Below are 576,716 nucleotides of genomic sequence, written 5' to 3'. Positions count from 1 at the left end.
CAGTATGCCTGGGGCTCAGTGCTCTTGGCCAGTGCTGATTGGTAATGCACTGCCACACCCTACTGATGTGATTATGGCTGCCAAAGTCGCAAGCTGGCCTGAGATACTGTCATAGAACAAAGCTAGAAATTACATGGATCAAATGAGATCACTCATCCGCAGATCATAATGGCTGGATAGTGAACTTAAAGGGCCAGATATTATCCTGTGCTGAGATACGATCAGTGTGGGGTGAGATGTCAGGGAGCCTATTACAGCTGTGTCATCCTCAATCTCCCCAAGCCCTGATGATGTACACTAGAGCATCCTGGGTGTTGCTTTAATTTACAACCGCTTATTATGATCCCCAAAGGGCCATATGCCAGCTGAGAATTACCACAGAGGAGGTTTGTCCCTACCAATCCCTCTCTTCTACACAACCTCTGTAGTGTCAAAGCAAGGGGAAATTTGATGTAGGAGCCTCTTTTGCCAGCTTTGTACTCCCTAGAGGGAGGGAAATTCTTAGCTGGCCAGCTGTGGCCAGATTACATCGCTTCTGCACTGCTCAGGTGCCTTAAAGGAGACAGAATGGGGCTGAGATTCTTGCCCAAGAAATTCAAATGAAAACAAATGTGGAAAAGGACTAATCATTTTGGAAATGATGTTCAGTGCTATTTTCACTAACGAAAATGGTAAAGGATCAAACCTTAAATATCAATAAGGGAAGAATAATAATAACAGAAGGTGGGTTAAGTTTTGAGTACAGTGTAAGCAGCCATTGCTCACATGGAGGGAATTAAAATATGATTTCTAAGTGTACTCTACCTAACCCACCATGACATTTAACTAGCTTAGACTTAGAGGATGTAGCCCACAATGTGAGTTTATTTATTTAAGTTTTATTCATAACATTTCAAAGACTCTAATAATACACTGCAGGCTTCAGGATACCAAAGGAATATGTTTATTTTAGTGTTTTGTACAGCACATTTGAGGTTTGGCCTTGTTAGCCATGTGTTAAAGAGGAATGGATCAGCAAATGGGTCTAAAACAAATGCTGCCAAACCTGGAATTACTTATTCACTTGGACAGTCCTACTGATACAGGTTGAGTGAGGGAGTCAGGATATTACTTATAGCGAATGGTTGAGAAACTCTATAACAGCTGGGCAAGTGAGTCTCAAGCTAAATTGTCAAAGGAAAATAAGGAAAAGTTTGTTCTACCTTAAACACCACATTTTCTTTTCTTTTTCCTTTGTAACATTAAAGTTGAATTTAGAGAGCATCCCTTGCAACTTGTTAATCAAACACAGTTTTATCCATGGGGCGGAAGGGAGAAAAATGGATTGCATTTGTTTTGTACCATTTCATTCATGAGGCAGTCAGAGAAAGTGTTACTGTCAAATCAGATCACATCTCATGCTGATAATGACAGAAGCATGTGACATGGAATGGGATTATACATACACTGCTTCTTGTAGCTTTGGCTGAAGTAACATCAGGAAGAAGCTAAGCTGCCAATATTTGGCTGGATAAACAGATTGCACAGTATTGTTTGTGTTTTCAGAACCCACAAGATAACGCTTGATATTAGGATTTGGGTGTAAGAAGTGTTCCCCTTTATGAAGACAAAATGTGCTTTCTGTCTATGTTGTCCCAACATTTGCTTAAAACAGCGTTGTCTGTGACCATTCCTGCTGGTAGATTCTAAACTTTTCATAGAAATTGAACTGAAAAGGAGACTCAACATAGTCAAAACACTTTCATTTTTTATTTATATGGATGTTTGCAGAATACATTTGAAGTATGAGATCATTTCTCTTAATAACAAACACCAAGTTGATTTGTAACTTACACAAAGAGAAATCCAGTATGCGCTCTTATCAGTTATTCTTACCCTGCTGCTGAGGGAATACCTCTTCTGCACAGCTTCTTTTCTCACCAGGGCGGAAGCACTAGCATGAGGGACTGAAGCCAATTCCCACTGATAGCAATTGGAGTCGGTCCATTGACTTCACTGGGAGCTGGGTTGGAGCCCTAAATCAAGATCAATTTGTAAGATACAGTTTTTTGTGTGTGAATATGTAATTTGGTTGGTTAACTTCTACTATTTATCATGGAAGTAATGAATCTTTAGGAGGAATTTGAATGTGGAAAGAGTGATGGCTTGGAGGGAGTATTACTTTGTGAATATAAAAATGACCTCACTTCTTAAATAATGTCTTTAGCTTTCAAGTTTGTGCTTTCAAATCACTATCTCAGTGCTCTCTATTCCCTTAGACAATACTGCATAACTCTGTATTGGGCATTCTGTGTCTCCAATACACAAACACATAACAAAACATATGTAATAATATTGTTTTGTGATGGATTGACATAACCAGGGACATATAAGCTTCCAGGGGACCATCAATTGTCAGGGTAAAATCACTAGTTATTTTGCATGCAGGATATACATGGCCTGGCAATGGGGTGACTATAATGATCCAAAGGTTTTGCTTTCTCATCTCTAACAGTGGTGATCTGTAGTAGACATCTAGGCTACGTCTAGACTGGCATGACTTTCCGCAAATGCTTTTAACGGAAAAGTTTTCCGTTAAAAACATTTTCGGAACAAAGCGTCTAGATTGGCACGGACGCTTTTCCACAAACAGACGCCATTTTTGCGATCGGAGCTTTTTTGCGGAAAACAAATCTCAGCTGGCTACACTGGCCCTTTTGTGCAAAAGTTTTGCGCAAAAGGGACTTTTGCCTGAACGGGAGCAGCATAGTATTTCCACAAAAAGCACTGATTTCTTACAATAGGAAGTCAGTGCTTTGGCGGAAATTCAAGCGGCCAGTGTAGACAGCTGGCAAGTTTTTCCGGAAAAGCGGCTGATTTTCCGGAAAAACTGGCCAGTCTAGACACAGCCCCACAGAATAGAAAAAGAAACTTGTCCTTGATTTCTTCTATTGTGGGTATGTATTGCCATTCATTTTGCACATATTAGCTTATATTGTGATCATTGTGTCCCTTTATGGCTGATATGATACATGGTAAAGGTGCATAGGTTACATTTTTGCAGTCCCTTTAGAGGTGAATGTGGAAAACTCCTTTTGAAATTAATCAGATTGCTGAACAAGACTTTGAAAATGTACTTGAATGTTCACTTTCACAGCACTTTATCATTTTTGTGGAAAAGAGGCTGTAGTGGTCAATTGCGGAAGAACTTTGTACATGCTAGTTTAGGGATGGTGAGGCCTGCATTCCTTCCCCCCCTTTCCCTTTCCCCTATGTCTGATGAGCCAGAAGCAAGTCTTTGGGAGCATACACCACTTAAGATAAGCATTGTTGCCAGTATAGCAAGAACAAGTATGAGATAACGGTAAAGGGCAAGAACGCATAAACAGTTCTGTTTATCCTAATGTACTGATCACGTAAACAGGGCCAAAGTACAAGAAGATCCAGATCAGAACCAGATCGATAACTAACAGCTAAGCTCTATATTAGCACTAATGAGTAAGCCCTGGAAATTTCCAAACTACCAAACAGGACAGGAAAGCTGTATTTAAGGCTGCCTCAGAGCCTAGCAAATCAGACCTCACCGATGGGCTTTGGGCACCAGTGCCTTGGAAGCTGAGACAACCTCCCACTTCGTCTGCAGCCTACCTGGGGTCCCAGGATTGCAGGAAGGGACATAAAATATGCAGCTTCTCTGTTATGTTGTTCTTCCAGTTACGGGGCACAGCTTTTAGCTGTCAGAAAATAAACTACTTGTGTTTGACAGATACCTGTGTGGCGTATTTTGTACTTTGGGAACCCAGTGTCGGACCTTAGACTTACTCTGGCCGACTACAGAGGCACTATACAGTAGTCCGTACTTTCCAATAGATACTGCAAAGTTTCCTGTTATTTATATATGTGGAAATGATGGTGTCTTGGATACTATGCTATGTCATCTGTTGGCTTGCTTAGTAACAGTGGCCAGTACACATTCCAGAGGTCATATTTAATTAAATTGCATTTTGGGATGATAATTTTAGTGTACAAACATAAGAAAAAGTAATTGTTATGGAAAACCCCAGAACAGTAGTGGTAGGGGTGTATGTTTTCCTCTCCAAATAGGCAGTGACTGTAAAATATGTCACAGATTTGCATAGTTCAGGTTTAAAACACATGGCAGCAAACAAATCTGCTTTTATAAAATCCCACACACAGACAAATTTTTGCTCTGTCATATGCTCCTGTTTCTTCGAAGGAGCCCAACTTTTTATTTAAAATTTGAAACACCAAATGTCCACAGTCTTGACTGGTCCCTAACATACTAAGCTTTAAAGCACAAAATGAATTTTTAATGTTCAAAGCAAGATTTAGAACATACCAGAACAATGTGGTGGGAAACCATTGCTGCTTAGCATTTGTATGTGTTTGTATAAAATGAAATATACCTGTACTATCTTAAGGCTTTGGTATTGCCTTATATGTGTACCTCACAGCTGTATAAAATCACCAAGATCTTTTGAGTAATATCGTACAAAGGATGTTGCCAACATTCAGAATTGAATTCCTCTAAGAAATGTTAGTTTGCATTTTTTTGTTTCAAGGTAATGCATATATCTTTAAATTCAAGGCAAAGACAAGGGCTAAAAACAGATTATGTGGCTTTAACCACACAAGAATTTCCCTTGTGAATTTTTTTGCTGTTTGAGTTTAGTTTGTATAAAATAATCAAAACACTCTGTAGGAATTATAAGTTTTAAAGTGTTTTATCCCAGCAATGTGGTTTGGATAATTTGTGGCAGCCCAGAACTCAGAATGTGGTCAAAATAATTTATTGTAAGCATTTGAAATCAAAATTAGCATTAGAAATCAATCCCTTGAGACATTTTTCTATGATTTCAGCTCGTAGAAATAATTGTGTAGCTTCCGGAGTGCTTTATCACAAAGGTATGAGTGTTTTGTGGCACTCAGGTTTTACAATTTAATTCAGATTTATAGTTAACTTTACAAACATACATTTTGCACATATATGTATGTGCCTATATAAATGTTAAAATATTATACATCTTTAAAATATTAGATAATTATAATCTGTTATGGTAGAGGACAATTCAATATTCCTATCTTTGTATTGTTACTCCTTTCAAGGAAAAAAAGCAATCAGTCTAGGGCTCACAGATGTTAACTCTTTGATCTAAAATTACTGTGGAAGAGATTTGCTGGTTTTTCCAAGGTAAGTATGAGTTTGTCCTCAACTGGTGAATAGTGAAGTTTCACAAACAGGATGGAACAACGGTTATTCCAGTGTTGTTGAATAACATGCAAACATTTGAGTTGCTTGCTTTGCCGATGAGACAGTAAGAATAGATATGCATTGGACAAGTCCAGACCAGATTTTACTGTCTTTGGTTTTTTTTTTATAGTAATTTACATTAGTAATTTGTTACTATCATTAATACTAATATCACTGAATATGGAGGCATGAGTCAGCTCAGTGACTCGTACAAAAGAAAACAACAATTCATTATATGTAATAAAGGCAGTATTCTTCAGGAAACCTGGGCCCTGTAACTGCCATCCTGAGGCAATCAGCTACATTAACGATAAAAGCCCCATATGGGACAGAGGGATTCCAAGTATTTGCTAGGAGATATGTGCATAGAGGGAGGGGCATCTGGTAGTTTTAGATATGTGGGTGGGATTTCAAAGGAGCTTCTCCTGATGCTATCGAGGTTAATGATTTTACCAATGGCTTTGCCAATTGTTTTACCGTGCATTTGAACGGGAGGGAAGTTAGCTCAACATTGAGCACTTTGGAAAACTGTAATTTGATGGCAGATGATCATCTTGGAATGATCATATGTCTTGCCATACCAAAAACAGGCCCATAATGAATTGAATTCAGTCTGTATAGATATAATGAGTTAATCCCTCTCTATTAGGCTGGCACAAGGCCTATACACCATTTCAGTCTCACTTTAAAGGTGCATGGGCCTCGAGACAGCTGTCTCCACAATAGTGAATTTCATCCAGATGGGACAATGGCAGCAGTGCATAATCTGTCTTCTCTCTAGAAGTCCCACTAGCAAAATTCAAGAGCTACTTCCTCCTACTTTCTGTATCTGTTATTATAATTCCTGCTTTGGGCTGTGATTCAGGAAAGCATTTAAGTATGTGCATAACTTTACACATTTCACTTCAATAGGAGTTCAGCATGTGTTTAAGGTTAGGCATGTGCATAATTGCTTTATTGAACTGGGGCCTTTGAAAGCAGAAAGAACCCAATCTATCCCTAGAATGGGCATCCCAAAGAGCTGTCGTCATGACAACGGCTGGCAGGGGAACAGACAGACTTGCCAGGCCCCTGGGCAAAGTGCGGGGAGAGTTCAGCTTTGTGCTTCTGGAAGGGGCGGGGCTGAGGCAGCCAGCCCTCAGCGCCACTTGGAGCGTGCTGTTCCTACCCCCAGGTAGCCCTCAGAGATGCCTGGAGTTTGCCATGTGGTTTAAAGGGTCTGGGGCTCCATCCACCACCACTCCTGTGGTAACAGCTGTGGGGAGCCTCTGGCCTTTTCAATTGTCAGGCCCCAGGGCAACTCCCCTCTTTTCTTCCCCCACTCCCTGGTGGACCTAGGAGCTGGGTTCTGTACAATGCCAAAGACAGGAAGCAAGGGAGACTGAGGAACCATTTTTCACATTGTGGTGAGCTGGCTGCACTGCTTCTTTGATGGTAAGCTTTTTGGAGGCAGAGACTGTAATTTGTTCAGTTTTTGTCCTGTGTCTAGCACATGGGGCCCCAGCAACCATAATACAAATAATAACAATGCTAGGGTAGATGCCCAGCAGAAATCTAGATCAATCAATACAAACACCTGATCTGAAGAAGACCTCGGTGTAGTTTTAAAGCTTGTCTCTCCCACCAAGAGAAGTTGGTCCAACAAGATATCCTCACTCATCTTGTCTAGTATCTTAGACAAACATGGCTACAACATTATAAACACCTGTCCTGGTGTTCATTTCTTGCTTGGAAATGTGGCATCTTAACACCTTATTAATGCAAAATGAAAAGACCACAAAGGATACTGATCTTTCCCTTACCTCCTCAAGTGCACACATTTTAATTGTAAAATGGCTCAAATCCAATCCTGGATCAACCACTTGGATTTCACTGCACCTGTGCCCACTTACAGCCAGTCTGAATTTGACCCTTTGTTTGAATCACTTGCTCTGTCTCTCTCCACAGAATATCTACCACAGTTCCAACAGATTTAGACTCTTCTTCTGCCTAACCCAAAGGCTATGTCTACACTACATTTTTTTTTTGCAGAAGACGCAATGCAAACGAAGCACTCATTAGCATTTTCTCGCACTTCATCTCTTCTAATGCTTTTTCCTCAAGAGGTTTTGCGCAAAAACTAGCCATGTGGATGGATCCATTTTGTGCAAAATCCCCCTTTTGCACAAGATCTTTGCCTCAAAAAAGGAGGTATATAGATCTTGTGTAAAAGGGTTTACACTGATCCATCTACACTGCTAGTTTTTGTACAAAAATCTCGTGTGGAAAAAGCATTGGAAGAGATTATGAAAATGAAGTGAGAGAAAATGCTAATGAGCGCTTCATTTACATTGCCTCTTCTGCAAAAAAAATAGTGTAGACATAGCCAAAGATTTACGTATCAGATTAAAATGCCGTCATGTCCAGTTTCACTCAATAGTCATTTTTAGCAATAACATTTGCACTCTAAATGTAGATTTGATGGAAGATCATCTAGAAAATCAGTTCTAGCAGAACTTGGAATAGCTTTATCTAAGTTTTAAGTTTCTTTAACTTTGCCCCCTCTTTAATATCCTTTACATGCATAAAAGGAATCTTTTGTCAGTTTCACTTAAGAAGAAATTTTTGAGAGAGGAGAGCCAAGTTTGCTTTAGAGGGTGTGTCTTCAAGATAGAATTCTTGACCTGCATATGTTCATCTCGGTGAGACTAGCAGATGTTTTCTGGATCTTCTTATAAGGGAGGTCATGCAGTCATGAGGCTGTTTGGAGCCAGGAGAAGGAGGGAAATCCTGTGAGGGTGCTATGTTATTCCTGCATGGGAGTTGATTTCTCACAAGAGAAATATACAAACCCTGTGTGAATAGCCTGTTGTAGTAGGATTGTTTAAGGGTATTCTCATGTAATTTGAACTTTCATGATATGCATTTATCAATTCTGTGGAATATCTTGTTCTGATAAGATCCGCGGACAGTATCAATGTCAGTGTAAATGTTGGCTATATGGAACAGAAATGAGTAGAGGGGCTGAGCTGAGTAAGGGTAGATAATTTCTGGCTGGGGTCAGGTTAGGTTGGCTCCTGTTAATAAGTTAGGATTTATAATACCTCTTGTGTATACATATTTTGTGGGTGTGTAACTGTAGAGCTCATGAGTTATTTTCTTTGCTAACAACAGGATCCATTGTCAGCTCTGACCCAAAGCAATGAGAACCCCCCTTGATTTCATAAGAAACAATGATAAACAGAGAAAACCCTCATGGCACTGGTAACACACATGGCATTAATATCATCATCATCTCTGGATGATGTTGCAAGTAACGCATGTTGTAACGGGACATATAAATCATATTTGCTGCATTAGAGGCCGTAGAAAAGATCCACTCCTAAATAATGCCAACTGTTACAAGTGTGCTCTCTGGTTAATCGGATAGTTAGTTGGTTATGTTCCAGTAGGTGGTGCTCAAGAATATGTAGCATAGTTCTTGTAGAATAGTGATAGAAATGTAGCCGCGTTAGTCTGGTGGTTTTTGTTTTAGCATAGTTCTCGTTTGATCAATGCAGCTTTTGCAGTTCACTGAAATGGCTTCCTTTATGATCTGTAACGTTTGCTCTTAAACACCAAGCGTGGAAACGCAAATGTAAAGCTGGAATCTAAAATGCTGATTGGATTGAATTTCTGCAGGGGATGCCATGACTAACAAGAACGATGGTGACTTTGCTATGTATTGGACAGAGTAGGCAGGACTACAGTGTTATAAAAAAATCTTTTCCATATGACTGTTGGTGTGAGATTTTCTTTCAGAACATTTCACTGTCTTCCTCAGTTGGTTGTGGTTTTTCACTGCTGTAGAGCTGTGAGCAGGAAACTGATCTGTTTTCAATTGGTGTCTATAATGGTCACATATTTAGATTATACATTTTTTGAAACTGATTTATTTTATGGGTATGGAGTCATTGGTATGAAGTTTCAGTGCATAATTATCTTGGGTAAAGAGAAAACTCAGATACCTCAAGTACCTCTGTACTTGGTGATGCTCATGGGCTACAGTTTGGACGAGGGAAGTTGAGGCCCTCTATCCTTATTTTATGGGGAAGACAGTCTAGTGCACCCCATTGTCTACCTGCTAAGGTGGTGTCAACTTCCCAATAAAAACAGTACTTCAGATGAGTGTGTAATCATTTAATATACATTAGATATATTAATACATATTTATACATTAATATATATTTATGATTTTTCTATCAATTTTTAAATATAATGAGAAATCCTATTTGCTTTTCTAGCCTTTGGTATATGTGGAGGCAGCAGAATTAAGTGGCAGTCAGAATGGTTGGGGAGTCAAAAGATATGAACTCTAATCCCAGCTAGATCCTTGACTTGATGTGCAATTTCAGTTCTATCTGTGCCTCTATTTTCCCTCTGTCCATGTTCCAGAGGGGTAGCCGTGTTACTCTGAATCTGCATAAGTGATGAGGAGGTGCCACAGGACTCCTCATCGCTCTGTCCATGTTGTCTCTCTAGATTGTAAACACTTTAGGGGCAAGTATCAGAGGGGTAGCTGTGTTAGTCTGAATCTGCAAAAGTGACGAGGAGTCCCATGGTAATTTATAGACTAAAAGAAGTGTTGGAGCATAAGCTTTCATGGTCAAAGACCCACTTCGTCAGATGCATGTAGTGGAAATTTCCAGAGGCAGATATAAATATGCAGGCCAGAATCAGGCTGGAGATGACGAGGTGGATCCAATCAGGGAGGATGGGGCCCACTTCTAGTAGCTAATCTGGAGGTGTGAGTTCCAAGAGAGGAGAAGCTGCTTTTGTAGTTAGCAAGCCATTCACAGTCTTTGTTTAATCCTGAGTTGATTGTGTCAAACTTGAAGATGAACTGTAGCTCAGCAGTTTCTCTTTGAAGTCTGGTCCTGAAGTTTTTTTGCTGCAGGATGGCTACCTTTAGATCTGCAATTGTGTGTCCAGGGAGATTGAAGTGTTCCCCTACAGGTTTTTGTACGTTGCCATTCCTAATATCTGATTTGTGTCTATTGAATCTTTTACGTAGGGACTGTCCAGTATGACTCTCCAACGCATCATTAGTGATCTACAACCCATTCTGGACAATGATCCCTCACTTTCACAGGCCTTGGGAGGCAGGCCAGTCCTTGCCCACAGACAAGCCACCAACCTGAAGCATATTCTCACCAGCAACTACACACCGCACCATAATAACTCTAACTCAGGAACCAATCCATGCAACAAACCTCGGTGCCACCTCTGTCCACATATATACACCAGCAACACCATCACAGGACCTAACCAGATCAGCCATACTGTCACTGGTTCATTCTCCTGCACATCTACTAACGTAATATATGCCATCATGTGCCAACAATGCCCCACTGCTATATACATTGGCCAAACTGGACAGTCCCTATGTAAAAGAATCAATGGACACAAATCAGATATTAGGAATGGCAGTGGCCTAATGGAGAAGGTGTCAGCCTCCAGAGCCTGCAGTGATGGGTTTGAGTCTTGTGCCCCAGCTAGCACATGGGCAATGGGGATGATGAAGTGGAGGTGTGGTTCTGCCTGCTTTCAGCATCTAGCTTCCCTCCCACTCAGCCAGGATAGCTTCCCCCCACCAGGACAACTTCTGTCTCTCCTTCCCGCTCCCTCCTCTCCCCAAACAAGACTGCTCCCAGCACCCCCACCCTCCTCTTCCCTAAGTGCAGGGTAGCTCCCAGGCCCACAGCCCCACCTTCCCCTGCAGCTGGGGATAATGCTGGTTCAGATTTGCCCAAGCCCCTGGTCTGGACATGAGAGTAGCCCAGTCCCCATCCTCCCCTAGCTGATCCCACTGGGGCAGAGATCTGCCTGCAGAGCAGGGACATCTGAACCCCAGCTCCAGTGTCTGTAACAGGGTTTATTTATTGTAATAGTCACTTCCACATGGCAGCCAGATGCTGCTCCAAACAGGGAATAAGTTAGCAGCCAAGTGTGGAATGGAGGCCACACCTTGCTAGGAGTGCAGGGAGTCCGGCCGGTGACACCTGGATGACGGACTCCAGCAGCCCCACGGCGCTCTCTGGCCGGTGTAAGTGAACATTGCGTGCAGTTGGTATGACATGGGGGGGGGGGGGAGCAGCGGGGACATGGCTATGGCAGCAGCAGGTCCTTCATGGGCAAGATAGCAGCCAGGTCTGCTTTATTTACCCCGTGCCAGGCCAACCTGAGTGTACGTCTTCTGTCACAACAGGATGAGTAATGCTACTAAAAATAACAATAACTGAAAGAGAAGGATACCCCCATGGTGAAGGGGCTAGTCTGGGACACTGGAGATCTGATGCAGTCTTCTTGTGTGACCATGGGCAACTCACTTAGTCCCAGATCCTCCAAGCTACATAGGCTCCTAACTCCTGTTGGGCACCTAAAACACTTTTGAGAATCTGGGCTTTAATATCTCTATTCCTCAGTTTCTCATGTGTAAAATGGGGATAAAAATAATTCCCTGTCTGAGAGGGGTGTTGTGAAGATTTATGGGGGGTTTATATTCTATGGTAATGGAAATTAAATAAATACCTCCAAAACTAGGCAGCCATCTTCTCTGAGTCTTTAACAGTTGCTCCTAGATCTTTTCCCAACAATAATTATGGCAAGCAACTAAGAGTCTTAAAAAAACAAACAAACCCCCCCCCCAAAACAAAAAGGCCTTAATAGTTTTCATATACCTGTGTTAAAATTCAACTGCCATCATTTGCCAGTCTAATAAGGTCATCCAGCACTTTCTCAGACTACCTTTCAATTAAGAAGAAAACATGTGGATGAATTTTTTTAGCTGTACAGTTCTATGCTGCAGTAGGACATAGTGTATGTATTTACTGACTTATACCTTGAATGTCTGTTTATATGGGATATTGATTAATTATTTTAGTTTTATTGCCTGCAGCTTGCTTGCTTATTTTGAAAGCAGTTCAGAGGTGGTGTCTGCTGGGGATTGTTCTCATTGTGGCTATTGGATTCTGGAGGTTGATGACAGTTTCTTTCACTATGGGCTTATTCCTCTGATTTATTTTGAAAGTGCATAGCTTTTTGGTTTATTTAACAGAGCCCTAGTCATGGATCTCATCCCAGATTTTCTCTCAAGAAATTTAAATTGAAAAGGAGAACACTGACATGGCAGCATTTTGGCTTCTACCTTTGCCAGGTAATGAGTAAAAGATGTTGTGGAAAATGAAAGCTCGTGTTATTTACATGTATATTAAAGAAAATCAATAAGGATGGTAAGAAGAAATAGGAATGCTGCTTTTGAACATCAGGAGCCTGGTCCTTTGAGATAAGCACCTTGTACAAGTTACTGAGGACCAAATAGTTAAATATATGTGGGTGCCTAAAGACACAGATACACATAGATGCTAGAAATAGTGGTATTTGGGGTGCTGCTGTACCCCCTTGCTCAAGGTGGTTTCCACTATAAATGGGGTTTATAGCTTGGTTCAATGGCTCTCAGCACCCCCATTAGACAAATTGTTGCAGCACCTCTGCAGATAGGGGTCTAGTGGGAATCTCAAAAGCACTTTGAAATCAGTGGGAGTTATGCACCTAACTTAGGTACAAAGTCTCAGAGGGGCTTTGAGTGGGTGTTTGTAACTTTAAAAACAATGAGTCCACCTGTGGCACCTTAGAGACTAACAAATATATATAGTATTGTGAGCTTTCGTGGGCAAAACCCACTTTGTCAGATGAGCACGAGCTTACCTAGGTACTTCGGTAAATCTTAGGCTCAACAGTCTAATGTGGTAACGCATAATTCGCCGTGGACTTGATGATATTACTTCCTTTTAGTATTTTTAATGTCTGCCTTTCAATAGCATCTCAGATACCTTATTTTTGCATTGTGGAGAGAGCAAATAAGGCACCTCCTATGGCTAATGGAAGGAATAATCTTTTCAATTTAGATTTTCACCACCACTAAAGAAATAACAGGAAAAAAGACAGGATTATGAATAAGACTTCAAAAAAAATTCCTCCAGTTGGCTTAGGGGAAGGAAGGACGAAACTAGACTCACAAGTGGGCCTTTTTTATAGAAGTGGTATTCATTTTATTGATAATTGCACAGATATGATGAATATGGCAGCAGTACTCAGATGAAAAAAGCATAGAGGTGTGTTGTTTTCTACACTCTGAAGCAACAGTGTAAACAAAGTAGTTTAAGTGATAAAGAAGAGTGGTGCCTAGAAAATAATCTTCAGATGAAGGCAGTATTAAAAGGGAAGGCATGTGTCCACCATCCTACAAAGAAATGGTTCCAGGAAACTCGAGGGACAAACTGAATCAGAAAAGTAATTTTCATGCCCAACCCTCTTTTTAAGTTATTCTTGGTTGTCCAATGTCTTTTAAAATGTGAAACAAATGTTAAACAGGAATATTAAAAAGGTGACTTGCCAGTGAACAGTTTGGTCCAAAGTCTCTAGTTCAAGGTTCATTAGAATCAATAGAAAGTTCTAAGTGCTTATGGAATTTCATTGTGAAGGGCAGCACTTGTTTTAGATTAAAGTGTCACAAACGGTCTGCAAGTTCCAAAATTAAAGCACTTTTTTTCTCTGATAAAAAATGATGAATTTATTTTGATAATTTTAAACCAGTTTCAAACAATCAAGTTTATAAATACCTGAAAATGGGCTTTGTAATAGTGGTGACAATCACTCCTTTTTATGGAGTTGAAAAGAACATCGGGGTATATAGATTATCTCTGTGCCTTTATTATAAAAAATGAAATGGCACTGAGTCATAAAGATGGTATGATTTTTATTATATATACTTCTAGTTCTCATACATTGCATTTTATAGTCCCTCCTATAGAAAGATCTAAAAGTGTGTCACAATAACTCCTTGAATTCAGGGCACTGTATGGGGTTAACAAACATTTTGCCAGTTTTACAGATATGGAAAGTAAAGCACAAGAAAGTTGGGTGATTTAGCCAAGATCATACAGAGAATCTATGGGAAAGAAAGGGATAGAACTTTAATCTCCAAAATCCCAGGCCTCAGCTATAATCACAAAATCATCTGTACTCCCATTTACAAGTATTGTCATCAGGAGCTGATTTATGATGTTGCCAAAGGTCATAATGTTCCCTATAGTAAGAATGAGACAATGCAACAGGCTATTGTCTGCTCCATTTGCCATAATCTGATGATATAATTGTTTGTGTTAGCATTTATGTTTATTTATACACCTAGGAAACTCTTTTACAGTTTACTTATGTTTGCTCCAGTTATACATTCTCACTCAAAGAACTAAACCATGATATCCCACTGGAAACCACTATCTATCCTCAAATTAGTTAAACAATGATCTCTGTGTGCAAAATGATGCAGTTACAATTCCCAGATTCCCATGTCTGTGTAAAAATATCTTCTTCAGATTCCAGGTAGTGTTTCAGGTAGGCCCTGATGTTGTTTTCCAGTTGCATGCATAAATGTGGAATTATAAAATTGCATAGTGGTTGTTTGTGCAATACAGATTTATGCTGCTTAAGTACCAGAAGAACTCAGTACCACATTCCCATGTTAACTGCAGAATGAAGATCAGTATTGTTTATTCTGTAGATGTAAGCAGTCATAAGTTATACATTCCCCTCTTGGCTTTGCCTTTATTCTGATTTGGTAAGGATGAAAGCACATTTGTATATTTAAAAAGGTCTTATGCTGAAGCTAAGAATCCTGCACTGGCAGAGGGGTTGTATTTTCAGTCTCTGATTCCTTTGATCATACCTTTGTAGAAAAAAGTATATATTTTCTTTACTAGTGAATGAAGAAGCACCAATTAAACAGTTAAGATTTTCCACTAGCATGTGTATTAAGAATGATTTATTTTTAAAACTCCTGGCAAGAACAGCCATTATTGCTTTGACTGTGATACATATATGAAGAAGCATAGAGAGGATGTTTTCTGATCTGGGCAATGTTGTAGCAGTGAAACACAAGGTAAGTGATACTGTTAGAACAGATAGTTCTCAATCATGAACTTTGTAACTTTACAGTCTTCCATGTGTAAGGGGTGTCAGCTGCAATGTGCCAAGAGCAGACAGGCTGTGCCTCAGAATTTCTGTCCTTCTTTCTCCTTGCTCAGAGGAGGGAGGGAGTTGCTTCCTCTTTTCATGAGGCAGTTTACTTCCCACTTTGTACCCAATCAGTTCTCTGGACAGGAAGTAAGGAAGGTGGGACTAGGTCTCCTTCCATTCCCCGGTTGTTCTCTGACCTCTCTCCTACCAAGTTTGCAGGTGAAACCAAGTTGAGAGGGGTTGCAAGTGCTTTGGAGGATAGGGGCATAAAACAAAATGATCTGGACAGACTGGAGAAATGGTGTGAGGTAAATAGGATGAAGATTAATAAGGACAAATGCAAAGTACTCAACTTAGGAAGGAAAAATCAGTTTCATGCTTACAAAATGGGAAGCGACTGTCTAGGAAGGACTACTGCAGAAAGGGATCTAGGGGTCATCATGGCCCACAAGCTAAATATGAGTCAACAGTGTGACACTATTGGGGGAAAAAAGCATGATATATAACATGATTCTGGGATGTATTAACAGGAATGTTGTGAGCAACACATGAGAAGTGATTTATCCACTCTATTTTGCACTGAGTAGGCCTCATTTAGAGTATTGTGTCCAGGTCTGGCTACCACATTTCAAGGAAGATGTGGAGAAATTGGAAAAGGTCCAGAGAAGAGCAACGAAAATGATTACAGATCTAGAAAACATGAGCTCTGAGGGAAGACTGAAAATTTGATTTGTTTAGTTTGGAAAAGAGAAGACTGAGAGGGGACATAATAGCAGTTTACAAGTACTGTAAAAGGTGTTACAAGGAGGAGGGAAAACATTGTTTTCCTTGGCCTCCGATGATAGGACAAGAAGCAATGGGCGTAAATTGAAGCAAAGGAGGTTCAGGTTGGACATTAACCACCCTGACAGGAAGTTTTTCCTTAACACTGGAATGAATTGCCTACGGAGGTTGTGGAATCTCCATCACTGGAGAATATTAAGAGCAGGTTGGATAGACATCTATCAGAGATGATCTAGATGATGTTTGGTCCTGCTGTGAGGGCAGCAGACTGGATATAATGACCTCTCAAGGTCCCTTCCAGTTCTAGTATTCTGTGATCCTATACTTACTCGGGGGGGGGGGGGGGGAAATATCAGGCCAGGAGCCCTTTCTATCTGCACTCCAGATGAATCAAGAGCCAGCGGAGTTAGAAGAACTTTTCTTCCTATTACTCCCCTGGTGAAGCTGAGTAAAAGCTGTGCTGATCTAGCCCAGTGTCAGTAGGAATGGTTACCACTATAAAGTAAAAGACACTGAGAAGTGAGTAAAGACTGTGCTAGGGCACACTTTGAATTTGTTCTGCTGCAGTTTTCATTTTCATTGACACAGTTTTTAAAGAAAAAGTGAGATCCATGGGCTGCAGGTAATGTGGGCAAGTGAAGGTATTGACTTCCCAAAACTGCCTAAGCTCCAGCTGGCCAGGAAGGCTGAGACCCCAGCACAGCTGCTTGGCCTTCTGGCCAGCCAGGAAGGATTGGGCTATGATGCAGCTACCCAGTTCTCCAGCCAGTCAGGAAGGACTAGGCTATGATGTGGCTACCTAGCTCTCTGGCTGGCTGAGAATGCAGCCCACCTGCCTGGCTCTTTGGCCAGCTGGAAGATGGGGCTGCACCACCCATTGGGAGAGGGGAGGCTAAGAGGCTTGGGGGTGTTGAGCAGTAACCTGGGCTGTGGGCAGCCGCTGTGGTGGGAGGACTGGGGGCATGGCTCCACGGGGAGGGGTGGGCCTTGGGTGGAAGGGGCAAGGCTTGGGCTTGCCTTCCCTTCCCCACATTGGTGTTCACCCACCACCTATGGTGAGATCTGTTGCTCAGATCTGCTCTTGAGCTTTGTCCAACTGAAGGCAAACAAGCACAGATGTAAATACTACACAAGGTGCAAAGAGGTGGGGAATCAGCCCCCATACCTCATTGGCCAACTAAATTTTCAACAGGAGCCTTTTTAGCCTAGGATTACCGACCTTCTAATCTCACAAGACTGAACATCCTTGTCCTGCCCCTACTCTGCCCCTATGCTCCATTCCCCATGCACCTCTCCCTCTGTCACTTGTTCTCTCCCAGTCACTTGCTCATTTTCACCAGACTGGGGCAGAGGGTTGGAGTGCTGGAATGGGTAAGGACTCTGGTAGGCGGTGCTGGGGCTGGGGATACAGGAGGGAGCTGTGGGCTAGGGTCAAAAGGTTCGGATTATGGCAGAGGGCTCGGGACTGAGGCAGGAGGTTGGGTTTTGGGAAAGATACAGGCTCTGGACAGGGTTGCAGACTGTGTGATGGGAGCAAGAATTAGAGGTTCGGGGGCAGGAGGGGGCTCCAGGCAGAGGCCAAGAGGTTTGGAGTCTAGGATTGGGTTCCGAGATGGCGGAAGGGTTGGGGCATGGCAAAGGGTTCAAGGTGTGGGCTCCAGGAGGGTGTTTGGGTGCAGGAGGGAGCTTAGGTCTGGGGCAGAGAGTAGGTATGGGAGGGGATGTGGGCTCCAGGTGTCACTTACTTTACTTAGGAGGGGCCTGAAAACAGTGATAAATCCTTCAGGTCCTAGGTCAGAGGTAGGCAGCAATTTTTGATGGGGGGGCCACTCCAAGAGTTTGGTAAGTGGTAAAGGGCCACGCTTTTTAGAGGGGTGGGTGCAGGGTCTGAGATGGAGGTTGGGTACAGAAGGGAACTCGGGATAGGGGACTGAAGTGCAGGAGAGGGTGTGGATCTGAGAGGGAGTTTGGATGAAGGAGGGGTTGTGACCTGGGGCAGAGGATTGGGATGCAGGGACTGGGAGGGAGTCTGAGTGCAGGAGAGGATTCTTGCTCTGGGGGTGATTTAAAGGGCACTGGGCTCCTGCTGCCACCATAGTAGTGGTGGTGGCCTTGGGCCCCGTTGAATTGCTGGGCCCTGAGCCAATTCCCCCTTTTATTCTCCCCACTCCTGTTAGGCAGGCCTGAATAGAAGCATATGCCATCTTGTTCCACTTCCCCAGTAATGGCTGAGAAGTATATAACTCAGCTTAGCAGGATTAGATATTTATTGATAAATGTTGATAAATGTCAATTTTACATCCCACCACAAATGCAGAAAATTGTTTCCATTGTTTAATAATTGAAAATTTCAAATAGGCAAAGCTAGAAATATGCTGCTTGAGAGTGAATTTGTGTTTAAGTATATTTTGGGATGTGCTGTTGACCATTTGTATTTTTGTATGTTATGGTTACAACACTTGAACTGTTTGAATCTAAATGTCCAGTGTCATGAAATAATTATCTGACCTCCCTAGAACTTTTGTACAACACTGAAAAATTAATTCAATAACATGGAAAAAATGCTGAAAAAATAAACACTGATATTATCCATCACAATTATAAAAAAACAAAAATCAAATTTATATATAGCTAAGCTGTAGTGAAATACATCAAATGAAAGCAGCCAGGAAAGCTCCTACAGTGCAGCATGTATTGGACCTGTTGTGTTCAAGTTGCTGACTTCATTTGTTCACTGTGGCTTCTTATAGTAGTAAATTACTGATGCTTGTGAGTGCAGAGGAACTGCACTGCTGGAATTACAATTCTAGCTGCTTTCCCTGGCTGGCTATTTTACCTGGGGCTCTTATAGCAGAAATAACATGGTTGACTTAAAGAGTGCTGTCAAGCAGCACAGGTTGCAAACCTGTGAAAGTACCACTGCTACTCTCCTGATCTGCTCTTCAATCTGGCCTCTTGCAGCAGTGGTTCTGAACCAGGGGTATGTGAACCCCTGGGGCACGCAGATGTCTTGCAGGGGGTACATCAACTCATCTAATTACTTGTGTTGTCTTACAACTGGCTACATAAAAAGCACCAGTGAAGTCAATATAAACAAAGGTGTCATTCAGACAGAATGAGAAAATAAGCAATTTTTCAGTAATACTGAATATTGTGACCCTTCTGTATTATGCCTGTTCGTTTGTAAGTAAGTGGGGTTTAAGTGAGGCAAAATATGGGGCACACAAGATAGATCCAGCTCCTGAAAAGGGTACTGTGGTCTGGAAAGCTTGAGAATCACTGACTTCTAGAGACAGCTGCCCACGGAATGCAACTCTGCATCACTCAGAAGGCTGCACACTCCTTCCCATTGCCCCCTTTACCCCCACCATGGTAGACGGAATTGTGACATTTCTGCTCTAATTTGGACCTTCTCCATCTCCTGAGGGGCCAAAAGATTCAACACTAAATGACTGATGGACCACAGAGAGATCTGGAGCTTTTCCTAAGAGAGACTTCAGTGCATCAATTCCAGTAAAGCAAATAATAAGTCTGTAAAGTTAACAGAATAAGTTACCTGACATTCCAGAGTCTTAAGAAACATCCTTATCATTTTGTAGTGCTGGGTCAGCTGCAAGAACTACATTAATTTGGACGTCTTCAAAGCCATTTTGAGATGGGAACCCTGGAACAAACCTAACTGATCTAGCTCTGTCCAGTGTCTGACACACACACACACACACACACATCATAGTGAAAAAATTAAACATCTTTTCTACAAAGAGGTAAAGTTATTCTGCATCTCTTATCACAGAGTTGTGCAACTTCAGATCTTGATCAGACTATTTTCCTGTTGAACTTGTGGGGATTGGTTCTACTATAATGCACATTCATAACTAATTCAGAGCAATACTAAGGTTTATCATCAAACGTAGGAAGAATCTAAAAGGTATAGCTAATACAAATATTGGTAATAGTACTTCCTGAATCGATATAATGCAAACATCCATAAATAAAATCTGTTGATTTTGGGTTCTGTTCATTGTGGGAGGTTTGGGATTGACATTGGGATGTTTCATCCAACTTGCTTTCCCCTACTTTTTTTTCTAGGGTCTATCATACACCACGGGGGGAGAATGGTTTTGGGGCTGCAAACTCATGCCTTCATAGACTGTAGATTTCCCCCCTTCTAAACTCTCATCTAGCTTCCAGAATAGTGATAGAAATGTAGCCGTGTTAGTCTGGGGTAGTTGAAGCAAAATGCAGGACAATGTAGCACTTTAAAGACTAACAAGATGGTTTATTAGATAATGAGCTTTCGTGGGCCAGACCCACTTCCTCAGATCAAATAGTGGAAGAAAGTAGTCACAACCATATATACCAAAGGATGCAATTAAAAAAATGAACAAATATGAAAAGGACAAATCACATTGCAGAACAGAAGGGGGATGCGGGGGGGGGGGGGGGGGGGGGAGGGGGAGGAAGGAAGGTAAGTGTCTGTGAATTGATGATATTAAAGGTAGGGAGAGTGGGATGTTTGTGAGTTAATGGTATTACAGGTGATAATTGGGGAAACTGTCTTGGTAATGGGTGAGATAGTTCAAATTCTTGTTAAGTCCTTGTTGGCAAGTGTCGAATTTTAACATGAATGACAGTTCAGAGGATTCCCTTTCAAGTGCAGATGTAAAAGGTCTTTGTAGCAGAATGCAGGTGGCTAAGTCATTTAGAGAGTGTCCTTTCTGGTTAAAGTGGCAAGAAACTGTTTTCTCTTTGTGATCTTGTCTGATATCTGTTTTGTGGGCATTAATCCTTTGGCGAAGTGTCTGAGATGTTTGTCCAATGTACATAGCAGACGGACACTTTCGGCATATCATGGTATATATGGTTGTGACTACTTTCTTCCACTATTTGATCTGAGGAAGTGGGTCTGGCCCACGAAAGCTCATCATCTAATAAACCATCTTGTTAGTCTTTAAAGTGCTACATTGTCCTGCATTTTGCTTGATCTAGCTTCCAGAGATTCCTTTTTGCCTGACAAGGAGCAGTATCTGCAAGAGCAGCCTGGCCCTTCCTTATGTGATTCTTGTGTTATAGTGACTTTCTCTAGTTGAGAAGAAGTTATAATACTCTCTTGGGAAAACTGCTTTCCACTTGATAATCTCACTTAATTTGTACAATGCAGCATGTCATGTACTAAATCAGGGACTTCGGCTGCTTCTTCCTTTCATTTTGACTCTTTCACTGGGACACCTGAGCCTGAGTTTTGTCAGCACAGTTCCCAAGTGTTTTTTACAGTCTGACCAAGAAGACTAAATATTGTTGTGTTTGTCAATATAAGCCCATGCAAAGCCTTGCAACCTAACACTGAGGGCTGCTAACTCTGACTGAAGCTATTCCGGGAGATTTTTTCCCATCAATATGACATAAGGTCATTTTCTTAAGAGATCATCTTAAAATCTCTTGATTTCAACAGTCAACGGGAGATTGATACTGATTCTAGAAGACTCTAGGACAATCAAGGAGGGTTGGAAATTGTGCTAACACTTGATAAACAAACTTTTGAAAGGTGACTCTTGTATTAACCCAAAAGGCGATATTATGAACTCAAATCCCAAATTGGTAAGGAAGATGGATTTTTTTTCAGTGCAACAGTCTAACAGAATTTCCCATTACCCCTTTATTATGTTCAGGGTAATAGGTATTTTACCTTGCCTAGAATGTCCAGCATATCACCAATTCTGGGCATAGGGTAGGCATCAGGAACTATGATGGTGTTAAGCTTTCTGCTATCAACACAAAACCTTATGTTTCTATCTTGGGGACCATCATAACTGGAGTTATCTAGGAAATGTTTGACTTGTCAATTATCTTCATTTGCAATATGCTTTTTCTTTCCTTATGATTTTTTCCTTTATTTTTCTGGTGGTCTAATATGCTCTGCTGAAGACGGGTGGAGGCCCCTCAGTGTTAATCTTATAGACCATTTTATGAGTCAAACCTGGCCTGCTGGAAAACATCAGCTGGTGATTCTGCAACACACTCCTAACCTCTGCCTTTTCAGCTGTGGTTAACTGTTCACCTGCCCCAGTGCGCTCTAGTGAGGTCTCCCTTTGGCATTCAGCCGTCAGGATCAATGTGAGCTGCAGGCTGAGACTCCTCTGCACTACATATCACATTGCGAGTTCTACAATTAACAATAGCTGCTCAGTTGTGATGTGCTCAGTTTATATCTGTTACAGGTGGAGTTCAATGAACCACCTGGCTACAGGACCTTTGTACTGCATAGGTAACAGGGTTTACTCTTTCCCCCCACTTCAGCTGGTCCCTCTCATTAGTTCTGCATTGTGTGCCCTTCCAGTCAGAGTAATCCCATTACCAAATCCCCTGTGGCTGTCCCACACGTTTGTGTCACTTTTGGTGAGTCCTTTCCATCATAGGGTATGTCTAGACTACAGAGCTTTTCCAGGATACCAGAGGTATCCCGGAAAAGCTCTGCCATGTCCAAGGAACGCGTCTGTTTTTCCAGAAAAAACATAGGAAAAGCAGACTTGGTTCTTCAGCATCCCTGTAAACCTCATTCTACAAAAAAGGGATGTTCTGAAAGGGTTTTTTTCTGACATTTGGCCCCATGTAGACGGAAAGATATGCAAATTGAGGTTCACAGTTCGCGTATCTTTTTCTGACTTTTCTTTGTAGTGTAGACACAGTCATAGTCATTACATTTTTCCTAAAGATTTGTACCTATGCAGCCATTGGTTGCCACCTTTCCAGGAGTCCCTGCAGAGATCCAGGGATAAAAGGATCTTCCTCATATGCCATCAATGTACATTCATTCCCAGCACAGATTATAGAGACACACTGAACCTTTCACTTACACAGTTTTGTCTCTTGGGGATCTGGAGCTGATCACAACTCTTTTACCTCCCACGCCCTCCATAACTGACTAAATAATTGGGATATGACATCTGACCCATGAGCTGGTAAGATCTCCTTTGGAAAACCTACTCCGTGGAAGCTAGTGAACTTTGCCATTGTTTCAGACAGAGCAACTGTTTCTGGGTATCTGGTGGCAATGTCTGTTAGTATCATAAGCCTAGGTGCTGACTTCCCCTCTAGCCAGGAGATGCTTGACCCCCCCGTCCCTCCCCCATTCCCACTCTACACCTGCCCTGTCTCTTCCTACCTCTGCTCTGCCCCTACCCCGCCTTGTTCCATTCCTTTCCCCCAAGCTCCATCCTGCCTCTTCCCAGCTTCCTCCCTTGAGGGTGCCACATCGCCTCTCCCCCTTCCCTCCCTCCCACAGCACCCCAAACACCACAAAACTGGTGTTTCATGGCAGGTGGGGTCACTGGTGGGTGAGAGGCACTGGCAGTTTGGGGGCCTGAGGAGGAGCTTGGTGGCAGATGGGTGCTGAGCACCAGCTAATTTTCCCCCATGGGCGCTCCAGCCCTGGAGTACCCATAGAGCTGGTGCCTATGACCAATATTCATTTCTGTCCCTTTCAGGATGGCCAGGACATTGGCCCAGTGAAACCCACAGACATCCTGAAACATACTCCTATGATCACTGCTGGTAAGGGGCATAAGGGAGACTTTGGGATCCTACAGGCTTTTTTTGCTTCTAACATACATCACAAGTCTGGCAGGAATCCTTTGCCTTATGCTGAATGTTTGGCCAACACAATTTTTTCTTCAAACTTTCGTATGCCTTCTTCTGTTCCCAAGTTCCTTGCAATAGGGCAGTCGTGTGCTCATAACATTAACTCCACATGATGTTTAGTGATACAATCACCTGTTTGTAAGTCTCCCTGGGACTTTGATTTTTTCCCCACTGAGCCTTCTCTGTACATCCTTCTCTATTCTGTAAAGAACCTCTCTCTGTCTCTTTATCTCAGCCATAACTGAGGGTAGCTGCTTTTATCCTTTCTAAAGAGGAGTCTGCTTCCTGCTCTGTAGCAAAATCTGTTTGGCTTTTGCTTGCAAGAGAATGGTCAGAGGTAAGCAGATACCTTCCCCCTGCCCTTGAGATGCACTGCCTTTCTCTGCTGACATGCCTGACTTGTACCTATTTTGGCAGCTGCTCCTGCTGAAATTGGCATTTTCTCCCATACAGAGGTTCCTACATCCTCAGTGCAGACCTCAAAGAATAGCTTCTGAATGATCAGATTTACCAATTTGTAATGGGGGGTTGCCTCTTTGCTTATTCCATTTTTTCAGATAATGCACCATCTTATGCATATATTCTCTGTGACTTAACAGCCTTCTTTGAAATTCCTAAATTGGAGGTGATATGCCTTTGGACTGATTTTGAAACCTTTACTGAGATACTTTAAAAACATCTTATTTCATAGCCTCATTTGCATCTATGTCATTAAACACCTGCAAGGCTTTACCTGTTAATTTGAAGAACACAACAGTCGTTCTCCAATCCTCGGGGATGTTTTGTACCCTGAGATGCTTAAGTATTCTTCAATGCAATCAGTCTCTCTGTAACAAGGATGTAGTTTGTCCTAGGATTCCCAGGCTTGCTGTCTCCAAAGAAACGGTACACAGCTTGTAAGATTTAGCTAAGGACCAGCACTTTGCTTAACCCTACGGCACATAGATATATTTATAGTGAAAAAAAGAATGTTTATTAGAAAAACAAACAAATACAGATTTAAGTGATAGTGAGTTCTTATGTTCTTATGAGTAAGAATACTGGAAACAATGGCTACATGTAAGACAAAATAAGAACATGCTTTCGAGAGACTAAACTCAATTAACGAGTTAACCTTCTAGTTAACCTTTCACCCAAAGTTTTCTCCAGTGTTTTCATCCTAGCCTGGCTGAAACTCCATTTTCATAAATCAAACCCACTGTCTACTTCCTCACTGAAGCATGACAGAGTGTCATCTTTGCCCCTCAGAATGTAGAACAGGGGTGAGCAATAAGTTTTGATGGGGGTGGAGGGAGGGAAGGATTCTAAGAATTTGGAAAGTGGTCGAGGGCTGTGCTCTTCCATGATAGTAATGGAAGAAGTGCAGAGTCTGGGATGAAGGTTGGGTGCAGAAGCGAGGTTGGGGTAAGGGAGGGAATTTGGGCGAAAGAGGCATTTATGACCTGGGGCACTGGACTGGAGTGCAGGGGGTTGGATTGTAACCTAGGGCAGGGAATTGGGGTATAAGAAGGGGTGCTGGAGTTTGGGTTGTAAGGATTTGGGTATGTGGAGTAGGGGGCAGGAATGGGGGGGCAGAGGGTTGCGGAAGGGAAGGGCTGGGGTGCCAGAGTCAGGGTCTGGCCAGAAGACTTACCAGCCAGCAGCCTGTTCCTGAATCAGCCTCCCTGCCTTGCCCCCGCACAGGCTGCAGCCATGTGCCCTGTAAATAATTACGAGCCCCTTGTGCTTCGTGGCTGCCTGTTATTGAAACAGGAAGCTTCCATTGGTCAGTTTCTGGCCAGAAGCTGGTCAATGGGATTGTGCCGGGGCAGGAACAACTCCTAAAGCTTTCCCCGTTCCCCTCCGGGCTCAGTTTCTAAAGTGAAACCAACCCACAGCATTTCTGAGCAACATGTGAGTGGGGTGAGGCAAGCAGGGACCCTGCCTGGGGCTCCCCACAGTGTCTGCAGGCTGGAGCTGGGGGCTTGGAGCTGTATTTTGCTGAGGCCTGATGTAGAGCAAACCTTTGATGTGCACCTCCAGGTAGGGTTCTCTCCCAGCTGTTTTTTCCTTTCCCTATTTAGTTTCTTCCTGAAGTTCTGACAATCCTTCATTAGCATTACTTCAGACTGGTGGAACAAGACCCTTCAGGGTGTGAATTGCCTGCCACTCACCCTGAGTGAGATTCAAAGTAGGAGAAAGCATTCAGAGGAAAAGGTGGAGGCCCCAGCTGCTCCAGGACTGAGATGCACACCTGATTTTCATCTAAGACTGGGTCCCATTGAATTCACAAGAAGTTTCAGTGATCTGTATTTCTCCATCAGTCATCTATTCCTCTGTTACTGCTAGGCTTGATGATAGAAACATGGTCTACTTCCAAATAGCACCTTGCCCTCTTGGGTTTTAGTAGCAATTCAAGTTACTGGTCATGATCTATAAAGATCTGAATGGCCTGGGAGCCTGGTTATCTGAGAGATTGACTCTCATCCTACAATTCCTGCTAGCAATTAAGGCTGACTGAGAAGTGCCTTTTTTTTTTTTGCATTGCATTGTACCTGGGTATGCCCAATGAACGCATTGGCCCTTTAAAGGAGACTGTGGGAGAAGCATAGTTCAGTCCTGGTTAAGCATGGAACGAAGGAATTCTGGGGATGTAGTTCAGAGGAATTGAAGAATGGTGTGTTCCAGAATTGTGTGACTAAGGAGGTCAAGTGATAGCAGGATTAGCTAATGCAAGCTGTATGTTCAGTCTGAGCAAGATTAAGGTGGGAGCAAGACCTAGGATTTTTGGTTTATTTCTGTAATGGCCCCTGAAAAGAAATTGAGGATAAGACCCTAAGACAGGGAATGAGAGCAGGAGGGCTTAGCAGAGGCTACCTAGGAAGGGGCTGGGAAAAATACTGAAGAGCTATTTGTTTACTCTAGGTATTGTTGGTTGTCCTGGAAGAGGAACATTTATTGTGTAGCTTGAGGGGAAACAGAGTCATGGTCACACCTGATACTGTAAGAATCTGTTATTCAAGTACCTAAGTTTGGTGTCTGATGATGGGTCTTTCTCTTTCTGCAATTTCTTTCTCTTGTCAGGTCATTGGTGTTGGTGTATGTTGACCTCTACAAGTGTTAAGTTGTTTTGCCTAAAATTGAACTATGTTTGGTTTGGGTTAGTATTTTAATCACTGAACTTCCTTGTTGGCATGATGATAGTTAAGTTCAGTTGTGCTTTGTACAGTTTTCAAAGGGAACAGCTAAGTTAACAGCATGGAACATGAGAGTTGTAGACGCAAGGGAAAATTGGATGACTCCAGTCTCTGTGTTTATTTTTTCACTGTGAGATGCCCATACTTCTCACTACCACCATATTGCACTGCTGCCAGGTCCACTGACTTCCTTATCATCATTCTCATTCAAGATGAAGAACATCATGCTGATGTGTTTAAAACTATCTGCAGCATTCTTAAAGTGCACTGGGACTTGGATCTCTGAGTTACAATGTCAACATCTCCATTGTTTTAGTTTTGTTTAGCAAGCAGAGTTTTCAGAATCCAGATGAGTCAGGTCTGCTTCTGCCTTTGTTATGTATTCTCCAGTGAAGCCTTTCTTGCCCGTGTCTTCATGTTCTTTTTGTTCTTCCCGTGTTTATTTTGAGTCTGTTTCTGAAGCTACCATAGATATGGTTCTGAGGCTTCTTCTGCAGCTGCTCAGACAGTGGCTTTGATGTCATCATTATGATTCTATACTGTCGGTGGTTCAGTGATAATACTTGGTTGATTTATGGATGGATTATAAAGATCAGCTCAAATGGCAGCTGGTGCCTGTCTCTACCCTTTGCACTGATTAATCCGGTTCTTTTTATTTCAGACCATGGTATTTTGTTCTGTCACACTTACGAACCTGAAGTTTGGAGCAGATACCTCATTATTTTTCAGTGATGAGTACTTTTTCTGACACTCTTGGCACATTGCTATGGTGTCTGCTTTCTTACTTTGATTTGTACGTAACATTCATCCTTCCTTGTGTGCCCTTTGAATGATCTTAATTGTTCTTTGTTTTATTTTCAGATTTTTATAAATGTGACCATTAGGCTATTGCCAAGGAAAGATTTTATTTTGCAGAGTTTGTATTTTTGGCCCCTGCCATTTACAGTTATGTCTCCCACCAAACACTATCCTAATTTTACCTGTGGCTTACACAAAAGTATTAACTACTTTCTTTCACTCTGTATGTATAACTTGGACAGGAGCATCAAATGTGAAGGTAGTTCTTAGTCAATTTGTGGGTTTTATTTGTGCAGTCGTGATTGTGCTGTGTCACACCTAAATAACTGTAGTAATCTCCCTTTTATTAATGGGAAAACACCTTTTCCTTTGAAAAGAAGTCAGAGAGATAAGAATAAGTTTTTTTAAATTAAATCATTCATTACTTATGATTAAGCTGCTCAGGATAGGCAGCTAGGCACTTGTGCAAAACCCAGTTGGCCCACAAATATCTTTAAAAATCTGGTCCTTAAACACTCTTGAAAATGTGACTCTTAAAGTTTTATTGATGCAGGATTCCTTATGTATAGAGATAGCTCATGAAGAAGGATGATCTCCAGTGTTAGATGTTTTGATATTCATTGTTTAAAGGTGTCCCCAAAAGTTACCATGGCTTCACATTTCCAGTTCATGTAAATAAACATCAGTGCACATTTGACATCAAATCCAAGTTATTCTGCTACAGTCTCACTGGCTTAACTGGATTGGTCCATTGTACTACAGAAAAATATGTCCCTAGTGATTAAATTGATTTTGTGCAGGGTTTTGGTCAACCATGTAGTTGCCAGTGAGTCAAAGCTTCAGTTAATGAAAGCCAGTTAATGAAAATGGTGTGTGTCAAAATCCGCAGTGATTTCTAATTTAGAGTTATGCCTGAATGAGGACTGCAGGATTTGGTCTTTCAGTTACAGATGAGGCTCATACACCAAGGAAATCATCCAGAGCAGATTGTCAGAGTGGTAGAGCAATATGAACGACATTCATTATTTAATGAATTAACTGGACAGCATTAGCAAATCTAGTTTTCAGTCAGATTTTAGTCCATACATTTGTTTTAAGCTTGCAAAGTAAGATATTGGTAACAAGGATTTGTATTACTGTATTTGAATTACATGCACCATTGCAAATGTTGACTGATTGTAACCCACCACTAAGTGTTTTTGCAACTTAATTTGAAATACAGTAGGATTATAGTGGAAAATTAGGTAATCAACCTTCTGGGAAGCCTTTGCATGTCAACATGTTTAAGGGACCATATTACCTTATCATAAAGTGGTAAAACTTCAGCAATTGATTTCTATGCTGCCGCACTGATATCTCTTCATACCTGCAAGAGGTCTATGAACACACTCCAGAGGGGATACTTCCTGTAACTTGTTCAATCTTCACCCCCTCACCACCACATAACTCCTATTGATTTCAGTGAGAAGGTATGCAACTAAGGCTTCTAATTTCAGCCCTTGTATTATTTCTCAGGTCAATATATGCAATTTTACAAACATGTCCAGGCAGGATGTGTGTTATAACCATTCCAGCTGATGCTGCAAAGATAGAATCTTCCAAATCTTTTGCTAGATTACCAAAACTGTTTCAAACAATACTAAGTCCTACAATAATTTACCCTACTCTTTATATGGCCTCCAGAAGAACAGAAGCTAGTGCAGGTCTGCTGATTGAGCTAGCGGAAGGCAACAACAGGTTAGAGAGAACAAGCACCTCGAAGCAAACCTCAAAGCTTAATTATTAGGCAATTTGTTTTTGCTGCCTGGTTGTTACACTTGGCATACCTTTCATATATCTGATATTTTGAACCTTCTCATTGAATTGCTCTTGCCCTTTAACTTAGACTTGGAAGTACTTGGGTTATTTTTCAAGCCAGCATTGTCCCCATCTGGCATCACTAAACCCTACTACATATTACCCCAGAAGTTTGCATGGTGCTGTACAGATATATAGGATAGCAGGTCCATCCTCCATGAACATATTGAAGCCCTCTGTTATTCAGGGTCACATTTTGTTAGATATTTTGCAGACCTCCATATCAGCAGTGGTTGTGGATCTTATTTGTCAAGGACAGAAGATGCCAAAAAAGAGACCTTTTGTACTGACATTTCACCAGTTTGTTACACTGTCAAAATACCGCCCCCTCACACTGGTATAACTTTAAAATATTGCAGAAAAGAAATATACCTTAATAACCAATAATATCTTACGGAATATGAAAAGACCTAAGTTGTAACTACTCACTACAATGACCTAAAACATGGGCCTATTATATCTAGTTATTAAAACAATTTTTCTCTTTAAAATTAGTACTGCATATTGTAATCTGCTGCAGTTGTATATGTTCTGTTTGAGGTCACTCCAAACCTAAGTCTTTGGGGCTCTGACTCATCATTCAAATGTGTACTACAAGCCCCTCATGGTAAATGGAGAATATAATTTACCTTATGACTTGTTTAAAATATCACATCACTTGACGGATGCTATTGCAGCTAAATTCTCTGCTGAATATATTGCAATAATCACATCCCCTAAAATGTGTGTCCATACTTACTTGTGCCACGGAAATGGATGAGAGTTGGATTGTTGAGCAGGATTGGACCTCTTTTCACAGTTTCAGTTGCTACCGCCTGAGTGCTCCAGCTGGTGTCGGAATACCACTTCTGCTGCAGTCTTTTAAACTGAGTGCTCAAAAGCCCCCTACCGTTTTTCTTTTCCTGTCATAGTCAGAGATCCCCACCCCTGCCTGTCTGTGTAAGGAGTCTGTGCTCAACATCAGGGACTTACACATGCAACTGCACCTGGGGAAGGGGCCAGGTAACATCCCATTTACACTCCAGTGGGACAATGCTCAACTCCTGGACTGAAGATAAAGATGACTCTAGATCTCCTTTGTGCCTAGTGATTCTGGGCTAGATGAGGGACAAAACTAGGCCCTGGCTCAGGTTAGAGCAGCCACAGAGCTGCTCTAACCTGTGGTGACTAGAATGGCCCCCTAAGGACAAGTATCAGAGGGGTAGCCGTGTTAGTCTGAATCTGCAAAAGCGGCGAGGAGTCCTGTGGCACCTTATAGACTAACAGATGTGTTGGAGCATAAGCTTTTGTGGGCAAAGACCCACTTCCTCAGATGCATGTAGTGGAAATTTCCAGAGGTAGGTATAAATATGCAGGCCAGAATCAGGCTGGAGATGACAAGGTGATCCAATCAGGGAGGATGGGGCCCACTTCTAGTAGCTGATCTGGAGGTGTGAATTCCAAGAGAGGAGAAGCTGCTTTTGTAGTTAGCTAGCCATTCAGTCTTTGTTTAATCCTGAGTTGATTGTGTCAAACTTGAAGATGAACTGTAGCTCAGCAGTTTCTCTTTGAAGGCTGGTCCTGAAGTTTTTTTGCTGTGGGATGGCTACCTTGAGATCTGCAATTGTGTGTCCAGGGAGATTGAAGTGTTCCCCTTCAGGTTTTTGTATGTTGCTGTTCCTAATATCAGATTTGTGTCCATTGATTCTTTTATGTAGGGACTGTCCAGTTTGGCCGATGAATATAGCAGTGGGGCATTGTTGGCACATGATGGCATATATTACGTTAGTAGATGTGCAGACGAATGAACTAGTGACAGTATGGCTGATCTGGTTAGGTCCTGTGATGGTGTTGCTGGTATATATATGTGGGCAAAGCTGGCACCGAGGTTTGTTGCATGGATTGGTTCCTGAGTTAGAGTTATTATGGTGTGGTATGTAGTTGCTGGTGAGAATATGCTTCAGGTTGGTGGGTCGTCTGTGGGCAAGGACTGTGGGCAAGGACCCAAGGCCTGTGAAAGTGAGGGATCATTGTCCAGGATGGGTTGTAGATCACTAATGATGCGTTGGAGACATTTTAGCTGAGGACTGACTTCACTTCTCTACAGAGGAAAAAGGACTGTAAGCTGTCTAAAATCCTACCTACCACATGGGGCCACAACAGTGGTACCCCTGACTCACCCAGCAATATCGTCAGTGTTTCCACCTACACACTCAGCCCGGCAGAAGAGTCTGTTTTATCTCGGGGACTCTCTTTTTGCCCTGCCACCCCCACTAACATGATACAGTTCTGCGGTGATCTGGAAGCCTACTTTCACCGTCTCCGTCTCAAGGAATACTTCCAACACAACACTGAACAGTGCACTGACACACAGATACCTTCCCACCAACAGCACAAGAAGAAGAACTCCACATGGACTCCTCCTGAGGGCTGAAATGACAGTCTGGACCTCTACGTAGAATGCTTCCGCCGACGTGCACAGGCAGAAATTGTGGAAAAACAGCATCGCTTGCCTGATAACCTCAGTCGTGCAGAACGCAATGCCATCCATAGCCTCCGGAACAACTCTGACATTATAATCAAAGAGGCTGACAAAGGAGGTGCTGTTGTCATCATGGACAGGCCTGACTACCTAAAGGAGGCAGCCAGACAACTCTCCAATACCAAATTCTACAGGCCTCTTTCCTCAGATCCCACTAAGGAATACACTAAGAAACTGCACCATCTACTCAGGACACTCCCTACACAAGCACAGGAACAAATCGACACATCCTTAGAGCCCCGACCAGGGTTGTTCTATCTATTACCCAAGATCCACAAACCTGGAAATCCCGGACGCCTCATCATCTCGGATATTGGCACTCTCACTGAAGGACTGTCTGGCTATGTGGACTCTCCACTCAGACCCTACACCACCAGCACTCCCAGTTACCTTCGTGACACTACGGATTTCCTAAGAAAACTACAATGCATTGGTGATCTTCCAGAAAACACCATCCTAGCCTCCATGGATGTAGAGGGTCTCTACACAAATATCCCACATGCAGATGGAGTACAAGCTGTCAGGAACAGTATTTCTGATGATGCCACAGCACAACTGGTGGCTGAACTCTGTGAATTCATCCCCACACACAACTATTTCAGATTTGGTGACAATATATACCTCCAGACCAGTGTCACTGCTATGGGCACCCGCATGGCCCCACAATACGCCAACATTTTTATGGCTGACCTGGAACAATGCTTCCTCAGCTCTCGTCCACTTACGCCCCTTCTCTACTTACGCGACATTGATGACATCTTCATCATCTGGACGCATGGGAAGGAGACTCTGGAAGAATTTCACCATGATTTCAACAGCTTCCACCCCACCATCAACCTCAGCATGGACCAGTCTACACGGGAGGTCCATTTCTTGGACACCATGGTGCAAATAAGTGATGCTCACAACAATACCACCCTATACCGAAAGCCTACTGATCGCTATGCTTACCTGCATGTCTCCAGCTTTCATCCTGGACACACCACACGATCCATTGTTTACAGCCAAGCACTGAGGTACAACTGCATATGCTCCAACCCCTCAGACAGAGACCTACACCTACAAGATCTTCAACAAGCATTCTGTAAACTCCGATACCCACACGAGGAAGTGAGGAGACAGATTGACAGAGCCAGACATGTACCCAGAATCCTACTGCTACGGGACAAGCCCAAGAAAGAAACCAACAGAATACCATTGGCCATCACCTACAGTCTTCAGCTAAAACCTCTCCAACGCATCATTAGTGATCTACAACCCATCCTGGACAATGATCCCTCACTTTCACAGGCCTCGGGAGGCAGGCCAGTCCTTGCCCACAGACAACCCATCGACCTGAAGCATATTCTCACCAGCAACTACACACCGCACCATAATAACTCTAACTCAGGAACCAATCCATGCAACAAACCTCGGTGCCAACTCTGCCCACATATATACACCAGCAACACCATCACAGGACCTAACCAGATCAGCCATACTGTCACTGGTTCATTCTCCTGCACATCTACTAACGTAATATATGCCATCATGTGCCAACAATGCCCCACTGCTATATTCATCGGCCAAACTGGACAGTCCCTACATAAAAGAATCAATGGACACAAATCTGATATTAGGAACAGCAACATACAAAAACCTGTAGGGGATCACTTCAATCTCCCTGGACACACAATTGCAGATATCAAGGTAGCCATCCCGCAACAAAAAAACTTCAGGACCAGACTTCAAAGAGAAACTGCTGAGCTACAGTTCATCTTCAAGTTTGACACAATCAACTCAGGATTAAACAAAGACTGTGAATGGCTCGCTAACTACAAAAGCAGCTTCTCCTCTCTTGGAATTCACACCTCCAGATCAGCTACTAGAAGTGGGCCCCATCCTCCCTGATTGGATCCACCTTGTCATCTCCAGCCTGATTCTGGCCTGCATATTTATACCTGCCTCTGAAAATTTCCACTACATGCATCTGACGAAGTGGGTCTTTGCTCACGAAAGCTTATGCTCCTACACTTCAGTTAGTCTATAAGGTGCCACAGGACTCCTTGCCGCCCCTAAGGACAGTCACCCACTGAAGACCAAATGAGTATACTCCAGTCAAGCCTGCCCCTGCCATGCTCCCTCCCTGTGCTGAAACACCTCCACTCTGCTTCTAGAGGTTGCTAGCATGCCTCCTGAACTAAGGGTAGAGAGATGCTAGGGATACCCATTTGAGTTACCTACTCCAGAGAAATCTTTATCGGCCTCAGTTGGTTTAATGGCCCTTGACACTAGCATAGGGTGATGAGACTCACTAAAGTGAAGTCTGACATCACTGGGAAAATTTCTGATATTAGGTTTTAAGCACACATTCTACAGTCCTATTGGAAGACTTCCCAAGTATAGAGTACTGGAAACAAATGTTCTGTGACCTCAGTAAATGGGAATGAGCCAATCTGGCCATCTCATAGAATATATACATACCTTCATCTCTTGCAGTTCTCTTACATACTGGATGAGCAAACAGACATCTCTGTTGTACAATTTCTTTTCAGTATTATGAATCTCTGGTGTCTGGTTTGTATTTTATTACTGTGTATCATTTCCAGATCCAGATTTCCAAGTTTTTTGGTAACTCTCCTCTTCCATAAAGTTGTAATTATCAAGTATGTATGGACTACATTAGATATTTTTTCCATGTGGGTTTTAAACTCTGGAAAGCTCTGCCATTGTTTAATATTCTCATTGTTCTATGGCACATTAATTACATTGTTACAAATTATTTATGGGTAAACATTTTTCAATGTTAACAGTCTCCAGCACAACAGAACCCTCCGAGTTCACACTAACAATTGGGAGACCTACTGTAAATATTTGTGGTACATGCCTTTTCCACCAGCCCTCAAAGATAATTAAGATAAATATTCGAGACTAATTAGCAATGAACACAATGAACAAACCAGGGCTAATGGGTTGCAATAGTTTTCTGATCACATACTTAGCAAGTGTGGTTGGTTTTGTTTATTGTTTGATATTCATGCTTGTGACCAGGTGCCATTAGCAGCACCCTGATCACTGACATTGCTGCAGCTTGGAGAAGGCTGCAAGCCCAGCTGAGGGCAATTTATACACTTTCTATTTCTGTTAGAGGATTAAGAGCTTCGCTGTTCTAGCAGGGTAGTCAGGGGACAATATAAGAGGAGAAAAGAGGACACGAGGAACTTGGAAGGAATTTGGGAGGAATGGGGGAGGAGAGAGGAGTGAGGGCTGCTGGGAAGTCTATCCTTGCTGAAGTCTGCATTGCAGGGTATTACTGTATAATCGAGGAATAAATGCATACCGTGGCAAAAGATGCACTGTCCGGTGTGCGTTTGTGACTGTGAAGCTATCTGAACTAGCCAGGCAGAGAGGTACGCTGGATAGTGATGGAGGCTCCCTGTGACAGTGCAGTATGGTGGTTTTTTTGGTATCTTGTGTAGAATAGGAAAGTCTTAGGGTCCCCTGTAGCACATTCAGCTATTAAATCTGTGCTGAGAAATGGAGAGAAAAATGCAAACTCATGAAACTCCCCTATGTCTGCTTCTAAAAAGCCTGGGAGCAACTCCAAGACTATGGCAGATTGGGAGGATTTTACAGAGGTTGTTTGAGTGACTCTTTGGACCCCTAAAGTTTAAGGAAATGGGGGAATCCCAAAGGTGAAGACCTCATTTATTTATAGATCAAATAGATAATCCGCCTCTTCCTGACACCAACACCTCTTCCCAGTGGTGTCGGGGTCGGAGGTGTCTTCTCATTTCAGTACTGATCCTGTAGCTGCTTAATGGGATTTTCACATGTGTGCATGCTGCTGAATCTGGTCTAGATTTTTCCTCTCTTACTAGGCAGTGGCAATGCTTTGTATTAAAGCTGGGCGGGGACCAGAACGCCAGTTCTGTGGGAAATTCTAACCATTTGGATTTTGGTTTTGTTCCAAATCACAAAGTTTTGACACAGAAGGAGATGAGTTCCTGCGAAACACTTGTAGTTTAGAAAAACCTGCATTTTTCTATGGAAAAACGATTCCATCTAAACTTTTGTTAGGTAGCTCTACTGAACTTGTGAGGGGAGGAAGCGGGAGAGAGAGGATGATGGTGGATTGTCTGTTAAATGTACTTAATTAAAAGGACAAACAGTAGTTTAATAAGAACTCTTTTTAACTAGATGAGACAAAGAAAAGGGTTGTCCTAAATAAGACCTCAGACAAGAGCTGACCACAGTCAATGCATTGATATTCTTCACTAACTCCTGTTACCTAAAGTCTGGTCACATAAAGGTATGACTATACTGTGAGCCTCACAGCCTGGGGAGACCAACTCATGCTACTGGGGCACAAGGATGTTGAAGCTTGGACTGCAGCTCAGGCTCTCAGTCCCACCTGTCCCCAAGCTGTTCTGTAGGCATACCCTAATGACCTAGATTATAAAATGTAAATTTGCCACTTCTGATTGGGGAAAGGGTTTGAAATACCTAGAGTTTGATTCTGCTCTGCTACAGTGAGGTGAATTTAGAGTAATTGTGTTGACTAATTGGAGTCCTACTGAGAAAGAATGATTGTAAACGTCAACGGGACAAGGCCGCACCATACTTGGAGTGTCTCTGCAATACCTCATTCACTACAGGAGGGTGGGTGTTATGTGCCAGATTGTACAAATATCTACATGATGTGAGTCATTCCACTAGAAATAGATTCAAACTACCAAATGGTCATTGTACTGTGTTAGGAATAAAAATTGGACAGGAAACTGTATCTTTGGCTTTAAGCATCTGAAACGAACCCCTTGTGAGAAGAATTTGCAAATTCAAGTGGGATGTGTGTGGAGGGAGGGCTATAACAAATGAAGCCAGAAAACAGACTCACTCTTTTTGGCACAAAGAGTAAAGAAGCCTTCTCAATTGATGATAGGGGATGTAAAAACAATGTGGTGGTCAAACATTCAATAAATGGAGTTGCCTGTCTGTTCCGGCCAACAGGGTTTTCAAACAGATCTTGGACAGCCTGCAGTATGTTGCAAAATCCTTCTGCCTGGCTCCAGCAAAACAAAAAGCAGAGTCTGACTTTCTGTCAACCACCATATAGTCATATTTCACTGGTGAAAACAAACAGAACAGCGAGGCTGCTTTTTGAACGTGGTTGTAGGTGTATACAATGAGATCATGTGGGTCCAGGTGCAGTCATTAGGGAAACATTCGATATTGCTCAAAGTTCCTTGAACTTTGAATTTTGGTACCATTGAAAATGTTATAGTTAATGAAAATATAAATATCAGGAATGGGAGCAAGCTGCTTTTATATCTTCTGGAGTTTCGTGTATTCGCAATAATGGGCTGGAACACATACTACTTTTTCACTCCTGCAGAGCAGGGCCCCTCTCAGTGACAAATGGATCTTACTAAGTAGTGAAGTAGCCTTCACTACTCCTAGGCTGAAGGGGAATCTCTGAGAGTAACGTGATTACATCCCATGCGAAGGCAGTGGTATGCATGCATGTTAATCTGTTTATTGCCATTTTATACACTTGTCATACAAATGATTAATTTTAATCAGCCCAAAAGTGCAGAACTTGTTAGATTACTCTAGAATCTGCTGCTAAATAAGATCATGCTGCTACCGGTCTCCTGTGACATCACCAACACTGGCACCTTCATTTCTTTTCTTCTCCCATTTACTACTTTAAATACTGCACTCTGATAAAAGTAAAGCTATCCATACCAGTTCTTCCTTCAGCAGAAAAAAGGACCAGTCCTCCTCCCTTCTTCAATCTCTATACCCTGATATCTGAGCTTTCTTTTCAGAACCGATTTAGAAAAATGTTAAATACATTGCATTTAACCTGCCAACCTTTTTGTCAGTTTTGGCTGACAGGTTTTCAGCACTGTTCTGTTTTGCAGCGGTCACAGATGCTATGGGTGGTCTCTGAAACACTTACTGCTGAAGCTGACAACTAAATTCAGTGCTAGGAAGTGGGGAAGCAAGAGGAGGTTATATACACTGAGCAAGTGCCTCTCTCCAATAAACAGAGCCATATCAAGGATTAATTTGATCCATTTTATTTCTCATGTTTCTAAATCCTGGGCATAGAGGAGGGGTACAACATACAGTGGGAAAAGGGACTCACTCTATTGACTATGACAATAGGATTTAAATAAGGAACAGGCTTGAGATGTTGAGAAAGAGAGAGAAGTTTATTAATAAAATAACATTATTTTTTCTTGTCATAAGGAAAAAAGGCAGCCGCCTTGATACTTACTTATTTTTCCTCAAGAGTATTCTATTTACTTTCTGAACTGATGACTCTTAGCCCTGGTCTGCACTAGGGACTTATTTCGAAATAACAAGCCGAGCATCCACACTCTTAAGCCTGTTATTTCTAAATAACAAGCTAGTTATTTCGAAATAATAACTCCTGATTTCCACAAGGAATAATGCTTATTTCAAAATGGCAGTAGTGTGGACACTCCACTGCTGCTATTTCATAGAATCATACAATGACCTTGAGAGGTCATCGAGTCCAGTCCTCTGCCCTCATGGCAGGACCCAGTACTGTCTAGACCATCCCTGATAGGCATTTATCTAACCTACTCTTAAATATCTCCAGAGATGGAGATTCTACAACGTCCCTAGGCAATTTACACTCCAGAGTCATTCAAAGTAATTACTCCCTAGCAATTCCTAGGGCTCTAAGTCAAAATAGTGTGTCCACATTAAGGTAACCTGCCTTGGACTAATTTCAAGGCTTCCCCGTAGTGTGGACATGCTATTTTGAAATAGTTATTTTGGAAGTTATTATTTCGCAATAAGTTATTTTGAAATAGTTTCCGAGTGTAGACATGCACTTATGGAGTAGCCTTTTTGCTCCATTGTAAATTAAAGGATGGATAATATTAACTATATTCTGTGCTCAGTACTAGTCACTGATAGGGAAGTAATCTTGGTTAGATCTCAACAAATAAAAAATAACTGAAATGTTAATAAGCCGACTGCAAACATCCATTGATTTCAAAGCGGTAACTCAGGAATTGGTTTTTCTCTTTGGCTACATCTAGACTACATCCCTTTTTCAGAAAAAGGATGTAAATTAGAAGTATCACAATTGCTAATGAAGCGGGGATTTAAATCTCCCGCGCATCATTAGCATAAAAATGGCTGCTGCTTTTTTTCGGCACAGAGCTTTGTTCAGCTGATTATTGTATTCTTAAGGACAAATATTTATTAACAGAATCTTAACTTGAATTAAGCCATCCACAGATATTTACTGTGAAACTATGAGCACAAGATACCTTCAAGTCTGAATATTCCAGTATTCCCCTTCAAAACAATATTTTTCAGTTTTATCAAGTCCTAATATCAAAGACAATCACTCCTAAGTAGGTTTTCTCCTATTTTTATAGATAGGTTTAGATCCCAACATTCATCAGTTGCTTTATAAAGAGCCAGAAATAAATTATCTTAGGTCAAGTTTTGTTTATACAGTGAACTGCTCTTCCAGAATTACCTTCTTGACTTAATAGCTTCCTTTTGGGTGACATTTCTCCCAGAGAGAAGACAAATTGTCTAAGGTCAACCTGCAGAGCAGTTCAGAGTGTAGGAGGAAATTGTATGGGATCAGTTAAATTGCACCAGGTCTACCAACCAGTATTAGGCAGCACGCCACTAGTCAGAGACATACTGAAGGAATACAGTCTCTTTTCCAGAATGCTCTAACGTTCAGCTAAGCACATGAAAGACTCTTGAATTACACTTTGAAAGAGAATAGTGCTTTAGTTTTTCCAGTTCAGGCTATCCTGGAGTCTGATGAACTAACTTATCACAGGCAAGATAAATTAGATCACCAAAGTATCACACCTGCTAATCGTGATGTATGCATTTTTTTCTAGATTTTGCATATAAAACATAGCAATACTTGCATATACGTGAAGGAATTAGATTTCTCTAAAGCTGTTTACATAGTACAGTCTTCTCTGTATCTTCTCTCCCATCACTTCTACTGCTTTTGCAGGAACTGTTGTTTTGTGGATCAGATGGGAAGTAGAGATCTTGGGGCTGATTCAGATCTCAAGTTAGTGGAACTGCAATGATTTCAGTGGAGTTTCTCCTAACTTATCTCCAGAATAGAAGGAAAACCAAGGGTATGAGCTGAAGTCCACTGTCCTTTATCTGTGTGTGGACCTGGCAGTGCTCCTGTTGAAGTCAGTGATGATACATGTATGGGCTTGATTCTCTAGTCATTTAGATTGACCAACCAAGAGTAATTCAGTTGAAGTTAGTGGAATTATAGAGATTTAAAACTTGGGTTAAGAGAAAACAGTCAGGACTGTTGAATACAGTATGAGCAGTAAAAAACCATGTGTATTTTATAAGTTTTCCAGTGGTTTCTATGTTTCTAGTACTAAATAAAGTTGTGTTAGCAGAACTAAGCTAAAACAAAATGCCTATTTGGAAATATTTTAAACCAGTTAAATAAACAGTGACTTATCCACTCTTTGTGTGGAAGGTGTAGAAATAAACAATGCATTATGCTCTCTATGGCACCCCAATATTCCCTATATGAAATAACACAAAGGAACAACTGCTCCATAATTATAAAATCATGAAGGGATTATAAGTATTTGCAAAGAGAAAAGGTATTTTTCCTGCTTTCCAACAAACCAAAACCAAAACCAAAACCCCACAAAAAGTCTGTCTCTTTTTAATTAGGCTTTTTGCCCTTTGAAGTTATTTCTGATTTTTTTCACATTGATGATGTAATTTATGTAAATAATCATCTATCTATGAAAGGAGTGTGTCTGTCAAAAGCTAAAATAAAAAACATCCGTCATTTTGAAGTGATTAACATTCTCCAGATGTTTAAATCATCAGATTTCAGGAGTTTCTCTTTGTTGTGATAATGATATAGTATCCAGAACAAGAATGTTTACTTTTTTGTATGGGTCAAACACAGATTTTTCACAATCCTATTAAAGCATGCAGTTCACTGTAATTGTATGTACAGATGAAAGCGTATGCAGTTATTATTATTCCCCTTAATTGTAAACTGCTGCTGGTAATTTTACTGTAAAGCTGAAACAAAAGGAGCATACTTGAAAGGACCACCGCTGCCCACTTATGTAATCAATTTATAGATGTCAAGTTTGTACAAAGATTGTTATCCCTTTCTGTTACCAGACATGTGACATGCTACCTCCCTGCAGCTCTGGGAAACATACACTTGGTCCATCGCTTTCTTTATTTTAGGTTGCTTGAAAATACAGTAGATGTATCTGATAATGTTAAATGACAGCTCAGAACTGCTATACCCAAGTGAGTTTGACCTTAGACTCAAAGGATTCAGAAAAACACATATTCCTCCATAAAGCGGTAGATTTAACTTTTCAGGACTGGGGGGAGTGGGATGGGAGGCAGACTGAGAGAGCTTGTCTCATTCTCTTATTGGCAACTGCTGTGGTAATGAATTCCACAAAAACCTTAGTGAAAATTAGATTTTTCCATTTGTGGAAAATAGCTAAGCACATAAAACATAGCTCTACTCTCATTCCTTTCTATAGTCCTGTTGTGTATTTTAATGAGTAGCCAAAGCTGTCCTAGCTACTTAAAAGGTGAATACAATTTTATTATGCATTAATATACATTGATTAATCATAAGCAAAATACTTCTAACTCAAACTTATTTGTACTATACATAAATAATAGCTGGTTGAAATTATTTGAATTTAATTTTTTGATTTAGCTTCTTCAGAATTTTGACCAAAACACAAAGCAAAAAGGTCAATTTATTTTTATTTTTATTTTTTTAGTTTTATGCCCAGTTATAGAACTGATAGAAAGGTTTTATATATATATATATATATATATATATATATATATATATATATATATATATATATATATATATATATTTTTTAAATTGAAAAATTTCCCCTTTGCCTCCTACCATCTCTAAAATATAAATAAATTATACACCCTCCCCTCCTGCCTCCTGGAGGTCTGATAGCTCTCCCAGGATGTAATCTAACATTGTGACTCCTCATCCCATTTAACAGCTTCAAAGACACAAAAATCTTCAAGGGGAATATTTCATCCACTTTCCTGCCAAAACATGGCATTTTTTAAAATGGCACCTGCATGAAATCCTTGAGTGGAAAGGTGCAGCTCTGTGGTGATGACATATTTTCTATATTCCTACTATAAAAATGTCATGGCTTTAAAGTCTGTTATCCCATGTCCTTCCTCATCTTATATTGAAGAAAGATGTTTCTTGTTTCTCTGTAGGATCCTTGTAGCCATGGATGGGCCTGAAATAACAGATAACTATGTACCACAAAGTCACTATAGATAATCTTTAGAAGTTTCTAAAAAAATTTTTGAATCTGCCTTTTCAATTATTCTTATGTTAACTGAGACAGGCTATAGCTACTTTCAGTACAACTTCCAAAAACTCTAAAACATGCCTAAAATAGGTTTATCTGTAACAGGTGACCTATAGAGCACATGACTATGTGGTTCAATGTAAAGATGTCAACATGTTTGTTTGGAATGGCTGGCAGAGTTTACTCACAGCGTGCGTCTAGACTACATAGGGTTTTTTGGAAAAATGGCCGTTTTTCTGGGAAAACTTCACTTATGTCCACATTGCTATTGAGTTCTTTCAAAAGAAAATCGAAAGAACCCGGCGGTTTTCTGACATTGGTAAACCTCATTCCATGAGGAAGAATGCCTTTTCTGAAAAAGCTCTTTTGGAAAAAGGCGTGTGTGGACGTGGAAGAGGGAGGTTTTTTTGAAAGAAGAGGGAAGAAGAAAAAGCACAGGTGCCCTGGTGGCCATTCTGTCCATAGCAATCACTGCTTACATGCAAGATAGCATCCAGGCAGTCTGGACTCTATTTTTCGAAAAAGCGCATCGCTTTTGTGACATGCTTTTGCAGTGTGGACGCTCTCTTTTGAAAGAAGTTTTTTTGGAAGATCTCTTCTGAAAAAGCTTCTTTTGAAAGAAGACTTCAGTCTAGACATAACCACAGTCTAAAAGTTTGTGAATAATACACTCAACCTCATTCTGATAAAAAGTATAACAGGGGTATGGATGTAATATCTGTTGGGATAGTGTGGTATAAACATATATACCATGTATTTATTGAGAGGGCTGGTAGTGTTGCCTATTTTTAAGGTTGCCTGGCACTTCCCATTAATGCAGTCTAGTTTTAGTTGCTTATAACTTTGCTGAATCTAACTATTCAGGCTGAAAATTTCCATGCTTAGAGTCTGCCTCAGGCTCAGGGTGAGCTGTTTCTGAGAACAGGCCTTGGAAGAAAACATTGATTTTGCCCCATTTAAAAAAAATTCTGACCTTTTCTTGGATCAGCTCTAGTACCCTTACACTTTTTAGCAGGAACTTGAAATTTGACAGATAGGTGTCTTTTGACTCAGATGTGTCCTTTGCTATTCTGGGCAAATCCACTCAAATATGGCTGAACCACAAACTTTTGACAAATCACCTTTCTCCACTTCTGAGAGAGATTCCATAGGCAATCTTAAATGTTAGGGAATGTCAGTTCTGAGAACTCCGATTTGAATCTTCCACTAACATGTAATTTATTGAGTTTAATACACATGTACGATCTTATTATTATTTTAAAACACACACCAGTAGTTTTTTAATAGACCACTTGAGAGACTCCTGATCTGAAAAGTGCTTCTTTTTTAATTTATTTTTTATTTTTTGTTGGTGAATTCTCTGCCAAAGGTGTTTTGATAGATCAGCTGTCTCAGTTGTTCCCAAGACACGGTGGGTGAGGTAATATCTTTTATTGGACCAACTTCTGCTGGGAGAGAGACAAGCTTTCGAGCTTACACAGAGCACTTCCTCAGGTCTGGGAAACTTAGAGTGTCATAGCTAAGAATAAAGTGGAACAGATTGTTTAGCCTAAGGAGTTAACAACATTTCAAAGGACTGTTCAAGGTGAAGTTGTTCCTGACAGCTGCGGCATAAGGCTGGCACGTTTGTAGTCCATCAGATGGCCTTGCTCACCTCTTGTAAATGAGGCAATAACGGGATTGCACTTTTAAAATTATTCTTGTTGCATCCCAGATGTATTTGGCAGTATATGACATATAAAATGTGCCAAAGGAATAGCAGAAAAGCTGCCCTGAAGACCTTCCAGCCTAAAGGGACATGCTGATACAATACAGAACAATGCAAAGCAGTAAAACACAGGAAATGGCTCAGCTCCTTCCACTTGAGTGCTTCTCAGAACGGCTGGATTTTCAGGAGTATTTTGGAAGAGAAGGAAGGATAGTTGGTGAACACAACTTGGAAGACTGTTCCAAACATAAGCAGCAGCATGAAACAAGGCCTGGAGTTGAGAATGAGCAAAAGAGAAAAAGGGAGAGGGCAAGAGCAGAGTGTGTAGAGCAAATGGGAGGGTAAGAGATTTAGGGCCTTGTCTATATTTAACCAGAGATTGACGCTTCAGAGATCGATCTTCTGGGGGTTGATTTAGCTGGTCTGGTAAGGAATAGGGGTGTTAAATTTAGACTAATTAACTAATCGAATAGTTGATGGGATTTCCATCGACTATTCAATTGGTCTAAAGCCCTGCTGGCTCTTGCTACAGTGCAAAAGTGGAAGCCCTGCAGGGAGTGAAGGGCCAGTGGAGGAGTCCCGCGCTCCCTGTGGTGCCTCAGCCTTTGAAATATACAAGAGCCCCAGTGGGATTCCCCACTGGCCCCATGCTCCCTGTGGGGCTTCTGCTCACCTCTTCTGCTCACCTGCTGGGGCTCTTGTACATTTCAAAAGCAGAACCACAGCAGAAGCTGCAAGAGTGGAGACTGCTTCGGTCCCTGCTTGTACAATTTCCTGCTATGCCTCTACAACTCCAGCCCCCCATGAAGATGGCGCTGGGGGGAACCGGCTCCTGCTCCCTACCCCCTTGCTGCCTCTTTCTGATCACTAGTTGAATAGTCACTTGCATCCCTAGTAAGGACCCACTAAATTGACTACTGGTGGTGTCCCCGTTAACCTTGGTACTCTACAGGGTCACAAGAAGTAAGGGAAGTTAATAGCAGAGTTTCTCTCATTGACTTCCCACAGTGGGAATGCCATGGTAAGTCGAGCTATGGTATGTCAACTCCAGCTATGCTATTCATATAGCTGAAGTTGTGTATCTTAGTTCAACTTTCTCCCTCAGTGTAGACCTGGCCTAGGAGAGATTTGGGTGAGACTAGAGCTGGACAGAGCCTTGAAAGTGATTGTGAATAACTTGAAAACCTCTCTCTTTTATCCCTACTGTGACAAACTATGTCTAGCCTAGTACTGAGCAGCTAGCCCTTGTTAGATAGATGGCGGTACTACCTCCCCCTTACTCTTCTTGGATGTTGCCAGTCACTTTCCTTTGCCTTAGTGTTGAACAGGGGATATTTTTCCTTCTTCCTTATTCAAAAAACACAGCTAGGAGTATTTGCTCCATAGGCCAAGTCCTACTTGTCTTAATCATGTGAGCATAACTTCCAGCAGGACTACTCATGTGAGTAAAGTGAACTGGATTTGACTCCACATACTGTATATTTGTAAGCATATCAGCAGAACAATACTTCCTGACCACCTCCTTCTATTACTATCCTGGGAGTGCTGTCAGAAGAGCATGTAGATTGGTGTGCTGAGAGATAATGTCTTTGTGTGATGTTGCTGCTAAGAAAGCTTGTTTATTGCCACATTTTGGCTTTGCTGTGCCTGTCCTGTGTGTCTGTAGAGCAACAATTTTTTCAAGATTGTCCCTGGGTAATGTCGAAATGAATTTCCATGGCCCAGTCATAACACCTAAAGCTAATGGTTTAGCATTTAAATGCTACCAAAACTTTAACAATGGTGTAACAGGTGCCATTCCAAGTTGTGCTGTGTAGTCTAATGCAATATTAGAAGAGTAATATTAAATACTGTAAGCAAAATATTAACTAAAATAGGAATAAGAATGTTTTAGTTTTCAAACTTGTATTTTATTTTCCCTTTGATTTGCATCCTTGAGAACTCGACCCTACAAACACTTATGTTCATGGGTAACTTCATACACATGAGAAGTCCTATTTAACTAAACTGGACTACTCACATGTGTAAAGTGTTTGCAGGTCCAGGCCCTTTGTCCCTACTCTTAGTGGTTCAGGTAATTTACCCACATCAGTGTGTATGTAGAACTGGAATGTCAGCATTGCATTGTATGAAGTCTATAACACAACCTTATTTAAACTTTACACTTGGAATTAAAGTCCACATTAAATATTTTCATGGTTTTTTTTTTAAAAGCAAACCCAAAAAGCAGTTCTTAAAAATATATTCCTCTTGATGGAGGCTAAAAGGTGGCAGCTGTGCAAAAGTAGTGGACCCTAAATCGCAGAGCAAAAATGAGTGGGGAAAGCTCTGATTGCTCCTAGTACAGTAGTGAATATGCGCTCTCAACCACAAATCAAGAAAGCTTAAAAAAAAAAGACTCAATCAAGGCAATAATGGCCTCCACTTCACAATCAGACAAGTGCTTCTACTTCAGAAATCCTACCATTTATGGCTGATTGCTAACCCTGGCCTCATTTCTAATCTAAAGGGCGACTAATAATTTGGAAAAGGAATTATAACAACTTCCCAACAATTTGGCAAATTGTTATTATTTTAAGGAGGTGTTGTAAAGCAGTTGCCGTTTGTCAGATATTTTTTCTCTGGTGCTCTACCCTTTCCACTAGATTGATTACCATTGATGTCATACTAGAAGGAAAAGTAATGTATGATGAAAATATATAAAAATACAATGAGCTTTAGCATGTTAAAAGTTCTAGGAAAGCCCAGAAAGAGATCTTTTGCAAGAACTGAGCATTCATACTATTACTGCTTATTAATTATTAGTATTTATTTATATTTTAGTAAACCCCAAATCAAGATTAGGGCCTAACTTTGCAAAGATATAGGAAAACAGAGTTTCAATAACAGATTTTGTTTCTGGTAACATCTATAATGTACTAGGAACTTTCCAAACACAAAAGCACGGTTGCTGCTCCAAAAAGCTTGTGAAAGGACAGGTTTTTCTTTTTTTGTGTAAATATCCTCGAGTATTGAATTGAGAGAGAAATTCTACTCCTTTGAGTGAAAGTTTTTATACATCTATATTCTGAAAATTGATACATTTTGTTCTGGCTGTGCGTGGGGTTTCTATAGTCAGATATCTGCTTAGCCTTCTATGGTATGATTGTGTGTTCTTTGAGCACCTAAGGAAGTGAGTTGTAACTCACAAAAGTTTATGCTCTTATATCCCAATAAATTCATTAGTCTTTAAAGTATCACTGGACTCCTGGTGTGATGTTTTTTTTTTTTTTTTTTTTTTTGCTGAAACAGGCTAACATGGCTACCTCTCTGAAACCTTTGAATCGGTATTTTATGCTGTCTGGTAATTTATTTACCTGAAATGGTATTGACCATTTTATTGATAATGCATTCCTATAAGAAATACATTATTTATTTGTCTGTGTTTCTAATATCATAATGATAACTGTTTCGTCCACAAATACTCAAGCGATACAACGTAGTCAGTATATATTCAAAAGTTCTCTGCAAATCATTTCCATTGTTATTTGTGCAGACACTTTCTGGATTTTTTTGTTGAGAAATCAGTCTCAAGATTATAGAAAAAGAATTGCAACCAATCATTGATCTAAGTGCTTCAGGGAGTGTTAAAGGATATCAGTGTAAGATTTAGAATTCTGATTCCCAACTGAAAATATTTTAAAACTCATGTACTGGACAAAGATCAGTTGTGACTTGTGGCAGATCCACCTGGGCAAGATAGTGAAGTAAAAAACATGATACTAGCAGGAATTTCTACTCAGAACACTATTTTAGTTATCTGAGGACAAAACGAGAATTCATAATTTGCCTTGGATTAATGGGAGTTCTGAGATAGAGTAATGATGGAATATGTTTCACAGAAATAAGGAGTAGTACATACATACTGAAGGATGGCAAAATTCCAGTATCTCATGAGATAAACTTGGCAGCTTTAACATGACCTTAAAATAACTTACCTTTACAACACAAACCAGAGATGCAGGATGTAAACCTGATGCTTCAATTTAACTATTCATCTGTAAAATTAAAAACAATTTGGAAAGAGAACTTCCTCTTATATTTCATTGGGTGATTGAACAAATAAATTAGTTTATGCAAGACAGAAAAATAACACTCAAATCAAAATAACTACTTGGAATCTGTGTTATTAAATGAAAAGGTCATCTAATATTACAATAGGGTACTATGGGTTTTGAAAGCATGTTCCTGAATTAAAACGTTCATATCCAGATAAGAAATAATGAAATGAAAATAAACATTCATAAATATTAATGTATTAGGCTGGGCCATACTGTGATTCTGTATGCCACTAACCATAATTTGTATGAACATACATTGAGGAAGTGGTAACATGCCCTCAAATTCTGGTTTATTATTCCTGTCACTGTTATGGCTAATATGGTTACAGGAAACATATGCAAAAACAATCACCGTACAAGAAATTCTGTATTGTCACATTATTTGTCTCACCAGTGCTAGCATATAACATTCTTCTATGAAGTTAGAATCTCTACTGTAGTGAAAAGGAAAATACATTTCAGTCTCTGTGAAACAGAAGAAAATGTGGTGCAAAATATGCAACCAAGAGACTTTGTGCTACAGAGAATAATAATTAGATATACAAAACTCTGACATCACTTCATTTGTAAGTGTACCTTGATTTTTGTCAATGCAGTTATGCAAGATATATTTAAATCAGCAGATTGAAATACAAATAATACCCTTTTATAACACTCAGATATCTAATTGATTGCAGACATAAAAACTTTGTATAAAGCAATGGGATCCATTTACAGCTCTATTAGTGGAAAATTGGTGGTCAGGTCAGTTTTTCCAGTACAGCTGTTTTCTAGGAAATGTTGAATTCTCTTCATGTTTAGTATTTCCCAGCATGACTACAAGTGTAAATGACCCCTAGTGTCAGAAAACAGCATGCTTAAGAGAAATCAAAAGAACAGTTTTTTTCCCCTCTTTTGAACATAGTATTGTGAGTAAAATTAATCGGAACCACATTAATATTCAGGAATAAGAGTAACCTGCTAACTGCTTCACCATTTTTGTAAGGGAACAATGAAAAAGAAGGAAAACACTCTCTCATTATGAAAGAAGAGTCATCCATTTGTCTGTCTTGAGAATTCCTCTGGGTAAAAGGTGCCTTTTCTCTAAATTATCTTAAATAAAAATTGCTTCACAAAACCATGTGGTACACACAAATTCTGTAGCAAGATGAGGTAGGGATATCATACTGTGAGAAGGTTGGCCACTCTGTAAGGGACAGTAGAAAATAGATAATTTTCAGTCTCGTGATAAACATGCTTAGAGAATTAAATTCTAGTGGAGTGTACCAAATGAGAGAAAATGCTTGTTGGTGAGCTGCAAATTCTAAAAGGGTCAATTTAAAGTTCCAGTATAGTTTGTGGAACAAAATAATTATGTAAGAGATTTGGGGTTTTATATTTTTTTTCCATTAAAATTAAATGGAAAATAAATATATTTTTAATTTTCTTAATTGGATATGTATTTGTATGTTTTACTTAAGGGACTCTGATATGAAGAAACAGTTCATGGTGAAATAAAATTAATATCCTATCCTAGATTGTAATATGGAAATTGCAGGCTAGGACACATTCTTTGGAAGACTATCCCCAGGGATAAAGCCACTTCAAAACTCAGAGCTCACACTTTGTGGAGTTTCTGAGGAATTGTGCTAGTGAGACAGTAGTGAAGGATGCCATGGTCTTCCTCTAAAGAAATTATGGAATATTTAGCAAGATTGTAGAATGTTCCCAAGGAAACCAATTCTCATGGGAAACTCATGAAATGTAATAGCAAACAGTAACCTTTCTATGTGTATTTGACTGGGAAAATGAGGTTGTTTTTTTTAAAAAGATATCAGTTGTGGAAAGACTAAAATAAATACTACAATTGAGCCCCTCCCAGTAATGGTTAGAGCAGTCCTCTGGGTTCCTTGATATGTGCCCAGCAACCCATGGTCCTGGGGGACTTACAGTAGTTTGTGAAGCCCTAGGAGAGACGGGACCACCGTAGCCACACACCCTCCAACTCCAGAATGTCTGAGAACATTATGGCTGTGTCTAGACTTGCCAGCTGTCTACACTGTCCGCTTGAATTTCCGCAAGAACACTGACTATTTCATGTAAGAAATCAGTGCTTCTTGCGGAAATACTATGCTGCTCCCGTTCGGGCAAAAGTCCTTTTGCACAAAAGCTTTTGCGCAAAAGGGCCAGTGTAGACAGCTCAGATTTGTTTTGCGCAAAAAAGCCCTGATCGTGAAAATGGTGATCGGGGCTTTTTTGCGCAAAAGCGCATCTAGATTGGCACGGACGCTTTTCCGCAAAAAGTGCTTTTGCGGAAAAGCATCCATGCCAATCTAGACACTCTTTTCTGCAAATGCTTTTAACGGAAAACTTTTCAGTTAAAAACATTTGCGGAAAATCATGCCAGTCTAGACGTAGCCCTCATGTCTTGTGTGTATTTTGTGGTCACTTTGTACTGCTGTTAGAGCTGCCATGAATTGAGCCCTTGGAAAGGATACAAGACTTTTCAGAGAAATTTCTATATAAAACTATGAGATTGAAATTCTATAGGACTTTCTTATGAGGGAAAAGGGGAGGAGGAGAAGGGAATGACTGTGAGTTGACAGTACACTAGTGTGGAACAGTTATGTGACCTTCAGAAGTATGGATCACAGAGAAGGAGGCTGCTTCTATTACTGAAGTATGGAGGATACATGGAGTCAATATTAGATCACATACAGAGTTGTAGCATATTTTCTGTTTCCTCTTTGGATAGGATGCATAGAATGGCTGTTGCATAGAATGGCTGTCTCTCAATGTCAGTCCCTAGCCTGGCAGCGTCCCAAAGTCTTTGGAGACCTGACCAATTAGAATTTCTGGGAACCTGCTACTGTGGGTTCAAATGGGAAAGACAAAACCTTTTAGTCTTTTCTTCCATCCTTATGTGCTTAGAGGACCATTTTAGTTTGTCTCTGTTCACCTTTCATCCCCTAACACTCAAAGCCATAAGATGACTGTTGTATTGCAGGTGCAAAGGGTACTATTTTTGTGGGTCATAACTCAGTCAGTTAAAACCTATTTTCGTTCAAAGGCACTTTTCAGTGAAGGACACATCTTCAACTCTATCCAAAGCCATTTCACTACTGAAAGGTCATAATTTTATAAAATGGAGAAAGTGTGTTTTTTGTCATTCTCCTCCTACTTTAAAAAGAGTGGAACCATTTTTGGTCAAACTTTCCAAAAATTTGCTTTTGAAGAGAGACAAAAAACCCATCTGCACTTCCTTAATTTTATATTGATGACTAATCCTGAATTTTAGTTTGAAAGGTGAAATTTTGAAAAGTCACGAGTGACTAAAATAAATGATAAAAACAGTAATCCAACCTTTTTTATACCGGTCACTGCAACTCCTATATTTACTATATATTTGAGAGAGTTTGTGTCCGTCTATCTCTCTCTTTTTCAAGAATGCCTCCTAAATGATGAGCTAGGGCCACCAAATTTGGTATACAGCTTCCTCTTATCATAACCTAAAGCAAGGTGAGGGTTTGGTTTTGCCAGGAAAATGGCAGGTGAAAGGGACTGGCTGAGGGTCATCCCTCCACCACGTGGGACTGCTCCAGCCCTGGACCTCCCACCCCCTAGGCATTGTTTAGGGAAGATTGGGGGGGGGGGGGGAAGAAGGCACTGAAGCTCCCCTCCCCATTCCTATGTGTACATTGCTGGCTGTTCCCTTTTGCCAGGAAGCAAGGGGAAGTGCAGAGTTTGCTGCATTCCTCAGTCTGGCTGAGCAACACGGAAGGCAGACAAACCTGGAGCTGCCTCAGTTGGGGGTCATGCATCCCTACTTAGCTATGCCCACTTGGAGCTGTAATGGCCACAGAGAGGCACTTTTCACCTGACACCAAGCTGCTGCAGTGTATGTAAAGAATAAAAGAGCTTATTCTCATTATATGCTTATAGGGAGGGAGCTTCACTGGTGTAAATTATCACAGCTCCATGTGGCAATTGGAGTAGTGACCTCTGCCCTTCCATGCCCCCTATGTGATGACTTAGGATCTGTGAAGGCAGAGCTCCCAACGTCCCCTCCTGTACCTTGCTTCCAGACAAACCTTCTGTGTTATGGGCAGGGGTTGCACCAAGAGGTGCCACATGCATAACTTTATCTGGACTGTATATAGTTTTTTACAGTCTCTGTAATATAGGGTAAATGTCATCTCAGGAGAATTTGTAAAGGCAAATGAACTTTGTAAAAGCAGTACAAGTTTTGGACCGCTAACCCAAATCCACATGTGCTGAAGTACTTTTAATATATAATATAAAATATGAAAACACTTTAAAATGCATTTTAGTAATACAAGCACACCAAGGCTGTGTCTACACTGGGCCACTTATTCCGGAAAAGCAGCCGCTTTTCCGGAATAAGCTGCGAGCTGTCTACACTGGCCCCTTGAATTTCCGGAAAAGCAGTGACGATTTACTGTAAGAAATCAGCTGCTTTTCCGGAAAAACTATGCTGCTCCCACTCGGGCAAAAGTCCTTTTTCCAGAAAACTGTTCCGGAAAAGGGCCAGTGTAGACAGCACAGTAGTCTTTTCCGGAAAAAAGCCCTGATCGCGAAAATGACGATCGGGGCTTTTTTCCGGAAAAGCGCGTCTACGTTGGCCACGGACGCTTTTCCGGAAAAAGGGCTTTTCCAGAAAAGCATCCTGCCAAAGTAAACGCTCTTTTTCCAGAAATACTGATAACGGAAAACTGTTCCGTTTTAAGCATTTCCGGAAAAGGGTGCCAGTGTAGACACAGCCCAAGTGACTGCAGTTATGAGCAAACACTGGCAACTCATAAGATGCACTGTATTTTGCAAATAGCCTCCCAAGGATTCTCAGGTGTATATAAGTCTTTGGACTAGCATCTAGTCTGATATGGGTTAATTTTAACCCAATCTTTTGCAGGTCTATATTTTGTCTTTCAAATAGGACTGTAAAAAGGTGCTAGATGTACAAAATGTCTGTTTTAGGGCATGTGGAAATGCTATATGTTCATGGCATAGAAACTGATGTAGCTGAAATTTAAGATTTTTTTCAATTTAGAAACTGCATTTAATTTAGAACATGGTCATGGTTTTCACAACATTGTGAGTGCAAGACCATTTTCTAAAGACCTTAAAAAGGGGGGGGGGGGTGTATAGACCTTGTTTAGGCACAAGCTAGTAGCTACATAAGCAAATAAAACTTCATCTAAGTTCTGAAGCTGAAACACTGTTCAGTGTTGACTATATGTAGCACCCTACCACCTAGTGGCCTGTTGTATAACTCTAACATATAATAGTACAGAGCCTAATCTGTCTTCTGTAGATTTCTATCCAGTCACCAGATATGTGAATTTATAAACATATCCTGTTTTGCTGAAGCACCTGTTTCTGATAGTTGTTAGAACATGCTGGACAGCACATAACTGACTTCAAAGAAGAATGTAGCTGTGCTCCAGTACGGAAACAAAGATTGTATTAATATTGGCATGTTGAATGCTTAAGGCAGAAGACAATTGATATGTAACTATTGTATTGATGGAAGTGGCTTATCTAACAAAACAGTAAAACTCTGGACCTGCACAGAGGAGGCGATAGGGGTGCTGTCCTTTCTTTCTGGAGCTATTTCCATCTCCTTCCTGCATCTTCAGTAATTTCTTGGGCTTTTGTCCCCATTTCCACTAGCACAATATCCACTGAGGGGCTGCTGCTGCTGCTTTTTTTCCCCGCACAATGGAATTTGCAGAGTTGTTAGTTTTCTCCCTTCCTGGTGCAGAGGGAATACCACTGGCCCTAGCAAACTAGCAGTTTGGTGTGGCTGCTCTCCCTCCCCAGTTCCTCTAGCTTGTCAGGGCATATCCTGCCAACCCTCACTCCCACAATTGGCTCATGAAGCTGTTCGTACACTAGGGATGTGAAGGACTAGTCAACTATCCGATAAGCAAATGCTTATACGATAGTCGACAAGGTAGTCGACTAGTCACTTCTCCCCCACACGCTGCCTCTATCAGAAAGAGGTGGAAACGGGGATGCGGGGGGGGGCGGGAAGAGACGGGGTGCTTCGAAGTGGCAGCGCTGCTTGAAGCCCAGGGCCAGACTTCGGGCTCCATGCAGTGTTGCTGCTTTGAAATGCTGCATGTCGCCTGGGGCCAGCTGGGATGTCCCCAGGCTGCACGTGGCATTTCAAAGAGGCAGTACCACCTGGAACCTGGGATCAGCTGGAGGTTCTGTATAGCACCTGGCATCAGGCTCCTCATGGTGTTTCAAAGTTACAGTGCCACGTGGAGCCCGGGATCAGTTGGGGACTCCCCTACTGACCCTGGGCTCTGTGCAGCACTGCCGCTTTGAAACACCTGGGCTCCTCATGGCATTTCAAAGCGGCAGTGCCATGTGTAGCCCAGGATCAGCTGGAGTCCCAAGCTGATCCCAGGCTCCATATGGCGCTTTTGCCTTTGAAGTGTAGCAACAGCACTAAGGCTGTTGCTACACTTCAAAGGCAGAATTGCCCTATCAACTAATCGAATAGTCGATGCAAAATGCATCAACTATTTGATTAGTCAATTAGTCGATATTTAACATCTTTAGTATACACTCTCATTCCTCTAAATCAAGTGTAAGGTGAATAGGAGCTACCAGCTGAAGTCTGTACTGCTACTGATGAATGAATATTGGTCTTGCTATACTTCTGTGATTCAGTCTCTGGTGCCATGGTTCTAGGACCTTACACTAGAATGCAATGTCCTAAAGCAGTGGTTTTCAAACTGGGATATGAAAACTCATGTCAGGAGGTACATGAGAAAAATCCTGTAATGCTAGACAACATATTTTATTTAATAAGACTTGGTAATCTATTCAGGTAATTATATATTAGTTCAGATGGGAGTATGCAGTGGAAAGAGAAATACAGCCTAAAAAGTTTGAAAACCACTGCCTTAAAAGAAATAATAAAAACAATGCTCTGGACCTTGTCAAATTTGATAGCTATAAAATCCTACCTTCCTAATTTCCCCCTCCAGAGGGCATGAAAACTAAAAAGCTAAAGACCTTGCCAAAAAGAAGGTGCTATTTCTGCATGCAGTCAACCTCTAAGGATAGCATTAGGCCAACTTCCATCTCATCTGGGAGCCCCCAAAGTATGATCAATGGCAATCCTCTGGCAAGAAGGCTGGTAACTGGCTGGCTCCTCTTTTCCCCATTCCAGAAGCAGGTGGTGGGCCAGTATTATTTTTTGTGACTGGGCATTGGGTTTCTATTACACACAGCTGTGGAGATGAGCAAAGTTGTTAGAGGAGCCCAAACATACACATACAGGCTCATATCTATTTTTCTTGGCAATCCTGATACTGAAAACACACCCTAATAGACTTATTTTTAAATCTATTAAAAGACCAGTCTCATTTTACCCCTGGACTGGGACCTAGTATGACAAATTTTAGCTAGAAGCACACTTCTCCAGTCGAATTAAAATCCCCTGAAGACACAGGTTTATGTAACGGAAACAATGACCGCTCCTTAACTACAATGACCTCAGAGCACTACCATCCCCAAAATAAACCATTTCCTCAGCACAGCTCTCCTGACAGGGTAATTGATAAGTTTCATAACTGAAGTAATAACTCAGAATTGTTTAATCAATTATCAACTAAAGAACTATAGCTTAATGAAAAACAAGCACCACTTTCCCCGCTCCATGTTCAAATGTATGATCATATAAATTGTAATAGCCTAAGAATCTCTATTTTTATTTAAACATTAAGTATATATTATTAGCCAACATATAACTTAGAAAGTTCATTAATGTCTATTTGTTATGTCAATTTTAAAACCATTTCTGAAAGAGAGCTCCTTCCAGCACCCCGCAAGACAGACAACGGATCTGCATTCTGTAATGGGGGCTCCTTTTGAAACTCAGTGCATTAACTCTGAAGTGCTGTATGTACCACTGGGAGGTTACATACTTTGCTTCAAAATAAGTAAGTTTATTTTTGTTGACTATAACTTCCAAAAGGCATTATTAAATACTAGTAATTTTCTTAAATAATTATTCAGCTGTCTGACAAATCTTTAACAGACTACAGATAGTTGGGGCAAATTACAGAAACTCCTTGGTTGCTTTAACTTAGGCCAAGTCATAGGCCGATTAGTTCAACAGACTCCCTAACAGCATGCTACTTTGCTGCACTACGCACTGAATCTGTCACAGTGGATTAAATTAATCTCTGGCTCGACTGTATTTATTTCAGTAACACACAAAAGCTTTTGCTTCAAGAAGCAGCATTCGGGAGAGAAGTGAAGATGGAAGAACAAAAAATGGACACTTCTCTAAGATAGGGTTTTCATATTCTCAGACTTGGTCTCTTGTGTTTAGTATTTTAGACTAGGAAAATACATATAGAAAATCAATCTTTTATTAGAGATTATCAAACATGGTTTGAGGTACACCTCTGTACACATTAAAGCTGTCAGCTGTTCTGTTCACCGTTAACATATATTTCATAATTTCAATATGCTTCTATATTTCTGTTCTCCATGCTTAGGTGATGTTTTTCTGCAAATCAAAGGACATTTTATAATTCTACTTTCCTGAATTGCTTAAGTGAACACAATCTTCAGGGTAAATTTTCAGGACAGTATAATTTCCTAGAACACAACAGTATAAATAGCTCTTATAAAGAGCAGGACAAGATAAGTACTATTAAAGCTAGCAATCTGTGTTCACAGAACTACACCTATATGAGAAAATAGGTCTCATCCTGTATCAATAGACTTCAGCAAAAAAAATTGAGATTGGTTTCTGGGTCATCTTCGGTTTCTGACTCTTCCTTATTCTCTGGAGAAGTGTATGTCCCAGGATCTTTATCTGGTTTTCTTTTTCTTCTGTGAGTGTACACAGAATGAGACTTTTGTATCATTTCAAGAGGTGAATTACTCATACTGAGTTCATTTTTCAAAGCTAACTGTAGGCAGTTGTAAAACCTAGAAAGGAACAAGTATATATGTATTATGTTTGCTTAAGTTCTGCAGACAGAACATTAACACTTTGACAACACAAAATGTTGCTTATAATGTTTCATGCAATCTTAAACTAAAATCCAAATGCAGCCCCGATCAGTATTGTGAGGGAGATCAGGAATGCCAGCACATGCTCTGTCCATTCTCTAATCTCCGACCTTGTAAGAAACTAATTGGCAGTCGTGCCATAAGGCTAATCAAAGTCCCATTCATATTGCTGAAAACTACACAACAAATGATCTAAAACACTTTTATGGTTTGCATCACATCTTAGTAGCATGTAATGGTCAATCCTATTCATGATCAGATGCACCACCATCACTCTCATTTGCAATTACTTTGATATCCACACAGAAACAAGAGTAACTGATTCAGAAAAAATTGAGAAAATATCTATAAATTTTTAACTGTCACTGGTGCAATGATTTTGTCCTGTAGCCTTTTGCTTTTTATTTCTTGTGACTGCCCTCTCTATTCTGTTTCTCACAACTGAAAATGAGTAGAAAAGCCAGTACTGTGTAACTACAGATTGATCCTTTGTAAACTGGGACTCTGGTCCAGCAACATCTGTGGTCTGGCATGACCAAGGATGTTCCAGGACCAGAGAGTCCTGGTGGAATGCTGGTGCCTCGGAGCTCTGTGGACTGGCAGGGTTGCTGGCTGCTGGGAGCAAGCTACCCATGAGTCCAGGAGCCTAGATCCCCACAGCTGAGAAGCTGGGCATGCCCCAGCAGAGCTGCCTAGTGGAGCTGGGAACCCAGGATACTGCAGCCGGGCTGCTCAGCATGCCCTAGCTGAGTTGCTTGGAGGGATAGGAGTCCAGCATGCTGTGAGCTGGGTTGCCTAGCATGGCAGGTGAGTGGCACAGACCCGTCAGGACAATTGGGCCTGTGGCCAGTTTAGCGCTGGGGCGAGCCGGGAACAGGGGGGCCAATAAGACATCCCTCATCCAGGTCCAACCTGTAGTCACCTATCCATAGACAACCAGCAAGAGTTCCACAGACCACAGTTTGGGAACCTCAGATTAAATTTTGCACAACAATGTTATAGAGTACATTTTAATCATATGAAACTATGTGTAAATCCCTGTAGAATAAAATGAGATATTCCTGACAATCAAAATACGAATCCTGTCCTTAGACACTGTAAAATCTAATCAAACACAAACCCCACATGAAAGTGCAGCTGTGGAAGTTAATACTCTAAAACTAGAACTCAGTGTGCTATTCATGATATATATCTGGAGCAACAGTTGTTAAGTTATATGAGCTTTAACAAAAATTTACTCTTCACTACCTGATAATGTTGCGTATATTTGGTTAAACGATCCTTTGGGGTCATCCATAATTTAAAACAAAACCAATTACTGTTATTTTTTGTGGCTAGTCTTCCTGGACCACTGTTTAGTGAATACATTTTACACTTCTCTGGATTTAGATGTCGTGTCACAAGATATACATAATCTAACAAACCTATCAATCCTCTTCATGTTCTCTTCCATTTTCCGATTAGCTATCTGTACCAGAAAGTCAATATATTCTTCGGTGACCATCAGTTTCCCCATGTGATTTAATGGAACTTCTAAGCAATGAGTACTCCGGACAGCCTAGAGGTACACACAGATGTATTAATTTGAATTACATTAGGAAGCAGACAATAGGTCTAAATAGTAAGTGCATTTGTTATAGGAAAGCCACCTGAAAAGACCTGATTATATTTCTTTGTGAGGAACGTGATGTGTCACGTCAAAGTGTCATTTAAAAATTATCCAAATATTTAAAAAGTGCTCATGTTAATGAATAATTGCTAAATTATATAGCAAAGTAGAAAAATAGTGCATACCATCATAATTTTACCTCTCTTGCCAACTGTAATACCAGAGTTCCTGAATCCAGAATCTATAGCCACGGAATGCTGTGAAACAAAAACATTTTAAGTGGCAGTTAACACACATTTTGTCAGACTGAAAGCTTACTGTGAATAATATTGCAAATTAAGGCCCCAATTTTTCAAAAACCTAAAGGGCATAGCCCCAACTGACTGCATTAAGAGCTACAATCACTAGTAAGTGTTTACAGGATCAAATGCTAATATCGTAACAAAATATTTTTAAATTAAATTTCAGTGACAAAAACAGATGGTGGTTTGTGTCTGGACCCATTCAATCAACACAAAGAAGAAGTTCATTCCTTTTTTGGCACTATAATGTTCCAGTTTAAATAGCTGCTAGCCAAAGAATACAAGTATGGGATGAATATATTTTTGTTAGTTTCTAAGCCCTGGTCTACATGGGGAGTTATTTTGAAATAAAAAGTAGAGCGTCCATACTATCAAGCCCAATATTTTGAAATAACTCCTACTTTCCATGAGTAATAACGCTTATTTCAAAATAGTGATAGTGTGGATGCTCCACTGCTACAGTTTCAAAGTAATTACTCCCCAGTGCTTCCTAGGGCTCCAGTGGGCTTCCATGTAGCACATCCACATTAAGGGAGCCTGCCTCAGACTCATTTTGAGGCTTCCCTGTAGTGTGAATGAGCTATTTTTAAATAATTATTTCGGAAGGTATTATTTCCTAGTGTAGACATGCCCTAAGGTGCCACAAGATTACTTGATGTTTTGTAGAAAGAATCTAAATAACCATTTCCTCTTCCATATGAACCAAGGTAGAGTGAAGATAGGGAACAAAATCATGTGTAGGCCTACAGAGCCCCTTCTGAAAGGCAGAAGGCACAGCATTATCCACTTACCTAAAATCTGGGAGCAAATGGTCACAGTCAGAAGTGAATTAATTTCTAAAGAACACTGCCATAGGCCAGGGAAAGCAGCACAGATAATTCAGACTCTCTCTAGTCAACTTGCCTCTACTAAGAAGACTGAAGTGCATTTAAGTGATTTCATTTTCTAGAAAGCAAAGCAAAATTTGCAGAAAGAATCTAAATCCCTATTTTCTCATCAAGATACTATTACTACTCCAGTTATTAAACATACAGTGCTCTTGAGCCGATCTCGAACTGTTAAGATAGTCAGGTGCCAATACTTTACTTATATAGCAACAACAACAAAAACATCTAGATCTAATTTTACCAGAAGCTGTGCATCCTGCAACTCTTGACACTGCACATGAAGAATGAATGGTTCAAATTTGAATACAGTGTCACCAGTGGCTTTCTGTAATGCTGTCATCTGGAAAATACAATGAATGTCAATATATTAATACTACAAAGGTGAACTGCTTATTACAATATTAACATTTTGAAATAAAACAGCTAATTTATGAAATGGTTTAAAGGTACCAGAAATGACTGGGCTCAAAAAATCATGCTTTATTATTTAATTGCTTTTAACTTCCCATTGATCATAATGCTCAAAATCTCCAGTGATTTTTAACCTAAGTATTAAACAGATTTTCTTCCCTGTTTCATTATTTTGGACATAAAAACACCCAATGATGTTGGCACTGCATAGAGAATGGTGTTTAACTGCAGTCAGCAGAGAAAACTTGAGCGCACAAAATATTAATACTACTGTTTTTTATTTCTTATGTTATTGGATACGAACAGGGACATACTGATACTGAAGTACATTCCTCTTAAAAAGGTACATAAGGCTAAACTTGTGTCCTGAACTACTTGACCTTATTTTAATCTAGGTTTCATAGAATACTAGGACTGGAAGGGACCTTGAGAGGTCATCGAGTCCAGTCCCCTGCCCTCATAGCAGGACCAAGTACTGACTACACCATCCCTGATAGACAGGGATCATCTATCAGGTTTCATAACTGATTCATTATGTACAGCTGATAATGTTAAAATAAGAAAAAATAAAAAGATGTATAAACTAAAGTTAAACTCATGAGGGACACAAAGGGGGAAAAACAGGTATCAGTTACATTGCTTTAATAATTTCTAAAGGATGAATTTCATCCTATGGTCCCAGTTTTGCCTTAGGGCTCTAAGTGGAAAATTTTCCTGCAGCATTTTTCATGTTAGGCAAGTATGAACATAGAACAATTAAACAAAATGCTGCATAGTATTCAATTATGATTTATTATTGTACGTTATGTTTAGGTAAAATAAACTTAAGGATTGATATTATTGGGTTTAGTTTATAACAGCTAAGTTGAAAAAGCTACATTTTTCATTGCCTACATTCTACTATTAGAATACTATCTCTTCTATTATCATCTAGTGTCCTTGTATCTAATCAAATTGCCTCCCCAAATCCAAGAAAATACTACTAGCTACCAATTTGCTATACTTATATTTAGGAAAAAAATTGAACTGTTGCACTGTGCGGTTTATGTGGGGAAGGGAAGGCTAACATCCTTCCCTAATACTTCCTCTAAACTCAAATTGTTTCTTTAATCCTTTTTATAATTTGAAACTGAAAAATGCAACTGTTAGTTTAAGATACCAGTAATAGTGGTGAAAAATAAAACTGTTGAGGAGCCTATTTTTCCCCTTAGAATATTGTACAAGATTGAAATGTTCTTGTGTTGCATTCTCTTTTGGTAACTAGTCTTGTTATTAAGGTATAAATCTTACAAGTACGGGTGCCTAAAGTTAGGCACCTAAATACATCACTTCATTTTTAGATGTCCTAAGCACCCATTAATACTATTGGAGCCAATGGGAAGTGGGGATACGCAATACTTAACAACTAGATGCCCCAAACCTGCATTTTATAGCACACAGGTTAACTGCTGTGCCTGCATGAGCTCCACTGGCTTCCATGGGGCTTCAAGTGGGCTTACATATGGATTTTTCCATGACTGAAAATTCAGTTCTACCCCACCCCCCCAGTTATATAAACAATATGCTGCATTGGCACAATTGACTAGTGTTCAATGTATTAGGAAGCCAAGGTAGACAGACTTGTCTCAGAGACAAGTGTTATAACAGAATCTAATTTTAACTGTGATCAGAGTATGTAATGTTGGTGGGTGTATTACTCTAGGGCAGGAGTGTCCAAACTTTTTTCAAAGAGGGCCAGATTTGATGAAGTGAACATGTGTGAGGGCCGACCATTTTGCCTGACATTCTTTGAACCATTAAAATTAAATGCAAATTAACTATTTTATGCAAAGTTTATTGCAAACGGCATACTTTTCATTTCGTCACATGGATGACAAATCTAAACAGGTGTTAAATCACTCTGCCTTTCATATCTGAAGGCCAGATGAAAAAAAAAATCCAGGAAGCTGAAATATGTGTCAGGAACATGGTAAAGTACATTACATATTATTGGTAATAAAGGTTGTCTGTCAACTTTTAAGTTAAAAAAATATGAACAGGAACATAACACCAAGTATACATGTTGTGTCCAAATATATTTATAACTGATTTAGACCAACTGACATTAACTGAGATTTTACAATGTATTCATCTCAATACATATGGATTCGTTGGGGGCCATAAAAGATAGATATTGCCAAATTACCTGTGGGGCCGTATTAAACCGGAACACGGGCCGCAATTGGCCCGCGGGCCGGACTTTGGACATGCCTGCTCTAGGGACATTGTTTTCAGTGATAGTTAAGAGGCAAAAAAGTCATACTGACTGAAATGGTCTGTGTATGCTAGCATGCCCCAAGGCTGCAGTGAGTTACTTGCATTCCCTGTTGCACCAAAATGCTTACTAAATGAAATAATTGTGACCAAAGGATTTTACCTTATTACTTTTAGACCACCAATTTCTTGCGAAAGGTTCAGAATGTAATAAGGAAATACTGAAAGTAATTTTCTATTAAGCCTACAAAGTCTGAGACTCAGCCCTGCTCCAAATGGAGTCAATGGCAAAACTCCCAGTGGAAGTTGGATCAGACCCATAGCCAGTAAACCGTGAAAGTACAACTGCTGTGTCTAATAAATGATTATCACTGATAAGAGATGAGAGTGATACAGAAAAAACTTCCCTTACATCTTATATGGTAAAGTTCCATAAAGATTTGCAAAGAAAAATTTTGTCATGTTTTACTGAGCATGAAGAGTGTAGCTCACTGCCTCAGAGACCATGATGCAGTCTCTGCTCCAAGAAACTTGCATTCTAAGGGTACGTCTAGACTACATGCCTCTGTCGCCAGAGGCATGTAGATTAGGCTACCGGACATAGGAAAATGAAGCGGCGATTTAAATAATCGCCGCTTCATTTAAATTTACATGGCTGCCGCGCTGAGCCGACAAACAGCTGAGCAGCTGTTTGTCGGCTCAGCGCGATAGTCTGGACAAGCGGGTGTCGACATCAAAGGCATTTGTCGACCACCCAGATATGCCTCCTGGGATGAGGTTTACCTGGGTGGTCGACAAATGCCTTTGATGTCGACACCCGCGTGTCCAGACTATCGCGCTGAGCCGACAAACAGCTGCTCAGCTGTTTGTCGGCTCAGCGTGGCAGCCATGTAAATTTAAATGAAGCGGCGATTATTTAAATAGCCGCTTCATTTTCCTATGTCCGGTAGCCTAATCTACATGCCTCTGGCGACAGAGGCATGTAGTCTAGACGTACCCTTAGAATGCAAGTTTCTTGGAGCAGAGACTGCATCATGGTCTCTGAGGCAGTGAGCTACACTCTTCATGCTCAGTAAAACATGACAAAATTTTTCTTTGCAAATCTTTATGGAACTTTACCATATAAGATGTAAGGGAAGTTTTTTCTGTATCACTCATCTCTGATCAGTGATAATCATTTATTAGACACAGCAGTTGTACTTTCACGGTTTACTGGCTATGGGTCAGCTGATCAGCTGTTTGTCGGCTCAGCGCAGCAGCCATGTAAATTTAAATGAAGCGGCGATTATTTAAATCGCCGCTTCATTTTCCTATGTCCGGTAGCCTAATCTACATGCCTCTGGCGACAGAGGCATGTAGTCTAGACGTACCCTCTGTCTCAAACTACAGATGCTAGCGGGAGGACCTTTTGTATGCACAGATATCTAGTGCCCTTGTACAGATACAAAATGTATATGCATATTCATATCCACAAAATGAGCTGTGGATATGGATACCTAAGGATAGAAACCTGCAGATTTGTGGGTATCCACTTTATAGACACAATCTGTATTCATATCTGCATCCATACCTGCGAAAATGAGCTGCGGATAACCGCATCCACAGATAAAAAGCGGATTATCTGTGGATTTGAAGGGCTCTACATATATCTGTGGATTCTAACAGGAATCTGTGAGTGTGCAAGAGCCTTCCCATGCACATCTTACAGTACTCCCATAGGCGTCCTATAAATAAGAATATAACTGCTAACCTTTTTCTGTATATTCTTCAAAGAACAGAGATGACAAATCAATGCAAGTTTACTTTCACAGTCGATTAGGGAAAAATTGTACACTACTTGAACATTTTTATATAATACTTCATGCAATTTTAAAAGATTATTATATTTTAATTGTTTTCTTTTGTTGAATAAGGCCCAGAAATCTTTTGTGAAGGAATGCTTTATAAAGTAATAAAACACGTTTCTTCAAAGGATGTTAAAAAGAGCTATAAACTCATCAAATCTCCTATACCCATTTTAACAGTGACAGATACATACTGAGGCATAGTAGCATTAAGTAGCTTGTCTACTGAAAATACAACAGGAAATCTAGGAGTTCTGACTTCCAGTCTTATTTTGCACACTTTGTACGTTTGAAAATATAATTTAAAAAGTCATCGGGTAAAGATTTCTCACACATTTAATGGATGCACGAATGAACATTTTTACCATATCTACCAGAAGTCAATACAAAAATTGAGAGGGTTGCTAATGGCCGCTGCCTAGTACCTGAGACTCACTCAACTCCTGGCAGATGGCAATTAAGAGGCTGCTGAGATTTCTATGAAGGTGATATCAAGTAAAGTAAGAAAAAATAAGGTAGAGGGATTTTTTTTCATTCAAATCTACTTTATATTTTAGAGAGTTTGTCTGCTGGATCAAGAACTCCTTCTAAATGGTATACCAGTTCCTCTTACCATAGCTTAAAACAAGGTAAGAGAAATATTAACAATCCCTTTTATTAAGAAATAAAAAATAACTTCATAAAATAACATTGCATTTAAAATATATATATATATATATATATATATATATAAAACATTACATTTTCCTTTTATTAAAAACTGAGTAAAGAACCTAGCAACACTGGGTAAATCTGTTAGCATATGTATAATATTGTTATGTATTTTTTACAGTTAACTTTTTTACAGAATAACTAGTTTCATTTTGGGGGGTAAAATGTAAAGAGGAGAATGTAGAGAGCAAAGAGCAATTCTGGAAGCATGAAGTAGTTTGTGCATCTTTACATTGTTCAATAGTTTCTTAAGCTAATTTGATTTTAGGTTTCACAACTCATTTTAGGATATAATTGAATTTAAACTGCATAAGAAAACCATTGTCTTTTTGCATTAGTTCACAGGTGTAGTTGTAAGTTATGGTATTTCATTCTTAAAATGAAAGTTAAAATAACTCACAATAGAGTTTCTGCTGCATACAAAATAACAAACATGCTTTTTCAAGACACATGCCTGCCTCTTAATGAAAATGACAGAAGTCCACTTGTGTTTTGCTTCCTTATCTGCCCCATGGTTAGAGCATGGATAGAAATTAGTATCCACTGATCTGCAGGGGTCTACTCCCAAGAACCACAGTGGCTAAATGCGAATGTGGTGCCACTACTCCCAGGAGCCAGTTCCCCGTGCCGGCAGCTCCTCCCAGCCATAAGGCTGTACATCTCCCCCACTCCCTGCCCACTTCCAGTGGGGTTATACAACCCCAGTCAGGAGATGCCACAAAGCTGGGAGGAATTGCCAGCCTGGGGTGCTGGCTCCTGGGAGTAGTGGCATCATATCTGGCCACTGTGGTTCTTGGGAGTAGAGCCCTGCAGAACAGAGGATACTCATTTCTAGCCGCAGGCATGGGTGGCCCGTGCATACAGGTAGATTCGGCAGTCGCCTAGGGCGCCGTGTTAAACGGGGTGCCCAATGATGACGCATCGCCACTGAGGGCTTTGTAGGCGGGGACGCTGATTGCGCATTCCGCCTAGGGCTCCGGTTGCCGGCAGCTCGTCTCGGAGGCACTGAACATGCATTCCACCTGGGGCGCCAGTTGCTGACAGCTAGTCTCGGAGGCGGGAGTGCTGATCGCGCATTCCACCTGGGGTGCCAGTTGCTGGCAGCTTGTGTCGGGCTGCCCCTGGCGGCAGGTAGAAATATGTATCCACACAGGGCTCTATGGATAGCCAATCATTCATGACAGAATATCCACAGTTCAGGATATGTAACTCTTGCAAGGATTATTACATGGATAACATAAATATCCAGTTATTGTAATTAATAACAAAATTGTAAGGGACATTAAGCTTCGTGCTTCAGGGCTTTACACAATCTCTGATTATTAGGTTTTATGATGAAACCTAATGAAGGAGCCAGATTAGCTCACATATGCATACTTTGGGGCTCTTGCACCTTCCTCTGTAGCATCTGATGCTGGCAAGATACAAACTAGATATACTCTAGGTATGATTCAACTGGCAACTCCTCTGTTCCTTTGAGAGGGATGTTTTATATTTCATTACTCTACCATTCGATTTAAACTGCTAATGACAAAGTCGTTAACATTTGAAGACTGTCCAGTCTATGGAAAGTGAGTTTATGGAGTCAGTCTAATTCCTATTGGAGGTGTCTGCACCAGTCACTCTACAGCTGACATGTATATTTCTTGCCATAGTGGAGACAGCCAGGATTAAATGAATGGTCATAGATGCAAAAATACATTTTTTTTTCTACCACAGTGATAGTTCAATACAGAACTGAGGCACACTTACCAGAAACTTGATTTTATTCTGTGGATAAGAAAAGGACTTCACAAGCACTAAATAAGCTTTTTTTCTTCTTAAAATATTAATGTAGACTCAGCACAAAATGCTGGTCCTGGGGCAAGCCATGCAAAATGTCTAACCAATAGCCACTGAAAATGGTGAATTCTGTAATCTGCTGATATTGTACTCTAGTTCAAAATTTTAAGAGAGCCCAAAGTTTGATACTAGCCTGTTTACAGTGAGCCATTTTACCAGCTTAAAGCATGGTCTTGCTAAAAAGTTGCCAAGTTTCGCTAACATAGGTAGAATTTTGTCCTAACAAAAATGAACATATTTACCCCAGTAATATGAAGGAAAAATGTAAATAGTTTTCTAGTTCCTATTTGAAATTGAGTTTTTCGAGGGTTGGGATGAGGGGAGGACAAGTACTTATGCATAAACATTGTAAATTATTGACATCTTACCACATCCTCTTTTGCACAGAGTTGATGTGTTACCAAGAGCCAAGAACAGTTTTGCTTCTGTACTTCATAGCCATGGAAACCCTAATGAAAATCAAATTAAAATAGCACTATAATTATATAAACAAATCTCCTTTGCATTCTCTGCTTGCTACACAAGGATGCACAAAAATATTCTCTAATCAATAATCAAACTATATCAATAATTTGAAAGGATCTTTGAAATAACTTTTGTGGTGTTGCACTGATTAATATGAAAAAATCCAGTTAGATGTATCTAAAAATGAATCTTATGTTTGGAAGCAACAAAATACAATCATATATGCTTTAGGGATGTGAACTAGTTAATTAATCAACTATCTGATAAGCAAATACTTATCAGTTAGTTGACACACTAGTCAACTAGTTGCTTCCCTCCTTGCTGCCACTATTAGAAAGAGACAGCGGGGGGCGGAGAGCAAGTACTTCCAAGCGGCAGTGACACATGGAGTCCGGGGTCTGCTACTTTGAAAAGACGCGTGCAGCCTGGCACCAGCTGACCCTGAGTTCCTGAATTCCATGCGGTGCTGCTGCTTTGAAATGCCATGCCTGCAGCACTTTCGCCTTTGAACTGTTGCAATAGGCCTAGGACTGTTGCTACACTTCAAAGGCGGAGGCGCCTTTATCGACTAAGCAAATAGTTGATGCAAAATGCATCAACTATTCGGTTAGCAAATTAATTGAAATTCAACATTCCTAATATGTTTTCCTCATACCACCTGTCACTGCGAATGTTTTCTATTAATATGTATTTATGATTTTGGAGTTTGAGTTATGCACACATCTAATCTAAGGACCTGTTTACAGTGGGGACATTTCTACTGATGTCACTACACTACCACCAAACTGTAAGGCTATGTCTATACTTGCAGCTTCTTGCGCGAGTAATATGCAAATGAGGCTAAGCGTGGAATACCGCTGAGCCTCATTTGCATACCTAATGAGCCACCATTTTTTTTCAGAAGAGGCTCTTGTGCAAGGAGCATCTACACTGCCCCTTCTTGCGCAAGAAAAACCCTCTTGCGCAATGCCGTTCTTCCTGAAAAGTAATAGGTTTAACGGCATTGCGTAAGAGGGTTTTTCTTGCGCAAGAAGGGGCAGTGTAGATGCTCCATCTTGCGCAAGAGCCTCTTGTGAAAAAAAATGGTGGCTCACTAGGTATGCAAATGAGGCTCGGCGATATTCCACGCTTAGCCTCATTTGCATATTACTCACGCAAGAAGCCGCGAGTGTAGACATAGCCTAAATGTGCTGCACTGGTTTATTATGTGATCTTAAATTCCACACCTCTAACATGTAAAATAGCATGTTGTCCAGTGTAATCTAATCTGTACTTTGCATACAAAACTTGGGCTATGTCTACATTGGCACGATCTTAAACTTGCTGCCTGTCTACTTGTGCAAGAACTCGCAGCCAGTGTACCCTGATGTTCTAATGTATGAAATCAGGGCTTCTTGCGCCAGAACTCTGACGCTCCTGCTCAGGAATAAGCCCTCTTGCACAAGAGCTTTTCCAGAAGAGGCCAGTATAGACAGGCAAACATGAATTTCTTGTGCAAGAAAGCCCTATGGTTAAAATGGCCATCAGAACTTTCTTGCGCAAGAGAGCATCAACACTGGAATGGATGCTCTTGTGCAAAAGCACATGCCAGTGTAGATGCTCTCTTGTGGAAGAGTTTTTGCGCAAGAACTCTTCTGCAAAAGAGTTCTTGCGCAAGAAGCTACCAGTGTAGACGTAGCCTTATTGTTTTGATAAGTTTGTCAAGACTGCATGATGGAAAATTAAGTTCATGAAAAGTCATGTAGTATGTTTTGTTAAAGGAGATTGGTTGTAATCATCATTATTACAAATAAGCGTGTCAAGACTTATTCTTTTGCCACTGTCAAGCCATGGATTGGCAGCTCTGACAAGTTCCTGATGATAATTTAAAACTCTATCCCCTAGAGAAACTCAGTGATGGACAACCAAAGCTAGTGAGTGGGCCGCATGAGAGGCCCTCCATTCCACTGGGCTGCAAGACTGTCATAGTCAAGACAGTATCCCTGGATAGGGTAGTTTTGTTAACTGCATTTGTATCTCTAGAATTTGCAAGGTGTGCGGATTGAATTGTGCAAGTGTTTTGTTTGGATGCAGAGGGAGCACATGGCAGTGTACGTGCAATCAACACGTTTCATTTCACATTCCCTCTATGCTTCTCACTTTAGTAAAACCAGTAGGAAAAAATTATGCAGACAAACTCTGCATGTGGACAGTGGTAAACAAAATGTCTTGTAGGCCACACAAGGAACCCCAGTGGGCCACATAAACCTCTCGAACTGCACGTTGCTCACCACTGCTGACTGTACCATATTTTTATGCAGATCTCAAAATAGTGGGTTACCAGACTAAAAACCCTAGATGGATCAAATATCATATGTTGATTGTGTCAATTCTACCTTTTAAAATATTTTAGTGTTTTCTGAGCTCTTAGCTTACATTAAATAGACACCCACCAATGAGAAAGATCATATAAATTAAAGGGAGCAGGGACTGATGCTAAGTCTCCATACAGCACAACTGAAAGAACAAATAGCCTTCAGTAAAATTCTCTTATACCTTAGTGCTGCTATAGAGCCCTGCAAATTTACATATCCACACATGGATGCTAACATGCATAGTTCCTTTTTGCAGATACAAGCTGAGTAACTAGTACCCTGCATAGCTGCGGATATCCACAGCTCATTTTGGTGGCTATGGATAAAAATTTTGTATCCATGCGCGGCTCTAGCTACAAACACCAAGTTAAATTTGCTAGAACCATCAATAACTTGAACTGCACTATTGAAAAAATTAAATAAGGGACAAAGGTAGAGCGGGACATGCTTTAATGTACAGGCAGAACAGAAAAAACCCACAAGAGCATGGTTTTGTAACTAGGTGTAACCTGGGCTGGGATGGCCTCATGCCATTGTGGGCTGTTGAGCTTGGTGTGTGTTTGAGAGCCGATTACTGCGTTTCTGGTAGGGATACAATAGTGCAGACAACTAAATGATTAACCAATAAGCGGGTACTTACTGGTTAACATTATTGACTACAAGCAGTCCCTGACTTACGCGGATCCGACTTATGTCGGATCCGCACTTACGAACGGGGCTTTTCTCGCTCTGGAGCTCACAGGCGGCGGGTCGCCACCCGTGTCCTCCAGGGCGAGAAAAGCTTCTCCCGGTTTCCCTGGGCTGCTGGGGGGGGGGGGGGGAATCCAACAAAGCCGCTGGACCCCCCCAGCAGACCAGGGACACCCGAGCAAAGCCGCCACCTGGGCGGCTTTGCTCCTGGGCAAACGAGCAAAGCCGCCCAGGCAGTGGCTTTGCTCTGGTGTCCCTGGTCTGCTGGGGGGGGGTGGGGGGGGTGCAGCTAGTGCCCCCCCTCCCCCAGCAGACCAGGTTTTTCTTGCCTACCCCTGGGGTAGAGCAGCTGGGGGCTGCCGGGTTGGTCCCGCAGCGCCGCTCCAGACCAACCCAGTAGCACCCCAGCTGCTCTGCCCCAGGCATCCTGGAATCAGCCGCTAATCAGTTTCAGCAGCAGCTGACTGGGGGACGCCTGGGTTTCTTAAGCTGAATCTGTATGTAAGTCAGAACTGGCATCCAGATTCAGCCGCGGTTGAAACTGACCAGTTTCAGCAGCGGCTGACGCCAGTTCTGACTTACATACAGATTCAACTTAAGAACAAACCTACAGTCCCTATCTTGTACGTAACCCGGGGCCTGCCTGTGCATGCTGCACTCCTCCCTCCCCCGCAAGAGCCCTCTTGAATGGATTAGCTGAAAGGCTGGCTCAGCCCCAGCTCGTGCCAGTACCCGGCGTGTGGTACAGCCGAGCCGCAGCGGGGGCAGCTGACGGCGCGGGCTGGAGCGGGTAGCTACCCCGTGTCCATTAATCGCGTACTCGACAATGACTAATAAATCACACACTCAACACCCCTAGTTTCTGGGCCTGTGGCCTCTCGGGACCTGCAGCGGGACCCCGGGGGGCGCCAGAGGGGATCCCAGCGTCGCTCGGGAGGCGGGGATGCCAGGAGAGCAGCGGGGCGCTGCGAACCCGGCCCGCGCGCCAGGGCTGTTATCTCCCCCCTCCCGGGCCAGCCCGTTCCTCAGGCCGCGTCAGCACAGCCCGGGAGCCCCAGTGGGGGCGGGGTCCGTGCCGCGGCCCCAGGCAGCAGCACTCACGGGGGCGGGAGCCTGCGCGAGCAGCAGGCGGCCGGCGCACGAGCTGGTGGTGCAGAACCGCTCCTGCCCGTTGATGAACTGCACGAGCTCCGCGATAGCCGCGTCCACGCTGCCCTTCCGGCTCCCGTCCCCACGCGCCAGGCGCTGCTCCTTCCAACGCCGGAAGGCGGCCATGGGCCCGCGGCAACAGCAAGCCGGCAAGTCACGCCCTAGACGGCAGCCTGGTTGGGCCAAACCTAGCGGCGAGATTACAGAGCGCGCTAGGCACTTCCGGGCCGAGGGAGGAGCTTTGCGCGGCACCTGAACGTACGCGCCGGAAGAGGCGGGGCGAGGGAGTGTGCGGGGCTAAGGTGCACCTGTGGGCGGGGCTATTGCTGCTACCTGAGGCGGTCGCTGCCTGGCAGGTGAGGTGGCCTCAGGCTGCGGGAGCTGGGAAGCGGGGCGGCCGCAGGGCCCTAGGGAGACCCGCGTTCCTGCGTCTCGCTCCCCGCGTCCGGCCGAGTCAGGCCCCGCAGCCGCTTGGCGGGGAACGGGCGAGCCTGCCCCTGAGTAGCTGGCTCCTGCGCCCGGATAGGTCCTGGCATCGCCTCTGAGCGCGGTCAGCTCCGCAGCCCTGTCCAGCCCGAGGCCAGCGGGGTGAGCAGTGGGGCCGCGATACAGGCTCCGGGCGTCCCTCCCCGGCACGACTCGCCCGCCGCTGCGGTCCGACCCAGAGCTCAGAGCCAGGGTAACCCGGACAGTCGTTCATGTGGGTTGAGTTGACCAGTCATGGGATCCGGCGCTTTGGGCTCTGCTGGCCGTGCGCAAATCAGAGAGAGAATTTGCGTGTCTAAAATTAGGCATCAAAATGTGGGTTTAGACACGAAAAGGAAACTAGGAAAAGGCTTTGGGCTCCACTGGGAGAGAAGCATTGTACAAAGGGAGAAACTAACATACAGGGACACCATTTAGTTATTTTGAGTGTCGTGTTTCTGGTTTTCAGAGTAGGGCTGACAATCAGAATAACTCTGACCCTTGCACTTTGGAAGGCACTTTCGTTTGAAAGTATAAGAAATATGCTTCCAACAGGGTACAAATAAAATCTGTGTATAATCATGGAGTCATAGATTTTCGTCTACCTTACATGGAGTGAGTAAAATTGGAGTTATGGTTAACAATATACGTGCAAAATTTTATCTCAGGAAATATAAACTTTGCAGTGTTCTCACACTGCAGAAGAGACACAGTGAGCGCAAAGGTAATACTTTAAATTCTCTGAAGTCTGCTAGGGAACTCAATGTGCTGTTTTAATTTCTCTGGAAGAAGTGTAAATAGGCACTATAGAAAATTCTTTAGGCTACATATGAAAATTATTCTACATTAGGTGGGGTGTGAATTTAAAGCACAATAGCTAATCCTGAATTAGGGCTGAACAGAGAAAGAGATGACCGATTACCCATTTGTTTCCTCAATAACACTATGTACTGACATTTGTATGTGTGTGTGTCTTTCTTTCTTTTAGTTCCAAAGGGAATTAATCTAGTTTGGAAAAAGACACTTTTATTCTTAAATAGCTGCATGTATAGATAAACCTCTCAGTACACAGAAAGTACAATGAGAACTAGAAATTCTCAAACTTCCAAACTGATAAATGCATTTTGCAGTAACTATAGAAGCAAAAGAGGGTCTCCAATATCCTAGACTATGCTTTCAAATAAAAAATTAAATTATTTGACAATTTTTTTTAGTCTTGTTCATTCTTTTAGGTTTAGAGGATTACAAAGCATGGAGAGAAGCCTGTTTAAAAAAATAATGTAGGATCTTAGAGTTATGAACACCAGCGTAATGAACTGACCAGTCAACTACATATCTCACTTGGAACTGGAAGTACTTAGGCAGAAGAGACAAAACAAATTAAGGATGTAAAAATGTATAAAAAATATTAACCATGTAACTGATCAAAACTTGATCGGTTACACAGTTAAATGTGTTACCTGAGGGTGTAGGAGTAGGGAGGAAAGGGTGCTAGAGGACTCCCTAGCCTCACAGGGATTTTCTGGCTGCCAGCCTGGTAGGCCTGGTTGCCAGTCACATGGGCTCCTGGCCCCATGTTGCCTAACAGAGTTGTAGTGTTTAACTGTTAACAGGAATGTATAAGCATCGGCTTTATTGGTTAACTGATTAACCAGTTAAACTCTTACATCCCCAAAACAAACAAAAACTCACCAAAACAAATACTGTACAAAACTGTTAAAGTACTTAAAAAGGGAAAGGGTTTTTTTTGTTTTTTTTAAAGTTTGACAGGGTATGGAAACTTTCTGGTCTTGTTTAATTTAAATTAAGATAGTTAAAAGCAGCATTTTTCTTCTGCACTGTAAAGTTTCAAAGCTGCATTGATTCAATGTTCAGTTTTAAATTGCTTTGAAAGAACTGTAATATTTTGTTCAGAGTTACAAAAAACCTCCATTCCTGAGGTGTTTGTAATTCTGAGGTTCTACTACATCTGTCATTTAACTTCTGTTTTATCACCAGAGTTTGTGTGTGTTGTAGAAAGTTTTTGCTACATGGACAGCAAGGAAAGTTTAGAACTTAGAGGTAGTATGGAGAAAGAAGTAGCAGTGTCCTACGAGAGCAGTTCACTCGGCAAGATAGTGAACTCATAACCTCAGGCATCGTTGAGCCTAATGGTCAGCATGTGCAGAAACAGGCCCAATAGTGCTGCATTGATAGTGTAAGTGAACAACTATTTAAGAAAATGTGGTCACTTTTTTAGATTACTTTTTTTATACATTTGCTTTTCCCTTATTCATAACTCCCAAATTACCCTGTGCTTTGAAATATCATGGTACAGAATATATTAAAGCAGTTGCATCTTTATTTTGCTGGCAGTTTTAATGTACAGGCAGTCCCCGGGTTACGTACAAGATAGGGACTGTAGGTTTGTTCTTAAGTTGAATCTGTATGTAAGTCGGAATTGGCATCCAGATTCAGCCACTGCTGAAACTGACCAGCGGCTGACTACAGGAAGCCCGAGGAAGAGTTGCTCTGCCCCGGGCTTCCTGGAATCAGCCGCTGATCAGTTTCAACAGGCTGAATCTGGACGCCAGTTCTTACATACAGATTCAACTTAAGAACCCCAAGTGTCCCCAAGTCAGCTGCTGCTGAAACTGATCAGCGGCTGATTCCAGGAAGCCCGGGGCAGAGCAACTCTGCCTCGGGCTTCCTGTAGTCAGCGCTGGTCAGTTTCAGCAGCGGCTGACTTGGGGACGCCTGGGGCAGAGCAGCTTGGGTGCTGCCGGGTTGGTCCAGTAGCGCCCAGAGTGGCGCTACGGGACCAACCGGCAGCGCCCCAGCTGCTGTACCACAGGTGTCTGGAGCAAAGCCGCGGAGCACGGGGGCAGCGGGACAGCTCAGACGCGCCGCAGCTGTCCCGCTGCCCTCGTGCTCCGCGGCTTTGCTCCCCGTCTCCCTGGTCTGCTGGAGACCAACAGACCAGGAAGACGGGGAGCAAAGCGGAGCAAAGCCGCGGAGCACTCCGGCAGCGGGACAGCCGCGGGGCGTCTGGGCTGCCCGCGTGCTCCGCGTCTTTGCTCTGCTTTGCTCTCCGTCTCCCTGGTCTGTTGGTCTCCAGCAGACCAGGGAGACAGGGAGGAAAGCCGCGGAACACGCCGGCAGCGGGACAGCTGCGACGCGTCTGGGCTGTCTGCTGCCCGCGTGCTCCGCGGCTTTGCTCCACGTCTCCCCAGACCAGGGGGACCGGGAGCAAAGCCGGGAAGCACACGGGCAGCGGGCAGCCCAGACGCGCCGCGGCTGTCCCGCTGCCAGCGTCCTCAGAGGCTTTGCTTCCCGTCTCCCTGGTCTGCTGGTCTCCAGCAGACCAGGAAGATGGGCAGCAAACCCCGTTCATAACTGCGGATCCGACGTAAGTCGGATGCACGTAACTCGGGGACTGCCTGTAAACCAGTATGATGAGACATAGTATGAAAAAGATGACTGCTTCAAAGAGAAATTTTAATTTAATGTTTTTTCTATTGTGTGAGAGATGTTTGGGAACCTTTTGAGATGAAAAATCTGAACAGTAATGGAACTGAGACAGTTCTGATAAAATAGCATATATTTGGCAAATAAAAGGTTATTTCTTACATACACATACAACTATAAGATTAATTAAATAATATCTATGCCATAACTTGAGCTGGCCAGAATTTTTTCAGCAGAATTGTTTTGAGTCAGTAGTACTGACTAATCGCCTAAATTAAAACATTTAGTGGGAGTATGTCGATTTTGGCATCTTTTGATGTGGAAAATGTCTGTTTCACTTCTGTAATGTTGAAATGTTTTGATTCATTTAGTTTTGATTTATATTAAAATGTTAATAATTGACATTAGGTAATATTTATATATATTTAATATAAGCCAAAAGTAAAATGTTTGTAATTTGAACCATTTAGTTTCCTTTTAGGAATTTCTTTTCTGTGGGAAATTCCAATCTGCAACCACCTCTAAACCATGTCTATTTCCTGAGCTGTGCTCAATAGAGGTAATACTTCTGGCTTAGGCACTGATTCTGCAATCAGATTTGGGTAGATGGATAATGGAATACTATGCAGCTGCAAGAGTTTGCTGTCATACCTCCAGTTACAAAACTGGGGCCTTGGTTCACATTTTGCGGCTGAACTTATCCTTTCTGATTAGGGTAGAAACAGGATGTTTAGACATGACTATATTTTATGCATTTGCGTAGTAAACAGAAAATATGGGAGTGTAAATTACCCTTCGGTAAATTGATGTAACTTATATGTGGAGGAGGCGGTGTGGGGGAAAGTGTAAGATTGAATCGTCCTCTAACACTTGGCCCTTTGTCATCATCCAAAGGAAGAACTGTTTTAGCTCCATGTCTTTGTGACTAATGTATATTTGCCCTATTTTTCCCACATTCCTGTCAGTGTATGCCTTTCTTGATGGCCTTAAAATAATTCACAAACATGCATAGTCAATCTAGCTTTTACATGTATTAACTGCACTCCTCCCAGGGTACATATATATTCCATTTTTCTGGTTTCCTCCAATATATTTTAATATCTCCATTTTATTTTATTTTTTGATGGCTGATGAGCAAGGAGATTTTTGTTATCTTAAATGACAAGCAAGAAGAGAAGCTGGAAATCTACTTTTTAGACCCTTGCTGAACATGCTGCACACAATAGGGATATTAAATATCAGTTAATTGAAGAGTTGGTTAACTTCATGGATTCTTATTGATTACTCTATTCTATAGTCCCCGGGAGTTGGGCCGGAAGCAGGGCGGGGTGCCAGGGTGGGAGTTGGTCTGCAAGCAGAGCCAATTTAGAAACCAGCTCCCCTCATGAACTGGCTGCCTGTTGCCCCAAACTGCTGCTGCCTCTGTATCAGAGGCAGGAGTGTGAGGTGGCAGCAGCAGTCCGTGGGTTGGGGCGGGGGGCCTAAGCTCCCAGACCTGGCATGAGCTGGAACTGAGCTGGGCTACCTGCCCGCCTGGCTCCAAATACACTTTAAATGCTGAGCTGCAATTGTGAACCCAGCATGAGCCAGGCTGCTGGCCAGCCTGCTACAACATTTATTGGTGCGGAGGGTGACATGCGTGTAGTCTATAGCATTAACCTATAAGCTTTTGCTTATCGGTTAATTGACTACACTATTACATCCCTAGTATATGACCCGTTTTTTTTATCAGTGAAATTCAAAATTCATTTTGTAAGATGCAACCATGGGTCCCAAAGTACAGTTCATTTCCTTTAAACTGTAATGGTGTAATATGAGAACTACTACACTCATACTTTTGTAATGTAGTTATTTACATGTTTGATTCACTTTAAAGTCCGCACATCTCCACACAGGAGATGGTGGTAATTCTCTTTGCCAAATTTGTAAGACGAAAGACCATTTTTTTCTATGAAAAGAAATCAGTAGTTAGCTCTGGATTTAAACTGGTATCTAAAAGTAGGGTGTTTGAGCCCTTGCCTGTGAGGTGAAAACTGGATTCTGTAGATAATGCAACATTTACTCATCTTCTTATATTCAGATCACTATGGCAACTGGAAGAAATGTGATGAGAGCTGTCAGAGTTTCTGAATTTGGTGGACCTGAAGTGCTTAAGCTCCTGTCAGATGTCTTATTGCCAAGTCCCAAAGAAAATCAGGTGGAAATGATAACTGTAAACTAAGAGATAATTGCACTGAATGGTAATGATTTGAATATAAACTGACTGAGAGTCCAAAGCAGAGCCATCTTAATTCTGAATATGAATAGGATGAGTAGCATATACATAAATAAAGTCACAGGCATCCGATTTAACTAATTAGTTTTGTTATTTAAATGAAGTTTACATATTGAATACAAAAGACTTTCCCAAATTGTTTCACATTAATACTAAGGACTCTTCAATAGGCAAGTAAAGGGTTTTAATAGTACTAAGCTGTTGATACAAAATTATGGTGATGCAATGACATGTAACAAATAACATTTTCTTTTCAGGTCTTAATCAAAGTCCATGCGTGTGGCATAAACCCAGTGGAGACATATATTCGCTCTGGTACTCATGCTAGAAAACCAGCTTTACCTTACACTCCTGGCACAGATGTTGCTGGAGTAATTGAAGCTGTTGGGGAGCATGTAACTGTATTCAAGGTATTATATTATTTTTCTTTTTAAAGTGAATGTTTATTCTTTCCCTACATTATTGTTGCAGTACTTATAGCTACCTCTAAAATTGATGATCTGTCAGAATTTCCTTTGTTTTGGGGGATCTCTAATTGGCCATTAAAAGCATAAAATGAGTCAAATTATTGACCCTAATCCTGCAAGCTGTTCTGCCAAGCAATCCCTTACATCTGTACAGAGCCCCATATAGTTCTGTAGAGTTCAGCACAAGTGCAGGAGCTTAACTCTATGGATTGGGGTCTTGTTTACACATTGTTGTTCCAGAAATATTTTAAAGAATTGTAGGTATATTTAAGGATGTCATCATGTAGACCACTGCACGATTAACTGATAAGGCTAGTCTTATCAGTTAATCTTGTCAGCTGCATGCATCGCCCCCTTGCTGCCTCTGTGTCAGAGGCAGCAACCTAGGGGGAGAGGGAGCCGGTTCTTGTGAGGAGCTGACTTAAAAGCTGGCTCCCCACAAGCACCAGATCCGCCTGCATCCTCAGCCCTGCACTGCTGCCTCTGATAGGCAACAGCGTGGAGAGTGTGGGGGATAGGCTGAAGCCAGTATGTGAAGGGAGCTGGTTTTCAAGCAGGCTCCCCTCACGTAAAGGTATGCAGATCTGCTTGCCTCCCACTTTGCTGCCTCCTACAGAGGTGAGGGGAGGGACAGGCAGGAGCCAGTGCTGGGGGAGCCAGCTTAAAAGCTCTGCAGTGCTGCCTGCTTCCCCTATCAAAGACAGCAGCACAGGGGCAGGAGAGGCTGCTACAAAGCAGCCTCAGTCTGCAGGGGACCCAAGCTCAGACCTCCTCCCCCAACAGAGGCTGCTGCCATCCCCCACTGCTGCCTCTCTATCAGCAGCAGGTGAGGAGGCAGGCGGGGAGCCAGCTTTTAAGTCAGCTTCTCACAAGCACCGACTCCCTCTCAGCCTAGGTTTGCTGCCTCTGATACAGAGGCAGAAGGGGGTGATGTGTGTCGCTGACAAGATTAACTGATAAGACTAGGATTATCAGTTAATCGTGTAATTGTCTACATGATGACATCCTTAAATATAGCGAGATAAATTGATAGAGCGGCGGCAGGGGAATCCCTGGGAATGGGGCCAAGAGTGCGCTGGCTGCTGGCTCCACCCCTGGGGACTATTGAATAATCATGTGACTGCTAAGATTTAATGTGTTTACACAACTGTCAGTGGTGTGGCCAGGGGTGGGGAGGGCAGTTGTCCCTGGGAGCCATGCTAGAGAGGCACCAATTTAGCAGCAGAGGTGAGGATGGAGCTAGGACCCTGTGAGCGCTGGCCACTTTCGATTTCCTGCAGGTGCGAAAGTGAGCGCAAACAGCCTAGCGGGAGCTGAGCACAGGACGGGGTTCAGGCTGAGCATGTGCAGAATGCAGCTGGTGCACAGGCCCTGTCTGCAACTACAATCCTTTTCACTGCCAGTCAGTCCAAGGTACTGCCCATTGGCCCACAGCATCCGGGTCCTCACCTATAACTCACCCCTCTGAGAAACCGCAGCCACTGATTGGCCAAAGGGCACATCAGTCTGGCTGGAAGTCGAACAGCCCTGTGCGCCGAAGAGAGCCTGATGTGGGGAGTCCAGCTGGGGGCTGGGCAGTGCAAATTTTGCCTTTGTCCCTGGGTGCATAACTCCCTCGCTATGCCATGATGGCTTTTCAATTACACAATATCTAACATCCCTAGCATATTATAGATGTCAAGAGTGCTGTATTGACCCATTGTTATTGTGATTATTTCCATTATTATTATCATTATTATCACCCTCATCCTGAGGACCCTGAGGTTATTTTGTTATTTTTAATCACACTTAAAATTAAAGGAAAAATGCAAGGTGTATCTTTATGATGTATGTTATGATGATCATAACAATGTTTAAATACTCAGCTGCTGTCTCATAATGGTTATATTTTACCTGCTGCTCTTTGTTTAAATTATTTCTTCTTGGGGAGGGGAAAAGTTGATCTATTAAAGATAAATGTTTGAAAAGATTTCAGTGGCTTTTCCCTTCTCTTTTATTTCTTTATAGGACTGTAAGATTCTTGGTCAAAGACTATCTACACAATATGAATTGTGAGAAAACTGTATTGTGGTAGAGAGCTGGGACTCTCCTATTCTGAACTCAGAATGGCAGTTATTGGGGAGACAAGAGCCTTGTTGGCCTGGAGATGGAAAATAAGGCTGAGGTGTTAACTTAAAAAAACAACTTGCTTCAGCTGTTGTTTGACAGCTCTATTTTCTTTGCTTTTAGTTTTTCATGTAAATTTTGGCATTTTCTGCTTAAACTGAAGGTAAAGAAAATCAGAGTAGTAGTGGTGGCAGACAAACAGCATGAAAGGGCTGAATAGAGGAGGCAATCAAGAGAGATTTGCATATTGATGTTATGTAAGAAATAGCCACACAGCAATTATGAAGATCTTGGCACTCTGACTAATAATAGGTGCCAGCAAATCAGAGCTCAGGGATTTACATACTATGCAGGTATTGAGATCATACAGTGATTCTCATAGTTAGACACTCACAGTTCATCAGAACATAAAATTACAGTGTTCTAACAACTGGAATGTGCTATATTAAGGTCACAACCTGAACTAAAGCAGTTGGTGCTCCATAGCTGCCAGGCTGGAAATAAGTATTAAACACACACCATGTGTTGGAATGTATATTGTTCCCTGTTTCTCACACAGTCCACTTGGTGATTATGTGAAGGTTGTGAATTTTATCCAGTTGAAGGATTCGAACAATAATCCTTACCAATTACTATTCCTGTTAAGAATGTATAGTTTTCAGAAATATTACATAATAAGCTTTGATTGAAGTACTTGAAACTTGTGTCTAAAGCCTTTTTATTTTTTCCTGCCAGAAAGGTGACAGGGTTTTTACTAATGGTACCATCTCTGGTGGTTATGCAGAGTATACAGTTGCTGCAGCTGATACAGTCTTCCCTTTGTCAGATAAATTAGACTTCAAGCAAGGTGCTGCCATTGGAATCCCGTATTTCACTGCTTATCGTGCACTCTTCCAAAAGTAAGATGCTAAGCACTCTATCATCTGCTTTTGAAGATTTAAAATACAAACTATACAGTAGACACCCATCCATAATAGTCAGCTCCATGGCTTAACTTTTCAGGGGACACTGCAAGTTATCTTACCTTTTTCATAAAGAGATGGGAGACTTCTTTGTCAGGGTACTGATGGGAGGAGAATTTTGGTGGGGATTCTGTTGGAGGATTAAATTTAATTTGTTGCCTATATTAGTATTAGGGAGGTGTGATCTGGAGGTAATTGACAGTCTTTTCGTTTTGAAGAATGTATTTTTAAAAGTTTATTTAAGGCACCCAGAAGTGGGATGGTCACTATAATAAAAAAGTATATAGACTGAAATAAATGAATAATTGTTTTCCTCCTCCTACCCCTCTTTATCTCACTACTATTCTCACCATATTGATTGAACTGAGTGGTTGTAGTTGCAAGATCTACGTCTTTCTATCATTTCTATCATCAGAGGGTGTTGGCAGAACTCAAACTGTAGCTCTTCTAATTTTTTATTCCTGCCAATCGCTATGGTATTGATTAGTGACTCTGTACTATAGTGATAGACAAAAGTGCCTTGTCAGCTGGGGAGGAGAAATCAGGACTGGTAATCCAGCCTAAATTAATGAGCAGAACAAAACATCGGGGCATCTCATTTATCCTTTGAAACAGTATGGGTAGATTATTTTATAGCATTGAAGACTAAAATTGAAGACAATGTTGTTCATATGCCTATACCCACCATGAAACCGGTTCTCCTATTGTAGCTTACACCCATGTTTAACAGAGCTTTTAATGGACAGGAATTATTAAAGATGTAGACTAGATTCTCCTCTCTACTCCAAGAGTAAATCCGGATGAACTCAATGCAAAACTTGAGGGAAGAAAATTAGAATATTGAATGCGATCTAAAAGATTGATTAATATAATCCAACTACATACTATGCTGGACAATGCAGTAGAATTTGCTAAAGGTATAATGTGTTCAGTAGTTCAATATCTGTTGTTTTGTTTTCTAGAGGTTGTGCCAAACCAGGGGAAACTGTGCTAGTTCATGGGGCAAGTGGAGGAGTAAGTATTTTGAAAAGACTTAAGCTAGGAAGTATTTTGTGTATTTTTGTGATTGATTCTAAGGCAAAGTGATTCTCTGTCTTGAAGGCTCTTTTCACATACAGTTAAACCCTGTCATCCAGAATGTAACAGCCTGAAACTGCCCAAGTGACCAGATACAGCCCCAAATGCTGATGTCATATGAACTTTATTAGATAATATGTATGGAGCCCCCTGGTGTAATCACAAAGTAGAGAAAGGTCGGAAGCTGGTTCAAGAGCTGTATGACAAGTCTGCACCAAGAAAAGGTTAAGGAAAAGTTGTATTTTTAAAAGTTAAAGTAAACTGTCCCTAGTTGTGCGGGAAATGCTCACTGGCTGGATTGGGATTTTCTGTGCTATTTCTCACCCTCACTAGCAAGTGGGAGATTTTGGAAGAGATAATCTCATACCTGAATGGACTTTGTTTTCCCACTAGCTTGTGCATTTACCTTTTGCTCTGCTGAATAAACAAGGAGGCTGAATGGTGTAAGAGAACAGTTAAACTTTAAGTGGCCCCTGCCCTCCCCCTTTCCAGAGGCTGGAAAAAACTATGATGAGCTGGCCAAATTTTGCCGAGTTACTCAGTTGGCTGCAAAAGGCTGATTATAAAAGTGTCTCATAAGAGAAAACTCAGATCCTTTGTCATGTACAAGGACATTCATCAATATGTTCTTTATTTCATAAATTGAAGTTTGATATTTTATTCCCACTTCTTTCATACGCTTCTGGGAACTCTCAGGTTTTTGCTTTATAGTGGCACAGTCTACACATACAATTATCCTCTATGTATTTGCAGACGTTACGAAAACATTTGCAAGTATAGTGAGAAGAGAGAGTAGTAGGCAAAGGGACACATGCTGTAGTGATGATGGATGTTTGTGGTACGTCTTTCATGACATACACTTCCACTTTGATTCTTAAATCTTGCTTCCTTTTCAGGTTGTTCAGCGAACAACTTTTGGATGTTGAAATAAGCTAGTTATGCTATATGTTGATTTGAAACGTAAATGTCAGAGGTGACTTTGGTTTTTCAATTGGTCAGTTGATAAACATCTGGGAGGAGTGATTATCATGAGGATTTTTCAGTGAGGAAGGCAGTTTGTTTATATAAGGTGCAGGTCTCATTGGCAGAGCCATAAATAGCAGCAGATGGAGTTCTGTTGATTAAAGGAATGGAATAAGGTAATTTTGTAACTAAAAGAAGAGAATAACGGCACTTAATTAGCCAAAGAAGTGTCTGCAGGACTAGTCCCAATAGGTTGTACCAGGTTGGGAGTAACCCCAAAAGTGAGTCAGAGTTTTGTGCATGCTTGTTCCTCTTTCACGTTTCCCACACCATTTTTGTAGTTAGTGTGATCCAGCTGAACGTGAGATGTGCCTTAGTGACTTGAATGACTTGTGTCCTCAGGCACTAACAAGACTTTACTTCTGCTTGGCATTAATATAACACTTCTCATACCACCTTACATATAAAATGTATTGGTGGTATAAAAAGTATATGGTAGTAGGGAATGCAGATGTTTGGTTGGCAGGATCAGCATCTCACTAGGGTTCAAGAGGCTTTACTTGCTGCCTAAGGCCAGGTCTATACTAGGGGGCAATGTCGAACTAAGGTACGCAACTCTAGCTACTGGGTAATATAGCCGGAGTTGATGTACTTTTTTTTTAGTTTAGTTGAATACCACAGCATCCCCATTGCAGGAGGTTGATGGGAGAAACTCTTTCATCAACTCCCCTTACTCTTCTTGACCCAGTAGAGTATCCGAGTCGATGGGAGCACAATCAGTGATTGATATAAATCAACCCTCAAGGGTCGCAGTGCTCATCTCCCAGTAAGCATAGACAAAGCCTAAGAATGGAGGCCCCCTCCAAAAGCTGCTGCTTCTTAGGCTTCCCTGCTTGAGTGTTTTCACTGTGTCCTTGGTTTGTGTTGTATATGTATACTCTTCAAATGATGTTATGGATAAAAACATATATTAAATTAATTTGACACAGAAAATATTGAGACTGATACATGGTATTTATATTAAAAGTAGGAAAATAAATGGTAAAGGGAAATGTAACTCCTTTTTCCAGGTCGGAATAGCAGCATGCCAGATTGCCAGAGCTTATGGTTTAAAAGTTTTAGGTACAGCTGGAACTAAAGAAGGAATGAACATAGTTTTGAGAAATGGTGCCCACAAAATGTTTAATCACAGAGAAGCTGATTATGCTGATAAGATACAGGTAATTTATTGCCAGATTGAAGATTTCATAGATCTTCAAGCTTTTCTCTTCTTCCATTATAATATGCAAAATCCCTGTTGGTTTCTATTAATTATCTTCCTTTTAATTGGCTAGAAAATGTACTTTATATGGCAATTCTGTGCTGGCAGCCAGTTGAACTAGATATTGTCTTTTCATAATTTTTATGAAATGAAACATTCTTTAAGCAGCTCTTTATATTTTTCTTTTGAATCAAGATTAGGGTTCTATAGGAGCTCAAATACTACACAATCTTTTAATTTCTGCTCAAAGAAGAATTGTTCATTTTAAATATATGGATATCAAGAGTATTAAATCATAAACTTTAATAAACAAACTTTTTCACTGTTCACTATTTGTAGCCAAGTAATGGTGACTCTGTGAATGTGACACTTCTCATTCTCCTGTTTAGTCTCATTAGCAATCATACTGGAACATGGATGATGATAGTCTTTGCAATAGCAAGATAACTTTCCTGATGCTGGGTCTCCTATTTGCTTTACTTTCTCATGAAGGAAAGGAACATTTAGAAACTCAGATCCTAATAAGTCACAATATAATGAAGATAGACTTTCAGAATTGCCTTAGATACATCAGGTGTAATGTGGAAATCTCAAGTTACCTACAGCCTGTGAAATATACACAGACGCTCAAATGTAAGCTTTTCTCATTTAGCTCTTTTTATATTCTGCACAGGAATTCGCTGGTGTGCAGGGAGTCGATGTGATAATAGAAATGCTAGCTAATGTTAATCTTGCCACTGACTTAAAATTACTGTCCTCTGGAGGAAGGGTGATGGTAAGTGTTTTTTCTATCATTGCCTTCAAACTAAATTTATAAATGTGGAAAGATGTTTGGATTAAGTATCTCTTTTTATTTTAAACCTTTGTATATCAGATTGTGGGGAGTAGAGGTCCTATTGAAATAAACCCCAGAGACACAATGATGAAAGAATCCAGCATAATAGGGGTTAGTCTGTTTTGTGCAACTAAGGTAAGGCATTTTTATTTCAAAGGATTTGCTTAGATGAGCTATTCTAATAACTTGTAAACTTGTAGTTATTTATTTAAATGACATTTTTTATTCTAAATGGACACACAGAAGAATTAAGATACACCTGAGAAATGTAATAAAATGAATTTGAATTGTGAAACTTTGATTAAAACTTTGTATAAATGATCTAATATACTTTTTAAAGTGCACATGATTTACAGTATATACTGTCTTCAATATACAGAAGTTGATGCATGAATGTGAAGCAGTGCTTCTTGCTGGTATCGAAGCGGACTGGCTTAAACCTGTGGTTGGCCCTGAATATCCATTGGAAAAAGTTGCTAAGGCTCATGAAAACCTCATTAACAGCAGTGGTGCTTTGGGAAAGATGGTGCTCCTTATATAATAAGTCATGTAATAAAAGTTTTTTTCACTTAAATTATGGTTGTTCTAATTACATCCAGTCTTATATGGCCCATTTAGCATGTTTTACATAAGGCTGATCACATATTTTATAGTAATAGCAAGCACTAATTTAGACAGGGAAGATATCTTAAATGAAAATACTTTTTTATGTAATGAAAAACAAAGAGTTAATCTGTATAAGTACTTTTCCAGGTCAGCTAAATGAAAATAAAATGTATCTTTTCTTTCTGTGGTAGCCTTGTCACTGATATTGGTTCTGTCCTATCCAGATTGTACTAAACTGTACTTACTGCTTCCCTTGAATACTACAGGAAAGTTTTTGCTAGTGTAGAATATGGCTTTCAGCCTGCCTTTTTTTAAGTAGATCAACAAGTACGGCCCCATGTGTTCTGTAGCCACAAAATATGATGCTATTCACCATCTGCCACAGAAATCCAGACTTTGGTTTTAAAACCATTAACTTTCTGGCCTTTATGATAGCTGAGAGCCTTCCAGATGTGAATATGCCCCCGGCAATATTCTGAGAGGTGTAATTGCCCAAGTTATCCCCAATGCGATGGTGACTCTGAAGTCCAGTGTCATCAATTCATTATTTTACTACTGACTCTTTTACCAAAAATAGCAAGTTAATGTACTGATTCCATGTTGCTCAATCCCATTCCTCTTTCTTTTGAGTTGAATGTCAGTTCCATCCCTTTCCTTAATGGGAGGAAGAGGAGTGGCTCCCTTTCACCCTTGCATGCCAAGAACTCAAATGGTTTTTCCCCAATCATCAGTCCCCTTCATAAAAGTATGCAGCATATAGAAAATGCAGTCCCTCTGTAAAACAAATGTATGTACAATAAATTGTGGTCTCTGTACTGACTGTATTACTCTTAATATCTAATACTGTAGAAATGTTAGAATTTGTTAATCTGCAGCAGAAATTTTCATGTCACACCAGAATGTATGGAAACCAGGGATCTTGCAGAAGAATCCATGTCTGCCTTGCTTTCATTTTGTAGTCCTATTTGACTGTCATTTCATGAATTAATTTAATCTCTTAACTTTGTGACTAGTAATCAAATATAGCTATTTTGGTTTAACTGCTAATCAGTGTTCTTGGTTGGCAATATCAATAAACAATAAATACATTGTAATAAGAGTGTGGATTTGTTTTTGCTTGCTTACATTTTTGTTGAGTTATTTTCCTTTACACATTCTGTATTTTATTGAACTAGAAAACAGAGTGAAGAATCATCCTCCCCATTTCTCTAGGACAAGACAATGATAAGCGCATGTGTTTTGGTTCAAAACACTATCTTGGTAGTGAAGTTGGTAGTAACATGGTGTCCATACTCTCTCATGTGCAGATATGAAATATTTTGGTCGCTGATTCTAAATACCAACAGATCTTGACATGGATTCCGATAGTATTATCTAATTCTTGTTATTCCAGAAGAGAACCTTACTTTAAAATCTGTGCTATTTTCTAACATTTGGTGTGTAATCTGTTTTGAATTTCATAGAGGTGAAAGTAGCAACATTTGTTTTATGTATATAATATACAATTATTCAAGTGACTGTAAAAACATTTGTTACAGTGTATTAAAATGGAACTTTGCCAGTTGAAAACTATCACTGCAATGATATCATGGCTCACCAAAAACCCTTTCTTAGTTGAGGCACCTATATAAAGTACAGTTAGCTGACATTAATCATTTATCCATGTTATTTGGTTCAGTGCTCTTCCATTTTTAAATGAATTCCCTGCCAGTGTATATATGTAGGCTTTCCAGATAGCCTACTGTGAAACAAATAACTTTCATATCCAAAAGCTGCTTCCTACATTTGTAACTTTGAATCAAGAAAAGAGCTTGTGATCATTAAAACACTGGGTAAAACGTGCTGTTACATGAACATTTTATTGAAGACACAAGCCAATAACAAACTAGTCCATATCACTTCATTTGTTCTCACATCCTTTTAACTATTTATAGGCTGGTGAAGTCATTCAGCAAAATCCTACTGGGTTAATAATTTGTTAACCTGTGTATCTCTGGGCATGTTTTGGGCTATATACATCTATGTAAAACAACGTTTCCCAGCTTATGTAACTCAGAAATGTGACCCTGAGGTCATTGTACTGCTTTCTGGGCAGATTTTCCTACCTGATCCTGTTTGTAGACCTGATTTAGGGAATTTACCTGATCCTGTTTGTAGGGATTTACTAGGGGAAAAAGAAGAGCATCTGTACCCTTTCAGTACTTCATATGACTTTCTGGCTTTCTTATTAATTTCAGCTAAACAAGAAGTAGAAGACACTCCTTATATAATTAAGGTTATTTAATCCAATTTATATAAAACATAGCATTTGTGATTTGTGGACATTCACAGCTTAGACTAAAGCACTGTTTGATATTACAGGAGCTTCGCTTAAGGAAATGATTTTCCAGTGTACATCAGATTGTGCTCACCTATGGTGTGTCTACACTGCACCAATAGCTCGAAATAAGTTACACAATTTAAACTGTGCAAATTGTGTGTAGCTTATTTTGAGTTAATTTCAAAATAGCTTATTTTGAAATTTGGTGCTGCCTACACAGCACTTATTTAGAAATAAATTGCAATTCCGAAACATCTTTTTACTCCTCGTGGAATGAGGTTTACAGAGATGTTAGAATAGCAAGACCATTATATTTCAAAATAACGTGCACTCAAAAGGCACGGAGCTATTTCTGGATACTTCTGGTATCCTGAAATAGCGCTGCAGTGCAGATGTAGCCCTATATCAGAACATTTCTACCAAGGTTGAGAGAGTTCTCACAATTACTAGTTTGCTAGTCTGTACAGCTGTGAATATCGAAAGGCCTCCAATAGAAGGTAATTTGTAGCAATTCCATTGTACAAATATTCACCTATTATATTGGCTATATAGTCTGTATTTGTCTGGTTCAGCCCATTTTGATTTATACATCCTTCAAATCATGCACGTTTTTTTCTGAAAAGCTTAGTGTAGTACGTCCCTTTACATTTTTTTGTACTTTCTTTGAATAACCACTCATTCCTACTGAAATGTAACTTTAATGTAGAAAACACAGTGAAACTGAATCTTCTAAAATTTCCCCTGCTTTTGGAAGTACTGATAGAAATGTTTTATTGGCTTGTCCTCACAGTTCACTAAAATACCATATGTTTTATAAAACTATATTACTTTCCAACATCTTGATTTATAGTTAACAGGTGCTAAAATTAGTGATCTATAGTTATCTTATGGTGCACAATTGGGAAAAGGAAGCCTCTGACATTTAAGTTTCTAAGGGCACATCTACACAGCAGGGCTAACGCCGAAATAAACTACGCAATTTGAGCTACTTCAATTGCATAGCTTAAGTCAAAACAGCTTATTTCAGCTTTTGATGCTGTCTATGCAAGAGGAAGTCCAAGAAAGAGCACTCTTCCAACTTCTCTTACTTCTTGTAAAATGAGGGTTACGGGAGTCAGAGTAAGAAGTCCTCCAGCTTGACGTTATTTCAACATTGTCGAAATAACTGCTTGTAATGTAAACGTGGACTATGTTATTTTGGAATAACATCGGTTATTCCGAAATAATACTGCTGTTCAGACATACCCTGAGGCATGGAAACATTTAGCTGTCTTATCTCTGCCTTGTGAAGGAACAGTTGCTCTTATCTCAGGAAGTCAGGCATTATTAGTATTGAGCTGTTAAAAATTCAAATATATCTCATTGAACTGCTGAGAACACCTGTTTTTTGTTTTGTTTTTTAAAATCTCACCAAATGTTTTTTCAGTCTTGCTCTAAGTAAATGGAATCAAGATTTATTTGCGAAGCTTGCAGTGGTATCAATGGTTCAGAAGAATACTGGATATGTAAGTACACAAGTCATTTGAGTGCTTGGCCCTTCTGTGCTTAGGAATGTTACGAATTATAATAGCTGTCAATCCTAGGACGACTCTGCACCATCCTCTATTCCAGGGGTCTCCAAACTTTTCAGCCCGAGGGCTGCATTAACTATCAAACAGCAGTTCGGGGGCCAACTACACACTTGAGGTCCAAATAAAAAACAATCAAAACATGGATGTTGTTTTTAATTATTTATTTAATATTATTTTATTCAGTTATTATTTAATAACACATTGATACACTACACATGAACACCTCTATTAGTGTGAATGGTGAAATTGTTTCCCGGATGCCAAAATAGCAGACATTTCTGGCTTTAGATTTGTTGTCCCTAACGTCAACAGTGACCTGAGATTATCATCGGACAAGTTTGTTCTCAAATTGTTCTTCACGTATTTCATTGTTGAAAATGTTTGTTCACACAGGTATGTTGTTCCAAAGATTGAAAGGTAACTTGATGCAAAAGTTTTGACATTAGGAAAGTCTTCCTTGGGCAAAAACTGGTAAAAACCCACCAGTCCTATTTTGAACTTGTCCCTAAGGAGGTCATTTGCTTGCAACTCAATGACTTCCAGCTGCAGTTCATCTGGGCAACTGGCCACATCTGCTTCAAATGGGTTTTGAAACAATCTCACTTCTTCTGCCTTTGAATCCAAGTCAGAAAACCGCTGCTGAAACTGCAGCTGGAGGTCTTTGATGATCTCGCATGCAAATGACGTGGGGAACTCAGCTGTTGCTTCAGCCATGAAGACCTTGCACTGCTGAAAGTGCGTCAAGTTGTTGGCCTGTACTTGTTCCAAAAACAAGACAAGTTTGGATCTGAAGGCCTTTAGGTGGGTGTATAGATCAGAAACTAGATTTTGCTCTCCTTGTAGTTTTAGGTTCAGAAAATTTAAATGACTAGTTATGTCTGCAGCAAAAGCCAATTTCCATACCCACTCTTCATCAGACAGTAATGGCTGTGGCTTGCCTTTACTTTCCAGGAAGTCACCTATTTCCTTTCTTAACTTAAATACTCTGCTCAGAACTTTCTCACAACTTAGCCATCTTACTGCTGTGTAATATGGTAAATCTTGCGATTCTGTGTCTGTATCTTTCAACATGTCTCTGAACTGTCTATGGTTGAGCCCATGTGACCTTATTAAATTCACCATCTTCACCACAGGATTCAGTACACTACTAATGTCCACATATTTAGCACACAAAGCTTGCTGGTGAATAATACAGTGCAGGAACATTGGTTGTATAATGTTTTTCTCATTACACATCTGCTTCACTTGTCCAACCAAGCCTTTCTTTATGCCACTCATGTTCTTTCCTCCATCAACAGTCAGGCAACTGAGGTTAGTCCAGTCCAAGTTATAATCAGCAAATGTTTTTTTCAACTCATTGAATATATCCTCTCCGGTAACAGTGCTATACATGCTATGTAGGGAAGCCAGCTCTTGTGTTATGTTCATGTCTTCATCCACACCTCTAATGAACACAAGCAGTTGAGAGGTGGAGCAGCTGTCCAGCGATTCATCCATTGCAATTGAAAAATGGCGAAACTTGCTTGCATTTTTTGCTATTTGAGTCACAATGTTTTCACCCATGTCTGCAACACGGCGGGCAATGGTATTCGCACCCAAAGCTACATTTTCAAATTGTTTTGACTTTTCTGGGCAAAGTTCCTCAGCCACTTCCAACAAACATTCCTTCACTACTTCACCATCTGTAAAGGGTTTGCCACTTTTAGCCAGGACGTAGGCAACTTTATAACTGGCCTTAGTTAAGGATTCATTTTCATTTGAGGATTTACTGAACAATGTCCTCTGAGATGTGAGTTGATTTTGTAATTTAGAAAATTTTTCGGCACGGACTTTACCCTCCAACTGTACATATTTCTCCTGATGTTTGTTTTGATGATGACGGCGCAGGTTGTATTCTTTCATCACAGCCACGGTTTCATTGCAAATCACACACAATGCTTTCTCGCCGGATTTGATGAAGAAGTATTTCAAACTCCATTCTTCTTGAAATTGCCGACACTCATCGTCTATTTTTCTTTTCCTCTTCTCGGCCATCGCTGTGCACTAAAATAAAGTGAATTCAACATGAATAAATAATGAAACTGAAAGTATCTTGCACACAATATCGCTCAAAAAACCTGATTATGCGAACTAATTTCGTCGCAATAATAGCTGCAAATGACCCGAAACAATTTTTAAAAATTCTTATGATTTCTTAAGTTAAACTTACCTGAATATAGTGTGCAAATATATCCACTTATGGTAGAGAGATTGTTGCTTTTAATGTTTCCTCTTCAGAATATTCGAAAAATTCTTACTAAACTAACGACATTCCCAATACTTTAAACACACTGATAAGTAATTACGCGAAGGAAATTATCACTAAATAAAATAGAGTGCAACATGTTTCGAAATCAGACGCTAATTGACACCAACACCTCCTCATCGCAACAGTCAACCGCAATTGGCAAACTGTGATCAAAATAATCAAGTCTTGAACCAGCAGCAAACCATTTAAAAACTCCGCCACTAGATGGCGTTATATCATCTCATTAACTGTGAACGGAAGTAGAAAAAGTAAGCAGCGAATAAGGTTTTGCAATGTAATGATCGGTTGGAAAACATAACGCACTACTGCGTGCCTCTATTTTAATTCGGTAAAAACATAACGTCCACGTAAGCGGCGGCTGATCTTGGCAGGATACACGTAAATTTCCGTAATTTTTTTTCCGTAGACAAAAAGGTCTCCACGGGCCGGATGAGAGGGCCTCGCGGGCCGCATCCGGCCCGCGGGCCGCAGTTTGGAGACCCCTGCTCTATTCAAATGAGATTTGAAACAACTTGGTCATTAGATTTTGTGAGTAGGTGCCTGGGATGAATTACACTGAGTATGTCATCTCAGGGCAGACAATCCCCACAACCTTGTTTATTCTATAATGAGTCACCAAACCAGTAGGAAAAGAGCTTTTCTAGCATCATACTGGTTTATAAGATGCCTAACACAGTCCCTTTTACACATTCCAGCCTAGGCTGTCATCCAGACAATTCTAATATAGTGAGAGCTTAGTAAAAGCCTAATTTACCGCAATTCTACTCATCTCAAAGTATCAGAGGACCCTTACCCCGAGTCAGTATGCATCTCAGATCTTACCCAAATATCATGCTGTCAGACAACCCTTAGTAAACTAACTGAAGATTTATTAACAAAAATAGTTATAAATGGTTCATAGATAATATGCATACAAATGATTGCAAAGTCCTTATACAGGTTGTACCTCCCTTAACTGGGACTCTGGTCCAGCAACATCTGTGGCACATGTTCCTGGACATCAGAGCACAGGTATAGGGAGACTGGCCTGTGGGGCAGGAATGGCAGGTGGGGAGGAGGTTGCCACTCAGCTGGGAGACGGTTGTGTAGACAGGCTCAGAGGAGCAGCAGCAGCTGTGGAGCTCAGGGGGGCTGGCAGTGGCAGCTGCAATGCTCTGGCCCTGGGTGCAGAGTCTGGGAGTTGGCAGCAGCAGCTGCGGAGCTCCGGCCCCGGCTGTGAAGTTCAGGGGTGGCAGCAGTAGCTGTGGAGCTCTGGCCCTGGTGGCAGCCACTGAGCTCCAGCCTGAGGGGCCATGGCCATTCAGGCAGCAGCAGGGCTGGGTTGGAGCCCTAGTAAGGGACCTCCCCTTGTCTGGCAAATCCCCTTGTTCGGGGCAAGTCTGGTCCCGAAGGTGCTGGACGATGGAGGGCCAACCTATATCAGGTTTGTAGTAGTGATGGAATAGACTGCTGACTTGCAAAAGTCTCTGGTAACTTCAAAAAGATTTGGAAGGTCTCAATTCATTGTTCAAAATACTTATTTTAGGTGTAAATTAACAGTCTAGAGAACTGGTGTAGGCATGAGGCAAAATTGAGTTTTCTCAGGTGTCTTTTATAGCCTCAGCCATGTACATGGAAATCCACTGTCCGAGTGCCCTTTCATGTGAAAAGTTACTGACAAAGATTGAGTCTGAGTTCACATGTCCACATCACATAATCTTACATCTTTTGCTGAATATCGGAGGTGGCTCTTGGCTCCTTGCTGCCTGAGGCAGCTGCAGGAAGCCTCATTGAAAAGCTGATCTCTCTGAATGGTCCATCCACAATTGAATGGTTCATCAATATGGGGCTGGCTGCATGGGATGTAAGAAAACTACCTTGTGGGTGGGTCACCCAGGAACAAAGCACATTTGCGTACAAAACTACAGCAACTATTCATTACTTCACATACAAAGATGAACATGGATATAAGCAGGATTAATATATTTAGTAGCTTACAGCTTTTCCATTGATATCTTACATGACATACTTTATATAAGATTTGCTGCAACTGTGTAACCCTAGTAACAACAATAATATAAATGATTATCTTCAATCATACTACACCACAGGGTTGGGGGGCCGAATTACAGGTTGAACCTCTGTGGTCCGAGACTCTCTAGTCCAGCAATATCAGGATCACAGATGTTGGAGGACTAGAGAGCCCTAGCAGCAGAGGTTGCTGGCAGCTTGGAATGGAGAGCCCTAGCAGCAGCAGGGCTGGCAGGACAGTGGATCTTGAGGGGCACCAGAATATGCAGCTGATGGGGCAGGGAAGCCAGTGGCAGGGGAAGGGAGAGTACATAGCTCCGGGACAGTGGAGCCCGCAGCTGGCAGGATCTCCATGAGCTCCGGTGGGGTGGTGGGGTCACTGAGAGCTCCGGCAGGGTGGCAAGGCTGCTGCGGGGCTGACGGGGCAGTGGGACCACAGAGATCTCCGGCGGGGATGCTGCAGCTTGAGGGACTGGGAGGCTGGGGAGAGGAGCCCAGCGAGGAGGTTGACACCATCTCCCTTTCCCCTGGTCTGGAAAACTCTCTTGTGCAGGACTGTTCAGGACCCTAGGGTGCCGGACCAGGGAGGTCCAACTGTATTTTAAACATCACATTAAAAATGGTTTATTTGATTTTTTTTCTAATATTTATTTAAATTTTCTTTCTTTTATATAGGAATTAGAGTCAGAGTGCCTGTCAGATAATTGCTAATTTATCTGCCAAAAAAAGTCATAGAATTCCAGTACTTTATTAGCCCTAGAAAGGGGTGATATGTGTGTGTGGGGTGGGCAAATGGAATTGGTTAACCCCTCTACCCCGAATTTGCAATTTGGCTTGTACTGAGCATGCTCAATAACACTGTTGAAAACACTGCTGAAGCCGCTATCCGACTCCAATGATTTAATTGTTGCTCCCCTTTACATTGGACTGAATTTGACTCAGTGCTTGTAACAGACTGAACTAATTAGACAGTGCTAGCTAGTTTAGTCAGAACATAAGTTAAAGTACAGTAACCCCTATGAATCAGTAACACTGTAATAGTAGGTTCCTTGTAACAGATGGAATTACATCTGTCAAGATTTTATATTTGTTACAGGATAGAAATTATTGGCAAAATACAATTATTAGAACATCTGGATTATGTATCATTTAATTCTGAGTCTTGCCAGGATGTGATAAATTACTTCAGGTACTGTCCAAAATCAACTCAATGGAAAGTAAATTCTCATTCAGAGGACATCAGTCAAGAAAGACTATTTATGATTATTTAGATTGACTTTTCTGAATTTGGGGTAGAGATCTTTTCATATGGTTGAGTCTGTGTTTGTCTAAACTTCTTTTATTTCCCAACAAACACCATTTATTTGAGATCATTGTGCTCCTGATTTCTTCATGATAGATTGACACACAGCCATCCTGGAGAGGGACTCAAACCTTTAGCTTCTGAGGAGGTTTAATGCAGAAGACTTACATCTGAGGGCTAAAGAGATTTAGTGAGAGAGAGTGTGTGTGTTTGTGTTTGTGTTTGCCATTTTGTGGAGCACTGATCTGAAAAGATGGAGATCATGTGAGTTCATTGGAAAGGCGGCTGGTGCTGTTTGGCTGGGGCACCCAGCTCCAGGACTTAGGCAGCACTATTATAAGGGGTTGCAAAACTGGCTTCATTGTCCCTTGCTTTCCTTGCCCCAGAACTGAGCCCTGTGTTTAGGAGCAAGGTGAGACAGAGGCAATGCTGGGGCATAAATACTGCCCCAGTTCTAGTTACCTGGGAATTTTGCTGCTCTCAGGTGGATGGTTACAGTAAATACAGTGAAATAACATCAATAGAAATAATGAATTAATTCAGCAGTAGGGTAACAACTTGAAAGACCTGATTCAACTATAAAGGAAGTCAAATACATAAGTTCAGTATTTAAAGTGTTTGATTAATTTAAATCTATGTGCACGTTTTGCTGTGCCAATGTAATTTTATAGACATATATCAATGGGCTACATACCCAGGTGTCCTAGTGTACTTGGAAATGTTAATTTATGGGTTATGCTGGTGACATGATCTTATTGAAATGTACTGTGATTATTTTGTAACATGGCAGTGAATTTTTCTGCCTGCCTTATTTTTGGAATAATGTTTACTATAGTTGTAGTGCTTTACAGGTTCAAAGCATGATACATACATTAACTGAGTACTCCTCACAACACTCCTGGGTACAAATAATTATCATCCCCATTTTACAGAGAGGGAAACTGATATAGAAAGGTGAACTGACTTCTCCAGGTCTATATAGTGAGTCAGCAGCAAGCCTGGGAGTAGAATTTGAGGGCTTATCATTCCCAGCCCTGCTGTTTTCTCTGCATTACACTGGTTTGTGAGTATTTTTGATTTGTAGGAAAAATGAAAAATAGCTTACTGATACTAGCACAGAACTTCTCTTATGGGTAAAATTCCATGTGAAACTTGACTTGTTTCAGAATATATGATAAATGGGAAATGTAGCTCTTAGGCAATCGTGTTTTGTCTGGCAATATCTCCTAAATTAGATTTTAATCAGCTATTTTTATCTTTGTATCTATCCTTTTTATGCCACTCATGTTGTGCGATTATAAGATTTTTCACACTGAAGTGACTTTCTGTTTTGATTACAGCTCATATTTTTATGTACAAGCATTAGGTTCACCTTATCATATATAACTTATCTAAGTCAATTTGCATAATAATTTCATATAATTATTAACTTGTGAAAAGTAATGTTCTAGGTTAATAAGTTAAGATTTTATTTGGATTAAGTTTGTGTGTTATTTCGTGTCCTGCTCTTAAAAAAACATAAGGATAAATGGCTTAAATCTGTTATGGCTATGGTAGAGTTCATGCACTTTAAGCAGTTTCTTTTACAATGTGGTCGGTGCAATATGTTGGACACTATTGGTTTGTTAAGCCATCAGCTGAGTTCACTGCATCTACTGTGCAATAGTTCTAATATCTGGATAAAGGATAAAGGGTCTTCTTAGAGTTAATGATTTCAGACTAAGGCCAGGTCTACACTAAAGGGGAAGGTCGAATTAAAATACACAACTTCATCTACATTAATTATGTAGCTGGAGTCAACGTACCTTAATTCAACTTTCCCTGTTGTTCCCACAGTGGGAGGCTGACGAGAACAAACACTCCCATCAGCTTTCTTTACTCCTTGCAGGAGCAGGAGCACAGGCTGCTGACAGGGATGTCTTTAGAGTTTGATTTAGCAGGTCTTTACTAGACCTGCTAAATTGAACTCTGGAAGATCGATCTTCATTGATCTTCCCTGTAATGAAGACATGGACTAATATTTCAATGTTCAATCTTTTAGGAAATGCTTCAGAGGAGGATAGCTGGAGGTTCCAGTTCATATTCCGCAAAGATATAGTATGTCACTTTCCCCATTTTACGTTCTTTGTGTTGTTTAAGAATGCTGTGCAGATGCCCACAGGAATAAAAGGCAACTCATTCTATTTTGCTTGCCACAGCAATGGGAAGCTTCTGCTCTACTCAGTCTGAATTGGAAGGCATAAGAAAAATGATCAATTACATGTTTTTAGCCAGTCAGTGATGTAGATGAGTAATTGGCTGGTGCTAAAAGTTGCTGATTAGTGTTTTGATTCATTTAAGTCAGAATGTTCTTTTGTAGTTGGAGTCCATAATTCCACATCTTGGAAACTTCAGGGTAAGGAAATACTTCTGATCCTATTAACATATTGACAATCAAATAAGAGCAGCAGTTGAAGGCCATTACTGAAGTTGATGCTATGGTCAGACCCAGTTTTGAGACTTTGGCCTTACAGCAAGAAATTCAATTTCCTTATATACTTTTGGGGCCTTTGAACATTTAAAACTACTTTTTTTTTACAGTCTCTGTTTTTGTGTACATTTTTCAGGATCACAAATGACAGCGGGAGCCAAAGACAGTATTTCAAGTATTTCAATATCTATCTGATTAGAACCACAGATCAGAGGATATTAATAGTTCTCTTGTTTTCACTTGCAAATACCTGTGGGTGCAAAATAGAGGTTGAGTTGAGGGCTATTAAAAAATTAGCATTTGGGGCCAAATTTTGACCCAAGCCTTTTAATCCATGCAGGTCAGATTCAATCAGTTTGGCTTTACAAATGAAGAATTGTTTGCATGTGCAAAGCCTGGATTCATGCATGCAAACAGAATAACTAAATGGGTTGTTTATGCAAGCCATTCTGAATGCAAATTTACAAGTGTCTATTCAAGATATGGCACTCTAAGGAATATGATATGATAGCTACACATGGGCCTTATAAAATCCATATATCAACACTCCAGCTTGCTTTTCCAACAAAGAATTACCATTTAACTAAGCCGCTTTGAAGTACAATAAGAAAAGAGAAAACAATCAATCCTATGTCTAATGATTCTTTCCCAAACAAATTTAGGAGAGTTATAATGTGTTAGTCACTTGAAGAATGCTGACAAATTTATTTGTAAATAAGCACACTCGAATATGTCAGCAAGTGTCTCAAGACTAAATAGTGAAATATGGTATAAAAAGGTGTTAACAGTCTCACTATCATTGTGAAGTAGGGAAATAGGATTATCTTAATTTTACAGAAGAGTAAACAGACATATGCCATTTGAGCTAGGATTAGAAATGGGATTTTCTGGCAGTTAGGAAGAATGAGACAATTATAAACATTTTAAAATATGAATAGATGTAGGTTTGAGGATACTTGCTGACATTGTGAGTGAGAGTGTCTGTGTGCTTGCATATTCATGGAGTCCGAAACATGACTAAATTCATTTGTGAAACAAGTATTACATACTATTAAACATTATCTTCTCATTGCAGTTGACCGCTGCTAAGCACAATGGTTATTCTTCGGTGAAAATCTACACTGGTCAAATGACTCTCAAACTTATTAATGAGATTTCAAATTAAACTGGGTTTCTCTTACTGCTTAGGATCAGATTTATGTTCAGAATGTATCTGACTTCCCACCTACTACCTCTACTGCTTTAAAAGAGTTCTAATTGCATATTGGTTCTCTGATGTTCTTGATGACATTAGTTTGTTACATTCAATCATATTGGATTTGTATTACACCGCAGTGCAACTTTGAACGTATTCAATTCACATTTTACTCTTGAAAGAGGCATTATCTATTATCATTGGCAGGAGGGAGCATGTAATAAGTGAAACATCAAGTATAAGTGAGAAAAATTGTAGCAGTGGTATAAAGAGATAGCAAGAGTACAAATGTGTCTTTCAACCTACTGGTCCCCCATATATCAGTAACACTTATTTTTGACATCTTCTGTTAATTTGCAAACTTGCCTTTGGCAAGAGGACAAGGAAACAATAGCATAGTGAGATGACTAACAATACCCAGCTGTAATAAATGAGGTGCATAATGATTATAGGCTGTGAGAACAAAGGGATTTAGTATGGAAGATCTCCATGTTGGGAGCCTAATTATTAGAGCTCTTCCTGTAGCTTTGGCAGGGGAGATTTCTTTTAGATTGGACAGAGCACTGAATATGGCATTTAGGAAATGGTGCTCTTGTGTGAATACACTTCAGTTGGTATCATTTAGCCCTTGTTTGGGTGAGGGATTCCAGTAAGAGATTAGAGCACAGGAGTTCCTGGTTCCCATTAGGAAGAGGTTTGTCTGTTATAGCCAGACACTTCTAAATATTATAAGACTTTTTAATTTTGCCTTGTTTCTGAAAGCATATTAGTTTTGATCTCTTCTGATCCCTTACTGTAGTTCTGTTATTTTTAAATATTTCTGATGCTAGTTCTCCCCCCACCTTCACCATTTCATCCTAATCAGAGAAGATGGATTACATGGATGAAAGGTGCATTAATTGTTCTTTCTGTCTCCTTTGCTCCGTGATACGACTCTACTGAGCTCACATTGAGTCTTATAAGATCAGTGGTAACACTTCTGTCAATCAGTTGTGGCTGCTGTTAATAGTTTGTTTCAGAGTTTCTCACCAGCAGGTGTCATACTAGTTCTACCACTTTTGATATTGTTCATGCTTCACTTAGGCCATTGTTTGAAAGGAAATAATAACAATAAATTAGCCAGGGTTCTAAGAAACATAACCTTTAATTCTTTTTGCCCATTGCTTAATGAACCACACACATAAGGGGGACACTTTTAATATTAAAAACAAATTATGATGAACAAAACCAAACTTGACATAGAACTGAAAATAAAGGAGACAGGAAGGGAGGAAGCCAGCCTGTAACAGAAAGGAAGAATGTTCTTAGAAGAGGAGACTGGATAGGGGAGGGCTGACCTGTTTAACAGTCCTGGTCCAAATGCAAATCCTAACAGCACAATGCTCATTGCTATTCCCTTCCCCCTCCCTCACTTTTAAGTACCTGGCAATGTTTCATGATGATCCCTTAGTTACTGGATCCCTTAGTTACTGGATCCTTAGTTCCAGTAACTAAGGATCCCTTAGTTACTGGAATGGCCAGTTTTTTGTTATTCTTAATCATCCTGGCTTCCTCTTTTTATAACAAACTCCCTGCCCCGAAGACAAAACTACAAGCAGCTCAAACTCTATTGCAGTTAAGAGCTGCCTTAGGAACCAGGGCATGAAGCTTTAAGCAGACCTCAAGCATGAAATCCAAGGGATCCACTCAGTAGAGGGGCTGCTGCCTCCCTAACCCCCATAAATGGCACCCATGGGACTGGGATGGGACAGGAGATCTGGGTTCTACTCGTAGCTCAAAGACACCTGCTTGACCTTGGGCAAGCTGCTTCATTTTTTCAGCTATAAATTTAGGAGAATAAATTTACTTCCTTGTGTCATCATTTTATTGTGAAGATTAATCCATTAATGTCTATGTGGGTATTGGATTTCACAGTCTGCATAATAGCCTACACATTAACAAAAGTTGTGTATTATACCATTATAATGCTTATAAGTAGTACATGGGATGTTTTTTCAGAGGGGAAAAGGCAATATGCCACATTTATTACAAATAAAGCATATGCATTCGCACACAAGTTCTGCAGCTGGTGTTATAGTTACCAGTCTTATCAGTGCTCATGCCAGCCTAGTGGCCAATTAGGCTGGGCACAACAAGGAAGGAACTGGGTTCTGTCAGCTACTGTCTGATGCACCAAAGTTTTCTTCACAGGACTAATCCAAAGCTTCATGACTACACACCCCACTTTTATGGTAGTAAGTCTCAAGTTTAGTGTATGGGGTTTGCAGTGTCATGGTGGAGTCATCTAGTTGTTGATTGGTGTTTTCCTCAAGGCTGTTTTCCTCATGCTCCATCAGATACTGGGAGTGACTGCATCTGGTTTATCTCATTCATAGGTGTATGCCTTTTGCTTAAGAGTTGTCCATTCTGACTCTCTTCCATCTGAATTTGACCAATGACTGAGATCACACCTGCTTCTAAACTATTCTGACCATCTGGTGCTGGACCCTCTTGTCTTCCCACATTCCCACATTTTTCACTCACACAAAGGACAGTTCATTTCAGAGAAAGCAATTTCTCTTACAGAAGAACAGGTAGGATTTCTTACAGTCTTACAAAGTTAAAAGGAATTTCAACAATTTTTACTAACTTATAATACCTAATCTATCTATATATTTTAAAAATGGCTGTCTCTGTGTCTTTGAGTCTGTTTGTTCAAGAACTCCTCCTAAACTGTACGTGCTAAGACCACCACATTTGGTATGCAGCTTCTTCTTATCCTAATTGAAAGCAAAGTCAGGGTTTGGTTGTGACAAGAAAACAGGAAATGCCAAGAATGGGACTATTTTCCAGAACATGTAAAAGGAGGGGCAGAGAGAGCAAGGATGCAATACTGAGAGTGGCCACTGGGGGCAGCAAGCCCCATAGGGGAGAGCTATACTGAAGAGGGATCACTGAGGTGGCAACTCGACCACCAAGAGAGTGGCTAGCTGGGCTGGGGAAATCTGGTGGTCCTGAAAGATTTCTAATATAGGCCACAGTTTGGGCATCCTGGTTTCAGGCATTGGTCCATAAGTTGGGTAGCAGATGAACAATGGTCAAGAGAAGGCATGTGTTAGAAAATGCTCAATTCATCTGGGCCAGCAGTAATAATGTCTCCTGACATAAGGCTCCACAATATAACAGCTAGTTGGTGCGAACGTCATATGAACATGTCTCTGCCTGACTGAGCCCATTGCCGAGGTAGTCAGTCAGCAATACTAAGCACATATACACTCCAGAGAGGACTTTCTTAAGTCATTAAACTCATGCACTATTCTTGACACGAACCTGATAGTAGTTTTCAAGTACATACAAAGGTGTTACATAGAGGAGAAAGGGGGGAAATGTTCCTTTAATCTCTGAGGATTGGACAACAAGAAGTGGGCCTAAATTGCAGCAAGAGCAATATAGGTTGGACATTAGGAAAAACAACCTTTCCTAATTGACAGGGTAGTTAATTACTGGAATAATTTGCCTAGGGAGATTGTGAAATCTCTATCACTGCAGATTTTTTAAATTATGAGCTAGACAAAAACCTCTCAGGGATGGTGTAATACTTAGTCCTACCCATGAATTCAGGGGATTGAACTAGATTAATTTTTAGGTCCGTTCCAGACCTATGATGTTGCCAGGTTCTGTGGATTTGGCATGACATTCTGGATTGGGTTGAAGGGCTAGCAACCAGTGTTTTCTCTTTTGCTCCCGTGTGTTCTAGTACTCCTGGGGGGAATTCTGCACCATCGTGTGTGTGCATAATTAATAAACAATGCATATATATTCTATTTGCAGAGAAAAAAACTGCTGGTGGAAAGTTGTTGCACTGCTACCTTTTCCCACCAGAGGGTGCTAAGGTGCAGGAACAGAGCAGCAGCTGGCTGCCAGCTAGGGAAGAGAAAGAGCTTGCCTTCTTTGCAGTGGGTGTCTGGCCACTTCAGGAGACAGGAGTTATGGGGAGATAGACAGCATTGGACTGCTGGGGAATCAGACAGGAGTTCCTAAAGGCTGGTGGTGGAGGGCAGACTGGGACTGGGACTGAATGTGCCACCATGGCTTAACAACCAAGTAAAAGAAGCAGTGACATATAAAAAGACATCTTTTTAAAAGTGGAAGTCAAATCCTAGTGAGGATTTGTCAAATTAAGTGTAAACTTTGTCAAATTAAGTGTCAAAATATAATAAGAAAAGCAAAAAGGGAGTCTGAAGACCAGCTAGCCAAAAAGGAATAGCAAAATGTTTTTTAAGTGCATCAGAAGCAGGAAGCCAGCTAAACAACCACTGGGGCTGTTGGACAATCGAGATGCTAAAGGAGCACTCAAAGATGATAAAGTCATTGCAGAGAAGCTAAATGAATTCCTTGCTTCAGCCTTCACAGCTGAGGATATTGGGGAGATCCCCAAACCTGAGCCATTATTTTTAGGTGACAAATCTGAGGAATTGTCACAGATTGAAGTGTCATTAGAGGAGAGTTTGGAACAAATTAATAAACTTAACAGTAAAAAGTCACTAGAACCAGATGGCATTCACCCAAGAGTTCTGAAAGAACTCAAATGGGAAATTGTGGAACTATTAACTGTGGTTTGTAACCTATCCTTTAAAAAAGCTTCCATACCCAATGACTGGAAGATAGCTAACATGATGCCAATATTTAAAAAGGGCTCTAGAGGTGATCCTGGCAATTACAGACCGGTAAGTCTAGCATCAGTATCAGGCAAATTAGTTGAAACTATAGTAAAAAATAAAATTGTCAAACACATAGATGAACATAATTTGTTAGGGGAAGAGCCAACATGGTTTCTGTAAAGGGGAATCATGCCTTATTAATCTGCTAGAGTTCTTTGAGACAGTCAACAAACATGTAGACAAGGGGGATTCAGTGGATATAGTATGCTTAGGTTTCCAGAAAGCCTTTGACAAGGTCTCTCACCAAAGATTCTTAAGTAAAGTAAGTTATCATGGGATAAGAGGGAAGGTCCTTGCATGGATTGATAACTGGTTAAAAGACAGGAAACAAAGGGCAGCAATAAATGGTAAGTTTTCTGAATGGAGGGAGGTAACTGGTGGAGTCCCCAAAGGTCTGTTCTGGGACTAATCCTATTCAACATATTTATAAATGATCTAGAGAAAGGGGAAAACAGTGAGGTGGCAAAATTTGCAAATGATACCAAATTGCTCAAGATAGTTAAGACCAAAGGAGACTGCAAAGCTTAAAAAAAATCTCATCGAACTAAGTGACTGGGCAACAAAATGGCAAATGAAATTTAATGTTAATAAATCTAAAGTAATGCACATTGGGAAAAAATAATCCCAATTATATGTACAATATGATGAGGTCTAATTTAGCTATAACTACTCAAGAGAGATCTTGGAGTCATTGTGGATAGTTCTCTGAAAACATCCACTCAGTGTGCAGTGGCAGTCAAAAAAGCAAATACGATGTTAGGAATCATTAAAAAAGGGATAGAGAATAAGACAGAAAATATCTAAATGCCTCTATATAAAACCATAGCATGCCCACATCTTGAATACTGTGTACAGATGTGGTTGCCTTATCTCAAAAAAGATATATTGGCATTGGAAAAGGTTCAGAAAAGGGCAACAAAAATGATTAGGGGTTTCGAAGAGAGATTAGGGGTTCCATTTGAAGAGAGGTTAAAAAGACTTAAACTTTTCATCTTAGAAAAGAGGACACTAAGGGAGAATATGATAGAAGTCTATAAAATCATGAGTAGTGTAGAAAAAGTGAATAAGGAAAAGTTATTTACTTATTCCCACAATATAAGAACTAGGGGTCACCAAATGAAATTAATAGGTAACAGGTTTAAAACAAACAAAAGGAAGTTTTTCTTCACGCAGTGCACTGGCAACCTGTGGAATTCCTTGCCAGACTTTAACAGGGTTCAGAAAAGAGCTAGATAGATTCATGGAGGTTAGGACCATCAATGGCTATTAGCCAGGATGGGTAGGAATGGTGTCCCTAGCCTCTGTTTCTCTGGAGGTGGGTGATAGGGGAGGGGTCATGTGAGGATTATCTGTTGTGTTCCCTTCCTCTGGGGCATTTGGTATTGGCCACTGTCAGCAGACAGGATACTGGGCTGGATGGACTGTTGGTCTGACCCAGTATGGCCGTTCTTATGTTCTTAATGGGAATGGAGGACAATAGCCATAGAGGGGAGAGAAGTGCAGGGCTACATGGGAATGGAAGAAGTGAGTGAGGGTGGATGGACACGTGAACAGGGGTGCAAGAGCACATGGGGTGCAAGGACACATGGTCAGAAGGGCAGCTATGCCTAATTGAATGGAAGAAGATGATGAGAGGACTGGGTCAGCCACTGTCTACCTGGTTGAAGCTCCCTAACGATCCTTTCTTGAGGCCGCTCCCCTCCAAAAAACCCCAACACTATTCCCACTCATACCCAACAATCCTCAAAGTTCACATGCCGGCTCCTTCCCAACAATTACTTCCCACTGCCTTAGCTCCTCCATTACCCCTTACTCCTCCAAGACTTTGCACTGCTTCTGACAGGTGCAGAAAATTTGGGTCTGTGTTGTAGTTTAAATGAATTATTTATCAGAGTTTTGTATTAATATGAGCAGTATAGAATATATTTATTAAAAAACCTACCATTCCTGAATCTTTTTTATTGTTAGTATTGTAACATCCCTGTTGATAGGTTTTTTTAAATAAATGACCAACAATAATTGAAACTGATGTAATTATAATGTGTTATTTTGGCAAAATATGCAGAATTTTGCAGAATTTTAAAACATTGCGTGCAGAATCTTGTTTTGGTTGCAGAATTTTTTATTTTATTTTGGTGCAGAAGTCCCCCTGGAGTAGAAATGCTGTTGCTACTTCCTGAGAATCAGAGATTTCTAGGCTACACATAGGAGGTTATTGGCAGAGATGGCACAAAGATCTAGTGTTACCCAATTTTTATATTGATTAATTCTCTGGTCTAGCAAAGTTCTTATGCATAATTTTAAGCAAGTGACTAGTTTGATGTGCTTAAAGTTAAGCAAATGCAGAAGAGTATTACAGAATCAGCACCTTAAATTCTCTGATATCTGCCCAGAAGCCAGAATTTCCACTGATTTTATCACTGCAGGTAGGCAACATATTACAATGGAGATTTCATTATAGTATCTGTCAGATGATATCTAGGCTCTTCTCTGCCTATGTGAGAGCTTCTGGTATCAATTCAGTGTGTGGGCATGTGCATATGTGTGTGTGTGTGTGGGGGGGGGGGTGGATAGGAGGAAGAGGGCACTGCATGCATATAGACCAGAATATGCTGCCTGTCATAGGAAATCATTAAAGGTGTAGCCCACAAAGAATGGGTCTCAGTACCTACTGTCAGGTAGCTCTGTTTAGTCTGGGATGCCTCATTATTTTGATTACAAGAAAAATCCTAATTTACTAAAAGTGTACAAAATCAGACAACTCCAATGGCTTTCCTTAAAACCCAAGAGCTGCCTTCCCAGCCTCATTTACTGTTGCTTGTCTCCCCTGACTGAGGGTCTGACCAGTATAGAACATTATAAGGTGTGTGATCTGTAGAATATAGTTCTGATCCCGCAGAGAGGGAACTCCCAGTGATGCCAATGATGTCTGAACATCTGAGGCCCAGGACCAGGGGTGACTGGTGTCTGCAGAGATACGGAGTAATGGGAAAGCCACGCCTAGCAATGCTCCCTTTAATTTTTTTTACATCCATAGGCACATCTAGACTATGTTTTACTTTGGAAAGAAGATATGCAAATTTGGTGGGAATTTGCATATCTTCTTCTGATTGCTTTTTCGAAAGAGTTTTTTTTCGAAAAGGCAAGCAGTCTAGATGCTGTTCTTCTGAAAAAAAGCCCCACCCTTTTTTGAAAGAATCTTCTTCCTCAAAAATTGAGGTTTACAGGTTCTTTAGAAAAAAAGGGTTTGTTTGTTTGTTTTTAAAAAGAACCGCATCTAGAAGGCTTGCTTTTTTGAAAAAAACTCCCACCGAATTTGCGTATCTTCTTTTGAAAGTAAAACGTAGTCTAGATGGGCCCATGTATGTGGAATAAATGTTGTTATATGCACCTGGCACATGCTGCTGGCTGTTTGCACTGTGGGCTCTTGCTAATCAGCTGGGCGGCATTTGAATCTCTCCTGGATGGCCACTCAAATGCTCAGCTTGCAGGGAACACTGACTAGGGATGTTAAATATCAGTCAGTTGAATAGTCGATTAACCTCATGAATTCTTCTCGGTTACTCGACTATTCTATAGTCCCCGGAGGTAGGGCCGCCAGCTAGTGTGCTCCGACCCCCCTCCCGAGGAACCCCTTGTACCAGAGACAGCAGCTCGGGGTACCAGAAGGGAGCCAGTTTAAAAACCAGCTCCCCTCCAGGGCAGGCTGCCTGATAGAGGCAGCAGTACAGGGTGCCGCAGCCTCTGTCCAGGGAGGGGTCTGAACTTCTGGACTTGGTGTGAGTCAGAACCGAGCAGAGCTGCCTGCGGGCCTGTCTCCTAATACACTTTAAATGCAGAGCGGCAGCAGGGGTAGGTCCCAGACCCAATGCAAGCCAAGACTGAGCCAGGCTGCTTAAGAATTTGCTGGCGAAGGAGGGGAGACGAAGCAATGCAGGTAGTCTACAGCATTAACCTCCTATCGCTCTGACTCACATCAGAGCGATAGGAGGGGCACGTGGGGGCACCTCATTTAGCAGTTACAATTTTGGCAGGGCATAGGGGGGCGGTGCACCTCCCGAGTGCTACCACGTGTCACCTAGAGCCACGACTGCATCATCTTATAGGACTGCAAAGCTTCGTGCCGAGGTACAAATGAGTATTAATAGCACAGCTGACAGCCCGCCTGGGTCGAGTGGCGGTGCAAAATGCTCAAGGAGCCACACTCGGGCTCGACTCCTGGCTCCGCTGCCAGGCACAGTATCTTCAACGCCTCCTCAGTGGTCGCTGGCGGCAGCGCCGGGTCGGTGTGCGCCTGTGTCAGGTTCCGGGAGCCTGGGGAACCTGCCTGCAACACAGCTTGAGTGGCAGCCCAGATCCTCCCCCCTCGGGGTCCTGGAAGCGAGCAGAGCCATTGGGCTAAGCTCGCCTTTCTGCCCGCCTCCGCCAAAGCATCACCACGTGGTCCTCCCCTAGCAACCGGAGGGGATGTCTTGGTACAGGGGGCAGCGACCAAGCTCGGCAGGCTGAGGCCAGAGGGGCATAGCCGGGGCTGGGCGGTCTGTAAGGCAGGTGTAAGGCTCAGTAGTCTGAACGCTGTGTCCAGCGTGAGCTGCGACAGCTGCCTCCTCCTAAGCACCCAGTCATTAGCACAACAATCCGCAGCTCACTTTGCATTTCCTGCACGATCCAAAAGGCAGCCTGCAAAAATGAGTCACCCTCACTCTGGGTAAGTGAGAACCGAGGTTTCCAGCTATGTGGCCAGGGGCTTGGGCCAGATATGGCTCCCGTGGCCGGGGCAGCAGAAGGTGGCAGATTAATTAATGAATAAGGGTCCTGATGGACCGATGCTAAATGGAGAACTATTGACAAGCCCACAAAAATACCTGTCAGATGATTTCTTTGCTGAAGATTCTGAAGCCCTTAATGTTTTAAGATGTCATTTGTTTTTAGATGACACGTTGGCGTGTAATGACACCTCACAAGCAGGCATTGAGCCTGTCACAGGAGCTGGTGGTTGCAAGATGTTTGCATGGAAAATTATAAATAGAATAGGGCTAGCTGGGGGAACTAGAGCTACCCTATTGCACATTCTGCTGTAATGAGGAGTGTGGGGCAATGTACTAAAAAGTTGTATCAGTATTAGAGTTTCTGTATCTTCCTTCTTCCTTCTCTATTGTTTCAATAGAGATTGTGACTCTCCTTGAATCTCTTGTTACTGAACAATTGCTGCCTCTTACTAAAAACAACCACTGTCCTTAAGAGAGGAGAGAGAGAGAGAGAGAGAGAGAGAGAGAGAGAGAAAAGACCAAACCAATAATAGGAATCCAGTATTCTCAAATTCCCTTTTGTATTACTCAGTGGAATGTAGCTTAGATTATTTTTTCCCCTGGTAACATCAGAAATAAAAACAGTGAGAAAGCAGCTTCATCATAACGTATTTTTTACAAATGGTTTAAATATGTTCTTTCCCTTTCATTGTATTTATTATACATTTTAAGAGTTGAACAGCCTACTTAAAGTCAGTTGATGTTCCTCATGATTGAAATGAGACTCTAATCTTTGTTTATAGTTATTTGTCTTTCTAATTAATTTTATGGGACTAATGGACTAAAATTCAGTGAAGCAAACAAACTAAAAGAATTTAGAGCCTGATCTTGCTTTCAGTTGTAGACAAAACTCCCAATAACTTTAATGGTTAATAACATTTACACATCACTCTATCCTGCAGTTATCTATGCAACTGAAAAACTTAACTCAGGAGTGTAGGCACCATTGAAGTAAATGGGACTGCTCATATGAATTAAATTGCTCAGCTCTATAAGCAAATGTAGAATTTAGCCCTCACCTGGCATTTCTATCTAGAGCACATCCATAGATGTCAAAGTTCTTTGCAAAGGAGGGTAAGTATTCCTATTATATAGGGAAACTGATACACAAAAAAGATAAGTCCAACATTGTCTAAAGCATCCTCCATTTTGGGTGTCCAATTTGAGGTGCCTATGGACTGATTTTGGAGGTACACACAGCTCCTATTGAAATCAAGGGGAGCTGCAGATACTCTGAACCTCTGTAAATCAGGCTTTCTGTGTTGAAATGACTTGCTCAAAGTCTGAGTGCAAGTTAATAACACAGCTGGGATTAGAACCCAGATCACTGAATTCCCATTCCTGTCCCATTCATATCAACTGGACATGCTGTAAAAGATGGAGGGCCAGCCCCAATAACAGAGTTTGGTGATAATTTATAAACCTTTGGAAACAGTTGTGGATAGGCTATAAGCAAATATGCCTGAAAATCTCTTGTTTTTGGAGGGTTTTGTTGCAAGAATTATTGCACAAGGCGTTCTTGTGTTACAACTGCTGTCTACTGTACTTAGGGCTACAGACAAATGAATGCCTCGGTCATGGCTGTCTTAATGTATTTCTCAAAATACTTGTGAAGTAGTCTGATTAGACTGGCTAATCATCTGTTTAGTGAAAACAGTGAGAATTACAGCACTGTGGATAATTAAGATCAGTGACTATAATTTAGGGAAAATATACTTAAAATAGATGAAGGCATTTTCAACAAGAACAATATGGATGGAAAAATCTTTAATGTATTCTGTCATTATCAAAACCACAGCTACTTAACGAAGCAGGGACGCGTTATGAAATTGTCAAAAGCTAGTATTCATATATTTGTATGTAAAGCCTTTTTAGTAAGTAAGGGTCTGATCCACAGCCAACTGAAGCCAGTGGAAAGGCTGTGGATAAGACTGAATATCAGTGAGCATTGGATCAGATCTAAAGGCCTTGCCTTGATCTTCCAAACACTTAAGTAGGGTCTGTAAAATGTATTCATGTGAGTAGTTGCATAGTCTTCCCATGGATTTATCACAAGACTAAAGTTTTGCATGTGTTTAAATGTTTGCAGCAGTGGGGCAAAGTGATTAACTATTGGCCCAGTTCACAGCCCATCAAACTGAATGGATATCTGCCTGTTGTGTTTTGGATCAACCAGTGTTTCAGCCAGTATTTCAAGTGGCCTTTGAAAAATCACCTAAGCCATCTTGTTAGTCTTTAAAGTGCTACATAGTTTTTCCTTTTGTTTTAGCAAGATCAGACTCACACAGCTATCTCTCTATTACTATTTGAAAAACGTGTGTGTGCATGACCGATGGGTATTGTAGGCAGGGGAAGGCAATGCAATGCCAAACTGCCCCACCTGGCTTTGCCTATGTTCTAATGGAGTCCCCCAAGTCACCTCCTGCAGCCCACTGTTGTAGTGTCAGAGGCAGGGACAGGCAGACTCGGGCTTCTGTGGAGGCCGCCCAGAGCTGGGGCTGGCTACATGGCTGTGTGTGTGTGTGGAGTTTGCTGGTCAGCCTTGTTGTGCCATGACTGCCTGCTCTCCAGAGCTTCAGGGCTGGGGCAAGCTGCTGCCATGCCTCCTGCTGGCTTTCTGGAGCACTGGAGCAGGTTGGAGCCACGTTGCTTGCCAGTTTTCTGGAGCTCCACGGCTGGGGCAGCTGGACTGCTTGCTAACTCTCCAGAGTTCCAGGGCAGGCTGGGGGTGCTACATTAGGGCAGAGATAGGGCAAGAGCCAGTGGCCACACTGAGGGGCCGGAAAGGGGCCAGTGTGGGGGAGGGGAGCTGGGCTCTGGTGGGTCTGCCTCCTCCCCAAATCATGGAGTCATCCACTGTCCGTGTGTGTGGGATGGAATTCTATCATTTCCTGCAGCCAGGCTCACTAATGTGTGTGTGTGTGTGTGTGTGTGTGTGTGCGCGTGCGGGGGGGGGGAGGGGAGGGGAGCAAATAGGGTAGTTGCCCCAGAGCCTGGTGATACAAAGGATCTCAGAGTTCCTGGCTGCCACCACTACTGTTGCAGGCCCTGGGCCCTTTAAATTACCACCAGAGCACCATATGCTCTGGGTGGCACTAAAGGCTGGGAATAGGGTAGCCAGGTGTCTGGTTTTTAACTGGGCAGTCCTGTATTTGAGCTTTCTGTCCAAGAAACAAATTGAGAAAAAAACAGACATATAAATGTCCGGTATTTTCTAATTAAGTTTTTATTATTATCATGAGTATCAGTACGTAGTTGCATACTACCTGGCTGGTAGACACGCTCACGCTGCATGTGTGTGTCTACCAGCCAGGCAGAATGCAACTACACAGTAGAGAGAAGGGGGGGCGGGGCTGAGGGCAGGATGGAATCCACAGGGCTAGACTCGCTCAGGCACCGTGACCATGCACGGGACGGGCAGCACCCCGGGATCTTCATGCACACGGGCCAGCCCTGCTCCCTGCCGGCCGGTTCCCCCCCTCGATCCCACCTTGGCTAGCCCGGCTCCCGGGCGGCCGGTTCCCCCCCCAGCCAGCCTCGCTTCCCCCAGGTCCCTCCCAGCCAACCCTGCTTCCTGCCAGCCGGTCTCCCCCCTCCTCCTGTATTCCCCAGCTAGCCCCGCTACCCCCGCTCCCCTCCCGGCCGGTCCCCCCACAATCTGAGATCAAGTGTGTCTGGTATTTTTGTAAAACCATCTGGTAACCCTTGCTGGGAAGGGGGTGTGGCACAGCCTGGGCAGCACACAGAACTGCCCCCCACCTTGCTCAGGGTCCCATGGTGGTTTTCGGCAGCTCTATCTGCAACAGTAAAAGCAACATCACATCTGCTTCTCTAGCTTCCATATCAATTCTACACCCTCTTCCCCCTCAGCTCACCTCTGCTCCCCCCACAGCTCCTAATGCTCTTTAGTTCCATCCCCTGATGTGAGGGGCCTGAGTCAGGGTCTTCTCTCCATGGTTGAAAGTAACTTAAAATTTCTTAGAGGTACTGTCCTATTGCAACCCATGTCCCTGCCAGTTCTTTAAATAGCTCCCTGTTGACTTTTGCTCAGGCAGCTCTTGCTGAAGCACTACACCCTCTTACTTTCAAACCTCTGCTCAGGCCTAGTGTTGCAGAGGGGGAGGAGTCAGCTCATCACAACAGGAAGGGAAATGCTGCTGAAATCTGTCTGCTGTGCTCTCTTCTGTATCTTTTCCCACCGTGAGAACAGCTTTGCTACTGACGGGAGCAGGTACTAATTGGCTGTTCTTCCCCAGGAGATAGGAAAATAGGAGAAGCAGCAAGTCACAAGAGTTTTACCCCCAAGGAAGAGCTGAAATGTGCACCCTTCAGCAATATTGTTCATGATTTTATAAATTTCTGCCCTATCCCCCTCCTCATATCATCTCTTTTTCTAAGTTGAACAGGCCCTGTTTTTTAATTTTTGCCTTGTATGGGAGTTATTCCATCTCCCCATTTTTGTTGCCCTTCTCTGCACCTTTTCCAATTCTAATATATTTTTTGAGATAGGCTGATCACAGGGATGCATGCAGTATTCAAGGTGTGGATGTACTATGGATTTATTTAGCAGCATTATGATTTTTTCCCTATCTTATTATTTATCCCTTTCATAATCATTCTTTACATTGGTAGCTTTTTCAATGCTGCTGCACATTGAGTGGATATTTTCAGAGAACTATCCATAATGACTCCAAGAACTTTTTCCTTGAATGGGACCAGTTAATTTGGACCCCTTCAATTTATATGTATAGTTGGGATTCTTTTTTTCCTGTGTTCATTGCTTCACATTTACCAGTGTTGCATTTAATCTGCCACTTTGTTGCCCTGTTTAGTGAGATCCCTTTGTAACACTTCACAGTTTTGGACTTAACTGTCTTGAGTAATTCTGTATTGTCTGCAAATGTGGCCATCTCACTGTTTTTCACCCTCTTTTCCAGCTGGTTTATGGCCTAGGCCCTGCAAAGAGATCTCACTGAGCAGACTGCTGCTGTTTTCAGACATACTGCCTTGAAGCATTTTGCTAGGAACAGGTGGAGAGAGAGACTCCCCCTTACAAATCAAAATAACAGTTCAGCTATGGGGTTTCAGAATTATATCACAACATTCTTTTTCAACAAATGACCCTCCTACCCCAAAAATGGAAACAAACCCATCTCAAGTCACTGGCCACATTTCCTTCATGTAGTTTAAGTTCATAAACAGCAAATGAAATAAACATCAGTAAATATACAGCAATATGATCAAGGCAGCTGTTCTGGCTCTGGAGGCCTGGCCTGGCTTGTAGACAGCAAAATCCATTTCTCTGCCTAGGCTGAGAGTAGCCCAGTTCTTTGATGGGTAATAAGGCTCAGCTGCACATGATTAGCTTGGTTGAGGCAGACACTCCCAGATGGGACCTTGAAAGCCTCTGCTGCTGGGGTTTATGATCTGCTTTTCCCTCTTTAAAAAAAAACTCCAGCTCCCAAAAGCATACCTCTGGTCTGGCAGGGCCTCCTCTACTGAGAAGCCCATTGGAAATGGGGGCATGGCGGCTGCAGAGGGGGCATGGCAAGACTCCATTTCAGGTCACCTAATTCTGCAAAACCTTCCTCATGTGAGAAGTCTCTATCTTCACAAGAAGTCTCATTGAAGATGCTCACAAATCACTTCAGTGGGACTTCTTGTATGAGTCAGGGTTGTAGGATTTGGCTCTTTTGTGTTGTAAAGTGTTGAGGAAGCTGTTGATGGTTGATAATTAATGCATAAAGATAACATACGTCTCTTAGATTTCTTCTGTTTGCAAGGTAAATAAGAATGGTGAGAGTCTGTGTATAGCACCAGCTGGAAATAGTGCAAGATTCGATAGCTTATTAAAAATTTTATTAAAGCTGAAAATGAAGCGCCATCCTGGCTAGAACTGTTTGTTCTCATTACAGTTTAAGTGGAAAAGTGGCAATAAACTGCAATTGAAGAATATAAAACAGGAATTGTAACTCCCAGTGACTCTACCAATCAATAAATAAGGCATTGATGCTCTCTTAGTCTGTTTCTTTAGTGGAATATTACTAACTTAATTACACCATGAACAATTAACCATGAAGATTTGATTTATAAAAATAACATTAGAGGCCTGCACAGACTTTGTTCAAATATCCTTCTGAGTCAATAAAAATGGTCATAAAATCATTACCTCAGAGACAACATTGTTTGTCTCTGAGCTATAGTACATAATACATTGTAAACTGGTAAACACCAGATATTGCTGAAAAATATCTGGCACCAATGTTGCAAATGAAAACCCTGTAGAGTAGAACATTCCAAATGAATAATCCCTTAATTCGCTAAATGTTTAGTGGTTTAACTAAGCGGTGCTGGGAGGTTCGGTGAAAATGACATGGTTCTGCTGGATACCCCGAGGCAGTAAAAGAAACATATCTGAAATCATATGCAATATGAATGAGCAGCACATACTCTGGGTTTTGAATAACTTAAGTCCCAGGTGCCATTGACAGAATTATTTCAGGGTGTTTTGGGGATCTTCAAAATTTGTTAGTCTGATAATTTTCAAAAAGGCAAAATTCTGTTTGTTGGTGTATAGATGGTATAATTGTAGCTGAGTTGATCCTAGGACATTAGAGAGACAAGGTAGCTGATAGTTTTTAGGCATTTATCCATCAGTCACTTTGAGTATTTGTACTTGTTTTTATTAATTTATTACTTTTCTTAATTCAAAAAGAGGAGAGATGGCTTCAGTAACAGCAATTTATTTTCTTGAACAGGTTGTTAAGATGTTATCCTAGTAGTGTAAATGATACCAAAGTGTGAGTGGTAAGCAAATGAACTGATGCATATCTTGGATGATATCAGGCCAAGCTATCCATTACAGGCATCTCCTTCCCCCCCATCCCTGCCCCCCACAACAGCTTTATTAAAAATGGAGCATTTTAGCAGATTTTCTGAGCTTACTGTAGGCCAGATTGTGTGTTGTGTAATGGAACTTGGAAATTGAGGAGATAGCATTTGGAATCATATATATAGTAGCCCAGTGTCTGAGAGTCTGTAATGCTGAAATGCTGGCTGTTCCCTCTGGGGGGTGCTGTTGCCTGAAATGCTGGCTGTTCCCTCTGGGGGGCGCTGTTGCCTGAAATGCTGGCTGTTCCCTCTGGGCGGCCCGTGCTGCATGGGGAGTGCGGAGCCCAAACGGCCGCTTGTGCCACTTGCTCCCCTGTGGCGGCTCAGCTGAGCGGTGCAGAAGTCAGCCGAGTGCCACGGCGGGAGGGGAAGAGGGGCGGGGTGGTAATGTACATGGCCAGGAGGTGGGGCCTGGCCGTGTACGTTACCGCCCCGCCTCCCTTTGCTTGCTCCCCGTGGAGGCCCAGTAGAGCAGCGTGGAAGTCAGCCGAGTGCCATGGTGGGAGGCAAAGGGGAGGGGGGCGGGGCGGTGACATGCGGTGTGACAGCAGCTCCAGGCCCCGCCCCGTGGCTGTGAATGTCACTTCCCCACCCCCCTTCATCTCCTGCCGTGCTTGGCTGACTTCTGCGCTGCTCAGCCAGGCCACCGCGTGGGAGCAAGTGGTGCAAGCGACCGTTTGGGCTCCACGGTCCCCCGAATGAGAGGCAGAAGGGGGAGGAGAAGAGAAGGAGAAAGAGAGAGAGGCAGGAGGCGGAGGAGAGCTGAGAGAGAGAGAGAGAGGGGCAGGCAGGAGGCGGAGGAGAGCTGAGGGGGGGGGGAGGCAGTAGGAGGTGGAGAGAGAGACGGAGCGAGAGACCGAAGGCTCAGGAGAGAAGACCGATGTGGAGGAGAGACCTGAAAATCCCGTCTTATGACAGGCTAATTGGCTAGTCTGTATAGGAAGTCCCACTCATTGGGGGTTCCCTGCAAAGCAGCCTACAAGTGGCTAGGAGCATGGCCAGAAGACCGTTCCTGCACAGATCCTCTGCTATTTACTTCCCTGGATGGGTTGGTTTCATAAGGACTGAATTGTGGCTACTCCTGGGCACAGGATATAAACCTAAAGAGATCTTTCTGGAATGCAATGCTAAGCCTTCTGTCGTAAATAACCTGAAAGTGAATGTGAAGCCATGGTGGCCTAATTTCCAAGCCTGGTTGCCTTAGTAGGATATTTATCTTCTGACTTTCCCTGTCCAAATAGGCACATATGTATGTCAATAGTGATAGAAATGTAGCCGTGTTAGTCTGGTGTAGCCAGACTCTGAACTGGCATTCATGCTAAAATTCAACACTCTCTGCAGGGGGCTGAACAAAGACCCCAACTACCTTACCCATTACAAAGATAGCTTCCCCAATTATCACCTCTAATACCATTAACTCACAGACATCTCCCCTTCCCCACCTCTAATATTAACTCACAGGCATTTACGTTCCCCCTCCCCTCCGCATCTCCCCTCTGTTCTGAAATGTGATTTGTCCTTTTCATATGTGTTCATTTTTTTTAATTGTATCCTTTGGTATATATGGTTGTGACTATTTTCTTCCACTATCTGATCTGAGGAAGTGGGTCTGGCCCACGAAAGCTCATCATCTAATAAGCCATCTTGTTAGTCTTTAAAGTGCTACATAGTCCTGTATTTTGTTTCATGTATGTCAATGCCTGTCTTAAACACCTAACTACTGGCCTGAATGTTCACATGTGGAATTTGGGTATTCTAATTTGGCCAATAAAGAGACTACAAATATAGAATGAAACAGCAAGAACAATGAGCTAGAGGAAAAAAAAAAAGACCAAACTGAACCTGTCTGCTGTGATGAGGTATTTTACTTAATCTTTCTTGATCATTTCCCTGCTTTTTTCTACCGCAAGTGAGACACATTTTACTGAATCTGATCATCAGATATAGTTAGTGAATTAGCTGGAGGTAAATAACACTCTGTGGCTTAGCTGGGAGAGGTAATGTGAGAAGTTTGCTGCTGGTGCCCTTGTCACAACAATGAACACATTATATCTGTGCCATAGGCAGCTTTCAGCACCTGAGAATATAAACCTCATCTGAAATTCAGGACTTTGAATAAACGGTGTGCCTTTCCATTTAGAGGATAACGTCTTACATGGGATACATTCCATATGAACAATATGCATGCACACAATCCTTTTGAAGTGCTAAGAGGGCCTGCTCCAAGGCCTGTTGATGTCCCATTTATTTCAGTGGGATTTGGAGCCAGCCCCTACAGCAGGGGTGGGCAGTAAGCCAAAGGCAGTTCACCTGGGATAGCCCTTGGCTATTGTCACTTTATTTACCAGTGCATCCACAAGTACAGCTGTTTGCAGCTCCCGTTGGCTGTGGATCACCATTCCTGGCCTATGGGAGCTGTGGGAAGTAGTGCGGATAGGGACACCATTTCAAGCAGCTCCCTTTGGCCGGGAACAGTGATCTGCGGCTAATGGGAGCTACAAGCAGCCATGCCTGTGGATGCACTGGTAAATAAAGAGCTGGTGGCCTACCAGGAGCTAATCCTGGCAAGCTGCACCTGGCCTGCAGATTGCTTATTGCCTACCTCTGCCCTACACAGTGTTACTACGTCCCACTTCTGCATAGTATTAAGCTATAACAACCATCCTTTAACATGTGACCAGTTCAATATTTACCAGATACTGGATGATTCTCGTGCACAAGGCTTTGTAGCACCAGGCACATACTCCATACATGTGACTCAAAACTGAATTCCAACTGATGTCTCGCTACACTGCATTGATCAGTTACATGCTAACCAGTCAGGGTAGATCAGTATGACCCTGGCTTAAAGTCTGTCAAATACAGTGGAACTTTCCCCCTTGATTTCAATGGGATTTCAGTCAAGCCCCAAAGAACATTTCTGCCCCTCTCAAGTATTCAACTGAACTTTGAATTTGAATTCAGTATTTTTGAGATGAGAATTCAAAGAAAACTCAAGAACAAGAAGTCTACTAAGAACTAGGAATGCTACATGCCCAGAGATCAATTGTATTATAACTTGTTTTATGACCCATGAAATACTAAATGGAAGGAAGTAAATAAAAGGAGATTGGGTTAAATTTCTCTTCTGTCTTTAATAATATGGTACAGCATTTCCAAGTGATTGTGTAAATCAATACTTGGTGTAATAGCTATAATCTGGCGGTTTCAAATGCAAATGCAAACGAGGGCTCAAGAAAGTAACATGAAACAGTTGCTATAGTACCAGTGTTTAATCTCCATGCATAACACACTAAACTAAATTGTTTGTTTAAAGTTTAATTTGGTTGGTGCAGGCTACCTATGAGATTATTATGAAATCAAAAATAATCTGCCTGTAAATCCGTCACCTTCCTCTTGTTTTTCTTAGGAGAATTTTCCCCCTCTGAACTTGAGAGCTCTTTTGCTTACAGTGGCGAGAAGTCCTGTGGCACCTTATAGACTAACTGAAGTGTAGGAGCATAAGCTTTCGTGGGCAAAGACCCACTTCGTCAGATGCATGTAGTGGAAATTTCCAGAGGCAGGCATAAATATGCAGGCCAGAATCAGGCTGGAGATGACGAGGTGGATCCAATCAAGGAGGATGAGGTCCACTTCTAGTAGCTGATCTGGAGGTGTGAATTCCAAGAGAGGAGAAGCTGCTTTTGTAGTTAACAAGCCATTCACAGTCTTTGTTTAATTCAGAGTTGATTGTGTCAAACTTGAAGATGAACTGTAGCTCAGCAGTTTCTCTTTGAAGTCTGGTCCTGAAGTTTTTTTGCTGCAGGATGGCTACCTTGAGATCTGCAATTGTGTGTCCAGGAAGATTGAAGTGTTCCCCTACAGGTTTTTGTATGTTGCCATTTCTAATATCTGATTTGTGTCCATTGATTCTTTTACGTAGGGACTGTCCAGTTTGGCCGATGTATATAGCAGTAGGACATTGTTGGCACATCATGGCATATATTACGTTAGTAGATGTGCAGGAGAATGAACCAGTGACAGTATGGCTGATGTGGTTAGTTCTTGTGATGGTGTTGTTGGTGTATATATGTGGGCAGAGTTGGCACCGAGGTTTGTTGCATGGATTGGTTCCTGAGTTAGAGTTATTATGGTGCAGTGTGTATAGAAATGAAGCCTGTTCAAAGATACTGGCCAAATGTACAGCCTAGTTTAGAGTAAAATAAAACCCAGCTTCTCACCAGATTGCTCAGACATCATATAATAAAATACCTTGCACATCTGCTGCATCTTCCATCAGCATGCAAAGGTACTATACAAATATCAGTGAACTAATTAGTCTCAACCTTTTCCCTCCCTTGAGGTAAATATTGTTGGTGTCATTTTACAGAAGGGAAAACTGAGAAACAAAGGTGCTAAATGTTCTTACTTACTAATGGATGCCTCAGTTTTTGGTGCCCAATTGGGACAGTTTGGATTAGATTTTCAGAACTTTTGAGCACCTATTAGTTCCTATTGAGTTCCAAGGGAGCTCTGAGTGCTCAGTACCTTTGACAGTCAGCCCATGGTTCTCTCAGACTGGATGCCCCAAAATGGAGGTGCCTACGTTTAGTGGAGACTTTTGACATTGTTGGCCTTGGTGACTTTCCAAAGGTCTCATAACTTGTTTGGGGATAGAGGCAGGCACGGCAGCCCAATTTCTTGGCTCCCTGGACCATCCTTCTTCACTTGTGGTTCTTTCTGTGTTTCTTTGAGTATTAAACAAGACACACATTTATTTGTTTATTCTGATGGTCAAGTTCATTTAGGGTTACCAGGCGTCCGGTATTGACCCGGACAGTCCAGGATTTTTGCCTCCTGTCTGGTAAAAAAATTCAGAAAATACCGGACACCTAAAATGTCCAGTATTTTCTGATTTTTTTTTTCCTGTCCAGGAAGCAAAAAACCCAGGTGCTTACCTGGTTCTGCAGGGGATCTGTCCAGCCCGGAGCAGGGAGACAAGATGGTGGATGGCCTCAAAAGCGTTTCTTAAAGGGGCCATGCTGTTTTTAAAATTTTAAAATTTTTTTTTGCTTAACAACTCTTGGGTCCTTTTTTTTTCTCAACAGATTTTTTTCCCTGGTGGTTCCTCCCCTCCTCTCCCCCAGTGTGTGGGTGTTTGGTATTTTTGGTTAAACCATCTGGCAACCCTAAGTTCATTTTTCAAGGCTGTTGAATATGTAAATAGAAATGAAAGAAAGCCACTGGGTTAAATTATCTTGAACCAGTTCTTGGACCTCTGTGTGCTGCTCTAGTGACATGAAGTGGACTTGGAGTTGCCCTAAATGGGGCTCTATGACACACTGCCCTTGAACCACCAATATAGGGGATAAGATGGGGCAAAAGTTGGGGGTAGCCCAAGCACTTTGCATTCCATCAATCATCAGCCATTACAAGAGCCTGTAAGGAGATGTTCGATGCAAGTGAAGTTTATAATAGTGATGAAGCTGCTCACATTGTGCTGGGGCTGAACCAGCTCCAGTCCATGAGAAAGAATAAAGCTCTCTTTGCATCTTCCCCCTCATATGTATCAAGTGTAGCTCAAGGCACCTGAGGCTTGAGCACTCCCCTAGAGGAGTCTTGTTCCCTGTGATAAAATACAGGACTATGTAGCACTTTAAAGACTAACAAGATGGTTTATTAGATGATTGTTAGTCTTTAAAGTGCTACATAGTCCTGTATTTTGTTTCAGCTACACCAGACTAACACGGCTACATTTCTATATCTGTTCCCTGTGATGTATTTTTAAGCTTTTTCTTGGGCTATTTTAGTTTCAAATGTCCTAAGCAATGGATTTTCTATCTTTTCCCACCTTGGCTTGGACTGTATTTACTGCTCCACAGTCTGGAAGGAAAATAACTTTCCTGAGCCTGCATATTCCTGCCATCATATTTTAATTCCATACAGAATCAATGAGTAAATGCAGGCTGGGAGTCAGGAGGTCCTGAATTATAATAATGGCTCTGCTACTGATTGTGTAGCTTTATACAAATCTCTTTGCTTCACTTTCCCCATCTATAAAACGATTCTCATATACATTCTTCCTAGGGTTGCTGTAATAATTAATGTTAGTTGAGTATATTAGAACTATCATAAATGCTGAGTTCTTGCTATTGTTATTGCCACTAAGCTTGGTTGCACACTAAGCAATTCTCCAATCCTTAGTGCTTACACACTAAAATATGTGTAGAGGTTAATCTTGTACACTCTTACTGTTCTCTTACCTGAACTATATGAGATTTTCAGTGGTATCTAGGCGAGATAGGAGCCCAATTCCCATTTAAATTAAATGGGTTCTGACTATCCAGCTTCCTTTAAATGTCCCAGTACTAGCTTCTGTAAACAGCTATTATAGATATTACTTGTTAAAACAAACAAAAGGAAATACTTCTTCAAAGAACAGAAAGTCAACCTGTGAAACTCATTGCCAGGTGATGTTGTAAAGGCTGAAATTAGAGCAGGATTCATAAATGAATTACGTACATATATTTATGGAGGATAGGTCCATCAGTGGCTATTAGCTAAGATGGGCAGGGATGCAGCCTAATGTTTTGGGTGTCACTAGCTTCTAATTGCCAGAAACTGGGAATGGGCAAGAGGGGATGGATCACTTGATGCTTTCCTGTTCTGCTCATTCCCTCTGAACATTGGCTTTGGCCACTGCAAGGCTGGGCAAGGTGCTGCCTGGGGGCTGGATCCTGTCCGCCTAAAACGTTGATCTGGCCCGCGGATTGCATTTGGCTGCTCTTTATATCCTGCCGCCTGTGCACATGGCTCCCAGTTGCAGTGTTACCCCAGCAGGGGCCAGAGCTGCGAACCTTTTAAATAGCTGCAGCAAACCCAGGCGGCTACCAGGCAACACGGTAGTGGCAGGGCCGGGAACCAGGAGCAGGGGCAGAGCGATGGGGAGAACAGGGAGGAGGCAGTTGCTCCCAGGCGCCGTGCTAGGGTGAGTGCAGTGACAAAGGTGCAGGCAGGTCTGGGACCGCTTGGCCCTGCCGCAGCAGCTGCGGCCATGTCAGACCCACCTGCGCCGTTCTCCCTGCGCTCATCTTAGCATGGTGGCCCGGGGGCAACTGCTCCCCTTCCTCCCTCTTTCCCCCTGACCACGAGCCAAGAATCCTTTGTTATGTTTTTACTTCAAAGCCTCCAGCCCTAGACAACTGTTGAGGGAAAGTGCTCCCCAGTGCCTTCCACTCCAGGCCCTGCCCCTTCTGGGAGGTGGAGCCAGCCTGTGACCATGCACCAAAATTCATTAAGTTCCCTACCCTGAGAAAATTATTGCCCACCCTGGGCCACTGTCTGAAGACAAGATACTGGGCTTGGACAACGTGTCTGACCCAATATGGCAGCTCCTGTGTTCTTATGTAGTCATTGTTTATATTGCAGCAGCACTAGACTAGGGCCCCATTGTTCAAGGTGCTCTACCAGATGCAAAAATAGTCTCTGCCTGAAGCACTTACAGTTTAAGTAACTGGTCTCCTTAAAAATCTGAACGCTACAGAGCAGCATAACAGATACAGGATATCTAACTGCTTTTTCCTGAGAAGGTTCATATTGCACATCAGGGTGAGTTATTCAGTACCTTAAGCTTTCTAGGCTAGTGGCATTTACATTCTTGAAAGGCTAGTGAAAACCTTTTGCCCTATCTTCTTCTGTATGAGTGTTGGCCTTCGATATGAGTTGATGTTGGTCCTGCTTTGGGCAGGGGGCTGGACTCGATGACCTCCTGAGGTCTCTTCCAGCCCTAGGATTCCAGGATTCTGTGAGCCCGTGCACTCTGTATATTCATACACCAAGGAGGATACAAAACTAATTTTCCAAATATGGCAATAAAACTTCATATTATGGGACAGTAGAAAGGCCTTGTATTCCCTTTCATAGTATCTAGTTCTGGGTTTACAATGTGTGTCTGCAGTTCTCACGATGTCCATATTGCATCAGCTCTGGATTCTGAGTCGTTCAGACAAAACACTCGTAAGAGATGCCTGTGTGTGTTGGCAGTTTTATACCAGTTCTTAAGTGGCTTGTGGAGTATATTGACTTTCTTATTTAGCTTTAGAGCCTCAACCTTGCAGAGTGGATCTGATGATTTTCTGTGACAGGCTGTAGCTATAGTGGGGAAAACCAGAAAGAGCAATCTCACAATTACCAGCTGCACTTTAAACAGGGCAAACAGCTGCTATGTGACAAGTGCAGACTAAAACATAGTACTGTCATGATCTTGTAATGTCATGAAATGTTGTGAATATGATGCAGTGCAAATTCTGTGCAGATGAATTCAGGCATATTTATATAGGACATGCGTCTTGTGTGTCTTGTTTAAATAATATATTCTAGTTGCATTGATATACCTTTGATTTTTTTTAAACAGCTCCTAAAATAGGTGAGACAGATGCTAATCCTATTGCTATGAGTTAGTCATCACATACAAAGCTTCAGTTCTGCTACTATAGGGCCCAGTGCAGGACACATTTCTTTAACTAAACCTTTCCTCATTAGCTCAGTAGCCTGCTGGCCTGGCAACATTTCCTCCTGGGAAACAGCCACTTAGCTGAATCCTTGCGGAGAGAGTGGCTTAAAATAGAGAAAAGCTGTCCTTTTGGACACACACAACTGTGACTTAGTTTTCTAAACTAAATGCCTCAAGGAATGGAGTTCATCTATAGACATTACAATAGTGAAGGGAAATAGATATACACTAGAAAGACAGATGGAATCATAACAGCAGAAGAAACATGCAAGAATAACGCTAAGGTAGAGACATAAGCTAATCAACCATTTTTAGAAAAGACATTTGCATGCTGGACTGCCAACTTACATTTTCATTTTCAAAACATCGCAAGGTTTATTAAAGAAACAGTATTTAAGGATGCCACCAACATGACTCTCATAGATAGTGATAAAGATGGACACCGTCTGCAAAGAGGAAAAGGAAGGTGACCTACAGAAACGTTATGCAGAACAATACAGAAAGATACTTAGAAGCCTGAACATACCAGCACAAACTGAAATACATAGTGGAAACTGGCAGATGCCTGATGCTCCTGATGCTGTGGGAGGAAAAAGAAAGACTCGTGTTCTTTATATTTAGGGGGGCTAGAAGTTGCTGCTTCAATTATATGTATTGAAAGAGGCAGATTCTCTGGTCTGCTAACTGTATTTTGGGTTATGTAACAAGCACAAAGAGGAGCTGGAGAAGGCCAGTGGAATTTTCACCCTGTGTAGGTGACCCCTGACTACATAAAACTGGCAGAGACAGCATAGCTGCATTATGCAGAATCCCCTTCCAGCCCAAGTGTAAAAGGATGAAGGGTGCATGTTGGAGGGCTGCTGGAGGCAGGGGAAAGGATGTAAGAAAGCAGATTTCTTGTATGCTTGAACTTCCTCTGGTGCAAATTAGAACTGTTCTTCTGTAACTCTAGCTTGCACCAGGACCTGACATGGTGGGATTAGAGCTACAACTGGTTACTTGGTATCCACCAACTTGTCCTCATGTATTCAAACTCCTAGCAGTCAAATCTGGCTCCAAATTAATTATGTCTGAATGTTCATTGGTGCTATGAGCATGATATTAAACTATCATGAATCCAACAGTTTCTTACTCTGGCAAACTTCTCACAGGAATATTGCCTGTGGAAAAACTTCAGGCCTGGGGACCATTGAGAAAACAGTCTTTACTAGTTGATATTTAATCTCATGTTGAGCAAACAAAGGGTCTTTGTATCACGGGGTGAGTAATTTCTGGAGAAGATGTAAATCTCTCATAAAACAGGGAGATGCAATCTTCATAGCACATTTAAAGATTATCTGAGAAAATGTCTGAATTGATTCTTCAAGACAGCACTTTGTGCATCTGAATTTCAGGTGGATTTTTTAAAACTTCATCAATTCTAATATCTAAATTCTGGGTTTTCATAATGTCTCCATGGTGACTTCAGTTATTGGTTTCAGGTCACTCGTAACCTACAACAGTCTTACAGACAAACACTTGGCTGGATACTTCAGCAATACAAGGATAAGACGGCATCTTCAGCGATCGGGGCTGGTAGGTTCAAAGGCTTCCTTTTTGTTACTCCTACCTCCAGCAGCTGAGTGCTTTTGCTTTTCAGTGGAGAAACAGGATGGTCAATTTTAAAAACTTGTCCCTCTAGTAAAAGATGTTACCTCACCCACTTTGTCTCTCTATGGTCTCTAATGGTGTGGGGGACATAGTAAAGGTGGAGATAAGGTGTATGCCTTCAAGTAGTTTTGCTCTCCTTTTGTTCATGGGTTCGTTTAGAAATGTTATTATATTTATTATATTTTATTTGCTTATGGCAGATCTCAAGAAGTGGAAGAATAATATCTGAGAAGGAGTATCGGCTAAATGCTGTGAGGAAGGATCACCAAAGATATGTACGGGAATGCCTAGCTCAGGCTATATTTCACAAGGTCCTTGACATGGAGGTATGACTGCATTATCTATGTATCAGCCCTTTAGAGTAGTTCCCTAGTCATGTCTAAAGGCTGTTTACTAGTGCTAGTATGTCATGGGGCTGACCCTGAGAAGAAGAGTTTTTGATGGAGAGGTAGGCATGACATCTTCACTCCTGATGGCTCCAACAAGAAGAATGTTTCTGAAACACCCCCTGTCTCAACACTCATCCCCTCCCTCTCATCTGCATGTGGTGGTGGAAGATGCTGTTTCCAGCCACGTGAAGAGGAGAGGAAGCCATCTCAGCACTCAGACTACCAAGGTCATGAGGGTCAGATAAATCACAACCCCTCTTGTGTGCCAAAAGATCTAGTTACTTCAATGTGTTGTTACTTACCTGCTTTTGCTTGAATGGAGAATTTGAATACTGATCTACATTCTTCTGTGTTTTTCTAAGCTATGGGTCTGTACAGCACAGCCCTTTGAAACTCTTCAGCCTTCACCATCTGTAGTTTTCCCTAAAAAGAAAAAAAATAGGATGACTAACATCTGTTTAAACACAATTATCTTCATAATCATATTGCATTTAGCTCAAGCTCACTATCCCCTTACAGACTTTGAGCTTTAAACTGATCTGCCCAGACTTCAGCTGCAAATTCTAAAGGGTTGCAGAGCCTGGTATTTAAATAGCTGCCCTCTTCACTCTTGTTTATGTTGGCCAGCTTGGCTTCCCAACCAAATAATCAGTGGATGGCTTTCTGATTATACAGTTCTTACATCTGAATATTCAAATAATGCTATTTGTTGTTCAAGCTCACCCCAAGCAGCTTGTAGTCTCAAGTGTTGCAGATCCTGCTTCAGTCCTGTCTCAGAGACCATGAATCTTCTTGGCTCAAGCACCACACCGGGGAAGAAAACTTGTCTGTGAAATTTCTATCCAGATGGAATCAAGAGACTCTAAAACTGCCATTAATACCTCCCTGCACAGTTTTTAGGGCATGAACTGTCATTATGTTCTCTTTGCATAGCACCTATCACAGTGGGGTTCTGGCCTAGGGATGTTAAATTTCGATTAGTTAACTAATTGAATAGTCAATGGGATTTCCATTGACTATTTGATTAGTCAATAAGGACTAGTGCAGCGTTCCACTTTTGAAATGTACAAAAGCCCCAGCAGGGGCTGTTGTGCATTTAAAAGATTGAAATGCCATGTGGAGCCCGGGGCCAGCAGGGAGTTCCTCGCAGACCGCGGGCTCCACGTGGCATTTCAGTCCTCGAAATGCACAAGAGCCCCTAGCCCTGGGCTCCACGCAGCGTTTCAATCTTTGAAATGAACAAGAGTTGGAACACTGCCGCTGAGCCCCTATTCCCTCCCACAGAGCTGGAGCTGGGGGGAACTGGCTTTTAAGCTGGTTCACTCCCTCCTCTTCCCTCCCCCCCCTTGCTGCCTCTTTCTAATAAAGGCAGCAAGTGTGCGGGGAGTGACGAGTCGACTAGTGTGTTGACTATCTGATAAGCTCTTGCTTAGCAGATAGTCAACTAGTCAATTAGTCGCTGTAGGGAATGATTCCGGACACGCTGGGTGCAGGTGAAAACAAGTAGAGGATTTATTGGTTCACACAGCTGGTGGAGTACTCATCAGGGGTTAACCTGGTGAGCACTAATTTAACCAAAACATACATTAGATTATATAGGTAGTAGAAGGAAGGAGGAGAATGATTTGATAGGTCTAGCAGCGGAAGCGAGATATGCACGTAAGCCAATGACTACAAAAGTTACACAGTATCTCCGCCCATTGCCAATTAAACATGTTATCACTAACACAGGTAGTTATTCCTAACAAGCTACATAAGCCAACATAAACAAAGGCATGTTGATGGTCATTTTGTCGGCCGGAAATATAATACGTCTCCTGCGGGGGTGGTATTGCCTTGGCGCGATCTTGGGGATCCAAGCTTATTTTCTAGGAACAAAGCAGACAATGAAAAACAATCCCGCGTGGATGCTTGGTTGTTTGGTACCGGCCTTATCAAAGTGAGGCCCTTTTGGAATGTGTTGCCAGGACAACCAGGGTCAAGTTAACTGCTGTCTGTGTGCTTCCCAGGCCTGGCCTAATGATTTGAGTTGTCAGTTCTCAGCAAGATACCATGGACTGCCTCAGTTTACCCTACAGTTGCTTACATCCCTATTCTGGTCCAGGGATAGGGCTCATAGATGCTACCACAACAGATTACACACATAGGTCCACTTCATTTTATAAAATACATTCTAGGCAGAAGTTCTAATCCTCCCCTCCCTAGGAGAGCATGGCTGTGAGAATCCAGACACAGTTCTCCCACTGCATGGACCCCTTATTCATATGGGTGGAAAAGGCAGTCTAGCAAAATGGAACAGAGTGTAGTTGTGCTTAGTAGGGCAGAGATCAACTGGCACAGATCCCTAGCAGATCTGCAGAGCAAACTATCTGCAGACTCTCCAGGTCTCTGCTGGCAGCTGGCTGGCAGCTAGTTCTGATGTCGAGTTGGTACTGGAGTACTGGGTGCAGTAGTCTGCTTTCACTTTTATATAGAGGAGAGGATGCCGCAGTTGAGGAACTGTTGCTACTCCATTGTCTTATAACTGGTGTGGCTGTTTACACCAGTGCAGTGTGGGGTAAAAATCTGTATGGGGTGAGGGTGTGAAGACTTCTGATTTGGCAGCAAAGGTGTAAATGCCTGCACAAAATGAAGGGCAGTGAGGAATCAGGCCCTAGCTGCTCACTGAGTGATTGCCTTGATTTTATAGCCTGAACTGGTGAGCTGTGGAGCGCCTCCTGAGGGACTCCACTCTCTCTTGGCCTTGAAGTGAGGGGGTTTAGCGCATTTCTAGGCACAATCTCGTGGTCACTATGGAGCCCCGTAGCACACAGTTGCTTACTTTTAAATAAATATCAATTAGGGGCAAGATTTTCTCTTGCCAACTGCTCCTACACTGTGGCTCCTTCCCCTCCTTCCTCTTCTCTTGGCCCTGGTCTATACTAAGGAGTTATTTCAAAATAATAAGTGGAGCATCCATACTACCAGTCCCATTAGTTTGAAATGGGCTGGTATTTCAAAATCTGTACTCCTGCTTTCCTTGGGGAATAAACTTATTTTGATATAGGTATTTCGGGAGTTATTATTTTAAATGTAGTTATTCTGAAATAATTTCCTTGTGTAGACATGCCCTTGGAGTACACTCACGCCCTCCCCTCCCATGCATGGGGGGAACAGGGGGGGATCATCATCAGCTTTCTCCACACAGCTGAGGATTTCTGCTTTCCTTGCACAGCAGTTGTTTAACTGGTTCCTAAGCGACATGATGGATGAAACCAGACTCTGTATTGTTACTCAGCAGCCCCCTGCATCTCTGCAGCCTGCTTCCTGCTAGGTAGGTGCAGGCTCTACAAGATGATGCTGTGCAACAAGAGAAGAATGGGCACTGCCAATGCTTTGCTCCCCACTACCCTCCCTCCCCCCCCCCAGGGTGGGAGGAAGGAAGGAATCTGTTACAACTATAGTACAGTGGCAATTACTTCCCCCTCGAGTAAGAGGAGCCATGGAGTGAACTGGGACTCTGTGTGTTCCTGTGACAGGGCAGCGAAGTGTTAGGTCCCCAGGCAGGGCAGACAACAGAGTCATTTCTGCAGACACATACCAACTCCTGCACGAGAGTAGTTCAGCTCAATGTAAATAATTAAACATATTTTTTGCAGCTGTGATGTCACTCAGCTGATCTCATGCCACTTTTCTAATCCAAAGCAGAAAAACTTCCCAGTGTTTCCTCTGCTCATACAAAGCTATTAGCACAATTCTGCTCTCAGTATTCTGTGCTGGTAGTGAGAATAACATCTGCAGAAGTAAAAGCCAACAGGGTCACTATAGCTTTAATGTTGAGCAGGTAACTATTTCCCATGCTGAAGTGCAAGGCAAGTCAATTATAGTTACGGGGCAGTGAGCCACAGGTGCAATAACCAGCCGAGCACATGAGAGGTACCCAAAGCTGGAGCACTGCACAGCCTTGTTGTATTCACTGGCTGCTCCTTATGGTAATTAATAGGATTGCTTTCTCTTTTGCACTGACAGCGTCATCATCAGCTGGAAATAAAAAGACAACTGGAAAATGTTGTGAGGAGGGAGCGCGTTCAGAGACTCAAGGTAAGGATGTGTTGCCTGAGCAAACAGGGCAGTTGTCCTGTATTACTTGCTTCTGCATGGTTTTTCTCTGAGTCAGCACCACACTAGGGTAGAGTTCTTTCGAGAGTCGCTATTCTGGAACCCCTGTATTTGGGCATTGATTGTATAGCCCTGGGACTTGTGGAAGTCCCATGGAAGTGAGTGGCTGCTTTAGCCATGAAGCAAGTAGAACGCATATGGCAGGAATAACTCTCCAGCTGAACTGAAATTCTTCAACTCCTGTGAGGAGTGCTTAAAAACTCATACTGAGGATCCCATTTTCTCAATTAGTCTCCTATCCTTAACGGTAGGGATGCACACACAGTGGAGAGTATGACTATCCCCACATGTTCAAAAATCACGAGATTGTGTAAAAAGAGATTATGAGATTATAGCTTTAGATCATGAGATTGTGTAAAAATAATAGATTTAGTGTTCTTTTTATTTGCCTTCTACTTTTTGAGCCTTTTGGGTGCACTGGGGTCACATTTTGAAGCTTTCTCCACAGCCATGCGGGCTAGAAAACTGACTTTTTAGTTAAGAATGAAGGCTGAAATCATCACATCCACTTGACTGCAGGAGCTGAGGCTTTAAGGAAGATAGCAATTATCATGAGATTCATAGCAACAAAATCTTGAGGGTTGACCACACTGGTTATGTTAAGAAGGTGTCTGGTCCTTTGATTACATGCAGAAACAATTGCAAACTATCAGGAGTTTGATGCACTTGTCTCTGCATCTCAGCTGCAACAGGGAGAAGGAAAAATAAATGAAAATGCCAGTGCTGTGATATTTAGTCTGAGCCCAGTCTAAAAGATGAGAAGTCTGCCCAAGGGGACCATTTATGGAAGAATGCCTGCTGCAGTGATGGGTCATTTTGGACTCTTGACCATAAACTAAAATGGCTTCTGTCAGTAGGAATCCTACGCTGGGTGCTGGTTGTCTTCTGTCTCTTGGGGTTAATCCCTTTTGAGACTCAAGAGGGAGGTAGATGCAGGGAATTATAATTTACATCTTTCTTCACCATCTTCTACTAATCTGGCCAGTAGATGATCTGGGATTACACAGTAAAAAGGGTAGGAGATAAAGGCACATCTGGTCCTTCACTGCCAGAGGGAGAATCACCACAATATAGAGATTTTTAGAGAGAAGAGATGGCAAAGGAAGTAAGTTGGGGATTGCAGAAGATCCTCTAACTTCAGAAAAGAAACAGGCCTTCAAACAAAACAAGGTATAAAGAGAATGCGATAGGGAGAGGGCGGATATTCAAAACATACACAGAAGCAAGGAGAGGAGGAGTGGAACTAACGGGATTATCACATGTTTGGATAAGACTAGAAGGGACGGGCAGAGACAGAAAGAGAGAAGAGAGGTAACAGAATCAGGAACCAAAGACTCAGAAATTCAAATTCTCTCTCTTCTCCCATTTTATCCATCTCCTCTTCCCTCCTGCTATGCTGTTAGACCTGGATCTCTTTTTCTATACCAAGAATAATGACCTAAGCACTGATTCAAGTACCTGCCAAAACTGTTAGTTATTTGCAGACACCTAGTGCAAGCAGTTTCAGAATGCAAGCAAAGTGTTCCTTGACAGAGTCTATCTATAGCCTCTCTCAGACAAAGAGCCCAATTGCATAACTTTCTCTTCCTCTAGGTGGAACGATCAAGAAGATCAGTGGAGGATATTAATCCTCTGCTCTCTCCACGTCCACCAGCTGGTCCAAGAAGTCGCTATGGACACCATGTTTTAGCGGATGGAGAGCAATCTGGTCCTTCACAAGCAGTGAGTCTTATCACATACCTTAATCTTGCACCATTATATTTACATCTATTACATCTCTACTTTGTAGTATTGATTGACTTCATTGTTCCAAAGGGAGTAGAATCAGGCCCTTAGAGAAAAAGCTACATGCTATGTGGCACGAGTAGCATGCCAATATAACAACTTTCAGGTGGAACCAAACCTGGGCTCTTTGAAGCTTAGCATATGAGCCTCTGCAGCTTGAGCTATAAAGCCAGCTGGTTCTCAGCTAAGGCTATAGAGCTCACTCATTAGCTCTCTCTTTCTCTCTGTAAGTGGTCTAAGTGCCACTACATGCGACAGTGAACCACACCCATTAAGTGTGTGGGTTAGACCCGTATTTAGAGAATGGTGGCTTTCATGATAACCCTATTTCACGACCTTAATTCTCTCTTTTATCTGTACCACCACCCAAGCTGAGATCTAATACACTACAATAAGTGTCAGGGTACGTCTACACTATAGCATCAATTCACGTTAACATAATTCGAAATAGTTAATTTGAATTAAGCTAATTTGAATTAATGCATCTACACACAAAATCTATTTTGAAATAGCACGTCCACACTGAGTGGACCCTGAACCGAAGTTAAGGATGGCCGGAACCAGTGCTAGCAGGGCATCAGGTTAGGACTTAGTGTGTGGGGCTGCTGCCTGAGTCTGAGTCCTGTGCTTAAAGGGACCCTACCCCCACCCTGGACAGACAGTTCTCAGGGTTTCCCGCTTGCTTGTCTACTTTGATGAGTGACAGCACAGCAGTCCTCTCTTGGAGTGCCCTAAGTGCCCACAATCGGGACACCACAGCATTAGGCCACATGGAACCAGAGCTGCCCCTGGGCATGCTGGTGCATCTGGTGGGGTCGTTGCCATCAACCCGGCTGCACTTGTTGCAGGCTGCCATCCGGGGGTCCATCGGGGGACTGTCAGGATCCAGGAGGCCCTGTGGGAGAGCATCCACCCCGAGGAGCCCTCAGAGCCACCTTGGTCCTCCCCACCGGGGCTCGTGCCCCATTCCTCCCTCACATCCTTCCACTTACCCCTCCCTAGCCCCCCTTCCTGATGTCAAATAAAAGACATGTATGTTCAAAAATAGTAACTGGATTTATTGAACAAAACTGGGGGAGATGAACCTCTGGGGAAACTGGGAAAAGGAGGTGGGAGAGGGGAAGAGAGAGAGTGGGAGAGGTGGGAAACCTGGGATGAGGGATCTGGAAGGGGGAATCCAGGGGAAGAAGGGGAAGGTCAGGACCCAGGATTGGGGGTCTTGCTGGACCAACTTGATTTTCATGCAAACCTGCTCCTGGATTCGCATGTGGCCTTTGGTGACTAGGCTGCCAGCTATCCTGCCATAGACGGCCGCATTCCTCCATCAATGGCAAAGATCATGGATGTTGGGGTCATCCCCCCCAAACCTGAATAAGGTCCATGATCTCCACCCTGGACCAGGAAGGCACCTGCCTTCTCCAGCCCCTGGCAGGCTCCTGCAAGCTGGTAGACTGCTCTTGGGGAGCTGCTAGATTGTGCTTTTCAGAAGTGAATAGAGAGGCAAGGTGGTTGAGGTAATATCTTCTATTGTGGTGGTGCCCAACCATATTACACAGGAGGGCCACATAAACTAAAACCCAAACTTGTGTGGGCCAAACAGATTCTACAAATTTGAATACAGGCTTTTCAACACCTCATACTATGTCACTGAAGGTGTGAATAAACCATCCTCATGGGCGACATATGTTACCCTGACTTAGGTGCCAGTGTGGACGGTGCTATATTGGTGGGAGAGCTTTACCCACCAACATAGCTACTGCCTCCCATGGAGATGGTTTCTTTGTCCCAATGGGAAAGCTCTCTCCCATCGGCATAGAGTGCTTACAGCTGCACAAGTGCATCAATGCAGCTGTGCCACTGTCATGCTGCTCATGTAGTCTAGCCCTAAGATTTATAGTTATCTGCAGTGATTTCTGTTTTAAGTTCAGCTTGTTTTGTACGTATTTCGATAGATTGTTTCTGTGTATAGTATTGTGTGTGTACACACTTGCCTAAACTAAAATGATGTAAACACGAGTGCAGGACTGGCACAGGGGCTCTACAAAAGTAAGATACATGCTAAAGCCAAAGCCCAGTCCCCACTATCTGGAGTTGACTGAAATCATCCTCCTAAAAGAGGTACAGTAGTCTGGAAAGGTTGAGAACTATTGCTTTATTGGATTACTCCTCGGTTCTGAAATGTGCATGAAGGCACCTTTTAAATGGCTCTTCTCTTATTTCAATTGTCCAGTCTTCCTCTCCTCGGCCAAACACTGCACCAGGAAATATGCAACGCCCAGTCCGACTACAGCCACTTCCTGGATATCCCACAGCAGGATCCACACCAAAGACTCCTTCAAGATCCAAACAAAAGTTCTTGGAACTTGAACATGATCATCAGTTTTCCAGTGAGGTTAGCTCCTTTTTCTTTATGAGACTTACATTGGGAATTACAAGGGACCCATCAGAAAGAATGACTTCGAGGTAGACTAACCCTGCACATCTGAGAACTGCAAACAACAGATTAAATGTTTAATGCACAATTATTTATTGTGACCTTTTTGTTCAGACTCTTCTTCTTTCCCTTCCTTTTGTTTTGCAAAGCACATTATCCTACTGACTTGATGTTCAGATCTGAACCACAGTATTGAGAACAACAGTGGATGCTTTGTTTATTGAGTAGTCTTTCTTTGCACGTAAAATTTTCAGAGTGGAGATTCTCTATGGGGATGTGCCTGCCTCTTAACAGGGACAGCCATGGTTATTTGTAGAGGATAGAGAGGGAGCTACTATAAAGTGGATGCATAATTGGTTGGAAAATCATGACCAGATAGTAGTTATCAATGGTTCACAGTCAAGCTGGAAGGGCATATCAAGTGGGGTCCAACAAGGATCAGTTCTGGTTCTGTTCAATATTTTCATCAGTGATTTAGAAAATGGCATAGAGAATACGCTTGTAAAGTTTGCAGGTGATACTAAATTGTGAGGGATTGCAAGTGCTTTGGAGGAAAGGATTAAAATTCAAAATGATCTGGACAACCTGGAAAAATGGTCTGAAGTAAATACAATGAAATTCAATATGGCCATTTACAAAGGCCCAATCAGTTGTGCACATACAAAATGAGAAATGACTGCCTAGGGCTGTGTCCAGACTCAGGGTTTTTTTCAAAAAAAGTAGCCTTCGAAATTAAATAGAACGCATCTTTTCTTTCGTCGGCAGTAAACCTCATTTCACGAGGAAGAACGCCTTTTTTCAAAAGTGCTCTTTCAAAAAAAGACATTCTTGAATGCCAACAGGGCTTTTTAGAAAGAGAGCATCCAGACTCACTCACTGCTTTCTTTCGAAAAAGCGGCTTGCTTTTTCGAAAGTACTGCTTGCAGTCTAGACGCTCTTTTTCGAAAGAGTCTTTTTCAAAAGATACTTTCGAAAAAGCCTTTTTTGAAAGAGGCTTGCAGTCTAGACATAGCCTAAGAAGTATTGCAAAAAGGGATCTGGGGGACATAGTGGATCACAAGCTAAAGATAAGTCAACAGTGTGGGAGGGGGTAACCCCAAACATCAGTCTAGAATGTATTAGTGGGAGCGTTGTAAACAAGACATGAGAAGTAATTCTTCCATTCTACTCAGAGATGATTAGGCCTCAATTGGGTGTATTGTATCCAGTTCTGGGCACCATATTTCAGGAAGAATGTGGACAAATTGGAGAAAGTACAGAGATGAGCAATACAAATGATTTATGGTCCAGAAAATATTAGACAGGATCACAAAAAAACAAAAAAAACAAAAACAAAAAAAAACCAGTTTCTTGCCATTTCAACCAGAAAGGGCATTGTCTCAATGACCTGATTACCTGCATCCTGCAACCAGACTTGAAAGAGAATCCTCTGAACTGTCATTCATGCTTAAATTTGACACTTTACACCTAGGTCTTAACAAGGACGCTAATTACCTTACCCATTACAAAGATAGCTTCCCCAATTATCACCTCTAATATCATTAGCTCTCAGACATTTACCTCCCCCCCCATCCCCCTTCTGTTCTGAAATTTGATTTGTCCTTTTCATATGTGTTCATTTTTTTGATTGTATCCTTTGGTATATATGGTCGTGCTAATTTTCTTCCACAATTTGATCTGAGGAAGTGGGTCTGGCTCACAAAAACTCATCACCTCATAAACCATCTTGTTAATCTTTAAAGTGCTACATAGTCCTGTTTTTTGTTTGACCTATAAGGGAAGATTGAAAAAATTAGATTTGTTAGAAAAATTAGAGAAGACTGAGGAAGGGGTGGGATGATAGCAGTTTTCAAATATGTAGAAGTTTATTACAAGGACTATAGAATCATAGACTCCTAGGGCTGGAAGACACCTCAGGAGATCATTGAGTCCAGCCTTCTGCTCTTCCCCAACCCTAACTAAACGGCTTTGTGAAGCCGAGACTTAAAAACTTCTAGGGATAGAGATTCCATCACCTCCCTAGGTAACCCAGTCCAGAACTTCACCACCCTCCTAGTGAAATAGGTTTTCATAATATCCAACCTAGACCCCTCCCCCCACACTATAACTTGAGACCATTGCTCCTTGTTCTGCCATGTGTCACCACTGGGAGTAGGGAGATAAATTATTCTCCTTTACCTTTGAGATCAGAATAAAAAGCAAAGGTTTTAAATTTCAGCAATGGCAGTTTAGGTTGGAAATTAGGAAAACCTTCTGAACTATCAGAGTAGTTCAGCACTGGAATAAATTGCCTAGGGAAGTTGTGGAATCTTTATCTTCTGGTCCTTCCGTGAGTGCAGGAGACTGGATGAGATGGCTTCTCGAGGTCATTTCCAGTCAGAGCCGGACTAAGGGGTGGGCTAGCCAGGCAGCTGCCCAGGGTGCCAACCTATGGGGGGCGCCTGATGGCAGCTGTAAGGGACGCGCAGCATCCCTTAGAGCTGCCATCAGGTGTCGTACACCCGGCTCCCGTAGCGCCAGCTCCCCCCATCCCCGCGGCGCCGGCCAGCAGCACCCTTCCTCCCATAATTGCCAGCCCTTGCAAGGGATGGTTTATGTGGAGCTCCTGCAGAGTCCAGTTCGAAGAGCTGCAAGGGTTTGAATTTCTTTTGCACACCTGCCTCCTGCCTCAGGGCCTTCGGTTCCTGTGCCCTTGCATGAATTTCATCCTGGAGGTTGAGCAAAGCTCTGCTATCAATGGGACAGTCTTTTGAAAGGCACTGAGCGGTAATTTTGTGCCAAATAATTTAATAATTTCTGGGTACCTCAGTTTCTGCCCCACAAATGAAAGGAAATTAGTCCTGCAAAAACAGTGATAATTCATTCACTATTCTGGCTGGCTGCAATCAAGAGTCTGCCAGGATCATAAGTAATACAAAATGTAAAATAATTATAATCAGTTTACTAGACTTTTGGGGCAGATATTCAAGAGGCCTGTACCCAGGTCCTCAAGTTGTGCTCCCAGTTTGGCATGTGCACATTCAGTAAGTTCAGGGCTTTGCGTGCGTGCGCACGCACGCACGCACGCACGCACACACACACACACACACATTTCACAAGCAAAGCTGTGGCCACTGATTTAGAGGGTCTTTTTGAAAACATGAATGTAAAATGGAAGGAATAATCAAGCCATGTCTATCTAGTACAGTGTTTCTTAAACTTTTTAAGGCTGAGGAACACCAACAAATAATTTTTTTATGAGGAACACCAAGGACTTTTTGTTGACCAAAAAAAAAAAAAAAAGGGCCGGGGGAAAGTTATTGGGCAGAAAAAAAAAAGCAGGGGGGAGTCGCCCACCCCTTTAAGGGTATCCATTTTGAACTCTTTTGTTCTCCACAGCACACCTCTGACAGTGTTTAAGAAACACTGATCTAGTATGTACTGTGCTGTGCAGGCTCACTGTTTGTGTGAATTTGGCTTTGACTTTTTAAATGTAATTGCAGGGAGATAAAAGCATGCTGAGGCTTATGAACTCAGTGGATTATTTGGCTGGACTATCCCCATACCAACTACCCATCATTAACAATTATGTGATACCAGTGCCGCCTCCACCCCAAAAAGGAGATAAGAACCTAAAGGGAGTTAGACACGGGACATCCAGAGGGAGACGCTTTCGCCCAACCACTGCTCCAGATGGCTTAGAGCAGCTGCTAACAAAGGTATGAGATCTCTTTTCCTCCTACCTCTTCCCTCCTGATATCTTTGTCTTGCTCCAGAGATATTTTTACCAGACATACTGTCTTAAGGATGTGAGGGGACAGTGAAGAGGTTCAAGGTAGGCTGAATCTGGCTAGCAGTGAAAGTAGTGCCAATCTCCCCAAGGGACCAGAGAGGAGCAAGATGAGCAGATCAAGATCAGTGCTAGGGGCCACATACAGCATACACCCCAGGCTAAGCACCCTCAGTGCTTCGTCAGGGGTCTATATTTTGAAGTATGCTTTAAAGGCACAATCTTGGCTTAAAATCTGTGCTGAGATATTGTATTGTCTACTGTTGAGTGCAGCAGCCTGGGATTACTTTCCATGGCCAGATTAATTTAGTCAAGTATTCTAATTAATAACCAGACCGTGTACTAATTCAACTGAGCAGGACTGAAATCATCACTTGGAAGTGAATCAACTCAAATACTAGAAGAAGCAGCTAGACCTTTCCTGTTTTTGCCTCTTCCCCATAGTTTAAGCTCTGTGGACTTCTAAAAACCCAACTTTTGATTATTTTGTTTTGTGAACTCTTTCCAATGATTCATCCATAAAGCATTTCCACTGAAGAGAGTGGTTTTACACATACACGCACAGACATGAACCTAAAATCATTTGTTAAAGCACTGTTTCTTAAACTTTTTAAGACCGAGGAACACCAAACAATAATTTTATTTATGGGGAACACCAAGGCTTTGTTTGTTGAGCAAAAACAAAAGAAAAAGAAAAGGAGGCTTGCCCCTTTAAGGGTGGCCCTTTCCAAGGGAAAAGTTATTGACCAAAAAAAAAAAAAAAAAAAACCCAGGGAAAAATTTGTTGAGGAAAAAAAAGACAGGGAAAAGTTGTTGAGTAAAACAAACAAAAAAGGATGGGAAAAAGAAGTTAAGCAAAAAAACAAAAAAACAAAAACCCCAAGCCCCCCAAAAGTTTACTCTTTAATCAGGAGAGCAGGCATTGCCCTTTTGAACTCTGTTCAGGCATTGCCTTTAAAAGGGTGGCCATTTTGAACTCTGTTCTCTGTGGCACACCTCCAACTGCCTTGCGGCACACCAGTGTGCCGCGGAACACACTTTAAGAAACACTGTATTAAAGATAATCAAGCATAACAAGCTGTTTGGGAGGCAGACGTATTCACAGAAAGAAGTTGGAGTGTTGGGAGAATAATCTGCTCTGGATATATCCATGTATCCCACATATCCATTCAAGTAAACAATGTATTTGACATCAGTGCCACAGCAAAATTGAAAATCTATCTTTTATGGTGCATGCCCCCAGCGTAAAGGACTCATTCCTTTCTCAGGCAGAATGACCATCAACCTCCATAAGAAGTTGCTAATATGTGGGCTGAATGTTGTTTTTACATGCTTGAAGTTAGCCTCTGACATACGGGAAGGATTTAAAAGAAGGATTCTGCAGCTGGGAGGAAAGCTGATTTGGGTTTTGGATCCCACAGGCAGGTTTGGGAATTTCCAATTTGGATAAGCATTTGCCAGCTCAAAGAAGAAAATATAATTTATCCATCTGGACAAGGTATGTCTGGTAAAGACACAGGGACTGATTCTTGGATCTGGTGGAGCTTTGCTCACTGCAGGATCCTAGGCGATGGGCAAACCTAGCTGCATGCCACCTTTGACATCCCTGATCCCAGAGTTGCCGTAGTATGAGTTAGATCCACCACAGTGCTTTTTTAACTAACTCCAGCTAGATTGACTTAACAGTCTGTTACAGCATCTGGGGACTGCTGGAGTCCAGCAGTGCTCTGGCTGTGTTCCCTTCTCTCAGGTACATTCCTGATATTCCCAATGTCTCATACCAGGCAATCCTCACCTGAATCATTAGGGCAGCTTTATGGCCCCTTTGCACCACTGGAGTGTTACATAGGCTCTGACTCAGGACCATGGATTTGTTGCAACATTTTGATCTATTTGCAGTTCAGGAAGGTTAAATTCAGTGAGCGACAGAGGTGAATGAATACTTAAAAAATGTCTCACCAGCATTGCCCCTTTGTTCGCCCCCAGGTAGGAGTCTGGTTGCTGAATGTATTTATTGTGCTTCTGTTGTAGGATTCAGGAAAATTCCATAAACCCTCATTACACAGCAATGCATCTGTTACAATGATCTACCTAGGAAAAAGTGTGCACTTGTCTCATGATGACACCGATTACAGAGATGAAATCAAAGTCTATCAGCAGCATTGTGGGGGAGAAAACCTTTGTGTCTACAAAGGCAAGCTACTGGAAGGAGGTAAGGATTAAAAAGTGGAGGAGTTCATTTTAATTCTCTCAACATCTTATTTTCTGGATAAACTGTTGATGTGATTTCAAAATGATTTCAGCTGAGCTCAGTCAAGATATGCACATCTAGGGACTTATAAACCAGCTGCCTCCATCCAAAATCGAGATTTACTGTTCCATGATTGAAAATGAGGCTGCAATTACTTTTGCAAATTATGGAAGAAGGAATTTAAAGGAGTAATTTAACAAAATACTGTGGGTTAGATTAATTTTTGGATAGAGATGTATGGTTAATAAAATATCTGCAGGAGTAAACTGTCCCTGAATACTAAATTATCTGTTTCCGAGTAGCAGCAATACGTGACTGTATGCTCTTTATTGTTCCAGAAGGAAAACTGTATTCCAGGGGCCCAGTTCTGATCCGTTTTACACCAGTGTGACTCCATTGCCTTTGCTAGCGTTACTCTGGTATATATGAAGAATGAGAGAAAAATCAGGCCTGGGAATCTACTAGTCCTGACAGCTGTATATCAGTTTAAGGCTGAGATCACAAGTCTTCGGATGCAATGGAATCACAGTTGTCCTGCTGCATGGAGGCTGGCGGGGGAGAGGGGGGATGGCTTATAATCACTATGCATCACATAATTGCACACTGCTCCCACTCTGCCTAGCTGACTATGGAGGAAGGAGGGGTAGCTGTGATTATGGACGGGAGAGTTACCACAGATCACAATTCCAACCCAGGAACTGAAGGAAGATTTCTTTCCAACACTGCCAATGTTATTGAGTTCCTCTGCCCAGGAGCAATACACCTCCCCCTCCCCTTGCATGGTGCCATGCTAATGAGTCCCTGTAACTTGATGTGATGACTACTATTGCTAAAGGGGTGATTTTCATCTTGCTATTGAGAGAAGCATTAGAACCTATATATACCATATGAGGGGGACTAATTTAGCTACAACTACTCAAGAGAGAGATCTTGGAGTCATTGTGGATAGTTCTCTGAAAACATCCACTCAGTGTGGAGTGACAGTCAAAAAAGCAAACAGAATGTTAGGAATCATTAAAAAAGGGATCGAGAATAAGACAAAAAATATCTTATTGCCTCTATATGGTACACCCACATCATCTTGAATACTGCATACAGATATGGTCGCCTTATCCGCCCAAAAAATATATTGGCATTGGAAAAGTTTCAAAGAAGGTCAACAGAAATGATTAGGGGTTTGGAACAGGTCTCACATGAAGAGAGATTAAAAAGACTTGGACTTTTCATCTTACAAAAGAGGAGACTAAGGGGGGATGTGATAGAGGTCCAAAAAATTATGACTGGTGTGGAAAAAGTTAATAAGGATAAGTTATTTACTTGTTCCTATAATATAAGAACTAGGGATTGCCAAATTAAATGAATAGGTAGCAGGTTTAAAACAAACAAAAGGAAGTTTTTCTTCATGCAGTGCATTGGAACTCCTTGACAGAGGATGTTGTGAAGACTAGGACTTTAACAGAGTTCAAAAAGAGCTAGATAAATTCAAGGAGGTTAGATTCCATCAATAGCTGTTAGCCAGGATGGGTAGGAATGGTGTCCTTAGCCTCTGTTTGTCTGGAAATGGATGACAAGAGAGAGATCATGTGATGATTAGCTGTTGTGTTCACTCCCTCTGAGGTATCTGACACTGGCCATTGTTGGGAGACAGGATACTGGGCGAGGTGGACCTTTGGTCTGACCCAGTATGACCGTTCTTATGTTCTAACCAGTAGTTCTGTTCCATTCAGTGGATATGTCTACACTGCAAAGTTAATTTGAAATAACAGCTGTTATTTCGAATTAACTTTAACAGCGTCTATACAGGCAAACCGCTATTTCGAAATTAATTTGAAATAGCCGAGCGCTTTATTTGAATTTGGTAAACCTCATTCTACAAGAAGTAATGCCAAATTCAAAATAGCTATTTCGAATTAAATACTGTGTAGACATTTAATTTGAAATAGGGGGCCTCCAGCCCTTCCCAGGGAGCCCTGGTGGCCACTCTGGGCACAACCAGGAAAACTTACTCTCTTCTCTTCCAGCCCCGGAGCCATTAAAGGGGTAGACCCTGGCCACAGTGCCTATGCCAGCTCCAAGCCTGGCAGCCCAGAGCCAGAAGTGGCCACCGGGGCCCCTGACCCAGTGGCCCAAAACATGAGCCAGCAAGCCACTGGCAGCCAGCCCTCCATCACGCCCCAGGAGCAGTCTGCCAGCTCCCAGGAGCCTGCCAGGGGCTGGAGAAGGTGGGTGCCTTCCTGGTCCAGGGTGGAGACCATGGACCTTATTCAGGTATGGGGGGATTCCCCCAAAGTCCATGATCTCCGCCCTAGATGGAGGAACGCAGCCGTCTATGGCAGGATAGCTGGCAGCCTGGCCACCAAAGGCCACATGCGAACCCAGGAGCAGGTTAGCATGAAAATCAAGTTGGTCCAGCGAAACCCCCCAACCCTGAGCCCTGAGCTTCCCCTCCCCCTTCTTTCCCTTGCTTCCCCCTTCCAGCTCCCTCCTCCCAGGTTTCCCACCTCCCCTCTCCCAATCTCTCTCTTCCCCTTTCCCACCTCGTTTTCCCAGTCTCACCAGATGTTCATCTCCTCCCTCCCAGTTTTGTTCAAAAAACCCAGTTTTTATTTTTGAACATACGTGTCTTTTATTTGACATCAGGAAGGGGGGCTAGGGAGGGGTAAGTGGAAGGATGTGAGGGAGGAATGGGGCACGAGCTGCACTGGGGAGGACTGAGGTGGCTCTGAGGGCTCCTCGGGGTGGATGCTCTCCCACAGGGCATCCCGGATCCTGACAGTCCCCCGATGATCCCCCCGGATGGCAGCCTGCAGCAAGTGCAGCCGGGCTGATGGCAACAACCCCACGAGACGCACTGGCATGCCCAGGGGCAGCTCTAGCTCAATGTGGCCGAGTGCTGTCTTGTCCTGTGTGCGGGCACTCAGGGCACTCCAAGACAGGACTGCCTTGCTGTCCCTCATCGAGGCAGACAAGCAAGTGGGGAACCCTGAAAACTGTCTGTGCGGGATGGGGGTAGAGTTCCTTTAAGCACGGAGCTCAGTTAGCCTCAGGCTGCAGCCCCACACAGTAAGTCCTAACCTGATGTCCTGCCGGCACTGGTTCCGGCAAGCCTTAACTTCGGTTCAGGGTCCACTCAGTGTGGATATGCTATTTCGAAATAGCAAAATGCTATTTCAAAATAGGTTTTGTGTGTGGATGTGTTAATTCAAATTAGCTTAATTCAAAATAACTATTTAGAATTAAGTTAACTTGAATTAACGCAGTAGTGTAGACATACCAGTGAGTTATAAGTAACTGATTGTGCTTGCTTCTTACTTTTCACTGAATACAATAAAGAGTTGTGTTTGTGTCTACTACCCTTTGCTAGAGAGACTCATCAGTGCTCAGCTGTGTGTCATAAGCCCTACACTTCTATATAACAGCTAATGGTGACCTTGCACAATTCAAGTGGTAAAGGACTAGAAGGCTCTGGGTTCTAGTCTTCCTGCAACTGTGAAGTTTAGAATAGCTGTAGTAACAATGTCCTAGCTGGCCATAGATGTGTGACAGCACCTCCAGGATGCTGCCGTGGGGATAAAGATGGTTTTTGTAGATATCAGAAGGTGGAATTTCACAACATAATAATCTTTCATGAAGATGAGAAGCAAAGAGCCTGATCTGACAGGGTCCATTACCTGGCACATAGGCAGACAAAGTGGAGATTGCTGGACACGTGCTTTCAGTAAAGCATTAACCCCCTTCTTTCTCCAATTACAGAGACCTTTCACTTTACCTCAAAGCGGCACCATGGTTTCCCCTTCAGTCTCACCTTTTTCCTCAATGGACTACAGGTGGACAGGCTGAGCTCCTGCTGCGAGTACAAGCATCGGAAAGGCATGCGATTGGGAGGCAAACATGGATACTTTGGCTTCGCAAATGTAGACAAAGCCTCTCCTTGCTATAGGTATGCTCACAAGTGTTTCACCTGCAAAACTATTCCCACCTTTCCCCACCATCAAACCTTTTGCCCATTGATCTCTCTGGAGTCCAGGTCACAATGAATGGGGTTCTGTTGCCTATCTTGAAACCAGTTATATCATCTGCATATTGGATCTACTTGTGCATAGGCTTTGGATAGGCAATCTCCCATTGAAAGCAGGTGATTTTTTACATTATTCTATTGTGATATTGCACAGGGTACCCAGGACCCAGTCCAAGGTTCCTTCTAAGCTGTGCAGCTGCTTACTGAGTCCTGCCCAGACAGGGGCTCTGGACTCATGCATGGAGCTGCCTGGCTGGGGGCAGGCACTTCTCTCTCAGCTACAGAAGCAGCTACCTGCTGAGGACAGAGCAGCGAGTCTTTCCCAGCCTCTAGGGAGGGGATGTTTCCCTGTGGCTGGGAGAGACTTGCTGCTTTGTCCTCAGCAGGGAGCTGCTGGCTGTAGCGGAGGGAGAAGTACCCCTCCCCTAGCCAGGCAACTCCATAGGTGGAAGCCCTGAGCCCTTAGTCAGTGCTCATAAAGCAGCTGTTGGGCTGTAATGCTGCTTAGAGTGAACCTTGACTGAGTCATCTTATTCCCCCCTCCTTCTCCTCTACTGGGCCCAAGTGTGAAGGAGACTTGCTGGTGCTTAACTGGAAATCTGTTCTTTGACAGCATAAGTGTGTAAGACACCTGAGCCTCCTCCTCTGGGCTACTCCAGCCCTCGCTTTGTCACGCATGTTAACAGTTGGTATACCTCAGTCCCTGAGCTCCTTTGCAGCATTTCCCTGTAGAATCCAGCCCCCTTGCCACTGATCACTCAAAGAAATACCAGGGTTGGTTGTGCCCAAGGAAACAATGTATGTACCAGCTTGTCAGATTAAGCTCAGGATCAGCTCCTTGCTACATTCCATAGCACTGATGGAGAAATCAACAAGAAGTTTATTGTTAAAGTTTCAAGAGATATTGAGTAAGGATTAATGGAAACAAGGGTTACTTATAAAGTAAAACTATCACACACTTCCTAGGGCTTTCACTTAACTAGTACATTAACCTCCTGTTTAATGAAGTTTATCTCACTCAAAGCCTTTTGCAGAAAGTTTAACTCAAGCTGGTTAGATTCCTGTTTTCAAGAAACACAATGTCTGTTTACTTCCAGGTACAGGATGACCGAGGATCTCTTTTGTTTCCCAAATCTAGTTCAGCAAACCTTTGAAGTGTATATCAGGATAAGGTTATTTTCCTCTACTGTATGTTCTCCCTGGATGATTTCACATCTCTCTGTTGAATTTGCATGTAAATACCTCCAATGTGTTAGCTTATTGTGCTTAATTTTCCTGCTGACAGAGAGACAGGTGAATAAACATCTTTTAAGTGCCAGGAAGCCTGTTTCTCCACTTCTCCTGTAATACAGAATCTAAAACATATTTTTAGCATTCCCACATAGTTCCTTACAAAGTAACTGTCCATACATTTCACAATGATATAAACAACATTTCATTTCAGATCTCTCATGGCATTCTTTTTGAACCAGAAAGGACATACCAGAATCAAGATATTCTTATAACTCCATTGAAAGTCGATACTGAGGAGTTTTTGGATCACAACCATATTTTCTGTTTTTAATAATGCCAGAGAATTTTAAACTGAAGATGTATAACTACATCAGAGCATTTGTCCAAAGGCTGAGGCAATATCTGTCAGTGTGAGAAGAGGGAAACGGGCCTTTTGTCAACCAAAGAGGCATAGAAAGCAGTTTTGCATTATTGGATAAGTGTGTCCTCTGGATGTGAATGCTAAATATCAACAGTGAAATTAATAACAATGGTGCCATTTAAACGATCTGTAAATTTCAGAGTTAACAGCACATTCATCTCTGAAGGCCATTCCCATCTCTCAGACCTATCATTGACTCAGGTAGACATCAATACATCATGTTACACTCAGTTTGTGTTCTTAAGGTTTTCTAGGCCATCATGCAAGCTGGATGCATGATTAAAACAATAAGAACAAAATCATAGATGCTGAAGAACAATTCTGCCTCAGCATCTAAAGTCCACAGTAATTTCTCTGGCTGCTGAGTAGGCCAATAAGGACATTGCCCAGGATACAGAAAACAAATACGAGCACAGCAAAGCATTCCTTATGGCCAAAGACAATGCCATGAACAACAGCTGGAGCATATGCCAAGAAGCTTCAGTTTTAATAAAAATAAAAAAAATCTGTCTACTGGATTTTCAAAGCAGTGTCACACAGTAGAACTTCTGCTGCCATATATAATTTTTAATCTTTTTATTCTTTTCATAAACATATTTTAAAAACAACAATGAACAGTTGGATGAAGAGGGGAGGAGAGATAGGGATCCTCCATAGAGCCAAACTAATTTTTTAGATAAGCACTAAATTCTGAGGAAAAATTCAAGCTAAAGTTTACATGATTTATGTAAATGGTATGTTAGAGTTGCTATGATAAGGATTCTCTGAGGAGTGAAAAGCAGCTGAGTTAGGATGGAGGTACTGACTCAGTAAATATCTAAACTAGCTCAAATTTCAGTCTTTCTGTGTGTGCCTGTGTGTGTGTGAAGAAAATGGATTACCTTTATCTGAAGTGACATGTGTCTGGGGAAATAGTTCAGATTATTTCAGATTATTGGAAAAAAACCAATGACTAATTAAACTTTTCTCTCTCAACTAGACCACCCAATTGTAGTTACTGACCTAAAGAGCCCCTTTTGCAAGGCTCTTGTCCCAGCTGAGAGAGCTGTATTTACATACCTCCAACAAGTCACATCCATAAAGTCATGCTTTGCCCCTGCATGTTTGAAGGTGAAAGTTATGGGCATAAATAATTTGGAACATGATTTTGCATCCACAGATTCAGGGCTTGCTCCCATGCTCAGAGAAGGTTCCCATTGATTTTCATGGGTATTGAGTCAAGCCCCGACTTAGCCCCTGATTACACAATCGGTTCTGCCTGGATGCTGGGGTTAAGTTATGCAGAGCTTATTGTAGGCTTGAAGACCTAACTAGTTGTGCACCTGCACTTAGGAACTCCAATATCTGAATGTCCTTTAGGAAATTATGGGCACTAATAACTGAGGGGACAAAACTCCTAACATAATTATTCACATTTGATGCTGACAAAATTAACAGTCCTAGAAGTGTCTAGGATACATCTCAGTAGTTTAGAAGCAGTTGTGCAAAGGGTTAGCATGTGGGGTTGCTGTATTAAAGCTTTATATAAGAAGAGCAGTTGAAAAGGGAGTAAAGGGCAGTCTCTTGGGTCATTGTTTTCTACGAAGGAATGAAAGATATGGGAAGGGGCTCATGGGATAGGGCGAACTGCTGAGAGTAAGGGAGAGGGAACAGACCTAAAACAGTTGTCTTGAGGAAAGAAAAAGGAATAAGCAGAGTGGGGTTTTCAGTATTCCGGAGCCTAGGCACTGAGGCTTTGGGTAATGTCTACACTATATATGGATGCTACAGTGGCATGGATACAGCACTGTGCCATTATGACACTGCAGTGGAGACACTTGCTACAGGGATTGAAGTTAATCTACCCACTGAGATATGGTAGCTAAGTTGCCTGAAGAATTGCAGGTAGTGTCTATACTGGGCTTAGGTCAGTTTAACTATGTCTCTAAGGAGTGTGAATTTTTCACACATTTGAGTGATGTAGCTAGTTTGATTTAAGTTTTATTATGTCTTGATCAGACCACAGAATGTCCCCATGATCCATGGTATGTTATACAGACTTTCCTGGACAGTACCAGAGTTCTGAAAGCAACCACCATCTGTTATGAACTGAGAAATCTTTCATGAGCAGGAAAGGCAGATGAGGAAGCAGAGGTGGTTAATGAAGATTAAAGCAGCATTAAGAATTTATTTTTTTAAAGAACTAGCAGGAGGGAGAAGAAGAGGAATTGGCTTGGTCTGCACTTAACAGGTGCATTGGCAAAGCTACAATGGTCAGAAGTGTTAAGGAGGGAAGCAAGTCAAGAGTGTTTATCTAGGGATGTAATAATGTAGTTGATTAACTGATAAGCAAAAGCTTATAGGTTAATGATATAGACTACACACATTTCCCTCCCCTCCAAGTAATTTTTTTAGCAGGCTGGCCAGCAATCTGGCTCAGTCCTGGCTTGCAACGGGTCCGAGACCTACCCCTGCTGCGGCTCTGCATTTAAAGGGCATTAGGAGCAAGGCTGGCAGGTAGCCCGGCTCAGTTCCGGCTTGCACTGGGTCCAGGAACACAGAGCCCCCCCTCCCAGACAGGGGCTGCTGCCACCCTGCGCTGCTGCCTCTGTATCTGTATTAGAGGCAGCAGCATGGCATGACAGGCAACCAGTCCATGAGGGGAGTTAGTTTTTAAACTGGCTCCCCTCACAGATCAGCTCCCACCTAGCACCCCACGCTGCTGCTTCTGATACAGAAGCAGCAGCAAGGAGTGTCAGGGTGCTCCTTGGAAGTGGGACTGGAGCATACTGGCTGCTGTCCCCGCCCCCAGATACTAGAGAGTAGTTGACTAACCAATAAGAATTCATGAGGTTACTCGATTATTCAGTTAACCGATGTTTAACATCCCTAGTTCTGAAAAAACAACAAATAGTCTGATAGCACTTTATAGACTAACAAAACATGTAGCTGGTATCATGAACTTTTGTGGGCACAGCCCACTTCTTCAGATGACCGGTCACCGCCGTGCCCACGAAAGCTCATGATACTAGCTACATGTTTTGTTAGCCTATAAAGTGTTACCAGACTATTTGTTGTTTTTTCAGTTTACCTGTACAGACTAACTTGGCTACTCCCTGAAGATCTCTAGTTCTGTCTCTCAGGCTATCTACACAATTTGCACATATTTTTCTGACATAACTCTGCAATCTTGACATAGCTTCAGAGACATGGTCCTGGATCTCAGCTCAGCCCATTGCTAGCAAGCCAAAGTGCAGTTACAAATATGCAATTCGGGGCTTGTTTGCCAGCAAATAGCTGCACAGCAAACCAGGGCATGAATCTATAGCACATTAGCACTCCTACTGCACTAAGTTACTCTTCAGGACTTTCACTGAACTGCAGCAGCATCCACACAGGATGTTGGCAAGCTGATACACTGTAGATTTACTGCACATATATTTGCATGAACTATTCTTTTTCACTAGCTGCACAGCTTCCAGTCACCCAGTATGTATGAGGATGATGTGTGAATTTAGATGGACTATATGGGCCAACAATGTTACCCTAACCCAGTTGTTGTACAACATTAAACAGTATGAATCAAGGTGCAGGGTTTGGATTCAGGGACCTTAGCCTGCTTAGTACACACCATTAAAATCCTTTAAAACATTTAATTAAGGATATAGAAAGGAAGAAAGCACTTACAGAATTTGAAATGTAAAGTACAATATAAGGCTTTAATTTTAACAACCTCCCTTGTCCCCTTTCCCTTTGGCAGGGGAAAAAGGGGGGAGGGAAAATTTTATTTTTAACTTACAAGTCATGTAGCAGGTTGTTTCATCCATTTCCATTGTTTGCTGAAGGAAAACTGTGTAGTTTTCAAGTCTTGCATGTTCTTTTTGTTAGGTGTATTATTGCAATGGGCCTAGACAAAAAGCCCTCTCCTCCAAAGAAAAAGATGAAAGCAGACTATGGAGAAAAGCAGGAGGATTCTGTGAAGGATGAAGAGCACAGTGAGCCAAGTGAGGGCAGTGTCGAGCAGGAGGCGACCAAACATTCAACAGCAGACATTTCATCTCTTGGAAAGGATCAGGAACCTGCAGAGGACAATGTGGAAATTGGAGAAGAGGAAAGAAAAGAAGAAACACAAGAAGGGCCAGAGTCTGAAGATGACCAGGAAAATGCTAGTAAAGATGGTACAGTATCAAAAAGCCCCATTAAGGAACACAAATGGGAAGACAGAGCTATCTAATGGAAATGGCACAGTATTGATAGTCAGGAGTCCTGGGCTCTGTTCTCAACTCAGCCATTGACCACAAGCATGGCCCTTTGCCTCTTTTCCATTTCCCAGCCTATATGTTGCCTATTTAGACTGGATGCTCTTTAGGATAAGGACTGTCTCTTGCTGTATATTTGTGCTTAGCACCACAGGATCCCCTGAATGTGATGGTGGGTTACAAGTAGGAATAAGAGATCCTCCGGAAAAGGGCTTATTTTCCGGAGAATCACGTCTAGACTGGCGCTTTTCTCCGGCTTATCCCCAAGCCGGAAAAAAGCGGGAGCCATGTAAATGCAAATGCCGCAGGGGATATTTAAATCCCCCGCGGATTTGCAATTGCGATGTGTCTCATTAGCATCCCTTTTCCGGAAAGGGATGCCAATGTAGACACAGCCTGTATGTATGTGAGAGACAGAGAGAGCACACTGTATCAGAGCTATCAGAGACAGCAGTTAAGGTTGCAGGAAGCAGCAGATGTACAGGAGCTTAGTGGATGGGGAGAGGTGTTGTCAGAGGAGTTGTCAGAGGTGAGGAAGTAGCAGAGGGACATAGAAGACAGTGGAGATGCAATAAAAGGAGGGGAACAGAAGCAGGTGATGGGACAGGAAGAGGGAGTGTGCTGGGTGGTATAAGGAACAGAAGTAGCAGCCAGGATGTGTGAGGTGTTGGAAGATAGGAGCAGAATGGGGGTGGTGGTCAGGAGCTGGGGCTTGAGGTGTATTCATAGAAAAGGGTGGCAGGAGTGGAGGCTTTAGAGTTCTTAGAAGATGGGAAGGAATGGATGGGCTATAGAAGGTTGGGGAGTGGGCAGGAGTGGAGGGGTTGGTGTGTGTGGAAAAGGAGAGGGAGGAAAGAGCCAGGCTGTGAGGGTATGCATAGGACTAGAGGAGGAGGCAGAAGCTAAGGTGGGGAATATGCTGAGTATAGGATGAGAGGATCAAGAATGTGGGTGAGGAAGACAAGCACAGAGGTTAATGTCAATGGGCAAGTCAATGGGAGTTGGGTGCCCAACTCATTAAAGTGATTTTTAATAATCCCATTGGGTGCATATTTACAATGTCAGGTGCCTAATTCATTTTTGCATCAAGCCTGAGCTGTCTCTCAATTAGTGGGCATGTTAACCCCTCTGTGCTGTAGTGCCTCCCCTGTATTGAGAGGATAGTATCACTCCTCCTTTTGCAAGGGTGCTGTCAAGTTCAAATCCTTAATGTCTGTGAAGTATTCAGATACAATGGTGAGAACATCACAGAAATGTCCAGGAGGAAATGGATAATTCAGAGTAGGATTTAACTAAAGGACGTATTATAATGGCGTAAGGAGGTGAATTAAGGTTGCCTGGGTAATGTTAATTCTGTTCCTTCTGAACTTTTGAGTGCTTGATTTTGCAAACTTAATCTTTTAATGTAGTTGTTTTTAAGTGTAATACTAATAATAATGAGCAAGGAATGCTCATAGAAGTAAGGCTTTGTAGACTAGTGTCTATATGCAATAGATTATGTTTTTTAGTTGTACAGTTCGTTCATTCTTTGCATTTGTGATCAGTATCTGACTTTCAGGGTCATTCTTGTATTGCTTAGATTTCCTTCACTACAATCAAATCTAACACAGAAGATTTCTTGAAGACAGTATATCCTCATTCACTCAATCCTTGCAGTATACTTGCACTATAGCACTAAAAGTGCCTATTTTTAAGATGGCAATTTTTTTGTACCATATGACCACCAATGCCTTTTCCATTTATTTATTTGGCACATGCATATGTATCTACCTGACTACGAAAATTGTTAGCATCTTCTGTTTCTTCATTTACTTATTTAAAAGATACCTTTTAAATAATATATCATATTATTTCTCTATAAATATTTTCTACTTTCCCACTTTCTACTGCTGTCCTCACTTACATGAGTTTTCTGTACCCTCAGAAAACTTTCTTATTTGGCACTACATATATGTTTTGGTGATTAGTTTTGCGTTTATCCCTGCTGCGGGTGGACACCTCTCTGACAATTACTGAGAAGGCTTGCCACCTCTGAGGCAACTGGAATCTCAATTGATTTGAATGTAGAAAATAAAACTACTTATTTTCTTAATTCTCATTGTAGAATAATTGTTTATTTGCCTAATTGGTTCCACATCAGATACTCTTCCCTTCTGTCTTTGGCATTTTGTCACTTCAACAAGAAAAAGAGGTGAACAATTAAATTTGAAAGGTGAGAAATTTTTGCCACGAGGGACAGCTGGAGCATGTCTGATGTGACAATTCTCTTTCATGATACAGTTTTGTTGCCTTTCTGCAGTCTGTGTAGCAAATTAATGGTTGCAATGTAAATATTGTATTGTGAAAGGGATTTCTGTATTTTCTGGTTTGTGGAAATAAAATTAGACTATTTTTGGGTGGCATGAAGAACATTTTCTAATACACACATGATTTCAATTTTGAATTACATACAAAGCCCTTATGTTATCAGATTCTCAGTAAGAGGCTTGGGTTGAAATCTTGTCCCCACTGAAGTCAAAATGGGAGTTTTGTCATTACTGTCTATGGAGCTAGGAATTCACCCTGTAACCAAATGAATATATTAGAAGATCCATGCAATAATCAGAGCATTGCTCTGCAGCGTCCTTTGACTGAGTCTGAATAATTAATTTATTTTGTAGGACATCTCTCTGTTAATTAGTCTTGTCAGTCCACCTTTATCCTACTTTCCACACAGAGCATATTATCCTTCTGGTGCTTTAACCATTTCTTAAATTAATATTCCTTTTAGCTTGTTTTTTCTGTGATGAGGATTTCTTCTCTTCATGTATTGGTCTATCTGACTTATCTTTGTTGATTTTATTTTTTACACCTGAATGACACCTGCTAGATCATTGTATAGTTTTGCTCCATTTCTGTTACTCTAGATATAAAGAAAATGATTTTTTTTTTAGGTAATGTACTTTTACAATCCCTCCTGCGGCCTCATATATTCACTCATTGTAAAAAGAAGTGAGGAAATGCAAAGGAAAAAGAGGGTTAATGGAGTTAACCTCTCTCTGGTTAATAAGAACTTTAAGTAGTTATGAATTCCATTTTCTGTCTCATGCTAGAGGTCTTCTTTTATTTCAGAGTATGATGAAGATTTTGAAGCAGATGAAGAGAAATCAGATGAGAAAGTTAATGAAGAAAGACAGGCTGATGATCAAATGAATGGAATGTCAAAGTCACCCTCAGATGATGAAAAAGATAATTTAGACCATGAAAAGGAGAGTAAAAGCTCATCACAGAAGACACCTCAGGCCTCTGACAGCGAGAAAGATGAAAGTGATGGATACTCAAACAGTGACTCGGAAGAAGATAAACAAGGTTAGTAGTTTTTTCTTATCATGGCATAGGGTACTTGACCTGATTTGTGTTTTATATTTTATGCTTGCCTTATCCCATGCATCTAACCTGAATTATTGTTGAGCTACACATTCCATTGTGTCATTAAAGTGACACATTAGGGCTTCATCCATCACAACATATCCATGCCTGCAGAGCTGTTACCTAACTCCCTAGAAAGCTATGGATCCTGTTTCCCTACACAGTGGGATTGCCAGGCTGTCCCACAGATAACCAAGCTCTGCAACAACTCGCTGTGGAGCCAACCACATGTGAAGAACATAGGCCACCTCGGCTATGTCTAGACTGCAGGCTTCTTTCGAAAGAGGTTCTTTCGAAAGCATCTTTCGAAAGAGCCTCTTTCGAAAGATCGCGTGTAGACTGCAGGCGGATCTTTCGAAAGAGCAATCCGCTTTTTCGAAAGAGAGCACCCAGCGAGTCTGGATGCTCTCTTTCGAGGAAGCCCTATTTACATTGAAGAACGCCTTCTTTTGAAAGAGGAACTTTCGAAAGAAGGCGTTCTTCCTCGTGAAACGAGGTTTACCGCCATCGAAAGAAAAGCCGCGTTCTTTTGAAATAATTTCGAAAGAACGCGGCTTGAGTCTGGACGCAGGGGAAGTTTTTTCGGGAAAAGGCTACTTTTCCCGAAAAAACCCCTGAGTCTGGACACAGCCCTCTTGTCCATCTAGCTGCACTATTCCCGATTCTCAAAACCCTTTGTCCCTGTCCACTGCATTCATTCAGTTAATCCAGCTCTGCTCTGCAGCAACATTACTGTACAGCCATGAACAAGGAGAAAGAAAGAAGGGCCTATTTTTAGCCATGTCATAGCACTTCCATATGAGAACATCATATATTAATTATACCTAGCAATATTCCCTCTGATGTATATAGCGGATAAGGGACATAGAAGAATCACTTCACACCCAGTGTGGAAATACAGCCAATTCTGGAGCGCAATGCAACAGCTATTTAACAGCTCATAGAAATGCTGCAGATTAGCTCGGCAACAGAAATGAAGATGTAGCTGCTTGGGGAATTTAGGGAGGAATGTAGCCAAACTAAATACATTGGGGGGCAAATCTTCAGCTTGTGTAAATTTTCACAGCTCCATTGATTTCAGCGGGGCCATGACAATTTACATCAACTCAATGTCTGTTCTTTTAGTCATAATTTGGCCAGCATAATTTGACCTCGGTTAACATTCCCTCTCTTATGAAATGTGTAACTTCAAACACATCAGACGTTTTCCATCTGATAGTCCTTATATGGGAGCTATTTGCTCGAGTTAAATGTAAATATTACTTTCACATTTGTATTTCTATGTGAAATAGGCAAAGGTAAAATGGCTCTTGGGGAAAAAAATGCACCATTCCATAGAAAATCTAGAAGTCTTCAGAAACTGAAACCAGGTTTGAAACATGTTTGCATATCAGATCACCACAATGATCAGAAAGAATCTTGATTTTTCATTTTCCAAATGATTATCAGGAATAATTTTATCTGCAGATTCCTGGGCAATCAGTAAACTTTTAAAAATTGTTTTCTGCTTATTAGTGTCTTGCATATAATCAGCTTTCTTGTGACCAAATTAGTTGCTGCTTAGTTCTCCTTGATCATTTTTATTAAGCTCAGAAGAGTGTGTGTGTGTGTATGTGTGAGAGTGTTTGTATGTGTGTCTCTGTGTGAAAATAGATAACATAACAATGAGGGTCCTTGGTTCTTCCTAAATTAATATACTTCTTATTTGACTACAGAAATACTGCAACACTGATAACATATGTAGGTAAGGTCTAGTGAGGTGCTTCCATTAATTCTCTTTTATTCAATCATTTGAAATACAGTAGAGCCTCAAAGATACAAACACCAGAGCAATCGGACACCATGTGAAACCAGAAACAGCATCAGAGGAAAAAAAATCCCAGCAAATACTATATAGTGCCTACATTGTATCTTAAAGATAGGCTCCTTTGGCTGCCTGTCCCAGCCTCACACCTACTGCCATCTCCATCACAGAGACAGCCACTTACAGCAATACACTGGGTTTGGCAGCCCAAAGAAGTGGGAGCTAGCAGAGTACTAGAATCTGCACTATGTCCCCCGCTCCTCTTATTGCATTCTTTTGTCCCCAGTATGCTGTTTTCATGCCCACCCCTGCCAGGAGGGAGATACTGAGTAGAGATCTCAGCCACTGCTGAAGCCTGGCCTGGAGTGTCAGCTACTACCTGTACTTTGTTCAGAGTTACAAACATACTGCAAAAAAACCAACAAATGATCTGGTAGCACTTTATAGACTAACAAAACATGTAGATGGTATCATGAGCTTTCGTGGTCACAGACCACTTCTTCAGATGACCGGAGTTATGAGTTGGGGATATAAAAACTCGAAATAAATAGGAGAGGGGAAGAAGAGGGGGGAGAGAAAGGAAAAAGGAGGGGTGAGAGACAGAGCATCATTAAGTATCTGGAGAATGGGTACTTAAACCTAAGCAGATAAAAATCAAAGTCAATAGATAGATTCCTAAGACAGGAAGGATATCACTCAGAGAGCTGATAGCAACTTCAGTGGTTATTAAGTAGGTAGAGTCCCCACCAGCCCATATCACTACTGAGTCCATTAGCATGTGAATAGAAAATGAGGAGTACAGGATCTTTGAAATAGGGCTTTTCTGTCAAAAATGCCCCTTCTAAACTGCCAGGTTTTTTTTTCAAAAAGCCCCATTTACATCCCTCTGCTGACAGAGAGGTGTAGTTTAGATGTAGCCTAAGAGTGTGTCTACACTGTAGGGCTTACCTCGAAATATGCTACACAAATTGAGCTACATCAATTACGTAGCTTATTTCGAAATAGCTTATTTCAAAATAGGGAGTGTCTACACAGCACCTATTTCAAAATAGAGCACTCTTGCTCCAACTTCCCTTACTCCTCATATAATGAGGGTTACAGGAGTCGGCGTAAGGAGTACTCCAGCTTGACATTTTTTTTTACACTATTTCAAAAAACTGCCTGCTGTGTATACGCGGGCTAAGTTATTTCAGAATAGTGCTAGTTATTTCAAAATAGTGTTGCAGTGTAGATGTACCCCAAGAGTCCTGCAGTTTTTTATTGAGCAGCAGTCAGTAGAGGGCCATTGCACTGTACAGGCAGTCACCGGGTTACGTGGATCCGACTTATGTCGGATCCCTACTTAAGAATGGGGTGAGGGAACCCCACACTAGCTGTACCCCCCCCCAGCAGACCGCCGAGACACGCCACGGCGGTCCCGCCGCCCGCGTCCTCTGCGGCGAGAAAAGCTGCTCCGCGTCTCCCTGGTCTGCGCCCTCCTCCAGCAGACCAGTAGCTGCACCCTCCCCCAGCAGACAAGGCTTTTCTCACCGACACCTGGGGTAGAGCAGCTGGGGGGCTGCCGGGTTGGTCCTACAGCGCCGAGGTGCGGCGCTACTGGACCAACCCAGCAGCACTCCAGCTGCTCTGCCCCAGGCGTGTCCGATTCAGCTGCTGCTAGTCAGTTTCAACAGCGGCTGAATCTGGACGCCTGGGACAGAGCAGCTGGGGCGCTTCCGGGTTGGTCCCCACAGCACCGCACCTCGGCGCTGCGGGGACCAACCTGGCAGCACCCCAGCTGCTCTACCCCAGGTGTCCCCAAGTCAGCTGCTGCTGAAACTGATCAGCGGCTGACAGGGGCAGATGACCGTTTTGCGGGGCCCCGGGCAGCATAATTTTGCGGGGCCCCCCTTTGCCACGGCGCATGCGAAGTGACGCCATGCGCATGCGGGGTGGCGCCATGGCACATGCGCGGGGCTTTTTGAAGCGTGGGGCCCGGGGCGGCCGCCCCGTTCGCCCTGCCCTATATCCGCCCCTGGAGGCTGATTCCAGGAAGCCCGGGGCAAAGCAGCTCTGTCTCGGGCTTCCTGTAGTCAGCTGCTGGTCAGTTTCAGCAGCGGCTGAATTTGGGACACCTGGGGTACCCGACTTATGTACAAATTCAACTTAAGAACAAACCTACAGTCCCTATCTTGTACGTAACCCGGGGACTGCCTGTAGTTGGTGATGAGCTAGAAATGGATCCAAATTGGAACAATGAATCCGCAAACTCTTGGATTTGCAGTGGGTCTGGTTTTAAATCCCTTGATCTAAAGCCAAAACCGTCTTCGGATTCAGGTTGCAATGCACCCAAAGTCTCTGGAGAATGACTGGTATCCTTACAGAGATTTCTACCATTCAAGATGAGAGAAATTTCCAGAAATGAGTTTGTCTTATGAGATTTTCCTCATTCTGGGACAGAATCTCATAAAAATAGCTTTCACCACTATTGAGCCCAAACTCAGTGTGCTTTCAAATATTTCTTATGACTTAGAACTAAAAGTCTGCCCCAGGAAGGGTTTATCTTCTCCTAACATCCATTTACTTTATTGGCATCATAATCCTTAGCCATTTTTATCTTCCCACAGTGTGCTGAGCTCATGGTTTTGTTCTTAGAGAGGCAGCTAGCAATAGTTCATTCAACTAAGGCACTTTTTCTATTGACGGGAAAGGCTGTGTTTATTGAAAGTGAATCCTGAAAAAGAGGCAGCTTTTCAATGGACAAGATTCTGCTTCAACAATATGAAATAGAGGATGACATTGTAGCAGTAGAATTCAAGCCACCAGCAAATCCTTTCCATGGCACATGATTAACTATCTAGCTTTCATTCTATGGCTAGGCTTAGTTTTGCCTAGATGACACATACTCCTCGAGGGCAAGAAGTTACAAAATATGTTACATTTGTGAAAAGTAGGGAAAATTTGAACCACTAGCTAACAATTGAAGCTGATACATTTGATAAATACACGTGTCATCCAGCATGGGTAAGATACAGCGCTGCGAGACTGGTAAGAAAAGGAGAATCTAGCTTAGGAATGATAGGTGAGATTTGTTTTTAATCACTGAAAAAGAACAACAACTTTTCTTATTGTGTTTTTGTTAACTATCCCAGGCATCGATTCACCTTTTGAGAGCATATTGTGAGTGTCAGCAATGAACGACGGGCAAGAAAGCTGACTGTCAACAGACAGTGCAGACAGGGAAAGAGCTTATGATCAGCGTTGAAGGCCACTGGTAAAGATGACTGGAGTGGGAGTTGAGAAACAAAAACAAAACAAAACAAAAAAATCCCCATTCATCTAAAAATGTTAAAAAAGAGACTTTATAAGCTAACAGAAGAAAATTCACTTTTTTGTAGTTAGATGTAAGACATACCGATTCTAGTTCAATTACATCCATACAATTCTACTCAAGGTCTTGAAAGATTTTTTTTATATTTGTCAACTTGGCAAACAGGGACTTGTATAAAGGAGAAAAGAAAAGGATCCAATTTCATATCCTATCCCTCTTCCATACTAATGCAGGATTTGTTTCCCACAGTGCTGTTGCAATGCCCTAGTATCTAAGGAGTGACTTCAGTAGCTTTTGATCTAAAAGCACCTACTTCTTTAGTTAAGGGGTGAAGTCAGTCAGTTTGGGAACAGTAGCAGACTCTTTAGCCCCTTTATGTAGTCCAGCCAATTAGAGGAGGACAGAGATCCAAAATGTGTCAATGTTGGGTACAATTAGAGGTGGGAAGGAAATGGTTTTCCCATCCGGTGAAAATGTTTGAGATTTCAAACATTTGCTTATTCTGCACTGGGACAAAACTCAGAGATGTTTTGAGAGATGATGAAAGAAAGAGAAGGAGGGGCGGGGGAGAGAGAGGGAGCAAAAGAGCCAATAGTGCGTGGGTTAGGGCAGCTTCTGAATCAAGCACAGCAGGCACTTTAATCTATCTCTCAAAGGCTTGTATTAACCAACGTGCACTAAGTGCACCTGCACTGAGCCTCCAGCTGACCAGATCTTGTCTGACTGCCCTTCAATTCTGATGGAGGGGCAGCTGGGCCAAACTGAGTGTCAGGAGGGTCAACCCACTGAGGTTTGATTTACCTACACAGAGTCAGTGGGCGGGAGCAGGGCAGTCCGAGCTGGTGTGGGGTATGTGCAAAGGCGGTTGCTCTCCTACCCTCATGCCTGGTACCCATCTCCTTGGGGTGGGACCCAACCCCCTGGGCATCCACACCCTGAAGGCAGCACCCAAAGCCCAGCCCAGTCTTCCCACCTCTTAGGGCCATGATACCTATGATCACATCCTGCCCCATGCAATGGTCTCTTCATACCCACAGCACTGAAAAGGGACTGGAAAGCTTCCCAAAATGGGCAACTGAAGGTTTCCTTGTTCTGGGGGATTCCTTAGTTGCTGTAGAGATGGTAGAGCTCACTCAATGTCTCCATCTCCTAGCGTTCAGTATAGGAAGCATGGACAGATCACTGTTGCATTCCAGCAATCATTCGCGGGCTTTCAGCTGCCTTCCTCCTCTTGTGCCTCCTCATATTCTGCTGAACTCTCGAGACCTGAGAACCAGGGCCCAGGACTAGAAGCACCGCTATTCTCTACTCTTACATTAGAAGATTTTCAGGGTAGGAGAGTATGTCTCTCTGTATGGGCTAAATTTTGTCATACTGGTGACACGGGTGGAAGCCAAGTTTTCTTGCAGAGAGCTTTTCCCTTTTGCTCTTTGTGCATTAATGCATGAGCTGTGTCGATTGATGTCACTTGTACTCCTGGAGCACTGACGATGGAAGTCTGGTATGATGTCATGAATCTCACAGGAGCCTTTAGGGTCTCCTCTGCACCCCTTGCAGGCTGTAGCAGTAGGTGGCCAAGAGAGAGAGGCAGGGCACACAAAGGGCACTTTCAAAACAGCACTAAATGCTGAGTTCATTCTGCTGAATGCCCCACCTTGAAACGCTCTGCACGTTTGCAGGTAAGGGCCTGCAATTAATTATTAATTGTATTATTAATAATCACTATAATCATAAACGAAACTTGGTAGTGCTAGCTAGTCTCCAAGTGTGTGTTTGTGTGAGAGAAAACGAAGTTATTGATTGATACCATGAGTTCTTCAGGTATACTATCTTTCAGCCACTTGTCTTTCTCTTGTATTTAAAAATCCTGTTAACTCCTGGACAGGCTTGGCATTGCAACTGAGGCCTTAGCATTTAAATTTTCACACTCTGGTTTGGCATATGGAGTAAGAGCTGTCATGGTAAAAACATTGACACTCTGATTCAAAGGGCTCTTGGAATCACATGGCAAGCATGCTGTTCACTAACCCTAGAAATGTGGCTGTTGGGTGGGGCGCACTGTTGGAGAACTCATAGTTCTGGTAAGTAGTAAATTTCTTCTTGGCTTCCCGATAAATGTGGAACATTAGGGATGTGGATTTTTTTTGGAAACACTGCCAATGTTCAGAGGGCCGACAGCCACCCCGGGTCCTGGGGCAAGGTGTGTGTATGGGACTTCCACACCTCAGCAGGGGTGGAGCCTCAGGAAGTCAGCTCTTAGCACTGCCCAGACCACAGCAAGCTTCCTACCCAAGCACTCAGAGCTTCTCATAGTGGCTGCATAGTGCTGCAGCGCTCTGGCAGCAATTCAAAGGGGCCTGGGTCTCTGGTTGCTGTGGCTTCCATAACAGTGTTTGGGAGCTCCAGGCCTCTTTGAATCTCTAGGCCCCGGTGAATTGCCTCCTCTTCCCCATTGGTGGATTTGCTAATGTTCTTGAAACAGTAGCCTACTGAATCTACAGCTTATTGTATTCTGATTAACTCATATTTAGGCACATAAATAATTGGCTATTTTTCAGAGGTGCTGAACACCTCCAGCTCCCATTAATTTCAGTGGGTGCTCAGAGACTATGAAATCAGGCCACTAATTTAGGTGTCCTAACTCTAGGCACACCACGTTGAAAGGTAACCCTCAAAGATCTTGAAGAAGTACATGTGCAAGGGAAAGAAGCTTCTCAAATGAAGTCTTGTAGGTTTTTTCTTTCATGCTATTGTTGTCACTAAGTAAATTTTTGATCTTTTGTTAATTTGAATGCGGACTTTGAATGACTAAGGCAGGAGTGGGGAACCTTTTTTGGGGCAGGAGCTGCTGACCCACAGAAAAATCAGTGGGGGCCACACACAAGTGAGAAGCCAAGAAGAAAAAAAAGACACTTCCCACATTCTTCTTCCACACCAGAGCCTAGGGGCCCAGTCTAGAAGATTTTTGTGTACTCCAGTCACGTGGTGGGCAGTGGAGGGGTCTGGAGTGCCATGAGCCTCCAAGGCCAGATCCAGGCAAACATCCTGAGGTTCCCTACCCCTGGACTAAGGTATGTTCAGATACCGTGTGCTTGTTACATGGAATGGATGTTGGCCTAAACTATCATTGTGATTCCCGGGTCATTTTCAGGAGAAGTTTCATTTTTGGTAAAGGCCTAATGGTAAAACTCTCATTACCATGACAAAACCACAGAAATCTGTAAATTACCCAAATAGCTAGTTTACATAACCAAATTATTTCTTTCCTTTCCTTTCCTTTTCTTTTCTTTTCTTTTCTTTTCTTTTCTTTTCTTTTCTTTTCTTTTCTTTTCTTTTCTTTTCTTTTCTTTTCTTTTCTTTCTCCCTTCATCTTAATTATTGTGTGCACAATTCATTTATGTCTTGAATATATCTAAGCCATGGTCCTTCGACTCATGGACTTTTCACCAAGGTTCCCCTAAGCTGCATGGCAATACAGCCCCGCAGCTACTTAATGAGCCCCGCCCAGCCATGGGCTCCGGACTCCATGCACCAAGCTGCCCAGCTAGGGGATGGGCACTTCTCCCTCAGTGATAGACGCAGCTCCCTGCTGAGGACAGAGCAGTGAATCTCTCCCAGCCGGTAGGAACATGTCCCCTCCCAACCTGCTGGGAGAGACTTGCTGCTCTGTCCTCAGCAAGGGAACTGCTGCTGTTGCTGAAGGAGAAGTGCCCCTCTCTGTGGGAGTTCTGAGTTCTTGGCTGGGCAGGGCTCATTAAGCAGCTGCTGGGCTGTGCTACTGCACAGCTTAGCGGGAACTTTGCTTCTCACTTGTTCAAAGTTAAGCACTTGTGTGATTGTATACAGAATCAAGACTGTAAATTGCAAGCTATTTGGAGCAGGGACTGTATCATGAATGTATTTTTGAACTCCACCCAACTCCTCTTTGGGCCCCTGGGTGCTACTGTGTTACAAGTAATGTATGCTGATAATAATGGGACACAGAATAATACAGAGGGGGATCAAATCTTATCTCATTTCACCTTACCTCTGCATTTATGCTGCACTCATCACCACAGTATCTGAATTCAACAAGATTGCATAGGTATAACTGAACACAGAATTTCACTCTGTGTGTAGAGATTTATAAACATATCCAGATAAACATATCCAAATAAGGCCAAGTCCTTATTTTCACGTAATATTATAGGTTAGGCATAAATAAAGAGCATTTAAAAAAGATTTTAGCATTCAAATCTTTATGGCCCATAAGCAGATGAATACATCATAAATAATCATTGGACAGTTTTCCTGGAAATAAATATACACTGCGTATGTGAGTTTATGAGATTTTTTTTTTCTCAGCTGACCTATTTATGTTATTTGTATCTTTAATAATTATAACATTCTTAGGGAACTCGGTGACCACGGGGATTCAGAACTTTTTACCTCTAATTTGCGGGTTTGCATCCAGTGCAGACAGGTAGCAACTGGCAGTCACTACCGTGGGATTGCTGTTCAGTAGACTGCGTGTGAAATGTCTCTCAGTTCAGGTACAAGCAGGTAGATTCCGCATCACCACAGATACTAATGATCATTTCTGCTGTCAATCTCCATGGAAATGACAGGAGTTGAATGGAAGGATGATCTGATCTAATTCAGTGAGGGACTGTCTAGAACAAAACTGGGTCACCCTAGTATAAAGTGTGTGGATTTTTGCACTGTTCTGCATCTTCTCTGTGATAAATGGAAGGCTTTAGCTCCCTAGGCTTTAGCCCCCTGGGCTGATAATCTGTCAGCTTTAACAAGCAGTATATTATTTAGGGCCATATTCCTCACTCAAACATTCCCTCACTAGTCCTGCACATGTGTATCTGAAAGACCTGTTTAGCTCCTGTAAAAATATAGCATTTAATTTTTAAAAACAAAACAAAATTGCAGCATATTCATAGCAATGCATTAGGAAATAATAATCGAAGATGTGAGGGGTGCTAGAAAACCAGGATGACATTGTAAACAGCAAGGATTAATGCTTCATGGTATTGATTCCTGTGTGGTCCACAGGAGATTTATAATAGATCCACTGAGATGTTATGAATGTGCTGAAGAACTCTGACTGTTGAAACGTCTTGTCAAATACAGCTGGAGGAGTTTGTGTTAACCCCTTTCCAACTGCATTCAGAGGTGTTCTGGGAAGTAGGTCTCGTATCATTGATGGAGATTTCCTGTGGTGTGATTACATCATCAGAAACAAAATATGTTAAAAGGCTTTGATTAAATGCTTGTAGTTAGTTTCAGGTAATGTAATTATCTATATAATTATTAGGTAAGCATTTTGTGGCAGATCCTCAGCTGGTCTAAAGCAGAACAATGGCACTTACCCCAGATGAGGATCTGGTTCTTTGTACCCAGCTAAATGAACCGGGATTCAGCAAGGACAGATGCTTTATGAAAAATAGTAAAATGAAGTTATGTTTACTGTTTGTAGATAGGAAGTCTGCATCCTCTCTCTCATCCAGCCGTACAGTGTATAGCGGTGAAGACGACTCTGAAACTGAAAAGATGAAAGACCATGTTAAGGGCAATGAAAAGGAAGTCACTGAAAGGTCAATGACACATGAGAAGCATGGAAATGAGACTTGGGAAAGCAAACCGCTCAAATCTGTGGAAAATCAGGAAACTGATGCAGTGGAGGAAGAAGTAATAGATGAAGCAGAAGAAACAAAAGCAGAGATGGTGATGCGGAAAGACATTGAGTTTCTTCCTGGAAGTATGATAGAAATACATTGTCCAGGCAATGATGAACTCAATGAGGAACCCAACCATGTAGGGTCAATAGCAAATAATATAAGGGAAGGAGGGGAGGAGGATGGAAGCAATGCTAGGGAAGATGGGGAGGAGGTTGTTCTAGAGCATTTGGAAGGCAGCACTGTAGAAGCACAGGCTACAAACAAGGATTCTCCTGAGGTTGATGAAGAAGGTGGTAAGTATAGTCTCTTGGTGGAGTAGTGATGTGTTCAGTGCATGTAAACGTTGTATCTTTTGCTCTTACCATTAGTAATTGAGATGCATTTTGAAACAGCCTGAGAAATTCTTGGTGCACAATGTAAAATTGTTAGAATGTCATTTTGTTATGTGCCAAATAATCACTAGAGATGTATTGTGTGTTCATTGATGTTTTCCAGTGTAAGGTTTGACTATTCTTTTTTCATCTCTATCACTCATTGGGGCAATATGTGATTATATTTTTGCCATGAACTGCAATACCCTTATGTAATTTTATAAAGTTCAGTCCTGTTCAAATGACAAGCATTAGAAGTCCTCTTCAAATGCCAGCTCAGATATACTGGTTTGTACTTCTTATACTTCCAGTTTCCATAAGGACTCTGTTAAATCTCTCATATATCATGGTGCAGTGCATAGACAAACAGATTAGGAGACATCGTTTCTGTCTCCAGCTCTGTCATGATCATGAGCTAATATCTTAACCTCCATGAGCCACAGTTTCTCTGTTTGTAACATGGGGATATTAATACTCCAACCTCACCACTATGGATGGATGTTTTAACAAACTGGGCAAGGAGTATAGTTATTATACTCATATGAGTGAGACTGTGCAATATTGCACATTTGGGTGGGAAGAATGTGAGTACATGGTGTGGAATTTCATCTGGATTGCAGGAAGTATATTTTGGCAATATTGGGAATGTCAATGTAAGGTAATAAAGTGGCCTTCTGTAGTGATGCAGATGTGAAGAAGGGGAGTCAGGCTAGACAGTATTTCTGACTGTATTTCTGTGGATATCAGTTTTGCAGTAGATTATGTAATGCTCTCACTTAGTTTTAAGAGTTGTTTGTGGCTTGTTTCTATTGCTTTCTGCTTGAGTGCAGCATGTATCAAATAGCAAAGCAAAACACTGTTGAATGCTATATCATATTATTTGCAAGTTTCTTGGTGTTGGATTGCTTTGGGTTGCACTATGCTTTTGTTTTGTTCTCTTATTTATCCAAAATTGAAAAAGAGGGAATAATTTAGTATTCCGGGATTATATTGAATTATTTTTAGTATGTTTCTTGAAACTTTCCCTTTACTTGAATAAAGCATCTATCTTAAGCAACTTCACTTTAGACTGTTAGATAAGTGTTCAGTATGGTTGAAGATTGAAGTCATTAGAAAGCATACAGGTAGAATAAAGTGCTGCAATAAAAAAAAGGGGGGAAGAAAGGGATAATCATATCTACTGAGCTAATGACCTGCTGTGGTTTTGGCACAAAATAAGACCATTGTTCTTATTTAATTTCAGTACCCAGGAATTCGATCAAACAGTAATTTTATACTGTAGTAATAGATTTGAATGAACATAGCATTTGGGATGACTTCTCTTTTTAAAGGGCCTCATTTCAGTTGTCAGGATGAGGAAGTGACAGATGGGATAAGTGTAGTGCAGATAAAAGAATGTATACTTCTCCATCAAATCTTATAGCATCTTTACTGCCAGGAGAATGTCTAAGACTCAGGAGCAGACTAGGGAAAATGAGTACAAAACAAGGGCTACATGGACAAAAATACTCATTTAATCATAGGAGCTAGAGAGACAAGAGACCTAGTAGATCTTATCCAATCCAGCTCCCTACCACTATAGGACTATCCAGGTGAATTTGGGAGAAAAGAATGTCAAGGAACAACGTGAGTAATAAACGAATAAGGGTAGGGCCTTTTTGAAAGGAAACTAACATTAAAAAGAGAGGCTTGATGGATAGCTCATGGTATCTTGGGAATCCTTAGGGCCTGATCCCACAGTTACCTGCTACTTACTAATTTAGGAAAATGCTGGGCCAGTCCTGAAAATAGCTGAGTGCCTGGGCTCCTTTGTTTCCTTGTTACACTTTCTATAGAAGGTAGTCAGCACTACCTTTCCACTAGTAACTGAGTTTTCTGCCCTGACTTATTGGTTGGGAGCAGACACAGTTATTGATTGTGCTTCTGCTAACTTTTTTAGTTCTAGATGTTGCAGAAATATTTATCAGAGATGAATTTACATGTAAGAGGAAAAGCTTGTCTGGGCTTATTCAGCTGCTTGCTGAGGCTGGGAAAGGCACCATGCATGTGGGAGTTAGGATTTGTAGGAGGTATGTAAATACCTGCTGTGTATTTTCTGATCTTGTTGTGAACTTTGCGACAAGGAGGCATCACTCTTCCTTAGAGACAGAATTACTGTGTGCTGTATTAGTCATCTTGCTCTGGGCTCTGTGTTTTGATTGACTGTCAATACTCCCTCTTGTCAAACATGTAACACGGGCAGTAAACTAGGAAGAATGGGAACTGCCAGACAATCAAACGGCAGGACTCAGAGTAATAAGGTATATACCATATTTAACAAAGCTTTTCAGGCTTCAGCGAGCCTGAACAAAATGCTCGCTATGCTTCTTTATTCTGATGCAGCAAAAGAGTCTCTAGGAGAAGAGGGGAGGAGAGACTTTCTCCTCTTTTCTGCATTTCTCCTCTTTTCTGCATTGTTATTATTTATTAATATTGATACTTCAAAAGTACCCAGAGACCCTGCTCTGAAATGTTGAAGCATGGTGGTATAGTGGCCAAATAAGTACAGGGAGGCAGAGTGGCTTCACGTAGGGGCTAGTACATTGACCAGAACAAGAGTGGGTAGAGGTGACGCCTAAAGAGAGAGAACAGAGTCAATGAGAAGGGTAACAGGAAAGCTGAGGTATGGGGAACAGATGAGAAAAAAAAAGGACGAGGAAGAATAAACAATCATCTGACCAGAGTTACAGGCAGAAGGGACATTCTAGCTGACATCCAGTCCACCTCCTTGCCCACATTGGAGTGTTCCCTGCAGCATGGTTTCCAGTGATTTGTCCAGTCTACATTTCTAAGCCTTAAGTGAAAGTATCTCTTACTTCCCGTGGAAGACTGTTATGCAGACTGAAATTGATGGTCCTTTAAAAGCTTCCCCTTCCATTCAGGCTAAATTTGTCCTTCCTTATTTTGTCCTATTGCTCCTGGGAGCTAAGGAAGCAGGGAACTGGAAACAGTGTTGGGGAAGGAGAAGCAGGAGAAAGGAAAAATAAAAGGAAAAGAATACATAAAAAGCAGAAAAGGAAGTGGAGAAGTTGTGGAGGAAAAGGGCAGTATAAGAGAAAAAACAAGCCTTTAGGAAATGGTGAGAGAGGAAGGGGAAAGGAAAGAAAGTAGAATGGCTAGATGTGGAGAGAAAAGAATGTAAGAATGGGGAAAAGAAAGAGAAGGGGGAGAGTTTGACTAGCGACCATCTGGTCCCTAACCTCCTTTGAAACCCAGTTGGATCTAAATATGTCACCTTAAGTCCTTCCAATAGAATCCTTCATTGCCATGAAAATACCGGGCAGCTTAAACCCCATTATGTACACAGATAGAAGGTTAAACAACGTTGGTATTTATTCTCTAGTCTCAACAGTATCACTAGCTGTTATTTTCCATGCACTGTTAGAAGGAACCTCTCCCATCCATACACTCCCTCCTCCCCAATGGGTTTTGTTTTTCTCACAGAGTGATTTTCTTTGCCATTTGCAAAGAGTCCAGTAGCATCTGAAATCAGGAAAGTTCTCTGCTTTTGGTTTGGAAATGGGACTGGCTTGACAGAAATGCAGTGCTGATAGTACATCTCCCTTAATACAAATTAAACACAATATAGCCATATTATAGAACTCTTGACATGCAAGCTAAAATTGTAGCAATCTTCCGAGTTTCCAGGAGGGAAGAGTTGGGAGGAGGCACCAGGAAGTTAGTCTGTATACGTGGCTAGAATCAATGCTAGCTCCCATTATAGCACCTCTATAAATAGTTCTTTTAACAAAGGACAAATGTAGTTTTAGAATCACATATCCTTTAGTATTATTGCCTAGCAGGTGGTATATGAAACATTAATAGAAGAGATAGCACAACCTTCACTATAGTACTACCAGTGTCACAGGTATAGCCTGACTATGAAGCAAAAACGTGAATGCCATTGTTGTTGCTTTTAGATGAAGCAAATATTTCTCTGCCTATATATAAGGATTTACATTCACATATGACCATGCATCTATCTAAGACTATGTTTTCAGCTGATTCTACTAATATGAGGAATTTTAAAAATAATCAGAAATGTATATGGAAACTTTAGTATGTAAAAATATGCTGTAAGGTTTTTTTTTTTTAAAGAGGCACAGGACAATAAAAGATTTCTGGTATTCAAACAATTTTGTTGCTAGTGCATGAAAAACATCTTAACAAAGGTAGTTTTGCATCTTTGTGGTGTTTGGTGGCTGACTTCTGCATGTATGTTTGTAGATCCTCCTGCATGAATTTTTATAATGGCTTGCCATTTGATTTTAAGATATTTAGAAGCATTATCACTGGTGAAGGCTTACTGGATTTTAATTAACCCTGAACTGATATTACAGCTATTAAGCTGATTTCAGACTACTGAATTATTGTCTTACCCCATAAGATTTTGGTTGTTTCTGTTTCTTGCTCCTTGTTAAGTAATTTTGTGATATTTTTTGAAGATTGTAAATCAGTTCAAGAGAAAATAGCAGAAGCAATTGAAAATGATCATTTGAGTTCTGAACCTGAGCCCAGTGATTCTAGTACAGATGAAGAAGAGGAGAACTTAACAAGTACAGCTCATGATATAAAAGAAGGTAAGGTCAACTAATATGATCAGGGACCTGGGTTAAATTTCACTCTGCATTGAAAAGCCATTTATAGAATCGTTAGCTCTCTCATTCATCTTCCTTTTCACACTTGTATGTCTTCCTTCTGACTTTTTTTTCTTTCCTCCTTTGAGTAAAATGGCAGGTCTGATTAGTCAGTCTCTAGAGTGGTATAGCTTGCAAACTGATACCATTTAGGCAAGATGTAGCCTGTGGGGGGGAGGGGAGAAGTTTAAAACACCTGGCTGCTCCCTCCATGTGCCTTTAGGCACTTCGCTCCTCTTGTGGGAGTGCGGTGGGAGACGCGGTGGGGAGACTTTGTTTGTTGCTCCTGCCCCCAGCCCAATCATTGTAGCTCCCATTGTCCAGAAGCCAGACCCCCTTCCTGATCCTGCACCCCAATCTTCTGTACAGGTCAGAATCCTCTCCTGCACCCATACCCCCCTCCTTGACCCTGTACCCGCTGCTATACCCCAGTCTCCTGCCCCAGGTCACCACCCACTGCACTCTCGTCTCCTGTCCCAGGTCACAAATCCCTCCCAGACCCTGCACCCTCTCCTACACCCCTCCCCCAGGTCAAAATCCTCTCCTGCACCCAGACCCCCTCCCTGACCATACACCCCCTCCTACACCTCAATCCCCTGCCCCCCAGGTCACAACCCCCTTCTTTACCCAGACTCCTTCTCAGGCCCACATCCTCACCTGCAACCCAGTCCCCTATCCTGAGCTCCCTTTTGCACCCAACCTCCATCCCAGACCCTGCAGCCCTCTCCATAAAAAGTGTAGTCCTTGACCACTTACCAAAATCTTGGAGAGGCACCCCCAATAAAAAAAGTATTGCCCACTCCTGATCTAGGGGCTAACACTGATTCTGGATAAAAAGTTCCGGCCATCAAAAAGTGATTGTTAGTGGAGACTGCAAAATTTTATTTTCAACTCTCAAATGCCTGGAATGTTCTGTCCCCAAAGAAGAAAAGAGTAGGCTGGTAGAGTAAAGATGCTGCAGTATTCTAAAGCTTACCAGGGAGCTTTACACTGTCTGAATACTTGAAATGGGAGTTTGGAACCCATCAGAAATAGGTTCCATTCACTAGGGCCACAGTGACAGGTGATTTTGGCTGTCCAGTTTGAGAGACTTAAAGGGGCTTGATTTTTCAGATAGCTTAGGTTGGACGCCCACAGACTGAAATGCCCAAAAGCACTAATGACTATTTGAAATCTTGGCCTAGATGTTTGCCTAGCTTTATTACACAACACATTGCTTTTAGGCATTAGTTTGTGAGTAAAGCACATGGACTTAGACAACTTATTTTTCACATTTGTAGAAACGCTCAAATAAATATAGACATTTTTTCCATAAGGTAGATAATACAGTTCTTTGCAATAATACCTTTCTTTACTCCTATTCTGCTCCTTCGTGAATAACAGAAGCTTTCTTTTGGTCTGTTCCCCATAGATACAGCTTTCAGATTTCAAGATTTATCTAATTTGATTGCGATGTTCTGTGAACTTTACATATAATAGCAGAGAGAGTTGCCATCGGCACTTCTGCTCCCAGAATTTTTTTGCAGTCTGTTAGATTGTACAGTCACATGGGCAAAAAATCATTCTCTTTTTGAGGATTCTAGTAGGTTTTTAAAATTAATCTATAAATTTAGAGCCTAGTTATTAAAAACAATTACTAATGAACAGTGGGTGTCTGGCAAAATTACTCTGGACCTTGTTTTCTTACAAAGGACAGCCAGACTATCTCCAGTTAAAGAACAAAAGCTGTTTATAACACATCAGTCTATCCGGTATGTTCATAGCTGGATTTTGTCCATTTCCTAACTTAATATAGAATTAGTTGCTAGTTGCCATTGCGTTGCCACAGGAAACTAAAGTGGCTTCAAAGAGCTGGATTGCTGCATTCAGACACTCCAGTTGTCCTTTGCAGCCATAGCCAGCAAATAAAACACTTGCTGGACCTGACTCTGTTCTCACATCATGAAGAACTCCTTTGAAGTCGATGTAGTGATATTGAAGTGGACCAGTATGAGCTCAGAACCAAACCCTCAGGGTTTCATCCCCATTGAACAAAGGAACCATATTTCAATATGAAATAACTGCTGTCAAACAGGTGACCCAAACCAGGGTCAGAACTACAGACAGTTCCTACCCCTGACTTTGCGTTCAGTGTGTTAGTGCTAAGATGATGTATGTACATGTGTGCATATGGGTGTGTGTTATGGGTTGGAGAGCTCTGCCCTACCCTAGCTTGTTTTGCCCAGCTGTGTAATGCCAGCTGGACTTTTGAATGAGATATATACAGAATAAAAATTAGTCTTTGAGAAGGACCCTCTCTCCTGGAACTACCTAGCTAACTGGCTGTTTTTAAATGCCTTTCTAAAACAATACATACCGTTTATTTTTCCTGTCTCATGGATCATTTACATGTTAAGATCAGAATATTAAATTGGACCAAAGCAGGGCACAAGGAAAGCATCTCTCCACAAACTCTTTTAGTGGAGAAGGAAAGGACATGAAATATACTGACTACAGAGTGCAAACTGAATGCCTCACCAATCTGTTATAATTGGGTGATGGTGCCACTAAACTATCATCATTCATCGTGATCATAGCATGCAGTATTTTTTTCACATAAGGTTTCAGGTTCTATTAGGAGAGGAAAAGGAAGCTTATTGTATAAGCTACTTGCTAAATCTGACCCAGAATACTTTGTCCAGTGCTAGCTGCCATTTACTTGACTAGGAAGGCGATTATTGTCTCAAAGAGGGTGCAGCATATGACATGATGTAGGATGATGGGTTGGGAAGTTTTACCTTATTCACACTGCAAATGAAACTTAGAGATGATATATTAGAAATTAAAAAAAAAAACATTGGCAAAACAGATGTCAGAATAATAAAGAATAAGATAATTTGCATGCAAGCAAGACATGTTTCAATGTTTCAAACTGACCTAAATTCAGCCATATCTGACTTTGGTATTTTTGGTGCATCCCTTTTCTAAAAATGATGATAGGGAGTGATAAATGAATGGAAAGAGGTTGTTTTTTTAACACTGTTAAAAGCCCAAAAACCTGAGGGACATATGAAAATGAGAAAGCTAGCAGTAAATATAAATAATCAATTCAACGCAAAGCACATCTATCTGAGAGGGTATCGGCCGAGAATGGAGGGCAGGATTTCTGTTTGCAACGTGGGGGTTTTAGGCTGTATTGGTGGCATGACTGGAGATCATATTATTTGTGACCAGGTGAAAGGGAAAAAGTCCTGCTGCTTCAACTGATTTTTATTTAGATTTATCTCTTGTATGCCCTCCAACTCAACCCCCTTTTCTCTTTCTCCACCCATCCCTGAGCTCTGTCTTGAAAGGGTGACCAGGTGTGACACTGTGGGACCATCTCAGCATTGGGGACTTTGTCGTATACACAAAACTATATGCCATTTCCCCCTCCCCTGCAAAAATATGTCCTGATTTTTCACACTTGCCCTCTTCTCTGTCTCCTCTGTGGCTAGGCCTGCCAGAGCATTGTCTGGAAAGCATCATTCTTTTATTTGCTTCAGTAACATTTAGGGCCAATTTTTCCAAAAATATGGTCAGATCCTAAATTGTGTGAACAGGCTCAGGTGCATTGGCACAAATAGGTAATTGTGCTGGCCAAGGGCTTGATCCTGCACCGCTGAATTCAGTGAAAGCTTTGGCCATTGAATTCAAAGAGGTACAGGCCCCAAATGTGCATAAGTCATTAACCATTTTGCATATCCAGCTATATATTTTGTCTCCTGTACATGTTTATTTTTCACTAGTAACTTAGCACCTATTTCTGAATATTTAAATCTCAGTGCCAAGTAGGGAGGTAAGCGAGTAGTCAACTGTTCGCTTCCCCCTCCCCTCCCTTGATGCCTCTGTATTAGAGGCAGTGTGTGTGTGGGAAAACAGGAGTGCTCCCTGCCCCCCATGCTGCCTCTGAGAGGCACCAGGGAAGAGGGATAGGGAAGGATGGTGAGTCTGCCGTGGGCCGAGCCTCGCCATGGGCAGAGGCTGTTTCTGCAGCAGCCTCTGTCCTCGGGGCTCTAAGCAGGGAGCTGGGTCCCGCTATGGACAGGGGCTGCTGCTGCTAAGCAGCCCCTGTTTGTGGTGGTCCAGACTAGCCATGGGCAGGGGCTACTCCAGCAGCAGCCCTATGTACGGCTAGCCTGGGCTGCTGCGAACAGGGGCTGCTGAACCCAGTGCGAGTCGGGACGGAGCAGTCGCTCCAGTCCAGGACCACTGTGCTTCTGCATTTTAAACATAGTAAGAGCCACTGGGCTCTTACTACGTTTAAAATTCAGAGTTGCAGGGTGGGTGGCTCCTGGAGCCAGTGTGAGCTGGGAGTGAGCAGTCCTGGCTCGCACCTGCTCCAGATCACTAGGGATCTGCATTCTAAATGTAATAAGGGCCCAGCAGCTCTTCATATATTTAAAATGCAGAGCTCCAGTGGTCTAGAGCCAGTGCAAGCCCTCGCTGTAGCTCTGCAGAGTGGCCCTTATCGACTAATCAGGTACATGATTAGCCAGATAACTGCTCTTTAACATCCTTAGTGCCAAGCTTATGGCTACTTCCTCTATGTATCCTGAGGTCATGTCTGGACCATGTAACATGATTTTTGTTTCAGTTATTTGTTCCTGATGCCAGAACGACAGCACTGGCAACAGCCACAGGACAGGTGCATCATGGGAAGCAGCAGGGGCCACGTCCTGCCTCTCCCCTGGCCCAAATCACCCAGCCTAAAATCCAATTACTGATTTGGAACAATGGAATCTCTAATAATCACTTCATAAAAAAAGCCTTAGAATTAACATACTTATTAAAATAAAACTAATGTTTTCATTATTTCCTCAGATGGCGCTTTCTTGGCAGAAGCAGGTGAAAATGAGAAATTAGCAGAGCAAGTGCTCCAAGGGGTAGATGAGCAAAAAGCACTTGAGAAGGAGGAAGAGTCTGTAGCTCAGGAAGGAGCCACTGACACTGAAGAAGGAGGCAATGAAACAGGTCTGGAGACAGATTTACTGGCTAAGGAAGAAGCAGGAGCTGTGATGGGACAGACAGTGGGTAATGTACTCACAGTACAAGAAGAAGCATCGGAGGAGCAGCAAATAATGGAAGAAGATCTGGAGAGAAGTAGGGTAGGAAAGGAAATGACATTTGAGGGAGAGGGGATGATGCAGGAAGAAGTAAATGAAGATGAGGGGGCAGTGGGAAAGGCAACATATGAGGAGAAGGTGGTAGAGAAAGTATTATTTGAAGGCGAGGAAGTGCCTGAAGGAGAGGAGATCATGAAGGAAGCCACATCTGATGCAGAGGTGGCTATGGGGATGGCAGAAGATGTAGGAAAGGCAGCATCTGAGGCAGAGGAGGCTTTGGAAGCAGCAGGATCTGAGGGAAAGGAGTCTGTGGAGGATTCAGTTGCAGAAGGGATAGAATTGGAAAGAGAGGAGGTTGTGGAGGAGGCAGCTTCCGAGGGAGGGGTGGCTATAGGAGAGGCAGAATTTGCACTAGAGGAATCAGTGAAGGTTCCCATACTGGGAGCAGCAACTGAAATAGAGGAATCTGTGGAATCAAGAGAAGTTCTGATAGATAAAGCAGTGACTGACGTGGAAGAGGCAGCAACAGAAGAACAATCCGAGGAGGAGGATGTAATGGAAGCAACCCGAGAGGAGAAAGAGACAAGAAATGAAACCACGGAAGAAGAGTCAGAAGTAGAGGAATCAGCACCTCCCAGGGAAGAAACCTCATTGGATAGAAAAATAAAAATGGAGATTGCAATAGAGGAAGGAGCACACAAAGATGGGGAGAGCCTGGCGGAAGCACCTGAAGAGGAAGTAGCAGCCATTGATCCAGAAACTGAGGAAGAGGTAGCAGATGAAGGAATTCACAGAGAGGAATTGGTATCTGAGGAAATAGCATATATGGCAGAAGAACTGATGAAGACGGGTGAGGAGAAAGTGACAGAGGAAGCAAAAGAGAATAAATTGTGGATAGGAAAAAAGGTACCTATTGATGAAGCATCAATAGATGAATCCACAATAAATGAAGAGGCGGTAGCTGAGAGAGCAGAAATGGAGGAGTTGGAAGTGACTGATGGCATGGCAATGGAGGAAGTGAAGATGGCTGAGGGAGCCACAATGGAGAAAGTTGTGACTGAGGAGTCAGGAGAAAGAGAGGGGGAGGGAATGTCAGAATTACCAGCATCTGAGGAGGCAACGTCAGAGGATATAGGAGGTAAAGGGAAAGTAATGGGCATTAAAACACCATCTCAAGAAGAGGAGTTAGTAGAGAAATCAGAATCTGGTGAGAAAGGAAGTGCAGATGTATTATTGGATTGGAAGGTGCAGACAGAGGATGCAGGACGTGAAGAGGGCCAGGCAGAGGAGGATTCAGGCTCAGAAAAGAAGAAGGTGATGACCAAGGAGATAATACCCAATGACAACATGGGATTAGAAAGAACATTGCCTGAGGAGAAGAACTTGATGATACCAGCATCTCTGTTGGATGAAGTGGAAGCTGTGGAAGCATCACCTGAGGTGGAAGGCATGACACAGGAAATGGCATATGACAGGGGTGTAATGGAGAAGGATGCAGTCCTTGTGGAAGAGGTAATGGCAAAAATGAGACGCACTGATGGGAATGACAAAACAGAGGAGGGAGAGTCTGAGACAACAGAAGAGAAAACTACATTGAAACAAGTAGACAAAAGTGAAAAAATAAAAATAGGAAAGACAGAAGCTTTGGCTGAATATCCACAAGGGAGTCATGGGAGTACAGATCTGCTGGAAATGGAGCAAAGGGAAGAAAGCCTGACAGACACCACAGGGGCATCCATTACAGAAGAGAGAAACTAAGGGGCTCCATGGCAGATGGTGAGTATTGGTATGAGCCAAATTGCTAACTAAAAGAATAATTGGTTTTATTTTTATTGCATTCCTTTGTAAGGTGTCCAAAGCTGCATTACCTCAGGTAGTGCTATCCAAGCCCCAGATCTACCGAATGGTGAAATACCAAACTGTGTGATTCATTTGGAAGCAAGAGCCATGATTTCCTTCCACCATTTATTATATTCCTCACTTTCACTTCCAGTGTTTCTGAAGGGCTTGTACTGCAAAGTCAAAAGTGACTTTGAGTTGCATTATGAACAGTCACAGCTGTGTTTCATGTCTGCATCTCATGCCTCCGCTCACACTGAGTGGTGCTGTTCTCCATGAGTAGTGCCATTGGCTATACTGGCACTATATAGGAACAAGTGTACCCTATTGATGAAGAGGAAATAGAAAAAGCCACAAAATGTAGATGTAGAGATGGCCACGGAAGAAGCCATGAAGGGAGTGGCAGTGACTGAAGAGGTGGCCATGGCCGACTGGTGGTAATTGAGGAAGGTGTCAGTGGCTGAGAGAGCAGTGATAGAGAGTCTGGCAGAGCCAGAAAAGGCAGCAGTGGAAGGTGTGGCAGTGGCTGAGGGGTTGACAATGGAGGAAGTGAATAAATGAGTGAGTGTGGTGGCTTCTGGCCATAATACTGCAATGATTTTGATAAGCTATAGCAATAATCAGTCTTAGTGTTTCTGTTTGTCTCTCTCGTTCGATGAACTTGTATGGCCCCTATAATACTAGTAACCAAGCACCTCTCAATGTTTAATGTACCGTTCCCCCATACAACTAACATTTTGCTTGTTGTTTCCCAGACTGCTCTAATGCTGGACATAATTATCCTGCCTTTGATACAGTCCCAGGAAGTGGGAGAAAGACACATCGGAGTGTCCTCAGCAGATCTTTTGGTGATCTTATTTTGGGAATACTTTTTTACAAATCACTGTAGATTTTGTGCTGGCTGTGACGTTTCCTCTCAGGTTTCATTTTACTTTATGAGTAGCATAACCATCAGTTTATTTACTGGACCAGCTCCAGAATGTGCAACAGATAACTGAAGTAAGCTTATATAGCCAGTGCAGGAAATCATATTCCTTTATCATTCTGGCAATAATAATAAGGCTCTTTCCACAGCTGTCATGAATTTCTTTTTGAAATACAGAGAATTCTTACATTGGTTAAATTTGTATTCCTCCCCACCAAAAAAGAACTCTGTGGATTTTGTGATGACTCTCTTGAAGAGAGGAGGTAGCTTGCTGGCACTTGCTATATACAGTGTGAATGTATGTCTGTATATAAAATTGTACCTATGTGATTGTATTCTCCTCACAGCCTACATGCATTTGTTGACTGTAAATTCTTCAAGGCAGTGACTATGTCCCCCTGTATGTATATTGGTTCCCCAGCACAGCGAGGCCTGGATTCTGACTGGAACATCATGATGGCATTGTAATATGAATAGCAAATAATCGTAATAAAAATAAGGAGCCCAATTCTGATCTCACACAGCAGCAGTGCCAGTGAGTAGGACATGTTAGCACAGAGGGCAGGCTTGGGGACTGTAAGGACAATTGCTTCCCTCTATTACATGAATCATTTAGTGGAGAAAATAGGGCATAGAGAGGAAATGTTTTTCTCTTCAACATCCAGAGCAACAGGTCAGGACTCGACTTCAGAGAGCATTAGACAGGGGAAGGATCCAACATGTGCATGCACCTTGGTGCCAATGGAACTTAGGCCCTAGGTTCCTTACCTGAGCACCAACTGAGGTATACAGCACAGGGTGGGTGGCCAGGCACACTACCTTACTGCTACTGCTTAAAGGCATTGTAAAGAACAGTCCCCCAAGCAGTCTCCTACTGATCCATGCCCATGCAGAGCCAGCTTCTGCATCTGGGCCCCTCTGGGTTTGACTGCTGCTGAAGTGGGAAAATAACCCTAACCCTGCAATGGCTGCATTTCCAACCAAGTCCAATTTGTGCCCATTCAAACAAGCAGATCTGGATTTGGAAGCAAGTTCCTGGAAAGAGAGTTGTGAGTGCTTGAGCGAATGTCCAAACACTTGAGCAGTCTCTCTGAGAGGTGCAGTTTGGCTGTCTTTAGGGCTCTCAGTGGGCTTGGATGAGGTCAAGAATCATGACCTGCATTACATGACCGGTCACATAGCACGAAAGGCAAATAAACATGAAGTGGTAGGTCTGGTAAGTAGCCTGCATACAAAAGGGTCATTGAAGAGATGAAGGGCTGAAAATACGTTGCTGAGCTGAATTCAACACTCCTACCCACTCTCTGCTTAATCCACCTCTCTGGCTCCAAATAGTAAGGCTGCGGTTTAATTCCCAGCATGTGGCTTGCCTACTCTTGTGTGGCTGGGCAGTTCTAGGAGCGAGGTGGCTGTGAAGGTGGAACCATGACCCTGCCTGCCAGTCCCCTGGAGAGTGTTTTACAAATCCATGGATACAGGGACAGACCAATCACTATGCTCCTCAGATGAAACAACTGGAATGCTGCCTGGTTTTCACACAGGCTGTGAAAGTGTCAGCTCTCGGTGCCATCCCTCAATGTGCGCCAGGCAGAATCTGAGGCTAAGGTCTATGATGCTTTGGGCAGTGGCCTGGCATATCCAGAAGAAGTTTAAGAAATTTAAGTCAGAGGCCAGAACAAAATAACCAATATGAAATATCCCTGCTAGATTAAGGCAGAAAAAAATGTCAGTGCAGTCCTTCAGAGTGAAAATTGGATAAAAAGCGCCATAATTAGATAAGGAACCTGTTATATAAGGATGCAAATGGAAGCTTTGGATTCAGAACTGCACAATTATAAGTATAAACAGCAGGCCTGAGCCTCTTCTCTTACTTTGCTGTCAATCGGTAAAAATTGCAATGAGTGTGACTGGTGCCATACTAATATAAAACTTATGGAAATGAGAAAACAGCTGGTTCTCACAGTATTAATCAGGCCACGCCCTTATCAAAGCAAAAGCTTCCCAGCTTTGGTGGCATCTGCACTGGTGAGCCAGGTTACACTCATCCTCTTCAAGAGCCCTTGTGTGGCAGGGATTCGCAATTAGGCATTGCTAGTGAGTGCTGAGCAATACTCTCCCCTCTCTAAGCACTGAGTTTTAGTTTTCCATCTTAGGAAATGGAATAAAATCAAGTGGATTTGCACTGACTTATTCTTTGTTTTCACATGGGATAATAAATTTAAACATGGTCAAGTACCTTGTGTTTGTTTTAATAGAGTGTTGGATTTGAGTTCCTGGGTCAGAGTCCCTAATATGCACTTTGAGAGAAAAAAGTAGCCAAGATAAATCATATAAATGCAAACAAGGAATTTCACGTGATTAAACAAGATTAGTTGCAGATTATTTTTGTATTTATTGGTAATTTAAATTGAGGCACTGTGTCAAGTGAGCCTGAGCTGCACAATTTCAATCCTTAGCCTTGTGTAATTTGTGCAATACTTTTCCTTGAATGCATGTACTTGAGTTGCAACTTTCTTGGTCTGTTTTTATCCATGGAATGTCCTTAAAGTATGAACCAGTATATTCCGCTGACCAATACAGTTTCAATTTTGTTCAATATTAACTGTGCAGTAAATGGATACAATGTGTTTACACTAGTTACAGATGAATAAATCTAGTATGTTAATTGTACTGAATTAAACTTTTCTTCATGGTCTTCTGATAACGAGTGTGTGTGTATGTGTGTAAAGGCATCTGTTTATACATATGTGTGCATATAAATTCACATATTTGCTTTAGTCTAGCTAAGTGATGCCATATTTCAGTTTGTGTAGTTATCTGGATTTTTGGAGAATCTGGATTTTTTGGCAGTCTTCTATGTAAGGATACTAATATTTAGCATTCATACAGGGGCCTGATCCAAAGCCCTTCCAAGTGGTGGGCTTGCCACTGACTGTAACTGTCTTCGGACCAAGTTTGATACAGCTCCAAAGCATTAATCTTTGTACGAACTTGTGGCACAAATAAGTCTAACAGCTGAATTTAGCCTCGTTTCCTGCCCCAAAGACAATCCATTAACAGAATGAAAATATATTACTTTTTTTAATGATGATTTTTTTTGGCAATTTTTAAAAACTCTTTGGTGAACAGTTTGTTGTAAGCCTTCAGTAGTTGAACCAGGTTTAGGAAATGTTCTTGGTCAAATAAATCACATGATACTTGTTGTTCATCGCTGATTGAATGAATGCCTAAGAATTATATCTATATTCACAGTTTTGGGAGGGGAGGTAAAAATTTTATCATCGGAATGTTTGAGGCAAGTAACTATCATAAGAACGTATAAGGATACAGACAAATCCATTTAACTATTCGTTCATGGAAAGCTTGTTGCAGTGTTTCTCAGCTCTAGTTTGTACCATTATCCAAATTTTATGGACAGACAAAAGCCAATAGGAGTAAAATGATCAGCTTGCACAGCAAGAGCCAAGACTAGGACTGAGTCTGTGCTGAATTCACAAAGCCTCCCTGCCTCTTTGGCAATAGTTATTTTACTGATCACGAGATACAAAAAGGGGATTTAGGTGCCTAATTGCCAGTTTAGGAGTCCAAAGCTCGGACTTGGGTGCCCCTGGTAGTCACACAAACCCCATTCAACTGTTACCCAATCCTTCACATGTCAAAACTCAGTCCCTACATTTTGTGGTAAAAGCTCCCTGACAATTGTGTTTCTGTCTCTGAGCATGTGAACTGCTGCCTCACTCTGGGCAGCTAGATCCCTCCCCCTGCCAAAGCCCCAGAACCATTTACACATCAGGGAAAGAGAGGTGGTTAGCCTAATTCGCCTGCATGGGCCATTCCAATAGGTGCATCTCACACCACACAGAAGAGGAGCAGGAAAACCTCTCTTTCAACCTTAAGCCTCATGGGTAGAGTACTCCTGGGGGCTAAGTCTACACTATTGCCTTTTTGCGGAAAAACATATGCAAATGAGGCTAAGCATGGAGTATTGCTGCACCTCATTTGCATAATTAATGAGCACCCATTTTTGCGCAAGCCATCTACATAGCTCCTTTTTGCACAAAACCCCCCTCTTGCACAAGAGCCATTCTTCTGGAAAAAAATGTGGAAGAACTGCTCTTGTGCAAAAACTGGGTGCTCAATTATGCAAATGAAGCACAGAGATATTCCATGGTTAGCCTCATTTGCATATGTTTTTCTGCAAAAAGGCTATAGTGTAGACATAGCCCTAGAGAGAGCGCACATCTCCTGCCAGCCTGGAGTCAAGTGCTGAACTCTTAAGACACACCCTTCTCCTCAACCTCTCCCATTGGCTAGCTTAGGTGGGAATCCACCTAGTCTGTTAATGCCTGTGAATCCTGACCTTGGATGCCAATCTCCCTCCATTCAATGTATAGGAAAGCTAAGCCCTAACGCAGGCTTTGTGAATCCAAGTGCTTTTCTAGGCACCTGTACATTGGGGATTGTGCTGGTGTATGTCTTAACACAGAGGTCCCCAACCTTTTTTATACCACAGACTGGCAAACCCATTCACAAACTTATGGCAGACTGGTAACATTTCATTTGCATATCATTAAATATGCAACTAATGAATATGTACATGTGGAAATAAAATGTTACCTGTCTGCCTAGTCCCAACCCAGCCCCTTGCTCCCCAGTGCCTAACACCCTTTGACCCCAACTCTATGCCCCATGCCTTTTGACCCTTTAACCTCTGACCCCTACAGCCCATACCAACACCTCTTGCCCCATGACTTCAACATGCCTTCACCCCTTTGACCCTGCCCTATCCCTGCACTCCCGACAGCAAGGCTGCCCCCTTCTATTTCTGCATGGGCAGGGGGAGCAGCCATTGGCGGCATGCTTCCTCCCGCCCCAAATGCATTTCACACCCCCATGGGTAGAGGTGGGGGGCAGGGGAGCATGGAGCCTTGGCTGTACCACCATATTACCTGAATGGGAGAGGGAAAGGACAGAGGGAGGCACCGCCTCAGCCCCAGTGCTGCCACCTGGCAAAATTGACTGCCTGGGCAGGGAGAGCGGCTGTTGGCAGTGTGCACACTCCCTCCTCCTTCATGCCCCAGCCAGGCCACCCTCTTACCTGGATGGGAGGGGGAAGAGGAAGAGAGCCTCCTGCTCCGTCTCCTCCCACCACTGCCTCAGCCCCAGGCCACCAGCAGGCAAATATCAGCCACCACGGCTGCCGGGGACGAGCTGCCACAAACAGCTGGCTTCAGCTCTGGCAGCCAGCGGTCTGTAGACTTGGGAACTGCAGTCTTAACAGGCATGATGATACCAAACTGGGTGGGATTGCGACTTCTTTGGAGGATAGGGACATAATTCAAAATGACCTTAGCAAGTTAGAGAAATGGTCAGAGGTGAACAAGATGAGGTTTAATAAAGAGAAATGCAAAGTGCTCCACTTAGGAAGGAACAATCAGTTCCATACATACAAGATGGGAAGCGACTGTCTAGGAAGGAGCATGGCAGAAAGGGATCTAGGGGTCATAGTGGACCACAAGTTGAATATGAGTCAACAGTGTGATGCTGTTGCAAAAAAAGCAAATATGATTCTAGGTTGTATCAACAGGTGTGTTGTAAGCAAAACTTGTGAAGTCATTCTGCCGCTCTACTCTGCACTAGTTAGGCCTCAGCTGGAGTACTGTGTCCAGTTCTGGGCGCCACATTTCAAGAAAGATGTGGAGAAATTGGAAAGGGTACAGAGAAGAGCGACAAGAATGATTAAAGGTCTAGAGAACATGACCTATGAAGCCAGGCTTCATGAACTGGGCTTGTTTAGTTTGGAAAAAAGAAGATTAAGGGGGGACATGATAGCGGTTTTCAAATATCTAAAAGGGTGTCACAAGGAGGAAGGAGAAAATTTGTTCCTCTTGGATTCTGAGGACAGGACAAGGAGTAATGGGCTTAAAGTGCAGCAGGGGAGGTTTAGATTGGACATTAGGAAAAAATTCCTAACTGTCAGGGTGGTCAAATATTGGAATAAATTGCCAAGGGAGGTGATGGAATCTCCCTCTCTGGAGATATTTAAGAACAGGTTAGATAGACATCTGTCAGGGATGGTGTAGGTGGAGCTTGGTCCTGCCTTGAGGGCGGGGGGCTGGACTCGATGACCTCTTGAGGTCCCTTCCAGTCCTATTATTCTATGATTCTATGATTCTATGTCCTTTCAGGACTTAGCCCAGAGCATGAGAGCTGATAAGGCAACAGTGTTTGGGCTCACTTGGCGAGTGCTAGAGTGTTCTGCACACCACCACGCCATACCACAAAACAGGAATCTCATTCTCCAACACATGGGCCACCGGGGAGGGCGGGGGAGACGATTGTGTGTTACCAATCCGCAAGCTCCATTCTGTGTCTTTGGGGATCACCTGCCACTGGGAGGAATGGGGGGGGGCACAATTGCTACCACTGCACCAGCCCCCCCGGTGATCTCTGAAGCCGTGTTCAGGGAAATGAGGTGTGATAGGGGAAGCGGGTGGGGTGATGGTCAGAAGGAGCAAGGCTGGGAGGCTGGTCACAGACAGGGCCCTCCATGGCCCACTGGGAGTGCCAAGGCAGGTTGTGCAATCACTCCATTTGGGGATAGCCTGTGGACTGGGAGTTTGAGACCCCTGTCATAAAACACTGTTGCTGTGCAAAATGAAAACATCTAGTGGTGAGAGCCTCACCCATGCTCTGGTTCTTTTATGGTAGGTAAATTATGGGGCAGCTTGTGGCAGCTGTCATACCTCATATTGTGAGTCTCTCCAGTCCCTAGCACAGTCTAGAATCAGGAGGGCACAAAACTGGCTTAAAGCCACCTTGCCAGCCTCCCACTGTCACTCTAAACTGTAAACTCTTGGAGGCACTGCATAAAATCTCACCGAGTTCTCAATTTACCAGCATATCAGAGAAAATGCAGGGCTGGATGTACTTTGAGATGTCAAGGCCCCTGTTCTGAGGCAGCGCCAGGTAAATCTAGGCCATCCCTGATAGATGTCTGTTCGTAAAAACCTCCTATGATCAAAGTCTCTGTGATATCAGTTAAACTATAAGTTAGCATATGCACTAATATTTCAGGTTCTCCCTGTTTATCCCCTGTACTCCGGGCATTTGTGTATAGACATCTAAGATATTGAGTAGATTACCCCACTTGTTGCTCCTTTGACCATATTGTAATTGGTAATCTCCCCCACAGCATCTAGCTCCCCCCTTTAATGCTTACCTGTGGATTTTTGTCACCTTTTATCCTTGAACCTTGTATAAAACCCTACTCAATAGGGTGTCGAGTTGGTGTCCAAAGAGGCTCTTCCCCATCTTAATCCAGTGGTTTTCATCGCTTATCAAGTGTTCATAGAAGAGCATCCTGTGGTCAAGGAAGCTGAAGCCTTCCTGTCAACATATTTGCAGGGCCATGCATTCATGTCCAGGCTGCATGTGTCCCCGCCTGGCCCCTGGCCCACAGCAGCGAGGGTAGATGAGAATACCACCTGTGCTCCCAGAGTGTTCACTATTGCACCTGGAGCCCTACAGAAACTTCAGCTCTCATCAATGTATATCAGTCATTATTGTAGCCATTCGGGTAGACCTTGCAGAAAACATGGTGTTTCAGGTGCATGTTGAGGACGACCATGTAGAGCAAGAGTTTTTGTTACAGCAAAATTGTTAAATAGATCCAATTACATCTTTAGGGGAGGATAAAAGAAAAGAACTACAATGAAATGCTAGCAAAATCCACAGTATTTCCCATGTTGGTGAAAGGTGTCGGGCAGAAGGGAAGTTCTGTGAACTAGAATATTTCAGTAATTTTTGAAGTTGAGAGCCAAACATTGCATTATTAAAAATTCTTGAATTATTTATAAAGTTCTCTTCTCAATCTTATTTTAGCCGTTAGGGAAATGAATAGTGAACTGTGTATTTAAACTGTTGTTTACCAGGATTGTGGGGTAAGTTCTTCTATCCTTCTTAAAGCTACATATTTACCCAAACACTGTAATTCAAAAATCGAGGTGTAAATAGGAAACCATTACATAAAATAAAATCCTGAAACAGACTAGTCCATTTCTGAGCTCTGAGCATATCAATGAAATCATCGTTCTATTTTTCGTTCTGACAGTGCTCATTACTTTGGTATCTTTTCTTATACAATAAATACATTTGGGACATTTGTTTCTAAGCCGAAGAAGCTGAACCAATTTTGGATAATCATTATGGATCTGGATGAAATTTTAGATTCAGATAATCATTTGACATTTTTTTAAAACCCTGCTCCACTGGCTGTAAAGATGGCTAGTTCAGATAAATTCAAAATGTAGATATATCAGGAATCCAAGCAGGCAGAATTTTGATAAGAAAAACAAACACTGTAATTCACATACAGGAGAAATTACAGAGTTTTGTAAAATGCTGTCCATAAACTCCCTTACTTACTGGAAGTTAAGTAAGAAAGGAAACCTGAAGGACACATTTAGGAGAAAACAAATTATGGATAAAAAATCTCTAATGCTCAGAAGAAACATATGTGAGACAATGAAAATATTTAATGGTGTTGCCCTGGCATACCTCTTCCCTGGCTTAGCAAAGAACTCTTTATAGTTCTCTATAACATGTCAGTGGACAATGGCTACTGTACTTCATACTTACCAAGCTGAATCTGTGTAATTTGCAAGTGTTAAACCCCAACCGCATGTTTTGTATGCAAAAGATGGTTCGAATTCCAGCAACTGGAGAGAATGATTACAACAAGCCCATCCCATCACAAGTGGGAATATAATACGGTAGGTTTGATTTTGTTGGATGATGTTTTTTTTTTCTATTTCCTGAACAGGGAACAATGTAGAGTTCATTGAAGTTAATGGAAACTTCTATTTTAATTAGAATGTCTAAGGTACTCATGATAAAAGGAAAGTTTTCATTTCTGATTTGCAATCTGCTTGTTCCTTTATCTGTTTTTAATGTGAATGTAACTATCTGATTACCATTTATGTAACAATTTTGTACTATTGCGGTGGTTACCACAGAGTAGCTAGTCTTGTACACAAGCTAGGGCAGCTCAGTGGGGTCTCCTCCTTTATAAATATTTCAAATGATCTGGGTTCTCTGGGTTTGTCTAGGAAAGGTACATACTAATTTGGCTTCTGCCAGCCACTTCTGGAGCATGTTCTAATCAGTATTTCAATTTTGCAGAATTTCCATTTGTATTAATAACTGAACACTAAGTTTGCTCTCTAAGGCCTGAGGTTTCATCTATAGAGACCAATTAACAGCAAGATTGTTTTCTTCAAGTAGCCAATTATTTTAATTACTGGTAAAAACTGTTTGCTTTGCAAAGATTTGATCAGTTGGACTTGTCTAATACATTACATTTCAAACAATTAAAGCTTTGTTTTCAGTGACTTTTAAAATTACTTTCTTGATACTAGCAAATATCCCCAAATGACACACAGGGACAAACGGACCAGAGTTCCACATATAGTACTACAGATCAGATAGCAGTAGTAACATAGGGCTATTAAAACAAAATCCATTTTCTTTGAGGAGTCCTTTTTTTCTTTTTCTAATCCAGATTTATTTCCAGATTTGATATGGCACCACTATATTAATGGAGGATATACAAGCATCTGCTGTAAGTCAGGGGAACACACAATTCTGTCATGATATCTGTGTGAAAACTTTCACATCTATGGGAAACCTATAGGATGCAAGAACAAAATTTTCAGATAGGACTGTGGGTTCATTCACCACAGTATCTTGCCTTTTGTGCTGGCCAATGCCATTATTTGACACCTTAAAGAAATGTGATATCTCTGTATTTACTCTCCATTTTCAGCATTAGCCCACCTCCATAATACTCCTAGCCAGTTTTATAACCAAGTTTCCCTAAGAAAATCAACATCTTTCTCCTTCACCATCCCCTTCCCTAATGTGCACACACTCTTTCCTAGTTTCACTTTTGCTTCTGGAAAAAGGCATTTCCTCCCATCCCTGGAAGAACATTTTCCTTTCCATTTCAAGGGTGTTTTTTTAAAACTTTCGCTTTTTGAATAAAATGGACATACATTTCAAAATTAAATGTCATTTTGAACTGAACATTCAAAACACTTAGGGCACATCTACACAGCAGGACAAAAGTCAAATTAAGCTACACAACTTCAGCTTAGTCATTTGCGTAGCTGAAGTCGAAATAGCTTAATTCTTCTTTTGGCGCTGTCTAGACAGCAGAAAGTCGAAGGAAGAGATCTCTTCTTTCAACTTCCCTTACTCCGACTCCTGTAGCCCTTATTTCGTGAGGAGTAAGAAGTCCTCCAACTCAACATTATTCCGATATAATGGCTTGCTGTGTAGATACACAGTTTGTTATTTCAAAATAATGTCAATTATTCTGAAATAATGCTGCTGTGTAGACATACCCTTTATTTTTAAATATGGCAAAACAACATGTTTTAGCTTTTGGATCATCTTCTCCTTGAAACAATTTAGTGAGTTTGACACACATTTTTGGCAAGCTTTTTGCCGAGCTCTATCTCCGCACTATATATGCTTGAAGGATTATCTGGAAATGGTCAGTGCATACACAGCCATTATCCCACCTCTGCTGTAGTCCTACAAAAGGTAGGAATAACCATGTACAGGTGTTATCATCATGTTGTCTAGATCTGCTCCAAGTAGAGAGCTGCATGGGCTTTGTAGCAGTGGAGAGAGAATCTCTAGAAAGGGTCAGTATAGACAAGGCCTATGAGCAGCACAAAGGCAATCAAGTACTAATTTCACAGTTTTTTGCTGGGATCACTGACTGTCTTTTGAGCAATAGACAAGACTGACTCTATGCTCTTTTTATTAGTTTTTATCAGTGGTTTTATGTAGCATTGACCATATGAGGACCCTGGTTCACTAGTAGGAGCTACCGGAGATGGCTGTGGGCAGGTCCTCATTGAGGGTCAGTCCTTTCTTTTGTGGATAGTTTAAAGCAGGGCTACTCAACTTTGGAAGCCCCGGGGACCACAGTGATACTCACAGCATATGCCAAGGACCGCAACTCAAGTGTGGTTGCCCATACATGCAAATATCTTCTCTCACACTGATGGGCATGAATACAATGATTAAGGCAAGATTACACAACACGCAAGCCCCATTTAAGTCAGTGCTCCTGATATTAATAAAATGCAATATTTACCTGACTTCCAAGCACTTTTAATGAGCAATGAAAGTCCACAGAAGACCATTATATTGACTCACTATTGTGGAGCATGTTCCTAGTGCAGTCCATGTTCAAAGGATCCCACCAATCAGCTGCGTGTTGAGCCCCGCATAAACCCAAACTGCGGGCCACAAACAAACAGGCCATGGGCTGCGTGTTGAGTAGCCCTGGTCTAGCGGTTTATCTTCTGTGGGGTCACACACATCACTGTTTCTGTTTTGCAGTTAGCACTGTTCAGGGCTGCAATTCGCTGGAGCTGAGGATGCTCAAGTTTGCGTTTCATTGGATCCAGAATCCACCATCTCATGGCTTTCCCAGTGTCAGACTGGAACAATGACCTGGGTGGAAAGGAACCAGCTCTAACTCAGCTAAGATATGACTGATGCAATGCAGGTTGGCAGGCAGGAGGATTCAGAAGATACCTGCTTAATGAGTAAGAGACGCGAATTTTGATTTTGGGCTTAGAAAAATGTCTCAAAGAATGGTTAAAAAGATGACCAACACTTTGTGGGACTGCTCCCACGGAAATCAATGTAAGATCAGCCAATAGCAGCAGGAGGACACCACTTCTTATGAACACAAGCTGCACTGAAGTCTAGTTATGAACCTTTGTGAGATGAAGGGAATTATGGTGCTGAACGATGCCATTCCACCTCTTTCCTTGTGATAGGAGGTCCTAGGCAGAGAAGCTGCTGTCTTGATAAAAATGTCTGGGAATAGGTGTGGCCAGGTTTGGAATCCTGGAGCAGGCTAATCAGCTACAGGGCAGGTGTTCCTGGCAGAGAAGAACTTTCAAGTTCTATGAAGGGAAATGCTATTCAGATGATTAATCCTCTTGGTGAGGAGCTGGATTCTCGACAATTCACTGTCTGACTATTCAGATCATTTACTTTTCCTAAGTGCTTTGTTTCTGAAAATGAAACCATAGCCATTCCCAAGCCAAAGGAGTTGCCCAAGGGATGCCTTGGGGCTGACAGTGAGGGAGAGAAGCCGCATCCTGTCAATGTTAATATTTCAGTTTTGTTTTTCCCTAGAATGCTTCAGATGACTCTGAAGTAAAACAAATAATAAAACACTGCACCACCTACAAAGCTCTCCAAGCGAAACCTTCCTCATTTTTATTGCTACAAGATTCTGAAACCAACAACATGCAGAAAAGACTTGAGTCAATAAAATATATTACACATTTATAGACCAAATGCTATACCAGCACTTGCACTACCTAATCACAGAGTTAATCAGAAACACCAGTCATGTGAAACCAACGTACATAATATTCTCAGAAAAGCACAAATCTTGAACATGAGTTTCTACTCAGCCTGACAGTTATATACTCTCATGCAGCTTAAAAAAACCCAAACTATTATAGCAATAGAATCTCTCTGCCAAAATTTATTTGCCAAACAATACAAAATAATTACTGAAGGATTTAACTTTGCTTTGGAATAGTTCAAGGTCCTTTTCTTTCTTATTTTTCTGGGAGGGATAGGGGGAACAAAAGGGTGTTCTCAGTAATTAAAATTCTGTCGTAGAACCAAATGAATGAAACATGAAATGAAAATGCTGGATGCTCAATACCCACGTTTGCATCCTAGAATCACTAGATGGCACTGCAGAGTAGATATGCTCTGGGTGAGTGAAAATGTAACCTTTTGTCTTGCTACAAGGTTATTACATTTGTGACACAAAAATTTTATATGGCTCCATTAAACTTATATGGGTTGTGGTTTAGTTTCTTATCTCTCTCTAGCTGGTTAAAGTTTTTTTAAAAATATAAGCATAAGAGAACTACAGATCATTTTCTATGTACTTCGAGGATGTAAGGCACAAAACCCGAAGTAGAAAGCAGATTTTATATATGTATATATATATATATATAAATCAGTTCAGATGCCAATTAGGATAGCCAGCTAAGGATTTCTTTAGTCACATACAGAGGATTTAGAGTATCCAGGGCCTGGGACTGAGATGGATTACAAGATTGAGGGCCTGGAGAACTACAGCTGTACAACCTTCAGGGACATAAGAAATTAGAGAACTGAAGGTTTCCAAACTCAGACAAACCCACAAACCCATAAAGAAAATGAGGAAAAATGTTATGAAAGTGGAACGACATTGGCTGTGGTGTGTCCTGCTGCGTTCCTGCAGGGATGATATGAATGATTCTTTCCCGTGATGCAGACTGGGTTTGTTATTACTTTGTTTGTATCAGTTGGGAAGTTTACGATATCTGCACATGCCCTACTGCAGTCCAAGGTAAAACAACTTGCCCTAGAATTGTGTCACTTTAACAGATTTATTTTTGCTTTTATCTCTTTTCAAATTATTAATGTTCAAATTTAAGGTGCAGTATTCCTTGTGGACGTTTGCTTTTCTTACGGGGAGATAGATGTGCCCCACCAGAAAATCCTAAGCATGCTGGCAGGAAAAATAGGTTACAGCATAATTTATGATAGAAATGTTCACCATCAGTAAATAAACAGGCCAATTTAGGCATCTTTGGTGTAATGTATGATGACTGGGAGCTACGCTGACACAGTAAGAATTGCTGCTGTCAGTTTATAGGGAATCTCTCTCCAGGTAGATGGTTCATGCTGTCAGCTGCTGTCTTCAAAGCTGCCACTATTACTGCAGGAATGAAATCGCATAGAACTCATGGGATCAGACACGTATCCTGCATAAAGCAGAGAAAAGTTCACGTGTTATTCACAATCACCTCACAACATAGCAACACTTTTCTCCTTTCCAGCCAGTGACCATGTCATAAAGATAATGCAAACGTCTTTTCGAGATAAATAAGCAAGGCACATGCTGACGTCTTTTTGCAGCATATGAAACCCAAGGCGATATAACCTTCTGAGTAAAATTTAAAAAATAAAACACAAAGCCTATCATTCATGCAAAGGAATTTAACAGAAATCAGGGTCCGTAAAACATCAATGACTGAAAAACAGACAGACCCTTGACTCCAAATATTTTAATTATACAGCATATGTTTTATATTAAAATATCTTTTGTTGACCTTTCAAATTGGGGTCCAATAGGGCCAAGGTATGCATTCTGTTATGAATAATTATTTATGCTTTAATTCTTGGAGGTTATCAGAAGGTGATCAACTGCCATTGCCAGTGTCATACTTCCAATTAAAAGTGCACTGGTTCACTGGTCAGTAGTCATTGCTGTTCTTTTGATGCTGCTGTAAGTTGTCTACATTTGACCCAATCAGCTCAAATTTTTGGGTCTTGAGTCACTCTACAGTTCTAGTAAGATGTCAAATAATAGAAAAAAGGTAACAGCTCAAATAATTTGGCAAAACATAAAACATGTAGAAAAGGAGGAGAAAAAATAATCAATAACCTCAACTTTGTTAAGCTCAGCACCCCTGCACATTAGCAGCCTAAAAGTGTACAGGCCTACAGCCTAAGTGAGCTACAGTTTTAAATTGAATTTGAGAATTTGAATGTCATAAGACTCAAAGCAAGTGACCCGAAGAGTAAGATTGCAAGAAAGAAAAGTTGTTTTAGTTAAATATGTACCTGCCTTGGAAACACAGGTGTTATCTTATGAAAGCTCTGTGCTGAAGTGATAGAAATACAGGAAACCAGTTAACTGGGCAGCAGGCATAAGGTTTAGCCTTAAAATACCTTGTTGTCTCTTTGGCTAAAGTCCAATGCCCAGCGATAGCATTATTTCTTTATTTAGTATATAAAAATCAAGAATCAGAGAAGTTTTATGGTCAGATTTTTTTTCTTCACCCTTTGAGTCACACCATAATGGGAAGGAATCTCCCAAGCCTGATTTTGTTATGAGTATTTTGGCCAAAGCTTACAACTATGTTGCTGCTAGGGTATAAAACATAAGTATGTACGTGTTTGTATTGGCATTTTGGATGGAATGAGCACCGCGTGGCCTTTGGACTAATAAAGGAATACGTGTGTGAAAGCGGAGTCATGGTCCACCTTCATATATTTACAAGGGAAATGATTTCTAATCTAGTTCTACCTATGGGGTGGTGGGATTGGAATCAGATTTTGTAGTCATAGAACAGCTAGCTTTTATCTGCTCTGATACCTGAGCTGAGGAGCCACGGCAGCATAGGCAACAGTGTGTGCCAGCTACCCAAGTCCTTACCCAGGGTTCTGAGTGGACTTGTACCTCAGCCCCATGCTGCTGAGGCTTCACTCCTCCAAGACCCATGCTAGCTAAATTAAAGCTCGAGAGCATGTCTACATGTGCTGTGGTCACAACTTTATAGACTAGGGGCCCCAAATTTTTCACAGTTAGAACCTACTTGAAGCTTGAAGTGGGGCTATAGCTCATGTGTGGGAAGTGTGGATAGAAGGAAGCAGGCTGAGACTGGAGCTGCAGCTGGGGGCAGCGATAGAGCTGGGATCAGTGCCATGGCCAGGGCTGCAGGGCGGGAAAGGAGAGCGGGAGCCAGGAACCGAGCTGTAATTGGGCCAAGGGTGAGGGTGGGGCTGGGACTGAAGCTTAAGCAGAGCCAGCGGGTGGAGCGGGGTCAGTGGCATTCCCACCCCAGCACCCATAAGCCCCACTGCCCTCCCAAATGTTCCTTTGCAACCCCTTGCTGGGAATGCCCTACAGTTTGGTGATCACTGATAAATTCTGCACACCACTGGGCTATCTAGCCACATACAAAGAGAAACATGGATGGGTGAGAGCATTTCTAAGGCTCTTGACTGCCGAGATCCTATTAACAAGAGGAAAGGTATCCTCAGAGGCAGATACACAAGCTAAACTCCTGGAGTGAGAACAACACCTTAATGGTGCTCCACACTATCCACACTTCACTCCCAGGAAGAAAAGGCATCATCAAACCTTAGTGCCTATCATTTAGCGCCATGAGCATGACACATTATATGCAGTTAGGGTAACAGAGAACTATCAAACGTCTTTGGGATCCACAATTCCTGTCTATTCTGAACTTATGTCTGGACTTATCTACACTGGGCCAAATTTCGGAAAAGCCTCCTCTTTTGGAAGAGCCCTTCTTCCTCACGGGAGAAGGAAGACAGGGCTTCTGAAAGAGCGTGTCTGCTCTTCTGCAAAAAAAAGTGGAAGAGTAGATGCGTTCCCTAGACACGGTGGAGTTTTTCCAGGATATTTCCTGGAAAAACCCTGTAGTGTAGACATAGCCCCAATTGGAAATGTATGGTCTAGGGGGACTGATTGGCAAAATGTGTGTGGATGGATAGGCAGGAAGCCAAGAAAGCAAGCAGGCAGCGAGAGAAGCAGTCGTCAGTGTGGCCCTGAGATGGAGTAGAGAGACAATCCTCCCTGGGCACAGAACTAGCCAGGCAAGCAGTTTGTAAATTGCGAGCAAGGACACTGCCTGCTATTGTTTGTTTCTACTGTGTTCAGGGAAACAGGGTCATTATAGATTCTCTGCAAAACACCTTCATTGCACCCACAAATATAACAAGAGTCTTATAATTGATTTCGATAGCTAATGAAAACACACATGCAAGCCCCCAGTGATTGGCCATGTGCTCAGGCCAGAAGGGCAACAATTCTATGAACCTTCTGCTTACATTACACCTAGATTTAAAAAAAGGAGCATAAAACCAGGCTTCGAGCTCCATATTTCAGCTCTTAAATAAGAGTGCACATCCTCTAATACGCTGAGCATCCAGCCACTGTCACTGGGGTACCTCAGTGGGAGCTGCTGGTTGCTCAGCATGTTGGAAAATCTGGCCACTTATTTACATCATAATTTAGATTCAAGGACATCCCTTCAAGCACCTGCTTTTGAGAGTCTTGTCTTCAGTAGCAATTTAACTGCAACCTGCTGCCTGCAATTGCTGTTGAGGTCCAGGGGAGAAAGAATGGGAGATCTGGATTTGCAACTTTCTGAGTTTTGGTTCTCCTATGTGCAGGGAAAATCCCATTTGCTATGGAAGAAGCATGGTGCATGGTATTTACTATTAGCTCCATTTCTGGTGGAATCTCTCAATGCTATTGCCATTGATACTTAGTGCTGGTTCTTGATAACACTTGTGTATTATCGACACAACCATCCTCTGCTACAATTGGGCTAAGGCTATTTGTGGCCCACACACTTGATTGTGACAGCGTTCCAGGTTTTACAGCTGTCCTGAGAGCCCCCTCGCCCCACAATGAGTAAATGTCCCATTTAAAGCAAACAGTGAGACTGTCACACATGGAGCCCTAATTTCTTTTCAGAAGACTGTTCTCAAGCCAGCCTGGGCTGTGCTTCTGATACACTGCACTGTGCCACAAGAAGCGGCTACAAGTCTGTGGGGCATAAGCTTCTTTTCCTTAAATGTTTCCATGTACTCTAAGCACCATACATCTGTTTTTATAACTATTGTTATTTTTTATTTGCACTACAGTCGTGCCCAGAGGCTCCCTTCAAAGCTCAGGGCTACACACTTGTAATGAACAGACGGACCCTGCCCGAGAGTGCTCAGGGCTAGATTTGTCATGGCCTTTCAGTGCCTAATTGCCACTGATTTCAGTTAATACCTTTAATACCATGCCTTTCAAAATCTGGCCCTGATGGACTCAGTTAAAGACAGGCAAAAAAACAGGTAGCGACGACAAACAGCTACAAGTTGTCAGTGTAACTGTGGTGTTTAGTGGTAATAAGCAGCTGTCACAGCAAATGCCTTTTTCCAGGAATTTGCCGTTGCCTTAGATGACTATAGCCCTGTGTGCTTAAATGCATCCAGGAAGTCATCCAGGAGTCCTCCTGCCTGCACCGGATTCTAATCCCCCAGTGACTATCTGCCAGGGACTCTCCCTGTGGAAGGCAGTGACAATGCTGCACTCCCCTCCACTAAGAGCCACCCCCGACAGCCACTGGAGCTTTGGTCTCCTCTGTCAACATGGTGCAGCCCCGCAAGGATGGATCATTTTCAGCTTGGGGTGACAAATGCCTCTCATCACTCATGCCACTTAAATTCCAAGGCAAGTACCTCATCCCCAAGTACAAGTACAATTAAGCTCAGCTTTTGCTGAAGATAAGAATTCTGCGTAGACTCACCATTTCTATCAATAGGTGGGTACTGGAAATTCCTCCTCATGTCGTCCAAGGACAGGCCTTGAGAGGGGTGGTGACCAGTGCTGTAAAATTGACATGACACCTTGATTACAATGATCAGAATGAGTTGCATTGGCTTTTCCAGAAATATACTTTGAGGCAAAACTTAAACAACAACAAATAGTCTGGCAGCACCTTAAAGACTAACAAAACATGTAGGGGTATCACCAGCTTTCATGGGCACAGCCCACTTCTTCAGATGAATGTAGTTATTAAAGGTCCAGTTTCTAAATAAATAGGGGAGGGTGGGAGAGAAAGAAAAAGAAGGTAAAAAAAGAAAAAAAGGGGAAAGGAATTGTCAATTAGAATGCCCATTAATTAATTATTTATAATTAATTAATAATAATTGACTATTTCTTTCTCCTTTTTTTCCCCTTCTTTTTCCTTTTCTCCCCATCCCCTATTTATTTAGAAACTGGACCTTTAATAATTCCATTCATCTGAAGAAGTGGGTTGTGCCCTTGCAAGCTTATGATACCAACTACATGTTTTGTTAGTCTATAAGGTGCTGCAAGACTATTTGTTGTTTTTAAATTTTTCCAGTTAAACTAACTCGGCTACCCCTCTGAAGCTTTTGAGGCAAAAGACAGTAACATAAAATATGCCTGCTATCAGCATTCACAGTAAAGCCTTTGGAATGACGGGCTCTTATTCAGGATTGTAAATCCAACACACATGCACACACAACACACATTTCCAAAGTAACTTTAGTCAAATATCTTACTTTGGTGTCACAATTGCTTGTACATTGCTATTTTAGTAGCAATTCTAAGTATCAATATTTTATACATCACTGCTATCAGGTTTCTGCAAATTAGTTTCTCTGACAAAGACCATCCCTAAGCTGTTTTTCAGTGGTACTGACCACCAGTACCACAATGCCTGTGGGTTTATTATCCTCGATCATCAAGAGCTATCAAGTAAAGACTGTCCTTTACCGGCTCTTCTCAGATAACAGGCAAACTGAAATTGAGCATACCCAGGGAAAAGAAAACAAGAAGCCCCAAGAGAACTGTATTTCCAGGGAGACATAAACGAATAATATATAGTGAGTCACTGTGGTTACAGTGACATAGCATCTTCAGGCACACTGGTGGGAGACATTGCTGGAAAGGACATTTGAAATTATTTGCAACAATGCAGTTTCCCTGGTGATTTCAATGAAGCAAGCTGCTAACTAATGGCAGGTAAGGTTGTCACAACCTGGCTGATTTTACTCCTGACAAAATTAGGTGGCTTTCGAGAATGGTTACGCATGGATAATATTTTATCCTTTAGTCTCCATTGTACCAAACCTGACTTTAAATCAGAACTTTCTCATTTAAAAAAATCTCTCTGTTTTTTTGTTAAATGACATTTCTCTTTCTAAAGGACACTGAGTAATAAAAACATAAATGGTGTTCCTTTCCTGACAGACAGATCTACTTATTTTTGGTATATATAATGATACTTGACATTTTTGTTCTGCATCAGATCAGCTTTTACAGAGTAGGGAAGGAGATAGAAGTTGGGTTTGGGAACAGCTCATCTATTTGTTTCTTTGGAGAAAAAGCTTTGCTGGGAAATACTTTTGCAGGGCATGAGGGATTTGAAATAATAGTGTAAGCGTTATCTTGAAAAACTTTATTAATTTTTTACCTTTCTGTAGCCACTTCAATCCATAATGCCTCGCAAATACTGATCACCCCACTGTGACGACTATGAGTTACATTTTACGGATGGGCAAACTGCAGTACAGAAAAGTTCAGTGGCTTGCTCAAGGCCACGTAACACATAAGCAGCAGAATTAAGAACAAAAGCCAGGACACATGACTCCTAGCACCCATACTGAACACTAGACCAGGAGTGGGCAATAAGCGGCCTGCAGGCCAGATGTGCTGTGCCCAGGGTTAGTGGGCCACCAGATGCTTTATTTACCTGTGCCTCTGCAGGTACAATGGCTCACTGCTCCCACTGGCCATGGTTCACCCTTCCTGGCCAATGGGAGCTATGGGAAGCAATGTCCAAGTATGCTGCTATTTCCTGAACCTCTTATTGGTTGGGAATGGCAAGCCTCAGCCAGCAAGAGCTGTGAGTGGCTGTACCTGTGGAGATGTGGGTAAATAAAACATCCGGCAGCCCACCAGGAGCTTAACCTCAGCAAACCACATTCAGCTCAGGGGCCGCTTATTGCTCACTCCTGCACTAGACCATACTCTGTTTTTTAGAACTCTGGACACAAATAGAGGTTTATATTTAGGTTTATATTTATTTATATAACATCCTAGTAAATATTCTGCAGCTGATCAGTGGAATCGCTACATAGCCTACTAGGTTATATTCAACTGGCTTTTAACATTGTGCCTTACACCAACCTGTGTGCTTTCATTAGAGAGGGGCCTGGCCCATACCAAACAATAGCAGGGAAGGCACATTTGTGCAATTCACCAGATATAATGTGTGTTTGGGACCCAACATCTGGCATAGCTTATTTCAGCCTTGGTGCTATCTATACAGCAGGAAGTTTGAGTTAGAGCACTCTTCCTTTGACTTCCCTTACCCCTCATAAAATGAGGGTTACAGGAGTTGCAATAAGAAGTCCTCCAGCTTGCCATTATTCTAACATTATATCAAAATAACTGCTTGCTGTGTAGACGTGCACTGTTAATTTGAAATAACATCAGTTATTCTGAAATAACACTGCTGTGTAGACATAGCCTCTGTGAGTCATGCTGGTTTGAACTTTCTGTACAGAATGCTGTTTCTTCTTCTTCTGAGTTAAGAGAAATCAAAGGTCACCTTAATTACCTCAGGGTACATCTACACTGCATCCCTAGTTCGAACTAGGGATGCAAATGGAGACAATCGAAGTAGTTAATGAAGCGGGGATTTAAATATCCCGCGCTCCATTAACATGATCTCGCCAGCACGCTAGTTCGAATCACAGCTGATTTGAACCAGGAAGTGTGCTCCGGGACGCGTTAGTTTGGACTAAAGCCCTTAGTCCGAACTAATGTTACTCCTCATTTTTTGACTACTTCATTAACTACTTCGATTGTCTCCATTTGCATCCCTAGTTCGAACTAGGGATGCAGTGTAGACGTACCCTCAATGTCCTGTACTTGCAGGACTGAGAATTCTTCAGGCCAATGGCAGAAACAATATCACACAATTTAGGAGTTCCATCACACAGAATAAATATCTTATTATGACTTGCCATTATGAATAGCCATTGTCTGAAGCAACTGAGCCCTGATCTGAAGCCCCTTAAAATAAAGCCCTTCAATCAACTTCAAGAGACTTTGGATTAGGGTTTATTTGAAATGAACCATTTCTGAGCCATTCACAGAATTAAAAAGATTCACATAAGCCATTTGTTAAATAATTTTGGCCCACTAGCAAATCTGTATAGTCTATGCCTGTTCGTGGATAATACAAAATAGAAAAAGTAGCTACATTAATCAAGCTTATTGCAAATAGCTGTCCTGGCTCTAGTCTCATTGCATCTACCATGTCACAACATAGCTAACTAATACTAATAATATAGTATAATAATAACACTACAATTACTATTCCATTTTAAATCCAAATAAAAATTGGTTTGGTACTAACAAACAAAATTTTCCTTCCAAGAAGATTATACTATACAAGCAATATCTTGACTAAACTAGTTTACCTTGAATACACAAATCCAGAGCAAAATATACACCTGTGATACTATCTCAGAGGTAACATAAGCACATGGTTCAGACTGCAGCTAGTTATTCCACTGTGCACTCTTTGATAATACAGCCATTCTGTAGAAACTCTTCAGCTCCTTAGATATAGGATACTAGAAGATTTACCAGGCATTACTCAGCTTCTTGACTTGATTAATTTTTGTTTTGGGGAAAATAAAATAAAAAATGCTATGTACATGCTTCATTTAAATCGTTGCTCTGCTGTGGGGCTGGGGACGAAGGGTTCAGTATGTAGCCTGCCCCAGTGAGAGAGGACAATTAAAGCCCTCTCTTGCCACAGCAGCTTGGGGCCAGGTGAGAAGCACCTTTCCATGGCTGCTGCAGCTCCAGTAGGCACAGCCAAGGGAAGGGTGCATGTCCCCTGGTGGGGCAAGTCCAAATTCATCTCTTTCCTGTGCTTCCCACCCAGAGTGAGGAATGCAGCAAACTATGCACTTTCCTCTCACTCCCTGAAGAAGGGAAATAGCCAGTAATGTCCACATATGAATTGGAGGGCAGTGGGGTGGGGAGCGTCAGCCCCCAGGTACCATCTCTAAAGGGTGCCTTGGTGGTGGGAGGCTTGGAGGTGGCATAGTCCTGGATGTGTGCCTGGTGATTCTGTTCTTTTTCTGTATGGTTTTATGAGAAGCAATCCCACATTCCAGGCACATCCCATTTTCCTAGCACAACCAAACCCTGACCTTGCTTAAAGTTATGATACGAGGAAGCTACATACCAAATGTGGTGGTCCTAGCTCTTACTGTTTAGGAGTTCTTGAACAAACAGACAGACAGACAGACAAAGTCTCTCAAATATATAATAGATTGCTGGGGTAGCACCCTTCTTAACCCTGATTATAAGCCTTTCACAGAGAGAGCTACTAGGAAAAGGAAAACTTTCCCGAACATGAAGAATTAAAAAAAACAACCCAACCTCCTTAGAATACTGGACTGATTTTTTACTTCCTTAAAAAGTAGTAAAATATTGTATTGCTATTATAGTAGCACCCAGAAGTGCTAAACAGGATTTGGACTCCATTGTGCTAGTATTTGTTCAAACACATAGTAAGAATGAGTCCTTGCCACAAAGAACTGCTAGGTATATGCAGTAGTAAAGTTTGACTTTAATCTTTTTAATGGTGTGCAAAATAAGGAGTAGATGGATTCCCATAATAATTTTCTGGTGCTTTCTGCACACTGAAATATTAGAGGATAAAAATAAAACTGAAAGTCCTTCAATTACAGTTGCAAAATTCTACTCACCTACTCATTTATTATAAAATAATATTTATTGCTGGATTGGTACATCATTCATTTTTCCTTTTTCATCATGATCTAATGTGGGTGTGCCTGTGTCTGGATTAATATTTACTCCATGAAATTTTTGCAAATTTATTTTAAACAATTTGGTTTGCAAGAAGAAAGGACAATCAGCCTATTGTTCAGGATTTAAGGTCACTATAAAAATGGATAGTTCATGGGGTAAACATTAACTATGTGTTTTAGTGAGCTAAAAAGCATAATTCCACATGCACAGCGCTGAAAATGTATCCTCAAGTCTACGATTCTCTATGAGAAAGTAAACTGAAAGGAAACCGTAGCTGGGGAATAGGTAATCTAATATTGCAAAGGTTCCCATAGGAACACACTTCTTTTATTTATACGTGTTTGGAACAGCTGCCTCATTTGGAGTCTAGCTCTTGGAAAATGCAGACAGATGCCCCTAGAGTAGAGCTGCAGTAAACTAGTCTCCCTGTTGGCAAACAAACTCTTCAAAGCTCTTGCACCTACTGCCTGTCATTTGTCTTGTATCTCACTGAACATTGTGGAGCTGAGTGCAGCTATTTTAGGCCCATAACTAACAGTCAGGCAGAAAACTGCTGAAGAACACTGGTGTAAAAGAAAAAGCCACCAGAAGAACAGGATCCGAGCGACTCCTTCCCCTGCCTTCCCCTCGACGTACAGCTGCAGAGTAGTGGGATCAGAATACAAATGCTTGATGGATATTAGGTTTTGAAGTGAGTGGTAGGCTCTCTGTGTCCATTGTGCTTTATCTCAGAAACAGATCTGGAAATGAAACAGTGATTATTTGAAGTTTGCTGTAATTATTACTAAGCCATTGTCAGAGGCTTGGAACACTCAGGGTGTGTCTAGACTACAGAGTTTTGTTGACAAAAGTGGACTTTTGTCGACAAAACTATACCTGCATCCACACTACCGCTGAGTTCTGTCGACATAACGTCGACAGAACTCAGCAGTTTTGTCGACGCTGGTAAACCTCATTTTACGAGGCATAACACCTTCTGTCGACAGAGTTTCTGTCGACAGAAGGTGTTATTGAATGGAAACTGTCCTTTGCGTCCAGACTACCATGTCGACAAAAGCAGCTTGCTTTGTTGACAGAACTCAATGTAGTCTGGACGCGCTTTGTCGACAGAAGTTTTGTCGACAGTATCTGTCGACAAAACTTCTGTCGACAGAAGCCTGTAGTCTAGACGTACCCTCACAGTTCTTTTCCCAAGTGCCTTTTCAAACAGCACCTACACCCTTAGGATCATTGTGTACTACCTTCAATTCACCCAGTTCTCAAGGGCTGAAATCCTGGTCTCATTAAGTCAGCGGCAAAAGTCTGAAACTCTGTGGTATTTTGACTTGGAAGTATAGTTAAACGATGTGCCTGCATGTCTAAGAACTTACCCCTATAAAATACACTGGGAAAATGTGTTTTTCAGGGCAAACTCTAAGAAGTACGTGTGTGCAGATATCAGAGTAAGCCACATGCCTTCTGGGTATAATGTACTATTCCACCTCGTGGCGCCAAGGCCACTTACCAAGAGAATGAGTCTGCTCTACTGCTTGGGCTAAAAGTCAGGTGTCTTTTAGCTCATGTGGTAGAGGGTCATGCACTAAGCTCCAGAAGTCCCATGTTCAGTTCTGCCTCTTGGCATTACAATAGAATATTTTATCTGCCTGCAGTTGGATATGCAAGTATGTGTACTACAGTTTTGTGACTGCACAGGTGGAGGTCCAGCTGAAAATTTGACACTCTCCCAAGCAAGCCAATTAGTTGATGTAGGAATTAATGTTTTTGTACAGTTGGACATACAGGCAGTCCCCGGGTTACGTCAGTGTGGGGTGCCTCCCCCATTGTCGCCGCCTCTGGCGGTGCGGGGGGTACTTCCTCCCAGCAGACCAGAGAGACGCGGAGCTAGCGCCACCCCCCCCCCCAGCAGACCAGGGAGACGTGGAGCGGCTTTTCTCGACGCGGAGGATGTGGGCGGCGGGACCGCGGCGCATCTCTGTGGTCCCGCCGCCCGCATCCTCCGTGGCGAGAAAAGCCACTCTGCATCTCCCTGGTCTGCTGGGGGGGGGGGAGGGCGCAGCTAGTGTGCCCCCCCCAGCAGACCAGGCTTTTCTCGCCGCGGAGGACGCGGGCAGCGGGACCGCCGAGACGCGCCGCGGTCCCGCCGCCTGCGTCCTCCGTGGCAAGAAAAGTGCAGATAGTGCGCCCCCCCCAGCAGACCAGGCTTTTCTCGCCGACGCCTGGGGTAGAGCAGCTGGTGGGCTGCCAGGTTGGTCCCACAGTGCCGAGGTGTGGCGCTACTGGACCAACCCAGCAGCACCCCAGCTGCTCTGCCCCAGGTGTCCCCAAGTCAGCCGCTGCTGAAACTGATCAGTGGCTGACTACAGGAAGCCCGGGGCAGAGCAGCTCTGCCTCGGGCTTCCTGTAGTCAGCCGCTGGTCAGTTTCAGCAGCGGCTGACTTGGGAACACCTGGGGCAGAGCAGCTGGGGTGCTGCCGGATTGGTCTAGTAGCGCCGAGGAGCGGCGCTGTGGGACCAACCCAGCAGTACCCCAGCTGCTCTGCCCCAGGCGTGTCCGATTCAGCCACTGCTGGTCAGTTTCAACAGCGGCTGACTTGGGAACACCTGGGGCAGAGCAGCTGGGGTGCTGCCGGATTGGTCTAGTAGCGCCGAGGAGCGGCGCTGTGGGACCAACCCAGCAGTACCCCAGCTGCTCTGCCCCAGGCGTGTCCGATTCAGCCACTGCTGGTCAGTTTCAACAGCGGCTGAATCTGGACACCAGTTCCGACTTACATACAAATTCAACTTAAGAACAAACCTACAGTCCCTATCTTGTACATAACCCGGGGACTGCCTGTATTAGTCCTGATGCCAATGGCAGTTATTTACAGCGAACAATTGCGTGATAGAGTCAATGTTAGAATCTGGAGAATACACTTTATTCATGTCTTCTGCCTGTTGCCTATGTGAGCATGGGCTCAGGACAGGTCTACATTTACAGCCAGCAGCTGTGCCACTACAGCATGTCTGGAGTTGATGTTCTATGAGAACAGGAGAGAACTGAAAGCAGAGGTAGGTATGTTTGTGAGAGAAGCTCCTGGCTGTCATAGTGTTGTCCATGCTAGCACTTATTTTGATGTAACTTCTGTTACACAGGGAGAGTGGGGGATGGCTTATTCACACGCCTGAACAACATAAATTAACATAAGCGTCAGATACAAATAACACTCTTTTTATTGTGGATGAGAAAGAAAGGAACAAAGTGTTCCAATGCAGGGCAATATGCCAATTGCAATTCCAGTTCCAGTGAAATTTTACCCAATCTGAAATTGTTCTGTGAAAAATTTTAAAAAGGACCGTATGAGTATCTGGAGTATTGTGTCCAGTTCTGGGCCCCCAATTACAGGACGGATGTGGATGCATTGGAGAGGGTACAACGGAAAGAGACGAAAATGATTAGGGGGCTGGAACATATGACCTACGAGGAGAGGCTGAGTGAGTTGGGTCTATTTAGTTTGCAGAAGAGAAGAGTGAGGGGGGATTTGATAGCAGCCTTCAACTTCCTGAAGGGATGTTCCAAAGAGGATGGAGAGCGGCTGTTCTCAGTAGTGGCAGATGGCAGAACAAGGAACAATGGTCTCAAGTTGCGGTGGGAGAGGTCCAGGTTGGATATTAGGAAAAACTATTTCACTTGGAGGGTGGTGAAGCACTGGAATGGGTTACCTAGGGAAGTAGTGGATTCTCCATCCCTAGAAGTGTTTAAGTCCCAGCTTGACAAAGCCCAGGCTGGGTTGATTTAATTGGGATTGGTCCTGCCTTGGGCAGGGGGCTGGACTTGATGGTCTTCTAAGGTCTCTTCCAGCTCTATGCTTCTATGAGAGTTCTATACCTATATACATGCTACATAAAGCAGTGATGACACCATAGCAAGTTAGCAACCTCTTTTATGTTGTTAAACAACACTGTTCAGCGTCGGTAAACTTGGCAAACAGAGAATTTACTGAAATGCTTTTGAGTTGATCTAGGCATGCAAGTGAGCCTACCTCTATCAGGCCATATCTGATACTCAGTTGGGAGAATAAACAAGGACTGATGGTTTTAAATGCTCCATAGAAACTGCATTTCAGTTCTGTACTTTCCATTTGGTCTGCCTTCAGCATATACATTTCCACAAACCTTGAGAAGCCGTTGAGTTGAAAATATCATTAACCATGGCTCTAGGACACTGACATTTTTCCAAGTGCAGGCAGAAGCTGCATTAACTAAACAGAACTTTATTTAAACTTAATTAGTCATTGGGGGATATTATTTACTTCACATCGTGTAAAAAAACAAAGGTCTGTCACCACCAGACATATCCGAATTTAGCAGATGTATTAATGGCTTCTGGCCTCTAATAAGGCTCTTCTAAAAATATGCTTTTAAGTCTTCCTTTTGTGAAACTTTGACAGGGTAATAGAATTAGATTTGCTGAATTCCACTAAGTTGCAAAGTAATGTGTCATCAGCTTCACTTACTCTTCAAATGTTTTTCTCTGGCAAAGCTCATCAATCCAGCTTTTCAACTTCTAAAACACAAAGCCATGAAACAGAAAGAGTGACTCAATCACTTGTCCAAGTGACAGAACATGAAATGTTTGTTAGCTGCCAATGGTAGGATACAGGCTGCTTGTTTTAGGTATGATTAGGGCTGGTCTGTATTTCCAGCCTCAATGTAAATATTATTCTAGAGCTGAATTGGTGTTTTGAAGCTCAGGCATGTTCCTGGGGCTCTTGCTTTCTCAACTGCTACGTGACGTGTATTACAAAGACAAAGTACTTTACTTCAGAGACTGACAGGTGCAGTTTTCTTAGAGTGCCACCACTTGCTGATGCATGGAGTGGCACTGTCTTGGCTCTGGAGGAAGTTAAGCACCAGCATCCAGTACAGGAGGGAGCAAAAATGATCTGGACAAAATAGAGAAATGGTCTAATGTAAACAGGACAAAGTTCAATAAGGACAAATGCAAAGTACTCCACTTAGGAAGGAACAATCAGTTTCACACATACAGAATGGGAAGTGATTGTCTAGGAAGGAGTCCTGCTGAAAGGGATTTAGGGGTAATAATGGGCCACGAACAAGTTAAACATGAGTCAACAGTGTGACACTGTTGCAAAAAAACCAAACATGATTCCAGGATGCATTAACAGGAGTGTTGTGAGTAAGACTTGAGAAGTCATTCTTCCACTCTACTCTGCGCTAATTAGGCCTCAATTGGAGTATTGTTTCCAATTCTGGGCACCACATTTCAAGAAAGATGTGGAGAAATTGGAGAAGGTCCAGAGAAGAGCAACAAAAATGATTAAAGGTCTAGAGAGCATGAGCTATGAGGGAAGGCTGAAGGAATTGGGATTTTGTTAAGTTTAGAAAAGAGAAGATGAGAGGGGACATGATAGTAGTTTTCAAGTATCTAAAAAGGTGTTAGAAGGAAGAGAGAGAAAATTTGTACTCCTTGGCCTTTGATGATAGGATAAGAAGCAATGGGCTTAAATTGCAGTACGGGAGGTTTAGGTTGGACATAAGGAAAAACATCCTAATTGTCAGGATGGTTAAACACTGGAATAAATTGCCTAGGGAGGTTGTAGAATCTCCATCACTGGAGATATCTGAGAGACAGACATCCATCAGGGATGATCTAGACAGTGCTTGGTCCTGCTGGAGGGCAGGGGACTGGACTCGATGACCTCTTAAGGTCCCTTCCAATTCTATGATAAAGAGAAAAAAGACAGGAAGAGATTCCTGAAAAGAAGCAAGGAAAGCTGTGTCTAACCCTCAGAGCCTTAGCATTCTTCTTCATCGCTTCTCTGTGCCCCACCTTCTCTTGCACTGGAACATTTATCCTTTTCACCCATTTTCCACATTGTGTTTTTTCACGCCACCCTATATTCCTGGGTTAAGCTCTCGGGCTGTGTCTAGACTGCAGGCTTCTTTCGAAAGAGCCTCTTTCGAAAGCATCTTTCGAAAGAGCCTCTTTCGAAAGATCGCGTCTAGACAGCAGGCGGATCTTTCGATAGAGGAAATCCGCTTTTTCGAAAGAGAGCACCCAGCGAGTCTGGATGCTCTCTTTCGAAGACGGCCTCTTTACATTGTAGAACGCCTTCTTTCGAAAGAGGAACTTTCGAAAGAAGGCGTTCTTCCTCGTGAAACGAGGTTTACCGCCATCGAAAGAAAAGCCGCGTTCTTTCGAAATAATTTCGAAAGAACGCGGCTTGAGTCTGGACGCAGGGGAAGTTCTTTCGAAAAAAGGGTACTTTTTTCGAAAGAACCCCTGAGTGTGGACACGGCCTCTGTTCACCATGCAAAGTTTCTCCACAGAATGACTACAGCTTTTCTGTGAAACATCTGATAATGATCATGTTCCTCCCCTCTTTCCTGCACTTATGTTTAGCTTTGTCTTGCCCGTGTGTCTGTCTTTAGGTTAGATTTTTGGGGCTAGCTCACCCACAGGATAAAGTAATGTATATTTGTGGTCCTAGCTACATTAATACTAATTCATAATTTATAATCAACTCTCCTACTTGTGGACAATCATACTAGGGGCAAAGATTAGTGTCAAACATAAAAGATAAACATAAATAGAAAGACATATATGAAGTGAACATAGTGTAACCACCAACAGGCAGTTTTGAACTTGAGACCTCTGAAGTTTAGTATAGTAGCCTCTACCTTCTGAGCTAAAAACCAGCTGGGTCGCAGCCCTTGCTATAGAGGTCTCTTGTTCTTATCTGTTGCTGTGGTCATAGGTTCCACTGCATTGGACAGTGAACACTAGGTGTGTGGGTTACAATAGCAACCCCTTTTAGTATCTGCATGTAGCAGGGTGTAGCTCCAACAAGTCTTGGGGGGAAACTTGGCTTGTATAGCATGTCACAAAATTAATGCATTAGCCTAGAGAAATGGCACAAGCTCCTCAGGTCTAGCTAACTGCGTTTTATGCAGAATAAGTTGGTGGCAGTTATAGCAAAACTAGCTTCAGGGAGCTTTGTATCCCTGGTTTGGGATCTGATCTCTGCCAGGCCAAACTCCAGGCTAAAGTGAGTGTAGCATTGGCAGGGGAGATCCTCAAACTGGCTGAAGGGCTGCTTTCAACTTTCAGCTCAAAGCAGCCAGAGGGGACTGAGAAGTTCATGAATTTTAAATACTTAACCTCCCCTCCAAACTGCTGATAATTCAGTTGTTTTGAGAGGAAGACTGAAACACAAGTGTACACATGCATGAAAAGTAACAACCATGTACTGTATCATGGCCCTGATTTCACAGGAGGCAGAAAAGGCAAATAATTAAAGCTGTTCATCCTTAGAACATTTTTCTTAGCCCCTCCATATAGACACTTCACTATAAGGATGACTTGACAATTTGTTGTCGATTGGGTAAAAGATTATAGCAAACTACTAGAATAACAGAAACCAATGGTAATACATCATTTAAGGCAGCCACTCCAGATAGCTAGTTTGGAGTGGGGGTTGGAAACAGCAGCTTAAGGAAAGCAGAAGCAAAGATAAAGCTTGGAAAAACGACCTTCCCCTAGATAAAAATGTAAGGCCCTTTCTTTAGGGATGATGTAGAGATATATTTCAGCTTGTCTTTTCTTTCCTGTTTTGTATTCTTTATAATTGTTGGTAAAGGACAGAACTCTGAGCCTTACTCTGCATGGACAGCTACCTAGTAAAAGTTCTATAGTGCCAGGGATAGGAAGAGGCTGGAGGGTTGGGTGATGTAGTGCTGGTGTTTTAGTCCCTGCTGGACCATTGCTTGCCCTAGAAGGAAAGGGCTATTTAACAAAACTGAGAAGAGTCTTTTTGCTGGAGGAAATTTTTCATTCAAATTGCCTTGGTCTTGCATAGTTGCTTCCTGGATGGATCATCTTTCCTTTTCTAGCCTGTGCTGAGTCACTGCGAGTAGAATCGCCCACCCCATTCATACCAAGTTCTGGAAGCATGCTTCTGGCATGATTCCCCTGTCCAGAATGAATAGGGAATTCATTTAGTACCATGATTGGTCGCATCATACTCTACATAGAAATCTTTGGCTACTGGAGTTGGCTTATAGCATAGCTTCAGATGAATCTCCACCTGTTTGCAACCAATCCCTAAGAATTTCACACAATTCAAAGAAAATGATAATGAAAATCATTCTGAATCATGCGAACTCCATTGGATCTGGGGTCCACTTAGAATAAGAGGAATGTTTTTCTTCTGAAAATTTGCCCTTATATGAGAAGTGCTAAAGATGCAAAGAAGTAGAAAATCAACTATTAAAGCTTCTAATATGTGATGGGTTGATACATTAAGCAGCCTGATTAGACAGGCAATCAGAATGCATTGCTATTTCACCCAATTCATTATGAGGGCACTGTGACCTGCCTCTTATTACTTCACACATAGTAACAGCTGCTATGCAGGAGAGAGACTCACTAAACACAAACACTAAAGTTACAAGGCAAGAAGCAAGCAAATAACTTCAGTGTCATGCCTGTTTAACTCCATGTACGGAACAGGGAGCTTTCATTAGATGAATTGTCTCAGATGTGTTACTGCACTGCACACTGCATAGTATTTCAGAGACTATGAATTGGTCAAAACTGAGAAAGTAGAATAGCTGGAGAAATATTCCAGTGGAATGCAGCCAGACATGGAGAACCCCTGTCTATCTCCCATTTTCAAAAATGTAAACCTTCAGAAGCTATTGTCATTAGAAAGTCAAGTCATTCATCATCTCAGTATGTTGTATAATTGGAAAACTGCAGAAACGAGTCCCATTTCATTGTACATTTTGCTTCTAGGTGAATCTTTCTCAGTTCTATTTATAAGGTTGGATTTAGTTAATTTGTGTTGCAGAGAATTTGAGGTGGGGAACTTTATATAACCCTTTGGGTTACAGAGAAACCCATTTCAGTGAACTAACAAGTGTGGTTGGCATATTGAGAACACTTAATTACAGGAGCAGGCTGTAGCAATAGCTTCTTTACTCTCTCGGGTGTCTGCCTGTAACCTAAATATGTCGCTCCCTCATTCTTTTCATGCAAAACTACTAAATTCCACAGCAACATCTGATCCGTTGCAGAAGAAGGATTAAGCCAGGGTCTTCCTTTCTTCCTTATGACCCCAGTCTCCACCTTCACTCCCGTCTCATGTTCAAAGTAGATCTTTTATTTCACCAGATGAGGATTTTTATTTTTAATATAGAAAGCCTTCACATCTAAGTACCAGTGTGCATTCCCTCTCTCCATCCCCGCCCCAGGTCCCCAAATAAGCAGTAGTTTTTAATTTGGTATTCCAAGCCACTACTTTAACCCCTTCCAGCTCAGGCCTTTCACTCCCCATAAGAGCAGGAGGGTAGGATGCCCAAGTGATTTCTCTGTTGTTTTGGTTTTTGACTGCTTGGTGGTGCTAGAGAGTAAAGCATAAATCTGTGTCTTCTAGCAGAAATTAAGAGTGTCATTTCATTTCAGCAGTGTTCTCAGTCCCCATGAGACTGAGAAGGAAGATTGTTAAATTTGCCCTGAAACACAGGTCTTCCAAGAAGATAGCACAAACTCAGATCTCACGATAGCCACAGAAAAATCTGTAATGGTTTCTCTTATTTAGGGAAATATGACACATACATTAACATCAGTCCTTACAGCATTTACTATTCCACTGCTTTGATTTCATTGTAGCATATAATAGGGGTGAAGTTCTGGCTCCACTGATGTCATTGGCGTTTTACTATTACTGTCATGGGGGTCTCTTTTGTCTCCTGAACACTAAGGACTAAATGTTCATTCTAGACTACACAGAGTCCTGGGCAACCCAGGAGCAGTCCGAAGAAACCCAGAGATTTGGACACACACATCTGCAGGCACAATTCCTTCGCTGCTTTCTCCTTCTGATAGGGGGAAGGAGACAGAATCAGCAGAGTATTTTGCTCCTAGTTACTAGCAGGAGCAAATTGCAATCCCTTCCTTTCTACTACACATTGGGGACAGCCAAGACTCCACCCAGTCTGGGGATGTGTTCAGCCACACAATACCCAAGGTCAAATGGTCCCCACAGGTTGTGTTGTTCAAGCCACAGTCTAGCCCTGCCCACAACATTTAACATCAGTACAACATCATTAGCCCAATAGCTGTAACTTCCACCCTTGTGCCTCACTCAGTCCTTTCATTTTGATAAGCAGAGAATTTAAATTAAAACAAACTAACAAGCAAACAAAACAACAACAACAAAACAAAACAAAAAAGAAAAGAAAAGAAAAGAAAAGAGAGTCTGGCAATAATAAAGCATATTGTAAAATTACAGCAGGCCTCTTTGGTGTGCAGCCTCCTCCCACTATCTGAACCCTTTGTCTGCTGGAGTGCAAGCTGTTCAGGGCAGGAAGCAAGGAATTTTTTGTGTCTGAGAAATCCAAATTTAGTAAGCACATATATACCTACTTACCTACCTACCATTACTGATCCTCTACTGGAGATGATGGTATTTTATTGCCGTCGCAAAATGCCACTTTGAGCAGATGGTGTTCACATACCACCCCAGATAATAGCTACATACTTCTTATTAAAATAAGCAAGGGTGGAGGAAGGTTTCCTGGCAACACAAATAATAACAACTTTCTTCCCAAGCCTGGCTGTTTTTAGAGTTCCCTGAAACAACGACAGTCTCTGCCTCTCGTGTTCCCGCTGGCCAGAAGGCCATGCCCACATCTCTGATATCCTGGCAGAGTTAACAATCAAAGTTTGTCCCAGGGAGTCAGTGGCATTTACTCAGCAGCTCTATACAGGGTTTTGTGGCCTGCTAACTGGGTGAGCCACTAGAAAATCCCTGACTTCATCAGAGATGGTAGAGCCTACCAGCTGCTTTCAATCAATGTGACTCACATGAACTCAGCACCCTCTAGTGGCAATCTAATATAGAGATGAAACAAAAGACAGGACTATGTAGCACTTTAAAGACTAACAAGATGGTTTATTAGATGATGAGCTTTCGTGGCCCATGAAAGCTCATCATCTAATAAACTATCTTGTTAGTCTTTAAAGTGCTACATAGTCCTGTATTTTGTTTCAGCTACACCAGACTAACACGGCTACATTTCTATCACTAATATATAGATGTATATGATTCTGATACTGTCTTGGTACTTTAGCTCAGTGTTTCTCAACCTTTTTTTCAATAAAATACCCCTTTAATATATATATATATATTAGTACCCCCAGTACCTACAGTTTTCAGACACACACAATTTTTTCCTACCATTGCAAAACATTTGTTTAAACAACTTAATCGTAGCTGGGTGGGCGATTAAATTTTTGGGTGTAAAAAGTACAAAAATAATAAAGTGCTGTAAAACTTAAAACAAAAATTCAGTTTTCTCCAAATTTCAGTTGTGTTGCCGTATCCCCCAGACTTCTCTCGAGTACCCCTGAGGATACTCGTACCACTAGTTGAGAAACGCTGCTTTAGCTCAAGCAAGCTCAAACTAGCCACAATTCCTGTAATAAGAAATTACATCATAGGACCACGAAGCCTATTTTCAAAGACTAAACAGTGCTCCCATGCTAAGAAAAAAACTTGACAGCCTATATGTAACAGCGCCAATTGGTGACTCCCACCACAGTAGTATTGATGGGCTTGTCAGCAATCTAAACTGGCTTTTCCATCTTGAAGTCAGAAGCCTCTGTGGTTGTAGTTTGCACATACTTTATTAATTATTCACCATTGTTTTTGCAAAGATAAACGTTTTGATTGCTCAACTTTTTCCTCACTTAGAATTTCAAATGCAAGTAATAAACTATAATGTAGAAACCAGTTCCCACAGGCCCACTGGCTGGGAGTAGAAATGCAAGTCTCTCTCCTAAGCACTCGCAACCAATGGGCAGTCATCATTCTTTGTTGTCTTATAGTAGTAGCAGTGTTGTCATGTCTGCCATCATGACAGGCAGCTGTTTAAATCCCTCCATGACCATTTTTTTAAAATCATGAACAAAACCAATATTAATATTAGATTGTGAACCTTTCAGAATGAAGGATCCATTTGAGGCCTACTCAACCAGATGGAGTCTATAACTTTCTGAAATACCTTTGACTCATCATATTGTTGTGGAAACAATGAGGAATCCTGTAGCACCTTAAAGACTAACAGATTTATTTGGGCATAAGCTTTTGTGGGCAAAAACCTACTTTGTCAGATGCACATGTTGTTTTTGCTACCCCTCTGATACTTGTCATACAGTGGTGGGACTATCTGAGAAGCTAAGACTCTAAAATGTTTTTCAAACTTAATGTAGCAGCAACACCAGTTATGTTTCATATGATTATTTACTCATGGTAATGATGCCCACTACTTAAAAGGGCTGACAAAAGGGGTGCTGTGGTCATTATGAATAAGTTGGACTATGAACAGGAGGCAGCTAGACAACTCTCCAACACCACATTTTACAGACCTCTCTCCTCTGATATCTCTTCAGAATACCAAAAGAAACTACATCATCTTCTAAAGGAACTCCCTGCCTCTACTTTAGACCAAATTCACACAAACACACCTTCTGAACCCCAACCAGGATTATTCTATTTACTTTCCAAAATCCATAAACCTGGAAACCCCAGATGTCCCATCATTTCAGGTATTGGCACACTCACTACCGGATTATCCAGCTATGTAGACTCCCTCCTCAAACCCTATGTTACCAATACTCTTAGCTATCTCTGAGATACCACTGACTTCCTGAGGAAATTACAAAACATCGAGTCCCTTCCTGATAACACTGACCCTGCCACCAAAAGCTCTCTACACCAATATTCCACATGAAGATGGTCTACAAGCAATTAGAAATACTATCCCAGAGATTACCACAGCAAATCTGGTAGCAGATCTATGTGACCTTGTTCTTACCCACAATTATTTCCAATCTGGGGACAACTTATACCTCCAGATCAGTGGCACAGCCATGGTTACCCGCATGGCCCCACAGTATGCTAACATCTTTATGGCTGACTTAGAACAACATTTCCTCAACTCCCGTCCCCTAATACTCCTCCTTTACTTATGCTACATCAATGGCATCTTTATCATTTGGACCCACGGTCAAAAAATACTGGACGAATTCCACAGAGATTATAACAACCTACACCTCACCATCAATCTCATCCTAGACCATTCAACATGAGAGATCCATTTCCTGGATACCACAGCACAAATCACTGATGACAAAATCAATACCACTCTCGATAGGAAGCCCACTGACTGCTACACTTACTTACATACTTCCAGCTTCCATCCAGGACACACCATATGATCCATCATCTATAGCCAAGCCCTTAGATACAACCACATCTGCTCCGATACCACTGACAGAGACCAAAAACTTCAAGATCTCTACTAAGCATTCGTAAAACTCAATTACTCACCAGGGGAGTAAAAAAACAGATTGAAAGGGCCAGACGAATACCCAGCTACTTCTAGATAGGCCCAATAAAATCAAATATAGGATACCACTTGTTATTACCTATAGCTCCCAACTCAAACCCAACCCTTCCAGTGCATTATCAAAAACCTACAACCTATACCGGAACAGGATGCTACACTCTGGGAGGTTCCGGGTAACAGACCTATACTCTCCCATAGACAACCACCTAATCTCGGGAAGATTCTTACCAACAGCCACAGGGCATACCACATTAAAACTAACCCTGGAACTTTTCCTTGCAACAAACCCCGTTGCCAGCTTTGTCCACATAATTACTCCGGAGACACCATCACTGAACCTAACCATGTCAGTTATATGATCAACGGCTCATATTCCTGTATGTCCAGCAATGTAATATATGCCATCATGTGCCAGCAATGTCTCTCTGTGATGTATACTGGACAAACTGGTCAGTCACTTCACCAGAGAATCAACGTTCACAAATCAGACATCTCCACACAGAGAAATCTGTTAGCCAACATTTCGACCAAACTGGCCATTCACTTAAAGGCCTGACAACATGCATCTTACTTCAAAGAGACTTTAACACCAGATGACAGAGGAAGACTTCAGAACTTTTATTTATGCTAAAATTCGACACATTGCGGATGGGCCTTAATTTACATGATAATTACCTTACACATTACAAAGACAGCCTCCCCACCTTTTGATATTCATAGTAACTCCAGATTACCCACTTAATTGACTCTTACAATAAGCAATTTCCTCCTTCCTTGTCTCTTCCTTGTACCCTTGTCCCCACCTTCTATTCTATGTGGCTGATTCGTTACTGTATAATTTGTTTTCTTTGTCATTGTATCCCTCTGTTATATAATGGTCATGCCAATTCACTTTAAGAATATGATCTGAAGAAGTGGGTGTGCCCCATGAAAGCTCATCACTTAATAAACCACCTTGTTAGTCTTTAAAGTGCTACATGACTGCTTTTTTGTTTTACCAAGATCAGACTAACATGGCTACCTCTCTGTTACTTAAAAGGAGTTTTCCAAACACCCAAGAAGGGTGGTCACTGATCTGGGAATCTCACAGTTGATAGAAGATGATGGACATCTCCTTGGATGCACTCTCTTGATGATGTCCACTATATCTGTCCCATAATGAAACTTAATCCACCCTCAAAGGGTTGTCACTTACCTTTGTGACCAAACAGCATACGCTCTTGCATTCAAGGCATATTCTAGCTCAAAACGGCTACGTAAAGCTGCAACATGGCTCCGACCTGGGCCTCCTCGTGCAACGAGGCAATCAGAAGAAGAGGAAGGAGACAGAGAGCCACTGCTGTTGCTGGAGGCTGGAGACATCAACTGGATTAAAAAAGGAGATTGTCGACATTTATTCATTAGCCTTACAGTGTTAAAGAGGTTTCAGTGCACTGAGCAGGTGCAATAGAACACAAGCATTTTATTACAGTTCTAGATTTTCTTTATTCCCCTCTTCCTTATTAGTATTTTATGTCCCTTCTTTCTTCTACCGCACTGGCTGAAAAACGCAGTGCCTTCTGACTTTGATCAGTGGCAGAGGAGAGCTGCATGCAGCTTGCTGAGGGAAGTAGTAAATTCATCATCTCTTGGAGTCTTTAAATCAAGATTGGATGCATTTCTAAAAGATATGCTCTAGTTCAGCTGTGAGTTATTGGGCTTGATAGTGTTCACTTACATAGCAGGGAAGAGTAATTCCTTCCACTTCAGGAATTGCTGGGTGAATTTCTATGGCCTGTGTTCTACAGGAAGTTATGCAAGGTGAACAGAGCCATCACGCCTGGCCTTATAATTCACAAATCTTCAAGTACAAACCCAGAATAGCAGGGCAGGCGTCTAGTGTTAGGAGGCATTTAAAAGTTTAATCAGGAATCAAATTACTTTCTGAGTGAGGGAGAGAGGAAACAGAAGGGACAAAAACATCTTATCACCCCAGATTTCATCCTTTGTTGCCTGTTGCACTTAACAACTCTCCAAAGATTTTGTTTTTAAAAAATCTCCTAAAGAAGGGTTTGCCATGGAGACAATGGAGCTTAAGACTAACTCCTTAGATAAATAAAGTTTCTTTTTTATGGTTCATAGCCCACATATCATCCTGCATGCACTGCTGCCTACGTACCACAGAAGCCAGGTCTCCCATGAGACAGCACAGTTACTTGTGATAAAGTACTTCACTTGTTTTGAAAACTTAAAAGCCTCCACCTACACATAAAGCAACCAGCTGCAGTCAGAGCATGAAGAAATCTAATAGATTATGGGAGTCTGTGCTGACCCTTTAGTTCAAGAGCAGTGATACATTTTAAAGAAAAGGGAGTATTTTTATAATTCTTGTCATGCGCATGCGGGTACGTGTGCACACACAGAGCAAATGTTAATTTAGGAACAGGAATCAGGCTCACTTCTCCTCTGATCAGTTATCTTCATTAGGCTGAATGCTGATAGATCTAATTATTTATTAGCCACAGAGAAAAGAAGCAATGTAACTTTGTATTTCTCTTTTTATGTTTCTCTTTTAATTCTCCTCCCTAAAATCCATGTTAGACTCTTCTTTCTAGCCAGGCAGACCTGGGATTCCCAGATGGGGAAAAGTGGGTCTGCCTAAGACTAGTGCAAGATACATCCCTGCAATGCTGAACAGTTTCTCTGCAGCATGACCGTCTCTGGAAATGGAAGGAGCCAAGAGCAAGTGAGAGACCTGGTTTCAAATTATACTCTGTCAGGCTGGCCTTTGGCCTTCTTCTTCGGGCACTCATGGGGTTATTGTTTGCTGTAGCACCTTAAACTTTAATGAGGGAAGTTACAACTGGGTGAATCGGGTCAGCAAATTCTATGGCCTCTTTCACATTTGAGGTGCTCTCCAACTTGCATTCACACTTGCTCATTTGGTGCATGCATATTACTTAACTGCAGAAGCTTATAGCTTTACCTCAATATTGCACAGGCATTCCTCTAATTTTGTAACTACTTCAGAAAATTCGGGCCTTCCCTGTAAATACAAGAAAGAGAAAGAAGATACACTTCGTATTGCACATTGCAGAGAGACTGGTAGCTGCAGTTTTGATTATTAAAATGTGGATATTTGTGTTTGTAGGAGACCCTGAGTAGGGAAGATGATGCCATTTAGATATAAACTGCTCGCATACGGACTGACTATTCTAACTTCCCATCTAAACACTATACTGATGGGAAATGCAAGGGAGGGGTGATTGTGCAGCCTCTCCCCTTCTATCCCTGCATTCCTTGGCACCATTGTGAGTATATGTGCAAGTCCCATATAAACTGCATGCTCAGATCCTATAACGTGAGCTATTTTCTTTAGTGAATATTTTTTGTCTCTGATGTTAACATTGAATTTTTCCAATGCATCCTAACCCCAATGCACAGAGTCTTTTGCAAATCCAAATAGAGGTTCTTGAAGACTGTCTCTTTTTCAGTTATTCTATGGTTTTGCATTGGGCGCATGGAAAAGTTCTTCTCTGGATGTTACAGAAGGCCTGGATATGAAGTTATTACATGGGGTTTTCTTGCTATCACAATCTATTCATTATATTAAATAGAATGTAATTATGGAGATATTGGCCAGTGTCTCTTCTTATACTGGGCCTGACAGCATAATCTCAGTGGCTTCAGTTCTGCAAAGTCTTTAAGAACATGCTTATCTTACAAAGTGATTAAGTCCTACTGACTTTAATGATCCAAAGCCTATTGGAGTTAATGGAAAGACCAGAGTCGTAATTTGGCACCTGAGGCAAGACCATCCTCGGCGCAAGCAGGATGCTGACGTGGTGCGAAGTACAAGCGAAGACAACATAGTAACTGTCTTTTCTGAGCCCCCTCAGTTATGCCCGAGACAAGTGCCTTACTTGCCTCATCCTTGTTACGGCCCTGGGAAAGACTCCCAGGCTGCGTCTATACTGGCAAGATTTGGCGCAAAAGCAATTGCTTTTGCACAAAATCTTGCCGCCTGTCTAGACTGGCCGTGAGTATTTGTGCAAGAACGCTGACTTTGTACTGTACAAAATCAGTGGTTCTTGCGCAAATACTCGGACGCTCCCACTCAGGGATAAGCCCTCTTGCGCAAGTATTCTTGCACAAGAGGGCCAGTGTAGACAGACAAGTTAATTTCTTGTGCAAGAAAGCCCAATGGCTAAAATGGCCATCGGAGCTTTCTTGCGCAAGAGAGCATCTACACTGGCACAGATGCTTTTGTGCAAAAGCAAATCTTTTGTGAAAAGGCACATGCCAGTATAGATGCTCGCTGGCAAAATACTTTTAATGGAAAATCTTTTCTGTTAAAAGTATTTGCGCAAAATCATGCCAGTGTAGACGCAGCCCCAGTGACTTCAATTAACATGGATTAGGCCCACAATTATTAACACAACACATATGGTTATGTACTTTGTTGAATCAGGACCCAAGTCCTGTCAAAGTCAGTAATTTTAGTTTGATTAAAACCCCAAGAATTAGCTAAAAATAAAAGGAACTGATTATGAGTCATTGCATTTGATTTTCTGGGCACACATTTGCCTTTGGGCACAACCACAATTGTTGTTTGAAGCATGTAGGTGTCTAAGAATTTGGTACTTGGGTACAGTCTGGTGGTTAGTTGACCTGAACTATGTGTGTGCCTTTAATTCATTGCAAATACTAAGCTGTCCCCTCCAAATTTGAAGCCCTTTTAACAACAAGACCAAAATACCACATAAACACACATTATTGTCTCACTTGTACTATATCTTTTAATAAACCAGAGGTAATGTAAAATTTTAGTCATAAGTGTTTTTCACAGAACATCTTTCTGGGTCATAAAATGTATCATTTTCTCGCAACAAATTAAAATCTCCTTTAAAAAATGCAGAAGCCACTAATTTACTTAATTGCCCACTTGCAATTAAACACTGAATAATAAACATCAATACCATGAAATACATGCTCTTTTTCTTTTAGGTACATTGCTCATTCTACTAGCTATGGTGATTCAGTTAATAACATCATGTCCCTCCTCATGCCTGGTATGCTCAGAAAACGTAACTCTGTGTCGAGGATTAACATATATACCAGGTAATTAAGTAAGACACTCTAAGAGAATGGATATTTATTTTATACACAGGGCTCACTGTAATACTCTGCTTGTATTGACTGTTTCTGGACTCTGCTTTGAAAATCAAGCCTCTACTGATGCTCTCTAAAGAGTGATAACCTTGTTTTATTTCTCTTTGCCTAGCGGCCTTACCCAAACTATTCTAAGGCCTTCAGAGGTAATTGAAAACCTTTGTTATGGTGGAAGGAGTCATTTCATGCCGCAAGACACTTTTAAGAAACAGATTGTTTTAATAAGTTATTGTCCACATTTTGTGCAAAGTTCAAGCCTTACATTGGCTGAACGAACTGTGGATGGTCTCAGAACCTTCCCAGGCAATTCTAAAGCATTAGTAAGATTAAGTGATATCCCAGTACTACAGATTAGAATCAAAGTGCATTATAATTCTGAAACAATGGTTTCTTTTTATTGGGGCTAAATGAGCTGTGGAAATGCTACCAAGATACATGGACTGTATTCATTATATGTTGCTCGCTTAAGTCAACGATTTAATAAGATACCTTATTAACAAATTTAAACAGAATGTGACTTTCATACAGATGCTAATAAACACATTCCTTGTTTATTGCTAAATGCAGCACAGCTCTAACACTAGTTCAGAAAACAGAAAGGCATTATGTTTCAGAAACGAGATGTACTAATAGCCATATAATGGAATAACAGTTGGTATTTAAATCATCGTCCATCCATAGTTCTCAAAGTGCTTCACTAAAATGGGTACGTATTATTAAAACCAGCTTATTCGGGGGATGCTAAATCTAGAGGAAGTTAAGGTTCCAAAATAAAGCTCATTGAAGTCAACAGGCTGTCAGTGACTGGTCCAAAGTCATTTAGGCCTTGATTCAGAAAAGTATTACAATTGCTTACATCTTTTTGAATCAGCTAAGCATGTTATTAAGTGATGTTCTGAAGAGGGATAGACTTAAGCATATATTAAAGTACTTCCCTGAACTGGGGCCAAATTGACACACTGACAGAGCCAGAAATGGATTCCAGAACAAAAACAAAAACAAAACACAACAAAAAATCTAGGACTCCAAGACTGCCGTAGGATTTGGGAGTCAGAATATCTCAGTTTGAGCATTTGCTTACAGAATGCTAAGCCTGTAACAAGTCCTGTAAAGGTACAATAATTCCAAACTCCACTCCAAACAATTGGAAATTAAACTCCCTTTTTGTTTTGAATTCCTCAGCTACCAGAATATCCTGACTGAGAACTTGTCTACATTTGAAAATGTTACCACCACACAGCTGCAACACTGCAAGCTGCCTCATACTAGCATAGAACTACCTACACCAACAGTAGGGGTTTTCTCATTTCCGTAGGCAATGTGTCTCCCAGAGAAGCAATAGCTATGTCAATGGAAGCATTCTTGTCATCTTAGTGCTGTCTGCATTGGGTGTTAGTTCAGCTTAACTACAGCACTCAGGAGTGTAGATTTTTCATACCATGCATGATGCATTTAAGCAATCTTAATTTTCTTGATTGGACTAGGCCAAAGAAAACCAGTGTTATTAATATTGCTATCTATATTGCTGAATATATTAAACACATTATATTTTGTATACCCAGAATGTAACAGATTTGATTGTCTCAAGGTGACATCACTTAATCCCCGTGCAATTGTCCTACTGTTCATGAAAAGACACTATTTTGTGTACAAAAAGTTGCTTAGTTGTTGAGATACAGACCTGGTCCACACTAGGCTTAACTATATCACTTAGGAGCATCAAAAGTCTACACCCAATTCCCAGTGTAGCTAGCTCTAGATCAACAGAAAAATTCTTTCACTGAACTAGCTACAACCTGTTGGCGGTGGATTCCCTGTACAGATGGGAGGCTTCCTCCCACTGGCATAAGTTCTGTGTGCAACACAGCACTGCAGTGGCTCAGTAGCAGCAATGTAGCTGTGCTGCTGGAGTATTTCAAGTGTAAAAAAGACTGCAGAATCAAATAAATGGCCTGCCAGTTTTTACATTATCCAGTGTGAAAAAAAAAGGGTGGAAACCGGTCACTTGGTATTATCCATTTCCTGAGGAGACTGGCAAAGCCCCAAAAATGCTATGAGCAAAAGATTTGCTTTTCCTAAGCAACAAATCTTTAAGGCAAAACAATCTTTGACAGCATATGCACAATGATAAGTGCCAGTTTAGAGGCGCACAAACCCTGTTATTGACCCACAGGCTGGAGTCCTTGTGTGCAGGCAGGTAGTTCTTCATTCAGCCCACCTCATTTTGTGGATGCATTAGGTTTACACATTGGGTTGTATGCACCCTTGAACCAGAATAATGTGAATGCATGCCCTGAAGATTTAGCCTTTGTAGGCAATCAAATTTTTTTTAAAAAATTAACTCATATTTTAAAGGATTTGTATGTCACCTAGCACAGTGAGTCTCTGCTCCATGACTAGGGGTCTAGATGCCACTATATAATTAGTCAAGCAGTCAATAAATGTTTTCTGTGAAAGTCACATATATTTCTTAATGCAAAACCAGGAACAAGCCACACAAACAAAAGTAAAATGATCCTTCTTTCTGCGCCATTTCAGGTTACCAGAAGCAAATTTTTCATTTACTTTATTTGCTTGAATGTTACTGTCCAATCTCTTGAGCTAGGATGAGAGTCTGGATTCCCTCCCCCAATTTAAAAGTGTCCATAAGAGTCCAGTAATTCATGTTTGAGAGATGCTGCAATAAAAGTGATATAACAATAAGTTATTAATTATGCACCTACCCTCAAGAGATTATTCAATTTGGACTGGACATAGTTTGAAGTCAAAAGGACATTTGCCTTTTATCACTATGAAGAGTTTATTTAATGCAACCTATATCCAATATGGGTCTGGACACACCAGAGCATATGGGACTCCCATGTGAAAACCCTCAGGGCACCCAAAACAGAACAGACCTCCATCATGTTTATTATTTTTAGCCTCCAGAGGAAAAAACAACAACAGATTGTAAAGAAAAAAACAACAACTGAGCTGCTAATGCTGATAAGCATTAATGCCCATGAACAGGTTACATAGCTCAAATGCCAGTGCCTATTTAGGAGGGGTTCTTTTTACAAACAGAAGGGGTGCTGAAGGACAAGAATGAGGCCTGCTGACAGAGCTCTGTGTGAGAAGTGAGCACAGCTCCTGCCTGTACCATGTCTGGCACAAAATGGTAGTTTTGCATTTCCATAAGCAATGAAAAATTCATCCCAAAATAAAACCAGTGACAGTAGTAAGCAATGCATTAACTTTGCCTTCTAGTGGAACAGATGGTTTTCTGTTTCTTGAACAAATATGTCATGTCAGTGCACAGCTAATAAAATAAAATAAAGTAGCTAATGTACTGATGCATGTGAGAATTATGTGCAGGTTATGATGAGTAACCCAGCACCTCAGATGAGGGCTAGCTGATTGCACTGTACTCTACACAAGACAGAGATTATGCTGCTGTGCCGGGGGAAGCAACTGGAAGGACTGGCAAAATAACCATTGGTGCCTCCGACCAAAGGACTGTTGTTACTACAGTTTGGAACACACCTGTGCAACATAGTGTGTTGCTAGATCCTGGTCTGCCCTTGGATGTGCAGGCAGGACAAATGGCCAGAAGCTTTTTTTGCCTCCCTCGATGTCTGGCAAGAAAAATGTGACTTCTTCTCCCTGATGCAGGGAGCTTGTCACAATTATCCTTCTTTGACACGTTGAGATTAGATTGTTGCAATGTCCTCTGCATGGGGCTGAGCCTTGAGACTCTTGGGAAACTGATGCTAGTGCAGAATGCTGCAGCCTGCTTATTAAGTGGAGTTTCATGCTGCAGGGGACCAATATGTTCCTGGGTGGAATGCAAAGGGCTAGTATTAACCTCTGGAGCTACTCCACTAACATGTGGACCCGATAAACTCCCCATCTGCTATCTCCGTAGCTGAGACCAGAGGGGTGCTAGAACTAGAGCTGCATATCTCTGCCTGGGAGAGAGCTGACAGCAGGGCGTTCTCTAGGAAGGGCTCACCCATTTGGTTCACCAGACACTGGATCAGTTAATCACCCCAGGACACTACAAAGCCCATCTTTCCTCCAATGTTTTTTGTGGAAGGGAGTAGGCTGAGGGGTTTGGGTCTATTTTAATATCCTCAAAAATCTGTTGCTGAATATTCATGTACCTTTATCTCATGTTATTAATTTTGAAGGGAGCCTATCAAGGATTTTAGAAATCTACATAAATAAAATATGAAGCATTTTCTTAAAATCAGAACAAGTGAAAAACATTTATTTTCCCATCTGTAGCAGCCATTGTTAGCATTAGGGTATTGACTGAAACACTGCCCATGCCTACATCCTGTAGATAATGTCTCTATTCCTTTTTTACAGCTGCACCTCCAAACACAAAAGCTTTAATTGTCATGGATGGAAACATCACATCAGTAGAAAGCTTCAACTTGTCCTTCCTGTTCAACATAACCCTCCTAAGGCTAAGTAGCAACAGAATTACAGACATTAAAGGAAAAGCTTTTAATGGGCTTCGAGATCTGAGGATGCTACAGCTAGACCAAAACCAAATATCAAGCTCTTCTATCAGGGATCATACCTTCAATGGGCTTCAAAAGCTTCAAGTTCTGGCGCTAAGCAACAATGCTTTGAGCACTGTCTATGGGAGTTGGTTCAAAAATATGAAGGGTCTTGTGAGGTTGCAGCTAGATGGGAATCAGATCACTGATCTTACAGACAGCAGCTTTGGAACTGCATGTCTTGATAGTCTTAGGAGTCTGGATTTATCTAACAATTTCATTAGTTATATTGAGAAAAATGCCTTCCAACACCTACCTCAGCTGAAAGAAATGGACCTTTCCCGAAACAGGCTGGCACTCATCCCAGACACATTTTCTCCACTCACTCAGCTAATTCTTCTAAGCTTAGATCAAAATCAATGGAATTGCACATGCGAACTTTGTGATTTAGCCTTCTTCTTAAGGAACTATGTGAATTCTTCAAACAGGTTGCTCAGAAATGCCAATGGTATAAACTGCAAAGCTTCTAAAAACCCAGCAGTACACAATGTGCTTGAGCTGAATGAGGCCAACTGTAACTCACATCTTCAAAACATTACTGCTATTTTAAAAAACAAAAAGATGAATTCCTATTGGCGGGATGTTACTCTGGTAGCTGTATTGTGCTTTGTAGGTAATGTATATTCTGGCCCTTTACTTTTCTGTGCACATAAAATATCTTGTCTATGCTTTTATTTCACACCAAAAAACATATAGGCCACGATTTTCAAACTTAGGTACCTAATGTTAAAGACCTACATTATGGTTAGGCTTTCAAATACGTGGTCTGATTTTTCAGGCATACTGTATATACCCTGGTTTTACTTGACAACTGTGGGTTTAGTTGCCTAGCCTTAGGCATCCAAATTTGAAAATAATAGCCATAATGTTTATTAATTGGCCAGGTGTTTGTAACCCTTCATATTATAAGAACATAAGAATGACTGCACTGGATCAGACCAATGGTTTACCTAACTCAGCATCCTGTCTCTGACAGGGACTAGTGCCAAATTTAAGGACACCACCGCATAGGGTTGCCGTGATTCCAGCACAGACAGCAAGTACCATATTGGCTCTGTATAAATCCATGGTACCCCCATATATTGAATTCTGTGTGTGTGTGTCGATCTGATTGCCCATCTCCAAAAATGATATATTTGAATTCAAAAAAGTTCAGAAAAGGGCAACAAAATGATTGGGGATGTGGAACGGCTACCATTTGAGGAGAGATTAATGAAACTGGGATTTCTCTGCTTGGAAAAGAGATGACCAAGGGGGGTATGCTAAAGATCTATAAAATCATGACTGATGTGGAGAAAGTAAATAAGGAAGTGTAACTTACTCCTTCTCATAACAAGGACTAGAGGTCACCATATGCAATTAATAGGCAGCAGGTTTAAAACAAGGATTTTTTTTCACACAGTGCATAATGCACACTTTACTCCACTCCCTTGAAGAGTCTAGGAAAACTGCAATCTCTTGGAATATATAAGCCTGCATTAAAGAGATGGTTTATTAAATTCCATTCTGCTCATTGCTCCAGGCCAATGCAACACCAGACCTACACAAGACCAACATAACATCAGTGATGTCTACCAAATGGAAGTTTTGTCAGCTTGGTCAAAGGTCACAAGTCAATGAAAGTGTTTTACATCTAATAGATGGATCCTAGAGAGTATTTTAATAGGAGATTCCATACATTCCTTCTCATTCTTCCTCCTGGTCCCTCTCTCTAGGATCTCTCTCACAGGGGTGTCCTAAGGCAGAACTCTAAATGTCTTTCATCCTTTTTCAGCACTGCAAGTTGATAACCTTTGCACTAATAATTCCAACCAGTGGAACTCCCTGCCAGAGGATGTTGTGAAGGCCAAGACTATAAGAGGGTTAAAAAAGAACTAGATAAATATATGGAGGATAGATATAATAATGGCAATTATCAAGGATGGACAAGGATAGTCTCCCTATCCTGTTTGTCAGAAGCTGTGAATGGGCCATAGGGGTTGGATCACTCGATGATTACTTGTTCTGTTCATTCCCTCTGGGACATCTGGCATTAGCCACTGTCATAAGATAAGATATTGGGATAGATTGACCTTTGGTCCACGTCTAACTGTTCTTATGTCTCTAACCATCTTGGCTAATAGCCATTGATGGACTTTCTTTCATGAATGTATCTAATTCTTCTTTGAACCCAGTTACACTTTTGTCCTTCACAACACCCCATGGCAATGAGTTGATTGTGTGTTGTATGAAGTAGTACCTTCTTTTGTTTGTTTTAAACCTTCTACTTATTAATTCTATTGAGTGACCCTGGCCCCTTTTGTGTCTTTGAAGGGGCAGATAACATTTCCCTATACACTTTCTCCATACATTCATGATTATATAGACTTTGATCAAATCCCCCCAATAGTCAGTCCCCATCTTTTTAATTGGGCTTTGTACAGAACTGTTCCATACCCATAATCATTTTGGCTGCCCTTCTCTGCAATTCCAATTCTAACATGTTTTTTGAGATGGGACAACCACAACTGAATGCAGTATTTATAGTGCTACATTATATTTTCTGTTTTTTTATTTACCCCTTTCCTAATGGTTCCTAACATTCTGCCTGCTTTTTCTGACTCCTGCTCCTTTCTGAGCAGCTGTTTCCAGAGAACTATCCATGACTTCAAGATTCCTTTCCTGAATGGTAGCAGCTAATTTAGATACTGTCATTTTATATGCATATTTGGGATTATTTTCCCAGTATGCATTATTTTGCATTTATCAACATTGAATTTCATTTGTATACTCAGTAGAACTTTCTATGAATATTATATCCCTTAGCCTGCTATTCAGTATTGGTTCAGGACATGGCAGGCAGCATTAGTAACAGCCCCTGTCACAAATCATTTTAGCAGAATGGGTTGGCTGCAGTGTTTCTCTCATTTCTATCAAATTCCATAAAACACATAAACAATGTTGCCATCCTCCCTGTGGAATGGAGGTATGCTTGGTATGTCACACAGATTCCTGTGCAGCTGGCAACCTCTGTCTTTGTACAGTGTTACCTTAAAGTCTAACGTCTAGCCTGCAGCCATTCCATTGCTGGAAGTTATACTACCTCAGGCTGTGATCTTGTTTGATTTCACAAGCTAAGTGAGGTTAGACCTAGTCAGTGCTTTAAACTGCCAAGGAAAACAAACCAAATCATCACAAGTGGGCTATGGGCAATGAGGATGGTGATGTGGGAGGCAGTACGTTTCCTGCTGAGTACAAAGAGAACCAATGGCCTAGACTATTGCTTGAGGTCACCAGCTTACATTCATCCCCTCAGGATCATTGAAAGAGTCCACATGAACTGACCTATCAGTGTGTTACCATGATGATACACGGGGCTGTCTCTACAGATGCTGGTGCCCTATGCAGCCCAGCACTGACAACCTCCCCCATCCTCACAGGAGAGGCCACTCCAGAAGGTGGGGTGAGGGAGGCTGAAGTGGTGGGGAAAAGGGCTGCCAATTGTCATGGATTGGATGCCATTTACTGCAATTCTGTCCATCCAGTCTGGGAGAGTTGGCAATGCAGGCTCAGGATTGGGAGCTGGCAGGGAGGCATGGGCCAGAGGAGCAACAGGCAGCTGGCTAGAGAAAAGTGGCATTTTTAAGGAGAAAATATGCTTTTCCGCAGCTGCCTACTGTGTGGCTGTCCCTAGCTCAATCCTCCAGCCTGCATGGGCTGCTCAGATGCAATCTGGTGAGTGGGGTGGGGGGTAGGCGGAGCGGGGTGCTGAGCCCTCAAAGGGTGGCCAGAGGATGGGGTAGAGCATGACCAGGTCAGGGCTGAATGGAGGATGCCAGAGGATGGGGGCCATTGGACTGGTGCTGAGCACGGGCAAGTGGGGCATGAGGTGGGAGGAATGACCAGGGGATGGAGACCAGAGACAGCACATGACAATACAGGGCACCATGAAATGTGGGGAAATTTGGTGCCCAAAATTTCCTGGTGCCCTACGTGACTGCGTGCTAAGCCTATCAGTAGTGACAGCCCTGACCATACATCAGTTTCTGAATGGCCGTTTGGACCCATCAGGCATATCCCCAAGGAACTTGATTTTGGTTTGTGAAAAGCCAGCACATTTTTTCTATTAAAAATTAAAAAAATATTTGTAACATTCCTCAGCCTGTAGAGGTGCTGCTCCTTCTCTGCCTCAGAGAGGTAAGACCTGAGTAACAGCTCTACTGGGCTACACATTAACTCTTGGCCCTATCTTGGCAGGAAGAGTGGAAAAATTCTTCCTTTAATATCACAGAGCCCATTCACAGCAACAGACTGAGGCCCTAGAGAGCTACCAACCTGCCTCCCGTAGGCATCTCCCCCACATCTCAACTATTACTACAAGAACAAGATAAGTTCATGGAGGATAGGTCCATCAATGGCTATTAGTTAAGATGGGCAGGGATGGTGTCCTTAACCTCTGTTAAATAAATAAATCTTAGGACACAATTTTATCTAAGGCTGTAAAAATCATATGATTATTTAACTGTCCTGTTGCAGCTATAGTGTTGACATAATTGAACACAATGTGGTAATGTATTTGCAGAAGCAGGCAGAGTTATAGTTGTGGTTTATTTTGGCATTTCCTGACTTTGGGATGCTTAAAGACGCCACCTTGATACTTTCCAAACGTCAGATTTCAGTACAGAATTTTATATATGACTTACCCTTTTCTTGTCTGTATGTCGCATTTGCTGTAGAGTTGCTCATTCTTGGAGGTTGAGTTTTTCAAGCTGTTTTTAACTTCATTTTGAAAAGTTTATATAAAAGCTTCCTTCAATTGGGAGTCAGTGGGTGGCATTTCAAAATGGTAAAATGACCTTTCTAGAAAGAGGCGAGGGAATTTGAGCCTATCAGACTTGACAGCACCCCTTTAATTCAGTAATTGTACCACAGAAGGGATGGTGTCTCAGCTTCTTTCTGCTAAAGAAATCTCAGACATATCCCCAATCATTACAAATGCATTTGCTTTTTAAATAATAGCTATTGAAAATGTTGCATGAGATATCTCCATGGAAAGACAGAATAATACAAATGAAATATTCACAGCTTAATTGGATATTTTTTTCTATATTTTAACAACCCTGTAAGGTAGGAAAGCTAGTGTAGCAATTTTAATTAATTACATCCCTACATGTATGTTTAACATTGAATGATGCATACCTTTATATATGTGACTGTGTCTTTGATGAACCTTGTATCTGCCATAGGAGCTGTTGGTCTCTCTTGCCTAGTTTTAGCCCTCCTTAACTGGAAACTTCAACAAGGCAAAGCAAATGAACACACATCAGAAAACTGCTGTTGCAGAACTCTAGATGAATCCCAGTGTGGTCATGAGCCAAGAAATTACCTCACTGAGGGATACTGTAACTGCCACTTAACTCGGGAAAATGAAATAAAGGTCATGTCCATTGTGGGGTCTGGCCAGGAAATGCCACTTTTCCAGGAAAACAGGCATCAAGAAACAGTACAGGCAGACTCCATGTCCACTGGGCTAGTCACATCTCTCAGAAGCATTCAAGGAGAGAATGAATACAAAAAGAGTGGCTCATTTTTATGCCTTAAATGTAGAATGGTAGAGTCATATCCTCAAGAGCTTTATGAGACTACGTCTATAACAAATGAAGCAGGTGCCCTGACAAAAGATTTCCACAGGAGAGTTACAAAACCAAACACGTTTGAGCAGTGGGAAGAACTACAGACAACTGTGCTGCAGGATCTTTCAAAGGTTGATAAAGGTGAGTTTCCTTTTCAAAGACAGTACTGACAGGATCAAATGGTAGAAAGCAATAAGAAATTTGAGATACAAAAGTAAATGTTCTGCACCTCCTTCTCCTCTGCTTGGGTAGCAATTTGTATTTGAGAAAAGTAGGTGATTTGGTAACATTTTACATCCACTGTGCATGGGTATAAATGACTGTAACATGTGCAATATAGTGAAGAATCAGGCCCGGATATAAGATGGTGAAAATTTCCTATATCTGAAATTGGTGTAAGCTCATGCCTTAATGTTGCTAAAGTAGGACAAGTTGCAGGGGTGGCCCGTGAGCCTAGATGAGCTAGGTAGTTGCCTAGGGTGCCACTGCCCCGGGCGCCCGATGATGATGTCACGAAGCGCTGGGGGCACCCCATGATAACGTAATGGCCATTGACGGCCGTGCAGGCAGGGGCGGCGATTGTGTCGCCCCGCCTAGGGCACCAGCTGCTGTAGCCGGCCTCGGGCCGCTCATGCAAGTACGAGATCAGTCATCAGTGTTAGCGAGAGGGACATTCGGCTGTCCTTCTCTGAGATGCTCAAAAAGCAGATTGGTTTGCTGAAAAGCAGGACAGGCCTATAAAAACAGGATATCATGTTTCCCTAGTGCCTCTTTGCACTCTCCACACTTTTTTATCAATAGCAACCTTGTTTCTAAGAAGAAACACCTTCTCCCCACACACCCAAATAACAATAATGGGAGAATAGTGGCATTTGATATTGACATTTGACTGGCTTTAACTCTGGAGTGGCTATCCATCTTGTTATAACTACATTGCATCTAATGCTCCTCATGGAAGGTAACAAATCAATGAGGTGACCCTGCATTGACAGTGTTCTTGCAGATATGCTGACAAGAAATGCACACTGATTTTGTGATTGGGTTGATGGATTGTGTTTGAAAATACCTGCATCTGCACAATCCCTGCAAGTGATTTCAAGTTTCTTGCATTAACAACTTTTAAAAAAGGAAACAACTTCTGATGTTTGGGGAAACCCTAAAATACTGTGTTTATGCTATGGACCAGGTCTCCATCTGCTGATAGAACCAGAGAGTCTAGTCCCTAGATCAATCTCCTTTCTTGAGGCATGTTTTTCTCAGTAAATGAAGACCTTCTATACAGCTCTCTTCATGTTGTTTGCTCCCTCTCCTCTGCTTCTGTACTGTTCCCTATTTGTGAACCTCCCTCTTTATCCTACTGAGGCAAAACAAGTTCTTGAAAATTCATACTGAATAGTCACAGCTTTCTGGAAATCGTACTAACTCTCAAGCCCGATCATATCCTGCCAGTCTTTCATTACATTAGGCATTACTCCAGGCAGACTATCGCTCTGTTTCTCACACTTCATTTGTGATCTCTCTCTATTTAGGTGACTTACAGAGGACAACATGAAGCTCATTAGCTGTTTTGAGAGTTCCGACTGAAAGAGCTTATATCCAGCAATTTATTAATTTAGTTCATAACCAGAAATAGTATTGTAATATATTTATTCCATACATGTTATCTGTTTTCCTCTTTTAATTTAGACATTTATTTCCTGGGCCTTGCATGTTATTCTCCGGATGCCACACATTTATTCATTTATTTTCTAAAGTCACAGATTATTTTAAGATCTTTAAGTGATTTAAGCTCTTTTGTGACAAGAAATGAATTTGGATGTATTAATTTGCTTTCAGAAGTGACACTCAGCTAAAGGCAGAGCCGAGGGAGAGATATTTCAAAAGGAAAAGTTATGGAGACTTCAGGCTATACCATGAGAAGTGCTGAGCAAAATGGAGTTAATGGCAGATGCAGGTTCTTAGCACCTCTCAAGACAGCCGTATGATTTTCCAATTTTCTAGCAATTAAAAAACAGGAAAAAACTGGTTTGGGTGGAACTAAAAATGAAATGTTTCAGAATTTTCAGCAAGTCAAAAAAAATTAAAAAAGTAATTTCAGGTAGAAATATTTCATTTCATCAAAACAAAATGTCTCATTTAAATTTTGACCATTTTAAAGATTTCAGATATTTTTAAAAATTCAAAGGAAAGGATGTTTCAAACAAAAAGATCAATGTTTCATGTGAAAATGTGTTGCAAAGTAGTGTTTAGGGTGGATATGGATTTTTGGTTTTACATAGATAATTTGCAAAACCGATCCAAATTCAGTAGTGCCAAATCTGCATTTTTTGCCACAAAAATGTTTTGTTGAAAAAAGTTCACCTGGAAACACCCCCAAGGTTTGATGAGAAGGAAATTAAGGGCCAGATTCTCAGGGCTTTATTTACATTGGCAAGCATGTTTCCCCAGAGTCCCATTGACTTTAATTGGGCTACTGCTCCTGTGAGTAATTGCTCATTATTGGAATACAGATTTCACAATGTTTCCCTTGGTTTGCTAGCTGCAGGCAATTCTGATCTCTCCCACCATCACTGTGGGTTCTTTACTAACTTAAAGGAGGTTCTAGAAGGACTCTGCTGCTTGTTCTCATTCTATTGTCTAAGAGTTCACCCTTTCCACAGGGAGGACAGGAGAAAACCTCAATATTCTGTGAATTTGCTCACTGGAAGAAGTGGGAAAATGTTCCTATGCTAATTTTTGCCTGGAGTCTAAGTATATCACCTGTCCAATGCAGCCAAGTTCTATCAATGTAGGCACCAGAGGAAACATTTGCAAAAGCACTTAAGTGACTTAAAAGTCTAAGTCTCATTTTCAAAAGTAATTTAGGTAATTAGGTACCTAAGTTCCATTGACATTCAATGAGACAAAGTCCCAAATCACTTTTGAAAAGGGGACTCAATTTCTGAAAATATTGCCATAAAGATTCTTTCATTTCCTTTTAAACTCAAAATTCCCATATGACATATCACTATCCCAAGACACTAGCGGAATGTCACTGAAGAAAAAATAAATACAGTTACATAAAGGAAAACAGAATATAAAGATAAACTAAGTGGAAGGAAGTGATGCTCTTCTGGCTGACCTTTACTATTTCACTCAAATAAAAACAATAAAACATAAACTTAATAAACTATCCAGACATATGTTGGGAAACTAACACAGCGAGGCACAGGCTATCCAATAAGTTTCTGGACTGCATTGGAGACAACTTTCTGTTTCAGAAGGTTGAAAAAGCTACCAGAGGAGAAGCTGTTCTGGATTTGGTTTTAACAAATAGGGAGGAACTAGTTGAGAACTTGGAAGACAGTATAGGGGACAGTGATCACGAAATAATAGAGTTCATGATCTTAAGGAAAGGTAGAAGGGAGACCAGCACAATTGAGGTAATGGATTTCAGGAAGGCAGATTTTGATAACTCAGAGAACTTGTAGGTAAGGTCCCATGGGAAGCAAGACTGAAGGGAAAAAAACTGAGGAGAGTTGGAAGTATTTCAAAGGGACGTTGTTAAGGGCCCAAAAGCAAACAATTCCGCTGTGTAGGAAAGATAGAAAATATGGCAAAAGACCAGCTTGGCTTAACAAGGAGATCTTGCATGATCTCAAAATAAAAAAGGAGTCTCATAAAAAATGGAAATTAGGACAAATAACAAAGGATGAATATAGGCAAGCAACACGGGAATGCAGGGGCAAGATTAGAAAGGCAAAGGCACAAAATGAGATCAAATTAGCTACAGGCATAAAGGGAAACAAGAAGACCTTTTATAAATACATTAAAAGCAAGAGGAAGACCAAGGACAGGGTAGGCCCACTGCTTAGTGAGGAGGGAGAAGCAGTAACAGGAAACTTGGAAATGGCGGAGATGCTCAATGACTTCTTTGTTTCGGTCTTCACCGAGAAGTCTGGAGGTGTGCCTAACATAGTGAATACAAGCAGAGAGAGGGTAAGTTTAGAAGATAGGATACACAAAGAACAAGTTAAAAATCACTTAGGAAAGTTAGATGTCAGCAAGTCACCAGGTCCTGATGAAATGCATCCCAGGATACTCAAGGAGCTGATAGAGGAGGTATCTGAGCCTTTAGCTATGATCTTTGAAAAATCATGGCAGACAGGGGAGATTCCAGAAGACTGGAAAAGGGCAAATATTGTGCCCATCTATAAAAAGGGGAATAAGAACAACCCAGGAAACTATAGACCGGTCAGTTTAACGTCTGTCCCAGGGAAGATAATGGAGCAGGTAATTAAGGAAATCATATGCAAACACTTGGAAGGTAATAAAGTGATAGGGAATAGCCAGCATGGGTTTGTGAAGAACAAGTCATGCCAAACTAATCTGATAGCTTTCTTTGATAAGATAACGAGCCTTGTGGATAAGGGAGAAGCAGTGGATGTCATATACCTAGACTTTAGTAAGGCATTTGATACGGTCTCGCATGATATTCTTATTGATAAACTAGGCAAATATAACTTAGATAGGGCCACGATAAGGTGGGTGCATAATTGGCTGGATAACCGTAGTCAGAGAGTGGTTGTTAACGGTTCTAAATCCTGCTGGAAAGGGATAACAAGTGGAGTTCCTCAAGGGTCTGTTTTGGGACCCATACTGTTCAATATCTTCATCAATGATGTAGATATTGGGATAGAGAGTACGCTTATTAAGTTTGCAGATGATACCAAACTGGGTGGGGTTGCGACTTCTTTGGAGGATAGGGACATAATTCAGAATGACCTTAGCAAGTTAGAGAAATGGTCGGAGGTAAACAGGATGAGGTTTAATAGAGAGAAATGCAAAGTGCTCCACTTAGGAAGGAACAATCAGTTCCATACATACAAGATGGGAAGCGACTGTCTAGGAAGGAGCATGGCAGAAAGGGATCTAGGGGTCATAGTGGACCACAAGTTGAATATGAGTCAACAGTGTGATGCTGTTGCAAAAAAAGCAAATATGATTCTAGGTTGTATTAACAGGTGTGTTGTAAGCAAAACTCGTGAAGTCATTCTGCCGCTCTACTCTGCACTAGTTAGGCCTCAGCTGGAGTACTGTGTCCAGTTCTGGGCGCCACATTTCAAGAAAGATGTGGAGAAATTGGAAAGGGTACAGAGAAGAGCGACAAGAATGATTAAAGGTTTAGAGAACATGACCTATGAAGCCAGGCTTCATGAACTGGGCTTGTTTAGTTTGGAAAAAAGAAGATTAAGGGGGGACATGATAGTGATTTTCAAATATCTAAAAGGGTGTCACAAGGAGGAAGGAGAAAATTTGTTCCTCTTGGTTTCTGAGGACAGGACAAGGAGTAATGGGCTTAAAGTGCAGCAGGGGAGGTTTAGATTGGACATTAGGAAAAAATTCCTAACTGTCAGGGTGGTCAAATATTGGAATAAATTGCCAAGGGAGGTGGTGGAATCTCCCTCTCTGGAGATATTTAAGAACAGGTTAGATAGACATCTGTCAGGGATGGTGTAGACGGAGCTTGATCCTGCCTTGAGGGCAGGGGGCTGGACTCGATGACCTCTCGAGGTCCCTTCCAGTCCTATGATTCTATGATTCTATGATTCTATAAAATCTTTCTCCTGAGCTTGACTATTCCTAGGATCTTCCCTGCAGATCACCTGTTGTCAACATCCTCTGGTTCCTGTGCAGACAGACACCTAACTTGCTCTGTGGGTGGCTCCAACAAAATCTACCTGTAGGCATGAGTCAGAAAATACTGTTATATATTTGTGCAAGGTTCTATATGCCAGACAGGATAAAATATCAACAGAAGACCCATGTATTGCTATACCCAGCCTTTGAACATATTGCCTGCTATACTGCTTTAATATAACTATAATCACACATATTATTGTATGGATAGTTCTGAGTAAGACTGAAATTTGCTAAATTCAATCAGTAAATTTTAATGCAACTGATTAAAATGTGACCACAGTGTCTGAGTCTAATTGCCAGCATTAGAGAGTTGAAATATCTTACGCAGATTGGATTGAGATGTTAGCTAAATGTTGGTGTTATGCCATAAGCAGAGAGTGCTTTTCTGACATTTTATATATATATAAAAGTATTCCAAACATGTGCTTAGTTAGTGTAATAAGACTCTTCCATGTGCTAAACTCCAACATATATTATTCAGCAGATATCAAGTATGACTCATTTAATAGAAGAGGTTCAATTCCTATATCTGCTGTAGCAAGAGAGAGACTTGAAAAGCATTTAACAAATGAATTGTGGCAGCTTCCATCAGAAGCAGAAGACAAGAGTTTAAAATGTCACAGGCAAAGGTATTTTATTACCAGCTCATCATCAGCACCTAACACATCAGTGGAGTCAAAGGAACACTGTGTGCAAAAGACTTTACGAAGTCATAGATTACAACATGATTATCAATATAGATTGCAGGAAAGAAGCAAAAATATTTCTTCACAACTAGATATCTCCCTTATCTGTAAATACGTGAACTGTGAAAAATTCCAGGGTTATGCAAAAGAAAAGGGAGAAAATCATAGGGAAATTTTAAAGTCAGAGAAAGAGCAAACCAAAGCTAATAGAAGAGAAACAGGAGATGGCTTTAGCAGTGATGAAGAAATGCCATCATCACCAGCAGTCAAGAAAACATACATACCAAAGAGTGTTAGCTTTTATGTACCTGAACTGACAACAGTGAACAGGTTGGATATGATGATGATGGACTCAAGTGAGGTAGGATCTCACAAGACAAACGTTCAAAGAAACCGAGCAAACGCTTTGGAGATCAGAGGGCACAGCAGTTCAGAAACAAGACGTGAAGAAGGTAAATTGTCTTCTGGTAAGAGAGATCTTGGAAGGAAAAGATGGGTGAGAGAAGATAAAGCATACTGTAAGAGTAAAATGAGAACTAAAGGACTAGACATTTTAACTGTAAAATTAAATTTATATCCCTTCAGAAAAGTGAAAATCCACCCAGAGAAATTCCCTTGCAGTGAAAAACCACAACAAAAGCCTACTTTTCAACAGAAAGAGCCACCAACTGAATCCAAGAAGAAACTGTCACAGGCTTCTAACAAAGAGTTGGCAAGAAAAGAAAGACAATCCAACCAATGGTCATCTGCAGTTCCCCAAGAGCAGCCAGGCACCAGAGAAGAGAGGGAAATTTATTCCAAAAATGTTGCTCTGCAATTCTCTGACAAGCAGTCCTCAGCTAAGAGCAAAAATGCTGCAAGTGCAACTATTATAACAAGTGCTGATGCAGCAGAATTGTCTGAAGAAAAGTGCAATGATCCAATAGGAAGTGTCCCTTATCATTTTGAGAAGATTTCTGATGTAAGAAATTCTAAAGGTCTCACATCACCTGTACCTGCAGAATCTGTAATGTACAATAGGAACTCACCTCCACCCTCAACAAAGGAGACTGCAGGAAGTCTTATTCCTACTGTATCTCTCCCATCTCAGAATTCAGAAAGTATTTCAGAAAAAGGAGCAAATGATATTTCCATACCCTTGTATTCTGGAGAAGTAAATGAAAAAGATTCAGGGACTTCAGAGTCCTATAAGTACCAACATTCACAGATGACTACAAGAAAAGAAAAGGGTTGGGATTCTTCTTGTGCTCTTACTATCCAAAAACAAATCACGAGCAACTTGGAGACAAAAAATCCCAACAGTGAATGTGATTTGGAACTAAAGTCAGTTATAAACGATACGGTGAAAAATATCAATCAAAGCCATATAGACAACCAAATATTAAAAAAACAGAGTGAAAACTTTAACAGGATAGAAAGCTTGGAGAGTTGTGAAAATACTAAAGAATGTGAATCATTAGAAAGAAATCTACTTGTTGTGGAATCTTGTACTCTCACGGTTGTACCCCAGATTCCACCAGCTATCAATCCATTTTTAACAGAAACATGTTTTGTTCCCAAACAAAGTAGCGCAGAGTCTCCAAATCACACTACTAGTTTGCCTCTATATACTGAAGCCAATGAGCATTTAATATGTAGGAGCAAAGGAGAAACTGACAATACTCATAACCTGCATGGAACAGTTAACACTGAAAAAGATGGAGTAAAACAGAGAGAAAATGAACAGCCACCATCTGAAGTGTTAATCCTAGACACACAAATGAACTCAGTTGGTATAGCCAAAGATATACCACAAACTCAGAATGATGTGGAGAGTGAGCTATGTAAATTATTTCGTACAAGTACTGTCAAAGTATCTATTATGTCTAATACATCCAGTATCCCCAGCTCTCCTAAAACTAGAAATATGCTACCATGTAGTGACTTCAATTTTCAAATAAATAATAATATGCACATGAAGAATGTGCAGAACTTACAACACATTCAAAACAACCAACGAGATGAAGATAACAATGTATACAAAGAATGCGAAATGCCACTGGAAGAGCATAAAGAGCCTTCTGTGTTATCAGAGTTAAAAGACATTAGTTTTGAGGCAGAAAATGAGGTGCTTTTAATTCCTAGCAGAATAAATTATGCTGAAAACTCTGCTCCAAAAGCTACACTGTACCCACCATCTGCTGACTATGCTAATACATCACCTTTAGAGACAGAACAAAGCGAGGAAAATAACTCAAATAACAATCACATTCCTCTTTCGCTTTCTTAAAAACTACAGACAAACAACTCCAGCCTTTCTGAAAATTCAGAATTCATTATTGTGACAGAAAATTTCAACAAATCAATGAACAAAAAACAATATTTGGCTGACTGTGATAAAAATGCAAGACCAATGAACTAGAGGCAAATAATACCATTTCTGGGGAAAGTCGTCAAAAGAGAGACACATGTCTGGTTTTGTTAGAGCAGCCAAACAATAAAATTCAGGACATAAACAAGAGAAAGATAAAACAGGGAACAGTTAACTGACCAGAACAGCAATTGACATTTATGATCTGGAATATGTAGCATGTATTTCAGGTAATGTACAAAATTACATTTACAACTACTATAAACACTACTGCTTCCTACTATGGACAGATTACGTTATTTAAAACATTTGTGTTCTCCATTTACTACAGTGTTTGCTAAAGATAATGTAAAATATTCTTTTTCTCTCTGTTACATTTATTTTAAATTCACCAAGATGTTTAAGACTTTGGAGCTGTAAAACCTTTTATGCCAATTAAGTTATTTTTTGGGGAAGGGAACTAAATAGAATTTGGCCCAATTGTGGGGGGGCAATAGTCTATTGAATGCCCGGTAATTTATGTTTAACCACTAGGTGGAGATCTCTTACTCAATCTTTTCAGAGTCTGTGATAAATTAGCAAGAATATCTACAGAAAAACAATGATTTTTGTATAGAAAGGGGGTTAAGTAGCTCCAAGATACTTGTATCTTCTCATTGTCAAAAAATTTAAGTTTTGAAAAATAAACATCTCTTTAACATATCAGCTTCTGAAACTTATCTCCTGGGCTAGGCAAAACATTGTCATTTGGTTTGAACAATCCTTCTTATGAGAGAAGAATGTGCCTTGGAGAACAGGAAACAAAATGAAAAGAAAATGTATATTTATGACAGTGACATTTTATGAAATGTGCAGAAAGAAAAGAACCTACTTAAGGGATGTACCATGTTAAGAAAAGAAGAAAGCACAGAACACTAGAGGCCAAGTACATAAATCCCCAGCATAAAAATATGTCCCAAATAATTGGGATATTGTTTCCTATTTCCGTTAGATGTAAGAGTTGTGAAAACTCATAACCCATGATTGCTGGACATTTATCCCGTTTCAACAGACCTGCAGTGTTTCTCATAGTGTTGTATACGTCAGGGGCTCTTTAAAGTATTAATTGCCCTAGAAAATAATGGGAATTTTAACATCAAGCTTTCTTCCTCTAGTACTGATTTTTACACATCTTGTTTTTTAGTACCGTACTAGTACAGTGTCTGAGGAGGCTGGTCAGTAGGCTCAGGGCATTGTAAAAATATAACTGAGCTCCTGTGGAGTAACCTGGATCTTCTCTTTGAATATATAGATTTCATTTTGTCCAGAGACAAGAAATCCAACAGCTTAAAAGAGGATTTAGAAATGGGTCATCAGAGAAGGTTGGAACCTTTCACTTCTTTGGTATCTGTTGTAACACTGGGCTCATAATGGAAACATCAAAAGTCGTTTGCTGCATGCCTAAATGATTATTTTCTTCTCCACATAATCCATCTGCGAATCTCTGTTTCCCTCCTTTATTTTCAGACTTCTGTAGTTCCACTTCCCCTCTCCCTGCCGACTTCTTTTCTGCCACACCTTTCATCTGCATTTCCAATAGTCTCTTTTTTCTTTCCTATTTTTTGAGCCCTTTGGTTTCTTCCCTACCCCCTTTTCTTCTCTTTTTGTGTCTGGCTGGAAGACTTTAAAAACAACAACAACAACAACCACCCCTCCTTCTCCCGACATTAGAAACCAGACCATATTATTAATTTGGAATTGAGAAACAAGTGATAGCAGAAAACCCCAACCACAAAATAAGCACAATGAGCAAAAGGAAAGGTGTGTTTAGCATCATGCACAAGTATTCAGTGGCTTCAGGGGGTAGCCGAGTTAGTCTGTACAGGATAAACTTAAAAAACAACAAATGGTCTGGTAGCATTTTATAGACTAACTAAACATGTAGATGGTATCATGAGCTTTCGTGGGCACAGCCCACTTGGTCAGAGACTCACGGTATGTCCACACTACAGCACTAATTCGAACTAACTTAATTCGAATTAGTTAATTCGAACTAAGCTAATTTGAACTAGTGCATCTAGACCTAAAAACTAGTTCGAATTAGCGTTTTGCGAATTCGAACTAGCATGTCCACATTGAGTGGACCCTGAACCGAAGTTAAAGCTGGCTGGAACCAGTGCCGGCAGGGCATCAGGTTAGGACTTAGAGTGTGGAGCTGCTGTCTCAGGCTAGCCGAGGGCTGTGCTTAAAGAGACCCTCACCCCAGACAGTTCTCATGGTTCCCTGCTTGCTTGTCTACCTCGATGAGGGACAGCAAAGCAGTCCTGACTTGGAGTGCCCTGAGCGCCCACACTCAGCACATCACAGCACTCGGCCATCAGCCCAGCTACACTTGCTGCAGGCTGCCATCTGGGAGGGTCAATCGGGGGGCTGCAGGAGAGCTTCCACCCCGAGGAGCCCGCAGAGCCATCCCAGTCCTCCCCATCGGGGGCTCATAGCCCATTCCTCCCTCACCTCCTTCCACTTACCCCTCCCTAGCCCCCCTTCCTGATGTACAAAATAAAGGACACGTGTGTTCAAAAATAGAAACTCTCTTTATTTAAAAAAACTGGAGTCGGGGGGGGGGGGATTAACCTCTGGGGAGACTGGGAAAAGGAGGTGGGAGAGGGGAAGAGAGAGGGTGGGAGAGGGGAGGGGGAAACCTGGGAGGAGGGAGCTGGAAGGGGGAAGCCAGGGGAAGGAGGAGGAGGGGAAGTATCAAACTATGGTACACCATATCTTCAGTACTGTGTACAGATGTGATCTCCTCACCCCAGATGTTTTGGCCTTGGGTTCCGAAAAGGGCAACTAAAATGATCAGGGGTTTGGAACAGGTCCCATATGAAGAGAGGCTAAAGAGACTGGGACTTTTCAGCTTAGAAAAGAGGAGACTGAAGGGGGATATGATAGAGGTCTATAAAATCATGAGTGGTGTGGAGAGGGTGCATAAAGAAAAGTTCTTCATTAGTTCCCATAATATAAGGACTAGAGGACACCAAATGAAATGAATGGGTAGCAGGCTTCAAACTAATAAAAGAACATTCTTCTTCACAAAGCAAATAGTCAATCTGTGGAACTCCTTGCCACAGGAGGCTGTGAAGGCTAGAACTATAACAGAGTTTAAAGAGAAGTTAGATAAAGTCATGGAAGTTGGGTCCATGGAGTGCTATTAGCCAGGGGGTAGGAATGGTGTCCCTGGCCTTTGTTTGTGGAAGGCTGGAGATGGATGACACGAGACAAATGGCTTGGTCATTGTCTTCGGTCCATCCCCTCCGGGGTAGCTGGTGTTGGCCGCTGTCGGCAGACAGGCTACTGGGCTGGATGGACGTTTGGTCTGACCCAGTACGGCCGTTCTTATGTTCTAAGCTCAGAGTCGGGGGTCTCACTGGACCAACTTGATTGTCATGGAAACCTGCTCCTGGGTTCGCATGTGGCCTTTGGTGGCCAGGCTGGCAGCTATCCTGCCCTAGATGGCCACTTTCCTGTGCCTAGTGCGGAGATTGTGGACCTTGGAGGCCTCCCCTCCAAACCAGGATGAAGTCCACGGTCTCCGCACTAGACAAGACGGGCACCCACCTCTTGCAGCCCTGGGCAAGCTCCTGGGAGCCGTCAGCCTGGTCCTGGGAAGAGGTGGAGGGCTGGGTGGCAGCAGGTGGCTGGCTCATGCCATGCCAGGTGCAGGGTCTGCTGGCTGGGTGCTGGCAGGCTTGCACCTGGCATGGGCACCATAGCCAGACCGTGGCCCTTTAAGGACTCTGGGGATAGGAGGGGGGCAGAAGAGTTTCCCTGGTTGTGCCCAGAGTGGCCATCAGGGCAAGCTGGGGAGGGCTAGACTCCCATTAGTTCGAATTAAGTGGCTACACAGTCCTTAATTCAAACTACTTAATTCGAACTAGGCGCTAGTCCTCGAAGAATGAGGTTCACCTAGTTCGAATTAAATGCTCCGCTAATTCGAATTAAGTTCGAACTAGCGGTTTGTATGTTTAGCGCCTATTAAAGTTAATTTGAACTAATGGCTGTTAGTTCGAATTAGCTTTGTAGTGTAGACATACCCTCAGTGAGTAGCCAGACATGTGGTATCTACCCACATTGCCTTCACATCATTACTGTCAATAGCTTTTATATGTGAAGTTCAAATATTAAACAAATTACAGGCTTGATTGTGACTTTAGGCTGGAGTAGGCAATAATTTTAGATGTGGGGTCACTTCACTAATTTTTAAGTTGGCCCTGGGCTGCCCTGGAAGGAGCAGGACCTCTGGTGGAAGGGGTTGGGTCAGGACACTTCCATGCTCCCCCTCCCACAGACACTGATTAGCCTGGAGGTAGGGGACCACGTGAACTCTTTGCTCTCACACTTTCCCCACCTAGAGAGAACTGCCAGCTGTTCAGCGCTGGCAGTTTCCTCTAGGCACTCGGCCCCTGGAAGGACAGAAGGAGACTTCACAAGCTTCCCCCAACCACAGGCCAATCAGGGCCTGAGGGTGGGAGGAGTGCGCATAGTGTCTCGCTCCCTGTCTCCACCCTGCAAGGGGTATGTGGTACTTAGTATGAAAGTGCTATGCACCCCTTGCAGGGCAGGAGGAGACCTCACATGCTTCCTGCCCCGCCCAACAAGGAGCACACGGCGCTTTCACTCTAAGTACCTTGTGCCCCTTCAAGGGCAGAAGGAGACTTCGCATGCTCCCTCATCCCCAGACCAGTCAGGGCCTGGGGGTTGAAGGAGTGCACAAAGTCTCTTGCTCCCTGCCCTTACCCTGCAAGGGGCATGTGGTTCTTGCAGGGTGGGGGCAGGGAGCAAGAGACTTCACACGCTCCTCCTGTCCCCAGGCCCTGATTGGCCGGGGGGGGGAGGGGGGAAGGGAGGAGAGTGGCAGGGTGTCCGTGGGCCAGATCCAGCCCACAAAGGCCCCTTTGTCCACCCTGCTTTAGGCACTGCCCTCCGCAGGGGTGGTGGATAAGCAACATTACCCTAACAGGCGTTGTGACTCAGAGATACACTGTTGAGTCTCAAGTCCTTCCTTACTATCACCTTGCTCTGGGGCAGGGGTACAGCAGTTTGTGGATGGCCTATCTCAGCATTGCAAATACAAACCTGTTAAATGGGCTCAGCTGTTTTTTCCATTGCACGGAGGAGGGAAAAAAACAAAGGTCTAGAACAAAGGTCCAGCCCACTCCTCACTTTGCCCAGTCCTCTCTCCAACCACCTGCGATCGGGGATGGAGTAAACAGCGCCCTTCTATTCATACATGCCCACACTGAAAGTTCAGGCAGAAACCCGTCTATGGGCAGCACAGAAGCCAAACTCAGAGAGGAGCTCAAGAGGCTAACGCATCCTTCTTTCAGTCCTCTCTAAAACTGTTGAGCGACTCCTTTACGAGTTGTCTGCAAGTGTTCAGTGTATGGTGTCTCAGAAAGACATTCCAGGTCACTAGTCAGGGGTGTGGTCCCTGAGAAGGAAGGATGGTTCAGCAATTAGGGCACAAGCCTAAGACTTGGAAAATCTGGGTTCACAGATCTGCTCTGTCACAGACTTCCTGGGTGACTTTGGACAAGTTATGTGACTCTCTGGGCCTCAGTTCTCCATCTATAATATGAGGATAATTGCACATTCTGACCTAACAGGCCCATGGGGAGGATTAATATAGTGAGATGCTCTGACTGTAGGCACCTTTGAAATACTTTACTCAGATATCCAGCAGGTAGCATGTTAGCACTTACATACCTGGTCAGCTCCTGAAACCCAGTTTTTTCAAACCGCTCTTCAGAGGTGATCCCCTGTAGCCAGTAAGGCTCTGTGGCTGCATGGAAAGTCGAGCTAGAGTCCCAGAGCCTGACCTGGCAGATTTAAAGCTGTTTACTGTTATAGAGACACAGCTTGTATTTAGGAATCAAAACAGAAGATTTAAATTATATTAATTATGATATCAATTAGATTTCTTTCCAAGGGAGTAAGGACCACCAGTCATCGTTGGCACTGATTCATGACACCAAGGGCCAGTCTACACTTACAGTGATGCAGCTGCCTAGGGAAAATGCTCTTACACTGACAGGATAACTTCTCCCATCAGGATAGGGGCTCTACCGCCCCAAGAGATAATATTTACATGGATGGAAGAAGCCCTCCTTTCTTTGCAGCTCTGGGTACACTGGGCTCTAACTTGGCCAGTCTTACCCATAGGCAGAGAACGCAGCTGTGTAGGGCATCCAAACATTTGGGGCTCCACTGGCTCTTAATGTCCACTCACCCACTGCTTCCTATCCCTGTTCTGTGTCTCTATTCCTCCAGAGAAGAGCTAGATAATTTAAAGTGAAAAGGCTTGCCAGAGTTATGGGCAGAACACTGAACCTGTGAAACAGACACTCAAGTGGTAATGAAGTCATTTAACAGGCATTTGCCAATCCCAGGTATATACCATCAGTTTCTGAATTGACTCCGTTAGTTTACAGGACCTTCATTTAAAATTTATTTTAAAAATATTTTATTGGTGTATTGCTGAAGATTATAAAATCCCATCTCTAAAAATCTTATCCCCCCCCCCCATTTCCTGGGCTGCCATTGGGTACATGGGCACCAGTTTAATAATACTGTGTAGGGCCCCATAAGCCCTAAGGACAGCCCTGGGCACTAGGGTTGCTCAGCACACTCCAAGGCTATGTCTATATTCGCAGCTTCTTGCGCAAGAACATCTTGCGCAAGTGTTCTTGTGCAAGAAGTCTTGCACAAGAAAACGTCCACACTGCCATGTGTGAGCTGTGCTTTTGCTCACAAGAGCCCATGGCAGTGTGGACGCTCTCTTGCACAAGAAAGCTCTGATGGCCATTTTAGCCATAGGGATTTCTTGCGCAAGAAATCCCTGCTGAGCGTCCACACTGCCCTCTTGCGCAAGAGCCCCTGCACAAGAGAGCTTACACCTGTTAAAAAAGAGCGTAGTTCTTGCGCAAGGAGCCCCCTCTTACCACGCCGTACTGTAAATTTACTTGCGCAAGAGCGGGTGGGCAGTGTGGACGCTCTGCAGATTCTTGCGCAAGAACGGCCATACTTGTGCAAGAAGCGGTGAGTGTAGACATAGCCCAAGTGATGAAGCAGTTATACTGACATAAGTTCCAAGCTTGGATCAGTTTTCTCTCAGAGGCTTATGCTGGGATATAGATTTGTCTGTAGGACTTCATGATTAATATGGTGAGCTACCTCACTGAGAACAAGGAGAGGCTTTCTGTTGTAGTGCGTTCTATGTTGCCAGGTCACAGTAATAACTAGGAGCCTATTAAAGCTAGAAAAATGGAAATATAAGAATAGCCACCTGCTCACCTTCTCTCCTCAGGCTCTGGCAAAATAGCCATTTACACATGACAAACATTGGTAATCACCACTTCAAAGGTTAACGAAGTAAGAGCACTTACCTCAGGACATACATTCCAGCCCCTCATTAACAGTGATGATATGGGCTTGGGAATTGAATACCCTATTGGAGGCCGAATGTGATGATAGGCCATATCTGCTGCTGCTGCAGCTATAAATAAAACAGTATAAGAAAGCTTAATTATGGTTCAAGCATAAAAAATATTCACATGCCAACACATTTTACTTTGGTATTTGAATGAAAAACAGATCTGAACAGATGGAAATGCTTAAGTATTAAACTTGCAAATGGAGTGGTCAAAGAAGTTTTCCAAGCCATCAAAGTACTATTTTTAATGCATTAGGTTAAAACAACCAACAGCCCTGATAGATGCAAACACATTTCTGCCTGTGTTTAGCTTGGCTGAAAGTGATCTGATCCAGGTGCAAACCCTGAAACAACATCCTTTGAAAAAAACATCAGTTGACTGTCACCTCACACATGATATAATAATAAAGAGGGAAAGATTGAGCAACTTTCAATAACAGGCATTAGATGCATTTGATTTATAGAGAAATTGGTGCCGGATTCTGACTGCCTAAATAGCCTACACTGTGGTATGGCTGAAGACTTGAAATAATTCCAAGCATTCATGTAACGAAACCCAACCTGTGTGCCCTTTTATATATGCTAGTTATGATGGACAAAGAAAAAATTGCTATAATGTTCCCCTAACTGTGTTTATAGATACAGTGACTTTAAAAAAAACCCATAATTAATCCCACTGCATTCTTTTTAAACAGCTTAGATGTGGAAAGTCAAAGCAAATGTCTGCCAGCCTCATAGCAAGAGCTAAGTAAAATTCTTTGTTAAACTGACACTATTAAGTGATCCATCACTAGAGTATATAGCATCTGAGGGAGACCAGGAGATTGCAATCTTGAGATTGTAACAAGAATGGTTTAATTTTTTTTAACCATATCCCATTCTCATTACAGTCTTTGTCACAAGAACAGATTAATTTGTGCCATTGTCTGTTCTCATTGCAATCTTTGTCACTGTAATGAAGTCTCAGAATGTTAATATCAGATACAGTCTGTGAATCGTAGCTGCATGCAGTAGGGTGGGCAAGCACATTTTGCCTAATTTTGGTCCCATTCTAACACTGATTTGAAAGTGTGATTCAAACATTACTGGGTTCATGTTCTGCTTAGGAGAGACAGTGAATAGGAGCAGATGGGGAAAAAAGATGTTAATGAAAAATAAATATAACATACTGCTTATCTATTTATACAGAGTCTCCTCTTTTCCTATAATATATTACAGGAAGATTGTGCTCTGTATTAGGAATAGAAGGACACCCAAAAAGTTAGTTTGATTCAAGTGGGCTATGCATGGTATGATATATACATGCACACACACACACAGTACTGTACTCTCTCTCTCTGTGCGTGTCTCATATATATACACACACACAATATATCACAACATACACACACGGGACAGTACGTGGTGCAGGGTCGACTGATCCCTGCAGGAGGATGGGGATATAGGGCGGGCCACATAGAGGGCTGGAGAAGGGGGGTAGGAAGGGCCACCAAGAGTGGAAGGGAGGGGGCACTCTATTCAGACAATTAAAATTTTAGCAGGGACATAGGAGGGTAGTGCTCTTCTGGAGTGCTACCATGTGTGTGTATATAAACAGAAGTAGGTGCATGATGCAAAAAAGCATAAAAACTGCAATTTTTTGGACCTTACTTGACCCCATTTATCTATTTTCCATAGACATTAATAATAGCATGTTTTGGTTTGGAAGAGTGTTAATAGGAAGAAAAACTGTCACAGAAATACTTGCATGAACCATTGTGAAGATGGACCCTTTGGAAGAGTTCTATAGAATTTTTTAACAATGAAAATATAATTTTCTATATAAGTTATATGAAATACCATAGATTTTAATAAGGAATAGTCCCCTTCCCATAAGTTACATGAACCATTTTATAAAAATGATAAACAATGGGATATCGTAAGGAATTTTTTTTTACTGTAAAACTGAAGGAGAAATTGTATTGAAAAGTCAGCCTTCTGATAGGGAACAATGTTCACATTATTAAAATCTTATGACATATCAAAGATGTACACATTTGTTCTGAGACAGAGATGGAAATAGAAAACAGACTTGCTGAAATGGTGATGTAAAACCAGGGTGATGATAGGGGTCTGCTATAGACCACATAATCGGGAAGAAGAGGTGGATATCCCTTTAAAAAAAACAAAAACTAACAAAATCATCAAAAGCAAAGGACTTGATGGGGAACTTCAACGACCAAACATCTGTTGGGAAATAAATACAGTAGGCCACAGATTATCCAAAATGTTCTCAGAATGTATTGGAGACAGTTTTGTATTTTAGAAGAAATTAACTAGTAGAGAAAGCAGCTTCAATTGTTTTTCCTCTTAGTCTTACTTCCCATGGGACATTGCCTACCAATTCCCCGAGTTTACTAAAGTCTGCCTTCTTGAAATCCATTGTCTTTATTTTGCTGTTCTCTTCTACTATTCCTTAGAATCATGAATTCTATCATTTCACGATCACTTTTACCCAAGCTGTCTTCCACTTTCAAATTCTCAACCAGATATTTCTTAAAATCAGATCTAGAGCAGCCTCCCTCTACCTTCTGAAATAAAACAAAAATTGTCTCCAATATGTTCCGAGAACTTTCTGGATAATTTGTGCCCTGATGTGTTATTTTCCCAACAGATGTCTGAATAGTTAAAGTCCCCCATTACTATTAAGTTCTGTGCTTTGGATGATTTTGTTAGTTGTTTAGAAAAAGCCTCATCTACCTCTTCTTCCTGGTTACATAGTTTGTAATAGATCCCTAGCATGACATCACCGTTGTTTTTTATCCTTTTAACTTTACCCGGTACTCACAACAAATCTGTCTCCCATGTCCATCTCAATCTCAGGCAAAGTATATATATTATTACTACATACAGCAACACCTCCTCCCCTTTTTTTCCTTTTGTCAGGTTCTTAGAGCAGACATCACTTTAGTGCTCATTAAAAAGTAGCAAAGAGTGCATTTTCTGGTAATTCCTCAGTATAAGTATTACAGTTTTGTATTGTCTCACCTGTTTTGGGAATTGGTATGGTTGACAACCAATAGTTTTTCATTACTGGCCATGGGACATGCTGCATCTTTGCTATTTTAGAATTACATGATATGGTATTCAACAAATATTATATTTGACTTAATACTGAAATGATTTCACTGGGGATTCTATTTGATTCAATAGATGCACCATTTGATAAAATAAGTAGTGATTTTGATTCAATAACCATATAACTGTTTCTACAATCTGAAAAATGGGTATCTATTTCTGTATACAGCAAACCTGTACTGAATTGGATAATATACTTGATTCACTAGGGCAGGGGTGGGGAACCAGCCCCCGGTTTGCCTATATCTGGCCCCCGAGACTCAGGCCCCCCCAGCCCGCCACGCTACCCCACCATAGGGCAGGAGCACACAAAAACTACTAGGATGCTCCCCACCCCCAGGCTCAGGTGCTTGAAGGGAATGTGGAGAGTGTCTTTCTTCTCAGTCAGGGGCAATGTCAGGGAGGGATTTTTTTGTTTTTGCTGTTGTTTTGCTTCTCACCTGTGTGCAGCCCCTGAGTGATTTTTCTGTGGGTCAGGGGCCCCTAACCCTAAAAAGGTTCCTCACTCCTGCACTAGGAGATATAGAAGTGCTATTACTGCAAAGACAACATCCATTTTCAAAAGGTGATGCATAGATTTTACAAATGCTAAGTTTTTATAATTAGATATTTTTTTCAACATCTAACTATTCCATTGTACTTGACCTGAATAGCTTCCTATACTTCTGTGCCTATACAAAGGTCAATATTAGACAGAGAGTAGGTTAAGAATATATAAGTAAAGCTACAGGACTCCACAAACAGCATACAAAAATGGTTAAAAAGAAAATGTCCCTCTCATCATCTTAAAAAGTATATAGTTGGTGAAAAATAGGGATTTATGTTTTACATAAATACTCATTATCTGAACTTCGGCAACGAGGGTGGAATTTACACAAAGATATAAATGATGCCCCATTTCTACAATAGGCATTTACAAGATATGGCCCTAAATCAAATGTACACAATCAAGTTCAAACATAGTTTTCTTATTTAAATATACAATACAGAGCAATTTTTCACCTTTGCATCTGTCCAGATAAGGACAGATCATACACTCCACTCATTGAGGCCCTCTAACCCAAGCATAGGCTCTGAAGCCAAAACTTCTATTTGTCACTGCTCACGATGGTCCTACTAGCTCCAGCTCCACCCTTTCCACCTGCACATGCCTCTCCCCTTTCCTAGGGGTCTGGCAAGTTTCTCTGCATCCCTGAACCTGGGGATAATAAAATTCCCAACAGAGCAATTGGGAGCATTAATTAGTTGATGTGTTAAGGGTAATGATGATGGATGGATGGGATTTTAAAGTTCTCATTGACTTTAATGGGAGTAAAATTAGGCCAACACTTACTACTGAAAGGCCTTGTGGAAGCACACTTTAAAATGGGGTTCAAACACAAAGAGAAATATATTTTGGTTGGTAAGGAGGGAGTCATCAAAAAGAGATTATAGAAAGGGCACTGCCTCAGGAGCATACAGACAAAATAACATGGGACTAAAAATGGACCTCTGAGAAGCTGCAAGAACAGAAGCAGACACCAGCTCATCTAGATATTTGGGAATAAAAAGTGCCAGCGCAAAGACTACAGACAGGTAAGAAAAAGACTAAGGCCAGGTCTATATTACACCTGGAAGGTCAGTTTAAGGTATGCAGCTACAGCATTGAGTACCAGCGTCAACCAGGGGCGCCCTCAGTGTTTGATTTAGCGGGTCCTTACTAGAACTGCTAAATCGAAAGCCAGAAGATCAATTTCCAGCGCAGTAAGATTTAGGTGTTGCCTAAATCATGACACCTTCCAGAAACATGGGTTTCATGTTTCCTTCTTTTGTCCTTCCTCCTGCAGGAAGGTATACTTCTCTATACCATTTTGTTGCTGTATTGTGCTCCAGCTTCAGTACAGTGGAGTATTGATGACATGCCTGGTATATCAGCTGTGGTGTCTTCACACATCTGGTATCTGATACAGCACACAAAGAGTTAACTCAAAATGAAATAGGATAAATGGCAGGCATGGTAATGTCATGCAACAGGAGATGAAGGTTTGGACTACGGGGCAGTGGAGCTTTGTCCCAGAGGGCATACTGGTCAGAAAACAAAGTAGTGCAATTGGTAGAAAGATAAAATGGAGGAATGAAATTCAGGTTAGGAACCTGGCATGACGATTAATGTTTGTATATTCCTAGAAACTGAAGTAGCAATGAGTCGGCTGTCTGACCGCTATATTCAAATGTATAGCTAATACAGTTTAGAAATTCGACATCATTTAATGAATTGGAATACCCCTACTTATTGATGTCAGTGACAGCTACACCATCTGTATAAGCGAAGTTGATTTTTTTGAACAGTGGGAAAACCTCCAAAGGATTGTAAAACTGGCATAATTGTGCAAAGAGCAGAAGAGAAATGAATCTGGATTTAATAAGATCTCAGAGGAAAGGGAACAGGGAAACTTTCTCCATCAGATACCAAAAATAATGCCAGACTCTAGGATCAATAAGTATAACTATAAATGTATCTGTTAAGGAGGAAAGTCGAATGAATGGTTGATGCCCAGGACAAGAAAGCCTAATTAAATAGGAATCAAAGGATTCCTGTTTACAATAGGGAATTATGGAGTTTTTATATGTGGCTAGACTGCTAGAGAAGAAACAGACACAAGAAAAAGAAAAGGAGGCATTAGTGTCTGAGTTAATTCACTTAGCAAGGAATCTTCTCTCCCCAGCTCCAATGAATTCCATTTCAGTTCAGAATGCTTCCCTCTAGCTCTCTCCACTTCTTAAGCTTGATATTAGAGCTGAAATTCACCCTTGTGCGGTAGGGCAGCCGAAACCCTCTGGCTACCTCCAGACTGCATCGCTCTGTCGGCAGAGGGATGCAAATAAAGCACTTCAAAAGTGCAAATTAGCCCGGGATTTAAATATCCTGGGCTTCATTTGCATACTTACATTCCGGCGCTGTGTCTATCATGCACCATTTCGAAAGTGAAAGTGCTGTGTAGCCGCGGTTCTGCCGACAGCGGGGAGCTTTTTCGACAGATCCTGTACTCCTCATTTTTTGAGGTTTATAGCATAGTACAAATGGCCCAAAGGGAGGAACAGGAGTGAAGCCTGCAGGTGAGCACGTCCCTGCGCTGATGTCCCCCAGCCAAGGGGAAGGGAAACAGTAGCATGCAGAGCTGCTTCCTCCCTCTGCCAGGCAGCGTGACAAAGCAGGATCCTGAGCACCAGCTCCCTGATTCTTCCCCCCACAATGGGAAGCCAGTGCTCATGCTTCAGCCCTGAGGGAGGGGGCATCAAGGCTCAGAGACTTGACACAGGGTTTGCCCCACTGCAGAGAGGGGGAGGCCGCAGGCAGGTGGGCTGCATCAAGGCAAGCCAGGGGACCAGCCCGAAGGTTTCCCAACCCTGTTTTATAGCCTTGTGTTCATAACACACAGCACAACACTGGAGAGCAGTGCAGGATTGCTGGCTCATAGGTTTTCAGGGCAGTTGAAAAGTCTCTAGAAACCTAGTAGGTTGTCCATGGAGCAATGGGATTGAGAAACCTACATCATGTAATGCTGAGTCTGTCCCTGTGAGGCACTGGAAACTAATCTCAAAAACAGCCTGCATCCAGTTGCACTGTAGGATGGCTACCCATGGTGCATTGCTCTCTGTTGATGCAAGAGATGCTTGCACATGACTACTCGGGATGTAAAATTTTGATTAATTGGCTAATTAATTGGCTCCAGGGTTGTTGCTCCACTTCAAAGGCAAAAACACTGCGGGGAGCACAGGGCCAGCATGGGACTCAAGTAGTCCCATGCTAGACCTATGCTCCTCGCAGAGTTTCAAAGCAGCAGCAACACATGGAGCCTGGGTTACCCCTCCTTACCCCTGGCTCCATGCGGTGCTGGCTCTTTGAAATGCTGCATGCATCCCAGGCCATCTGGGAACTCTCAGATGGCCCTGGGCCACATGTGGCATTTCAAAGCAGCAGCTGCATGGAGCCCAGAGGGCTCCATGCAATGACGCTGCTTTGAAGCACAACCTTCTCTTTCCCGCCCTTGCTGCCTCTTTCTGATAAGGGAGGGCGTGAGAAGCGACTAGTTGACTAGTCGTTCGTATCCCTAATGCCTACATGACACAAGGAGCATTGTGTGGACATGCAACAGCGATTTAGTTACAGCAATGGCTGTCCATCAATGTAACTTAAATCAGCTTAACTCTGTGGTATAGCTACAGCTATCATTTATAGACTTGAGAGGTGCACTGCACTTGTGCAGGGTCTATGCCCTTTAGTGAATTTCACCCTCAGAGCTGAAACAGAATTTAACTGGTATGGAAAGCTTTTCATGAATGCTCTGTGCAGTGGTGAATTTCATCCAGAGGAAGCAGAGTTAAATAACAATGTGTAAGGCCACCTGAAAGTGGTTAATATTATAGAGCATCAAGAACATGAAGGCAAGAAACAAATAAATCTATCACTCCATATGAGTATATCTACACTGCCACATTATTCCAAAATAACTATGCGAGCATCTACACAGGTAGCCCGTTATTTTGAAATAATTTTGAAATAACGAGTGGCTTATTTCATTTTTTTTAAAACCTTATTCCATGAGGAATAACACTTCTTCCAAAGCTCCACTGCTGCTATTTCAAAATAGCTCCTCCCCGAGACCATTCAAAGTATAGAATCATAGAATCATAGAATAATAGGACTGGAAGGGACCTCAAGAGGTCATCGAGTCCAGTCCCCCGCCCTCAAGGCAGGACCAAGCTCCACCTACACCATCCCTGACAGATGTCTATCTAACCTGTTCTTAAATATCTCCAGAGAGGGAGATTCCACCACCTCCCTTGGCAATTTATTCCAATATTTGACCACCCTGACAGTTAGGAATTTTTTCCTAATGTCCAATCTAAACCTCCCCTGCTGCACTTTAAGCCCATTACTCCTTGTCCTGTCCTCAGAAACCAAGAGGAACAAATTTTCTCCTTCCTCCTTGTGACACCCTTTTAGATATTTGAAAACCGCTATCATGTCCCCTCTTAATCTTCTTTTTTCCAAACTAAACAAGCCCAGTTCATAACTGTTTGTAGTTATCTAGGGTGATGGTTTTGTTAACATGTTACTTAATGCTACATACAACATAATACATGTAATAAATATTTGTTTTAACAATGCAGGGATGAAATTAATTCAATAAGTCATTTATGACTTTTAATTTAGTATTAGAATTATTTATTTTATAAATTAATTGAACCATTGAGGAGATCCTGATACAACAATAATAGGTACTTGAGAAATAAGATAGACAGACAGATAGATAATTGTGTAACATTGTTTATAGTTATATTTGATAGATAATTGTATCCCACTGTTTGTAGTTATATTTGATAGGTAATTGTATAAAATTGTTCATATTTATATTCTATTCGATAAATAATTCAATACAGTACAAGGGAAAATTACTTTTTTCTACAACAAAATTTCATACACAGACCAGTCTTCTTCCCTCTAGTAAGAAAGTCATTTGAAGTCCCCATGTCTCATAGATGTTGCAGGTATCACTGCTCTTGTACTAACTACCACCCTATCCCTCCACTTTCAACTACAAGAAAAAAAAACACTCTAAACTTCTATGGCTTTACAGTCTCTGGAGTCACATTCTTTCATTCCCCAAAATAGCACCCAAATCCAGAAGCACACTCAATTTCCTATGTTTTCTGGTACCTTTACAAGGAAGAATTTTAGGTGACTACTGCACAATATGAATTCTAGTAGAATGCAGGTTAATGCTATGAAATGCAGCTACTGTATTACAGTTCAAAGATGTGAGTAGTGTTCATGTTCGTTCAGTGAACATCTTACCTGGTTTGAGGTGAGCAAATGGAATTTCACCTGTTAACAGTTCCCAGAGACACAAAGCATAGCTGAAAACATCAGCTTTTATAGTGTATCGAGTGCACTGAGTGAATACCTCAGGGGCCATCCAGCGTAGATTCTGCACATAAAAAAAACCCTATCAATAATACGTTAATGGAGTGTTTTGTTCCTTTGCAGAGGAACATATCTTTCCCTCTGTTTTCCCTCCCTCCCTTCCTCCATTCACAACAAGCTAACAGATAAATCTTCTAATGACAGTCACAGTTCCATACAAAACTCATGCAGTAAATCACCATACATTATACTGTGTCTTCAGCATTAGAATGGAATTCATTTCACCTGCATAAAGCTAGCATAATCAGGCTTTAAGTAAGAAAAGAGTAGGGTTGAGACTGGAGCAGGAGTAGAAATCCACATTTCCAGTCTGAGACCAGGGTACAGAGCTTAGCATGTCTAATTCCTTTTATCTACTGCTTCAATTTAAAAGCTGGAATAATGGCAATGACAACTGTGCAGGGTAATAACACTATTGGATCTATGCATATATTAATCCTTTGGCTTCTCTCCTGAACTATCATCTCATTCTGCAGGCACCCATCTATGTAGCTGTTATACAAACAACCTGCCACTCACTGGGCTCTTGAAGCATGGTGAGTCTTAGTGTGTCTACATAGCACCCTTACCTTGAAATAAGCTACGCAATTTGTGCTGCACAAATTGGGTAGCTTATTTTGATGTTATTTCGAAACAGCTTATTTCATAGTTTGGAGCTGTCTACACAGCACCAAATTTCAAAATAACTCACTATTCCGAAATTCCCCTTAACCCTCGTGGAACGAGAGTTACCAGGATGTTGGAATAAGACACCTATTATTTCAAAATCTATTTCAAATTAATGGGCTGCTTCAATAGATGTGGAATAGCTATTTTGGAATACCATTTGTTCAAGAACTCCGCAGTGTAGACAAATCCTTATTCCTGTCCTCTACTCCAGAGTGAATTTCATCCATAGTTCTTAGATGACCAAGATGTTCATGTTTCTTTGTGAAACATCGTTCTGGATCAAACAGCCACCAAATCTGCATTGACAGCCATCATGTCTCCCTCTTGTATGGTTGGTTTGTATTGCTTAATAGGATGACATTATTTCTAACACTGCAGTCTACTCTATTCCAGAGTAATGGATTCTGATGCTGCAATGTATCATTTATGTATTGTTACCATTTTTTTTAATACAAAAGGAGGAGGAAATGGTTTGGGCTACATTTTATAAAATGTATGTTCAAAAGCACCAGTCAGCATTTGGGCATTATCTTTTAAAACTTTGGGTCCATGTGAGTAATTTATGTGAAAAAGAACTCAGAAAGAAAATCCATGTTGGATAATGGAGTCCCCATCAGAAATTCAGTCTATCGGGCTAAGTCTACGCTATGAAATTATTTTGAAATAATAACTCCTGAAATAACTATTTCAAAATAGAGCAGTCATACAACAAGGCACCATAGAAATAGTGCAGATTTATATCAAAATAGTGCAGCTACACTGATTGAAGCCTGAATCGCATTTGAAGCACTCCAGGAAAGAAAGCAGGAGAACAGTCACTTCCTGTAGCTGCTTCTGGGGCTAGCTGAGAATTGTGTTTAAAGGGGGCTCCTCTCTACATCTGCATCTTTCATGCCTCTTCTGTACTGCTTACCCCTTCGGCAGACAGCAAAAACACGCTGCACGCTCTGGTTGCCCTTGTGTATGCCACAGTACTTCCAAAGCAGTGCCGGGTTCTTTGGCCTCCTGCTTCATTTCATGGTACAGTTCATGTAGACTGTCCATATGGTGCTGCACGAGCACGAGGACCAGCCTGGACTGGGGGACCTTCCCAACCAGGCCCAGGTCCTCATGATGCACCAAATTCCCTTCCATCCTCCCCTGCACACCGTGCAACATCGCATCTGGTGGCGGAAGACCAGTTCTGACCAGTGAGACCAAATCATCACTGAGTGGTGGGATGATAAGCAGTGGCTCCAGAACTTTTGCATGCGGAAGGATACCTCTCTAGAGCTCTGTGAATGGCTTGCCCTTGCCCTCTAGCAATGGGACACCTGGATGAGATTCACCATCCCCCTGCAGAAGCACGTTGCCATTGCACTTTGGAAGCTCGCCACGCCGAACAGCTACCACTCCATTGGGAACCAGTTTGGCATGGAGAGATCAACAGTCAGGGCCGAGCTCATGCAGGTCTGACTCTTTTACTAAGTTACTAGGAGGGTGGTGAAGCACTGCAATGAGTTCCCTAAGCAAGGGTAGAATTTCCATTCCCAGAAATTTTTCAATCTTGGTTTGACAAAGTCCTGCCTGGGATGGTTTAGTTGGGGTTGGTCCTGCTTGGGAAGGGGCTTGGACTTAATGACTCCCCAAGGGCTCTTGCAACCCTGTGATTCTCTTGCAACCCTGTGATTCTATATTCTGATGATTTTATAGGTAGTGAAAGCCATCAATGCCATCCTGCTGCAGAGGGTAATCACCCTGGGCAACAGGGACCCCGTCGTTACTGGCTTTGCTGCCTTAGGATTCCCCAACATTGGGGGGCATTGACAGCACCCACACCTGCATCATGGCCCCCAACCACTGTGCCTCTGAATATATAAATAGAAAGGGGTACTTTTTAATCGTGCTGCAGGCCCTCATGGACCGCCAAAGCCAGTTCACGGACACTTATGTCAGGTGGTTGGGGAAGGCACATGATGCCCACATCTTCCAGAACTCTTGTGTCTTCCAAAAGATGCACACCGGCACTTTTTTCCCTGACCACACCCTCAGGCTCAGGGAAGTGGACATACCCATGTGCATCCTGGGCAACACAGTCTACAGTTTGCTCCCCTGGCTTATGAAGCCCTACACAGTAATCCTGGACTCCACTAAAGAGACCTTTAACACCAGGCTCAGCAAGTGCCACATAGTTGTGGAGGGTGCCTTCAGCTGCCTCAAGAGGAGATTCTGGAGTCTCCTCACCCACCTGGACCTCGACAACCAAACATCCCCCAGGTGGTGGCAGCCTACTGTGTGCTCCACAACATTCATGAGAGCAAGGGGGAGACTTTCCTACCAGGCAGGGGGCAGAGCATCTAAGCAGGGCTTTTGAGCATCTAGGCATTGCTGTCATTTAGCGAGCCCATCGGGGGCTGTGCTCATCTGGGAGGCCTTGAGGGAGAGTTTCAACCACCAAGGTCACCAATGAGACTCTCTCCCAGGCTTCCTCACAAAGGGCCTCTGCATTGCCCGTGTGTGGTTTTCCTCCTCCACTCTTCCCTCCCCCCTTCCCACCGTCCCTGAAGACCAAATAAAGAAGTCTCTTTTGTGTGAAAACACAACTGCATTTTTTATTTGGGGAATATATAACAGGGGATGGAGTGAGGAAAGAGCCTGGGAGGGGGATAGTGGGATTGGGTAGTTTGGCTTCCTTCTATGTTCTGCACATTCTGGGTCCAGCAGTGGGAGTGTCCTGCAGAGAGAGAACTTCTATCCCTGCTTGCTGGAGAAGACGGGGGGGGAGTATTGGGGGGAGAGGGCATGACAGCAGCAGAGGCCGCTTTCTGGGAAGAATGCTACTGGGGTCCTGTGACAGAGCATCTGCCCTGCACTGGCCCTTTAAGGGCAAAAACCCTGCTTGGAGTGAGGGCTGAGAACCAAGCCCAGCAGAGGCAGTTATGGCTAATTAGGGGCCAGCTGGGGGTTATATAAAGAAGGGCTCCGAGAGAGAGAGAGAGAGAGAGAGAGAGGAGGATTCACTCTTGCTCTGACTGATGAGCAGGAGGGGCCTGGCTGCCTGGGAAGCAGGATGCTTCCTGGAGGTAGACCAGTGCTGGGGAAAGGCAGGCAGAGCTGGGGAGCTCTGGCCTGACTTCACTCCTATAAGACCGCTGTAAGGCCTGAGGTAAGGCTTGAGAGTACTAGGGCTGCAGTAGGACTTTGTTCCCTGGCTTTTGTGTAGCCCTGCCACAGTTCTTTTATTTTCATGCATACCTGGTCCTGGGCCAGGTGCCCCTTCTGGACCAGGCTGGTGGCTATCCAGCCATACACATCTGCATTTTACCTTCTGGTGTGGGGATCCTGGAGGTTTGTCTCCTCACCCCAGACTTCAAGGATCTCTGCATCAGTCCAGGCCAGTGACCTCTTTCACCCCTGGCCAGGGGCTTCAAATGTGGCTTCAGGTGTGCTTGCAGTCAGGGGAGGACTCAGAGGGAGCGCTGGGACCATTCATGGCACAGAAGGAGGCTACTGTGTGGCACGGGGATGGCAGAGCTTGTGTGGTGCCACAAGCCCTCTCCCTTCTGCCTGCAGCTTTAAAGACTGCAGGAGAATGGGAGCATTGGAGTTGTCAGGTGTGTATCTAGAGTAGCTACAAGGGCAGCTGTGAGTGGTCTCTGGAGGCCAATTATTTCAAAATAACAGCAGCTGAGCATCCACACTAACGCTATTTCAAACAGCCATTTCAAAGTAGGCATTATTCCTCATCACGAGCAGGGGTTATTATTTTGAAATAAAAAGCCCATTATTTTGAAATAATTTCAAAACAACAGGCTTACTATGTGGACGCTCACCTTATTATGTCAAAATAACGGGAATTATTTTGAAATAACTCCCAAGTGTAGACGTGCCCTCAGACACTGTATTGCACTATATGTGCAATGATTTGCAATTTTGTGTCTAAGAATTCAGAGGTGATGGTGCTAAAATGAGAATCATATAACTACTTTGTTTTTTTGGGTACACAGTAGGGAGCCTACTGTGAGTGCATAGTATGCATGTTTAGTACCCAATAATCTCTGCTATTATAAAGGCTGATCTCAAGTACTGAGAAAAAAATAGCATACAAAAGAAACAAAGCATTACACTGTCACTGTACAACATGATCCATTCCAGAAAAAAAATCTAATCTCATCATTCTCTCCTAGGCTGAGTTTGCACATAAACATTGTACTAATTAAATAGAACAGAACAAGAAGCAAACCCCAGGTTGCTTTGTCATGTTGTCTTCATCCAGGGACTGCAGAAATCTAGATTCTGAGGGGGGAAAAAAAGGGAGGAAAGCTTTTGACATAAACAGCACTACAATTAAACTTCATTTTACAGAAATCATGGTGGAAACTGAACACTGCTATAAAATAGGAGTTTTGTAAAATCAAGCAGAAATACAATATCTCATTATTAGACAAGGATACATGAAGGCATTCCTGATAAAATGGAGCTTCTTACATCAGTGAGTTAGATCTTCAACTGTTATTAATTGGCTATTATTATTGGCTTTCGGGGTGATTTATACCAGCTGAGGCTCCTTCTCAAGAGTTTTTAAACCCAGGGTTAACTGCTCTGGTGTGTCTAGTCTCATTTAGATTTAAAACCAACAACTAAAATCTATGCTAAAATTCAAAGGCACAGTAGAGTGGCACTCTGATTTCACGTCATACTTCCTCTCAGCTGGCAGGTGATATAAAAAGTGACAAGCTGCTCTAGCTTTACACTGGGAGGCTGGAAAAAGCGCCGCTTCTCTCCAGCCAGCTGCATGACGACCTACTGCTCCTCTGATCTGTGCCTCACTCCCGGCCCTGTTCTTGCATTGCCAACTCTCCTGGACCAGACAGATCAGACACTTTACAGTAAATGGCATCTGGTCTGGAAGAGCTGGCAGCCCCTTTCCACAGCTTTAAGGCTCCTCCCTCCTGCAAACCAGCCGTTGGGGGAGAAGGTACCAATGCTGATTGTGTAGAGTATCAGCACTGCTAGGGATGGCCCTGATGCTGTGCAACTGAAAATTGTGGGTCAGAAAGCCTTGGATCCAGCTTGAGCAGAAATATCTTCACTGCTATTTTTAGCCCCATAGTATGAGCCTTCCTAGCCTACATCAGTTGACCTGAGCTCTGAGACTAGCTCTCCAGGTTTATTTCATGGTGGAGATGTACCCACAGTTCTATATCTAAATGGAATAGTCACAATCATCTCTTCAGATGAAGATGAAAGAAAGTTATCCTGGTCCCTGTTGCTTTAGAATTCTGTGATAACCGTGGGGCTCCAACACTACCCCTGGACTGGGAAGTCTAGTAACAAACGATGGGAACACATCCTCAATTAAAGAGACAGACAAAACCCTTGCCATGTCCTCCATTTGCTTCCTCCAACCCTACCCCCTCACTACATTCTTATCTAGACCAAGGCTTGGCTCTTCAAACTTCATTAATGTCCCAGTACAAGTTAGCCATGGGGTTGTGTGTTCATCTGCACTGGTTAAGTGAGATCTGTGGAGCAGGTGCTCATTGGTATTCTGAAAGTACTATAGCTTGTATACGGGCTGTAGCCTTGCCCCTCTTTCACTCTCCACACAACCCTATACACACCTGTAATAAGACAGAGTACAAGATGGAACCCTGCAGAACTCAGCAGGACACAACCGCGATTGCCCAAATCTACTCTCCAGGATCTTTTGCAGAGAAATAATGAAGCAAAGGGCAGCCTCATTAACTTTCTGATTCATCAGAGAAAACAGACCTCGTTTTTGAGAACTTGCTGACATTTTTCAGATTAAATCACCAAAATCTCACCTCCAAAATCAGCAACAACAGCATGGCCATCTTCATAGAGGAGAATATTGTGGCTGTAAAAAAAAAAACAATTTAACTGTATGAGAGTGCCCTGAAGCACTAGGGTATTTTAAGGTTTTGTCTCTCTGTTATGCTCTCTAGCATCTCAACCCCCTTTTAAGTAGAGGCTTGTCTGCAGAAAAGCCACCTCATTCTACTGAGTATACATACCCACTCAGAGGGCTTAAAAAAAAAAAAAAAAAAAAAAAAAATGCAAACCTGACAAATTTATAAATCAAAATGTCAGTCATTTTCCAATTAGATGTAGAACAAATACTTTTTTTCATTAGTAATAGATCAAATATAACAGATTTATGAATTATGTGCACAGCATTATCAAAGTGAAAGAGATGACATTTGAAGATGAACCCAATGATAGCCTTTAAATAAAATTATAAGGCCTGATTCTTCTCTCACGCTTGTTTTACATCATTGTAACTCCATTAAATTAATCCCTAATTTACACGGATGGAAGTAAGAGCAGAAACAGGCCTGTAGAGGATAAATATTAGGGGATAATTGCTAGGAGCCACTGAAATTTCATGAGAATGAGAAAAAATGAATACATATTTTAAAGTATTTTGGACAGATTTTCAAAAGATGCTTTCCCTTTGCATCATGAAGGCCTCATTTAATATGCCCAGAATTGCATCCCACATTGGTTTGATTTTCACCAGCACTCAATAGAAAAGTCCTTACTCATTTACATTTGGTATCACTCATTTACATTTCTGACCATTATGATGCTGTCTGAGGATGTGGAAAAATGAGGGTACCTAATCATATTTCTGTATAAGGTAACTCTAGCCTATACTGGCCACAGCTGAAGTATGATGCCAACTTCACTGTTATGAGATGCAAGCTACCTTTTACCTCAGATTTATTAAAAAAAAGTATCTTATTTTTTATAATTTCTCAAATAGTTAAGGCACTTAGGTTTAGATACAGTCTTTCCTTCAATTGCAAATATACTGTACAGCTCCTATCAATAGCCTGTTTATATTGGCTCTGTGATGCTAGCAGACCAGAAGCCAGCTCCTGCCAAGGCCCCAGGCCTCACTGAACTCTAATAAATGCATAAGTCTGTGTTAACATTACAAATAAATATACAATTTAAAACCCGTTTTAAGAATTTATTTAGTGTTTTATAAATATAAGATTTTAAACTGATAAGAATATATTTAGTATTTTATAAAACTCTTGTAGGATGATGCACACATTCTTCTCACTTAACTATCCCCCATTTTATGAAGTGATAGCAACCATTTTCCTTGCAAACCTCTGTGACTATGTAATTCATCAAAGAGGGGGGAAAAAGGCTTGTGTAATGCAAATGATGTTCTCTAATAAGAGGAGGTTAAATTGTATTCATTAAACTCAAATGAGCTATTGTGTGAAATCAATGATCAAAGACTTTGTTAAGAACATTCCTCTCCTGCCTCCGCACTATGAAAAAGGACCTGCTGATGCCAGCTTGGTTTTTGTGAGAAGCAGCTATAAACATGGACACAAGAAAAAATTCTTCATCTCTTTGCTGTTTGAATTCACAAAGGGCCAGAGACACTAAACAGAAGAGAAAGATCCCCCATAGTTATCCCTGAAAGACTTTGAACTGACTACCATTCTGTCACTGTTAGAATTTAGATAGCAACTAATTCCTGTTATATGTCTGTCTGCTTTAATGTGTAAATAATTCTCTTTTTCTTTTCCTAACTTTAGATAGTTTATTACAGGACTGGATAGAGGCTTTGTCTTTGGTAAGGTATCAGTTGATCTGTGGAAAATGACTGGTCTCTTGGGACTGGAAGCAACCTGAATGTTTTGTGATGTTTGGTATAAGTGACCATTTTTCACTAAGTTCAGGTTGTCTGAGTGACAAGACAAGATTGGTGAGCCTAAGGGGACTGCCTATGACTACATGGTAAGACTGACATAATGATCCAGAAGTTCACATTTGTTACTGAGTAAATCTAATTATAGAATATACCTCTGGTTAGGAGTATCGATCTTGTGTTTGACAGTCAGCCCTGAGGCAGGTGTTCATGGTTGAGAGCTTATGACAGCTTGACAGACTAAACATCTTTAAGATAAAGTATGCAAACAATCTCCAACTGAAATCCTGGTCCCAATGAAGTTAACAGGAGTTGTGCCATTAATTTCTTTGAGTCCAGGATTTCAGTCCTATGCTCTGTTCATGTTTGAGTTCCAGGATGTCTCTGTTCATAGTATCTCAGTAAATTCACGGAGTATGGGACAACTCATTACTTTTGTCAACATCACTCCATTGACTTTAATGGCATTAGGAGCACTTAGTGCAGTACTTTTCTAGCTTTTGAAAATTTGCAGACCTCTAAAATGTTTTGAATGTAGGTGATCACCCCTTTAGAAATCTTAGACATTATTTGTAGAGTAGACTCCCAGGGGTCTGTTAACTACAGATTGAACTACTGTTCTATAGTAACAACAACCTTTTGTGGACTCCTTAGATATAGTCTGTGCTCCCTCTCCCCCCATACTCTAGGTGTCTGCAAACCATAGGTTGAAAATCACTGACAGTGTATTATCGCTTTACCTTCTGAATAAGAAAATTAATTTTCCTTGTCACTGTATGACTCTGGTGTGATCACATATGGAATATACCATCCATTGCTGGATACCATATTGAAATACATAAAAGGTTGTTAAAAGAAGGAGGGAGAAAAATTGTTCTTTCGAACCTCTAATATAGAATAAGGAGCAGTGGGCTTAAATTGCAACAAGGAAGGTTTAGGTTGGGCATTAGGAAAAAAATTCCTGTTATGATGGTTAGCCACAGGAATAAATTGCCTAGGAAGGTTGTGAAATCTCCCTCATTGGAGATTTTTAACAGCAGGTTTGACAAACACCTGTCAGGGATGGTCTAGAAAATTCTTAGTCCTGCCATGACTGCAGGACACAGGACTACATAACCTCTCCAGGTCCCTTCAGATAGCTCTACACAGCAGAGTTATTTCACAATAATGTTTGTTATTCTGAAAGATCGTTATGTATTGTCTATACGAGAAGCCCGTGATTTTGAAATAAATTCAAAATAACAGGCTTCTTACGCTGACTTCCTGTAAACCTTGTAGTATGAGGATTAATAAGTCAGCAGAATAGCGATTTATTTCAAAATAAGTGCTGTGTAAGTAGCGCCAAATTTCAAAATAAACTATTTTGAAATACCAGAAAAGTATTGAAAAAATTGGGGGAGAGGATATAGCAAAAATATCATAAGTCTATCTGTTCTATGAAGCAAAGTAAATTGGTCAAATTTTCAAAAGTGCATAAGGGTCAGAGTTTTGAAGGTATTTAGGCCTAAAAATATAGACAGGTAAAGTTTAGAAGGGACTTGATTTCAATGGGAATTGGGTTCCTAGTCAGTTTTGAAAATCCACTAGATGCCTGTCTCCAGCTTTAGGCACCTAAATACTTTTTAAAATGTGGTCCTTACAAGCCCAAGACCTATTGAATTTCCATGGCACTTAGGGTCCTTAAATACCTAAATCATTTTGGAAGAAGGTAATTAGGATCCTAAGTCTCTTAAATACTTTTGAAAATTTTACCTTAAGAGTAAAAAAATTCAGAGGTTACTGGTTAGTAGTCAAGATAGGGACATAGCATAACTGGGTTATGCTAATTTATTGTACACTATACACTAATTTATTGTATGGTCTCGGGAAATAATATGTCTTCTCTGTGCCTCAGTTTCCTTGTCTGTAAAATGGAGATAATGCTTTAAAAAGTGGTTTATGATCTACAGATAAAGAGATATTCAAGTATCTATGTAGGTTCTTGTATTAAGCCAAACATCAGGACATCTGAGTATTATTATTATTATTAGAAAAGAGCATAAAAATGGTTCAGGATGACATAAAAGGAAAGATTGTAATGATTGGGGAGGATAAATCTTTTATTTAATCATGGGATGAGGAGGCACAAGGGAGTACCATTAGAAGTAATGGGATGAAATGTAAGAGTTCAGAGTAGCATTAGATCTGCTTCTAGTGAAGCTAGTGGCAAAACTCCTCTGAACTTCAGTGGGAGTGGGATCACAGCATTGGTTTTCAGAGCCAGTATTTAGATTATCACCTTGATCTTCCCTTCATCACATCATGTGCATTGAATCTTCAAAAAGTATAAATCAAACCATAGAAGAAAAATTACTTTTCCATTATTTTGTGAGTGAAAAGCCAAACTTCAGGGTTTCACTTAACGTACTAAGCCTCTCTCAGAGTCCAGGCGGAAAGCACCAGCAAAGGCTGGTTTTTGGAACAACATTATCAATCAGTGGATCTCAATTATTTATATTTGTTCTGAATATATTGAACTCAAATGTGACTAATCTTTGTGACATGCCATTGGAAGTACAAGCCAATGCCAACTGAAGAAGACGGACTATATGAAATACTTAGATATCACAATGATGATAAACAGACTGCCACTGTATCATCTCTCTTTTCTAAAGCCAGCTTCAACATTCAGGGGGCTCTAGGAACAGGACTCAAGTGTAGTCCTGTTCACCTAAGAATAACAAAGGCATTATCTGGATCTTAGTGCTATGGGAGATTCCTTTTTAAAAATACCTCCTTCTGTCATTGCTCAGGGTTACTACCAAATATCTATAGACTATAGTACTCGGAGACACCATCATGCAATTTCATTATTACCAGAAGTACTACCGCCAAAAGGCGTTTACTACTTGACTACCACAGTGAGAAAATGATGTCTCCAGTGAAGTGGAAGCACTTTGTGATACAGCAATGAAAATGATTAACCTGTATGATTAGAGAGGCATAGCCATAAGCATGCCTGGAAGCATTCCAAGGGTTAAATATGCTGAGCTAATTAGACTTCATTTTTAATCTCATCACATCATTAAAGCCATTAGTTTACAAACACATCTGCCTGATATGCAATCACTCATATAATTAAAAGCAAGGCAATATATGGAAGCTGGCTGTTAGCAGCCTGATAAAGTGCAGGCAATTCAGGCCTGGAGGTGATTTGGGATTTCTTGATGACTACACTAGCAGAGCTCAGAGACACCAAACAAATTATGTGCTAGGGTTTAGGGGTGAGGAGGGTGGAGCTGTTTACACAATTTGCTGCATCAGCACCCCAGGCAGGTTCATCTTTCTAGCAGTCTTCAGAGTATGCTGCAGCTGTTTACAAAAGAGACTTCATGGGAGGGAAACAGCACTGTTCAGAAGGAAGAGGTGGACACTCCTTAATAATTGGCCTTTGGTCAGCTAATGGCATGGAACAATCCCTGCTCAGAGCAGGCAGCTGCAGAGTTATTTGTAAAAGCTCATTAGCCATACTGACATATGTAAAAAGTTTAATTTAAGTGAAATCTTTGAAACCATAGCAACTGAAAACCCCAATCAATGTGAAGGATTGCAGACCTACACATTACCTCAGACTGTCAACAGAGGTATATTTGAAGGCTTACATCTAAGCCTTGGATTTGTCTGATAACCACCAGGATTCAAGAGGTGACTTATGAGATTTGTATCATAGTTAAACCTATTTACTGAAGGTAATGTGAATAAAACACTGTCCTCTTTACTGACTATTTGTTCAAAACCAGAGAATGCAGCGGGGGATAGTGATAATGTCTACAAATAAATCTAACTATGCACATGTATCCTATTGATAATGGCATTCCTACAAATAAGCTCCCAAGAATCAGCAAATCAGGTACAAAGTAAATTCCTATGTACAGTTATAAACACTTATCTATTTTGTAGACATGTGATCTCGTGCAGAGTTAGGTAACAGAGCCACAATGCAAAGCAAAACAAAGCACAGCCATTCTGACACTGAAATGGTGAGTGAGATGATGTTCTGATTAGATAAGAACCAAATGGGCTTTCATTATATATTTTCATAGCTTCAAATGAGGAAAAAAAGGAACTTTGCTCATGGAAAGGAATGAATTTTGATTCAGGGGGCAATTCACTGCTGGAATTTGACTGAATGGAAAAGGGACTGCATGACACAATGGGTGAGCATGTTAGCCCTTTACGTCAGTAGACTTAGGCTCAAATCCTAGTGTAATAGGCCGCTTCTGTGTTTGAGGGCTACTGTGTTATTGTCGCCAGCCCATAGAGAATCTATGAGTCCGACTAATTGTATTAGCCAAAGACATCCTTCTTCAGCTCAAGTAGGAGAAGCCTGTATTTTTGGATGTGAAGAACTGGGATTCTAGAGCCTAGCCTCCTATGTTTGTGCATGTGATATTTATATTTTCTGTAAATGCCTTATTCTGCCTAACACTAATGGACACGTACTCATATAAACAATAAAAATACAACTCAGTTTGGTGTTTCTGACCAAACTCAGGATAATACCTGCTAAGGGATGCTGCAGTGTGCGATTCTGAGGCATGATAACATAGGTCAAGATTGAAAGCTTCATAGGGGAAATTCATCTAGTTCCAGCCCTCACTATACCTGATCTTAGCCAGTGCAATCAGCTCCTTACTTTTAAGAGCACTAAACTCACTCACAAAACATAAGAAAATATAAAGATAGACATATTTCCAGTATGTTACTTACCTCCTTTTTCTGTTTGTTAGTTTATCACTTAAATTTCCTAGGTCAATATTCTGATCGCTGGAACAATCACAATTAGCGTTACAAAGAGAAGAGAAAGTTCAGTAGTAAAATGGGAAAGGAAAGTAAGAAAGCCTGGTTCAAATGCTTTATGCCTGGACATTCTTACACAGCCATTTTCTCATTAAGACGCATGCGGGGAGGGAAACATTTGTAAGTTTTAGAGTCAAATGGCAGAGCACTCCACCCAGGGAGAAGCAGCTGAGAGGAGAGCTGTGATTGATCAAGAAAAAGGCTTTATGCAGTTTATCAGAATAGTTCATACTGATCATACTTTGCCAACTTCATGACACTGGGCTGGCTTAACTCTATCTCTCAGAAACATAACTTCACTCATGCAGGGCCTCAGCCTTAAAGCTAACTTCTGAAGATGTGCTGTAAATTACAGTACTACAAAAATATTAGCTTAAAGATATTTGTCTCATCCATCCACATGAAGCTGAGATGTGTGACATCTTCACATCTACATACACAGAGATAACCCAGCAAAAGAATCTCATGTTACTAACCCACAGCTATGTTTGTATCGACAGCTCTCCGAGTATGTTTCTCTCAAAGTTTTGACTGAATAAAGATTTTAAGATTGAGCTCTAGGCTTCAAGCTCCCATTGACTTCAATGACAGCAAGATCAAGCCCTTTGTGCATAAAAGAGGATTTAATGCAGCTATGCAGTGATGAGTGTGAGAGGTATTGTTATTTTGCAAAATATTGTCAATAATAGTCCATGTTTCACTAAACAACAAGGCAATTAAACTTGTATTTAAAGTTAAATGCTGGGCAGTAGGCGGGGCTATGGTGGGGGAGGGGAGGGAGGAGAGAAGGGCGGAGGGAAAGCTAAAGATGGAATTCACAGGTAGATGCCTTGTGTCAAGGCCAAAGAAGATTCTGCAGCCATAGGAAACTTGCAAAGGGAAAGGTACTGAGAAGTTGGAGGGGGATGCAGCATGTGGCTGCTGTCTACAGAGTCAAGGTGCTAGGACCCTGAATAGTGAAAGGATTAGGTTCCTCTCCCTCCCTGCCCATGGAAGAAATGGATACACTCCACTGAGGGAAGTGACTAGATAACAGACTGGAGTTCCCCTGGAAGTGGAGAGAACAGAGTTTGCCAGGTTGGAGGGCTGTGTCATGAAGACGATACTATGGTCTTGGGAGTGACATGGGTTCTGGAGCAGAAGTGACAGCACCCAGAAATCACCAGAAGGCACATTGGCTAGAACAGCTAATTCCCAAGACAGCCAGCAGGAGGTGCTAGCTTGGTGAGTCCAAACCCATCACAAGCCTCTTTGGAAATAATCTGGCTAATCTGATTAGAAGAGGTTTAAACTAAGTCCTATGGGGGACAATGACAAAAATCTAGCCAATGCTCATCTATGAAGACGAGGAGATGAGGCTAATTTCTGAAAAAGGGACTAGAAACCACAACTGCTATAAAAAGGCAAGAAGAAAAGCAATGGAGCAGTCTGCAAAATGTCGTTAAAGTCTGTACATGAATTCAAGGATCACAGGGAACAACCAGGATGAACTTGAAGTCATGATGTGTAAAGAGAATTATGACTTAATTGGCATTGCAGAGACTTAGTGGGGAAGGAGGGAAATAGCTTTTTCCGAAAGGATACTGATGTGAGGGAGGGAGAAGTGGAATTGTGCTGTATGGTGGAGGTCTATTACTGGCCACCAAATGTGGAAGAAGCCTGTTCATTCCCTCTGGGGCATCTGGCATTGGCCACTATCGGAAGACAAGATACGGAGCTAGATGGACCTTTGGTCTGACCCAGTATGGCCATTCTTATGTTCTTATGGATGAGTCATTCTACAAGCAGGTATATGATTAGCAAATATACATGAGATAGTATTAATGGGAGATTTTAATTTCCCTGAAATTTGTTGGAAGACAGCTACAGGAAAACATGATATGTCCTGCAAATTGTTAGCGTAGGGCAGTAGTCCCCAACCTTTCGTGGCTGTCGGGCGCCCTGGGGCGGGGCCGCTCACGTGCCGGGCGTCTAGGGGTGGGGTCGCCCACGCACCCTATGCCCGGGGCCGGTACTGCGCATGTGCCGCGTACCAGGGGTAGGAGCCGCCCACGCTCCCTGAGCCCAGGGCTGCCACGGTGCATGTGCTGCGCGCCAGGGGCAGGGCCAGCCCAGCTGTTTCAGCGGGTGCACATAAATGCCCCAGCGGGCACCATGGTGCCCACAGGCACCGCGTTGAGGACCACTGGCGTAGGGGATAACTTTCTGATTCAATCAACTCAGAGAAATAGTAGGCAAGGTTCCACAGAAAGATGAATTAGGAAGGAATCAAACGGTGCTGGCAGTTCCTACAAGTTGTGATACCGGAGGCTCAATATCAGGTTAATCTAATGCAGAGAAAAGCTAGGAAGAGCTGTGGCTCACCCACTCAGCATCCACATCCACCCAAATGTGAGCAGGGGGTTTTGTGCTGACACAGCAGCCCAGAGTGTCACCTGGACACCTGACTTCCAGGACAGAGCTATGAGCTATAAGCTCTGGCAGCTCTGCCTTGCCATTCGCTGTGCTGTTCTGTGCTTGTGCCCAGCTTAGCAGGCCTGGGAGTGCCAGGGCTAGGAAGAGAAGCTGAGCTATCCCTGTCTGTTCTTGCCCAGCCACACAAAAGTTGGGGCCCACCCAAATTCCCACTTCTACGTGCACTAGCGGTTATGCAGGGACGGGGAATTTCACTGGCAATGTAAGAAACATGCAAAATTATTATTATACTGAGCATTCAATTTAGTATTTGAGTATGGCTGTAACATGGGGCTGGATGGCCATACTTCCCAGCATCAGCATGGCTTGTGTTTGGAATGCAGTGCAGAAGCAAAAGCACCTTTGTGGGCATGTCTTTGGTTCGCAGCAGATCTCCCAAGATCTGAAGGTTTTCAGGAGCTGAGCTGCCTTTCAGATCTAGGGCATGAAGACACGGACAGAACAACCAAGTGGAAGGTTAGGGAGTCAAAGGTTTCCATTCTTCGTCCTGGGAAATACCCCTTTGGGTGATGATTTAGCTCTCTATATAAGCAGGGTGTGTAGCAATCTTACAATCAAAGAGGAGAAACAGAAGTAGAGTTCAATATCATTTTCTCCAGATATATCTAGCTCTTTGCACAGAGCTCCTGAGACTTTGCAGACTGTATTCAAGTTGTAAATAGTTAGTATTCTAAAGATGCCCATGACTTCAGATTACATTGCATGTGGAAGATACTTTGTATTCTGCACTTACCCGGCAGAGCAGAACTCTTTGTTCTCCAAGAATTTCATTTTTTTACTGTGATGTTTAACCTTAAACCAGCAGACACAATAATGCTGCTGAAGCTATCAATGCATCACACCACATGCTAGAAACTGAATTCTGAGCAGGTCTGGTCACTGAAATTCTCTAAAAATGAAGTTTTTGAATAACACAAAAACTATTGGGCAGCTGTAGTTTAGTTCATCCCCAAAGCAATGCTGAAGAGGGAGCTTGGGAGAGCCATTTCATTTCTTACTAATCAAAGACATTGTACAAAGCATGCTACTGAAATGTTGGTTTTTTTACAAGATTTAAGGTGAAAATTAATATTCAAACTAATTCGAATGCCACACAAAGTCAATTACCCTGCTTTCAGGCTAACTCCAGCTCTCAGTTATACAACTGCAAGATTACCGGCTAAGTAAAATGGAGGGCTTCAGTGTAAGCTATTAAAAATTAACAGCAGTTATTTACAGAAGATTTCAGTAGAGTGTAGTTTATCTCTTTTGCTGACTTATCCATTTCTAAAACTATCATTTGGTAAATTAGTGCACACTACTGAACTGATTTTATTATAGCCTAACCTTAGACATTTTTATTAGAAGCTAGTTTTGTTGAAGACGTGACAAGGCATTGAGAACACTGCAATGCTTTTTTTGCTGGGCTTTTTTTCTTGATATAGTTGTGGGAGAGTGTGACCTAGAGAGCACCCAAGGCCAGCTGGCACACTGTTGTCATTATATTAACCAAAAGATGGCATGTAATAAATCACTAGAAAACTAGTGACTCACTGACCATTCATATTTCTGCATGATGTAGGTACTGTAAACCCACAACATATTTGAAAGAACTTCTGGAAAGATGAGACTAAAATGTGTTTAAATCAAGCTGTGGCTGGGTCTCCCTGGCAGCGGAGTGGCCTAGTGGTAAGGCCCTGGGATTAACTGGCGGGAAGGGGGCACAGACCACTGCTGCTGGTGCCCCGGGCCTAGGAACTCCAGCCCACTATGTCAGTCCAAGCCTTAAGCTTGGGGCATGGCCCCAAGGGACCAGGTTTTCCCTTTTGGAAAGAGTTTCTAGCTAGTCCCGCCCCCAAGTTGGAGGCTTACGGTCTCCTGTGGCTGTCCAAGCAGATTGGTTTTGGTGAAGGTCCCGCAGACTGCAGAACCACACTCCTGTGTCCTTGCTGGTCAGCCCCTAACCAAGTCAGGCTCCTTTCTTTTATCCTCCCTCTAGGACTAGCACTGGCTGCAGGTAACGCGTGTAGCCGCGCGGCACGGGGTTCGAACAAGCCGGCATTTAAAAATGGCGCCGGCCGGCTTATGCAAATGAAGCCCGGGAAATTCAAATCCCGGGCTTCATTTGCACGTTCGGTATGCATACATTACCCCGCTAGTTCGAACTAGCGGGGTAGTGTAGACATACCCTGAGTGCTCTTTCAGCATCCAAAAGGCCTGCATGCCCTGTTCAGTCCACTGTAACTTTTGGGGTTGTCCATTCCACTGCCAATGTTGCGAAGTCTGCCACAAATTGGCGGTAATACCCTGCCAACCTGAGGAACTGCCATACTTGCCTCTTTGTTGATGGGGGTGGGTAGTCCCTTATGGCGCTTACTTTATCAACCAGAGGTTTTAATTAACCTCTCCCCATGGTAGCACACTTCCTGATGTCCGAATCTACACTTCTTTGGATTGGCTGTTAAACCCGCGTCTGCCAACGCTCTGAGTATTGCCCCCACAGATGCTGTGGTTAAGACATACTAAAAATAATATCATTAATATATGTGGCCGCATATTGTCGATGTTCATATAAAACCTGGTTCATCAGTCTCTGGAAAGTGGTGACTGCCCTGTGGAGCCCAAATGGCATGGTAAGAAATTGATACAAGCCAAACGGTATAGCGAATGTGGTCTTCTCCTTAAAGTTAGGTGACAAAGGTATTTGCCAATATCCCTTCATAAGATTGATGGTCGAAAGGTACTGGGCCAGCCCTAGATGTTCTAGGAGCTTGTCCACTCGGGGCATGGGGCAGGCGTCAAAGTGGGAAATGGCATTTACCCTTCAGAAGTCAATACAGAATCGGGTTGAGCCATCGGGCTTGGGTACCAGAAATATTGGGCTCTGCCAGTCAGTGTGACTCCTATACCAACCCCCGCTGTAGCATCATCTGCAGTTCTTTCCATACTATATCCCACAACTTTCGGAGTAGTGGTCTGATGGCATTGCGTACCGTCTTACTAGGTTTGGTGTCTACCATATGGCTTGTCATCGTAGTCCTTCCTGGGCAATTGGTTAATATGTGCACGAATTTCTGGAGCAGTTGTCGTAGTTCCTTCTGTTGGGTTGCAGTCAATTATTTCCCAAGCTTGGCCTCTTCTGCCTCCCCTACGTCATCAACCCACGGCCCCAGCTCTGACTTCGGGGGTTTGGGATCGATGAGCAGGACCGCTTGGGGGTTCCACTTCTTTAGGAGGTTCATGTGGTAGATTTGGGTGTTTTTCTTCTTCCCTGTTAGCTGGATTTCATAGTCTATGACTTCAAATGGTCCCTGCCATTTGGCCAGTAATTTAGATTCTTGTGTTGGTAATAGGAGCAGGACCCGCTCCCCCAGCTTGAGTTCCCTCAGGAGGGCTCCCTGGTTATACCGTCACGCTTGTTGGTCCTGGGCTCTCATCAGGTTCCTTTTGCTTCCTATAGCTTCTAAGATTACCATCCTACCTGCCCATTCTCAGTGTGAATGCGTGTGTGAGTGCAGATCTAATCTTCACTGATACATTTGGGGACGCCTGGGATTCAAAAGAATAGGCTGTGACTGCTTAAGCTTAAGAGCCAAAACTTGTTAGTTGGGGCTATAATGGACTCACACAACCTGTGGATCAGGCAGGGAGAAGGATCTGTAACTAGCTACAAATCACTTTCCACAAGCATTTGTGCCACTACAGTTTGACCTCCTTCATTTGCCAAAAATGAATACAAAAGGGCCCTGATCAAGGCAGAACAAGACCATGTTTTCAGTTGAGTAAGTATCTATGGCTGCATCTTTGCACTGTGTAATTCTGATTTAAACTAGCAGTGTTGCTAAAGTCACATGTTCCTTCACCTTTCCCAAACAATCTCACACCAAACAAGAAATCAGACTGAGAATGAGATTACACAGCCAGGGTCTCATGTTGAGCCCCATCTCATCCTGCTTTTGGCAGCATGGTTGTTAGTTGGTGGAGCAGTAGGAGTTCTGAAGGTTACTGGTAGGTCAGGGTAATCTTTGGCAGCATTTCTGCTTGTTTTTGAGCTCAAACATAATGGGCAAACAGCAGTCACTTCACAGCTATGACTGTAGAGTAGCTTGTTTGCCAGAGTATGAATTTCTGGCAAACAGCTTGATGCTGCATTTAATAAGTAACACATAAACGTATATGAAACCTTTAAATATCTTTTTTTCCCCACTGTATGCGAGTTGACCATTTCCCTCATAAACATCCCCAGTCACAAAACATTAACTCCGTATGTAACTTGGTTCACAAACAACTGGGTGTAAGAGCTTAAATTTAAAAAAATGATGCCCTTGTGTTGTCTACTTCTACTGGGGCCTTGATGTGTGCTTAGATAGGAGTGGAAGCTTCCATATGTGCACCAAGGGCTATACAGAACTCTAGCACTACAATATTATTAACACTTGCATCTGAGGTGGTTTTGTTCTAAGAAGCAATTCCCCCAAGAGAAATCACAGAAGCCATGTCCTGAGACATTTAAAAAAGACTGGAGAAACAACATGGAACACTGCTGCACTGGTTGGGACATGAATCCATAGATTTGTAAAGACCTGGGGGACCACTGTTATCATCTAGTCTGACCTCCTATGTAACAAAGGCCATAGGACTTCCTTGAATTATTTGCTGCTTAAAAGTTCAATAGCTGTGGTTGAACTGGAGCATGATTTTTTAGGAAATCAAGACATGATCTTCATGGGCCTAGCTGTTCCTGCTGTGAGGATGGAGAGCAGCCAAAAGGCAGTTTCACTGGCTTCCTGCAGATTCCTTTGCATAAAGGGAACCTACTGATGCCCTACAGCTGACCTAGTAATGCTATGGCACCTGTATGTCAGGCCTCTAAGCCTGACCATCTCCATGGAAAAAAGAAGCATGGCAGGGATGCCTCTGAGCCCTGGCTGTCCTCCACTGGAATGACCCTTAGGTACTGTGGGCAGCCAGACTCCAGATCTAAGGGCTACCCTGTACCTACTGGTTAGAACAGGAGCTGGGAACCTAACTCAGTGTTTCTCAACCTTTTTTTTATAAAGTACCCCTTAAAATTATAAGTACCCCAGACCCCCTGCTCTAACCCAATGCACCCAGCCCTCCCCCAGAACCAGGCACCCCAGCCCCCTCGCTCTAACCCAGTGCCTCTCCCCTGCCCCAGAGCCAGGCACTGGATGTATGGTAACCCTACCTTTGAAGTGCCCATTCCCACCATCTGGCCCTGCTTCCATGGCTTGTCTGCAGGGAGGAAGTGGCCCACCAGTGCCGGGCTCGCTGTGTGGGGCTGTGTGTTTCCATCCCAGCCTGGTGCCCCCCAGTGTGGCTCATGGGGGACAACTGCCCCCCATCCTCCTTCACTATACCACTGATGCGGGGGGGGGGGGGAGGGGTCCTTTGGAGCAAAGCTTATTGTGCCGCTTCACCGCCCTTTAGCTCCTCTCTGCAGCACCACGGGGAAGGGGAAATGAGGATTCATTGTACTGAGTTGCTGGCAGGGGTGGAGATAATGCATGTCTCCAGGGTCAGCCGCCCTCTCCTCTGGAGCACCCTGGGGAGGCTGCTGGAGAGGAAATGAACTAGGAGAGGCAGCCGTGGAAATGATTTTTTTTTCTCCCCACCCAAAACCCACCCCCCAACTTGGAACTGCCACCCTGGATCTCACTGGAGCCACCACCACCACAACCTCATGCTTTTCCCACCAGTGCTCGTACACAGAGCGGCTGCTAACATCCAGGCATGTGGCTCAGAACATTGAATTTGACAGGCACATGCCACTGCCCCCTCCCTAATCCTTTTTGCAGGGCAAAATCCTGGACATTTTTTGCCAAATTTCACTTGTGTTGACGTACCCCCCAGAATTCTCTCATATACCCCTAAGGGTACGTGTACCACTGGTTGAGAAACACTGACCTGACTCTTGATTGCTGACTCTTACTCTTCCACTCAGCAGCCTGCTGTGAAAATGTGAGCAAGTCACATAACCTGCCCATGCCTCAGTTGACCTTCTGCCCTCTGCCACATTGCAGACATCAAAGAATTCTTGAGGGAATCAATCCATGTGTTTAAAATGTCTTGGTCTCCTCAGAGGAAAGGAGCAGCAGGATGTGTGCCAAACAAAGAGAAATTGCCTCAGATAACAAAGTGCTCAGTTGTGCTTTTAAAGTAGAAACTCTGACCTGTGGTGAGGCTGAGCAGCACCTCCCAGAGTGCCAGTAGGAACAGTTGCTCTGCCAGTCTTAAAGAAGATGCAGTATCTGATCAGAATCACCGGCTACTGCATAGGTAGGGAAATAGACCCTGTCCCTGCACTCCTGGCACCCACTCTAACTTTACATAGCCTTTGTGATCAGAATAATGTAAGGGTCATATTGTGGCCAGTTTGCTCTGCAATGGGAGATGGTCCAAACCTCCTACCTTACCTGTGAATGATCAAAAATACCCACCACCAACAACCAAATCCTGATTCTGTACCTTTTTGTAATAACAATTTCTAGGGTTAAAGGATTTTTAGCATGCACTTCTATCGCACATGCCCAGCACAGGCACTGAGCTAATAAACCATAACAGCTCCATAACAGATCTGTTACTGTCTATCGACTCAATGACCCATGAAATAAAAAATCCAACAATAGACTTTGATCAGAGAGACTGAAGTCCCTTTTAGAACACTTATGGACTCTCACAAACCTAGTAGCTATTTAAAAGGGGATGGCAGTTTGTAAGCACTGCAAAAGAAATTAGTATGCATCTTCTTAACATCTACAATCATGTCAGTAATGAATGCAAATATTAAAGATTCTTTAATTTTATATTCTCCCAATACTAGCTATATATCAATATTCTGTATTCAGGTTCATCTGCTGATGTGAAAACTTCTGGGGAGGTTTTTTCCCCACACTTGATTTTTTCTGACTTTATTTTGGATTTCATATCACATTGTTTTTATGATAAAACCAAGTTTTTCCAGCACTGAGACATGTTATGGAACAAAGTCTGCCTTCAGTTAGGCAGGATCAAGCATCAGTGATATGTTGAGACCTAATCCTCTATTGCTTGGTGAATGTAATGAAATGTAATGTCATTGGACTTTGGGTTTGTTTGCTTTTGTTTTTTCACCTAGATGGAAGTTAAGGCTTTGAGGGATCTCTTTGTGATATTCAGCCATATCATATACATGCATAGGTGGTAGAACCGATCAAGTTTCCGAAGTGGTGTGTGTGTGTGTGTTTATACACATGCTGATGATGTGTGCCTATTCAGGAAATAATGAATGAATGGAAGTCAGGCCAAGGCCACAAAGAAAATCAGACTGTAAGAGTTACTGGCACAACCTCCACTTTATGTCATGAGTAGAATGGGTCCAAAAATGGAATTTTTAATCCAAATCAGAAAAATAAGTCAAAATGTCTAAATTTACTGGAAAATATAAATTCAAAATATTTTGTTTCAGAAACATTAAACAAAAGAAAAGTCTGACTGGGTCAGAACAATGATTCCCAGATGGAATGAACCAAACATGGCAATTATGGAGCAATAAAGTCCCAGTACATGGAGTTGAGTCCCTAATCATCCTGCCTAATAGCCATAGATAGACCTCTCCTCCATGAATATATCTTATTCTTTTTTGAACTAATTTACACTTTGGGCCTTCACAACATACCCTGACAAGGAGCTCCACATGTTGACAGTGTCCTGTGTAAAGAAGTACTTAAATCTGTTTTAAACCTGCTGCCTATTAATTTTATTGGGTGAGATTCCCCCTACTGCTTAAGAGGATATAATACTTCCTTATTCACTTTCTCCACACTATTCATGATTTTATAGAACCCCTTAGTTGTCTCTTTTCTAAATTTCAGTTATACTCTTTTTAATTTTTCCTCCTAAGAAAGTTGTTCCACACCCCTAAATATTTTTGTTGCTCTTCTTGTACTTTCCCTAATTCTTTTTTGAGATGAAGAGACAAGATTGCATACATTATTCAAGGTGTAAGCACACAATGGATTTATATAGTAGCATTATGATATTTTCTATTTTATTACCTAGCCCTTTCTATTGGTCCTTAATATTCTATGAGCTTTTTTGATAGCTGCATCACACTGATCTATTCACAATAACCCCAAGATCTGTCTCCTGAGATATAACAGCTAATTTAGACCCCATTATTTTATATACATAGTTGGGACTATGTTTTCCAGTGTGCGTTACTTGGCATTTATCAGCATTTAATGACATCTGCCATTTTATCGCCCAATCACCCAGTTTTGTGAGATCCCTTTGCAACTCTTCACAGCCTGCTCTTAATTATTTTGAGTAATTTTGTATGATCTGCAAGCTTTGCCATCTCATTGTTTACCTTCTTTTTCCAGATTATTTATGAATATGTTGAACAGCGCTGGTCCTAGTACAGATCCTTGGAGGAGATCCTGCTATGTACTTCTCTTTGCCATGAAAGCTGATCATTTATTTCTATCCTTGGTTTCCTATTTTTAACCAGTTATTAATCCACGAGAGAACTTTTTCTCTGATCCCATGAGTGCCTACTTTGTTTATGAGACTTTGGTGTGGGACTTTATCAAAGGCTTTCTAAAAGTCCAAATACACTACATTGACTGGATCTCCCTTATTCATGTTTGTTAGCATCATCAAAGAATTCTAATAAAAGAATTCTAATAAATCAGTCAGGCATTATATCCCTTTACAAAATCTCTGTTGACTCTTTCCCAGCATATCATGTTTATCTCTGCATTTGATAGTTCTGGTCTTTACTACTGTTTCAATCAGTTTGCCTGGTACTGAAGTTAAACTTATTTAACTGTAATTGCTAAGATCACTTCCGGAGTCTTTTTTTTTTAAATAAGCATTACATTAGCTATCTTCCAGTTATCTGGTACAGGTGCTGATGTAAGTGATACGTTGTATAGCAGAGTTAATAGCTTTGCAATTTCATAAACATAAAAAATACTAAACTAACAACATTTAAAATTATAAAGACAGAGCTAAACATTTGACCTTATCCAAATAAATAATTTTGATAATTTCTCAAAGAAAATTTTGATGAAATTCTTTCTTGCGAAATGTATTTAAATTAATCAGCACTTTTGATGGAGAACTTATGGTGAGCAGGGTTTATATGTGGACTAGCCACTAGAGGGGGGTGCAGTGCACACTTTACAAGCATGTCACATTATCTCTGAATTTTTCTTTATCTATGGGCTGCTGTGCTTTCAAAGATATAGATTAGTTATACCCTTCAGTTACACTTTTTAGATTTATTTGAACATGTTCATTGTAGAGAGATACTTCAAATTATATTTACTTTCTCAATAATCAGTAGTGCTGTGTAAAGAAGCAAAGTAAACAGTTAACAAGCCTGGGAACTGTCAGAATAGATAAAACCATGTTTTTGCCAACTACGTTATCATATACAGTATTGAAATTTTCTGATAGTTTGCACATCACTAATACCTGTCAGTGCTTTTCTGGACCAAAAGCTTAGCACACAGTGGGTGTTCTGTAGTGTAGCTCCTTGAAAAGAAAACACAAAAAGAGGACTAAACTCTCAACTCCTCCCCCAACCCCAACATACAAGCACACTACCCTTTAATTGTCAAAGGGAAAAGAAGAAAGATCTTCTCTTTCTCGCCATCTCTTAATCCCCACAGGATGAGCGTAAGTGTGAATGGAATCAGTCTGTTTGACACTCTTGGCTACTTCCCTCAAAGACAGACACATCCTGTGATCACTTGCAAGACACCACTGATTTTAAGAGCACCGTACTGTAGGTAGGACTTACCAAATCTTCAAAACATTAATCTCATTTGAAGATCTATCTTCCCCCCTTCCCAACATCAGTGCTAGTGTCCTGACTTTTAAATGTTTCATGGTACTTAAACCAGCCCTGTTAGCTATATTCCTTCCTCTTCTGTGGTGCTTTCCCACAGAGGGTAGGCAATACATGAAAGGGCGGTAGCTTCAGAGCTGAGGTGATCCATTCCATGGTGCCTACATCTTATGGGATCTATAAGAGGCTCTATCTTATAAATCCTTCATGATGTTCAAGAGAAGCCACAGCAGTTCAGTTTTGTGCTGTGAGATGAAATATTTTGCCAGAAATTAAGATTCAAAGCTAGGATAGCTTGATGTTATTCCTATGGCAATACAGTTTACTCTACCATTTCTCAGTGTATAATGAACTTTGCTTCCTCAGTAAGAATTTTGCTCCCTCATTCCGTTGTCTTCAATATTGAAGACCAAAACAACCTGACCATAACTCTTTCCTAACCACTAAAAAGACTAACTTTCTGCAAGGAACTATCTGCCATACAGCAAGCTATCCATCCACCAGCCTTTGGAAAGGTATATACACTCACATGCACATATACTTACTTTTGCTCATCTGGCTATGGGTCTGGTTGGGGAGGTGAACTGCTTTCAGATACACTTAGGCTACATCTAGACTGGCCCCAAATTCCGGAAAAGGGATGCAAAGCAGGTAAGTCAGCATAGGGAAATCCGCGGGGGATTTAAATATCCCCCGCGGATTTAAATAAACATGTCCGCCGCTTTTTTCCCGGCTTGGGGAAAAGCCGGAAAAAAAGCGTCTAGACTGGTGCGATCCTCCAGAATAAGAGAATAAGAATAAGAGGAATAAGAGATCCTCCGGAAAAGGGCTTTATTCCGGAGGATTGCGCCAGTCTAGACGCTTTTTTTCCGGCTTTTCCCCAAGCCGGAAAAAAAGCGGCGGACATGTTTATTTAAATCCACGGGGGATATTTAAATCCCCTGCTGATTTCCCTATGCTGACTTACCTGCTTTGCATCCCTTTTCCGGAATTTGGGGCCAGTCTAGACGTAGCCTTACAGTATTGCCTTGTCTTCAATGTCATCTGTATGTTCTGAACATATAACAACCATTCCCAAGATGACATTCAGTCACCATAATTGAAGGGCTCAATCTTCAATTTTCATACTTTTGTTAGTGGTGCTGAGTCATTAACCTCACAGAAAAGTTGCTGCTTTACATCATTCCCACAAATTAGGGATGCTGAACCATTCACCCATTCCATAACATCAGTCCAGCAAGCTAGACATGCTGAGCCTATGATCTCCAAATGACCTGTGCTGTGATATCATCCCATTAAGCTTGAGTTATTAACAAAAAGACCACATCGAAGACCATTATTAGAATATAATGTCCATTTTGCAGGCCCACACTTAAAAAAACATGTTGAAAACCTGGGGTGGGTTCAGAAAAGAGCAACAAAAATGATTTTGAGGTCTGGAAAATGTTCCTTATGATGAGTCTTGTACTAATCTCAATCATTTTGCTTATCCAAAGAAGGTTAAAACACAACCTGGTCATAATCAATAAGTATATAAATGGAGAGAATAATTTTGATAGCAGAAAGCATATCATGAGCCAATGTCAGGAACCTAAAAGTAGACGAATTCAAATTCAAAATAAAGTGTATTTTTAACTGAGAGGGTAATCAATTATTGGAACATATAATGAGATACAATGAGATACAATTAAATATCCGTCACTTGAAGTCTTCACACCAAGATTGGATCATTTTCTAAAGTATCTATATTTAGATCAACAAGAAGTTATGGCAGCATTATAGAAGAGATCAGACCAAATGATTACAATGATCCCTTCTGATTTCATGTCTATCTGGACAAATACAATTTAGCAGTTGCAATCTCCAAGTACTGGAAGGTGGTACGTCCCAAATGCCCTTTCTCCAAAAAAAGGTTCCCAATCAATGTTTTATAGAAACAGATTACCTTGGATCTTAGGCCTAAGCTACACTTGAACATCTTTTAAATCTATAAAACTACACTCCGTGGTAAGGTGTTGACTTAGCTGTGGAAGTGTTTTCAGTTAAATTGGGGTCCTGTTGACATAAAGGTCTCTCTACACTGATATAGTAATACATCCACTTTACAGTGTAAAGTCATAGTCAATATAATTATGTTGATACAGTTTCAGGGTAGATACTCCCTTGTCTACATAAACTATTATTGGCTTTCAAGAATTGTCCCACAAAGCCTCACACTGACAAACAATACAATTGATCCGAACACTCTTGATGAGTATATGTTCCACCAAGACAAGGAGTTAAGAATGTGCACAAACAAGTGATTTAATAACTGCGGGGACTGTGTGCTAACTTAAGTTAGGTGTATATAATTTTGTAGTGTAGACATGGCCTTGCTTTGATTTACAGGATTTTTGGGGGTTATTTTGGCTTCACATCTGGTTCATAAACAGTGAAGCTCTGAACGGAGCCCTTTTTATAGGGGAAATAGAAGTTGAATCTTTGGACATGATGTTCTCCTGATGTCCATACTGCAAGGGAGAAGAAAAACACCCAACTGTGAAAAATAATGTGCAATTCCTCTCAAATAAAAGAAAATTATTTGTTGTTAAGATAAAAGGTAATTTGTTGCACTTGAGCGTACTTGTATCAGGACTCCATTTAAAGATCCCTTATTCTTAACTGGGTAGTGGTTCATTACAACTGCGATGCAAGGTGATAAATGGTTACATCCTTCACGGAGCTGTGATTTAATAGGGTATTATTCTATACGGACTTCTGATGTGAACCATAGTACATACTGACTTCATCAATGTTTGAATTACTTTTCTCGTAATATTGACTTTTCTGCAGAGCTACACAAGCGTGGGCAGAATAGTCTTCACATTAAAGAGTCTAGCTTTCAAAACAGTTAAAACCAATTTCTGTGCTGCCCTTTTGGCCCCTACACAATGTTCCTGAATTACAAATCTCAGGATTTTAGGTAGCTAAAAAGGTAGGCTAAATAAATCACAAGCCACTATCTGACATTTGATTTTCAACACATGGCCCTTATTGACTTTAGTGGGAGTTGACGTTTTTCAGCATCTCTGAAAATCAGGCTGATTGTTCAAGTCATAAATATACATTTAATTGTCTAATCCTAGATAAACAAGTTTAAAAATGTGGTTATAATTCTTAGGTCCCTCCCCTATTTTAACAAATGCAAAGAAGATAGGTTAATGCACCACTGATGTGAATATAATTTCTCAAAGCTCAGAAAATTCAGTATTAAGGTTCTGGTAGCAACCTGAGAGCTAGTCTGTTTAAGGAATGGGACAGACTAGAAATCAGAGCATAGTTACAACTCTACATTCCTATTTCTGGCCTCTCACTAATTCTATGTGATCCTTGACAACTCATTTTTACCTTCTTCTGCCTCTTTATTGTTCATGTGTGACATGGGTTTAAAAATACATATATCGTATCTAGGACAGGAAGCTTAATGATTGTTTGTAATGCACCTCCAGTTTCTTAGAGGGAAAATGCTATGAAATTATTAATATTCTAGCAGGGAAAGGTTCAAGAGGGCAGGTGAAGAAAAATACAGTGCTACTGTCTCTGCCTGTTTGCTCCAGTTCAATACAGCAGTGTTTGCTGGGGTATCATTTGCTGTTTGGAAAGCCACTATTATGTCAGGTTTCACTACCAATGAACTTAGGGTGTTTCATATTGACCTTCTCTTTCTTCTCTCTCTGTCCTTCTGCTTCCTGAGGGATGAATCATTAATCAACAATGGGGATGTTCATTTCTCCTGTGTGCACCATGAGAGAATGGAATTGATCTACCATCTCATCTTGGTTTCTCAGTACTACTGCCTATTTGTAATCTGTGAATACATACTGGCATCAGCAAAACATGAAAATGACAATTTAACAGACTGTTATATATTCCTATAGGTAGGAAGAAACAACAAAAGATGGTTGTCTGAGTAAGCTACCGTGATCTACCCAATGCTTTATATGAAGTCAAAGGAGAATGGATTGTGGTGAAGAAGATATATGCAGAAATGTTTCAAAGAAGGGCTTAGAATTTACACTTAGACTATCCATTAGGAATAATTCTCCAGGATTGGTAGGTTGGAATAGAATGATGCAGACATTGGTACCAACATTATCCCAAAGGTGATCTGAGAACTAATTAATTCACTCAAATGATTTACCAGCCATGGGGCAAATCCTGAGAGGTACTGAATACATGTAACTTACACCGACTTCGGTGTTTACACCAACTTCAGGAGATTAATAGTACTTTGCTGTTAGCTCAAAGCGTTGCTTCTAAAGCAGAGAGTGTAGGCCAGCTAAAGAGAGCATGGCGGTAGCTTAGGAGAATACTACTAAATCTAAGAATCCCAGGCTAAGTGAAAGATTTGATAGATCATATTTATGTTATTAACAGAGTCTGAAGGAATTATCCCCTGACATCTAGGCTATGTCTACACTGGCGGCTTCTTGAGCAAGAACATCTTGCACAAGTACTCTTGTGCAAGAAGTCTTGCCAAGAAAACGTCCACACAGCCATGTGCGAGTTGTGCTTTTGCGCAAAAGCACTAATGGCAGTGTGGACACTCTCTTGCGCAAGAAAGCTCTGATGGCCATTTTAGCCATAGAGCTTTCTTGTGCAAGAAATCCCTGCTGAGCATCCACACTGCCCTCTTGCACAAGAGTGCCTGCGCAAGAGGGCTTACACCTGTTAAAAAAGAGCATAGCTCTTGCGCAATAAGCCCTCTCTTACCAGAGTGTGGACGCTCTGCGGATTCTTGTGCAAGAACGGCCATATTTGCACAAGAAGCCGTGAGTGTAGACATAGCCTTAGTGGTGAGCTGTAGAAGACAACTTCAGGAACTGATTTCATTTGCAGGGACACACCCATTTTGCTCAGCATGATGGGATTGCTTGCCCTCATGATCACTATTAGATTGGTGTTGGATCCCCAGTCTTCTTGTTATTTGGGCAGGCATAATAAAGGGTGTCATCCTTGTTGCATGTATCCAGGGCAAAAGAATTGTACATGTTCTCCCTAAGCTGTGTGACCACAGAGCTTACCATTAAGCCCCACACACAGGGGTGCTACAGGAGCTCAGGAAGGAGTGGGAAGGAATCTCTCTTCCCAAGCCCTGAAACAGCTGGGTAGGGGGGCAGGAAGAAGCCAGGGAGGGCGATATGGCCATTGGGTGGTATGGAGAGCTTGGGCAGAGCCCTGCAGAGAGGCATGGCAATCAGCATTCAGGAGCTGCAAGTGAATGCCCAAGCAATGGACTGTGTAAGGTGCCGCCTTACACCCATTCCACCCAGGTTGGGCTCTGCAGATGAACTTTTGAACTTTGGGGATGCACTGACCAAGCACAACAACAACTGTGAGTGGGGTGCAGAGAAGGGACGGGCATATAAAGGACTTTTGGGTTGCTGGACTTATGAACTTGAAGGTAAAGGACACTGCCAACTTACTTGGAGACTGGTCTTTTGGGTTACGTTTATGAACCTCAGTTGTGGTGTTTCCGTAATTAATGCTGAGTTCATTTCCTCTTTTATTAAAAAGGTTTTTATTCAATCAGACTCTGGGCTTGTGAGAGGCTTGTATTGCTTCTTAGAGGCACCGGGATAATAGTTCCAGGTCATAGAGTGGGGGCTTAAGCCAGTTTTGTATTGTACTGGTGGAAAGGAACCCCTAGAAACTGATCCTGTTGATACTGAACCTGGCCCTTGTGGCTGCTAACATCAAATGGCAGAAAGCTTACATTATAATAGGAGAAAATTTGGGCAATTAAGTTTCTCTCACAGTAAATTTTGAATAAGCTTTAAAAAATTTAACTTCGGAGAGATTCTGTAGAAGCACATAAAATAAAAAAATGGAAGCAAAGTTGTGAAGAGCAGATAATGGGAGTTATTAGAACTAAAGCTTTGATTGCTTTTCTTTGTTTGGTTTTGGCTCTCTGTTTGATCAACACAAAGCCTTGCCAACAATCAAATGAAAAGGAAACTTGGTGCATGTTCAAAACAAAACATTGCATATACCCCAAAGTGCTTGAAAAGATCTGTTCAAGCACTTTGTCAAAAATTTGTGAAGCCAGGTTAATGCTGCAATCATTATGTTGTATAAAGCACAAATAAAGATAATTTCAGAAGGCACGAGTGACACACTAATGGAAAAGAAATCTGTATGAAGGAGAAGAATGTATATAGGAAAAGAATCAGTATGAAGAGATGGCGTTAGAATGCTATTTTATTTAGATGTCTGTACTGCACTCTTCACTGTAGAATAGCATAGTGCCTTTCAATAGTGCATTAAGCAATGTCAGGTATTGTTTATTCTATCCTCCTTAGAGGAAGAGGCATGTGGAGTGGAATGCCTTGTTTTGGTTAGGTTTTTCAATATTATTAATTTTTAATTGTTAGATGTTGCTAGGTGGTTATGATAGAAAAGGCCAGGTTTCAGAAACATGCCTACACATGGAGCATGAAGTGGTGAGGTGAGAGCGAGTCTTTAGTTTCTGGGGAAGTTAATTCAAGAGAACACTAAGGGTGTGTCTAGACTACATCCCTCTTTCGACAGAGAGACGTAAATTAGACATTTTGAAATTGCAAATGAAGCTGGGATTTGAATTTCACATGTTTAGTTTGCATATTTGTGTCATGGCACGCTTTTGAAAAAGCACTATTTCGAAAGTGAAACCACAGTCTAGACGCGGTTCTTTCGAAAATAGAAGCCTTTTTTGAAAGATCCTATATGGGGTCATCTAGACTACGCCAAAGTGCCAAAAGAGGAAATACAAACTCTGCAGGAATTTGCATATCTTCTTCCAATCTCACTTTCAAAAGTGAAAGTAGTTTGGATGTGGCTTTTTCGGCGACCCCCCCCTTTTTCGAAAATCCGCTTTTCGAGGTTTTTTAAAAAAGGGGTGGGGGTTGCCGAAAAAGCCGCATCCAAACTACTTTCACTTTCGAAAGCTGAGCTTTCAAAAGTGAGATCAGAAGAAGATACAAATTCCCAGGGAATTTGCATATGCTCTTTCGACACTTTAACGTAGTCTGGATGAGCCCTTACTGCAGAGTGCTCTGTGCTATAGAAAGGCTCTGCAACCACAGCATGGTCCCCTGAATCCTGCAGAGTGCAATCACAGTAGCCCTGTTACCAGACATTTTTCTGTACCCATTCCCAATATAGGAATCATGTATTCGTACTAAGGATGTGAAAGGTTAACTGATTAACCTTAATGGGTGATGCTTACTGGTTCCGGTTAACCAGTGGGAGCTAGAGCAGCTCCCCCACTCACCATGGCCTGCATTGAGGGGAAGGGGGGGTGCTGCTCCAGCCTAGTTTCACCCTCCCCTTAATTAGTTAACTGGTTAAACTTCATGTTACATCCCTAATACATACCTACATCTATTTCATATAAACACATATATGACATGTGGGTTAGTTGAAATGTTTCCAGCAACAACAAAAAATGTCAAAAATGAAATTTAGTTGATAAGATTTTTTCCCATTAGTAAGTTTCATTATTGTTTTAATTTATTTTTTAAAAGTGTTTTTGCATCCTCCTGACTGTCGGCTCTTTAAAGAGCAGGCAAGACCTTGAGGGTAATCTGGATAGCCCAGAAGACCTGTCTAAATTATGGCATCCTCTCTGAGACTACCTATAAACTGCAGCATTGGCCAGAATCTCTGCAATACCTCAGCCCTGCTCCGACACATTCCTCTCAATCCCAGGCCAGCCCCGCCAACACACTTCCTACATTAGTGCTTTAAAGGGGCTTCAGAGAAAGCAACCTTATTGCTTTCTTGCTCAATTCTTGAAATAGGTGATTTCTTCCTGAGTTGCAACTGGGGCTTTTAGAATGTCTACATAGTGCTTTAGCCTTTTTCTGTCATGATGGGGCCAGAGTGGGGGCAAGGATCTCACTCATAATGTGTTGCAGTTACCATAATTGTATTTCTTTAAAAATGCAGACGAGAACATTAGAAGCCCTCCACCATGTATTTCAATAAGCATTCTTCTCTATTTCACTTGACTGTCTCATTCTCAGAAAGACAGGAGAAAATACAATACTTCAAAACATGGTGCAGGAAAGTAACCAAATTAATATGTATCAAATAAAGGATTATCCTTATTTGTGAAGAATCTATTCCACTGTTCTACTCCCCGCCCTGTGTCCCCAACTGGCAGGACTCCCTGCCTCCGGTTGGTGGGGCTCTGCTCCCAACTGGCAGGGCATTGGGGCTCGCTGGTCCAGTGGCACTCTGGTCCAGCAACATCGATTATCCTGATGGACCATGGATGCTGCCAGACAACAGAGTCCCATACCAGAGAGGTTCAACCTGCATTTTAAATATCATCAGATGCCTTTTAAATCTGCACTTGAAAGGGAATCCTCTGAACTGTCATTCATGCTAAAATTCGACATTCTCCGCGGGGGGCTCAACAAAGATGCTAACTATCTTACCCATTACAAAGATAGCTTCCCCAATTATCACCTCTAATACCATTAGCTCACAGACATTTACCTTCCCCGCCCCCCTTTCCCGCATCCCTCTTCTGTTCTGAAATGTGATTTGTCCTTTTCATATGTGTTCATTTTTTTAATTGTATCCTTTGGTATGTATGGTTGTGACTATTTTCTTCCACGATTTGATCTGAGGAAGTGGGTCTGGCCCACGAAAGCTCATCATCTAATAAATCATCTTGTTAGTCTTTAAAGTGCTACATAGTCCTGTATTTTGTTTCAGCTACACCAGACTAACACGGCTCCATTTCTATCACTATCAGGCAAGTTGATTGACTTATGGAACTTTTATCCAGCATGGGTATTGCTCAATATTCTCTTCTGGCCATTATAAATTAGGGCCCTGCCAAATTCATGGCCATGAAAAACATGTCACAGACCATGAAATCTGGTCTTCCCTCATGAAATCTGATCTTGTATGTGATTTTAGCCTATTCTACACAGATGTCATTGGGGAGCCCAGCATTTCTCAAACTGGGTGGCCTGAATCAAAAGAAAGTTGCAGGAGGATTGCAAAGTTATTTTAGGGGGGATCATGGTACTTCCAGCCTGAATTTCTGCTCTGCTTTCAGAGTTGGGTGGCAGGAAAACAGCAATAGTGTCCCATCAGCAGCAGGACAGAAGTAAGAGTAGCCATACCATACCATCAACTTTCCTGATTATATTTAAAATACAACTCAGGAACTCTTTACTTTTTACCTCTCAGAACCTGATGCAAAGAGTTGCTGAGGATTATCAGCTCAGAGTTGAAGTCAACATGGTGCTTAGCTGTAGTCAGCATCAGGCTTTCAGCAGTGGCTACCTTTTCAGACATTCACAGCAATATATTTTAATATATGGTTGAAAGTAAAGTATCTTCCTCATGACTATAACAATGTTATCACCAGACTCAGTTTCTTCAGACAAGCAAAGCACATCCTAGGTTTAAAAGGGAACTATTTACAGTATAAGCAAAGTTTCTATTCTAAAAAGTAATTATGTAAAAATATCATCTTCTTACTCATCAGATTCTCTGGCTTACATACCTGCTCACTTGGAATAACCTTGAAGAGCTACCGCAGCTAGAGGAGAGGGAGATCTGGGTTGAATTGCTTCTTGTGCATCAGAAACCTATTTATTTATAACTTCCAATTGCTTATACGCACGTAACCCCAAGTAAAACACTGAGATTGCACAAGAATCATTTACAGCATAGCCTGTACTGTTTTACTTCTGGCAATAACATGCAACAAAGAAAGAACCTAGCTTGTCTTGAAGAGTTAAGGTTGAATTTAGATGGTTGGCAGTTTAAAAAAAAAACCCTAAGTGCTTTTTTTTTTAGTTGTATACAGTGGCCATTTGACCTGGAAGTCACTGAGAAAATACATTTTGAGTTCCAGTATACAATATTTTTACAGAGCTCCTCTTCAAAGTAGAACCACACTTTAAAATGAAACCATCTTTGAGTTACTAAAGAGGAGGGAAAACAAAGGAGAAGATGACAGGGGATGGATCACTGGATGATTATCTGTTCTGTTCATTCCCACTGGGGCACCTGGCATTGGCCACTGTTGGAAGACAGGATGCTAGGCTAGGTGACCCAGTATGTCTGTTCTTATGTTCTTAAGAAAAAGCATCTAAAAATGGCTTAACTGTGAATATTCTTTTCTTCACGTTTCAGTAAGACAAATGGAGCTCTACAGCTCAATAGAGTTTTATAAACTTTTACATAAAAATGTTCTTCTGCTATAAAAATAAACAAGATAAATTTCAGCCCAAACAAGAATTTCTTGAGAAAGTGCTAAGTAATTGGAAGTAGAGATTTACAATAGAAGTGAATTCTAAACATGACTACAGTATTGTTCCTGCATCACTGTGAGCCCTGGTCTACATTAGGGAGTTATTTTGAAATAATAATTGAAATAATAATTTGAAATAATAATCCACACTACCAAACCCATTATTTCAAAATAACGGGCTGATTATTTCAAAATTTGTACTCCTGCTTCCCTCAGGGAATAATACTTATTTCAAAATTGTTATTTCGAAGTAGCATTAGTGTGGATGCTGCTATTTTGAGATAACTACTCCCTAGCGTCATATGAAGTAATTATTCCCCAGTGCTTCCTGGGGCCTCTAAGTCAAGGTAGCATGTCTACAGTAATGAAGCCTACCTCAGACTAATTGCGAGGCTTCCCCGTAGTGTGGACATGCTATTTTGATTTTGTTATTTCGGGACTTATTAAATCAATTTCAGTTATTTTGAAATAGTTTCCTAGTGTAGACATGCCCTAAAGATGTACTGAATAACTTGTTATCAATATTGAATGTATATTTAGATTGTTTGCTAACCTCTTCTTACTATCTTCAACTCCTCTTGTCAATATTTCCTTTGATCATGGATCCACCTGGCTAATACAGAAGCTCAACTGGCTATTTTAAATAATTAATAATACATTTATCACCTGGACATGTGACACATACTGCTGACTAACAGGCAATGATTTTAGCTGTAGTGTTGTGAGCACACACTCACACAGTTATATGAATGACAAAACTATTTCAGGGATAGAATAAAATGAAACATATAGAATGTAAATCTGCACTTTTGTGGTATGTACTCCAGCATGTCTCAGTACTTTCAAAACAGGATCAAGTAACTTGTCTAATTCAGAGGCTGAACACAAAGACAAAAAAACAAAACAAAACAAAACAAAACCACCACACCACCACCAGCAACACCAAAACTTAAAAAAAACAACCTCAAGGAAGTGTGAAATGGAACCTCTCTAATTATGAAAGGAACATTTGCCATTTTAGAACGGATGCAATAACCACTTGCAAAGAAATCTCATCTAAGATATCAAAAGCAATTCGTATACAATGAAAGGAGTTGACATTAGTGAATTGAAAAAAAAGAATCTTTACTTTGATACTGTCACAGAATGCAAATGTGTATCGCTGCAAGGAAAAGCCATCTGCCATAAATGTTAGCATCCCCAAAAGCTGTGATGTGATAGAAAGAGAGAGGAAGAACATATCGAGAATTGTGCATTCAGCACTCAATTCTGTTAAACAAAGTTTAGTTTAATACAAACAATGTGCTCAAATATTTTAATACTCTGTAGCAAAATGTGGAAATGTCTGCATTGAGGGATGAAACCTTTGAAATAAATGGAAAAAATGGAATATGGTCAGGGTTACATACATTGAAGACCCCCTGGAAAATGTTCAGAAACTGAAAATGCATCTGAAAAGCTTACTTGTTAAGGCAATGTACTGTATCTAAGATGCAGTACAAAATTGTAGATAATGGCCGTGCAGCTAAAATGGATTTTGCTTTTTGCAAAATGTCATTTAGGAATAAAAGCATCTATAGAAACTAATGAAAATTGATATACTGACTTAGGAAAGCTATTACAATTGATTTAATTTGAAGCAAAGAACTCGCAAAAGGAAGCATAAAAACACAGGTTGCCTGCAACAAATATACAAATGGCAAGACTTCTGGAAATTAGAACAATAATTGCTATGAGGATTTGGAAACTGAAGCTGTGAATATGGCTAAGGCTTTACAAAATGATATTGTATATGTCAAAAATGTCAAGAAACTGTGAAGATCAAAGTATTTAGAAAGTTTTCATGTGCCAGTTACTATACTATATGTTCATGGCACAGGGCTTGTGAAAGGCACAGCAAATTATAATATAAAGAGATATGAATGTGGACACAGCAATGCTCATATGATATTTATCAAAGTGGTGACTGATCCAAGTAGATTTAGGAGAATGAAAAGTATTTGAAAAGAAAGAAATGAACTAGCTAGCACCAGTACAAATGATAAAGGGAAAATGAAAGTAATATTGATGGTCTCCACAAAAAAGCATAACTTGCCCATATTTGAGCTGGTTGTAGGAGAGAGAATAGTCAAGTGAGAAACACAAATTCTTGCCAGATAATAGTTTTCAAGACAGATAAAATGTCTTCAAGATTTCTAGCGTCACATAAACCAAAACCACAGAATGATAAATTTAATCATAAAAATGTAATGGGTTCATACAATGTTCCTATGATTCTTTCAGTTTCTAGTGATTCTGATTTCAGCTCCCAGATATACTTTCCATTAGAATATATAGGTGATTTGAGTATGACAAGTAGAATCATTTTGAGACCCCATGAGATGTTAAATGAAAATATTAATCAAATGCAAAACTAAGCCAGACATACTCAAGAATGGTGAATGCTGGTAGTAATGTAAACAACAACAACAACAAAATCAGCATAGAATTATAGACTCCTCTAAGTTCTTGATTCAAACTTAGCCTTGGTTAGTAGACCATAGGGGACAGATATGCATTCAGTGAAAGCAGTCCATGTATTGATGCTGTCTGGAACCCAGATAAGAGGTTATACAGACAGGTACAATAGAAATAGAGACTGTAATATACCGCCATCCTCCTCAGTTTAAAATTACAGCACCTCGGCATGTCAATATTGGATAATCTATCTTGCCACCTGTGCTAAACCCATTCTCTGAAAAAACAGAAGAGTTTTTCTAGAGGTGTCAATTTGACACCTTCCAACAGCACTACATGCACTAATTGTTCTGCTTAAAAAAAATTAGACCATAGAAATAGCTCAGACCAAAGAGTTCTCAAATGCCATTGTTAGCTTAATGGCACTTAAAATGTTGAAAAGTGCAGACAGAGAGAAAGGAATCGTTATCCCTCAGACTTGGGAAATATACAAGAAGAAACTTCAGTAAAGCCAAGAGAAGGTTAATAAAAGAATTCAGAGAAATCAGAACTAAATTTTCTGATGTTAAAGCCACATACAGCTCAAGATGTTGAGACCAAGAATACTCCTTTCATTCTTTCACTGGTGGACTGAAAGAAATTAGAAAAAGAATTAGAAGAACATGTAATCAATCCTGTCTTTTACAAAATCCAGTAGTTGTGCTTGACTGCCAGATTCAAGAGCATCTTTCAGAGCAAAAGACAGGCAAAGCCTATTAAATGTGTGTTCCTTTTCCAAAGAACAGGGTCACTAAAAGATCCTTCTACCCTTAAGCATCTGAAGATTTAATGAAAGGCAATGCTATTTTAAGATTTTGTAAGGAGATTTTTATAACAAAGAAGAGTTGCAGACACCATCCTCATTACTGCCATGCTGCCATCCACTCTTTCATCTGTATCACCAAACCAGATCTTAAGAAACTTTTTGATAGATAGTTAAAGACATCAAATCAAGCATAGTCCCTAAAAGACAGGTCCTGGCATGGTCAGCTATTACAGTTTAAATGATGCAGATACAAAAAACAGCTAGGTTTTTATTAAAGCACTTTAATGATGCTGCTTGAGCTTGTTCACAAAAGTAATATTGGTCAGTCTGGTACTAAGCAGAGTCCATCCTCAATGCTGGGAGCATCAATTAATTGTTCAATTAATTGTTCCAGGACAAGGAAAGTAGGTATTTACCTAAATCAGAAATCAGATCAGCAAGAACAGAAAATAGTGACTTAGGTATCCAGAATATCATTTAGCTGTATTTTTAAAACTCAGACTTGTCAAGGTGTCAGGACAAGTGATCATAGTGTACACAAGAGAAACAGTGGGAGTGGAGTATGAAGCAGAAGAAGCCATACCTGACATTTTCAAAAGCTAACTTAATCCAGGGCATATCCCCAAAGACTGGAAAATAGCAAAGTAAAGGAGCACTAAAACACTAAGAAATTAGAGGCCAGGTAGTTCGCTGCTAGTTGTAGAGAAAACATTTGGAAATGTTTTAAAGGATCAAGAGGTGCAAAATTTACTGTACTAAAAGCACTGCCTGGTTAAGAGTAGCCGATACAGTAGCAAGAAAGGAATATCATGCCTTACTGACTTGCTGCAATTCTCAGAGGATGCTCCTGTCCGGGTAGATGAAAGTGCACTGAAATGGACATCACAATTTTGTTTTTAAAGAACGTCTTCTCCTAGCTTCCACATTGAAGGATAACGTGTAAGAGGAGAAATAATTGATCAGTGAGAAATATGCTTAATTAGATTATGAGATGGCTAAACATCGGACTTTCAAGCTGGAGAAATGGATTAGGGATACCACAGGGGTCAGGGCTCCACCCATCACTTGAACTTAACACAATGAGGATTTAAAAATATAAGTGTTGAGAGTTGACAATTGAGAAAGCAGGAGAGAGAAAAAAGCCAATATGTAGTATGCCATAGCGATGTCCTCAAACAGCTCCTAGGGAAACACATGGCTTTTTCCATTGAGATAAACATTTCCACACATCATTCTTTTCTTTCCCTTTGAAGGGAAATGATCACTGCCTTTGCAATCCCCAGAACTGGTTATTGCAAAACTTTACAGACAAGCGTTCCAACTTGTTTGATAAATGAGCTGCAATTAGTACAGAATGCAAGACACAGGCATTCCACTTATGTTCAGAGTTTGGTTCTCATGATACCAATGTTCCTACTGTGCTATTTAGTAACAAAGTTGCACAGGAAGACTTACATTTTCAGCTTACCTACAAACACTGCTGACTGGTCTATTTGTATTTGGAAATCCGCACATTTCAGTCAAGGGATTGGGCATGACAGGCAGCTAGTACCTAGGTATTCATTTCTGCTTCTCATTACAGGTTTCTGCATATGCAGATAGACTCACTCAGACATTTGGTAGGAAGATTAATTAAGGGCCTCTCAAACTTCATTGCACCATGACCCCCTTCTGACAACAAAAATTAATGACCCCAAAGAGGGGGGAGACTGAATCTTGAGCCCATTGGAGCCTCATTGCCCTGAAGGGATAACAAATTCCAAAGCTTGTTGAGGTCAAAGCTAAAACCTAAGGGCTTCTGCCCATGTGGGGGCCTGTATCCTGAGCTCCACCACTCAGGACTGAAGCCCTTGGGTTTTTGGCCCAGGCAGTGGGGCTTGGAGTTTGGCCCCTGCCCAGGCCCACTGATGAGGGAGGGGAGGAAAAGGGAGCAACTACTCTACTCAAAAAGGCCTAGGATGCCTAGTGGTGGGCAGAGTTAAATCGCCACCAGAGACCCAAGCAGTGTGCGCTGTACGGTGTGGGGTGGGAAGGAGAGGGGTGTGGTCCAAGCAGCACTGAGGGTTGTCTGCTCCAGCCCATCTATTTCACCTGCGACTTGGCCCCTTCTGGGATCATGGAGCCAGCGCCTTCCCCTTTTACCCAGGGGATAGTTGAGTCTGTCAGTTTGCCTGCTCCCACCTCAGCACTAAGCAAGTCTAATGTAGGCCCTGGCAATCCCATTAAAAATCCCATTAATCAGCTTCACAGGTGATTAATCAGCCCCACCCAGTCAGTCAGCTCCCTGCAGGGAGCCCTGAGCCTCTGAGTGGTCATGGTGGGGAGGCTGATTAATCACCTGTGATGCCGTGAAGCTTAGAGGGAACACTGGTCTTGAGCCACAATTTAAAAACTGCTGAATTAAGACTACCCCCACTCCGAGTCCTTTCACTGGCTCCCCCATCAAATGCATGCTTCTTGCCTCCCCCTTTAAGGGTATGTCTACACTACAAAGTAAATTCGAACTAACGGACGTTAGTTCGAATTAATGTTGATAGGCGCTACACTAGCACTCCGCTAGTTCGAACTTAATTCGAACTAGCGGAGCGCTTAGTTTGAACTAAGTAAACCTCATTGCATGAGGACTAAGCCTAGTTCGAACTTACTAGTTCGAATTAAGGGGTGTGTAGCCCCTTAATTCGAACTAGTGGGAGGCTAGTCCTCCCCAGCTTTCCCGGGTGGCCACTCTGGCCAACACCAGGGAAACTCTATGCCCCCCTCCCGGCCCTGGACCCCTTAAAGGGGCACGGGCTGGCTATGGTGCCTGTGCCAGGTGCAAGCCTGCCAGCACCCAGCCAGCAGACCCTGCACCTGGCACGGCTCGAGCCACCCACCCGATGCCCCCCAGCCTTCCCCCTCTTCCCGGGACCAGGCTGGCAGCTCCCGGGAACTTGCCCGGGACCGCAAGAGGTGGGCACCCGCCTGGTCTAGTGCGGACATCATGGACCTCGTCCACGACCTCCGCACTAGGCACAGGAAAGTGGCTGTCTAGGGCAGGAGAGCTGCCAGCCTGGCCACCCAGGAGCAGGTGTGCATGAAAATCAAGGGGGTCCACTGAGACCCCCGATCCTGAGCCCTGAGCTTACAATGGCCGTACTGGGTCAGATCAAAGGTCCATCTAGCCCAGTAGCCTGTCTGCCGACAGCGGCCAACCCTAGGGACCCTGGAGAAGATGGACCGAAGACAGTGACCAAGCCATTTGTGTCGTGCCATCCCTCTCCAGCCTTCCACAAACTTTGGGCAGGGACACCACTCCTACCCCCTGGCTAATACCACTCCATGGACCCAACCTCCATGACTTGATCTCACTTCCCTTTCAACTCTGTTCTAGTTCTAGCCTTCACAGCCTTCTGCAGCAAGGAGTTCCACAGGTTGACTCTTTGCTTTGTGAAGAACAACTTTCTGTTACTAGTTTGAAGTCTGCTACCCATTCCTTTCCTTTGGCGTCCTCTAGTCCTTCTATTATGGGAACTAATGAAGAACTTTTCTTTATGCACCCTCTCCACCCCACTCATGCTTTTATAGACCTCTATTCTATCCCCCCTCAGTCTCCTCTTTTCTAAGCTGAGAAGTCCCAGTCTCTTTAGCCTCTCTTCATATGGGACCTATTCCAAACCTCTGATCATTTTAGTTGTCCTCCCCTCTCCCACCTCCTTTTCCCAGTCTCCCCCACTTTTGTTCAATAAAGAGAGAATCTATTTTTGACCACACATTTTCTTTATTTTGTACATCAGGAAGGGGGTCTAGGGTGGGGTAAGTGGAAGGAGGTGAGGGAGGAATGGGGTACGAGCCCCCAATGGGGAGGACTGGGCTGGCTCTGCGGGCTTCTGGGGGTGGAAGCTCTCCTGCAGCCCCCCAATTGCCGCCTCTCCCCAGATGGCAGCCTGCGGCAAGTGCAGCCAGTCTGATGGCCGAGTGCTGTGATGTGCCCAGTGTGGGTAGTCCGGGCAATCCAAGCCAGGACTGCTTTGCAAGTGGGGCACCCCTGAGAATTGTCTGTCCGGGGTGGAGGTTGGGTCTCTTTAAGCACAGCCCTCGGCTAGCCTGAGACAGCAGCTCCACGCTCTAAGTCCTACTCTGCTGCCCTGCTGGCACTGCTTCCGGCCATCCTTAACCCTGGTTCAGGGTCCACTTAATGTGGACATGTTAGTTCGAATTAGCAAAAAGCTAATTCGAACTAGTTTTTTAGTCTGGATGCGTTAGTTCGAATTAGCTTAGTTCGAATTAACTAATTCGAACTAAGTTCGAATTAGCACTGTAGTGTAGACATACCCTCTGGCTCTTCAGCACTTAGCCCCATGCGGGGTTAGTAATTTATCACCACATGGCTCTTCCCATTCATCTCCTTTCTCTCCCCCTTGCTAGTTAAGCTCTGCTGAATTAAGACATACTGTTAAGTTGAGGCAAAGTATAAGGCAGAATTTATCTCAAGACAACCATTTTGATGCATTTAAAAATTGTGTGTCATACCCTATGAGATTGTCTTACATAAATGTGAGATTTTAAACATAATGTGATGGTTTTCATTCAGTTTTTGTTTTTTTGACATTTTGGGGCTCATAATATCAAGCGTTTGTCTATGAACATGAGTGCTAGAATTATATTTTTTAAATGAAAGATGAGATTCTTACACAATAACATGACTACAGGAGCTGGGACTTTAAACACAATCCAAGGTAATGTGTTTGTGAGACTTGGCATAAAATCATGAGAGTTAGCAACACTAAAGTTATGCATCCTTTTTAAAAGGACCAAACTTGAGAGGCATCATAGGCACAAAGGCCAGGTAGACTCCCAACTTCCACTGAAAGTGAATGGGTATTAGCCCCCATTTATGCCTTTGAAATTCCCCCCCACTGAAAGTGAATGGGTATTAGCCCCCATTTATGCCTTTGAAATTCCCCCCTCCCTCCCCGTTTCTCTAACTAAGATTACCTGGCTTACATCTCCTACCATCTTTCAATGATGGAATATGGTGCCTTGTCTTGTAATTATTTGTAGGTACTTTGCATATACTTTGTGGGAGTTATTATTAAATTATTATTAAATTTTTTGTTCCTCCTAAGTCTACTTTATGCTATGCTGGTGGCACAAAGTATAGACTTCCAGCTACTGCAAGGCAGCACCTAAAGATTTCCCTAGGCAGGGGAATCATCAGCTGGGTATGTCCCACAGCTACTCTGTCTTTCCACCCCTGCCAGGGCCTAGAGAGTATTGTGGGATAGGGTCAGGGGCGGACTGGTCCAAGGGGATACCAGGAATTTCCCGGTGGGCTGTCCTCTGAAGGACCGGCTGAAGGGCCGGCTGGTGGCTGCTGGATGAGGAGGGGAATTATGACTGGGCACCTCAGCCCCACACTTTAAATTCCCCAGTGCTGGCCATGTACGGGGCATGGTGGGGCTGAGGGAGAGCATGCTCAAATGCCGTGCAACAGCTGAGAGGGGAGATGCTTGGGTGTGGCATGACATCACGGCCCAGGACTTTAAAACCTCCTGGCCCAGAGTTGCACTTCGTGACCGAGTTCCAGGCCCGGCAAGTGGTCTGGAGCCCGGGAAGCAGCTGGGGCCTGGGCTGCGGGGATTTTTGGGGCCCAATCACCGACTCCAGCACTGCAAACTGGAAGGCAGAAGGTGGGGGTGGGATGGGGAAGGGGGAAAATAGGGGGAAAGCATGGTAGAGGAAGGGGCTTGTGCTGAGGGGAGGAGGGCAGGTCAGGAGAAAAAAGGGGAAGGTACCAAGGGACAGGGTGGAGGAGAGACAAATGCCAGGGGGCCAAGTGGAGACAATAAGGAAAAGGGCAGGAGGAGAGGTGTCAGGGGGGGGGGGGGGGGGGACAGGGTTATGCTGGGAGAGGAGAGGGGAAGGGCATTGGGAGCTAGAGGGGGAAAGGGGAGGTGCTGGGAGAAGGCTTGAAAGAAGGGGTGGGCATGAGGAAGGCGGGAATGGAGCAAGTCATGTGTGAGGGCACAGTGGCATGAGGAGAATGGGGGCAGAGGGTGGTGAGGGGGTGGGCATCAGGGAAAAAGAGGGCAAAGGGGGCAGGGGCAGTGAGGGAAGGGGGAGGCACCAGGAGGGTGCATGGCTAAGGGAAGGTGCAGGTGCCAGGAGATTCTGGGGGTGAATCAGAAGGGCAGACACCTGCAGGGGAGGGACCAGCACCAGAGGCGAGAGGCAGGGCAGGTGTGTAGAGGGAGGTGTTAGGAGAGGGGATGAGGAGGGGTAGCTCACATGATCAGAGTGGGGCTACTGGAGGAGTGGGCACAGGGCGGAGAGAAGGGCTGGTGGAGGGGGGCAGGTCACAGGAGGGCTGAGGGCAGTGAGAAGGGCAGGAGTCAGGACAGCACAGGAGGGTGAGGGGTGTCAGGGCAGCAGGCACCAGGGGAGCTGATAGAATAAGAGGAGGAGACATGGCAGCAGAGAAAAGGTAAAGGTTTATAAGATATTTATTAATAACTTGGGTTCCATAGTGGCACATCCAAACAAGCCACATGAACTCAGTACTAGTGCACAACACAAAATTCATTCTGCTCATGGGAGGAAATTCTTAGAGGGAACACTTCCCCCAGCCTCTCTGCCCCTGAGTTAATGTCACACACATTGGGTTAATGCAATTGCAGGATAGTTGCATGAGGGGGGTTTGGTGGGAGCCAAACTAATCCCTATTGGTAGGAGGATGGTGGGAAAAGTCCTTAGAGAGGGGTCACATGACACCTTTTATTTCTGGTCATGTGTCCATCTTGCCCCAAGAGTGTTACCTCTAGAGGCCTGGCTAATGGGAGTCAAGTGGTGTGGCTAATGGGGGTCAGGAGCGTGGTTAATGGGGATCAAAGAGTAAATTTTAAAAAATTTGTTTGATGTGAAAAAGTGGGCTGTTCTCAACCCATTTCCTGGGCCTAGTTTGATTGCCAGTCCGCCAGTGGATGGGAGAGACACGTTAGGGAAAGTGATCTAGAGCAGAGCCTGAGTCTGATGCACTCCAGCTATCCCAGTTGATGGATGGAATGGCTTGTTAGGAACTATTATCTGTCAGAACAACTTAGAACAGTGGTGGGAATGTGGCAGAACCCTATCTGAACTACATGATGCTCCTATGGACTCCGGCCTATTTCTTGGTTGGGCTTCATATATTGCCTTCCAAAACAGATGTACAAGTCAAGTCAGAATACAAAAAGCCAAAAGGGTTAACTATTACATTTGAATGTTCTCAGTTTAATTACTGTTGGAAGCGAGAAAAGATTACAGATGTTTCCAAATGTTAAAGCCATACAATTAATTCTTGTGATGGTAGCAGTGACAACATCCAGAAAAGCTATCACTGCCTGAGGCTCTTTGTGATGTTGGCACCAGAGCACAGGCATGGGAGACAAAACAAAAAAACACTTATATTTCTTCTCAAAGCAAGAGGAGAAAAGTCCAGTTCCATTCCCCAGAGAAAGAACTACCGGCAAAGGAAGCTTTTAGTGCAGCTGCCAGTTACACCAGGACATGAAAGCTTTGAGCAAGGATCAAAAGATCATACAAAAAAGAGATGTATGTGAAACACAGTTCTATAGTACACTAAGCTGGAACACTGAAACTGGGTCACTGGAGAACACAAACAAAAATGAATATGGTCATTTTATTTACCAAAAATGCTTATTTAATAACAGAAGAGAAAAGGAAGTAGATATGCCTTGTATGAAAGAAAATCCTTTCTGTGCCTAATAAGTTCCTAGCCCTTTACAATTCTTCCTGTAAGGGATTTATGGTCTTATAGGGTGAATTCCGTTGACTTAAAAGCAAGGTACTGCATAAAAATCATTTCCTTCCTTCAAGAGAGGATAAACTTTAAAGACCAGGACAGTATACTGGAGAGAATATAGTTGTTGAACAGCTGCATCCTTTTGGAAGGATTACCTTCTGAATTCAACAGACATCCCCATGAACAGTGGTTATATATGGAACATATGCTAGGAGTTGACGGGCAGTTGACAGTTTTCAAATCTGCTCCAACATTTACATACATACCAGTTCTTTTATACTTGAGCCTCTCCTGTCACTTTGTATGTATATACCAGCTGACTACTTCACTGAATGTCAAGTAACTATTTTAAGGGGTGCAACTTGGTGCAAATTACACAACAGATGTGTATTTCCCATGTCAATTTTATTCTTACTTGATGCATATAAATCATAAATAATTTCAGAATGACACATTGCTGTGAAATAGGTATTAATATGAAGGATAAATAAAATGTATCCAATAAATAATTCAAAATAAACATGTTAAAGCATTCAGTAAGGTCCCATGATTTAATCTGATCCATGCAGGTAGGTTCATGTACCTGTTTAAAGTCCCACAGATTTCAAAAAGATTCTGCCCAGGTACAAGAGTCTGGCTGGGCAGATCAAACAACAACATACTGTGTTTGTTTTAGGGCTACATCCTCCACTGAATTTGAGGGACAAGGAAAGAAACTTACCTGTTCAAGTCTCGATGTATGATTGGCTGTGTCAGATTATGAAGATACTCCATACCTTTGGCAACATCTACAGCAATGATTAATTTAGACTGTAAGTCAAGATTCCTAGATTTAAAACATATAGTACTAGTCAAAATGGAGAGATAAAAGACAAATTTACTTGCAATGTTCTGAAGAGATCATTATACTCTGACGGTTTGAGTCATCGGCAAATAAGAACTGCCTTCTTAGTTGGCATATTGTAATTTGCACACAAAATCTTGCCAAGTAAAACAGTAGTAAACTAGTTAATAGTTTTGTGGTTAGTTGCTAGTTTACTTCATATACCAAATAGTCTTATCATTAAAGCAATTATTTGGTACATTCTTCTAAATGAAATAGATATTAAATATTTGCACCAGTGAAATTATTTATAATAGGGTCATACAAAGATTTAATTGAATACCTCTTCTGTTCATGCAGCAGAGAAAAGAGTGATCCTCCAGAAATATATTGAGTGACTATAGCAAACTGACTTGGATCATCTAAGCATGCACCAACAAACTGGATGACGCAAGGATGATTAAGTCGGCAGAGGATAGAAACTTCACGGCAAAACATGTCCACATCAGATTTGGAACAGTAGGTATTGGCTCTGTAGCTAATAATTGATATGAAGAGAAATCACAAGTAAATGAAAAATAGCATGAAAATTATGTGGTATGATTTTTTTTGTACTCTAAATTAGGGTATTAACTCAGCAAAATGGAAAAGTCTTTGCAAACTTACCGTTTGATTGCTACTATTTTATTTCTGCATTTTCCCTTATACACTTTTCCAAAAGACCCTAAAATGATTAAAAATAAATAAGCACAAAGATATTTTCTGTGTGCATCAAACTTTTAAGAGGGATGCTTTCTGGTACCTGAGCCAATAATCTCATGGAACTCTATTTCAGAGAGCTGAAGATGGAAATGTGATGGCAAACCAGCACGGAGGAGGAGAACATCTGCCTTTTCTGTAAAAGAAAATTGTTATCCTTGTATGCAAAATGTTGGAGGTGTGTGTGTGGTGGGGGTGAGGGGGGAATAAAAGCACTTAAATTGACAAGAACATTACACAGTAGCAGCTGATTTTCCTACCATAAATTGGTTGACTGGTAATCCTATTTCTTTTTGTTTCAGTACCCATGATAAACCCCAATAATAAACAAGGGATTTGCAACATTACAGACGCCTCAGGGTTTCTTGGCTCTGAAGTCTTATCACTGATGAACACTGTCCCATAAGCATATTCTGTTTGGATCATGTGATTGTGGCATAAAATCCTTTATGTAAGGAATTAGTTCCTTATTCGGGTTTCTAGCACTCTACCAATGCTGTGTTTCTTATTTGTGATCTGATCCTACTGTTCAATGGCATTTGAAATCTAAACTCTAATGTTCAACTGAATTCACATGCGAAACATCCCTAAACTGTTAATCCATATGGTCTACCACAAGGTGCTTATAAGAATTTTTCTAGATAGAACATTTTAATGTGCATGCTGATTACATGTAAACAATATAAGCCCTTGAGTACACCCAGAGCTAACATTTGAAATGGAAAATCAAAGGCATCTCAAAATGTGAAATACCTTTAAAGATAAATTCTGAATTCTTTGGCTACATCTGCATCAATACAAAACCATTTATTTTTGGATAGCATCTTTCTTACAAAAGTATCTCCAAAGATTTCCCAGCAGATTTCAATCTATTGTTTGTTAGCTCTGCATTTATATATTTATGTTTATTTCTCTAGTATCAGTTCACTGTCACAAATTTTTCTCAAAAAAACCCCCACTGGTTTGAACCTGAAAAACAGTTAATTTCTCTGGAAATTTTAAAGTTGACAGAAAAGGAAAAGAGAGAGGTAATATCTTTTATTGGTCCCACTTCTTCACCTTTGCGTAAGCTCAGAAATGTGTCTCTTTCACCAATCAAAGTTGGTCCAATAAAATATATTATCTCACCTATCTTGCCTCCCTAATATTCTGGAACCAAAACAGCTACAACAATGCTGCATATAAAAAAAATTAAGACTTCAGTAGTATGGTTTTGTTCCTGCTAGGTACTGAACACCTCTGTCTCCACTCAAGTCAATAAATCAGGGTAAGTAAATTGCTTTCCAAAATATTCCCATAGGAATACAGCTCCTGTTTTAGACATATTTTCTTTACATTTCTAAATAAAAAAATCAGGTAAAAGTGATCATGTGTTGTATATGCAGGATGATAAACACCTTTAGCAACAGAATATAACACTTGTTTTTTTCCTCCTGCCATTAAAATACCTTTTGTCATGCTTTTAATCTTCCCTAGAGGGGATGGAACAGAGACGTAGGAACCATCTGAAATCAAAGAAGAAAATGAAGTTTATGAACTATTCTGAGGACAGTAGAAATGCCTTTGCTGATAAAAGAAGTGAGGCATTTTTTACTTAAAGAGTAGAGAAAATGTGAGCAAAAATATCATTTAAAAAATCTGATGGGACTATGAGCTCATGTTTTTAAACACATGAGCTCTCAATGCTAGGCAAGATGCTCAGTATAGGTTGGATCTCCCTGATGCTGCACCCTCAGGACCTGATGGGTCCCGGACAAAGGAGTTTGCTGGAACATGGGAGGCATGGAAGCTGGGGCACCAGCATCCCTGCTGGGCTCCTCTCTTCAGCTACCTGGCACTACTGCTCCTGGCCCTGAGCTTGCCAGCAGCCCTGCTGGACCTGTAAGCTCTGGTGGCCACATTGGATGTGGGCTCTGTAACTCCCCCACCTCATGGGCTCCAGAGGCACCACTGGCTGTGGCTCACCAACCCCATAGGCCCCGCCAGCCCCACTGCCCTTCTAGCCAGCTCTGTTCTCAGCTGTGGGCAACCTCTGTGCTCTGGCTAGTTACTGATGTTGCCAGACCAGAGTTCAGGACCACAGAGGTTCAAGGGGTATTGACATAGCTCCATTGTTGACCATATTTGCAAGTGATCAGCTTCAATGCCTGGAGACAGATTCACAAAACACTCACCACCCAAACGATGACTCTTGTGACACTTATTAGACAGATACTCGAGAAGGCTCAGTGCTCACCATGCACTGAGAATCTGACCTCTTGTTTAGATGCCTAAGGCTGTGTCTAGACTACATGCCTCTGTCATCAGAGGCATGTAGATTAGACACATAGGCAAAGTCAAATGAAGCCGCGATTTAAATGATCGCGGCTTCATTTAAATTTACATGGCTGCCGCGCTGAGCCGACAAACAGCTGATCAGCTGTTTGTCCGCTCAGCGTGCTAGTCTGGACGCTCCCCTGCCGACATCAAAGCCCTTTGTCGGCAGCCCCGTTATTTCTCGTGGGATGAGGTTTACCGGGGCTGCCGACAAAGGGGATGTCGACAGGGGAGCGTCCAGACTAGCGCGCTAAGCGGACAAACAGCAGATCAGCTGTTTGTTGGCTCAGCGCGGCAGCCATGTAAATTTAAATGAAGCCGCGATCATTTAAATCGCGGCTTCATTTGACTTTGCCAAAACAACAAATCTACATGGCTCCGTCGACAGAGCCATGTAGTTTAGACGTACCCTAAATGGGGACTGAACTCTGTTTTAAAATTTGGACTTAAATGCAGATGCTGCACTGTTAAAAATGTGACCCACACCATACAGTATACATGAAGGTATCAAGAGAGTGAACTGAAAAAATCTGAGATTTAGCTGTTCCGAGCAGATTTTATTTCCGTGTCTGTATGTGTTAGGAGCTTGTTGGAGTTAAAATTCAAGGATTTGTGCAAACTCAGCCCTCCAGAGATACACACGCTCCAGAAATACAGTATATCTAACCTGAAGCACACCCAGTTAGACAATCTCTGCTTTCTGTAGGCTTTTCAACATTAGTCCTATGGATATCAGTAGGATTTTTTCCATTCACTCACTGTGAGCAAATTGTGCCCAAGGTGAGCTAAGAAATCTAAGCAAGAATGCTTCATGTCTCATTTTCTTTGTAGATATTTTCTTAACACAATATAAAACTTTTGTGAGCCAAGATTAACAAATTTACTTCTTGCCATTTGTCATTTAGTCAGCAATAGAGATATTTTTGTAACAAAAAGAGTAATTAATCCCAGATACAGGGCAATTAGGTAGCTAAAGACATTCAAAAATATGAAGGATTGGACTGAACACAGAAACTTTCTGCATGCCAATAATCAGACATCAAACAAAGACAAAACAAAGAGAATGACTAAACAAGGTATTAAATATGTAGACAGGTATGTGTAATGATTATTAAGGAATTTTTTTTCAAAGCTTAGTTTTTATCTCTAATCAGTAACATAAAGTGACAATGCTTCTCTATGATAAAGGAGAAGTTTTGGCATAAATCAGAGACACAGTGTACCTGAAAAATGGGGACACTCGAGCCTATAAATTATCTTCACATATAAATTTACTGTACCAGATAATGCCTGATGCAAAGCTCACTGATAGCTGGGGAAAAATTATCACAGATTTTAATGGCCTTTGGATCAGGTCCTTCCGAATATAAAGTGACTAACTTATCAAACTGTACCTCCTCCAGGTTGGGAATATTCATTACAGGGTGAGTCATCCTGTGGTCTTTTATAATGCTTCAGAAGGGTAACAATGGCATCGTGTCCTAAAAAGAGGAATGATGATTTGAACATTAAATATCAATTTATACACAGGTTAGAAGAAGTTTTAAAATAAATAACGCTTCTGGTTATGAAAACATATAAAGAAGGTATTCAGTGGCCATGGTCAGAAATGTGATAGGATTTCTCAGTTAGGTGAACGTGGGGAAAACCTGGCTGAAACCCCCCTTCTGTAATTTTCACTATAGGCTGGCAGGGCAGGGTATGGCTACACTCCAAAAAATAAATAAATTAATAAATAAACAGGAGTAAGTCTGAGAACCTGTGTCAACTGACGGGCTGATGAGGCCAAAAATAGTAGTGTAGATATTCTCATTTTTACATAACCTCACTACTCCAAGAGCTGTGACTTTAAGAAACACATCATGGACCTTTTGATATGCTAGGAAGTCATGAGAGTTTGCAGTACTGAGCAACTGTTTCCATTCTGCATTTTGGCAGAAAAAGTCATATTGGACTAAATCTAGGGCTCAGACTAAGGATGTTAAATAACAATTAATTAACTAGTCAATAGGCACTTCTGCATTCCTCCTTTGAAATGGGCTCTTGTGTATTTCAAAGCTGGCACACTGTGTGCAGCCCGGGGCTAGCGGGAAGTCCTGCTGACTCCGGGCTCCATTAAGGTGCTTCTGCTTTGAAATGCGCAAGAGCCCAGGGGGATTTCAAAACAAAAGCACCCGCGTGAAGCCCGGAGTCAGCGGGACTTCCTGCTGGCCCCGGGCTGTACATGGTGTGCCAGCTTTGAAATGTATGAGTCCCCAACAGAGGCTCTTGTGCATTTCAAAGTGGAAGTGCCCACAGGGAGCCTGAGGTCAGTGGGGGACGCAGAGTTTCCGCTGACACTGGTTCCATGTGGCACTGCTGCTTTGAAATGCCACGTGGAGCTGGCATCAGCTGGAGACTCCTCAGCTGACCCTGGGCTCTGTGCGGCATTTCCCTGGAACCCAGGATCACCTGGGGACTCCTCAGCTGACACCGGGCTCTCCACTCTTTGAAATGCCATGCTGGAGCCTGGGATAGGCTGAGGAGTCTCCAGCTGATCCTGGGTTCTGTGGAAATACCACACGGAGAAGGCTGCTCCACATGTCATGCTGCGGGCCATCTAGTCTGGCTGTGGGCCGCTCCAGCCCAGGCAGGTCTGCTGCACCATGCCATGGGTGGTGGGGAAGGGGTGCTCCAGTCCTGCCAGGCTTGAACAAAATGTTTAACATTCCATTTAACCTGTTAACTTTTTAACCAGGATTTTACACCCTAGTTTTAATGCTTTTGGGGATCTCAGAATCTTCACTCTCTAATTTCTACTTTTCCCAGTCCAATGGAAAATTTTATCATAGATTCTTGCTCCAGGCATCAGCAAGGGATGCTGTTTGCCTCTCACACAGAATAGAGCAGAAACGAGAGACATTCAGAATGAGATTGTGATGCAGTGCTCACATACCAAGTACTATCTTGCATTTAAACGGCTCTCTTGGCTCTGTTTGCTTGGAAATGTTTTAATTCCCTGCCAACTCAGTGGTACAATTTGCTGGCATTTTCTTAGGGATATTCTTCATCAACAGCCTAATGAGTGCAAGCATTCTGGCTCCTAATAAACACAAACCTGCCAAAGAAGTGCCAGTAAGCTTGCAAGCACTGAAAGGCTTCCTCACTGGAGTTCTACTGTCCCAAAGATTGCTAAAGCTGCACTGTGTTGAATCCACTAGGCAATGTTTCCATCTCCTTAGATGATCCCTGGGATTTCATTTGGGAACAGACATAACACTCCATTTGTGTAATACTGGCTGATATTTTAATACAGTTGTCAAGGAGACAAAAATTTCTGCTTAGAGCAAATCTTAAGGAGAGCTATTGGCAACTAACTAATCAAGACAATCTACAACCTACTAACTGATTATTTGATGTTACTTATAACCTTAGTTTTTGGATCTCTATGTCTAGTGTAACTGAAAATTCCTATAATTACTATAAGTGATTGAGTGTATGCAGGTTTCAGAGGTAGCTAGCTATGTTAGTCTATTACATAAAAAATAACAAGGAGTCTGGTGGCACCTTGAGGACTAACAATTTTATTATGGCATAAGCTTTAATGAGTTGCAACTCACTTCATCAGCTGTATAAAGTGAAAGAAAAAGAAACAGACAGTAGGGATACCGAGATGGGAGTGTTACATGGGAGATTGCACCACTAGCCCTCTGTGGTGCCTTGTATTATACGCAGAGACAGGAGAAGGGGGCACACACATTCTAATGCATGAAGTTCCCAATCCAACAATGGCTGTGCACAACTGGAAACATTTTCAGCAAAAAACAAAGCTTTTGGGTTGAATAGCAAAACAAAAGAAAAGCAGATCCCAAATCTGGCATGTTATTGAGACTATTCTATGGACACAAACACGAAAGTATAGTAGAAACTAGGGATGTTAAACATAAATTAACTAATTGAACAGTCGATAAGATTTCCATTGACTATTTGATTAGTTGATAAGGACTAGCACATGTTCTGCCTTTGAAATGTACAAGAGCCCCAACTGGGGCTCTTGTACATTTCAAAGCGGAAGCGCCCGCATGGAGCCTGGGGCCAGAGGGGACTCTGAATCCCCCACTGACCCCAGGCTCCATGCAGTGTTTCAGTCTTTGATATGCTGAAATGCACAATCTTTGAGATGCATTTCAAAGAGGCAGCGCCACCACTACACTCCTGTCCGTCCCACGGAGATGGAGTTGGGGGGAACCGGCTTTTAAGCTGGCTCCTCCCAGCACTCTCTCTTCTTCCCCCTGTTGCTGCCTCTTTATGATGGAGGCAGCAAGGGGGGAAGCGACTAGCTGACTAATGTGCCGACTATCCAATAAGCTTTTGCTTATCGGATAGTGGACTAGGTGATTAGTCGCTTATATCACTAGCAGGAACCCCTGAAAAGTTCTCTGCTCTGAGGAAATAAAGAATTGCTATATTTTAATGCACGGCTTCTTATCATGCCTCTTCCAGCCATAAAACTCAAACCTTCATCTATAGAAAACAGGCAGAAAATTGCATTTCTGAACAATCTTTCTGAAAAACGGATTTCTTTAATTTTAGCAGGACATTTTTGCAGCTAAGTTTGTGTTGAACCAAAGTGATGTTTAGCAGGCTAGAATATCTGATGAGATAAATTCCAGCCTTGGTTTTCATAAACCAGGTGCTGGTATACAAATAGTGGGAGCTCCCAATCTACAGATGATACAGGATTATTTTGTACTATTATCTTCTATCTGGGGCGTTCCTACATGTTTGCAGCAGAAAGTGGAGAATTGACATACCTTTCTCATAAGCCCACATCAAACAGGTCTGCTCATCTTTTTCTCCACTAGACCTGCTGGGATCACAGGCTACCAGATTCATATCAGCTCCGTTATCCAGTAAAAACTGTACTAGACGAATATGACCATGGTAGCAAGCACAGTGTAATCCTAGAACATTAGAAAAGAAAGAAAAGTCATTAGGGTAAGCACAAGTGTTAAAGACTAATTGGACTTATAGGAATAGCTATAAAACTGGAACTGTTTTCCTTGATAAAGGCGAATATTATTAGACAAAAGACTGGGCAATGCAGGAACAGAGAATATTATTCTATAAGAGCCAATCTATTGTGTGCTCTATAGTATATGTCAGTACTTATTTTACCACATGCTACAACAAATGTATGCTAGCAACTTGATAGGCATGTAAGAACAAACAGAAAATGGGCTTCCCTGCCCTTTAGTTTGAGCAGGTCTCCTCCCTTTTTCTATGTCTGCACTGATTCCCCATCTATTCAGTGTTCTCCTCTGCACTTCAAAGTACTTCACGGACCATCTGCCTACATCTCTGTCCCTGATCCTTAGCCACCCAAATTTCTCTCAAGACTGATGCTTTCACCTTCTTAGGCCACTGCCCTCTTTGCACCCTCTTCCATGTCACCATGCTTAGTTAGAAAAGCCCCTCAATTAACATACTGCTCCTCACCACACAGTGCTAACATTTTATGAGAACCTACTTGCTGTATCAAGTGTGCTAGCTATAAAGACCGCATGCTGCTTTGTGTTTGGTCACTGCAATGAATCCGCTTCTGCCTGCAGGGTAGCCTCCCGGCTCACAGGCCATCCCTTGCTGGAGAAGTTATGCAATCTGGCCCAGGAGTTCCAGCAGGATGAGAGGTGCTGCCATTACCATTCCCTAAGCCCTGCCCCCTCCTGTCATCGCTTTGCCCTCTCCCCCCTGTTGCACCCCAGCTCCGTGAGGATGCAGTTTCAGGGAACACTGGGGTGGGAGGGAAGCTGGCACAGGGCGGCAGAAGGGTTGCACCTCCCCTCTGAGCTGCAGTAGGAGCTGTGGGGAAGTGGAGTGCAGCAGCATGAGTGCATCCCCTGAGTATGCTTTGCTTCCCCACAGCTCCTGTTCCTGCCAAGGATGACCCACAGCCTGATAGTTGGAGGCCCTGCTTTAGGGCAAGATACTAACAGATGCTCTCTGCTCTCAGCACCTATTGGCTTCAGTGGGAGTTGAGAATTCTCAGTCCCTTGCAGAACTGGGTAATTAGTCTATAACCCTGGAATTTCCAAAGGAGCGCAAGACTATGAAAATCTTTTTGAAATGTCAAGGGAGACTGAAGACCTAGCTGGCACAGCAGGCACCTTTGAAAATCCCAGCCAACCTTCAGAGCTGGAAACATCCTCTGATTTAGTACATTAAAAGTCTGGTGTTATCTGCATACACAAATAGGGTATGTCTACACTACCACCCTAGTTCGAACTAGGGTGGTTAATGTAGGCAACCGAAGTTGCAAATGAAGCCCGGGAGTAACGGTAGTTCGGAATAGGAAGCCTAATCCGAACTACCTACTCTGTGCCGCATGTAGCCACGGGCACGGAGTCCGAACTAGAGGGGCTTTAAAAATGGCGGCGCCCGGCAAGATGCAAATGAAGCCCGGGATATTTAAATCCCGGACTTCATTTGCAACTTCGGTTGCCTACATTAACCACCCTAGTTCGAACTAGGGTGGTAGTGTAGACATACCCATAGTGAGTCACGGCCCTCATGAGTGTACCTGTATGCCCATCTCTTCCTTGATGATTGATGTTTAAAACATTCTGGTCAAGGAGAAATTTTACAAGTTCAATATTCTTGCCATAGGTACAGGCACTGCAACAAATAAATAAGAACATTAGAAAAAAAAACCTTCCCCAGTCCACAGAAATAGACAAATTAACTTTGGTTACCTAAAGATTTCAAGGGAGTTACATTGGCATACACCCAGGTGACAGAATGGAGAATTTAAATGTGCAAATGCAGGGCTTATCTACTAAAACAAATATGTGCTTTTCTGGTACTTTGGAAATATCCTGAATGTCTCAGTGCCAATATTAAACACAGTTGTGCAGAATTAATTGGATCTGGTCTGTGACTGCTTCTAAATATTCTCTGTGGCCAAAAATATTTAGAACAAAATTTTTCACAAATTTTGCTGTGCCACCCCCTAGTTAGATGAAAAGGCTGGAGGCCAAGTGGATTCTGAGTATAAGGTAGTCCAAGCTTAGATTCCCTTTGGTCAGAAAAAGGAAAAGAAGCAATCACAGAATTCATGATTATAAGGAAGGGTAGAAGGGAGAACAGCAAAATAGAGACAATGGATTTCAGGAAGGCAGATTTTAGTAAGCTCAGAGAATTGGTAGGTAAGGTCTCATGGGAAGCAAGACTGAGAGGAAAAACAACTGAAGAGAGCTGGCATTTTTTCAAAGGGACATTATGAAGGGCCCAAACGCAAGCTATTCTGCTGTGTAGGAAAGATAGAAAATATGGCAAAAGATCACCTTGGCTTAACCAGGAGATTTTGCATGATCTAAAAATAAAAAAGGAGTCATATTAAAAAAATGTAAACTAGGACAAATTACAAAGGATGTATATAGGCAAACAATACAGGAATGCCAGGGCAAGATTAGAAAGGCAAAGGCACAAAATGAGCTCAAACTTGCTAGAGGAATAAAGAGAAACAAGAAGACATTCTATAAATATATTAGAAGCAAGAGGAAGACCAAGGACAGGGCAGGTCCACTGCTCAGTGATGAGAGAGAAACATTAACAGGAAACTTGGAAATGGCAGAGATGCTTAAAGACTTCTTTGTTTCGGTCTTCACCGAGAAGTCTGAAGGAATGCCTAACATAGTGAATGCTAGTGGGCAGGTGGTAGGTTTAGAGCAGGGGTCTCCAAGCTTTTCTGCCCGAGGGCCGCATTAACTATCAAACAGCAGTTCGGGGGCCGACTACAGACTTGAGGTCCAAATAAAAAACAATCAAAACATGGATGTTGTTTTTAATTATTTATTTAATATTATTTTATTCAGTTATTATTTAATAACACATTGATACACTACACATGAACACCTGTATTAGTGTGAATGGTGAAATTGTTTCCTGGATGCCAAAATAGAGCCCAGCCCACTAATGACCTCATGAGAGAGCTAGCCAATAGGATAAGAACGCACTGGCCAATAGGGAGCAATTGTCCACGCCAAGTCCCAACCCCTCTTGCTGTGAGGGACGCGCAGAGCCCGGGCTCGGCCGTCGGTCCGCAGGGCGTGTGGCCGTCCGTTGGCGGCTCCGATCCCCCGCACCCCCGGCCGGGGAGTCTCGCTGCCCAGGGCAAGGGCTGCGCGGGTCCAGAGTCCCTCCTCCGTCCCGCTGGCTCCTCCGGCTTCCCTCTCCTGGCTGCCTGCCCAAAAGAAAGTGAGTGCCGGCCGCCCCTGTCCTTCTGGCCCCTCCCCCTTTTGAGCCGGCACGCACGGGGCGTGCCGCTCACCCTGGCGTCCCTGCCCCTTCTCCTCCTGGGTCCTGCCGCCTTCCTCGCCTGCCGCGCCTGCGGCTCTGCGCCCTCGCTCCCCTCCCCGTGGGCTTTCCCCTGGGCTCCGCTCCGCCGCGCCGCTCGGCGCTTCTCCGGGGGAGGGGCTGTCAGTGTGGGGAGTTTCTTCCCCACCCCAGCTCCGCGGCGCTGCGCCGCTCGGCGCTTCTCTAGGAGAGGGGCTGTTAGTGCGGGGAGTTTCTTCCCCGTCACAGTCTCCACGGGCCGGATGAGAGGGCCTCGCGGGCCGCATCCGGCCCGTGGGCCGTAGTTTGGAGACCCCTGGTTTAGAGGATAAAATAAAAAAAGAACAAGTTAAAAATCACCTAGAAAAGTTATATGTCTTCAAGTCACCAGGGCCTGATGAAATGCATCCTAGAATACTCAAGGAGCTGATAGAAGAGGTATCTGAGACTTTAGCTATCATCTTTGGAAAATCATGGAAGACAGGAGAGATTCCAGAAGACTAGAAAAGGGCAAACATAGTGCCCATCTATAAAAAGAAAATAAGAACAACCCAGGAAACTACAGACTAGTCAGTTTAACTTCAGTGCCAGGAAAGATAATGGAGCAAGTAATTAAGGAAATCATCTGCAAATACCTGGAAGATAATAAGGTGATAGGGAACAGCCAGCATGGATTTGTAAAGAACAAATCATGTCAAACCAATCTGATAGCTTTCTTTGACAGGATAACGAGTCTAGTGGATAAAGGAGAAGTGGTGGATTTGGCATACCTAGACTTTGGTAAGGCATTAGATACGGTCTCGCATGATATTCTTATCAATAAACTGGGCAAATACAACTTAGATGGGGTTACTATAAGGTGGGTGCATAACTGGCTGGATAACCACTCTCAGAGAGTAGTTATTAACAGTTCACAATCCTGCTGGAAAGGTATAACAAGCGGGGTTCCATGGGGGTCTGTTTTGGGACCGGTTCTAGTTCAATATCTTCATCAACTATTTAGATATTGGCATAAAGAGTACACTTATTAAGTTTGCAGATGATACCAAGCTGGGAGGGGTTGCAAATGCTTTGGAAGATAAGATCATAATTCAAAATGATCTGGACAAATTGGAGAAATAGTCTGAGGTAAACAGGAAGAAGTTTAATAAGGACAAATGCAAAGTACTCACTTTGGAAGGAACAATCAGTTTCACACATACAGAATGGGAAGCGACTATCTAGGAAGGAGTATGGCAGAAAGAGATCTAGGGGTCACAGTGGGGTCACAAGCTAAATATGAGTCAACAGTGTGACGCCATTTCAAAAAAAGCAAACACGATTCTAGGATGCATTAACAGTTGTGTTGTGAGCAAGACACGAGAAGTCATTCTTCCGCTCTACTCTGCGCTGATTAGGCCTCAGCTGGAATATTGTGTCCAGTTCTGAGCACCACATTTGATTAAAGAATGATTAAAGGTCTAGAGAACATGACCTATGAAGGAAAACTGAAAGAATTGGGCTTATTAAGTTTGGAAAAGAGAAGATTGAGCGGGGACATGATAGTGATTTTCAGGTATCTAAAAGGGTGTCACAAGGAGGAGGGAGAAAAATTGTTCTCCTTGGCCTCTGAGGATAGGACAAAAAGCAATGGGCTCAAACTGCAGCAAGGGAGGTTTAGGTTGGACATTAGGAAAAAATTCCTAACTGTCAGGGTGGTTAAACACTGGTTAAGTTGCCCAGGGAGGTTGTGGAATCTCCATCTCTGGAGATATATTTTAGAGCAAGTTAGATAAATGTCTCTCAGGGATGGTCTAGACAGTACTGGGTCCTGACATGAGGGCAGGGGATTGGATTTGATGACCTCTTGAGGTCCCTTCTAGTCCTAGTATTCTATGATTCTGTGATTTATATAGCTGATGATGAACTTTTAATATCTCTCTCATGCATGTTATCATCATCTAGTTCAATTTCTTCCTCCTTCTCCCCCTGTCCCTGTGGTGGCACCTACATTTAAGCTTTTCCTCTATCTCAGATGCGTCTGACATTCACACCTTCCTGCAGTCCTGATCTTGCTTAGGTTCAAGTGATTTCTACTGTCAATTTTGCATGCATCTGTGAGCAGAAATGTTTAAATGTCCTACCTGTGAAAAGCTGTTTCACTGAATATGTTTTCCTTAGTCAAACTTTCTGTTCCTGACAGCTGGATTATTTCCTTGACAACTTCAAACTTTCCATTGTAACAAGCACTGAAGAAAAAGTCAGCAGAGTATTATTGATAATGCTATGAATTACACAGTTGCAATGCAAAGCAAAGCTTCTCTGCATTACTCACAGGTGCAAAGGTGTATCTCCATAAATATTGGCCACATGGGGCTGAACTTCAAAATTGCTTTGGAGTAGAAACTTCACAATTTCATGATGTCCAAATCGAGAGCAGAAGTGTAGAGGAACATGGTCTTCATTGTCCTGAGCATTCACTGTTATTTGAATGAGACAGAGGAAAGAAAATATTTATATTCACTGTCATTTTGAGAGAGAGAGAGAGAGAATTTTCATGTGTTCACTATGAAATCCCAAAACAGTTAATTGATTAAATATTTATGGGCCTGCTCCTGCTTCATTGAAGTTAATGAGACCTTTTCCATTGACTTCATCTGATGCAGGATCAGACCATGTTATCTGACACTGTTCATAATGCATTGTCAAGGTCGCTATTTTGTAATTATTCAGAATGTAATTAGTTATTGCAACAGAAGATTTACTGAATGTTTCAATAAGTTTTCAGTGAAGAAATGAGGAAGGTATTAGTGAATTAGTAATCCTGGATTGCTGCCAGCGTATTAACAATGTGAAACAAAACTATGATCCAAAGGCACTAAGCATAAGTAAACAACCAGCTGAGTTATTTGTATGAGTGGAACAAAATTCATTCACTAAAATAAATCAGGAAGAAAATCTTTCATGGCTGGTCCCTGGAGTGGTTTCCTTAAGTATCAGCCTTAGAAAACCATGGAGCCAGGAGCAATTACAGAGTGACAGGAAAACATCAAAATGGAAGTACAGGAGGCACATGTAAGAATATGATGTTTCATGCAAATTAATAAAATAATTTATAAAAAACAAACTAAGAAAAAAGGGTATTGCTCTTTTCTGGATTTCCCAAGTTTTCCCTTTTCCTCTATGGCTCTGTTTCAGGCAGTCTTTGAGTCATAGAGTTAAGGCTAGAAAGGACAACCAGAGCACTTAGTCTGACCCCTCATTTCATACAAGCTACTTTGGCATGCTAAACCCAAATCAGACCAAAGCCCACAGGAGACTAGACAATTATGAGCTGCAAGCAGACAACAGGAGGGATGGAGTTTTACTAGTGCCCTTCACCTCCATAATGGCAGGGAAATGATCACATGAAATGTGCTTCATATAATCCTGACAAGTGACCTGTCCCCAGGCACTGAAGAGGAAGCTGAAAACCACCTAAGGACACTGCTAATCTAATCTAGGAGAAAATTCCTTCCCAGCCCCACCTCTAGTGATCAGTTAGGTCCTGAGCACATGGGAAAGAACCAACCAACCCAGCACTTGTGAGAGAGGCCTCTTGATGCACTTCAGAGCCCTGAGCTTTCCATCGCCAATATTCCATCTCTAGTCATCGTCATTCCTGATGCTTCAGAGTAAAGAGATTTTTTTAAAGGTACGCACATTTAACTTTATACCCAGGAATGGGGCAAGATATGGACCTACTGGTTTGAGTGACGTTAATCAGGTATGTAAATGTTTGCAGGATCGGGATAAGCAAATCTGAGGCAGGGACAGTCTATCTCTTGTATATTACAGTAAACTTCCGATAATCCGGCACCTTTAGGACCCAGGGGGTGCCGGATTATCAGATATGCCGGACTATCAGAAGGGGGGGCTATGAGGGAGGTGGGGAGGGGGGAAGCTACCCCAGACCCCCTCATAGCCCTCCCTTCTGATAGTCCGGCTCTGCCCCAGGAGTCCCCGATTCAGCCGCTGCTGGTCAGTTTCAGCAGCGGCTGAATTGGGGACGCCTGCAGCAGAGCAGCTGGGGTGCTGCTGGGTTGGTCCGGTAGAGCCAACCCCTTGGCGCCGCGAGACCAACCCGTCAGCACCCCAGCTGCTCTTGGGGACGCCTGGGGCAGAGCAGTTGTGGTGCTGACAGGTTGGTCCCGCAGCGCCGCTCCTCGGCGCTATTGGACCAACCCAGCAGCACCCCAGCTGCTCTGCCCCAGGTGTCCCCAAGTCAGCCGCTGCTGATACTGATCAGTGGCTGACTCCAGAAAGCCAGAGGCAGAGCTGCTCTTCCCCGGGTTTTCTGGAGTCAGCCCTGGTCAGTTTCAGCAGCGGCTGAATCAGGACGCCTGGGGCAGAGCAGCTGGAAGGCTGCTGGGTTGGTCCCACAACACCGAGGAGCGGCGCTACTGGACCAACCCAGAAGCACCCCAGCTGCTCTGTCCCAGGCGTCCCGATTCAGTCGCTGCTGAAACTGACCAGCGGCTGACTCCAGAAAGCCAGAGGCAGAGCTGCTCTGTCCCAGGGCTTCTTGGAGTCAGCCCTGGTCAGTTTCAGCAGCGGCTGAATCGGGACGCCTGGGACAGAGCAGCTGGGGCGCTGCTGGGTTGGTCTGGTAGCGCCAAACCTCGGCGCTGCGGGGACCAACCCAGCAGCACCCCAGCTGCTCTGTGCCAGGTGTAGCCAAGTCAGCTGCTGCTGAAACTGACCAGCAGCTGATTCCAGGAAGCTGGGGCAGAGCAGCTCTGTCTCGGGCTTCCTGGAGTCAGCCGCTGGTCAATTTCAGCAGCGGCTGAATCCGGGACAGCTGGGGTGCTGCTGGGTTGGTCCCGCAGCCCCGAGGGGCAGCGCTACTGGACCTACCCGGCAGCACTCCAGCTGTTCTGCCCCCTGCTTCCCGGATTCAGCGCTGGTCAGTTTTAGCAGCGGCTGAATCGGGGAAGCTGGGGGCAGAGCAGTTCCAATGGTCCGGCTGCCCGGAGCACTTCCGGGTTCCTGATGGTGGCGGACCATCAGGAGTGCCGGACCGTCAGATGCCGGACCATCGGAGTTTTACTGTACATTGAATTAATTATATAATAGATGACATATCATTGTGTGAGTTTGGAGTGGCTGCATTACTCTTGAGAGGCAAAAACATTTTATAGCAGTCTCATAGATTTTGTATGTGGTGGCATATATTTCACAAAGGGAAAAATCTACAAATGTTTTAGAGGAAAATTTGTAAAAATATATTAAGGCAATTTCTTGTATCGCTCCATCTAGAAAGCCATTTACCATGCAGCTGTATCAGCTGGAGAGGAAAGAAAAATTAAAATACCTCTAAAAATAACTAAAATCCACCAAGAGTCCTATTGTGATACCAATCCCTTAAAATTCAGTAGGATTATTATTTCCCGATTTAATGACTATATTAAAAAACATCTTACGGGACAGTTTGTATAATTAGCTATGGGTGAGCGTCAGAAGGGTTGGGGTGAAATCCTGGCCTCACTGATGTCAATGTCAAAACTCTCATTGATGTCAATAAAGTCAGGATTTCATTCTTAAAGCTTTGAGTGTCAATTAATTAAAGCACAAAAGTATATATTCCTAAATGTTTTGCTGAATCAAGACTTTTTTTTTCAGTTAGCACTCACCAGAACAGCAAAATGCTATTTTCATTGGACGGCAGCATGTTTCCCACAAAATCTTCCTCCTGGAAGTGGTAACTTCCAGAGGAGAAGTTTCTTTCTAATCCTCTCGATTAGAGGCTGGTTTATATCCTGATGCATAAGGGTTTATATAAATTATTTTTTATCTGAAGCAGTGATACTCAACCTGAGGTTTGGGAGGCACAAGTGATGATTAATGCACCTCCTGCAACTCTTTGAAACTCATGATATTAAAACACTGTAATTTAATTATTAAACAATCTAAGTTATTAATCAATTAGGATGCTTTTGCTAGGTTATTAACCAATTGTAGAATACTTGCCCAGTCATTTTGCTCTGGATGTGTGTGTTTGTGTGTATAAATGTACATACAAAAATTGTTTCATTTACTATTTCTATACATAGTAAATAAAACTATGAATTCACACTAATGTGGTTCTTTTGAATAATGTTGATCACTAATTTGACTTCTGAACCAATAAGGTCTGAATATTACTGGTCTAAAGTAACTGTGGATGTTCAAGGTACGCATATAAATTGTTCATCACCCTTTTAGATCCAAGAAGCTCTTGGTTTCAATGATATATCGTGGCAATTAGTTTCGTGGGTTACTTATGCATTGTGCAAAATCAGTTTTAAGTTTGTTGCTTTTCAGTTCCATCAACTGTTCTTTTGTTTTTGTATTCCGAGAAGGAGAAAATGGCCTACAATTTCATTTCTCTTTAGACCATTCATTATTTTGTATAGCCCTATTGTGTCATCTTTGATTTCTTACTATTGTCATCTGTCATAGTGCCAGAGGCTAACACATTTGGAACTAGAATAAATAAGAGGGAAATAAAATGTCAAAGTTCACCTCTCCTAGAAGAAGAAGCCCACCAAGTGGTCTGAGAGGCAGGAGTACTTCACCACCTTCCAAACCACAACAAAGAGCTGCACAGAGAGCAGTGAAGCAGAGCTTGGCACATTCATTTATGCCCTGGAGAGTGAAGCTGAAACTATTTATAAAGTATTTCCTTTTGCGGAGGCGGGAGATAAGAATAACTCTGACATTGTTTTTTTTAAAAAAATGCAATGAGCATTTCATTCCCAAAAGGAATGTAATAGACAACAAGGATATATTCCCCAAGGGAGCAGAGGCCTAGAAAAAAGCATGAATGCTTTCATAAGGTAATTACAGGAACAGGTAAGGAATTGTGGATTTGCTTTCAGTAAAGAAGGTTGTATAGAAATATACTAATAGTCGGATTTTTTAAAAGAACTTTTTAAAAAATCACAGGTAGTATCTCAGCTAACGTGGGACAGCTGGTGCCACTAGTACAGGTTGGACCTCCCTTCTCCAGCACCCTCAGGATCTGTGTGGTCCCAAAATATGGAGTTTGCCAGATGAGGGGAGGTCAAGGCTCCCTCCGTGGCTGTAGGCTCTGCTTGGAGCTGCACTCCCTGCTTCCTATTGCTGCCTTTAGCCCCACACTGTGGCAGGCCTGGCCAGGACTGCATCCTCCACTGTGATGCTCCCAGACAGTTGCCGTCCCTGCTGCCTCCATCCCCGGCAGTGGCTGTGCCCCCCTCTTCCCACCACGGTACTGGTCTGGGCTGCATGCCCCGGTGACTACAGCCCCACCCAGGGATGAGCTCCCTGTGTTAGCCCCAGCCAAGACTGTGCTCCTGCACTGTGCGGCAGCCCCAACTGAGTCTGCGCTTCTCACAGCTCCAGTTACCTGTAGGCCTGACTGGGGCTGTGCTCCTTGCTACCAGCCCTGGCCAGGGCTGTCATCTCCCCTATGCTGGCCCTCCTGGGGCTGGGCTCCCTACCACCAGCCCAGCATGGGCTAGGATTCTGAACCTGGCCAGCTGGATCAAAGAGTCCCAGATTTTAAAGGTTCAACCTGTAGGGCAGCCTGTGATAGCAAAAATGCAACTCGGCCAGCAAGAAAACAGAAGCATAGTACACAAAGAAGGAATGAACAAATCACAATTGGGGAAAAAGAAGTTCTATAAAAAATTACCCTTCAGATCATCAAGTAACTTGTGTTGAAATATGACACATACAGCAACTGCCAGTCAACTAAATCAAGAAAAGGAGCACGCATGTGTGCCAAGGAAATAGCCAAGTGAATGCTTCCTGGTCACAGGGCTCAGTATTGAAAAACAACATTAATGAGTAGACTTCTCCTGTTAACCTGAAAATCAGATATCTAATTTCAATTTGATTTTAATGGGCAAATGATTGTGATTTGCAAAGAGACTTTTAAGAACATGAGTCACAACCCTGGGTAATGTTCAATCATTTGAAGGGGGAGACAAGTTTTCTAGGCTAATTAAATAAAGGACTGACATAGGGAATGAATAAATATTTGACAACCATGGTTGCAATCTACTGGACCAAAGCATGACCATTGATGCAGGTTTCATAAAAGGCAGAAAAAAAATATTGTATTATGTTTGTGCAAAGGCAAATGATATACTTGTCTACTAGCTACTGGCTATTTTCTAGACGTATAGAGATTCTATTTCTTACTATACCCACTGGATTACAAAACAGATAAAAGGTGCCTTTTCTCATTTTGGAGACATAGTCACCAATAACAGTACAATCTGCTGATTCAGGGTGCATCCACACTGCACAGTTATTTCGGAATAACTAGTGTTATTCTGAAGTAACAATGCGAGTGTCTACACAGCAATTCTGTTATTTTGAAATAATATCGAAATAATGGGTGGGTTGTTCTGACTTCTGTAAACCTCATTCCATGAGGAATAACTCCTCTTCCAAAATAACTTTTTCAAAATAGCTGCAGTGTGGACGCTCTGCTGCTATTTTGAAATAGCTCCTCACCAGGGCCATTCTAAGTAATTTTTCCCCAGTGCTTCCTGGGGCTCTAAATTGAGATAGCCCATCCACATTAGGGGAGCCGGCCTTGGACTAATTTTAAGGCTTCCCTATAGTGTGGGTGCTCTATTTCGAAATAAGCTAGTTTGAAATACATCTTTCAGAATAGCTTAATCTGAAAGAAGCATGCAGTGTAGATGTACCCTTAGGCTACATCTACACTGCGCTCTATTGAGCATGAACATATGCAAATGAGGTGCCATTTTTGTGCAACGGGCTTTTGCTCAAGAAGGAGCAGTCTAGACTACTCCTTCTTGTGCAAAACCCCCCTCTTGCGCAAGAGCCGTTCTGCCTGAAAATAAGCGGCAGAACGGCTCTTGAGCAAGAAGGGGCTTTTGTGCAAGAAGGAGCAGTGTAGACTGCTCCTTCTTACATAAAAGCCTCTTGTGCAAAAATGGTGGCTCATTAAGTATGTAAATGAGGCGCGGCGATGTTTATCGCCGCACCTCATTTGCATATGTTCTTGCACAAATAGTGAAATGCAGATGTAGCCTTAGAGTTCCCAGCTTCTGCAAAATAATGATTTCAAGTGTATTACTTCTGGCCGCCACCACTCTCATGTGGCTAGAATATAAAAGAGTATTCTAAATTAACAAATAAATAGATAAATAAATAAATAAACTGATCCTCGCCTTCATCTTGTGCTGGGTTAACAGGGAAACCCTGTTATTAGGCATTCAAGTAAGACCGTTCAGCTTCCACAATTAAGAAAAATATTTTCAAACTTAGAGGCAAAGCTCCTACCTAAGTGGCCCTCTTCAAAGGATGTGAGGCTGAAAAACAATAAATGTAAGAGGTCTCAGTCCTTCTTTAGCCATCAAAATGACTATCAATATTAATTCAATCTTAAATTAGGAGACCCTGTTTTGATAAAACTGGACACAAAATAAATAATTTGATCAAATATACTACTACTGTCTTAGTAGGGCCACAATATTTAAGAAAAAATGTTTTATTTATCTAGTTATTCTACTAAGAATTCCTTCCCAATGGTGCTCATATTGAATTCCATGTAAACTATCGGACTAGCATTTGGGAAGAAAGTGTACTGTGCTTACAGCATATTGATTATGCAAATAAAGTACGTGAACAATGGATTTGTATATTTTCCTGCGTATATCTTTGTGATGGGGATGGCTCTCCTTTCATTTTTGAAAGATTAGTAAAATGTAGCCATAATTGGACCTTTTCATTATGTTCCAACAGTTACTGCATTTCTTTTTTATTTCAGAGACAGGAAAGACAGGAATCAAATGTCCAAACAGTCAATATATATTACAATGAATAGGTCAAACTCAGGAAACATACTGCTGAATTTTAGAGCAAGTTTTCAGATTCTTTTGGCTAATTTTATATCATGAATTATTTTCATTTTTAAATGTTTGTGAGTTCTTCCTCTGTTGCCATGGTGATTTCAAGTTTCAAAATGTGATACTTTTGGGACAAGACATTTTCAGCTTTCTTTGCTTTTTCTATTGAGGAATGTACAGATTTTAAAATAAATAATATTGAATGGATCTAATTTCATCTTCTTTTGGAATAAATTATCTAAATGATAATAAGGCTTCTACACACCTGTATGGTGAATGCACATCTCTCCTCCTTTCCCTCTCTCCCTTTACTATAAATATATTGGTTCAGTGCACACATATCAAGACTTTAATATCAAAGAGCTCACTGCTGAAAAAACAGTTACTAATCTGAATCATACTGTTTCCCCATTTTTTTCCTAATAGGTGAATAGGAGGGATGTAATACATTCATCACTCTCAGAAAATGTGCTAAATTTATACTCAAAGATATCAGTAGGTAGGAGGAATGTGGGTACAGACACAGTTACAGTGTCACTTGCAGAATAGGTCTATGATACTGTGGAAACTATGTACAGTAAGAGCTGTTTTATCTGGCACTTCACCAACCAGAAAGCTCTATGGGGCTATGTCCAATTTGTCAAAAAGAACATCTGAGATATATTTCACATATATTTTTAGTTAGTTAATTACTCGTTTTAGTATTTACAACATTTTCAAGCTGGTTACAGATACCTTTGTGTATATCTATCACATGAGTATCACAAGACAGATACATAGAGTGGGGTCCTCAAGAAAAATTGAAGAGTTGTGATAAATCGCAAAGGTATCCAACATATAGTAATTATCACGTACTTTGACTATCTCACCCACTCTCTGCCAACCACTCAAATTCTGTCTTCCTCTGACATGCCATATCTCTGAACAGCTTCAAAGAGTCACCATTAAATAAGACAAAAATCAGCCTGCCGAAGAAAAGCTTACCTCTCTCCCCCCTCCAAAAATTGTACAAACCCATTGTCCAGAATAGAAACCAGGATGAAGAACCAACAACTCAGAATTCTTGAGAGCTAGACATGGGAGCTATGCTCTTGGCAAAAGTAGAGTGAGAATGAGACACAGCACTTGCTTCCAGATGTGGAAGGTCCCTGGAGGACAAGGATGTCTAATAATTTATGTGCAGGGAAACAAGCTTAGGTTATTTTAGAGGTTTTACAAATGTAGTTATAGTACTCCTCTTCCCGCAGGCTATTTTTTCAAACAGACTAATGGGACAAGCCTCTTCTTTCCTCCCACATGAGACTAAGCTCCAGAAATAAGGGAGGCGGGCGGAGTCACAAAGATGCTGTTAAGCCACTTCATGTTTGCTAAGTTTTAAGGTTTAGGGCCTTATTCTAATTTATGCTTAGCTGCAACACCTCCCTAGCAGCTATTCCACAGCCAAGAACAGTTTGAGCAGAGCAGCACTCTGCCGCTGCAATCCCTTCCACCCCAAGCATGTCTGTGACACAAAGGTTTGGATAGGATTGATACAGAGTTGTTGTCATGTTTGTGCACTGCATAGGGAACCCTTTATGTTACTGAAGCTGTATAAAGGAGATGCAATAGAACAGCAAATCAAGTCCCTGGTAACTAAAGCACTTAGTATTACAGCTAGCAGGATGAAAAAACCCTGACATATATTTCCACAATACAATATTTTTTTCCTTTGATTAATCTATGGCTTATGAAAAATATAAAGGATGTGGAATCGTGTAGCAGTTTTATTGGCCTTATCCTTTATATGACCTGTAAAATTCACTTAAGTGAATAGTGCAAATATTTATACTGATAAACCTTTACACTATCCCACCCAGTCATATATTACAGACACACAGATTAACACATTTATATTACAGATGAAAACTTTATAATGAATAAAGTATTATAAAATCCTATCCCTTTTCTGTTCATAAACTGTTTGAACAGAGTGGCTACGTCTAGACTGGCATGATTTTGCGGAAATACTTTTAACGGAAAAATTTTTCCGTTAAAAGTATTTCCACAAAAGAGCGTCTAGATTGGCAAGGATGCTTCTGTGCAAAAGCATCTGTGGCTAGTCTAGACGCGATTTCGCGCAAGAAAGCCCCGATCGCCATTTTAGCCATCAGGGCTTTTTTGTGCAAAACAATTCTTCCCTGTCTACACTGGCCCTCTTGCACAAGAGGGCTTTTTCCCAAGCGGGAGCATGAAAGTATTTGCGCAAGAAGCACTGATTTTGTACATTACAAAGTCAGTGCTCTTGCGCAAATTCAAGCAGCCAGTGTAGACAGCTGGCAAGTTTTTGCGCAAAAGCAATTGCTTTTGTGCAAAATCTTGCCAGTCAAGACACACCCAGTATGTCTTCCTCTATATTATTACTTGAAAGTATTTACCACATATTTTCTACTTAATATCCTTCCTCTATAGCCCCTTCACTAACATTATTGTGGGTATTTGCTATTCAAACTCTAAGTTGTTTAGACTGGACACATCCATCACATGGTTTCTTCTGTTCTTCAGCTGTATCAGCGTAACTTTTAGAAACAAATTTCCACTTACTCCTAATAGTCCTCCTAAGAGTCCTTCATTTGGAACTGTTTCTATAAACACCTCTGACAATAAGCTAATTCTCTTGCTTATTCAAGAAAACTGATACATGGGGGGCAGAAACATAGACAAAGCACATTTAGAATGTGAATAAATATTCCCCATATTTGTTTGCACTACTCATCAATTTCAGTACATAAACACTCATACACACACAGAAATACAAAGCAAAATCCAAAGCTAGTGCAAAGTATGTCAGGACTTGACACTATATACAAAATATAATTTGAATGCGTTTTTAAAATATTCCCTTACCATCTGCCTTGCTGCCCTCTTCCATCAAGAGTTTTGCAATATTGAGAAACCCTTTGGCAGAAGCTAAGTGGAGGGGCCTATCTCCAACTTCTCCACTCACATTCACATCAGCACCAAACTTCAGCAAGAGGTGGGTAACCTAAATATTTAAACAATGTAAATTAGACCACCGATTGAAAACACACATTTAAATGAAACAAGCACATAAGAATGGTCATACTGAGTCAGACAAAAGTTCCATCTAGCCCAGTATCTTGGCTTCCAACAGCGGCCAATACCACATGCCCTGAGGGAATGAACAGAACAGGCAATCATCAAGTGGCCCCTCCCCTGTCACTCATTCTCAATTTCTGTCAAACAAAGGCTAAGAAGGCCATCCCTGTCCATCCAGACTAATAGTCACTGATGGACTCTCATGGACTCTAGTTCTTTTTTTAAATCCCTGTTATAATCTTAGCCTCCACAATATCCTCTGACAAAGAGTTCCTCAGGTTGACTGTGCAGTGTGTGAAGAAATAATTCCTTTTATTTGTTTTAAACCTGCTGCTAATAAATTTCAGTTGGTAATCATAGGTTAAAGTTTACTCTATACAGGCAGTCCCCGGGTTACGTACAAGATAGGGACTGTAGGTTTGTTCTTAAGTTGAATCTGTATGTAAGTTGGAACTGGCGTCCAGATTCAGTCACTGCTGAAGACTGCGGTCTCCAGCAGACCAGGGGCACCGGAGCAGCTTACGAACGGGGCTTTCTCGCCCTGGAGCTCGCAGGTAGCAATCCGCCACCTCGACCTCCGGGGCGAGAAAGCCCCGTTCGTAAGTGCAGATCCGACATAAGTCGGATCCGCGTAAGTCGGGGACTGCCCGTACTGGATTTCTTAACATCTTGAGTAAGAAAGCTCTATTTTTTGAAATTAAAACAAGTTATATAGGTCTATATAAATTCTTTCATGAAACTCATTACAATGTCCATTTGTAAGTTATACGCCTATAACATATTACATTGTTCACTAGCAAATATCAGTTCATTTTTAAAGTGATATGGATAGTGAGGGGTTGAGAAAAAGACACACTTATTTGTTTAACTGGCCTAGTCAGCATAATAAAGTAAATGTCCTTAACATCCATAAATTAGCTATGTCAGAGCCGTAGCTTCCTTCAGAAAGTAGAGTCCCTTATCACAAAAGCACCATATGCATTTTAGCATAATTTCACAAGACTGTGACTATTTGTTCAAAAGTGGTTCATGGGAAATAAGCAAGCTAATCTCTCAGCCCAACATGTAAAGAGTTTCTTAATGTTACTGGATGAGGAGGTGAATGTATAAAAAAGGAAGGTGCAAGATTGCATGCTTTGTGCACATCCTTACTGCTATTGAACCATAGAAATATAGAATTTTCAATCATCTGTTCTCTTGGAGTCTATCCTTTCAAAAGCATTTTCTGGGAATGACTCTCCAACTCTTCTAAATAAACTTCAGTGAAATGAAAAATATACTCTACCTACAGGTCATGCTTTGAAATTCTGAAAATGCCCTGGCATAGGCATGTTTTCAGTAAAAGAAAGGCTCGGGGACTGACTCATAAAAGCCAATACAGACACAAGGCTTCTTCTGAACCCAAGGATCTCCTGTACTGTGAGTATATTACCCACAGTCACAGACACTTCTAGATGAGCAAAGAGAAATGAGATTAGGAAGGTTTAGGGCCAAGGCATCAGTACTTAAAAATTTCACTGCCGGTGAGAGTACGATAAGCAAGATTTGGCTCTTTGCATCCACAACATGCTGGGTGAAATCTGGTTTCATTAGATCCACTGAGAATTTTCCTATTGACTTCCATGGGGCCTGGATTGTATTTATTAAATCCAAGGTGCACCAATCAATTTGTTATTGAGTTACTATGGACTAGGAGAGCCTACAGACTTGGCAAAGTGTGGGTGAGGCCTCAGCAGAAGGGGCGGGGCCCAGCCTGCCAGCCCTCAGCCCTGCCCAAACCACCTTCTCCCTCTTTGAATTTCCAGCCACCAGGGCAGTTGCCCCTTTTGCCCTCCCTCCATTGGTGGGCCTGCTATGGGCCATTTATACACATTACAGTTAATGAATATAAGGTAGCTTCAAGATGTAGGATGGGTGGTGAGCACTGTATAAAGAATATCCCTGGGTGAGAAGCCCTTTTATAGGTTAGAAAAGCTCTCCCACTCTCATGAATGGCAACTAATTTCCAGAACTCTTTGGAGGTTAATACATTTGACTTGTAGGGCTGGCTAGGGGTAGTTAAAACATGAATAGACACATTCCTGTGAGCTTTCAAACAGCAGAAAATATCAGATACAGTTAAAGGCAGAACTTAAGTTATGTGGAACCTGTGCAGTCTCTCTCTATTAGGACCCTTCCGGATATAAAGACAGATTGACTGACAGTAAAACTATATGTGGCTAGTTGTGCAAGAGCTAGTTTGTTTCGGTCTTCACCGAGAAGTCTGGAGGTGTGCCTAACGTAGTGAATACAAGCAGAGAGAGGGTAAGTTTAGAAGATAGGATACACAAAGAACAAGTTAAAAATCACTTAGGAAAGTTAGATGTCAGCAAGTCACCAGGTCCTGATGAAATGCATCTCAGGATACTCAAGGAGCTGATAGAGGAGGTATCTGAGCCTTTAGCTATGATCTTTGAAAAATCATGGCAGACAGGGGAGATTCCAGAAGACTGGAAAAGGGCAAATATTGTGCCCATCTATAAAAAGGGGAATAAGAACAACCCAGGAAACTACAGACCGGTCAGTTTAACGTCTGTCCCAGGGAAGATAATGGAGCAGGTAATTAAGGAAATCATATGCAAACACTTGGAAGGTAATAAAGTGATAGGGAATAGCCAGCATGGGTTTGTGAAGAACAAGTCATGCCAAACTAATCTGATAGCTTTCTTTGATAGGATAACGAGCCTTGTGGATAAGGGAGAAGCGGTGGATGTCATATACCTAGACTTTAGTAAGGCATTTGATACGGTCTCGCATGATATTCTTATTGATAAACTAGGCAAATATAACTTAGATAGGGCCACGATAAGGTGGGTGCATAATTGACTGGATAACCGTAGTTAGAGAGTTGTTGTTAACGGTGCTAAATCCTGCTGGAAAGGGATAACAAGTGGAGTTCCGCAAGGGTCTATTTTGGGACCCGTACTGTTCAATATCTTCATCAATGATGTAGATATTGGGATAGAGAGTACGCTTATTAAGTTTGCAGATGACACCAAACTGGGTGGGGTTGCGACTTCTTTGGAGGATAGGGACATAATTCAAAATGACCTTAGCAAGTTAGAGAAATGGTCAGAGGTAAACAGGATGAGGTTTAATAAAGAGAAATGCAAAGTGCTCCAATTAGGAAGGAACAATCAGTTCCATACATACAAGAAGGGAAGCGACTGTCTAGGAAGGAGCATGGCGGAAAGTGATCTAGGGGTCATAGTGGACCACAAATTGAATATGAGTCAACAGTGTGATGCTGTTGCAAAAAAAGCAAATATGATTCTAGGTTGTATCAACAGGTGTGTTGTAAGCAAAACTCGTGAAGTCATTCTGCCGCTCTACTCTGCACTAGTTAGGCCTCAGCTGGAGTACTGTGTCCAGTTCTGGGTGCCACATTTCAAGAAAGATGTGGAGAAATTGGAAAGGGTACAGAGAAGAGCGACAAGAATGATTAAAGGCCTAGAGAACATGACCTATGAAGCCAGGCTTCATGAATTGGGCTTGTTTAGTTTGGAAAAAAGAAGATTAAGGGGGGACATGATAGTGATTTTCAAATATCTAAAAGGGTGTCACAAGGAGGAAGGAGAAAATTTGTTCCTCTTGGTTTCTGAGGACGGGACAAGGAGTAATGGGCTTAAAGTGCAGCAAGGGAGGTTTAGATTGGACATTAGGAAAAAATTCCTAACTGTCAGGGTGGTCAAATATTGGAATAAATTGCCAAGGGAGGTGGTGGAATCTCCCTCTCTGGAGATATTTAAGAACAGGTTAGATAGACATCTGTCAGGGATGGTGTAGACGGAGCTTGGTCCTGCCTTGAGGGCGGGGGGCTGGACTCGATGACCTCTTGAGGTCCCTTCCAGTCCTATGATTCTATGATTCTATGCTTTCATCTCTGTCGGATTCTGCCCATTTAGTTACCTGTTCATGGCCATAGTATGCTGCAATGTGTAGTGGGGTGAAAAACACTGCATCTTGAACATTGACATAAGCTCCATGCTGCAAAAGTATATCCACAGCCTAGAAGAAAAAGAAATAAAAAAATTCCAATTAGAAGCTCTCTATGTGGTCACCTTATAATAAAAACCTATTACATTATGCTTACAAAGAACAAACACTAACCTATAAAGATGGAGAACTGCATACAGCATATAAAAGCGATTAACTTACAGTACTATAACTGAACACTGAATGTCACTGATGCCTTATAAATAAACCTGAACATGTATTTGCCAATAAAAAGCCTGATTTGTGAAGGGAGAGGCCTGGGAATGACTGACTCAGAAGGCTTAGAATAGCCTTTAATTATCTTTTAGGCTTCATGAACAAAAACCAATAAATACATCACAGTTTTTACAAGAAAACAAAACCAAACAAAAGACCCCTTTTAATTTAAATACATGCAGGTAAATTCACAAGCATAATTCCCTCAATGTGTAAATATTTCAGTGTATGTTAGAAGATAATAGCCCTTAGACTTCAATAAATAACTCAAAGTGGTTTCTTTCAAATTTCTACCCTCTTAGTCATTCCAGAGGCCAATCGTTTGGTCGAGCCACTATTAATTTTGAAGCACTGGCCTTCTGAATAACTGTCAAAATGGAAATTTGAATTAAATCATTTTGGATTACTCATTGAAGCTTAAGCACTGTTATTTTTTTGAAACCCAAGGGAGCCTTTATAGCCAGTAAGGGCCTTGTGCCACAGCTCATTTGCATAATATGACATACAGGTTTATGGAATGCTATTGTTTTCCCTTATAGCCTGCATGAGAGTCTGTGAAAGGTGTTTGAGTGACAACCCAGGAGATTATCCACAGCCTGGGGAGCAGCAGGGAAAACAGCCTACTGGCATTCCTCAGGTAAAGAGATGAGTGGATAGTGCAGATGGCACTGCTACCCATTCTTCCCCTCTGCTGACACTGCCAGTGATGGTCCTAATGAATGTCAGACATGACGAATAATTTGTAATGTGGTTCCAGTCAACTGATAACTGGACGGGGGCCATAAGCTCATTTAACAGAAGGTTTTAATTATTCTTAGGAATTGTAAAATCTGGACTGATCTATATGGGTAGGCTCATGCTTCACAGAGAGCTTTGGATGAGAAGACAGTTTCAGAACTGCATACAAACAGCAGCCAGAGAGACCTTTCTTCTTTAGGAAGCAGGCACAGTGAATAAATGTGTACTCTTACATCAAAGGACATTTTCATGCAGCTCTCAGAAACAAGCTCCCACTGATTTCATTTAGAGTTATGGGTGTTTAGTATCTGTGGAAACTAGACCATAGGCATTTAAAGATATTCACATTACAAGTTAGTTTAGAAAAATGGAGTGTTAACTGCTAAGTGTCTCAGTTTCATCATCTGTCACCATGGGGGAAGTGTGAAGCAACTTAAAAGTCTCTGGATTCAAAGCACTACACAAGTGTTAGCTGATTAATCTTTACTGACCAAAAAACAAAACAACCCCTCCTCCCAATAAAACAAACAACCTCCTCCCTCCTCTCCCCCAAGAAGAGCATTCCTGCAATATTTTTCCTGCATTTGAACCAGACCAGAAGTTAGGTCCTTTATGGTTTTAGACTTGAACCAGAAGGAAAATTGAAAGAGAAGAGATTTATATCCTTACAATCCAGTATTCAAAGGGAGATAAATCTGAGATTCCAGTTTTGATCTCATGATATATATGGCAATTTCCGGCAACACGGTTGGAGATTTTACTGTATTAAGATTATGCATCATTGTGGGCCAAGGGCTGTAAATAATTCTAATGGGAGGAGTGACTACAGCTTTTCAAGGAATTAAGAAAAGTGTGTGTGTGGGGGCGGGGGGAGGGAGCGGGAAGCAGGAGTTCATAGGCAAATTCACTTGCATTGTAATACCTCTAGAAAAGTACCAGTTCAAACTAGATTCTTCAGAGACCAACAGACAAAGAAAAAAAACTTTTGAATAAGTAACCTGAGGTTAGATTGACTCGTGTTCTTCTTTCTGAGCAAGAAAATGGACAGGATCTACTGATCAAGGAAGGCCCCAGTTCTTCCTGGGATGGGATGGGATGGGATAGGACTTTGGCTTCGTGAGGTCGACCACCGTAGCCCTGAACTGCAACAGGTCCATCTCCAGTTTAAAAATATCTGCAGTTTCTCATAATTTTTTCTCAACTAATTGAAAATATTTACTACAATCAGCAATCTTCAGCAGCATATTACCCACTTTCTCCTCCGAAGCTTTAGTTTATAAAATAAGACTGACCTTTGTGGTGCTCCACTATTAATTTGCTTTTCACTCTAAGGAGTAATTCACTACAGCTCTATTTCTATTTCTTCTTGCTTAACCAGTTTTTAATTCACAACATGTCTGTTTCCTTTACCCTCTTGTTATTTGCCATAAGAGTCTTTTATGAAAGGCATTATCCAAAGCTTTTTGAAAATTCAGTAAATTATGTCCACTTCAAACAGAGACTGTTAATTAAGGTAACTTTGAAGGTTAGAGAGAGAGTCAACAAATGGAACATAAGATAGACTACATAAAGATTCTGTCTCTTGGACAAGGGCAGGAGATAAGAATTCTTCTAACAAAATTAAATCAATGGATATTGACTTTCTAGTAGGTAAAATTAAAATGAGAAAGACAACTTCAACAATTAAGCCATGTGCATCAGCATTAGCCTATGTATATCTCTGTGTTAACACATCTAAAATATCTGCAATGCTTTTCAGAGTCTTTATTAATTAAGCCATTAAAACTTAAATAAGAGAATTACCGAGCACTGGCCTAATTCTTTCCAATTTATCAGTTATAGATATAATCAGTCATGTCCCATAAAGATCATTTGCACAAAACTAGCAAATCTCTTAACTCTTTGTTGGTCCATAAGAATTATAGAATTAACCTTGATCAGAATGAAGCTCTAAATGCCTAAAGAAGCTTACAAATGGTTGTGAAATACTAATTGACAAATTTAAGATAAAATTAAAGGAGTTGTCTACTAATAAAGCATAATGAAATGTTTCTGCATGTTCTTTTTTGTTTGACCTGGGGTCAGAAGACAGAATTGAGGTACATTATCTATATGTTCTCCTCACCTCACTGGAATAGATAAGATAAATAAAGTTAGGTCACAGATAAAATAAGTAATGAAAGGCAGGGGAAAGGGAAGGAGTACTAATCTCCTGAAATACACCATTCTTACCACTTGAATGGTTTCTCCTTCCAAAGCAGGTAGCCAAGGAACTGAGGTGATTTGTTTTCTTATCTGAAGATATTATATACAGAATGTTTTAAGTAACTTTATGATACATTATGGGAAGACAATTGTTTTGCCCTCATCATTTAATTAACAACACCGTATTTAGAAACATTGCTTTGACCTGTTGGTTTAAAGGCATTACAGAAGAAGAGTCAATTTGCTTCAAAGGCAGACTCTTGGTCTGAGCTGATGGGTTAGGGGTTCACTTGAGTCAGCCAAAAATCCCTTGTCACCCACATGGACACAGTCTAACACTCTTTGAATTGTTTTAGCTGCTCTTTGAATTGTGTTGTAGCCAAAGTAGAAATACTCTTAATGCCCATACAGACACAAAGGGTAAAATTTTCACAAGTGACTTATGAACCCAAATTACATTTTTAAAGGAGACACAAGGACTTCAGATTCTAGGGGTATGCCAACACTTAAAAAGCTACTGCAGTACAGCTGTAGGCACTTTTGAAACAACAAGGTTTCTACACAACCAGCTCACATGGCTTTGAAGATTTTAAACTATGTCTGCATGAGTGTTAAAGGGGCTTTCCAATCAAAAGTCATTCAAGTGAACTAATTTAGTTGAAACACACTCCTTCCCACCAGCTAGATAGACCCTTCATCAGTGTACCACCTTAATAACTGATCACATTATCTTGTTGTAGCTGCTGTTTGATTTCTTCTAGAGAAAGCAAGGGAAGGCCAAGTAAAAGAGGTTTGCTGATGTGGAACTTTAAAGAATTTTGACAGGCAGGATCTGGCTACTGTATGATTTTTTTTCTGTGCTATTTTGGATGGTAGAGAAATGGAAATGCATAGTTTTTTTAATTAATTAATTAGTTTCTGCTAAAACGGCTACTATAGTCAAGTCTCCCACTCCCCGTAGTCCAAAATGAAAGGAAATTCTGGAGAAGACCTCAGCCTGATTTACCATTGCACAACAGTTTGCGTAGTCATCTATATCTATGCAAAATGAGTGCCCTGATTTCAGTTGCATTTTAGTTGACTTTGCCCCAGCATAAATGACTGCAACAAACTTTCAACAAAGCTGCAGGCCTAAGAAGATTCATGCCCCTTGAATTCATGAGATTAGATTTTTCTAGCCAGCCATCCATCCATCCATCCATCCATCCAGATTACAACAGAGATATATGACAAAACATGAGACCTCTCCATCTCATGACATATGAAATGAAGAGGGTATACTGGATGTCAGGTGAAGGAAACTGGAGATGCTTGAGATTAGAAGTCATGAAAAAATAGAGTTAGGAAGAAGGGAAAATATATAACTGTAAAAGATGGAAGGATTAGTGTGGAAAGGTGAAGGAAAATGAAATAGTATGGAACTAGTCATATACGTTTCAAATAAATATGAAAACTTTCCAACGTTTCTCAAATTGTTTGAGGTTCACCCATCCCTACCAATAATATTCATTCAAATGAAAATAGAGGTGACAAATATTTTATTGTAAAATAGGATTTATATGTGAAATCTATATTTTATTCTAAGAAAGATCTAGTTATAACACAAACTCCTTGTTTGCCAACAAGTCCTTGTTGTAAGAAAACAAATAGATTCACACATTAGAGTGTCAATTGTACATGAGGTGAAATGAAATAACACTCCTCCATCCCAACTGGATTTGCTGCTCAGTTCACAAACCTCTCTGCATTGTAATCTGCAAATGCCAATTTTAATTTATAAAATGAATTAGGCAACAATATTAGTTTTGCAGTGTGGAAATATTGGATAACACATCAGTGCACATTAAAATTGTATTATTAATTCAGCAGTGACCTCTCTGGGCTGGAAATGGATAACGTTTTTAAAATATCAGACTTAGGAACAGTTTTTTAAAACTCATCTGGGTATCTAATTTGGTTTCTAGCATCTCTTATTTTTTCTCTAATTTTGTACACTTCCCACTGAGGTTCATGTGCTGAAAATGTCCACTAACTGATAAAATAAACCAACAAACTAGGTTTGCGAAAGTAAACAAATAGGACACAAAAACACGGAGAACATGAAGTATTTATGCACCAAGCTGGCTCAGCTGAGTTGGAACATCTCATTTATGGCAGTGTCCTTCAATCTTCCAATTTTATAGAGGTGATTACCATCGTGGTTTAAGGAGTTATGGAGATTGTGCCAAAGTTACAAGCTGGCCCTGTCCAGAACTGAGACCTAATGCTAGATTCTCCAGTTCCTTTTTGTCTGGCTCTGAAAAATAGCATATTTTCTCAAGAAACAGAAAAGTCAAACAATCTATATAATAAGATGCCGTGTATGTTTCTTTTATTTATTTAACTGAATAAATAACACGTTACTTGTTTTATTGAAATAGGGGAAATGCCAAAAATATATTTTCCCTCTCTGACTTACATATCACTGCACTTTTTAGAGAATCTTTTAAAGTTCCAATTTTCATGAATATTAATGGAATTCTGTGCAAAGTAAGCTTTTTAACCTAGCAGAAGAGATTCTCAGCAGACAGACAATTTCAAAGTTCTATAAAAAAGGGAAAGAAAAAGGCAGAATCTGAACTATAAATCATCAGGATCCAAATCAGCAGCAGAACCAAATGAGGTATATATATATGTGGAGTACAAATCTCTGTAGGGAATATTTCTGGCAAAGATCTGATCATTACTAACAGAGAAAACAATGGGCCTTTTCTAAATTACTCACAAAAAATGATATTTCATCAAACGAGGGGCCTTATCATTGCAAGTAGATGAGCATCCTTAGTTTTCATTGACTTCAGCCAGAGTTGAGGACATTCTGCACATTTTAGTGGGTGCTCTGCCATTCATAGTATCAGACCCAAAAGTTTTAAAAAATCAATGTGAAAAAGTAAAATAAAACAAGATAGTCTGTATTTTTTGCTCATTAGTCTGCAATGTAGTGATCTGAAGCATGTATTTACTTTATATCCTGTGCATCTCATATGAATTTCATTGAGCTATAAAAAATACAGCTTTATGCCAAATCTCCCCCGCAGGCTTTTGTTTTTCCCTTAATCCTACAATGAACTCTGTCATGATGGTACGTCTACACTGCATGCTTATTTTGGAATAAACTATTTCAGAATAGTTACTCCGAAATATCTTATTTCAAAATATCACATCTAAACTGCAGGGAAGCCTCAACATTAGTCTGTGGCAGGCTTCCATAATGTAGATGTGATAACTCAATTTAGAGCCCCAGGAGGCACTGGGGAGCAGTAATTTAGAATGGTGCTGAATAGGGGCTATTTTGAAATAGCAGCAGTAGAGCTTCTACACATGCCTTATTTCAAAATAGCTATTTCAGAATAGGTGTTATTCTCAATAGAATGAGGTTTACAGATTTTGGAATATGACATCCATTATTTTGAAATTATTTCCAAATAACAGAATGGCTGTGTAGATGCTCACATTGTTATTTTGAAATAACGCTAGTTATCTTGAAACAACGGTGCTGTGTAGAAGCGCCCACAAAGAGTATATTGCAGGATTGGTGCATTGTTCATATAATTTTTTTATGGGGAAAACTGGCAAAAGTAGATGTGGGAAATGATAGAAATTGGGAGACGAAAGAAGGTTTGGAGGGCCAGAATTTCAAAATGTGAACTCTAATCTGAAGCATTCTTTTGGCTATCATATATTGCAATTTCTCTGCTTTTAAAAAGAGAAAGAGTGTGAGAAAAAGTGCTTAACCTGATACAGATGTATTGAAAAATCCTGTATAATTAGATCAATGATATTTTGTTTCTTGTAGCCAACTAATGGTAATTAAGTAATAAAGAACTCAAAGCTATATGTGAAATATCTATTCTGGAAAACTAAAAAAACCTGAAAGTTGTAAATTAATCTGTCTCTTTATCCAGAAATTAAAATTTATTAGTGTGGCTGATTCATTTCTCTCTGCAAATAATTCTGCTTTAGTAAAGGGAAAATAATGACAAAAGTTGAATTTGTAAGAATGACGACTTTAAACTCAAGACACAGTATTTTTCTGCAAGCAACATGAAGAAACCAATCAACGTTATGTGCTTAAATTTATATCCCGGCTTCAATATTTGTTCATAAAGATTTTATGCATGCATACCTCCACAGATGTTAAGTATTAAATTATCCAAATTGTGTAAATGTGAGGTTTGGGAATGCAGTATTTTTCTGTCCATATTCATAGGCCAGACTGAAAATATGGCCTTTTCTGTTGTAAAATATTAAGGGAGAATCCCTGGCCACTTTGAAGTAATTGGAAGTTTTCTGATTGATTTTAGCAGGTCAGGATGTCACTCTACATATGTCTCCTTAACATTAGGACTGCTTCACACCACTCTGGAAGTTTGCGTAAATTATAGGTATACTATTTTTAAGCAACACTGCTAAATAATACTAGAAGATTTACTTGGTATTGCTTGGGTCCTTCAGGACAGGGATCTGAGGGTGTGGGGGGTGCAGGAGTCAGGGCAGTGGCTTCGGTATGTGGGGCCCCAGGGTTGCAGGGGATGTGGGAGTCAGGGCAGGGAGTTGGTAGGTGTGGGGGAGACACAGTAGGTGGGGTAGAGGTGTCCACTGGCTGCTCTCCAGGGCCAGTCTGGGGTAGCAGGGAGTGTGCTGCCCAGCTGGCGGCTGGTCCCTTGGGCCAGAATGGGACATTGGAGGCTGTTTTTCAGGAATATAACTGTTCCTGGTTCTTGCTGTCTCCCACTGGTCATTCAGGAGTAAAACTGTCCCTGCTATCGTAGCCCTCCCTTTCCATTTGATGAGAAACAATCACATTCCAGGCACATTCCATTGTCTTGGCACAATGAAACGCTTATCTTGCTTTAAGTTATTATAAGAGGAAGCTGCATATCAAATGCGGCGATCCTTGCTCTGACTGTTGAGGAGTAGTTCTTGAACAGACTCAGACAGGTGGACACATAGCTAGAGACAAAGACAGATGCACAAACTCTCTCATATATAGTAGATTGTACAAATATTTCTTCTCTAATGAGTGATTCTTTTATATTGCCTTTCTCTAGCTTCTGATTTGTTCTTGTTACATTTTTTGAAATGCATTGACAAATTGCACTGTCTCTCTCTCTTTCTGCATGCCTAGTACTTTTGTACATTTTCTGAGCAAAAAATCCAACTCCCTCAAAAAACAGAACAACTAGAGAATTACACGATCGAGTTGGCTTAAATAAGCTCTTGTTTCTGTTTGACAAATGCAGCTTTTTCATATAGGTTCCATCCTAATTATTTTCCTTGATTTGAAGCTGGCTGCTCAGCACTTCTTCACATGATGCTGGTAATGAAAGACTGCACTTATTCCAGAATTAAGTATATTTGAACATCAATGTATTCAGAGAGCTAATCAGCTTGTTCATACACATTGAACTGAACCAAACCTTCAAAAGTGTTCAGGGAAACAATGATTTTTCTAGCTTTATTTAGAAATTATCTGAAATGGCAAAATACTTTTCATAGATACCAGTCTATGAATAAATCATTCCTCACTTCCATGTAGGAAGCTGGTCATTTAGGCTACGTCTAGACTACATCCCTCTGTTAACAGAGGGATGCAAATCAAGCACATCGAAATTGCTAATGAAGCAGGGATTTAAATATACCGTGCCTCATTATCATAAACATGGCCGTCCATTAAAAAAAAGTGACGGCCATGTTTATGATAATGAGGCATGGGATATTTAAATCCCTGCTTCATTAGCAATTTCGATGTGCCTAATTTACATCTCTCTGTCGACAGAGAGGTGTACTCTAGACACATTCTTACAGAAATGGGGAAAAGCCACAAAATTCAGAGCTGAATCTTATGTCCCCAGATTTTCAGATCCAAAGTGAAGAGATCATGACAGAGGCTCACCACAAGTTTGAATCTAGAGCTGAGTGTTCATATCTTGGATTGCTCTTCAGGCCCTTTTCTAACTATTTGATGTGTCACTAGAAACTAGTGCAAAGATTTCAGGGACTTCCTCACTTTACTTCACATTCCTTTTTAAATCTCTCATGTCTTTTTCCATGTCTAATGTATTTCAGAAAGTATAGGAAGGTCATATTTTATATCAAAGTGGGTAGTATACCATCATATCAGCTACTCTTCAGCAATGGTCACACTATGTTTTATATAGCTGAAAGATTTTTATTAAATGTGGATCAGAAGTAAATCTGTCATTTCTTTCTTATTTATTGCTCTCAAAAGATTGACCGGAGCTGATATTTACTTTGCAACAAAGTAGGTAATTTCAAAAGTGTTCCAACTATGCATTATGAGATGAAGACATCTGAAAATTAAAATTGATTAGCAGTAGAGATATTCTAGTTTTTTTTAAAGAGGTGCCTCCAATATCAATGCATGTTATGGATGTAGGGCTGTGTCAGTCAATATGGGGTCTGAGAAAACATCAACTGAGAAATATAAGTTTCATTTGTACAAGAGGTAGCATGGACAGTACTACTTTGGGGGATGACATTTTTCTACAGACATAGCTACCTCTGCTCATTGGAGGTGGTTTAATTATGTTGAATGTAGAGTTCCTGCCCATCAGCATGGAGCAGCTAAAGGAGAGATCTTACAATGACACAATTGTATCAGCCATGCTGCTTTATGTTCTCTAGTGTAGATATTAACCAGGAAACCGGAATTTGGAACAATTTTTCATTCGTTATGCTGGTGATGTCACATAAGTGTTAGGGGTAGTATATATTTGTTTCCTAAGGAAACACTGCACAGCTTCTTAGAACTTCTTCACAGATGACCAAAATAACCTTTTGATTTTTCACTGAATAATATATTTATTTAGCCCACCAAAGTAATGGCACCTTCATTAGTGTGCAAATGTGGGGTCACATCCATCATGAGTAATTTCATTCAAAATTTCACTGTAGATATCTCCTTTAATGATGCCTCTTCTTGAGAAAGTAAGAGTTCTGGGATGAGGCACTTGCACAGGTGTGTAAAAGATTTTTAGAGATTTCACTATGCTTATTAAAATAATGTTTTTTTCTCCCAACTTTGCCATAATTATTGCATTGTATTGCATTTGCCTAATATTTGTCAGTGAATTTAGTGTAGATTAAAATATTGGACAGAACCAGACATAGTGTAGGTAAATGATGTGCAAAATTCCACAGATAACTCTATCTCTGGATCTCAGTCCCAGGTCCCAGTCAATATAAATACTACCAAGCTGGGACTAGTTTCTCAATACTATAAAAATGAATGGGACATGACCACGAAAAGCAGATTGTTAACAAGGTCAAGATTTGAACTGATGTCTCCAGAGGAAAAGGCTAGTGCACAAATCCACAGAAATGCCTATTAAAATAAACTTTAATCAAGATTCTCTCTTGGGAAGAACCAATAATTATCTGGCAACAGTTCTAAGGCAACTTGCTGAAGCCAGTAACAATGGACACTTTCTTCAAAGAGGGCAGAACAATTTTTATGTGACTATACTGTTTCATCTATGGGCATGTGCAGTGTGCATATTAATAGGCTTTCAATTACATTCATTACTGTGGGGGCAGGGACTCCTCCCTTGCATTACAATCCTAATTTTAGATAATTCTGTCTATACACTTTCTTCTGTTGTGGAATTGACACTTCACACACATGGTCCAACAACACTCCCCATTTGGGGCCTGATTCTCATTTACCATAAAACCACCTTCTTTGGCAGTGTAAAGTGGCCTTAAAATAGATAAAAATGTACGTTACCCTTCATGTATAAGGGATCATTCATATCAACAGAATCTTCTAAAAATGAAATGTACAAAACATTTTAAATGCAACATTGTACATATTCTCTGTATATGTAATGTAATCTTACGTGTACATACGTGTACACACACACATCCTGTATCTCTCTTTCTATGATGTGTTGATAGTTTATTTCTCTTTGCCACTTGTTAGGATATAAAATCAGATGGGTAATCAACATAGCAAATATTAGGTCTAGGCTATAATTCTATATGGTAAACCCTAGTTTTGAGTAAAAAGTATAGCTATAAATAGTAAATAATGTTTTCTATCTTAGCTATGTGCTGTATACCTTTATTTTAAAACATCTTGATTTCATAACAGTTTGCAAACATATCCTTGCTGCAGCTGTTGGAGAACATATCATAGATAGCATAAGGCTGTGACTCAGTGAATGATTTCATGCCAGACTACTCCTTCAGTGAACACGTTCCTCATTTCACAGAGAGGACTGTGATGAAGTAGAATCATAGAGCTGGAAGAGACTTCAGGAGGTCATCAAGTCCAGCTCCCTACCCAAAGCAGGACCAATCCCAACTAAATCAACCCAGCCAAGGCTTTGTCAAGCCAAGACTTAAAAACTTCTATGGATGGAGTTTCTACCACCTCCTTAGGTAACCCATTCCAATGCTTCAGTACCCTCCTAGTGAAATAGTTTTTCCTAATATCCAACCTAGACCGCCCCCACTGTAACTTGAGACCATTGCTCCTTGTTCTGCCATTTGTCATCACTGAGAACAGCCTCTCTCCATCCTCTTTGGAACCTCCCTTCAGGAAGCTGAAGGCTGCTATCAAATCCCCCCCCCCCCCCACTCTTCTCTTCTGCAGATTAAACAAACCCAAATCCCTCAGCCTCTCCTTATAGGTCATGTGCTCCAGCCCCCTCATCATTTTGGTTGCCCTCCACTGAAAGCTCTTCAATGCGTCCACATCCTTTCTATAGTGGGGGAGGGAGGGGGGTAGAACTGGATACAATGGCCTCACCAGAGCCAAATAAAGGGGAATAATCACTTCTCTAGATTTGCTGGCAATGCTCCTCCTAATGCAACCTATTATGCCATTAGCCTTCTTGGCTACAAGGGCACACTGTTGACTCATATACAGCTTCTCATCCACTGTAATCCCCAGGTCCTTTTCTGAAAAACTTTTACTAAACCAGTTCATCCCCAGCCTGTAACAATGCTTGGGATTCTTCCGTCCCAAGTGCGGGACTCTACACTTGTCCATGTTGAAACTCAACAGATATCTTTTGGCTCAATCCTCTAATCTGTCTAAGTCACTCTGGACCCTCCCCCTAGCTTAGTGTCATCCACAAACTTGCTGAAGGTGCAAACCATCCCCTCATCCAAGTAATTAATAAAGATGTTGAACAAAACCGACACTAGACCCGATCTTTGGGGCACTCCGCTAGAAACTGACTGCTAACCTGACATCGAGCCATTAATCACTACCCGTTGGGCCTGATTAGACAGCTAGACTTTACATTACAAAAAAATTACAAAAAAAAAAAAAAGAGCCAAAGTCTGATGCACAATCTAGGCCATTAGTGAATGAATATCAAATTGAAGAATTTTATCAATGGTCTACCCCAATGATAATCCCAGCATGATGGGGAACAATGCTCCAGGATACCTTCTCATTGCACTCCACCTGAAACATGAACAACAGATCAGGGTATCCTAAGTGTTGATTTCATTAGAATTAATAATTTTTACTATTACTTTCTGCTTTCATTCTTATCACTGAATTGTGTCAAATGTCTCTCATTTCCCAATGTCAAACACAAACAGGGACAGCAGCAAAAACAAGTACAATGGGTGAAATCCTACCTACTTAAAATCAGTAACAAAACTTCCATTGATATTCAAAGTTAATGCTGGATTCACACATTGTCAGACTTAATTGACTAGGCCTGTCAAGCCTACCCTAACAGCACTGGGATGTGAAGCAACTCTCTCGTTCTAATGATAGCCATTCCTAATAGGTATCATTTCGTCTTTGTTCTTCTTACTAAACTAAGGAAACCTTTGCTAATGTTAATCTAACTAAGCAAAAAGAAAATAGCCCTTGAAAAGGAAGAATTAAAAAGAAACAGATGAGGGAAGCATTGAGGACAGACACTCGCTGTGATCTGAGCTTGCTGCACCTTCAGTGACTTAAAAGGAACGGAAGAGTGGGAGGGGCCATCCTCCTCTACGTTGTCAGAATAATCTCCAAAGGAGAAGAGGGAGAAGCAAGTGGCCCATTTACCTTGTTTTCTAGCATATTCCACTGATCAACGCCAGAAGGTGCCAATCACAGAAATGGAAATTCTCAGGGGTCACTCAAAAGAGCAACACTATGTCCATGCCAGATTGATCATATGCAATTTTCTATAAATATTTAAATCCAGTAATTATCATCAAAATAATTTGTTTCTTTTGAATTATACCAAAGTGAAAAAAAAATCATTTGGGGGGTAATTTTTGAAGCATAGGGTCTCTTGTTCCAAAGGCACATATAGCAGTGGCTCTGAACCTTACCAGGCCACTCACTGTGCCCCTTTGAAGAGACTGATGTGTCTTACATATCCCTAAGGGTATGTCTACCCTAGTTCGAACTACGGTGGTTAATGTAGGCATTCGAAGTTGCAAATGAAGCCTGGGATTTAAATATCCCGGGCTTCATTTGCATCTTGCCGGGCGCCGCCATTTTTAAATCCCCGTTAGTGCGGACTCCGTGCCCGCGGCTACATGCGGCACGGAGTAGGTAGTTCGAATTAGGCTCTCTAATTCGAACTACCATTACTCCTCGTGGAACGAGGTATACCGGTAGTTTGAATTAGAGAGCCTAATTCGAACTACCTACTCCGTGCCGTGGGTAACCGCGGGCACGGAGTCCGCACTAATGGGGATTTAAAAATGGCGGCGCCTGGCAAGATACAAATGAAACCCGGGATATTTAAATCCCGGGCTTCATTTGCAACTTCGAATGCCTACATTAGCCACCCTAGTTCGAACTAGGATGGCAGTGTAGACATACCCTAAGTTGCACCTCACTTAAAAACTGCTTCTTTAAAAAAATCAGAACTAAAACTGCATATGACATAAAAAAACAAGGTGTCAGCACACTGAAAGATTGCTTACGTTCTCATTTCTGCCATATAATTATAAAATACAGTAAACCAATTGGAATATAAACATTTTACTTGCATTTTAGTGTATAATAATATGGAGCCATATAAACAACTATGAAATGTTAGTTTGCACTGATATCACTAGTGTTTTTCATGTAGCCTGTGGTATAAATCAATCAGCTCTAGATGAGTAGATATACTCCTGGAAGATCTCTGCATACCCCTACTTGAGAACCACTGAGAAACAGCATTAAGTATGCACCAATATAGCACAGATTTCACTTGAAAATATATATTTCTTTATTTTTAATATATAAAAATCTGTAGTTGTAACTGATTCTTATGCCTTCTGCATTTGGTAAAAATATTTTTCAATATAGTATATTTTCAGAGATTGATGACGTTCCCCTCTAAACACAGGATGCCCCTAAGATTTATTCAAATCTGTCCCCAGTAAGCCCTACTTGGAGTGCTTAAATGGAAATAAAATGGTGACTAGCCTTCTGCACTGGGATGATCTTCACTCATATTACACGCATACAAGGATACTGTGCTGTGACGTAGCATGCACAGGATTTCTTATTTTATCATGAAATGCAGGGCCGGTCCTAACCAATTGGCAGCCCTGGGCGAAAAAACAAAAACAAACACTGGGGAAAATTTGTAACCAGGGAAATCTGGGGGAAGGATATGGGAGGTCAGGCTGAAATGCGGTTGCAGCCCGCCCCTAAGGCCAGCTCTGTCAGCAGCCCCTAAGACCAGCTCTGATGAATAGACAGTAAAATTTGAAAAATTACATGCACTTATTTTAATGTTTTAAAATGCATAAAGAGCAAACAATTATTTCAAAATCTTAATTAAAAGAGTCTTTGCTCAATACACTGTCACTGGAGAGATAAATCAACTTGCAGCAATCTTGGACTGGTATTTAGGCCCAGGGCCCAAACAACTTAATGCTCATCCAATTTCGTATAGCTATCGCATAGATGGCAACTTTCCAATCATCATCAATGCAAATGATGTACAGCACAATGTAAAGTTATTCATTAGACAATTCCCAAAGATCACCTTTGCTATAGACTATGAAATAGATCCAGAACACCTCTTTTTGGCTGTCAAAGCTTAAAAACTAGTGACACGGTACTCACTAGTGCTGGAATGGCAAGGTTAAAATTTAAGATGAATGTATGTGCTGCTTTGCCCATTAAAATATATTTAAGATGAATATATGTGCCTATGTCCATAAACATGGTTCAATTTTGGGACTGTCTAGCAAAATATGACCTTGAGCCTGGACCAAAATACAGTGTTGTCAATGTAACTACACAGAGAGAGAGAGAGAACCATACTAATACAGGCAGTCCCCGGGTTACATGGATCCGACTTATATCGGATCCCTACTTACAAACGGGGTGAGGCAACCCCGCACTAGCTGCTTTCCCCCAGCAGACCAGGGAGACGCGGAGAGGCTTTTCTCAGCAGACACCTCAGCTTGAGAATAAAGGACTGAGGGAAGTGAGGTGTGGGAGAATAAAACTGAGCTCTGAAGAAATGTATGGCTAGAGTTTCCCCTACAATATGTACCAGTTCCGACTTACATACAAATTCAACTTAAGAACAAACCTACAGTCCCTATCTTGTACGTAACCCGGGGACTGCCTCTACATCTGAGTGCCACAGTGGGGCCTATTTATGGTAGAAAAAGGGATTCTATAAAAGTCTGCCTGGCACCGTACCAGTTGTGAATAACACTTTTAGGAAATAATGAGCTATTAAAATGAGTCCAGTAAATAGCCCAATCAAATGAGCATCCAGTATAATGAGGAAGACAACAAAATCAATAAGAAAATATGATCAGACAGTCTTACTTGATAGCCATTGTATTTTTGAAAAGATAGAAATTGTTTTATTAATATATACTAAAGATTGTACCTTAGATACTTGGGGCTCCATTAAAGAATATAAACAATTCCCTTAATGACCATGCCCCCAGCAAGGCAAAATATCACTCTGTACATAAGTATCTCACAGGCCACAGTCCACACACACAAAACACAAAGCACATTTCAGAGAAGATGAAAGGATGTTAAAACTAAGAAGACTTCTGCTAACTTGCCTATTATAATTCTTGCACAAAATGATTGGGTACACACATATATATATTTCATACACTGTTAACAGTATTTTCTTTTTTGAGACAGGATACACTAGGAAGCATTTCTAGTGAGTAAACAACAAGACACGGGAATATACTTGACTAATGAAGGGAATGACATGATGTCTCATGAGTTTAAGAATGTAATGCTAAAAAACAAACACTAAGAGCATCAGCAAAACATACTCCCTGAAAAGCCAACCTTCAAAATAAAGTATTTAATGTCAGTCTACTCTATTAGCATGCTTCTCCATCCACAGATTTAAATAGTTGCTTACAGATGCTGCAAATTGATTTGTCCCCTGATAACTGTTGGAGTTGCTGACCGAAACATTGAAGAATAACAGCTTTTTAATTGAGTTTTTGTGTGTGACTAACTGTAAAGTGCTTTATCCTTTTTCTCACTTTGTCACATCTGCACAGATTTCAGAGGTAGCACCAGGCTTTAGTGTGACTTATCTTTACATTTTCTATCTCTAGCTCCCAAACAATCAATGCAAAAGTAACATTTGGAGTTATTCTCATTGTGATGTCTTTGGTAGTCATCACTTTTAATATTTAGAGGCAGGCCAGCCTAGCTATATAGGTGAACTAAGTGTTCACTTGGGGCACCTGGCTTTCCAGGGTGCCAAATTAGACAGCAGTGATTTTTTTCTCGATTTAAAAATGTATGTTAATGTGTTATCTCTTATAAACAAAAGTATCAAATATTATATTTGTGAAACAGTATATCATTGCAATGTCAACACTTGAGTTATAATATTTATTTCACATTATAGAGCATGGCTATCTATGTAAAATACAATTAATATGTGTCATGGCATAGCAGTTCAGTCATTCCCAGAAGATCAGTGTTGACTAATCATAGAGTTCAGTCAGCGTTGCTTGCCACTTAGTGAAGGCTGGTCAGCAACCAGCAATAGCTGTTCTGCCATGTTACAAGAAGTGATCCTGCAGATGCTGTGCCCACAAAGTATTTGTATTGTGTTGGACTTGAAAATTTGGCAAGAGGTTTTAACAAGATTGTAAAAGGAGAATCATAAGTAATCATAAGATTAAGATTGTGTATTTATTGTACAGTAAAACCTGTGTTATCTGGCACTCTCAGGGATTAGGGCATTCTAGTTATCTAAAAATTCCAGTTATCTGAGGGTCCCATAAACCTAGGAAAAACCAATGGACAATAATAGAAAAAATCAAGTTTTTAATATTGGAAGTTTTGTAGTGTGAGGCAGTTGGTCTCACATTTCTATTTTGAGTTAAAGATGATTAGTACTTCTTACATAAAAAATTGTTAAGCCAATCACGGTAAACCAAACCAGGCCTAAGCGCCTGAAGATGTGACAGTATTGTGGCTGGGGCAATATTGGTTAACAAAGTTTTCTGGTTAACAGAATGCCGGATAACAAAGATTACACTGTAGATTATTACTGTTAAAGTTATAAATCCATGTTATAAATCCATGGTAGGTCCTCATATTAAATACTGCATACAAAGGTGGTCACTTCATCTTAAAAAAATAATATTGGCATTGGAAAAGGTTCAGAAAGGGGCAAAAAAAATATTTTGGAATGGGTTTGGAATGGGTGCCATATGAAGAGAGATTTAAAAAAATGTGACTTTTCAGCTTAGAAAAAAGGAGACTAAGGGGGGATATAATAGAGGTCTGTAAAATCATGACAGGTATGGAGAAATTGAATAAGGAAAAGTTATTTTCTTGTTTCTATAACTACGGGTCATCAAATTAAATTAATAGGTAGCAGGTTTTAAACAAAAAAAGGACGTTTTTCTTCATGCAACACATAGTCAACCTGTGGAACTCCTTGATAAAGGATGTTGTGAAGACCAGGACTTTAACAGGGTTCAAAAAAGAACTAGATAAATTCATGGAGGATACGTCCATCAATACTTATTAGTCAGGATGGGTAGGAATGGTGTCCCTAGCCTTTGTTTGACATATGCTAAAAATGGATGACAGAAGAGGGATCGCCTAATGACTATCTGTTCTGTTTACTACATCTGAGGCATCTGGCATTGACCACTGTCAGAAGACAGGATAATGGGCTAGATGGACTTTTGCCTGACCCAGTATGGCCATTCTTATGTTCTTAAAGTAATAAAACCCTGATTTTCGAATACCTGCTTGCTAATGTTAACAAATACCACTTATCACATACATTCTTTTTCTTTCCAATTGCAATCTTGTTCAACAACAGAAATTCTGGCCTTCTGTTTAATTTTTTAAATAGTTTTAAGTGAACATTACAATTATAAAACAAGTCTGGTAAATTTTAATTTATGTTACTATGATGTCGTTGTATGTGCAGTAACTCATCAGGAAAGATTTCAATAAGTAAAGAGCTACATACTCTAATAACCTATGGCACTGCAAATTTATATATTTTTTTCTTTCCATACATGTATTCCATATTTAATCGTTCTTAATAATAATTTTGATTCATTTATTTTTAATTTAAAAAAAGTAAAGTAGAATACTATTATTATTGTTCTCTAGTTTGATAATTGAAACAGTTTTGCAGTCACAAAAGGGCATCTGCATAAAATAAGTGACCATGAAACTCAGGTTCATTACTTTGGAAAAAAACTGCAGAATGAGCTGATTCGATGCCTAGTAAATGGTATTTAAGAGAAAATCTTAGAAGCTGCCCCATGTACAAAATACATTTTAATTATTCTGGACTGCACACCAGATGCAAGTCAGATCAAGCAGATGACAATGATCATCCATTTTATAGATGCTTCAAAATCTGCTGTTGAAGATAATGCTGAAGTGATCCTTCGGTATCAAGAAATAAAGTTTTTCACAGCTTCCCCAAAATCAGTTCTTTTGGAAGGAAGATAGTTACAACTCAAAATGCAACTGTTTATAGCGCTGCCCAGAAACACTGTGTACAACCCAAAACAGTTGCATATTTAAAGTGTCAGTTACTGGGTGGTTTATCCTATACAGTATAATTGTGTGAGACTTGGGGTACGTCTAGACTACATGCCTCTATCGCCAGAGGCATGTAGATTAGGCTACCGGGCATAGGAAAATGAAGCGGTGATTTAAATAATCGCCACTTCATTTAAATTTACATGGCTGCCGCGCTGAGCCGACAAACAGCTGATTAGCTGTTTGTCGGCTCAGCGCGGTAGTCTGGACGTGCGGGGGTCGACATCAAAGGCATTTGTCAACCACCCAAGTATGCCTCCTGCGATGAGGTTTACCACCCAGGTATGCCTCCTGGGATGAGACAAATGCCTTTGATGTCGACCCCCACGCGTCCAGACTACCGCGCTGAGCCGACAAACAGCTGATCAGCTGTTTGTCGGCTCAGCGTGGCAGCCATGTAAATTTAAATGAAGCGGCGATTATTTAAATTGCCGCTTCATTTTCCTATGCCTAGTAGCCTAATCTACATGCCTCTGGCGACAGAGGCATGTAGTCTAGACGTACCCTAAATGAAAAGTAGGGAAAATCTATGTTTATTTAGATTTGCATATAAATAAAGGTAACATTTCAACATCAACTTCTCATTTTTCTCTATATTGAATGTGTGTTTGGGAGGGGAGGCGTGAGTGGGTGTCAAAGTCATAGTTCGCCTATGGTATGATTCAGCTCTTTCACAAGTCAGTCTCCACCAGTAGGGCTCCTATGGTCAGAATATGACTATAGACAGAGCTTAATAGAGCACAGAATTTCTGTTTCTATTGGAAGTGCTGAGGAAGTGAATATTGCTGGTGCTGGTTTTGCGAAGTGCATTTAAATTTCCCTGGGAGAAGGTTGCTGTAGTTAATATTTACATTATGTTAGTGCCTAGAGACTCCAGACAGAATTGAGGCCCATTGTGATAAGCAGCACATAAAGTTTTAGACAGTGCCAAATATTCAAGGTATTTTAGATACCTAAGCTGCAGCTGGGTGCTTATATAACATTAAAAACACTCCTAACAGGCTAAGCATTAAAGTTCCCCTGATTTCAAAGGGAGATAGTAAAGAGGTGAGCTGACTTGCCTTCCGAGTAAACAGGACTGTTTCAAAAGTTCACAAGTGGAGTGAGCCCAAGATGGCAGCCACATGAAAATATAAACACAATTTTATTGCTTCTGAAATTTTCAAAGTCTGTGGGATAAACAATTCCATTACAATTTCTAAGTGTCAATTTTGGTGATGTTTGTAATGCAAGATAAATGACATTTTAAATCTTATATCTGAACTTCCTTGTTTTAATTATATCATGAAAAGCTTTGTAATGCAAGATGAATGACATTTTAAAACTTATATCTGAACTTCCTTGTTTTAATTATATCATGAAAAGCTTTACAGTCATTACAGTAAGTACTTTCACAGTACAGGTTGAACTTCTTTAGTTTAGCACTCTCTGGTCTGGCAACATCCATGGTTCAGCATAGTTTTAGTTAGCTGGATTTCCACTTATCATAGGTGTGGCCAAGTGTCCTGCAGTCCCATAAAGCTTGTTTACAGCCACCAGCTCTCAGTGTTCTGTGTTATTATTTAGCTCTAATTTACCATTAAATGTCTACTAAAGAGTCCAGCAAGCAGTGGAAGGGTTGGTAATGCTGCGAGGGTGCATTTACACTGCACCGTTATTTTGAGATAACTAGTGTTATTTCAAAATAATAATGCAAGCATCTACACAGCCATTTGTCATTTTGAAAAAATTCTAAAATCTGTAAACCTCATTCTTCGAGGAATAACGCCTATTCTGAAATACCTATTTCAAAATAAGGCATGAGTAGATGTTCAACTGCTACTATTTTGAAATAGTCCCTCAGCAGGGCCATTCTAAGTTATTCCTCCCCAGTGCCTCCTGGGGCTCTAAATTCAGATAACACTTCTACATTAGGGAAGCTTGCCTCAGACTAATTTTGAGGCTTCCCTGCAGTATAGATGTGCTATTTCAAAATAAACTATTTCAGAATAACTATTCCAGAATTGTTTATTTTGAAATAAGCATGCTGTGTAGACATACCCCTAAACAATATTGACCTCCTGTGACTCAGCAAATTCTTTGGTTCGGCACCATCAGGTCCTGAGGGTGCCAGACTAGGGAGGTTCAACCTGTACTGTTTTTCTCTTCCATGTGTGTTAGTTATTTAATCTTACATTCCTACCTTGCTCCCTGCTGAATTTAGCAGTTTAAAAAAGGGCTGGGTTGACTGAAAAAAATTGCTCAGTTGCAGAACACCTGCACCCCCCCACACACATCCCATAGCGCCAGTGTGCTTCAGCATGAACCTATATGGACCTTGTGTTCATTCAGTCTTATCCTCTCTAATGAGCATGCCAACAAAGGTTCCAATTAGTACAAACCAGGGAGTTAGTTCTGGAGATGTTGACATGTCTCTGCTAGGAACTGAGCTGAAGTCTGAGTTGCTTTCCAATAAAAGTATTTTAAAAATATCAAGTTTAGAAAGAAATTCCTTCCCCAAAGCAAGTGTTTCCCCTAGGGTTGTCTCCGCTCCTGGTCCTTCCCATAAACTGAGTGGTCCCAGCTGTATAAGAAAGGGGAATACAGAAGAAGGTTGAGGAATGCCATCCTAATATAACATGGGACAAATTTTCAACATGCCTTTTTAACTGCATCACACAGTTGCTTGGAGAAACCTTCAATTGCAATCCTCGTATTGAGATCAAAGAGTGGATATTTTTAAATGCAAATGAAGTGAATATGGCTGCACTACTGACCACACAACTATCAGAGGGGTAGCCATGTTAGTCTGAATCTGCAAAGTGATGAAGAGTGTTGTGGCACCTTATAGGCTAACAGATTTATTGGAGCATAAGCTTTTGTGGGCAAAGATTTGTTTTGTGCATCTGACATGAATCTGACAAAGTGGGTCTTTGTCCACAAAAGCTTATGCTCCAATAAATCTGTTAGTCTATAAGGTGCCACAGGACTCCTCGTTGCTTTTGATCACACAACTGTCAATCTAGTCATCAATGTGTGCTACATGACCTTCTTTGTGACATCTTGTTATTATCCTGCATTTCTTGCTTACAAGCCCTATTTAAGGAAATGTGAAGTGTCTGTTTCCACAGGTTAGCCTAGTTTTGTTGTTTTGTAAAAGTCAGTCATTTCAACTTAAGCAGAGGAAATGAGAACACAAGTAATTGAGCATTTATGATTATGTTTGCAACTGCAAATTCTTCATTCCAAAAGTTATTCTGCACATGTAACATTAATTGCTTCAAGAAAGATATATTTTTAAAAAAATAAATAAGATTGGGTGAATTGTTTCCAGGGCAATGCAAATGAGATGATATGAGAAGTGACAGAATTGAGGCTGAGATGAAAAATGATGCACTAGCAGGTTCAGGACTAAAAAGCACCGAACTGCAGAACTACTTCCTCCCTCCCCCACTGCCACCCAGGAAAAGATTCTGCAGGAAGAAATCCTTCACTGAGTTCCTCCAGATTATTCTGTCAGAGAGGGAGGACCACAGGGCTCAAGCCTAAGGTTGGAGGAACCTCAAGTGTCCATAGAAGGCAATGGCTATCCATGTGCCAATGCGCCACCTTTGATGGACCCACATATTAGGGACTTCCCCTGATTGCAGCTGCTCCTGAGATCCCCAGACACCATTCACAGAGAAGATAATACAACTAAACAGGAATATCTGAGTAGCCCAAATATCTGACATGCACTCAGCTTGTGGAGCATAATCTACAGCAGGGCTACTCAACACGCATCCTGTGGGCCACATGCGTCCCGCAGCCTGTTTGTTTGCGGCCCACTGTGCACTTTGGGTTTATGTGGGGCTTAACACGTGGCTCAAGGGTGGGAGCCAAAACAAAAAAGAAGTCAATAGAATGATCTTCTGTTGATATGCGGTTTAGTATTTAAATTCCTGGACTGTCATTGCTCATTAAAAGTGCTGTCATATAGGTGGAAATCAGGTAAATATTGCATTTTATTAATATCAGCAGAACTGACTTAAATGGGGCCTGTGTGTTGTGTAGTCTTGTCTTACTCTTTGTAGTCATGCCCGTCAGTTTGAAAGAAGCTATTTGCATATATTTGCATATCTATTTGCATGTATATGCAACCACACTTAAGTTGCGGCCCTTGGCATGTGCTGTGAGTATCATTGTGGTCCCCGGGGCTTCCAAAGTTGAGTAGCCCCGATGATCTACAGTCTCTGGAGAAGGGGAAGAGAGGCTTCCACAGCATCCCCACTTCTACAATGAAGAGAAGCCTTCCCTCAGATACACAGATCTGTGGAGAGAGCAATGATCCCACAAGTTGTATCCATATGCATTCCTGTCACCACAAATCTTTGTTAAACTATTCGATATTAAGAAAGGAATGGCATTGGCATTGGCTCCTAACAAGATGTTTAAGACATTGGATACAAAGAGCAGGAGATATATGAATATGCCTGGCATATCCATTCATATATATTCTGTACACACATACCAAGAGAAACTTTTAAAATCCTAATAGCCTCTCCAACTTGTTACAAAGTGCCAGTAAATGAAGCTTAGATTTACTGAGTTATTGATGTGCTGTTTTGTCTGTGTTTTAAGCAGTAACACGCTAAAAGATAAATGAGCCAATTAATCGTGCCAGTCACTTTCACCATTTCCTGGATAGATAGGAAAAACATACCTCATGATGACCAGCTATTGTAGCAATATGAAGTGCTGTAAGAGCTCCGTATCCAACTTGCTGAATGTCAGCTCCACCATGCAGCAGGGCAGTCACAAGTTCTGCACTGTCCTACAAGGTGCACATTTCAAATGTTACTGTTAGGGATACAAACTTCTCTAAAACAGTGTATTTCCCTGATTTTGTGAGATATTTAAATATCACTTAGCTTCCAAACCATCTTTAAATGCTTACATGGATTATTTTAAGTATCAGAACCATTGGAATGTCAAACCCAGAAGGACACACTAAGGCTTCTCAGGATCTTAAAATATAATCCCACAAATGCACAAGATAATGTGTTGAATATGAGGATGGTATTTTGTATGAGTCTCCTTGTTGACAACCTAATGGACTAAAACACTGCTGATCTTTCTGCCTGATATAACAATGTCAATGGAAATTGTATAAGTAATAATAGTTTGTTGAGACTCTAAGGTCAGTTCACAAATGTGTGTTATAAGGGCCAATATCTAGGTGAGGTGGATATTACTGAACTCATTTGCAAAGGGATAAGCTTAAGCACAGAGGACTGAAGAGATTTGCTTGGGGTCACTCAGTGATTCAGTGCCAGAACCATGAATAGGAGCCAGTCCTCTATTCTAACAGCAAAAGTAGACTTGTTCCTATACTGAACCAGATCCTCAGCTGACTCTAATGGAACTATGGTAATTTACATCAGCTGAGAAATTGGCCCTGTCAGCCAGCCTGGAAATAAACCATCTTCAAATGACCATTCTGCATCCAATAGCCGAACACAAAACACAGCCTGTCAGGCTGATTAGTATTGTTTCATTGTTTCCTTGTACTCTGCTGTCTGTCAGTATACATTCATTGTCTCACATCTTAGACTTATATTGTATACTCTTTGGGGCAGGGACCATTTCTTGATTGTTGTTCTGTGTTGATTGCTCAGCACAATGGGGTTGTAGCCTATGTCCAGGGCTGGTACATGTTACAGTAATAAATAATAAACAACAAGACCACAACAGTAGAAAATGCTCAAGCTCATGCCACTACTGCAGCTCCCTCATCCTATATGGGATACAAAATCTAGCCAAGTCCATGAATGAACTGGCATTACAGAATGTGCAGTAAAGCTGTGACTGCAGACCCATGTGTTCAAAATGTGTGTGTTCACCTTCTTGGAGAAATGATCAACTTCAGTATGAAATCATGAACCAAAGCATTCCCTAACGCCACCCTCAATGCCAAATTTTAATTCTAAAAAATCAAAGCAATTTTTTAGGCCCAGGACTCTGGAAGATGTTGCTATATGATTGCATATAATATTTCAACCTGAATTTAATGAAAAAATAAAATCTGAAAATAAAATGGCCTAAGCTAGGAATTCCTTTTCCAAATGATAACTCAGTCCAGCCTACCTACTTCTGCTATGATCTCATCAAATCTCAGTAGGTAACCTGGTCATAGCCCAGATAGAGGAAATGCCATTAAAGTCATCCTTTACTAACACTTACTACACCATAGTATCTGGCTATATTTTCCCATGTTTTCTATATAAAATAACTGTAATATCACACATGTTATGGCATGATAAAGGCTAGTAAATACCAAAGCCTTAAAATTTCAGATGTCTTCCAAAAGAAATTTCAGATGGTACAGTTGATTTCAAAATTCAAAATTTTCAATGCTTAGTTCCATGGAATCTAATCAGAGCCTAGAAAAAATATTGTGTGACTCGAGTGACCAAGGTCTTGATTCAGGAAATCATTTAAGCAAATGCTCAACTTTAAGTATATTCCTAATTTTCATTTATTTCACTGTAAACTTGAAAATTGTGAGCAAAGTAGCATGAACTAATATAACTAAAACAATCAGTCCCACCTATAACTACTTTCAAGAATATTTGAATCTGTCTGCAAATCATTTTAATTAAGAAATAAAAAGTAAAATTTTCTCAAATCAGTCATCACCATTGTCCTTGAGAGTAAGGTAACAAAATTCCCAGAAGGCAATTAGCTAATGTGCAGCATTGCAAACAAGTGAAAGTTTTCTTTATGACTGCTTTAGGCCATCTTCCTACATCCTGAAGCATCAGATTTGATTATCTTTAGTATTTTGGTTGACACAGGTCAATGTAATTGTTATCAGTGGTCATAAAATTAAACTAGTTAAAGAAATAAAGAAATAGCAAGTTAGAATAGCACAGTAATTAGGAAAGAAAAGACAGTCCTGTGGTGAGCAATTAGAAAGTTAAACCAGAAACTTTCAGGTCTAGCTCTGCCAATATATTTGCTGTGTAACTTCGGACAAGTCACTTACTCTCTTTCTGCATTAAGTTTCTCTGTTTGTAAAATGGGAACCACAAGAGTACATTGGGACAGGGGTTGTCTTCATTTTTCTGCTTCATTCATTGCCAACCAACAATGTCGGCTCTTAACAATAAATACAATAAATAGTAAAATAAAATTAAACATTACAGTTAATTGGGGAACTTCAGCTAAAACAATATTGTGTCAAAAAACAAGGCAGGGAAATAGCAAAGTTTTGAGAAAATGTCTTTCTTTCTGTAATTATAATGATAAGAATGCTTGTTTAACCCACAGACACGTTGTGACATTTAATTAAACAATGTTCATGAAAGATGCTAAGTCCATAGTATTTTCCTGTGTGTAGGTATTTATAAGTGATTTTCCTATGCATTGTATAAAAGGCATAGAGATTTTTATTGGGATTAGTAATTTAGAGAGAGCTGACTACCAAACATATTGCCTTCACATTTCTAATTTACCTTATAAGCTGCCAAATGCAGAGCTGTAAATCCATTTCTTGTTAACCTGGACGGACGCAACCCTTTTAGCATAAGAGTTCTAATATGGGATTTGTTACCTTTATAATAAAAATTGGAAAGAGAAATCATTTACGGAAAAGAACATGCAAATGAAGGCAATCAGATAAGAGCTTCCACACTTAAAGGTGTGGCTACAAAATTGTCAGTTTCTTATTATTAAACTCAGATCAGATCTCAACACTTGTATTCACATTTTCAGTATTCAAAATGCAAGCAATAGTCCTTGAAACTGATAGTGTTAGTTGGAGTTAGAATTAAATGTCAGATGGTGTACAAAGGGAAAGAAATGGATTCCTCTCTGTCCTGGCATCCTCTGACTTTGCTAGTGACTCCAAAGAGGACAGGGGAATGATAACAGTGGCCTGCACACCCATCACCATCAGGTACAGTTTAACCATTCATGGGAACACTTCTGGCACTGGGCACCGACTCACTCACTAATCTCATTCTCATCTTTGAGGAAGGATTTCGCAGAGATTTTTGAGGTGCTAAAAGCACAAACTCCTGTAGCAGCGGTGGCAGCCAGTGCCCTGGGCCCTTTAAATTGATGCCAGAGAATCGCTTCACATGTCTCTGAGGGTTGGAGGGCTAGTACCCAGGTCCGGGCTGCACTGAAGGCTAGATGCACTGGCCCTGCCCCTTCTGCCTGAGGCCCTGCCCCTTTGAGGGGCATGGAGCTGCCCCTACTTGCTTGGGAGGGCTGCTGAAACTGTTGGCCCCTCTGTCAGCATGATACTCCCTCATTCCCTTCCTGCCTCACAAGTTGTGTTTCCTGGACACCTACCTTCTCAACTGATCCCTCCAAAGGCGATGCTCCATTCAGCACCTTTACAAATTATTGTTACTGAGATAGTAGTTTATGGGAATACTAGTCAGCTTTGGCATGAGGTCTCTCTCATCTCCTGCCACCTGTCTTATTCACTTAAGTGCTATGCCTCTGGCACAGCTATGCTAGAAGGGAAAGGTCTGTAGATGCTCTCTCCCTCTTTCACAGGGTTGCCATAATTTAGCTCACATTGTGACTACACAATAATCCATTTCTTAATGAACTCGCAGCATGTGGCAAAATACCACCCCCTTATGGTACAAGTGAGCATCAGGCACAATCGAGCCATTAACGGGAACAGACTGTTCTCATGCTGCCTAAAACAAACCCTGGTCTCTCAGGTCTTGCACGCACTGAAGCTAATGGTAAGCTCCCACTGATTTCAGTGGTGCATAATCAGGTTCTTACTGATTATACATCTGGGCACAGATTCAGCAAAGCATTTAAATACATGCTTAAGTGCCTTCTGCCTTAGGGTAAAATTCACTTTGATTCTGAATGCTGATCTCATTTCATAGTGTGGAACAAGTGCAAAATGCATGAGAACAGTATTGGACAACAGATCTGCAGTATGGGTCAGAGACGAGAGTGTAAAATTCTACTATCAGATGAGTAGCCAAATGATTTCTCTCATGACTTTTCTTGTTCTTGCAGTTTGCTATCTGCAAGAATCACATTAGAGAACATTCTGGTATAGAAGATTTGATTTTTATATTAATTTTATCATATTTTAATTCACCATGTTGTAGAAACATTTTCACGATATTAGAAAAATGAAATGTTATCTCTATGGAAAGAGTATCTAAAAATTCAATCTTCATGCCATCATGTCTATAATGTGTCTATTTCATATAAAATAGTACTATACCTTGATTACAAAATAAATATAACCACTCATTTCAAGTTAGTTGCACATCTGTACTTAAATATGCATTGGAATTTATTGGAATTTTTGGTATATTAAAAAATTATTTAGAAAGGAGTTTAACGTTTAATTGGATCCACTCCACTTTGTCACACAGTAGTTTAAGAATGTTGTAGCTAATGCCTTCCTGAGCATTAGCAAGGACAATGCAAAGAACGCAAATAGTTTAAAAATGTAATGTTCCTGTGGGTTATTAAATAGACCAAATCACTAAGCATGTAAATAACATGCTTAAAGAGTATGAAGGTTCAAATACTTACCCCCGCAAATACAACATAAGTGAAGAAGAGACAGCCCATTTTCTGTGCGGTAATTTAAATTGACTTTGCTGAAAGCTTCATCAGAGCTGAAAAAAGATTTTATAGATTATCATAATTTTCAACTGTTAGCATATTTTCTTTTATTTGAAAAATCTGAAAAAGAAATCTCACTGTAGTTTCACAGAAAAACAAGGCTGGACTCTGTACTAATTCAGAACACTGTAAATCAGAGGCATTTCACGGAGGTCAATGGATTAATTTACATTTTTACTGTTGCAAGTGAAATCAGAATCCAGTTCTTACTTTTCCTAAATTATATTTCTCTTTTGATGCTATTTCTACACTCACATATACAAATTACATTATAACAATAAAGGGAGAAGAAAAATTCTTTTAGGAAGAAGAATCATGTGCTAAATCACCATCTTCCCCCTATATCTCATCTTTCAAGGTGACAAAAGTGATAGGAAAAAAATAGAGAAATCCATGTATTCATTTCTAATGAGTCCAACAGCATGACATCTGAGGGAACAAGACAATGAAGCTAATTTCAAAGAATACACATATCAAATATAGATCTTGCAGAAAATAGTTTCTGTTTCTTATATGACATGACAAGACAGGCAGTGAAGCCCTTTCAAATGAATATATGCTAAGACCCTAATAATAGGAACAAGCTCCCTGTCCACTAGGAAGCACAGTAAGATGCATCTACACAGTAAGGCTTAACACAAAATAAGCTACTCAAATTGAGCTATGTCAATTGCTTAGCTTATTTCAAAATAGCTTATTTTGAAATTGGGAGCATCTACACAGCATTTATTTCAAAATAGAGCACTCTTCCTCGGACTTCCCTTACTCCTTGTACAATGAGGATTACAGGAGTCGGAGTAAGAAGTCCTCCAGTTTGAGGACTTTGAAATAACTGCCTACCATGTAGATAAGGACTCAGTTATTTCAAAATAACGAGTGTTATTTCGAAATAATGTGGCTATATAGACATACCCTAAGAGTGGTGGGAACTAGTAGAACACAGAAATAAAAATTTTCCAACCCTAATGAATTTCCCACTGAAAATGGACAAAACTTACAACAGTCCACAGATCCCAGACAAGCTCGCTTCCTCTACTTTTGAATGAAGAGTGCTGAATTTTAAAATACAATGGAAATTGAATCTATTTAAAGCAATAAATATATATTACAGCAATGGCTTTTGAGGTTGCCAAATTACAGTTCATAACACAAAAGAAGTAGAATATAAAGGATAATAAAAATGTGTGCCATTCAGTTAGGTGTTTGACTTGTTTCTACCTTATCTGCCAAACGCCTTTGCTGCAAAATGTAGTGTTACAAGGTTAAATCTGCTAATAAGCTTTACTCTAGCTCCTAACTGCACTGAATCATATTACAAGATTTAGGCCTGTTATATAGTATGTATAATAGTTGATATGAAACACATATCTTGGCAGGAAGTGTAAAATACATTGGCACATTTTCCTTTTTACTGAATATAAGGAGTTTAAAATATAATACATACTAATGATAAACATGAATACAGGCAGTCCCCGGGTTACGTACAAGATAGGGACTGTAGGTTTGTTCTTAAGTTGAATCTGTATGTAAGTCGGAACTGGCATCCAGATTCAGCCACTGCTGAAACTGACCGCCAGTTCCGACTTACATACAGAATCAACTTAAGAACCCCAAGCGTCTCCAAGTCAGCTGCTGCTGAAACTGATCAGCGGCTGATTCCAGGAAGCCCGGGGCAGAGGCTTACTGTAGTCAGCCACTGGTCAGTTTCAGCAGCAGCTGACTTGGGGACGCCTGGGACAGAGCAGCTGGGGTGCTGCTGGGTTGGTCCAGTAGCGCCGCCGCTGGACCAACCCAGCAGCACCCAAGCTGCTCTGCCCCAGGCGTCCTGATTCAGCTGCTGCTGAAACTGACCAGCAGTGGCTGAATCAGGACGCCTGGGGCAGAGCAGCTGGGGTGCTGCCGGGTTGGTCCAGTAGCGCCCAGAGCGGCGCTACGGGACCAACCGGCAGCGCCCCAGCTGCTGTACCACAGGCGTCCGGAGCAAAGCCGCGGAGCATGGGGGCAGTGGGACAGCCCAGACGCGTCTGGGCTGTCCGCTGCCCGCGTGCTCCGTGGCTTTGCTCTGCTTTGCTCCCCGTCCCCCTGGTCTTACGTCGGATCCGCAGTTACGAACGGGGACCTCTCCCTGGTCTCCAGCAGACCAGGGAGAGGAAGCAAAGCGGCAGAACACGCGGGCAGCAGACAGCCCAGATGCGTCTGGGCTGCCCGCTGCGCGCGTGCTCCGGGGCTTTGCTCTGCTTTGCTCCCCGTCCCCCTGGTCTGCAGACGCGTCTGGGCTGCCTGCTGCGCGCGTGTTTCGCCGCTTTGCTTCCTCTCCCTGGTCTGCTGGAGACCAGGGAGAGGTCCCCGTTCGTAACTGCAGATCCGACATAAGTCGGATCCGCGTAACTCAGGGACTGCCTGTACTTTCGGCAAAAGTATCATCTTCAGAAGGCAGTGGAACATGGGGGGAAGGAAGAAATGGAAATGCATTGCCCACATTGTTCCACCTGAAAGCATCATATGGTTTGTGAGGCATATTGCCTCCATTGATTTTGGAAAAGGAGAAAGAATGCACTACAAAATGGTGTTTGTCCTTCCCAGGACAACTCGTCAGTGTGGGAAGTGCATTCCACAGTCAAGAACCAGTCACTTAAACCACACTACTTCAGCCCCTACAGATTAAGTTGGGATTGTTGGCTCAAGCATTATAGCGGATTTCAGTTTTTATGTTAATGCATGGAAAGTTATGTGCTAAAATCTCTTAAGTAAGTATTGTTAATAAAATTGCTAGCACCCCATGTACTGAATATATTATTTTCAATTAATGATCTTCCTTGGGGGCAATTGGGAATGTGAGACAGATAACCATGAATTTCAGCTTCAAACTCAGATGACCTATTGTATATATGTTACCTAATTTCCACTATTACTTTGTGTATAGGCACCCACTTCCCCTCCAGCTGGGGATGGAGAGTGCTCAGCCCCCAACTCTGCTTCCATCCCATTTCTCCCCTTCTCCCATGCCCCCGCCCCTCCCTCCTGGAACTTCCTTGATACTGCAAATCAACTTCAGAAGCACTGGGAGGGCAGGGGAGGATGTGGTTAGCATGGCCAGCAGTGGGTGAGAGGCACAAAGGGAGGATGGAAAGGGAGGAGCTTGGCACCAGGGGATGCTCTAGCCCCAGAGCACCCACAGAGTCAGCACTTATGACATTAAGTTACACATTAACATGTAGGAAGTTGGGTGAGGATGGCCTGCTGGGTATATTTTATATAAAGTATTGTTTATTAAGGAAGATGATATTCATGGAAATCTGATGGTGTGGGAGCAACTGTGTACAATGTTTTGGATTTTGATGTGTGCAAGTAAAATATGTCAGATCCATTTTAAGAATGAAATGCAATTTTCTTTCTTTTTGCCCATTCTGTACTAAGTACACATAAAGCTCTCAAGCAACTGACCACCACTAATTTATTGTGACATTCAATGATCAGTTTAGTTTTAATTTCCCGCTACATTTTTGGAATGCATGCTATAAATATAGCCTCATGATTTTATGGTGCTTGCAATTAAAATGAAGTCATTATTATGAATAGATTTCTAATAATATCTCTCAAAAAGTATGAATAGCCATTCTGGCTCATTTAAAAAGAATGCATCATAGTATCAAAGAAGATTAGGGCTGGAAAAGGCCTCAGGAGGTCATCTAGTCCATCACAGGACCATTCCCAACTAAAATCATCCTCCCAAGACTTGTCTTAAAAGTCTTTAAGGATGGAGACTCCAGCACCTCCCTAGGAACCATTTCCAGTGCTTTACCACCCTTTTAGTGAAACAGTTTTTCCTAATATCCGACCTAGATCTCTCACACTGTAACTTGAGACTATTGTCTTTTTGTTCTGTCACCTGCCATCATTCAGAACACCCTAACTCCATCTTCTTTTGAACTCCCCCCCCTTCAGGTAGTTGAAGGTTACTATCAAGTCCCCCTTCATTCTTCTCTTCTGCAGACTAAATAAGCCAAATTCCTCCAGCCTCTCCTCATAAGACATGTGCCCCAGCTCCCTTATCATCTCCAGTTTGGTCACATCCTTTCTGTAGGCCCAAAATTGAATGCAATGCTCCAGAATCCATTAATAAAAATAAAGTTTGAAAAATTGGTAATAAAGTGAATGAGTAAATTAAAGCTGCTGCATGTTATGCAAATAAACATGTACAATATATAATATCACAGAAAAGTAGACTGGGCACTCCCACTGGTCCATCATTAGTAACATATTATAGAAAGGCAGTAACTTCTGCACAATAATAGTTATATACATCTCCCCTTATAAAGCTCTTGATAAACAAGCACTGTAACTTGGCTTAGATAATTGACAGAAGCCTGGAAAGCATTACATTTATGTTTGAAGCAAGGGAGAATTATTATGAAAAGTTTGAAGGAAATTGAATAATTAAAAAATAACCATGATTGGAAATTTTGGCTTTTGTCTAACATTTCTCTGTTTCCCCATAGGGCAAATCATCTCATTACTACTCCTTCAAATATTTTAAGTAGCTAAATCTCTTTGAAAACTTCTGTTTGGATAATTCAAGGCCCCACTGATGTCAACAAGAATCTTTTGCCAGTGACTTCAGTGGAATTAAGATCAGTTGCTATGTATTTGGATCAGCACAATACAAAGTACAAGATTAATTTGAATGTGCTTAAATTCATCCTGATTCAAAGAAGCACTTGAGTGTGTTGAACTTTAAACATGACCCATAGATGTCTATTAAATGTCATACAATTCCCCCTACAAATGTAAAACCACTGTTCAATGAAATCAGAATTGGGCCCTGTTTTAATGTTAATCAATTAGGATGCACCTACACAGCAGCATTGTTTTGGAATAATAGCCATTATTCTGAAATAACAATGTGAGTATCTACACAGCAATTCTGTTATTTCAAAATAAATTCTAAATGGACAATTTATTCTGACTTCTGTAGACCTCATTCCATGAGGAATAATGACTACTCCAAAATAGATATTTCAAAATAGCTGTAGTGTGGATGCTCCACTGCTGCTGCTATTTTGAAATAGCTTCTCCACAGGGCCATTCAAACTAATTACTCCCAAGTGCCTCCTGGGGCTCTAAATATGGAGGTTGCACGTCCACATTAGGGAAGCCTGCCCTAGACTAATTTTGAAACTCTCCTGTAGTGTAGACATACTATTTCAAAATAAGCTATTTCAGAGTATTTCTTCTGGAATAGCTTATTTCAAAATGAGTGTGCAGTGTAGATGTACCCTTAAAGTATAGACAAAAGCCTTTAAATGAGCATGCTGAATGTTAACTTGAATCATCATGATTGGTGGCTTTCTGCAGTGAATCATTCTGTCTTCCCAAAGCTTTTCTGGTAGGGGATGGACAGTGGGCTTAGCATCTGCAGACCTGAGTGAAATTTGGAATTTCCATCCCATGGAAAATTCCAGCATTTCTACATTTAGTTCCCTACCAAATTGGGTTGAAAATCTGAATTTTTCAAAAAATTATTTCCAACTTTTTTCCATTTGGAAATGCTGAAACATTTTGCTTGAATATTTTCCACATACAAAATCTTTTGGTGATAAAAAAATATTTCATGTTTGGCTTGTTGGAGAACTGAAATGGGTTAGGAGCTATAGTTAAGAAATCTCATGCTTTCCATTTGTCCCTTAGGATATGTCTACAATATAGGACAAAGTCAAATCAAAATATGCAACTTCAGCTACGTTAACGGCGTAACTGAAGTCCAAGTAGCTTAACTCCGCTTTTGGCATTGTCTACACTGCAGGACGTCAAAGGAAGAACATTCTTCCCTTGATTTACCTCACGCCTTGTGAAAGCAATGTTACTGGCATCCACTGGAGTGCCCCCTCTCACTTCAAATTAGCTGTTTTAACTAAACTGCTAATTTGAACCCTGGAAGATCAACAGCAGTAGCTTCTGGTAGCTTCGATCATCCTTTGTAGTATAGACATACCCTTACAGGGCTGGCTCCCTGGCTGGATTGTACCTCCCATGTCAAATCTACACTCATGTTACTCCTGTGATGCACCTTGCAAAGTCTGGCCAAAGGGAAATCTCTGAGAGACATAATCCTCCCAGGACCTTAGTCCATAGGAGAAAATGGGGGCTCAAATTAGAACTCCAATGTATTCAATGATAAGGAAATACAAGTTGGTGTTTTATTGAACTGATTTGAAATGAAATTTTTTGGGTCACTTCAACAAAACAAAATATTCTGATCAGGTAAAAAAAAATCCAACATTTTATTTTAAGTTTTCCAACAGAAAACTCATCAATAAGTGAGATTTCCAATCTCATCATAAGTAAGATTTTTCTACAGAAAGTTTCTGTTTGTGGAAACCACATTTTCCATAATAAAATCAGTCCGACAGAAACTCTGGACATGCTCTAGCTTAGAATGAGCTATATAGACCCAGGTCTTTAGGCCCATTCCATTAGAAACGGTATTTTAGTGAAAAAGGGGTAAAGAACTGATATACATGAATAGGTAAAGCCTATTTATAAATACAAGAGCTAGACTACTTTCTGAAAAGTGGCATGGATAGTATGACTAGCTTGTAGGCAAGGCTAACTTTCCACATCTGTCACTAGATGGCACATAGTAAGCATTGCTTGCTAGCCTTGTTTCTATTTTTTTAAAGTAAACTATTCTGATATGGAACAATTCTTCCACAAATTACAGTCACCCTTTTTTCTTGAATGACTGTTCTTCATTTACCACTTACTCTTTAACAAGGAAAACAAAATGCTTTGCTCGCTGTTAAGAAAATCTCATTCTTCAAATATATTATAACTCTATACATGTCCTCTCAGGCATAGCATGATTAATGATACTGATGTAAGGCCCATATTCTTTTAGATTTTTCCTTGAGGGTGACTGTGGGAAAGAAACTCGAGGTTGGAGGATAACTCCTTTTTGTTAACTTGTCTTCCCCCCCTTCCACTCCATGCCTTAATTTGTGTTTAATACATTTTGGTGCATACATTGAGAGATGGATTGAATCACTTGATAGAGGAATTTTAAGAGTTTCAAAATACCCAAATATGATTTTATTGGATGGAAAATCATGTCTCCTGCTTTCCCTTCTAGAAGGCAACAATATAAAATAAATGGCAGCATTGCAGGGGATGCTGTCAAAACTCACATATTTCTAAAGAGCAAATTTCCTCCCCTATCTCATTAAAAAGACTACAGATATTATTAAAAACCTAATTTTTCACCACTTAGGACATTTGTTAACATTTCCTCTCAACATGGAAGAGGAAAACAAAGTTGCAAACTCTTCAAGGCAAATTGTGTGTGTTGTAAAGGCTTCCATGATAATTGCTTAAAAATTCATAAAAATATTTCCATTGGTCTTAGATTTTAATGAAATCTGTGGTTACAAAGCCTGAATTTGAGGTCCCCAATAGTGTGCTTCAAATCCCCTTCTGAATACGTCCCTCTTTCAGGAAGTTACTGTGATATTGGCTGCCCTTAGGAAAATGATGAGACTGACGTCAAGGCACTGCAATGACATCAGGAAATCTGAGCTGGGTTGCTAACTTTGCAACAGATTGCTGATGCAATCTTGGACAAGTTATTATATTAATGCCACAGCTTCAAAAAAAAGATAATACAGGTTGCACCTCTCCAGTCCAGCACTTTCTGATCCAGCAACATATGTGCTCTGGCGTGATTTTAGTTAGCCAGATGTCCACGTGGTCTTTTTGTTTATAGCTACCAGTCCTGGCTCTCAGTGTTCTGTGCTGTTATTTAGCTCTAATTTACCCCCTAAATGTCTTCCAAGAGCCCGGTAAGCAGTGGAAGTTTGTTAATGCTTCTAAATGGAAGCATGTTTTTCATGCTTTATCTACTTAGTTCCTTGTGCTAATACAGTAAAATTTTGTAATAACACTAAGTCCAGGTCTAAGATACAGAACTCCAGCTATATTAATTGAGTAGCTGGAATTGATGCACCTTGATTAGAACTTTGGCACCATTCCCTAGAAATGCTCTTGTGAGGAGTAGGACTGGTGGTGACAGAAGTGCCTTCAGTGTTCGATTTAGTGAGTCCTTACTAGACCTGCTAAATCAAATGCCAGAAGAACAACCTTCAATCTGCATATAAGCATAGATGTGACCTTTCACTTTGTTATGAAGAGAGCTGATAAGCCATGGCTTGGTGCAGGCTTATATAGGTGTATTTAGTATAGTGATTTATTACTAAGCAGCTTTGCAAACATTGTTCCATTAATTAACCTTGTAGAAATAAAAAGAGACCCACTTACTACAATATTGACCTCCCATGATCTGGCAAATTCTCTGGTTTGGCACCCATCAGGACTAGAGAGGTTCAACCTGTAAAACTTTTCTTCTCCTACCATTTATCTGACTCGTTTATTTAGACATTAATTCTTCTGGGCAGGTACTTTCTCCCCCCATGTTCTTGTACAGAGCCCAATGAAACGTCTATCTAAACTCTGTCATGACCTCTAGATAATGACATAATGTAAATAATCACCACCAAGTCCAATTTTGGCATTCAACAATAGAAAGTATACCCTGTAACAAGCTGTTCAATGGTAAACTGATAGCAAGGGCACATATGATATTATGAAGAATATCAGTATGAACAATCCTCTCATGTCATATCAAAGCTAGATGTTTCTGGCTTTTGGAAATTGTTTCTTTGCAAAGCATGTCACAAAGTGAAATTCCATACCCAGACTTAAAAAATGTATCCAAATGAAAATATGCACCAGAATAATTGTGATGCTGTTTGTGGGGAACTGCATTTAGTCTTGTGTTCTTCTTAGGAAAGAGAATCTGTTAATTGTTTGGAAAGAGAAAATTTTCTGAAGTGCATTTGATGTTTGAAATTATTTACTAGATAGCTTCTGCAAATTCACAAGTCATTTGTTGAGTATATTCATTATTTGAACTATCTTGAATGGACACACAGCTCACATGGTATTGTTATCTTTTTAAATCTGAGTGGCTAGCAGAAAATTCAGGGTCTTGTAGGTAGTTGTAGTTGGGAGAAATTGGCAATATGTATTTCTTTAATGCAAGTTTTCTTTTTAAAGTCTTGTTTCCCTGAACACAGAAGGAAACAAACAGCAGGAATCAGTTCCTTTGTTTGCTGATTCAAGTCTACATTACCTCTAGACTTGGCCTTTTTCTCTGGACTGTTACCAGCCTTCTGTTACTGTCTTCTTAGACATCTGTAGATGCTTTAGCCTGTCTTGTGGAACTACTGCTTGTGCTCAATTACCTTCTGCCCCTGCCCAAAACAGCTCTACCAATCAAAGCTCCAGCCCCTGTGTTTGAATTCCATCTCCACATGACTCAGCTTTTATTCCTCTTTTCCATGAGTCTGTATCTTGTGGGCTACTGCTATTTCAACTGTTGTTACAAAGGTGGAGGGAGAAAATAGTTCATAACTTCTACTAATAGGACAAGAAACAATAGGCTTAAATTGCAGCAAGGTAGTTTAGATTGGACATTAGGAAAAGCTTCCCATTGGGTTATTTAAGCATTAGAATAACTTGCCTAGGGGGGTTATTGATCTCCATCATAGGAGATTTTTAAGAGCAGGTTAGACAAACACTTGTCAGGGATAGTCTGGATAATATATAGTCCTGCCTTGAGTGCAGGGGGATTGGACTAGAACAACTCTCAACAAAGTATCTTCCAGTTCTATGATTCTATTGTTTCAGCCCTGAATATAATGGTTTCACTACATTAGACAATGGTCATGTCTGATCTGTAACAGTACGGTACCTTAGTGGACCAGCAGCAATTTTAGAACCAGGTATCCTCAGAAAGTGGCTACATGTAGGAAAGTGAAATTACTTTCAGCAACTATTCTGGCTGCATATTTGTGTAAAAATCTGCAAATATGCCTTCCAGTAGACTTGTCTGCCAAAGTATTTCTGGAGAATGAACAAAAGGCGGTGTGTACACTGCTAAAGCAAATTCATTTAAAAAGTCAAGCATATATTTGCAGTAGAATTTTGGAAGTTTTCACCCACCAATAGTAACAACAGCCATTAATCTTGGTACTAGGATATGAAACATTGGCCCAGATTTATAAGACTAACTCCTGAAAACAGAAGATATAAATAGAGAGCAGATATAGACCAGTCATATGTGCAACACTCATTGGCACATATAAAAACATTTGCAACTAGACCAACATTTAAAAGCTAATTATTGTTTCTAAATATAATACACAAGTTTAGAGAAAAATGTACCTAAATACATGTTTCAGTTCTGTAAATTCTTTTTCTTTGATATGCAGGTCATCTTCTAATCTTTCTAAGATTATAGCATACGATTCACTAACTTTCTTCTTCCATTCATCTAACAAGAAAAAGCAGAGGACTCATAGTATACTTCATGACCTACAAAAAATTAGCACTCAAATCATAGCCTCCCAATAATCAAACAACTCCACTTTCAAATTTGTTAAATTATACATTATTTTGCTACTAACATTATCAGTTTAAATTACAGCTATTTGAAATTTAAATGCTATCATATGCATTCTACAAAAAGAGTGAGGTGTTTTTTCCTTCTGTAAAATCTTGTAGACAATACACATATCTCTATACCATATATATTGATTAGATATATTAATCTGAGAAATTCTTTTTAATTTCAATAATGAAAAGTTAAGTTCATAAGGTTGTATTTATCTGATCAGATAGAATACAAATAATTCTAGGTTTACTAATATTTTAATTGACTATTAATTAAATCAACAAACATCTAATATAATATGATCTAATGATTTAAATAAATTTGCTGTCTTTTCTTCCACTTTCTTTCATACTGAATATGACTTGTATCAAACCATTCTTCACAGAGACCAAGAATAATACAATACCTTATCCTTGAATTCAAGAGTAAATTAGCAATGAGTAAATTTTCTAAAGCTACATTTGCTTATTGATGAATCAGATTGAAGCAACATTAATTACCAGTGCAAGTTTGGGTTGGTCTAGATTTGTAATTCCCCATTTGTTCAATATTTCTTCTTTGTTTCAGTAAAGTTCTTGCAATAATGATTCCTTGTTCATGTGCAGTGACAGTCCTACTGAAAAATACTTTGATAGTCTCTGGCTAAAAATAAACTCTGTGCCAAATGGAATGTCATGCAACAATGACATAGAGCAAAACAGTGTGTGCTCTCAAGTGTAAAATAATAAAGGTAACTAATCAGTTTGTTTAAAATAGTGTCAAGAATAAATTGCAAATGTTTCAGTAGATATTTGCTTCTATCTGTTGACTATCCATACATAGGGGAGAAAGAGCAAATTGCCATCAGATCAGAGGTGCGGAATACATGGGATTGAACCCCAATAACAGCATGTAATCCTGTTGTGGGAAGGTTGGGTTCACCTCTGAGTTTCCCTCTTTCTTACACTTTGACAACATGTGTCCAGCTCATTATGTCAATGAAATATTGTACAACTGAACAGAAAATCTGATTTACCCATTAGCTCAAGGTTATGGTGTACTGTGCATTTTGTATCCTTGTTTCCTCACCCACCCCACAGGAGTTCAGCTCCGGGGATAAGAAAAGCAGCAGTTCTGGCATCATCTCTGCTAAGGCAGCCCAGCTCTACTAGAGTGCTAATGGAAGAGGCTGTTCTGGAGATTGCTGTAGTGGTCATCTCTGTTATCCCCAAGAGGAGTGGGAGATGAAGGCCACTTGCATGGCTTGCCCCTCTACTATAAGTGGACCTTCCACCATCAGGGACTGCAGCTTGATATAGGTCAGCATCTTTAAGGAGAAAGGAAAGACATAAGGAAGTAGTTTAGTTATCTTTGAGGCTTCCAAATAAGTGGCTTATTGCTTTGGAATCTACTTACCAATAGTCTGCTCCTTTGCCTCTCTTCTTTCTCTCTCCGTCCCTCCCTTGCACCCCATGGTCTCTCATGTTTATTTTCTCATTCCAATATTTTATTCATCTGATGTCTGCATTTCTGAATCTTCTATTTATTTTTATACTGGCTGTTTAAAGTCATAATATCAAGGTTAAAAAATGCCACAATTGATAGACAATTGACCTTAAAGATTCCAGTCAAGATAATACGTGAACACATATACACACAAATATAGACCTAAAATGTTTAATGTAGCACATCCCATTGTAAACAAATCAGCACTCCTATTGTGCTTCTCTGCACCAGTTTATTTGAGCTGATTTGCACGCAAAACCAACAATATATTTTTAAACACTTTTGAGTGGCATTGGCCAAACAGCTTGAGATATGCACCCAAATGTTTGATAAAAGACAAAGGCCTCATAACTGATACTCCACATACAAGCAACTACCTACAAACCTATAGCCAAAATGAAAATCTATATTTCCCAGCTTTTATTAGCTTCATATTTATTTTTCTTCAGATTCTTAAAATGCAGTTATGGGCATCCATCCAAATGCAGGTTCTGTGAATACTTATGCCATATTTTAGAAACACAACATAACACAAAAAAGGATTTCCCATAAATATATTTGCTTCTGCTCCCCCCACCCTTAAAAGTCTTAATGGAAAAAAGGAGATTAAGAAGCTCAATGTCCATTTGTATCAATGCAACTTTTGAAGATAGTTTTCTGAATAAGCTATATATTAGGAGGGTCTATATTGTTGGGAGTTTTGCTATGGACATCAGTGGAAGCAAGATCTGGCCTTAATGCATATACTTTCCCTTTCAGAGGAATGGTCTGATAAAAATGGCCCAAACTGGAAACTTCTGATAGTTTCCAGCTCACTGATGTAGACTGCAGAGTCAGGATGCAAACATCTGTGTGTTCTGTTTGGGATCAGTGAAAGAAAGCCAGGAAAGCAGCAAGGTATGGTACTATATGGATAGTCAGAAGACAGGCTTTATACCTGGCTCTGTCATGCATTTGCCTTATAATCTTGGACAAAGGCACCTCAGTTTCTTCCCAGTAAAATCAGAATATTAATACCCACTGGTCTTTATAGAGTTCTTTGAGATCAATGAAAGAAGCCACTGCCAACAAAAATGGCAAAAATAAAACCAGTGATGGGGGAATATCAAGGGCTCAGAACTTTAAACTTGGATTCTTATCTGACCAAGTACGGACTCACCTGAGCTCTGGGCAACACCCTCCCCCGATTAGCCCTGTAGCCATAGTACCTGTTGTCAGCCCCTTTGGGGGAAGTCCTAGTGGTCCTTCTCTCCTTTCCTGCGAGAATAGGAGTAGTACTTCTCCATACACCCTGTAAGATGAATTGTTTGCATGAAGAGTTCATTGACTAACAGAAAACAATGAACAAAATGGTAACAAAAAAAATGAAACAAAAAAGAAAAACAAAAAAGAAAAATCACGGGCAGTTTGCAAATAAAAAAATTATAAATACAGGCAGTCCCTGGGTTACATACAAGATAGGGACTGTAGGTTTGTTCTTAAGTTGAATTTGTATGTAAGTCGGAACTGGTGCTTATTGTAGGGGAAACTCTAGCCAAACATTTCTCCAGAGCTCAGTTTTATTCTTCCACACCTCACTTCCCTCAGTCCTTTATTCTCAAGCTGAGGTGTCTACTGAGAAAAGCCGCTCTGCGTCTCCCTGGTCAGCTGGGGGCGGGTGCTAGCTTTGCGTCTCCCTGGTCTGCTGGGGGGAAGCAGCTAATGTGGGGTTGCCTCACCTCGTTTGTAAGTAGGGATCCGATGTAAGTTGGATCCATGTAACCCGGGGACTGCCTGTACACTGATAGAACTGTTAGACTAGTTCAAGTTAACATCCATACAGTTAGCATTAAAAAGCAAAGAGCAATATTTTTCAATGAACATAATCCTCAGAAATAACATCTACAGAATATGCAGCTGCAGAGTTCTTTAATTTTTAAAGTTTCGTTAATGTTTTTATATTTGAAGATGTACAGCTGTCAGACTTGACTTTGCGAGAACACTGCATGCCAAATTCACTTCCCATTTCAGATGATATGAGTTCTTTTCATGGAACCTTTTGAAATTATCCTTTTTTCAGATTTCTTCCTTCTTCCCATTCTAATAATATCTACGTGGAAGGATTATAAATTACCATCATCTACTTCAGTGTTGTTGCAGTGACATCCAGATATAACACTGATAATGATAAGAACTCTAAAATTAAGTACATATTATGAAAATAAAATACAAAATAAAATATCCCATAAAATGAAACAGGTGTTTACAATGGCTCCTCTGTGACAATGGATTAAAAGTACTGCTATTTTTATTACCACAGTGTAACACTGGCATTTGCAAAGGGATTAATCATCCACATGCCATCTCTTGAGCTGCAAGTAGAAAGGAGAGAGAAAGTGAAGTGTGTGTGTGTGTTAGAGATTTAGGAACAAGAAGAGGATGGAAACACTGAGCTCTTGTATTACAGATACATTTTCTTTCCAAGGCAATAGTGTTTCTTTTGAGATCCAAATCATTTTCACCCTTCTCTGTATTGCTTCTCTCAAACTCTCCTATCTTTCTAGCACTTATATCTTTCAGGCTTTCATTTGTTTTTCCCCCCCATCTAGTACTCCTGACGTTCTTCTTTAAGTGCCCAATTTCTCAGATTTCAATTTCCTGCCTAAAAGGTTCCTGAAATAATACTCCCATCGCAAATTTCATAATGTAATATATACAGTATGGCCAAATCTCTGTTCATTATACCATGCTCTCAAAGCATTCAGGGAAATCATTAGGATGATGTTCATTATGAGCCCTATTATTGCACTACACAGGAAAACTAATTAAATAAAGAAAGCTGACATGAATAAAACCATTAAACACTCATCTTGGCTTTATTTGAGACTGTACCATCCTGCACAGTAACATTTCAGGATGGATGGAAGCCAGGCAGCTCTACAGAGGTCTATAAATACTATATCTGTCTAGCAAATCCAGCACATGCTCATGGATCAAATCTTGCATTTCTTTAAGAACAGTCCTTATTTAATGGAAAACTCCTGATGCATGGATCGTGAAGGGCTAGTTAGTTCTGCCTAAATTAAGAGTTCATCATTAGCCCCTTTCTACCCCAAAAAGTTGAAAGTAAATATACTTGGAGAAGCATCATGATCTAGAGGTCTGGGCATAGGACTGTGTGTCAGGAAATCTCATTACTTTGTGTTCTTGTGCAAGTCCTTTGACTGTGCCAGGCCTTGCTTTTCCCAGCTATGAAATGGAGACAGTTATAGTCAGCTACTTCAAAGGTGGACTGAGGATAAAAATAGTTCACTTTTGTAAAGTGCTATGCAAGTTAAAAAAAAGACAATGGGTAAATCAAGAGCACAATTATTCATTAGCAGTGCATTGTTCCTTGTTAGCCCAGGAACACCTGTAAGAATAAGCCCCAAGGAAAAAATAAATATGTATTTCCATTACACATCCTCAAGAGCTGAGAATTTCTGAAGAAGTAGTAGCAGGCTTTTTTGGATTTCTTTGCACTCCTTTCACATTTGTAGCTGCTTGGATTATTCATATTATCAATTATTTGTATTGCAGTAGGATTACAGGTCCAATTGAGATCAGGGCTCTATTATACAAGCACTTTACAAATATGTAAAGTGACAGCTCCTGCCCCAAGGAACTTAGTCTAAACAGACAATGGATGAGAGGAGAAACAATCACAGAGATGTGAAGAAGCGGATCTAGGAATAGAGTTATACAGGCATTCCGTACACCTGTCCCAAGACCTCACTGTCTGCTAATCATCTCGTCATCTCCTGCTGCTGCAGGGACTCCACGTTTTGTCTCAGATCATCCCTTAGTATGGCCTTATCACCTCCTTTCCTTTGAATAGTTGTTTCAAATCTCACTTCTTTTAGATAGCCTTCCACTACTAATCTCAGCTCACTTGATCCCACTGCAATCAACGTACCTGATCACATTAATATAAGTCATTTAAAAACCCTAATATGTTAACATATCTCAACTGGTCACCACAGCAACATCAAGCACAAAGGAACAGTTGTGAGTTTCTTACACAGGTGAACATTTAATTCCATGAGTCCTGTTGGATTCAGTGGTAGCATTCATGTGAGTAATTACTCACGTGTGTGAGAAAAGGACTATACTTTTCCCCTTACATTTTACTCTTACACTCATGTGTCTTCGCTCCTTAGTCTAGTGAGCTGCTCCTGCTTCTTTAAGGTTCAACAGGAATTCAGGAGCTATAGTATCCCCAATAAGTCAGTAGAACTTCACCTTTATACTATTTGCTGACAATATGGTCAACAGAAGATCCATGAAACCTTATTACTATCTGTTTCAAGAAATCATATTCCTAACGAAGTGAAGAAACCTTTATTACATCAACAAAAAGCTAGAGGTAAAATCCTGGCTTCAGTGAAGTCAATGGCAAATTTCCCAGTGATTTCAGTGGAAACCAGTATTTCACATTAGATCATTCTTATTCAAATGATATTAGCTAACTTTGTTGACTACACTGAAAGTGCCACATCTTGTGATGGTTGAACAAGTGAAGCCAATGAAAGATTATGGCTTTAAATAACCAAAAATATCCAGGAGAATCCAGCAGCTGGCATCTAATAGATACTTTAATTTTTTTAAATGGACTAATTGAGATTCCTTTTAGCATGCTCACGTATATGCTTTTTATTCCCATTAAACATAATTTTTCATACAGAAATTTTCTTTTGTAATTTCTTTTTTTGAACAATGCAGTAACTTAATCTGATATTACCAGAACTTTAATGTAAAGAAGACCACATAAAATTATAGGCTCATTACAGTTAGTGGGCAAAATTTTGTTTTTTATTATGACTCAGTAGGAAGCAACAGATGCATCCATAAGTACTTATTTATGAATGATAGCTCTGAAATTGGTCATGAAAAATGTGTGTGTCAGCCATATATCTACTATATATTTGAGAATTTGTCTGCCAAGCCCATCTGTTCAAGAACTCCTCCAAAATAGTAAGAGTTAGGACCACCAAATTTGATCTACAACTTCCTCTTATAACTTAAAGCAAGGTAAGGATTTGGCTGTTGCAATAAAATGGGATGTGTCTGGAATGGAATGGCTTCTTATAAAACCATACAGAAAAGAGACAAAATCACCAGGCAGGTGAATGGAACTGGCTGTTCCAGCTCTGAGCCCCTCTGTCATGCAGATGCCCTTTGGAGAAGGTAGTGGTGGTGGGGCTGAAGTATTCCCCTCCCCCCCAACTCCCTGGATTCATATGGGAACATTTTTGGCTGAGGGAGTGAGTGAGGAACACAGCAAACTGCACTTTCTCCTCTTTCTGGGGAGAGCAGGGGGAAAATGAACCTAGACCTATCCCAATGAGGGGATATGCACCCCTCCTGCAGCTATGCCTGCTGGAGCTGCAACAGCCATGGAAAGGCACTTCTTACCTGGCTTCAATCTTCTGTGATGAAAGATGGATGGGTTAGTTCTCTCTTCCCAGGGCGTACTCTCCCTGCATACCGAACCTTTCACTCCCCAGCTACACCCCAAAGCAATGATTTAAGTGAGGATTGTACACTTTCATTTTATTTTAAAAACAACAAAAATGGAGTTAGGGTCCTGAGCAACACTGGGTAAATCTAATACTTTATATATGCATGCACCAAAACACTGCATATCATAAAATATTTGTAATACTTTATTTGAAATAGTATGTGGAAACATTTCTATAAATGATTGCTTTTCAGCAGTATTGCACTAAACTTAATTGTTTCTTAAGTACTAAAAACATTAAATTAATATATGAGGAATCACAATTTTATTAACCACAGCTCCTATCAATCTCAATTTGCTCTCGGAAATCTCAAAGCCAAAATATATAGTATAGAAAGCAATCGTGGATTAGCACAAGACCATAAAAAGCTCTAATCTTGCTCTCACAGTAAAAGAAATCTACACTTATTCTGTTACAAAAGATCTATTTTTTATTAAGCTCTCTGCTTCAAGATTTAAATGTTTTATTTCCTCTTAGAGCAATGCACTGACAAGCTACATGTTAAATAAGACTGGACATGAAACACTTCACTGGTTTGCAAAGGAAAAAGGGTAGACATTTAACAAATCTATTCAAAAAGTGATAGGAAAATAGGAATGTATTTGCATGTTCAGGGAATTACTTACCCTTGCTGGTCAAGGTTATCACATATTGTAAAGAGATGTAAACACAAGTAACCTTTGAATGATGAATGCAACATATAGTACATCTAATACAGAGAACTGTTTAAGCAATCTTTACTTTGGAGAATAGCTGTACTATAAAAAGTAAAGAAGAAATCCTGCATAACAGAGATGCCAACATTATTCTGAAACATATACAATTCTATACTATTAAGTGTAACTTTTTTTTAAAACTGTGTTCATGATATGAGCCAAGTTTTATAAAACTGAATAAAATTATATGCCTGAGAATAATTTCAGTCAGACAGGTAAAAGCAGGCCTGTTCCTTTTCATGGGGGATGAATGCGTAAAACCATTTTGAAATCTTTAGCCCACATTGTTTGAGTTAAAGGTGGACAAGGAAATTGTTGAGAGTCAGGTGATGCAGCGCTCCTTTGTGACACACCCTGCCTCACTATCCTTCCAGTTCTTCAATAGACAGCATGTGCCTCCAATATGGTTAGGTCCTGTGCTGACTTAGTTCTCTGGTTAAATTAGCTGAGATTCCTTCTAGGGTATCCAAGCTCCAAAACAAGTTAGGCCAAGTTCCATGCCTGCCTGCTACTGCAGATTTAGTGGGATGAAGCTGATTTGAGCCCACAGGTTTTTGTAAAACCCTTGTTTATACCCCACCCAGATATATTAACACACATTTTCAAACTGTTTAAATCCATAATTCCCTCTCCCCCTAAGGAACATGCTTTAACGTTTGTAGTTACCTTTTCCAAAAAGAAGTTCCTGACAAAACAAAATACAAAACAAGAGGAAAGGATGTGGGTGGGTTTTAAAAATCAGATTTAATGTAGACTGCATTTTACAAATTATGCAATTACTGTCCTATCATGACACCATAATTAAAATATACTAATTTCCATGTTAGTAAAAAAAAGAATTAGCCACAGATTAGTGAGCATGTTTTGGCAATAAAAGATTTCAATGCAACTTGGCCTGGGTAGATTGTATCAGTGCTGTGATGAGTTGTATTGAGCTTGGCATCCCACCAGCTCTTATACCGTGAATGCACTACTTCATAGATAGTATTGCTAATAGGATGCTGACTGAACAGCTCCACATAACAAGAAACCTTGTTGGGAACAATTATTGTCTTTGTTGTTATCGACAGTTCTGCTTGTAAAACTAACTAGCGGAAGCAAAGGAAGCTGTGAGGATTATAACAACACAAAGGAAAAATAGAGATAGGATCAACCTTTAACCCCTCAGTGTGTTTAAACAGACACCCTCTGGCTTTGTAAAACTGCTAAGTTCTTGAAACCTGGCTAGTGTGAGGAAGAATACATAAATGATGGGACAAAGAATTACCAATGAACACAGCAATGAACACATTACCAATAAGCAGCACATCCATGTTTCCACATTCTGGGACCAATTGTGCTTTCTCTTCTGAATTGAAAGGAGAGACTTCAAGGAGACTTTTTCTTCCTTGTGCAACTGTGCAGGGAGTGAAAGGGGTCTAGGGTGTATGCACACTGCAATTAAACACTTACAGTTCGCCTGTATTAGCTGACTTGGGCTTGTGGGTCTCAGACTACAGAGCTGTAAAACTGTAGTGCATACTTTTGGACCCCAGCACAAGTCCCAAATGTTTACATGCTTCTGGCATTCCACAGGCCACAGAGTCATGGCTGGGTGAGGTGGGCTCTCATCAGGATTCCATCCTGTCTGTTGGGAGGCAATACAGGCTGCAGTCTTTTCAGCCTCCCTCCCTTTCTATCCTCCCTGTTGGGAGGTAATACAGGATGCAGTAGTTACCAGTCCATTGAGGCTACCTCGCACTCCTCAGCAGCTATTTGGTCATTGTGCCTCTCTCTCCCCTCCTCATCTCCAAACACCAGCTGTTGGCACAAAAAACAAAATCTCTATCTTTATACTAAAACTAATTTTGGTGAACAAAGTAACTATTAATTCATTATGTTTGGGGACTTTTTTAGAATAAATCATCTTATAAGTGTTAAGAATTAATGAGCATGTTAAAAGGGCATAAATAGCTGGTTATTGTGGCTGTGTAGTTAGGTTGTTATACTGATGAGGCAATTCAGCATGAAAACCATGCAATAAAGTATAGTCTCTAAGGGTGCGTCTATACTGCACCGTAGGTCGAAATAAGATATGCAATTTGAGCTATGCAAATTGCATATCTTATTTCAATGTTATTTTGAAATAGCTTATTTCGAAATTTGGTGCTGTTTACACAGCACTTATTTTAAAATAAATCACTATTCTGCTACACACCTTATTCCTCGTGGAATGAGGTTTACAGGGACGTCAGAATAGTGAGCCCATTATATTTCAAAATAACAGGTGGACTCAAAAGATGTGGAATAGATATTTTGGGATACCAGAGGTATCCCGAAATAGCACTGCAGTGTAGATGTAGTCTAACTGAAGATGCAAAGTCTCTATGACAAACATTTGTTTTTCATACAATGTTTTGTATAGCACCACAATAGTTCATGACAAAGATTATGCAAATTTGAAAATAGATTAAGCATTCTCATGCCTTCATGCATTATATTCTGTGACTAATTTTACTTCTTGATTTGTGACATTTGATTGCAATCTTTAATCTCAGTCTTCACAAGCATGCTACTCTGAAGCCATTTAAAAAAAATTTACCAGCACTTCATCCTGTTCCCTTTTTTCTTCAGCTTTCATTCCCTTCTGCAAATTAAACCCACAGTCTCACTCCCCTTCAAACCTGTGGGAGGGGATTTGGTTCTTCTGTACTTAAGTCAAATAGATAAATTTTCCAAAAAGAATCAACAGGTTGGACCTCCCTGGTTCAGCACCCTCAGGACCTGAGCAGCCCGGAACCAGGGAGTTTGCCAGACCAGAAGAGATCAAGTCTCCCCTACCAGCTGTGGAAACCCAGACACTGGGCTCAGGCTGCGCTCCCTGATGTGCTGGCCCTGCGGCCTCCAGCCTGGCTGGGACTGCGTTTCCTGCTGCACCAGTCCCCACTGTGATGGCCCTGCTGCTTCTGGCTCAGTTGGGGTTGTGCTCCTGGCCACCAGCCCCATCAGGGCTGTGCTCCTTGTTGTCAGCCTGGTTGGGGCTGTGCTCCCCACCACATCAGCTAACTAGGGTGCTCTGTTCCAGCATCATCTGAGGTCCATTGGATCAAAGAGTCCTGGACTTTAGAGGTTCAACCTGTAGTGTCTTACCAGTGATACATGATGAAAGTTAAAGATGACTTTGCTATTAAATAATATTCATAAGATATTCCATTGCCTTGTAACTGAGATCAAGAAAGAACACGTAGGAGTTAAAAGAGCATCCCACAAGCACTTTGTTACTGTGAGATGTCAAAAAAGATAGTACAAATGTAATCTGATATTTTTCTTTGATTACAACCCCACTCTAAACAGGGGATCTTTTGTGAACCATAACACATGCACTCATTAGGCTCTCTGCCCTAACAAGCCAAACCACAAATTCCACCCTACGTTTCCCCTTCTTCTAAAACCTCTGAAGAACTCAACAAGGGATAGCTTTATTACTGATAATTCCTTGATAAGACAAAAGCTACATGTACTCAACATTTTGCACTCAGTATATACTCTCTTTAGTCATTAAAACTATTGTTGAACATTAAAGATACTCAATTCTGATCTGTTTTACCAAAGTAAATCCAAGGAGTTCCTCCAAATTTACACTAGTGCCAGAGATAAGAATCTGGCTCCATGCTAAAAAATAGAAAAATAATTAATTTTAGGAGTCTGGAGACAAAAAATTCACACTTGACTTCAAATATATTTTTCATGAGAAATGCAGTTCTATTTTTTACTCACATTCCAGCTTGTGACATCCCAGGTCGCCTCGCCCGGAGTCCCTCTCCTAACCAGTGAACCAATTCCTTTAGTTTCCTCTCAGACGTGTTCGTCTTCAGTTTCCCACTCCCTAGCAAGGCGGGAGGGGAAGGAGGGCCCGGGCCCACCCACTCTCACGGGCCCCAGCCCAGGGCCCTAAGGGTTCGGGTTCCGTTTGACCCGACCCGGCTGACGGGGCGTGAACCCTTAACGCGTCAGCCCACCAGTCAATCCAGACTCTGCCCTGGGCTGCTTCCTTCTCTTCCCGCGCCGGCGCCACTTGGCACCCGGCCTTCCCGATCGGTTCGCTCACCGTCGATGCTCGGTGCCCACTCGGGAGGACTGGGGAATGGGTCAGCCGAGTGCTCCTTCAGCCGCCGGCCTCCGTCGGGGGCGATCACCTCCACTCCCCCTTCTTGTCTCTCCTCCGCCGGCCATTTTAAATCTGGCGCCGGGGCCGTGACCCCAGCGTCTCCTGGCGGCCCCACCTCTCGCGTCCGGACGTCCTCCCGTTGCCACGGCGACGTGCCCCAAGCCCCCGACGGAGTCCGGCCGACGTCATCTGGCGTGCCTAAGGCCAAAGCGCTCTGCGCGGCTGCCGAGCAGCCCGGACAAAGCCGGCTGGCGCCTGGCGTCCCGCCGTATAGTGCCGTTTGGGAGGGCGCCTCCGCACTGTGCGGGCCTGTCCCGTCACACAGCTACTGCACAAATACCTTTCACCTAGCATTGTGATAGCTTAATGGGCACATTTTAAGGAAAAAATAAGTTAAAATAATTTAAATGGCAACAATGTAGTAAAACAATCAGAGAAAAAAATATAGTTAAATGACTGTGTGGAGGGTGCAGGGTTAATTAGTTCAGTAAACAGACACAAAATGGACAGCTACGGCACAAGATCACCCATAGTCAACAGAATAAAAATGCATGATGGAAGGGATGACATGGGTTGAGAATGTGACTGCATGTTCCAAGATGATGAAAAAGAGCAGATATATTCATCACTTAAAAGCTTCTGGAAAATGTGCAAAGTCTAAAGAGGGCAGGAAGAATTGTCAGAGACGAGACTGTATAGGGATCCTTAATGCAGTTTAAATTCTGGGCAAAACAGAAGTTTATTGCAGTGCCACTGAATATTGTGAATGTCGGTATTATAGAATGAAAGGAGACTTTTTGTAGGAGACACTGTAGGTATCAGGCAGACACATCTGAACATGAGACACAGAAAGAGACATTACCACAGCTTGCTACTCAAAGATGAAACAAGCAGAAATTGTCCCTGGTCTCCTTTGAAAACTGAAGTTATGAAGTGACCACAAGACATAAGGGTCTTGAGAGATACTTATGCACCACAAGAGGATTCAAAGAAGTGGAATCATAAGTTAATGAGGTTCTGGACATCTTTGACCCAGAAAGGACCAGGATGCAGAGATATGTAAAGTGCATTTATTTATGACACATTTCAGATCACAGGCTTTTACATAAATTCTTTCTACAAATTATTCAGTATTCTGCAAGAAGATACATACAGCACATATGCTTGCCATTGTTTGTAAAAGTGATGACAAGCTGAAGTTTAACCAACACAAACAAAATCTTTGCTTTGCTTCAAGTAATGAAAAATTCCTGTGATGAGGTGTGGTCACTGAAATTCCTTTGAGATGGTTTCCCGGTGTGCTGATCATCCCACTGATACCCGCCTTCTTGTTCTGTGGTGCTCCTCCACCACCTAGTCCTGTTGGACGGATCCCTGGTCTCTCTGGGTATGTATACCCTACCCTCCTAGTTCGAACTAGGGGAGGTAATGTAGTCATACGGAGTTGCAAATGAAGCCCGGGATTTGAATTTCCCGGGCTTCATTTGCATAAAGCCGGCCGGCGCCATTTTTAAATGTCGGCTAGTTCGGACCCCGTACCGCGCGGCTACATGCGGCACGGGGTCCGAACTAGCTGGCATTTAAAAATGGCGCCGGCCGGCTTTATGCAAATGAAGCCCGGGAAATTCAAATCCCGGGCTTCATTTGCAACTCTGTATGACTACATTACCCCCCCTAGTTCGAACTAGAGGGGTAGTGTAGACATACCCTCTCAGACAAGGCCCAGAGCACTGCAGACACTAAACCACTGGGAGATGCAGTTCTAGAGCACTGAACCCAGGAAATCAATTCCCAAATGGAATCAAAACGCCAATTAAATCCACCTTTCTCTGTGTAAAAGTTGTACATAAGGAAAACTCATGACTGATGTTTCTTTATCAATGAAAGAGAGATATACAGAGTGGTTCCCGCTCCCCCCAATTATTGACTCCAGGTCTGGTAGTAAACAAAAATGTGTTTATTAAATGCAAACAGTAAGATTTAAGTCAGGGGTGGGCAAAAGGGCCTCTGCAGGCTGGATCTGACCCACGGAGATCCTTCCGCTCCCAGAACTTGGGGGTGGGAGCAGGGGCGGATGAGAGTTTTGCGGGGCCCAGGGCAGCACAATTTTGGGGCCCCACTTTGGAGACAAAATAGAAAAAAGGCGTCAAATGCGCACATTGGAGGCTATTTTTCATATTAAATGTGAATTGGGAAAATTTGATAGAAACTTAATTTAGTTGGATAATTTTTATTTTAATTATATTGTAATTCATTCTTAAACACAATTCTGCATTACTAATTAAACATTTTAATTTGTATTTAAGTCTACTATAGCTGTTTACCTCTTTTGGCAGCACATTCTCCAATTATCTCAGTAAAGTCCATTTCTTTACACAGGTCGTTTTCAATGGACCTACAAAACGCTCCTGGGTCACAGTCGATTCTCTTTGGCTGCCCATGACTGGTATTTGCCAGAAAGCGTTGGGTGTTCAGCAGCCAGGCAGCATTGGGACTTGCGGGGGCCAGGTGAAGTGTGGGTGTTGATGCTTTGGGGGGGCAGGCACGTTTGGGTATTTGGGGGGAGGCAGCATGTGGCTGTTGGGACTTGGGGGGCCAGGTAGCATTAGGTGCTGGGATTTGGGGGGCAGGCAGCGTGTGGGTGCTGGGACTTGGGGGGACAGGCAGCGTCTGGTTACTCGGGTTGGGGGGCAGGCAGGGTGTGGCTACCTGGAGGATGGCACACAGATGGGCCATAGGGAGGACCAGAGGGCAGTGGTGTCTGACTCATCAGACAGGCCAAAATGACCATTTCAGCCTCTCCAACAGCTCCTGGCTGGGCAGGGGCAGCTGCCAACTCCTCCTGCTCCCAGGGATGTGTGAGGGGGGAGGGGGTGCTGTCTCTGGAGCTGGATTGCACTGCGCCCACAAGTGATGGGAGGTGGGGACTGGTGGGAGGAGATGGGGTCTCCCTGGCGGGCGGGTTGCTCTGTCTCCGGGCGCGGCGGGAAAGGGGTCTGGGCTTCCCCCGGGGGAGAAACTGCGCCATCTCCGTCCTCTCTGGGGGGCAGGAGGGTGGAGCAGCGGGATACCCGGGCGCCATGGCCAAGCTTCGCCCTTTGCCTCGCTGGCAACAAGCCGCTACCGCATGCGCCACTGGCTAACGGAGCTGCTCGTGGACTCTCAGCGAAAGACAGCAGCAGAGGCGGCTCCAGCAGGTGAGGGCAGCAGCAGCAGATACACGGCAGGGCTAGCGGGGCTGGCGCGGGGCCTATTGAAGCGCGGGGCCCGGGTGAGCCGCCCCGCTCGTCCTGCCCTGTATCTGCTGCTGGGTGGGAGGAAGTGTGTGAAGTCTCCACCCGCCCTGCTTTGAAAGGAGTAAACAGCACTTAGAACACTATGCCCTGGTGGTGGGAGGAGACTTTGTGGGCCCCAGATCAATCAAGGCCTTGGAGCGGGGGGAGCACACCAGGTCTCCTCCTTCCCTACAAGGGGCTCGGCACTTCACCACCAGCTGCTGCTCAGCTGGCAGGTGTCTCTAAGTGTGGTGCTCCCTTGCAGAGTGGGGGCAGACTTCGTGTGCTCCTCCCCCGACCCCAGCCCGACTGACCTGGGGGTAGGGAGCAAAGCGCACAAAGTCTCCTTCCACTGCCAGGGATGTGGGCGTCTAGAGGGAATTGCCAGCTGTTCAGAACAGCTGGTAGTTCTCTCTGAGAGGAATGGGGGCAAAGACTTCATGCACTCCCTCACCCCTAGATCAATCAGGGTCTGTGGGCGGGGAAGCATGGAAATGTCCTGGTCCCACCCAGGGCCACTTCAAAAATTTCTGAAGTGGTCCCCAGTCAAAAATTATTGCCCACCCCGATTTAAGTGATTGCAAGTGTGAACAGATGGATCAAAGTAATTTACTAAATTAAAATGAAAACATATAACGAGTTTTAATTCACTAAAACTTATGTCATTTAGATTCTTAAACTAAAGAGTTGTTCTTATTATTTCAGATATTTCAGTCATAATCTCCAAGTCAGAGTCTGATAGCTTCCCATTGCTTAAAAAGACTCCCCCCTCCGTTCCTCCTCTTCCCCCCCCCCCAGCAGGAATCTTTTGTTTTATATCTTCCCCTTCCATGAAAAAATACCAGGTTCATAAATCCCAGTATCAGGTGGTATGGTCACATGTTTTCATAGGACCAACCACCTTATGGACTTAAAGGACAAACAAGGCTGTTTGCAGGTTAAGTTGATCACCAAGTCATTAGGTTTCTAGGGCATCGGTAATGGTTCTCATTAGCACATTTAAAGCTATAAACAGACTCATATTTCATATTTCTAACTTCACATTCAGCAGCCCGTAATACAGCTCCCCATGTGTACTGGCTCCTGCCTGCTCCTCTCACCCTCTGCACTGTTACCTCTCCATCACAGGCAGCAGCGTGGTGGTGGGGAGGGCAGGCAGCTCTGCAGCTTAAAAGCTGGCTCCTCACAGGCACCATCTTCCATCTCCCACTTCCCCCTTGCAGAGGCAGCAATGGGGAGGAAATGCATGCAGTTGTTGGATTAACCGATAAACCCAGGCTTATCAGTTAATTATTTACACGACTATATCCTAACATGCACCAAATCTGGATATACAGATCCAACAGATTGTAACATTAAAATTGATAGGTTACATGAGGTATTTTATCCAAACCATTTCTGAGTTGGCTTACAGATATAAATATATGCAATTTCCTTCACATTTTGAAATACTAATTTTCGAAGGATATAGTGAAAAGATGTTTGCTAGGTCACACCATGTTGCAGGAGCCAACACTGTAGACTGAAAACTACTTAAAACTTTTTCAAACTCCTAATTAACGTTCATTCCATATTCTTATTAACAAAGCTAAAAAAAAGACCCATTATGGATACGCCAAGAATATTCATCTCTTCGTGTTTTCATATATTTGAAATATTTCATTAATTCTTTCATCAAAAGAATAGTTTATCTGTGTTTTCTGCATTACTAATGTTATGCTACAATAACACTGTTAATGCAATTTCATTATTTCTACTTCAATTAAATCAGAAAAAAGTTCTACACTTTTTGCTTTTGGGTTTTACAAGCTTGAAAACAATCAATCATCTTCATATTTAAAATGCAGCACATCTATAAATCAGATTTCTCTTTTTGTCTTTTTAGAGTGATTTCTTCATAAATTTGCTGCCTGAACTTCAGCATGTATTCTACATCTTTGTAGAAGAGCATTTCTTCAATAGACAGGAGCTTCCAGCTACCCAGTTTGAAAGCTGACTTATTTTGTACAGCACTTAACATCTTTAATGACACACTAATTGAATCATTTAAAGTAGAACAAACAGGAAAAATCCGAATACTCCACAAACCTAAGCTTGTCTTGTCACCAGAGAAGAGTTGGTCTGAAATTCTCAGGTCCCAAAGATCCAAGCACTGCAGTAAGTTGACTCCAAAAAGCTGAAGGAAATGTATGTCTGACAACAGTGTCACATTCTTTTTCAAGTTGTCTTCGATGCCAAGCACCACACTCACATACATTACTTTTTCATTAATCCTGACGCTCAGTGAACTCACAAAAGTATTTGGTGGTACATCTGCTTTAGCACTTATGCAACAACCACTGACAATGCTGTTTGCTCCTACTGAAACCTCAGGTCCCAGCCTAGAATATTCAATAACAGAGGCAGGTGCTATATCACATCTTGAATCCAGTATGCTTTGAATGATACATGCTGATATATCTGAGTTTTCCGTTTTATCTGGAAAGATGCTAAATGCTTTAGATAGTAAGCCAAGCTCCGATTTCAATTTACTCTCAGAAGTAAAATGAAATAAATATTCTTGTGTAGTCCCAATATGATAGAACCTAGAGTTATTTAAGACTATAACATTAAGTGATGTTCCTTTAAGAAAAGAAAATAGCTTCTGTCTTACTTCTACTAACTGTGATCCTTCTTTTGTGACATTATCAGTGTTTTTTGTGTAATCTTCAGTTGCTCCAGGTCCCAGAGCTTGGAGAAAATCACCATATGCATCTATTTCACAGCAAAGAGTATCCAGCTGCTTAAAAAATATTAGTAATTGTTTTGCAATGTTATGATCAATGTAAAATAAGCTGTCTGTATACACATACTCATAGTCCATTTTTAAGTCACTATGTTCTCCAGAAGAGTTTGATTGAGAGCAATTCCTCCTTATGCATACTGCACCAGACTGATGCATCTTTTCAATACTAGGTTTATGTAGGAAATGACGACAAGATCTGTATTCAAGCTCCTTTTCTGAAATACCAGATGAATCCAACACAAATACTCCATGAGTGGTACCAATAACCAAATCTGAAGGATGAGCTAATGCAGTGAATCCAGGTTTACCAAACATGATAACTTCTGTTGCTCCAATACTATACAGTTCAATATCATCTGCACAAGTAATGAGAATTCCTGGATTCATATGGGCAGGAAAATCAATGTACATTGCCAATTTTAGCTCCAACATCTGGTAAATAGGGTCACCAAAAGGCAAAGCTGTGAAAATTTTCCCCAGTGCACTTGCATTTGGTAAACGTTGACTATAGCCACCTTAAAAAAAGAAAATTTTATTATAGACAAGTTTCATATACACACACATACTCCTCTTTACGGATCTCACTTATTGGTATGTACAATTATAAAAAACTAGCTATAGGTTACAATATCTAAGTAGCTATTTTACACATGCATGTAGATGTATTCTAAGCATGTTATTAAAAAGAAAAATGAAGATTTAAAGAACTGACCTATTTAATGTCAAACTCTTTCAAACAGAATTAATGATGGATCCTCATCTAAATTCTCAGTGTTCAAAGGACAGTATGCATAAAAGGGGGCATTTCCTACTGTATTGACTTCATCCTCTATAGTTTGTACTCAATTTAAACTAGTAAACTAAAAGGACTTTTTGCATACAATGGAAACAACAAAATTGAATTACTTCCATATCATCTTCGATTTGGTAGATAAACGTTTCTACCATACTGTCTTTTTCTGCCCATATCAACCTTGCGAACAGGAACAGCTAACAGGAGAGTTTGGAGAGGGAGTTCTCCAGGTAAAAGAGGGAGTAAAAACGGGACCCTTGTGGTAAGTGGCTGTCTGAAGTGTGTGTTTGTGTGTGGGGGAGTTATTTGCTGTGTGCTGAGCTTGTGTTTGTCTGTTTGGTGGTTTGTTTGATTGTTTGTTTGTTTGAAGGAGCTTCTAAAAGGTTTGAAACCTAGAAGCCTCTGTTAATTGGCTGAGCCTCAGTCAGGGGGAGGGGGCTACCAGAGCTATATAAGCCGGTGACTCAGCGACCAGGGAGCTTGTGACCAGGAACAGCTAACAGGAGAGTTTGGAGAGGGAGTTTAGAGGGCACAAGTGACTTCGGGCATTCTTTAAAACATAACTCTTAGAATAATCTATATTCCAGAGGTTTAAAAAGAATCCCATTTACACCTAAACTTATTCATTAGAAAAATGGAGACAGAAGCCCAGCAGCAGAGTGAGGGCTATCCTGTTTATTGCGTCGAGTGTAACATGTATGATTACCTGCCCTGTGGGCGGGTGGCGTATGTGTGCACTCGTTGCAAGGAGCTCCTGGCCCTCAGAGACCGAGTTCGGGCTTTGGAGGCCAGGGTGGCTGAACTGGAGGAGCTAAGGGAGGTAGAGAGCTATGTTGACGAGTCTTTCCGGGACACTGTAGTACTGTCCCGCCTCCAGTCTGAGAGCCCCAGTGCTCTTAAGGAGGATGAAAGTCTCAAGGGAACAGGGCATTCAATGGAAGCAGAGGGAAACCATCCCGTAGTTGGGACCCTCCTCCCAGATGATGTTGCGGTATTCTCTTGCACTGAGGATACCTCTGAGGAGGAGGGAATGCCAGTTAGGAGGAGGCAGGTGTTAGTAGTGGGTGATTCGATTGTTAGAAACATAGATAGTTGGGTTTGTGATGACCTGGAGAACCGTATGGTCACTTGCCTGCCTGGTGCAAAGGTTGCGGATCTCTCGAGGCATCTAGATAGACTTATGTGTAGTGCTGGGGAGGAGCCGGTGGTCGTGGTACATGTCGGTACCAATAGGGAAGGGTAGGAGAGATGTCCTGGAGGCCAAATTTAGGCTGCTAGGAAAGAGACTGAAATCCAGGACCTCTATGGTGGTATTCTTGGAAATGCTTCCAGTTCCACGTGAAGGGCCAGGTAGGCAGGCAGAGCTTCAGAGTCTCAATGCGTGGACGATGGTGTAGGGAAGAGGGGTTTAGATTTATTAGGAATTGGGGACACTTCTGGGAGAGGGGGAGCCTATACAGGAAGGATGGGCTCCACCTAAACCAGGGTGGAACCAGACTGCTGGCACTAAACATTAAAAAGGCCGTAGAGCAGTTTTTAAACTAAGAGATGGGGGAAAGCCGATTGGTGCGGAGATGCACATAAATCGGAGGGAGACTTCTCTTAGAGGAGAATCCATTGATAGAGACTCTCTAAGCTGTAGTCAGAAAGAGAGGAGGGGAGAAGACAAACCATGGGCCAGAGCAGACAAACAACTGCATTCAAAGGAATCCAATGCATCAAGGAAGGGCAGACAAATAAGCAGTGGCAAATTTTTAAAGTGCTTCTACACAAATGCTAGGAATCTGACTAATAAGATGGGTAAACTGGAGTACCTCGTATTAAATGAGGAGATTGACATAACAGGCATCACTGAAACCTGGTGGAATGAGGAAAATCTGTGGGATACAATCATACCAGGATATAAAATATATCGAAAGGATAGAGCAGGCCGGGTGGGTGGCGGAGTGGCACTGTATGTGAAAGATAATGTAGAATCAAATGAAATAAAAATATTAAATGAATCAACATGTTCCATAGAATCGCTATGGATAGAAATTCCATGCTCCAATAATAAGAAATTAGCAGTAGGGATATATTACCGACCACCTGACCAGGACAGCGATACTGACATTGAAATGCTGAGGGAGATTAGAGAGGCTACCAAAATAGAGAACTCTATAATAATGGGGGATTTTAATTACCCCCATATTGACTGGATACATGTCACCTCAGGAAGAGAAGCAGAGATAACATTTCTCAATGGCTTAAATGACTGCTTCTTGGAGCAGCTGGTGCAGGAACCCGCAAGGGGAGAGGCAATTCTCGATTTAGTCCTGAGTGGAGTGCAGGATCAGGTCCAGGAAATAACCGTTACAGGACCGCTTGGGAATAGTGATCATAATATAATAACATTCAACATTCCTGTGGTGGGAAGAACACCTCAGCAGTCCAGCACCCTGGCATTTAATTTCAAAAAGGGGAATTACACAAAAATGAGGTTAGTTAAACAGAAATTAAAAGGCACAGTGACTAGAGCCAAATCCCTGAAAGCTGCATGGAAACTTTTTAAAGACACCATAATAGAGGCCCAACTTAAATGTATACCCCAAATTAAAAAACATAGCAAGAGACCTAAAACAGTGTCACCGTGGCTTAACCACCATGTAAAAGAAGCAGTGAGGGACAGAAAGGTATCTTTTAAGAAGTGGAAGTCAAATCCTAGTGAGATAAATAGAAAGGAACATAAACACTGTCAAATCAAGTGTAAAAATGTAATAAGAAAAGCAAAAAAAGATTTTGAGGAACAGCTAGCCAAAAACTCAAAAAGAAATAACAAAATGTTCTTTAAGTACATTAGAAGCAGGAAGCCTGCTAAAAAAACCTGTGGGTCCCCTAGATGATCAAGCTATAAAAGGAGCAATCAAGGACGATAAAGCCATTGCAGAGAAACTAAATGCTTTCTTTGCTTCAGTCTTCATGGCTGAGGACGTTGGGGAGATTCCCAAATCTGCACTGTCCTTTGTGGGTGGTGAATCTGAGGAACTGTCCCAGATTGAAGTGTCATTAGAGGAGGTTTTGGAACAAATAGAAAAACTTAAAGTTAACAAATCTCCGGGACCGGATGGCATTCATCCAAGGGTTCTAAAAGAACTCAAATGGGAAATTGCTGAGCTATTATCTGTAGTTTGTAACCTAGCCTTTAAATCGGCTTCCGTACCTAATTACTGGAAGGTAGCCAACGTGACACCAATATTTAAAAAGGGCTCTAGAGGCGATCTTGGCAATTACAGACCGGTAAGTCTAACTTCAGTACCGGGCAAATTAGTCGAAACAATAGTAAAGAATAAAATTGTGAAGCATGTAGAAGAACATAATTTGTTGGACAAAAGTCAACATGGTTTCTGTAAAGGGAAATCCTGTCTTACTAATCTATTAGAGTTCTTTGAAGGGGTTAACAAGCATGCGGATAAGGGGGATCCAGTAGATATAGTATACTTGGATTTTCAGAAAGCCTTTGACAAGGTCCCTCACCAAAGGCTCTTGTGTCAATTACATGGCCATGGGATAAGAGGAAAGGTCCTTTCTTGGATTGAGAACTGGTTAAAAGACAGGAAACAAAGGGTAGGAATAAATGGTAAATTTTCAGATTGGAGAGGGGTAACTAGTGGTGTCCCCCAAGGGTCAGTCCTGGGACCAATCCTTTTCAACTTATTCATAAATGATCTGGAGAAAGGGGTAAGCAGTGAGGTAGTAAAGTTTGCAGATGATACAAAACTGTTTAGGATAGTCAAGACAGAAGCAGACTGTGAGGGACTCCAAGATGATCTCACCAAACTCAGTGATTGGGCAGCAAAATGGCAAATGAAATTTAATGTGGACAAGTGTAAAGTAATGCACATTGGGAAAATAACCCCAACTATACGTACAGTATGATGGGGGCTAATTTGGCTACGACAAATCAGGAAAGGGATCTTGGAGTTATCGTGGACAGTTCTCTGAAAACTTCCACGCAGTGTGCAGCGGTGGTCAAAAAGGCAAATAGGATGCTAGGAATTATTAGGAAAGGGATAGAAAATAAGACACAGAATATCTTACTGCCCCTGTATAAAACTATGGTACGCCCACATCTGGAATACTGTGTACAGATGTGGTCTCCTCACCTCAAAAAAGATATTTTGGCCTTGGAAAGGGTTCAGAAGAGGGCAACTAAAATGATTACGGGTTTGGAACTGGTCCCATATGAGGAGAGGTTAATGTGACTGGGACTTTTCAGTTTAGAAAAAAGGAGACTGAGGGGGGAGATGATAGCGGTCTATAAAATCATGAGTGGTGTGGAGAGGGCCGATAAAGAAAAGTTATTTATTAGTTCCCTAAATAGAAGAATTAGAGGTCACCAAATGGAATTAATGGGTAGCAGGTTTAAAACTAATAAAAGAAAGTTCTTCTTCACACAGCGTGTAGTCAACCTGTGGAACTCCTTGCCAGAGGAGGCTGTGAAGGCTAGGACTATAATAGAGTTTAAAGAGAAGCTAGATAATTTCATGGAGGTTAGGTCCATAAAAGGCTATTAGCCAGGGGATAAAATGGTGTCCTTGGCCTCTCTTTGTCAGAGGCTGGAGAGAGATGGCAGGAGACAAATCACTTGATCATTGTCTTCGGTCCACCCTCTCTGGGGCACCTGGTGCTGGCCACTGTTGGTAGACAGGATACTGGGCTAGAAGGACCTTTGGTCTGACCCAGTACGGCCGTTCTTATGTTATGTTCTTATGTTCTTTTATTTTCTATATTTACTTCTCTCACTATCTGAAAGTCAGAAAATATCCGGCATAAAGCAAAACTGCATTAATGTCTCTCTTCTTACAACATGTAAGCAGGCTCTTTTGCAATTTTGAACCATAGATGAGCCAAACAACTCATCTCCTCCAGAGGATGTTGCTATATGGTGACATAAGTTTCTTTCTCTTAAAAAGCTGAGGTTGCTATTACACAGCATTTCCATATTCCTTTAGCTGAGATAGTTGGACATGAACTGCAAACCCACGTTCAGATGCCATTAGATTTCCAAGTCAGTCAGCCAAATCTGAGCTCACTTGAGAGAGATCTGACAATTTCTTCTCCCAATCACCATATTTTCATTCAAGAGAAAAAAAATAGCACAATGCACCAGATAATTCACAACAGGAAAACAATTTACCAGAATGAATTAATATGATTGTAAGAGACGTCCATGTATCACCATACATCTCTTCCAAGCACTGAAGGACATGCAGTGTTGATCCACCATTTCCTACAAAAGATTCAATACATAAATTAAGAACATCAACATTAGTTACATAAACATGTCAAGAGTACAAAAATTATATGCAAGCAGTACAGGTTGCACCCCCCTTAACCGTGAATCTCTCATCAGGCAAGATCCATAGTCAGGAATGACTACAGATATTCCTGGATAAGACAGCCCTGGAGCAGGAAGGCCAGCAGCTGGGAGCACGGTGACTCTAGTAGCGGTGCGACTGCAACAGCCAGGGCAGCTGTGGTGCGGAGGCAGCCCTGGCAGCGGGGGAGTGGTATCGGGGTTGCCTTCTGTGCAGCAGCAGGGCCATGACCATGGCAGCCCAGAAGGGGAAGCCTGTCCGGGGCCTCATCAGCCAATGATTGGGGCTGCCTGCTGCCCAGCAGTAAAAGTAGGGCTGGGTCTGCAGCTGCAGCAACCTGGAAAGGAAGCTGAGCTGGGACTGTCACAGAATCAGTGCATCTGGGACCATGTGCCACCTGGCAGTGAGGCTGGAGCTGTGGCCACAGAAGCCTGGGAGGGGAAACCTGGCCGGGGCCACGGCAGCCCAGCAGAAGATGGCCGAGGCCACTCGCCACCCAACGGGCAGCAGTGCCGGGACTGAGGCTGGCCAGTAGGCAGTTGAAGGAGCTGGCAGCGGGGAGGGGCAGCAGGCTGAAGGGCTGGTGTCAGGAGACCTCTGGCAAATTCCCTTTTCTGGGACTGATCAGGTCCTGATGGTGCTGGACCAAGGAGGTCCAACCTGTATCAGGAATTGAACCAGGCTGGCTTGAAGAAGCTGGGCATATAAACGCTTTTCAAGATGCTGACCCCTTGCTCAGAGCATAAATTGTTAATTATTTTTAAATGAGTTCTCTAGTCCTCATGGCTGCAAAGATCATTTTTAAATTGTGAACTGAGTATCTATTGATGTGAAAAGGTCTACCTGAGACTGCATAAAACAACTCTGAAAGGAGAGTACTATTCAGCTCCATGCCAATAATGTTGACCAAACCTTGCGGGAAGGAGGTTGGGAGTCACCTTATGATTGTCTGCACAATCCACTATAAACAGCATCTCAAATATTCAGGTCTTGGGGGGAAAAAACCACTTTTCTCCCCTCCACTTCATCCCCTGAGTGACATCAATAAAGATCTGCCATCAGGTCAAGGGGGGGAAAACTCAGCTACAAAAACTGGCTCTAACTTGTGGCCTTTCATGATTTTAAGAAAGTTTTCAAAAGGACTTTTTGACAGGTAGAGTACAGAAAAGGGTTGGGGAGGAGGAAGGAGGAAAGGTAACTCGTTACCTGGTAAGCACTAGCCTTACTGGCATGATTACCCAGTAACCAGTGTGGGGTGCAGCCCTCCTCCTGTGGCAGCCTGGCTGATGGGGTTTTCTGGTGGGCCAGAGCAGCATCCCTGCCCACAGTGCAACAGGACCGTGGAGAAAACCTCTCCCAACCCCTGCACAGCTGGAGGAATAGGTTGTCCAGACCCCAGTTAAGTGATTAAAATTTAACTAACTAATTTTTTAAGAGGATTTCCACCCCTAGTTTACCAGTATTTTGATACTTATTGTTCTCCTATAACAGAAGTCGGTAACCTTTCAGAAGTGGCGTGCCTAGATTTAACTTATTCACTTCTATTTACGGATCTGTGTGCTGGGGGAAAGTGGGGGAAGGGGTAGGCTGGGTACAGTGAAAATATTTTCTGAACCAGCTGCAGCTGGGGAGAATGGTCTAATTTAAATGATTAAACAGACTAAGCGTTTTATGTTGGTTTATCAAACTTCATTTTAAATAAAGTAAAATATTAATTTATAGCCAAAACAAAAGGTTTCAATGTTATCTTTATGACAGGTGTGGGGAACCTTTTTTGAGTTGGGAGCCACTGACCCACAGAAAATTCAGCTGAGGTCCATACAAGTGAGACGTAAAAAAACTCCTCCAAAACCCCCCAACCTTCACTGATGTGGCCCCAAACTGAGACACTTCACTCTTCCGGTGCTTCAGCCCCACAGGAGTGAAGAGGTTCACAGTTTCCCATAGGCCAGATTTACTTTTCTGGAGTTCCAGAGTTAGTTGATTTTATGGACCCCCTTAGGCTCTGGAGCAGGGACAAAAAGGAGGGGTTCAGTGTGTGACACAGGGCTGCCAGCAAGTGGGATAGGGATGGAGTGCAGGATCTGGGAGGGAGGTGGGGTGCAGAAGCAGGCTGGGAGTAGGATGTCTGGCCAGGTGGAGGGAGCAGGAGCAAGAGCAAGGGAGGGTGCAGTGTGTGGCCAGGAGAGTGGGTGCAGGAGCAATGGTGGATGAAAGAGCAGGGTGGGGGTAGGTGTCAGGCCAGGGGAAAGGATGCAGGACTAGGACAGGGGTAGGGTATCTGGCCAGGAGGGAGGGTGCAGGAACAATGGAGGATGTTGGAGGAAGCTGGGGATGTGGGGCCTATGCTAGGGGGAGGGAAGTGAGTGAGGGGGATTGGGGCATGGGGTCATCTGGGCATGACGGGGGACACTTATCAGGCTTTGCGCCCCCTTGCAGCAACTGGAGGAGCCACTCGGGCCTGGCCAGCCCCAGAGGTGCCGATACCACGGCCACATGATCCCAGGCCAGCCCCAGAGGCACCGCTACCACAGCCACATGGTCCCAGGCCGGCCCTGGACCCACTGCTACCATGGCCACATGATCCCATGCTGGACCCGGAGGCACCACTACTCAGCAGCAGTGCTGACTGCTGCCACTGCAGCCTAACCTGCTGCCAGGGAAGAGGGAGGGCTCCAATGGCTGTGCTGGGGAGAAGGGGCGGGACCAGTGGCGGCCCATCAATACAGGCGAACTAGGCGGTCGTCTAGGGCGCCAAGATAAACGGCCATTGAAGGCTTTGGAGGTGGGGGTGCCGATCACGCATTTCACCAGTTGCCAGCAGCTCGTCTAAGGCTGCTCCTGGGTAGGACTGAGCTCCTGCCACATGTGCCACTGAAAATCGGCTCCCATGCCACTTATGGCACGCGTGCCGGATGTTGCCGACCTATCCTATCATTTAAAATAATTCCATTTTTGAAAATAAATCTTTGTAAATAATTCTACAGTTCAATCAGATTAATTACTTTCTAAAAACAAATGGCTGAGCTACTGAAGTTTACAAGATGACACTGTGCATGCTCAATGACTACTTTTCATTAAGACTCCTGCTATGGATTCAATATTTTGGACCTAATAGGTTTAAACACATTACAGTACAGATTAGAATAGATCTGTTATGATGTGCAATATGAATATATGAAAAGCAGTAATATTTTGTGTTATGCACTTATATATACATGCTTTATATTATTATTAACATGCAAAGGCTAACCAGGTTATGTAGTGTGAATGCACTTTAAGGGCAATATATAAATGTTTCTAAGTGACTTTTAATATATCTACTGAACTTATGTGAAGTCCAAAGGCACATGAGACTCATTAATGCTAATAATTAGACATTTGAATCAAAACATATTGCTTAATGCTGTTAGAATATTTCTTGTGATTTAATTAATACAATTAAGCTTCTAATAGATTTCTGGAAATCTTTCCCTATAAGAGACAACTGTCATAATACTTACTACAATTTTGTTTGTCTGAAAATTAGTCAATTTATAGTGAAATATTAAACAACGAATCTTACCAATGGTTGAGGTGGCTTCTTCATCACCGGAAACATTTAAAATCAAGATTGGCTATTTTTCTAAGAGATTAGGGCTCACAGAAATCATTAAGGCCTTTGTTATACAGAAGGATAGAGACCAGATTGTGACAAAGCTGCCATCGGGCTTTGCAATCTATTTGGTATCTATTTACTGAATGAATGTAGTTAGAACCTGGTAAACTTAATTTCTTTGACTGATTGTTAGCATGTCTTTTTTATCTAGGGATGTGAAACAGGTTACCTGACTAAGTGGGATTCAGGCAAAGGACTGCTCAAGCCCCCAGCCTGTGGGGTCCTGCAGTGGGGCTGGCTGCTGGCTCCCAGACCCTGTGTGGAAGCTCTGGCTGCCATCAGCTCCTGGCCCCTACCAGAGCAGCCTGTGTCCACGGCAGGCCTGCGGAGAGATGCACTCCAGATGCTGGAAGAGCCCCTGCTTGCAGGGCGCCCGGCCTACCGAGAACAGAGAATACTCTGGACATTGAAGCATCTGCCTATGCGGCTCCTTGGGCTCCCTGCAAACAGAAGCACCCAGGCTGCTTGTGGCAGCTGGGGAGCTGCTCCAGCCCCCACCGGTTACCAGTTATCACATCCCTATCCATGACTATGGCATGTAAGAGAAAACAAGAAAAAAAAAAGGCAGTAAAATACCCACCAATTTTTGGTCCAGGGGGATCCACAAAAACATGGTAATGTACTCCAAGGGGAAGTTCCTTTCTTTTCAACTTTTCTGATAGCTGTTGCTCATAAGCCAATTGCTGTTTTTGGTCAGCTGCTGTAATCACAACAGCATCCCAGAATTCTCTAGCTTGTGTGACTTTACCTATTTGAAAAGAGTTAACAGGACAGACCATCAACAGGGTATAATAAAGAGAAATTAATGGCATTCTCTCTAGTCCAAAACTAATACAAAAACTACATTATAGGAACTTACATTGTAAAATCAAGCACTCAAAAATTATTGAATGCCCCACTAAACAGGGCCTATATACAATCTCAATTTCATCACTTCATGCATATTCTTACGTCAGACTTGATCAATACTGCTTACAAAATCACAGAGTGCTAACCATGTTAGTCTGTAACTTTAAAAACAACGCGTGGTCCTGTGGTACCTTAAAGACTTATTAATATAGATAGAATCATGAGCTATCCTAGAATCATCAGATGAATTGGAGTGGAAACCACGAGATATATATAATAGCAGAAGTACCTGTCAATTGTAAGACCTGTGTTAATGAAGCTAATTAAGTGGGATGGATGTGTCCAAAAACCGATACATAGCTTTTAAGTGGAAATGCAGATGGAAATCACAGAAATCCTAACCTTCCTACTAGGATTCCCCTGGACTGGCTACAATTTGCTGTTTACACCAGATGTGAAATCAGGGCTTCATTGAAGACAATGGGAGTTTTATCATAGAGTTCAGTTGAGCCAGAATGTCACCTTAGGATTTGTCTACACTTAAAAATTTAAAGTGCAGCTAGGGTTACCAGGTAGTCTTAAAAAAAATACCGGACACACTTCATTGGGGGGGGAGAGTCGGGGGCTGTCTGGGAGAAGGAAGGGGGGGCCAGGAAGCAGAGCTGGAGGGCGGAAAGGTGTCAGGGGCTGGCCAGGGGAGATCGGGGGTGGAGGGGCGGCCGACGGGAAGCAAAGCTGGTCGGTGGAGGGAGGGGGGAGTAGAGTTGGCTGGGGGAGCTCAGGAGGAGGAGGGGAGAACTGGCCACTGGAAGCAGCGCTGGCAGGGGGTGCAGTGGGGCTGGCCGGGGAAGATCGGGAGGAGTAACCGGCCACCGGGAGGTAGAGCTGGAGGCAGGTACAGCGGGGCTGGCTGGGGGAGACTGGGAGGAGAAATGGGGAAGAACCAACCGGCCAGGAGGGGGTGGAGGGGAGGAGCCTATCAGCCGGTGGGGAGCGGGACTGACCTGGGCAGTGCAGATCCCAGGGTGCTTCCGCCCCCTGCACAGTCCAGGTGAAGTGCGAGTCAGTCCAGCTCCACCCTGTGCTTGACCAGCGCACAGGACCACGGACCGGGCTGCCCCTCCTCCTCACATGCAACCAGGGTTCCCAGCACCGATCGCACACCGCCTTCCAGCCACTCCCCCAGCCAGGCTACCGGGCACCCAGTTGGAAAACGAGAAAATACTGGACGTTGCACATGTCCGGTATTTTCTGAATTTTTTTACCAGACAGATCCCCAAAAAACTGGACTATTCGGTAGAAAACCAGACAGCTGGCAACCCTAAGTACAGCCATGAAAGTGTGGCCAAGACACAGCTCTATGTAAAACACCTCCATAAGAGCTCTCAGCTCTGTAACCTGATTCACACTGGCGATTTACAGGGAGCCAAGGAGGCAGTATTTTTTTCACACCCCCGTGCCAGAAAGTTACATGCTATAAAGTGCAGGGTAGACTTAGCGGTAGCATTTTATGTATCTATCTTGTTTCAAAAAATCTTAGTGTGCTTAAGGTAGGGTTGCCAGATGGTTTAACTCAAAATACCGAACCCTCCGCCCCCCCTTCCCCCCCCAAAAAAAATACCAGGAAAAAAATTCTGTTGAGGAAAAAAAAAGGGGGAGACTAAAGTTGTTAAAAAAAGGACCCTGACAGCAGTTATTAAGCAAAAAAAACAAAACAAACCAGCATAGCCGCTTTAAGAAGAGGCTTTTTTGCTGGCAGCCATTTTGTTTTTCTGATCCAGCCACAAGACAAGCCCCTGCGGAACCAGGTAAGCGGGGAGATGGAGAGGCATCCAGGGCGCATCTGGTTGGGAGGTGCTTACTTAGGTGGCTCCCAGCCAGCGGCCCTGCAGGAACTGGAACAGGCCGTGTGCTGAAGCTCCAGGCTGGTCGGCCGGCTGATCCATGTGGCTCTACTCCAAACATTGAGGGGGATGGCTGCCCAGGGGCGGGGGGAGGAGGGGACATAGAAGGGAGGCTTCACATCTTGCTCCTGCTCCCAGCAAAATTTCACAGCGCCTATTGACCAGAAACTGGCCAATGGGAGCTGAGAAATTTTGCTGGAGGGATGGGGGGAGCATGTAAAGCCTTCCTCCTCCCTCCGCAGACTCCAGAGCAGAGAGCAGAGAGCAGCCAGCCTTTAAAGTGGTTCCAACTGCTCTGTGCCTAAGGGTCCCGGCTAGGCAACTGTGAGCTTGATCCGATGGCTTGGTGACTGCTGACTGCCTCTTGACGACTCCTACTCTAAGCTCAGAACTACCCAGGAACCCATTGTAATTCAAATCCAATGAAAATTACATCATTCTACATTATGTATTCTTAATAGATAGTCTTGTGGCACCTTAGAAATTAACAAAAATATAATTATTGTTTTTAAAGTTACAGACTAACACTATTACCCCTCTGAGACTCTCAATGGAATTATTTTTTCTGAAAATATGTATATGATTGTATAGGGCAGTTCATATAGTCAATATCCAGCATTTCTCCTGTAATACAAGTCACCTTAAACTTAGAAATTATTTTTAAAAAGTGGCTTTGAAAACAAATCTTGCCAATAAAATGGGGAAAGAAAAAATAATTTGCAATACTCCCTCCTTACTTCTCCTTTGTCCCCTAAAACTCTATATAGACTCTACAGTTTTTCCCCAGCACTCATTATTGCAGGCCAGACCTGAAGCTTTTTTTCTTCTCTACTTTTAACACCCTACTATAAAATTGTGATCCAACCAAAAGATCTAAATCCATGGAGTCATATTGATGTAGGAAACTATCATGTGCACTCATTTGAAGCACCGGGGGACTAAAACAGAGAATACAGCACAGAATACAGAGGAGTCCTGAGCTCTATTCCCAGATTGACCTGGGCCTTGAGCCTGCAAACATCCATGCATGTGTTTAACTTTAAATATGTGAGCAGTTGCAATGAACTCAGTGGGAATACTCCTGTCCTTAGAATTAAGAGTGTGTGTAAAAGTGTCTGCAAGACTGTAGCCTTGCTGAGTGATCTTGTTGGACACAACTTTGCCTCTCAAATTCTCTATCTGTTACAAAGAGTGGTATTACTTTCCTTCTGTGTTAAACTCTTGTCTTTCCGATTTTAAAGAGCACTACACAAACAAGCCTCGGCTGGATCTCACAAACACTTCCACACGTGCTCAGCTTTGCTTCCAGTGCTTCCAACTGAGATCAATAGGGACACACTGGCTACGTCTAGACTGGCATGATTTTCCGGAAATGCTTTTAACGGAAAAGTTTTCCGTTAAAAGCATTTTCGGAAAAGAGCGTCTAGATTGGCACGGACACTTTTCCGCAAAATCACTTTTTGCGGAAAAGCGTCCGTGGCCAATCTAGACGCGCTTTTACACAAAAAAGCCCCGATCGCCATTTTCGCGATCGGGGCTTTTTTGCGGAAAACAAATCTGAGCTGTCTACACAGGCCCTTTTGCGCAAAAGTTTTGTGCAAAAGGGATTTTTGCCTGAACGGGAGTAGCATAGTATTTCCGCAACAAGCACTGATTTCTTACAGTAGGAAGTCAGTGCTTTTGCGGAAATTCAAGCCGCCAGTGTAGACAGCTGGCAAGTGTTTCCGGAAAAGCAGCTGATTTTTCCGGAAAAACTGGCCAGTCTAGACACAGCCACTGAGGGGAGTCAAGCCCACGTGTTTCATCTGGGGCTAGTGCACCAGGATTAAGGCAGCCCATGGCCGAGCCCTAAGGGAATCCAGTCACATTTTGCAGGGTCAGGCTGACTCCCCTGAGTCGGAAGCCGCGCAGCTGAAAGCGGGGTTGGGGGGCGGTGCCCAGGGTGGGAGCCACAGCTCCATTCCATCACCCCGGCCGAGGGGCCAGCGGCCCCCTCCCGGCCCGGCCCCTACCTCGCAGCTCGTCGAACTTCGCCAGTCTCCGCCGAGTGGCCTGTTGGAGACGGATATCGAGCTCTTCCTCCGTAGGCATCGCGGCGGCGCCAAGCCAGGGGCTTCCGGGTTCGACTACCGGCCCCGCCTCCCCGCGCTGTCCTGCCCGGAGGCGGGGAGCAACGGGCGTCTCTCGGGCCGGTCCCCATGGTAACCGCCAGGCAAACAAGGCCGCAGCTCCCAGCCGAACATCTCGGTGTTCGCGGCCAGCTGGGAGCGGGCGTTGCCGGAAGCAGGTGGGTAGAGCGTGCGCCCGGCCGCGGGGCTCAACCTTGGGGTCTCTAGCCGGCGGGGACCGAGGCAGACCAGCCCAGGCCGGGACTGAACGCCGGGGAACCAGAGGCGCCTGGGTCGCGCCCGGCTGGGGGGGCTGAACCCACCCCGGGGGTCTCCGACAGACACGAATGAATGAAGATTTAAAGCGGGGTCCTGGTGGTCGCTGAGGGCTGCCCAGCTTGGCTGGTAATTGCGCAGCGCCGAGTTGGGGGCAATGCAAAGTCATTTCACCCTGCCTGCAGAAGTGTGGCCGAGACTGGCAAGCGACAGCGCAACCCCAAAGGTGTCTTGGCGTTGTTTTGGAAGAGCTGAAACAAAATACAGGACAATGTAGCACTTTAAAGACTAACAAGATTGTTTATTAGATGATGAATTTTCGTGGGCCAGACCCACTAGTGATCTGAGGAAGTGGGTCTGGCCCACGAAAATTCATCATCTAATAAACCATCTTGTTAGTCTTTAAAGTGTTAGTCTTTAAAGTGCCTGTAAAGTGCTACATAGTCCTGTATTTCGTTTCAGCTACACCAGACTAACACGGCTCCATTTCTATCACATTTGGAAGAGCGAGTTTGTTAAACTCCATTCCCTGGCTGTATTCCCGCTTGAGTGGTTCTGGCATTGGTCCCTGAGTGCCCATCTTCACCTTTCAGTAGCTGTGCAGTTCCTCACCTTCTCGCTCAAGCTGCAGTCGGCTGGCCCAGAAGTGGCTGCATGTCAGTAGTGCAAAAAGTAATCCATGTGTCTTGCTTTAAGTTTCTTAACACTTTGTTATAAAATGTGATATGGTTTCTGATGCACCAAGCAATATACCTCTAATTGGGCATCATTCGGGCTCTGTATATTCAAGTGTGTTTGTTTCTGTCTGGTCAATCTGTAGCTGTTTGTTTATAAATTAAACACTTATTAAAAATAAAGTATTTGTGAAAGATCAAAAAATAATCATGAGACCCAAATGTGTGACATTCATTTCTGGCCTGTAAATACGTCATGAAGATTCAAAATAAGGTAGATGACCAAACATAATGAAGGCTTAAAACATTTCTGTAAGCTATTTTAGTTTAAAAAACTTGCACCTGTGAAGTCAGTTTATGAAGTGTGAGAAAACAGTAGGTTTCTGTGGATCAAAAGAGGTAAAGCTCCAGCAATAAACAAGTGACACATCTAGGTATGGTGTAATTTAATAGTGAGAGCAAGCAATTGGGAACAAAGGCTACATAGTTGAACCTCTCTAGTCTAACACCTTGGGACCTGACCACTACCTAGAATTTGTTGAACTGCAGGAGATCAATATTGTCTAGCAGCATTACCAACACTTTCACTGTTTATTGGGCTCTTAGAAGACAATTAAGGGTAAATTAGAGCTAAATAACAGCACAGAACATTGAGAGCCTGGACTGCTGGCTGTAAACAAATGTTATATTACTGTGAAAACTTGGCTGTACCCAGGATAAATAGACATCCAGATAACTAAAATTATGCTAGACCTTAGATGTTGCCAGACCAGAAAGTGCTGGACTAAAGAGGTTCAACCTGTAGCCTCAATTCTGCTATTGACTCATTTTATATATTTATGTGTGGACAAGTTACTGAACTCCACTTTATCTCCATGTACTCATTCTTAAAATAGTCCCGATGGTGTGCCAGACAGGAAACATCATCTTTGGCACCATTTCCCTGCAGTTCTTAAATGTTTGAATAATTTATACCTGGGTTGCTTGCCCAAAATCCTGCCTTGTTTATGGGTCTGATTTTGCTCCTACCTGTTTGGTTTTCCTAGGACCAATTTATTTATATATCATCTATTTATCTGTTCAAAAGAAATGTGTAAGTCTTCCCAGGACATTACAACTTCTGGGTTTTGTCAGTGGCTGTAGCAGGGGAGCCTTATGGGCAGTGGTTCCTGTACAGAGAGAGTTGTCTGGAAGCCACAGTGACAGGATGGCTCATGTATAGTGAGTGGGCATAGGGGCTCAGGACTGGCAGTACCCAGTCATTATTATCAGGCAAGTATCAAGTGTGAGGGTCATTGCAGGGTGAATGAGGCTGGCGCCACTGCAAGCTTGAGAGGGTCGGTGCCTGTAGGAGCCCACAGGTGGTGGTTCCATCTCCTGGGAGTTGAGATGGGGAGACAGTATTCTGGATGTGGGGAAGGTAGTACCCAAGGGTATATATGTGGGGAAGGGGAGCAGGTAGCTGTCCAACAGTAGTAGAAACCTTATTCTCCATATAAATCAGTGGCAAAACACCCATGTACTTCAATAGGGCAGAATTAAGTGCTCTATATGTCTACACTATGGGATAAAGTAAAATTAAGATACGCAATTTCAGCTATGTTAATTGCATAGCTGAAGTCAAAGTACCTTAACTCGACTTTTGGTGCTGTCCACACTGCAAGAAGTTGAAGGGAGCACACTATCCCTTCAGCGTCCCTTACTCCTCATGGAAGCAGGACCTCCAGCATTGACCGGAGTGCCCCTCTCAGTTCAAATTACCCTGTCTTCACTAGACCGCTAATTTGAACCCTGGAAGATCAACAGCAGCAACTTCAATCTTCTCTGTAGTGTAGACATACCCTATGAGGCCTAATTATAAAAGACTGTGAAGTGCTGTCATCTTTGACTGAGAAGAAATGGTAACTTATTAAAAAAGGTACACTGAGAAGTATAGTAATAGATGCTATGTTAAAGTAGCATGGTATCTTTCAATTATCTGATTAGAAATAGTTTATAATATTCAGATGCATCTCAGTATTTTGGCCCAGTCTTACAACTGGATTCATGCAGATGCACTTGAGGTTTCACATGGACACACAAAGTCTACCCAAGTTGCTCAGGGCCCTTGTTTTCTGTTTTTACTAGCTGAATTTCAAGAACAACACGAGTAGACTACATGGTTCTCTTTCTGATTCACACTGATAGGAAAACTTGGAATTTACTAAAATGTGTTTGTACTGTGTTGTATCACTTATTTTCCCTTTGTTATTTATTGAAAGAGAAAGTGTTGTTTCTTTTTGTATGTTCTAGTGTCTAAAGATGTCACCAGTGATAAAAAAAATTACAATGTTTATATAATTTAATTAAAAACATATGAGGAAAAACAACAACTTGTACATTTAAAACCATAAGCATTCCTCAATGAAGTTTTGTGACTGCTCAGATTAAAGCTTTGAATAATATTGTTAAACAATTTGTATATAATCATGGGCGTGTGATCTGTAAGGCAAAACAAGGCACAGCTTACCCAAAGCTGGGGCTTTGCTGGCCCCACCCTTCCACACCTCCATCTGCCAGGTGGGGTTGCTGTGGAATGTTGTTTGTATGGTTCAGGCAGGTTCCAGGGCTCCTGGGAAGGCAAAGAAGAGGGGAGCCTCCTCAGCAGCCTGTCCCTGAACCTGCATGGGACAGACACCAGGCTCCAATTACAGTCATCTGGTTTCTCTCTGCTACTGCAGCAGCCTCAATTCCATTAATCTCACCAGCTCCAGGAGGATTGCTAGCCCTCTGCAGGTTGCCCTACCTAGCTTGCTATGTTCCTGCTGCTGCCACCTCTTCTGTTTGCCAGTTTCTGCTCCTGCTTAGCCTCTCACCCCATTCAGCATCCCCTCCCTGCATCTTGACCCAGGGTGGGTTGGGTTTCCACTTTGCTGCCCCCCCTTCTCCTTTGCACTCTCCCTGCTTAGTTGGCTTCCCCCTTGCTAGTGTGTGGAGTGGTGGTGGGGATTGTCTAGCTCCTGCAGTGATAGCTGCCCAATCCCCTCCCCTTCTTGCCCTCTCCCCCCATGCTTTCTATTTTCCGTCCTCTGCAGTGGATGGGGGTGGGTGGAAATGAGAGAAGTGGGGGGAAGAGGCGGTAGGGAAGGAATGAGGAGAGGGATGGAGAAGGAAAGGGGATGATGAATTGGGGAGATGAGGAGCAGCAAGAGTCCAGCATGCAGTGTCCCCTCAACACCAGCTGGGACTGGCTCCCTGGTTAAGCAGTCCCATCGAACCCTCATCCTGACAAGCCCTATCTCCTAAACCTGAACTCATCCAACAAGCTCCCCAGACCCTCAGCCCACTGAGTTCCAGCAAGTTGCACCTCGGCCCCCTATCCTATGAAATTAAGTCTCACTTCCTCAGCACCTGGACTCCATATCAAACTCCCCTCCCCTCAACTCCTCCGCTGAGCTGAACTAGAGTCCCATTGCTCCTACTCCAAAACACCCCGCTGAGCTCCTGAGCATCCATAGCTCCCATTAAGCTTCCCACATCTGGATTCCCCCACAATAACCCTCTCCACCCTTAGCTCATGCTGGGCTGAGCCTGCCCAGACACACCTGGTATGCCTGGCACAGAGGGGCAGGACCATCCCTTACACTGTGTTAGGGATGGGTGCAGCCTCACTGTGGAATTCCTATACTGGGGGAAGCTGGGGATTCAAATGATCTCCCCACCTCATTGCAGCCAGTGGCCTGTGCTCCCCTCTGCTAGAAATGTGAAGATGAGGGGTTTTCTCAATGCCTTCCTGTCACAGACTTCCAGTAGAACATGGGACCCACCGTTTGAAGCTTGGCCTCAAGGAGAGTTTTTCCACTGATTAAAGAAACCAAACTAATAGTGGATAAGGATGGGGTGGCAAGGATGAGAGGAGTTATTGGTAGGATAGGTCCCAACTCTTTTCAGTGATTGGGAGATTAATTTGTCTGGTGAGAAAAGGGCTGAGGATTTGCTTCCTTCACCCCTGGAGATATTGGGTCTACTAGTCTGATATTTAAAGCTGGCACCATCATGTTGCCTGAATGGGACATTTTACCTTTTTGGTTCTAAAGTTTCAGAGGGGTAGCCAAGTCAGTCTGTAACAGGAAAAACTTAAAAAACAACAAATAGTCTAGTAGCACCTTAAAGACTAATAGTTACAAGGGGCTGATAAGAACCATTAGTTTGCACTAGGAAAGGAAGAGTACTAACACCAGATTCTACACAGACATCAAGAACTATTATCACCTTCTTTGGTTGGTTGGTTGATAATGTGCGAGCCATCTGATAATTTTAGAGCATTTGCATGAGAGTTAAACTTGAGAATGAAGTGGAGTTCCAATCCTTCTCTGTGTATTTGGCTTGTGGAATTGGTCTGAAACAAAACAGCAACTTGGAGAACGCTTAATGAATGTCCAGGGAGGATAAAGTGTTCCTCAACAGGTTTTTGTGTGTTGCCTTTTCGGATATGTGATTTGTGTCCATTAATTCTTTTCCGTAGGGACTGTCCTATCAGTTTGTCCAATATATATCGCAGTGGGGCACTGCTGGCATTTGATAGCATATATCATATTACTGGATGTACAGTTAAATGAGCCTCTGATTTGGTGGCTGATGTGGTTGGGTCCAGTGATGAAATCGCTTGTATAGATGTGTGGATAGAGTTGGCACCGGGGTTGATTGCAGGGGTTGATTCCTGGATGTTTATGATGTAGCTGTGTAGAGTGGTTACCGGAAGGGATTTGTTTCAGATTACGGAGTTGTCTGTAAGTAAGAATAGGCCTTTCCCCCAAGGCCTCTGAGAGTGAGGGGTCATTTCCCAAGATAGGTTGTAGATTGTGGATAATGCTTTGGAGGGGTTTAAGTTGTGGATTGTAGGTAATTACAAGTGGAATTTTGTTGTTTTCTCTTTTAGGTCTGTCTTGAAGTAGTTCACGTCTGGGTACTTTTTTGGCTCTGTCAGTCTGATTTTTCACTTCACCAGGTGGCTATTCAGTTTTGAAAACTAATGGTTCTTATCAGCCACTTTCAACTATTTAGTCTTTAAAGTGTTAAACAACTGTTTGTTGTTTTTTAAGTTTTTCCTGTCACAGACTGGCTCCGCTATCTCTTTGAAACTTATCTACCCAGTGTCTCCTCCTCCCCCCATTCCCTTATTTGTTCTTTGCTCTGGACTTCCAACACTGGTCATCTGAAGAAGTGGGTTATGCCTACGAAAGCTCATGATACCATCTACATGTTTTGTTAGTCTTTAAAGTGCTACCAGAGTATTTGTTGTTTTTTTAAGATTTTTCTTCTTGGTTCTGTGAGCTGAATGGGTTAAAGTAGCAGGCAGCCTGGGTATTTTATTGGCAAGTCCTTTGGCAGTTTTTACTCATTGTCTGAGGTGCTTACTGCTGTTCAAACAATCAACTTAAGAAGCCCTCACTTGTTTGTGTGAAGTGAAAATGAGGTGGTAACTTTTTCAGTCCCCTTGTAGTCATCTTCTTCATCTCAGGGGGCAAATGCCAGCTCAGGGCGAGACCTGACACCTTGTTTGATTGTGTGAAGAAAGGATAGAGATTTCCCAGAAAAGCTCATGATACCATATACATGTTTTGTTAGTCTTTAAGGTGCTACTAGTCTATTTATTGTTTTTTAAGTTTTTTCTGTTACAAACTACCTCAACTACACCTCTAGAGATTCAGGAAGTTGAAGGCTGCTATCAAATGCCCCCTCATTCTTCTCTTCTGCAGACTAAATAAGCCCAAATTCCTCAGCCTCTCCCTGTAGATCATTTTGGTTGCCCTCCGCTGGACCCTCTCCAATGTGTCCACACACTGCCCCATGGATTTTAAAAATCCTAGCTTCACTGGAGCCGCTGTCACAGCCACACGCTTTTCCCTTCAGGCGCTGGGGCGCATGTACAGAGTAGCTGTGAGCAGTCCGGGCACGCAGCTCCAAACAAGCTGTAACCCTAAGAACTGCATTTCTTTGAGCAGAGCCGTGGGTTGGCCACCCCGGCCTAGTTTTTCTAAAACTCTCTTTGTTGAGAAAGAAATTGCAGAAAAGTGGAGGTTTTTTTTAAAAAATAATTTGTTTGGGTTCAGGGATTTGGCTGGAAGGGGACAAGCACACAGTGAGTAGGGACACAGAATGTGCAGGAAAGAGAGAAGGGAAACAGTGTGAAGGGGGTGGGGCCTAGGCTGGGAAGAGGGCAGGGCCTAACCTGAGAAATTACTGCCTCCCCAAGTGGAAGCTTTACCAACCGCGCAGGTATATAATGGCAGTGCAAACAAAAATTACTAATTTTTGTTTTAAAAAAAACCCTTTCCTTCTAGTTTTATTAAGGGCTCCCCTTTGTAGGAATGTATAAATGTATTTTCTGTGTGTTGGCTCAACTACAAAGGCTGGGGTATGTCTACACTCAAATAGTTACAGATGTGCAGCTGTTTACTTAGCTCAGGGTGGGGAACCTCAGGCCCGGGGGTCTGGCTTGCCTGGATCTGGCCCCTTAGGCTCAGTCCCTGCCCCCAGCATTAGGGAGCACCTGCTGATACTCCAGCCTCCTCGCTGTCCCACAAAATCTGGAGCACACAAAATCTACTAGGCTGAGCCCTCCCCCAGGTTCTGCTTTGCTGTAGCACTTCAGGGTAGATGCTTCCTACACTGGTAGGAGGAGTTCTCCCATTTGTGTAGGGCAGTGGTCTCCAACCTTTTTACACCCAAGATCACTTTTAAAATCTCTGAACAGGCAAAGATCTACCGCCCCGCCCCTTTCTTGAAGCCCCACCCTCTCTATTCACCTCCTGTCCATCATTTGCTATCCCCAGCCCTTACTTACACACTCTGATAAACAGTTTATTTTTAAATTATGCGATGTATAAAATTAAAAATCACATGTTTATAGTTATGAAATAAATGGTCTGTTTTTATTCATGCTATTTAAATCTAAAATGAAGCATTTATAATTATACATTTTGTGGGGACAGAGTTCTGCGGCTGGGGGCAGGGGAGAGGGAACAGGGTGCTGGGAGGGCAGAGGATGGAGTTCTGCAGCAGGGGACAGAGTGCCAGTGGGGACAGGTTTCTGCAGCTGGGGACAGTGTGCCAGTGGGGACAGGAATAGGGACAGAGTTCTGTAGCTGAGAACAGGGGAGTGGGAACAGAATTCTGTGGCTGCGGACAGGAGAGTGGGGACAGAGTTCTGTGGCTGGGGACAGGGCAGTGGGGACAGCGTTCGGGGAGTGGGGAGGGCAGTGGGGACAGTTCTGTAGCTGGGGACAGGAGAGTGGGGACAGAATTCTGTGGCTGGGGAGTGGGCACTGGGGAGTGGGGTGCCAGAGGAGGCAGAGAGTCCCCTGTATTTGCCTCCTCCCAGGATTCCACCGCCCCCAGAGGGAAACCAGCATGCACCTGCCCGGGGGCCGACCCCCCGGCGTAGGAAAACCCTGCGCGTGCCTGCCCCGGGGGCTGACCCCCCCTCCCGGCGCAGGGAAGCCCTGCATGCGCACGCCTGCCCCAGGGCCGACCCCGCACAGGGAAGCCCCCCACGCGCGTGCGCCTGCCCTGGTGCCGACCCCCCGGCGCAGGAGAACCCTGTGCACGCCTGCCCCAGGGCTGACTCACCCCTCCTGTGCGGTGCAGGGAGCCGATGCTCCCTCCTGCAGTACACCCGGCAGAGCAGCTAGCGCTACTTCCGGAATCTCCGGAAGTGGCGCTAAGCTGTGGGACTTCTGTCCACCCCTGGGAAGCCTACAGAACCTTCATTTTCACTGGAGGTAGGTAGTAGGGCTTCTCGGAGGTGGGAGGGAAATGGGGGTGGGGAGGCCTCGCGATCGACTGGTCGAGGCCTCACGATCGATCAGTCAATCGCGATCGACCTGTTGGTGACCACGGGTGTAGGGAATGCCGGCGACATGGTAGCTAGGTTGAGAGAAGAATTCTTCCATTGATGGAGACCTTCAAATACGGGGGTTTATGTTGTGCTGCTCAAGGGTTTAGGTTTTTCACACTGCTGACCAGCACAGCTGACACAACTTAATTTTCTAGTGTGGACCAGATAGGCAGGTTTTAATTTTCAAATATTAACTGGTGTTCATTTATCACTACCAGTGGGGGGGGAGGGGGGGAAACATCATTATTGTGAGGCTGAGTTGTTTTGCTCAGTACTAAATTAGTAATTTTCAGTTCCGTAATACCACAGTGATACTGCAAATAAAGAATGGGGTTCTCCTGATTCTCAAAGACATAACATGTATGCTTAATTTTACACAGAGCTGGCCCTTACTGCACAATTGCTTGTAGGTTATTATTATAATGCATATTTCTGAAAGTTTTTCTTGTCTTATTACTTTTATTTGGATGTTGTGACTCCTAATCTGTAATCTTGATTTGCATTTCTGAATTTAAAATACAAACAGAAAAGAATGAAGTGTTGGTATCTATAAATAAAATATCACTGTACACAAATCATGAAATAAAGGAAGTCCTTAAAAGTAATATGGAAACAATCAGGAATTTAGGAAACAAAGTATGTCATCATGAGAAAAATACCCTAGTTTTACTAAAAAGCCATTTTTATCACCTTGTTATAACATGCTAAAAGTGGTGGAATAGAGTATAAATGTGGACAGACCCTAAAATATCAAAGTGCTACTGATCTGGAATTATGAAGCTTTTTCAGTGATCCATTAAATATAGTTTGATATCACAGTGGCAATATAGGTTGAAAAAGCTTTTAAAAATCATTTAAAATTTACTCTTTTTGTCCTTCACTTTTAAATTTCCCCATATTGCTGAGTAAATGTAGGTAAAAGCATAAAATACTTTTACAGAATGCATGCTTATTTATTTTCCAGACTCCGACTCCCATTGGAATGAATGGCAAAAACTTCTATTCATGTTGGTGAGAGAAAATTGGATACTTCATTCACTGTTGCAGATATAATTATGCAATTTATTTATAATTAAGGTGAATATTCCTGAAGTTTTAGATTTTAGTACCATTTTCATTCTGATTTCCCAATTGGCAGACATGTACAATTATTAATGGATCCTATTAGTTTGCTATGCTTTCATAGAATCATAGAATACTAGGACTGGAAGGGATCCCAAGAGGTCATTGAGTCCAGTCCCCTGCCCTCATGGCAGGACCAAATACTGTCTAGACCATCCCCGATAGATATTTATCTAACCTACTCTTAAATATCTCCACAGATGGAGATTCCACAACCTCCCTGGGCAATTTATTCCAGTGTTTGACTACCCTGACAGTTAGGAACTTTTTCCTAATGTCCAACCTAAACCTCCCTTGCTGCAGTTTAAGTCCATTGTTTCTGGTTCTATCCTCAGAGGCCAAGATGAACAAGTTTTCTCCCTCCTCCTTATGATACCCTTTTAGATACCTGAAAACTGCTATCATGTCCCCAATCAATCTTCTCTTTTCTAAACTAAACAAAAAACCCAATTCTTTCAGCCTTCCTTCATAGGTCATGTTCTCTAGACCTTTAATCATTCTTGTTGCTCTTCTCTGGACCCTCTCCAATTTCTCCATATCTTTCTTGAAATGCGGAGTCCAGAACTGGACACAATACTTCAACTGAGGTCTAACAAGCGCAGAGTAGCGCTGAAGAATGACTTCTCATGTCTTGCTCACAACACACCTGTTAATGCATCTCAGAATCATGTTTGCTTTTTTTGCAACAGCATCACACTGCTGACTCATATTTAGCTTGTGGTCCACTATAACCCCTAGATCCCTTTCTGCCATGCTCCTTTCTAGATCGTCGCTTCCCATTCTTTATGTGTGAAACTGATTGTTTCTTCCTAAGTGGAACACTTTGTATTTGTCTTTATTAAACTTCATCTTATTTACCTCAGACCATTTCTCCATTTTGTCCAGGTCATTTTGAATTATCACCCTATCCTCCAGATTAGTCGCAACCCCTCCCAGCTTGGTATCATCTGCAAACTTAATGAGCGTACTTTCTATACCAATATCTAAATCGTTGATGAAGATATTGAACAGAGCTGGTCCCAAAACAGACCCCTGTGGAACCCCACTTTTTATACCTTTCTAGCAGGATTGTGAACCATTAATAACTACTCTCTGAGTACGGTTATCCAGCCAGTTATGCACCCACCTTATAGTAGCCCCATCTAAGTTGTATTTACCTAGTTTATTGATAGGAATATCATGTGAGACCGTATCAAACGTCTTACTAAAGTCTAGGTATACAACATCCACCGCTTCTGCCTTATCCACAAGACTCGTTATCCTATCAAAGAAAGCTATCAGATTGGTTTGACATGATTTGTTCTTTACAAATCCATGCTGGCTGTTCCCTATCACGTTGCCACTTTCCAAGTGTTTACAGATGATTTCCTTAATTACTTGCTCTATTATTTTCCCTGGCACAGAAGTTAAACTAACTGGTCTGTAGTTTCCTGAGTTGCTCTTATTTCTCTTTTTATGAACATTATATCTTTGTTCAAAAGTATGTTGTATAAAATGGATTAAAAACACATCCCAGATAGTGATACACATTTTTAGATTTTAAGTAAAAAGATAATAAAAAGTGCCTCTTGTAACAGTGTTGTACCCTCATCAAAAAGATTGCAAATTTTCATGTATTGTATTATCTGCAGATGGAATGGTTCCTTTAAGAGAAAATTCCCATCCTTCTGAAGACTGATTTACAGTGCTGTTTAATACTTTATTAAATATTCTCATTGACTCAACCCTTGCCTCCCTCACATACACCTCTGCCACAGATACTTCATTTAATTTGTATATATTAAATAAAGGTTGAGCGTATAGCAGTGTCTATTGTAACTAGTATGCTGTATTTTCAACAGAGGCATAGTTTTCACAGTGATTAAAAATGTATGATAATTTACAAGAAATTTAGAAAATTGCAGAAGACATAAAACTAATGAAAGATTTATTGGTAATATGATTTCTGTTTAATTGAAATATTTTAATCTGTAATTAGCTCCCTAATATTGGAGTAAAATGTTGCTGTACTAAATTTTTTATTTTTAATATTGTGGCATTATTTGACTTTGATAATTTATAAGTAACCAAAGTTTAAAAATGCTGACGTCAACTGCTCTTTGCAATTATTTTTTTATTTAAAAAGGGGGGGGTATCTTTTGGATAAGATGTAAACCAAAATTGTTAACCATTTGTGATTAAGGAATTCAGAGAAGGTTTTTTGTTTTAAGAGTAGGCCAGTTAGCACTAGTGTCCACAGTGTAACTCAGGAAGTTACATTTTACCATCATATTTTTCCATGCAGTTTCAATGGCTTATGGTATTCTTTGTTTTTATTATGTTGTGCTACTTTGCATTGTTAAACATTGCCTCGCTTCCAAGGTAGCTGCATTTTAGCTGATTAATTCATCCTTAAAATCCAGAGGCAGGATCAACTAATAAATATCTCAGTACATTTATGCATGTACAATTCATTGACTGCTTGGTTAAGTAATTACAAAATATAAATGGTGAAGAATCAATCTTAGTTTCCAAAAGCACAGCTTAGGTTCCTTTGGAATAAAACATGCTATATGGCTGTGTCTACACTGGGCCACTTATTCCGGAAAATCAGCTGCTTTTCCGGAATAAGCTGCGAGCTGTCTACACTGGCCCTTGAATTTCCGGAAAAGCAACGATGCTCTACTGTACAAAATCAGCCACTATTCCGGAAAAACTATTCTGCTCCCGCTCGGGCATAAGTCCTTATTCCGGAACACTGTTCCGGAAAAGGGCCAGTGTAGACAGCCCAGTAGTCTTTTCCGGAAAAAAGCCCCGATCGCGAAAATGGCGATCGGGGCTCTTTTCTGGAAAAGCGCGTCTACTTTGGCCACAGACGCTTTTCCGGAAAAAGGGCTTTTCTGGAAAAGCAGCCTGCCAATGTAGACACTCCTTTTCCGGAAAAACTGAAAACAGAATAGTATTCCGTTTTAAGCATTTCCGGAAATTCATGCCAGTGTAGACACAGCCTATATGAATTAAGGATGTAAGTGACTAGTCAAGAAGTCTACTGCTTGATAAGCCTGAGGCTAAATCGGGTAGTTAAGTCAATTACTCACATTTCCCCTCCCACCCCTTGCTGCATCTCTATGCATCTCAGATGCAGCAAGGGGGGAAGCAGGAGCCAGTGCTGGGGGGAGCCAGCTTAAAAGCTGGTTCTGCCCAGCTTCATCTCTGAGGTGCTGCTTGCCTCCCCTCCCATGCTGTTGCCTCTAGGCAGCAGTGTGGGATGCAGGGTAGAGGAGGCTTACGAAAAGCTGCCACTGTACAGTGGATGGGCTGACTGCAAACACAGGCTGCTCCAGCAGCGGCTTCTGTCCACAGGGCATTCCAGATCCCTGCTGGGACCCAAAGTGGGCAAGGGCTGCTGGACCCAGGGCGAGCTGGGCCTGAGCAAACCCGGCTCAGTCCCAGTTCGCCCCAGTTAGTGCCGGATACAGGACCTACCCCCACTGCAGCTCTGTTTGCATGCCTTGCTCCTACTAAGTTTAAACTGCAGAGCTGCAGTGGGGATAGCTCCTGGACCCAGCACGAGCCAGGATAGAGTGCCTTCTCTCATTGACTAATTGTGTAGACAATACAAATTATATCGACTACATGATTAGCCAATTACCCGCCTCTTAACATGCTTAATATGAATAACATGCACTTGTACTGTTTCATTCACTTTTATGTTTTTAAATTAGTCCCATAAGAGTTTTTTCCCCATTGATGCATAATGTTTTACAATATGGCTTGATCTATAATGAATAGTTGGATATTTGTTCGCGGTATTTGAAGGATTTTTTTTTAAAGTTGAATAAATGTAACACATTATATAGCCCTTTTTTATATTATTATTTTTTTTAAGATCTCTTGGGCATGAGCCACAAAGCGTATAACCAGCCATGAAGGAATTAACTGAACATCTTGTCTCTACTTCTGAAAATCTGTTACTTGAATATGGACAAACTACCAATCAAACCCACGATAAGAAACTGAAAGATCTTGTTATAGTTCAGTTAAATGGGCTATATTTAAAGAACGTGAAACATGTGCAATACTGTGTTTTGCTTAAAGTATGCATTTTGTCTAATAATTATATTACAAATATTGATGCACTTCAGTGTTGTACTCATTTAGTTAAGTTGGATCTCCATGGAAATCAGGTAAACAGTTGTTTTGAAGATATGCAAAACAGAATAGTTCAGTGACGTAAATTAATCTGTAAACTTGTGTGTTTTCATAATATTTCTTAGAAGCAATTAGGTTTTAAATGCAGACGTTAATGGCATTATTTGTTCATAGCAGTTTCTCTCTGATTTAATATTTTAAATCTGCTATGAAAATCTCTATTCAGGAACAGTTGGTAAAATCTTGGATGCAGTGGAGATAATTAGTTTTGCTATTGACTCAAGTGGGCCCAGGATTTTACCTTATGTCTACCTTTTTTCTATGCCCTGGTCTACACAAGGGCTTTATTTTGAAATAACTCCCATTGGTCGAATTTATAAGCGGCGCATCCTCGCTACCAAGCCTGTTATTTTGAAATAAGGAGCCGCTTATTTTGAAATCTGTACTCCTGCTTTTCTTGGGGAACAATGCTAATTTTGAAATAGTTATTTCAAAATAGCCTTAGTGCGGATGCTCTGGTGCTGCTATTTCGAAATAACTATTCCCCAGAGTAATTTGAATGAATTACTCCTCAGTACTTCCTAGGGCTCTAAGTCGAGATAGTATGTCCACGTTAACAGAGCCTACCTTGGACTAATTTCAAGGCTTTCCCTGAGTGTGAGCATGCTATTTCAATTTTGTAAATCAGGAGTTAAGTCAAATTTAATAATTTCAAAATAGTTTCTAACTGCAGGACATGCCTTAAAAATGCACCTATTACAAGGGGGTTCTCATTCTTTCTGGAGCCTCTATAGCTAACGTCTTAAGCAATAATAGTAATAATTCCACACATTTGCATAACATTTAAAAAGGTCTGTCAAGATGATACAAATACAGAATTTGGTGGGTTGAAGAGTGATAGCATGTAATAGAGTTTTCCCCAATTTTCCATTCATCTTCTAATACATAGATGTTAACAGTGGAAGAGACCTACTCCATTTAGGGCATATCTAAACTGGAATTAGACACCTAGCTGGCTCATGCCAGCTGACTCTTGTTGCAGAGATGTTTTATTATGGTGTAGGTGTTCCAGCTGAGGCTGTCAACTGAGTTCTGGCCTTCTTCCACCTGGCAGGCTCCTAGAGATCTTGCTTCAGCCCAAACCGGGACTTCTACCTGGCAATTAAATGGCCTCACAACCTGAGACCTGTGAATCTGAATCAGGTAGCATGTGCTAAACTGTGGGTTTTTAATTGCAGTGTAGACATACCTTTAATTTTCTCACATCTTTAAATGATTGTTCCTTCTTCTATGTTAACAAGCTATTCTAAGTCTTGTTTTAAATGATTGAAACAGTAGGGATTTCACTACTTCCTTAGGGAGTCAGTTCTACATTATTATGCAACTTTTTTGTTTATATTAGGTCAATATCTTCCTTTTATGGGTCTGTTCCATTAATACTCTTAAAATATAATAGATTAGAACTGGGGTTAAGTGAATAGAAAAATCTATCCTCCTAGTGTTGAAAAAAGTATCATCTACTGGGAATAAAGCCTTTGGCATGTGGCATTGGAAATGTCACTGGAAATGGATTTTCAATTCATGGAGCAAAAGTTTTCAACAACATTTGACCTTTTGATCTTTTTTGTGAGCTGGAGATATGAGAGAAGCCACAAACAGAAAGATGCTGAAAAACAAAACAGAAGAAGCAAATCCAATATTGCTACCTATTGTGGTTTGTGTGAGATTGTGGCTTTATACATATGTAAACTGATTACACTAAAAAGTGATTAGCTCCAAAATTTTTCATCTTCTTACATTGTTAATAGCTAACAGCCATGATGCCCTGGAAGGCTTACATATTTAGTGACATTCTGGTCACCAAGGGTGCCATTTTGGATGTGTAGAAGGGACAGCAGTCATGTGTTCCAGGATGTGGCTAGCTTTTCATCCTGTTCCCTGAATGCTAAGGTAGTGAGGGGACAGTACTTATATTCTGTTCATGCCTCTCACCTGCCTGGTAAAGGGAGCTCACCAGCCAGGTGTGAGAGGCATGCACGGAATTCAAGCAGTTTCTCCTCACTCCCTTAGCGTCTGGGGAATGGGATGAAAAGCAAGGTGCATCCTGGAGCACACAACTGCAGCCCCTTCTATCCTCCCAAAATGGTGTCCTTGTTGGTCAAATCATAAAGTAGCTTTAATTCTGAATAAAAATTAGGGTTACATATAGCCCTGGTGTAGTCAATGGAGTTGCAGCTACTTTGGTCATTGTGGCATTTTATAATGCAGGATTTAATAAATTATACACTTCAAGTTTCATTTTTATCATTATTTCAGATTCAGAGTCTTCCTGGCCCTGTGTTTTGGGAAGGCATGAAGGAATTAAATCTACTCTATCTTCATGACAATGGAATTGGAAAACTGGATATTGTGCGTTCGTTATCTTTCTGTCCCAATCTGATAGGCCTTACCTTGTTTGATACTCCACTAAGCCTAAGAAAAGCATATAGGCATATTGTTGTTAACAGCATTTTCTCGCTCAAAGCACTGGATTACTATGTAATTTCTGATGAGGAAATTGTTGAGAATTGGAAACTCCCTGCAAAATATAAATCATTTAGCCCAAGCCTCTTCCTTGATTTTTGCCCTGCTCCTAGAAAGGTAAGCAATTATGTTACAACAATTATTATTATATATTAATACAATATTGATGTAGTTTTCTTTGAATGTGTTGCACTGATTATTATACAGTTTATGATAACTATGTTAAAACTGTTCCACATTTTTTGGTTAGCATAAAGCAGGGTGGGGAACTTCAGGCCCAGGGGCTCAATGTGGCCCCCAGCTTGCCTGGATCAGGCCCCCGAGGCTCAGATACTGCCCTCCCTGCATTGGAGAGCTTGCATTAGTACTCCAGCCCCCTGCTGCCCCACTGCAGGGCCGGAGCACAGAAAATCTACTAAAATGGGTCCCCCTAAGCTCTGATTGGCAAGGGGAATGTGGAGATTGTCTATCTCCTCAATTGGGATCCATGTCAGTGGGGGATGGTTTTTTTTACTTTCATTTGTGTGTGGCCCCTGACTGGTTTTCCTATGGATCAGTGGCCCTCAACCCAAAAAAGGTTCCCAACACATGGCATAAAGCACGTATATTAAAACAGTTATATTTAATAAAAATCTTAATCTATATAGTACACAACCATTGGTTTGCCATTGTATTCCTATCTTCTTACTGACCAGGACCGCCTCTGTCCCGAGCCTCCCACCCCTCAAGTGCCCTTTAGGGAGTGCAGGGGGTTGAAGCTCCCCCTGAATTTGTATGGGAACATTCCTGGCTGTTCTCCTTCATCAAAGAGCAAGGGGGAAATGAACAGTTTCTGCATTCCTCACTCTGACTGAGGTACACAGGGGCAGAGGAACCTGGACCTGTCCCAGGTAGGAGGACAAGCATCTCTCCCCCAGCTGTGCCCACTGGAGCTGCAGTGACCATGGAGAGGTGCTTCTCACCTAGCCCAAAGCTGCTGCAGTGAGAGAGGTGGGGTTGTACAAGTTGTACCTTCCTGGTCCAGCACCGTCGGGACCTAACTGGTCCTGAATGAGAAAATTTGCTGGACCGGGAAAGTTTCCCCTGACACTGGCCCTGAGCCAGCCAAACCACTGCCTATGGCTCCCTCTATCCTCTCCTCAGCCAGGCTGTCTGCCCTGCTGCTGCCAGTCCTTTGGTCCTTTCCCCAGGCTGCAATGGATGGCTGGGGTCCTCCAGCCCCGATCTTATTCTCCGGCCCCAAGCTCCCAGTGGCGGCTGGGCTTCTCCAGCTCCCAGCCCTGCTCTTCCACGGGTGGCTAAAGTTCCCTAGTCCCACACTACTGCGGGCCTCTGGGGTTCTTAGGCCTCAGCTCCAGCACTGCTGTGGGGTTGTGGCCCTGCTGCCCCTGACCAGGCGGCTAGCCCTTCTGCCATTATGCTTCTGGACCACAGATGTTGCCAGACCAGAGTACCGGTTTTCAGATGTGCAACCTGTAGTCCTCTTCTCTCCTCCTCCCCCCCGGGGAAGCCTGCACACTGAACCCCTCAGCCCCACCCCAGAACAACAATTCAGATGAAGCATGTACATTTTCATTTTATTTTGCAAAAAACAAAAATTGAGTTAAGGACCTGAGCAACACCGGTTAAATCTTCTAGTGCTTTGATTAAAAAAACCCAAAACATTAATATGTGTCATACAATATATGAACACTTGAAATAGGTTCCATCCTACCCCATAAGTACCAGGTTTGTGAGGCATCTTCCAGCTACCTGCCCTTAGCATAAAATAGACTTGTCTGTGCCAGCTGTAGATCAGCTTCCTGAATCCACCAGACTTTGGCAGCACAAGTACTAACTCTAGGCCTTCCTCTTTCTGTACAAGTAAAGACTGGTACATACCAACTACCCCCAAATATTTGGTTCATTATCTATAGTGTTCATTGAACATTTACAGAATTACTGGGAAAAGTACACACCAGCTTATAAGATTCAACACTTTGCTTAACACCACAGCACTTAAATCAGCAGTGTGCAACCCTGTGGCTCATGGACCCACCTGTGGCCCATCGTGGTTCTATGAGTGGCCCGTGAGGCATTTTATTTATCATGGCCCATGTGCAGGGTTTCCAGATTCCACTGGTTTCCATGTGCAGTTTTTTTCCTAACGGTATTACTAAAGTGAGATGCATGTAAAACGAGCATGTGAAGTGAGATGTGTGCTGATTGCATGCAACACTGACTGTAAGAACTGTGTACTCTGTATCCTATCAAAGTGCTACTATAGTTCAATTGGCTCACCTGACATATTAGGAATGCAAGCGCATTGGGAGACCATCTTGGTTACAATAATCTTGTGGCCCATTCAGATGGAGGCCATCACTGACTTAAATATATCTCTAGTGAAAGCAATAAATTTATAATTAAAGAATAGAGATTCAGGTAATAGTAAGTAAGAGTATTGGAAACAAATAATTCTATGTAAATCAAAATCAGACTATCTAACAATATGAATGGAGATTGCCTAGCTCCTAGAACTGGAAGGAGCCTTGAAAGGTCATTGAGTCCAGTCCCCTGCCTTCATAGCAGAGCCAAGTATCATCCCTCACAGATTTTTGCCCCAGATGGTCTTCTCAAGGATTGAGCTCACAACCCTGGGTTTAGCAGGTCAATGCTCAAACCGGTGAGCTATCTCTCCCCCTGAAAGACTGAACTCATCCAAAATTTTAATATTTCAAACACTGATTGAGAATTCTTTTGCATGAACAAAACACTGTTCCTTTTTCCTTCTCAGCTGAAGGGTGCCATGGAGTCTTTAATAAAATTCTCTTTCCCCATTGTACTTTTCTTCCTCTTATAAAGAACTTCAGAGAGATCTTGCCCTCCTTAATTTGCATTCAGTACAGAGTGGTGATAGATGACCCATTGTGAATGAGAAAATACTTGATTTACACATAAACAGGTTAAATGGATAGATATAATCTGACAGAAAACAACATGTTTTTTTCACTTTTGCTGGTGAAATAACTTAATTCAAAGTTTAAGAATATATTTTCAGTATGTATGCATACATTCTTAAGAGTACTGTCAGGAGGCAGGTGGACTACCCCACCAGAAGTCCAACAGTCCACGCCCCGCTTGACGTCCCACTGGACCAACCCTCTCTGTGTGCTCCCTGCTACCCATGCCATCGGCAGTCTGACAACATACTGTCCTGGAATTGTCCGCTTCCCGGGCCCTCCCTCACTCCAAGCCCCGACCCAGAGCCCTAAGGATTGGGACGGAGTCTCAGTTCTGGTTGGTGGGGGTTCCAATCCGTAACACACCAACCCCCCCCCCCCCCCCCGGGTAATTACCCTGCCCTGGGTCGCTTCCTACCTTCCTTGCGTCTGTTGCGGTTCAGGGTCGCCCCTCCACTCTCCTCTCAGCGACCTCATCTCCTGGTGGCACCGCCTCTCTTAAATGTCCCACCGCCGGTGTGTCCAACGTGAAGGGGAGGAGGGGCCACATCAACGTCCTTGGCCACTCCCCCTCTCCTATTCCCTGCTGCCTCTGGCCTGGGCTGACATTGCCGGCCACCCCGGGCATGCACAGTCTTGGCAGAGGCCAGAGCGCCCGCATCTTCCCCTGCCCCTCGGGTCCCACCGGGCTCTGGCGCGGGGTGCAGGGCAACCTCTTTCGGCCCCCCAGCCACGGCGGATAAGGCGGAGCACTGCTGGGGCTGGCGCAGGGCAGCCACTTCTCCCCAGCACGCCGGGGATGATGCTGCCGAAGTGCGGGGCGGTGGAGTGGCCCCGTCACAAGTACCTTTACGTACATTTCACAATGATACTGATATCCAGTATAAACCAGCTTTCATTTGACGCCTCCTATGGCAGTGTGGGGAACAAGAATATAAGTACCAGAATCAGGATATTCCAGCAGCCCCTCTGCATTCACTTGTCAGTTGGCATTATGAGGTTGTTGGGTTACTCTGGTTAAAACTTGATATATATATTTAAGAAAACCTTTCAGTAGCAGCACATAGGACATTAAGCATTAATTTGCCAAACACTACTTTTAAACGTACAGTGGCCTTTGATAGCTTTGGATAATAACTGCACCATGTCAGAAACTCATTCATCCAAGCTAATGTCTTCTTAAATTGATAACTAATGTTTTGTAAATGAGTTTTAATTTTATTGAACCATATGCCATTGAAATAAATCTGCTGCTTTATACAGACAATTTCCAGAGACTGTCTATAATCAATTACTCATCTTTCTCTCTGTAGTGTGTATCATAGTTTAAAAGGATAGTTCTTTGACATTCTTACTGGAAAAGTAATTGAAAAATTGTGTTACAAAAATTTGTCATTCTTGGAATACCACAACACTGACATCACAAAATAAATCTCAGATGCAGAAATGTAATAATCCTGTATTATATGATGCAAAAACTTCAATATCATTTACCAATAGAGCAATCTGCTGTATCACAAAAAAGAAAAGAAAATATCTTAATATATTAAGCAGCAGGGCTGCAAAAACCCTTTCTCTGAACAACCTTGAACTGGGGTTGATTTAAGATTCTTATCTGAATCCAAATATTATAGTTTGTTCTCATACACTGCTGCTATGGAGCATGCACACACCTCTCATTTTGTGAAAATAGGTATTGAGATAGTGCATCAGACCATTAGACCATGTAGTTTAGTATTCTCTTTTTCTGACAACAGCCAGTAATAGATGGTGCCTGGATATTTCTTCCTAGCCTCCATCAATTAGAGATGGATTTTTGCAATAGAAGACAAACATATTAAACGCAACTAGAAGCATGAATATTTTCATTACACTACACTAGAAACGAGTTGTAACTTTGAGCTGAGTTGATAAGAGATATGCATAACTCCTATTAAAATAAAATAGATCTAGTTTTCCTACCATTTTTTTGTCAAAAATAAAGTTTAGAACTTTAAAGAAAATTTATATACTGTATGCTATTAAAGTGGTTTTTGAAAACACACGCTTTGCCCTAAGAAGAAAGGACTTGAGAGGTATTTTTGGTGCCTGTAAATCCTGTGTTTCTCAAGTTCCAATAGTCCAAAGGTGACTAAATATATTTGAATAATGACAATCTGAGAAATTTAAAAGTATTAATATAACTTGAGAAAAAGCATTCAGTAAACATAGACATTAGGAAAACTCCCCTAAATAATGTTATTTTCCCTTTCTCTTTGTGGGAGTATTTTAATGGAAACTGTATCTTACTGAAGATGGTAAGAAAGGGTTATAATGACAAAAGATTTGTGCAGTTAACTTAATAGATTCTTGGGATGGTTTACAGTAGAAAAATTAACCTTTCAAACCCCAAACTACTAAAAGGGGTGAGACCACTTGGTTTTATTGGTACTATACACATAGTAATAGCTGGAGTATTGGGCTTTAAATTAGGAACCAACTCTATTTTTGAGGCAGGGTAGACACTGAAAATATTATCTCCTATCATATTTTCCAAATGATGCTAGGATATTATAACAAAGCCATGTATTTTTATATTGAAATGTGATTGAAACCCAATCATATAAGGCATCTTTTGATGTAAGAGAACTCTTCTAAGCATATCAAAATGTACTATGTATAATTCTACTCTACCTATGGTAGACAACCACCTCTATTAAACAACCAATTTTGTCAGTCCATTTGAGTAACTGCTGAAGATATCTTTGACTTGATTAACATTTTCTGAATTTTAATGTTTGTAACTGCTGCAGGCTGTTTAAAATAGCACCCTGTATTTTAGTCCAGCTCTGTGTAGTTTTAGGCATAAACAAGTCAGTAGATAGACCTGGTAGCTTAGAAGACACAATATTTTGTGAAAAATGAAAAATATATTTGTTCATTTTAGGCTTAATGTAACACTATAGAAAAGTGAGCTATGTCTTCTTTTATATTACTTTTTATTGTATTTTATAATCAAACTGTATTCTCATTTTCATAATTCCTTATAATCTGTTCAGTTATTCAGATGTTATAAGAAAGAAAACAGTATTTTTAATTGTACTACTGTAACAATAATAATATAATAGTCCAGGGTTATTTTTATGTTCAGAGTGCTAAATGGCTTTTTTGTAACTTAAAATGAATGAAATTTCTACAACGGGCAGAATAGTCTCACTGACAGCTGTTTATTTTATATGGGACGTTGGGTACTGACTCAGCTTTGGGTTATAAATGATTTCTCAGCTCTGTTTCAATAAAATTGATAGTCTTATTCTGCTTGTTTTAAAAATTTTTTAAGCAAAAGGCCTTGCTCTTCTCTTTCAATCTTTAGATATTAAAGGAAAATTAAAATAATAATTTTAAATACATTGTTTCAAATTATTTATTAGAGAAGTTTAGATTTTAAGGCATGATATTCAACATTTTCAATTGAATTCATTCAGGAAGCAATCGTTGAGGAGAATATAAATGTGGTCAAAGACATCATTTCAAAAATCAATCACATTCTAGCTCATCATTCACCAGTTGTGATTGTTCAAAGATGGATAAGGGGATATTTGACTAGAAAAAGACTTGGGTAGGTACATTTTAAAAAAAATTTCAAGATGGAAATGGAGATTTTTTTATGCTGAAGAATATATATATTTTAGAGTGTGTCTTCTATGAGACAGTCTGTCTGAGTCTGTTTGTTCAAGAACTCCTCCTAAACCATAAGAGATAGGATCACCAAATTTGGTATGCAACTTCCTCTTACCCTAAGTTAAACCAAGGTTAGGGTTTGGTTGTACCCGGAAAATAGGACTTTCTGGGAATGGGACTATTTTCCATACATGGAAAGGGAGAGGGCAGAGAGAGGAAGAATGCAAAAGTGAAATGCACATAGAGGAGGGATGGCTCCCCCAACAGCTGGCAGGCTGTGGTGGGGCAATGGAGCGGGCGACGCCCCTGGAGCCAGGACCCACCCAGACAGCCTGCCGGCTATGGGGTGGGGCGTTGGAGAAGGCAGCAGCTTCCAGAGCATTTTCCCCTCAGACAGACTGTAGGTAAGGCACCTAGGGGATCCGCTGGCAGAGGAGCACTGCTCCATACCCTGGGAGGAGTCGCCACTGGAGCAGCACCACCCTTGCCACCATGGGTGGCCCTGGTAAGCCCCTCCCCATCTCCCAGCCCCCTGTCCTCAGCCCCCTGCCCTGTGTCCTGTACTTCCCACCTGCCTTGGCTTCTGTACCCGTCTACCTGCCCTGAGTCCCCCACCCCCTGCCTTGAGCCCTCCCACATCTCCCAATCCTCTGCCCTAAGCCACTAACCCCCTGCCTCTCCTTACCCCAAACCCTCACTCCAGTCTTCATTTTCCTTCATTTTTAAAAAAATACAATAATTGAAATAAAGCATGTGCATTTTTATTTTATTTAAATAAAAACTTAGTCCAATTAAAGACCCGAGCAATGGTGGATACATGTGCTAGTAAGTACATATTTAGAAAATTTATATAATACGTAGCACAGTTGCAATCACTTTATGCAACAGATTCATATTTAAGGACAATCAAGGTATATTCAGGAATGATATACCTGTGGGCATTCCAGAAATAGAAACATTCTGTGTGCTTGCAACGTATACTTGAAGAAATCGTTCAACCAAATTCTACTGTGTTGCTTGATGGCTAGAGTGCAGAGACTCTGAGTGTGTCTTTAGTTTAGTAGATAGCAATCAACTAAATGTCAGAAAGCAGAGCTGCTATAAGTAGTGTTTTCACACTGCAAATAAAGTTTCTAGTGCATTATTTATTTCGATTCTATGTTCATTTTATCTTAATCTCTATATATCTTAGAAGTTGATTGCATTTTCCTGTAAAGATGTGAAAGAAGTTAATTTTCATATAGAGTTGTCCATATATCACAGCTATACAACACTGCCAATCAATAATAATGATAATAAGGACAAGATGTTTGGTACTTACATTGTAGAATGTTCGCTTGGATGATTGCACCCAAAATAAGTACATCAGGGCATTTGTCATTATGCAAGTGAGCCAGACTAATGCTGAAAGCATTCACAGCATTTATTCACAATTGCTCATTTTTACTATCTGCTGAAATGATCTGCTCTGAAATCACTCTCACAATCTGACTCTACGCCTGCTCTGCATCTAGAATGGTTGGAAATTGCAGTCTAATATGGAAGCAGTTCATAGAGCAAATAATGCCCACCATGCATGTGTTTTTGGAAAATGGTCAAAGAAAGTGTAAAACATGAAGCACTAAAGCAGCAAAAGTCTTTATATTTTAAATTTGATTGTAACATGTGGGTGTTATCTGCATTATGAAAGAACAAATTGTTTTGATTTAACAACTTGGTTTTTAAAATTTTTGCTGAATCCAGTATCCCACAGAGGGTGCATCTACACTGAACCCTTAGCTTGAAATAAGCTCTGCAATTTGAACTACACAAATTACGTGCTTATTTTGAGTTAATTTTGAAATAGCTTATTCTGAAATTTTGCGCTGTCCACACAACACCAAATTTTGGAATAGAGGACTATTCTGAAATATCCCTTAATCCTCTTGGAATGAGGTTTACAGGGATGTAAGAATAGTGCACTCATTATTTCAAAAGCTATCTCAAAATAACGGTGTGACGGACCGGGCCGTGTCTGGGCACAGGTGAGGGCGCCCGCTCAGGGCGAATTGCTCAAATCCGGGGCTCCTTACAGCCCCCAGACTGGTGACCTCTCCAAACAGGCCACAAACCAGTCCCACAGAGCGCTTCAGCAACCTGCCTGAAGCCTCCCGAGCAAAACCCCTCCGACACCCCAGCAATATCCGTGCCCCAGATGGCCCCAGACCTCATACACAGGTGGGGGGTCCTAGCACCCAATCCCACCTACCCCGAACAAGTACTGTCCGGTTCCAGGAAACCAGCCACAGATCTCTGGCCAATTTATCCTTTGGACCTTACCCACAAATCACGCTGGGCCAATCCTTTAGCATCTAACAACTAAAGGTTTATTAAAACAAGAAAGAAAAGCATGAGAGTAAGGTTATTAAAGTACAGTACGTTACATGCACCGAATCTCCCAGTTCTCGATGCAGGCTCTAGCAGAGATGTTGCAGCTGCTGGTTTAAAAGTTCTTATTGCACATCCTAAGATCAGAATGGGTCCACAGGTCTTTCGGGCCCTTCAATCCCTGCAATGATGCCTCTGGGATGAAGTGCTGAGCTGAAGACAAAATGGCATCGACCACATGGCCTCTTTATACCTCCTTCCTGGCCTCTTCTTGTATGCAGCAGGTCACCTGGTCAGAGGCCAATCTCTGTGTTTCCTGCTGGCTGCTCTCAGGTGACAGCCCCATTCTTTGGGTGTGTCCTTGGCCCATCAAGTGCCATTTTCCTACAGGGCCTGGCTAATCAGCCTGTCCATAGCAATGCTTAACCACATTCAGAGAAATATTCAGCTTCCACACAGATTACAGATTCCTACCTACCCACACAGACATTATACACTCACATAAATAGCGTACATAAGATCAGCAAACAATAAGCTTCCATTCAATACCCCACATGGCTCCCTTTTATACCAATTTCTGGGGCCAACACCCCCACCTAGGGGTGCAGCAGCGATCTGGCTGCTTCCCTCCAATTCGGTAGTGTGACAAATGGGTGTGCTGTCAAGATGCGTAAAATGCTATTTCAGCATACTCAAAGTATCCCAAAATAGCACTGCTGACTAGCGGCACCCTTATGGAAGGACATGTCTCCTTGATGTGGGTCTGAAAGAGAGAGAAATCCTCCAGTGTTCCAGAAGTATGAAAGGTTTTGATCATAAAGGAAGAGCTCCTGCATTGTTTCTTGCATTTTATCCCACACACACACTTGCAAAAATCTTAGATCCCTCAAATCTTGCAAGAGAGAGATTCCCTCATCCTACAACCATCCCCCCACCAAACCCTACAATGTTAATTTTGTTAATACGCCCACTCACCCACACGGAATTCACACACAATTTTTAACACTAAAGAAATTAAACAAATCTTGCTTAAACCACATAAAAATACTTGTATAACTCCTCTTATAATAGACATCAAATCTTTTTCTATTCTCGCTTACCTTTAAGTATTAAACCTTTAGTTAAATAAAGGGAAATCTTGCTGTACATTCCTGAAATTCTATTTATGACAAACTGATGAAAGATTTAGTGTTGTCCCCCAAATTACCACAATCTGTGGGTCCCCTCCCCCCAGTCTTGCTTGCAACAAAGTACATTTTATGTGCCTCTGCTTTTGTGGAAGCAGGTCATGTGGGACCTGCGGGATCCCAGTTTTACTGCAGGGCTCTAACCCAGAATTCTTTTTGAGGAGAGTTTGCTAGGTGCAAATATGTAGGGATTTGACAGGAGATGGTAGAGTAGAGTGGATCATTTGAAACTTGATAATATAGCTCCACTGCAACCTTCACTGAAGACCAGTAACACATCAATTTAGGAGTTAGTTTAGACCAAAAACTAGCACAGTGCAGAGTCACGTCACTGGATTTTTTTTCTAATGATAGATTTGGGCTGTGAGGAGGACTCGTCTCCACTTCCACCTCCTTCCTATTATTTTGGCATTAAGTATTTATGAAAATATGTTAAAACCAAATTTAAAAATAAAGGAAAAGTGCACAGATCAACCATCAAATGGCAATCAATATGACTAAGTCATCTATCTACATGCTGTCTAAAAGTGAAGAGGAACAAGCATTTGAGAGAGACAAAAGATGAAGTTCTTCGTCAAGTAATGTCTCTGATGTTCAACTGGAGGTGTCAGTCTCATCTCGGTGCTGCAGATTGGAGTCTTCAACAGCAGTAGTCAGCTGGACCGCATGTGCGGTCAGCATCTCGCGATGCACCATTTCTTTCATGAACGCAGTCCGGCTCCCACCAGTTCCTTCTGTGCCACCCTCGGTCGCAGATGGAGCGAGCTCTTCTCCTCAACTATTGATCATGAAATTAAGAGTTCTGTTAGTTAGTTAGTTTACTATTTCTGTACAGAGTTTATAGTTCATAGCATAGTGGTTAGTTAGTTTATAGTTACTCATTTAAAAAAAAAACCGTTTGCAGCTTTCGCTGCTTTTCTGGGGAGGGAGGCGGGGGAAGAAAGAGAAACAAGAAGAAAAGACTGAGGTTACACAGATTGAGGTGAACTCCTGATAGTTTCCCTCCTACAATGCTGGCTTCTCCAAGTTTTAAAAAATGTGACACATGTTGCTAGGCCATTCCAGAGTCAGACGGACACTCAGCATGTATCAGATGCCTTGGAGAAGCCTATGTGCCTCAGAAGTGCCCACATTGTTCAAACTCATGGCTAGAGATCGTCGAGATAGGGAGATGCGATTACGCATATTCCTGATTGATAAAGCGCTGTGGCCTGCAGACTCTGCTTCACCCACGGCTCCTTCAGAGCACCCTAAGGCTCAAAAGCACAGAGATTCTTCCCCCACTATGGGGTCTGTATAAAAAAAGTGCACTTCTCTGGCATGTTCCTTGCCACAGGTACCAGTTAGCAGGATCAGTACTGCGGATAAGCCCTGCTTTGCCACATCCTAGGGCACTCTCAGACCTGAAGAGCTGGCACCGAGCACTGTTAGTGCTGACAACAGGAAAGGATTCCGAGCAACCAGCGCCAAAGGCATTGTCAGCACCGGCATCCGCACCGGCAAAGGCGTCGGCGCTACAACCCATGGCACTGACACCACCGGCCATGCCGGCATGAGTATCTTGCCCTTCCCTGGCACCGGATGCACCGAATACACATTCGGAACTGAGAAAGGCATGGACCATATAGCCCTAGCCCTTCACCAACCTTCTCACTGGTGCCGTCCCCTTCACCACTGGCACCAAGGTTACCGCTACTACATCACAGGTCCCCCTCGCCTCTACCACCTACACCGGGACGCACATTCCACTGCACCATTCAGCAGAAGCATATGTTTCTTTCACCTCCTCTTTCATCGAGAGGCTCGATGACGATTCACCACTCTCCAATTACATCAGGCTGTGATATGAGCTGGGAGGAACACGGAAACACATATTCTTCTAGATAGTCATCACAGAGACATCTGTGCCATGACCTCTATAGGTAATATTATGACCGACCATACTGGTTATACGACTGACATCAGTACTGCTCTTCCTCAAGACACTGGTTCTTTGTTGCTACAGATCCAGGAGTCCACACCACGAACCATCCCCTTTGCTTACTCCTGCACAACACAGCCCACGTCATGTACCTTACTCCCCACCACACCACTTTGGAACTGGAGGAAGGTCAGCTATCTGAACCAGAGGAGCAACAGCTGGATACATCACCCACAGACTACTACTCCTCTTCACCAGATGAGGCTGTCATCCCTGGGGATAAATCTCCCCTGGACGACCTCAAACAGTTTCAAGAACTGTTTAAAAGAGTGGCCGCAAGCCAGGAGGTCCAGTTAACAGAAGTCCAGAGGAAATAATATAGTCTCCTTAAAAATATGCAACCGTCCCAGCATACAAAAAAAGCACTGCCAAATAGATGAAGCAATTATGGAGTCCACTGAGGAAATCTGGCAGACCCCGGCTTCTACACCCTTTGCAAACAAAAGGGCTGACAAAAAATATTTCATTCCGACCAAGGGTCAGAGTTTTTGTTCTCATACCCACAACCAAATTCTCTGGTCGTGGATGCAGCCCAGCATAGGTCAAAAACTCCACAATATAAGAATGTTGCAGTGGAGGAAAACAGCTAATATATGCACCTTTTTGACAGGAAGATATATTTTTCTTTGACTACGCATCGTCAGCTACGTGGCATTCATGTCGTAGCATGACATTGGCAACTATACTAAGCTCATGGCACTAATGGAACATCTGCCAGATGCTAAAAGGTCCATTTTAAAATCCATCGTCTAGGAGGGATACACCTTCACCACAACTGGGCTGCAAATCACATTGGATATGGCAGACACGGCAGCTTGTTCCACAGCCATTATTTATGAGGAGGTCTTCATGCTAACAAACTGCAGGAGTTCCACAGGAGCTCCAGACTAAGGTGGAGGACCTCCCATTCGATAAACAAAAGCTGTTTACTAATAAAACAGATGACGTCCTCCACTCGAGCAAGGACTTGAGAACCACTCTCCAAACCCTAGTGATATACATGCCCCCCATTCCACTGCAAGAGATACACGCTGTTCCAAAGATGTTACGACTTCTTGCAACCAAGATACCATCAATGTCCATTCGATCAGCACCAATGAATGAGGCAAAGACTCCAAAAGAGGCATGCCCAAAACAACTGCGCTTCCGCTCAGCCTGCTAACAAGCAGAATGTTTGACCACCTGGTCGAGGGTTTGCAAACCCTCTGCACCAGGCACCAACCCAATCCTGCAGTTGCCATTTTCCATCATCGGCTCAAACTCTTTTACCAAAATTGGGCCAGCATCACCACTGTCCGTTGGGTTCTCAAGATCATTTCAAGAGGTTACACCATCCCATTCACATCAATACCGCCAACCTCCCCACCTTCCCCATCCCTCTTCAGGGACCCTTCTCATGAGTACCAGTTACAACAAGAAGTCCATCACCTCCTTACCATTGGAGCAGTGGAAAAGGTACCGTGCGAGTTCAGAGGCAGAGGCTTCTGTTCCAATTACTTCCCAGAAAAAAATGGGAGGCTGGAAACCTATACTCGATCTTCAAAAACTCAACCGTTACCTGCAAAAGCAGCATTTCAAAATGGTGACTCTTGTGACCATAATTCCAGCACTAGACCACAGGGATTGGTTTGCAGCCCTCGACCTTCAGGATGAATATTTGCATGTGATGATCCATCCTGCCCACAGAAGGTTTCTCTGTTTCATGGTTGAGGAAGACCGCCTCCAATATCGAGTTCTACGCTTTGGACTCTCTTTAGCACCCAGAGTCTTGTTCAAAACACTTGTGGTGGTAGCTGCACACCTCTGCCGGCGAGGTGTGGTAATCTTCCCCTATCTCGATGACCACCTTATGAAAGGTCCAGCCAAAGCCGAAACCTCCCACATGGATGTGATGGAGAGAGAGACATTCAAGACTTTAGGTCTGATTATAAATGACCAGAAATCAACACTAGAGCCAACTTAAAATCTAGAATTCATAGGAGCACGTTTGGACTCCATGACAATGAGAGCCTTACTTAAACAGAGGTACCAAGCTATACAAGATCTGATGGCTGTACTTACCTTTAGCCCTCTGGTTTCTGTCCTCATGTGCCTACATCTCATGGGCCACATGGCAGCCACAACCTATGTGTTCCACCATACAAGACTGCATTTTTGGTGCCTAAAACAGTTGCTGGAGTCAGTGTATGTTCCCACAAGGGACCACGTCAGCAAACGAGTCACTCCAACATCTGCTGTGATATCTTCCCTGGAGTGGTGGACCAGACCACACAACCAACTTGCAGAAGTTCCATTTCATCAGCCTTAGCTATCCGCTCAGATCACAATGGACTCCTCTCTGGTTGACTGGGGTGCTCATATGAATGGTCTGTCCATTCAAAGACGATGGACACCACGGGAGGCAGCCCTTCATATCAACATTCTGGAACTCAGGGCGGTTGTCAATGCCTGCAAACATTTCAGAGCACATATTTCCGGTACCATGACCAGAATTCACACTGACATCACCACGATGTACTATATCAACCACCGCGGAGGGTCCCGATCCCTTTCCCTTTGCACAGAGGCCTTTGAAACTGTTGTATCCGCAACAAGATTACATGCGTAGCTTTATACTTACCAGGAACCAGCAACACCACAGTGGGTGCATTAAGCAGACAATTCGCTCAAGGCCACGAATGGGAGATCTGGGAAGATGTTCTCCTATACATCTTCACCTCTGGGGTTTTCCACAAATAGATCTGTTTGCTTCCCTCAAAAACTCAAAATATCGACAGGGCTGGGATTGGCAGAAATTCTCTGGGCGATGCTTTCCTTCTCAGTTGGACAGGTCCACTCCTCTATCCCTTCCCCCCTACCACGCTCATTCCCAGGGTCCTAGAAAAAATCAAAAGGGACAGAGCCAAAGTAATTCTTGTAGAGCCATCATGGACTTGCCAGTCATGGTTTTCCTTTCTTTATCAAATGTCTCTTCTGCCACCTTATCCCCTCCCCACCCTACCTGAACTACTGACCCAGACCCGCAGGATCCTTCTCCACCCATGGTTTCATGCTCTCCACTTTACAGCATGGCTCCTCACTGGTTCTCTGATGCCGAGAACCTCTGCTCCTGTCAGGTCAAAGAAATCCTAATACATAGCAGGAGGGACACAACAAGAACAACCATCACGCATAAGTGGTGCAGATTTGTCTCCTGGTGCACTAACAAACACATGGACCCACACATGGTGCCTCTGAACAAAATCCTTGAATATATCCTGTCCTTACCCCACTTTGCATTAGCTATAGCATCACTAAAAGTGCACTTGGTGGCCATTACTGCCTTCCAACAGCCTGTGGATGGCATGTCCATATTCTCGCACCCTACCACCAAGCACTTCCTCAAAGAGTTAACTAACCTCAACCCTCCCCACAGGCCTCCACCATCTCCATGAGACTTGGATCTAGTCCTGGACACCTTCACTAAACCTCCCTTCAAGCCATTGGTGACAGTACCTCTTCCAATGATTACAATAAAGGTTATTTTTCTACTGGCAATTACTTCGGCCTGTAGGGCCAGCGAACTGACGGCTCTGATGGCAGTACCACCATACCCTGTTTTTAACACACACAGTATAATACTACACCCCCACCCAACCTTCATCCCTAAGGTCTATTCCCAGTTTCATATTAACAAACCCATCGTTCTTCCGGTATTTTTCCCTAAGCCTCATACATCTGTTCAAGAGACACTACTGCATACCCTCGATGTTTGAAGAGCACTAGCCTTTTACATTTAGAAGACTCAGGAATTTAGGAAGTCCCACTGTCTTCTGGGGTATCTAGCGGATTGCTCCAAGGGACACATCCTCTCAACACATCTCGAACCTCATAGTTTCCTGCATTGAGAGATGTTACACTATCCGCAACAAACCACTTCCGACAACACTTAGGGCTCATTCTACCAGAACCATATCGACATCCATAGCATCCCTGAAAGGAGTTCCTTTTTCGAACATTTGCCGTTCAGCCACATGGTCTTCTAATGCCACCTTTATGAAGCATTATGCCATACTACATTGGGCCACAGATTCAGCGGTGGACTCTGCGGTACTTTCCACGGCCATTAGACCATGAATCTGAGAGCCCTGCTGTCCAAGGGCTCTTGACCACTGCTACAAAGTCACCTACAGTGGAGCATCCACAGGGACATCACTCGAAAAAGAAGAGGAAGTTACTCATCTTGTGCAGTAATGATGGTTCTTCAAGATCTGTGTTCCCATGGATGCTCCACTACACGCCCTCCTCCCCGTCTTGGAGTCTTTCTCTCAGTAATTGTTTGTTTCAGATACTTAGGAGGATGAGAGGAACTGGCAGGAGCTGGATTGCGTGCACTAGAGGAAGGGCACGAACGTCACGAAACACTGACCGCGCATGACTACTGCTGTTGAAGACTCTGATCTGTGGCACCAGGATGAGCCAACACCTACAGTGGAGCACCCACAGGGGGACACATCTCGAAGAACCATTGTTACTGCACAAAGTGAGTAACTTCCTCTTATGGTATAAGGGAAATAATTTACTATATAATTTATTTTTTTAATCAACTGTTTTTTTCAAAAGTACTTTAAGATGCTTTGCAAAAAAGAAAACAAAATAACTACACCTTAAAGTACTATTGGCTCACTTCTGTCCCCCCGCCCCATTCCAGTTCATTTATTATAAAGCAATATGCCATTAAAAAAATCCTCACCAAACAAATGAAAAATCCTGAGCAGTTACATGAAACTTACACTGTTCCCTAAAGGTTAACAACTTGGGTTCAGTCTGTCTCAGTGAAGCATTGATTTTGAGAATTAAAAACTATTTATAAAATGCCCTGCTGTCTCTTCTAAATCACTTTAGAGCTACTACAGCATCCCAGTGATCACAGTTTTAGTAATATCATGGAGATAAAGAGACCCCTGGGCTGCCAGGATCCACATAAATTGTGACTTTACATGTGAAAACTAACACCTGAAATTCTACCAAGAAATTAATTGGAAGCCAGCACAGCTCACTCTTGTATTCTGTGAATACATGGGCATTGGTATTCTTCATGAGCCTAAGTTTCCAAATACTAAAAAGTTCAAGTCACTGATATATAGAAAACTTTTCCCCAACTACTTTCAATTTCAGAAGAAGTTGACAAAGTTGTTTTAGGCATATTTCAACATGTATTTTGATAAATTTGAATGAGTAGTTATAGGCTGTTAAAGATTCTCTAGCTAAAAAGCTTTCATTAGTATGACCTGGAGAATTCAGAGTTATAAGAAGACCATGGAGTCTTTAGTCTTGAATCAGTGAATTTACAATATCCATTGGTGTTTGCAATGGTATTTTTAAATTCCTGAGTTAAAGAACTGTAGATGTTGTCTTTTTCATTGTTTCCTTTAGAAAAGTGAAATAAAATGGGAAAAAAAGTAATAGTGCATAGTTGAAGTTGATATATTCAAGTTAGGAATTTCCAAAAACTAAACTTGTTTCTGTAACATTATCTCAGCTATACTGCACATATGCAGTGTTTTCTATTCACATTTCATTTGTTAAATATAATTTAACATATTTTTATTAATTTATACTAATATTTACAGCATGTACAACAAGGCAGAGTTAATATTTTGGGAGCACTGTATATGCTGTATATTCTGAATTTTGATATGTTTTTTCAAGGTTTATGTATTGTGTCAGGAGAAAGGGAAAGAAGTTGCTAACAAAAATGTTTTAATTCCCACTGCTTTTACTTTAGCTCTACAATAAGTAATAAAGGGGTTGTCTGTAGCATGGAGAAGTACTACACAGAAATCAAAATATTCATACAGAAATTTGGTATGTTTAATTTAAATACCAGTAGCTCAATCTTTTTGTCTGTGGATACCAAGGAAGGAAGTTAGGACAGTTCTGTCTATAAGCTAAATAAAAATAAGTAAATTTTAAAACAAAACTATTGGTACACTAAATAACTCCATTCCCCATCCCTTCTAATTTAAAATTACAAATTTTAAAATATAAACACACACACACAAACCTTATTTTAAAATGGTATTCAAAGTTGGCTGGCTTCTTCAAGTGGAAAAATTTCTCTGTTTCACTAGAGTTTTCTGACAAAAGGACATGTCAGCAATACTGAAGTAAATAACTTTCTTTGACTTGGGAACGTCAGAATTTTCACAGGTGTTTCTTTGACACTGTTTGTTATTTTTTAATGTTATTTATTTAGACAAATTAAAGTTTATTAATTTAGAACCTTAGATTTAGGGTATACAGACAATAAAATACCAAATTTAAAATCAACCAAACTGAAATACATAAAAACACAAGAACTTTCTCCAAGAATCAGTTACATGGGTTAAGAATGCCCCCCATCAACATATGAAAATAAAATAACAATGATTAGAAATTAATTGATTCATTTAGATTATAAGGGAATCTTTCCTTCACATAGTTTTTCTTGGTTTTGCTGCTGAGACAAATAGGTTGACAGCCCACGTAGCCAAAACATTTTCATTATATAGTGAGTATTCTAGTTTTTGAGTTGGTGCAAGAAAAAGCTTCTCAGACAAGTTATGGAGGCTACAAGAAAGTGGATAATCTGCTAAATCTTCAACTTTGTCAGACCTACATGGGCCAAGATGATTTTGTCTCTCAGGGTACGTCTAGACTACAGGCTTTTGTTGATAGAGGCTTTGTCAACAGAGGCTTTGTTGACAGACACTGTCGACAAAGAGCGTCTAGACTACATCCAGTTCTGTTGACAAAGCAAGCCGCTTTGTCGACATGAGAGTGTAGATGCAAAGGACAGTGTAGAGGCAATAATGCCTTCTGTTGACAGAACTCTATCGACAAAAGGCGTTATTCCTCATAGAATGAAGTTTACCACCATCGACAAAACTGATGAGTTCGGTTATGTCGACAGACCTCAGCGGTGGTGTAGATGCAGGTATAGTTTTGTCGACATAAGTCCACTTTTGTCGACAAAACCCTGTAGTCTAGACACACTCTCAGTTCCAGCATAACTTCTTTCTAAATAGGCCAACTGCACAGCTATAGAACGAAGACCTGTAAAGGCCCCCAGACAACTATACTGCTATTCAAAATAGCCTAATATTTCTCATAATTCTGAATATTCTTTAGAGGGCATTTTTTATTTTATTGGTCATTGACATATTCAAATGTGTGTAAATGTCTTCTAACTTAATTATAGATTTCACATGCATGCACACAGTCCTAGTCAAGTCAAGTTCTGGGGATCCAAGGAATGGGCTTGCAAAAAGCAGAAAAAATCTAAAGTTTATAAATTGTTAAGTTGTTCCTCCAGATGAGCCTGTGAGTGCTATAAAGGTATTGAACTTTGAACAAAGTCATAACTTCCTTTACCTGTACGTAAAGTAAACAGCTGAGCTCTAAGTAGAAAGCCCAGTCATTCCTCTTAAATATTTGTTTTGCACAAACTTTTAGCAGTTAAAATATCTTAAGCCTCAGTGTTCTTAACCATATAATATTTGTGTACTGACTTCACTGACTTGTTAACAATCTCAGAAAACACTCTGTGGGCTTTTCCTGAGTCATTAAGGTCCAAAAGCTGGTTCTCCCAAGCTCACAAATAATTGAATATACGTTTCTCTCTGATTTTAGACTTGTATTCCACTTAATTTGGCTTCAGTTTACAGCTTCTAAATCAGAAGTGAGGTATCATTTACCTTAGGATAAAGTGGTGAAAGAGCAGAAATGCACCCACATAGCAGTTAATGATCACTATCTGGTTTAAAAACTAATATAATGTTTGAGAAACAAGATCATTTAAAATTCAACTGCAATATTATCAACCACACTGCTCACTCTACAAGAGGTGCACGTGAATCATCATTGACTCTTAATAATTCAAAAAATCCATCCAAAATCTATTTAAAATGAAAAGAAATGTACATTGTGAGATATATCTCATCCTTTCCATAGAGAAGAGGAAAAACAAAGAACATCCAATTTACTAAGATGGAAGAAAACATTAAAAAAATTCTGCTGATGAAACTTTTCCAGAAGCAGGTTAACTGAGAGATTCAAACTTTGCTGACAGTCTTCTTATAAAAAGAGGAAACCAAAGAGAACAAATAAACACATAGGACTAATATAATAGATTAATCTTATATAATAATATTGTTGGCCTGAAAACATGGAATGTCAGGTGTAAACTTGCTTGTAATTACATTTAATTTAGTAGAAATCAGAAGATTAGACTGCTTATAGATCTATACCTTTTGTACTCTAAAAAGAGTCAATGCCTAGTAAGTAAAATGACTTATTCTTTGAAAGCCAAGTTTATTGGATAAAACAAAATCAAATCACAATAAATACTTCCTAAATTCCAAATTCTGGGATTTATTTTAAGTTCACTAGTATTCACTGATAGATTTATTACAATCCAATTTGGGTCCATTTAATCAACCCACCTCTCTTTCTAGGGCCTCATTATAAGCCTATATACAAGGTTTGGTAGAAAAATTCTTGTATCTTCACTTAAAGGAAATAATGATAAAAGTTAAGTACATTTATTCTTATGATCCCTGATAATATGAGACAATATCCAGTAACTTTTTTTACTCACAGAGCAATTAATAGTTGTGGGAAGTCTGAAAAGTAACCTCTCCCCTTGATTTATCAAAGCTATTCAGTGACCACTGTAGTGAAGAACCACGTGTTAATTGATGTAAGCTCTGCTCTCAGAAGAAAAGTTGACAGATTTCCCTGTTTCTTGACCAAAATTTGGATTATTGTTGAAGAGCTGAATATGAGCCTGGGACTTAGGAAACTTAGAATTTTATTCCAGAGTTTACCATTAATTTGCTTTGAGACTTTGGACAGGTTATTTAAACATACTATGCTCCAGTTTTCTTCTCCATTTGTGAAATGGGGATAATACCCACCTTTTTAAAGCACCATGAGATCTATGTATGAAAGTGCAGAGTATTATTATTAAAAGAAAATTCTGCCTTCAATTACATCCATGAGATTACAAAGGATTTTGGTGATGATATAACAGATTGGGACACAGAGATCCCCTTGTAATTGTTACTTGATGGGCTGATTATAGCATTGAGCCCACTGCCTGCCCTCTGGGGTGCCCCACTGCCTTGTCCTGCTACGCCAGAAGATCTGGTCCCCCCCCCAAAGGCACAGAATTGGGGTTACAGCTCACAACAGAGCAACACAGATACTTACAGCAGCTCAGCTCTCTAACAGCTCAGTCATGGGGACTTGACACAACACTCAGGTGCACAGTTCCAATGGGATCAAAACTCCAGATAAATCTGTCCTATCTGCATAAAGTTTTAAATAGAGCAAACTAATAAATTTGCCCCCTTTATCAATGAAAGAAAGATAACACTGCTGTTTCTACCATCCCCCCTAGGTAACAATTATTTACACTGGGTTTGTTAATAAACAAAATTGTGTTAAATCTAAAAAGTATGGATTTAAGTGTTTGCAAGTGACAACAGATAGATCAAAGTAAGTTACTAAGCAAAATAAAACAAAGCACGCCAGCTAAGTTTAATATTCTAAGAAACTAGCTTTATGCAATTCCTCACACTAATAGTAGTTTTAATCATCTTTCTCACAAAGTAGGCAGCCTCCTAATTTGGGTCTGATTTCTCCCCCATTCAGTCATAATTGTTTCCATTAGTCATCTTGATGATAAACAGGAGGTGCCTGGGTGTCATAAATTCTGGTTGTCTCGTTCCGGCCTATTAATAGATTTTCCCAAAGTAGGAGGAGTCATTTATCTTTAGCTTCAACCTTCCCCTTCTCCCCTGCCAAGGAAAAGTACTACATTCAAAATAGGTTCCAGAATCAGGTGACTTAGCCACATATCTTTGTAGGACCAACCATAGTCCGGGCTTACAGGAAAAATAAGACTATTCATAGATCATTGTTTTTAGTATTGGGCTATTAAGTTCCTTAAGTACTGCTAATGATCTTCACTAGCTCATCTACATTTATATATGGGTGCATACATTCAGGAGATTACAAGCTCTTTCAAAGAGCTCCTTTTATGCTCCAATTTGCATAAAACATATTTGAATTATGCAAATTCATAATCAAAAACACATATCCATAAAAATATGGAGCCACAATGTCACAGGTGGGTCACATGAGTGGCTGATGGCAGAATTTGGTTCTAACCATTTGATGTTTAACCTACTTTCCCATGGCAAAAGGATTGCTGTTTAAATTAGTACTTTTTTTTTTTGGCTTAACCACTTCACTCAAGTCTGTTCTGAAAATACGATATGATGCATCTTGGTTCTGTGAGTAATACCACATATTGTGTTTTCACTTCTTTGTGTGTTTTATTTGTATTTTTACAAGGTTTGTGACAATTTGTATTCGTTCTCTTACTGTGGTTCATGTTCTTGGAGAAATCATTTAATTCAGTCTTTTGCATAGTTGGCATTTTAACATATAGTTGTTCTGCTATCATTGTCATCATATATGTTATATTTTCATTGCTTTTAGAACAGGGTTATACCTTTAAAGTTTTTATTTATCATCCATGATATCTAGTATAAGAATGTATTCATAGATCATCAAAGCAATATTGTACATCAAAGGGGGGAAAACTCTTCTCCTTTGAATGTTTAGATTATATTACTGAAGAAAATACATTTATCTAGCAAGAAACATAGGATGCTTCAAAGGGATTTGGTGCATCACATAGAATTTACTACTTGTAGTTCTCATAAACTCTGGGTTGCTCTTACATATTTATGCACTCTTTCTGCCTGTTTATCTCTGAATGAAAAATGTTCTCCTGAGACGTTTGAATGAATGCAATGTCAAGTATAATGAACCATAGGTAGGCAGGTCCTATCCAGGTCATGATTTCTTAGAGAAAGACAAAAGGCAGGCTCCTATACAATAGATACAATACTAAAATTGTGATACACATACATATATAGGTTAGTTTTGAGACTAGACAGAAAACAAAACAAACAAATCCTACACATCACTTTAAGCCTCAGTTTTGAATATCAAGATGCTATAGTGTTGTACCAAATAAAAGCAAGCAGGATCTTATGAGGGGGATAAGGCAAAAAGCCACATTTATTGTAAAGATAATAATAAAAAAATAAAGAAAAGATAGAAGCAAACAACGTTGTTTAACTACTTATTCCTATCACTACTTAACCCTTATACACTTGTGTGTGTGTGTATATATATATATATATATATATATATATATATATATATATATAACCATTCATTCATACATCCATTCATTCAAGTTCTGTGTATAGTTACCAGCCTGGAAGTTGCTTGTGACAGAATACTGGCCAGGTACTCTGTACACAAGTGATGGTAGTGGGGAGCGAAGTCCTGATCAGATGCGCATCTGAAGCTCCTGGTAGGCTGGCAGCAGAACCTTGGACTCTGATTCCATAGTTTTTTAGTCCAGTTCTTATAGGAATTTCTTCCTATGCCAGTCTATGGAAATTGCTGTATCATGCTGATGTCTCCAGGGTGGCTGCCAGGTGCTCATCAGTGATCTCATCGGGTGGACCTCCAGTTTCTCCACTTGACACCTTTTGGTTGCACTGGCACCTGATGCCTTCTTCAGCCCTTTGTTGCTGTATTCTCAGGCTGGCACCTCTCAGAGCCATTCATTCATCATCCAAGCACTCTCTCATACATTCATACAGTATTTTGTATAATAATAAAAGTTGTAGTTACAGAAAGTTTCTGGGTGGTATTGCTTAAAACATTCTCTGACTGCTAAGTAAAGTTAACAATGCCCTTAGACAATTACAGGGCTTGGCTCCCATAGCAGAGTTAGTGGCTTGACAATGCATTGTTACAATGTATCTCTGCAATGTCAATTTCAAGCAGCCCCTTGCACAAGCTTGCGCATGCCCTGGAGCACAGAGAGGGGGCGGGGGGGGGGGGGGCTGTTTCTGGCTACATAGGATTATATTCTTAACAGTTAAGATTATATTTTTAACAGTTCTAAGTTACATGACCTAATATATTATATTCTAAAGGGGCAATAATAATCATAAATCTAAACATTTAACAATCTTAACAAATAATAATAATAATAAGAAGAATCCTAATAAATCTAAACACTTTAAGTTGTGGGGAACAAATTATGGGGAGTTACTTCCATTTGGGGGAATCACATTTTTAATACGTTAATATGTTATCCCTACAATAGAATATCAGTTCTAAATTACAGAAGGGTCAAATATGTTCTTCATCTTTTTGTAGTAGATAAGGTGAGTAGTGTACTCTATGTGTGATTTTAAGATGGCACACTGAAAACCACGACAGGTTTGCTGTTTATGGCCATAAAAGAGCCCATGGAATGCTTTATAAGAATAGAATTTTCCACAGTTGCTGTTTATTATTTGTATTACCATAGCATGTAGGAGCCATAATCATGAACCAGGGAGTGGATAGGAGGGGGTAGAAGGGCTCAGGGATGGAGCTGGGACTGGTGCCTGACTTGGGTACGTTGGGAGGCTTCAGAGCCTGGGAGATCCCAGCTGCCCCTTGGATGGCTAGAAGGAGAAGCTAGGGGGCAGGTGTGGGTGCTTGGAGTTGGGGATGCAGGAAGTTGGGCAGGGAGTTGGGGGGGCAGAGAGGTGGCTGGTGGACTGCTGCATACAGGTGACCACATGCTCCATGATGGATTTTATTGAGGAACATTTCCCTGATCCCGTCTACCCCCTGCCAGGTTCTTTCCTCAGTCCCTTCCCTATTGTATATCCCCAAATAAATAATCAGAGTTTTGTGTTCAAACAAAAGTGCTTTTTTATTTGGTCTGCAGGGGAGGGGGGAAGATGGGCATGGAGGAGTGGGGGAGGAAAGGCACACAGGGGCAATGCAGAGGCCAGAGTAGACAGAGGCCCAGGGAAGAGTCTCACAGCTCGCCTTGGTTGAAACTCTCCCTCAAGGCCTCCCAGATGAGTGCCAAATGGCAGCTGCTCATAAACCCTGGCCAGCCACTCAGCCTCTGCCCCCAACCTCAGCAGGAAAGTCTCTCTCTTGCTCTCACAGATGTTGTTGAGCACATGGCAGGCTGCCACCACCTGGGGGATGCTCCTATCACTGAGATCCAGGTCAGTGAGGAGACTCCTGAACTTCCCCTTGAAGCGGCCGAAGGCACACTCTACCACCATGTGACACCTGCTGAGCCTATCCCTTGTGGTCTATGAAGGCCTGTAGCACCATGGAAAAGTTGATGTATTTGGAGGTATGGAGGTCGGGGGCCAGAATGGGGATTTGGGTGCTGTCAATCCCCCTCACCCTGTGGCTGGGGAAGATCATAGCAGCAAAGCCAGTGACAACGGGATCCACGTTCCCCAGGGTGATGACCCTCCACAGCAGGATGGCATTGATGGCCTTGACCACCTATAGAAACATAGAATCATATGGTTGGAAGAGACCTTGGGAGGTCACTGAGTCCAACCCCCTGCCCTAAGCAGGACCAATTCCAACTAAATGATCCCAGCCAAGGCTTTGTCAAACAGGGACTCTAGGGGTAGACTCATAGACTCATAGACTTTAAGGTCAGAAGGGACCATTATGATCATCTAGTCTGACCCCCTGCACAGTGCAGGCCACAAAATCTCACCCACCCCTCCTAGAATAATCCTCTCACCTATATCTCAGATATTGAAGCCTTCAAATACTTTGAAGACCCCAAGATGCAGAGAATCCTCTAGCTGTGATCTGTACCCCATGCTACAGAGGAAGGCGAAAAACCTCCAGGGCCTCTGCCAATCTACCCTGGAGGAAAATTCCTTCCTGACCCCAAATATGGCGATCAGCTAAACCCTGAGCATGTGAGCAAGACTCATCAGCCAGACACCCAGAAAGTTCTCTATAGTAACTCCTATCATCCCTCCATTGACCTATTTCCCACTGATAATGAATGGTCAATTAGTTACCAAGATCATGTTATCTCATCAAACCATCCCCTTCATAAACCCATTTAGTTTAATCTTGAAACCAGATAGATTTTTTGCCCCCACTACTTCCCTTGGAAGGCCGTTCCAGAACTTCACTCCTCTAATGGTTAGAAACCTTCGTCTAATCTCAAGTCTAAACTTCCTACTAGCCAGCTTATATCCATTTGTTCTTGTGTCCATATTGATATTAAACTTAAATAATTCCTCTCCCTCCCTGGTATTTATCCCTTTAATATATTTAAAAAGTGCAATCATGTCCCCCCTCAGCCTTCTTTTGGTTAAAGTAAACAAGCCAAGCTCCTTGAGTCTCCTTTCAAAAGACAGGTTTTCCATTCCTCAGATCATCCTAGTGGCCCTTCTTTATACCTGTTCCAGTTTGAATTCATCCTTCTTAACATGGGAGACCAGAACTGCACACAGTATTCCAAATGGGGTCTCACCAATGCCTTGTATAATGGCACTAACACCTCCTTATCCCTACTGGAAATACCTCGCCTAATACATCCCAAGATCGTATTAGCCTTTTTCACGGCCATGTCACAATGGCGGCTCATAGTCATTCTATAATCAACCAGGACTCCGAGGTCCTTCTCCTCCTCCGTTACTTCCAACTGATGTGTCCCCAGCTTATAACTAAAATGCTTGTTATTAATCCCTAAATGCATAACCTTACACTTCTCACTATTAAATTTCATCCTATTGCTATCACTCCAATTTACAAGATCATCCAGATCTTCCTGTATGATATCCCGATCCTTTTCTGAATTGGCAATAGCTCCCAACTTTGTGTCATCCGCAAATTTTATTAGGACACTTCCTCTTTTGGTGCCAAGATCAGCAATAAAAAGATTAAATAAAATTGGCCCCAAAACTGATCCCTGAGGAACTCCACTAGTAACCTTCCTCCAACCTGACAGTTCACCTTTCAGTATGACCCGCTGTAGTCTCCCCTTTCACCAGTTGCTTATCCACCTCTCAACTTTCATATTAATCCCTATCTTTTCCAATTTAACCAACAATTCCCCATGTGGTACTGTATCAAATGCCTTACTAAAGTCGAGGTAGATTAGATCCACTGCATTTCCTTTATCTAAAAAAATCTGTTACTTTCTCAAAAAAGGAGATCAGGTTGGTTTGGCACGATCTACCTTTTGTAAAACCATGGTGTAATTTGTCCCAATTGCCATTAGCCTCAATGTCTCTAACTACTTTCTCCTTCAAAATTTTTTCCAGGATCTTATATACTACAGATGTCAAACTAACAGGCCTATAGTTACCCAGGTCGCTTTTTTTCCCTTTCTTAAAAATCGGAACTATATTAGCAATTCTCCAGTCAAATGGTACAACCCCTGAGTTTAGAGATTTATTAAAAAAAATTGCTAATGGACTTGCAAGTTCATGTGCCAGTTCCTTTAATATTCTTGGATGAAGATTATCTGGGCCCCCCGATTTACTCCCATTAAGCTGTTCAAGTTTGGCTTTTACCTCGGATATGGTAATATCTACCTCCTTATCCTTAGTCCCATTTGTTAACTTACCATTATCCCTAAGCTCTTCATTAGCCTCATTAAAGACTGAAGCAAAGTATTTGTTCAAATATTGGGCCATTCCTAGATTATCCTTAACCTCCACTCCATCCTTAGTAATTAGCAGTCCTACTTCTTCTTTTTTTGTTTTTTTCCTATTTATATGGCTATAAAACCTTTTACTATTGGTTTTAATTCCCTTTGCAAGGTCCAACTCTACCTGACTTTTAGCCTTTCTCACTTTATCCCTACATGCTCTAACCTCAATAAGGTAGCTTTCTTTACTGATCCCTCCCATTTTCCACTCCTTATATGCTTTCTGCTTTTTCTTAATCACCTCTCTGAGATGCTTGCTCATCCAGCTTGGTCTAACACAACTGCCTATAAATCTGAGCCCTATTATTATTACTAGCACTTGTTCTCCAGTCTATATCTGGAAAGTTGAAATCTCCCATGATTACACAGTTTCCATGAGTATTTACTTCATTAAAAACATTAAAGAGGTCTCTATCCATATCCAAATTGGATCCTGGTGGTCTATAACACACCCCAAGCACTATCCCAGGGGAGGATCTGATAGTTTTCTTCCCCAATGTGATTTTTGCCCAAATGGACTCTGTCTTCTCCATTCCATCACTTTTTATTTCTTTACAATCTACCTCATCTTTGATATACAATGCGACTCCACCACCTTTACCCTTATTTCTGTCTTTCCTAAACAGCACATAGCCTTTAATACCTGTACTCCAGTCATGCCTAGTATTCCACCATGTTTCTGTTATTCCTATAATATCTGGTTTCACTTCCTGGACCAATAGCTCTAGTTCCTCCTTTTTGTTACCTAGGCTCCTCGCATTGGTGTACAAACATCTTAATTTTTGCTGTTTGGCCTCATTCACATACTTTACCCAATTTGGCACAGATGTTATACCTCCAATATGACCTATTAGACTAGTATCCACCCCACCCTTCCTCATGTTCATTCTCCTACCCCCAGCTATATCCTTTCTTACTTCGTTTTCCTCCCTCTCAGTGGGTATGTCTACACTACCCTCCTAGTTCGAACTAGGAGGGTAATGTAGGCATACCGCACTTGCAAATGAAGCCCGGGATTTGAATTTCCCGAGCTTCATTTGCATAAGCGGGGAGTCGCCATTTTTAAAACCCCGCTGGTTCGAACCCCGTGCAGCGCGGCTACACGGGGCTCGAACTAGATAGTTCAGACTAGGCTTCCTAGTCCGAACTACCGGTACACCTCGTGGAACTGCCTTGAGGGCGGTGGTCCTGCCTTGAGGGCGGGGGGCTGGACTCGATGACCTCTTGAGGTCCCTTCCAGTCCTATGATTCTATGATTCTATGATTCTATTAGTCCGGTGAACACAAAAACAAACCAGAACACCCTCTCCACAGAAAAAACAAACTCCAAACAAGTTCCAATATCCAAACTCCCCTTACAAACTCCCACTCAAACTCCCCTGTTTACAGCTCTGTTTGTTTGGCTCCTGTGCCACTGCAGCTATCTGGTAGGTTACCTCAGGATAGAGATGTTACCTCCTTAGGTAACCCATTTCAGTGCCTCACCATCTTTCTAGTGAAATAGTAAAATAGTCAAATCTGTATGAGCATGGTCCCTACTATGGACTTCCCCAGGCTGAACTAGTTCTCCACTGAGCGGTAACTCTCTGGGTTGCTGAGCTTCCACATCGAGTGATGGCAACATGTTTCTGGAGGAGGATGTCAGGTTGCAGATGGATGTCCTGTCACCTGAGGGTAGGGGTGAGCCATTTGCAGAGCTCAAGGAAGGTGGCCTTCCATGTGCGAAAGTTCTGAAGCCGCTGCTGGTCATTCCACTGCTGCATGATGATGCGGTCTCACCATTCAGAACTGGTCTCCCACTGCCAGAAGCAGTGTTCCATGATGTGGAGAGAATGCTTGGGAATTTGGTGCATCATGAGGGCCAGGCCCTGGGTAAAGAGGTATGGGTTGCTCATCATACTCTTGAAGTACCATGTGGGCAATACGGATGAAGTGCGCCATGAGGCACAGCATGAGGTCCAAGAACCTGGCACTGCTTTGCAGCAGCTCCGGCTCCTTGGTGTGAGTGCTGTGGCAGCCTTAACGGCAACCAGAGCATGTGGCATGAGTTCGGTGTTCCACAAGGGGTAGTGAAGAAGTGAAGTGTGAGACGCGGCTAAAGTGAGGAGCCACATTAAGCATGAGTCTCAGCTAGCCTCAGCAAGCAGCTACAGGAAGTGACTGCTCTCCTAATGCCCTCCCCGGAGTGCTTCTGGGGGCTTCAAATGCAATTTAGGCTCCAATGAGTGTGGACATGCTATTTCAATATAATTCTGCACTATTTTGATGTGCATTCGTAGTGTTGACATGCTATTTTGAAATAGTTATTTCAGGAGTTATAATTTCCCACTTTAGATATGTTCCAAGTGTGGTCTTCTATGTTCCTCAGAAGCTGAAGTTGAAATGAAGGAGACTAATTCTCATTCTCGTGGCCTTTTGGACTTACTGCTTTTTAGTAGGTAAATTGTATGTAAATGTAAAAAATGTAATTTGTTTGACCCAACATATTGTTAAAATGCCATTTTGATAGTTTGGGAAAAATTGTTTTAATATGGAAAAATAAAGCCTTGTGTAACAGGCCTCATGATTTTGCTGCTCATTTTTTTTATCATCCTAGTGGTAATCGTTATATCCAGAATAATACAAAATAATAATATTTAATAGCTCATTATTAGTAATATGGAGGATAAAGCATATCAGCACTTTAAGACTGAGAAATAACTACTACACAAGATTAGAAGTGACTTTAATGAGATTTTTATTATACAAGAGCTACTAGAAGATTATTTTAAAACAAAGTTGGGATAATTATCTTCCCATTGAAGTATGATAGAAAGTAAGGTTAGCAAGAAAAACCTGATACAACACCAAGTTGTCTTTATGGCAGAAGAATGAATGCATGTCATTGAGGACCTTGTAGTAATTAGTGGAGCATGAACAACAAAAGGCATGAGAACTGATTCACTTACTAGTGCTTGCAGTATGTTTGTTTATTTGGACATGTTCATCAGCCCAGAACTTTTAGCTCCTTTTCCATCCTCAGATCTATTCTCACATCTGTCAGATTCTATCTTAAGTCAGTTTAAATTTGAGTGGTCCTGTAATAATCTTTTCCTCAAACATGACTTGTTGTTCTTCCTAATGCTGTCAGCTAATATGCTGTTCTCATCCTTGCTTTTGCAATTATTCTTTTGTAACCTAAACAACTCATTGAACCTTGTCTTAGTTTTTTCCTCAATTATAATTTTAGACTCATTTATACTAGGTAAGCCACTTTTAACCTTTTCTTTCTTGCTTTAATGATATTTGTAACTGAACCTAAAATTAATAACATAATAGATTTTAATCTTAGCATCAACAGCCAAGGATTCAGGGGTTAAATCAGGATAATCTAATACTCTGACTGTGTTCAAGAAAACTCATACAAGCTACAATGCCCAGTGCCTCACTCCACCCCTTGAGGAACAGAGGCAACTGTGATGAGCTTTCACAGCCTTCTCATACCATTTATCCAGCCTTGAAACTGAGGTTCTGAATTTGTTCACCTCATGAGCTTTATTAATCTTGCTGAGGGTACTTCTACTCTGAAGTTCTTCGGCTCTCCAGCCTCTTTTCCTGCTCAGTCTAAGTCTGACTCCTCTTCTTTTCCAATTTTCACCTGTCTCTTCCTCAGTTTCACTTACCTTTTTACCTACTCCCCTTTCTTATTTCATCAACCCTTTCTCACGTTTGTCCTGGGGCTGCCAAAAAATCCTAAAACTAAGTTTTGATAACAAATGATAATCTATGCAAATAGCTTGAAAAAGGTAGGCAGAACTGATATATACCTGCCATCTCACTGATAATTTGCTTGTACTTGCATAGTATCTTTCACCTCAGCAGTCTTTTGTGGGCTATAGGTTTCTTTTTGTCTTCTTAGACTATACATTCTTCTGGACCAGGGACTTTCTGTGTTTTAGGGTACGTCTACACTGCACAGCTGCTACTCCGTGTCTGCACAAGCCGCCCGTTATTTCAAAATATCTTTTGAAATAATGGGCATCCTATTTCGCCATCCTGGTAAACCTCATTGCATGAGGAATAAGGAATGGCTCGAAATAGCATGTTATTTAGAAATTTGGCACTGTGTAGATGCACCAAATTTCAAAATAAGCTATTTTGAAATTGGTTTGAGATAAGATACGCAATTTGCATAGCTTAAATTATGTATCTTATTTCAAGTTTAGGGTGCTGTGTAGATGCACCCTTAGTCTTAACCCCCACTGTCAGTCTATTCAACATCACATCAGCTGTGCAAATAGCATAACTGAAGTTGATGGACTTACCGTGGCAATTTGTGTGTAATAAGGTTGGTGGGAGCATCTTTCCCATTGAGACTCACTACTCTTCTTGTCCTGTTGGAGTACCTGTGTTGACAGGTTAGTACTCGGAGATCGATTTATTGTGTCTGATCAGATGTGATAAATCAACAGCCAGTAGATCAATCACTGCAGCGTTGATCCCTGGCATAGTGGAAACAAGTCCTTAGTTTCTTTATGGTGGATTGGAGCCTGAGCCTAACGGGGACCTTAGGAAACTAATGAAAAACAAAAAATAACATGTACTCTGTAATTTAATTGATGTTCCCAGCCAGCAGGAGTGCACAAACTGTGTGTTAATTGAAGACTCAGAAAAAACAAACAAACCCCACTCAGGTTCAGGTCTTAATGTGTTCCAGGCCTCAGTTAATTCATCTGGGTTGGGGGGAAAAGATACCTTTAAGCTATCCATGTGTTCTTCCAGTGCCCAGAATACTTAGGGTGCTGTGATGCAAGTTGGAGAAGCCTTAAGGCCGACATAACTTGCTCTGGCTTCTGAAGGCTCCTGTTCGAGTGGAATTTCCAACTACAACATTTTCAGGTATCTCTAAGGATATTATTAATTTTTCTGATAGCTTCTAAAAGGGCCACAGCTGATATTCATAGTGCAGGGGCAGTTGATCCTCATCTTGTTCCTGCTAATTTTTGAATAATGTTGATGCAAGTCTTCATTCATTTTAGAGCAGCGGTTCCCAACCTTTTCTAAATGGGGACCCATTTTGACAATTCAGGAAGACTTGGTGACCTAAGGCAATTCAAAAACAGGGGAAGGAGGGAGGGCAGAGCCATCTGGGGAGACACTTGCTGACCCTTTTGAAATGTAACAGCGACCCATATTTGGGTCCTGATCCATACGTTGGGAAACCCTGCTTTAGAGACTACTTTTTTAAGGTTGTCCTGAAAGGTCAGTGTGCAGTCAAGAATGACACCAAGATATGTTGCTTTTGGTCATAACACACAGTTTCGCTACAAAACTTGACAGATACTATTTTATTTGATTCTGTCATCAAGATGGAAAGCGGAGACTAATGATTGCTCAGATTTGGTCTCAGCCACCATTTTTGAAAGTATTCTGCCATGATCATAAAGTCAGATATAAGGATCACTTCAAGTTATTTAAAATTACGGGCCTGGTTTTCCAAATCATCAGCACATTCAGATTTATTGTGCTATCATTTGGGGAATGTCTGATTGCATGCATAAGGCCTTCTACACTTTCAAGCCATGTTTCTACCTTGTTGCATCCAGTGATGCCTGGAGGGTTTTTCCAATTTCTTGGTCTCTACATTTGCCATATTTGTAGAAGAGGTTTTGGTTCTCTGCAGTCCAGAAAGGAGTGTACAATGATCTGTGTCTCCAGGGATGTTATTCCTTGTGGCAGAGATTGGAAGTTCAGTAAAACTGCCAAAAGTCTTCACTATTGTATTGTAGTCTTCACAGTCATAGTGAAAGTGGCCCACTATGCTTGTTTAAAACTCCAGCCTGCCATCAAGTTTTTAGTAGAGATCTGTGATTTGAATGCCTGTACAGATCAAGACTGGTCTGTTCTGGCTGTTTGGAAGTCCTTGAGGGTGATCCACAATGTAAGTATTGGTGTGACTCTATGATCTTTAGAAATGAAAGCCAGATGAGGGCAGTATACTCTTCCATCTTACAGAATGGAAAATGAGTTGCTGTTTCACATCAGAAAGGAGGATCATACTTTTGTCTATGCTTATTATGTGAGTTTTTCATCTGCAGTGTTTTTGAGGCATAGCCCCATTGTATATGGTGACTACTATAGTTGTCCACAAATATAGCAGGATTCCTGTGCATTCTTCAGAGCTGCTTGAAGACATAGTATATATGTTAATGATGGCAGGCTTGCCAATGCACACACAAATTGCAGTTGTTGCTTTGTGTGCTGTTGGAGTACATATTTATCTCCCACTTTTTGTAAATTGAAAAATTATGACCTTCAGTGTGATGCACCCTGTGAGTGACAAACCATGGCTCACATAATCAAACCAGTGACCAAACATCAGCTGTTGACCTCCTGGCCAAAGAGTAATAAAATAAGCCTAATGTTTCCTAAAACAGAGTGGCTGTGTCTACACTGGCCGCTTGAATTTCCGCAAGAACACTGACGATCTCATGTAAGAAATCAGTGCTTCTTGCGGAAATACTATGCTGCTCCCGTTCGGGCAAAAGTCCTTTTGCACAAAAGCCAGTGTAGACAGCTCAGATTTGTTTTGCGCAAAAAAGCCCCGATCGCGAAACTGACGATCAGGGCTTTTTTGCGCAAAAGCACGTCTAAATTGGCACAGATGCTTTTCTGCAAAAAGTGCTTTTGCGGAAAAGTGTCCGTGCCAATCTAGACACTCTTTTCCGCAAATGCTTTTAACGGAAAACTTTTCCGTTAAAAGCATTTGCGGAAAATCATGCCAGTCTAGACGTAGCCAGTATGAATAGCCTAAGGCTGACTCATTGCTGTGAAAGCTTACCCCTATGGGCTAAATTGAGATGTAATTGATTAAAGACTGGTTAATTAATTAGTTAACAAAGGAATCCAGCTCATGAGCTGTGGTTGATTAAAGGGGGAGATAAGACGAAGGAGGGAAAAGGTAGAGTAACAGTCCAGGATGTCAGAGAGATGAGTCTCCCAGCACTATGCATAGGCAGCAGGGTGAAGCTTGGGGAAAATCTTATGCTGTGAGGATTCTGATGTAATTAATAAAATCTAAAACTTAAGAATTTTAATAAATGTACATCAAACTACGTAATTACTTAAATTAAGATTCATAGATATAGTATACCCAGCTGGTTAGCAAAAATAAATACTAAATATGTGCAATGGCTATATTTAATTGCAAATCAACATTTTTATCTGTTACCAACCAATGAGGATCAACATTTTTTGGGGAAAGTAACTGAAAAGTACAAATAGAAAACAGTATTAAAATAAATTATTTAAATCCAGGTTTTCTGCTTGTTTAAAATCATGGTTAAATGTAGTGATTTAAATAATTTCAGTTTAACTCCATCCTCCCCACATTGAGCAGTGTCATTATCTTCCTTGTTTGTCCCCTTTACTTGTTAGTTGATCCCACCACATTTTTTAGCAGGAGGAGGGTGGTCATTGTTTGGCATGATGAAAGAGAGGATGCTTTACAAGTGTGTGTGTGTGGCAGAGGGTATGGTTACCTGGACTGTGTACTTTTACAGCAAATAGTAAAGTTGCAGCCTGATTAAAACTGTATCTAGTATCTCCTTTCCATCTTTTGTATAGCTGGACAACAACAGAAATACCAATTCTATTTCAGAGATCCTATATCTGATATACAGAATTTCTTCTTGATTTTTATACCTTTGGCTTTTTGCTCTTCAAATTCCAACTTAACTCTCCTAATTTCCATTTTACCTATTGCCTTAAGCTCCACTAGTGTTGGACTTCCATTTTCATAATTATACTTGTTTGGCCTGAATAACCTTCTTGAACCTTACCATTTAGTTATACTGATTTATTTCTTGCATCTAATGATATGTTTATATCATCTCCATGCAGGGACTAAAGATTTTAATTTCCTAGTGCATATAATTACCTCCCCTATATTACACTCATTTCTATATTAACAGCAGTTATACATTCTTTTGCAATGATTTCTGTTATAGAGACATTTACTAAATGCCTCGGGAATATTTTCACTATCTTCTGAATAAATTCAGAAAAGTTGTATGTTTTTATATTAACATAGAAAACTCAAGCTAATTGTTTTCATGTAAAGTCATAGTTTACCTCAGTGTAGTAGAGGTCAAACCTATATCCCCCATCAACTAACTACAAATCCCAGGGGTGGGTGTGTGTGTGTGTGTGTGTGTGTGTGTGTGGGTGGGGGGGGGGGAGGAGGGGAGCGTGTTAGGTTGATTTTTGACTAGCCACACTGACTTGAAGACTTTTTATGCATTGTCTCCACTAGGGCTTTACATGACTTTAGCTATCTTGATATAAAAATAACCATTTTTTTTGTTTTGTTTAGTAAAATGACAACTTGTGCTGATACAACATCCCATTGAAGTCAGTTGCAGTGGATGGTCCCCTATTTGCCCTCTGTTATAAAAAGAAAACCAGTAGTAGGCAAAAACTTGTTTTTGTTGATCCTAAGATTCCACATAAAAATTAAATTTCCCCTTACAAATACCCTCTTCATTCCCCACACGTGTAACCTAATTTGTCTGAAACCCCCACCACTAAAATACTTCCTTTTTTGAAAGAGTTCAAATTCTGCTTTGTAATTCTGCACCTTGTTAGCAGAAGTAAAATATATTTTTTCTTGTTTTGTTCAATGCATTAAGTGGAACAGTCACAACATACACTATCACTGGAATTTGTCCTGATATATTTGTAGACCTTTTCTTGTTAAATGGCAGATGTAAATTGGATCTGGGCATGGGTAGCAAGTGGGGGTATGCCTCTTCAAACAGCCAGGTATGGCCCTGCCCACTCTGCGACCCAAGGCCCTGCTCTGGCGGTGCTGCTGGGCTCCAGGGACTGGGGTCATGCATCCACCTTCTTGGAGCTGGGGAGTCTGCAGTGGCACTACTGCATACTCTTGTGCTCTCCCTCCTGGCTTGCTGGGGTGGTAGAAACTGCAGGTGCTAGCCAGCCTGGTTGGGGAGGTAAGAGGCCTCTGGATAACTTCTGGGGCATGCAGAAGCAGTGGGCAGAGCAGGGTGCAAGCCTCCAAGCCAGCAGTTCACACGCTGTACATGTATGTTGTGGGGCTTGCTTTCAGAGAATGAGTTAACTGTTATACAAATATTTATAAATAAGATGTCACAACTCTTTGTGTCTTTTGCATAACGCTTTGATTTTGTCACAGGTAATTTTAGTAATAGGCATGGACATGTCACTGGCAATAAACAAAATGTAAGGTAAGCTTGTAACGTGCCCCTGACTTCTTTTTACTAACAATACACTTAGAGGAACAAACAGGATGCTGCCAGAGCTTACAGGTGCTCCAGCCCCACTGCTGCTCCTGCATCTAGGGCTGATCCAACTTCAGTTGTGGCTTTCGTAGAATAGGGGTGCTGTCCCAGCATCCCTATGGTTGACCATGTGTCAACTTTTCCTTCAGTCCTGAGGCTGTTGCAGTCCTGCCACAGAAAGTCATGGAATCTGTGACCTCCCTGACATAATAGTAGCCTTATGTATTTGAATTTATCTACTGACTTCTGAGTTGTACAGTGTCATGGCTGGACAACAGGCTGACTTTCCATATGACAGGTAGAAATACTATGTAGGGCCTGAAACAAAGAGAACAGACCCTATATTTAGGGCCTGAGCTCACCTAAATACTGGGAGAACCTCTTAGTTGATTTCAGTAGGAGCTGGATGAGCTGTGGAAAAAGGAGCTCATGTTTACAATAAACAATGTGTCAGAGTTTCATTTACATCACAGTCCCTTTATACCACACTAATAGTATAAAGTATCCTTAAAGTGAATGTAAATATAATTAGTCTCGGAAGGATTAGATTTTTTGATAACTGGCTGTAAGCTTCCATTTTCACCATAAAAAAATTTCCGTAGATAGGTAAAGTTAGAAAAATAATGTTTGAGAATTTATTAGAGTTAGATTTAAGGACATTTATTTGTACATATTGATATGATTTTGACAATTTGTGTTAACATTTTAATGGTTGCAAAGTGTTAACTTTTCAAATCTCAGTGTCTATCACTAAATTATTTTCTGATACCCCTCTAGCTTTCTATAGCTGTTAACATTTAAATACAACTGTGAGACTTGCATTTAACTCAATGGCCTTTCCAGTTTTTCTTATTTTGTATATAGTTATATATCTTATTTTACTTCATATATCAGCAAGGGTACTGAGTTAACTTAGAAGTGGAAATCTTCAGCTGAATTTTCTTTTATGCCTATAAAATTTCAATCTAAATATTTAAGTACCATTGTTTTTAGCATATAATTTACTTTGTTTTTCATTTTTCTTAAGTATTAGTGTACAGAAGGAAATTATAAGTACTGAGTTTCATTTTATTCTTTAATAACAATAAAAGCATCAACAGTCCAACTTATTCAGTCACTCAGAATTACCTACATTTTTATCTACTGTGAACAAAAATAACAGAAGTTCTGTTTTTACAGCAAAATTCCTTTGGCTGAAGTTCTTCTGAAGAGACATTTTATCAGGGAAAGAGCAAAACAAATTTACAGTCAAAGCATGCTATCAGTAAGTGATAGTAAAAGCTCTGTGTATCACATCATTAAACCAGAACAGAATATAGAGGACAAAATGCTTACATCTGTAAAACAAGTAAGTGTACTATTAAATATTAATTTAATAACTATTTCAGAAAAATCTGGACTCTGCATATAGTATTAAAGATCATTGTAAATATTCCAGGAAAATCTGTTAAGAATAAAGAGCTTCTATTGAAAAAACTTTGTTCTTGATATTTATGGTTCTGTTTTGCAAGTCACATTGCAATCTTTACAACCTTAAAGACAGGATGGTCTTTGTCTGGACTCAGAGGCGCAAAAAGGAGTACTGGCTCCTTTAGGGATTCCCTCTCCTTGAGGATTGGGAGAGAGGCAAGGAAGGCATCAATGGAACAGTTGGGCAGGTAAAATATTGGTCCCAGTGCACCCAGTGGAGACCATGTACACCCAATCCTTCCAACAGGAGCCCCCATGTTTAGGGAGAATGGGATACACCTCTCTTACTGGGGAGTGGTTATATTTTGGCTGAAGCTAGGGACAGAAATGTTAACTGTTTGGAAAACTAGCTGAGGGTGAGGAAGAAAGCAGCCAAGCTAATTATTGGCATCTCGTTGTGGTAGGTGTCTTGATTAACTGTAGTTGAACATTATGAAGCTCCTAATGTCTGGGTATGATGAGAAGATAGCCCCTTAACCCATATATGAGGGAAAAGTGATGAGGTCCCAGCAGCTGGCTGGGGAACTCCTGTGGAAGGAGGATGGGAGCCTTCTGTCAGATGGGAATGAGTAAGGAAGGAATCATGAACTGCATTGTATAGGATTTTACAGGATAGTTCCCAGATGAATTAAGTTAACCAAGTTATAGCCTAATTAAAGCACAACCATCACATCTTGTCTCTCTTCCTGTATGTCTAGAACATATCATGTGAAATGCTTATGGGTGGTACAAATGGATAAAACAGACAGAATTGCTAATATTTAGTGTACATACTAAGGATGTAAAATTCCAGTTAAAAAGTTAACAAGGTAAACAGAATGTTAAAACATTCCGATTAACGGGGATCCTCCAGATGGGGGGCTGGAGTGGCTGCCCACCCATAGCATGGCGTGGCAGGCCGGCCAGACTGGTGCAGCCCCCTGTCTGCCACGTGGTGCGGTTGAGGGGGCTACTCCAGCCCAGCTGTACCCACCATGCCACAGGCTGCTCTGATCAGGCCAGACGCAGCCCATTGTGCTATGGGTGGGGGCTGCTTGGGCTGGTCCCACCACACTGTGGGGGACTTCTCAGGCAGGGCCTACTACACTGTGCATTAGGTGGGGGCTATTCCTGCCTGCCCGTATTGACAGTTAACCCAGTTAGGGTGATACTTACCGGGTATCTGGTAAACCAGTTACCCATTTACATTCTAATACATACTGTGGCTCTATCTATTATAGTATTCTAGTTGTTAGTGCTGTGCAGTTTTGTAAAATCTACATGCCATTCAGTGCACTTCTTTTATTTAAATCTTTTTAATATTTGTTGACACAATTTGCAAATACAGAGCTGCTATTCTGTGGCACAAAAGTAAAGAGCAGTAGAAAATCCACTTATACAAAAAGCATATCTGTTTCCCTTTTGCAAATACAATTTTCTGTTTTCCTCCTTTCTCTGTGCTTTCTTTGTGCTTTCTTATTGCTGTCAGATATTATATAGCATGCTACTGTTGCCACTTTTGCACATAATTGTAGTTTTCCTCCTCATAGAAGAGAATCAGAGTCTTCCCTTTTTGAAGTTAAAAACCAAAATAGCCTCTCTTTATGAAGTGAATAGGGTTGTATATTACAAGTTTAATATAATTGCTGAATGAATTTCATGTAGAAAATGTTGATGTTTATGATGTTTTCATGTAGAAACATGTTTGATGTTTAATGTTATTTTGATTAATTTTAAACCACCTATGTTGTTAATTTGAACTTTAAAAAAATAATACGTTACCAGAGGTGGTTCTAGTCACAGCTTCAGGAACTCCAGGAATCAGGAAAGGTACTTGTCAATTGCCTTCCATCTGATACTGCCTGTAAATTTCCTTATTGGATTCTAGCTTTTTATGTTTCTTTTAATCTCTAATTGACACAGAGCCCCTTTAATAACCAGCTTTACAGCCTTAAACTATTTGCTTTCCCTGTCATCTGTTTTCCAGAAATCTAACCTTTTTCCTTTCTGGTCACTAGTCTAGGAGCAGTAATCAGAGATGTTCATACAGTATGTCAATATCTGGTAGTTTGAAATATCCAGCCTTAAAATCAGATTATTCTTATTACCATTTGACTGTTTTCTGCAGTTACATTTTGATATGATTTTAATAGAAAGTAGCTGGTGGACATGTAATATGGTTAATGCTTTATTGATGTTATTTTTCTTCCTTCAAAATCAGTGGGAGTTTGGCCTTTCAGTCAATGGGTTGTGCTGTATAACATTTGAATGATAGGGTAAAGGTTTCAGATGTATACAACCCCAGTTTCAGATTTTAGCTCTTGCAATATTCGATTTAGCTGATAATGAAATAACGGGGTGGAAAAAACAAACAAGTAGCCTGAATAATATGATTTCAAGTTCCAATGTTCTGTGACTTGCTAGCGCTAGATACACATGATATATAACTCTGGAAAAAAACTTGCCTATGATATACAGTATTAATTTCTAGCACTGATCGTATATGAGTTATTGAAATTTAAAACGGTCTCTGACCCTTTAATCTAGCAATGCTTTTTGCACTAGTTTAGAATTAATATGGCAAATCTCCATAGATATGCCCATAAATACAGTTCTGAACTTAGGAAAAAGAAATTTTGGACCATAGAGGAAAGTGCTGCTGAAGGTAGTATGGTTGCTTGGTTTGCATCCCAGAAATAGATACACTTTAGTATCTATTAGTATGATAGACAGCCTGCTTCTCATTTATAGTAAAGTTCTTTACACTGTATTAAATCTCCCTTACCATGCTAAGACCTTAGAGTAAATGAAGCTCAGGCCCAGAGTCTAACACTATGTCTACACTACAGAGTGCTGCGTCCAGGGAATGCATCCACTTTTTCGGATCAGTTGCCCAAAATTCAGGCATGCTCTTTCAGAAGCCCTATATTCTTCATTTTATGAGGAATAAAGGCTCTTCTGAAAGAGGAGGTTTTTCCCAAATTATGCCCTGTGTAGACAGGCCAAATGTTGGCAAAGCCTCTTCTGAAAAAATAATCTGAAAAAGCCTCTTCTGAAAAAAGAATCTGAAAATAACCTGCCGTGTAAACATAAGCTTAAGGCATTTTGCCAATTCATAAGTCCATGTAAAGTACTATTCTAAATGTAAGCTATTTGTTACATATATTTTCTTTTACATATTGTGATGGGTTACATATTGTGATGTGCCACCTGAAAGTGGGGTACTGCTGAGCCCTCCAACATTGTACTTCTCTGACAAGCTGCAAAGCCCCCAGCCTGCACTTTCACAAACATACATAAAGGTAGGGATTCGCCCAATTGCAATTGCATGCATGCGCACTGACCAGTCCATGTATAGGAAGGCTATCACTAGGGTGACTACCAGCTCCTCAGGCACACACCCCTTTAGAGTATGAACCCACAATTTTGCTATCTTGCACTGTACAGGAAACTGTACTGTGTATACTCAAATTCATCCCCTCCCTCAATGTAGGAAGGAATATGCAACAGCCTTTGACCCCGGAGTTAAGATCCCCATACACTTCACTCCAACTGACTAGTTTAGACAAAGCAAAAACAACTTTATTAACTACAAAAGATAGATTTTAGGTGATTATACATAATAGCAAACAGATCAAAGCAGGCTACCTAGCAAATAAACAAAAAATGCAAAATAAGCTTAATATACTTAATAGATTGGATATGAATAGCAGATTCACACCCTAAGCAGTTTGTAGATTCTTAAGGGACAGGCAGTACTTGTTTTAGAATTTAGACTCTCCAGGTGTTTCATTCACAGCCTAAAAACCCCTTAGCCTGAGTCCAGAGCTTCTCCCAGTCCAGGTTTTGTTCCTTAGGTTTTTTCCTCAAGTTTTCTATCTTCTTGGGTGGGGAGTGAAGAACCCCAGCTGATGTCATTTCTTGCCTTATACAGTTTTTGCATATAGCAGGAACTCGTTTAAAAGCTTGGCTTCTAGACCAGTATGTGGAAAAACATTGCAATCGTAAGATGACGTCCAGCATCCTGCAACCTGTTCACGCGTCCTTGTAAAATCATAGCAGCCGTTACTTACAGGTTGTCGTGAGCGTTCAAGGAAAGCTCATCACCAGGTGGAAGATAAGCTTCTCCTAAGGCATATTTTTCTCTAATGGTCTACTGCCATGAAGGGCCCTTCCCTTCCCACCATTTTATACTGAAAGCATTTTATTTAGTGGACTTTACCCAGGTGTGAATGCATTGAAAAACAGGTTCAGATGCATAACAGATCTAAAACAATATACATAACTTCATTTACAAAGATGGTATATCACAAAGTAGGATAATCATATTCAACAAATCATAACTTTTGCAATGACCCATCTTGCATAAAATGCATCATAATTATGCCATAATCATACCTTAAATATCATTATGAAGAATATGGGGTTCAGAATCACACATTGCATCTCTGACTTTTCTTCTCGATATTAATCTTCCTTAGGTCAAAATGGAAAACTCCATTATACAGGATGAATGTAATGACAAAGTGCAATGAACTTCAAACACCCTGAGCTGATGATTGTTCCACTGTTGCACTTCCTCAGACCTGCTGAGGAACAGACCCGGACAAAGGGTGGGCTGGAGCCCACTGCTTTTGGGGTTGTTTATTGGTACAGATTCTTAAGAGTAAAGTGATACTCACACACACACACACCTCGTTCATGCTGGGAGTTTGTAGGCAGTGCAGTGTAGATTACTTTTGATTTCACTGGTGGCTGGAGTGCTGGCCAGGCATCAGATTTCTGGAGACTCAACCATGATGTTCCTTGGGAGATCCCTTCAGATCTGCAGGAGGCTTTTCTTTCTCTGGGCTGGTCCCAGGCTTCTGCTGTGATGTTACATTTTGTCTGAGAGCGAGCGAGATAGAGATTTTCTGGCCACTTCTCAGTTTATTTATCTGTTTGCAGGGTCTTTGTCTGCCTTAAAAGGTCACAGATCCTAAACTGCCTTTGATTGGGTATTTCTCATTCATACCTCACACACATTCTACAGATTACATACATATTCATAAGCAATATGGTTTCTAGGCAAAGTTGGGCCTCCTGGCTTTGAGTAACAAGAAATTGCATTGTCCTAAAGATAACATGCCAAAGGCATGATAAAAAGCTTAACATAAATTATAACTAAGAAAGCCAAGATCAGGGAAGAAGGGAAAAGCAGAAGAGTATGTCCAGTTAGCTAGACTTAAGTGGCAAGGAGGAAGCAGGGTTGTGTCTGACAAGTTACACCACAAGGTAGAGATGTCAGACTCGAGGCCAAATTCAACTCTACTTTAAACAAGTGGCATTCCACTGACATCAGGGCCATGTCTATACTACAAATTTACTAAGTGTCACTTCTTGGCACTTGATTTTACAAATTCAAAATTCTGTGTCCTCAATATGGGGAAGAATCGAATATAGTCTGAGGCAGGCTCCATTAACGTGAATGCACTACCTCGGACTCAGAGGCTCAGGAAGCACTACGGGGAGCTGTGGGAGGCCTCTGGAAGCCAGTTAGTTTGAATTAGTGGTACCAGAGTGTCTGCACTAACATTATTTTGGTTTTACAAGTTCGGGAATAGCGTTATTCCTGATGAAAAGCTCTAGAACAATGTTTGAATTCTGGGCCCCATTATTCTGGCATAACAGGCTTGGTAGTGTGGATGAATCGCTTACAAAATCAACCTTGCGGGGCTGATTTCAGACTAGGGTCCTAGTGTAGATAAGGCCCAGCAGAATCAGCCATTTAAGTTTGCACTTCTGTTACAATATTTCTTGGTTCTGCTTATTTACCATATATTTTAGAGAGTTTGTGCATCTGTCTGTGAATCCTTGTTTGTTCAAAAACTCTTCCTAAATGGTAAGAGCCAGGGTCACCAAATTTGGTATGCAGCTTCCTATTACCCTAACTGAAATCAAGGTCATGGTTTGGTTGTGCCAGGAAAACTGGAAGTGCCTGTAATGAGAATGTTTTCCAGAACACAGAAAAGGAGGGGGCAGAGATAAGGGATGCTATTCTGCAGAGTAGGGATGTGAAAAGTTAACCAGTTAGCCAGTGAACATCACGAAATACAGGTGATGCTTACCAGTTCCGGTTAACTGGTGGGAGAGCTGGAGCAGCCCCTGATTGCAACGGGGGAGAGAGGGTATCCATTCCAGACCAGCTGTGGTGGCTCTCCTGCCTCCTTTTTTAATTGATTAACTGGATAAACATAATATTTAATTACTTTACCAATTAAACTGTATTTTATATCCATACTACAGAGTGACCACTAGGAGCAGCGACATCTGCCTGACAGTGGCCAATTGGGGATGGGGTTTCACATAGCCAGCCATTGGACTGGATAAGTGGTTCATCAGCCCCAAACAGTGCCAGATGTTGGGGGTAGACCCCCAACCGTGGCCTCCCTGACTCAGACCCCCTGGGACCACCCTGAGGGCCAGGAAGCAGAGCCCAACCCACACGCAAGAGAAACGCCCCCAGGAAGAGTCCAGGAACCAGGCTTAGGCCCTTTCCTGGAGAAGAGGATCCTTCTGAGGAGAGTCTAGAGCCAGGAACCATGGCCCACTCCTGGCTGCAGGCTGGAGTGGAAGGCCGATGGTGGCCGGTGCTATTGCTTTGTGTTCCCCCGTCCATGATCAAGCTGCAAGCCAGGAGTGGGGAGGGGGGTGGGGCACTGAAGGCCAGGGCAAACCCTCGGAACCTTTTCCTTCCCCTCTGGGACAGATTGAACACAGGGTGAGGTTGGGGAGGGAGGCTGCTGGAGGCCAGGGCCAGCCTCCAAACCCTTGCTCTTCCCCTACTACCTACAGGCTGGGGGAGGGGTCAGCTAGAGGCTGGGGCCAGCCCCCAGAGCACTGCCCACACCCGACCAGCTGCAGTGCAGAGAGGGGGCAGCTGGATGCTCTGTCCTCCTGGGCAGGCTGGATGTCAAGGGGTGCATCTGGAGGTCAGGGTCACCCTAGGTATGTCTAGACTACAGGCTTTTGTCAACAGAAGTTTTGTCGACAGATACTGTCGACAAAGCTTCTGTCGACAAAGTGCATCTAGACTACATCCAGTTCTGTCGACAAAGCAAGCTGCTTTGTCGAAATGACAGTGTAGACGCAAAGGACAGTGTAGATGCAGTAACGCCTCCTGTCAACAGAACTGTGTCGACAAAAGGCGTTATTCCTCGTAGAATGAGGTTTACAGCCGTCAACAAAACTGCTGAGTTATGTCGACAGAACTCAGTGGCAGTGTAGATGCAGATATAGTTTTGTCGACAAAAGTCTACTTTTGTCAACAAAACCCTGTAGTCTAGACACATGCCCTGTGTAGCCCTGGCCCCCAGAGGAGCTGCCAGTTGAGGAGTGCAGCTCCAGCCCCCCCCCAGGAGGAGCTGCCAGTCATAGAGCACAGCCCCACCTTTTCAGGAGGAACCACTGCCACAGCAGCACCATCCTTGCTGCCTCAGATGGTCTTCATAAGCTCCCCTCCCCCAGTCTCCCAGCCCACTGGCATGAGCCTCTTCCCTGAGTCCTGAATTTGCCACTCCCTGCCCTAAGCCCCATCACACATCAAACCCTGTACCCTGCACCACCTGTCCACACTGAAGCAGCCTCTACTCTATTCCCTGAACTCCCCTAACTCTCCCTGCCTCCTGCCCTCAATCCTACACCCCTACCTCCTACACTGAGCTTCTTAGCCTCTGCCCTAGCTCTGGGACTCCCCACTCCCTGCCCTCAGCCCCCCCATCTCTGTCCTGAATTCTGAATCCCCACCCTCTACCCTGACCGCCCCCCATATGAAATTCTGTTTTCAGCCCCACACCCTCTGCCCTGAGTCTCCCCAACCCTCTGTCCTCATTCCTGCACTTTTTATTCTAGCAAAAGACAGAAAACTTGCAAATATTGTCTACCAACAAGCTCTATCTAATATATGAATTACTTTCCTTCTTTTATTAATACAAACTTCTTTTTTCCTTCATTTTTGAAAAATACACTAATTTAAATAACGCATGTACATTTTCCTTCACTTAAAGACCTGAGCAACTCCAGGTACATTTGTTAGTGAACCTATAAATGTTGATTTACAGAAATCTTATAAAAGCATTGCTCAGAGATTCTTGAGTTGAATGGTTTAACAACTGGAAATAATTAGGTTAGTGTTTGTACACATAATTAATATTGTGTTTTTCTTTAAAAAGTATAACTAAAATCAATATTTATTTTACACTAAATGTAGTTGAGGTATTAATACAATGTGATTTTAAGAATTAGAAGGAAAGTAAAATTGCACTCATTTTCCTTAGCCTAATATTTACATTTTTAACAGGTAAAACACTTTTCATTGCTATTGAGTTGTACAATATTATTTTTTTCATCGTTAATTAAGATTGACATTTTATAGAACAATGCTAGCGGTGGACTTTTTTTTTTTTTTTTTTTAAGAACATGTCACTTTTGACATTAGTACTGTGGAAGCCTATTATAAGATTGTATATAATTTTTCAATCCACTTAGCATATATGCATTTAATGTTTATACATACTGAAATTGTTCTTGTGATTGTTAAGCCATTTTCAAAGCACATCTCAGTCATTATTATTGTAGATGAAACTACTTTTCAGTAGTTGCTTCCATTGCTAGGCAACATGGTTGTCTCCATCACTAGTTTCAGAAATGCTGATTGTTTACAAAATGTGTATTTCAATTTATTCAATGAGAATTGATTCTTATCTTGTGAATTTGCATAATCTGAGGTTGGTGGAGAGGAATTTTCATTTGAGAGGAAGGAAATATTTCTCCAATGAACTGGATTATAAAAGTAATAACTGATTGAAACTGTTCAATGGTCTGGAATTTGGGGGGGGGGCAGTTATCACTCTGCTGTATTTTATTTGGGAGAGCAATTGTTTATCACCCTGCTGCAATTTATGTGGCTATCACTTCCATATGTGTTGGAAACATACAGCAAAGGAAAATATTACAAAAATAACTTATTAACCAGAAAAATGACTATTTGTTAGCAATTCTAAAATTTTAAAACATTGTACCAACAACCTCTTGAAAAAGACTTACAATTTAGTTGCTATGAGAAACTCATACTGACATAAGATTCCAACCTTGATTAGGCTATTGAGAAGTCTCTGTTCTCTTTGCTTGACCACTTAACCGGAGAATCTGAATCACCAACATAAACTACCAGTACTTGATTCCCAAGCCAGTGTAAACACTCAGGGTACGTCTAGAGTACATCCCTAGACATTGTAAATGAAATTGCAAATGAATCTGGGATTTGAATTTTCCACGCTTCACATTTGTATAATCACATCATGGCACTCTTTTGAAAAAGCTCTATTTTGAAAGTGAAACCACAGTCTAGAAGCGGTTCTTTCGAAAATAGAAGCCTTTTTCGAAAGATCCTGTAAACTTGAGATCTTTCAAAACAGGATCTTTCGAAAAAGGCTTCTATTTTCGAAAGAACTGCATTTAGACTGCGGTTTCACTTTTGAAATAGAGCTTTTTCAAAAGAGTGCCATGATGTGATTATGCAAATGAAGCGTGGGAAATTCAAATCCCAGGTTCATTTGCAATTTCGAAGTGTCTAACTTACATCCCTCTGTCGAAAGAAGGATGTAGTCTAGACACACCCTCAGGGTCAAATTTTGGCATGGTGCGAAAGACTGTAACAATCATTGCCCTTGCAGTGTTTGGGTTTTTCAGCCTCTGAATATTTCTGCATCAGTTAGACCCAAACAAAAAGACACTTTATACCATGCATTGCTTAGTTATAGAGATGCTGTGCACACATCTTTAAATTCAATGCCTATCAGCAGAACATAATTTATTTACTTTCATACCGTGTTATTCTGCATAGTGGTGGTGCCCTACAAATTTTACAATGAGCAATTTGTAATGCTATTCCATATTTTCTGTTTTATTGTCAAATCTTTTATAGAACTTTTAAAATGTCTTTTTAAACTTATGAGGACTTTAATTAAAAATTATGTACTCTATCTTTTCAAGTTGTGTTTAATTTTTGTTTTTAGCTAGTATTCCTAAATTAAACATCCTTTATCAATTTAGTTTACAGCATCTTTTAAATCATCCAGTTGTATTTCTTAATATTGTGGAAGGTTAGAACTCTAAAGTAAAATACTAATCTGATAATGTTAAGACTGCGCAAAATAATCATACATATAAATTATAATTTCTTGAGAGGGAAGAAATATTATAGGCACACGAACATGAGGAAGGCAGATTTATCAATCTAGTGAAGCAATAGTGCTGGAATTCTGAACAAATGGTTCTAATTGTGAATAACATTCTGTTATTCAAAGGAAATATTAGTGATAATGGTGACTATCTGTGAGTATTTCAGAAGGAAGCTAACTGATTCACATTAAGAACTGATGAAGCTACAGGAGAAAGGATCAAACTCAAGAATGTACCTGCCTGTTGATATAATATAGAAATATGCAAGCATTTTGTCTAATTGTACAAAACAAATGAAATAATTGAAATGCCACTGATGGGTGTTCTGTTACTGAAAATTTTTTTTAAAAGCATACGCACTTATGATTTAGCCCAAATTTAGTCACCAATCTCTGAGAGAGGGCATGATTTAGGACACAGTTCTGTCATTTGCATCTGCCATTGGCTAGCTTAGTGTATTGACTTTTGTGGATTGCATTCTATGGTATCTGTCATGGTGACAAGTATCAGAGGGGTAGCTGTGTTAGTCTGAATCTGAATAAACAACGAGAAGTCCTGTGGCATCTTAGGGTATGTGTACACTACAAAGTTAGTTCGAACTAACGGACGTTAGTTCGAACTAACATTCATAGCCGCTACACTAGCGCTCCGCTAGTTCGAATTTAATTCAAACTAGCGGAGCACTTAGTTCGAACTAGGAAAACCTCATTTTACGAGGATTAAGCCTAGTTCGAACTAGCTAGTTCGAATTAAGGGCTCTGTAGACCCTTAATTCGAACTAGTGGGAGGCTAGCCCTCCCCAGCTTTCCCTGGTGGCCACTGTGGCCAACACCAGGGAAACTCTATGCCCCCCTCCCGGCCCCGGACCCCTTAAAGGGGCACGGGCTGGCTATGGTGCCCGTGCCAGGTGCAAGCCTGCCAGCACCCAGCCCGCAGACCCTGCATCTGGCAAGGATCGAGACACCCACCCGATGCCCCCCAGCCCTCCCCCTCTTCCCGGGACCAGGCTGGCGGCTCCCGGGAGCTTGCCCGGGACCGCAAGAGGCGGGCAGCCGCCTGGGCTAGTGTGGACATCGTGGACCTTGTCCACGATCTCCGCACTAGGCACAGGAAAGTGGCCGGCTTGCGCAGGAGAGCTGCCAGCCTGGCCACCCAGGAGCAGGTGTGCAAGAGAATCAAGGGGGTCCACTGAGACCCCGACCCTGAGCCCTGAGCTTACAATGGCCATCCTGGGTCAGACCAAAGGTCCATCTAGCCCAGTAGCCTGTCTGCCGACAGCGGCCAACCCTAGGGACCCTGGAGGGGATGGACCAAAGACAGTGACCAAGCCATTTGTCTCGTGCCATCCCTCTCCAGCCTTCCACAAACCTTGGGCAGGGACACCACTCCTACCCCGTGGCTGATACCACTCCATGGACCCAACCTCCATGACTTGATCTCACTTCCCTTTAAACTCTGTTCCAGTTGTAGCCTTCACAGCCTCCTGCAGCAAGGAGTTCCACAGGTTGACTCTTTGCTTTGTGAAGAACAACTTTCTGTTACTAGTTTGAAGCCTGCTACCCATTCCTTTCCTTTGGTGTCCTCTAGTCCTTCTTTATGGGAACTCATGAAGAACTTTTCTGAATGCACCCTCTCCACCCAACCCCGGCTTTTAGAGACCTCTATCCTGTCCCCGCTCCGTCTCCTCTTTTCTAAGCTGAACAGTCCCAGTCTCTGTAGCCTCTCTTCATCTGGGACCAGTTCCCAACCCCTGATCATGTTAGTTGCCCTTCCCTCTCCCAACCTTTCTCTTCCCCTCTCCCACCTCCTTTTCCCAGTCTCCCCCAGTTTTGTTCAATAAAGACAGAGTAAATGTTGGAAGAAACGTTATCTTTATTTTGTACATCAGGAAGGGGGGCTAGGGAAGGGTAAGTGGAAGGAGGTGAGGGAGGAATGGGGTACGAGCCCCCGATGGGGAGGACTGGGCTGGCTCTGCGGGCTTCTGGGGGTGGAAGCTCTCCTGCAGCCCCCCAATTGCCTCCTCTCCCCAGATGGCAGCCTGCGGCAAGTGCAGCCGGTCTGATGGCCGAGTGCTGTGATGTGCCCAGTGTGGGCACTCCGGGCACTCCAAGCCAGGACTGGTTTTCAAGCGGGGCACCCCTGAGAACTGTCTGTCCGGGGTGGGGGTCGGGTCCCTTTAAGCGCAGCCCTCGGCTAGCCTGAGAGAGCATCTCCACGCTCTAAGTCCTCCTCTGATGCCCTGCCGGCACTGCTTCCGGCCATCCTTAAGCCCTGTTCAGGGTCCACTCAATGTGGACATGCTAGTTCGAATTAGCAAAACGCTAATTCGAACTAGTTTTTAGTTCTAGATGAGTTAGTTCGAATTAGCTTAGTTCGAACTAACTCTGTAGTGTAGACATACCCTTATAGACTAACAGATTTATTGGAGCATAAGCTTTTGTGGGCAAAGACCCACTTCGTCAGATGCATGTAGTGGAAATTCCAGAGGCAGGTATAAATATACAGCACATGAAAAGAAAGGAGTGTCAACCAATAGGAAGGCCAGAGATAACCAGATCAATTCAGTCAGGGAGGATATGGCCCACTTCTAGCAGCTGATGTGGAGGTATGAACACCAAGAGAGGAGAAACTGCTTTTTTAGTTGACTAGAAGTGGGTCACATCCTCCCTGACTGAATTGACCTCGTTACCTCTGGCCTTCCTCTTGATTGGTGCTCCTTTTTTTTCCATGTGCCTGTATATTCCTGCCTCTGGAATTTCCACTACATGCATCTGACGAAGTGGGTCTTTGTCCATGAAAACTAATGTTCCAATAAATCTGTTAGTCTATAAGGTGCCACGGGACTTCTCATTGTTTATACTGTACCTGTGTCTCCCTTTTGGTGTCCAAACCCCTAATGCAGGCTTTGTGGATTGTAGAGTTGTTCCTGTGATTTTCTAAGTTCATTTGGGCCTAAAAAGAAAGAGTATAATCAAAGTGTTTATGTCTGCAGCTGTAGCCAGACACAAACCCCATCTTGTCTCCCCCCCCCCCCCCCCCCCCCAGAGAGCAAGAGAAAGGCAGTCAGCCTTTGATGCCCTTGGAACGCAAGTGTGGTGCCTGTCCCTGACTCTACCATAAACAGAAACCAGACAGTAAATGGGCTAGCTGACGACTGGGAGGCCTCCCGTCGCCCTGATGGCTAGTATCAGTAATTGACACGCCTGCACTGTCTCAGGAGAGGAATCTTCGCCCATCACATACCAGAGGTGCCCATTGTCTGCATCTTCCCAGGTGTGAATTATGCTTTGCACCCTTTGTGGGAAACTTGGCATTCAAAGCCATTTTTTCTAATTGGCCACTTGAGACCAGGAAGAAGCCCATGTGACCCAAGGGGTATAAAGAGGGGTTGAGTTGCCCACCCCATCTGAGCTCCAATCACCTACACCTGCTGGCAGGTATTGATTGTCTCCTGAGGTCTGTGGGACGCCCAACCTCGCCCTAATTCTTCCCGAGGGATTGAGAGAAAGACGCTGGCCATGCCAGAATTGTACCTGCAATGTGTTTTCTTTATGTGTACACTTTAATTGTCTCTCTGTTATAAGTTTAGTTACTTTATTATAGTTTCTTAAGGTAAACTGCTTCATTTCTATTGTAAACTGCCTTTGGTAAGGTGATTTAGCTATAAACTTTGGGAATAAGTGGGATGCCCTCATTCACTTATAAAATATATATATATTGAACCAAGTTTCTTTTATTTTATTTTCTCTTTCTTTCTCCTATAATAAGCCAGTGAGTGTCAAGCTTCTGACTTGAACCCGTGCTGCTGTACCCAAACCGAACACAAACAAAAGAACTTCAGACGGTCAAAGGGACAGGTATAGGGAGAGCTTGGGCGTTTTGGATTGTGTCACTCCCAGGTGGCAGATCCATTGGGGCACCTCTCAGCCTCCCCAGGCTGCCCGCTGCGAAGGAATCTTGGATTCTAGCAGCTAAAATCTGAGGTGTTATAAGATCTCCCTATAAACTTATTGGGGCGCCCATCAACCTCCTCCAGGTTGCCCACTGCAAGGGACCCCGGTCTCAGCAGTTGAAGTCTCGGGTGTATAGCGCACACACACACTGGGGCGTCTGAGAGCCTGTTGGCTGCCCTCTGCGACGGGACTCCGGTCCTAGCAGTAAAGTCACAGACGTTAAACTATTTTTCGGGGCACCCTCCAGCCTCCTAGGCTGCCCACTGCAATGAGACTTTGCGTCTCAGCAGTTGAAGACTTGGGTGTAACACACACACACACACACACTGCCCTGACCATTTCGGCTGACAGCAGCTTAACTCTCCATTAGAAATTATTTCAGTGTAATGGAAAATTATTGCTTGATGCCTTCATAGTAAGTTGTATTTCTGTAATCTGACCACAATATTAACAAAAGTATTTATGTAGTGAAAAAAGAGGTTTATTCTATATATGATTATTTGAACAGTAAAAATACAGTTTTCATTGTTCTTTTTGACTTATGCCTAAACCAGATTTTTGTCTTAAAATTGCCTCAAAATAGAGTTGTAACTGCTTCCTCACTGAGAGCATGTTTACGAGATAAAGTTGAATCTATTATGGTTGATTTCTGGACACCCAATTTTGAGAAGTCAAAGGTCTGTGTCCTCTCTGTGGGGAAGAATTGAATGTTGTCTGAAATAGTATATCCCCATTAGGGGGCCTATTGTTGATTCAGAGGGTGAGGCACCATGGGTAGCTTTGCAGTCCAGGCTATGCTTCTGATGCCCACTGGGTCCAAAATTCTGGAGCGGGTGGTTGGAGGGGCTCATGTCAGCAGCATCCCATAAGGCACTTGCCTACTCCCTTCCACCTCGCATGACATAAAGGAGAAGCAGTGTGTTCATGCCTCGTGGTACCTTGCTTACTTGCATGGACACCAGAATAGCATGAGCATGAAGCCTGGTTGCCATGAAAGCATTATCATGCTCATATCTGTCATGATGCGCTTCATGCCACTGTACTTCAAGAGCATATGCATATTGCTCCACCTCACAGAGGATGAGAACGAAGGTTGGTGAGGCATAAACATGCTACTCAGGCAATGCCTGGTGCTCATGCAAGCATTCCTTCAACTCAGTCCTTGGGACGCAGTGGAATTCCGGGTCTGGCATCGGGAGACAAGCTCAGACTGGTGGGATTGCATTGTGATGCAGAGATGGGACAATCAGCAGTGACTGCAGAATTTCAGAATGAGCAAGGCCACATTCCTGGAACTGTGTGAATCGCTCTTCCCTGTGCTCTCCCAGGCGCCAGGATACCATAATGAGACCCACTCTGACCATGGAGAAGCAAGCGGCAATTGCCCTATAGAAGCTTGCAATGGCATACAGCTTTGTCAGTCAGGAAACAGTCTGGAGTGGGGAAATTGACAGTGGGGGCTGTTTTCATACAAGTAGATGTCATAAAGTTCTGAAGAAAGTGTAGTGCACTCCTACACTACTGCCAGACAGTTTGTAAAGAGTTTTTTAAATTATAAGTTTTAACATTGACATATATAAGTTACAATATGTATATCAAATCATGTGTTCAAGGTCTCAAATATCTTACTGACCTACCTACAGAATATCATAGATCTGGTGCACTGGATTATTTGGGTACGTCTAGACTACATGCCTCTGCCAACAGAGGCATGTAAAATAGGCTACCCAACATAGTCAATGAAGCGGGGATTTAAATATCCTTGGCTTCATTAAAATAAAAATGGCCACCATGTTGTGCCAGCTCAGCTGATCGTCGGCACAGCGTGCAAGTCAAGACGTGGATCAGTCGACAAGGGAAGCCTTTGTCAACCGCTCCTGTAAACCTCGTTTCACGAGGCATAAGGGAGCGGTTGACAAAGGCTTCTCTTGTTGACTGATCCGCGTCTTGACTCGTGCGCTGTGCCGATGATCAGCTGAGCCGGCACAGCACAGTGGCCATTTTTATTTTAATGAAGTCGGGGATATTTAAATCCCCGCTTCATTGACTATGTTGGGTAGCCTATTTTACATGCCTGTCAGCAGAGGCATGTAGTCTAGATATACTCTTAATGTTTTGTTTCACGTTACCAATCCTTTTCAACTAACTGAAGGTCACTAGTTAGGATCTGGCTCACTTGAGAAGTGAAAGAAAAGTATTATCTGATAGCTGTTTGGCAGTGTACATTAAATGAATTTCATGTCAATTTCCAGTTGGCTGGCATCTTTATAATAAAATGCATAATCTCAGTTAGTATCAGTTGGCATCCTTTTATGAAAGTCTCAAGCAATAAAACCAGCATGCCAGAGAGCAGAGAAACAAAACCTACCTCTTACCATAAAGTTGGAAACACTGGGACAAGAATTACACATGTGCATGGCAACGTAAGAACAGCCATACTGCATCAGACCAAAGGTCCATCTATCCCCAGTATCCTGCCTGCCAACACTGGTTACAGATGCCCCTGAGGGAGGGAACACAACAGGTAATCATCACATGCTCCCTCTCCTGTCATCCACCTCTAGACAAACAGAGGCTAGGAACATCATTCCTACCCATGCTGGCTAATAGCCATTGATGGACCTAACTTCTATGAATCTATCTAGCTTTTTTTTTTTTTAACCCTGTTAAAGTCCTAGGCTTTACCACATCCTCTGGCAAGGAGTTCCACAGGTTGACTATGCCCTGAGTGAAGAAAAACTAATTTTTGTTTGTTTTAAACCTGCTGCCTATTAATTTCATTTGATGACCCCTAGTTCTTATATTGTAGGAATAAGTAAATAACTTTTCCTCATTCACTTTTTCCACACCAGTCATGATTTTATAGACCTCTATCATATCCTCCCTTACTCTTCTGTTTTCCAAACTGAAAATTCCAAGTCTTTTTAATCTCTCTTCATATTGGACCTGTTCCAAACCCCTAATCATTTTTGTTTCCCTTCTCTGAATCTTTTCCAATGCCAATATATCTTTTTGGAGATGAGGCGACCATATCTGTATGCAGTATTCAAGATGTGGATGTACCATGGTTTTATGTAGAGGCAATAAGATATTCTCTGTGTTATTCTCTATCTCTTTTTTTAATGATTCCTAACATTCTGTTTGCTTTTTTGACTGCCGCTGCACACTGAGTGGATGTTTTTAGAGAGCTATCCACAATGATTCCATGACTCTGTCTTGAGTAGCTGTAACTAAATTAGTCCCAATCATTTTGTATGTATAGTTGGGATTATTTTTTCTGATGTGCATTACTTTACATTTATCAACATTAAATTTCATTTGCCATTTTGTTGCCCAATCACTTAGTTTGGTGAGATCTTTTTGAAGCTCTTCACGGTCTGCTTTGGTTGTAATTAGCTTGAGCAGTTTGGTATCATCTTCAAATTTTGCCACCTCACTGTTTGCCCCTCTCGCTAGATCATTTATAAATAAGTTGAATAGAATGGGTCCCAGTACAGACCCTTGGAGGACCCCACTAGTTATCTCTCTCCACTCTGAAAAATTATTATTTATTCCTACCCTTTGTTTCCTGTCTTTTAAACAGTTATCAATCCATGAAAAGTCATTCCCTCTTATCCCAGGACAACTTACTTTACTCAAGGGCTTTGGTGAGGGACCTTGTCAAAGACTTTCTGGAAATCTAAGTACGCTATATCCACTGGATCCCCCTTGCCACATGTTTGTTGACCCCACCAAAGAACTCTAGTAGATTAGTAAGACATGATTTCTCTTTACACAAACCATGATGACTTTACCTCAACAAATTATTTTCATCTATGTGTCTGACAATTTTATTCTTTACTATAGTTTCAACTAATTTGCCTGGCACTGATGTTAGGTTTACCAGTCTGTAATCGCCAGGATGACCAATAAAGCCCTTTTTAAATATAGGTGTCATGTTAGCTATCTTCCAATCATTAGGTACGGAAGCTGATTTAAAGGATAGTTTACATACCACAATTAATAGTTCCGCAATTTCCCATTTGAGTTCTTTCAGAACTTTTGGGTGAATGCCATCTTGCCCCTGTGACTTGTTACTGTTAAGTTTATCAATTTGTTCCAAAACCGCCTCTAATGACACCTCAATCTAGGGCAATTCCACAGATTTGTCACTTAAAAAGAATGTCTCAGATTTGGGGATCTCCCCAATATCCTCAGCCATGAAGACTGAAGCAAAGAATTCATTTAGCTTCTCCACAATGACTTTATCATATTTGAGTGCTCCTTTAGCATCTTGGTCATCCAAGGGCCCCACTGGTTGTTTAGCAAGCTTCCTGCTTCTGATGTACTTAAAAAACATTTTACTATTTTTGAATTTTTAGCAAGCTGCTCTTCAAACTCCTTTTTGGCTTTTCTTATTATATTTTTACACTTACTTTGACAAAGTTTATGCTCCTTTCTATTTTCCTCACTAGTATTTGTCTTCCACTTTAAAAAAAATATTTGTTTTAAATCTCTCACTGCTTCTTTTACTTGGTTGTTAAACCACAATGGAACTTTTTTGGTTCTCTTACTGTGTTTTTTAATTTGTGGTATACATTTAAGCTGGGTCTCTATTATGGTATCTTTGAAACATTTCCATGTAGCTTGCAGGGATTTGATTTTTGTCATTGTACCTTTTAATGTCTGTTTAACTAACCTCCTCATTTTCGTGTAGTTCCCCTTTCTAAAATTAAATGCCACAATGCTGCTGTGGTATTTTTCCCACCACAGGGATGTTAAATTTTATTACATTATGTTTACTATTTCCAAGCTATCCAGTTATATTTACCTCTTTGACCAGATCCTGCACTCCACTTAGGAATAAATCAAGAATTGCCTCTCCCCTTGTGCATTCCAGAACCAGCTGCTCAAATAAGTCATTTAAGGTATCAAGAAATTTGATCTCTGTATCCTGTCCTGGAATGACGTATACCCAGTCAATATAGAGAGAGTTGAAATCCCCCACTATTATTGAGTTTATTTTGATAACCTCTCTAATCTCCCATAGCATTTCATCATCCACTGTCTTGATCAGATGGTTGATAATATATCCCTACTTCTATATTCTTATTATTGGAGCATGAAATTACTATGCATAGAGATTCTATAGAACATTTTCGCTCATTTAAAATTTTTACTTCATTTGATTCTACATTTTCTTTCACGTATAGTGCCACTCCCCCACCAGCATGACCTGTTCCGTTCTACTGATATATTTTGTACCCTGGTATGACTGCGTCTCATTGATTGTCCTTATTCCATAAAGTTTCTGAGATGCCTATTATATCAATATCCTCCTTTAATATGAGGCATTGTAGTTCACCCATCTTATTATTTAGACTTCTAGTTTTGGTGTATAAACACTTTAAAAAAATTTCACTATTTATTTGTCTGCCATTTCCTGATGCGTTAAGAGTCGTTTTTTCATTTGATTGTGTCTCATCTGATCTGACCCATTCTTCCATCCTGACTAGAACATAGAGAATCTCTGTTAATAGACCCTCCCCTAAGAGATGTCTCTGTCCGACCCATGTGCGCCTCTGCACCCATTGGCTTTCTCCCAGCCCTTAGTTTAAAAACTGCTCTACAATATTTTTAATGTTAAGTGCCAGCAGTCTGGTTCCATTTTGGTTTAGGTGGAGCCCATCCTTCCTGTATAAGCTCCCCCTATCCCAAAAATTTCCCCAGAGCCTAATAAATCTAAATCCCTCCTCTCTACACCTTTGTCTCATCCATGCATTGAGACCCTGAAGCTCTGCCTGTCTACCTCGCCCTGCATGTGGAAATGGAAGCATTTCAGAGAATGCTACCATAGAGGTCCTGGATTTCAATCTCTTTCCTATCAGCCTAAATTTGGCCTCCAGAACCTCTCTCCTACCCTTCCCTATGTCATTGGTACCTATATGTACCATGAACATTGGCTTCTTCCCAGCACTATACTTAAGTCTATCTAGATGTCTCGAGAGATCTGCTATCTTTCCATCAGGTGGGCAAGTCACCATACAGTTCTTCTGGTCATCACAAATCCAACTATCTAATGTTTCCAATGATTGAATCCCCCATTACTAACACCTGACTTTTCCTAATGACTGGAGTTCCTTCCCCCGGAGAAGTATCCTCGGGGGAGAGGATACCATAAAATCATCTGGAAGGAGGGTCCCAATTATGGGGTCATTTCCCTCTGCTCCAGCTGACTGTTCTCCTTCCCTGAGGGTACATCTATACTACAGTGTTATTTCAAAATATCTTATTTCAAAATAGTTATTTCGAAATAAGGCAACTACACACAAAATTAATTTCAAAATAGCGTTTTGCTATTTCAAAATAGTGCGTCCACACTGAGTGGACTCTGAATCGCATTTAAGGCTGGCCAGAACCAGTTCTGGCAGGGAACCAGGTCAGGACTTACTGTGTGGGGCTGCTGCCTGAGGCTATCTGAGGTCTGTGCTTAAAGGGACCCCCCCCCCAAACAGCCAGTTCTCAGGTTTCCCTGCTTGCTTGTCTACCTTGATGAGGGACAGCAAAGCATTTTGTCTCTGCGTGCTCTGGTTGCCCTCACTCAGGACACCACAGCACTCTGCAACATGGAGCCAGAGCTGCTCCTGGGCACTCTGGTGCTTCTCTTGGACGCGTTGCTGTGAGCCTGGCTGCATTTTCTGCAGGCTGCCATCTGGGGAGTCCATCGGGGGGCTGTCAGTATCCAAGAGGCCCTGCGGGAGAGCTTCCACCCTTTGGAGCACTAAGAGCCTCCCTGGTCTGCCCCTCTGGGGCCTTGTGCCTCATTCCTCCTCACGTCCTTCCACTTACCCCTCCCTGACCCCCCCTTCCTGATGTAAAATAAAATGCACGTATTTTCATGAACACCAACTCTCTTTATTTAACAAAACTGTGGTGGGGGGAATGAAACTCTATTGAGACTGGGGAAAGGAGGTGGGAGTGGGGAGAAGAGATGGTGGGAGAGGGGAGGGGGAAACCTGGGAGGAGGGAGCTGGAAGGGGGAAGCAAGAGGAAGAAGGGGAAGGGGAAGCTCAGGTCTCAGGGTTGGGCATCTCGCCGGACCAACTTGATTGTCATGCAAACTTGCTCCTGGGTTTGCATGTTGCCTTTGGTGGCCAGGCTGGCAGCTATCCTGCCATAGACAGCAATGTTCTTCCATCTAGTGCAGAGATCGTGGACGTTGGGGGCATCCCCCCACAATCTGAATAAGGTCCATGATCTCAACCCTGGACCAGGAAGGCATCTGCCTTCTCTGGGCCCTGGCAGGCTCCTGGGAGCTGGCAGACTGCTCCTGGGGAGCAGTGGAGGGCTGGCTGCCAGTGGCTTGCTGGCTCATGTTTTGGGGCCACTGGGTCTGGAGCAGTGACTACTGGCTCTGGGCTGGCAGGCTTGGAGCTGGCACTGCCCAGAGTCTACCCCTTTAAGGGCTCCGTGGATGGGGAGAGGGAGTGGAATGTTCTTGGTTGAGGCTAGAATGGCCACCAGGGCACCTTGGGAAGGCTGGAGGCCCCCTATTTCGAAATAAGTTTCTACCCAGCACTTATTTTGAAATAACTATTTTGAATTTGGTGTTATTCCTCGTATAATGAGGTTTACCAAATTCGAAATAAGCGCTCTGCTATTTCAAATTAATTTCAAAATAGCGGTTTGGCTGTGTAGATGCTAAGAAAGTTATATCAAAATAAGGGCTGTTATTTCGAAATAACTTTGTGGTGTAGACATCCTGAGCCTTTCATCCTCCTTAACAGCACAGAGGCTGTCTGATGGAGGTGGGACAGATCTACAGTGGCCATAGCCTCATCTATGTGCCTTTCTGCCTCCCTTAGCTCCTCCAATTCAGCCACCCTGGCCTCCAAAGCCCATATGCAGTCTCTGAGGGCCAGGCGCTCCTTGCAGTGAAATCACACATACACCACCTACCCACAAGGCAGGTAACCATATAACATGGCATTAATTGTTACTGCATGTTATATACCAGTTCTCTGGATAAATAAAGGGTAGGAGCTTCAACTGTTTCAGCAAGCACTGTATTAACTTGAAAATGAGAATATTAAAACCTGTTTTTAGAGCTCTTTGATCACACAGCTAAAGTCATTGTTACTAACAAGATGCAGAAAAATGCATCATGGTATAACAGATGATGACTAAAGAGTTGTTTAAACTAAAAACTGGTATTTTTTTCCAGGATTATAGAAATGTGAGGCTGGAACAAGTTGTCACCTAGCCAAACGAATAGAGACTTTGCCTAGTTACAAATAGTTTTGCAAGAAAAAGGGTAGCATCTGTTTACAAAAATCAGAAACACAATGGAGAGATTTTTAATCAGATCAGTTAAAAAAAGTATCTAGAACATTTAATTATAGGAAAAAGTAGTATATGGGGCATTCTTGCTACAAGTCTTCATTTTTCTTGATTATAATGGCAAGTTCAATTAAAATAAATGTTGTTTTGTTAACAGGTCCTATATATGGATAATTTTGAAAAGCTTCCTCTTTTATGTCTAAGAAGAAAAAAACAACCAGTTTTCTCCATTTCACCCACATTGAGAAAAAAAGAAAAAAAGAAAAAACTTGAGGAAAAGAGAATCCCAAAGAAGGGTTTGTTATGTAACTTTTGTAACACTTTATAAAACAAAAAATCTAAGTAACCATAACTGAGATAAGGGGCTTGTCTCTACTACGGAGAAGATTGAAGCTGCTCCAGTTGATCTTTCGGGGTTCAAATTAGCAGGTCTACTGAAGACATGCTAATTTGAACTCAGAGGATGCTCCCATTGGTGCTGGTAGTCCTGCTCCTCACGAGAAGTAAGGGAAGTTGATGGGAGTGTGTGCTCCCATCGACCTTCCGCTGTGTGGATGGCACCAAAACACGATTTAAAATACTTTGACTCCATCTATGTAATTAATGTAGCTGGAGTTGCGTATCTTAAGTTGACTTTCCCCTTTAGTGTAGACCTGGCCAAAGTTTCTAATAACGATTATAGCAATCCTGGTTAAACTAGGTAAATGAACCTGGGAAAGCGAACTGGGGCAGGGACAGAGATAGGTTGGAGGGAAGAAAGAAAAGAGAGATCAAGCTTAGAGAGAACAAGCAGAAGAATCTGTGTCCATTAGAGCACACCCCTTAAACAGAACTGAATATTCTTGAATCTGGCATGGCTTTATGTTTGTGTGGCCTTGTCTGTGAGAAGCTTGCTTCTGATGATGAGGTTGGGGGGCTATTTGAAGGCCAGAAGAGGGGGTTCAGGAAAGATTTCTTTCAGCATACGGTCCACACTGAGCATGGGTTGGAGTTGTTTGATGATCTCCTGAATGGTTTCCCATGTGGGGTGGTAGGTGACAACTAGAGGTTTGCAGTTAGATGGGGTTTTATCTCTGTATGAACCAGTCTTCTCTAGGGGTGCATCTACACAGCACCATAAGCTTGAAGTAAGATACGCAACGAGGTTTATCGGGATGGCAAAATAGCACACCCATTATTTCAAAAAATGTTTGAAATAATGGGTGGCTTTTGTAGATGCGTGATAGTGTGCACTGTAGACATACCCAAGGGTGAAGACAGTTTTGAGTGTGTTAAGGTCTATGTCTCAGACTTTCTGTTTGAATCTTATTATGTGGTATTTGAAGTCCTGGCTATAGATAACAAATTCCTTGATTTGTTTGGGGTAGTTACTGGGTCTATGAAGTTAGGTGTGGTGATCCGTGGTTTTCTTGTGTACATTTGTCCATCAAATTTCCTGTGCTGTCCAGGAAAATGGGCGAAAACTTTCCACAAAGCAATCATTCTATATCAGACTTATCAGTCCTCATCCTCAAAGGAAACCAGAACACCTAGAACTACACTTTCAAAAGACAAACTTGGGAGCTTAAATTCATAATTTTGCTAGACACTAAAAATCTCTCTCACTCTTATCAGTCATTCAATAATGAGTAGGACGTCTTCCTGTCACCCTCCTATTTATGAATCTGTAGATGGCTGATCAGCCCAGTTCTGGAAATGCAGGTCTTATCGCAGAAGGGGCAGGTGCTGGTGGTTATTGGAGGGACACAAAGCAGTTTTTGCTGCTCTTTTCTCCTTCTCCACCTCTCCTCATCTGCACTGCGGCAGGACCTCTCATATTGCACCACCCTCTCACGGATTACCACTCTCCATTGGGGACCATCCTGGGCAAGAAATTCCCAAGTGTCGACACTGATACCACACTTTTTCATGTTTGCTTTAAACATGTCCTTAAATTGTTTCCTCTGGCCCCCAACACTCCTCTGTCCTTCCCTCAGCTCGGAAAACAGAATCTGTTTTGAGAGGCACTGATCAAGCATTCAGACTATGTGACCAGCTCAGCAAAGTTGTTGGTAGATGAACAAAAAATTATAGTCTTGATAAAGATAGTGGATTTATGGTTTATTACAAAAATTTGCAACCCACTAACACCCCTTTGTATTCTATGTCTGCAGAGATGCTAATGGGCTACTTTACCTTGAATGGCCCCTTAAAATATATGCTAACTACTTATGCTAAACTATATGTTTGATCTTGTATTTAGCTGAGATGCTTGTAGTACCTTTCCCTGACCTTAACAAGAGCTTGAAAGCTTGTGCCTCTCACAGGCATAAAAAACTTTAAAAAAATCAATAGTTCTGCAGCACCTTAGAGACTAACAGAAATGTAGATGGTATTGTGATCTTTCGTGGGCACAACCCACTTCTTCATACGAATGAAGGAGTTCAAGGTACAAATAAATAGTAGAGAAAGGAAAAAATATTGTTAATTAGGGTGTGTCTAGACTACATGGCTCCGTCAACGGAGCCATGTAAAGTAGTTTACCCGACATAGTCAATGAAGCGGGGATTTAAATAATCCCCGCTTCATTAAAATAAAAATGGTGGCTGCTCTGTGCCGACAATCAGTTGATCTGGCACAGCGCGGCAGTCTAAACGCGGCGCGGTTGACAAGGGAAGCCTTTGTTGACCACTCCTGTAAACCTCGTTTCATGAGACGTAAGGTAACGGTCGACAAAGACTTCCCTTGTCGACCACGCTGCGTCTAGACTGCGGCACTGTGCCGGATCAGCTGATTGTTGGCACAGTGCAGCAGCCATTTTTATTTTAAGGAAGTGGGAATTATTTAAATCCCCGCTTCATTGACTATGTCGGGTAAACTACTTTACATGGCTCCGTCTAGACACACCCTTAGGGTGTCTTTGCTAAATGAGGCAAATTGAGTGGACCATAAGTACCTGGTGCTTAGCTTTTTATGTCATTAGAGTGTGTAATCTAGCGACCCATCCAGGTCAGGTCTTTGTTCAACCCTTAGAATCATAGAATCATAGAATACTAGGACTGGAAGGGACCTCAAGAGGTCATCGAATCCAGTCCCCTGCCCTCATGGCAGGACCAAATACTGTCTAGACCATTCCTGATAGACATTTATCTAACCTACTCTTAAATATCTCCAGAGATGGGGATTCCACAACCTCCCTGGGCAATTTATTCCAATGTTTGACCACCCTGACAGTTAGGAACTTTTTCCTAATGTCCAACCTAAACCTCCCTTGCTGCAGTTTAAGCCCATTGCTCCTTGTTCTATCCTCAGAGGCCAAGATGAACAAGTTTTCTCCCTCCTCCTTATGACACCCTTTTAGATATCTGAAAACTGCTATCATGTCCCCCCTCAATCTTTTCTTTTCTAAACTAAACAAACCCAATTCCTTCAGCCTTCCCTCATAGGTCATGTTCTCTAGACCTTTAATCATTCTCATTGCTCTTCTCTGGACCCTCTCCAATTTTTCCACATCTTTCTTGAAATGTGGTGCCCAGAACTGGACACAATACTCCAATTGAGGCCTAACCAGTACAGAGTAGAGTGGAAGAATGACTTCTTGTGTCTTGCTCACAACACACCTGCTAATACATCCCAGAACCATGTTTGATTTCTTTGCAACAGCATCACACTGCTGACTCATATTTAACTTGTGTTCCACTATAAGCCCTAGCTCCCTTTCCGCTGTACTCCTTCCCAGACCATTGCTTCCCATTCTGTATGTGTGAAACTGATTGTTCCTTCCTAAGTGGAGCACTTTGCATTTGTCTTTATTAAACTTCATCCTATTTATCTCAGACCATTTCTCCAATTTGTCCAGGTCATTTTGAATTATGACCCTATCTTCCAGATTAGTTGCAATCCCTCCCAGCTTGGTATCATCTGCAAATTTAATAAGCGTACTTTCTATACCAATATCTAAATCATTGATGAAGATATTGAACAGAGCCGGTCCCTGCGGAACCCTACTTGTTATGCCTTTCCAGCAGGATTGTGAACCATTAATAACTACTCTCTGAGTATGGTTATCTTGATTACTGGTGTCAAACTTATAAATGAAACCAAGTTCTGCAGCTTCTCTCTCAAGGTAATTTTTGAAATTGCTTTGTAATAGTATAGTCATTTGTAGATCCATCAGTGAGTGCCCAGGCTCAGGGCAGGCAGAGATGTGGAGGGGAGCATAGCAGGAGTCAGGGCAGGAGCTTGGGAATGAGGAACTCAGCTGGTGTGGGGGGGATATGAGAGTCGACTGGGGGTATGATGAGGGATTCAGGGCAGGAACTGGAGTTGTACAGTGTAGGAATCAGGAATGGGGGATGTGGAGGATGCAGGAATCCGGGCAGGAAGTGTGGGTTATCAGAGTAGGGGGGATATAGGGGTTGCAGGAGCCAGAGTTGGGAGGAGGTGGGGCTTATGGCAAGGGTTAGGGGGTGCAGGAGTCAGGGTTGGGGGTATGAGAAGGGGTTTGGGGCAGGGGTGAGAGTTCAAGAGTCAGGGTTGGGGGTAAGAGGAGGCAGAGGGTTGGAGTGAGGGGAGTCAGGACAGGGGGCTGGGACTGTGTGGAGGGATCAGAGCAAGGGGTTTGTGGGGAAGGACTCAGAGCAGGGGGCTCTGGGTAGGAGGCTGTGTGTGTGTCGAGGTGAATGTAGGGGAGAGCAAGGGTGCCATTTCAGGGAGTCAGGGGGAGGGCTGGAGTCACATATACTGGGTCCCTGCTGTGTTTCCTGCTTCCTCTGCGTAGGGAGTGAGGGGAAAGTGCAGAGCCTGCTTCATTCCTCTCGCTCCCAACTGCCCAAGAAAAGGGCAGAGGAGGAATGCAGCAAGCTATGAATTTTCTCCTTGCTCCCTAGTCAGAGGAAGCAGGAAAAGTAGCAGGGGCCTGGTATGTGCGGCTACAGCCTCCCTCACCCCCACTGAATTGACAAGGGATGGGAGCTCAGTGCTGGGGCAGTCTTGGGAGGCATGCCCCAGCCAGCCCCTCTAAGCTGCCTGCCTGCTGCTGAGTGTGGCAGCCTGCAGGAAGCCCTGGGAGCCTGGCTGGGAGCGCCCGTCCCTCCCACTTCAGCCGAGTACCCCAGCCAGATGGCTTCTTGTCTGAGCACTACACAGGGGCACGCTGGCTTATTTTTAATCTCTGTTCTCTCACCATAAGTTGGTCCAATAAAAGATATATCACCACCTGATCTTTTTAATACCATGACCTTTAATTTTTATTTGAATGGTGAAATTATGGAGAATATGGTGCCTCTCTAACATCAACCATTTTTTCATTCTCAAACATGCCTGTTCAGGGTACTTTTTACTCAAAGTTTAATGTCAAGTTCATACATTATTTAAACGATGTTGTCATAATTTTTGCTGGTTACATATTTAGGTGCTTCTTACTTTAATTCATGATAGATAATTGTATTTAATTGCTTCCCAGTACAACCTACTGTTGCTATTAGTTACTCTGTTAATTCAAGTGGCTAATTTAAGTTATGATTCGTTGTATGCAGTGTAGGCTGAGAGCTTTCATAAAAGACTTGGGCAACTATATTGGTATGATAATTCCAGGGAATCAAAGTAATGTCTATAACAACATCTTGCTATTGAACAAAGTCTTTAAAGCACTGTAGACATTTAAAAAATCGAGTATACGTAAGGAAATGTTGATTCAGTATGTGATGTGCTAAATAAACACAGAGGGCCACTATGTCTACTTTATATGTATGTTAGGAGTCCCTCTTAACTGAGAATAGGAGGATTTTAAGAAAATTATTTTTGAATTCTCACGTACCTCAAAGAGTAAGAAAACATCCTAGTAGCCATACTGAATTGTTCCAGTTGACACAATCAAAGGATTACTGTATTGGAGATGGCAAAGGGGAAAATCTGAAATATGACACACTACATTATTTGCCAGAAATCTTAGATAAAACTTGTATTCTGTCACTGACATGTAGCTACATATTCTTTTCAAAAGGAAACTTCATGTAAAGCTTTCTCTAGTTTTCATCCACAAAAAATCCTTTTCAGGTTGAAAAGAGAGAATGTTTATACCCACTTTTTATATTATTACGATTAGAAAAAATGATGCTTTAAATTGACATTTTGGTGTTTAATATTTATTTCCATAAGTCACTCTGTAACAAAATTGTTCAGTTTTCAAATCAAACCAAGATTTTTTTAACTGAAGCGCTTCAAGTATCTGGAAATCAAGCCATTTTTTTACCCTCATACATTGTCAACAATAAATATTCTGTAGTCAGCATATGGCTTGCTTTGCATGATGATGTATGAGGTAGAACAAAATACAGCATGCTCTTGTGCAGCTACTGACTATTGGGTCTGCATTTCTTACAGCGCTAAAACTTATATTATGAGTAAGTAAAGCAAATAGGACTAGAACACACATAAAAAAGGATTTGATCAGAAAACAGGTAAAACAAAATTGTTTTGTGACCCTTACTATATTGCAAATGCAATTATTGCATAAAAATAACATTCAGCTACTACACCCACAACCCAAATAAGAGCCATCAAAGTAAATTTTAATCTTTATTATGAAGACAGTTGATCTCATAGTGTAGTATTGCTAATCAGAAGTACAGAAGCCATTATGTTATTAATGAGAATGCTATCCATGATACAAAAGTAAACACATAGAAGAGACAACTTTTCCCCTGTTCATTATGTTGAAATATTTTAGAAGTTGTTTTATCTTATTCAAAAAGCTACCTCCTCTGAGTTACTGTAGTTAAGTTTTTGCTGTTATCTCAAATCAGTGCATTTTGATTAGCGATGTTTTAAAAAATTCAAAATAATCTATAAAGTATTTGGCAACATTTAGCTCTCTTTCAGAAATGTAATATATTATGCATATTGCACAATTATTTGGTGCTTGATTGAGGCAATTTGCTACTAACCCTCACTGGCAGTACTGTGGGATCATATTGACCTGTGGGAAGGCTTGGCTAGAACTGACAGGAGTGTGGGGCAAAGAGGACAGTTTTCCTGGGGTTTGGTGAAAGTAGCAGAGGTGACGGCTGGAGCCGCTAGCCCTTTAAATTACTGTTGGAACACTGTGCTGCACACTCCGGCCAGCACTAAGGTCTGGGGGAGCCTCTGCTGTGCTCCGGACAGTGCTGAAGGCCAGAAGCCCTTAGCCCTGCCCCTTCTGCCCTTGAGCCCATCCCTTCTGGAAGCATGGAGCTGTTTCCCTTACCTTGCCCAGGAGCCTGCCAAGGCTGTTGGCTCTGCTGACTGTGGCTGGATTTTCTGCACAACAGTTGAACAAAATGCACTCTGTAATCCCCATCTGAACTTTAATCCAGCCACCCTTCTAAAGGTGATGATAAGGCAATGATGGAATAAGCACGCTAGCCTTGGATGAGGCACTGCAGATGCTGATTTGACATGTTTGGCAACTGGCTGGTGCTTGGAGTCATGCAGCCTTCTAACTTGTCTGTGGTTGCCTATGTTACAGTATATAAAAGGCCCTCCCACGTAGCAGGTGTTGTCCCTGCATTTTGTATCACGGACCCTCTTTGCTTTCTTTACCTATCTTCCCAATTGCTTGTTTGTCAGTTCATTGCATTCTTTACTCAATTCCTTTGGCTTAAAATTCTATATTTTGGACCTCATTAGTGTCTTTCTCTCCGATTACCTTGCTCTACATTTTTATGCATCTCAGGGGCATGTGAAATTAGATGATCTGACTAACTCTGAGGTCCTGGAGAATTCTTGGAAGTGTGTGTGTGTGTGTGTGTGTCACAATTTGTTTGCTTTTTATTTAATTATTCCGACTTTTTATAGTCAGTTATAGTTGTTTCAGATACTACATGTTCCAAGGATTAAATGACCTGGCCCATGTGTACATAGACTAGGGGAAGAAGCAAACACATTTAAACCAATTGGTAAGTGTAGCACAGAATCTTGCCATTTGCAACAGACAGAGAAGGGAGAAAACCTGTATGAAAGCTGATGTGGTAGGTTTGGGCCACTGCCAGGACCGGCATAGCCATAACAAAATGGAATTGTTTAGAACCTGTTGTATGCTTGCTCTGGTGAACCATTGTAGGAAGGTGGGGAAGAGGGTCCACCTGAATAAACCACAGATCAAGAGAGTGTCATGATTTTTGCTGAAACATATGATGGCATGGCTCATCTAGGCACATGGGTCAGGCTGCAATTAAACAAGGATCACCCTGTCTAATTCAATTCAGCTGATTTGATTGAATTAGTTATTAAATAAAAACTTATCAAAATTTGAGATCATGTCAGATATCTGCCCTCATTTACCATAAACATATCCCATCTCAGCATTCCTTTCTACCCAGGCCACATCCTTGAAAACTTACTTGTTTTTTAATATACTCCCACTACCTCCAAATTACATCACTGGAAAGTAGAAGCAAAGAAATTTAAAATGCTCACAAAGCAAGACAATATTTTATTTTATTTTATTTTCCTTACCACACAACAAATAGAATATCTGTAAGTTAGAACATGCTTGAAATGAAAGGCATGTGTGGTACTCAGACAAGCTTTAGCTTCATTTTGTGCTTTATACTCTGCAAAAAACCATTAATTGCCTTGAATACACTTCTCCTGTAAAGATTTTTCCATAAATAAAACCAACGACAGTATTTGAACATCTATTATACTCAGAGTATAAAAAGGGAAAGAATTTGTTGTGGACATGAATATAGAAGATGGAGTACCCAATTGAATCTGACTGATATTGAATTTTAAGAGATGCAGTGAAATACAGGTAGAACAAGGGATATATTTTAAAAACTCTGAATAAAATTAGATATTATTCCTAATAATATTCTTTAACTGTTACATTATTTTATGCCGTTATTTTTTTTCAATGTCAGAATGTTAAAAACCGTGCCTTTAAAAAGATAAAAGGTATAAGAACTTGTGAAACTATCAAAATACCATAATTTTTCTTTGGACGAGTAATCTAATGCTGATCTAAAATGTATTAAAGTAAATTGAAGGATTCTAATTAAATTCATTGAGGGGTTGGATTAGGTTCCAACAAGAAGAGTAAATGATTTTTAAGCTGGCACGTACTATTATTATTGTTAAACATTTTACAATTTTGCAGAGCCATTTTGACACAATAAAAAGCAATCTATTAGACTTAATTCTAAGCCTTTGCCTATCACCATTAAGAGTTTTAAATGAGCAAATTTTGGCAGATGATAATACTGTAGTGAAATAGCAAGATAATATGGGTATGTCTATGCAGCACGTTATTTTGGAATAATGTTAGTTATTCCAAAATAACATAATGCGTGTCTACAGTACAAGGCATTATTTTGAAATAATGGCGAGCTGGAGGACTTTGTACTCCAATTCATGGTAACCCTCATTTCAGGAGGAATAAAGGAAGTTGAAGGAATAGTGTTATTCCTTTGACTTCCTACTGTCTAGACGCCAAAAGCCGAATTAAGCTATTTCGACTTCAGGTACGCAACTGACGTAGCTGAAATTACGTAGTTTAATTCGACTTTAGCCCTGCTGTGTTAATGTACCCATAATGTCTTATTTTTAAAGTAATCTAATTTAGCTGAAATTCACAGAAGGATAGATTGACTTAAATAGAACATTTAGCATCAGCAGATTAAAAGGCTAATGAGTCTGATATATTAAGAAATAGTAAATTTTTATAATAAAATATGCACTAACAGATTGCATTCTTTGTATTGTAGGTTTCTTGGATGTGGAGAAACGTAATATGGAGGAACAGGCAGAAACTAAATTTAGGCTTTCTGTTTGTAAACCTGCTTTTCATTCAGTGAAGGATAAGGTGATGATTTTTCAAAAGAAAGAGGAAGAAATGTATCATGCTGTACAACCAATCCATTCTCTTGTTGATTGTGCTCCACAACTTAAAGCTGTGAATCACCCAGTAAATATAGAAAAGAGAATTTTTGCTAAAATGTACGGAGCTGTGAGACTTAGACCATTTTATATTATTGATAAAGCCTACAGGGACAGTAAGAGATGTGAGGTCCAAGCTAAAAAGATATCTGGGGTTATGCAGATGCAAATTGCCAAAGATGAAGCTGACTGCTTTATTAAGAGTTTTCATGAGGAGAAAAAGAATAGTGTTCAGAAAAGATGCAAAGAAGAAGACATTAGAATTCAAGAAGCTTTACACCAACATCAATTGAGAAGATCAGAATTTATTGAAAAAACAAGGAAAAGGCATGCTCAGTTTTTAGAAAACAAGAACCAAAAAGCATCAGAGTATTCGTTAATTCAAAACTTCAGCATTCAGCATGCTTCTTTGACACAGAGTTTGTTTAAAGTTGACAGATGGAGGAAAAGTGAGGAAACCATAAAGGAAAGAAAGAGCATTGTTAAGGAAAACAAAGAAGATGCAGAAAAATGGAAGGAGCTGATTAAAAATTTTCAAGAGCACAGGTATGCTTTTCTTAATACTCAGTGTTATAAATATTAATGCTGCACACAAAAGTGGATCATTTTTCTAGACTGAACTACATCCACATGTTAGAATGTTTTGGATGCTTATTTGTAGAATAGACAGAAACACCAGGGCTTTGTCTACATTGGCAAGATTTTGCGCAAAAGCGGCCACTTTTGCGCAAAAACTTGCTGCCTGTCTACACTGGCCGCGAGTTCTTGTGCAAGAACACTGATGTTCTAATGTAAGAAATCAGTGTTTCTTGCATAAGAACTATGACGCTCCCGCTCAGGAATAAGCCCTCTTGCGCAAGTGTTCTTGCTCAAGAGGCCAGTGTAGACAGGAAACATGAATTTCTTGTGCAAGAAAGCCCGATGGTTAAAATGGCCATCAGAGCTTTCTTGAGCAAGAGAGCGTCGGCATTGGCATGGATGCTTTTGCGCAAAAGCACATCTCTTGCGCAAAAGCACATGCCAGTGTAGATGCTCTCTTGCACAAATACTCTAATGCAAAAACTCTTGTGTTAAAGAGTATTTGCGTAAAATCTTGCTAATGTAGACGTAGCCCAATAAATCACACTCTTAATTCCAAAAGCAGAACAAATATCAGAGTTACAGTATTGTAAACAAAGTAATTCTCTAGATAAGAAACCACAAAATCAATGGGAACTTTAAGAACATTCTTATTTCCTCTCTTACACAGGCCAATCCTGTTCCTTGCACCAAATCTGGGTATAAGTGCTGTGTACATGTACTGGGTACTTGGGAAGGGAAGACTTTAGGTCTGAAGTGGCCTGTATAGTGGAATTCAGAGCCACCTCTCTCAGCTCACGCAACTGAGCAGCAGCATGAAAGTTCTCTGGGTGCACCATCTTCCATGGGTCAGGAGGCTGGGACAGGATTTGTGTCTTTACATGAAGTGAGAATAGTGACCATAAACAAATTTCAACACTAATGTGACTTTTTAAAGGGAAAATTCCACAAAAACATTTTGGATTTTTTTACCCATAAAAATAAAGCAGACAGTACGTTATTCTTATTATATAGTGTCACCTGTGCTGGATTACATGGAGAAAAGTGCATAAAATAAACCAAGAAAAAAAAAAGCATCAGAGTATTTATTAGTTCAAGACTTCAGCATTGTGGCTGAGATTTCTCATTTTTTTCCTTGAGACTCTGTGTAGTAGAAAATATACAGCAAATATATATAACAATCAATGCCCATGCTGCTTGCTTAATGGTGCTCTGTTCAGATAAGACACAATAGCAACCTTTTTGTCTTACTATGCAGTGCCTTTATGTGAAGCACAATGCCATATTATTTTTATTAAGCAGAGTTGGATTGAAATCAGTGGTGCAAATAAATCTTTAACAGTTTTAAGGCCCAAGACAATTTGGGGGCAAAAATTGAACTGAGGTTGTCAATGCATTCATTAGAATTCAGCTTAGTACAATTTGGAATTGTTGAGCCTTGAACCATGAAAGTTAGGATTTTGTAAATGTATGAAAAAAGTGCATTCTATTGTGTAATATAACTATTCTGCACACATACTAACTACATTTTTCAGGCAATTACATTATGTATTTTAAAGTATTTTTCCTAATCCCTAAAGGCACCCATTCACATTTTAAAGCATAGCTTTGCTACGAAAAATTACTTGTAAGAGTCCATGTTTGTTGGCTTTCAATGACAGCCGTATGAAATATGTTTATTTTACAACACAAATGTTTTTCTTTAACTACAAACTCAACCTCCAATCTGAGAGGTGAGACAGCCAATTTCCATGTTATGTATCTTTACCATATACAAAGGTTTTGCAAGCCACATTAAACCTCCAGTTGCACCTCTGCAACCTTATTGTCTCAAATTAAGCCATTAGTGACAGTTGAATGATTCCATCGTCTTCAGTGGGCTTGCACTTGTGGAACTGATTGGAAATGATTCTGTTGATGATGCATAGGATGGAATAGAATCTAGCTCCCTACCTCTTAGCTATTGGATCTGCTGTGCTAAGGGGAATAAAAAGCAATTTTTAGAATGAAAAGACCAGATCTGTTCTACAGAGCAATCTGGACAGCTTGGTAAAATGCACTCATTTGAACAAATGCATATTAATATAGCCACTGTGTACACTAAGAACAAAGAGGCATAGATCACTCTTACATGAATGGGGACTGCATTCTGGAAAGCAGTGACTCTGTGATAGGTAGTCTACTGATCATGAGCTGAAATTGTGACGTGGTGAAAATGACTCCGAAATTAGCTACAAAGATGATTCAAGGTTTGGAAAATCTGCCTTACATTGAGAGGTTAAAGGAGCTAAATCTCTTTAGTTAATCCAGGAGATGATTATGAGGTAACTTGATCATGGTTTGTAAGCACCTATGTCGGGAAAAAATTTGTGATCACGCTCTTATATCTTTGCTAGATTAAACTAGATCTAGCTGTGGAAGCTGATGCTAGACAAATTTCAGACTAGAAATAAGATGTAGCTTTTTAACAGTTGGGTTAACAAAATGTCAGTCAGTGTGTTGTCACCAGGCATAGAAGCCAAACACACAGCCAAAACCAAATGAAAAAAAACCTTACAAGAGTGCAAGAACTAAGGTACAACAAAATGCTCAACACTGTGCCAATGACTATTGGCTGCATTTATGTGAAAGTATCCCAGGACATGCTGATATAGGTAACATCAAAAATATGTATGCCAGGCTCAAGAATGCCTTAGGTCTAGCATCAAAGAAGATACCTGTGTTGAAATCAATAAGGGAAGCTATGAATGACTGCACCAAACAGTTTCATCCTTAGGTAGAATGCTAACTCGAACTTTATTCTCATGAAAATATTATCAATGCAGACATCAGACTATCGAAAGTCATCTTGTTATGAACCAAGTTGACAATGAACCAACAGTTGAGAAGCTTAGCCTTGCCATATATGGCCTCCCTAATAGAAAAGCCCCATGAAAAGACTGCATACCATCAAAGGTCATAAAATAATAAAACCTATTTTATTGCAACATCTTCATGAGTTGCTCCACCTGTGCTGGAAAGAAGGTAAAGTAGCACAGGAAATGAGTAATGCCAACATCATTACTCTCCACAAAAACAGGGGTGACAGGCATGACAATATCAACTATCATGACATTTCCCTTAGTATTATGGCGTAAGCCTTTGCACGAGTGCTGAACAGATTTTAGACCCTTACAGACAGAATCTATCCCGAATCATAGTGCAGCTTCAGAGCTGACAGCTCTACTATTGACATGATCTTCTTGATGAGATAACTACATTAGAAATTCAGAGAACAAGAAAAGCCCCTCTATGTAACCTTCATCAATCTCACAAAGGCTTTTGACTTTCTCAGTAGAAGTGGACAACTCGCAATTTTAGAAAAGATTAAATGACCCCCCAAGCTCTTAAGCATGATTTGATCCTTCCATGAAAACATGTACATCTTAGTCTCTGAAGCTTTCCAGATTAATAGTGGAAGTAAGCAAGGTTGTGTATTTACCCCAACTCTGGGATCTTTTGCTCCCTGCTATTGAAACAAGGTTTGGTTCCTCAGCCGAAAGAGTCTTCTTGCACGAAGGGTCTGATGGAAAGATGTTTAATCTTAGAAGACTCATATCTAAAACCAAAGCTTGGGAGGCTCTTGTTCAACACATCCTCCTTGCTGAGGAGACAATAGTGATAACCCACACAGAAGCTCATTTTCAAAGCCTAATGAAAAGTACTTCCAAATCCTTCCAAGACTTTTGGCTTACTATAAGCCTAAAGAAAACTAAATTTAAATGCCAGTGAGTTGAAAAAGCACTCTCCATCAAGATTGACATCTATGAACTTGAATTGATAGACTAGTTCACATATATGGGCAGCCCTATTTTGGGCCACAGTCAACATTTCACTTGAAACAGAACTCAGCATCCACATTGGAAAAGCTGCCACAGTGTCTAGACTGAACAAGAGGGTATGTCTAAACAACAAGGTGACACAACACACAGAGATCTGTGTGTATTGTGCATGTGTTATTAGCACACTTTTGTATGGGAGTGAGATATGTAATTTATACTGGCATTAGGAAAACAGGCTCAACAGTTTTCATATACCTTTTCTAACTTTTGCAATCTCCTGGAGGGCCAGTCACTAACACTGAGTTGCTCAGATGGTCCAACATTCAGAGCATGCAAACAATCCTCAAACAGAGATGCTTCTACTAGCTAGGGGCATATGTACTGAATGAATAGAGGCCACTTCCTAAAAGACATCCTCTATGGTGATCTGGCAAAGCATTTTCAAAACTGTTTCAGAGATGTGTGCAAGAAAGACCTCAATGTGGACAAATGGGTAAATCACATTTAAGACCACAACCTTTGGAAACGAGAGATTAACAAAGGTCTCTGGAGTTACATAAATGCTATCTTAAATTGCAAATCAACATAGTTTAATGGTTACTAACCAGTGAGACTCAAACTTCCTTTAGAAAATAAGTAAAAAGTACAAATGCAAAACAAGATTAAAATTGATTATTTGAATCAAAGTTTCTTGCTTGCTGATTTAAGTCATGATTAAAATTCAATATAAATCACTTTGATATGAATCAGTCCAATCTGCAAAAGTTCATCCGTCATTTCAAATGCAGGAATGTAAGGATGGTCTCTATAATGCAATTATTAAATTCCCAAATCCGCAGGGTAGCTTGGTGGCTCTCTATTTTACAAGACACTTTCTTTACACAGTTAGTTCAATAGATACACAGAAAATACCTGAGGTTCCACGTGGGAGTATCTGTCAGTACAGAGTTTTGCTCTTTGTCTTTCATCAGCCCCAAAGGAATTCACCAAGTGGTTAGTGGTCATGGTGGCTCACAGAGGACAAGGGATCCAGCTATATCTGTTAATTAAAAATTGACTCATTTGAGGAAAATTACCCCAAGAGGTGAACTATTTAGTTCACCTAATTCCACATCTTTCTACAGTACTACTCAGACTCAGTACCACATTGTTGCCAACACAGAGAACAGTTCATAGGGGAAGTGCTAAATTCCACACTAGCAAGGGCTTATTTACCACCGGAAAGAGTCCAGACTGTGGTAGACTTATTCAGAAGCCTACATTCTCATCCACAATCATCCATAAGAGTATGCCTCGAGCTTTTGAGTGTGGCCATATAAAGTAACTGGTTTTTCAATAAGCGTTGTCCCCATGGATTCCACAATTTTTTCCTTGCTACTATGTAGCCCTGCACTATCTGGCTTTTGCACTGGCAAAGGAAGATTGAACAGGCTTTCTCCTTTATTCCCTTGTTATAAATTCTGCATTCAAGAATTGCATAGGCAAAACTCCCATTGCTTTCAAGGAAAATTTTGCCTAAGTAAGGATTTAAGTATTGGGTCCTAAATTAATGCCAGTACGTGTGCACTTCTTTTAAAATAATTAATTACATTGTTACTTAGATTGAATTTGGGAGGGTTTCTTTTTGGGGAATGGTCTTTCTGTACAAAAGTGAAAAAAGAGATTTACTAAGTTGAATATGGCCTATGTTGTATACTACTTGCAGCTTAATTGATTTGTACATTTCTTTAAAAATATACTTACCTCTTTGGAAGTTACATTGTCTACTGATTTTCAATTTGATGAAATGTGCAGTAATCAAATTATAAACCACTTTAATTTGATTGATACTAGAGATACTTGGAGACTTTTAACCACAGCTGCATTTCTTACTCAAGTTTTACCATTAGAGCACAATACATTTTAAATAAGTTCATGTTTTAATAGTTCGTCAATGAGGATTTCTTACAAACAGGACAATACCAACTCTTTTTGAGTGTCTTTTTAGTCTGACTGATAGTGGAATTGCTCTACACACCACAGGGAGTCCTGAAAAGCTAAGCTGCTTGGGCTTTGGCTTCTGCTTCAGGTAGTGGAGCTTGAATTTTGACTTTCTGCCCTGGACCCCAGTGTGTCTAACTCTGGTCTTGGTACTTCCATAAAAATGAATTTGCCACCCATGGGTGGTGGCTGAACCTAAGCTCCCAACCCTGTTCCTGCCATGTGAAGGCCTGCCCCTGCTGCCCAGGACCCTGTGGGAAGCCAAGCACCCCCACTGTAGAGGCAGGCCAATAAACACTAGGAAAAGGGAGAGTGGACAGTGCACAGCCCTGAACAGAGCTCTAGGGAGAGGAAGGGTGGGCAGGGCATGACCCCAGCCTTCTCCAGCTCTGGCGGAACACCAGGGAAAAGGGCAAGTAGCCCCAGCCTTCTCCAGCCCTGCCTGCAGGACTGGGGGAGAGAGGGTGGGAGGCACATGGACCTGGCTGAACATGTGGAAGAGGGTGGGTGGCTCACAGCTCCAGCCTTTCCTGAAGCATGGGAAAGGTAGTACTCAGCCCTAGTGGGCATGCTGCAGATGGCTCCCCGCCCACAGAGCATGGGAGGCACCCAATTCCAGCTTTCCCAGCCTCAGGAGGGCTGGCAGCATGGCTCTAAGCCTCAGCCTCTGAGCTCTAAGCCTCATGATGCTCTGGAGGGCAGGGCATGAGGGTGGAATATAGACGGGGCCAGGCTGGCAGTTTGGGAAGGCCTTGCCTTTCCCTGCCTTTTATGCCTCCTGCTAGTGTCGCCACCCACTTTGATGTACTGCCTGGAAGACCTCTGCATAGCTTCTGTCCTGTACTTCTGGTTGAGAATCCTTGATGCAGAGAGCCTTGGACGGTCATCTGCACTGTAGGCAATCTTCAGGCACAGGAGCAAAAATTATTCCTATGGCCTGTCTAAATTATATATACATTAATTACCATGGGAAAGGAGGTGAAAGAAAAGCATGGCTGTAGCATGTCAAATTCCAAATCTAGCAGAAATGTTCATTAAAGTCAATTTAATTAGTCTAGTTTAATTGGAGAAAAAAGAAGCTAGATACAGTTATAAAATATAAAGAAGCAGCTAAAAGCATGTTTATATAAAAGAGTCTAATTCTTAGAGACAACATTTCTATCAGGAAATTTGCTCAGCTGATCTGTGAATGGTAAACCTTGGCTGTGAGTTGCTATTTGTAAGACTAAAGTCTCTTCCTTTATTTTTCTCCAGGCAATTAATGTTAAGAAAAGAAAACTTATCAGAAAAATTGGTTCTGGATTCCATTGTTTCTCAAATGACCAATGAGAGATTACAGCAAGCCAAGGCAAAAGTTGCAGCTGTAAAGGATCATCAAGCCAATATGAAAAATTATGATCAGACTGCCATTGAACTGCAGTGTGGTAAAGCGTGTATAATAAACTCCAGTGTTTAAGATGCTAACATGCAATACTGTGTATGAATATAAACCAAATAGCATGTTTTTATTTGAATGCTAAATGTGGAAGTCTATACTCTCATCACTTAAACTGAACTTCCAGGTCTTAATTTAGGAAGAAAAAAACATAATGAAGAAAGATAATTCTATGTTAACTTCTAGAATGTATAAAATTATGATGGTAAGTGCTTTTTCAACCCTCGTCTTATTTAAAAAATAATCAACATTTACTTTTAGATTCCACACTCTAGTGTAGGACATAGCTCAGTATTTTCCTCACCTTAGAAGTGACTATGTATTTCAGATTGCAGTGTGTGTGTGTGTGTGTGTGTGTGTGTGTGTGTGTGTGTGTGTGTGTGTGTGTGTGTGTGGTAATTGGTGGTAAAAGTTTGCTTTTAAACGGAGTTCATTACAAGTGTATATGCAGTTATCTGTAATTACTCAGTACAACAAAAATAAGAGGTAGAGACCTCATGAGTTGCTAATGTAGCCAAATAGCAAAAAGATAATTAACATTTTGACTACAGTTATTGCAGACAATATTGCTGAAGCTTTGCCTATGCTGCCTCAGTCAATGTATACATACAACAATGCCACAAGCCATTAGCTCTAGCCAGAATATATTTTCCAGTTCATTCTGGCAAACCCTGCTTTCATTTTATGCTAGCTGCTAACTTTCATTAGCACACTGTGTACTTTGATTAGTCTCATGTGCTGCTTTCATACATGTAATTAATTATGTTTTTAATTTATTCTGCTTACATTCCTTTTATAAATACTTCTGACTGTGTATGTGTATGTGTGCATGCTCATGTCTATATAAAATATGAAATACAAGGTGGATAAGTTAAAATATTTTATTGGACCAATAGACAAGCTCTCTCACCAATTAATGATATTATCTCATCCACCTTGTCTCCTAAATATCCTGGGACCTACACAGCAACAATTACACTGCATATGTAAAATAGAGTCTTTATTATTACTTGGCATACAGGGTAGAAGTAGTCTCTTCCATTGCTCCCTATAAAGTGGAGAGGACTGATAACACAATTAAATCCTTAGCCTTGTTAAAAAAAAAAAAAAGTCTCCAGGTATAGAAACAGAATTAGGCTACCCTTCTGATAAAAATGGCTGCTTGGTGAGGAACACTACTGATCCCTCATGCTGCATAAATGTTCTTGGTAAAAAACAGTTTTTGGATGGCAGGACCTTGACAACTTGGATATAGCAGCAAGAAAACACTGTTCTTGAAAGTGAGAGCAAGTTTCAAGCATCTCACATGTCATGAGGGAGATAAACTTGAGCATATTAATTTTTCTAAATAACTATTGTGTGGATAGATCTTTTAAAACTAAATTATTATGATAGCTTAAAATAAAAGGCAACCTCCTACTTTCCCATTGTTTGCTAGATCTTTCATAGTGGAAATTATGCAGTTTTCCTTTATTCTTTTCTGTCTCCAGCTTCTTGAAACCTGTCCCTTTCATTCATTCCATACTATATGTCCTATTGCCAATTCTCTTCCTATAGATGAGCATAGGCCACAGCTATACAGACACCATAGCTGCGTCTAGATTGGCATGATTTTCTGGAAACGCTTTTAATGGAAAAGTTTTCCGTTAAAAGCATTTTCAGAACAGAGCGTCTAGATTGGCACAGACGCTTTTCCGCAAAAGCACTTTTTGCGGAAAAGCGTCCGTGCCAATCTAGACGCGCTTTTCCGCAAAAAAGCCCCGATCGCCATTTTTGCGATCAGGGCTTTTTTGCAGAAAACAAATCTGAGCTGTCTACACTGGCCCTTTTGCACAAAAGCTTTGCACAAAAGGGACTTTTGCCTGAACGGGAGCAGAATAGAATTTCCGCAAGAAGCACTGATTTCTTACAGTAGTAAGTCAGTGCTTTTGCAGAAATTCAAGTGGCCAGTGTAGACAGCTGGCAAGTTTTTCCGGAAAAGCGGCTGATTTTCCGGAAAAAATGGCCAGTCTAGACACAGCCCATCTTTTTAATAGCTGGTAAGCAGAATGGCATTGCCTTCCATGTATGGGAATGAAGAGACTGCTTCCTCCCCAAAGATCATACTCCTAGGGCTGTTTTACCAAACAATAGATTATGGAATTGGAGTTGGGAATCAACCCTTCCTCCCCTGCCATGGTCTATCTATGTCCATTGACAGTTCAAGAATACACTTTGAGCTAATCTTGTTTCTCAAGGATGAAATCAAAGCACTGTAATGAACTGTTAGTGTGTCAGGAGGGTTCACAATGACACAGACTAGTGCAAGGTAGATTCACACCCCAGCTTGCTGTGGTCTAGTTGTTTGTATATACAAACCATAAACATTCAATACTCTTGAGTGACTAGGGCTATGATGGGGTGGGCAATAATTTTTTGAAGGACGGACACGTCATGAATTTTGCTACATGGTCATGGGCTGGCTCCCCCACTGAAAGGGATGAGGTCTGGGGAGATAGGGGCAGGGCGGGAGACTAGTCTTCCCAGAGTTGTCTGGGGCTGAAGGCTTTGAATTAAAAACACAGAAAAGGACTCACAGCTCACGGCCCTGCAGCTACTACATTGCCTTGGATCTGCCCAGGTTGCTGCAGCCATTTAAAGGGCCCGTGGCTTCAGCACCTGCTGGGGTAGCACTGTGCCTGGGAGCCAGAAGCCATTTAAATAGGATCCTAATGCCTGAGCCACTGCCTGAAATTTGGTAGCATGGGCAGCAGAATATAAATAGAAAACAGCAAGATGCAGTCCGCGGGCCAGATCAAAGTGTTAGGTGGGCCGCTATGATCTCTTAAGCTATACAGGATGAGTCATAGTCAATACTTGTATGGGAGTGTGATGGGACAGAGAGGTCCTATACCAGCAGCAAAGGGATTAAGGAGAGCCCATGGGTTCTGCTTGCTCTGCCTTTCTATGCCTGTAGTCAATGACAAGGCTTGAGAGGAAATACAAAAGAGAAAGCCTGGTCCAGTCTGGCCAGAAGGAGGGATTGAGCTCTACCTCTCTTCTTGAGAGGAACTTTGCTTGCAGAGTTATGGAGAGAGGCTGCTAGCTTGAGAAGCCATAGTGGATGAATAGTTAGATCTCAAGGAGTGAGCAACACACCAGTCAGAGACTGGGAATCAAGCCTAGAGAAAAGGCTGGGAATACTTCTCTTCCCTTGGGAGAGTGGCAGGTGGGCCAGTGTTGAGTTACATGTTGTATTTGTTGTTGAACATTTTTGCAGCAGAGCCCGTCAGCCACATCCACAAGGAGATATTACTCCAAGGACAATGAGCTGTTGGGCCAGAGCCTGCCTGAGTGGGTATAGGAAATAGAGACTTCTTCCCACCCACCCAGAGAGACCTGTGGTAATATCAGGCTGCCCAGAAGTTCCACAAGGATGCTCTACTGCTGCCAAACTGCTATAGGGAGAGTTACAAAGAAAGTCAAGTGGGACATAGTGCCAGCATTTATGTAAGTTCCACTTTCTCCTCTGAGACCGACTGGCATAGGTGCCCAGTATGATGGCAGTTGGATGAAAGGGCCTTCTTCTGGATGACATGTAAAGCAAAGGTCCCAACAATGGCATGTAAAAAAAAGATCTAGTCATTTGAACCCCATATTTGATTACAATTTGGGGGGGGGGGGATTTGGAGGCGGAGAGTTATTCTTGTATGCATATATAGACCCCAAACTTGAACATATTTATGTATATGGTTATCTTTAACGTTACACATGTGTGTGTACCAGAGGGTGGGATGAGGGGGTGTGCACAAGAAGGAGTGATGGGACGATAAGAAACTGGCTAGGGAGTCTTGAGGACAAAAGTACTGTATAAATGCAGGCATCTATTATGGTAAAATCTTTGGGGACCTGCAGTCTGAGAGTTAGAATCAGATCAGGAGGCATTGGGACAGCACAGTTGTTTGCTTTGACTGACCACTTAACTGGGATAGACTGCTGGGGTTGATTCTTTGATGAATAAGGCACAGTCTCAGCAACAGAAGAAAGAAACAATGAGTGAAATTGGGAGAAAGAGTCTGTGGCTGGCCATGTTTTTCTGGATCTGTTCTCTGCTTATTCTCATTTGTTCCTGTATAAGTGGGATTAATTCTGAGCTAATTGGAAGCACTTGTCTTTCAGTCTCATACTTTGTAATCCACCTGTGATGGAGGGGCAGCTTGTTTATATTATCCCTTATATAATATAGAAATCCTTTTTAAGCCTTTTTAAGAAAAGGCCAAATTTCAAATAATCTTAAATTTTGTACATTCATTTTCTGAGCCTATTTGAAAACTTGTACTTGAATAGAACTTTTTTCTGAAATCAAGATGCTCTGTAGCATCAATTAATTAGCAGAATATAGAAATCATCCAGAGTAGGAAGTTATAGAAAACTGAGATTCCAATATTTTATAAAAGTCATGTTTTAAGCAATTTTTACATGATTTTGCAAGCATTAAAACTGCTTGAAACTTCTAAATTCTGATTAGTAACTAGTGGAAAGTAATAGCTGTAATTTATTGGAGAGAGAAAAACAAGTGAAATACCCAATCTAGCAAAAATAGTTTTTTCAGCAGGAGTATAGAATACATAATTGCAGAATAAACTGATTAGGATGAAAATATTCCATCATATCTGCTGTTTCTATTTTACTGTAATTTTAGACATTTATGTACTATTAAATAGCCTGTTTCAAATAGTATTTTGACTCTTTGATGTGGTATAACAGTTTTTGTTCATCTTTCTTCATGAATCTAACTTGTTTTTTTTTTTTTTTGGCAAACGGTAGATCTAAGTTTTGTCTTCTGATCTGCTCACTGTGCACAGTCATGTGTTAAGTGAAATTGCTAATGAATCCTATAAGGAGATGATATATTAAATCACAAGTATATTAAAACCTTGTCATAAATAAAAACATGAGAAGGTCTGTCTCTAAAAGCTAAAAAATACTCTGTAAAGTAATAGAACTTTCTATTAAATAACTGTGAAAGCCTACTGTGATTCTTATTCATTCATTACCTATCAACTCATTTGATGTATGTCAGGGGTGATATTTTGCCTTGATGGACTCAAACTTGTGGCGATGGTACAAAAGGCCAGACTGCTTCTTTGGGGGTAGAGTAGTTTGGGATTCCATAGAGGATACAAGGAGTAATCATTCTCATTATGTGGATGATTGTGATTAGTGGAAAAGGATGCACCCACTCTGGCAAGCTGTCTCTCTCCACTTCTCTGGTGCCCCTTCTCCACCCTGACAGGATAATTCTATAAGCATTTGGGCTACTCTTGATCACTCTTCCCTATGCTTCTGCTGTAGTCTCTTTACATGAGGGGACATTAGAATATATAATTTAGTGTATGTCTGTATCTATATCAGAATGCAAACTCAATTTTGTTTGGAAGGTGCCATTTTGATTGGCCTGTGCCTTCATCGCTTTTTTTTCTCCATCTTGGATCTGGATAGCTTGAGGTATTGACAGAGGGTGAACCATGCACAGTATTTGATTCATTAACTTATTCTGGACAATGAGTTAGGTACTATTCAGAGAAACCCTTTCTCCCAGGCAGCCTTGTACCAAGCAGTAGATCTTCTAAGGAGGAACTGTAAATAGCTCAGTAGCTATTGACACCTGAGAAAGGGTACACCAACTTTATAAAAGGAGAACTCTCTCAAAAAATATTTTAGAGGAAAGACAGCAGAAGCAAGAAAGAGAAGAAGGAAGAGAAGTGGGTTTTAAGACTCTGAAAATACACTGTGTAAATCCCAAAGGGCTCATGGAAGAGAGATTGAGGCAGGGATTTAGTGCATAGGTTCTGTTGTTTTTCTTAGCACAGTATATATCTAATGCTGCCTGAGAGTTAAGAGTGGGTGATAGAAATTCCTTTGTAGAATCTGTTACTTGCTTATCCTGCCACATAATCCTTGAAAAAGAAAACAGTAATTCAGAAAGTGTCCAGAGCTATAGTGGAATGCCAGGACTATGCAGTTGAGGAGGCTTGAGAGAAACTTAGTTTCAGGGCCAACAAAACTGGACTGTGATGATTCCCACTGCCATGAGATGTGTCAGTCACAAAAACTGCACTTGGATGTGTGTATAGAGGTTTTGAAAATTAAAATCATTTTGGGTAAAGGCATCTCATGTAAGTAAGAGTTTACATGGAATTGAGCTAAGTAATCATTGCTAATTTCTAAACAGAGTTTAGAGAACACACAGGGTGAGTCTAGACTACAAGCCTCTTTCAAAAGAGGCTTTTTCAAAAGATACTTTCAAAAAAGCCTCTTTTGAAAGAGAGTGTATAGACTACAGCCAGTACTTTCTAAAAAGTGAGCCGCTTTTTTGAAAGAGAATACCCAGTCTGGATGCTCTCTTTTGAAAAAGCACAATTTGCATTATATAGCGCCATTTTTCGAAAAAGTACTTTCGAAAAAAGGCATTATTCCTTGTAAAATAAGGTTTTCCGTGGTCAAAAAAACTGCCGCGTTCTTTTGATTTACTTTCGAAAGAATGCAGCAGCAGTCTAGATGCAGGTGAAGTTTTTTTGAAAAAAGGACACTTTTTTTCAAAAAAAAACCAAAAAAAAACCTGTAGTCTAGACACACCCACAGAGTGACATTTTCACTTTCCTACATCCCCCTATGTTGTCATAAAAATTCCATATCAGTTTGAGGAAGAATTGCCCAGTGTTGGCAGTGATAGGTTGCTGTACACAGCTTCCCCTCACAAATCCTAGCACAGAGGTGTTTCAGGGATGACACCTAAGGGTGCCAACTTTCTAATCCCACAAAATCAGACACCCTTGCCCCTCTTCTCAGAGGCCCCACTCCCCACGCACACCTTACTACGCTGGGGCAGAGGGTTGTGCGTGGGGGAGTGGTAAGGGCTCTGGCTGGGATGGGAGACAAAGGGCTTGGAATACAGGAGGAGGCTGAGACAAGGAATTGGGGTATGGCCTCTGGTCTGGGGTGAGACTCTGGGGGGGCCTGAAATGAGGATTTCAGGGTGCAGGAGAGGGCGGCACAGAGTTTGGGATGAAGACTTTGGTTCGGGATACAAGCTTAGGGATGGGGTTGGGCGTGAGGTGTTTGGGGTGCAGGAGAGGGCTTTGGGATTCAGACAAGGGATTTGGAGTGCAGGAGAAGGTGCAGACTGTAAGGCAGGCGTAGGGATGAGTTTAGGGTACAGGAAGAGGCTCTGGGCTGGGGTGAAGTTTGAGGTGTGGGATCTTGGTGGTGTTTATTGCAGCTCCCAGTAAGCATCTCCTAGATGTCTGCAGCCTCTAGGCACATGATAAATAGCTAGGGCACGGCTGGGCAAAAGGGCATTCACAGGCCAGATCTGGCCTGCCAAGCGGGTTGATCTGGCCCATGGAGGCCCTGCTACTCTCCCACCCCTAGGCCAATTAGGGTCTGAGGGTGGAGGGAAACACACAAAGTTTCCTCTACCCTGCCAGGAGTGGGTGGGGCTTCTAAGTACCTTGCGCTTCTTGCAGGGTGGGGATAGGGCAAGATGAAACTTCACATGCTGCCCCTGCCCCTAGGCCAATCAGGGCTTGGGGGTGAGGGGAGCGTGTGAAGTTTCCTCTACCATGTCCCCACCCTGGAAGGAGTGCGAGGCACTTAGAAGCACCACACACTCCTGGCAGGGCGGGAGGAGACTTCACATGCTCACCCACCCCCAAGCCCTGATTGGCTTGGGGGCAGAAAGGGAAGCATGCAAAGTCTCTTCACACCCCAGGGGCATTTGTTCCTATGGGGAGCCTCTTGGGAGGGGCAAAGACTTCACACACTCTCCTACCCCCAGACCAATCATGGTTGTGGGTGGGGAAGCAGGGAAGTATCATGGACCCACCCCTTCTGCTGGAGGCAGTCCAGGACCACTTCAAAAATTTCTGAAGTGGCCCCCGGCAAAAAATTATTGCCTACCCCTGGGCTAGGGAAGCTCAGGCTACAATTTATGTTGTGATGTTAGTCTACTGGAAAGAAAATAAACCCCAAGAAAGGTGAAACAAAAGACAGGACTATGCAGCACTATAAAGACTAACAAGATGGTTTATTAGGTGATGAGCTTTCATGGGCCAGACCCACTTAAGCTCATCACCTAATAAACCATCTTGTTAGGACTATGTAGCACTTTAAAGACTGTCTTTTGTTTCAGCAAGAGCAGACTAACATGGCTACATCTCTATTACTATTCTCCAAGAAAGGAGGCTGGGCATTTGAATGCTAACTCAGCATATATGTGCTGTGTAGAGTGTGGTCTGAGAATTCTGCTTGGTCACACTGGTATTGTTGTCTTATGTTTATTAACAGAAAAAGAATGCTGAACTTTTTATTTTGATGCAGCAGTCTAGCCTGCAATAAGATATAAAGTAGATCAAGTGTGAGTGCTACTAATCTTGACAGTGCTATATCAATATTCTATCTGAAGATCCCTTTCTAAATAAAAATAAAGGAAACTACAATGTAAAATATGTTTCTTATCCTAAAATATAGGACAGGAGATGACTCTTGAGTACAGTAGACTGAAGGCTGTAATTTGCTTGAGAGGCTCTATAACAAAATCTGAGGAGCACAGCTCAGGAAGTTTACCTGAATTATGTCTCATCTCCTATGCAAATTTGTCCATCTCTTTACAATTGCTAAATTATTCTTTATTTATGATCAATCCTCTCTGGAGTGCTTTCTATCCCTTCTACAGTGCTTAGTTTGTACCCAGGGCTTGCCAGGGCTGGTTCCTGGTACCTGTAGGCTTGGCAGTTCATTCCCCAACCAACTCAAGGCTTGACACGTCCAGTATGACAGTAAATAAAAAATTAAGCACTGTCCTTCTAATTTAACATCCTCAAAAGGTTTTATTTAATGTGAAATTTACATTGTCCTTCAGATCCTGCAAAACCAATTTGATACCTTCCAATATTTGAAGATTACTCCCATTAGTAATTATGTAACCTTTGGGTAGTTTATTTCCCAAAATACATGTATAAGCCACACAGCCTGATTCCAATTTTTCAATAAGTTTTTCAAAAAGAAAGTTCTCAAAAATGTACTCACATCAAGTTAAGCTGTATCTACTTAATTATTGCTATCTAATGTTACAGAGAACAAAACAGTTGAAATTTGTTTGAAAAACCTGTTTGATTAGTCCATGTGCTCCCTTACCATCATCTTCTCTTGGGCTGTGTCCAGACTCCATGCCTCCGTCGACGGAGGCATGTAGATTAGCCAGATCGGAAGAGGGAAATGAAGCCGCGATTAAAATAATCGCGGCTTCATTTAAATTTAAATGGCTGCCCCGATCTGCCGATCAGCTGTTTGTCGGCAGATCGGGAGAGTCTGGACGCGATGCCCCGACAAAGAAGCCTTTCTTCATCGACACAGGTAAGCCTCGTGAAACCAGGTTTACCTGTGTCGATGAAGAAAGGCTTCTTTGTCGGGGCATCGCGTCCAGACTCTCCCGATCTGCCGACAAACAGCTGATCGGCAGATCGGGGCAGCCATTTAAATTTAAATGAAGCCGCGATTATTTTAATCGCGGCTTCATTTCCCTCTTCCGATCTGGCTAATCTACATGCCTCCGTCGACGGAGGCATGGAGTCTGGACACAGCCTTAGATGGATGACATATGGGGCATCTGGCAGTGGCCAGTATCGGAAGACAGAGTATTGGGCTAGATGGACCTTTGGTCTGAGCCAGTATGGTTGTTCTTATGTTCTTATGTTTACATTAGATTTCCTTATTAGTAATTCAATAGCTTACATAGAGCAGAGTTAAATTAACTGGTCAGTACTTCCCCAGTTCTCCCCTTTTGAAGATTGGAACTAGGGTGGCCAAATCTGTTTCCCAACATTCATCAAAAGTGATTGCTGGTAGTTCTATTTAATCTGCTCTTGGGTATGTCTTGCTCTGTCCTGCTGATATCCCGGTAGTATCTGTTTATCGCTAACTTGCTATGGATAACCCCAATACTCAATAACTCATAATTAACACTTTTATTTTTATTGTTTACTACTTTAGTTTCCTTTGTATTTCTTTATCTAATATTCCACCCTCAGATGTATTTAACAGACCCTATTTAGCTCTTTAATTTTATCTTTTTTGTGGAATACTATATTTTTGGAAATTTTCTTATTTCCTTCAGCCCTCTTCATTAGAATGATTCGGTGCTTTTCTTTTGCTCTATTTCTTGTCCTTTCTTTTCCCTCTCTTCTGTAGTTCTATCTTTGTTTCATTTGTATTATTAGCCTTCTTAACTACATTCATGTCTACTATTCTCTTTTTCTTTTACATTGAAATACTTAACCTTTCTCTTTTACATATGATTCCTCAACATATCTATATTAATGTGCACTCTTTTTCTCCTGATGACTGTACCTCTATAACAGGAATTTTCTGCTAACTAAAAAATTTCAGTTAATTTTATTGAGGCAATGGGGTTCATGTCAGCAAATGCAATGATTCTGCCAGGTGTTTGTGTTTTGCACCCTGCTCAGGTGAATCCACCTCTTCTACCACCACAACCAAAGTGAGTCTGGACACCTTATCAAGGAAAATCCATAGCTGCTTCCCTGAAAGATGAGAAAATTGATGAAGCAATACCTACAATCTGTTCTGGATCTGGGGGAAAATGAGGAGTCCAGTACTAATTGGAGCAGTCCTATCATGTTGGTAATTAAGCCAGATGCATCAAATTTAGAAATGTCAATATCATATCAAACTTTAGCACATAATTCATGCTGAGTATTGATGAGCTAACAGATCAGTTGAGTAAAGCCAAATACATGATCACCTTGGATTTTACCAGAGGATATTGGCAAATTCCACCCATGCCAAAGGCTCAAGAAAAAATGACCTTTGCTGACCCCTTTGTCTTGCATCAGTTCTATCCTGTGCTGTTTGATGTACCTGGTGCTCCAGAACCATTTCAACAGCTAACTGACCAACTCCTTTATCCCCATAATAGTTATGTCACCTTATTTAAGGATGATGTCATGATTTATAGCCAGAGCTGGGATGAACACCTAAAGCACATTGCTGCTTTATTTTGGACCCACAGAGATCATGCTAGCAAAAACCTCCAACAAATGCAACATAGGCAAAGATAAGACAAGCTACCTGAAGAACGTCTTGGGGAGAGGCCAGGTTTGAGAGCAAATGAATATAAGTTGGCCTCCAGCAAGTTCAAGCTTGAAATTACATGAAAGTTTCTAACCACGAGAAAAGTGAAGTTTTGGAACAGCCTTCCAAGGGAAGTGGGGGAGGGGGAGAGAGAAAACCCCCGAAATTGTTCAAGATTAAGCTTGATAAGTTTATAAAAAGATGATAGAATGAAGTTGCCTACAATGGCATATCCACAACATCTATTAGCAAATATCTCCCAAGGTCAGAGATGAGACACTAGATAATGAGACTTTGAATTATCTAAATTATATCTCAGCGGTCTGGCTGGTGGGTCTTACCCATATGCCTAAGGTATACCTGATCACCATATTTGGTGTCAAGAAGGAATTTTCCCCCTACTCAGATTGATTGAGGTTTTTTATCTTTCTCTTCTGTGTGGGGCATGAGTCACTTGCAAGTCTGAACTCCAGTAAATGGTGGCATAACAGGGTCTTTAAATGAAGATATGAGAACTTCAGCAACTCAAGTGATTATGGGCTTATTATAGGAGTGGGTGGGTGAGGTTCTTTGGCCTATGTTTCGCAGGAGGTTAGACTAGATGATCAAGGTGGTCCCTACTGGCCTTTACATCGCTGAGTCTTTGAGGTATGAAGGTTTCTGGGAGTGGTGAGAAACTCTTGTTGGTTTGTGCTGGGATTCTCACCTAATGTGGCCCTTCACACCAGTCTTCTCCAGGAAAGTAGCCCAAAGAGAGCCACTGGATGAAAGAAGGTGAGAACGCCTTTCAGATGCTAAAGGCTCAACTCTGAGGTGATCTCATCTTATACAGCATAGATTTCAATCAAGGAAAATCCACCAGACTGATGCCTTTGAAGCTAGGTTGGGAGTATTGTTGTCCAGAGTGGCCAGCAGGGAATATCCTGGCCTCATTCTAAGCTGAAAATTGTTCTTAATACATAGCCTCGTCTGTGACAGAAAAATAAGTTTTTACTGTTATGTAGAGCATGACCATTTATTTATTTTTCATAACTGAAAAGTAGATGATGTATTGATTGTATCACTAGACTGTTTAATACCACTATTTGTATTGTGGCAATTCCTAATGGGGGCAAATGGGCCAACTCTTTTTTGTGCTTGGTGCTGTACCTGTGCGTAGAAAGAGATAGTCCACAGTTCAAGGAATTTACAAGGAATCCATTCTATGCAGTAGATTTTAAATAGTGATTTTCCCAATATAATCTGCAGTAATTTAGGCCCCATTCATGCATACACTTCTGCATATGCTTAATTTTAGCCTCCTTGACTCAAAATAGCTGCTCAAAAGCAGTAAAATTATGCTCCTGTTAAGTTTTCTGGTGAAAATAATGTCAACTTTGCTTGATTAAGTGGTACTTTCCAGTAGATGGCAGCATACATTCAAACTTTTTTTTAAAGAAAATCTGAATTTAGTAAGTGAAAAATAAATGTAAAGAAAAAAACTCAAGTCTACAAAACAAAATTTCAGACATTGTTTGCTCAGTACTTATGTTTTATGCAATCCCCAAATATTTGATTTCTGTTTGGTTTTAGTGTTAATAAATACTTTGAAGAATTGGTCTAGAGAACCATACTATAGGAGCTCAACAAGGAAAATTGGGGGCGGGCGGTCTGCAGTAGATAGATATTAGTCTCCTTTTGTCTAATTGTAAGTTTTCAGCATGAAGTTCTGTAAAAAGATTTAACCATAACAAAGGAAAAAGTGATGTTAGATTTTATAGGTTTAATTCACTTTAAAATATTGACCCACTATGAACCATGGTGTAATCTAAAAGTTATTATTCAGGTAGGATTTAATTGAAAGAGAAGCACGTAATTTGTAAACTCAGTTTCTGTTTTGGTGCCTCTTCATTACAGTGTTGTTCAGAAATGTCTGAAGATTCCATTTCTACCAATCCAAGAATGAATTATTATAATAACTACATAGTCACCTAATGCTACTGATTAAAAAAATAATTGCCTGGACTGGAAAGATAAAAATATCCTTTCTTCCCAGACGAAATGGCATAAAAAATATTTTTCTGACAATAGACAAATTTCACCTTGGACTAAATCCTTTGAGATGCTGAGCACCCTTAATTCTTGGTCAGGATATTTGACACCCTCATAGTCTCTGGCCTCTTAATTCTTGCAGTAAGCATTAATATTTTATAGCAAAAGTTTATCTTATTAAAAGATAACTTGTTCTGATTCATAATCTATAGTTACAATGTATGAAGAAATGCTCTAATGTAAAGAGACCCAAACCATTTCTTTTGTTACTATTAGGCAATACTTAAAGGTTTAATTATTATTCATTACTTATTGATTCAATTAAAATGAGGGTCAAAAATAAGTGAACTCTGATAGCTTTTCTTTAATCTTTTAAATAATTCTAAGTTTATTCATTTTTTAAATTAATCCTAAAGCTCACAAACAAAGCAAGCCAGCTCTGCAATAAGAGGGAAGCTAACTTATGCATCAGTTACTGATTATTACATAGAAAATAAAGGGTAGGAAAAAATAGTCCATTTTTACAGGGAAGAGAGATACATAGCAGTGTCCTCCAAAGATCTGTATTGGGACACGCGCTGTTCAACAAAGGGGTGGCAAATGTTTCAGATAATACAAAATTACTCTAAAAGGTTAAGTCCAAAGCTGGCTGTGAAGAGTAACAGAAGGACCTCACAAAACTGGGTGCCCGGGCAACAAAATGGTAGATGAAATTCTGTGATGATCAGTGGCAAAAGAGTGCACATTGGAAAATAAATCCCTTCTTTTTGTATGGATAGTTCGGATTATAAATTAGTGGTTACCACTCAAGAAAGAGATGGTGGAATCATTGTGGATAATTCTCTAAAAAACTTCTGATCAATGTGAAAAAGCAATAAAAAAAAAAGCTAACAAAAAGTTAGGAACCGTTAGGAAAGGGATAGAAAATATCATAATGCTGCAATATAAATCCATGGTATGTCCAAACCTGCAATTCTGGCTGCTATCTCAAAAAAGATAAATTAGACTTGGGGAAAGTTCTGAGAAGGGCAGCAAAAATTATTAGGGGTATGAAATAGTTTTCATATAAGGGGAAATTAAAAAGACTGGGACTCTTCAGCTTAGAAAAGAGACTACTAAGTAGGTGACTGGAGAGGTCATGTATGGTATGGAGAAAGTTAATAGGGAAGTGTTATTTACCACTTCACATAACACGATAATCAGGGGTTACCCAATGAAATAACTAAGTAAAAGTTTTACAAAAAAGAAACTAAAGGAAGTGCTTCTTTACACATTGCATAGTCAATCTGTGGGACTCGTTTCCAGGCGATGTTGTGAAGATCAAATGTATAACCAGATTAAAAAATAATTAGATAAATTCATGGAGGTCATGTACATTAGTGGTTTCTAGCCAAGATGGTCAGGGACTCAACCCCATGCTCCCGGTGTCCTTAAGTCTCTGTCTGCCAGAGGCAGGGACTAGATAATGAGATGGCTCAATCAAAAATTAAATGGTTGTATTTATTCCCTCTGAAACATCTGATACCAGCTGTTGTTGGAACACAGGATACTGGGCAGAAATATTGCTGTGACCCAGTAGTGCTGTTCTTACGTTCTTAATTAATACTCAAGTTCCCAGTTCAACCACCATTGGTTACAGTGACTACATTACTCTGCAATTGATTCCACTATTATTCCACAACCTATTCTTTGGACTCATGTCTTTCCTGGTGAGTGAAAGTCATGAAGGACAGAATTCAATTCTTGTGGAGGCAATCAATGCAATCCTGAGGATAACATGTAGTCAACTTCTCTTATGGACGCTGCTGTGAGGTTTTCATCCAACAAACAAACACTGCCGTTGCTAATGTACCCAGCTCTTTAATTCACTATCTACAATTTTTATTAAGATTATAGAAAAGACTGTGGCAAGTCAACTCTTAGTACTTATATGCCTTCCATTGTCTTGACCCATGCCAGTCTTAATACAGAGCTGGGTCAATATCAAAGACTGCATCAGTGATGCTATTAGGTGGATTCTTCATTGCATTGCTTATTGCTGATCATGAGCTGCTGTCTTACGTAGAGGGTGTGTCTAGACTACAGGGTTTTGTTGACAAAAGTAGCCTTTTGTCGACAAAACTATACCTGTGTCTATACTACCGCCATGTTCTGTCGACAGTAAGTCGACAGAACACTATAGTTTTGTCGACAGCGGTAAACCTCATTATACAAGGAATAACATCTTTGTCGACAGAGTTCTGTCAACAAAAGGGTGTGCATGGATGCAGGGAGCCAGTTTTGTCAACAAAAAAGGCCTCCAGGAAGAAGCCTAGTGGACAGTCCATCTGCATGCCTGGCTTCTCTATTGTTCCTGTCTGCAGCCATCTTTTAAAGGGATAGGCACCCTGCAAGCCATTAGTGGCAGGAAACCAGTCACAGCACACGGCTATTCCATGCCCCAGTCCCAAGACTGTCCTGGCCCTTCCAGGGACCCTTCTGAGAACCCACCCAGGGGCTCCAAACGCCAGACACCAGCATGGTCTGGGACAGAAATAAAGATCCTCCTCAAGGTGTGGTCCGAGGAGGAATCCTAAGCCCTCCACATACACCACAGGAAATTTATGGCTGCATGGCCCAGGGACTGGCCAGGAGAAAGCAACACACCCGCACACTGGAGCAAGAGAAGGCCAAAGTTAAAGAGTTGTGCCGGGGTATGGGAAGGCCCGAGATGAGAACTCCCGCTCTGGGACAACCCCACAATAATGCCCGGACTACGCAAAGCTGGCACACATTCTCGGTGGTGGGGAAGCCTGGTCACCACTGAGTCTCGTGCAGTCTGGGTTATCGGAGCCTGTGGTGGATGAACCAGAGCAGGAGCACGAGCAGTTCAGGTAATCTGGAGAGTGAGACCTGTTGCTGGAGGAGGAAGATGACAACAACACCATGACCCTCACCCTGAAGCTGGTCACCTAGACTCCAGAGGCCTCCGAGGTGTCTTCGGACGTCGGGGAAGAACCAGCAGTTGAGTGCCGTGAGGTTGTGCAACACAGAAGGTGAGGGAGGTGGGTGCACAGTGGGTGATGCACAAGGGAAACGTGTCATGCTCAGCCTGGACATCATGCAGCTGGCTGTGCATGTGCAATCATGTGCAGTGGTAGAGTGTGAAACGTGGGTGTGTGCCACATAGTGCCAGGAGCCATTGCCACAACACACATGGGTGGGTTGGCAGTGTGAGGGGGTATATGGTACCATTGGCACTTTGGGGCCCGTGTGATGCTCAGGCTGATTCTCAGCTCACACATGGTGTTACTTTCAGAACCTCCGAGTCCCTTGTCTGAAGGAGAGTCCCTTACAGCGAGGGCATGCTCTCGGGGACTGCTGTTGCACACATGACTGATTGTCTCTTCCTCTTTTCCTCCACAGCTGGACCACCTGTGCAAGAGGTCTGCAGCACCCCAGCCCTACCTCCATCTTGGGGACACGGGAGCTGCAGGCACTGGCATGCTTATAGAGAGGTTCTGAAGATGCATGTGGTGGCCCTACAAGATCTCAAGACCCTGAAAGAGAGGACAGAGGCAGAAGCTCTGTGGCATTATTGCCTGCTGGAAGAGCTTGTACAGCAGCACACTTCAATTTGTGCCACAATCTGTGAGGTCTGTTGCTTGCCTGCTCCTGTCCTCCAGCACTCCATGACCCTGCCCCACCAAACCCCCCCTTCTCCCCTTGCACTTTCCTCTCCCTCAGCCCCCCCGCCCCAACCCTCCTCTGCCCCAGCCACCCACCCCGGTCATCCAACCCTCCTCTCCCCCAGCCCTCCCAGACCCAAGTGTGCCTTCCCTCTCCTGTCCAGTACTCTGTCAGTCGCCCCACCCGACACCGAGGCCATGGTAGTCCCTACACATGAGGCAGCAGGAGCTTGAGAGCAGGGAAGCACCGTCCCACCTGAACCCCCTCCCCTCTCCAGATTCTAAGCCCCCCTCCCCCCTCCAGGTTTTAAGCACCCCCACCACTCCAGTTACAGACAATGTTGGTTATTTAAGAAAAAAATTATTTTTGAATCAGAAACTATGCTTTGAGAGAAAACTATGAACAATGAACAAAAGATTTTATATTTTAGCAACATTTCTAGATGCTTTCAGTTAATGATATTGATAACAACAAAACAGAACTTATTCTTTTCAAACAAAACCTGGTGTTTATTATTTCTACGAAGAGAGTCAGGGTGAGGGTTACGGAGGGAAGGTTGTATTTTGGCCAGGGACAAGCCCTCATAGAAGAGGCCCTCGGGAGACTCAGTGGGCTCCTTCAGAGAATCACACCCTAAGGGCCTCCCGGATGCGAATGCCAGACTTGGGAGCCTGGTAAATGGCAGCAGTCCGGGGCTGCTCAAATTGCCTCTCTGTGCCATCAGCACCTGTACCCCACCCTGGGAGGAAGGCCTCCCCTTTTCTCTCCACAAGGTTATGGAGAACACAACATGCAGCCACCACTTCAGCAATGTTGTGTTCCCCCATTTCTAGCCATGTGAGCAATCTCCCTTTTAAACATTCGAATGCACATTCCAAGTGGATGTGAGCTCGGCTAAGATGAGCATTAAACTGCTCCTTGCTCACATCCAGGTGGCTGGTGTAAAGCTTCATCAGCTGCTACAGCATCAGGGGGTAAGTGTCATCAGCCTTAATCACACTGACCTGTGCATGTCTCCAAGGGCAAGGTCCTGATGCAGGAAAAATATTCCTGCCTGCAGCCTCCGGTAGAGGTAGGTGTTCCTGAAGATGCAGGCATCATGTGCCCGCTCCGACCACCCAACACCAATGTCAGTAAACTGTCCCCGGTGGTCAACCAGAACCTGGAGCACCATTGAAAAGTAGCCCTTCCTATAAATGAATTGGGATGCTCGATGGGGCAGTACACGGATTGGGATGTGTGTCCCATCAAGCACACTTCCACAGTTCGGGAAGTTAAGGGCAGCGAAGCCGGCCACGATGATGTCCAGGTCTCCCAGACTGACGAGCCTGTTCAGCAGCTTGGAATTGATGGCCCTCACCACCGGCAGAAAGAGACAAATAGACAAGAAAAATGTTAGACAGGGTGCCTGAGCCCTTGGGAGGAGAACACCCCCCAACCTGCTCCTGCAAACACCCCAGGAATCCCTGCCTCATGACTCCCTTCTCCGCCCCCCCCCCCCAGAGCAGCTCAAGGTGAGTGAAGGAGCTCCCTCTCACTCCACCTCATCCCCCACTCCTCCTTGTCCTTTCCTGACAGTCCCCCTTTCTCACTCCCCCAGCAGTGATTGTCCCCCTAGAATGACTTACCTCCATCAAGATGGCCCCAACAATAGACCTGTCCATGCCAAACTGGTGTCCCAAGGAGCAGTAGCTGTCGGGCGTTGCAAGCTTCCAGAGGGTAATAGCAACCCTCTTTTCCAGGGGATGGTGGGGTACAGGTGCGTGTCTTGTCATTGGAAAGCAGTGACGAGCTAGGCACACAGCTCCTGGAACATGGTCTTCCACATCCAGATGGTGCAGAGCCACTGCTGATTGTCCCACAACTCCATAACGAGCCGGTCCCACCAGTCGGAGCTGGTGTCAAGCTTCCAAAAACACCTCTCCAGGAAGAAGTTTGGAGGCAAGGGCATTGGTCCTGCATCCTCGGCAAAGCTTTCAAATCTCTGGTCTGGGTCCAGATGGGGAAGAAGAATCATGGCTGTGTCATGAAGATGCAGCAGAACTTGCAGAATGATGGTGTGGGGCCATCACCTGCCCAGGGGCAGCTCTGGCTCCACGGTGAAAAAATGGATCAAAATGAGAAAAACCTCCAAAAAAACCAACAACCCCAACTGTTGTGGTGTCCTGGGAAGCACTGCAAAACCTTTGCTGTCCCTCTAGGAAATAAGCAAGGTAGCTGGAGGAGCAGAGCAACAGCTGTTCAGGGGGCTCTCTTTAAAAACACGTATCTGCAAAGAGCAGGCAGCAGTACCAGGAAGTAAATGCTGCCCCCATACCCTGCCAGAAGCGGTTTTGGGTACCTTTTGTCGACAGAGCGTCCACCAGTTTGGACGCTTTTTGTCGACAAAGCGAATCAATTTTTCGATCCGTGTAATGCAGTCTAGCTTCTCTTTGTCCACAGAGGCTTTGTCGACAGTATCTGTCGACAAAGCCTCTGTCGACAAAAGCCTGTAGTTTAGACTTACTCTGACGAGGGGAGGCAGCCCTGCACTGAACCTACAGGGCCCAGCCAGGGTTACCTGGCTGCAGAGGCCCCTCCCTCACAGCTCTACTGAGCATGCCCGGGCTGCAGCAGGGCTATAAAAGCCTGGGCAAAGACTCAGTCTGGAGAGACGACCGGAGGAGAAGGACCGGGGCAGGGAGCTCCCTCTCAGCTGTTGCTGGGGACGCCAGGAGAGGCGGAAAGGGAAGCGGAGGTGAGTTGGGGCAACCCTGGGACTATCGACCGAGGGGATGCCGGCACGGAGCTCACAGCCAGCTGGGCAGGTACAGGGGAAGGCACCCCTGGGGACTGGGTAGGAAGTGGCCCAGGGCAGGAGCAGGAGCCGCCTCTCCTGCCCAGAGAACCTCGGTGCGTTTTGGTCGGACTGCCCCGCTGAGGGAGTGACCCGTTACCCGGTCGCTGACAGGGCCCTGAGCTGGAACCCAGTGGAGTAGGGTGGGCCCAGGTCCCCCTACCCGGGGGTGTGCCCCGCTATAACCCCTGAACTACATTATGGACTCAGGCCAGAGGGCCTAGGCCTTGTTTAAAGGGTCAGCTATAGACTGTGTTGTGGATTCAGGCCGGAGGGCCTTGTTTAAAGGGCCAGCTACAAACTGCATTGTGACTACGCTGTGGACTCAGGCCAGAGGGCCTGGGCCTTGTTTAAAAGGCCAGCTATAGACTGTGGTGTGGACTCAGGCCGGAGGGCCTAGGCCTTGCTTAAAGGGCCAGCTATAAACTGCATCGTAGCGGTGTTGGGGACTCAGGTGGGAGGGGCCCACCACACTTACCCATAGATTGTCTAGCCACGCCTGTTACAATCTGCTGTCAGTGGCTCCATTCCATCCTTGCTGAGTCTTTCCAGGGGAGGGTCTTGGTCAATTGTCTCAATCTATATAAGTGCTGTCATATAAAGTTCTATAAGGGTCTTGGTCTTGTCCTGTCCCATTCTTGTTCCACATGTATATGGTGTCATTGGGAAGGTCAGTGAGGAGGCATGGGGTATGGACATCTCTATATACTGATAACACCCAGGTCTATATATGTCTCAGGTGTGCCAGTCACTCTGTTTGAATAGCTTGCCCAGTGTCTGGGCAAGATTGGGCATAGATGAAAGCTAGCTGATTGAAACACAATCTAATAAGTTACAATTCTTGCAGGCTTGCAGATGAAAGTAGAAGACACAATTATTTATCTGATATTTGTTACTTAAGTTAACATACTGAGAGCTATATATCCGTGTATATGCTATTAGATGCCTATATAGTAACAGTGCTGTGGAAGGCTTTTTTCCATCTTTGTTTGGCTTTAAGAATTTTTTTTCGCATGCAAGCTTTGTTACTGTGATTCCTCTCTTTGTCACTGTGAGATTAAACTACTGTAATGCACTCAACACAGTACTACACTAATGCATTGCTGAAAATGAAACTGACATAAAATGCAGTATTGCACTTGATAAGCCCTGCTGCTTGCCAAGAGCATGAGACATCAGCATGCCATGATTTGCATTGACTGCTGCATTTGATACAAAGCCCTACATGACCTGAGTCCGAATACTTGGGGAGCCACACCTCTGACGAGTGGAGATACTTCAGCTGGAGCTGCCTCAGTATATATGGGTATATCTACACTACAATGTTAGTTCGAACTAACGAACTAACTAACATTCATAGGCACTACACTAGCGCTCCGCTAGTTCGAATTTAAATCGAACTAGCGGAGCGCTTAGTTTGAACTAGGAAAACCTCATTTTACGAGGATTAAGCCTAGTTCGAACTTACTAGTTCGAATTAAGGGGTGTGTAGCCCCTTAATTTGAACTAGTGGGAGGCTAGTCCTTCCCAGGTTTCTCTGGAGGCCACTCTGGCCAACACCAGGGAAACTCTATGCCTCCCTCCCGGCACCGGACCCCTTAAAGGGGCACGGGCTGGCTACGGTGCCCGTGCCAGGTGCAAGCCTGCCAGCACCCATCCAGCAGACCCTGCACCTGGCACGGCACAAAGCCACCCACCCGATGTCCCCCAGCCTACCCCCTCTTCCCGGGACCAGGCTGGCGGCTCCCGGGAGCTTGCCCGGGACCACAAGAGGCGGGCACCTTCTTGGGCTAGTGCAGACATCGTGGACCTCGTCCACGATCTCCGCACTAGGCACAGGAAAGTGGCCGTCTAGGGCAGGAGAGCTGCCAGCCTGGCCACCCAGGAGCAGGTGTGCATGAAAATCAAGGCGGTCCACTGAGACCCCCGACCATGAGCCCTGAGCTTACAATGGCCGTCCTGGGTCAGACCAAAGGTCCATCTGGCCCAGTAGCCTGTCTGCTGACAGCGGCCAACCCTAGGGACCCTGGAGGGGATGGACCGAAGACAGTGACCAAGCCATTTGTCTCATGCCATCCCTCTCCAGCCTTCCACAACCTTTGGGCAGGGACACCACTCCTACCCCCTGGCTAAGACTACTCCATGGACCCAACCTCCATGACTTGATCTCACTTCCCTTTAAACGCTGTTCTAGTTGTAGCCTTCACAGCCTCCTGCAGCAAGGAGTTCCACAGGTTGACTCTTTGCTTTGTGAAGAACAACTTTCTCTTACTAGTTTGAAGCTTGCTACCCATTCCTTTCCTTTGGTGTCCTCTAGTCCTTCTTTATGGGAACTCATGAAGAACTTTTCTGTATGCACCCTCTCCACCCAACCCCTGCTTTTAGAGACCTCTATCCTGTCCCCGCTCCATCTCCTCTTTTCTAAGCTGAGCAGTCCCAGTCTCTGTAGCCTCTCTTCATCTGGGACCTGTTCCCAACCCCTGATCATGTTAGTTGCCCTCCCCTCTTCCAGCCTTTCTCTTCCCCTCTCCCACCTCCTTTTCCCAGTCTTCCCTAGTTTTGTTCAATAAAGACAGAGTCAATGTTGGAAGAAACGTTATCTTTATTTTGTACATCAGGAAGGGGGGCTAGGGAAGGGTAAGTGGAAGGAGGTGAGGGAGCCCCCCAATTGTCCCCTCTCCCCAGATGGCAGCCTGCGGCAAGTGCAGCTGGTCTGATGGCCGAGTGCTGTGATGTGCCCAGTGTGGGCACTCCGGGCACTCCAAGCCAGGACTGGTTTTCAAGCGGGGCACCCCTGAGAACTGTCCGTCCGGGGTGGGGGTCGGGTCCCTTTAAGCGCAGCCCTCGGCTAGCCGAGACAGCATCTCAATGCTCTAAGTCCTCCTCTGATGCCCTGCCGGCACTGCTTCCGGCCATCCTTAAGCCCTGTTCATGGTCCTCTCAATGTGGACTTGCTAGTTCGAATTAGCAAAACGCTAATTCGAACTATTTTTTAGTTCTAGACGCATTAGTTCGAATTAGCTTAGTTCGAATTTACTAATTCGAACTAAGTTAGTTCGAACTAACTCTGTAGTGTAGACATACCCAATGAGAGAAAGCTATCAGCATGGCATTCTCTGTGAAAACCCTCTCCATTGGTTCCTCTTGTTCCAAAATACCCTGAATTTGTTGGCAATCAGGGCACACTGCATACTTAGGCTTGAGAGGATGGAGGAGCAACATATGGTCTGATGTTTGTGGGGGAGGGAATCAATGATTTGGTTTGATATGTTGTTTGTTTGTTTTCTGGCCTAGCATATTAGGAGCAGCTATTGGCTTTATAACTGATTTTATTTTATGTCATTTTAGAGCTTTGACAGTGGCCTGGCAATCTGGATAAACTTATATGGATGTATTATAAACAATTTATATTCATCGCCTTACAGGACACACACATAATAATAGGCCCTGCCACAAAGGACTTTTTTCTTCTAAAAGAACCTCATGCATATTACCCTGTTTATCTCCATTGTGTCCCATGTGAAGGAACCCTACAGATAAAGAGCCTTGAAACCACATCGAAATTTTGGCCCTATTGAAGTCAATATGAGTTTTGACAGATTTCAACTGAAGAGATTAAATAGCTTTCCCAGGAAGCCAATATGAAGTGTGTTGCTGAACCAGGAATGAAACCCAGCTGCCCTGCATCTCAGTTCAACACCTTATCCACTTAGCCATGTATTTCCTCTACAGTTGTATAGTCAAAATGGCTTGATCATATATAATCAATGACAGTTTCTAGTAGATTCATCCAAGATCAGACACACTGGTGAACCCAATGGATAGTGCAAGGTTGAGAGCTTTTGATTCATTAGGATTCCATTGCATATAGATGGTAATATTTTCAAAAACACTTAAATCCCATTCCCAAAACAAATGTAAGATGTAGGTGCTTGAAACTTAAGATGATTAAAGCACAGATTGTTAAAGTAGTTAGGCATTGTTGTGTTCAGTGGTGCAACATCTAATTTTGGTGCCTAATTCTCACTTTCAGTATGGCTTTAGGAACTTAGGCTGTTCCCATTGACTGTTAAGCACATCCCTATAACACTGTATTTAGGAGCCTACCTCCTTCTTTTGAAATTGAGACTTAGGATGCTAAGTCACATAAGTAGTTTTGAACATTTTCCCCTCAATCTAGTGCTGTAATTTTTCTGTAATCCTCTTCACGCTTTGAAGAAGTCCTGCTCTCGTCCCAATTTAATTTGGCTCTTTTCGATCAAAATAAAATGCCTTCCAATTTTACGTAGTTTTCCATGGGGAATGTAGCCTCTTGCCACTTCACTTTCCTGCAAACAGATACTTGGAATGTGTTCTGTACCTAGTGGGCTTCTTTAACTTGTGGAACCAGCATGTACTATCCTGTATATAACAGATAAGGCAGGTTCTTGCAGAACTGTTCTTGAACAATTTCTCTAATGTATTAAGCATAACTAGTTTTCTTTGGGTGTCAGGCATGCGTGTCTTATTTTAATTATTTTTCTCTCTAGCATTTTTGTTCAAAATGCTTCCACAAATAATAGTTATTATGGTCTCTTTCTATTGTTACTATAGAGAAAATATCTTCTATAATTATCCTTAAATTGAGTTTTTCCTCATTGAAAAAATTAAAATATCCGTGGATGCATAATTATATAATAACAGGTCCACCCAAATATTCTATTTTCAGTTCAGGTGAGGTAAAATACTATTGTTCATCTCTTAGGCCATATCTAAACTACAAAATTAAGTCAATCTAATTTACATCAGCATACAGCCACCACATTAGTTACATCACTTATATGTGTCTCTACTCTGTTCCTTTTATTTGTGGTACACATCTTCACCAGGAGCACTTGTATCATTTGTACCATCAGTGTGGGGCATTATTGGATGCTTCTGAAAACCAGAAACAGGTGATGTAAATAACAGTGTCTGTACTAACACTATGTTGACCTAAGTACATTGACGGTGATTCTATGCTGCTCATGGAGATGGAATTATTAAATCAGCATAGTGGGGTAGTTACGTTGGCAGGAATGAAATTTAAGAGTAAACTCATTCATAGTTAGGTTGATATAAACTGCCATGTGTTGACCTAACTCTGTAGTGTAGATCAGTTCTTAGTCCTTTCTCACATGACATGTGATGACAACACAAATAAAAAGAGACATCACTGGCTACTGAGTGACAAAGCACAAATAGATGCAGGCATGCTAGGTACTACATTGCCCTTTCCAACCACAAAGGGCAGTGAGCAACTTGTTGCCCAACCTGAAGAAACAGCGATTCTTGTTTCTTATTCTTTGGGGGGTAGCTAATCAGTATCAGGCTTTCCTCTGTCCTCTACTACTCTTCAGTGTTATTTGTAGTCACACTCCGGCAAGACACCTAATAAGATCATTTTCTTTCCTATTATTCCAGGGTGAACCATCTGTTGCTCTAAATCTCTCACAAATATATTAACAAATATAATAATTTAAAATTGTACAACATGTTTTATGTCCACACCATGCACTTATTAAATGGTGTTGCATGCATGTTACAGATCTACATTTGAGTGCTATTACCGATGGAGGTTAGTCTCAAACACAGCCTGACTAATGGAGTCCACTACCCCTTAGGGAGCTATATTGGACCCACTACATCAGTTTGGAAAGCTATTTCAAAGCAAATTCTACTTAGGTCTGGGTTAGCTTACTGCCAAGGTGGACAGGGCTTATGTCAGACTTCGCACAGACTTGTAATGCAGTTATAAGCTGGTGCCAAAGTCAGAAGCAAAGCAAACAAAGCCATAAATGTACTTCAGCATCAGAAAGAGAGTGATGTCAATAACTCTACTGGATTACTTTTTAGAAGACACTACACAATAATGCCTTTAGAAAAAGGGAGGCAGCACAGCAATGGACCAAACTGTCATACTATTGACTCTGCCATGGTTGTTTGCAGCAATGATTGCACTGAGCTACTTCAGCTTTTGTGTACATTTTTCCCTGGGGCTTCTGTTAAAACTGAAAATTCTCTTTTTCTTTACTCCTCACAGTCACCTTCTTTCTAGGTAAGGGAAACTTAATAAGATTCCTGTTGGAACGTGAAGTCTTGTTCCTTGATTGGTACCAAAGTCACCACTAAACAATGCCAGATACACTCTTCTACCTCAGCCTACAAAGTGAAAGTGTGGGAATAGGAATTAAACCCCGGTGTCCTGCATAACTCTGCAGTGCACTATCCCAGGATACTGGACTGCAAATAACTGTCTTTTAGAGCAGTGGTTTTCAACCCTTGGTCCGCAGACCCTGGTGGGCCACAGACTTTATCTAAGGGATCTGTGAAAGTTTGTTGTTCCCATAGAATTGTTCTTTCCAAAAGGTGGTCCACATTGTCTAAGATTTCCAAGGTCCACACCTCCATCTGAAGTTTTTTAGGAGTCTGCAAAGGTTGAAAATCAGAGAGAGTAATGATTATGCATTTGCAGTTTTCTGAACAGTAATCAGTAGTTATAGCACTAGTGATATAAAACCTCTAGATACTTTTCATTCTACTTACCCATCTGCATTCATTTGATTTATTAGTAAGCCAGTTGAACAGATAGTTTACTTTGCACTTTCTTTTGTAAAGTAGAGTCAACTCTGCTTCAGTATAAATGGAGTTACATAAAATGTCTGCAGGCCTATAAATAGAGACTGGACTGAACATAAAGGCTTTAGGTGGCTCTCCAGCTTTTTTTGCCTAAATATGGATGTAGGAGCCTAAGTTGAGCCACCCAAACAGTTTAGATATTCCATATAAGTCCATACTAACAATGCAGTTTTTCTGGTGTCAAAAATACATACTCTTGAAATTTCTGCATCCCAGTTTTGTTTTTACAGCCGGTCCCTGGGTTAATAACGCGTTACGGACCAAACACTTGGCCGTAACTCGAAGTGTTCGTAACTTGGAACCCATTGAGTTACATGGCGACCGTGATGTTCATAAGCGCGGATCGCATTCATAACTCAGGGACTGCATGTACAACCGCTTTGGTCGTAAGTGCGGATGGTCATAAGTGGAGGTGGTCGTAAGTCGGAGACCGGCTGTACAGTAAAGACTGGGACAAGTGTCATTTAACTTCTGCTTTCTGGGTTTGGCCTTCCCATTGCTATTCTGGCTATCAACCAAATGGCTTCCATTCTAAATCCCTTCTGTGCATACAATCAGCAAGATCAGGCAGAGGCTGTGGGAACCAGATTGCTTACGATTGGGCTTCCTTTGGTGTTTGATCATAATATCATGCTGTATTGCATGAACTTTTTTGAAAATTAGGTCTTGTCAGTTAATTAGACAGAAGGCCACTCTTGAAAAGTAAATAGTAATGAGGAAACAATCAGACCCAGTGGCCTTGTTGCCTCAGTAATCCAGTAGAAGTTACATTTGTTGCTCTTAAATTGAAAGCATGCTACTGTTTCTTCGCTGATCACTTTGTTGCTTATATCAGAGAATGGACAAATTCATCCACAACAGTTAACTCCACGAATGTTTATTTTAGAAATCTTAGGCCTCTAGAATTACTATAAATGGAGAACATAAGGGGAAAGTCTCTTTCTCTCTAGCTCTAATTTGTTTACTTTGATCAATTGGCAGTGCTTTGTCTAGGACCCATAGGATTACAATATTGTATGGTGCTTTCTGTAGATAGTTTCATTGTTTCTCCTGTATGGTTCCCTGTAGTTTGGGTGGGTCTTTTAGACTGCAGCTGTGGAGAGAAAAATATCTTTAAAAGTAGGGAAATTGGATTGTAAAACTGATAGTGGCCCTGAAACTATTTTTAACTCATTTTATAGAAATGGACTAGATTTCAAGTGCTGGAGATTCTAAAACCATTTTATCATTTTTGATCTCTTTTTGTAATAAAAAAAGAAGAAATAAGTATAGCATTTGAGGAATGAAAGCTGTGAGTGCAAGTGCTCTTTGTGATTTTGATCCATAACGGAGCTGTATAAGGGAGCGAGGGTCTAACTTCAACATAACAATTTTCCTTTTGCTGCTGCTTCAAAATGAACCTTTCTCTCTCTCCTTTTTTAACAATGTCCTTCTATCCACATTGAATATCCCCAAAATCCCAGTGTTGCAAACTTATGCATGTGAATAATTTTGCTATTATACACAGTTCCATCGAAGGAAAATGACACAGATCATAGGAATCAAATTACTTATGTGCCTCAGTATTTACAGAATTAGTCCCTGAATTACTGTCTGTAGCAACTGCCTTTTGTTTGTCATGTTATTAGTCATCCAGGATTAGGGTGACAATATTTCCCTACATTGAATATGGGCAACCTGTTAAAATGAATTATATGGAAGTGCATTCAATGGCCATCAATCAGAACTATGCGGTACAAACGTTCAAATTAACGTCAAGTTGACTGAGCCCCTGTTAAAAAGAAATGCTGTGTAGTTGGATTATTTTTATTTACTTTCTTATCTTTAAGGCTTTAGGGTTCACATAAGGAGAGGGGACACACAGACACTCGCATGCATCTGTCTCATGTGGGGGGTGGAAGCATATGTGACTGACCTGCCCATCCCTGAACAGCGGTTTCTGTCCTCCATGTCTGGTTGGGCCTGGGGTGGACCTGTCTCTATGGGTACTTTGGTGCAATGTCTTCAGAGCTGTTTTCAAAGAAAAAGGCTTTAGGGGATGCAGGCCAGGCCCTCTAATTCCCCTGTGTTCCAGGCTGTCCCTTCCTGGTGGAGTGGAGGGAAGTGCTTGGCATGATGCCATGCCTCCCCTTTCTGCCTGGCTGGAGCCACGTTGCCACCAAGAACCTCTGTCCTTGCACTACCCTTGCCTGGAGGCTCCACCCCCCTCAGCTCCCACTGATCATGCGTGTGGTGCCTGCAGACAAGCATAGGTCAGTGTGGGCCTATCTGCTTCCCTCCCACATCAAATGGGAGCTGTCCCAGATAAGATCCCCATGTGCTAATCCCTGCCCCAGCCCTGAGTCCCCTCCTGCATCCTACTTCCTACCCAGACTTCACACCCCACCCCAACCTCTTGCCTTGAGCCCACTCACACATTCTAAACCCCTTCACCCTACCCCTCCTGCACCCTAAACACCTTATTCCTAGCCCCACCCAAAGCCTGCACCCCCATTTGAAGCCCTCACCCCCATGCATACCCTCCTGCCACAATGTGAAGCCTCCTCCTGTACACTGAACCCTTCATTTTAGCCCCATGCCAGAGCCTAGGGGGTCTCCACAAAATCTAACAGCCCTGGGCCACCAAAAGAGTTACCAGGCCCCGAGTATCTTCTTGAGGCAACACATAGGTGGCATACAGGGTCACATGTGCCCATCAGATTTCTGTCAGGTTCACCAGAATGTGGCCAGTAGCAGCCTTTGTATGGGAGAGAAGGAATGGGAGCTGCTTCCAGCTGTGGGGGCTGAGTAGGAAGGGATGGCCTGGTCCGTATCTTTGTAGAGCTCATCTCTTCCCCACCTCTACCATCCTCCCCAGCTCAGTGTCAAAAGGCAGCTAACATCTTCAGGCTGCTGATGCTCATTGACATAATCCAGCTGCCTCCTGTCTCCCATCTACAGCATAGGCAGAAGGGTCAAGCCCTAAGGATGCATTGTGCACCAGGGCCCAGATAACCTGACTGTAGGGACTTCAGTGAGTGTGGCCAAAGAAGGGGACTTAACGGGAAGGTGCCTAAGGAACAAAGCAACCCTGCACTCCCTGGGGGCAGGACCCATGGTTGGGGGTGAGCATGAGTGACAGGTGTATCAGGCCAGGAGAGGCAAAGCCTCCACAAACAGCCTGGGGTTGCTCCATCCATGCTCTGCTCTGAGGCCCCTTTGGACTTCTTATTCTTCCCCTGTGGCACCAGTCCAGGTTGTTTCTCTTCCCCAAAGCAGGCAGGCGCTGGCTTTATGGATATGAGAGCAGGTGGCTGGGACTCAGGGAGCTGGGATCACCTATTGCTCTGGAGCTGAGGACAGCTGGAGCCTCTATCTGGCACTCAGGCTGAGCAGTCCATTACTGGTGGGGCAGTGGCTGAAACCTGCCAGTTGGCCATGACTTGGGGAGAAGGGAGGGAAGGGACCTCAGGCAAAAGGGCTGAGGTCAGGAGTTAGCCTCTCCAAAATGTTGGTTTATGTGCTGCCCAGGGGGTAAAGGATTGGAGGGGAGAAGAGGGTGCTAAGCCACAAACCGGGGTTGGGGCATGAACATGCTGTAAATTGCTTCTCCCAACCCTCTGCCCCTCCACAGCTTAGCTTAGAAGCAAAGAGGCTTGCCCTTGCCTGCACTGGGCAGGGCTTTGGCAGGGGACTGGACTTGATGTCCTCTCGAAGTCCCTTCCAGTTCTACTATTCTATGATTCTATATGAAGGGCTCGATGCCTGGCCGGCACCTTGGGACAAGGGTTTGGCCTTTCTCAGGGTGCTGGCCCAAACAGAGGCAGTGCAGGAAGGAAGGAAGGAGCCTGCCGACCAGGTTGTTGGTGAGCTGAGTGCTCCAACCAGGGATTAGTTTTCTGCACAGCTCTGGAAGCAGGATATGCCCCACTGTGGGGGATATGAAGGAGTAGTGGGACTGGGGGAAACTGTAAAGGGACAATACGGGGAGAGAGGAGTGAGAGAATCAGCATGGCCAATGGATGGGCAGCAGAAACAGCTCAAACCTGTCACTGCCTGGTGCCTGCCTGCTCTCACCAGCCACTGCAGCTCACCACATGTAGCCAGTGGCATGGGAGGGGGGGGAGGGGGGCAGGGTCCTGCTGTCTGAGAGCTGCCATTCACCAGAGGCTGTGCTAATGAACAGCCTTGCACACCCACACCCATTGTCAGCCACTGGACCCTCCCACTCACTGCTGGTAGGAAGGTGACTTGTGAGCAGGGAACCAGTCAGCAGCAGGACCCCTGGGAAGATGGAAAATATGGGACAATTTCCACTTTTAAGAAAAAGGACACCTGCAGGAGGACTTAAATATGGGACGGTCCCTTTAAAAACAGGATGTTGGGTCACCATATACAGGGCAAATAAAAGCAGTTATTACCTGAACTGACTTTGCAGATTCCTTCTTTTGGTCTGGAAGCCAGATCTTTGTAAGGAAAATATATTCTTCAGAAAGAGACTTTCAGAAACCCAAAATACAAGCTAAGATTTATGTCAGCAGGATGCTTTTGGCTAGGCCTGTGAAGCGTTTTTGATATCTCCAAGTCCCCCTGCCACCACTGCAACTGCCCAAACAAAATATAAATACAGCAAATTAGTCGGGCCCAAAGTCACTAGTTACATAGGACCCAGTCTTGCAAACATGTATGGATACCCGTGTGAACAACATTACTCAATTGTGTACATGTTTCAAGGTTTGAGCCCCATAAGAGACAAGTTCAAGTGTTTTTATTCACGTTATATATTGATGACAACCCAGGAAAACTATGTTGCTGTTGCAAAACACTATTTCAATTATAGGGAAAAATAAATATTTTCTAAAAGAGTTCCTCAAATTTCACATAAAACATGTTAATTTAAAAAATTATAATTATGCCAACAATTAGAAAATTTAATCAAATCATATAATGTAAAAAGTTCTTCATGCCTCATAGAGTGAGGTTTTTTTTCTTACCTGAACTGTAACAAAGAAATTCCTAATTTACTCTGTTGAAAGTTAGACCAGAATTGGACACCAAGGTGTGTCAGCTACATGTTACATCAACAAATCATGGTCGAGCCAGGTCAAGGTTGAGGTCACCGGAGAGACAGCAAGAAGGAGCTTGCATTGCAACTGCTTAATTGTACTTTTACTGAGGAATTAAAATAAAGGAGGAAAAAATTAACAATAAAGGTACTTGTATCTTAAGCCATATGTTTAATAAAAAATGTAATGAAACTCTGGCAAAATAAGTGAGTAGGAGTTAGATATATAATTAAACCATCATCTGTAATATAGGGCACTGTTTGATCAAATTAATAATATGAAATTTCTTTTCCAAATATGGGATATATTGCCTTACTGAAATTGGTCAATATTTTTAGACTATGAAAGCTTAAAAGACATGGGGTTTCAAAAATGAGAAAAAGTTATAATTCGTTTAGCAATCTAATATTATTCCAGAAAAAGTGGAAGAAAATCAATAAAGATATATTATCAATTATTTTGAGGACAAGAAGTTATATCTTTGGCATAGTGGAGACCATATTTCTTAAATGTTTTTAGCTCTAATGCCTACAAGGCGTTTCTAAGGTTATTTTCAGTAATGATTTATGATTTTTTTCAAAAAATGAAGGGTAGAGTCATATGATCAATGGCATTTTATATGAAAACACTGATGTTTGACTTTGCCCTTTTAATGACATCTTTAAGTAAAAGAAAATGGGCATGAGGAACACTTCCCAGCCAGGATAAGGGAAATAAAAATCCAGCAAGACTTTTAAATACCATTCCCCACAGATAGTTCCCACACAGTGCAAAGTGCAAAGCAACATTTCAATTACCATGAAAAAAAATATTTTCTGAAAGAGTTTAGTATATTTCACATAAAACACCTTAATTTATAAGATTATAATTATGTCAACAATTAGAAGACTGTGGATATTATTAGAAGGCTGTTATCCAAACTAAAGTGCTAAAAATAAATGAGGTCATACATATTTTACAGAATATACTATACTGCAGAATAACTTGTCATGTAGCCATGGCAATGACTTTTAAGCTGGGTGGCTTTATGTACTAGCTCATATGTTTTTAAGGTATTTTTCAAAAGTGCTCATCACTCAGCTGTTCCCATTGAGAATGAAATGTGTGAATGGGCAGTTTTGCATCCAGCTGCCCACTTGAATGTAAAAATACCCATTTTGTTTTCATGTTATAATTACTTGTGCAAATTAGGTACACAGTTACACATGTCTTTGCACGTTCAATGGGAGTTGCTGGTTGCTGAGCAATTTTGAAAAACTTTATTTTGGTGTTTCATGAGAGATGAACTCTCCTGATAATCTATCTGTTTATTTGGGTGCCTCATTGGGGCCTGTGGAATACTGAGTTTTGACTGGTTTTAAAATCTGGCCCAGGGCCAGGCTTGAGCAGCCATGTAGATGTTACACTGCTGCCCACCACTTCTCTCCAGGTGGGTAACACCCCTCAGAAGCAGCTATATAACTGCCCAGTGCTTCCCTATGCCCAACCATGGAGCACAGGCTCTGCCTGAGCGTCAGAGAGGAGATGAAATTAGGGTACCTGAACATGTCAACATCCTAGGGCTTAATCTGTCAAACACTGTCATTAACTTAAGTGGCAGGAGAAGAAGGATTCCTGGGGGTCATTACAGTGATACTACAGTTCCTACAGAAATCACCCACACAACAGCTGTGAAACAGAGCTGTCAGTCACAGAGGCAGCAGAAGCTCATTTTGAATAGGAGGTGAGGGGAGGGCAGAGGTGCACAATGATACCTAAACATACTAAGAATGGGGAGCAAAGAGTCAGGGGAACGGGGGGATATTGGGGGGTCAGGGACAGGAGGGAGAATGGTGTGCATATTCTCTGTGGGGAGTGAAGGAATCAGGGTGTCAGATAGGGAGGGGAGTTGGGTGGAGCTCTGCATAAGAAGTGGGAGACAGTTGGGGTATCTGAGAAGGAGGATGAGAGCTTTTCTTGGCACATGTGGAGAATGAGTGCAACTCTGCAGGTAGGACTGGGGGCATCCAGCCCAGACTAGGATCATGGGGGTGGTATTAGCAACTTACGTCTTTCTTTTCCAGCCAGAGTACCCCAGTTTCTACCTTCAGCCTGGCTGATCTCAGGCAAAATGGTGCTGTTCCATCCTATCCAACTCACGTTCTCTTTTCCACCCTAACAGCCACAGAGCCCCACCTAGCCTGAGGGTATGAGGTCACTTGCTTAAGACCTGCATGCATGGGTGGAAACATAAATGATACCCCTCCCCAAACACAACGGACACATTATTTCCATTCTAGTGATGCTAGCACCAATGGCCTACCATCTCTAGTCAGCCATTAGGACTCCAGGCCTCCCCTCTCCAAAGTGATTGGAGGAGGGGATGAGGTTACAAATCTCTCCTCAGCATAAGGTAGACTTGTTTTTGTGCAAGTCCTGTTACATTAGAGTCCTTTAATGCGAACAAGGGTTAAGGAGCAGGATCTAGAGAGGACTAGTAGGGACAAGGGAGAGGTTGATTTGCATCACTCCCTGTCTGATACATTCACACCTTAGTCATGCCCATGTCTGGCTCTCATGGATTGCATACGGGTTACCACCATTTCCTTTGTGAACCTGAGTTAACTGTTCACAGGATCAGTCAATTAATTTCCATGAGTACATGCGTCAACATGGCTATTTTGAACAGAATTTGTCCCTTTCTCTCTTCATGGTACATAAATCTTTATTGTAATACAAAACAGTATCTTTGCTTGAAGTTTAATAAAGGTAACAAGAACATAAGCCCCTATTCAGTTGACTTTGTGAAATTCGTGTTGGCACAATACTTAGAGTTCAACTTCTGACTCAGTTGCAAAAAAAGTTAATTCCTTTTGACTTCTGCCAGTTAGTATTAAACTTATGAGGCATGAAATCATCTAATTCTCGATAATAGGTTTTCTATAGAGCTCCCAGTAGAAAACATTTAAGCTTCAAACATATGTGCCTGGATCTCACAAACCACAGACACATTTATTTATTAACATCTAGACTGTCTGCACTTCTAAGTGCTCAGGAGCTAAATAAATGTTGAAGGTATAATCAAAAAGTAGATTCTAGTATCGTCACACCAAATTTAGGCCTGATGTAAAGGATTGTAGGTTCAATTGAAGTAAATGAAGGTACACTGGCTTACTCTGGGTCTGAACTGGGCCTGTAGCTTTAACAATGTCTGTGATGATAAACCCATTTGAGGATTCTGATATATAGTTATGAATATAAAATTCACATTTTATACCTGTTCTTTTCCTTTTAATTTTTGATGTCCCTTTTTTACTTTTATAGTTTGAATGTTTGTCTTTGATGTCTGTGTCAAAGAGCTGATAGGTACTGGATGCCAGAAAAGATCCAACTGAGATTAAAAAATATTCTGATTTGCAGTACAAAAGGGATCAGTTTTAACATGTCAGGTTTCATAAAAAGACAAGATAGCTAAGGTAATATCTTTTACTGGAGCAATGTCTGTTGGGGAGAGAGACAAACTTTTGAGCTTCCACAAAGATCCTCTTCAAGTCTATAGAGCTCTGTGGAAGCTCTAAAGCTTGTCTGTCTCACCAACAGACGTTGGTCCATAAAAGATATTACCTCACCCACCTTAGCTCTTTAATATCCTGGGACCAGCACAGCTACAATAACACTGTATAGGTCTCATAAAAAGGAGGAGGGATAAATGTGTTATGGACACTGAACGCTCATTAATGTTTTCTATCATATATTGCAGTGAATAAATGTTGCTTGCTGATGGTGCTCTAGGAGGTGATTTGGAAGCCTTCCCTGTTTCAGAGTTTAGCTATGTATCTTTGTTCCCTTTACCATTTAAATAAACAAACAACATGCTGACCCTTCATCAGTTTAAATTTTATAGAATATAGTTGGTTCTTGTTGTTTTTTTACTAGAAAATGAAGTTTGTCAACTTAAAACTTTGTTTTTGCTACTTACAAACCATTGAGCCTTTTACCTTCCAATGAAGGATAAGATCCTCAGCTGGTGTCAATCCATGTAGCTCCATTGACTTCCCCTGAAATATACCAGTTTACAGGAGCCTATCATCAAGTTCATAAACTGGAATTTTGGGTCTAGCATCCCAAATGGAAGGTGTTTCCAGGCAAAAATAAACAGTAGAAATAATCAAGGGTTCTGTCTGAGAGGTAATTTGAAAGAGTGTTGAGAGTTGGAAACAAAAGAGACATAAGCTTACTTTGGAGGCAATGAAGTCCTGCACAGAGATGCTAACATAAGAATAAGAACAGTTTCTATATTTCTATATACTATTTGAATATAGTACATAATGTGATATTTAAATTTGATATGTTTATTTAATAAATTAGTTTTGCTTTATTGTTAATTGGTTATTAATGAATTTATTAAGGACGTGTCTTTTTTTTTTTCTTTTTTGCCCCATCACCTATGTGTGGTTTAAGCTATGCAATTCATTTCAATGACAAATGTAATTACACCCTATATTGTTCACCTACTTTGCTAACTGGGTCAAAGAGAGAGAAATGAAGGCTGTTTTAACACTTGGAAGAGGGAAGAAGGGAATAGGAAGAGACTAAAGTACCTAATTAGCTTCTGGTGGTAGCAAAAAAAAAAAAAAAAAAAAAAAGATTGGGAGGTGTTTTTTGAATATTTCAGCAGCTTACTACAAATACACGATGGGTGTTACCACAGTCCATTTCATGAATGCTATTTTTCCAGAGTAGTGATGTTATCTGCTATAAATGTTTTTTTTCTGCAATAGGACTGCTTTAGAAATCCTATGGACTCAATGATATTCCTAACAAAGGAACTTTAACTTTCTCAGAGCCAGATTTTGTCTGTGCCCAAAATTATACTTTTCAGTATAAGAGTGGCAGAGTCCATCCTAAATTAAAATGCATTTATAATTAACTCGATGAAATCAATGACAAAGAGCTAAACTGATTGTGTAAAACTGGCACTTTCTAACTCATTGTGCATATGTTTTGTGTAGCATTTAAATCCCATTTAACTCTTATTTTAGAGACTAAAGTGGTGCATAGGCTTCTCTGCTCAGGATCAAATGTCCCCCTATATCTTCTGTCATCAAGTCCCAACCACATGTTTTATTAACAAAACCAATAATTTTTTGGGGAGTTTCTAGTTTATCTTGAGCATCAATATGAAAATTGTCATGTAAGTTGTGACTGAATTTTTTCTTTTGACTGATAAGGAACATGGTAGTTATTCAGAGAGTATATATATATGGGAAATCCACAATATCAGTTTTGTAGAGTCTCTGCTTTTGGCTGTAATTGAATTTGGGCCAAGTTTGCATTTGGATACGTGTGTTTAATTATCACTAGAATAAATTATCTCCTTGTGCATGAGTTATGTTGGTGTAATTGAGAGGAAAGATTGAGGAGTTAGGCACAGTAATCAGTTTTGTTTTAAAGTGGAATAAAAATGTTGGTGGCATGGGGAAATGAACACAACAAAATAACAGAATTATTTCTGGATTTTGTTCTACAGTATTTGTAGAACAGAGAAGAAAGGCGCTTATTTATAGGGGAGAGTAGGGTTTGGGGTCAGATTTTGAAAACCTAACACACATGGGATGGTGGCTTTAATGGAACTATTTATAGGATAAAGCAAAATTCAGTGCAAGGGTTTAATAATTTGCCCTTTACTTAAACTAGCTACACAGTATAGACTCAGGTATTGGAATGGTTTATTGCATGGCTTCACACCTGGTTATATTCTAGATACAAAGATTATGGCAATACATAGCTTCTTGTAGTTGAGTATCCTAGCTATCTATCGTTAGTTAGTTTCACACTCAGAATGACAGAGGCTAGTTCAGGGTCACATTTTATTGCTAGTTTTGCTTTGGTTGCAAAATGTTTAACAGTTTTAGCTAAAATGGTATGTTACTCTACTTCATATTTCTAAAATATTAGCAATCTAAGTGTCTGTCTATACCTAAATAGTACACACCCACTTATAGGGTAACATTAGAATCATTTCATCATTATCACAAGCATAATACCTTACACAAGCTTCAAGGTGACATTACAGTCACTCAGAAATTACACAGAAGTGTTATAAAGTGACATTTTATCCTGACACAATGGTGACATTAGCATCTAATTACCTGGTAGTCAATTTAACATCAGTCACATACTGTATTTCATATACAGTGCAACTTTGATTATCTGAATATCCTGGGGGACACTACATAAGTTTGGTTAAACGAGGTTTCAGATGATTGAGAGACTATTCAATAAAATTAATAGGCACTGAAAGACATAATTCTGTTTTAGATATCAGAATGTTTTAATTGTTTGAGGTTTGGTTAATCAAGGCTGATCACAACTAGAATGGCAGAAGTGTGACTAGTATATCATATTACTGTATTGCAAATCTAGACCTAGTTCCTATGTAAAATATGGGTTTAGATTAATTCTCAGATCTGTTTAATCCAGTTTTTCCTGCTTATACATACACAAAGTTTCATCTCTGGCTGCATCCTTTTTTGATTGTCCAATTAAGTTAAAATCTAGGATGAAACTTTTCATCTCAATATATCAGATGTAGTTCATGTTTATCCTAGTGGACCAGATTTTTCAGTCCTTAAGAGAGCTAAACTTCCAGGCTATGTCTATACTGCAGTAATTTTTCAGAAAAAGGTACGCAAATTCTGAACCGCCATTTGTGTACCTTTTTCTGATTCTTTTTTCAGAAGAGGCTTTTCTAACATTTGGCCCATCTACATGGGGCCAAATGTGGGGAAAAACCTCCTATTCCTCATAAAATGAGGAATACAGGGCTTCCAAAAGAAGGTGCCCGCTTTTTCAGAAACTGATCCGAAAAAGTAGACACATTCCCTGTATGCGGCAGTGTTTTTTCAGGATACCTTTGGTATCCTGGATAAACTCTAAAGTGTTGACATAACCCCACTGAAGTTACCTCCTTCAGGATAAAATACAATACACACTTCTTCAAGTTAAGTTTCCTGATTAAAAACAGACAATCAAAAATTCCCTTTCACTTCATTTAGAAACAGGAACTGAGAGCCTATATGTCTTTTTTTAAAAAGACAGATGTTTCTCAGTCTTGACTGTGGCATAAAAACAGAGTTTATTTAAGTATGATAGAATGGGAGTTTTATTTGAACTGGACTCCAGTATTTAACTCAGTAAGGTTATGTCTACACTACCACCCTAGTTCGAACTAGGGTGGTAATGTAGGCAACCGGAGTTGCAAAAGAAGCCCGGGATTTGAATTTCCTGGGCTTCATTTGCATCTCGCCAGGCGCCGCCATTTTTAAATGTCCGCTAGTGTGGACTCCATGCCGCGCGGCTATACGCGGCACGGACTAGGTAGTTTGGACTCGGCTTCCTAGGCCTTCTTGTAATATTTAGCTCACAGAGAACCATTTCATTTTACTGTTCCAATTCTTCAGGGCCATTGCTAATGTTTCATCAACAATTGTCTATTTGTCACTACTGTGTTTGATTCTGACTAATTACTGTTCTGAGATAAAGAGCAACAGAAATAGTCATACTTTGTATTGACAGATGAATAATAGTCAGGAATCTGAGACTCTACTAGAGCTGATTCTTCTTGCTCTCCTGTACATCCATTGCAGTCCCAGGTTTTTCCAGCATTGGATATGCAATATGGCCCAGTCTGCTGCTGCCTTAGCAAGATCTTAAGGATGAAATCTTCCATGATGTTTCCTCTGGGAATGACAGACCAATATATTCCATGGATTGTGTGAAGTGTTTTGACCTGTTTGCACCACATTTCCAGTTATATATCCATCACTGGTGATTTTTTAAAACAGTTCTGTTGCACTTAAACTTTTCCTCAATTTCAGCCTGCTAACTGCCATGATATGGCCATGTAGTGGATATCAGGTATACTTGACCCATCACAATCATTTGTTTTGAATGTGACCAGGCTCTTAAGATCCCATGGAACGATTCTTGCAAACATGTAAAGGCTGTTCAATGTGTTGGTTTTAGAAATTCTGTGATGTAACAATAGCTGTCACTCAGTGCAGGCTTAGGCTTCTTTGATTGAACTGATTTATTCCACACTAGATAGGTGTATTCAGTGAGTGAACAGCAAAATATGAGTTTAATGTTCTTGGGTTGGTGCTCCATTTTGAATTTGTAAGCTCTTCCTAAGTATCTTATTCTGAGTACTAATTTTTGAGTGCTAATGTGTGCTTTGAAGGGAAGAGTGCAGTCTAGCCTCACTCTGCGGTAAACAAGATTCCAGCAGCAGGAAAGTAATAGCCCATTCCAGAGGTCGTTGAGTATCTATTGACCTCACAGTCCTCAAGATTGAGATTACCCACTTGAGTTTTGGCTGGGTTCTTTGTGTAATAGGTTGAATGTTAATGTAACTTTGTTCCGGGTGATATCTTTGGGTTGCGCAGAAATGCATAGGTTTGGGTTCATTTCCTGCATAGTTTGATGTACATACATCAGTTCTCTGGTAGAAGTTGTCTCAGTGTGCCTTATTCTAGTGTGGTCTTTCCTGTTGTCACTTCCACTCCATCTCTGGGACTCATATTGTTCCCTAGTTTGCAGAATCCCCTTTGGAGTGCAGCTCCCTGGCCATGCACTATGCAGATCTTTCTCCCCTTCTAGGTGTTATACCTGGAAAGAATTTCATAGGATCTTTTTAGGGGTAAGGCAAAACACCACAGTTAGGGTGTGTCTAGACTACAGAGTTTTGTCGACAAAAGTGGACTTTTGTCGACAAAACTATACCTGCGTCTACACTACTGCTGAGTTCTGTCGACATAACGTCGACAGAACTTAGCAGTTTTGTCGACGCTGGTAAACCTCATTTTACGAGGCATAACGCCTTCTGTCGACAGAGTTGTTATTGCATCTAGGGGTACGTCTAGACTACAGGCTTTTGTCGACAAAGCAGCTTGCTTTGTGGAAAGAACTGAATGTAGTCTAGATGCTCTTTGTCGACATTATTGATAATTTGTTGGACAGGTTTAAGTTGGGGGTTGTAGGTGATGACAAGTGGTGTTCTATTGTTGGTTTTCTTGGGTCTGTCTTGAAGTAGATGGTTTCTAGGTATTCGTCTGGCTCTTTCAATTTGCTTTTTTATTTCTCCGGGTGGGTAGTTGAGGTTTATAAATACTTGGTAGAGATCCTGAAGCTTCTGGTCTCTGTCAGTGGGATTAGAGCAGATGCGGTTGTATCGAAGGGCTTGGCTATAGACGATGGATCGTGTGGTGTGTTTTGGATGGGAGCTGGAAGCATGTAGGTAACTGTATGAGTCGGTGGGTTTTCTGTAGAGAGTGGTGTCTAATTTTCCATTGTTGATTTGTACTGTGGTGTCCAGGAAGTGGCTCTCTCATGTAGAGATCATGTGCCGAAAGTGTCCATCTGCTATGTACACTTCGCCAAAGGATTAATGCCCACAAAACAGATATCAGACAAGATCACAAAGAAACAGTTTCTTGCCATTTTAACCAGAAAGGACACTCTCTCAATGACTTAACCACCTGCATTCTGCTACAAAGACCTTTTACATCTGCACTTGAAAGGGAATCCTCTGAACTGTCATTCATGTTAAAATTCGACACTCTCCAAAGAGGATTGAACAAACACTTGAACTATCTTACCCATTATCAAGATAGCTTCCCCAATTATCACCTCTAATACCATTAACTCACAAACATCCCACTCTCCCCACCTCTAATATCATCAATTCACAGACACTTACCTTCCTTCCTTTCCCCCCTCCCCTGCATCCCCCTCCTGTTCTGAAATGTGATTTGTCCTTTTCATATGTGTTCATTTTTTTTAATTGTATCCTTTGGTATATATGGTTGTGACTATTTTCTTCCACTATTTGATCTGAGGAAGTGGGTCTGGCCCACGAAAGCTCATCATCTAATAAACCATCTTGTTAGTCTTTAAAGTGCTACATTGTCCTGCATTTTGCTTCAGCTACCCCAGACTAACACGGCTACATTTCTATCACTACAAGCATAGACATACTTTTGGTTATATAGTAGTGATGGGTGTTTTGTACGGTTTGCAGAACACCTGACAAGGCTGCGACTCGACTGTTCCTTTAATGTCCTCTTCTAGAGCTGGTCAAATAATGGGAGGAAAATAGTGAAAATGTATACAGTAAAGAATCTAAAATGCTTTGGATAAATGATATTCACTGAATGATTCAACGAGCTAAAATGTCCTGGAGCTTTCACATTGCAATACTTCTTTCTGTAGGAGATTTCTTGCCCAGAAGAATGAATTCCCTTGAATAAAATTGAATTTCTCTGAAAAAATATAACACAATTCAGAGAAGCTAAGATTTAAGGGCTCTGGGACCTTATATATCACAATATTTCCCTATACTTTAAAATAGAAAACAATAACCGTATTTAGCCATTTGTGAACTATGGGTAAAGGAGTAACTTTTAATAGAAACAAATGCCTCTTATACAATATTGTTTGTATTCAGAAACTTTTACTGTAGATGGCTAGGATGACTGAATTCACAGTGTATACACTATTGCAATTGTCTTTGTACAAATATGCTTTATGAATGTCATTTGAAAACTAATAACTTGCTGGCCAATAATATCAAGGTGAAATGTACACAGTGACATTATTTGTAAAGTTATGAACATAAACTGAAATCATGACTGAAGATTGGTTAGCAGTCAAGGCTGGGGACTGAGTAATCTTATTTCTCAAAGAAAAAAGACAAACTGACACCTCTAGTCTGGTGTTATTAAAGCTGATGGGCAATCACCTATCAAGTGTCTGTTTTTTTATAAGAAAGATAGGCAGAAGCAAACAATATCATGGAACCACTTTCACCACTCCCTATCCCTGTCCTCACAGAGGGAAAGAACTTTATCTAGTAGTAGCCCCAGATAAGTAGAAAATGCTTTTCAAAGGGTGAATGAACTATAAAAATGAGGGGCAACGCAACCGCAAATTATATCTCCCTATTCATCTTTTTTGTTTTTGTTTTTTGTTCCTACAAGGACAAAAGGAAACCCCATGGCTTTGTAGCAGATTCTGAGCAGAAATTCCTCTGAGAACCTGTGGTAAAAATTTCATCTTGAACTAAGTCTAATTAATTAATTTTAGAAAGCATGGTACCTTTATTTATCTTGTGATGACTCTGACTTTAACCCTTATACTTGTGTTCACTTAATAATAATTTCTTTGTAGTTAAACAAACTTGTTTAAGTCTTTAATTAAAATTAATCCAGTCTTGTCCTTAAACTCAACTGTGTGATAACAAATTTTAGTATACTGATCCCTTTAGAGATGCAATGGACCTAATATATCTGTCCAGGAAAGGGCTGGATAGTGCAGAACACACATTTTGGGGAAAGGGGCTTGCGACTGGGAGCATGTTGGGGTTACCCAGCAAGTAGTAACCAAAGCTGCTGGAAGCCAGAATGTGACTGGTGTGTTTCTCACAGGATGCTGGGGGTTAGAATTTCTGGACCAGGGCTATGGATAGATACAGACTCTCAGAGTGGGACTTGCATTCTCTTTGGCCAGTTTAGTGGAGCCCAGGTTGGGAACTACAGCCACAAAGTATTGTGAGGTACAGCATAGTCTGATTTACATAAAATGAAAGCAGTTCTTACATCTAAATCAGCATATGCACGATCAAAACTGGTTGCCATTCCTACGGCAGCAACTAAATGGGGAGACAGTATAGAAATGTGGAGGGGAGAACCCTCCCAGTTCCAAGGGCTATCTCCTGCACAGCAAGCTGGGATCTGAGTTGCAGTGGTGGGTCAGACGATGCTACTATGGGTGACAGATACCACAGGCTGCAGATTCTTCACTGCTGTGGATTGTACCTGGCAAAGTCTGTTCTGTTCTGTTTCCAAATTACCTATTTTAATAATCCATTTCTGATTTTGATTAATTTCTGCTGTTTACAATTGTTGGTCTAGATTCTTTATCTGAGAATATGGACATACTAGTCTAGTCACATCATATTAGGGTCACATATTAGAATTTCTCCCCTCCCCCATAACTTTACGTGTTTATCTTTTTGGAGTTCTTATTTCAGTTCAAAGTTATTCAACCATCCCAACACCAGGCCAGTCATCATAAGTGATCACATCCAAATGCTATTGTATTGCTTACCACTAATCATTTACATTAATTTTAAACTGTTGCTAATGACATATTTAAGAATGAATTTTATTGGCCCTCTGAACTGTTACCCCAATGCTATGAATCAGATCCTTGGATAGTCATAAGAGAAATCTTATCATTCACAGAGAGACAAAGAAATAAACATCACATTTAATTGCGTTACTTAGCATTACTCATAATCTTTATACAACAGTTATTGATTTTTATTATTTATCTATTCATTTATAACTATGCTATGCTCACAATTAAATATTTAATAAACAAAATACAACTTTATCTGATATTTATGTACAGATAGGTGAAGAATATGGTAGAAAGAATGCATATATTACTTGGATAAGTATATTACATGAATGGTTCTATTAAAAGTGACACTGGAATATGTCTTGTTAAATGTGTTTACCTTTCAAGGTAAAAATATTAATAGTTCTCTTTGCATGGCCCTCAGTTCAGCAAAGTAGATAAGCAGGTACTTATGTATGTCCATGTTCAGAAAAAAACACATAAATCAATGCTTAAGTCCCACTCACTGAGCCTCAGTGAGGATCTCTTTAGATTTCTTGAGACGGTGCCTGTTTCAGCAAGTTTTTTAAACCTATTTATAATTTTTAAGCATATGAAAGACTGACCAGTAGGCAGCAGTTGTGCAGAAAAATACTTGGAAATTACAGTAGACAAGAAGCTATATATGAGTCAACAGTGTGCACTAGTTCCAAGAAGGCTAATGCCATAATAGGGTTCCATTAGAACCCTAGAAGTGTTGCCAGCAAATCAAGGGAATTGATAATTTTCCTGTATTCTCAGCACCGGCGAGGCCACATCTGGAGTATTGCATCCTGTTTTGACACCCCAAACCCGCATAAAGGATGTGGACAAGAGTCCAGCCCAGGGCAATAAAAATGACTGGGAGAGATGGGGCATATGATTTATGAGGAGAAGATGAGGGAACTAGGATTATTTAGTCTTCAAAAGAGAAGAATGAGGGGGAATTTGATATTAGTCTTCAAGTATCTGAAGGGAGGTTCCAAAGAGGATGGAGTTAGGATATTCTCGGTGGTGGCAGATGACCAAATAAAAAGCAGTGATCTCAAGTTGCAGTGGGAAAGATATAAATTGAATATTAGGAAAAACTATTTCAGTAGTTTGGGTGAATCAATGGATTGGGTTACCTAGGAAGGCAGTAGAATCGCCATCCTTAAAGGTTTTTAAGGCAAGGGTTGACAAAGACCTAGCTGGAATGATTTAGTTGTGATTGATTTAGTTGGTCCGCTTTGAGGAGGGAGTTGGATTAGATGAGGATGGACTAGTGGGACTCCTGCAGTCTCTTCTAACTCTAATTGTCTATTATTCTTCTATAATTCTATGAACAATCCCATGTACGTTAACAGGAGTGCCTATGTGTTTTAAATAATGCATATGCTCAAATACCTCACTAAATCTTTTCCTTGCTGAATAGGGATGGACTTTACATGTGTTTAATGTTCAACAGATGCTTGAGTGCTCTGGTACGTGAGCTTATTTGTGAATGTCCTCACTTTTAATGCTTTGATTATCTAGTCTGGATGAGTTACATTAATTTTTCTCATGAAGCAGGTTTAGGTAGATAGTAAATTTTCTGTTGTCATTTAAACTAGCCTTGTCAAAATTTCAGAACTTCAGAATTCACTCTTTCATTACCATACAATATTTGATAACAAACATACTCATTGATTGATTGATCTTTTTACAACCAATGGCATATAACCACTAGATATTTATAAAGTTATTCCTATATCTTGATATTGTAATGTGTGATGTGAAGTTTATCACACATGACAGTATATGTTAGATATTCAGCTGTGGGTATGTGTTCTCTCTGTGTGCTGTCCCAGCTCTGCGCAGGCAGCTGGCACAGCAGATATTGATCAAACTGCCCAATGACCACAGAGGTTCATCAAGATATGAAAGCAGTAGGTCAAGTTTATTGTCAACAAATCACAGTATTGGTGCCCTATATTTGTTACAAGTACACTCAGTGCGTGTATGCTCATGACAATGGATGTGGCTCAGTTAGGATGCATCTACACAGCAGGGCTTAACTCAAAATAAGCCACACAAATTGAGCTACATCAATTGCATAGCTTATTTCAAAATAGCTTATTTTGAAATTGGAATGTCTACACAGCACTTATTTCAAAATAGAGCACTTTTTCTCCGACTTCCCTTACTCCTCATACAATGAGAGTTACAGGAGTTGGAGTAAGAAGTCCTCCAGCTTGACAGTATTTCTACATTATTTCAAAATAACCACCTGCTGTATAGACGCGAACTAAGTTATTTCAAAATAATGCTAGTTATTTTGAAATAAAATTGCTGTGTAGATACACCCTTAGTGGCAGGATTTTCTACTATCCCCTTGGCTGGCCAAAGACACACCTTCCGCCTTCCATCATGCTGTCATCTTTTAGGAAGGGTCAGGATATTCTTGCTATATTGGGGGTATGAGGAGACTGGTACCACACTTGGTATGGTGTGTTCCAGCACCCTTCTGGAAAGTGTTTGTGTGTGTGTTGTTGCAATACCAGCCCTGTTCTTGCCAGGTTCTGTGGGCATGCAGACAGGTGGAGCTTGACTTTTCTCACAGCAAGGGGTTGTCGTTATTTCAATTCAGATTGCAGGCCTCATACTAGGTCTCTGAAACAAGGACTTATGTCTCAAGCTCTCTTTTTACTGCAGTAAGTATGTATTTTAAATTTTTAAAACCTTGTAGCCAACAGCTGAACAAATAATGCAAACATTATTTGTAAATTGCTGTTCTGTTTCATTTAAAAATTGAAATTACATGTAGCCATATTTATAACTACATATACAGTGATTAAAATAATTGTGAGCAGTAGCACAATGCTAATCAAAATTGTGATAATAATAACATTTTATTTAACTATTATCCCAAGAATACATTTGTGAAGTATTTGCTCTGTGTTATGAAACACAGGTAGTTACTGAAGTTTCTGTTGCATCCTGGCATTAGAATAAAAGGATCACAGAATACAAGAACTGGAAGCACCTTGAGATGTCATTGAGTCCAGTCCCCTGCTCTCACACCAGGACCAAACACGGTCTAGACCAGTGTTTCTCCACCGTTTTTGATAGAGGAGTAACGGTAGTTCAAATTAGCCTAATTCGAACTACCTACTCCGTGCCGCGTGTAGCCGCGGGCACGGAGTCCGAACTACCGGGGATTTAAAAATGGTGGTGCCCGGCAAGATGCAAATGAAGCCCAGGATATTTAAATCCCGGGCTTCATTTGCAACTTCAATTGACTACATTAACCACCCTAGTTCAAACTAGGGTGGTAGTGTAGACATACCCTTAGAAGGGTTAATCAGCCAGTTATGCACCCACTTTATGATAGCCCTATTTAGGTTGTATTTGCCTAGTTTATTGATAAGAAGATCATCAATGATAAGAAAATCATGTGAGACCGTATCAAATGCTTTATTAAGGTCTAGGTATACCATGTCCACCACTTCCCTCTTATCCACAAGACTTGTTCTCCTATCAAAGAAAGCTATCAGATTGGTTTGCCATGATTTGTTCTTTGCAAATCCATGCTGGCTTACCTATCACCTTATTTTCTTCCAGATACTTTCAGATGAATTCCTTAATAACCTGCTCCATTATCTTTCCTGGCACAGAAATGAAACTGACTGGTCTGTAGTTTCCTGGGTTGTTCTTATTTCCCTTTTTAAAGATGGGCACTATATTTGCCCTTTTCCAGTCTTCTGGAATCTCTCCTGTCTTCCATGATTTTTCAAAGTTGATAGCTTAAGGCTCAGATACCTCCTTTATCAGCTCCTTGAGTATTCCAGAATGCATTTCATCAGACCCTGGTACTTGCAGACATCTAACTTTTCTAAGTGATTTTTGACTTGTTCTTTTTAAATTTTATCTTCTAAACCTACCCCATTTCCACTAGCATTCACTATGTTAAGCATTTCGTCATCATCAGACTTCTTGGTGAAGACCAAAACAAAGAAGTCATTAAGCACTTCTACCATTTCCAAGGTTCCTGTTACTGTTTCTCCCTCTTCCCTGAGCAATGGGCCTACCCTATCCTAGATCTTCGTCTTGCTTCCAATATGTTTATAGAATGTCCTCTTGTTACCCATTATGTCTCTAGCTAGTTTGAGCTCATTTTATGCCTTTTCCTTTCTAATCTTGCCCCGGCATACCTGTATTGTTTGCTTATATTCATCCTTAGTGATTTGACCTAGTTTCCACTTTTTATATTACTCCCTTTTGATTTTTAGATCATACAAGATGTCCTGGTTAAGCCAATGCGGTCTTTTGCCATACTTTCTGTCTTTCCTACACAGCAGACATTTCTCATTAAGACATTCCACTACTCCCCTTTGGCTTACAATCTGTACCCAGTGCCTCCCTTGTCCTTCCATGCTTGACCTATCTTATACAATCACACAATTATTAATAGAGCCCTTTCTTGGCTCCTGTGTTATTGAACCAAAGTCTTGATCACTAGATTCCAGGCCTGTTGCTATTGTCATGTTACAGGCCTTTATTCAGGCCAGCTGACTCCATGTTACCGACCCTCAACTTACTACACCTGCTCCCAGAAGTGACCAGCTGCCAGTGTTTCCTCTGAGCCATCTCCTCTTCCACCAGTGGTGTATCAGTAGTCTTTTGTAATCGGTAGCTTCTTCAGACATGCTGTCTCCACATGAATACTTGCAAGGAATTCCTCGTGGATTTGGATGCTCTTCAGTCTAGCCACCTCCTTCTGTAGCTCTCCCACCTGCTTCCTGAAAGATTCCACCAGCAGGCATCTTTCACATTGGATGGTCCCTCCAGCCTGGATGTCAGTAAGTGAGAATTGCAAGCTACAGTCCCTGCAAAACCACACCCGGATCAGGGCAGAAGCATCCATGGTTAGGTGGTCTGTTTGGCTACAGGTGCAGACGGAGGAGACATAAGCGGTGCTGGAAGAGGTATTGTGGGTCTCCCTAACCATATTAGGACTCCCTCTTTCAAACTGCCTCTTAAGGTGTGTCTAGACTACCAAGTTTTGTCGACAAAAGTGGACTTTTGTCGACAAAACTATACCAGCATCTACACTACCGCTGAGTTCTGTCGACATAACGTCGACAGAACTCAGCAGTTTTGTCGACGCTGGTATACCTCATTTTACGAGGCATAACACCTTCTGTCGACAGAACTCTGACGACAGAAGGTGTTATTGCCTGTAACACTGCGTCCAGACTACGGAGTTCTGTCGACAAAGCAGCTTGCTTTGTCGACAGAACTCAATGTGTCTGGACGCTCTTTGTCAACGGAAGTTTTGTTGACAGTATCTGTCGACAAAACTTCCGTCGACAAAACGCGGTAGTCTAGACGTACCCTTAAACTCCCCTGTCTGCTTTGCTCCCCTGGTCGCTCTGCCTTTTTAAAGCCTGCTCCCCTAGATCATTCATTACAGGAGATGTATCCATAATTTCCCATTTTAATAAGCTAGGAAACATTGGGTGTGTTTGATACTTTGTGTTTATACTGGCAGAGCTGTTTCCAACAGCTGACATAGTATATGTCAAGTTTCTTCTAAGCCAGTGACGTCTGCTTTGTAGAGGTAGTTATGCATCTGAAACCTAAATTGTTTAGCAGACCAAGAATTCAGCTTATTTTGAAATGATTACAGTCCCCATCATAAGGCTTTCATAAGGGAAAAGTGAAGGGACACAGATTAAAATGGTTTGGGCTACTTGAAACTACTAAAGGGCAGAGGAAAGAAGTGTCATTTTGTAAGTTATTTTATTTATTTATTTAAAATTTTATTTATTTTAAAATATTTTTAACCCCTCCCCCCCATTTAAAATATTCCAGGTGGCTTACACTTTTTTTTTATTTAATGTGTTCCTCAACTTCACAATGTGGACTTGAGCAGTTTGTTTCAGTATGTTTTAGATGTGTATATACTTGATATGTTATGTTAATAAAGCCAAGGAAAATTCTATAATCTATGGCTCTTCCTCTTAACAGTCTGACTTTGCCATTATCCAGAATGTGCATGGAAAATGGCAATCTCAATAATTCATAAATAATTATTTGTACTCTGTAGAATTCAGAAAGAATAAGGGTAATACTGCCATATAATGTGAGTTCCCTCTCTGAAGTAAATCCCTTTAGGAAGATCAAACCATAATAAACAAGAAATGTCTGGAGCCACCAAACTCTTCTGTTACAGACAGACAATTCCCCTGTTATTTCTTTCCAGACTCATTTAATTGTTATGGTTTTGGTCTTTCTCTTCAAGCACCTGTATCCTCCTAAAATACCTCATCCTCTTGTTGATACTCTTATTTTTCTTCCACATGCTCTGTTATTCTGCACTATATAGACTATCCATTACACAACCCTTAATAGTGCCCTCACATTCTGTTTCTCTAACTAAATCTGTTTACTTGTGTACTCCTTTCACCCCTTAGTCCAAGATGTCACAATGCATTTGGAGAGACAATTTGTTGTTTTGCATGACTGCATAAAATCTGCTTTAGCGTGACACAGAGAGCTCCTCATAATAGAGCCCTATAATTCTTTCTTCTAAAATACTTTCCAACCATCCTACAATTACAAATTAATAGGTTCTCACTGTTGTTTGCTCATGACAATGTAATCCAATGTGATTCACAGCTGTCTTCATGAAACACTGTTTAAAATCAGAAACATGCTAATTATACTGGACGGCAACTGTGTATTTTATTTCTATGCTGTATTTTATTTCAACTGTGTATTTTATTTCTATGTACTTAGCAGTCAGTACATACTGTATCTAGATATCTCTGCATTAGAATTTTGGTCTTTTTCAATCCTCTGTATTATAAGATGAATCACACAAAGAGCTTAGTGAAAATTGATCCCTTAGCTTAGGATCTAATGTTTTTCTGTCATTTTTAATACAGTGCCCAATTTACAATATTCTGTATACTTACAAAGCAATAGAACTATAACAAATTACCAACCTCATTTATTGTGCTGCATAGTTTGTTTTGTAATTATAAAATTATAGTAGTTACTGAATGGTAACTTGGGTTTCATTTTATGTGTTTCTATTTTGGGAAAGGTAAAAGTGTTTGACTTTAAATTTAGTATTTAGTCATTCACTGAAAAATGAGTGGCTTGTTGAAATTACCTGTAGTCATTTGAACTGTGCAGAAGCAGCAAAGGAATATTGTTTTAGCTAAATTGTTTTGTTTTCCCTATGTTGAGCTAATTATCCATTATTTATAAAGCTGTTATTTACTCAGAGGTATATAAGCATAGTATTTCTAGCACAAGGACATGATTTTAATAAAAATACTTTTAAAACTTGATACTCTTTTTGTCATCCTTAAAACTGAAGTAGACTCTATTTTATTCAAGGTGTCTTTCCCACAAATCAGGGAATTGTGTACCAGGTGATTTAACATTCACCCATATAGTCCCCTGGTCCACATGCTGTTCTGTGCCATGATAAAGCAGTCTTTTTGGTACTCTAACTTCTGCCAACCTGAAATGATCAGAAGGGACTAAAGATTCGAGCAGTGGTCAGAAAGGGCTGAAGATTTGTGTAGCACATAGCTGTCCAAGTTGTACCTTCTTTCCTTCAACTATATCTGGTTTTCCAATGTTAACAGGAAGTTGAATGGCAACAACTTGGATATACACCACTAATGGTCCCTCAAACACTGAGGTGATCCTTTCTGGACAGTTAAAGATAGTTTTACAGCCAGATTGTGGTAATCATGCCAACCAGAGGGATGCATTTGAATGTGATAGGACAGTTGTGAAAAGTGGATATTGCCAAGGGCAAACCTATTTTATGTTAAAATGATATATAAAGGCACAACTTTATTATCAAAACTTTATTATCAGTGTGCAGCGGCGGTCAAAAAGGCAAATAGGATGCTAGGAATTATTAGGAAAGGGATAGAAAATAAGACCCAGAACATCTTACTGCCCCTGTATAAAACTATGGTATGCCCACATCTTGAATACTGTGTACAGATGTGGTCTCCTCACCTCAAAAAAGATATTTTGGCCTTGGAAAGGGTTCAGAAAAGGGCAACTAAAATGATTAGGGGTTTGGAACGGGTCCCATATGAGGAGAGGCTAAAGAGACTGGGACTTTTCAGTTTAGAAAAGAGGAGACTGAGGGGGGATATGATAGAGGTCTATAAAATCATGAGTGGTGTGGAGAGGGCTGATAAAGAAAAGTTATTTATTAGTTCCCATAAAAGAAGAACTAGAGGACACCAAATGAAATTAATGGGTAGCAGGTTTAAAACTAATAAAAGGAAGTTCTTCTTCACACAGCATGTTGTCAACCTGTGGAACTCCTTGCCAGAGGAGGCGGTGAAGGCTAGGACTATAATAGAGTTTAAAGAGAAGTTGGATAAATTCATGGAGGTTAGGTCCATAAAAGGCTGTTAGCCAGGGGATAAAATGGTGTCCTTGGCCTCTGTTTGTCAGAGGCTGGAGAGGGATGGCAGGAGACAAATCGCTTGATCATTGTCTTCGGTCAACCCTCTCTGGGGTACCTGGTGCTGGCCACTGTCGGTAGACAGGATACTGGGCTAGATGGACCTTTGGTCTGACCCAGTACGGCCGTTCTTATGTTCTTATGTAAAACTGTCCCAATGGCAGAAGGTCTTAGCAGCTGTCAAAAGCACAGAAAGCAACAGTATTTTCCCTGAGGCCCTTGTCTCTTTCTTAAATCCCTTCCCCATTTCTTGCCTCAGTTAATAGATTGTTGATGTTAATATACATTAACTGTTCTTCTGCTTCATATAGTACAGCTTCCTCCATGCCCATGGGGAATCAGGGATTAGCCAATGACATTCCAATAAATCAAAAAGGCAAGTGCTATTTTTTTTGTGGGGAGATAATAATGCAAGCCATGAAGGGATGGATTAGTGGATCCTTAGCACACACCCTATGTCCCAGCCTATCAGTAAGTAAACTTAAAAATGGTCAGTGAATGAGCTAATGTCAAACTGACCATTGCTGAGATACAGTTTGAAGTGACATTGTGGGGAAGCAGGGTAGCCTAGTGCACTGAGCCCAGGACTGGGAATCAGGAGACCTCTGTTCTCATTTCAGTGTTGCCAGTGGTTTGCTATGTGATGTTAGGAAAGTCATTTTGCTGCTCCATTCCTCAGTTTCCCCAAATATAAAATGGGGATGGTGTTGATTGATGACACAACAGTATTATGAAAAAAATTAAAAAACAACAAAAGTCCTGCAGCACCTTAGGGTACGTCTACACTACAGCGCTAATTCGAACTAACTTAGTTCGAATTAGTTAATTCGAACTAAGCTAATTCGAACTAACGCATCTCGAACTAAAAACTAGTTCGAATTAGCGTTTTGCTAATTCGAATTAGCACATCCACATTAATGAAGCGGGGTTAAGGATGGCCGGAAGCAGTGCCGGCAGGGCATCAGAGGAGGACTTAGAGCGTGGAGATGCTGTCTCAGGCTAGCTGAGGGCTGTGCTTAAAGGGTCCCGACCCCCACCCCGGACAGACAGTTCTCAGGGGTGCCCCGCTTACAAACCAGTCCTGGCTTGGAGTGCCCTGAGTGCCCACACTGGGCACATCACAGCACTCGGCCATCAGCCAGGCTGCACTTGCCGCAGGCTGCCATCTCGGGAGAGGGGGCAATTGGGGGCTGCAGGAGAGCTTCCACCCCCAGAAGCCCGCAGAGCCAGCCCAGTCCTCCGCATCGGGGGCTTGTGCCCCATTCCTCCCTCACCTCTTTCCACTTACCCTTCCCTAGCCCCTCTTCTTGACATACAAAATAAAGATAACGTGTCTTCCAAAATGGAATCTGTCTTTATTGAACAAAACTGGGGGAGACTGGGAAAAGGAGGTGGGAGAGGGGAAGAGAGGCTGGGAGAGGGGAGGGCAACTAAAATGATCAGGGGTTGGGAACAGGTCCCATATGAAGAGAGGCTAAAGAGACTGGGACTTTTCAGCTTAGAAAAGAGGAGACGGAAGGGGGACAGGTTAGAGGTCTCTAAAAGCAGGAGTTGGGTGGAGAGGGTGCATACAGAAAAGTTCTTCATGAGTTCCCATAAAGAAGGACTAGAGGACACCAAAGGAAAGGAATGGGTAGCAAGCTTCAAACTAGTAAGAGAAAGTTGCCGTAGCCAGCCCGTGCCCCTTTAAGGAGTCCAGGGCTGGGAGGGGGGCAGACGAGTTTCTCTGGTGTTGGCCAGAGTGGCCACCAGAGAAACCTGGGGAGGGCTAGCCTCCCACTAGTTCGAATTAAGGGGATACACACCCCTTAATTTGAACTAGCTAGTTCGAACTAGGCTTAATCCTCGTGGAATGAGGATTACCTAGTTCGAACTAAGCGCTCCGTTAATTCGAATTAAATTCGAACTAACAGAGCGCTAGTGTAGCGCCTATGAAAGTTAGTTCGAACTAACGTCCGTTAATTCGAACTAACTTTGTAGTGTAGACATACCCTTAGAGATTAGTAAAAGATGCTGCAGGACTATTCATTGATTAAGGGTTTTTTTTGGTACTACAGACTAACACAGCTATCCCTCTGAAACTTTGTAACAGAATTATGAGTTTATTTTCTGACTCTAGTTCCATCTGAAGCCAAGATGTGCAAAGGTGTAGAAAAATTATGGGCAGTAGGCAGACAAACTTTCACAAAGTTCAGAAAAGGTTTTGTTTGTTGTATTTTGTTTTCTTCTGGGGAAGGGACTTTGACTGGGTCGTTGATTTAACTGAATCAATTCATTCATCCTCAGTTGTCAATATGAACTCTTAAATAACACACAGAAAAGGTCCAATCTAGTACTTGTCAGAGCCAATAGTCATCTTGCCATTAGCTTTAATTTTACAGGATTAGGCTATCAAAGATATTCATTAATGTTGAGTTATTTAGTTCCTAATTCTGCGAGGTTCTGATTAGCTTTGTATTATCTTCAAAGTGGAATGAAACATTTCAACACCCAGTATTGTGTGAATGCACTTTTATGTTTTAAATACACAATAGACTGTCATTAAGATTATACACAGGACTGAGAGAAAACAGCAGCACAAGAAAGAACAAACATAAAGTAACCAAGAAAGAGCAGAATGAGTCTCTTCTATAATCTGTTGAATCTCATCTGAACCTAAATGGCAACTGCATTCTTCACATAGCAATCTCCTTGACATTTAGAGGTGCCGAGAATAGCTGCATACATTACATGCATCATAGCATAACTAAAATTAATATATGCTAAAAATAACTTTATTAGAGGAACCAGAGTTTCTTTGTGACTGATTTAAGTCTGTTCCTCTCTCTGAGTCTGCATAATATTTGCTCAGGTTATGTATTCATGAGTTTTTGGCACCAGTGAATTATGAAAGTTAATTCTCATGAGTGGGGTTAATATCCTATTTTACCTCTGTATGATCATCCAGTATCCTTTGTATTCCATGACTCATTTAACTTCGAGAACTGAAATTGTTTTTAAAAATGTCAGGGAAAAAGTGGCAATTATAGCAGCATAGACTGTGTTTGGTTTTCCTTTTGTATGTGCTATTTTGGACATTACGAAGAGTAATTTGATCAGTGCAATAGTTTATTTATTGGCTTTTAATCTACAGGGTTTACAAAGAGTAGATATTAATTACACAGATATGAGAGTCTGGATCTCACAGATATGAAAGTCAGGAACTCATTCTTGTTTTGTTAATCCAGTATTTACTATCATGAAGAAATTGCCACTGCTTGGTGTGGCTTGCATACATAGTTCTTTATGCTTGATTAAGATGCAAATTTTACTTTCTCTTTGGTTCCATCTATCTGGTTCTATCTAAGCTATGTAATTTTCTATGGGTCCAGTTTGTTATATGTTGTATAATCTATTTCATATAGGAATTCCTATTAGACACTTGCACAGGAAAATTGATCAAATTCTATAGGCTCCCAATTCACAAAAGTCCTCTTTAACTACATGTCACCTGTTTTTAAATTTCATGTTTATAAACAGAGATATCCAAGTGAAAAGGGCATGCCTCACAAAATAGCTGAAGAGAAGAAAAGTGATTGAATGAGCTCCAACTGATAGTCACAAGTGAAATACTTCAGAATTTTCACTGAATAGATTTTGATTGTAAAATGTCACTTTATGCATTTCATAGTATTAGTGAAAGTTACTATCTGCTTATTCAAAGGATTGATTACTTTATCCAATTATATCACATTCAGATCCAAGAAACAATTTCAAACAGGTTTACAAGTTACCTTACCTGGATAAAGATTCCATGAGCAAATAATTATCACCTACTTTATCCTCTACACTAGAACTGAGAGAATAGTGTCAAAAGCTATTTCCACTAATATTCATATGAATTTTCAAATTACTTTGCTTTGACAAAGCTCCTTTTATGTTTGCTTTGTGCAAATACCAGGAAATGAATTTTCTGGCAAGAGTGTTTGCCAAAAAGGAAACATTAAGCAAATTATATGGAATATTTATGGAGAATGAAATTAGAATTTAAGAATACTCTCACTGGAAACCTGACTGTAAAGACCACACTCAACCAATCATTCACAGAATTCATTCAGTAAATAGTTTCAAAGTGAGAATGCATTTGAGACAATCACATGTGCAGACAGAACAAGGCAAAATTCATTGAATACATTATTTGTTATAAATTATTCATTGAGCTCCACTGCACACCATGATCTCTTGAAACTTCACTGGTGAACACACCTCAAGCTGTTTTGAGCCTAATATACATTACTTTATCATTTGAGCTAAGAGAAATTCTCCTTTATCTGTAATAGTATTAAAGTCTCTCTCTGCCACAGAAGAGTGACTATTCAGAAGACAATGCATCTCCAGTACATAGCAAGGTTACAAATATATCGCAGCTGGTCAATTATTCATCTTACTTCCTCCCACCCCCAGATATTGGAAATATTCATTAGGCTCCTTCCCTCTTCATTACCTAGAAGTAGGCAAGAAAGTTTATAGCTAATAACAGTCATGTTCTAGACATGAGTGAGCCTCTATTTTGGTTAATGTTATCAGAGTTATTTTAATTTTAAACTAATTTTTCACAATGCCAGACTCAATATCTTCAGTGTCTTCACCACACCTTTCCACAGCATGGCAGCAGCTACTGTTGCTGAGTAACACACTAGTCATATGTGTCACTTCTGATAATTTAAGTCTGACATTAGAAAGATTAATTTATGATGAAAATGACCCTTAGGAGACCAGTCCAGGCACAGAATGATTCATAGTTGAAAAATTGAATGGCTCATTGTTTAAGAAGTTCTAATTAACTTTTCCAGCCATCAAAGATAGTAGAAATTCATTCATCATGGACATCTCATTCATTTCAGCAGGGAGCCCACAGGAAACCAGGAAGTCCCTCTTTCTGTTCTGTGGTAGGATAATATAATATTTGCTACCATGAAGGAGGCAAACTGGACCCAGAGTTAAGCCTGGGCAGAACTTACAAAATTTACACTTGCACCTGGTTCTCTTCCTGTATAGATACAGCAGTGAAGGGTGAAGAACATGGATGAGCACTATTTTTCCAGTACAGCTGTAAGCCTGCTGAACAGAAGAGGACAGATCCTAAACTGCTTTAAATGATCAAAGCTCCCTTAACTTGCTGTGATGATTTACAATTACATCATGTCTGTCCAAAACAGTTTTCTAAAATTCTTTTTCTACTAGAAATGAACAGGCAACTCAATGAAAACGAGTGCAACTTGTGTTTGCATTTGCCTAGTCAGTGCAATAGCATTGTTTGCCAAAGGAGGTTTCAAACTTTTTAGAGTGTAGACTACTTCTTAATAGATGGCTTATGAGATTTTTCTCTTTTCACAAACACAAGCACAATCACTCTGGGTAGCCTGCTGCTGCAGTTACTTACTACAATTGTAATAATTAGATCATAGCTAAAGTTGCATCAGAATTTTCTGTTTTGCGGGGTTTGTCCCTCAGTGTCTGACCTTTTAATGAACACTTGTTAATATGCTATGAGAAATTTGGACCAAATTTCAGTCACTTGTTTAATGTGTTTGGAATGATCTCCAGGGTGTATTTTGTGTTTATGTTATGGGTTTCTTAGGAAATTTGGAAAATCAGAATACTGGAAAATCTCGAAGTTTTTTGTTTTATTTAATGTCTTTTCCCATATAGTGCCCATTTGCTGGCCCCTGCTTTTGCCTGTGCAATACAACTATGATGTCAGAGAGAATCAGTCACTCATCTCTCTCTCTCTCTCTCTTTCTCTCTCCAATTCATATGAATTTGGATTTCAAAAATTAAATTATGTTTGCATTCAATTGGTTACAAGTTTGCTAAATTTGACTATTTACCTTGGGTTTGAAAACTCAGAGTGTTTTTTGACTCTCTATCTTCCTGAAATCTGCCATGGATATTGAGCAGCCAGGGCACTCAGAGTAGCAATCCATAGATTCAAATATCAAGTAGCAGAACATTTTTAGTAGAGGATCTTTTAATACTGGGATTTGTTACAGTAACCAATAACCATCAACAGAGTCAAACTGTCTATTGTGTGTTTTACTTGTTTTCATTATGTGGAAGATTGATGCTGCTGCAATCAATCTTCCAGAGTTTAATTTAGCAGGTCTAGTAAAGACCTGCTAAGTTGAACTCAGAGGGCACCCCTGTCAGTGCTTATACTACTTCTGTATGTAAGAAGTAAAGGAAGCCAATAGGAGTAAATACTCAGGTCAACCTCCCGGTGTGGAGACTGCAGAAACTCAAAATAAAGTTTGTTGACTTTATCTTATCTTAATTTGTCCTTCCCCACAGGGTAAACCTGGCCTAAGTACCTATTACTGAGTTGTCAAAGTGCCACGCAATTAAAGATAGCACTGAATATGCACTATGCATTGATGATCTCATAGCCTTGTGAATGTTTGGCTCATTCTTCACCTTGCTCCTTCTTTTCATATTGCTGGTAGGAGTGCTAGAGCAGAGTCAATCATCTTGGTGCTCAAAATAGATTTGAGAGCTGGGGAGCCATTTTCATTGAGGCTCCTTTGCTGACAACAACAGTGTGGCTTTACTGGTGGGATTTTTCTTCCTTTGGAGTAGAGAGTAAAACTCTGCTTCTGATACTCATGATTGCAAGTTTCCTGATGGCTCTTGATTGGAAACTTGGCACTACTGAAATTGGAGGACAGACTACTCTTGTGTGCTGTACTTCAAAAAGCCACAGAACAGCTTCTCTGGAAAGGGAATTCAGTAACGTGTGTCAGAGCCATCTGCACATGTAAAATATAAAAACCCTCTTACTGAAATGTAAATACCAAAATGTTATAACAAAGGAAAACACATGGGGACTTAACTATTTCTTTTGAAAGAGCCACAAAATTTGTCCATAACTCCCCTCATTTTACCTGTCAGTCTCTATAACAAAACCCCACAGGCTACGTCTACACTGCAGGCTTTTTGCACAAGAACGGGAATTCTTGTGCAAAAACTTGCAGAGTGTCTACACTGCACACGTGTTCTTGCGCAAATAAATTTACAGTAAAGCATCAGAAGAGAGGGCTTCTTGTGCAAAGAGTTATTCCTTTCCTTGTGAGGAATAAGCCGCTCTTGCGCAAGAAGGCAGTGTGGACGGGCAACAGGGGTTTCTTGTGCAAGAAACCCCTATGGCTAAAATGGCCATCAGAGCTTTCTTGCGCAAGAGAGCGTCCACACTGCCATGGCTGCTCTTGAACAAAAGCACATCTCTTGCGTAAAAGCACATGGCAGTGTGGACATGCTCTTGCGCAAGAATTTTTTGAGGAGTAATATTAGTTCGAATCAAGGGGTTTGGTTCAAACTAACACATCTTGGCACGCACTTCCTGGTTCAAATCAGCTGTGATTTGAACTAGCGTGCCAGTGAGATCATGCTAATGAAGCGCGGGATATTTAAATCCCCGCTTCATTAGCAATTTCAAAAGCCCGGATTTGCATCCCTACTTCAAACTAGGATGCAAGTATAGACATACCCTCAGTGAAGCCACTCTTTGTTGCCTGGAGAGAGAGCTCTCCTGTTGACAAAATAAAACCAGACCCAATGGGGAGGAGGAGCTTCATCATTAGAAGAGTATTTCTTTCTGATGAAACACTGTCCACACTCACTACCAACTTCACAGCCCACTATGGAAACACAAATCCAGGAACCTATCCTTGCAAAATCTCTCCTGCCATCTCTGTCCACATATTTACCTTAGTGACACCAACACAGGACCTAACCACATCAGCTGCTACATCATCAAAGGCTCATTCACATGCACATCTGCAGGTTGATCTTCTCCAGTCTGGCACCCTTGGGACCTGACTGATGCCAAGCCAGAGAATTTGCCGAACCACAGGAAGTCAATATTGTCTAGCAGCATTACCAACACTTCCGATGCTTACCAGGCTCTTAGAAGACATTTAGGGATAAATTAGAACTAAATAACAGTACAGAACACTGAGAGCCAGGACTGGTGGCTGTAAACAAACTTTATGGGACTTTGGGAAACTTGGCCACACCTATGGCAAGTGGACATCTGGCTAACTAAAATCATGCTGGATCACAAATGTTGCTGCAGGACTAAAGAACAACATTTATGTACTAATGTAATATATACTATCCTGTGCCAACAATGTCCCTCTGCCCTGTACATCAAATAAACCATGTTGTCTCCATGCAAAAGAATAAATGGACACATCAGACCAAGAATGGCAACATACAAAAAATTGTGGGAGAGTGTTTTAATCTCTTAGGACACCCAGTTTTTGACTTGCAAGTTGACATTCTCAAACAGATTGCAATGGGAAACTGATGAGCTGGAATTCATATACAAATTTGATACCCTAAGCCAAGGTTTAAATAGACCCATTGAGTGGTTCTCACATTACAATAGCTAATTTTCCAATCAGGTCCTCTCAGTTTCTCATTTCTGTTGGAGATAAGCCACATCCTCTCTCATTTAATTACCAGTGATGTCACACTGCCTTCTGTATCCATTTTTCTCTTCAGCATCTGATGAAGTGAGTTGTCATTCACAAAAGCATTTGCCCTAATACTGTAATGAATTAATTAGCCTTTAAAGTGCCACTGGACTCCTTGTTGGTTTTGCTAAAACAGACTAACACGGCTACCTCTTTGAAACCATTAAGATTTCTGTCATTCATAGGGCTTTCTTTATAACCCCGAGCAACAAAAGATTTTAAAAATAGAAGTGCAGTGTGGACATTGCCTTAAGCTGACATGGCTCTGATTCTGCTGCCTCTCTGGCTCCTGCATACCTTTCTGGTTCCCATCACTGAGCCCCTGAATGAGGCCTCTAAGTTCGTGCTTAGGATGTCAGTTGGGTGTTCTCAATGATGCAGATACCAATTGTCTTTTAGGGCCAGATTTTCAAAGGGAATAAGGCACCCAAAGGTGCCCAGTGGGATTTTCAAAAGCACCTGGCTGCCCAATTCTATTATACTAGACTTTGGAGTTGCTGCAGGAGACTTTGTTGTTTGTTGCCCTTTTTGATTTCCCACTGTCAAAGCAGTGGCTGTTCATGGGGATTGTGGAAACCAGAAACCACAATAGCAAGAGCAATGCAGCTAATTGGAGCAGAGATATTAATTGACAATGTAATAAGCAACCAAGCAAATGAATATCTGGGACCATTTGTCATCACTCAGATACCCAGTCAAAATTCTCTGCAGCTGTGTTAAAGGAAACAATAGCTCCATGACAACATGTTCATCAGTGTCAGGGAGACTCCCTGATCTAGTGACAAGCCTGATCATAGCTTTCTCGGGGGGAGAGGGGGAGGAGAAGGGAGAATCATTGTTACCTAGTAGAGCCCCCTCCACTGAGCAGAGTGTGCTGTGCTCTATACTTGGTGGTGCTGGGGGCATCGTTGCAGGCAGGAGACCCTTGCACAGCACATACAGTGTTGAGCATGTGGCTTACTTAAATGAATCTGGAAATCTTCCTTGAGCTTAAAACACATCTATTCCTTTAATTTACCCATCAAAATGTGAGCTGGCTGAGAGGGGGCAGTGGGGTGGAATACTGTTCTTTCCTCTGCATTCTAAGAGGGGGATTTTATGCCTTTCTCTTGAGGGGAAATCTGGCTGCTACTGGCTAGCTGGCAAGTGAAAAATTCAACACCTGTGCTGCTGGATAGAGCAAGCCGCATGTGTGCCTCTGTGACGGGCGAGCCATCTGCAGTATGTCACATGTCATTTGCACTACTTGGGTTGGAGTGGGATCCATCTGAAAAAAGGGCCAGAGCAACAGTGCAATTAAGAGATCTTTTTATCCCCCCTCTCTGCAGTTTTTTAGTTCCAATTTTTGTATTCCTCCTTCCTTCCAGGGAAGAAGATGAATCTTGATGCAATATTCCATAGGCTATAGCCAGGCAGTAATTTTCTGATGAATAATTTAGGCATGATTTATAATTTTGTTCAGTAGGAATGGGTGATATTTTGCTAGTAACAAACTATTATACAAGTGGGGAGTATTTCAGCTTACGTTCACCTCTGATTTAACTATTTTGGGAGAGTAGTTCATGGCGTGTAGTTGATTTTTGGGTTGACAGATAATGAATAGTATTCATTCATAGCATTTTTATAGGTGCAAAAGTGAAAAAATCTATCAAAAAGAGAGCTCCATTTTATTGGTTATGAGAAGATTTACCGTGTGTTGCTTGGGTCCTTAACTCAATTAATTTCTGATTTTTGAAAATGTACAAACTTCCCTGGGGTCAGGAACCCCCAATGCCAGGGCCTGGATCTGGCCCCTGGCTTGCCTGGTCTGGACCCATGGCTCGGAGCTCCCCTTTTAGTGCTGAGGAACTGGTACTACAGTCCTGCAGCCCCTCTCCCACCCAGATCCTGCAACCCCTCTTCATTCCTGCACCTTCCCTCCTGCTCAGATCCCACAACCCAAGCCTGCTTCCTAGAAGCTCCCTCCCACACACTGAACTCCACATTTTTTTGGCCCACCCCAGAGTGTATGGGGCCACAATCTACTAAAAAATCTGAGCGACTCAAGGGGAATATTTTTTTTAAAAAAAATTCGTAACTTTTTTGTGGCCCCTGAATGATTTTTCAGTGGGTCAGTGGCCCTGCACCCAAAAAAGGTTCCCCACCCTGAAATTTTAAATCATTGCTCTGGGGTTGGGCTAGGGATGAGGGGTTCAGTATGTAGGTTGCCTTGGGGAAAGAGGTCAAACCCAGTGCTCTCTCACTGCAGCAGCTTGGGACCAGGTGAGAAGCACTTCTCCATGGTTGCTGCAGCTTGAGTGGGTACAGCTAGGGGAGGGATGCATGTCCCCTGGCTGGGGCAGGTTCCTCTGCCCCCTGTGTTCCCCAGTCAGAGTGAGGAATGCAGCAAACTGTGCGCTTCCCCCTCACTCCGTGATGACGGGGAACAGCCAACAATGTTCCTGTATGAATGGGGGTGGAGGAGCTCCTACTCCCCCTGACTCAACACAAGGACGCCTTGGGGGGGAGGAAGGGATCTGGGCTGGGTAAGTCCCACGCAGGTAGTAGTGCACCCCCAGCCTGCCCCTTTCACCTGCCTAGTGTTCTGTCTCCTTTTTTTTTATGACTTTGAGAGGCAATTCCATTCTAGCCACATCCCATTTTCCTGACACAACCAAACCCTGACCTTGCTTTAAGCTAGGATAAGAGGAAGCTGTATACAAAATTTGGTGATCCTAGCTCTTCACATTTAGTAGGAGTTCTTGAACAGACAGCTAGACAGATAGATGGACAGACAGGCTCTCTCAAATATATAGAAGATTAATTGTTACTTGCTTCAGCAAATGTTTTCTGGGAACCATTTTAACCTGCTTAATTTGTCTCTGTATAATGGGAAGCAGATACTGATCAGTCTGTTAATTGAGGCTAAGTTCTTTAATGAGTTTCAATACTTCTAGTCATTATTGCTGATACAGTACACTGAACGCTGGGAGTTGGGATTTGAACATTATTAGTACATAAAACCTAAACAACTGCATGGTTTCTGTACAGTGAAGTTGCTAGTTGTCTACCTCCACCCTCCTGTGGGTACATGGAAAGGTGCAAAATAATAGTTACACATGATGTTAAATTAAGAAATGCAAGGAGTTTTTTTCTTCTTCTGTGAATCATATAATGACACCTTCTAAATAGAACATAAAGGATAATGAATGGCCCTGTAGTCATTCTGCTGCTGTAATTCACTTACAGGGCTCGGCTGCCATTGAACTGCTGGAAATAAATGGTAGCAGATCCCTGAATGTGAATTAAAGCAATGTGTTAATTTAGGGCCAGCTTGTGTCTTTAATTTATTGCAACAACAAAAGCTTCTCATAATAAATATGACACACAGGTACAACTCATCATAGAATATGTGTATAATCTTTCTTTTAATGATAGGTGTAGTTGATATATTGTATAGTACTTTCTGTATGTAATGCATACTACATCTGATAGTTCTGTTGTAGGATAATGTGTTACTGGTTGGAATTCCCTGCTCTTGCACCGCTAGACCTGAGTGGTTTTGAGCAGGGGAGTTTGCTGGACCAGGTGAGGTCAATTCTGGCCCCTCTGCTGATGGACTCCTGGCTCTGTCAGAAGACCTGGCCAGGCTCCCCTTCTAGCCACCAGACTCTGCTGCTAGCCCTGGTCACCGGGCTCTGTGCCTCTGGGCCATCAACCAAGATCTCCTCCTGGCCACCAGCCAGGTTCTGCTGCCAGTTCCAGCTGCTGACCTGGCTCCTCTGCAAGCCCCAGCCACTGGGCCTGGTTTCTGGGCTCCATGCCCCCAGCCAGGCTCCATGTCTCCAGCTGCCAGGCTGCACTGCCAACCCTGGCTACCAGGTTCCCTGCGGCTGGACTTTGTTACCAACCTGGCTACCACCTGGGCTCCCCACCCTTGGGCAGCTGTCCCCTAGCCCCGTGGGACTCACAGACACTAGGCTCTCTGGTCTCAGGGCTCTCTGATCAAGCAACATCCATGGTCCTGCTGTACCACCGATGTTTCTGGACCAGACAGTCATGGACCAGAGAAGTTCAACCTTTATATTGCATTTATTTTGCAACTGTAACCTTTTTGCCTGCAATATATCCATGCATTCATTTCAGTTCCAACTACATATATAGCATTACAAACATCTGATCCAACTTTAAAACAGGCACTACTTGTTTGTTTATTTACTTTTTTAAAAACAACATGCCACAAAAGTGATTCCTGCTTTTAAATCAGCGGTGGAATTTCTCCCCCCAGGTCTAAAGTTCAGAGTTAGGAATTTTTTTACGGGACAAGTGACACTTCACAGCTTGATATTTCATGAAGCATGTTGGCCAAAAAGTCCTGCTTTATAACATGTGGCAGCTGTGAATCCATTCTCACCCTATTAACTGAATTATCCTAGCCTGCAATCAGGTTTCAGATTTTATCATAATGAAAAGCTTTTTTTCTATCATTTAGAGAGGTTCTTAAAATGAGCTAATTTTTCCTTTCACAGGTCTGTACAGTTGGGTTCATGGTTCAGGTATTAGGACAATTTTATAAGCAGAAGGATAAAAAAATGTAATATTGATTAAATGTTTAAATAATTTAAATATGGTATATAATACTGTAAATAAACAGACACATTCTGGTCAAATTTATATCAGTGGCCTTTTCTCCCACTAACTTTAATAGAATTATGATGGCTATTAGTCAAGGCAAAATGCCCTATGTTGGCAAAAGTTTGAGATGGTGACAATATGACACCCGATCATGTTTAGTATACACTCTGTCTGCAAAACACACATACCCCCTCCATTCCTTTATAGTTTTATTTTCATGACTTTTACGCTGAGACTGGAGGCACTTTGTCTATGGCATTAGAAGTGGATGAAAAATGCAGTTTTAATTTCATGGGATTTATTTTTAGTCTGAGATTTTTTAATATTTTTCTATTCTAAAATTAAATGAAAACAAAACTTAGAGATTAGCCACAAACCAAAAATGTTTTAAAAAAATTTGTTTCAATAAAACATATAGAGTATTGCATCCAGATACTCTTGCTACAGAAAGGATGTGGACAAAATGGAGACAGTCCATCTGAGGGCAATGAAAATGATCAGGGAGCTGGGGCATATTACCTTAGAGGAGTGACTGGGGAAAATGGGCTTACTTGGTTTACAGAAGAGATGAATCAGGGGGGCTTGATAGCAGCCTTCAACTACCGGAAGGGAAGTTCAAAAGGTGGCAGATGACCAAACGAGCAGTGGTCTCAAGTTGCAGTGCGAGACTAGGAAAATTGCTTCACAAAGGGCTCATCTAGACTACGCTGAAGTTCTGAAAGAGGATATGCAAAGCTCTGCTTTCGAAAGTGAAAGTAGTTGGGACATGTTTTTTACAGCATTCCCCCCTTCCCTTTTTTGAAAGCCACGTAAACCTCATTTTTTGAGGATGAGTGGCTTTTTGAAAAAGGAGGGTTTGACGAAAAAACGCATTCTGACGACTTTTAATTTCAAAAGCTCTGCTTTCGAAAGTGAGATTGGAAGAAGATATGCAAATTAAATAGGAATTTGCATATCCCTCTTTCAGAACTTTGGCATAGTCTAGACATAGCCTATGAGGGTGGTGAACCACACTAAAATGGATTACCTGCAGAGGTGTGTAATCTCCATCCTTAAAAGTTTTTAAGGTGAAGCTTGACAAAGGCCTAGTTGGGATGCTATAGTTATGGTTTATCCTTCTTTGAATAGAGGGTTGGACTAGATGACCTCCTGAGGTCCCCTCCAACCTGAATCTTTTATCATTCTATGAAAACTGAAACATTTGTTCTTATTTTGACCTTTCAAACTTTTTTTATATTAAAAGCAATTAAATTATTATCAAAACAACTTTTCAAAATTAAAATTTAAATGTTCCACTTCAGAGTGGAAATGGGATACTTTGGCATTATGGAAATGTTTCCTTTTGTGTTCTTAACCAAAATTTTGTCATTTGACACATTTATTCAACTCATTTAGATTTTGATAAATATGACATTTTTCATCAAAAAACTTAGGGTTAACAACATTTCTGACTCACCTCCACAGATCATCCTTAGAGTGCATCTAGACTACATTTCTCTTTCAAAAGAGGAATGCAAATGAGGAAAATTGAAAATGCAAAAGAAGCACAGATTTACAAATCTTGTGCTTCATTTGCATAATCGTGTCTGATGGCTTTTTCAAAAAAGATTTAAAAAAAAATCAGTCTAGATGAAGTTTTCGGGGAAAAAAAACCCTTTTCAAAAGAACCCTTATTCCTGAAAAAATGAGGTTTACAGAGTCGAAAAAAGGTTTGTTTTTTTTTTCAAAAGAACTGCATCTAGACGGTTTTTTTAAAAAAAATTCGAAAAAGCAATCAGACGTGATTATGCAAATGAAACATGAGATTTGGAAATCTGCACTTCATTTGCATTTTCAATTTCCCTCATTTGCATTCCTCTTTCGAAAGAGGAATGTAGTCTAGACATACCCATTGCCTACGTCTACACTGGCCACAATTTCCGGAAAAGCCATGCAAACCAGGTAAGTCAGGATAGGGAAATCCACGGGGGATTTAAATATCCCCCGTGGATTTACATAAACATGTCCTACTTCAAAGTAGGAATAAGAGATCCTCCGGAAAAGGGCTTTATTCCAGAGGATCGCGCCAGTCTAGACGCTTTTTTTCCGGCTTTTCCCCAAGCCGGAAAAAAAGCGGCGGACATGTTTATTTAAATCCCCCGTGGATTTCCCTATCCTGACTTACCTGATTTGCATGGCTTTTCCGGAAATTGTGGCCAGTGTAGACGTAGCCCTAGTGTGTAAGGTATGATACTCAGATATTGTTCTGTGTACTTATTTTCAGGATGTTGAAATGTTTTTCATTATTTTTCAGAGTGCTGACAGTGTGCACAGTAATCAGGACCCCTAAGGCCCAGAATATCCTCTTTGGTATATATTTATCCCCCACTGAAATAAATTGTATTTAGGTACAACAAAGCTGTAGGAGTTATTCATATCTCGTGAGAATAGAAATACATTATTAGGTTCTATTCCTACCTCGGACATTAAATATGACTCAGTTTCCTTAACCTCAAAATAATAGTCATATTATTTACATATTCCTCACAGGCTGAATGAATTAATGTCCATCAAGCTAAGATGAAAGCTGGGATAGCAATGCAAATTGTTATGATGAGAGAAAGTGATGCAGACCATGCCCCAAAGTTTTCATAATCTAAACCTGTGATTTGATAGAACCACTACACACAGCCATGCTGGTAAACCTCAATTATCAGGTTGCTGTCTAGAGATATACAGCCTTCTACTCTTTCTGTGTATATTTCTAAGTGCTTATTTTTTGAATTTCAGTGAACAAGCCCTAGCAAGCAGCGAAAGAGCTTTGGCCCCTTACCGTGAGATAGAAATTTTTTTCCATTGTACCATTTTATGGCAACATAAAAGTTCATGACATTTATAGAAGTGTGTGTCATGAAGCAAATGGCTTGCTAGCCTTTATTTTAGTAGATGTGTTTATACACAGAGTATTATATCTTCGTCATAAGTTTGTGAATTAAGCAAAGATGTTGTATGATATTGCCATACTAGGAGCCTGAAGTAGAGAGAGCCACTTGTCTGATTTGGAGTTCAGTACAATACTTAAATGGCTTGCATCACAAATGGATGGAGAAGCATGTGACCCAGGGTGTACCAGAAGTTCTTTGCTCTGGGCCAGAGGCCTCACAGCCTTAGCCCAACCTGCTCTAAGAAGGTGCACAAATAGAAGGTTAAGAGCAGCAAGTTCTAACCTCTAGAGCTTGCTTAAAGAAGCCTACCCTCATCAACTGCAGGCAGAACTAGCGAGAGTTGTTCCACCGACACCTAGAAGTGTCAGGAGCAGGTAGAGGCAAATTAGGGCCCATCAAGCTAGATACAAAGGGCTGGCTGCTTTTTTCGACAGGTCAGTCTTGGCTAAAGCCAGGGATGAAGGCTTTCCCTGCCCTATCCAAGGTGAGGCCTGGCCTGAGCAGGCACCTGTCTTGACAAGTAGCAAAATACACACCCTGGACTTCAGAAAAGCAGACTTTGACTCCCTCAGAGAACTGATGGGCAGGATCCCTGGAATGTTAACATGAAGGGGAAAGGAATCCAGGAGAGATGGAAGTATTTTAAAGAAGCCTTATTAAAGGCAAAGGAAAAAACCATTCTGATACACAGTAAGAAAAAGCAAATACGATAGGGGAGCAGATTGGCTTACCGGGGAAATCCCTGATGTGCTTAAACACAAAAAGGAAGCTTATCAGAAGTGGAAACATGGACAGATGACTTGGGAGGAGTATAAATATATTGTTTGAGAATGCAGGGGAGTAATCAGGAACACAAAAACACAATTGGAATTGCAGCTAGCAAGGGATGTGAGGGGTAACAAGAAAGGTTTCTACAGGCATGTTAGCAATAAGAGGGTGATCAGAGAGGATGCAGGGCCCTTACTAGATGAGGGAAGTAACCTAGTGACAGATGGCGTGGGAAAAGCTGAAGTACACAATGCTTTTTTTGCCTCTGTTGTCACAGCCAAGGTCAGCTCCTAGACTACTGCACTAGGCAACACAGTATGGGAAGGAGGTGGGCAGCCCTTGATGGAGAAACAACAGGTTAAGAACTATTTAGAAAAGCTAGAAAAACACAAATTCATGGGCCAAGATTTAATGCATCAGAGGTTACTGAGGGAGTTGGCAAATGTCATTGAAGTCTTTGGCCATTATCTTTGAAAACTCATGGAGATCAGAAGAGACTCTGGATGACTGGAAAAAGGTAAATGTAGTGCTAATCTTTAAAAAAGGGAAGAAGGACAATTCAGGGAACTACAGACCAGTCAGCCTTATCTCAGTCCCCAGAAAAATCATGGAGGGGATCCTCAAGGATTCCATTTTGAAGCACTTGGAAGAGGGGAAAGTCATCAGGAATAGTCAACACAGATTCACCAAGGGCAAATCATGTCTGATCAGTCTGATTAGTTTCTATGATGAGGCAACTGGCTCTGTGGACATGGGGAAGTCAGTGGATGTGATATATCTTGACTTTAGCAAAGCTTTTGATATGGTCTCCCACAATATTCTTGTCAGCAAGGTTGTGTCTAGACTACAGGGTTTTGTCGACAAAAGTGGCCTTTTGTCAACAAAACTATACTTGCATCTACACTGCTGCAGAGTTCTGTCTACATAACATCGACAGAACTCGTCAGTTTTGTCGACGGTGGTAAACCTCATTCTATGAGGAATAATGCCTTTTGTCGACAGAAGGCGTTATTGCATCTACATTGTCCTTTGCGTCTACACTCTCATGTCGACAAAGCAGCTTGCTTTGTCGACAGAACTGGATGTAGTCTAGATGCTCTTTGCCGACAGAAGCTTTGTCAACAGTATCTGTCAACAAAGCCTCTGTTGAGAAAAGCCTGTAGTCTAGAGGTACCCCAAGATAAGGAAGTATCAATTCGATAAATGGACTGTAAGGAGGATAGAAAGCTGTCTAGATTGTTGGGCCCAACAGGTAGTCATGAATGGCTCAATCTCAGGTTGACAGTCAGTTTCAAGTGAAGTGCCTCAAAGATCAGTTCTAGGACTGGTTTTGTTCAACATCTTTATTAATGACCTGAATGAGGGGATGGATTGCACCCTTAGCAAATTTGTGGATGACAGTAAGCTAGGAGGAGAGGTAGATATGTTGGAGGGTAGGGATAGGATCCAGAGTGACCTAGACAGATAGAGGGCCAAAAGAAATCTGATGAGGTTCAAAAAGGATAAGTGCAGAGTCCTTCACTTGGGACAGAAGAATCCCAAGCATTGTTACAGGCTGGGTATCGAATAGCTAAGTAGCAGTTCGGCAGAAAAGGACCTGGGGATTACAGTGAATGAGAAGCTGGATATGAGTTAACAGTGTGCCCTTGTAGTCAAGAAGGTGAATGGAATTCTAGGTTGCATTAGGAAGAGCATTACCAGCAGATCTAGAGAAGTGATTGTTCCTCTTTATTCTGCTCTGGTAAGGCCACATCTGGAGTAATGCATCCAGTTCTGCTCCCCCCCTCAGTCCCCACTACAGAAAGGACATGGACACATTGGAGAGGATACAACAGAGGGAAACCAAAATGATTAGGGGGCTGGAGCACGTGACCTATGAGGAGAGACTGAGGGATTTGGGCTTATTTAGTCTGCAGAAGAGAAGAGTGAGGGGGGATTTGATAGCAACCTTCAACTTCCTGAAGGGAGGTTCCAAAGAGGATGGAGAGAGGTTGTTCTCAGTAGTGGCAGATGGCAGAACAAGGAGCAATGGTCTCAAGTTATAGTGGGGAGGTCTAGGTTGGATATTAGGAAAAACTATTTCACTAGGAGGTTGGTGAAGCACTGGAATGGGTTACCTAGGGAGGTGGTGGAATCTCCATCCCTAGAGGTTTTTAAGTCTTGGCTTGATAAAGCCCTGGCTGGGATGATTTAGGTGGGATTGGTCCTGACTTGGGAAGGGGGATGGACTTGATGACCTCCTGAAGTCTCTTCCAGGTCTATGATTCTATGACAATATTTGCTTTGGTTCTCCATGAAGAACTAGTATGTGTATTATAGACCTTAATGCCCAGACAGTCATTCTGAGTTGAGATTTCATTTCCTATTAAGGATGGAAAAGAGACTGGGCTGAGAGATGGAGGACCAGGCAATGGAGGCAGCCGATCATGGTGGAACAAAGACTCAAGGGCTACGTCTAGACTGGCATGATTTTGCGCAAATACTTTTAACGGAAAAGTTTTTCTGTTAAAAGTATTTGCCCAAAAGCGCGTCTAGATTGGCATGGAGTTATCATTATAATGATGCGCTTTTGTGCAAAAGCAGAAGCCCAGAACCATTTTGCAGAGGGCTTTCCGGGGGTGGGAGCTGGAGCTCCTTTGAGACACGTGCTTAAAGGGATCTCCCTGGACAGCCGTTTCTTTCCTGCTCCGTGCTTTAGTACCTCTTGTAGGGACTGACAGCTGTAGCAGTTTTGGTGGTTGCCCTCTGCCTTTTGGATACCACTGCCTTTTGCCACCTAGTGCTTTTGCCTGTTTTTTTTTCTTTTGTCTTGTTTTGTCTGCCATGGAGCCAGGGGTGGCCATATGCCTGCTCTGGCCCCTGCTGGCCATTTTGGAGTGCCTGCAGCTGGTGCTCCAGGCCAGTGCCCTGGTGTTCCAGGACCAGGAGGTGCAGACTGCTTTGGACTCCCTCACCAGGGAGGCCATGGTGTCCCTGTGGCATCCCCACCCCAAGGTGGAGAGGCCACTGTGGAGACTGGACAGCAGTACGGACTGGTGGGACCGGCTGATCCTGGAGCAATGGGTTGACCAGCAATGGCTCCGGAACGTCTGCATGCGAAAGTGGACATTCCTGGAGCTGTGTGCCTGGCTTGCCCCTGTGCTCCAGAGAGCCACCACCCGGTTGCAGGCACCCATCCCTGTCAACAAGAGGGTCGCCATCGCAGTCTGGAAGATGGCCACCCCGAACAGCTACCAATCGGTGGCACACCATTTCGGGGTGGGCAGATACACCGTCGGTGTCATCGTCATGGAGGTAAGTCCCAGGGGGAGCGGGGTGGGGGGAGGGTGCTGCACTCCATGCCCAGGGGCAGCCAAGACTCCAGGCTTGTTGTACCAATAAAAGCAAGCAGGATCTTATGAGGGGGATAAGGCAAAAAGCCACATTTATTGTAAAGATAATAATAAAGAATAAAGAAAAGATAGAAGCAAACAACGTTGTTTAGCTACTTATTCATATCACTACTTAACCCTTATACACACACACACTCAATCATTCATCCATTCATTCAGGTTCTGTGTATTTGTTAGTTACCAGCCTGGAAGTTGCTTGTGACAGAATACTGGCCAGGTACTCTGTATACAAGTGATGGTAGTGGGGAGCGAAGTCCTGATCAGATGCGCATCTGAAGCTCCTGGTGGGCTGACAGCAGAACCTTGGACTATGACTCCATAGTCTTTTAGTCCAGTTCTTATAGGAATTTCTTCCTATGCCAGTCTATAAGAATTGCTGCATCATGCTGGTGTCCAGGGTAGCTGTCAGGTGCTCGTCAGTGATCTCATAGGGTGGACCTCCAGTACTTGTTTTTTTCCACTTGACACCTTTTGGTTGCACTGGCATCTGATGCCTTCTTCAGCCCTTTGTTGCTGCATTCTCAGGCTGGCACCTCTCAAAACCATTCATTCATCGTCCAAGCACTCTCTCTCTTACATACATTCCCTAATTAATGTTTCCCATACAGTATTTTGTATAATAACAACTTTACATATACAAGAGTTGTAGTTACAAAAAGCACTTAAAACATTCTCTAAGTGCTGAGTTAGTTACTGTTATAGTTATAACAATGCCCTTAGTCAATTACAGGGCTTGGCTCCCAGAGCAGACTTAGGGTATGTCTACACTACAAAGTTAATTCGAACTAACGGACGTTAGTTTGAATTAACTTTGATAGGCACTACACTAGCGCTCTGTTAGTTCGAACTTAATTCGAACTAGCGGAGCGCTTAGTTCGAACTAGTAAACCTCATTCCACAAGGACTAAGCCTAGTTCGAACTTACTAGTTTGAACTAAGAGGTGTGTAGCCCCTTAATTCGAACTAGTGGGAGGCTAGCCCTCCCCAGCTTTCCCTGGTGGCCACTCTGGCCAACACCAGGGAAACTCTATTGCCCCCCTCCCAGCCCCGGACCTCTTAAAGGGGCACGGGCTGGCTACAATGCGCGTGCCAGGTGCAAGCCTGCCAGCACCCAGCCAGCAGACCCTGCACCTGGCACAGCTTGAGCCAGCCACCCGATGCCCCCCAGCCCTTCCCCTCTTCCCGGGACCAGGCTGGCGGCTCCCGGGAGCTTGCCCAGGACTGCAAGAGGCGGGCACCTGCCTGGTCCAGTGCAGACATCATGGACCTCATCCACGACCTCCACACTAGGCACAGGAAAGCGGCCATCTAGGGCAGGAGAGCTGCCAGCCTGGCCACTCAGGAGCAGGTTTGCATGAAAATCAAAATGGTCCACTGAGACCCCCGACCCTGAGCCCTGAGCTTAGAATGGCCGTACTAGGTCAGACCAAAGGTCCATCTAGCCCAGTAGCCTCTCTGCCGACAGCGGCCAACCCTAGGGACCCTGGAGGGGATGGACCAAAGACAGTGACCAAGCCATTTGTCTCGTGCCATCCCTCTCCAGCCTTCCACAAACTTCGGGCAGGGACACCACTCCTACCCCATGGCTAATACCACTCCATGGACCCAACCTCCATGAATTGATCTCACTTCTCTTTAAACTCTGTTTTAGTTCTAGCCTTCATAGCCTCCTGCAGCAAGGAGTTCCACAGGTTGACTCTTTGCTTTGTGAAGAAGAACTTTCTGTTACTAGTTTGAAGCCTGCTACCCATTCCTTTCCTTTGGTGTCCTCTAGTCCTTCTTTATGGGAACTAATGAAGAACTTTTCTGTATGCACCCTCTCCACCCCACTCATGCTTGTATAGACCTCTATCATATCCCCCCTCCAGCTCCTCTTTTCTAAGCTGAAAAGTCCCAGTCTCTTTAGCCTCTCTTCATATGGGACCTGTTCCCAACCCCTGATCACTTTAGTTGCCCTCCCCTCTCCCAGACTCTCTCTTCCCCTCTCCCACCTCCTTTTCCCAGTCTCCCCCAGTTTTGTTCAATAAAGACAGATTCCATTTTGGAAGACACGTTATCTTTATTTTGTACATCAGGAAGGGGGGCTAGGGAGGGGTAAGTGGAAGGAGGTGAGGGAGGAATGGGGTACGAGCCCCCAATGGGGAGGACTGGGCTAGCTCTGCAGGCTTCTGGGGGTGGAACCTCTCCTGCAGCCCCCTCAATTGACCCCTCTCCCCCAGATGGCAGCCTGCGGCAAGTGCAGCCGGTCTGATGGCCGAGTGCTGTGATGTGCCCAGTGTGGGTACTCCGGGCAATCCAAGCCAGGACTGCTTTGTAAGCAGGGCACCCCTGAGAACTGTCTGTCTGGGGTGGGGGTCGGGTCCCTTTAAGCACAGCCCTCGGCTAGCCTGAGACAGCATCTCCACGCTCTAAGTCCTCATCTGATGCCCTGCCGGCACTGCTTCCGGCCATCCTTAACCCCGGTTCAGGGTCCACTCTGTGTGGACTTGCTAGTTCGAATTAGCAAAATGCTAATTCGAACTAGTTTTTTAGTCTGGATGTGTTAGTTCGAATTAGCGCTGTAGTGTAGACATACCCTTAGTGACTTGACAATGCATTGTTACAATGTATCGCTGCATTGTCAATTTCAAGCAGCCCATTGCAAAAGCTTGAGCATGCCCTGGGACACAGAGAGGGGAGCTGTTTCTGGCTACATAGTAATAAATCTAAACATTAAACAATCTTAACTAATAATAATAATAATAAATCTAAACACTTATCAAGCTTGATAACACTAAATCTAACACTTTAACAAGAATAAATCTAAACACTTATATCCTTCTACTTAAACTTATACTACTTAGAATTTTAATAGTTCCTCACTACTAGTATGTAGGGATAACATATTAAAGTATTAAATGATTCCCCCAAGTGGAAGTGTCTCCCCATAATTTGTTCCCTCACACACGTATCCCAGGGACATGTGTGGCCGTAATGGGGATTTCCCTTGGGGAGCCAGCCAAGGCACCGGGAGCAGCTCACAGGACTGTGAGGCTGCGGCTTTCCCACGAGCAGCTGGCTGTGCCTCACAGCCAGGCATGGGACAGTGTGCCGTTCTGCGTGCTGCACCCTTGCGGAGGTGCGGGCTCTGGCCTGAGTCCCTGGGACCCTGGCTGGTTCCAGCTGGCATCCACCCTTCCCCCTGGTTCTGCCGGATATGTGTGAGCAGCACGGTCCCAGGCGTGCCCTGCAGCTGCCTGCTGTGGCCACATCCTGCTTGGTCACCAGGTGGCACGTGCTGCTTCCTGCCTAATGCTACACAGTGTGCAGCTCACGCGGCCTGAGTGACATGCTATCCCGCCCCCCCCCCCCACCCTTGTGAGTGCAAAGTGCAACACTCACCGGTGGATCCTTCCCCAGCCTCTGAGGATGCATGGGAGACATCAAGACTGCCGGAGGGGGCCTGCCGGATGGCAGTGCTGACATCGTCCTCCAACGCACTGCTGTCTCCTTCCCCCACCTCGATGATCCTGGTGATGGGGGGGGCACATGCTGCTGTCCACCGGGACATCCAGTGCCTCTGGTGCTGGCTGGCCCAGGATTGTGTGGAGCTGTTGGTAATGGGGGCAGGTGTCGACTCCTGCCCCCTGGCCCTCGCTGGCCCGCACATAGCCCAGGTGCCTTTCTTTGACTTTTGCCTGGACTTGCTCCAGGGTCCGGGCTGGATGACCCTGCTGGGCAAGCACCTGGGCCACGTGGGAAAAAATGTTGGTTTCCAGTGCCGGGAGCGGGGTCTCATGCTGGGCCTCCTCCTCCTGCCAGAGGTCCAGGAGGGCTTCCAGCTCCCCCGGGGACCAGGATGGGGCCCTTCTTTTTCTGGCCCCGGGGGCCTCCTGTGCTGGGGGTGCGGGTGGCTGATCCCCACCATGAGCTGCCATCGTGCTTGGGAGGGCGTCTTCTGGACGGCAGGGGCTACGTGGCAGAGCTGTGGCCAGAGGCCTCCTGCCTTGTGACCTCAGTAGCCTGCATCTGCTTTAAGGAGGCTCGGGTTTTGTGCAAAATCAAGCGGCCAGTGTAGACAGCTGGCAAAATCTTGCCAGTCTAGACGCAGCCAAGGGGGATAGTACAATGATGTGTCCTGACATAAAGGGGGACTATGGATGTGAGTACGTACTGTGTGAGGGGGGAGAACGGTTTAGCGGCTAAAGCAGTGGCAAACTGTGTAAATTTGAGCAAGTCACTTCACTTCTCTGTTCCTCAGTGTAAGCAGGTGAGTCCAGTATTTCTCACTGTATCGACATTACAGGCGAGGCATGAGGCTTACAGTAAGTTGTAATGTTCTTTGTGATCCACTGGTGAGAGAGGCCCTAGAAACATGTTATTAGCTAGCGATTTAATAATTGTAAGCATCACAACTTGTTACTAATGCAAAGGCTGAGACTTTTGAGAGTCACCCGTCTCTATTAATGACCTCAGATTTTGAGCAAGACGGGAAGCATGCAAAAACAAGGATGCTGCGCTACTGTAGGGATAGGTTCCTCGACCCATATCTGGATATGAGTCTGATGTGGGGCACAGTGACAAAGCTCACTACTGCTGTGCTACAGAAGATATGTCTTGCTAGCCATTAGCTCTAGTGGCTAAGGTAATGGGTAGACAGAGATCAGTAAAAAAGGGATGGTCACATGACCCCTAGCACTCAAAAGCTGAAAATTTCCTTACATATGAAAGACTAAACTGCTAGCCCCACAAAGCTCCATAGAACCGTACTGTGGCACGGGGTCAGTACTAGTACAATATCCTTGTTCCTGTCAGCTGCTTTATTGCATAAGTAGAATTGAGGATCTGTCTAAAGATACTTCCTCTTGTGAGACTGTAGACATTTTAAGACTGTAGGACTAAGGGAGGGGATTCAGTTTCTTTTGTCAGAAGACAGCTACTAAGTAGCTGTTTTGCATGATTAATGGTTAATAGATGGATGGTTAATCACAAGTGCTCTGCATTATAGTGAAACCTGTACTTATGGCCACCTGCTATCTGCAGTCACCAGTGTTAATAACTGGTGAAATCTCAGTCCCTATGAAATTTCCCATGTTTTATGTAACACTTCACTCTCTAATAGGCAGCCACCTGCCTAACACACTCCTGGCCACCTGTAGACCTGTCCAGCTGTGTAAATTGCATTGCAATCAGCCTGCTAAGGCAGCTGGAAAGGTAAGCCACTTTGTGAATTATTTTGTAACACATTTTAAATTCTTTGACTTTTAAATTGCAAACATTGTTATTGTATTTGACCTTTTAAATATTTTGTTCTAAAACTTACAGGAGTGTGTTAGCAATAGATATATGGACCACCTGTTACATTGGCCAAAAAATCTGGAGTCCCTATCGTGTCCATTATTAACATGTTTCACCGTAATCCATTAATGGCGTCTCTGGCCAAATTCCCAGCAGATATATCTCTGAGGTTAGACACAATGACAAGCTCATGATTTCAAAAATGTATGTCTCAAGCATTCTGTGGGCATTCTATACTGCAGTGCAAACCCAGCACATGTGCTAGTATGAACTTTTTCTCTTGGCAGCTTATCCAGCACAAGTGATTAATTGGTCAATACATCATTCAGCTTCACTGGAGTGTACAATCTGAACACTATTTCCTACAGCCATTGTGGGCTCTGAAACAAGGGGCAGCTGCACTAAACGTAATAGGGCTAAATCTTTTGCTGGAGGAGGGCCCCACTTTCCCCTCGCTGTCTTGGAACCAATTACAGGGATAACGTTTTGGTTTAATCAGATTTGAAGGTACAATTTGTCTCTCTTCTTCATTTGGTTATAACTCTTATTTTACTTGGCTCTCTAGTATGGGTCTTTGTACATTCATCCTGTTTCTACTGTCTTCATGACACTAAAAACAAGAAAATTGCCTTTGGTATCCACATGTACAGTAGTTGGATTCATCACTTTGAAAACATTCAGCTGACTAATGTAGTTACTCATTGAATATCTGGATTAAAATATGCAGTTCATGGCTAATTTTATTGCAAATTATGTTTCAGAATATATACAGTAGTTAAA

The 576,716-nt window shown here is 41.8% G+C and overlaps 6 protein-coding genes across 17 annotated transcripts; 4 read left to right on the top strand and 2 right to left on the bottom strand.

Moving 5' to 3' along the window:
• Nucleotides 1-56,624: 56,624 nt before the first annotated feature.
• On the bottom strand, nucleotides 56,625-71,981 carry TYW3 (tRNA-yW synthesizing protein 3 homolog). Of its 2 annotated transcripts, XM_075936271.2 has the most exons (6): nucleotides 71,764-71,980; nucleotides 67,522-67,602; nucleotides 60,334-60,432; nucleotides 59,089-59,160; nucleotides 58,719-58,852; nucleotides 56,625-57,210 (listed from the first exon to the last, which is right to left on the bottom strand). In XM_075936271.2, exons 1-6 carry the CDS (start codon nucleotides 71,935-71,937, stop codon nucleotides 57,003-57,005), a joined length of 768 nt encoding a protein of 255 aa, XP_075792386.2. In that variant the 5' UTR covers nucleotides 71,938-71,980; the 3' UTR covers nucleotides 56,625-57,002. The 2 variants fall into 2 exon arrangements, with proteins under 2 accessions (XP_075792386.2, XP_075792387.2); XM_075936272.2 differs by lacking the exon at nucleotides 60,334-60,432 and having other exon boundaries at nucleotides 71,764-71,981.
• CRYZ (crystallin zeta) lies at nucleotides 71,428-87,374 on the top strand. 8 transcript variants are annotated; one of them, XM_075936264.2, is made up of 11 exons: nucleotides 72,083-72,167; nucleotides 74,275-74,473; nucleotides 76,205-76,282; nucleotides 77,804-77,920; nucleotides 78,256-78,408; nucleotides 81,307-81,470; nucleotides 82,496-82,547; nucleotides 84,644-84,793; nucleotides 85,508-85,609; nucleotides 85,709-85,804; nucleotides 86,049-87,374. In XM_075936264.2, exons 4-11 carry the CDS (start codon nucleotides 77,810-77,812, stop codon nucleotides 86,208-86,210), a joined length of 990 nt encoding a protein of 329 aa, XP_075792379.1. In that variant the 5' UTR covers nucleotides 72,083-72,167; nucleotides 74,275-74,473; nucleotides 76,205-76,282; nucleotides 77,804-77,809; the 3' UTR covers nucleotides 86,211-87,374. The 8 variants fall into 8 exon arrangements, with proteins under 8 accessions (XP_075792383.1, XP_075792377.1, XP_075792382.1 ...); XM_075936263.2 differs by having other exon boundaries at nucleotides 76,194-76,282; XM_075936267.2 differs by lacking the exon at nucleotides 76,205-76,282 and having other exon boundaries at nucleotides 72,082-72,167.
• A 20,901-nt stretch (nucleotides 87,375-108,275) lies between these two features.
• Nucleotides 108,276-180,809, top strand: ERICH3 (glutamate rich 3). Its single transcript, XM_014577164.4, has 15 exons — nucleotides 108,276-108,860; nucleotides 125,824-125,917; nucleotides 126,193-126,318; nucleotides 130,390-130,461; nucleotides 132,133-132,261; nucleotides 134,555-134,716; nucleotides 138,241-138,456; nucleotides 140,559-140,739; nucleotides 144,532-144,718; nucleotides 150,318-150,607; nucleotides 153,800-154,036; nucleotides 164,678-165,172; nucleotides 169,735-169,869; nucleotides 174,769-176,786; nucleotides 177,605-180,809. The coding sequence occupies exons 1-14, from the start codon at nucleotides 108,841-108,843 to the stop codon at nucleotides 176,766-176,768; spliced, it is 4,344 nt and encodes a 1,447-aa protein (XP_014432650.2). The 5' UTR covers nucleotides 108,276-108,840; the 3' UTR covers nucleotides 176,769-176,786; nucleotides 177,605-180,809.
• Nucleotides 180,810-190,063: 9,254 nt separating this feature from the next.
• Nucleotides 190,064-403,136, bottom strand: LOC102460847 (serine/threonine-protein kinase TNNI3K). Of its 4 annotated transcripts, XM_089780463.1 has the most exons (27): nucleotides 403,009-403,136; nucleotides 398,824-398,991; nucleotides 394,405-394,497; nucleotides 370,259-370,367; nucleotides 359,888-359,973; nucleotides 357,817-357,914; nucleotides 355,023-355,133; nucleotides 331,039-331,137; nucleotides 326,878-327,016; nucleotides 316,440-316,584; nucleotides 316,249-316,353; nucleotides 312,372-312,466; nucleotides 310,606-310,755; nucleotides 307,207-307,293; nucleotides 304,945-305,001; nucleotides 303,540-303,632; nucleotides 303,404-303,461; nucleotides 303,081-303,275; nucleotides 302,636-302,740; nucleotides 261,550-261,602; nucleotides 259,965-260,017; nucleotides 254,945-255,077; nucleotides 245,942-246,051; nucleotides 217,458-217,517; nucleotides 215,688-215,857; nucleotides 195,996-196,075; nucleotides 190,064-191,642 (listed from the first exon to the last, which is right to left on the bottom strand). In XM_089780463.1, the coding sequence occupies exons 1-27, from the start codon at nucleotides 403,085-403,087 to the stop codon at nucleotides 191,566-191,568; spliced, it is 2,808 nt and encodes a 935-aa protein (XP_089636589.1). In that variant the 5' UTR covers nucleotides 403,088-403,136; the 3' UTR covers nucleotides 190,064-191,565. The 4 variants fall into 4 exon arrangements, with proteins under 4 accessions (XP_089636589.1, XP_006130461.1, XP_075792355.1 ...); XM_006130399.5 differs by lacking the exons at nucleotides 394,405-394,497; nucleotides 398,824-398,991; nucleotides 403,009-403,136 and adding an exon at nucleotides 370,988-371,141; XM_075936240.2 differs by lacking the exons at nucleotides 370,259-370,367; nucleotides 394,405-394,497; nucleotides 398,824-398,991; nucleotides 403,009-403,136 and adding an exon at nucleotides 370,988-371,117.
• LRRC53 (leucine rich repeat containing 53) lies at nucleotides 219,502-238,553 on the top strand. Its single transcript, XM_075937111.2, has 4 exons — nucleotides 219,502-219,592; nucleotides 223,994-224,803; nucleotides 229,416-229,943; nucleotides 235,969-238,553. Exons 1-4 carry the CDS (start codon nucleotides 219,502-219,504, stop codon nucleotides 238,437-238,439), a joined length of 3,900 nt encoding a protein of 1,299 aa, XP_075793226.2. The 3' UTR covers nucleotides 238,440-238,553.
• Nucleotides 403,137-403,146: 10 nt separating the features above from the next.
• Nucleotides 403,147-503,416, top strand: LRRIQ3 (leucine rich repeats and IQ motif containing 3). Its single transcript, XM_075936241.2, is given in 11 exon segments — nucleotides 403,147-403,283; nucleotides 408,973-409,041; nucleotides 412,898-413,010; nucleotides 416,924-417,221; nucleotides 419,503-419,826; nucleotides 426,113-426,246; nucleotides 457,932-458,100; nucleotides 480,852-480,990; nucleotides 490,420-491,137; nucleotides 498,226-498,358; nucleotides 498,360-503,416. Coding segments are annotated over 8 exon segments (1,929 nt in total). The 5' UTR covers nucleotides 403,147-403,283; nucleotides 408,973-409,041; nucleotides 412,898-413,010; nucleotides 416,924-416,960; the 3' UTR covers nucleotides 498,411-503,416.
• The last annotated feature ends 73,300 nt before the right edge of the window (nucleotides 503,417-576,716 follow it).

This window comes from Pelodiscus sinensis, chromosome 9 (genome assembly GCF_052426305.1).
Source record: "Pelodiscus sinensis isolate ZL-2025 chromosome 9, ASM5242630v1, whole genome shotgun sequence".
NCBI lineage: Eukaryota > Metazoa > Chordata > Testudines > Trionychidae > Pelodiscus > Pelodiscus sinensis.
The sequence above is the reverse complement of the archived record's forward strand: the minus strand, read 5'-3'. Positions and strand labels throughout refer to the sequence as shown.

Excerpts from the sequence above, each read along its gene's own strand:
- LOC102460847 (XM_089780463.1), bottom strand. The coding sequence starts at position 403,087 with ATGCCTACGGAGGAAGAGCTCGATATCCGTCTCCAACAGGCCACTCGG. Across the intron at positions 355,134-357,816 it reads TGCATTTGGCAGCTTATAAG|GACAGTGCAGAACTTGTGAC; the intron begins GTAAATTAGAAA and ends TGCACCTTGTAG. Across the intron at positions 316,354-316,439 it reads GGAGATACACCTTTGCACCT|TGCTTGTTACAATGGAAAGT; the intron begins GTGAGTAATGCA and ends CTTTTTCTTCAG.
- TYW3 (XM_075936271.2), bottom strand. The coding sequence starts at position 71,937 with ATGGCCGCCTTCCGGCGTTGGAAGGAGCAGCGCCTGGCGCGTGGGGAC. Across the intron at positions 67,603-71,763 it reads TCGCGCAGGCTCCCGCCCCC|GGTTTCCATGGCTATGAAGT; the intron begins GTGAGTGCTGCT and ends GATTTTCATTAG. Across the intron at positions 57,211-58,718 it reads AACATGAAGAGGATTGATAG|GTTTTACAACTGCCTACAGT; the intron begins GTTTGTTAGATT and ends GTTCCTTTCTAG.
- ERICH3 (XM_014577164.4), top strand. The coding sequence starts at position 108,841 with ATGAGTCACCCTCACTCTGG. Across the intron at positions 126,319-130,389 it reads ACAAGGTCCTTGACATGGAG|CGTCATCATCAGCTGGAAAT; the intron begins GTATGACTGCAT and ends TTGCACTGACAG. Across the intron at positions 134,717-138,240 it reads ATCATCAGTTTTCCAGTGAG|GGAGATAAAAGCATGCTGAG; the intron begins GTTAGCTCCTTT and ends ATGTAATTGCAG.
- CRYZ (XM_075936268.2), top strand. The coding sequence starts at position 77,810 with ATGGCAACTGGAAGAAATGTGATGAGAGCTGTCAGAGTTTCTGAATTT. Across the intron at positions 81,471-82,495 it reads TATCGTGCACTCTTCCAAAA|AGGTTGTGCCAAACCAGGGG; the intron begins GTAAGATGCTAA and ends TTTGTTTTCTAG. Across the intron at positions 82,548-84,643 it reads TTCATGGGGCAAGTGGAGGA|GTCGGAATAGCAGCATGCCA; the intron begins GTAAGTATTTTG and ends TCCTTTTTCCAG.
- LRRC53 (XM_075937111.2), top strand. The coding sequence starts at position 219,502 with ATGGTGATTCAGTTAATAACATCATGTCCCTCCTCATGCCTGGTATGC. Across the intron at positions 219,593-223,993 it reads AGGATTAACATATATACCAG|CTGCACCTCCAAACACAAAA; the intron begins GTAATTAAGTAA and ends CCTTTTTTACAG. Across the intron at positions 224,804-229,415 it reads AGCTGTATTGTGCTTTGTAG|GAGCTGTTGGTCTCTCTTGC; the intron begins GTAATGTATATT and ends TATCTGCCATAG.